At 44.3% G+C, this 530,143-nt stretch overlaps 2 protein-coding genes across 2 annotated transcripts; one reads left to right on the top strand and one right to left on the bottom strand.

The window, feature by feature from the left end:
* Positions 1-43,218: 43,218 nt before the first annotated feature.
* Positions 43,219-331,612, bottom strand: ANTXRL (ANTXR like). The gene is made up of 18 exons (XM_077454770.1): positions 331,382-331,612; positions 240,749-240,820; positions 240,176-240,247; positions 237,511-237,592; positions 220,238-220,271; positions 212,341-212,420; positions 199,642-199,710; positions 193,330-193,410; positions 190,491-190,551; positions 158,483-158,581; positions 142,065-142,134; positions 122,399-122,477; positions 115,704-115,799; positions 111,758-111,796; positions 92,377-92,475; positions 64,124-64,291; positions 62,444-62,524; positions 43,219-58,275 (listed from the first exon to the last, which is right to left on the bottom strand). The coding sequence occupies exons 1-18, from the start codon at positions 331,504-331,506 to the stop codon at positions 58,045-58,047; spliced, it is 1,638 nt and encodes a 545-aa protein (XP_077310896.1). The 5' UTR covers positions 331,507-331,612; the 3' UTR covers positions 43,219-58,044.
* A 133,697-nt stretch (positions 331,613-465,309) lies between these two features.
* On the top strand, positions 465,310-521,509 carry ZNF488 (zinc finger protein 488). Its single transcript, XM_077454769.1, has 3 exons — positions 465,310-465,392; positions 508,541-508,741; positions 519,582-521,509. Exons 2-3 carry the CDS (start codon positions 508,615-508,617, stop codon positions 520,337-520,339), a joined length of 885 nt encoding a protein of 294 aa, XP_077310895.1. The 5' UTR covers positions 465,310-465,392; positions 508,541-508,614; the 3' UTR covers positions 520,340-521,509.
* Positions 521,510-530,143: the final 8,634 nt, after the last annotated feature.

Below are 530,143 nucleotides of genomic sequence, written 5' to 3'. Positions count from 1 at the left end.
CCCCCCCTCTCTCGCTCTCTCTCTCCCCCTCTCTCTCTCGCTCTCTCCCCTCTCTCCCCCTCTCTCTCTCTCTCTCTCTCTCTCCTTTCTACCCCTCTCTCTCTCTCTCTCTCTCTCTCTCTCTTTCTACCCCTCTCTCTTTCTCTCTCCCCTCTCTCTCCTCTCTCTATCTCCATACAAGAAATTACTTTGCTTGCTTTGGAAACCACAGCTTGACATTGCATGCTATTATTGAGCTTATGATTTACCAAAACCCCCAGATCCTTCTCCACCATTGATTCCCCCAGTTGTACTCCCCCATAGTGTATGATGCATGCATATTCTTAGCCCCCAAGTGCATAACTTTACATTTATCACTATTATTCCACTGCATAGCTTAGTGTCATCTGCAAAGACAGAACAGGTACTTTTAATCACAGACCCAATATAATTTATAAAGATATTAAAAAGTAAGGGTTCCAGCACTGAACCTTGGGGTACACCACTGATAACCTTAGACCATTCAGAGCAAGAGTCATTAACCACTACTCTTTGAATTCTGTCTTTTTAGCCAATTTTCTATCCATTCACAAATTGATCCTTACAAGCCTGTAGACTTTACCTTACATGTGAGCAGTGGTTTGGGAACTGTGTCAAAGGATTTAGCAAAATCCAAGTATACCTCATCCACCGCCACCCCTCTGTCCAAGGTTTTACTTACCTCCTGATAAAAAGAAATCAGGTTTGTTTGACAACTTCTCTCTTTCATGAATCCATGCTGTCTGTTGTTTAAAATATTATTTTTCTAGCAAGAACTCATCTACAGTATGTGGTCTTTTATTAAACTCTTCAGTATCTTCCCGACTATAGAAGTTAAACTCGCAGGTCTATAGTTATTTGGTAAAGACTTTGATCCCTTTTTAAAGTTGGGCACCACATTGGCCCTGCACAAATCCAGTGGTACTATTCCAGTCATTAATGAGTCCCTTAGAAACAATGGCCTTGAAATGTCAGAGCTAAATTCTTTTAGGATCTGTGGGTGGATGCCAACTGGTCCAGGTGCTTTATCCACCTTTATTCTGTCTGAAATTTTCTGGACCATATCACTTTTCAGCCATTGTGGATCATTTGGGGCTGTGTCACTACCACCCCCATTATGCACATAAGCTCCCCCATGCTCCTTTGTATACACAGAGCTGAAGAAAGTATTTCATGAATTTGTCTTCTCTTTGTCACCAGTCACCCACTCAAGATTATTCTCTAGATTATTTTGTAAAGGCCTACATGCTCAGACCTGACCTTTTAACTGTTAAAATATTTGAAGAGTTTTTAGGGCTTATCCTACTATCTGACATTTGTTTAGAATTTTTGGGTCCTTGTTTTCCCTTTTACATATCCTGTTGGCTATTTTAACTTTGGCCGTGAGTCACATAGGATTTATTTTTAGCCTTTTAAACTTATTGCCCATGGGAATATACTTTGCAGTTTTGAGTTTACATACAGTCATACAGTCACTTTGAAGAATTCCCATTTCTGTTCTGTGTCCTTTGATGCCAAATATTCCCTCCCAGTCTAAACCCTGGAGAGCAGCCCTCATCCTTGGAAAATTTGACTTTTAACTTAAAGTTAAGTGTTTTAATCTTACCCGTATGTGTTTGTTGCTTACAGCTAAAATTAAATGAAATCATGTTATGGTCACTGCTGCCCAGATGCTGTTTTATATGAATATTGGTAATAAGCTCTGCCTGGTTTGAAATGACCAGGTCCAGCAGAGCATCATTCCTAGTCGGGGCCTCAATAAACTGGACCATAAAATTGTCTTGTAATAGGTTTATACATTTTTGCCCTTTAACTGTCCCAGCAGTGCCATTACTCCAGTCAATGTCCGAGTAGTTAAAATCCCCCATTATTATCACTGTCCCCGCCCTTGCAGCCCTTTCCATCTGTGCAAGGAGCTGAGTCTCCACCTCCTCACTAACACTGGAAGGCCTATAACAAACTCCAATGACAACCTTTGTAGTGCGCACACCCATGTACAGTTTCACCCATAATACTTCATACTCGTCACACTCTCCATCAACTTGGTTCTCTTTCACACTCCCTTTGAGATCACTTCTCACATAGAGACATGCGCCGCCACCCCTCTGTTTTACCCTATCTTTCCAAAAGAGAGCATAACCAGGAATATTAATAGCCCGGTCATGTGAAGAATGAAGCTAAGATTCATCAATACCAATTAAATCATAGTTTACATCATGCACCAGAGCTTCCAACTCACCTATTTTGCTTGCCAGACTTCTGGCATTGGTGAACAAACACTTGAATTCATTGTCACATTTTGCAAACATATTATAGCTTATTTTGAAGGCTCAGCAATAGACCGAGGTAGCACGGGTAGTGTATCAAGAGTGCAGTGCAGAACAGAGAAGGCCCTCAACCAAAATGAGGCTGGCATTTCTCTGATCTGGTTTTACTTGCTTCTTAAAACTGCCTCTTCCAATAAGTGACTCCTGATCTGTTCTACAGGTTGAGTTCAAACTCTGCATATTCCCTACTTTGCTGCCATGGCAGATCATTTTTGACAATGAGAATTCTGTGTTTTTTGGAATGTATATAATACACAAGGGTTGGCTCATTCATTAAAAAGGGCTGGCTAACATTCTAAAAAAACACCAAGAAAGGTACATTTACTATTTTTATCAGCCCAGCACAACGCACAATAGTGTTACTGAAATATATATATATATATATATATATATATATATATATATATATATATATATATATATATATATATATAATATAAATTCTTGCTATTGGAAACAAAAAACAAAACTAATAACACTAATGAGGAGTGGTAATTTTTGAACAAAAGCAGATCAATCGTAGTAGAAAAGAGCTTCCTTAACCCTTGGGAGCCATTGCATCCTTAAGCCCTCGTACACACGGTGGGACATTCCAACGGAAAATGTCCAACCGGACCATGTTGTCGGATAATCCGACTACGTGTGGGCTCCATTGGACTGTTTCCGTTGGAATATCCGACCGACAAAGTTTTAGATCTGGGCTATAAAATTTTCCGGCAACATGGTCCGATCGGACTTAGTCCGATCGTTAGTAGAGAATTCCGATCGGACAAAGTTCCACGCATGCTCAGATCAAATTACAAGACCAAAGCTATTGGCTACTAGCCTGAACGTAGTCCCGTCGTAAGGAAATAACGTCATCACGTTCTGAACGATCGGATTTTCTGACAACTTTGTCCGACCGTGTGTATGCAACACCAGTTTCGAACAAAATCTGCCGGACAAAAGCCGATGAATTTTGTTGTCAGAATGTCCGACCATGTGTACAAGGGCTAAGAAGCACCAAAATAGTTTTGTTTTGTCAAAATACTGGAATTTAGCAGAAATCTCCCAATGTTTTGCCAAACTTTTGGTGTAAATAAAACTTCTCAATTTCCATTTCCAATTTTGCATCTCTAATGCCGAGTCACTGCTGGGAGGAGGATGCAGAGCAAGCTGAGCTGGCGTAGACATCAGTACTTCTGCTGTAAGCTTTAAAGATGAATTACAGTGCCCGCAGCTATAGAGGTCGGTGAGATCATGCTTTATGCCTGGTTCACATCTATCGGGCAGCTGCATTTGCTCAAGCGCAGCAGCGCATTCATTCAAACGCGCTGCTGTATGTCCTGGAAACACAGGGAGAAGGTCCCAGCAGTGCATTTTTCTCTGCCAGTGAGGGAAGGCATGCAATTATACACCTTGCCTTACCCACTCAGATGTGAACCTAGCATTAAAGCTAGGTTTTGTTACTATAGTCAAGTCCTGAAATATATTAACTTTGCAATAATATATATACACTGCACCACAATGTTTTCTTCACAAAATTTAATTCTGCATACAAAATAAGTAATTACAGTAGCAAACATACAAAAAAAAAAAAAAACCCATAGTGACAAATGTGTTTGATGCTAAACCTTGGCCATAAACAGGAACATGCAATAAAGCTTTCTGCACTAGGCCTCAGCCCTGATGGAAGACGCTCTTTCATGGCTGAAAGTCATCTCTGAAATTGGTTTTCTGAGGCGTATAAAGCTTCTGCAATGACAGACACAGAAGCCAGGACTCCACTGACAAACAGTTTGTGGCAGGCGGGTGGCCTGCGGTTACAGGGGTTGGTGAAAAGTCAACCAATGTTTGTGTTATGCCTCCATGACAAGAAAACAGGCCGCGTCGTCCTCTCTTCACATGACGCTTTCAATAAAATGTCACACTGACGATGGCCATTTATTTGCTGCCGCTCTTTGGATTCCTTCAACCATTTATAAGTATTTTCATGTTCACTTAGTAATGACTTTAATTCTAGAGAAACATGTTTTAAAATGAGATAAATTGTTTAATTATAGCTCTGCTGTACATTAGATAAGATGCTATAACTAAAACCAATATGATCCTTTAAATGAAGATTTGCTGAAATTGGTTTAATCTTTTAATAGACATGTGCATTCATTTTCGTCCAAATTTCAGCTATTTTTGTTTTCGTTTTTGACAAACGATAACGAAAGCACAGGATCCGAAAAACGAAAGATCCGACATAAATAAATGCTTTATTTTCGTTTTAGTTGTTACAACAGTTCGATATAGAATAGGAGATTCGACGTGACTCTGACAATAACAATCTGTGTCTATAGAACCTGTGGTCGAATGTGCCTAAACTTACCTCTCTTAGTCCAAGATTATATAGAGAAAATATTCGACAGAGAAAAAAAGATTTGACAGAGAGAAAAGATTCTGCAAGTTACTGTCCTAAAAAGTGTTTGGGGACCCGAGTCCTGCCCCAGGGGACATGGATCAATGCAAAAAAAAGTTTTAAAAACTGCAGTTTTTTCGGGAGCAGTGATTTTAATAATGAATAAAGTGAAACCATAAAAGTGTAATATTCCTTTAAATTTCGTACCTGGGTGGTGTCTATAGTATGCCTGTGAAGGGGCGCATGTTTCTGGTGCTTAGAACTGTCCCTGCACAAAGTATCATTTATGCAGGAAAAAAAGTCCTTTAAAATCACTCGCAGCTATTATGAATTGTCGGCTCCGTAATACAGAGACCACTCATTGAAAGTCATTGATAAAAAAAAAAAGTCCCCCAAATTCAATTACCAGGCCCTTCAGGTCTGGTATGGATATTAAGGGGAACCCTGCGTCAAATTTAAAAAAAAATTGACGTGGGGATCCCCCTAAAAATCCATACCAGACCCTTTATCCGAGCACGCAACCTGGTAGGCCGCAGGAAAAGAGGGGGGATGAGAGAGCGCCCCCCTCCCTCCTGAACCATACCAGGCCACATGCCCTCAACATTGGGAGGATGCTTTGGGGGTCTGTGACCCCTCAAAGCACCTTGTCCCCATGTTGATGAGGACAAGGGCCTCATCCCCACAACCGTGGTCGGTGGTTGTGGGGGTCTGCGGGGGGCTTATCAGCATCTGGAGGCCCCCTTTAACAAGGGGACCCCCAGATCCCGGCCCCCCATTTGAAATGGTAAGGGGGTACAAAAGTACCCCTACCATTTCACAAAGAAAGTGTAAAAAATAGTTAAATAAGACAAACACACTTTTTGAAAAATTCCTTTATTAGAAATAAAAAAAAATAAAAAAAAGATTCCAGCGGTGCTAATCCACTCTTGCTATCCAGCGACGGATCTCCGGGGTCCAGCGATGGATGATCTGATCCAGCGCAGCAAATCCATCCATCTTTTGTCTCCACGGACAATGGGGGGATTCCGGCGGCCTAACGTTTGTTATACGCGGAGGGCGTGGCCACCCGTCACCTGACCCCGCCCCCCTCTGACGCAAGGTGAAACCCGGGTTTCCCCGTGATGTATGGGTGACCCCGCACCCCTCTGATGTAACACAGGCAGGTTTCCGTTACATCAGAGGGGCCGGGGTCACCCATACGTCATGGGGAAACCCGGGTTTCCCCTTGCGTCAGAGGGGGGCGGGGTCAGGTGACGGGTGACCCCGCCCTCCGCGTATAACAAACGTCAGGCTGCCGGGATCCCGCAGTGTCTCCTCAGTGGAGACAGAAGATGGATGGATTCACTGCGCTGGATCAGATCAGCCATCGTGGATTACCACCGCTGGAATTTTTTTTTTTTTTTTTAATAAAGGAATTTTTCAAAAGTGTGTTTGTCTTATTTAACAATTTTTTACACTTTCTTTGTGAAATGGTAGGGGTACTTTTGTTCCCTTACCATTTCAAACAGGGGGGGGCCAGGATCTGGGGGTCCCCTTGTTAAAGGGGGCTTCCAGATTCTGATAAGCCCGCAGACCTCCACAACCACCGGCCATGGTTGTGGGGATGAGGCCCTTGTCCTCATCAACATGGGGACAAGGTGCTTTGAGGGGTCACAGACCCCCAAAGCATCCTCCCAATGTTGAGGGCATGTGGCCTGGTACGGTTCAGTAGGGAGGGGGGGCGCTCTCTCGCCCCCCCCTCTTTTCCTGCGGCCTGCCAGGTTGCGTGCTCGGATAAAGGTCTGGTATGGATTTTTAGGGGGACCCCCACGTCAATTTTTTTTTTACATTTGACGCGGGGTTCCCCTTAATATCCATACTAGACCTGAAGGGTCTGGTATGGATATTTAGGGGGAACCCCGCGTAAAAAAAAAATTTTTATTTGACGCAGGGTTTCCCTTAATATCCATACCAGACCTGAAGGGCCTGGTAATTGAATTTGGGAGACCCCCACGCTTTATTTATTTATTTATTTGTTTTTTTATCAATGACTTTCAATGAGTGTTCTCTGTATTACGGAGCCGTCAATTCATAATAGCTGCGAGTGATTTTAAAAGACTTTTTTTCCTGCATAAATGACACTTTGTGCAGGGACAGTTCTAAGCACCAGAAACATGCGCCCCTTCACAGGCATACTATAGACACCCCCCCCCCCTTCGAAATTTAAAGGAATATTACACTTTTATGGTTTCACTTTAATCATTATTAAAATCACTGCTCCCGAAAAAACTACCAGTTTTTAAAACTTTTTTTTGCATTGATACATGTCCCCTGGGGCAGGACTCGGGTCCCCAAACACTTTTTAGGACAGTAACTTGCATATTAGCCTTTAAAATTAGCACTTTAGATTTTGAACGTTGGAGTCCCATAGACTTTAATAGGGTTCTAAAGTTCACACGAAGTATGCTATATACTAGCTCCGTCGAATCTTCTTTATACATTCGACAGACACCATAAGCCTTCAAATACATTCGACCGTAATTCATGTGGATTTTCGGACGAATGCAAATTTTTTACGAAAAACAAAATAAATAAAAACGAATTTCGGGAGTAACTAAATTAATTAATTTTTCGGACGAAAATGAAATTCCGAAACAAAATATTTTACTCTGCACATGTCTATCTTTTAACACCTTTTTTCTATAACATTGTGTTTTAATATTCTTACACAGTGTGTATATATGCCAGCCTCTTAAACTACATTATGCTGCTGGACAGGACACTTGGGTTATGGTAACTACTGAGCTGTAAGTTTACCTATTGATAGTTAATTTTACAACTGTAGCTGGCTACCTGCTGTTTGTGATCACTCCACTCTTGCATTCACACTAGCTTTCCTCAGAACTTCCACTACTAGACCTATGCTGCACCTAAACCATCTCAATACTGTGGTTCTACTGAACTGTCACTGTTTCTGGCCCACATCGGTTATATAACAATTCAAGAACTACACTACCTCTAACTGCCTGCAGGTTAGTCAGGACTGTCATTAAGTGTAGTAATGCTTCTTAACCACTTGCCGATTGGGCCATAGCTAAATGATGGCTACAGCGTGGTCAGATAACTCTGGAAGGGTGTACTATGCAGTTGCGGTGCGTCCATAGAGGGTGCAGGAGTGCCGCCCCCTCTCTCCTGCACCTGTCCATCTTCAGTAGATAGATTTATGCACTGCATGAATCTATCGTCGACGCTGCTGCCCCCTATTCAGGTGTCCGGCCCCTCGTCAGGCACCGGGCATCTGAATTACAGCAGCGGGGGTGTTTTCGGAAGTGCCTGATTAGAGATGTTGGCTCTAATAGGCTTCCAAATTGGTAAACAGCAGGCGCACTGCAGTGCGTTCGCTGCTTACGTAGTGCTGTGTTAGGGAATCAAATAATTTGCTTCCCTAACACTAACCCGCCTCTCAGTCAATCAGGTGCGCCGGGTCTGGTTACCTGTTACCTGATTGGCTGAAGTGACAGGCGCTGTGATTGGATGCGTATCGGGCGTCCAATCATAGCAGAAGAGGAAGAGAGAAGACATCAAGGACTCGGAGGGAGCGTGGAGAAATGCGCTGACCCGAGACAGGTAAGTGCTGGGCGGGGGGGGACACTGGCAGCATTTGATGGGGCACACTGGTGACAATTGGGGCACCCTGGTGACAATTGGGGCACCCTGGTGACAATTGGGGAAATTGATGGGGCAAACTTGCAGCAATTGATGGGGCACACTGGCGGCAATTGATGGTTACAATGGCTGCACTTGATGGCACAGTGGTGGCAATTAATGGGCACAGTGGCTGCGTTTGATGGGCACAGTGGCGGCAATTGATGGGCACAGTGGCTGCGTTTGATGGGCATAGTAAAGGTAATTGATGGGCACAGTAGCTGCATTTGATGGGCACAATGAGGCTGTAATTGATTTTTTTTTTTTTTTTTTCAGTTTGCGCCCCCCCCCCCCAGAATATTTGGGGCACCAGCTGCCACTGGTACTATGACATCCTCCCAGAATCGCTCTCCTGTGCTTCCCCTTACCATTATTATTCAGCTTACCCCAATTCCTGATTGCCTGTTACTACCTTTATTTGACGGCAATATATTATACTAATGAATTTGGTGCTTGCGCGCTTTCAAATAGCATTGTTGTTGGGTACTTGGCATTACTATCAGTATTTTCTGTGTTTGTTTGTGTACTCTGGCGTGTCAGAGGGGCTAAGGTTTTTGAGAAGGTCGAAGCCAGTGTAGCCATGGTGTTGCAGCTAATAACAAACAATCCGCCAAATCACCACACTGCCAGACTTCATACATCACTTCCAGAGACAATAAACAGTCTTTTGCGAGTTTTGTTTTTGTTTTTTTTATTGGGGGGTGCAACTTTGGATAGGAAATAGGAATATGGGATGCCCATAGAATAAGTTATTGCCATCATATTTAAGGATTTAGTACATTCTGACTAAGCCAGAAGATTAAATATGCAAATTGAATTAAGTACGAATCTCCTCCTCCATCTCCATGCAGACTGTTGCTCCTCCTGCGGCTCGACCTCCGCAGACTATTCCATCTAAGCCCTTGTACACACGGTCGGAGAATCCGTCGGAATGTGTCCTATCGGACCGTGTCGTCGGATAATCCGACTGTGTGTGGTATGCATCGGACTGATTCCGTCGGAATATCCGTTGGACCCAATTTTCCAACATGTTGGAAATATTTCCCGACCAACTGGGCCGATCGGACATACTCCGATCATGTGTAGAGAATTTTGATCGGACCAAGTGCCACGCATGCTCAGATCAAATTCCTACATCAAAGCTATTGGCTACTAGCCTGACTGTAGTCCCATCGTAACGAAATTACGTCATCACGTTCTGAAAGATTGGATTTTTCGCCAACTTTGTCCGACCATGTGTATGCAACAGTTTCGGACAAGATCCGACGGACAAAATCCGACGGGCAAAATCCGACTGATTTGGTTGTGGAAATCTCCGACCGTGTGAACAGGGGCTAAGAGTTCTCTTACCATCCGACCGTATGGTGGCAGAGATTACTAATGACCGTGTAAAAGCAATGTTCTTAGATCTCTTTCACCTCCTGCCCATAACTTGTTTCCTCCTATTCACTTGGTTCCTCTTGCACAAACTCTAAGTTACTGTTTTGAAATCTGACACATTTTCTTCTATTGAATAGTAGGGGCCCACTCTGAATAAGCCTTTCTACTGTGGCTCTGGTTGCTCGCTGCCACTAGGCCTGAGGCCTGCAGAATCTCTCCCCGGAGGCCCAGTGGGTTAAAAGCATATCTTCTAGGAAATATGGACTATTGTTCCCAGCCAGCCCAACTTACAAATCATGTGCTCACAGGCAGCATCAACTTGACACAGATCCCTACAGTCTCTTTTCTGCTTCAGGACTCCCCATCATCCACCGTGTGCATTGATGAAGACTCCACTAGTGACCATGTACTAGCAGATTTCCCTCACAGACTCCTTGGCACCTTCAGCCCCGCTGTGGTAATGCTCACTGACCTTGCAACAGCCCTGAGTCCTTGATGAGGAATTTTGACTCGACCATGCATACCGACAGTTTCGCCTGCCCCTCTGCTGCAGGAGTTCCCTGCCATCAGACCATGTGGTGGCAGAGACATTGCCAACATTCCCTCACAACTTTCCCCGGGCCTTCTCCTGCGATCGGCACACCCCCCCCTCTCAGATGGGGATGGCCTCCTGCGACTGCCTAACATGCCATTCCTCACTTCACCCAGCCGACTTTGACCCCCAGTGGAAAATCACCTCAGCTTATATATGAGGTCCACCCCCTGCCAATACCGATTGGGGATTGGCCAGGGCTCACACACAAGCTGCCTGCCACGTCAGTTCCAGGCCCAGTCCCTTTTCTAGAACATTCGCCTCAGAAACATGTTCAGGTGGTCACACCCACTCCTACTATGACCACTCCCAGCCCCCAGATCAAAACAGACAGGCCTAGCATGCAGCATAGGCCTGCCTAAATTTACATGTGCTAGCTAACCTAGTAAAATAAATCTCACTAGCACCTACCTATTGGTAGATTATCCCTCTTCATCAGCGGCAGCAGTACACACATATTATATAGTGTATATTGTAATCTTATATGTTTATATTGGACAATCCAATATAAGCTTACTTTAAAAAGCTAATTTCATGTTGTGAGTGCTGCCATCTCTTTACACAACTTCCTGGATTCCCTGCATGCTTTGCAGCTTTCCCTTTGCTGTTTACTTTGGATTTGTAAGGACTTCAGGTGCCATGGTACCTTGCTGCATGCAAGCAGTGAATCCTGTGCTGACTCCAGGGCTCAAGTCCTGTGGGAACTCATGGGAACGGAGTTCCTGTACTTTTTCCACAACAGGAACTCAGTTCCCGTTAGCAGCCGTGTCCTGCAAGACTTAGTTGTATGCGAGCTGTGTGGCAGGTGCTACACCAGCAGCTGCCGACACAGCTCGCAATAGTAAATGCCACACACCTGACCATTCAGGCATTGCCAGTAGGGGGCCCGATGACAGCTTCCGCTGCGATCTACCTGTCAATCACAGCTAGCTGACGGGTAGATTAGGTCCCTGCTGCTAAGAGATTGTATTTAGTCAGACCTCTCGTGATGCGCTCCTACCCGCCGGCCCCTCCTGGTTTTCTATTATTTCCAAATTTTCCCGTCACTGTGGTTTAAAATGAACTTCAATTTGACCCACTTTTTTTTTAAGGTTATTAACCGATTAATCGATTAATCAAAACAATAATCGGCCAACTAATCGATTATGAAAACAATCATTAGTTGCAGCCCTAGAAGGGTTGGAATAGCAGCCAGCGAGTGTGTGCTGGATCCCTGCAGAGTTTGCAGCCCCCCCCCCAAGCTAACATACATCTCCTAAGCAGAACACATCACTACCACCCCAAGCATTCTGTCCAGATAATGTGCAGTTAATTTATGACCTTTCCGTTTAACCCTGTGTTATCCAAACTCTGTTCAATGAAAAGTGTAAGCTCACCACATAAACACTCTCTATACAAAATAAAATTCCCCAATAAAGATCAGAACATGATGTTCACATTTGCATGGAAGCACAATGGAACGAATGCTGATTATTCAGATAATTACCGTATTTATGTTTATTGAGGATTGTTTTTTTTTTTTTTTATGTAGTAACAGTTAAGCTTCATACACACATTACGAAAATTGGATGAAAAATACCACTTTTGAAGCGTTTGTGCATATGAGCATATCATTTTTTTTTTTGGTGGGTGAGTGGATCTTGGGAGGGAGTTCCCACACTATTTTCCCCAGGACTTGACCCCTGGCTGGCTCTGCCTTCTGAAACTCCTCATGTCAGTACCTCTGTAGATCACAATCCAGATCTGAACCCAGGAACCCTATTGCATCTGGCAGTAATCTTCTTACTGTGCCATTTGAAATGCTGGACAGCTCCCTGCCTGTTCCCTTGGGCAACTTTACTTTATACTTTTTGTTTTTAGGGAATCTTGAACTCCTTACGCCTCCCATAAACTTCCTATTTAAGTCATGTCTCTGCACTTTCTGTTAGCCAGATTATTTTGCTCTTCTTCAGCTGCTATTTTGCTTCTTGCACTCCTAATGTCATCCCTATCTTTACTATCACTCGTTATTGACCTTTTGCTTGTTCATTGACTACAAAAAAAAACAAAGGGAGTGAGATGGCGCAAAAAAGATCAACACAGCAAAGTCTCTTGTAAATGATAAAATAGGGGGAATAAAAGAAATTGTCTAAAGTTTTGGAAGAAAAGATGATCAATATAAATGTAGTGGTAGTCAATATAAAATATGTACCGTCGGCAGCAGCCTTGAGAGTAGAAGCACAACTCTAAAAAACACAATTTGGAAGAAGAGACAAAGTGCGCCAGACTAAGTGCAGTATTTAAGGATGCATTTAATATAATGTAACAAACGGCCAAATGGCTACTCACAAGGGGATGCGGTAATCTGGCATATAAGTAGAAAAAGGGGTTGTCCGGAGTCACTGGAAGGGCTGTGGAGGGGTGAAGATAACAAGCCGCTGGCAAGATGTTGAAGAAAGAACAAATGGAGCCTCTGTGGATGTTTCTCTAGCTGACAGCCTTGCAAGTGGTGTAGTTACAGCAGCGTATGGTATCCTCACCGTCCGGAAGGCCGAGCTACCAGAACCGGAAGTGCGCCTCAGCGTGGAACGCAAGCCCTGTGGACCGGAAGTGACGCGACGACCAATCAGAAGACGCATTTTACAACATCCATTATTCTTTCTTGAGAAGAGGAGATTAGGAGGCTAGTATCTAGTACAGTATCTCACAAAAGTAAGTACACCCCTCACATTTTTGGAAATATTTTATTATATCTTTTCATGTCACAACACTAAAGAAATTACACTTTGCTACAATGTAAAGTATTGAGTGTACAGCTTGTATAACAGTGTACCTTTTGCTGTCCCCTAAAAATAACTCAACACACAGCCATTAATATCTAAACCGCTGGCACCAAAAGTAAGTACACACCTAAGTAAAAATATCTGAATTGGGCCCAAAGTGTGAATATTTTGTGTAGCCACCATTATTTTCCAGCACTGCCTTAACCCTGAGAGAGCTGGAGAGGAGGCTTGGATCGCTCCCTGGACTGCATCGCTGGAGGGGATGACATCACAGTTGTGACCGCAACGCGTTTCCAGGCTGGTGCATCCTGGTGGTGGGAGGAATGTGCGCTCCTTTTTCAAGCTGGTTAAGATGAGCTGTACTGTGTTTAGCTCATCCAGCTAATCTTAACCAGCAAAAAGGAGAGCACATTGCTCCCACCACCAGGGTGTGCCAGCCCAAAAACACATTGTGATCACGCCTGTCATGTCACCCCCTCCAGTGATGTGGTCCAGGGAGCGATCCAAGCCTCCTCTTCAGCTCTCCACCACCATACAGTCTTCCTGTCAGCCGGGAGAGCCCACAGAGCAATTGAGACAGCTTACCTTCAACTCACCAGTGTGATGGATGCCTAGCAGAGCATTTATCCACAGATTTACCCTTCTTTGCTTACCTTGATGTAAGTTACTATGTGATTTTATTAACCGCTTCCCGACCACCTCACACAGATATACTGCGGCAGAAGGGTACGTACAGGCAGATTAACGTACCTGTATGTGGCCCTTTAAGAGGCGGCTTGCAGGCGTGCGCCCGCTGGGAGCTCCATCACAGTGATCCAGTGATGCGGTCCAGGGAGCGATCCAAGCCTCCTCTTCAGCTCTCCACCACCATACCGTCTTCCTGTCAGCCGGGAGGGCCCACAGAGCAGTTGAGACAGCTTACCTTCAACTCACCAGTGTGATGGATGCCTCGCAGAGCATTTATCCACAGATTTACCCTTCTTTGCTTACCTTGATGTAAGTTACTATGTGATTTTATTAACCGCTTCCCGACCGCCTCACGCAGATATACTGCGGCAGAAGGGTACGTACAGGCAGATTAACGTACCTGTATGTGGCCCTTTAAGAGGCGGCTTGCAGGCGCGTGCCCGCTGGGAGCTCCATCACAGTGATCGCGGGTCCCACAAACCCGAGATCCGTGGGGATACCCGGGATCATCTCATGGTGAGGAAGAATGGGGAGATGCTAATGTAAACAAACATCTCCCCCTTTTGCCTAATGACACTGTCACTGATCACAGCTCGGGAGCAGTGATCAGTGACGTGTCACACACAGCCCCTCTCCCCGCAGTTAGAATCACTCCTTAGGACACACTCAACCCCTGCAGCGCCACCTAGTGGTTAATCCCTTCACTGCCAGTGACATTTTTACAGTAATTAATGCAATTTTTTAAGCATTGATCGCTGTATTAATGCCAATGGTCCCAAAAATGTGTCAAAATTCTCCTATGTGTCCGCCAGAATGTCGCAGTCACGATAAAAATCGCTGATCGCCGACATTACTAGTAAAAAAAATTATCAGTAAAAATGCTATAAAACTATCCCCTATTTTTTTAGACCCTATAACTTTTGCGCAAACCAATCAATAAATGCTTTATTGCAATTTTTTTTTTTTTTTACCAAAAATATGGAGGATGATACGTATCAGCCTAAACTGAGGAAAAAAAAATTTTTGTAAAAAAAATTGGGGGGATATTTATTATAGCAAAAAATAATGCATTTGCGCAGAGGTGATCAAATACCACCAAAAGAGAGCTCTGTGGGGAAAAAAGGACATCAATTTTGTTTGGGAGCCACATCGCACGACTGCGCAATTGTCAAAGCGACGCAGTGCCGAATCGCAAAAAGTGCTCTGGTCAGGAAGGGGGTAAAATCTTCCATACACACTTTACAGTCTAACTCAGAGGCACCTGCATTTGCTGTTTTTTTTCTTGCATATCCTGGAGACTGCTTCTGCTTCCCTGTTAAGGCTGGCCCTCAATCATTAGACTATTCTCAGGCTGCACAGCAGTCCACTGGCCACTTGGACTTCAGTATTATAGGATCTGTTTCAGCACCAGCGCCACATGTATATTTGTTTTGGGTTGTTATCATGTTGGAATACTGCACTGCGACTCAGCCTCCGAAGCGAGGGGATCATGCTCTGCTTCAGTATGTCACAGTACATGTTGGCATTCATGGTTCCATCAATGAACTGTAGCTCCCCAGTGACAGCAGGAGACATGCAGCTCCAGACCATTACACACCCACCACCATGCTTGTCTTTGTACTCCTCACCTGGTTGCTTGATGACACGCTTGACACCATATGAATCTTGTGCATCATCTTTAGAAGAGGCTTCCTTCTGGGACGACAGCCATGCTGACCAGTTTGATGCAGTGTGCAGCATACGGTCTGAGCACTGACAGACTGACCCCCCCACCCCTTCCACTTCTGCAGCAATTCTGGCAGCACTCATACGTATATTTCCCAAAGACAACCTCTGGCTATGGCGCTGAGCACATGCACTGAACTTCTTTGGTTGACATGGCGAGGCCTGTTCTGAATGGAATCTGTCCTGACCAAGGACATTTCTTCTGTCTGCTACTGTTAAATGTTCTACAGTAGATACAATGTATTGAGTTATTAATATTCATTTTGCCTTGGTCAAGCTGTGAGTGGTTGCATGCCACCCAAGCCCAAAAGCTAAATTATATTCAGATAGTTGCCCATCTAGGATTAAAGGTCCAATGTTTGGCCTGTGGCCCTGATCTATGAATGGTGGATGGGAGGATTAATGAAAGGCTTGCCTCCTCCATTCATAGATGGCATTTCATTTATATTATTCTATTCTAGTCTATTCTATTATTGCACCAGATGCAAAGCTTGCAAAACCACAAAGAGAAAAAATAGAAAAATAGAGAGGTTCCATTCCATAGTAAATAAACAAGAACATAAAATCAAGTCCTTGATCACATGTGATTCAGATCATGTAACTTACGTGTTGGAAGGTCTGTGCCCAATGCAGTATGTGGGCAGAAACACACATAAGCTACAGACCAGGATTAATGGGCAAGGATACTTGCAAAAGTATTCACCCCCGATTGGCTTTTTACCTATTTTGTTACATTTAAATGTATTTTTTTATCTGAATTATATGTGATGGAGCAGAACACAATAGTCTAAGTTGGTGAAGTAAAATTAGAAAAATATATACATAAAACAATTTTTCAGAAATAAAAACCTTTTTTTTTTTGGTAGTGAATCTTTCTTTCAGACAGAGCCTTAAGATGACTGACTATATGAGATCTGAATGGGATGGGCTAATGTCTAAGATACATAAAGAATGTGGTGATGATCATGGAGTGGAACTGGAAATGGAGGTTTTAATTACAAAACTAAGGCAGGCGCTGGAACGAAAATCAAACTTGTTTTGGCAGGTTAAATTTTTGGAAAGGTATGGAAAAGAGGGCATAAACCCACAGGGACTCAGGATCCAGGTATTCCCCAATCTTTGGGAAACTAGTATTGAATTCAAGCAACAATGACAGAGTAATTTACAAGAATGCACATCAAAAATCATGTTGGCATTAATTGAACATTATAAGAAGGACATCGGGGATCTTGATACTGAGATCATTGAGTTCCAGAAACAAAATGTTTCATTGTGTGCCCACCCCAAATTCTTAGAAAAGGATAAGTTACTTAAAGAACACCTGGAAAAATATAATAAAAATGTAATTTATAAGAAGGGCATGAAATTTATCTGGGATACAATGGCCTTTAATGACAAGTATGCATATAGATGGCCACAACAAAGTGGGAGAAAGGGTAGAAATGATCAGAAGAGGAATAAGTGAAATCTCAATAGAAATCAACAACAGAGTAATGTGGACATGATAGATGGTACAGATTCCAACTCATCTACTCTGTCTTACTCAGCACGTTCATCCCAATTTTCTCAGCCCCATAGAGGAAGAGGGGGACAAAAGGGGTCCAGGAAGAGACAGACCACCGGGGAGAATATAGATAAAGGTGGTAAGGATAAAACAAGCAAAGAACATTAAAATGATGGGTGTTTTGACCCCAATAGAACAGTTAAAAACGTGATGGGGATTGACCCCCAACATTAAATAATTTCAGGGGGAGCATCGGGCTCTAACATCCTTACCGGGGGCAATAGAACAATACTATCTCCCTCACAATCCACCTATTCACACCCCAATACACCCTGCAATGGTGGCGCGATTTTGAAGATTAACAAAGACAGGGATTTTCAATTACTTCCTCCCAGTCAGGACACTCCCAATGTATAAAACACCTTGCAGGGCCTGGAGAGATTTGCATACAAAATTTGGTAGGGCATCAGTTGCAGGTTATTAACCTGTCAACAAAGGCCCTTATACAAGTAGAATTAGAAGTCCTTGGCTTGGGTCTACGTTTTTGTCCCTCTACCCATACAGATAGCTTTGAAGTAGTGAAAGACCTCAACCTCTTTGCTAGAAGATTGACGTATAAGTATATGTTTGATGAGAGAAGGAAGAAAAAACAGGAGATGGTGGAGCAGGAAAGATGGAAGGGATTCACTGTTAGGGATTTTTTAGCGCTTAAGGATTTAATGGATTTGTTGGATGAAAGTGAAGGACCCTTGGGTGGTCCTGCTGAGGAGGAACCCTCCTCAAGCAATTCCACCCAAGGAAATACCAACATCTTTGAAGAAGTCCACCAAGTTTCCCTCCCTTAAAACAAATCCCAATATTTGGACTTTCTTACAGCAAGTGATGAATGATGTGAAGAAATTAGATTTTAAGTCTAATAGACATAGAAATATTACTTTTGAACAACATCAAGCTATTATCCAACTACAAAATAATAAACGCATCACCATTAAAATGGCGGATAAACGGGGTAATGTTGTGGTAATGGCAAAACAAAAAAGGGGACACTAATCAGAGCAAAGGGCAGCGCTGCACACCCTGAAGAATTGTCATATGGGGTTTTTTGGGCAGCAAGTAAATAAAAAAATTTCTACAAAAGAATTAAGAATAAACTTCACTTTTACTGATCAAAATATCAAAAGATTTTAAATGGTAAATATTAGAAAATTTGTTGGTACAGGAGATATAAACACTACAGCACCATCTCAAGTGGGAACATTTACAACATATGATGGTATACAATAGTCAAGTGCTACAATGATAGTAAAACTGGCGAGTTTTGACCCCGCCGGTTCTTCTTCAGAGGATTTGTGCGCTGTGAAAGTGATAGCATAAATTGAAATTCATACTAAAGAACCACAAAATTTAATATAATAAAATCCAATCACACTAAATATATCTTTTATCTTTATAATTACCACTTGCACCGTATTGCACGATGTCTCCTGGACCTGTATCGTCTGGATAGAACCCCTCATCAGAACCTACCAAAGACCCCCGGCCAGCAGGGCGCACCAGTCGGGGGGGGGGGGGGGCAGCAAACCATCCCGGCGTGGCTTACGAGGAGTCACAGCATTAGGTTCCCACATTTTTGGGTGGGTAACTGAGGACTAGAAGCGCACCTGTGGTTTAAGCATGAAATATTTATCAGTCCCCTAATGGGTATAAGTCTTATCAGTATAATACTTCCCCCCTCTTTCCTTCACTCTTTCTTTCTTGTCTATTATACTCATACAAATAAATTATACCTCCAAACGTGTGCTGCAAAAATATTGGAAGATAAATTAAGTAGCGTTCATAATATAACAAATGTGCAAAGTGAAAATGATGCAATTTATCACCACGTGATACAGTGATATAAAGAACTAAAAGTCCATGTAACAGAATGTTGAAAATTGCAGAAGGGAGTCAGTTTTCACAAATTCCTTCAGACTTCCACCACACCAATGTGCTCGTGACACCTCGCCCAATAGAAACGCAGTCATGGACTGATGTTGCCTCCCACTTTTGTGTTTGGCAAACAAAGCAGTGTAAACCCCCCTTGGGTCTATTCCTCGATCAATCCAGGCAAGGTTCAGCCATATGAAAAAAGTGAAATACAATGCTCCACATAGCGTGATATCGTTTTAAAATGTATTTAAGCACCACACACATCACTTCAATATATCAACTCACATGTTAACTAAAAATGCCAGCATCAATTGAAAAGATCACAGCAAACTTTCACCAAACGATCAGGTGTTACAATGTAGATATAGCGGGACTGAAAGTGTGCGTTATGAGCTCTCAACACTTCCCAGCCACTGCTCCCGATAAACTGAACAAGCCACGAGCACCAGCGTCCTTGACGTCAATGACGTTCATATCCGCGTGGCCATACCCCCGATATGTTTCATCACTCTGACTTCTTCCTGGGATTGGGCACACGGAGAACCAACCGCCTACTTATAATCCTCCTTTCTCTGATCACATGGGTTCCCAATTATGCACCTGCGCATACCCTGTGTCCCCATAGCCGCAATGCACCGACCTTAACATGTCCGAAAATCATTCAAAAGAAGAAACATAATGCTGTATCCACATCTAACGTTGCTAGCACTATTATGAATTATGCCAATGTTTTCTATAAATATCCTCTATTTCCCTATACTGACAATGAAAGCCAGATATAAAGCTCACTTGATGTTGGTTATTAATCCCCTGATCCTTAATTTTCTTTTTTAGGCAGTCCTGAATGACTTCATTCAAGTACTCTTCTGCATAGCCCTTTTGTAAAAATTTACTTTTCAGAAGATCTGCTTGTTGATGATAGTCAGTTAATTCTGTACAATTGGGTTGGACTCTTAGCATTTGTCCCCTAGGTATATTTTTAATCCATAAAGGATGATGCCCACTTCTAATAGACAGATAGCTGTTGCGATCCGTAGGTTTAAAATTAACTTTAGTGTTCAACTTATTATTTTCCTAACAAATAACCACATCCAAAAAACTGATGCTGTTATTACTAATTTGATAATCCAACTTGATGTTATTAGTATTCAAATTCAAACTGTTTATAAATTCTACAGCAGACTCACAGAAGCCCTCCCAAATGATCATCAGGTCATCTATGAATCTCCTGTAGAATTTAAGCTGTGGGTAGGGATGAGCCGAACACCCCCCCGGTTCGGTTCGCACCAGAATTTTCGAATGGACCCAAAATTTGTACGAACTTTAGAACCCCATTTAAGTCTATGGGACTTGAACGTTCGAAATAAAAAGTGCTAATTTTAATGGTTAATATGCAAGATACTGTCCTAAAAATGGTTTGGGGGCCTGGCTCCTGCCCCAGGGGACATGGGTCAATGCCTAAAATGTTTTAAAAAATGGCTGTTTTGGCAGGAGCACTGATTTTAATGACGATTAAAGTGTTTAGAACAGTCCCTGCACAAAATGACATTTAACGGAAAAAAAGTAATTTCAAACTGCTTGCGTTTTTTAATGTAATATCTGGTTCCGGCAATATGGATGAAAATCATTGAGAAAAATGGCATGGGTAGCCCCCCCTGCCCATGACCAGCCCCTTTTGGGTCTTGTACGGATATTAAGGGGAACCCCGTACCCATATTATAAAAAGGAAAGATGTGGGGCCCCCAGGCCCTATATACTCAGAACAGCAGTATACAGGCGGTTCAAACAAGACAGGGACTGTGTAGATCTGTTGTGTTAAGTAGAATCTGTTTGTAATTTTGAACTTGTAAATTTTTAAAGTGTAGCTCCAGTCAAAAAATCTATTTTTAAGCTTTTTGGAAAACATAGGGAAGGGTTATCACCCCTGTATAATTTGTTTTGCCGTCCGTCTTTTTTCATCTCACTTCCTGTTGTCTCCTTCTGTTTGCAAGTAGGAGACGTTTGTAAGTTGGATGTTTGAAAGTAGGGGCCTGCCCTATATGCTCTGCAGAAATGGCGGAACAAGGTTTTGGTGTTGCCACAACATTGTAAGCCCTCAAAGTGACTCTTGGTGGGCGCTGGAGCGCCCTGCTGTGAACGATTATATCAAGAATTGTAATTACATGCCATTGTTGAACAGTGGTAGAAAAATTGACCTTTGGTGGTTGTGGTGCTGGTGCTGGTGCCACAACACTATAAGTCCTCACAGTTATTCTGGGTGGGCACAGGAACGGCCCTGCTGTGAAATATTATATCAAGAATTGTAATTACATGCCCCTGTTAAACAGGGGCTGAAAAATTGGGCTGCTGGTGCCACAACACTGCAACCTCTCCCATATACTCTAGTTGTGGTGCAGGAATGAGTCCTGCTGCAAAGCATTGCATCAAAAATTGTAATTAAACGCCCCTGTTAAACAGGGGCTGAAAAATTGGGCTGGTGGCATCGCCCAGAACCAAAAATGTTCTTCCAACATATCAGCGGAGGAGGAAGAGAATAGACAATCAACAGAACAGGACAGTCACTCAGCATAGGCAGTCTTAAAGAGATGTGATATTTAAAAAAAAAAATGATTCGGTTACATCAGCTTCAGGTGCTTGGTAGCTGTAAATGATCCAAGACTGATTCATCTTGATGAAGGTCAGTCGATCAACTGAGTCGGTGGACAGGCGCACCCTGTGATTGGTAACAAAGCCACCAGCAGCACTGAAGGTGCGTTCCGAAAACGCTGGATGCAGGAGAGGCCAGTAGCTCAGTTGCATACTGTGCAAGCTCTGGCCAGTGATCCATCCTCAAGACCCAGTAAGCCAGAGGATTTTCGGTGGGAAAGGTGTCCAAGTCTGACCTTGCCCCTAGGTATTCCTGCACCATGTAAATTAGAGGCTGGTGATGGTTGCTGGAACCGATTATACTTTGGGGCTGCGGACTAAATTGTCTGAACGCATCGGTCAGACGGCCACCTTCTCCACGGCTCCTTCTGAACGATGCCTCAGCAACACGTTGTCCAGGACCAGGAGTTTGTAACCTCCCAGTCTCTTGGAACGCGTTGCACAGACCTTTCTGCCAGGCCTCCCGAAGATGTCTCATCCTCTGCTCCCTCTTTGATGGCAAGATAAGGTCGGCAACCTTACCCTTGTAGAGTGGATCATGGAGAGTGGCCAGCCAGTAATGGTCCCTCTCCTTGATCCGAAGAATACGAGGATCCTTCCACAGGCATTGCAGGATCAGGGAGGCCATGCAGCGTAGGTTAGCTGAGGCATTCGATCCGGAGTCCTCTGGGTCACTAAGGTCAACATGATCCGCAGCTACCTCCTCCCAGTCACGTACAAGTCCACGGGTTTCTTGGGATTGTAAATCATGCCTACAAGACTGCTGCTGATGCTGAGTGCCAGCCTCCATCTCCATGCTGACACAATCCTCCTCCTCCTCCTCCTCCTCCTCCTCCTCCTCCTCCTCCTCTTCCTCTTCCTGTGTGATGGGTGGGACAGCAGGAACACTGTCTGGATAAAGGGGGCCTTGAGAGGCAAGGAAGTCCTCCTCTTCCTGCCTCTGTTCTGCCTCAAGTGCCCTGTCCATTATTCCATGCAGCGTATGCTCCAAGAGGTGGGCAAGAGGTACAGTGTCACTGATGCATGCACTGTCACTGCTCACCATCCTTGTGGCCTCCTCAAACGGTGACAGGACAGTGCATGCATCCCTGATCATGCCCCACTGGCGTGGTGAGAAAAAACCGAGCTCCCCTGACCCTGTCCTGGTGCCGTGGTCGCACGGGTACTCATTGATGGCCCTCTGCTGCGTGTGCAGCCGCTGCAGCATGGCCAACGTTGAGTTCCACCTGGTGGGCATGTCACATATAAGGCGGTTCTTGGGCAGGTTCAACTCCTTTGGAGCTCAGCCAGCCGAGCACAGGCATTAAATGATCGGTGGAAATGCACACAGACTTTCCTGGCCTGCTTCAGGACATCCTGTAAGCCCAGGTACCTGCCCAAGAACCGCTGCACCACCAGGTTAAGGACGTGAGCCACACAGGGCACATGGGTCAGTTGTCCCTGTCGGAGGGCGGAGAGGAGGTTGTGTGCCATTGTCGCAAACCACCATTCCTGGCTTAAGCTGGCGTGGCGTCAACCACCTCTCAGCCTGCCCCTGCAGAGCTGACAAAATATCTGCCCCAGTGTGGCTCCTGTCCCCCAAACAAACCGGCGCAAGCACGGCATGGCATCGTTTTGCCTGCGTACTTGCGTAGCCCCTGGAATGCCTACGGAGCACCGCTGGTTCTGAGGACAGAGCGCTGGAAGAGGCCATGGAGGAAGAAGAAGAAGAGGGGTGGAGGAGAGAGGTTTGTCACAACCAGTAGTAGCATTTTGGAGGCGTGGTGGCGGAACAACCTCCAACACTACTACACCTTGTCCTGCATCCTTCCCAGCTGCCAGAAGAGTGACCCAATGGGCCGTGAAAGACAGGTAACGTCCCTGTCCATGCCTGCTGGACCATGAGTCAGCGGTGATATGCACCTTACCACTGACTGCCTTGTCCAGTGAGGCAAGGACATTGCCTTCCACATGCCAGTAGAGAGCCGGAATTGCCTTCCGTGAGAAAAAGTGGCATTTGGGGACCTGCCACTGAGGAACCGCACAAACTCACGGAAGGGGGCCGAATCTACCAACTGAAAAGGCAGCAGTTGAAGTGCTATCAATTTAGCCAAGCTAGCATTTAACTGCTGGGCATGTGGATGGCTGGGAGTGAACTTCTTTCGACGGTCCAGCAGCTGGGGCAGGGATATTTGCCTGCTATAATCAGATGTGGGTGTACTGCTAGCAGAGTGCCCGGAAGCACTTGGCTGTGACACACCTAATTCTACACCTTCATTCCTCTCAGAGCAGGTTTCAGAGAGGACTGAAGGTCTAGTGGGGTTGGAGATCCCAGCTAATGAGGAGCAAGGAGAGGTCCGCTTTGTTCTTTGGTGTGGGTCTTTGAGGTACGCTTGCCAACGAGCTGCATGGCAGGTCAACATATGTCTGGTCAAGCATGTGGTGCCCAAGCGGCTGATGTTTTGGCCACGCGAGATAGGCTTGAGACATATGTTGCAAATAGCAGCGGTGCGATCTGATGCACTCGCCCCAAAAAAGGCCCACACCAAAGAACTTTTAGAATAACGCGCAGAGGCAGCGCCCTGCACAGGTGGAGCTCTGCGGTGTGATTCAGTCGGTGTTCTGCCCCTAAGCTGGCCCCCGGAGGGCATCCTGCCTCGTTGGACATGTGCCTCCTCCTCCTCCTCCTCCTCTCTCCTACCAGGCACCCACGTGGAGTCAGTGCCCTCATCATCCCCTCCCTCTTCATCGCTGTAGCAAACCTGGCAGTATGCTGCAGCTTGTTGAACATGACTGCCAAATTGCTGTCCTTCTTGATCATCCCCTCTCTCTGCGCTCACGCTACTGCCTTCCTCTAGCTGAGCATCATCATCGGAGCCTACAAAACACTGGGCATCCTCCTGGAGCATGTACCCAACACTGTGCTCAAAGAGTTCAGGAGACTCCTCAGGAGGACATGGTGGGTCTAGGGAAGGAGTCACTGATGATGACATTGAGAGGAGGGAAGACGATGCGTTGGCAGCTGCTTTGCTAGTACCCTGGGCCTGGGTGAGAGAGGATGAGAAGGATGAAGAGGGCTTGGTCATCCACTCTACCAAGTCTTCGGCATGATGCGGCTCAACACGTCCAGCTCCCGAAAAGAAGGACAAGCGTGTCCCATGGCCACGTGCTGATGATGACGACGATGCACCGCATCCACGACCAGCGCTGTTGTCTCTAGATACAGAGCCTGCTTGCCCTCTTTTATCGGTTCACGCAGGGGCGGACTGACAACTCATGGGGCCCCCGGGCAATAGGAGGGATTATGGGGCCCCCAGGCAATCAGAGATTATGGGGCCACACAGTATACACAAACACACACACACACAGTATACAATCACACAGTATACACAGACATGTTTCTACTGGCTGAGAAGGTACTGGAGAGGTGGGGCAGCTATAATCTTGGGATTTTTAGACCAAAAGGATGTCGTTAAGGGACATTTCAAAGAAAGATGTAAAAAAAAAACACAGATTTTTACATGCTGTCCCTGGTTTTACTGAGGCTGGCAACCCTGATGGGGCCCCCTGGTTGCATGGGGCCCTCAGGCAGTGCCCGAGTGGCCCAATGGTCAGTCCGCCCCTGGGTTCACGCCTGTCTGCCTCTCCTTGTTGGCCTTCCAGACATGGTATTGGCCTGAAGGGAGATGGGAAAACCAGCAATTGGGTAGTGTATATTGTGCTGGAGGCACACAACAACCACTAACTCCTGCAGATGGCAGATGGCTCAATTAGAGAAGAGCTATAGGTGGATATAACGGTGTATACTGCGGTCAGGGCACGCAGACAACAGGCACAATCTCCTACAACTGACTGCAAGCTCTATTACAAAAGAGCAATATAGCTAGCTATATAGGTGGATATAACGGTGTATACTGCAGTCAGGGCACGCAGACAACAAGCACAAACTCCTGCAGATTGCTAACAGCTCAATTACAGAAGAGCAAGAACGCAAAATCGGCCAATAATGAACTGTGTATACTGTGTTGAAGGTACACAGAGAACATCCACTAACTCCTACAGACACCAACACACTACACAAGGCCGCCGCGCTGGTGGCCTTATATAGTGTGGGGCGTGTACTACACAGCCTGAGCTATGATTGGCCACAGGCATCCTGCCGTGGCCAATCATGGCTCTCCTCGCTGCCGGTGCTGTGATTGGCCAAGCATGCGGGGTCACAATGCATGCTTGGCCAATCGTGAGCCAGCAATGCACTGCGATGGCGCAGTGCATTGTGGGCCGTGAGCTCCACACGAATTTGGCGTGAACAGCCCATAACGTTCGGTATTCGCCGAACGGGCGAACAGCCGATGTTCGAGTTGAACGTATGTTCGACTCGAACACGAAGCTCATCCCTAGCTGTGGGCAATCCTGACTAAAAATGCTCCTATCCTCCCACTCCGCCATAAACAGGTTGGTTAGGCTGGGAGCAAACTTGGCTCCCATAGCCACGCCAACCTGCTGTGAATAAAATTGTCCATTCCACCAGAGTCATGCAGTAATCCAACGCATGACCCAAAAATCGCTTCTGTGAATGTGGGATGTGATCACTTCTCCTTAATGCCCAATTGAGTGCTAAAGCAGCATCTTCATGCTGTATAATCGTATACAGTGAACTGACGTCAGCTGCCACTAAACAAGTTTCCACTGTAGAACTCAATTGGACTTCTTCCAACAATAGCAGTAAATCAGAAGTGTCCTTCAGATATACCCTCGTTTCCTAACACTTGGTTGTAGGAATTTATCAAGATACTCTCCTAATCAGGATCTCACCGAACCTATACCATTAACAATAGGGCGGGCTGGTGGGTTTTGTGCATTTTTATGTATTTTGGGCAGCGTATAGATGATCGGAATTCTACACGCACTGGGCACTAAGTATCGTCTCTCTCTAGAATTAAGGGCATTCACCTCGAAGCCCTATTCTATGAGGGATTCCAACTGTGTTCTATACGATTCCGTGGGGTCCGAACCTAGTTTTCAGTAAGTGGATGTGTCTCCCAATAAGGAATTGAGTTGATCAACATAGAGATTTCTCCATCACCCCCCCCCCCCCCTTATCTGTAGGATGTATGATGATGTCCTTTCTTTCTTTCTTTCTTTCTTTCTTTCTTTCTTTCTTTCTTTCTTTCTTTCTTTCTTTCTTTCTTTCTTTCTTTCTTTCTTTCTTTCTTTCTTTCTTTCTTTCTTCAAGAGACCTAATTCCTTCCCTAATATACTCAGGGTTGATCCTTTTTGGGGGATCACACCCTCTATATCCTTCAGTACTAAGCTTTTAAATACCTCTATGTAATGATTGCTTGGATTCTGGGGATTAAAAATGGACTTATTTCTCAGGCCGCTATCGATCGTTTCAGACTTATAGCAGACCTTGGGTAAGCTAACACCTGGCTGGTTTAAAAAAATACTTTTTTAAATTTAATGTTCTGACAAATTTGTGTGTGTCAATGTACACACCAAACTTGTTAAGACTTTTTAGGAGCACATTACAGGCCCAAATTGAGTATATTTAATTCTTTGCGATTCAACTCTGTATTACTAAGATTATATATACCCTTATTTAGTTGTGTCTCGCTCATTTTCTTGAGTTGTTTCCATCGACCTGTTTATTATACTGATAATACTTATACCCATTAGGGGACTGATGTAGGTTATATTTGATGCTTAAACCACAGGTGCGCTTCTCGCCCTTGGTTACCCACCCGGGGATTTGGGAACCTAATGCTGTGGCTCCTCGTTGTCAGGGCTGGCTTAGCCCTTCCTCCAGCTCACTTCACCTTTGCCTTCGCCTTGGTCACATCACAAGAAACCATCTCCTGCGGTTCTGTTTAAAGAATGGTTTGCTGACATCCCTTCTGACTCCTTATCCTGCTTGCTGTTGCTCTACTTGGATCGCTGACTTCTGGCCTGGCTGATTACCCGATCTGGTTATTGAACTCTGGCCTGGCTGACTACTCGATCCGGTTACTGGACTCTGGTTATGCTTTGACTACGCTTTTCCTATTTACCTTTTTATATTTGTTTAATAAACAAGTGTGATATAATTGTACTTCTGTCTCGGTCTGATTCATGGTTTCTGTCAGTAGGCGAAGGCAATGAATTCAGAAGATACAGTCAATCCACTTGTTGGTAATATTTTTTCCAGATTGGATGAGCAAGATTACCGCATGGATCAGTTTGCCATTGCATTACAAACGCTCCTGAGTCACATGACTCACCTGGAATCCCCCACGGTGGCTGCTCCGGTACAACCTGAGTCGCAGGCTGTCCCTGCTGCTGCTCCAGTCTCTGTGCAGGCACCCGCCTTGAGAATTACCTCTAGAGGTATGTCTGGTTCCGCTCAGCTTCCCCAGTGATTTGGGGGTGATCCAGTTAAATGCAGAGGGTTTCTCAATCAGGTTGAGATATACTTCAAGATGCTGCCCCAGGCGTTTCCCACGGACATAGAAGCAAAGTAGGTTTCGTGATATCTTTGCTTTCTGAGAGAGCCTTAGCCTGGGCTAACCCTCTATGGGAGACGCAAAAACCTGTTGTCTTGAATTACCCTGAGTTTGTGGCTTCCTTTAAAAGGACATTTGACGTTCCGGCTACACAAGGCGATTGTCTCGGACAGGGGCAGTCCGTTTGTCTCCCGGTTCTGGCGAACCTTTTGTGCACAGTTGGTAATCCAGCTTGCGTTCTCTTCCGTGTATCACCCGCAGTATAATGGGGCCGCAGAGCGAGCCAATCAGTCCTTGGAGCAATTCCTACGTTGCTATATTTCTGATTTCATAACAACTGGTCAGACCTATTGTAACCCAAAAAAATACAGCGCTATTCTTAAATGTGACAATAATAAACGTAACAAATAAAATTGTGTGAAACTTATACTGTACATGCAGCAGCAACTTTAAACGTGAGATACCCACAAATTAGATAAAATGATACAAGAATACTATGTGAAATAGATAAATAAATCAAACAACAATTAAAATATAAACCAAAAATATGTGTTCAAATATTAGTCCATATTCCCCATCAGCAAAGATTCTGATTGTAGTCTCCAATGTGTAACACACCACACCAGTAAAGGAAAAGTGTCATTAGAGTTGCAGAGACAGGCTTCCACCACCAACACTACTGCCGCTTACCAGCTAGACTGATCCCATCACAGAGACCAGATATCGCCACAAGTAAAACACTCCCTCTGCACATGGACCGCCTGGAGGATGTATCCCTATTAGGCACTCGGTTCAAGTAGTTGGAAAGATCCTACGGCCACACTGCTCATTGCCCAGCACATATATAAACGAGAGGAATCGCCATAGTGTAATAAAATCTTAGGTTTAATAAATAAAAAAAGGATTGCACTTACATCAAGTTGAAAAAAGGTTCACTTTTTAAAAGACAAGTTTGCCGGCCGGCTTCATGAACGCTGCCCGTCGCTTCCGGGTTCAGCGTGGATCGCGGTGACGTCAATACGCCACTCCTCCCTACGCCGTTTCATTAAAAAGTAACGTCTTCCAGGGGCCTTTGGGCAGAGTTTACCATGGGCAGAGTTTGCTCACAATAGTGCCTTGAATTCTGCTTCCCGATTGTCTCCATTTATGGCGAATTATGGTCTCCAACCTTCCATGTTGCCTGACTCATTTGTTCCGCAGAGTATTCCTGCGTTAGAAGAGCATCTACGTGGTCTTCGTTCCACTTGGGTACAAGTCCAGGAGGCTTTGCGTCATGCTAATGATAGGTACAGACTTCATGCTGACTGCAGACGCCTGCCTGCGCCTTCCTACCAGGTTGGGGATAGGGTCTGGCTGTCATCTTGCAACCTTCGGCTTCGTGTTCCCTCACTGAAGTTTGCACCTCGGTTTATTGGGCCTTTCCGTATCCTTCACAGGATTAACCTAGAGGCTTACGTGTTGGACCTTCCTCCTAGTATGCGCATCTCAAATGTGTTTCATGTCTCCTTATTGAAACCGTTGGTCTGTAACCGATTTACCACCTTGGTGCCATGACCTCACCCTATTCAGGTTGAGAACCATGAGGAGTATGAGGTACAATCCATTGTTGACTCCCATAGGTTCCATTGGCGCATACAGTACCTGGTGCATTGGAAGGGGTACGGTCCAGGGTTTCATCCTCGGACGTACATGCCCCTGTCCTCCTCCGCGAGTTCCATAGATGGTTTCCCCTCAAGCCCGGTGGCCCTCCGATGGAGAGGGATCATTGAGGAGGGGGTACTGTCAGGGCTGGCTTAGCCCTTCCTTCTCTTGGCTGGCTGCTCAACTGTCGACTAATTGCCAGCTCTCATCTCTCTCCACAGTTACCAGATGTTCCTGATCATGCTTGTCTGACCTGCCTACTTAAAGCTGTCCAGCTCACTTCACCTCTGCCTTCACCTTTTTTCACATCACAATAAACCATCTCCTGCGGTTCTGTTTAAAGACTGGCTTGCTGACATCCCTTCAGGCTCCTTATCCTGCTTGCTGTTGCTCTACTTGGATCGCTGACTTCTGACCTGGCTGATTACCCGATCTGGTTATTAAACTCTGGCCTGGCTGACTACTTGATCCGGTTACTGGACTCTGGCTACGCTTTTTCTATTTACCTTTTTATTTTTATTTAATAAACAAGTGTGATTTAATTGCACTTCTGTCTTGGTCTGATTCATGGTTTCTGACACTCGTAAGCCACACCGGGACGGTTTACTGCCCCCCCGACTGGTGTGCCATGCTGGCCAGGGGTCTTTGGTGTGGGTTCTGATGAGGGGTTCTATCCAGACGATACAGGTCCAGGAGACATCATGCAATACGGTGCAAGTTGTAATTATAAAGATTAAAGATATATTTACTGTGATCGGATTTTATTATATTAGATTGTGTGGTTCTTTAGTATGAATTTCAATTTATGCTATCGCTTTCACAGCGCACAAATCCTCTGAAATAGAACCGGCGGGGTTGAAACGCGTCAAAATTACCATCATTGTAGCACTTGACTATTGAATACCATCATATGTTGCAAATGTTCCCACTTGCGCTGGTGCTATAGTGTTTATATCTCCTGTACCACAGCTCTTATTTTAACAAATTATTTTCTAATATTTACCATTTAAAATCTTTTGATATTTTGTTCAATAAAATTGAAGTTTATTCTTAATTCTTTTGTAGAACTTTTTTTTTATTTACTTGCTGCCTAGAAAACCCCATATGGGGGAGATTCCCTCTTTGATGTTGTGGTAATGGATACTAAAAATTATCGACAAATGTGTCTTGACATATTATCAAATAGGGCAATACCATTCCTTATCTCTATGGAAAACATATTACCTTTTAACCACTTAAGCCCCGGCCCAATTTGCAGCCAAAGGACCAGGCCCCTTTTTTGCCATTCGGCACTGCTTCACTTTAACTGACAATTGCGTGGTCGTGCGACGTGGCTCCCAAACAAAATTGGCGTCCTTTTTTCCCCACAAATAGAGCTTTCTTTTGGTGGTATTTGATCACCTCTGCGTTTTTTTATTTTTTGTGCTATAAACAAAAATAGAGTGGCAATTTTGAAAAAAATTCAATATTTTTTAACTTTTTGCTATAATAAATATCCCCAAAAAATATATATAAAACATTTTTTTCCCTCAGTTTAGGCAGATACGTATTCTTCTACATATTTTTGGTAAAAAGAATCGCAATTAGCGATTATTGATTGGCCTGCACAAAAGTTATAGCGTTTACAAAATAGGGGATAGTTTTATAGCATTTTTGTTAATATTTTTTTTTTTACTAGTAATGGCGGCGATCAGCGGTTTTTATTGTGACTGCGACATTATGGCGGACACATCGGACATTTTTGACACATTTTTGGGACCATTGTCAGATATACAGAAATCAATGCTATTTAAATGCATTGATTCCTGTGTAAATGACACTGGCAGTGAAGGAGTTAACCACTAAGGGGCAGTGTAGTGTTATGTATGACGTTATATATTTTTTTTTATCGTATGGGGGGCGTGGCCTGGCATGTGACATCACTGATCGTCCTTCCCTATAAAAGGGAAGAGACGATCGTGACAGCCACACAGGGAAGCACGGGGAGAGGTTTGTTTACACAGACCTCTCCTCGTTCTTCAGCTCTGTGACATCGGAGCCAAAAGCGAGAAAGGAAGTCGCCTAGTCTATGTCTTTCTGTGACCCTATGTAACCAGGCTCCCTTCTCACCTTCAGGACACTTTGGCACTACTGAGGGTTTTACATATTAGAACATTTCCAGCTAGCAGTATCCTAGTCTCCATAGATGTGGAGGCATTATACTGTAGCATAACCCACTCTTTAAGCATTTCAGTGATAGCTTTTTTTAACGAAAGTGATGAAACGATTAGACTGTATGATGTGTTTATCTTGCAATTGCTGAGGCATATATTGACTAAAATTATACTTTCCTTTTGGCTCCCACTACCTCCAGGTGCAGGGGTTGGCGATGAGGACAAGTTGTTCCCCATTGTATGCCAACCTGTACTGGGGGGTGGGAGTGGTCTCTCTTTTCCAATCATGATTTATCGATATACCTGGCTAACATAAAATGTTGGTACAGGTATATTGATGACGTTTTTATAGTATGGTATGCAATTATTGAATATCTGCAAAGATTCATGGATCATTTAGCCATTAATGAGTTTAATTTAAAATTAACAATGGAATGTAGCTCTAGATCCTTACCATTTTTGGATCTAATGATCCTTTAAAGAAGAGGATGGAACTATGAACACATCTTTGTTTAGAAAAGTGACGGCGGGAAATACTGTACTCCATGCAGAAAGCTCACATCCCCAGCCTTTAATACGAAGTATTCCATATTCGCAATACTTGCGGCTTAGACAAAACTGTTCCACTGAGGACTCATTTAGGGCTGAAGCTAATTCGCTGAGAAATCGTCTCAGTGAACGGAACTACAGTAAAACTATTCTTAAGAAAGCCTTTAAGAATGCTCTAGACAAAGATAAAACTAAACTGTTATTTGATAGAGATAAACATCAGAAAAAACAGGTGGACACCACTAGAATAATAACTATGTATTTGAATAATCATGCAAGTGTGCGGGAAGTGAATGGTAGACACTGGAACTTGCTTAGGGGTGATCGTATCATCAACAAATATGTTCTCCAAATCACCTATAGGAAATGCCAGTCTTTAAAAGATAGGTTGGTCCATACTTATTTCCAGGAAGCAACAGGAGGTGAGGATGAACCGGTGGATATGTTCAGGTGCCATGGGTGCGAATATTGTGGCTGGATATTAGAAGGTTCTTCCTGCATGTTACCTAATGGAGAGATTTACAATATGAAATTCTTCGCTAATTGTCAGACTAAAGGTATTATTTATATAGCATTTTGTAAATGTGGTTCATTCGATATTGGGAAAACGTTTAGGAATTTGTGGTGACGGGTCTATGACCACATCTATTATATTAGGAAGAATTTGCTATATACCTCAATAGGGAGACACGTGGTGTTAGAACACAAAAATGACACATCGATGGTTTGTTTTACAGCGCTGGAAAGGGTCAATGAAGACCTTAGGGGCAGTAACAAAAACTGCTTCAACGTGAAGCTAGATGGATATTTAATTTGAATGCCACGAGGGCACCAGGCTTGAATGATTTCCTCAGCTATAGATCTTTTCTTTGACTGAATTAATTTGTAATAATGTCCATATAGTAGCCTCTGTTTTTCAGTCTGTTTGATATCTAGGGGCAAGTGCTGATGTCACCAGCATCAACCTGTTGGTTCGCTGTCTGAGTGCTCTGTCCAGAGATGTTAATCCACCAGAAATGTAAATAGAATGTATATTTTCTTATTTTTTTCTGTGTTTGTTCTTGTCTGGTTCCTATTGTTTATTAATTTTCTAACTCTTTTTGGTTATGTTTGTATATATGTATATATGCTGTATAGGATATGGGAGAGATAAGGAGGTGTATACAAGCCTGGCCTTTTGTTGGAATTTATTTTCATATGTCATTTTGGAGAATGTAGGGATGTGATGGTTTGCATCTATCGGACCTGGGTTTATTTTTAGGGTTCGAGGGAGTCCCACTTGGTTTGGACAATATCTGGGTAGGTAGGTAATCTTATGTACCCTCCTTACCCATGGCGGTGGAGGTTCCTAGGGGACACTTCCATTATCCTTCTGTATATGGTGTTGTGGTTTGGCTTTATCGGGCTACTTAATCTATGTGTTTGACATCCAGTCAGTTCTTTATTCAGAGCTATTAATTGGCTTATGGGTTCTCAAATGTTGATTGCTGCCTGGCTTGATGGCGTAATTAACCATACTTTTGTGTTATTACGATAATTGCTGGCTATCTAGTGTAAGCCTAGTGGGGTGCTATTCCCTTTTTTGCCCATATGCGCGTGCGTTTTTTAATTATTTTTATTATTATTTTTTTTTTTTTTATATTCTATGGAATGGTAGAGTCTGCTGCGTATGTGCGGGGCCTTGGTATGAGCGCCCTTGTTTTGGCGCAGTATTAAGTATCACACACAATATGCGCTTATGGGGGGCTCAGGGCTTGAAAGCGCATGCATTGTTGACATAATTGTGCGCCGTCGTGCATGGTGTCTTTTCCCTCTGGAGACACCTGTAGTGCAAGGCATACGCGCGGGCACATTGTACAATACTATGTAGGTATGTGCGCATGTGCGGGGCTCCATGTTTACTAGGCGCATGTTTTGATAATGTTATGCGCCATTGTGCATAGCGTTTGTTTTTCATAGGCGTGCTCTTTGGCGATGTTATTGTTCACCATTGCGAATGGCGCTTGTGTTCTTTTGTGACGTCTGCAGCGCAGGGCGCCCCATAGTGATAGTGGTAGGCTGGGATGGACCCTCCCCAGCTGCTAGCAATAACACTAATTGGCTTATTTGGCGGTCGTTTTGGTGCCAATGCTCACATTTAAGCAGTGAAGGCTGAGCTGGTTAGTGAGCGGTGTATTTGCTGTGTGGATGGATCTTGCAGGTAATTACTTTGCATTCTTTTGATGGTTTTGATGGTTCTTCAGTAACTTAACCTTTGGTCCAATACTGACAGACATATTTGGGCTTTCTCTCATAGTGGAACTTTTCATGTGTGGGATCAACATTCGCTTTTCCTGTGAATGATACTTGTCAGATTCGTTTTGGCTTTACTGAGCTACCCCTAGGAATTTCCCCTATGTGAGAAGCCCCCTGGTGGCCATTGATAGGTAGTTTCCTTTTGGAATTTTTCCTTTATTTGTTTTGTTTTATAGTTAGGGCTTTTTTTGTTGGCCTTTCGTTGATAAATGCAAAAACTAAAATAATAGGTCTGTAATTAAACAAACCGTATTTGGAATTTGTAGGTGGTTCGTCTTTTGGTAATTAATGGGCTCTAGGGCATCCTAGCCACCTAGTTGAAGCCATCTCCTTTAAGATAGGCTTAGGTATCTTTTTTGATTTCTATGACGTCTTTGATGGAAACATTGTGATTTAAATCATCACCATAGGTCTCTGGCATGCTTTTGATATGTTCCCACATTTGTGTTCTATTATTAGATTTATCCCAGCACTCACTTAGGTCGTGTATGTATGCGAAACCATCCATCTCTGGTGCAACCAATTACCTTCAGAAGTCACATAATTAGTGAAATGATGTCCACCTGTGTGCACTCTAAATGTCACATGATCTTTCATTACATATACACACCTTTTTGAAAGGCTCCAGAGACTGCAACACCTAAGCAAGAGGCACCACTAACCAAACACTGTCATGAAGACCAAGGAACTCTCCAAACAAGTAAGGGACAATGTTGAGACCTACAAGTCAGAGTTAGGGTATAAAAATATCTAAATCTTTGATGATCCCTAGGAGCACCATCAAATCTATCATAACCAAATGGAAAGAACATGGCACAACAGCAAGAGACAGCTGCACACCAAAACTCATGGATTGGGCAAGAAGGGCATTAGAAAGGGGAGAAAGTAGATGTGGCGCTATACCTTTTAAAGTCCCTAGAATGGTATAAATGATAACCGGCAAATAATATGAAATGTGAAAAAAAAATTTTTTAAAACAATTGTGAGATTTTTTTTTTATATATACCAACTTTATACGTGCATGGATAATTGGTTAAATGCTTGTGCCACTGTGTTAATATGCATGCAATAAACGAGTTCTCGTTAATAATCCATAAAATGTAACATAAACAATTTCTTTCACAAAAATGATGAATGTGATGGTGAAAAATATATTGTGAAGAGTGGTGATCAAAGCCCGCTAGGGGTTAATGACTATAGTGAAAAGAAAATTCAAAATAGGTGAAATATAGCGTATTGAGAAATTAGTCCAACTCAAGATTAGCCAATCAGTCCAAACAGTGCAGAGAAAAAAGTGTTTCAACTTCAAAGAGAGAGATCCCCCAACATGTGTATCCAAAAAAGAGCTCTTGTTGCCCTCACCAGATGACCTGCCCCCTTCAGGGGTGAACTCGCTACCACAGTGTGAGCCCCTGTGTCGCTGTTTGGTTTTCCTCTGGGGGGTTCCTTTAAATGGTCCGTTGGGGGTACCTCAGGCAAGTATCAATAAAAGAGAAGGGCCTCCATAGTGTAAAACCATCTCAAAGATCACTTTATTGTATAAAAAAATCTACTTACATTTATACAGTGTATCAATCATATAACACAAACACAGCAGCCGTCCGCCATAGCATTCTAAGCCGGAGAGAGTGCGTACTATGGCCAAACCCGTCACATCACCCAAAGAACACCATTCCCACAGTGAAACATGCGCAAACCATTCAACTTGAAGGAGCTGAAGCAGTTTAGCAAGGAGGAATGGGCAAAAATCCCAGTGGCAAGCTCATAGAGACTTATCCAAAGCGACTTGGAGCTGTGATAGCCGCAAAAGGTGGCTCTACAAAGTTGTTTGCTTCACACAAAAAAAAATCTTCTAAGTTGTGGGAATGTTCTGTAAATTAAATGATGCAAATCCTCAAACAATCCATGTTAATTCCAGGTTGTGAGGCAACAAAACATGAAAAATGCCTAATGGCTAAATGGCTAATGAATGAATATAGTCTTTTTTTTAAATATTTCTATTATTTAGGTTTGCTTTTAATTCAATCTGCTTGATTCTATTATGGTAGTGGGCTACAAATCTATTAGGGGTAAATGATTTAGTGTTTTATTTTAATTTTATTTTTGATGTTTTAATGTATCTTTTCAGGTATTGTAATATTGTGGTTGTCAAAGATACATTTGTTCACTGACGCAAATGGGCAATGCAGAGTAGATTGTGTTGCATGGAAATCCGTATATTATACACTGTGGATGTGGAGGGTGGCGATTGGATGCTCCACCAATCACAGCTAGTTCCTAGCCATTTAAGTTGAGCATGCTCTGCGATCGATACGCTTCCTGATGACATATTAATTATGAAACATACGTCAAGACGCTTCAGGTCACGTCACTCCTGGGTCCCAGCTTACAGTTTCTCCCATGCCCGAGTGGAACTCATGCCGGCTCTGAGCCCAGCGGAAAGCAGCTCTATAGTACAATCTCTGCAGGCTTTCCTCAGTGCTAGGCTAAGGCACACTTAAATGTAAGCAGACAACCTTCATGTTTTATGTATGATTTTAAATAAACCAACAGTATTGCGCCATATAGTGTCCCTTTGTTTCTTCCATATGGGATATTTTGGTGGAGAGTAGGTCACAGTACAGAGGAGTCATCTGGTAACCTAGGGTATCCTATCCAGGAGTTCCCAAAAGCGCATTAGACCTTCTTTTTAAATAGAGGTCACATCCATCTTGTGAGCAGCTTTCAATTCAGAACACATTGGGTGGATTCATATTTATATAGTGAACTAATTCCCTCTTAATTTTGGTGTGGGTCTACTAATCAAGACACATCATTGGAAATATGGATTTATAAAATATGATTTGTTTAATGTTTTTTTTTTTCACGACCAATTTATATATGTTTTTTTTTCATTAACTTTTATGTATATTTTTACTTCATGACTGATATCTGTTTAATATAAGGAAATTTTGCACTTTATGCATATATTCTTTTTAGTTAAGGGTATTGACATATAAGGTATAATCACTCAGCGCCCCCTTTTTACCTAATCATGTTTCATTTATAGAAGCTATAGTACAGCTTCTATGAATGGAAGAGGGTGGCAGAAAGGGCAGGCATATGACAGTTCCCTCGACTAGCACCAGAAGATTACTGCTGCGGGAATGGGGGGAGGTCAGAGGACAGAAGATTTCAACAAAAATCTCTGCCAGCAGCACAAGGGGGCCCTTTTCATTATCTGTAAGAATAATTGATCAATTGATTTTGACTAAAGTTAAGCTTTGAAAGGGTGAAAATGCTTCTAAGATTACTATAGCCTGCTGTGTAAAACAAGCAATTACTGTGGCTTACCAGTTGGAAAATAGTAGCTACACCTTTATACAAAATCTTAATTTGTGTTCTCCTAACCCACCCTTAGATGGTATTAAAAATATCAGACCTCAGGTACCCCTACACTTCACAGCTTTTAGCGATGTCGGGCAGTGTTTGCTTTCATATTTCTTACATGCTGCATTGCTTAGGCACATATACTACTCGCTCTATAGAGATGAATAGGAGAGCAGATACTTCTCTATGGAGTGTGTCGTTACATGTATTTTATTTTCTTCTTACTGTACTTACAGATGGGAGTAGTATTCTCTTGGTTGGCTGTTGTGAAGAGGTTGCGGAAACCAATTTACTGGTAACAGTAATCGCAAACTTATTTCTACATACAAAACATGCAAAGATCCACAAATGCTCATTATAATTCACCTCTCATTGACTAATAGGGTTTGCAGCTAAATTCATGGTTAGAACATTTTTGTATGGAGAATGAAGCCTTGGTGAATCGACTATGTAGATCATCTCCAAAGTTAAAATAGTTATAAATAATAAGGCCAATGTGGCATCTATATTTAAAAAGTGATCAAAGTAACAAAGGAACCAAGTAACTACTGGCCAGTTAGTTTAACGTTTATAGTCGGGAAGATACTGCCTATTCTTAAAAGTTAAGATACATTTTATAGGGTGAAAAGGCTGGGGCATTTAGACTTTAACCCCCACTCATATATTAACCTTGGGCCCTGCATTCTTATAAACCACCCGTACTGCAATACACCATTTTAGGTAGTAAGGAGAAAAAAATGACAATCCTATATACACAATCCTATACCCACAGTTGATCCAGAGGAAGGAAAAAAAACAGCAAAGCATGATCCAATTTGCTCCAGCAGGGGAGAAAATTCCTTCCTTAGTGAAATGATGTCCACCTGTGTGCACTCTAAGTGTCACATGATCTTTCATTACATATACACACCTTTTTGAAAGGCTCCAGAGACTGCAACACCTAAGCAAGAGGCACCACTAACCAAACACTGTCATGAAGACCAAGGAACTCTCCAAACAAGTAAGGGACAATGTTGAGACCTACAAGTCAGAGTTAGGGTATAAAAAATATCTAAATCTTTGATGATCCCTAGGAGCACCATCAAATCTATCATAACCAAATGGAAAGAACATGGCACAACAGCAAGAGACAGCTGCACACCAAAACTCATGGATTGGGCAAGAAGGGCATTAGAAAGGGGAGAAAGTAGATGTGGCGCTATACCTTTTAAAGTCCCTAGAATGGTATAAATGATAACCGGCAAATAATATGAAATGTGAAAAAAAATTTTTTTAAAACAATTGTGAGATTTTTTTTTATATATACCAACTTTATACGTGCATGGATAATTGGTTAAATGCTTGTGCCACTGTGTTAATATGCATGCAATAAACGAGTTCTCGTTAATAATCCATAAAATGTAACATAAACAATTTCTTTCACAAAAATGATGAATGTGATGGTGAAAAATATATTGTGAAGAGTGGTGATCAAAGCCCGCTAGGGGTTAATGACTATAGTGAAAAGAAAATTCAAAATAGGTGAAATATAGCGTATTGAGAAATTAGTCCAACTCAAGATTAGCCAATCAGTCCAAACAGTGCAGAGAAAAAAGTGTTTCAACTTCAAAGAGAGAGATCCCCCAACATGTGTATCCAAAAAAGAGCTCTTGTTGCCCTCACCAGATGACCTGCCCCCTTCAGGGGTGAACTCGCTACCACAGTGTGAGCCCCTGTGTCGCTGTTTGGTTTTCCTCTGGGGGGTTCCTTTAAATGGTCCGTTGGGGGTACCTCAGGCAAGTATCAATAAAAGAGAAGGGCCTCCATAGTGTAAAACCATCTCAAAGATCACTTTATTGTATAAAAAAATCTACTTACATTTATACAGTGTATCAATCATATAACACAAACACAGCAGCCGTCCGCCATAGCATTCTAAGCCGGAGAGAGTGCGTACTATGGCCAAACCCGTCACATCACCCAAAGAACACCATTCCCACAGTGAAACATGCGCAAACCATTCAACTTGAAGGAGCTGAAGCAGTTTAGCAAGGAGGAATGGGCAAAAATCCCAGTGGCAAGCTCATAGAGACTTATCCAAAGCGACTTGGAGCTGTGATAGCCGCAAAAGGTGGCTCTACAAAGTTGTTTGCTTCACACAAAAAAAAATTCTTCTAAGTTGTGGGAATGTTCTGTAAATTAAATGATGCAAATCCTCAAACAATCCATGTTAATTCCAGGTTGTGAGGCAACAAAACATGAAAAATGCCTAATGGCTAATGAATGAATATAGTCTTTTTTTTAAATATTTCTATTATTTAGGTTTGCTTTTAATTCAATCTGCTTGATTCTATTATGGTAGTGGGCTACAAATCTATTAGGGGTAAATGATTTAGTGTTTTATTTTAATTTTATTTTTGATGTTTTAATGTATCTTTTCAGGTATTGTAATATTGTGGTTGTCAAAGATACATTTGTTCACTGACGCAAATGGGCAATGCAGAGTAGATTGTGTTGCATGGAAATCCGTATATTATACACTGTGGATGTGGAGGGTGGCGATTGGATACTCCACCAATCACAGCTAGTTCCTAGCCATTTAAGTTGAGCATGCTCTGCGATCGATACGCTTCCTGATGACATATTAATTATGAAACATACGTCAAACGCTTCAGGTCACGTCACTCCTGGGTCCCAGCTTACAGTTTCTCCCATGCCCGAGTGGAACTCATGCCGGCTCTGAGCCCAGCGGAAAGCAGCTCTATAGTACAATCTCTGCAGGCTTTCCTCAGTGCTAGGCTAAGGCACACTTAAATGTAAGCAGACAACCTTCATGTTTTATGTATGATTTTAAATAAACCAACAGTATTGCGCCATATAGTGTCCCTTTGTTTCTTCCATATGGGATATTTTGGTGGAGAGTAGGTCACAGTACAGAGGAGTCATCTGGTAACCTAGGGTATCCTATCCAGGAGTTCCCAAAAGCGCATTAGACCTTCTTTTTAAATAGAGGTCACATCCATCTTGTGAGCAGCTTTCAATTCAGAACACATTGGGTGGATTCATATTTATATAGTGAACTAATTCCCTCTTAATTTTGGTGTGGGTCTACTAATCAAGACACATCATTGAAAATATGGATTTATAAAATATGATTTGTTTAATGTTTTTTTTTTCACGACCAATTTATATATGTTTTTTTTTCATTAACTTTTATGTATATTTTTACTTCATGACTGATATCTGTTTAATATAAGGAAATTTTGCACTTTATGCATATATTCTTTTTAGTTAAGGGTATTGACATATAAGGTATAATCACTCAGCACCCCCTTTTTACCTAATCATGTTTCATTTATAGAAGCTATAGTACAGCTTCTATGAATGGAAGAGGGTGGCAGAAAGGGCAGGCGTATGACAGTTCCCTCGACTAGCACCAGAAGATTACTGCTGCGGGAATGGGGGGAGGTCAGAGGACAGAAGATTTCAACAAAAATCTCTGCCAGCAGCACAAGGGGGCCCTTTTCATTATCTGTAAGAATAATTGATCAATTGATTTTGACTAAAGTTAAGCTTTGAAAGGGTGAAAATGCTTCTAAGATTACTATAGCCTGCTGTGTAAAACAAGCAATTACTGTGGCTTACCAGTTGGAAAATAGTAGCTACACCTTTATACAAAATCTTAATTTGTGTTCTCCTAACCCACCCTTAGATGGTATTAAAAATATCAGACCTCAGTTACCCCTACACTTCACAGCTTTTAGCGATGTCGGGCAGTGTTTGCTTTCATATTTCTTACATGCTGCATTGCTTAGGCACATATACTACTCGCTCTATAGAGATGAATAGGAGAGCAGATACTTCTCTATGGAGTGTGTCGTTACATGTATTTTATTTTCTTCTTACTGTACTTACAGATGGGAGTAGTATTCTCTTGGTTGGCTGTTGTGAAGAGGTTGCGGAAACCAATTTACTGGTAACAGTAATCGCAAACTTATTTCTACATACAAAACATGCAAAGATCCACAAATGCTCATTATAATTCACCTCTCATTGACTAATAGGGTTTGCAGCTAAATTCATGGTTAGAACATTTTTGTATGGAGAATGAAGCCTTGGTGAATCGACTATGTAGATCATCTCCAAAGTTAAAATAGTTATAAATAATAAGGCCAATGTGGCATCTATATTTAAAAAGTGATCAAAGTAACAAAGGAACCAAGTAACTACTGGCCAGTTAGTTTAACGTTTATAGTCGGGAAGATACTGCCTATTCTTAAAAGTTAAGATACATTTTATAGGGTGAAAAGGCTGGGGCATTTAGACTTTAACCCCCACTCATATATTAACCTTGGGCCCTGCATTCTTATAAACCACCCGTACTGCAATACACCATTTTAGGTAGTAAGGAGAAAAAAATGACAATCCTATATACACAATCCTATACCCACAGTTGATCCAGAGGAAGGAAAAAAAACAGCAAAGCATGATCCAATTTGCTCCAGCAGGGGAGAAAATTCCTTCCTGATCCCCCGAGAGGCAATCGGATATTCCCCGGATCAACTTAAGCTATAAATGTTAGTATCTGGTTATATTATGAACACTTAGAAAAGAATCAATCCAGAAGTTTTTTAATAAATTGTGCTTGCTTACATTTATGGTATGCTTTAGCACTATATTTAAATACCTATGAGAGCTACTTAAAAATGTTTTCATATAACTTTGACCCAGGATCCAACTTTTTTTCAGTTGAATCCAGTTAGAAAAATGTGTGAATCTTCCGTGAAAATATTCATTCATAAACCCATATGTGTACAGGGCTTAAATCGGTGATATTTCATAGATTCTGTTCTACCCAGTAATTCAGTCTTTTATAAACATTAATGTCAAGATATTCAGAGATAAGTCTATAGCATTCATTAGGATTATAGCATCAGCTCATGAATTAAAAACATGTAAGAAGATTCTCTTTTACTGAGTTGACGCATGTCCTCCCTTAGAGATCAATAGTACATGCTGTCTTCGGAAGTATCAAATGCGTCACTGCACAGGCACAGATGCTAGATAGACAGTAAAGGAAAAATTGTGCAAGTGATCATCAACCAACACAAGAAGGAAGCAGGCAGACCAGTTTTATTGGCACTTTTTATTGACTGTCAGATAGGAGAGCATTACTACATGACTTTATAAAGCTTGTATACACATGTACCTGGATCTGAGTCGCAAAATATAAATAACTGACTTACTGAAACTAAACACTACAAGTTAACACAGCCTTCCCAATAACACTTATATAGACATTTCCTGTAACCTGTTACATTAGTAAGACACAAGCAGGTGTGTTTAAATTGAATCTATTATCTATTTAATTTTAGTTTTTTTTTTTAGAAGATAAATATCTTGATTTAAATATGAAAATGTGTTAATGTTTTGAAAGCCTAGTTTCGAATTGTAGATGTTCATTAGAGCATGAGGACAGCCATATACAGTATGTACATGATATACACATGCCATGCTTCCAGTTTACATGCCAGTCCTTCCATTTTAATACAAGTCTTTTGACACCTGTGACAATTGGCTTTCACTGGAAGTGGGTGTGACACAAAATCTATTTAGATCAGGCTAAATATAGTCTGCAAAACACTTTTTTTTTCTTTAATCAGAGTTTCTTAAACATAATGTGTTAAGCAAGGATGCTGATTGTACTGCTTGACAGCCAATAGAAACACAGAAAATATGGCACACCATGCATTGAAAATGGGAAAAATTATACAAAGAAAACATTCAGGTAAATGTTAAAAAATATTAAGACACTAAGTGGCAATTTTTTAAGCAGTATGTGTTACATTCATCAAATTTTTACTGCAGGTGAATCTTCCTGGTGCACGTTTTAAATTAAAGGGAATAGTTAGCCTCTGTGAATATTTGGTAAATCACATTCACTGCTTATAGATAAACCTCTTAATGTAGAACTTTATTTTTCTTTTACATTTTTATTTCAAGGGAAAAGTAAAATCTCTGTTAGGATTTCATTGTTGTCTGTGGTCTCCTTTACAGTTGATGTCTTCTCATGTCCTTTCCTGGTGACCACAGGGACAAGGAACAAGGCACTACAGTTTTTCAGACACTAGCTGATTGTTAGTCATTGTTGGGTTGTTTTTGCTTCCTGTGGTCTCCTTTAAACATCTCTTTAAGTCCTGTCTTAGTGACCATTGTATTTTGCAAAATGACCAAGACCCTGAACTTTCATTAAAGACCAATTGGATGTTGGTCCTTCTTTGGTTCTTAGTGCTGTTTGTGTCTTCATAAAGGATAGTTCATGTAATTTAATTTCCCATTGACCATGGTTACAGGGCAGGACAGGACATGAGGGGAAAATTTCCCCAATGGAGACAGCAACGAGAAACTGAATGAGGTTATATCTTCTTCTTGGTATACTTTAAATCACAGATTAGTTCCCTGTGCTGGCTGTCTGACATGGTAATGATTTATAAATGTAATGGTTAGTGGAATACAGACAAGTCATGCTATAACTAAATTCGGCCACACAATGAAATGTAACAAAACCACAAATAAGGCGCAAAAGAGCAGTGATCTGCAGCAACCCACTGCAATTGGATTAGTGCAGTCAGGTCAATAAACGATGAGTTCTAAATTAGCTGCTTTTGGTTTTAGCCATTGTACTTTGCCTTATTATATAAAGGTAAGCAGGAAGCTGGAATCTGACTTGTAGCCATGTGCAGTGATATTTTTTGGATAATACATCTTATGGAAGACTTATGAAATCCAAGTACTAAACTGTGCTAATTTCAATAGCAGCCGGTAAATTCTACCGAAATGCCATGAATTATGGAAGAATAGAAGGTAGACTCTAAATTGGCTGCCATGGGTAACACCTATACAGGTTTTTTGTACAGTCTGTCTAGTGCTGCACAATAAAAGGTATGACATTCCTTGAAAGGCAGTGTATGATACAAGAAAAATTAAAAACAAAACCTATAAACTAGTGTTAAAAAGGAAAATGATATATGATTTTGCCAACTGAGTGGCTCAGATAGTTTAGAAATGGTATAGTAAACCTATGTAGTAGACACCTGAAGATCTTGGTGATTCTTTACTGATTGCCTAAAGTGGCTGTAAATGATAGGGCACCCATTATTACCATATCTAAAACAAGAACTGCCTGTGTTTACTATAGCAACCAATCATTTTCACCAAGTCGTTCTCCCAGAACACAATAGAAAGCTGGTTGCCTTCAATGACGCAGCACTTATTTCAGACATTCCATAACCAGGTGGATATTAACACTAGTAAAGGATTCTATACAAATCTATGTCCACGTTGCTAAAACAGTGACTGGGGTACCTTTTTACTAGGTCCAGAATTGAGAACACAGTTAAACTGCATCCAAGATACAATAAACCATTAATACTCCATGTATGTGTTGTAGGAAATCTGGGGGTCAGGTGGGGGTGGTTGAAAGCCAGCAAAGCCTCTCCTAAAGAGGCTTATGTACATTTTTTCTTAGGGAGTATGGGCTGAATTCTCCCTACTTGTATTTAGTTCACCTTAGAAAGTTCAAGAGATGAGCAAGGCTACTCTGACCGACATTAGACCTGCCATGTAAAAAATGGTATTACTTAGTATGGATTTTTCTTTATGGACATTTAATACAAGTGGACAATTCCTAGTTATAAAAATCGTATAAAGCTTAAAGGTCATACTATTAGAAAAAGTATTATCAAAAAAGATAAAGGTTATTACAAAAAAATTTTGTTTCTAAATATCAGAAAAACAAAATGAATCGTAAAATATTTACGTTACTGACTGCCCATTTTTCACTCCAGTTATCAGTAATTGAATATACTATATAGAATCACCACCATGTGGCATAGAATCGCCACCAGAAGACAAGATGGCTTTACTGCTGCTCTAGATACATCAAGATTAAAAAGTTTCTCAAAGCAAACATATATAGTACTTGCCAAAAAAACATTTCCATGCAGTAAGACCCCTTTCATACTGGGGCACTTTGCAGGTGCTTCAGCGCTAAAAATAGCACCTGCAAATCGCCCTGAGTGGTGCGCTGGCAGGACGGTAAAAAAAAGTCCTGCTAGCAGCATCTTTGGATCGGTGAAGGAGCAGTGTGTACCGCTCCTGCCCATTGAAATCAATGGGGCAGCACGGCTATACCACTGGCTTGCGGGTGGTTTTAACCCTTGCCGAATACCCCCGCAAATACGTCAGTAAAGCACCGCTAAAAATGGTTGCGCTTTACCGCCGCCCCCGCCCCAGTGTGAAAGGGGCCTAAGAAAATTGCATGCAATGGAAAGGTACATTGAACTAAATTATTTTTCCTTTACCTTCCATTGACTCTCATTTCAACATACAACCTCCTTCTAACCACCTACTGGTGGCAGTGTCCTTTCATTGTCATTGGATGGTGGTCACTGTACCACTCCTGACCAATCAATGCTAAAGCACTTCACATTTTTCAGGTTACTCTTTATGCACTGTCTTGTGAGTACACCGGGAAAATTTGGCTGGGTACAATGCGTAAGCATGCACTATCAATAAACAAGCTGTACATGCTGGATCAAGCTCATGCATAAATATATTTTATTGCTTCAATTTATTGTTTGTATGCATTTGTTCCTGTCTGAAAAGTAATAATGTTATGTAAGCATGTAAAAATATGAATAAAAAATGTTTAACTAGCTAAACTACTACATACTAGCAGATTGTGCTAGCTAAACTACTACATACTAGTAGATTTTTGACTGAACATTCATACAAAAATTCTCATCGGTACAATGTTTTTTTAGAAAGTATTTTAACATTTTATTTGCTTTTGACATTTAACTGTGAATTGAATGTAATTTCCTGAATGAAAACCACATTAACTGTTAGAAATGTGTTTAATAATTGTTTTCCATCCTGCTCCCTGAAATCTTCTGTCACTGCAGTTGAAAAAGGAACACTGCATTTGATCCCACAAATGATTCAAAAACTGAAGAACATTTCTGAATGAAAGTTTTTGAATGAAATTCTAGTGTATGGCCAGCTTTAGTTAACGGAAATAAGTGTGTAAACAGCCATTACTATTTCCTGCTTGCCAGCAATGGTACAACTTAATAAACTGGCTGTAAAAAATGTGAGCAGCTAGATTAAGTCCCTGGGCCAAATGCATCCCTTTGGCACCTGTGTGCCCCTAAAAAGATACTAGTCTGTATTTTGGTATTTACAGCTAACAAGTAAAGTTAAAATATTCTTTATACTGGCTTCTGGTAGTTAAATTGGTCGGTATATTTATTTCACATTATCTTATTTTTTCTGTGCTGTCCATCCCTTTTTTCTTTTGGTTTAATGTATTTATTTGTTATACTTGAAAACGAAGAACCATTGATGAAAAACACATCATATTTTAATGCCACCATTTAAAGATATGGAACGGTACAGTTTTGGTCATCAACGTGGTTGTGGCAAACAGGTCATATACTGGAATATACCACATGAATGTTAAAGAAATCATGTCATAAGCATATGGCTCCAGAATCATGTCCAAAGTCTCGTTTTATTGAATTTGCCAGTTTTTGTAATCTAAAGTCCAATGTAGTGTCATTATTCAAAGCTATTTTGTTATTGTGATAAGGCAGACTAGGGCCACTTCCCTGCAGTGGGAGGTGCCATGGAAATTCACTGGCCGGGAACACCTGCACCAGGAGCCAACCCCAGACTGTGAATCTCGGAAGGCACAATACATGTGCCAGCCGGGCAAAAAGCCCCTTTTCTCTTTTTATATAGGAAGTTGTAAGAAGCATAGATGTGGAAGAATTGCTTTGTAAAGAGACAGTAACAGATCTTAAGCAGTCTCACATAATATGTCTCCAGTCTATGACTGTTGCCTGTAGCAGGCCCTTTGTTTCTGGCCTTCTCCTTTTTACATTCTACAGTCTGTGATAGCTTTTTCATTACATCTGGTGATTTCAGGGCACTTGAGGTCTATTTCATTACACAGGGTAATGTCACATAAGCAAGCTCATAATGTGAAGAAAGGAGAGGAATGATCTTGTTTTAGGCTTTAGACAAAAAAAAAAGGGGGGGGGGGGTGAAAGTGCCACTGTCTTAGTGTAGCACTGTCTTAGCCCTTGTACACACGGTCGGAGAATCCGTCGGAATGTGTCCTATCGGAACGTGTTGTCGGATAATCCGACTGTGTGTGGTATGCATCGGACTGATTCCGTCGGACCCAATTTCCCGACCAACTGGGCCGATCAGACATACTCCGATCATGTGTAGAGAATTTTGATCGGACCAAGTGCCACGCATGCTCAGATCAAATTCCTACATCAAAGCTATTGGCTACTAGCCTGAATGTAGTCCCATCGTAACAAAATTACGTCATCACGTTCTGAAAGATCGGATTTTTCGACAACTTTGTCCGACCGTGTGTATGCAACAGTTTCGGACAAGATCCGACGGACAAAATCCGACGGATTTAGTTGTCGAAATCTCCGGTCGTGTGTACAGGGGCTTAGTGTAGCATGCATGACAAACCATGTAAAAAAGCAAAAAAAAAAAAAATGAAGTAATATATTCACTTAAAAACAGGTAGGCATGGCATGTCTAAATTTTGATCTGCAAATTCTCTTGGGTGTCTCCTATAAACATGGATAGAGTAAAAAAAAAAAAAACACAAAAAGAGAATGCCACAACACAAGAGTATTTATTAAAATTGCAATATTGATAAATTTGACAGCAATACACTCGCATGTAGTGAATAAAAAGCAGAATTTTTAGAAGGTACCAGCAGGTGAAGAACTTCTTGGTCCTAACAGGTGGCAGCATACAAGCTGGTAAATATAGATGAGAGCTTCTCTGGTGGTTGGACAGCACAGGAAGCAGTACTAGGCGACCAGGAAGAGCCAGCTGGAGGTACACAGGAGGACCACAGGGAAGCAACTTTAAGCTGTATTGCAACCTGCGATGACATCACATGTACATGTTAATGGGCATGGCAATGCGAGTCCTGTTTGTCAAGTCATTCCCCAAGCTCCATGTATTTGGCTGGTTCAAAACAAAGGGGACCTCACCCTGAAATACATTGCCATGCCTCTTTATGTGTATGTGTGACATCATCATGACCGTGGTCGAGGCTCACTTACTTGCGGTCCATATTGGTTGCCTCCTGTGTACCTCCAGCTGGCTTCTTCGAATTCCTGGCCACCTAATACTGCTTCATGTGCTGTCCATCCCCCAGAGGAGCTTTCATCCACATTCACAATCTTATATGCTGCTACCTATTAGGACTAAGACGTTTCCCACCTACAGGCACCTTGTATTATTCCTGCTTTATTTTCACTACATGTGAGTGTATGACTGTTCATTTTTAATTATTACAGTTTTCTTTTTCTCCAATCCATGTTCATTGGAGTCACCCAAGAGACTGCCATTGGCTAAATACCTTGCACATCTAATTTTAGACTTGCTGTGCCTACCTGTTTTTTTTTTATGTGAGTGCATTACTCTATACTATACTATTTTATACCAGGTTTGTCACGCATGCTACACTCAGATAGTGGCAGTTTCTCCCCCCTTACAAACGATTACAATCAAATGATAAATTACAAATGATAAAAATAAATATTTTTTTCCAGTATATTACCTATACACTCCTAACATCACATTCTTTGTCAGATAACATCAGATGTCTATTATCTTATCAGTGTCTGCCTACAGGGGTGAAGGTATACTTTTACCTCCCTGTCTTTTAGGACAGCCACAATGAGAGAGCTTGGCTCCTCTCCTTCCTTAGGAAACACTGCGCCAGCCAATACACTTTCACTTCTCCCTGCTTCACTTCAGTTTACGTTTGCTCTGGAGGGGAGACACTGTTTTTGGGACCTGGTCGGGCAATCATGGAGACTATGGCTACTTGAAGCCCTGTAAGAGAGGCAGGGGCTCTCCCAGGGATGCGGTGTGTTAAATACCGGCCACACAGTTTTGCTACGCCCATCTTCGCCGAGTGCAGGAGGAAGATCCGGGGGCCCACCATCACATCTGCAGGGTTGCAGCAGGGAGGCAGCTCCGCTCTCCCTGTACACAGGTGCAGACCCCATTTGGAACTAGGCGGGCCGTGTGGCGGGCGACGTCATTTCCGGTGGAGGGTAGATGCTTCCCTGTGACCCGCAACTTCCGTTTCTGGATAATTGGGCTCATGGTGGGCCGGGCGCAGTCTGGAGAGGAGTCAGCAACGCAGTACAGGCAGCATGAGACTCCACAAGCAGCAACCACCAGCATGGTCATGTCCGAAGCCGGCGGCCAAGACAGCACACGGTGATGCTATCTCCAGCTGTCCTAAGGTAGGATCACCCTGGGGAAGGGGCCTCTCTATCTAGGATTTCCTCCCGCCATGAATGGTTCCTGGTATTGGGGGGACCCTCTGGGTGGTCAGAGGGCAGAGGTTCCGATCCTTACTTTTTAAAAGGGTTAGTGCACTCCCCAGGGTTGTACCCTACATGCAAAGGTGATATTTATTTATTTTTGGATTTCAGAAAGTATTGTGCAGGACTGTATAGATGCTTTAGTCAGAGAAAGGGCATCTGAGTAGGAAGCAGGGTTAGCGTCTTCAGTGAAGGAACTTTCTTCCACCTTTCAGTCTTTAAAATCTTTGTTTGAAGGTTTTCAGCTTCCTACTAATCCCTCACCTGCATGCCAAAGTACAACCCCACCAGAAGCACTGGGCTCTGCATCCTCCCAACTGGCTGCTACTGCAACAGCAGATGGATCTACTGGGGCCTCCAGAGAGGAGTCTAAGGAAGAACGGATAGTGCCACCTCTGGTTCCTAGGAGGATTCAGAGGGAGAGGACTGGGATGGGGAGTCCAGGAAACCCTCAAGATATAAACTGTCCCTGGAAGAGGTAGAGGACCTCTTGGGGGCAATTTACACCACCCTTTGAATTCAGGCAGACAAACTCCTTACTCTCCATGACCAGATGTACAGGGCTTGGGGGAACATAAAAATAATTTTTTTTCCCCAGTTAATGAGGTCCTGGTAGAAACAGTAAAGAAGAAGTGGCAGGATCCTGAATGGAAACCTTTTTTCTCCCGATCTTTGAAAAGAAGGTTCCCCTTTTCAGAAGATCCATCGCTCATCTGGAATAAGAACTCCAAACTGGACGCTGCCTTCTCCCAGGTCTCCAGCCATACAGATCTGGCTTTTGAGGATATTGGAGCTCTTGCGGATATTATGGATAAGAGAATAAAGAAGACCTGGGAATGAACTATAGGGAATTTTAAACCGGGAATGGCTGTCACAGTAGTGGCCCGTAACCTGGAGCATTAACTTTCCCAAATTCAGGCTCATATTGAAGCAGAAACTGGCAAGGAAACTGTTATCTTTTCCTACTATTTTGTGAGGAGTGGCATATATAGCGGATGCATCTGCAGAGTCCGTCCGCATGTCTGCCAGAACCCGCGGCTCTAGCCAACTTGTTCAGAAAAGCCCTCTGGCTAAAAACGGGGCCAGGCGATAGTTTTCTATGGTTAAACTGTGCAGGATCCCACTGACAGGAGATCTACTTTTTGGCCCAGGTCTAGAAGCTATGCTAGGAGGCACAATTTTTCGTCGTCCTGACCAGCCCCAAAAAAGCCAATGACCCACTAAACGGGGTGGGAGGAAGACTGGGGGTCTTCCTCCCACAGTGGGAGGTAGTTTCCCCCAGTCATTTTATCCTGGGGATTGCTTGGAATTTACAACACCACCCCGATGAAGACTACTCGTCACACACCTTCCCAGGTTAGCAGGAAAATATGTTTCTGTTGGTTTAAAAACACACTCTACTAGGGCTATGGCAGCTTCTCAAGCATAAAGGGCTGGAGCGACGCCAGAGCAAATTTGCAAAGCAGCAATGTGGTCCAGTTTCACCACCTTTGTAAAACATTACAGGGTGTCCGTGACTGAGCAAGCCTTTGGGCAAAAGATTTTGCAAGCTGAAGTCCCACCCTAAGTGGTAAGTGCTTGTCTATCCTCTCATTGTTGCTGTCCTGAAAGACAAGGAGGGAAAATTTTAAGTTACGCTTAACGGTAACGTCTTTTCCAGTAGTCTTCCAGGACATCACTAGTTACCCACCCAAATTTATGGGGGGTCTTGAGGAAGACCTGAACACAGGCACAATAGTAATATGTGATGGTATGTTATTAATGTGTACTTGTGTCTCCCCAGCCGGCCAGAGGTGCTCTGGAAAAAAACAAGTCCGGCACGAGGAAAGTGAAAATTTATTGGCTGAAGCAGTGTTTCCTAAGGAAGGGGAGGAGCCAAGCTCTTTTTAGCTGTCCTGAAAGACTACTGGAAAAGGCGTTACCTGTAAGTATAACTTTGTTTTCAAAATCTAAACATACCGAACTGAAACAAGTACAACAGAAAACCTTTTAGTTCCTCTTTCTGTGCTCAGCTGCATTTTTTTATAGACCATATATAAAACAGTACAATGACCTAACAAAAGATAAGTAGACAAGTGTTTTATTGACCATCTCCTCGTCTAAAGCCTCTGACAGCCTTGTGAACATTACATTAACTGAATATTATGTGCAGCTGCTTAGTGATGTCACTACAATACCACTGGATGAAAGCTTAACTCCATGTTTATTCTCACTTTAAATAGTTTGTTTGGGCCTAGCTAACCCAAAATATTTATTTTTCCAATAGATGCACCCACTGTCATTGCTTTATATAAACTGAATGTAGCATCAGCAACATACGGTATTGTTTTTAGCAGTGGTATCGGGATTTCCAATCTGCTGCCAGAAAAAAAAATTGAGTTGGCCTGAGCACTGTTCGGACAATCACAGGAGTACAAGGCTTTCTCTGATTGGCAGAGGTGAAGGCAGAGGATGTTTCGATCTCCATGTCAGTCAATCAGAAAACAACTTGCATTCATTGACAAAATACAAGGCTTCCTGTGTATGGCTGGGCAGTGCTCAGCTCGACTCATTTTTGTTCCAGAAATGGGACAGGAAGTCTTGATACCTCAGCCGGAACACAGCAATGTATACTGTATATAGCTTTTTCTACATACAGTGTATACAGTGCTGACAATGGCAGCATCTATTTTTAAATAAATTAGTTCATTTGGGCCAGCTTAGCCAAAAGATTAAAAAAACAGTTTAACGTGAAAATAAACATGGCGTTGGGCTTTAAGCAGTTTACATAGGGTAGTCGATTGACCTTGGTAATAGAGCTGCTAAAAACCTAGCACGTAATGCCTTTCGTCCTGACACCTACCTTAACCCAATGTACTGCTACACTTTACTAATTTCTTAAGACATGACACCATCTTATGTAAAACTGGGGCTTGTAGTTTGCACTAAACTACTACTACTGTAAAAATGTTAATTTATCCAATTCCTATCATTATATATGCTTAGCTATAGTCTTGCATTGTTAGTACGTTCCCGGTTCACAATTCCTCAGGACATACTACAAATACTTTTATAAGCATATCAGTAGGTAATAAAAATGAAAAAGTTTGTGTCAAAATACTCCATAATAGAAGGTAAATAAAAAAATGTCAATGGCATCTGATAACGGGAGTGCTGCTAAAACTAACAGTGTACACAAGAGAAGGGTGTAGGAAGCATTTACTATATTTAAGCTTTAAATCCGGTTTGCAGAATGCATGAGAGTTTTATCGTTGTTATATATTTGCCTATTATGCATGCTCTTCTCCTGTAAAGACATTCAGTTCCTGCTTACTGATATTTACAGTACATTTTATCCACAGACACATATTGGGGTACCAAATTCTGCTTAGGAGTCTGCCAAAAAAAACGTGATCACATTTTATTGTTCGCTGCAGCCAATCGAGGTCTGTTAAATAAACCTCCCTCCCCTACCTCCTCTACCTCCCCTACCTCCCCTGTGGAGCATAACTCACAATGTTTGCTTCTACCTACTACCCCAAAGGCTGCTGTGGCTCTATAGGAAAATCTGGTACTTCTGGGTATGGGGGAAAGACACTGTACCATGCTCTCTCACAACACAGTGCTCTATAACTAAAGCTGGCCAAAAACCATGCAATCTGATTGTACATCCAACTTGAATGGATACAAATGGAACACAATTTTAAGGTAGGGCTTCTCATTCAGGTATGGTAGATTTAGTGAAAAGTTGAGATTGTGCAATCAGATTAAATGGTGCATAAGCCAGCTACCTAACCAAGCGATACAAAGAGGAAACGGGAAGGACACTAAATGCAAAATTTGAAACTGAAAGGATGCCTGCATAGCAATGCAAACATAATTTGCTTTCCAACTGTAATCTGAGTCAAAATATGTGCTCAAAAAATGTCATATAAATAGGGGGGGAACCTAAATGTGATTTTTGTAAGCTGATCAGAGCTCAGCTGCAACAACTGTATATTAGTTTACAAAATTTACAACAGCGAAAAGAAATCCTGATGGGTTAACATGCTTTCCTAAATGAAAAAGTATGATAAACCTAAAGTGGTATTAAACACAAAAACGAAAATATATTACATTGCAGCTTACCAACGACTGCATTTGTTTTTTGTTTTTATGCATTTTGTTTCTTTTTTTCACTTGACGCTCTGGCCAGTAAGTCTGTTATTTTATCAAATACCTTTAACAGACCAAAGTGTTCATGAGATGTAGCAGTTAGAGGGTTGAGACAAAAAATGTAACACTGACAGGGGTGCCTACAATGGCCAGCTTTTATTTATGCAAAACTTTTATCCCAAAAGAAAAAAAAAATCTGTTGTAACTGCTTAAAAAGTGCTATATGGAGTTCAGCTTTAGTTTGTTAGTAATGTCCATCTTTAATCTAGTGCAGTCACCACATTTAAGGATTGGTAAACTGCAGTATGGTCCATTTTAGTTTTTGAGTTTAATACTGCTTTAAATATTCAATGAAGTGCTGTGGATTTTGTTGGTGTTTTAATCTTTTAGCATTTAAAAGCAGTGACCACCATTTGTGACTTCCATCTACCGGGAGGTTGAAGCAAATGTCAGCACAACATATAAATTATTTGAACTGCCCAGCAGCACTATGTGTTCTTTTTGTTATGCTCTGTACAGAACCTTAAATGTCTTGCGGAAAATGTAGTAATAAAAAGAAAAGAAGAAATTACGAAAATTTGTTTTTCTGTCTGTTCAATCACAGTTGACCCAGTGAAGACTAATACATACGCCAAAAGTCGACTCATGACCCAAATTATAAAATGTTAGCAACTTTAAAGCCACTGTTACGGTGTATTAATGCACCCACATTATTATGATTTTCTTTAAGACAGCCCATTCATTTTAAATGTGCTGTAAACACACCACTGTATATATGAAGGCTAAAATGTGACAGCAATCTTTAAAGGTACAAGACAGGTTTCCAATGTAAATCCCTCTGATCTCACATACATACATTGTGTGTATGTATGTGTATATATGTATGTATGTTTCATTTGTTTAATAATAAAGAACAATGTACAGTATCTAGATGTGAGGAATATCAGTTCAGCAGTTCTTAATGAATGCAGTAAGACTAAATGTTTTGGGCTTGGGCTACCAAACCTTCATCTCTTGACACAATGATTTTTGCATGGTGTCTGACCTCATCTTGTCTAAACACTATAGAAGTAGTGTTTCCGATTAGGTAAAAAACACATGTAAAGTTCCACTATTATTTTGTAATTAGCAATACTGCACAGGAGATCCCAGACACTGTTTATTTTTCATCGATGAGCTAAGTGCACTTCCAAGTGAAGGCACTTATTTAAGCTCTACCTCTATACTGTTGATGTATTTCTAGGGAGTGCTAAGAATCAAAGTTAGTTTTTACGATTCTACATGTTCTAGAAAGAAAAAAAAAAAAAAATGTTGATGAGACCAGGTGATATGAAACTTGTACTTGTTTTCTACGTTTAGTTTTATAGAGCATCAGTTCTGGACAAACCTAATTCACAATAACCTGGACTTTTTATATAGGATGGGTTTATATAGGTCACACATCAAATATCTTAAAGCTTTGAGACATGAGTAGAAGTGTAAATCGCAGTCCACCTTACCATTTATGGCATTCTGTTATTACAGATGAGAGGTGATTCTTGATGGAGCTCATAAAACAATTAAGTTTCGAAATGTTTACCTCCCTTAAATCCTGTCAGTTTCCAAAAAATGGCAAGCCCTTAAAGCCCAAAGCTTGTCTTATCTTACCAATTGGTGTTTCAAAAAGCAATTCTTAAACACAATGAAAGCACCAATTTTTGTAAAAGAACTGAGCTTGAGTCAAAGTTTACCATCTCAGTTAGCACATACTGCCAATCAAGTTCCTGAAGGCATTTTTACTGCCAAACATCAATTCCAAAGACCTGAACCACACATTCTGCATATTATTTAGCAGAGCGCATTCCTAAAATGCAAAAAGTACTTGAAATAATTTATATTAATAATTGTGTCTCTGGGTTGCTGTTGAAATTAAAGGTTTTACTTAGTTCACAGTTCTTCAGTGGGTCAAAATGATATATGGAGGCCATGAAAATTAACTGGACTAGCACCTCCTCCAAACTGGGCTCAAGTGTGATTGCACATACAGGAACTACAATAAGTACCTCTGCAAGCACCAAATCTCCAGGCTTTTGAAGCAGGAAACAGACTCCATATCCAATAGAATTTACATGATACCGTGTAAGAAAGAAAATGCTGAATATGGAATGTACTGAGGTCAGGCTGTCACCTGAGCACAAATGGGGCAGATTTTGCTGGCCAGCAACAAACTCCATTTGCCTTTCCTTGAGAAAATAAACATAATGCACAGAAATAAATAGACTGAGTATATATACCCCCTTTGGCTGCCAAGTCACACCAACTACTCTTATATAGTTTGCAACATCTCCACTGGCAGCTAAAAGAGTGAACGTCTACTGCATGCAAGAGAACACAGAAGCAGTTCTGGGCTGTTAAGAAGACATGTATTTCCTGGCAAACTAAAAAGCACCCATGGATGAAATAAAGACTTATGCAATAGAGTTGCTAATAGTACAACTCTCCTTTTCTGGAAAATATAAGGGGGTAGGAAGGGCAGTGAAATCATCAACTTTCTCAATAGTATCCTTTACCTATTCTCCTTTATGCTTGAAAAAGGTTCATACATTACTCTCATCAGGAAAGGCAGACTTTGCACATTTTGATGGGAAGGGAAGACTCAGTTGTTTATGGAAAGAGAATAGCAATCTATATATTTACAGATTTCCTGATGATAAAACAGACTATATGCCAAAGATATCTGGGCACCTGTCCAATGTTCCACTCTCAAATTAGGGGCAAAAAATGAAGTAGGTCTTTGCTTTGTTGCTAGAGTCTACTCTTTAGGGAAGCTTTCCATGAGTTAAAACATTGTTAGTGGGAATTACTTCTACAAGCACAAGTGTTAGTGAGGTCATGTTCTGATGTTTAATGATCAGGCCTGGTTTGCTGTGACCATTCCAATTTATCCCACTGTAGTTAAGTTTGTGTGAGGTCAGGGCTCTGCACAGGTCAGAGATCTTTAGCTCCATTTAAAAAAAAAAAATATACGGGCAGCTCTAGTGGAGCAGAAATTTGATGAACTCACATGCTGAAAAGGGACATACTAAGATAAGTCCTTAATTATAATCTGTTTCTGGTGCATTAACCAGCATCCAAACAATCTTTTAAGAGTCTGTTTACAGATAAGAGCACAAGATAGGTAATACAAATTGATCAACCATTGATCATTTCATTACCTTATATATACAGAATTTATCAAAAAGGTGGGCTTTAATAAAATCATCAACTGATTGAATTTTACAGAAAACAAACTACTGAAAATTGTGTTTAACATAAGCCCAGATCTGCTTCTTTACTACTCCCATGCAGTTGTTTTTAAAGGATCGAATACAGTCCAGCATACAGAAGGTTGTGACATGAACTCAAAGCATGGGCTCAGGAGGTGGGCGTGCCGGTGGTGGTCCAGGAGGCATTCGAGATGGCGGAGGACCTGGAGGGGGCTGTCTTTGTGGAGGAGGCTGCTTTGGTGCTTCACTGGGTGGATGATTTGGAGGCTGACTTGGTGAATGGTTTGGTGTTGCAGCTTTAGGAGGTGGTTTATAGATAGTCTGAGTTCCATCAGCCTTAACCCTGGTGAAATTAATGCAACGCCCCTGAAACAAGCAGAAGACATAAATGAGAAATCCCAGATATATGAAAAAAAAAAGACAAATGAAAAGACAGTTCCACACAAAGTACATTATTTATTTTTGTGTAGAGTAGGGCATCTGCGGAAAAGAGTTGTGTTTGATACCAAGGCAAATTACTTGGGAGAACCCATTAGGCTCGGTTCACACAGGGGGCGATGCGAGGCGACACGACTTGCCTCGCCGCGACCTGCCGCGACCTCAGCGGCGACTTGCAAATGACTTCTGTATAGAAGTCAATGCAAGTCGCCCCGAGGTCGCCCAAAAGTAGTACAGGAACCTTTTTTTGCACAACCTTCCTAGTCTGGGTAATACTTAGATTATCCTTATCCTTAGATTATCCTTATTTCATAGGCTCTGTTCTGGCCTTTGCAAAATATATGCAATCAGTCACCTAAAAAAATGGAGGTCATGCATATACAGTGCCTTGAAAAAATATTCATACCCCTTGACATTTTCCACATTTTGTCATGCTATAACCAACAACTTAAGTGTATTTTATTGGGATTGTATGTGATAGACCAACACAAAGTATCCCATAATTGTGAAGTGGAAGGAAAATGATAAATGGTTTTCAATTTTTTTATACAAATAAATATCTGAAAAATGTGGTGTGCATTTGTATTCAGCACCCTTTATTCTGATACCCCTAACTAAAATCTAGTGGAACCAATTGTCTTCAAAAGTCACCTAATTAGTAAATAGAGTCCACCTGTGTGTAATTTAAGCTCAGTATATATGTAACTGTTCTGTGAAGCCCTCAGAGGTTTGCTAGAGAATCTTAGTGAACAGACAGCATCATGAAGTGCAAGGAACACACCAGACAGGCAAGGGATAAAATTGTGGAGAAGTTTAAAACAGGCTTAGGTTATAAAAAAAATATTCCAAGCTTTGAACATCTCACAGATCACTGTTCAATCCATCATCCGGAAATGGAAAGAGTATGGCACAACTGCAAACCTGCCAAGACCTGGCCGTCCACCTAAACTGACAGGCATGGCAAGGAGAACATTAATCAGAGAAGCAGTCAAGAGGCCCATGGTAACTCTGAAGGAGCTGCAGAGAGCCACAGCTCAGGAGGGAGAATCTGTCCACAGGACAACTATTAGTCGTGCACTCCACAAATCTAGCCTTTATGGAAGAGTGGCAAGAAGAAAGCCATTGTTGAAAGAAAGCCATAAGAAGTCCTGTTTGCAGTTTGCGAGAAGCCATGTGGGGGACACAGCAAACATGTGGAAGAAGGTGTTCTGGTCAAATGAGACTAAAACTTAAAGGGGTTGTAAAGGTTCGTTTTTTATTTTCTACATAGGTTTCTCTAAGCTAGTGCATTGTTGGTTCACTTACCTTTTCCTTCGATTTCCCTTCTAAATGTTTTTTTTCTTTGTCTGAATATCTCACTTCCTGTTTCTCCTCAGTAAACTTCTCACCATCATCCGAGCTGGTGGTTAGTCAGCCAGAACAGCTTACTGAACAGCTTACTGAGGAGGAACAGGAAGTGAGAAATTCAGACAAAGAAAACAAAGAAAAAAAACCTTTTATAAGGGAAATCGAAGGAAAAGGTAAGTGAACCAACAATGCACTAGCTTATAGGAACCTATTTAGAAAATAAAAAACTAACCTTTACAACCCCTTTAACTTTCTGACCTTAAAGCAACACGCTATGTGTGGCGGGAAACTAACACTGCACATCACCCTGAACACACTATCCCCACTGCAAAACATGGTGGTGTTAGCATCATGTGGGGATACTTTTCTTCAGCAGGGACACGGAAGCTGGTCAAAGTTGATGGGAAGATGGATGAAGCCAAATAATCTTAAAAGAAAAAACTGTTATAGTCTGCAAAAGACTTGAGACTGTGGACTTGAGAAGGTGAACCTTCCAGCTGTCCTGATGGAAGGTTCACCTTCCAGCAGGACAGCAACCCTAAGCATATAGCCAGAGCTACAATGTTTGAAAAGGCCCAGTTGAAGTCCAGACCTAAATCCAATTCAGAATCTGTGTCAAGATTTGAAAATTGCTGTTCTGACACACTCCATCCAATTTGACTATTTTGAGCTATTTTGCAAAAAAAAATAAAAAATAGGCAAAAATGTCACTCTAAAGGCACAAAGCTGGTAGAGACATACCCCGAAAACCAGTAGCTGTAATTGCAGAGAAAGATGGTTCTAGTATTGACTCGGGGGGCCGAATACAAATGTAAGCCACATTTTTCAGATATTTATTTGTAAAAAAAAAATGAAAACCATTTATCATTTTCCTTCCACTTGACAATTATTTGCCACTTTGTGTTGGTCTATCACATAAAATCCCAATAAAATGCACCTGCCTCTTTTGGTTGTAACATGATAAAATGTGGAAACCATAAAGGGGTATGGATACTTTTTTTCATCAAGCTATGCAGTGGAATAACATCTTTACGATGTCTTAAAATGTTTGCAAGTACAGTTGCTCCAGAGCTTACTACATGGGGGGAAGCTTTGCTGACTTCCATCATCCAATCATGTGTTAATAAAAAAAAAAATTTTTTGTTTTATTTTCCGCGCCTGTGATTGGGTAATCTTTGTAAGGTGAAGCTTCACCTCATTTACTAAGATCTGGAGCAACTGCACTTGCAGGGTTTCACAGTCTATTTACCTTTAGTAAATCAGCCCCATTGCCTCCTGTCGCATGTCCTCAATCTCCAACCACTCTCAAAGTAAGTTTAAAGTCTCTAACCATCTACTGTAGTATATCTATGGTCCTTGACAGTTTTCTGTCATTACATACTCTGAATATTATGAACAGCCCTTTGGTGATTTCAGGGGGTGCACTTAAAGTGGTTGTAAACCCTTACAAACCACTTTGACCTACAGGTAAGCCTAGATTAAGGCTTACCTGTAGGTCCAAGAAATATCTCCTAAACCTATACGGTTTAGGAGATATTTGCCCGAAGACAGGCACCGCTGTGTACGGCGCATGCGCCGTAGACAGCGGCGCACTGAGCGCGGAATTTCCAATAATGGAGCTGCCTCGCGTGTCGGCTCCCGTGAGCATGCGCGGGAGTGACGTCATCGCGGCTCCGCCGAATGACAGCGGCGGAGCTGCGAGACCCCACCGAGAAGATGGATGCGCCGGACTACAGGGGACAGCGGCGACTTCGTTGGCTCCTGTGTCAGGTAAGTGACACATAATGGGCTACTATGCGATGCATAGTAGTCCATTATGCTTTGCCTTTGCAGGGAATGAAAGAGGAAGTAAACCCATCAGGGTTTACTTCCTCTTTAAAACTCACTGTATTAAGTAAAGCTGGCCCGGCTGGTTGAATGAAAAAAAATAAAAACTGATCAAGTTTTCTAAAAATATTGTTCAAAGTACAAACAATCAAACAATTATTCACCCTAAAATTGTTTGCACAACAAACAATGGCAAATATTTTCCAGTAATCCTTTCTTATGAGCATTCTGCTATACAATGCTCACTGAACTTTTGTCCAATTTGGTGGAATTTTCTGAAAAAAATTGATCACATTTTAAATTTTTTATTGAAAATATTAAACATATTAGAAGGCCTATTAATTAGAGGGTTAAAGTCTGGCATATCATCTTCTATAGCCTTTCTGATGATAAAAATGTGCCAGGGTCCAGATACTCTGAGCTGGGTGTAAGAGACAATTTGCCTGCTCATGTCAGGGCCTATTAGCTGCACTTCACGTCCCTTGAAGCCCTTTAATATATTCTGGTGCTGCTCTGGGTAGCATTGAGCATAAGGATTGTCTGTAACCACCAGATACAAGATTTAACCATTGTAATTCCTCTACTTTCAAATGAATACAACAAACAAGTACAACTGTTTAGTGCATTACTCAATGTCTAACTATCACTGAATTTTTTATTCAAACTAGAAAATGCACAAATACCAATGTTGAGATGCAGGTACCAAAAAGTGTGCACCTGGAAAAAAATAATAATTAAAAAACATTTGCAGTAGATCTTTGCAATACATGCATGTTTGGTCATGTTATGCATCTTTAAAAATGTACAGAAAATTCTGCTGATCTTCTTGAAAATGTTATCTTATACACATATCCAGCAGTTGCTCCTACAACTACATAAATTATTTCTATGCAGACAGACATGTTTATGTCATCTGTCTTACCTTATCTCCTGACTGAGGTCTCATTAAAGATACTTGGTCATAGCCTCTTCTTAGCAGTGCCCAGATAGCATCCAGTTTGCCCTATAATTAAGCATAATATTTTATGGAAATGTATACAAAAGTAACATACTGCATAGCCACAAATCAACTTTTTTGCAGATATAAAAAAAATCCAGTAATTATTATTTCAAATGATCACCAGATGCCTGAATAACTATAATAACTACACAATAGTTTCTTCTCTCATGCACAGTGAAAGGAATGTTCCTTTTTCATTGCTATACTATCATATTAAAGCTAGAATGCTTGTAAATTTTTATACATGTACTGTATTTATTTTTTATTTATTTTTCAATAGCAACTGACATTTTGTGACACAATGCTTTTGTTCCATTATTAAAAGGCATTCAACATCCAGTCTGGCTGGACTTGAGCGAAATGGAATTGAGGGTACAAGAAAAACAATTGACCAGACGTGATGTCTAATTTATCCAGGTCATGGTAGAGTTAGCAGTACAGGCATACCTCACTTTTAAGTACACAATGGAGTTTATTTACTAAAGCTGGAAAGTGCAAAATCAGGCTCACTTCTGCATAGAAACCAATGAGCTTCTACCCCCAGCTTGTTCAATTAAGCTTTAGTAAATCAACCCCATTGTGTACTTAAAAGTGGGGTATGCCTGTACTTAGTTACATTCAGCTGGACTTGTTCTGTAACAGAACAAGTCCATTTGAATGTGGCTATCTACTATTGGGGCTATATCCTGATGTCCAGCCTGTTATGACTATGATTATAACTGTGGCGAATAGGACAAAAATAGTCAGCTTTATTGACTCATAAAGAGCAACCATTATAAGATTAGGTGTATAATGGTCTGGTCCAGGGGTCTCCAAACTATGGCCCTCCAGTTGTTCAGGGAACTACAACTCCCATTGTGCCTTGTAATGTCTGTAAATGTCAGAGTTTTACAATGCCTCATGGGATGTGTAGTTCCACAACAGCTGGAGGGCCGTAGTTTGGAGATCCCTGGTCTAGTGTATCAGATGGATTCTTTGACTCCTTCAGTGCTGTGGGTTGGCTGACTTTGTGTGATAGAACTTTGACTTTTCAGCAGAAAATGTGCATATTGAGTGCCCTGAATTCAGAGGCCCTTAATACTCTTTAAAAAAGAAGGTATGTGCAGACCAAAGGAACAGTATACAGTATCTACTAAATCATTTCTGAAAAAAATCCAAGAATTATGCAATACAGTATTTTCATCTTCAATCCTTTAGTGGGGATAGATTCAGTATGTGGAGGTAGCATGCATCTGAATAGGCCCTAACAAATAACCTGTGTACTGCAGAAAGAGATCGCATTAGAGATTAGGTTTCCTCTGTTCTGCCTTCTGTAAACAGGCTTCCTTTTAATGATGTAATGACTTCTTATACAGTATATCTTCCTGCATAAATCATAGTGTAAAAAAAATGTAAAAATCTGGCAGGAATATTAATCCTCTTTGTCATAGCTGGGACATTTGGGAAAATGCTGTGAACTCATGTATGCGATATCACTGCTCCAAGTGATACAAGTAGCAGGTTGGTGGTTCAAAATCCCTAGAATGTATTCATTAATGCTTTCTGTCGGAATAAGGTAATCTATTAAAAGTCAGAAGCTATATAAAGAAAAATGATCTTTACCTTGATTGGACTGTACCATTTTCTCTCTTGTGGGCCACGGCGTGCTGAGGGTCTCTTTGCCTTTGGTTCCCAGGGTTCATATTCTTGTTCTGGAAGTTTAATAACTGCATTTTTGGGTTTCTCCAGCTTGGCACCCTCTTCAGTGGAACCTTTGCCACCCCATCTCACCTACAGAAATAATTTTCCAAAAACTTCAGTTATTCTTCTTAGACATAGACATCGGGTAAAACTGGAAATATACTCAATGGCCATATTATTAAGACCTACTCATTAAAGCTGAAGTCCATACATCAAGAACCAGGACCAGTACTAGGGGTTGGCAGGATGGACAGCTGCCCTCGGCGGAATTATTTAGTTGGGGAAGAGGGCGCTGTCTGCCGGGTGTAACCACGCCCAGCACAGAATATGCTACTGAGTGCCACATCTAACAGCGTAGGCAGAGAGCGGCTTTGTTCCTGCGTGTATTCTAGAGCATAGCACTACACCCGCCACCTGCCTGCACAGTGTGTACTAGTCCCTGAGTGACAGTAGAGTGGAGTAGGCAGAGCGTATGAGGTTGGGAAAGCATATCCTATGATTCCAGATATATACAGCTTTCCTGCTCCTCTGCTTGCCTGGACAGCGGCTTCTCCATCCCCTCTCCATTCATTTTTATCACTCCTACTTTCATAGTGTCCCAATGTCTGTGTGACATCACCAGCTCCGCCCCTTAGCCTTCTGTTTTTTTCCTCCCTGCTCTGGACAATGCAATCCCTTCTACTGGAACATGAGGTTGCATGCACACAGCCTCTGTATTCTAATATGACATGCAGGTTTGGGTCCCAATAGAAATGAATAGAACACTGGCAGAGGGATGCAAATATGCACTGGAGAGCCCTGCACATGATAGACATGTCTGAATGGGCCTAAACAACTCATATACATGGAGGCTTAATGATTTCCCAAGCTCCCCAGGCATCAGAAACAGACAGGGGTTTTACACAAGAGCTACTACATCTGGACCTGGGTGGAAATTCAGCTGGTTCCCTAAGGACTGGATGAGTTTTAATCCATCTATGGCCATTCCTGCTAAAGAGAAGTTGATCTAATATGATCAACTTCTCTCAAACCCGCTTGTTGGAAATTTTTGCTTTGATCTGAAGCGCTGATCAATGTATTCTGACCACTATCACAATATAATGTCTCAGTGGAGAGGATTCCTCCATCCACCTCACCTATGTGGATGAGGGGATCACCTCAGTTGTTTTCAATCAGACACTAACTGATCAAAAAAAACGGACCCATCTATGGCCAGCTTACCATTCACTATACAATCTGATTGTACAATATATTTTGGATCTAGCACCAACTATGTAGTACCTGCCTGATTGGATACTACTAATTGGATAATGAATTGTTTAAGTTTGTGCTCTTATTACAAAATTTTGGTAAATCAAAGGGAGATTGTGCAGAAATTGTACAATCAGATTATAAAGTGTATGCTCACCTTTACTGTTCATATGTATGAGTACTAAGAATGACAAATGTTTTCCTTGACACATTGGGGGTTATTTATGAAAAGCAAATCCACTTTGCACTGCAAGTGCACTTGGAAGTGCAGTAGCTCTCAATCTAAGGGGTAGATCTGAAATGAGGGGAAGCTCTGCTGATTTTCATCAACCAATCATGTGCAAGCTAAAATTTGTTTTTTTATTTTCCTTGTATGTCCCCTTCGGATCTACAGCGACTTTACTTGCAAGTGCACTTTCAGTGCAAAGTGGATCTTCCTTTAGTAAATACCCCCCATTGTCTAAAGCCGGGTACACACTATTACACACAAACAAGGTGGATTCAGAAAATCCTCTCTCCCCTCTGTGCTATTGTGGTCTGACAACAGCACTCCTCCACTGATCAGAATTTCCAGCAGGACCATTTGACACAAGCCAAGGTCAGCTTCAGCTAGTTCTTGAGCTCCATTTACAATCTTCAGAAATCACCCTTGGGCAGCCATTATTATAATACTCCTTATTGGCTGTAAACCAATTATCAAAGCAATCTAATTGGCTGTGTGTGTGTGTGTGTGTAATACTGGTGTACTCCGCAACCATTACATGTGTTTTGGTGCACTGCACATGCTTCTACTAGCTCCGCCCCCTGCTCAGGAGGGGGGCGCATCTTGGCATCTTTGCCCTGGGCACTGAATTACCTTGTCCCGCCACTGCCACCAACCCAACACACAGCAATCCTGAGGTACTTCCGTTTCTGAATAATGCCAGCTAAGTGTATTCCAAAGCTTTGTGAGTGGCAATATAGGAGGTAACAAAAAAGGTTTGACAGTGTAGGGTGTACTACCATCACTGTAGTGCCTCTGTTCTCTGTGATTGTCATTCATTCATATTACTATTGATACACCCAATTCAGTTCTAATACAAACAGTAAATCTTGTGACCGTAACCTAATTCAAAAAGCATGCAGACGTTGTCAGTAGGTACATTTGGTGTTTACATTTTAAAAAGGGGAAAAGGTATGTTTTACTGTAAGCAACTTTGACTGTGGAATGATTGTGATGGCTACAATACTTCAGAAAATTGTTGACTTTCTAGAATTTTAACACACTAGTTTGTAGAGCTGGGGCCCTCAAACCTTTTAAACAAAGGGCCATTTCACTGACCATCAGAATAATTGGGCGCTGGACTGTGGTCAGTAGGAGAAAAAAAATGCCTCTAAATCAGAGGTCAGTGGCTTATGTTGGTGGACAGTGGACATTCATAATTTCCCTATGTTAGTAGTCAGAATAAAAGAATGTCCGTAGGTTAGCAGTCAAGAGTAATACATTTATCAGCGGTAGTAAAAAATGCCCGTTTGTCAGAGGTCAGTTGTGGTTAAAAAATGCACATGAGCCAGTGGTCCGTGCAAGCAGAGCTGGTGCAACCATAAGGTGGATTAGGCAGTAAATAGGGTAAGTAAAATCCAAATCCCCAGCCACTTGCTGTTTAATCTTTCGAAACAGATGATCACTCCAATTCTACTCTATTCAGATAAGATGAGTAAATATGGCTACAGATGGTGCAATGTGAATATGTGGCTGAAATACAGTAGCTGCCTGACTCTATTGAGTAAGCATAGGCCAAATTCTACAAGGGTCTTTCTGGCAACTTGAATTCATGTGATGAAGAATTCAGAATGTTTGGAAGGCAAATGGTCTTTGATAGTACTTGCTACTTTTTAGTTTCAACTAATTAAATGACCATTACTGAGTTAATACTTTTCTGTTTCTCATGAGGTCATTTAACAACTGTATATGAAATGCCAGTTCAGATCTCCTTCTACACTATATGGCCAATTAATTGTAGACAGCCCTATTGATAGTCCACAAAGACAATGCTTGACAAATTGGGTTTGGGGGAACTTGAGTAGTCTTCACAGAGCCCTGATCACAACTCTACTGATCACCTTTGGGGAGAACTTAAAGTAGAACTATAGGCAAAACTTTTTTTTATGTTGGCTAGAGTAAGAGAGGATTATAACCCCGTCAGTTTATTTTTTCCATTTGTGCCCCATTGGGGAGATACAGTTGTGCTCATAAGTTTACAAACCCTTGCAGAATTTATGATTTCTTGGCCATTTTTCAGAGAATATGAATGATAACACAAAAACGTTTCTTTCACTCATGATTAGTGTTTGGCTGAAGCCATTTACCGTATATACTCGAGTATAAGCCGAGATTTTCAGCCTCTTTTTTGAGGCTGAAAGTGCCCCCCTCGGCTTATACTCGAGTCATCGCTGTCTGCCTGCTCGATCAGCGTGTCGAGCAGACAGACAGCGGACATTCTAAAATTCAAAAGCCGCGCCTCCGCCTTCGCCTGTGATAGGCGGAACACTGAATTTCCCAGCAGTCAGTGTTCCGCCTATCACGGACATCCGCTCATCCTCGTACTACGGACGAGGATGAGACGATGTCCGTGATAGGCGGAACACAGGCTGCTGGGAAATTCAGTGTTCCGCCTATCACAGGCGAAGGCGGAGGCGCGGCTTTTGAATTTTAGAATGGCCGCCGAGGCGCCGACGAAGAGCGGCGATCCTGGCAAGGCACGGGACGGAGGCGAGGCAAGGCACGGCACGGGACGGGACGGAGGCAAGGCACGACACGGGACGGAGGCAAGGAGGCAAGGCACGGCACGGGACGGAGGCAAGGAGGCAAGGCACGGCACGGGACGGAGGCAAGGAGGCAAGGCACGGGACGGAGGCTCGGGACACAGGCTCGGGACACAGGTAGGCTGGACACACACACACACACACACACACACACACACACACACACACACACACACACACACGGACACACACACACAGGGATGGATGGATGGAGACACACACACACAGGGATGGATGGATGGAGACACACACACACAGGGATGGATGGATACACACACACACAGGGATGGATGGATGGAGACACACACACACAGGGATGGATGGATGGAGACACACACACACAGGGATGGATGGATGGATGGAGACACACACACACAGGGATGGATGGATGGATGGACACACACACACACAGGGATGGATGGATGGATGGACACACACACACACAGGGATGGATGGACGGACACACAGGGATGGACGGACACACAGGGATGGACGGACACACAGGGATGGACGGACACACAGGGATGGACGGACACACACACAGGGATGGACAGGCATGTCTCACCCTCGGCTTATACACGAGTCAATAAGTTTGCCAGTTTTTTTGGGGGTAAATTGGGGGCCTCGGCTTATATTCGGGTCGGCCTATACTCGAGTATATACGGTATTATCAATCAACTGTGTTTGTGTTTACTCTTTTTAAAATCATAATGACAACAGAAACTACCCAAATAACCCTGTTCAAAAGTTTATATACTCCAGTTCTTAATACCGTGTATTGCCCCCTTTAATATCAATGACAGCTTGAAGTCTTTTGTGGTATTTGTTGATGAGGCTCTTTATCTTCTCAGATGGTAAAGCTGCCCATTCTTCTTGGAAAAAAGCCTCCAGTTCCTGTAAATTCTTGGGCTGTCTTGATGAACTGCACGTTGGAGATCTCCCCAGAGTGTCTCAATGATACTGAGGTCAGAAGACTGAGATGGCCACTCCAGAACTTCCAGAACACTTTATTCTGCTGTAGCAGATAACAGGTCCACTTGGCCTTGTGTTTTGGATCATTGTCATGTTGGAAAGTCCAAGTACGTCCCATGCACAGCTTCCTGGCTGATGAATGCAATGTTCCTCCGGTATTTTTTGATAACATACTGCATTCATCTTGCCAACAATTTTGACCAAATTTCCTGTGCCCTTGTAGCTCACACATCCCCAAAACACCAGCGATCCACCTCTGTACCTTTCATCATAGGCCTTGTTGACTCCTCTCCAAATGTAGCATTTATGGTTGTGGCCAAAAAGCTAAATTTTGTTCACATCACACCAAATGACTTTGTGCCAGAAGGTTTGGGGCTTGTCTCTGTGCTGTATGGCATTTGCATAGTAATGACTTTCTTCTGGTGACTCGACCATGCAGCCCATCTTTATTCAAGTGCCTCCTTATTGTGCATCTTGAAACAGCCACACCACATGTTTTAACCACTTTCAGACCGGACCATTTTGCTGGTAAATGACCAGAGGTCTTTTTACACTTTGGCACTGCGCTGCTTTAACTGGTAATTGCGCGGTCATGCAATGTTGTACCCAAACAAAATTTGCGTCCTTTTCTTCCCACAAATAGAGCTTTCTTTTGATGGTATTTGATTGCCTCTGCGATTTTTATTTTTTGCGATATAAACGTAAAAAGACCGCAAATTTTGAAAAAAAATTGATATTTTCTACTTTTTGTTATTAGAAAAATCCAATAAACTCAATTTTAGTCATACATTTAGGCCAAAATGTATTCAGCCACATGTCTTTGGTAAAAAAAAAGTCAATAATTGTATATTTATTGGTTTGCGCAAAAGTTGTCACATCTACAAACTAAGGTACGTTTTCTGGAATTTACGCAGCTTTTAGTTTACGACTGCCTATCTCATTTCTTGAGGTGCTAAAATGGCAGGGCAGTACAAAACCCCCCCAAATGACCCCATTTTGGAAAGTAGACCCCCTAAGGAAATTGATAAGAGGCATGTTGAGCCCATTGAATATTTTATTTTTTTGCCTCAAGCGATTGAATAATGACAAAAAAAAAAATTTTTTTTTTTTTTTACACAAAGTTGTCACTAAATTATATATTGCTCACACATGCTATGGGCGTATGTGAAATGACACCCCAAAATAAATTCTGCTGCTTCTCCTGAGTACGGGGATACCACATATGTGGGACTTTTTGGGAGCCTAGCCGCGTACGGGGCCCCGAAAACCAAGCACCGCCTTCAGGCTTTCTAAGGGCGTAAATTTTTGAGTTCACTTCTCACTACCTATTACAGTTTTGAAGGCCATAAAATGCCAAGATGGCACAAAACCCCCACAAATGACCCCATTTTAGAAAGTAGACACCCCAAGCTATTTGCTGAGAGGCATGTTGAGTTCATGGAATATTTTATATTTTGCCACAAGTTGCGGGAAAATTACAAACTTCTTTTTTTTTTTTTTTTCACAAAGTTGTCACTAAATGATATATTGCTCATGCATGCCATGGGCATATGTGAAATGACACCCCAAAATAAATTCTGCTGCTTCTCCTGAGTACGGGGATACCACATATGTGGGACTTTTTGGGAGCCTAGCCGCGTACGGGGCCCCGAAAACCAAGCACCGCCTTCAGGCTTTCTAAGGGCGTAAATTTTTGAGTTCACTTCTCACTACCTATTACAGTTTTGAAGGCCATAAAATGCCAAGATGGCACAAAACCCCCACAAATGACCCCATTTTAGAAAGTAGACACCCCAAGCTATTTGCTGAGAGGCATGTTGAGTTCATGGAATATTTTATATTTTGCCACAAGTTGCGGGAAAATTACAAACTTTTTTTTTTTTTTTTTTTTTTCACAAAGTTGTCACTAAATGATATATTGCTCATGCATGCCATGGGCATGTGTGAAATGACACCCCAAAATATATTCTGCTGCTTCTCCTGAGTACGGGGATACCACATATGTGGGACTTTTTGGGAGCCTAGCCGCATACGGGGCCCCGAAAACCAAGCACCGCCTTCAGGCTTTCTAAGGGCGTAAATTTTTGAGTTCACTTCTCACTACCTATTACAGTTTTGAAGGCCATAAAATGCCAAGATGGCACAAAACCCCCACAAATGACCCCATTTTAGAAAGTAGACACCCCAAGCTATTTGCTGAGAGGCATGTTGAGTCCATGGAATATTTTATATTTTGCCACAAGTTGCGGGAAAATTACAAACTTTTTTTTTTTTTTTTTTTTACAAAGTTGTCACTAAATGATATATTGCTCACGCATGCCATGGGCATATGTGAAATGACACCCCAAAATAAATTCTGCTGCTTCTCCTGAGTACGGGGATACCACATATGTGGGACTTTTTGGGAGCCTAGCCGCGTACGGGGCCCCGAAAACCAAGCACCGCCTTCAGGCTTTCTAAGGGCGTTACAGTTTTGAAGGCCATAAAATGCCAAGATGGCACAAACCCCCCCCAAATGACCCCATTTTGGAAAGTAGACACCCCTAAATTTAGGGGTACACTAGTGAGACTAGGTAATAAATGGCGGGTGCCCTGAAACTATAAAAAAATAACTAACCAACCAGCGTCACCTGTAACAGTTATATGGTGATCACTGGTGAAAGGGTTAACTAGGGGGCAATCAGGGGGCTTTATGCGGTAGTATATGGGGGTCCCTGGCGCTATAAAAAGCTGCGGCGAACCTAGATACCTACCTGCCTAACTAGCGTCACCTGTGACACTAATACAGCGATCAGAAAAACGATCGCTTATTAGGCTGGGTTCACACTGGAGCGATGCGGGAACGCCACAAATCCGCGGCGGGTTCCCGCATCGCATGCCTCCCGGCGGCAGTTCACACTGCCCTATGCAAACTGCTGGGAGTGTCAGTGAAATGTTAATGACACCCCCAGATCAGTTCGCATATCGCAGTGCGATCTGCAAACTTGGATCGCATGGTGTGAACACCCATGCGATCCGATTCTGCTGCGGACCAAAAAAAGGGTCCCGTGCGAGTTCGCGGCGGGTGCGACACGAATTCAGCCATACTATCTGTATAGCTGAACTCAAATCGCACAGAGATCGGATGTGATTTGCACTGCAGTGCGGTGCGAATCACATCCGTTCTCATAAACTGCTGCAATGTGAACCCAGCCTTAGTGACACTGGCGACGGGGGGTGATCACGGGGTTAAACCTTTATTGGGGGGGTTAGGGGGGTACCTTAGAACTAAAGGGGGCTAACCCTAACTGCCCTAACAGTTATTAGTCACAAATGACACCCGCCGGGTGATCAGGGGGTTAAACCTTTATTAGGTAATAATGGCGGGTGCCCTGAAACTATAAAAAAATAACTAACCAACCAGCGTCACCTGTAACAGTTATATGGTGATCACTGGTGAAAGGGTTAACTAGGGGGCAATCAGGGGGCTTTATGCGGTAGTATATGGGGGTCCCTGGCTCTATAAAAAGCTGCGGCGAACCTAAATACCTACCTGCCTAACTAGCGTCACCTGTGACACTAATACGGCGATCAGAAAAATGATCGCTTATTAGGCTGGGTTCACACTGGAGCGATGCGGAAACGCCGCGAATCCGTGGCGGGTTCCCGCATCGCATGCCTCCCGGCGGCAGTTCACACTGCCCTATGCGAACTGCTGGGAGTGTCAGTGAAATGTTACTGATACCCCCAGATCAGTTCGCATATCGCAGTGCGATCTGCAAACTCGGATCGCATGGTGTGAACACCCATGCGATCCGATTCTGCTGCGGGCCAAAAAAAGGGTCCCGTGCGAATTTGCGGCGGGTGTGGTGGGTGCGGCGAATGGCTGAACTCGAATCGCACAGAGATCGGATGTGATTTGCACTGCAGTGCGGTGCGAATCACATTCGTTCTCATAAACCGCTGCAATGTGAACCCAGCCTTAGTGACACTGGCGACGGGGGGTGATCACGGGGTTAAACCTTTATTGGGGGGGTTAGGGGGGTACATTAGAACTAAAGGGGGCTAACCCTAACTGCCCTAACAGTTATTACAGTCACAAATGACACCAATGCAAAAAAAAAAAAAAAAATGACATTGGTGTCACTGTGACTGGGGGGCAGGGGTAATTGGGGGGGTGATCGGGGGGGTGTGAGTGTGCCTGGCATGTTCTACTGTGTGTGTAGAGTGTTGGTGCAACTCACCGATCCGCTCTCCTCCGTCTCGGAACGAAAAATACCGACACGGAGGAGAGAATACATCACTTCCTCTCCTGTGTTTACATTACAGGAGAGGAAGTGATGTCACGGGGGATTTCTATTCCTCGCGAGCGATCGCGAGGGGGTGGCCATGAATGAATGGCCGCCCCCTCGTCCCGGATCGCTCCCGGACAAAAACCGACCGCCGCAGGCACCGGGCAGGGGCCCGATCGGGCCCCTGACCCGCGGGAGGCAAGGGACGTACATGTAAGCCCTTATGCCTGCCCGTGCCATTCTGCCGACGTACATCGGCGTGCGGCGGTCGGCAACTGGTTAAGAGAGTCCTGTATTTCCCTTGAAGTTATTTATGGGTTTTTCTTTGCATCCCAAACAATTTCCCTGGCAGTTGTGACTGAAATTCTAGTTGGTCTGGTTTGATTTCAACAGAATCCCTAATTTTCCACTTCTTGATTATAGTTTGAACACTGACAATTGGCATTCTCAATTCCTTGGATATCTTTTTAGATCCCTTTCCTGTTTTATACAGTTCAACTACCTTTCCCCGCAGATTCTTTGACAATTCTTTTGCTTTCCCCATGACTCAGAATCCAGAAACCTCAGTGCAGCACTGGATAAAAGATGCAAGGATCTGTCAGGAGTCCAGAAACTCATTGACCTTTTATACACACACACTAATTACAAGCAAACAGATCCCAGGATGGTTACCTTTAATAGCCATTCAAACCCCTGTGTGTCAACTTGTGTGCATGTTATCAGGTCAAAATCACCAGGGTATGTAAACTTTTTATCAGGGTCATTTGGGCAGTTTCTGTTGTCATTATGACTTAAAAAGAGTAAACACAGTTGATGGATAATAAATGGCTAATGGCTTCAGCCAAACACTAACCAAGAGTGAAATAAATGTTTTTGTGTTGTCATTCATATTCTCGGAAAAATGACCACGAAATCATAAATTCTGCCAGAGTATGTAAACTTATGAGCAAAACCGAATAGCATCACTTCCTGTATCACAGCCAAACAGGAAGTAGGAGGACATCCCTCAAATTAAGGGATTCTCTTGGGGTCCCCCAGGTCACTAGAACTAGTATCCCAATTGGAAGATTTCTCAACTATTACTTTTCTGGAGACAACCCAGAAATTTGGATTTTCTTATACTTTAACTTTCAATCAACATGGTAAACAGAACAAATAGAGAGGGAGAATCTCTCTAACTGGAGCACAGACGGCAATAAAAACCTGACAGGGGTTCTAATCCATCTCCACTCTATCCAAAACTAAATAAAATGTTGCCTTCATCCAACTTAAGTACCTGACCTCACTAATGCTTTTTTTGATGAATGGGCATGTATTCCCACAGAAGCACTGCAAAATCTTGAGGAAATACTTCCCAGAGGGGTGGAGGCAACTCTATATTAATTAAAGAGTCATTAAACCCAGACTATGAAAAACTCTCATTCCATGTTATATAACAGAGGGTGCATACTCACAAACTTCTCCATCACTTCTTTTCAAAACTGCTAATCTCAGTTTGATGTGTCCTTGTGGGCTTTGATACATAGGGAGGACTATCAGAATCTTGTGCGAGATTTGGGGCACAAAAAAAGGTTTGTGGAGGATGGGAACGCTAAACATGGTATTCCTAGACATTTTGCCGACAAAAGTTTTGGATTGCTTTCAAGTTTGGATTATTGAATCCATCTCCAGCTGCCGGACATTTTAAAAAATGGTGTAAGATCGACATACTGGATCTTCATTTTGAACTCCCTGTCCCCAGGTGGTTTTAATGAGGAAATAGAAGTCAACACTATCATCTGAACATTTACCTTATTCAGTTATGATGATATAGCTGCACACTGCTGCTCCCTCTAGTGACCTTCTTTTTTTTTTACACCAACTCATTATATTATGTTTCTTGCATTGTTTTATACTGTCACTATAGAATTTATGTACAGTATATTAACTATATACAGTAGCTCACAAAATTGAGATATTTTATTATATCTTTTCATGTGACAACACTGAAGAAATTACACTTTGCTACAATGCAAAATAGTGCGTGTACAGCTTGTATAAGAGGTGTAAAATTGCTGTCCGCTCAAAATAACTCACCACACAGCCATTAATGTCTAAACTGCTGGCAACAAAGGTAAGTACACCCCAAGTGAAAACTTCCAAATTGGGCCTAATTAGCCCTTTCCCCTCCCTGTTGTCATGTGACTTGTTAGTGTTACAAGGTCTCAGGTGTGAATGGGGAGCAGGTGGGTTAAATTTGGTAAAATCTGGAGTTATATTCACCCGTCCACAATTAACTCCCCTTTCACGCTTAACCAGTTCCCGACCAGCGCATGCCGATGTACGTCGGCAGAATGGCACGGGCAGGCATATTGGCATACAGGTATGTCCAATCTTCAATGCCGCCCCGCCATCGTGAGCGGGCGGCCGCGATCATCTCACAGGACAGCTGAATGGAGAAGTGCCATTGTAAACAGCATTTCTCCATTCTGCCTAGCAACTAGTGACGCTGATCTCTGCTCCATGTGATTGGAGCAGAGATCAGTGTTCACTAAATGAAAGCCCAACCCCCCACAGTTAGTAACACACCCCTAGGAACACTTAACCCCTACACTGCCACCCACTGGTTAACCCCTTCACTGCCAGTGTCATTTACACAGGAATCATTGCATTTATATAGCAGTGATTGCTGTATAACTGACAATGGTCCCAAAAATGTGTCAAAAATGTCCGATGTGTCCGCCATAATGTCGCAGTCACAATAAAAATCACTGATCGTCGCCATTACTAGTAAAAAAAATAATAATAAATTATATTATTTTCTAAACAATTTTTTTTACCAAAAATATGTAGAAGAATACGTATTGGCCTAAACTGAGGGAAAAATATGTTTTTTTATATATTTTTGAGGGATATTTATTATAACAAAAAGTAAAAAAATAATGCGTTTTTTTTCAAAATTGTCGCTCTATTTTTGTTAATAGCGCAAAAAATAAAAACCGCAGGGGCGATCAAATACCACCAAAAGAAAGCTCTATTTGTGGGAAAAAAAGGACGTCAATTTTGTTTGGGAGCCATGTCGCACAACCGCGCAATTTTCAGTTAAAGCGACGCAGTGCCGAATCGCAAAAAGTGGTCTGGTCTTTGACCAGCAAAATGGTCCGGTCTGTAAGTGGTTAAAGAAGGAACACCTGTTAGTTTTGTATCGTTATTGGAAATACTGTCAAGGATATATTCCTATATGAAGCCGCTACTACTTCAAAACAACATATAAAAAATGGCAATATTCAAAAAAAAACATCACAGTTCCTTCATAAATATTGCAGCAGCGCTTCCCATAAACTGTCCAAAATAAATTGCCAGTTATTCATGGACTGATCAGAAAGATGCGTTTTTATTGTCGCGCTGAAAAGCTTCCAGCAAGCGTCACCACATGCAATGAAGACTCCCCTATGGGGATGCACTCACCAAAATGCTGAGGAATTTGTGCCTTTTAAGATAAAAATGATTCCATCTCGCACCAGCTCTTTCCACACCATCCACTAGATATCAGTATTTCAATACTGACATCTAGTGGATGGTGTGGAAAGAGCTGCTGCAAGGTGGAATCATTTTTATCTTAAAGGGCACAAATTCCTCAGCATTTTGGTGAGTATATCCTCATAGGGGAGTCTTCATTGCACGTGGTGACCCACAGTGCTAAATTTGGTGTTATCGCTCTCACTCTGTCTCGTACTGGTCACTCGAAGTTCAACGTGGCACTTCATGGAAAATAACTCTCTGAGGATCTGCAAAAAATAACTGTTGCTCTACATAAAGATGGCCTAGTTTATAAGAAGATTGCCAAGACCCTGACAAGACCATACAGTGGTTTAACAGGTTCCTCTCAGAACAGGCCTTGCCATGGTGGACCAAAGAAGTTGAGTGCACGTGCTCAGAGTCATATCCAGAGGTTGTCTTTGGGAAATATATGTATGAGTGAGGCCAGCATTGTTGCAGAGTTTGAAAAGGTGGGGGGTCATCCTGTCAGTGGTTAGACCATCCTCCGCACACTGCATCAAATTGGTCTGCATGGCTGTCATTCCAGAAGGAAGCTTCTTCTAAAGATGTTGCACAAGAAAGCTGCAAACAGTTTGCTGAAGACAAGCAGACTAAGGACATGGATTACTGGAACCATATCCTGTGGTCTGATGAGACCAAGATAAACTTATTTGGTTCAGATGGTGTCAAGCATGTGTGGTGGCAACCAGGTGAGGAGTACAAGTCAAGCATGGTGGTTGGAGTGTCGTGGTCTGGGGCTACATGAGTGCTGCTGGCACTGGGTAGCTACAGTTCACTGAGGGAACCACGAATGCCAACATGTACTGTGACATACTGAAGCACAGCATGATCCCCTCAGTTCGGAGACTGGGCTGCAGGGTAATATTCCAACATAACGACTCGAAATACACCTCCAAGATGACCATTGTCTTGCTAAAGTAGCTGAGGGTAAAGGTGGTGGACTGGCCAAGCATGTTTCTAGACCTAAACCCTATTGAGCATCTGTGGGGCATCCTCAAACAGAAGGTGGAGGGGGGGCGTGGCCGGACGTGTATGGCAGCGGACGTGTTTGAGGCTGGCTCCTGGACGCACGGAGCAATCCGCCGCCATCCGCACCTCTGCTTTGGATTCCCAACCCGAGACCCACATCATCGAGTCCGGGACGTTCTCCTGCCTCCCCCCAGGTGGCTATTGCGGGGATCCCGGAGCCATCGAATCCCGCGGAGCCGCGAGGAGAACCGGCGCCGGCCGCCGCCATCTTGCCGCCTCGAGGCCTCCCGTTCGCCGCCACGCAGAGCCGCTCGGGCAGGTAGGGGACCTCCATCTACACCCCCCCTGCCACCCATCCATTGCTGGGGGTCACTCCGGTGGTGTTCTGGGGCCCGTACGGCACTCGGGGAGGCCGCGGCAGGCTCCGGCCTAGTGCGGCCTAGTGAGGCCTGTGAATCCCCGGCCTTTCCTGATTCAGTCACCCGCGGGAGGGCTCCGAGGCTGGCCCGGCCTCCTACTGTAAATGCCACCCTGCCAAGTAGCCGTCCTGGGGGACGTGGATTAAAGATGGACATGTGAAAACGCAGTTTGGAGCTCTGCAGGAGCTAGCCAGGGAACCGGCCGCAAACTTGCCAGACGTGGTGGAAACTACATGCCAGGAGGGCGCAGGCACCGGCGGGGCTCGGGGACACCGTCAGGACACGGCATAAGCAACTACTTTCTTCGCCAGCACGGGCGCGATTCCCCTGCCGTACCGGCCAAGATGGCGCCACAGCGTCTTTCATCCTCACAAGGTATCGCTCCGCAGGAGATGGGTGGTGCAGCGGGGGCAGTTTCATCCCACCCGAACCCCCCTCGAGCTGAAGCATCTTCTTCCCTGGCCCCCTCCCCTGCCTCACCGGCCTCTCCAAACCTGGACATTCCCTGCAGTTTAACAGGCGGGGGGGCACAGGGGCTGGGGTGGACGGCCCCTGGCGGGACTTAGTGGCAGGCCTGCCGTCCAAGCAGGACCTGCAGGAGATGGCTGCTTCCATAGTCAATGCCCTGTCTCGCGAGCTCCACGACCTGCGCCAACAAGTGGACACTGTTGATGAACGGGTCACCGCACTGGAGACCTCCAGCTCTTCCTCGGAAAACCGCTTGGCCGCCCTCGAAAGCGGGCAGCAGGCCTTAATTTGATTGAAATGCAACTTCGTGTAGATGACGGCGAAAACAGAAGTCGGAGGAACAATCTGCGCCTCCGGGGCATCCCGGAGGCGACTATGGGACCTGACCTACGTACTACGGTGGTGGCCTTACTGAATCAGGTCCTTGGGAAGCCCCCCGGTACTGACCTGGAGCTAGACCAGGTCCACCGGATCCCAGGCCCCAGAGTGACTCCGTCAGCATCCAGGGACCCAGGAGCAGCAGACCAACCCCGCAACGTACTTTGCAGAGTGCACTTCTTCACTGTAAAGGAGGAAATCCTACGTCTCGCTTGGGAAAGGGGCCCTATCGATTTTGAGCTCTTATCAGGATCTACCCGGATGTCACCAGGCAAACGAGAGCCCTGCGGGGTCTTATGCGCCCCCTTCTTGAGGTGATCCGCATGGCCGAAGCTACCTATCGATGGGGCCACCCCTTTCATCTAATAGTCCGGAGGAGGGGAGCAGAGTTTTTTCTTCGTTCTCCTGATCAGTTGCCGAACCTCTTTGGGTTTCTTGGTAGGCCAGCCGTTTCAGTCCCTAACTGGTTTGACTATTTGATTTCCCAGGAGGCGCTCGGACCACCTTTGCCAAGGCCGCAGCGAGTGCGCCGTCCCCGGTCTCGTGCGCCCAGCAGAGAGGACACTAGACGTCATCCACTGGCTTCGGAGGACTGATCCTGCCCCTGTCCGGGGTTGGGTAAGCAGCTGAACTTTTTCCTCATTGCTACTGTGCTACTTAGTACATTCCTTGGTTCCCAGGACTGTGTCAGTGATGAACGGCGGGGTGTTACTGTAATTGATATTGCTTGTCCTTTTTCATGTATCCCTTGTTAGTTGTTTGGGTGGGGATGGGGCTGCTCTTCTGTGTTGTGGGGGGGGGGGGGGGTTTGTGTTCTGGGTGAGGGGTGGGGGGGTTCATGCCGGGGATGGGTTGGTCCGCCTGCCCACGGCATAGCTGGGGCCTTATGTCCTTTCCTCCCCCCGTTGCCCGACAGTTGGGATGCCCTTGGTCCTTCTGTGGTGCCCTTACTCACCCTCACATATTCGGGCCTCACCCGGCAGGTTTCGGGGTGCTGGCCCCTCCCTCCGGTCCTTTTGCCCCTCCCCCTCCCCTACTGCCGTTGCTTGCAGTTCTATGTGTCACCCCCCCCCCCCACACTGATAATGCTTTGGGTGCGGACCTACCGATCATCCCCAGCTTGCTGACCATGATGGGAATCCTCATGTTCTGTTTGGGTTGCTCCTGCTCCACTGTCTCCAGTCCCAGTGTGGGGACCCGGGACAGTGTCATGGGTGGCCGGTTATGTTATGTTACGATATGATATGTTTTGCCAGTGTTGACACCTGTTATGTTTTTATGTATTAATGTTTTGTTTGCCGTGTAGTTTTCTAGATCTTGGTTCTCATTGGCTAGTCTCCTGCATCTCCAATGTTCCTAATTTTTATCTCTCCACTGACCATCTTCGGGAATCCCAGTGTTCTTTCCCCCCCCCCCGTTAGGGTAGGCCCTGGTGTGGACACCTAGTGTGCCCAATCGTAGGGCTACAAGTTTAAGTAGCGATCACCGTAGACTCTCTTTCTTCCTGTCCCCCTCTTTTCTCTTGTCCCGCTCCCGGTGATCCCTTTCTCCTCTTTTCTCCCCTATTTCCCTTCCTCTCCCCCCTCTTCCCCTGTGTTTTCTGCCCACTTTCTTTTGGGGCTCCTGTGGGTTGTTCCCGTGCCGCGGGGGGGGGGGGCCTGTGGGTTGGGGATTGGCGAGCTCCTTTGCCGTTGGTCTCCAGTGAGGTGGAATGGGTCTCCTTAAGGTCACCTCCCTGAATGTACGGGGCCTCAACACCCCGGAGAAGCGCTCGCAGCTGTTGACGAACCTGCGCAAGGGTGGGTCGCAGGTAGCATTTTTGCAAGAGACGCATTTTTGCACACCCAAACTTACCAATGGGGCCTTCCCCCGGGCCTATCACAGTGTTTCTCCGATCTCCAAATCAAAGGGGGTGAGTATCTTGATAGCCAGATCTGTTCCATGGCTGTTCGAGGCGCAGCGGGCGGACACACAGGGCCGTTTTATCTTTCTGAAGGGGACGGTGTTTGGTAGGCAGGTTACCTTTGCCAACGTGTACTTTCCGAACACTGACCATGTGCAGTTCTTGCAGACTCTTATCCCTGAGCTACTGGAGTTTGCGGACGGGCTGCTGGTTTTTGGCGGGGACATTAACTTTGCCATGGACCCAGCACTTGATGTCTCTAGGGGGGCTTCCCACTTATCATATGCGCGCTTGAAATGGCTGAAAACGGATCTCCAGGCGCTGCGCCTGGTCGACCCGTGGCGGTTGCTGCACGCACAAACCAGAGATTATACCTTTTTCTCGCAGGTCCATCATACGTACTCCCGGTTGGACTACTTATTGGTGTCGCATAGGGATCTGCCTGCGGTGGTGTCCACCTCCATCGACGTTATCTCGTTCTCTGATCATGCGCCCGTCCACTTAACCCTTCAGTTGGGGTCAGTATCAGGCCCTCCGCCGTCCTGGAAACTCAACGAGGCCTTGCTCCAGTCTGGAGATACTTGTTTGGAGATCCAGACAGCGTTGCGGGAGTACTTCTCTATTAATGGGGCCTCGGTGGCTAACCCCCTTACTGTATGGGAGGCGCATAAGGTGGTGATTAGGGGCGTGCTGATGAAAATAGGGGCTCGTCTTAAGCGGGAGAGGATGAAGCGCACGGACGAACTCCTAGCCACGATCTGGAGGCTGGAGACCCAGCATAAGGCGCACTTGGCACGGGCGGTTTTTCAGGATCTCCTTAAGGCTCGTGAAGAACTGCGCTCCCTTTTGTTCCAGAAGACTAAACAAAAGCTGGCCTGGGCCCGTCGGACTATGTTTGAGTACTCTAACAAACCGGGGTCCTTGCTGGTGAGGGCATTGAGGGGCCCGCGAACCCAGACCTACATTCCCCATGTTAAGTCGGCGTCTGGTCAGAAATTGAGCAGGTCAGAGGACATAGCGGCCGAATTTCAGGCCTACTATGAAGGCCTCTACAATCTGAAGGGGCCCCCTGCTCCTGGCCCCCATGGGGCGGAGGGCCCGACTCCTCAGTCGTATTTGGCTGCCTCGGGTATGCCCTCCCTCCCTGGGGAGGTACGGGCTGAGCTGGAGGAACCCATTTTGGTTGAGGAGCTGGGGGTGGCTCTGGCGGAGTCTAAGCCTAGGAAGGCTCCGGGCCCCGACGGTTTCACACCGGCGTATTACAAGACCTTCTTTGGGATACTGGGGAAGCCCCTGGTCACTGCCCTCAACTCTCTCGCCGAGGGCACTTCCTTTCCGGTGGACTCCCTCAGAGCTCATATCTCCCTCATTCCGAAGGAGGGAAAGGATCCACTGTGTTGTGGAAACTACCGTCCAATCGCTCTGTTAAATTCGGACCTGAAGCTCTTTGCCAGAATTCTGGCGAACAGGCTGCTCCCGCACATTCCTAGCCTCATTCACAGGGACCAGGCCAGGCCGGGTAACACCATTAGAGTTCTCAACTTGGTCCACGCGGCCAGAACCTCTAAGCGAGCCCTCCTCCTGCTGTCAATTGACGCAGAGAAGGCTTTTGACCGCGTGGACTGGTCGTTTATTAGAGCTACCCTGGAACATATAGGACTGCGCCACTCCATGCTCCATTGGGTTTTGTCCCTTTAGTCGAGCCCTACTGCGGCTGTTAAGGTTAATGAAACGAGGTCTCCCTACTTCTCTATCAAGAACGGCACCCGGCAGGGTTGTCCCCTGTCCCCATTGATTTTTATTTTGTCTCTTGAGCCCTTTTTGTGCCATATCCAGTCAAATACGGACATTGCAGGTTATGCGAAGGCGTCGGGTACCCACAAGGTGGCCGCATTTGCAGATGACCTAATTTTCTTTTTAACGGATCCCCTTACATCATTGCCTATCCTGCTGTCCTCCTTGGCGGAGTACGGTTCTCTCTCCCTTTTCCAAATTAATCTAGCTAAATCCTCCATCCTTAACATCACCGTGGGGGAGAGGTGGCACGGCACCTACGGGGGGCTTATCCGCTGAAGTGGGCTACCAGTCATATCCGCTATCTCGGTGTTGAGGTTACCCCTGACCCGGCGTCCCTATATACAGCCAATTTTGTACCTCTGGTGGACCGCTTGAGGGCTGATCTCTTGCACTGGCATTCACCAACGCTGACGTGGTTCGGTCGCTGCAGTGCGCTTAAGATGACTCTGTTGCCGAAAATTTTGTATCTGTTGCAGGCATTGCCCATTTACCCCCCTTCCACCTTTTTCAAGCGGATAGACTCCCTATTCCATGCTTTTATTTGGTCGCACCGGAGACCACATCTTAGATTGCAGCTTCTGCATCTGCCTAAGCACTGGGGTGGAGTTGGTCTTCCAGACGTGAGGACATACTACAGGGCAGTTCACCTGTCCAGGTTGGTGGACTGGCATTGTCATGAGGGGGCGAAGCATTGGGTGGCCATGGAGAGGGGGGCTCGGGGGACACGATCGGGAGCAGGCCCTGGTCATCAGCGCCTTTGCCAAGGGCTATACTGGATCATCCCACATTGGGAGGCTCCCTGCGGGTGACGAGGGAGGCCTTTCGGAACTCGTCGGTGTCCCCGGTCCCCTCCCCTATGGTGCCGGTTCTGGGAAACCCAGACTTTATACCGGGCTTCCAGAATCCCTGCTTTCATCGTCTGCAGATGGGTGACAGGCGGCGGCTATGTGACTTTATCGGCCCGGATGGTCGACTCACCCCGGAGGCAGAGCAGCGGGCAGTGGACCCTCCACTGGACTTTTGGAGCAGTCTGCAATTGAGGAATTTCTTGCGTAACTGTTTGCAGACGCCGGGCATCTCTCGCCCCCTCACGGAGTTGGAGCGTATCTGTCACCGGGGGGAACCGGTGCGGCACTGCCTCTCGCTCCTTTACTCTGCCCTGATTCGTCCGGCTGAGGGGTTTGTCCCCCCATTCATGGCGAAGTGGGAGGCGGAGCTCGGCACCCACTTTACTCCAGGTCAACAGCAGAAAATTCTCCATTTTGCACAGAAATCCTCTATGGCTACACGGGTTCAGGAGACGTGCTACAAGATCACAACTAGGTGGTATAGGGTCCCATCCGTTCTCCACCGCATCTTCCCCCAGGTGCCGGAATGTTGCTTGTGTTGTGGGGAGCCGGAGGGAACGATGCTGCACGTTTTCTGGGCCTGTCCCAAGCTGGTACCCTTCTGGCGCGGGGTGACCGACACGATCGGTCGTCTGACTGGTGTCTCTCTGGAGGGGAACCCTGCGGCCTGCCTGCTGCACCTGTCGGACCGATCCATTAAAAAGTATAGGAACTTGTTGACTATTCAGCTGCTGAACGTGGCGAAGGCCTGTATCCCTTTGTGCTGGAGATCGGAGAACCCACCGGCTATGGCTCTATGGTTCTCTAAAGTGAACGAATTAAGAGATATGGCAGACCTCACAGCGACGCTTCATAATAGGGAGGAGGCCTTTCGTCGTGAGACTTGGAGACCTTGGAATCATTTCACCTACACTGAGGCTTACCTTCGGGTGGTAGCTTCAAATGCCCGTTGAGAGAGGGTCTCTGTCTGCTGGCTTCGCCCCCCCCCCCCCCCCCCCGCGGTCTGGTGGCGCTCACAGTCCCTGTTTTGCTCTTTTCTGTTAGCCTTCCTCGCTTTAGCTCACCTGGAGCCTTTTCTGTGTTTCTTCTACTTGGTCTGTCTCTCTGTTCTGATCCCCCTTCTCTCTCCCTGGCTCCCCTTCCTCCCTGTCTCCCCCTGTAGTCCCTTCCTTCCGTAATCCCCTTCCCCTTACCGTTTCGCTTCCTCAGCCCTTTATCTTTCATGATTAGATCCTGCCGGTTAGCCCTGGCGGGCAGCGGTGGGTTGTGGGCTTCCCTGGGAATGACCAGTTTTCAACAAGTGTATGCTCTGTCCGCCTGGGCCCGGCTCATCGCCCATCTCCCTCCTCTTCCCTTTCTTTATAACACAACAAAAATTTGTCAATCTCGCTGTAATGCATGGCCATGCGATGATTACTGCTCACCTGGGTGGGATTGGTTTGCCTAATTGGTGTTGGAGGTCTGGAGAAGGGACTCTAGCCCCCCTGGTTTGGGAATGTTTTCTTGTTTAGTTTAAGCCTGTATTGGGGGTGGTCTCTATGTATATCCCACCTGAGTGATACTGTAAGCTGTATGTTTTGAAATTCTGTATGTTTTATTATTGTTGTCCATGTGCCTGTTATTTCTTCCGGCATTAAATAAAAGAATTACAAAAAAAACAGAAGGTGGAGGAGCGCAAGGTCTCCAACATCCACCATCTCCGTGATGTCGTCATGGAGGTGTGGAAGAAGAATCCAGTGGCAACCTGTGAAGCTCTAGTGAACTCCATGACCAAGAGAGTTAATTCAGTGCTGGAAAATAGTGGTGACCGCACAAAATATTGACACTTTGGGCCCAATTTGGACTTTTCACTTAGGGGTGTACTCACTTTTGTTGCCAGCGATTTAGACCTTAATGGCTGTGTTGAGTTATTTTGAGGGGACAGCAAATTTACACTTTCATACAAGCTGTACACTCACTACTTTACATTGTAGCAAAGTGTAATTTCTTCAGTGTTAGACATGAAAAGATATAATAACATATTTACAAAAATGTGAGGGTTATACTCACTTTTATGAGATACTGTGTGTGTGTGTGTATATATGTATGTGTGTGTGTGTGTGTCTATGTATGTATGTGTGTGTGTGTGTGTCTATGTATGTATGTGTGTGTATATATATATATGGTACTGACTGACCAGTGAAAAACAAAACAACAAATGGGGACATATATGGATAAATTCATACATACAATATATGAATTTATCCATATATGTTCCCCATTTGTTTTGTTTTTTTGCACTGGTCAATCAGTACCATCTCCTATGTTTGTATATATGCAATATATGGCTGACCCAGTTTTAAACAATATATCATTGTTTTTATTTATTTTTTAATTTGTTACTTTTAGTTCTGGTAACAAATAATCCTGGTAACCCTACATACATTTTTGCAGCATTTTCTGTTTAGTTCAACTGCATTATGTAGTCCCACTGGTTTTATACAGTAAATCAAACTTGCTGTGCATGGGTAGGCTTGAGAAAAAGGAAGGGGATCCTGGAAACACATAGCCATGCCCCCTTGGCACCTCTCTGTGTCTGAGGTCACTCCTGTGTTTGCCACACTATCAATACCTCAGTATCCTGGATAGACCCAGTCGGCGTAGGTAAACACATATTCTGGATTGGACGTCCACTTCCTGTTGCAAATATAGAGCTAGTGGCCAAACCAAGCTGAGACTTTGTAACAAGTGCTTTTTGTTCTTCTATATGCGAGTTGATATTTATCATTCTTAACAAAAAAACATATTTACACTACATCTAGATTGCACCCTCTGCTGTTTATTATTTCCGTCTTCAAAAAGATTGTATAAAAATAAAAAATATTGAAGCTGGCAGGTGCATGACTTGCTGTATTATAGTTACAAAAGGCAGGCATTTTTCTGTGAATAACTGACAAATGAACAGGGAACGAATCCCTTGCAGCTTAAAAATAGGGTTCACCTGTCTCTGAATCATACTGAAATTTATAAAGAATCACAAGTGTTATCTTACCTCTTTTTTAGTGCATCTGAAGCAGAGACTACAAAATATTATTGATGGTGAGTTTGGGAGATCTGTTAACTTGTGTATTATCAGCCTTCCAAGCTGCTAAAACTTAAAATAAAAGCACCAGTATGATGCTGTAAAATGCACATGACTACAATTTAGAATGAGCCTTCAACAATGCTTCATGCTAAATTTTTAGTCTGCAGTTAGTCTCCAGCCTATTTGAATGGGCTGCCCAGCATAACATGTATTAATGAGCATGCACCTTAGCAAACCGGGCTGGTGTGAAAGAGTTCAGATAATGTAACGCTTTAACCAACTCTACTATCAGATAACTATGGGAAAGTTATACGATCTGCTTGTAATCCAAATACTTATGTCCATTATAAGCTTTGAACATACAGTAAGGGATTGTTCATGAGTAACAAATCAGCTTCAGCAGCTGCTTAGTGGCATTTTTGCCTAGAGGAAAATCAAGTTCTTATACCAGCTGTCATAGAAACAATACATCATCTGTCCTGCTGTCTAATAGAGCTAAATATTTGCCAATACAAGGGTACGAGCAGTAAAGCTCAGCAGATATTCAGCTAGAAATTTTAATTTGAGTAGCAAAATGTGCTGGCTCAAAAACAGCACCGAGAGCCAATGTAGGTGGTCCCTTTACAAACTGAGCATCCTTCAAGATGCTTCATTTAGGGAATTCATACTCCAGAGAATATGTTATTCCCTTTTAAGGGATCAGGGAGGAATATATATTTCCCCCATTGGAGCAAAATGGACCATGCTTTAAAGGTTTTTTTTTTTTTTTTTACCTTCCGCTGGATCAACTGTAGCTATAGGATTGTGTAGAGGAGGTTTGATATTTATACTCATTTTTTTCACTTTCAATACATTTTTATTGAAGTTTCATCATAACAGATAGATATAAATAATGTACTGTTGTTAGTCATTAGGACTGTAGCCATCAACATCACAAGTTTATTTATATATTTAACAAGAGACAACACAAATGTACTGAACAACAAACTAGTAAAATAAAGAACATCCAAATTACCTGTATTTTTTTTCTAATGGTTGAACTAAATTTCCCTAATTAAAAATTTAGTAACACCTTTCCTGAGCGATTGGTGACCAAAACTGTCTTGTCAGGGCAGAATTATTTCTCTTGGATTTATGCCCTTTTCAAAGGCATGACAGTTTGTGATCTACAAGCAAAATCAGATCCCCAAGAATGGTCATTTATAAATCCATGCTGCTTGTCAATTATGATACCATTATCACAGACAAATTTCTGTCCCTTACCATTTGCTCAAATACCTTACATACTATTGATGTTAGGCTGACTGGTTTGTAGTATCCTGGTATACATCTTGATCTTTTTCAGTAAACTGGCACCATTATTTTGCACAGAATGATGAGCACAGTGGCAGCATTTGGCACAGTGGCAGCATTTGAGGACACAGTGGCAGCATTTGATGGGCACAGTGGCAGCAGAGCATTACCCTCCTCTGCGCCGACTGCACGGCCGGGAGCGGGGGTATCTGAGACCAATGTTTCTCAACTCCAGTCCTCAAGGTGCACAAACAGGTCATCTTTTCAGGATTTCCCTCGGATAGAAGGGCTGTGGTAATTACTAAGGCAGTGCAACTGATTAAATCACCTGTGTAAAATAAAGGGAAGCCTGAAAACATGACCTGTTGGGGCGCCTTGAGGACTGGAGCTGAGAAACACTGTCTGAGACTGTGACCAGTGACATGAGGAGAAGAGACAAGTCACTAGAGTCAATTAAAGCCAGTTATTTTCAGTGTTCTTGTGTGTGGAGATATGTTTTTAATTGATCTATTGTAGCAGTCATCGATAAAGGATGAGAATGCATACAGGAATAGAACCTAAGCAGATGTCCCCAGCATAGCTCCCAACTGTCCCTCATTTTGAGGGACTGTCCCTGATTTGAAGCAATGTCCCTCTGTCCCTCATTCCTCCTCATTTGTCCCTCATTTTGGTCTGATCTATATAGTTGTATTTATATGTATAAAATGCACTTTTTATCTATCAAAAAGTGTTTCCCAGTGCTAAACCTTTCACCTGATTTCTAAATTGTTGAATTTGTAAATTCCATAAGCCAGTATAAAAGAATAGTAGTGGTAAGAAAAAAGCACTTGTGGGTTTAACCAGTCTTGTTTTTTTTTTGTACAATTCTCCTTTAAGGGGGCATAATGGTGTGTTCTATGCCTGCATACTTTTTCTGATAGGTGTCCCTCATTCCCATCTCAAAATTTTTTGGAGGTATGCCCCAGGACTGCAATTCAAGCATAGTTTGTTAAATTAGATGTTAACCCAACCACTAAAACGTCATATAGCTGGTGATAATGATATAAACATTCTCGTTTTTGGCACTACGTGTTATGGAGTGAAAAAACTGCTGTAGCAAATTGGGTCATGCTTTATTGGGGTTTTTTGCCTTTCTCTGGATCAACTGTGGGTATAGGATTGTGTATATTGTATTGTATCATTTTTTTCCCTTTATATTGGTTGAACTAGACAGACTTTTTTCAACCAGACTATGTAACTGTGTAACTATGCCCGTCTCCCACAATCTCCTGCCTGCACATCACTTGTCAAATGCTTTCCCAAATTAAAACAAAATATGTTTCTGTGCTGATGTACTTTACAATGCCCAGGAACCATAAACATTTTTTTTTATTATTCACATTTAGCCTGTTGTCACAGTCCATGTGGAGATACTCTAAAGAAGCTGCCGGTCACACATTCCCCATCCCCAACTTCCCCAACGTGCACAGCATTTTGCTCCCTAATAAACATACAGTGAAGGGTTTACATCTACTTTAGTAGACCAGTGCCTACACTAATCTATTCCTATGCAGTTTATCAGCAACACTCCTTAAAGTGGAACTTTACCCATAACAACGTGATAAAAAATAATGTTTTTTAGCAAGGAACATACATTCCACATTAATAATAATGTTACCAAAATGCGTGTGTGCTATACATTTCCTCCAGCATTGCTACTGTTAGTTCTTGCTGGAGGCTACCATTTTGTTGAAGCCCAAAGCCCCATCAGTAAATCATAAAGCAGAACTAAACCCATCAATTTACCAGTTTCAAAAAACAGTTACATTCCTGGAATGCTGGAAATGCAAACTGTCACATTTTGATTGTGTCCTCAACCAAACTGTCAAACCATCAAATGAATGGTGTTATAACTGATCACATGTGCAGCACCATGGCAGTTGCAGTTTAAACAGAAGTAGCTTCCTGGGCTGTAAGACCCCTTTCACACTGAGGTGCTCAAAAACTGGCCATTAAACGCCAGGCGTTTTTGAGGTGTTTTTGCAGCGTTAGTGGTGTGCTTTTTTTAAGTTTACGTGACCTTAAGAAAAAGAGCCATTTTGCGGCACTTTGGAAGCGCTTTGGTAGCCCCTTCCAATTCATTTCAATGGACAGGGGCATTTTTGAGGCACTTTTTAAAACGCTTCAAACATGCCACAAAGATGTTGCTTGCAGGACTTTTTGCACCGCCCTGCCAGCGTACTGCCCCAGTGTGAAAGCATCCATTGAAATGAGTGGAAAGCAGTTTTTCAGGCTCTATTTTTTGTGCAAAAGCGCCTATAAAAACACCTCAGTGTGAAAGGGGTCTAAAGGACAGGAGGGTTTAATTCAGCTTCAAGGCTATCAGCAGATTGGCCTCTACAAACTCAGCAGTGCCTAAAAATGGAGAGCAACTGAGCATGTGCAGAGCAGGTGAGGCAGTGTATTACTGGGTGTTACACAGTATAGACATTTATTTTTAGTATATTTTATATATAGTTTTATATAGCTATACCTGCTAAAGGGGCCAGCATGAAGTGATCTAGCAGGACCTAATTGTCTGCCTAAAGTTCCACTTCAAGTTTTCCCTATCACAGCTAAGCACATTGTCAATTTGGCTTCTAGAAACCCTGCCTAATTATACTGAATGGCTAGCACATAACAAAGCCCATATTATTAGCCATTCTAAGCTAACTGACCTAAGGTCAGAGGCCAGTGAGTGCATTACTGGTAGTTGGTTGCTATGGTGGCGAACAGCAGCAAAGGTTCACTGAGTTTGTGAACTCCAGATGGGTTCTCCGGGAACCCAAAGCTCATCCTTAGTCGCTACTAGAAGCATGATACATAGCAGGAGATGCAGACATCTTACACACCAGGTTTTGTAGGGTAACCTTTTTCATTTTTTTTATACAGTCACGAAAGTCCCAAAAATAATTTTTAAATTGTGGTGCACTACAATAATAGTAATACATGAGCAATACGCTTATTCTGTTTTCAGTATTGTATATTCAACAGCTTGCAAAGCTAGTTTGACAATTACAGTGACTGCAGTAAAATCCCCAACATCGGTGTCAATGACTGCAATAATAACCCCCAACAATGGTGTCAGTTGGGGGTATGCTTACTTCAGTACTCACTCCTGCAATGCTTCTTCTGTACAACGCTTCTGCTTCAGCCAGTTTTGCAGAACTATACTGTCCGGCAGGAGATCCCTCCGCCCAACAGAGGAAACACAAGTGCGGTAAGCAGTCCAGCAAAGTACTACACTGCAAACCCTCTAGGAAATTAAAGAGGCTGTAAACCCGCATAGAATGCATTAAAGGTGAAAAACCTTCTGTAGTGCTACAGCGCCCCCCCCCCCCAAGCCCCTGTTTTACTTACCTGACCCCGATCTTTCTCTGGCTGGGAACGAGCACACCAGCTCTAGCTGGCGTCTCGTGTCCTGATTGGATAGATTGATAGCAGCGCAGCCAATGGCTCCCACTGCTGTCAATCAAATCCAATGATGCGCGCACCGAGGCCAAGTCCTGCATTCTGTGTGAATGGCCACAGAAACGGGACAAGGGAGCTTGCCCACACGGGTGTCCACCTTAGGAGAGCCTTCTCCAACATGGGCACTCAATGCAGGGAGGAGCCACCAGCGCCGCCAGGGGACCCCAGAAGAGGCAGATCGAGGCCAGGAAAACAAAGTGCACAGTGGAGGTAAATATGACATTTGTTATTTTAAACAAAAAAGAGGCTTTATAACCCCCATTAAAACTGCAGATCCTGATGAGTACTGCAATATGGCAGTGGTATGTGTGTAAGTTTAGGTGCATAGTTGCTACAAACATTATTTCTGGTGGTAATTATGTAACAATCTGACCCAGTGACAGTGAGCCAGAGTGAATGAACTCTACAGAATCTTGTAGAATCACTATCAAAGCAGAACAGAATTAAAATACAATGCACTGCTATTTTAGTATCTCACCTTTGACCAAAGCTTGTCAACCTCTCACCTAGGTGCCAGTGATGTCACTTACTGTGGGTTTCTGGAAAGACCAAGGGGCTACTAGGATCTTACATCTTTAATTTGGCTGACTATAAATTATTTATGTTTCTAACCCCAACTGCTACATGTTGTAGTTGGTACAATAATAGGAGCACATTCTCCATATTTACAATGAAAATGTAACTTATTCTTAATATTTCATAACTTACCTCCATCCTCTTAATGCCCCCTACTCCTCTTCCTCCATAATAGGAGGCATCCACAGTTGGCCACTTCTTCTTAGGCAATCCATCCTCATCATCAGATTCCTGCAGTAAAATAGTAGTTAATTAACACATGGAATTACATATTTTCACTTGCATAATCTATAAAAGTTTGAGTAGATGTCAGCAGGTTCAATTGACCACTAGATTATATTAACCCTTTCATGACTAAGCCTATTTTTGGAATTTGGTGTTTACAAGTTAAAATCCATATTTTTTGCTAGAAAATTACTTGGAACCCCCAAACATTATATATATTTTTTTAGCAGAGGCTCTAGAGAATAAAACGGCGATTGTTGCAATATTTTATGTCACACGGTATTTGCGCAGTGGTGTTTTAAACGCAACTTTTTGGGAAAAGGGACACTTTCATGAATAAAAAAAAAACAAAACAGTAAAATTAGCCCAATTTTTTTGCGTAATGTGAAAGATAATGTTACGCCGAGTAAATAGATACCAAACATGTCACACTTTATAATTGCGCGCACTTGTAGATTGACGACAAAGTACGGTACCTAAAAATCTCAATAGGCGACGCTTTAAATTTTTTTTACGGTTACCAGGTTAGTGTTACAGAGGAGGTCTACTGCTAGAATTATTGCTCTCGCTCTGACGATCGCGGCGATACCTCACATGTGTGATTTGAACACCGTTTACATACGCGGGCGCGACTTCCGTATGCGTTTTCTTTGCTTCGCGAGCTCGCGGGGACAGCGGGCGCTTTGAAAAAAAATTTTTTATTTTTTTATTTATTTTATTTATTTTAAAAAAACTAAATTGTTTTAAAAAAAAAATAAAAAAATTTGATTACTTTTATTGCTGTCACAAGGAATGTAAACATCCCTTGTGACAGTAATAGGTGGTGACAGGTACTCTTTATGGAGGGATCGGGGGTCTAAAAGACCCCCCACCCCTCCTTTACACTTCAATGTATTCAGATCGCCGAAAACGGCGATTCTGAATACCGGATATTTTTTTAAAACCGGCGCCATTGGCAGCCGAGTAAACGGGAAGTGACGTCATGACGTCGCTTCCGTGTTTACGATGAGGAGACTGGAACGAAGCCGATTACGGCTTCGTTCCAGTTCCTCCCCAGCAGCCAGAGCCGACGGATCACTAATCGGTGCTCCCGATCGAGCGGGAGCACCGGTAACAGCGGCGAGAGGCGGCGGGAGGGGGGGACGTCCCCTCCCGCTCCTCCGGCATAACAGCCGAGCGGCTTTTAGCCGCATCGGTTGTTATGGCTGGAAAGCCAATCGCCCGCTGTAAAAAACGGTACTGGGATGATGCCTGCAGGTGCGGGCATCATCCCGGTATACCCCCGGAAGCCGAGTACGCAGATCTGCGTACGCTCGGCGGGAAGGGGTTAATGTATTGCTTAGGAACAAAAGGATATAGCAACTTTACAAGAAGACTTTGATAAAAATAGGAGGGGTGGGTAACTACACAGCAAATGAGGTTTAATGTAGGAAAATGTAAAGTAATGCACTTGGGAGCTAAAAATATGAATACAAGTTACAAGCTAGGGGGAGAACCTCTGGGGGATCAAGGATGGAAAAGGTACTACTGGGAGTCTTGGTAGATGACCGACTCAGCAATAGCATGAAATAGCAAGCTGAAGCAAGCAAAGCCAAAAGACTGTTAGCATAAATTAAAAAGATTATTTACTCAAGAGATAAAACTATAATTCTATCACGTTACAAAACTCTGGTTCAACCGCATCTTGAGTATGCTGTCCAGTTCTGGTCACCAGTCCTCAGGAAGGATGCACTGGAACTGGAGAGAGTCCAGAGAGGGGCAACAAAGCTAATAAGAGGCTGGAGGATGTCAGTTATGAGGAATGGCTACACACATTAAAGAGGAGGGCCGGTTTAAAAAAATAATAATTTAAAAGTCAGCAGCTGCAAACACTGTAGCTGCTGACTTTTAATAAGCACACTTACCTGTCCAGGGCACCCGCGATGTCAGCTACCCGAGGCTGACCCGTTCCTCGGTCTTGGGTCCCAGCGCTGTCATTTTGTGGCTTCACTGCCCGTTTCCTACTGCACATGCACGAGTCGCGCAGCGCTTTGTGAATGGGGCGCGCTGTGTTCTGTTCCCAGAACACAGCGCAACCCATTACCCAGAAGATGCCGCACGGAGGAGAGAAGATAGAAATCTCCGTGGAGGAGGAAGAGGCAGATTAGGATGATGTGCCTAGCAACAGGCATTTCTGGTAAGTTAAAAAAAAAAAAATGTGTTCATTTTTTTTTTCAGGATGGCCCTCCACTTTAAACGTATTTTACCTGAAGAAGAAGAGACGCTTGAGAAGGAGGCATGCTTGCAAGGTACAAATATCTAAATGGTGATTCTAGCATTGGGAGAAAACTATTCAGTCTCAGGTTGCTTAAAAAGACATGTGGCCACCCACATAGGTTGAACTGCATGGACTGATGTCTTTATTCAACCTTACTGACTATGTAACAATTACAGAATGTCTGTATTACAGTACTAAAGGGGTCATACTTACTTTTTATTTTAACTCTTTATTTTTTTTTTACATGTATTTGAAAATGTGGTCAGCTTACTTCAAATATCTATGAGTGCTAATATTTAAAAAAGAAAACTTGCTGCTGTTTATAATTTGTAACAATATCTGCATATGAGGAAAGCCATATTTGCTCATGAAATATGCAGGCTCCATTTATACTGAGTAGGCATGCACAATGACTTGCTTCATTGCTCCTCTCTCTCAAGGCAAGTCTATGAGTTAGGTCTGATCTGTTTGAGCACCATATATGCACTGTAAGGTTCAACACAAATTCATGTAAATGATGGCTAACATAGCCTAGGGCAGCGGAATCAAAACTGCAGCCCGCAGGCTGGATGTGGCCCTTTGCTTGCCTTTATCCACCCCTCGGGGCATAATTTATCCCACTGATACAAAGCACTATTCCTCCCGCTATCTCCAACAATGGGGCACCATTCTTTCCACTGACACCATAGACGGGCACTATTCCTCCCATTGACACCAATTATGGAAATTATTCTTTCCACTAATACCAATTATGGGCACAAGCTCTCACACAAATTCCAATGATGGGACATTATTCCTCCCACTAATGCCAATGGTGAGGCACTAATCCTCCCACTAATACCAATGATGGGGACTGTTCCTCCCATGAATACCAATGATGGGGCATTAATCCTCCTAATAATAGGGCGGCACAGTGGTGTAGTGGTTAGCACTCTCACCTAGCAGTAAGAAGGTCGATGGTTCAAATCCCCACCACGACACCACCTGCTTGGAGTTTGCATGTTCTCCCTGTGCCTGCGTGGGCTTCCTCTGGGTACTCCAGTTCCCTCCCACAATCCAAAGACATGCAGGTAGGTTAATTGGCTTCTGTCCAAAATTGGCATTAGTATATGAACGGGGACCTTGGATTGTGGGCTCATTGAGGGTAGGGACTGATGTGAGTGTCCAATGTACAGGGATAAGGACAATTGTAGCCACTCACTCAGGTTGAACTGGATGGACTGGTGTCTTTATTCAACCTTGCTAACTATGAAACTATGAATACATAGTTACATAGTTATATAGTTAGTCAGGTTGAAAAAAGACACAAGTCCATCCAGTTCAACCACAAAAAATATATATATAATATCATACAATCCCATATACCCAATTCTATACCCACAGTTGATCCAGAGGAAGGCAAAACACCCCAGCAGAGCATGATCCAATTTGCTAAAGCAGGGGAAAAAATTCCTTCCTGATCCCCCGAGAGGCAATCGGATTTACCCCGGATCAACTTTACCTATAAATGTTAGTACCCAGTTATATTATGTACACTTAGGAAATAATCCAGGCCTTTCTTAAAGAAATCCACTGAGCAGGCCATAACCACCTCTGCAGGGAGACCAATGATAGGACACTATTACTCCCACTGACACCAACAATGCAGCACACAGAATTTGAATCAATCGATAATATTTTGACCGATCTGGATTTGAATCATTCCAGAAATTGGGAATTTGTTCGAAAATTAATAAACAAAATTAATTTTAAAGAATTTCAACGAGATGTGTTACTATTTCATACGGAGATTCGGATACATCCGATTCTCTGAATAATCAAACATTCATCAGATTTTACATTCCGACCAAAGTGAATTGCACATGTCTATTAGATGAACAATCAAGAAAAATAAAACCAGGCTAGTTGGCTTTTGGCTACTCTCCTTCTCTTCCTGGTTCCAGAAATTTATTGACAGACTTTTTTCACAATGTTCAAAGGAATGTTCTGGAAATGTTGATTTTGGCAGGTTTTCTTTAATGCATATATAGAGACCTTAACTCCTCTTTTCTCTGCAGTCCTTTAAGTTTACCTCTGCAAAAAAAAATTAGCAAAGTGCCCTTTGCTCTGAAATAATGTACCTCCAGGTGCCTGCATATCCCCTACTATAGCTTTTAGAATTATCCCCAAAGTTTAATATGCTCTTGAGTGCAAATGCCAATTAGCGTCCATGGACATTGGGTCTACCACATCAAGCGCCATATTATTATCACTATAATGGAGAGTATCACCAATCATTGGAAGGGCGTTGCCTGCTGAAACCACCAACTGTGGAAGGGCGTTCCACATCCTTGCAGCAAAGAACCCCTTATGCAGTTTCGGATTGAACCGCTTCTTGTCCAATTTCCTTGTGTGGCCACCTGTCTTTTTTTTTTTAGAAACCTTAGGTTAAATAGATTCCTCCCAATGCTAGAGTAACCATTTAAAGATATGTATATTGTGATCATATCCCCTCTTAAGCATCTCTTCTGCAGGGAGAATAAGCCCCCTTATTAGCTTTGTTGCCCTTCTCTGGACTCTCTCCAGCTCAAGCATATCCCTCCTAACAATTGATAGCCAAAACCGGATGGCATACTCAAGATGTGGTTAAATAAGAGTTTTGTAAAGTGATAGAATTATAATTATAGTTTTATCCCTTGAGTAAATACCCTTTTTAATCACTTCAGGACTGCAGTACGTATATGTACCTTGCGACTTTGAAGTGGTTTACTGGGATTATTGATGAAGATATTAGCAGGTATCGTTTTTTACAGCTGGCGGTTAAGGACGTCCCCCCCCCCACCGCTCGCCGGTGTTTCTCAGGCTCATTTGAAATACAATTTAATGGTGTGGATGGTTAGTCCTAGAGGCAATCAAAAGAGTAGAGCCTCTTTGATTACCTCTATGGCCTTGGAGGACTGAAGCAAAATCATGATGCCACTTCAGGTCCAGATTGGAAATGAACTTTTTTTTTTTTTTTAAAGCAAAAAAAAAATCTAAATGTTTTAATTATTTTTTTAATCTTTTTGCATTTATAAGTAAAGGAGAGATTTGAGGTCTTTTTGAACCCAGATCTCTCCACAAAGAGGACCTGTCGTATTGGAATAAAAGTGATCCAAAAAAAATTAATAATAATTCAAGGGACCGGGTAAAAATCAAAAGTAAAACAAATTAGAAAAAAAAAGTAAATCACCCCCATCCCTCCACGCTCCTGAGCAAAAGCAAATGCATATGCAAGTCTTGCACACATATGTAAACGGTATTCGCACCACACATGTGATGTATCACCACGAATGTTAGAGCGAGAGCAACAATTCTAAATCTCCTCTGTAACTCTAAACGGGTAACCTGTAAAAGGAGTTTAAAATGTCGCATATGGAGATTTTTAAGTACTGTAGTTTGTCGCCATTCCATGAGTGCACAATTGTGAAGCGTGACATGTTGGGTACAGTCGCTATTTACTCGGTGTAACATCATCTTTCACATAAAAATTGGAGTATACAGTATATATATATATATATATATATATATATATATATATAATATACTTTTTTTTTTTTCATTAAAGTGTATTTTTTCCCCCAAAAAAATGCATTTGCAAAACTGCTGCACAAATACAATCGCCGTTTTATTCCCTAGGGTCTCTGCTAAAAAAATGTGTAATGTTTGGGGGTCATACGTAATTTTCTAGCAAAAAAAAACAAATTTAAACTTGTAAACAAAAAGTGCCAGAAAAAGCCTAGTCCTTGGCATTACATGCTATTGCTGAGTCTGTCATCAACTAGAACCCACAGATCGTTTACCATCCTCAATTCCCTAAATGTTACTACCCTTAGTGAGTAACTTGCATTCATATTTTTAGTTCCAAAGTGCATTACTTTACATTTTTCTACATTAAACCTCACCTGTCATTTAGCTGCCCACCACTTTGTCTTCTTGTAAAGTTTTTATATCGTGTTGTGAAGTTATTGTTCTGCTTAGCTTTTTATTATCAGCAAACACTAAGATTGAACTATTTCACTTCTATATCGTTTATGAACAAGTTAAACAGAATTGGTCCCAGGACAGAGCCCTGGGGTACCCTGCTAACGACTCCAGACCATTCAAAAAATATGCCATTTAATCATCACCACCCTCTGGAAGCACACCTGCAACCAGTTTTCTAACCAGGTACATAGCATATCATCGATGCCAAAAGTCCTTAAAGAGGGGCTTGAAAAAAAAAATTTAAAGCCAGCAACTACAAATGTTGTAGCTGCTGACTTTTCCATCTATCCCGCAATGTTGGCACCCTGCACCAATTCGTTAATTGGCTTCGGTGCAGGCATCACCATTGTAAGTAAGGAAAACCAGCAAATGAAGCCTTCAGCCAGTTTCCAACTGTGCATGCAAGAGTTGTGTTGTGCTTTCTGAATGGACCCGCCGTCTTCTACGACCTGTGTGTGTGTGTCCCAGAAGACAGCAGTGGGAAGGAGGAAGGACTGTGAATGCTGTAGATCGCCAATAGGCAATCTTACCCAGAAGTGGGAGCGGGTAACCCCCCCCCCCCCCAAAAAAGTGACAAATGTGGCAGTGGATGGGGGGAGGGTGCAAACAAGAGGAACGTCCTCTTTTGGGTGGAGCTCTGCTTTAACTTGTTAATCATTTATGGCATACTGTATCAAATACTTTAGAAAATTTGGGTATACCACATCCACAGGCCTTCCTCTATCTACATTAAAGCTTACCTCCTCACAGAATGTTAAATGGTTGGTCTGGCAAAAAATTGTCCTTCATAAATCCATGTTAGTTACTGCTAATGAGACTATTTTCTTCAGAAAATTCTTGGCTATGGTCCCTTATCATTCTCTTCAATAGTTGACATACTATTGATTGTAGACTGACTAGTCTTTAGTTTCCAGGTATATATCTTTTATATAGGCCTTTTTGGAATACTGGTACCATTTTTGCTCCTTATAATGCAAAAGTTATAGTTTTTTTTTTTTTTTTTTTTTACTATTATGGTTAATGCCTGCCGGGTGATAGGGTGGGCAGATGTAGTCCTGCTTGACCCTTCCTCTGGGCCTATAATGTTGATCATAATGGACACTATACGATACAACAAAATCCATCAGGAATGGAGTCCTCTGCTGATAATAAAAGCCAGTAGAAGATTCAAACCCAAAGCTGATTTATCAGTTATAGGTAGACATAGCTTTTAATAAACAAAGTCCTTTTATATTTTCAAGTATATTCCAAGTGTAAATTCTATTACACAGAGAAGACAAGGGGTGAAATAAACTTGTAACTAAATGTGATCCAGTATGGAAAAAGTGTGACAATATCAATGAATGCATGAAAAGACAGTAGGAAAAAGTCTCAATTGCCGTGCAAGTCTCAGTTCAACATTCTGTAACATTCAATACAAGGCTCCTTCAGAGCAGAAAACATGGCTCATTAATCACTCTCCTTTGCTTCCCACAGTCCTTTCTGTTTGCTTCATCTGGCGTCTATGCTTAGGCTCCAGGCCTGCAGCTGGGAAATTATGATAAAGATCCCCTTCATTATAAAAAGGCAGCATGACCTCCATTTATAGGACATCCAGAATATTCTAGGCATCTTCTGAAAAGGCTACATTGGGGGGAGTTTATCCCTTCTGTCAGAGGAAGAGTACAAGATGACAGAAAAAGGTCAAATTAAAGTTCTTCTCTTGGCTGCCATTTTGCCATGAAACTGAAATTGATCTTTCTACAACTTCATCTTGTATTAGTTACAGGACCTCGCCTACATTTCAGAAAATATAACATGGACTGTCACCAGGGGCTGCTTGCAATAAAGTAAAATATGTGGACTAGGAACAGTTTTAGGTAAAAAAAAAGAAAAAAAGCTTTGTATAATTCAAAACTGTGCAGAACTTAAAGGACCACTATCATAAAAAATATATATATATAAAGTCTGAAAACTGTGTGTATTAATAAAGTAAAGAAACGGTTACTAAACTAGGTTTAAAGGAGAAGTACAGTCCAAGCTTGTTTGGCTGTACTTCTCCTGTGGATCACAGGAATGCAGTTTGTTTTGCACTCCTCATCAGTTTTCAGCAGACAGTGCGCTGAAGTCCGCTGTCGGCTGATATCACAGAGTCAGTCCAGGCTCAGGCAAGATCGTGACAATGAAGTTGGGATCTGCCCACATTCCTGGACCAGCACCCTAAGCTTGGTGTACTAAGAGCTGTACATATTAGAGAAATACCAAAGTGGAGTAGTTGTATGGTCACTACACCACAGAACTATGGAAGGGACTGCATTAGAGATGAAAAAGGTTATATCCATGTCCACATTCAAACCATCTGGGTTTAAAGGAGATGAATATAAACTGTTTTATCTCATATACCGTATATATATATATATATATATATATATATATATATATATATAAAATGTATGTATGTGTGTATATAATGTATGTATGTGTGTATATATATATATATATATGTGTGTGTGTGTATATATATATATATATATATATATATATATATATTACACACACAATTATTAGTAGTAGTTATATTTTGCATTCCACTATAATTAATAAATTCCTTGGCGATAATCGTTTTGCCAAGGCATAAACTATGTTTTGGACTTGCATTTAGTCCCTTGCCCACTAGACGTTACTATAGATAGTTACATAGTAGGTGAGGTCGAAAAAGGACACAAGTCCATCACCGGTACAGTATTTGTAAATTTAAATCATATCCCATCTCAAGCGTCTCTTCTCCAGAGAGAATAAGTTCAGTGCTCACAACCTTTCCTCATAATTAATATCCTCCAGACCCTTTATTAGCTTTGTTGTCCTTCTTTGTACTTGCTCCATTTCCAGTACATTCTTCCTGAGGACTGGTGCCTAGAACTGGACAGCATACTATAGGTGCGGCCGGACCAGAATTAATCCCCTTTTTAATGCATGCCAATATTCTGTTTGCTCTGTTAGCAGCAGCTTGGCATTGCGTGCCATTGCTGAGCCTATCATCTATTAGGCCCCCAGGTCCTTTTCCATCCTAGATTCCCCAAGAGGTTCTCCCCCCAATGTATAGATTGCATTCATATTTTTGCCACCCAAATGCATTTTTTACATTTTTCTACATTGGACCTCATTTGCCATGTAGTTGCCCACCCCATTAATTTGTATAGATCTTTTTGCAAAATTTTCACATCCTACGGAGAAGTTATTGCCCTGCTGAGCTTAGTATAGTCCGCAAATACAGAGATTTCACTGTTTACCCCATCCTCCAGGTCATTTATAAACTAAACAGGATTGGTCCCAGCACAGAACCCTGGGGGACCCCACTACCCACCTCTGACCATTCCGAGCACTCCCCATTTATCAGCACCCTCTGAACTCACCCTTGAAGCCAGTTTTCAATCCATGTACTCACTCTATGTTCCATTCCAACAGACCTTATTTAGTACAGTAAACCTTTAAGGGGAACTGTGTCAAATGCTTTTGCAAAATCCAGATACACCATGTCTATGGGCCTTCCATTATCTAGCAAGGTTAATAGATTGGTTTGGCAAGAACGATTCTTCATGAATCCATGCTGATTACTGCTAATGATACCGTTCTCATTACTAAAATCTTGTATATAGTCCCTTATCATCCTCATCCAAGAGTTTACATACTATTGATGTTAGGCTAACTGGTCTGTAATTCTAAATTCTTAATTTTAAATATCGGTGCTACATTGGCTTTTCTCCAATCAGCTGGCACCATTTCAGTCAGTAGACTGTCAGTAAAAATTAGGAACAATGGCCTGGCAATTACTTGACTGAGTTCCCTAAGTACCCTTGCTTGCAAGCCATCTGGTCCCGGTGAATTATTAATGTTAACTTTCCCAAGTCTAATTTTAATTCTGTCTCTGTGATGTGTCATGAGGATAAACACTGCAGTTTTGGTTACTGAAGCCCCCCCCCCCCCCCGATTTCCTCATGAAGACTGAGGTGAAGAATAAATTCAATACCTTCGCCATCTCCCCATCCTTTGAAACCAGATGTCCTTCTTCATTCTTTATGGGGCCAATATTGTCTGTCCTCCCTTTTTTACTGTTTACAAACTTTCTACTAAGGCATAATCCATTTATCGAAGGTCCAATGCTAGGATGTAATAGTCTACCTAATTGTCAAGCAGTACACATTTTAAATGTATGATTGGGATTGGGTGGAGTAGGATATTTTATATATAATGGAGGTATGCACTGTGACTTCCTGCCTCTGAGGGCGTCACATGACGACAAAACATGTCAAGGGGAGCGCCTGGTGCGTCACTTCCAGTTCTAGTGGAACAAATTGCTATGCAGCATCCCAGTTTGACCTGGCAGATCGAGCAATAGCTGCTCCCACCACCATGTTTCACGGTGGGGATGGTGCGTTCAGGGTGATGTGTAGTGTCAGTTTTCTGCCACAAACAGTGTTTTTCTTTTAGGCCAAAAAGTTCAATTTTGGGCTCATCTGACCACTGCACCTTCTTCCATGTGTTTGGTGTGTCTCCCACAAGGCTGCCTGGGACTTTTTATGGCTTTCTTTCAAAAATGGCTTTCTTCTTGCCACTGTTCCATAAAGGCCAGATTCTCCCACCTGAGCTGTGGATCTCTGCAGCTCCTCCAGAGTTACCACGGGCCTCTTGGCTGCTTCTCTGATTAATGCTCTCTTTTCCCAGGCTGTCAGTTTAGGTGGACGGCCATGTCTTGGTAGGTTTGCAGTTGTGCCATACTCTTTCCATTTTTGGATGATGAATTGAACAGTGCTCTGTGAGATGTTCAAAGCTTGGGATAATTTTTTTGTAACCTAACCCTGCTTTAAAACGTCTCCACAACTTTTATCCATGTCCTGTCTGGTGTGTTCCTTGGCCTTAACAATGCTGTATGTTCACTAAGGTTCGCTAACAAACCTATGAAGACTTCACAGAGCAGATGTATTTATACTCAGATGAAATTACGCAGATGGACTGTATTTACTAATTAGGTGACTTCTGAAGGCAGTTGGTTCTACTATATTTTAGTTAGGGGTATCAGAGTAAAAGGGACTGAATTCAAATGCACGCCACACTTTTCAGATATTTATTTGTAAAGAAAATTAAAAACCAGTTATCATTTTCCTTCCACAATTCTGTGCCACTTTGTGTTGGTCTATGACATAAAATCCCAATAAAATACACTTAAATTTCAAGGCACTGTAACACACACAGACAACATATTGTTATGGATTGAGCACTTTATTATAAACAATTCATATCATATAATTTGTTTTAATATTGCAAGCACTATCAAGCACTTGAATAGTGTTTATTTGTTGTTTAACCATATTGATCATGCCTGGGAACTAAAGGGTTAAACAGACGGTTTGAGGCAGGATACAGATAAGCATATGCAGTACTATATAGTTCTGGTGCAAGGACCGGCCCAGATAACATATATAGTCATGAATGGGGATTTTGTTGGATGGGAGATGACCAGTGGGAAAAACTGAAGAAAGGTTAACTTCTCAAATTCCAGGGGGACATTTTGGAGTTGCCAAAGTTACAGTATATTTCCAACAAATATGCTGGAAAATATAGACAAAAACATATTTAGAAACGTCTGCGTATACAGATATGCGTTTATTGTAGCTAACTGGTCACATAATCGGATGCTACTGCTTCAGCAACAGGTTTACATCAGTTTCTTTTTTTAATTTTTTTATTTTATTTTATTTCATCAAAAAAAATACATACTATAAGAAAATTGGAGGAACAGTCCAGTTTTCCTCAATGCTTCAAAGCAAGTCAGAACCAAGGAAGGAAATATGTACAAAAATTCTCGTACAATAAAGGCTTTTTGTTGCTTATTGTTTATGACCATGCGCAGTCTTTCATATCTGATTTTTCTTGTATGAAAGCTATAGAGAAACAGTACATATTAAACGAAAATGGTTCGTTCTGTTCATGTACGAGAAAAATTTTGGAATGTGTTTTTCATAGTCTGAGTCAGATGTCGAAGGTTGTGTACACATTATACAAAAATGTAACAATTGTGTCCGGTTCAAAATTTTTCTTGTGATTTTCTCATAATGTGTACCCGGCTTAAAGTGAAATTATAGGCAAAACTTAACTTTTTTTTTTCATTTTGATAGCGCAAGGGAGGGTCATAACCCCTGTCAGTTTGTTTTTTTTTTTGTTTTTTTTGCCATCTGTGTCTTATGCCCTGTACACACGGTCGGACATTCCGATGACAAAATCTGTCAGATTTTGGCCCAAATTTGTCTTGCATACACACGGTTGCACAAAGTTGTTGGAAAATCTGATCGTTCGAGGTGACGTACAACATGTACGATGGAACTATAAAGAGGGCAGTAGCCAATAGCTTTCATCTCATGATTTATTCTGAACATGCATGGCACTTTGTCCGTCGGAACTGTCTACACACGATCGGAATTTAAACGAGCGGATTTTGTTGTCAGAAAATTTTAGATCCGGCTCTCAAACTTTGTGTGTTGGAAATTAATTCCGATGGAAAAAGTCTGATGGAGCCCACCCATGACAAGATTTTCCGACCACACGATCCGATCACACTTTTTCCGTCAGAAAGTCTGACCGTGTGTACAGGGCATTATTGTGGAGATTTCCCTTCACTAACCTGTCCTATAGCCAAAGAGGAAGTGAAAGGAAATCCCTGGAAATTAAGGGAATTCCTTGGGGGGACCCCCAGGTCACCAGAACTAGTGTAGCCAACTGGAAGATTTCCCCTCTATTACTTTTCTGGGGATAACTCAAAACTTGGGATTTTCTTTTACTTTCACTTTCAATGATAATGATAAACAGGTCACATAAAGAGGGTGAATCTACTTGACTTGAGTTCATCTTGGCTGCTGGAGACTTTCCAGTCCACCATTCACTAATTCCACTGTTGTGGTGCTCGCACAGTTGGAGTGATTGTTATTTGTGGTGTGAGTGTGGCAACAATATCTTGGTTGGATCAGCTAGCTGAGACCGCTCTGCAATGGGCAGCCAGATCTGTAGTAGGTTTAGTGACCCAGATGTGTCCGGAACTGACAGGTATGTTAGTCTAGCTATATGAAGACCATCTGAATTGTTGGGGTGGGGGGGTGGAGTTTGAGGGCTAGATGTTTATACTTAAGGGGGTGGGGGTATTTTAACTTGTGGGGGTTATGTATTGGTTATTTCTTACATCTGAACTGTGTGTTACATACTACTGACCCCTGAACTAATCTTGACCTCTGAACTCTGAGTTACTATTGTGCCCAACACTCTGCGCTATATACTACCGACATCTGAACTCTTTGTTACTTAATACTGACCCCTGCATTCTGAGGTTTTTACTTCCGCTGAAATATGTACTACTAACACTTGCATCCTGCATTACTTAATCCTTGACCCTACACTGTGCGTTACATATAACTGACTTCTGCATGGCATACTCTTGATCTCTGCAATACATACTTACATACCTCTGAACGCTATGTTACATACCCCTGACTGCTGCATTACAATCTACTGAACTCTGCATTACCAAATTCTAACACACTGCATTTCTACTGATCTCTGCATTCCGCATTACAATGCTACTGACCTCTACATTACATATAACCAATTTGATTTGCATTATTTATGACCTCTAAACTCTGTGTTACTTACTACCGACCTCTGGACCCTTTGAACCTTCCTAATTTTCACTGGGGCCTTGCTGGGTTATTTCCAAAAGAGAAAAAGCATACTGCACCCTGGTGATCTTTGATGTCTTTTAGGTAGATCAAAATCTCTCCAAGGTGTTACACAGCCTTGCTTTTAATGTTTGGTCATGGAGTCTGGAAAGGAAGGGCCAGGAGGAGGAAGAGCAGTGGGTGGTGGCAGGCTGGGGCAGCTGCAGGAGAAAGCCTGGCCTGTGTGACTGGAATAAAAGTTAAGACGAGCAGAGTAGAGACTGAGGGGGTCAGACAAAAGAAAGAGTGAGCTGTGTGTGTGGTCTGCTACTGATCAAATATGTTCAATAGTTACATAAGGTCTTTACACTTCCTGTCCATTTCTACAGATATTTTCTAGGGTATGAAGGGAATTTGGATACCAGAAATAATAGACAACTGGACTTCGGAATGGATCCAAAAATGCAATAAACCGATCACAGGCCACAGCCTCAAATATGTTGCAAAATGTTCATATAAAAGTACATACTGCAATGACAAAAACAATATCCAAAATATATAAACTAAAATAAGGAGGCTTGTATAAGAAATGTATTTGTGGACTAACCCTGAGGATATACAGTGGCATTAGACGTGCCCCAAATGCAAATTGCTATCAAGGGTTTCTGGGTAACAATACATTCAAACTAGAACACTAGTCCTTATAAGTCAAAAACTGAAATAGATTCTTCAAAAATCCTTCACAAAATATATGTCACAAGCAAAACACAAATCTACATGCTTGGAAAGCCCTAAAGTATGGGTCCAAACAAAACTCATATGTGACAAATGCGGATATCCTTGTGAGAAAGGACTGGCCAATCACACACCACACACATCCGGTGAAAGGTTAGATGGGATTGCGCGACTAATGTTACTATTACGTGCCCTTGCTTGATGCAAAGTTTGTGAGTGTTTTATCGTGAGACAAATTTTAATTAATAAAATAGTTATACTGGATTATGCTATGTTGGTTTTCTTTTATGTGATGATGAGCCTAATATAGATGGGAGACGTCCAGCGAACTGAGACCATTCATTTATTTGTTTGACAAGTGTGTAAACCAGCAGTGTCTGATAAGTGGAATACCTGTAGTGGGTTGGACAAGTGGTGTGGTGAAGAAGTTCGTCCCACATTGGAATCCCTACTAAAGCCTTTCTGTATCATGATTTATGGCACAGTCACCTCTGCACAATAATGGACTTTGAGTGTTTTATTTTCATTTCTTATTGCATCCGCAGATAGTGGACTTTGTGTTAAAACCACTCAATGGTATTCTTTAATCACTTGCTAACTGTTCTTTTATAGTGCTGCTAGTGTTTTAGAAATATTTTTCTGTGACATAATTTTGATGGTTTAGTTTTCTGATAGTAGCTGCTTTGAGTGTTTGTACTTACAAACAATTTTTCCGTGAGCGCTGAGGGAGAAATATTTGAACATTGTTTGACTATTTCTCATTGATTTACAATCACACACCAATGTCACTTACACACTCTGCACAAAGATTTCCCAGCTTACAGGACCCAATCTAGGTGCCAGCAGCATGAGAGCAACTGTCACTAGGCTACGGTAGTTAAGCAATTAGCCCTTTAAACGGCCACCACCCTCTTTTTACTAAGAAGGAGGAAACTCACAATCTTAGCAACAACAACTATGATTCCTAGAACGTCTGTAACAGCACAGGGTGTAGTGGTTAGCACTCTCAGCTAGCAGTAAGAGGGGTCGCTGGTTCAAATCCCAACCATGACACTACCTGCCTGGAGTTTGCATGTTCTCTCTGTGCCTGCGTGGGTTTCCTCTGGGTACTCCGGTTTCCTCCCACAATCCAAAGACGTGCAGGTAGGTTAATTGGCTTCTGTCCAAAATTGGCCCTAGTATATGAATGGGGACCTTGGAATGTGGGCTCCTTGAGGGTAGGGACCAATGTGAGTGTGCAATGTACAGGGATAGGGACAATTGTAGACACTCACTCAGGTTGAACTGGATGGACTGGTGTCTTTATTCAACCTTACCAACTATGAAACTATGTAGTACCCACTGTCACCACAAATGGGTATTATCAGAGCTTTATACGACAGTAATGTTCTTCAAGAGACATGGATTCTTTCAGTTTGCATTAAAAGCTTTAGAGACAGTTTAACAATTTTCAAAATATGGTTTAATAATAAAAAAAGGTCAAAGTGGTGCAAATAAAACATTTCCAGAAAAAGGGTATTACAGTATAAAGTGAAAATAATGCAACAGAGAAATAAAAAGGAATTGAAAAAGAAGGATACTCAAAGCGGAGTTCCAACCAAAAGTGGAACTTTTGGCCTTCTCCCCAGCTCCTGTTTGTGTAACGGAGCTTTCAGGGAGGAGGGGAGGAAGCAGGTACCTGATTTTGACAGGTACCTGCTCCCATTTTTGTTCCGGTCGCCTGAAGCGATCGGAAGTGGAAGTTCTCCCTCTCGAAGTCCTCTGGGACACATGACAGGTCCCAGAAGACTTCGGGACCAGTCACAGAGTGCAGCGCATCGGTACTTGTGCAAGCGCAGTTGGCACCCGGCTGTGAAGCCGCAAGCTGTTGCAGCCGGGTGCCCATAGCAGAGATGCCGGCGCTGCCGAGAGAGGACACAGGAAGAACACAGCGTGAGTGAGTGCACCTCTGGATCATGAAACAGGTGAGTGGCTGTTTATTAAAAGTCAACAGTTACCCTTTTTGTAGCTGCTGACTTTATAAACAAAAATATGAACTCCGCTTTAACAATGTCCTGGTCCGCAGAGTCCAGTAAATAAGGACAGTGGCTCTCTCAAGTTTGGTTAGGTGTTCCTTGGTTTGATGTTAAACAAGAGCTGTCAAACTGTCCGGGCATTCCCCCTTTCTCTGGTATCAAAGGGGTGTTTACAGAGACCATCTGACCAAATAAGCATCTGAGGAGTGGTTTCTGAGATGTCACTATGTTAATGGCTATATCTCAAATACAGTTTTCTATAGGTATTCACATCTTTGAGTGGCTACCAGGTACGGTTTGCTAACATACAGATTATTCTCCAGGCTGAATTTAGCTTCAAAATGAATATAAACTTGAAAGGTGGCTGCCCAATGTGCCTAGGAGATGAATGGGACTGGTTCTGCTCCTATTACTATTAGGTAAACAATGTTTGGCTCAAAAAGCTACAAATTAACCAAGGGAGGTAAATACGTCTATATTCTGGCTGTGCTATTATTTTTTCATGAGTTATGAAATATGGTGAAGTGTTACACACGGTCGGAGATTCCGACAACCAAATCCGACGGATTTTGTCCGAAACTGTTGCATACACACGGTCGGACAAAGTTGTTGGAAAATCCGACGTGATTACGTTATTTCGTTACGACGGGACTACGTTCACGTTAGTAGCCAATAGCTTTAGTGTAGGAATTTGATCTGAGCATGCGTGGCACTTTGTCCGATCGGAATTCTCTACACATGATCGGAGTATGTCCGATCTGAGCATTTTGTCGGAAAATTTTACCAACAAGTTTACACACAGTCGGAATATCCGACAAAACTGTCCGATCGGACACATTCCGTCAGAATCTCCGACCGTGTGTACAAGGGCTTAGAGTCTAGGCTGCTAACCAGTATTTCAGGAATGTGTATTGCTACAGATTTTATGATAGGGGGCAGAGCCGCAAGTGTCTGGAAAAACTCCAGTCACTCAAGCTTGCTAGGGTGACAATTTTATTAGGGTTTCCAGACAGGAATGTGTTTCAGATCAATGGACTGATAAGGTCCTGGCATCAGTTAACAGTTTGTGTATTGTATACCTCAAAGAAAAGGGGGAGGGTGGTGGGCAAAGTCACTATGGTTATGCCCTTCACTTGACAACATGGCTGAGATGAGCTGGGACATGAACAAAATGGATTTTCACAGGCTTAATGCACACAATCGTTACACAATATTTCATTATTTGCTAGATACTGGTGAGTAAAACACCACATTATTGTCAAGTTTTTTTGGTCTTTCCAGTGGTGATAATACTGCTCTTCAGTTTACAGGTTTGCATTCCTCCAGCAGTAACTGGGCCTATGCTAAAATTATACTAAAAGTCCCACTCTGCAAAAAAAAATGCTCTGACAGTGGGCCCCCTCCACACTACAAGGGTTTAATGCGTGTCACATCCATGGGTAGAGGAATATGGTGTAATACTTATCTTTTGCCTCATTCTGACAGGCTTCCTCCACACTGAGCAAGCAGTCCCCTGGCACCTCTATTCTTGGGTGCTCCAGCCAGTAGTCATAAAGTAAAATGTAGGACCAATAGTAAAGATGGCAAGGGCTCACCCACAACCCTGGTAATTAGATAGAAGAGGAGTGCTGGAACGAGGAATGAGGTACATAAAATCTCATTCCTCTACCAACAAGCATTCATCCCTTACAGTGCAGGGGATGGAGGGTCCACTGTAAGGGTAGCTATTTAACAATCCCAGAATTCAGATTCTGGGCGTAGGCCCTCTTGAATCAAAGCTAAAAATTCAATCTACAGCCAAATAAGTTAATGCTAAAATGACACCTAAAGCCCAAATCTGTGCTAGGGTCCCCTCTTGGCCGGCTTGCCTTCCTCCAGTGGTGGGTGTATTATGGCATCACATAATGATGTGCCGTTGCATTTTGTGAATCCAGAATGAGGGCCAGAGCCTTGATATTCTGGGCTTATGCTGGACATTATTCAGTCTAAAAAAAGGACTGGCATTGGTTTGGTAAGGAGGTGGGTCTGTGGTGATCAACACCCTAGATTGGGTGAGTATTTTTAAGGTCTGCTGGAAAATCTTTTTATCTTTTTTGTCCAAGCTGGAATAAAATTTTAGAGGTCCTAGTATACTTAAAAAAAAATGCATGCCTTTCCACCCATCATAACATAATTGTTCCCAATACCCTGCGGCACAAAGCCTACATGTCTGCAGAGAAATGTGTGAAAGAGCTCTGACTAGAAATAACATTATTGCGCTGTAGCACACTAAGAAGGTCCCTCAGATAAGCAAACTACTAACAATCAGCATCTTTCTGCATGAGAGAAAGCAGCGCTCCTGTCATTAAAACTGTACATCTTCCTATGGTAGTGTGTGCATTCATTCATGTTGGTTAGCAGACATAGTGTTTTATTCCTAAAATCATCCAACAAGGAAATTACTCCTAATTTGTCCATTATCATCGCCCCTCTTAAGAAACAGGGACAACATTTTGAATTACTTGGAGAAGAGCTCTGCTGTTTAGATAGTAATAATAAAGATTTTGTTTAGGCCTCTTTAATTTTCTAAAAGAAAATAAAAAGTTCTGCATACTTACTGGTTCTGGAGGAGGAGGGGGTGGAGGCTCCTTAATAACCTGCCAAAAAAGTAGAAGAAATTAAAACAGCAAAAAATATTTTGGCTTTAGTTCTAGTTGAAAGTTAACTTCATATGTTCCAAATAATACCAAAAACATGACAATGTGGAGCTTTTCTGCTAAAACATTTTTGAGCTTCAGCATCCTTGAATGGCATCTCCTGCTACTCTCCACATAATTTCTGGCATTTCTGAGTTATACACCAATGGATGCCTTGCTATCCTACGTGATCAGTACCAGCAAAACCAGAAGCAGAAGACATCATACAAGAGATGCTGAGGGTGCCAGAGTTTACATGACTTCCTTTTTTTTTTAATTCCGAAAGGAAATACATTTAATGCAATATAGTAATACTATATACCAATTATAGTATATTTACAGCATTTTTATTGCAACTGTATATTGTCATTTTGGCAGAATCTGGAATACTTACTTGACACTTGTCACCTATCCTTTAAAGTAGACCCTAACTAATGACATTTGGTTTGTTAAATGTCAGTTTTGTACTGAAGCTGAGGATAAGAGTGGAGTGCAGTGTGCCGATGATTGGGGGGGGGCGGGAGTAGATTGGGAGAAAATTATTAGAGCTGGGCATGGGCATAGCATCAGGGGTTGCAGGGGTCACAATCGCAACCCCGCCCCTAGCTCCAGGGGGCCCCTGCAGCCTCCCTGTCATATTATCGTATTCTCCACAAAATCCAGCTCTGATCTGCCCTAGGGCCCCACAGCCACACTCCAATACTGGGCTTCTACTTTACCTTCCACAGTCCACACCTCTGTTCCCAATGGATGGGGAGAAGCTGCAAGCCATTTCCTGAATGGAGAGGAGCACGAGGTGAGAACAGCCCAGGATGGGGGAAGTGTCTGTGCTGTGTGCTGGCAACATGGAATGGTAACTGAGCTTTGCGAGGCAAGAGGTGGAGAGTGCCATCCTGTAGCCACAATGGGATCTGACGTCACTGGTGAGGTATGACAATGCTCAGCGTCTCCTAGTCACCATCTGGGATTCTCTGTACCCCCCGTTTGGGGATATCTACTTACCCCACTTCCCTGACAACTGGAGCAAAGACACACACTCTGGGAGGTGACTTTCCCCCAACACTGACAGAGAAACCTTCAGACATTTCTAAAACAAACCCTTAACATCTCCTCGGGGAGCCCCTGAAGGGCTGCAGGCTCCAGATTTTGTTTCACATGGCTTTTCCCTCCCAGATCTAAGTTGTCCCCCCTCCAAAGCCCCCTGACCCCCCCCCCCTCTACCCTGCATGCTATGCCTGGTTGCTGAGCTCCTTTCCCATTACAACTCTCTATATTGTTCCTCCTCTGCAGGGCTGAAATCACATTCCTTTACAACACAGCCAGTTAGCCATGATCTGCACAGGGTGTATCTGCCCACTGCAACTACACTGCCATTCTGACCAGAGAATTTCACAGGTCAGAAGGGCAACATAAAAGCCAGATACACCCTGTGAAGACTGACAGACTGTGTGTAAAGTAATGTGATTTCAGCCCTGTGTAGTATGGGGTGGAGGGGGACTGCATACAGTGCTGGGATGGGAAAGGAGCTCTGCAAAGTGACCTGCCAGGGGTCCCTGTCCTCTGATTCTCCAAACTCCAAACTCTTAAGCCACTTTGATTATCTTGCCGTGTGGTGGATGTATCTGCACGCATGTTGGAAGTAGTGGGGGGGGGGGGGGCATGTCAATTTGGGCATCAGGGCCCACAAGCTTGAAGCTATGCCTCTGCAGCTGGGTGCAGGTGGCACATGTTTTCACCTTACACTTTTAATACATCGCAGTTCTGTTGGTGTCATGCAACCACTTGTCTACATGCATGTATTCCTGCAAGAGCTGCTTGACAGTTCTCTGATTGGGTTTCCAGCTGGTGAAAAATGTTTGTTGAAATTGACAACTGTAGTCCTCATCTGAAGCCCATGTAACAAAAAACAATGCAGGAGAACAAATGGGAGACGAAGACAGAACCTTGTCACTCTATAACAAAACATATTTGAACAAGAACTCTCATTGGCACAATCACAATTTAATTTTCAATAAAAGCCACATATTTTAAAATATTGAGAATGAATTATTTTTTGAAATTACATTGTTAAAGCTTTAATGAGATTGTATTAATTGGGTTTATGTATATGTTAACTATTTTCCTATATCTTTATGAAGTAATGTGTAACCAGGTACTTGGCTATGATGAACAAGCAATGACAGTTTGGAGCAGCCCTTTACAATATCACTGAACTGATTAGGAGCTCCACGGAGGTCTATGTTGGTCACAGTGGAATGTGGGAAATGCCTTTCAGGAAGGGAGCCATGCTGTGGACTTCTATTGACCTACATTTCCCAGAGGGAGATTGCCAGAAGGGGAAAGAGCTGCATTTGTCTCTGGCTCTGGAGGACACAGCTTCCTCTTACCATGAGGGAGCCCGTTGAGTGCATATCACTGTCCAGAGTGCACCACCACTGCTGCATAATGGCAGCCTGACCAGGATCCAGGGTAATGAACCCAGATGCTTGACAGCCAGAGTCACCTGGGTGCAGAGCAGAGAGGGGACTAATCGTGTGTGGCCAGATGGTGAGCTGCAATATCGTTAGGACCAGTGAACTTCTGCTGCTGCTGCTGCTGCATGAGAGACTGAATCCTTTAAAAACTGACCATACAGCCATTTAGTAGCCTTATTGCTGTCTGCAGGCTTGAATGGGACTATTCTAGTGTACACCAATGGTACAACTGGGCCCCAATGCTAGCTGCCTGAAGAGTTAGGACTAAAAACTGTCCCTTTACAACTGCTACACGGAGACCTTTGCCTATTGCTTATACTAAGAGGTACATCTCAGGGGACATTGCACCATATCCCAGCCATTCTCCTAGAGTGAACTCTAGACTAGTTAGAGTATTATTCACATTGCAGGTAATGCTTACATGAGCTGTTTGCTGATTCATGAGGTAATCCCAGTCTAATGGTACAGAACTCTATTCTAAGTTACCTTGGCATAGTGATTATACTGTCTAGTGGACTGTGTCTGAACCTACCTTCTGTGTGTTTATGCTAAAACCACCATTAACTCTAACCTATACCAATACATTGAGTTAATTTTCCACTAAATTGTATAGTGTCTATTTCCTGATACGAATTCACAGCGCAGTTAAAGTGGTTTTAAACCCTTAGAGGTCACTTTGACCTACAGGTAAGCCTAGATTAAGGCTTACCTGTAGGTCCAAGAAATATCTCCTAAACTCCTAAACCTACACGATTTAGGAGATATTTCAAAAAGACAGGCACCGCTGTCTATGGCGCATGCACCGTAGACAGCGAGGTGCAGACGCACTGAGCATGACGCTGCTAACGGAGATATGCCAGGATACCCAGAAAGAAGATGGACGCTCCATGCAAGAGGGGACAACGGTGACATTGCTGGCTCCTGTGTCAGGTAAGTGATGCATAGTAGCCTATTATGCTTTACCTTTGCAGGGAAACAGAGGAAGTAAAATCAAGAATGGTTGAGTAAAGCCCCATACACACTATCAGATTTTCTGCAGATTTTTGTCTTCAGGTTTACCAAAACCATATAATATGAGGTCAAACCTTAGGAGTTTCAATTTGTATGCAATCAGGTAGGCCCTTGCACTACATGGTTTTGGTAAATCTCAACAGAAAATCTGATAGTGTGTATGGGGCGTTACTCTATACAATTTTGGTCTGTTGGAGGCTGGGGGAAGCTCTCCCTGAAAACCTGCCAGATACTTGCAGCAACCCAGTGGGAAAGCACACTCCACCCAAAACAGAATAGTCCATTCTGGTTCAGGTTACTACTACTAAGTTATAATATCGTATAACAATATAATGAATAAAATGTCTGTCAATATGTAAGGAATATCCTTCATGAACACTCACCACAGTGCAGCAAAGAGGCCAAAACCACCAGAGCAGAGCCAAGAGGAGTAGAATAAATAGGATCAGCAAGACGATGAAGAGAATTATTCCCGTGTTCTGTGCAATTTATTAAAAGAAAACAATGTATTACAAGTTGAAAATGAGCTTAAAGTTTATTAGATGACACAGTGCTATTTTGCAGGGAACATTAGCCTTGGCTCATACAGTGATCAGTCATGTTACAAAAATACCTTGGCAACACTTATGTGCTCTATATGCAAAGGGTTCAGAGGCTGATGTTCAGACAGAGTTAGCTTATTTGTGGCTCCGACTGAACTACCTTTTAGCAGAGATCATTTGGCAGTCTCCTAAAGAGGAGCTCCAGCCTGGTGTGTAAAAATTAAAAGTCAGTAGCTGCAAAAACTGTAACTGCTGACTTTTAATAAACAGCCACACACCTGTCCCACGATCCAGCACTGTGCTCGCCCCACCTGTTATCACCTCCTATCTTCTGTTTCCGGTGCCAGCATCTTAACTCTGGGCTCTTTGCTGTGACAGCTTGTGGCTTCACAGCCAGGTGCCCACTGCACATGCACAAGCCACCCTTTGCATTGTGAATGGTCCTGCAGTCTTTTGGGGCCTGTGACGTGTCCCAGGCGACTGAGGGGGAGAAGGTGGGAGAAGGATTTCCACTCTGATTACCTAGGCAGTCAGAGCAGCAGTGGGATCTGGTACCTGTCAAAATTAGGTACCCACTCCCCTTTCCCCAAAAGTGCCATTTCATTAATAGGAGCATGGGAGAAGGCCCTAAAATGGAACTACATTTGATGACAAATATTGTGTTTGTTTTTAACATTTGATTTTCAGAAAATGGACTTCCCTGAAGGAAAAACACATTTACTCTTAGAAATATGTACAGTACATTAAAGAAAACATGTCCACCCTACTCCTCTTCTTGCTACTGCAGTTGAAAATGAGCATGGATTTGACCCCACTAACAATTAGAAAATGGAATGAATCTTCATAAAATGAAGAATTGCGATTGAAATTCTAATAGTGTCTGGCCAACTTTAGCCTATAAAAGAGTTTTTTCCAAGTTAGATATTCAGGGCCCAAAATTCTCTGCTGGAACATGTGTTCCTTGCCTTTAGTCAAATGCTTACCAGAGAAGAAGCGATTTTGGTTTTACAGCCCAGGTTGCTTTTTCTAGCTCTCAGTTTAGCCTTCAATGACTAAAAATACTCCCTCAAAAATTAAAACTGCTGTTTTCTAGCTCACAGCCCGTACAATTGTCCCAGAGTAGCAACTCTGAATAGGTTCAGCTGTACTGCTCTAGACCTAGTATGTGACTCTTAAACCGGAGTGTCGATGCTTCATTCAGTGCCTTCCTGTACAGGGGTTTTGCTTTGAGAAAAATCTTGTCACGACACACAAAAAATGTGTTGGGTTTTATATCAGTAAGGTTTAGCTTGGGTCAGGTCCAAACTTTGATTTGGACTGAACCTGTAGAGAAGCTGCCACTTTCATATACTGTTGCCCAATCAACTGTGGCCAGGGCATTTCCTGCCTTGCAGTTGCTTGTATACAAAGGAGCGGGATGCTTGTGACATCACTGACCCAATACTGACACATAGCCAATATAGACCAATGTCATTGTCTGGAAGAAACCCAAGCTCATCCTTATATCAGATATAGGAGAGTGACCTGCCTCAACCTAAAGCACCTGGGGCAGAAGGAAACACTAGAAGAGGGAGGTACTCTGCGAAATGTTTAATTTTTTTTATAGGTTCACCAAAAAAGGGACTGTTTTTAGTATTTTTATATGTATATATATATGCTTGTGGGCAGGGTTCACACTAGAACACGCAGCTGCTCACAGCAGAAGTCCGGTTCGTCTCCATTCACCATTTCAGGTTCGATTACAGCCTGAATTTTCAGCTGAATTCGGACCTGAAACAGACCAAAAGATACACGGGGCTTCTGTTCAGTTTGCACTGGTGCCGCTGTGGACATGGGTGAACCGGCACCATAGGGAGCCAGCCACAATCTCCTTTGTGAATTGGATGAGGGTTTCCCCGCATCCAATTCGCAATAGCGTGAACCCAACCTAAAGGTGTGTGGACACATGACCATAACATACGCACATATTGGAAATTCCCATTTCAAAACCATGGGCATTATTATATCCTACCACTTTGCAGCTATAATGGCCTGCTCTCATGTAGGGAAGGCTTTCCACAAAATTTTTGGAGCTTTTCTGTGTAAATTTGTGTCCAAGCAGCCAAAACACGTCAGGTTATGATATTAGAAGAGAGTTCCTGGCTCACAATTGGCATTCTGGTTCATCTAAAATGTATTTACTAGAGCTGTGGTTAGGACCCTGAGCCCTTCACATCAAACTCAAAACCTATTTTTGTGCACAGGAGTGCAGTCATGCTGGAATAGAAAATGATCTTCCCCAAACTGTTGCTAAGAAAGTTGAAAATGCACTATTTGAAATATCTGATGCTGGTATGATGCTCTACCATCAATTGCACCCTTCACTAAAATGGAAAGTAGTGAGTGTACAGCTTGTATAATAGTGTAAATTTGCTGTCCCCTCAAAATAACTCAACACACAGCCATTAATGTCTAAAATACTGGCAACAAAAGTGAGTACACCTCTAAGTGAAAATGTCCAAACTGGGTCCAATTAGCCATTTTCCCTTCCCAGTGCCATGTGACTCGTTAGTGTTACAAGGTCTCAGGTGTGAATGGGGAGCAGGTGTGTTACATTTTGTGTTATTGCTCTCAATCTTTCATACTGGTCACTGGAAGTTCAACGTGGCACCTCAAGGACTCAAGAACTCTAAAGGATCTGAAAAAATAAATTGTTTCTCTACATAAAGATGGTCTAGGCTATAAGAAGTTTGCTAAGAAGCTGAAACTGAGCTGCAGCACGGTGGTCACGACCATACAGCGTTTTAACAGGACTGGTTCCACTCAGAACAGGCCTCGCCATGGTCGACCAAAGAAGTTGAGTGCACAGGCTCAGCGTCATATCCAGAGGTTGTCTTTGGGAAATAGACATGCTGCAGAGGTTGAAGGGGTGGGGGGGGGGGGGTCAGCCTGTCAGTGCTCAGACCATATGCTGCATGCTTCATCAAATTGGTCTGGATCGTCCCAAAAGGGAGCCCCTTTAAAGATGATGCACAAGAAATCCTGCAAACAGTTTGCTGAAAACAAGCAGAATAAGGACATGGATTACTGGAACCATGTCTTGTGGTCTGATGAGACCAAGATAAACTTATTTGGTTCAGATGGTGTCAGGTGTGTGTGGTGGCAACTAGATGAGGAGTACAAAGTCAAGTGTGTCTTGCCTACAGTCAGGGGCGGATCCAGGGGGGGGGCAACGGGTCAATTGCCCCCCCCCGAGAATACCGCCAGCTGATGACAGAACGGCCGGTTCCGCGGGTCCAATCGCGGCCGGTTCCGCGGGTACCCGCGGGCCGGTTCCGCGGGTCCAATCGCGGCCGGTTCCGCGGGTACCCGCGGCCGGTTCCGCGGCTCCAATCGCGGCCGGTTCCGCGGGTACCCGCGGGCCGGTTCCGCGGGTCCAATCGCGGCCGGTTCCGCGGGTACCCGCGCTGAGTGGACGGGTGAGGGGGGGCAGCTGGGCAGCTTAGGAGGGCTGCTGGCCAATCAGGAAGCCAGCAGGCAGGGGAGCAGGGAGATGACATCATCTCTCACTGCCCTGCGTCCCTCCAGTTCCGCCCTCACTGTGTAGGAAGCTGTGTGCAGCAGAGAGATTGCATCATCTCTCTGCTGCCTATGTTCACTCTGGGACCCAACAAAAGACCACCAGTAGGTGACAATCCGCAATGTGTGGCAGGCTACGTGGCAAGTGGCAATCCGCAATGTGTGGCAGACTACGTGGCAAGTGGCAATCCGCAATGTGTGGCAGGTGACGTGGCAAGTGACAATCCGTAATGTGTGGCAGTTGACGTGGCAAGTGACAATCCGCAATGTGTGGCAGGTGACGCGGCAAGTGACAATCCGCAATGTGTGGCAGGCTACGTGGCAATCCGCAATATGTTGCAGGCAACGTGGCAAGTGACAATCCGCAATGTGTGGCAGGTGACGTGGCAAGTGGCAATCCGCAATGTGTGGCAGGCAACGTGGCAAGTGACAATCCGCAATGTGTGGCAGGTGACGTGGCAAGTGGCAATCCGCAATGTGTGGCAGGCAACGTGGCAAGTGACAATCCGCAATGTGTGGCAGGTGACGTGGCAAGTGACAATCCCCAATGTGTGGCAGGTGACGTGGCAAGTGGCAATCCGCAATGTGGGTCAGGCAACTTGGCAAGTGACAATCCGCAATGTGTGGCAGGTGACGTGGCAAGTGGCAATCCGCAATGTGTGGCAGGCTACGTGGCAATCCGCATCTGGTGGCAGGCGACGTGGCAAGTGACAATCCGCAATGTGTGGCAGGTGACGTGGCAAGTCACAATCCGCAATGTGTGGCAGGTGACGTGGCAAGTGACAATCCCCAATGTGTGGCAGGTGACGTGGCAAGTGGCAATCCGCAATGTGGGTCAGGCAACTTGGCAAGTGACAATCCGCGATGTGTGGCAGGTGACGTGGCAAGTGGCAATCCGCAATGTGTGGCAGGCTACGTGGCAATCCGCATCTGGTGGCAGGCGACGTGGCAAGTGACAATCCGCAATGTGTGGCAGGTGACATGGCAAGTGGCAATCTGCAATGTGTGGCAGGCTACGTGGCAAGTGACAATCCGCAATGTGTGGCAGGTGACGTGGCAAGTAACAATCCGCATTTGGTGACAAGTGACAATCCACATTTGGTGGCAGGCGACATGGCAAGTGACATCCTCAGGGCTCCCACTGATTCTGCATTATGGTGAGTTGAACCATTTAATTTTATATTACAATGTATTAATAGAAATAATGCGCTTCAATCATCCTGACACCATAACAACCATGGTGCCGTAATGATTGAAGCGCCAATACCAGCCATTTCCCATATAAATTGCCCCCCAAAAAACATATTTTATAGCAGTGCCCCTCCCGAGATTAGACTCTGGATCCGCCCCTGCCTACAGTCAAGTATGGTGGTGGGAGTGTCATGGTCTGGGGCTGCATGAGTGCTGCCGGCACTGGGGAAGTACAGTTCATTGAGGGAACCATGAATGCCAACATGTACTGTGACATATTGAAGCAGAGCATGATCCCCTCCCTTCGGAGACTGGGCTGCGGGGTAGTATTCCAACATGATGGATTAGACATTAATGGCTGTGTGTTGAGTTATTTTAAATGGACAGCAAATTTACACTGTTATACAAACTGTACACTCTCTACTTTACATTCTAGCAAAGCGTCATTTCTTCAGTGTTGTCACATGAAAAGCTATAGTAAAATATTTACAAAAATATGAATGAGCGGAAAGTCATAAACCCCTGCTAGATTTGGAATTCTGTCTGTCTCCATGTTGCAGATTTCCCTCACTGCTCATTTTGTGAAAACATTGTCCACAAGACAGGATGTGAGGGTCAAGCTCTGTAATGGAGTGGGTGGTAGATACAGGACACAGCACTAGTTTGCCAGCAGTTTTCAGCCAAATCAGCTGACCAGGCTGTTTATTCTCCCTGCAAAGCAGGGTGAAAAAACAGCCAGATAGTTAAGTAAAAGCTGCACACATTACACATTGTTAGGCACACAGTTGACCCCTTAATTGCTCCTAGACGTTAACCCCTTCCCAGCCAGTGTTATTAGTACAGTGTCAGTGTACAGTATTATCACTGTATTAGTGTCACTAGCGATGTCAGTATCAGTTAGTGACCTTCCTAGATCGTGTCTGTTAGCGTCAGATTTCCTGCCACCCTATCACAATCACACTATAAGTCGCTGATCATCGCCATTACGGTATAGGGTCTATACAGTAGCGGCGTAAATTCCAGCATATATACCATATTTTGTAGATGCTATAACTTTTGCACAAACCAAATAATATACACTTATTAGGAATTTTTTGTTTTTATCAAAGACATATACAGAACACATTTCAGTGTAAATAAATTAAGAAATTTTATTTTTTTTAGACTTTTTTTTTTATTAGATATGTTTTATAACAGAAAGTAGAAAATGATGTCATAGTTTCATAGTTAGTAAGGTTAAATAAAGACACCAGTCCATCCAGTTCAACCTGAGTGTCTACAATGGTCCCTATCCCTGTACATTGCACACTCACATCGGTCCCTACCCTCAAGGGTCCGCACAATCCAAGGTCCCCATTCATATACTAGGGCCAATTTTTTGGACAGAAGCCAATTAACCTACCTACATGTCTTTGGATTGTGGGAGGAAACCGGAGTACCCGGAGGAAGCCCATGCAGGCACAGGGAGAACATGCAAACTCCAGGCAGGTAGTGTCGTGGTTGGGATTCGAACCAGCTTACTGCTAGGGGAGAGTGCTAACCACTACACCACTGTGCTGCCCATCATAGATGTGCCCAGTACTTTTTGTATAACATGTTGAAAGGATAACTTTTTTTTGATGGAAAGAAAATATAGCAAAAAATAACAAAGCATATATAATTGTTAACACAAGCCATGTTGATGGAATGGAAAAATGGAATAAGCATTGCTATGTGTAGGTGGCAATAGATGAGTCGAGGAATGTTTATACACAATATAGGAGATTCTTGCTTCTGCAGATACTTACACAATGGGTACTGGTGATGCTCACTGAGCTGGAAATGAAGGTGAGACCCATGTTCATGCTGACCTGCAGGTACACCACCCTGACAAGACAACAATTACTAGCATTAAAACTTAGAATCAGTTTATACGTTTGATAAAGCAGGAGTAGAGTGCAAGACCTCATGAAAAGTTTACATTAGGATAGGTTGAGTGGATAAAAATGCAAGACCTGCTCTTGGCCCAGCTTCCCATGCCACAATAATAAAACCTTTAGAAACTGAATACAAAACAAATACGGTAAAACAAAATGTATCACAAGGCCTTATCACAGGATTTTAGTAAAGCTCAGAATCCCAAATCCCACAATGAGACACTCAAGCACTATACAGGAGTGCATTGTGGGATCTAGATGCCCAGCCTTCTCAGAATCCTGTGAGAAAGCTTATTGATATTACCCTTGCCTAGACGAGCACATGTGATTCTGGAGTCCAAAGTAAGTATTTTTAACATTTTGTTTCTGATGCAATCTAATCGAACCTTGCATTTTTATGAAAGAGCTGCTTTAGGCCTGATTCACATCTATTTTTTAGTGCTTTTTGCAGATTTGCACTGCAGAACGTGTTCCATAGGAAACCATGTAAGATGGACTGTAGTGCAAATCTGCAAAATGCACTAAAAATGCATAAGTGTGAATCAGGCCTTAGACTGCAGAATGTTTTAATACATGAAAAGGGAATTGAAGATCATCCCATGACTAATTACAGAGTTATGGTTACTAAGGGCCAACAGAAAAATATTTTGATCCAAGGAAATTAGCCAACTAACCATAGGGGGGTCAAGGTTTTTTTCTCTTGGTAAAAGTGATAACAAATTCACACTGGATTTGTTTTGCCTCCCTCACAATTTGTTTTATCCAGAATGAATATGTTATGTTCCTGAGATTCAATCTAAAATCATTCAATCAAATGAACTGTGCCAACACTCTGGGACCCATTCTCTAAAAAAAAACGAACCTCCCAGCCTGAGGAGGAAACATCCAACAAATCTCTTACCCAAGATAACCACACTTCCCCTACTGAACAGTCTGCAGTCTGGATTTGTCTTGAAACAGATCTAGACACTGGGATTAAAAATGATAAAGAAGCTAGCCAATGTGGAACCCAGAGGTATATACAGGTCCTTCTCAAAAAATTTGCATATTGTGATAAAGTTCATTATTTTCTGTAATGTACTGATAAACATTAGACTTTCATATATTTTAGATTCATTACACACAACTGAAGTAGTTCAAGCCTTTTCTTGTTTTAATATTGATGATTTTGGCATACAGCTCATGAAAACCCAAAATTCCTATCTCAAAAAATTAGCATATCATGAAAAGGTTCTCTAAACAAGCTATTAACCTAATCATCTGAATCAACTAATTAACTCTAAACACCTGCAAAAGATTCCTGAGGCTTTTAAAAACTCCCAGCCTGGTTCATTACTCAAAACCGCAATCATGGGTAAGACTGCCGACCTGACTGCTGTCCAGAAGGCCATCATTGACACCCTCAAGCAAGAGGGTAAGACACAGAAAGAAATTTCTGAACGAATAGGCTGTTCCCAGAGTGCTGTATCAAGGCACCTCAGTGGGAAGTCTGTGAGAAGGAAAAAGTGTGGCAGAAAACGCTGCACAACGAGAAGAGGTGACCGGATCCTGAAGAAGATTGTGGAGAAGGACCGATTCCAGACCTTGGAGGACCTGCGGAAGCAGTGGACTGAGTCTGGAGTAGAAACATCCAGAGCCACCGTGTACAGGCGTGTGCAGGAAATGGGCTACAGGTCCCGCATTCCCCAGGTCAAGCCACTTTTGAACCAGAAACAGTGGCAGAAGCGCCTGACCTGGGCTACAGAGAAGCAGCACTGGACTGTTGCTCAGTGGTCCAAAGTACTTTTTTCGGATGAAAGCAAATTTTGCATGTCATTCGGAAATCAAGGTGCCAGAGTCTGGAGGAAGACTGGGGAGAGGGAAATGCCAAAATGCCTGAGGTCCAGTGTCAAGTACCCACAGTCAGTGATGGTCTGGGGTGCCATGTCAGCTGTTGGTGTTGGTCCTCTGTGTTTTATCAAGGGCATAGTCAATGCAGCTAGCTATCAGGAGATTTTGGAGCACTTCATGCTTCCATCTGCTGAAAAGCTTTATGGAGATGAAGATTTCATTTTTCAGCATGACCTGGCACCTGCTCACAGTGCCAAAACCACTGGTAAATGGTTTACTGACCATGGTATTACTGTGCTCAATTGGCCTGCCAACTCTCCTGACCTGAACCCCATAGAGAATCTGTGGGATATTGGGAAGAGAAATTTGAGAGAAGCAAGACCCAACACTCTGGATGAGCTGAAGGCCGCTATCTAAGCATCCTGGGCCTCCATAACACCTCAGCAGTGCCACAGGCTGGTTGCCTCCATGCCACGCCGCATTGAAGCAGTCATTTCTGCAAAAGGATTCCCGACCAAGTATTGAGTGCATAACTGAACATAATTATTTGAAGGTTGACTTTTTTTGTATTAAAAACACTTTTCTTTTATTGTTCGGATGAAATATGCAAATTTTTTGAGATAGGATTTTTGGGTTTTCAGGAGCTGTATGCCAAAATCATCAATATTAAAACAAGAAAAGGCTTGAACTACTTCAGCTGTGTGTAATGAATCTAAAATATATGAAAGTCTAATGTTTATCAGTACATTTCAGAAAATAATGAACTTTATCACAATATGCTAATTTTTTGAGAAGGACCTGTATACCTTACAGGTAAAGACTGGCCTCTCAGACCAGGCTCCCCATTTTCCATCAAATTCCCTTTGTCTAAACCCCACTTTACTTTAAGACAACCACTTTAGTATTTTGTATATGGTTCATCTTACAATGTCTAACTTATGTTTGTGACCTTATACTTTTGAAAGATGTCAATAAAGTATTATGGAAGAGAAAAAAAAAAAGCTAGTAGACGTTTTCAAGCCTATGGGATTCGTTAGACTTTTACAGTAGTACTTTTACATCTATAATGATGATGATGAGCAGAATTCTTTGATTGGTGGATTCCCAAACTAGAAAAATTCATATGTGCATATGTACGTTCAGATTTAATACTACAGGCCTGACAAATGGAAAAATGTGTGTGTGTGTGTGTATGTATACACACACACACACACACACACACACACGAGAGAGAGAGACATTATGACAGGCGAGGTGATTAAAGAACGCTGTGGGGTTGATTTACTGAAGGCAAATCCACTCCAACAAAACAAACATAATGAAAACCTTTTTTCTTTCTCTCAGAAAACAATCTCCACATTGATAGCTCTCTCAGGTTTGGCTTCCTGAGTCCCAGGCCAAGAGCACCCACTTACCCTAGTCTTCCCTTATTTATACCACCTGCTGGTGGTCACTAGTGGACTGCAAAATGTGGTCTGGAAAACCTAGCATGGATTCAACCATTTTTTTTTAAAAGGGTTAGGCAAACTGTGCCTAGAGTGTTGAACTGCGGGATGAATATGTGGAATAGCAGTGCGTTTCATAGATCTAGGTCATTCCTTTTTGGTCAGATCTAGAGCTTTTAAGCACCCCCTCATGTATACAGTGTATTTTCTGCTCTGAACTTCTTAGTATATGTTTGTCAACAGTGGCATGGCATGGGGGGGGGAGCCGGTCCACTCGCCCGGGCACAAAATTTTGAGGGGTGTAGAAATGAGTTCCCGCCCCCCCCCCCCGGAAAACTTGCGGCTCTCTCCACCTGCTCCTCTCCTCCCCCTCCTCTGGCAGCCGCTCCTTCTTGATCATTCCTGATCTCAGTGTGTGGGTGACAGCCGGCTTGGGAGGTGTAGCTGTCCTGGAAGGAGGGGAACCCCACACTGTTCCATCCATTCCAGCATGCCTGAGCATCACACACATCTCTTCTCTTGCCCCTCTCTCCCTGCCCGTGTTCTGTGTCTGTGAAGGGGATGTGGGTGCAGGAAGATTAAACAAGCAGTCCACAGCCTCATTGAAACAAAAGCTGCTGACTGAGCCAGTGAGGCCTCGGGGACCATCCAAGTGAGTGCAGTGGCATAGTGTGGGTTATCAGCACCTAGGGCAATGCAAGTGATTTGTCCCCCCTAACCTGTGAACTTTTAGCACTCCCTGAGTCCCTTTCACTAGTATAGTTGCTGTGGAGATGCAAAGGGTCCCTCCCCTCACAGCCTGAGCCTCAGCATTTTCTTTTATTATTGGTTGAATCTGAGATATCTCTTTCACTACAATAGTTAATTTAACCAATAATAAAAGGCTGTAGGCTGCGGATAGCCAATCAGAGGCTCAGGCTTGTAGGGTAGCACACTGGTGTAGTGGTTAGCACTCTCACCTAGCAGTAAAAAGGGTCACTGGTTTGAATCCCAACCACGACACTACCTGCCTGGAGTTTGCATGTTCTCCCTGTGCCTGCGTGGGTTTCCTCCAGGTACTCCGATTTCCTCCCACACTCCAAAGACATACTGGTAGGTTAATTGGCTTTTGAAAAAAATTGTCCCTAGTATATGAATGGGGACCTTGGATTGTGGGCTCCTTGAGGGTAGGGACTGATGTGAGTGTGCAATGTATAGGGATAGGGACAATTGTAGACACTCACTCAGGTTGAACTGGATGGACTGGTGTCTTTATTCAACCTTACTAACTATGTAACTATGTAATAATGAAGAGCCCTGCTACACAGCAGAACAGGCAGCCAATGCTAACTGACGTAAGGTAGGGGGAATTATAGAAGACACACCTAGGGATGGGAGGAGGGGGGGTGCCCCTTCTCTTATATATTTTAATCCCTCACCTGGAGCCATGGGGAGAGTGGTACAGGGACTCAGGCTGTGTTAGATGTACTAGCAGATTTAGGTACACTAAACAAATTGAAGCCAAACTCCAGCTCACACTTTATACTCAGTTACATCAAACATTTTTTTTCCTTTTGGGATAAAGGTTTTAAATATTTAAATGAAAACTGATCATTGTAAGCACCTCTTCCAGTCTTAAATGGTGTGATTCATCCCTCTAATTGCTACATCTGCAAGACAGCTTGTTCCTTTGAAAAACAACAGACTTACTAGCAGGATCACCAAGTAAAAAAAAAAAAAATTATATACACAGTGGGGACGAAAAGTATTCAGACCCCCTTAAATTATTATTTTTTTCCTCATTAATGTACACACAGCACCCCATATTGAAAAACTGAAATATCACATGGTCCTAAGTATTCAGACCCTTTGCTGTGACACTCATATATTTAAAACGGAGGTCCACCCTAAAGTGGACCTTCCGCTCATTGGAACCCTCCCCCCCTCCGGCGCCACAATTGGCACATTTCAGGGGGGAGGGAGGTGCAGGCACCTGTACAGTACAGGTATCTGCACCCACTTACGGCGTAGATTCTGCAGAAGGTACGCCCCTTTCCACAGAATCTACGCCCCTTTCCGAAGGTCCCCCGCTGCCTGCTGGAAAACACACGGATCCCAGAGACAGCGGGGACCATCCTTATTGCGCAGCGCGACTCGCGCATGCGCAGTAGGGAACCGGGAAATGAATCCGAAAGGCTCCACTTCCTGATTCCCATACCCAAGATGGCGGCGGCAGCACCCGAGAGATGATCGGCTTCGGATGCCGACATCGCGGGCGCACTGGGCGGGTAAGTGTCATTATTTTAAAAGTCAGCAGCTGCAGTATTTGTAGCTGCTGGCTTTAAAAAAAAAAAAAAAAAAAAAACGGCGGACTCCCGCTTTAACTCAGGTGCTGTCCATTTCTTCTGATCATCCTTCAGATGGTTATACGCCTTCATTTGAGTCCAGCTGTGTTTGATTATACTGATTGGACTTGATTAGGAAAGCCACACACTTGTCTATATAAGACCTTACAGCTCACAGTGCATGTCAGAGCAAACTGCCTGAAGAGCTCAGAGACAGAATTGTGGCAAAGCACAGATCTGGCCAAGGTTACAAAAAAATTCTGCTGCACTTAAAGTGGAGGTTCACACAAAATTTGAACCTCCGCTTTTTTGGAACCCCCCCCCCCTCCGGTGTCACATTTGACACCTTTCAAGGGGGAGGGGGGTGCAGATACCTGTCTAAGACAGTTATTTGCACCCACTTCAGGGGCATAGACTCCCACGGGAGTCTATGCCTCTTCCTCCCCCCGCCGCGCAGTCTGCTGGGACACACATGGGTCCCAGAGACAGCGCAGACCATTCTCATTGAGCTGTGTGACTCGCGCATGCACAGTAGGGAACCAGGAAGTGAACCAGCAACGCTTCACTTCCCGATTCCCTCACTGAGAATGGCGCCGGCAGCAGCCGACAACTGAGCGATTGCTTAGCTTTGGCTGCCGACATCGCTGGACTCTAGGAAAGGAAAGTGTCCATTTATTAAAAGTCAGCAGCTGTAGTATTTGTAACTGCTGGCTTTTAATAAAAAAATAATTAGGTGAACTCCCACTTTAAGGTTCCTAATAGCACAGTGGCCTCCATAATCCTTAAATGGAAGATGTTTAGGATGACCAGAACCCTTCCTAGAGCTGGCCGAATAAGATTCTCTGGTCTGATGAGACCAAGATAGAACTTTTTGGCCTTAATTCTAAGCGATATGTGTGGAGAAAACCAGGCACTGCTCATCACCTGTCCAATACAGTCCCAACAGTGAAGCATGGTGGTGGCAGCATCATGCTGTGGGGGTGTTTTTCAGCTGCAGGGACAGGACAACTGGTTGCAATCGAGGGAAAGATGAATGCGGCCAAGTACAGGGATATCCTGGACGAAAACCTTCTCCAGAGTGCTCAGGACCTCAGACTGGGCCGAAGGTTTACCTTTCAACAAGACAATGACCATAAGCACACAGCTAAAATAAGAGAAGGAGTGGCTTCACAACAACTCTGTGACTGTTCTTGAATGGCCCAGCCAAAGCCCTGACTTAAACCCAATTGAGCATCTGTGGAGAGACCTAAAAATGGCTGTCCACCAACGTTTACCATCCAACCTGACAAAACTGGAGAAGATCTGCAAGGAGGAATGGCAGAGGGTCCCCAAATTCAGGTGTGAAAAACTTGCTGCACCTTTCCCAAAAAGTCTCATGGCTGTATTAGATCAAAACGGTGCTTCTACTAAATACTGAGCAAAGGGTCTGAATACTTAGGACCATGTGATATTTCAGTTTTTCTTTTTTAATAAATCTGCAAAAATGTAAACAATTCTGTGTTTTTCTGTCAATATGGGGTGCTGTGCATACATTAATGAGAAAAAAAAATGAACTTAAATTATTATCGACGTTTATCAGCGTTTGGCATTTTTTGTGGTCAGAAAAACTACTCCTGAACGCAATTTTATGGCGTTGGGAAAACCCATAAACTCCACTGCTGATAAAAGTTCAAAAACATCCATGTGTGCATGGACACATAGGATAACAGTGGAGTGGAGTTTATGGGCTGTTAAAAGAACACCCAAACTCCAAAAAAAAAGGCAGTTTATGAGCTCCAGTATACATGGAGCCTGAATCTAAGAAGATATCGCTTTGACTACCTCAGAGTCAACCAATAATAAAAGAAAAGGCTGCCGACAGCCAATCTGAGGCTCAGACTGAGTAAAGAACCCCTCGAGTTTCCACTGTTTAATACTGTACTTGTGGAAGGGACTCAGGGAGTGCTAAAAGTCCAGAGGTTCAGGGGCGCAAATTACTTGCTTTGCCCTGGGCGCTGACATCGCACGCTACGTAGGGTTGCCACCTGTACGGGAATGACCCGGACAGTCCGGGTTTTGACAGCTGTGCCCGGGTTTGTGCTCTCCCGACACCCGGACACATTAGAAATGCAGTAGCTCCACTCTCTAGACCAGTCCCAGGCTCCAGTGAGATCACCACCCCCGTGTGTCAGTGTATGAACAGATTTCCTCTCCCGCCAGCAGAGTGACTCCCCCGCCCTCCCCCCCTCTCCAGAAGAAGAAGAAGATATCCCCCGCAGTGTATATTTCGGGCAGCTGCAGACAGCTGCTCTCTCTCTCGTCTTCTACAGCCAGCAGCACGGCACCCGCATGGCCCCCCTTCTTCCCCGCTTCAGTGACCAATGTCCTGCAACAGCCGCCCGGGTCACACACTGCACTGTCTGTGACTCTGCGCCTGCGCTCTCTACCCCACCGGCCAGCGCCAATGCCAGCCATAGACAGTGCATGGAACTGTCTGGTCTCCTGGCAACCTGGGACCCGATGAGAGAGAGAGCATGGTGATAGACTCCTCCCCCACTTCGCATACACATCTTTACAGCGGCTCCTGAAAGGTAAGGGGGGGGGGGTTTCTTGCTCTGTGGGTGGTGGAGGTAAGCACTGTATGATAGGATTTTAGAGCTAACAGGGTCTGGGGGGGGGCGGGGGGCGGGGCATCACCCGGGGAAGGTCTGTAATGCTCAGTGGCTCAAAATCTTTGCCCTCTGTGCCCTCAAACTATACCACTGTGCCCTCAAACACTGTCCCTCTCCATGTCGCTCTGCCTGCCCCCTCCATGTCACTCTGCCTGCCCTCTCCCTGTCCCCCTCCCTGCCCCCTCCATGTCACTCTGCCTGCCCTCTTCATGTCACTTTGCCTGCCCCCTCCATGTCACTCTGCCTGCCTCTCCCTGTCCCCCTCCCTGCCCCCTCCATGTCACTCTGCCTGCCCCCTCAATGTCACTCTGCCTGTCCCCCTCCCTGTCACTCTGCCTGTCCCCCTCCCTGTCACTCTGCCTGTCCCCCTCCCTGTCACTCTGCCTTTCCCCCTCCCTGTCACGCTGCCTGTCCCTCTCACTGTCACGCTGCCTGTCCCCCTCCCTGTCACTCTGCCTGTCCCTCTGCCTGCCCTCTCAATGTCACTCTGCCTGTCCCCCTCCCTGTCACACTGCCTGTCCCTCTCCCTGTCACTCTGCCTGTCCCCCTCCCTGTCACTCTGCCTGTCCCTCTCCACGTCACTCTGCCTGTCCCCCTCCCTGTCACTCTGCCTGTCCCTCTCCCTGTCACTCTGCCTGTCCCTCTCCCTGTCACTCTGCCTGTCCCCCTCCCTGTCACTCTGCCTGTCCCTCTCCATGTCACTCTGCCTGTCCCTCTCCATGTCACTCTGCCTGTCCCCCTCCTTGTCACTCTGCCTGTCCCCCTCCTTGTCACTCTGCCTGTCCCCCTCCTTGTCACTCTGCCTGTCCCTCTCCATGTCACTCTACCTGTCCCTCTCCATGTCACTCTGCCTGCCCTCTCCATGTCACTCTGCCTGCCCTCTCCATGTCACTCTGCCTGCCCTCTCCATGTCACTCTGTCTGTCCCCCTCCATGTCACTCTGCCTGCCCTCTCCATGTCACTCTGCCTGTCCCCCTCCATGTCACTCTGCCTGCCCTCTCCATGTCACTCTGTCTGTCCCCCTCCATGTCACTCTACCTGCCCTCTCCATGTCACTCTGCCTGTCCCTCTCCCTGTCCCCCTCCCTGTCACTCTGCCTGCCCTCTCCCTGTCACTCTGCCTGTCCCCCTCCCTGTCACTCTGCCTGTCCCCCTCCACGTCACTCTACCTGTCCCTCTCAATGCCACTCTGCCTGTCCCCCTCCCTGTCACTCTACCTGCCCTCTCCATGTCACTCTGCCTGTCACTCTGCCTGTCCCTCTCCATGTCACTCTACCTGCCCTCTCCATGTCACTCTGCCTGTCCCCCTCCCTGTCACTCTACCTGCCCTCTCCATGTCACTCTGCCTGTCCCCCTCCCTGTCACTCTACCTGCCCTCTCCATGTCACTCTACCTGCCCTCTCCCTGTCACTCTGCCTGTCCCTCTCCGTGTCACTCTGCCTGCCCCTCTCCGTGTCACTCTGCCTGCCCCTCTCCATGTCACTCTGCCTGCCCCTCTCCATGTCACTCTGCCTGTCCCCCTCCCTGTCACACTGCCTGTCCCCCTCCCTGTCACACTGCCTGTCCCTCTCCCTGTCACTCTGCCTGTCCCTCTCCCTGTCACTCTGCCTGTCCCCCTCCCTGTCACTCTGCCTGTCCCTCTCCACGTCACTCTGCCTGTCCCCCTCCCTGTCACTCTGCCTGTCCCCCTCCCTGTCACTCTGCCTGTCCCTCTCCCTGTCACTCTGCCTGTCCCCCTCCCTGTCACTCTGCCTGTCCCCCTCCCTGTCACTCTGCCTGTCCCTCTCCATATCACTCTGCCTGTCCCTCTCCTTGTCACTCTGCCTGTCCCTCTCTATGTCACTCTACCTGCCCTCTCCATGTGACTCTGCCTGTCCCCCTCCATGTCACTCTGCCTGCCCTCTCCATGTCACTCTGTCTGTCCCCCTCCATGTCACTCTACCTGCCCTCTCCATGTCACTCTGCCTGTCCCTCTCCCTGTCCCCCTCCCTGTCACTCTGCCTGTCCCCCTCCCTGTCACTCTGCCTGTCCCCCTCCACGTCACTCTACCTGTCCCTCTCAATGCCACTCTGCCTGTCCCCCTCCCTGTCACTCTGCCTGCCCTCTCCATGTCACTCTGCCTGTCACTCTGCCTGTCCCTCTCCATGTCACTCTACCTGCCCTCTCCATGTCACTCTGCCTGTCCCCCTCCCTGTCACTCTACCTGCCCTCTCCATATCACTCTGCCTGTCCCCCTCCCTGTCACTCTACCTGCCCTCTCCATGTCACTCTACCTGCCCTCTCCCTGTCACTCTGCCTGCCCCTCTCCGTGTCACTCTGCCTGCCCCTCTCCGTGTCACTCTGCCTGCCGCTCTCCGTGTCACTCTGCCTGCCCCTCTCCGTGTCACTCTACCTGCCCCTCTCCATGTCACTCTACCTGCCCCTCTCCATGTCACTCTACCTGCCCCCTCCATGTCACTCTACCTGCCCTCTCCATGTCACTCTACCTGCCCTCTCCATGTCACTCTACCTGCCCTCTCCATGTCACTCTGCCTGTCCCCCTCCCTGTCACACTGCCTGTCCCTCTCCCTGTCACTCTGCCTGTCCCTCTCCCTGTCACTCTGCCTGTCCCCCTCCCTGTCACTCTGTCTGTCCCTCTCCCTGTCACTCTGCCTGTCCCCCTCCCTGTCACTCTGCCTGTCCCTCTCCACGTCACTCTGCCTGTCCCCCTCCCTGTCACTCTGCCTGTCCCTCTCCCTGTCACTCTGCCTGTCCCTCTCCCTGTCTCTCTGCCTGTCCCTCTGCCTGTCCCTCTCCCTGTCACTCTGCCTGTCCCCCTCCCTGTCACTCTTCCTGTCCCTCTCCATGTCACTCTGCCTGTCCCTCTCCATGTCACTCTGCCTGTCCCCCTCCTTGTCACTCTGCCTGTCCCTCTCCATGTCACTCTACCTGCCCTCTCCATGTCACTCTGCCTGTCCCCCTCCATGTCACTCTGCCTGCCCTCTCTATGTCGCTCTGTCTGTCCCCCTCCATGTCACTCTACCTGCCCTCTCCATGTCACTCTGCCTGTCCCTCTCCCTGTCCCCCTCCCTGTCACTCTGCCTGTCCCCCTCCCTGTCACTCTGCCTGTCCCCCTCCACGTCACTCTACCTGTCCCTCTCAATGCCACTCTGCCTGTCCCCCTCCCTGTCACTCTACCTGCCCTCTCCATGTCACTCTGCCTGTCACTCTGCCTGTCCCTCTCCATGTCACTCTACCTGCCCTCTCCATGTCACTCTGCCTGTCCCCCTCCCTGTCACTCTACCTGCCCTCTCCATGTCACTCTGCCTGTCCCCCTCCCTGTCACTCTACCTGCCCTCTCCATGTCACTCTACCTGCCCTCTCCCTGTCACTCTGCCTGTCCCTCTTCATGTCACTCTGCCTGTCCCTCTCCGTGGCACTCTGCCTGCCCCTCTCCGTGTCACTCTACCTGCCCCTCTCCATGTCACTCTACCTGCCCCCTCCATGTCACTCTACCTGCCCTCTCCATGTCACTCTACCTGCCCTCTCCATGTCACTCTGCCTGCCCTCTCCATGTCACTCTGCCTGTCCCCCTCCCTGTCACTCTGCCTGTCCCTCTCCACGTCACTCTGCCTGTCCCCCTCCCTGTCACTCTGCCTGTCCCTCTCCCTGTCACTCTGCCTGTCCCTCTCCCTGTCACTCTGCCTGTCCCCCTCCCTGTCACTCTGCCTGTCCCTCTCCATGTCACTCTGCCTGTCCCTCTCCCTGTCCCCCTCCCTGTCACTCTGCCTGCCCTCTCCCTGTCACTCTGCCTGTCCCCCTCCCTGTCACTCTGCCTGTCCCCCTCCACGTCACTCTACCTGTCCCTCTCAATGCCACTCTGCCTGTCCCCCTCCCTGTCACTCTACCTGCCCTCTCCATGTCACTCTGCCTGTCACTCTGCCTGTCCCTCTCCATGTCACTCTGCCTGTCCCCCTCCCTGTCACTCTACCTGCCCTCTCCATGTCACTCTGCCTGTCCCCCTCCCTGTCACTCTACCTGCCCTCTCCATGTCACTCTGCCTGTCCCTCTGCCTGTCCCTCTCCATGTCACTCTGCCTGTCCCCCTCCCTGTCACTCTACCTGCCCTCTCCATGTCACTCTGCCTGTCCCCCTCCCTGTCACTCTAACTGCCCTCTCCATGTCACTCTACCTGCCCTCTCCCTGTCACTCTGCCTGTCCCTCTTCATGTCACTCTGCCTGTCCCTCTTCATGTCACTCTGCCTGTCCCTCTCCGTGTCACTCTGCCTGCCCCTCTCCGTGTCACTCTACCTGCCCCTCTCCGTGTCACTCTACCTGCCCCCTCCGTGTCACTCTACCTGCCCTCTCCATGTCACTTTACCTGCCCTCACCATGTCACTCTACCTGCCCTCTCCATGTCACTCTACCTGCCCCCTCCATGTCACTCTGCCTGCCCCCCTCCACCCTGTCACTCTGCTAGCGATATATATATATATATATATATATATATATATATATATATATATATATATATATATATATTGTAGACATGTCACTGGAGAAGTGATCGAGGGGGTGTACATCTCACCTAGGTTGCTACACAGTGTGAGATGGTAAATCCAGGATGGATCAGTTTCTCAGCAGCGATATGCTGCTGAGTTGTTATTTAATTTTGCCGGGCCTGGGTTTATATGGAATGGCAGGTAGGTTTGGTAGAGGGACCTGTCATTCCACATCCCCCGATCCAGTTCTGGGTTTGGGATCAGGTGAGCTTTGATCCTAATTAGCCTGGGAAGCTAAAGGCTCTGCAGAGTCTGCAGGTGATTGCTCAGCCAGGGAATGAACAATCTGTGTGTTGAAGGAAGCTGCAAGCACTGCCACTGCTGGAGCTAAAACCCACCCTGCGATATCCAGGTGAAAGACGCTGTGTTTGTAAGTGTCAGATAGGTGAGCAGAACCTGTTAGTAAGCGCCCAGCCGGGCTAGGACTTTTATTTTTGTTGTACTTAGAAAAGCACGGTGTTGCTGTATATTTTGTTTGCTGGACTGTTTGTACCACGAATAAACGCCAAGATCTGCTTTATCAAATTCCAAGTCTGCTGTGAACTGTGTCCAAACACACCCTACCCCGGGAAGATCCCTTACAATTGGTGGAGGTAGCGGGCAACGCGGTTGCTAGGGGCAACGGTGTGGACAGACTTGGCTACAGCTGCTGATGTCCTGGGTGAAAGCTGCAACTACACTCCAAAAAACAGTCCAGCAACATGGAGGAGATGCTGAAGCAGTTTATGCAAGTGAGTTTGCAACAACAGCAGGCTCAGACAGAGGCCAATAGACGACATGAACAGTCCATGGCTGAACAACAGCAGATGATCGCTGCACAACAGCAGGCTCAGATAGAGGCCAATAGACGACATGAACAGTCCATGGCTGCACAACAACAACTTATCGAGCACCTGATAGCAAATCGAGAGGCGCCTGTGGTGATGGGAGCCGCTCCAGAGATTTTTTCTGGGAGAAGGACTGTGCAGAAAGCGCTGCAAAAGATGACTGCTGAGGACGATGTTGAGGCCTATCTAACAGTATTTGAGCGCGTGGCTGAGCGAGAGAAGTTACCAGCCGCTGAGTGGGCAGAAGTAATTGCGCCCTATTTAACAGGTGAACCCCAAAAGGCCTACTATGACCTCAGTGAGCAAGAGGTTAAGGACTATACTCGGCTAAAAGAGGAGATACTTGCCCGACTAGGAGTTACTACTGCAGTCCGTGCCCGGAGGGTACGCAACTGGAGCTACAGTCTGGACAAATCAGCGAGGTCCCAGATGTATGACCTAATCCATTTGGCAAGAAAGTGGTTGGAGCCAGACACTTCTACTCCTGCACAAATCCTAGAGAAGGTCGTGATGGATCGCTACCTCCGAGCCCTTCCTACTGACTTGCAACGCTGGGTGGGACAAGGTGATCCTAAGAATGCAAACGAACTTGTCAACCTTGTGGAGAGGTTCCAGGCGACTGAGGACTACCTCTGTGATGTTCCTGCAGCATCTTCACCTCCCCGGAGCGCCAGATCTGTGCCGTCGGCTGGTAAGAGACTTCCATCTATTGGGGGAGTGTGGAGGGGTGCTGATGGGGGGAAAAGGGCTCAAGTGGTGTCTCAGGGACAAAAGACTGGTGATGGTCCCGGGTGGCTAAGGGGCTCTCGAAAAGACTCCTTGCCAAAGAGACCAGGCCCTATCCAGTGTTGGAGATGCCATGAGGCGGGACACGTGTCGGCCCATTGCCCTCTTACCTCTGAACCCATGGAATGTGACGCTAGCCGGCGTCAGTCGCTATTTGCGGAACCATCTTGTGCTGCAGTTCCTGGACTAGAGACTGAACCGCAAATCTGCGATATTACAATCAATGACTTTCCTGTTAAAGCGTTAATGGACTCAGGAAGCCTTGTAACCTTGGTGCATGCTAGCCTGGTGACTGGGGACTTAGAGTCTAAAAAGCATATGAGCGTTGTGTGTATACATGGTGATACAAAAGTGTACCCTATAGTGCTGGCTAAAGTCGGGACTGAACAAGGCACAGTACAATATGAAGTGGGTGTGGTTAAAAACCTCATGCATAATGTAATATTGGGGCGCGATTTTCCTTTATTCTGGGCTCTCTGGGAAAAAAGAAAAATCCCCAAAAGGAGTGAGGATACCTCTAAGGTGGTTGCCTTGTCCACGGTGAATGATAAAAGTGTGCAGGATGAAAATGATTGTTTTCCTTTGCAGGTCCTGGCTGGGGAGGAGGAGGCTCCTCCCACTGAGCAAAATATACTAGACTTAGAGGTGTCTAGCGATAATTTTGGGACTGCACAATTACAGGACCCCACTCTCAAAAATGCGAGAGAGCAGGTTGCTGTTATGAACGGGGTACCTCAGGAACCAGATGCTGAAAAAAGATTTCCACATTTTTCGGTGACTAATGATCTTTTCTATAGAGTTAATAAGGTTAAGGATGAGATTGTGGAACAGCTTCTGGTACCTAAGCCGTACCGGCGTCAGGTGCTTGACATGGCACATAACCATGTTCTTGGGGGACACTTGGGGACTGACAAAACGCGAGAGAGGGTTCTCCAGAGGTTTTTTTGGCCGGCCATATATGATGACATTAAAAAATACTGTGAGTCGTGCCCCACATGTCAGGTTAGTGCCCCAGTGTCACATTTTCGCAGTCCTTTGGTTTCGCTCCCTATTATAGAGGTGCCTTTTGAGCGTATTGCCATGGATTTAGTGGGTCCCATTGTAAAGTCAGCTAGAGGACACCAGTATATTTTGGTAGTCCTGGATTATGCGACCCGCTATCCTGAGGCTGTACCCTTAAGAAACACTGCATCTAAAACAATTGCACGTGAGTTGTTTTATATGTTCTCTAGGACTGGGATCCCTAAAGAAATCCTAACTGACCAAGGTACGCCATTTATGTCGAAAGTAATGAAGGAATTATGCAGACTATTTAAAATCTCACACATCCGTACCTCTGTGTACCACCCCCAGACGGACGGATTGGTGGAGAGATTTAATAAAACTTTGAAACATATGTTGAAGAAAGTGGTGGCAAAAGATGGTCGTGACTGGGATCATTTATTACCCTACCTCATGTTTGCTATTAGGGAGGTGCCCCAAGCGTCCACAGGGTTCTCACCATTCGAGTTGGTCTATGGTCATCACCCTAGGGGTCTACTAGACATTGCAAAAGAGACATGGGAGAATGAGTCCACCCCATACAAGAGTGTTATTGAGCATGTAGCACAAATGCAGGACCGTATAGCCACTGTAATGCCCCTGGTAAGGGAACACCTCCAGAGGGCTCAAGAGGCCCAAAGTAGAATTTACAACCGGTCCGCAAGAATCAGGACATTCAACCCAGGCGATAGGGTCCTTATACTAGTCCCCACTGTTGAGAGTAAATTCTTGGCGAAGTGGCAAGGTCCCTATGAAATTGTTGAAAAGGTCAGTGAGGTGAACTACAAGGTGCACCAACCAGGTAGAAGGAAGCCTTTCCAAGTTTATCACATAAACTTGATCAAGCCCTGGAAAGACAGGGAATCCTTGGTGGCGACAAATACTGTTAATAATTTGTCACCACCAATCCCTCCAGTCAAGGTAGGTGATACTCTATCAGTGTCACAGAAACAGGAGGTTCAGGAATTTTTACAGAAAAACAAAAACAAGTTCTCTGACCTCCCAGGGCGTACACACCTCATCCATCATCACATTGAAACTGAGCCTAGAAGCAGAGTAAACCTTAAGCCCTATAGGATACCCGAGGCACGTAGGGAAGCCGTATCTGCCGAGGTAAAACGTATGCTTGATCTGGGGGTAATTGAGGTGTCACAGAGTGAATGGTCCAGCCCAATTGTGCTAATCCCAAAGCCCAATGGAACTTGGAGGTTCTGTAACGATTTCAGAAAGTTGAATGAGATCTCCAAGTTCGATGCGTATCCTATGCCCAGGGTAGATGAGTTGATTGAGAAGTTGGGTAACGCCAGGTACATAACCACCCTCGATCTCACAAAGGGCTACTGGCAGATTCCACTTTCTGGTGAGGCTAAAGAGAAAACTGCATTCTCCACCCCTGATGGGCTATTCCAGTATGTAGTGATGCCATTCGGGTTACATGGAGCGCCTGCAACTTTCCAGAGGTTGATGGACTTGATTCTGCGACCACATCGTGATTACTCAGCTGCCTACCTCGATGATGTGGTCATTTTTAGCCCTGATTGGGAAAGTCACCTCTGTAAGGTACAGGCCGTGTTGGATGCCATAAGTGATGCGGGGTTGACCATAAATGCCGAGAAGTGTGCTCTAGCCCTAGAAGAGGCCAAATATCTAGGCTACATTATTGGGAGAGGGTTGATTAAGCCACAGCTAAATAAAATTGAGGCAATACAGAATTGGCCTAGACCCCTGACAAAGAAACAGGTTAGAGCTTTCCTGGGTATTACGGGGTATTACCGTAGATTTGTGCCGAACTTTGCCTCAGTTGCTGCTCCACTAACTGACTTGACAAAGGGCGGAAAGACAGCAATGGTCACGTGGACCCCAGAGGCCGAGAAGGCTTTCCAAAGCCTTAAGTCGGCCTTGTGCCAACCACCTGTCTTAGTTACCCCCGATTTCAGGCGAGAATTTCTGGTCCAGACAGATGCCTCTAACACAGGCTTAGGTGCAGTACTCTCACAAATAGTGAATGGTGAGGAGCATCCAGTGACGTACTTGAGTAGAAAACTAACCCCGGCCGAGAAAAATTATGCCATTGTGGAGCGAGAATGTTTGGCAGTAAAGTGGGCCCTAGAATCGTTAAAGTATTACTTGCTAGGCAGGAAATTCAAGTTGGTGACAGACCATGCCCCCCTAACATGGATGAAGTTAAACAAGGAGAGAAATGCAAGAGTGACTAGATGGTTTCTCTCCCTACAAAACTTTAATTTCACTGTGGAACACAGGCCAGGGAAATTACAGGCAAATGCTGACGCATTGTCAAGGGTAAGTTGTCTGTGGGGACAAAAGGCTCAGCCCTCCGGTCTGAAAAAGAGGGGGGGGATATGTAGACATGTCACTGGAGAAGTGATCGAGGGGGTGTACATCTCACCTAGGTTGCTACACAGTGTGAGATGGTAAATCCAGGATGGATCAGTTTCTCAGCAGCGATATGCTGCTGAGTTGTTATTTAATTTTGCCGGGCCTGGGTTTATATGGAATGGCAGGTAGGTTTGGTAGAGGGACCTGTCATTCCACATCCCCCGATCCAGTTCTGGGTTTGGGATCAGGTGAGCTTTGATCCTAATTAGCCTGGGAAGCTAAAGGCTCTGCAGAGTCTGCAGGTGATTGCTCAGCCAGGGAATGAACAATCTGTGTGTTGAAGGAAGCTGCAAGCACTGCCACTGCTGGAGCTAAAACCCACCCTGCGATATCCAGGTGAAAGACGCTGTGTTTGTAAGTGTCAGATAGGTGAGCAGAACCTGTTAGTAAGCGCCCAGCCGGGCTAGGACTTTTATTTTTGTTGTACTTAGAAAAGCACGGTGTTGCTGTATATTTTGTTTGCTGGACTGTTTGTACCACGAATAAACGCCAAGATCTGCTTTATCAAATTCCAAGTCTGCTGTGAACTGTGTCCAAACACACCCTACCCCGGGAAGATCCCTTACAATATATAAAATCATACACCCATGTGTGTTGGCTTTGATTTGGGGTCTGAACCGCTTCACAAGCATTAGACCACTGGCGCCTGATAAACATGGAACAGTGCAGAGAAATAGAAGGTAAGTGCTTAAGCCCAGGGGTTAAACAGTCCTGTTCCTTCCCCTGGCCGCCAGCTGATTCCACAGAATATACTGGAATGGCTGAACAGCCTTATGGCTCATTTGCATATGTGGTGCCCTCTGAAGAGCAATCCACATTTGTATTGTTCTTCAGATGGCATTTGGCAGGCAGGAAGGAGGCATTATATCACCTCTTCGCCACCTGTTTAAACCCCAAAGCATCGCCCCGCAATTTAATGCATTGCACATGGAAGCGGGAAGTCACCAATTCACTTGAATGGTCCTCATTTGGCAGGCAATACTGCTCACTGATCCCAACAGTGCAGACATGTTCTGCCGCACTTTGATGCAAAACATTTTGGCTGTGGCAGCCGGCAGGTATACATCCCCCTCTGCTGCCTTTTCAGCTTAAGGGGAATGGTTGATAGCAGTTAAAACACAGCTCAACCTCTAAATTTTACCCCCAACCACAAGTGTAAACGGAGTCATAAAGCACTCTGAAGAGTGATCCATAGCGGATTGTGTTTTGAAGGTATTTGACAGGTGGTGAAGAAGAGTTATGTTGCCTCCTCATCACCTGTTTTAAATCCCTAAAAACCCTTGCCATTGTGCTGTAGCCATGTGCATTGCACACAGTTATAGCGCAGCCCCATTCAGGTGAATGGCTTGAGTTAAGCAAGCGCAGGGCCGTGCACCACTAAAATGTTCGGGTTTGGCTTGAAGAAAAGGTGGCAACCCTAATGCTACGCCACTGGTTTCTTACTTTCTTACTTCAGCCTCAAGTTTTCCTCTGAGCTAATGTGAAAGTCTCCAACCATGCAGATGGCCCTTGGTTTAGAAAGAGAACTTTAAATATAATTTTAAATAATTGGAAGAAGAAAGATGGGGCAGCCCTCTGTGTATAGTAGGTTTATGGAACCTCAGCTTGATCACTCGTGCTTTGCAGATCAGTAGCCATTGCAATACCTTATGTTATCCCCAAATCATTTCTGCTTACAGATATTAATTAATACATACTGTCCCACTTCCTCGATTACTGGGGCAGGACAAAGTAGATATGTATCCTGTATGTCTGTTGGTTTTTCATCTGAAAGAAAGCAAAGAAGAAAACAACTATTGTTACTTTTGCACAAGTACCAGAACAGAGATGTTGCTATATAAAAATTATTTACAAACTGTGCTATGCTTTTCTTGTTTTATAGTGTTCTGTCTATCCTGTGTATTCTTTTTTTTTTTTTTTTGGCATATACTAGTGAACTGAGTCATTTGGGCTTATACCAGTAGCAAAATATATGTTCTAGAGTTTGCAGGTATTTCAAGGGAATTACACTCCTGGCTAGATTTTTTAGATTTTGACATTACGGAATTTCTGAGAGCAACTCTGTGTTAGTGGCGGTAGACAGATTAATTAAAGTGAAGCTAGGCTCAATTTATAACCCAAAAGGTAATGAGGCAGAAAAACAGTTAAGCCCCATACACACTATCAGTTTTTCTGCTGAGTTTTTCCTTCAGGTTTACCAAACCAATGTAGTGCAAGGGCCAGCCTGATTGCATACAAATTGAAACTCCTAAGGTTTGACCTCATATTATATGGTTCTGGTAAATCTGAAGGAAAAACTCAGCAGAGAATCTGATAGTGTGTATGGGGCTTAAGGGGAGAGCAGCGTTTTGCTAGACCTGTTGCCCTCTCTGCCTGAAAGTCAGTCCTGCTCAATCCATAGGCAGAGACCCTGTTATCTGTGTTTACCATCTGATCATGTTGTTGTCTGCCAGCTAAAATCAGAGGTGCAATTTTTTTCAAAACATTGTTACTGCTTTTACCTTTTTAGTACTTTAAGGCCTCATGCACACGAGACGCAGTTAAACGAGCGTTCAGATGCAGTTGGACAGTTTTTTCAACTGCCCCTGAACTCATTCAATGTTATCCTATGTGTCCATGCACACAGTCTCGTTTTTTTCCGTTTTTATGCAGTTGCGTTTAATCTCGTTTTTCCAGAAGCAAAAAAATGCGTTCAGAAGTAAAAATTTCCACGTTTCAGACGCAAAACGCGGCTAAACGCGGCTAAACGCGGCACCCGCGTTTAGCCGCGTTTGTGTTTATATGCGTTTTTAAAGGTGACCTTTTTTTTTTACATTAAAAATCTCAAAAATGATTGCAAATGATGAAAAACCATTAGAAAAATATTTTAAACAATTGCAATTGCAAGTGGACAATCCACAACTTGTGGCAAGTGACATGGCAGGTGGCAAGTGACGTGGCAAGTGCACAATCCACAACTTGTGGCAAGTGACATGGCAGGTGGCAAGTGATGTGGCAAGTGGACAATCCACAACTTGTGGCAAGTGACGTGGCAGGTGAAGTGGCAAGTGACGTGGAAAGTGGACAATCCACAACTTGTGGCAGGTAACGTGGCAAGTGACCTGGCAGGTGACACGGCAAGTGACCTGGCAGGTGATGTGGCAAGTGGAAAATCAACAACTTGTGGCAGGTGACTGGCATGTGACGTGGCAAGTGGACAATCCATAACTTGTGGCAGGTGACGTGGCAAGTGACGTGGCAAGTGGACAATCCACTTGTGGCAGGGGACGTGGCAAGTGACGTGGCAAGTGTACAATTCACTTGTGGCAGGGGATGTGGCAAGTGACGTGGCGAGTGGACAATCCACAACTTGTGTCAGGTGACGTGGCAAGTGGACAATCCACAACTTGTGGCAGGTGACGTGGCAGGGGACGTGGCAAGGGACGTGGCAAGTAGACAATCCACAACTTGTGGCAGGTGACGTGGCAGGTGATGTGGAAAGTGATGTGGCAAGTGGACAATCCACAACTTGTGGCAGGTGATGTGGCTGGTGACGTGGCAAGTGGACAATCCACATCTTGTGGCAGGTGACGTGGCAGGTGATGTGGAAAGTGGTGTGGCAAGTGGACAATCCACAACTTGTGGCAGGTGATGTGGCTGGTGACGTGGCAAGTGGACAATCCACAACTTGTGGCAGGTGGCATGGCAGGTGACGTGGAAAGTGGACAATCCACATCTTGTGGCAAGTGACGTGGCAGGTGATGTGGCAAGTGACGTGGCAAGTAGACAATCCACAACTTGTGGCAGGTGATGTGGCAAGTGACGTGGCAGGTGATGTGGCAAGTCACGTGGCAAGTGGGCAATCCACAACTTGTGGCAGGTGATGTGGCTGGTGACGTGGCAAGTGGACAATCCACAGCTTGTGGCAGGTGATCTGGCAAGTGATGTGGCAAGTGGAAAATCCACTTGTGGCAGGTGACGTGGCAGGGGACGTGGCAAGGGACGTGGCAAGTGGACAATCCACAACTTGTGGCAGGTGACGTGGCAGGTGACGTGGAAAGTGATGTGGCAAGTGGACAATCCACAACTTGTGGCAGGTGATGTGGCTGGTGACGTGGCAAGTGGACAATCCACATCTTGTGGCAGGTGACGTGGCAGGTAACGTGGAAGGTGGTGTGGCAAGTGGACAATCCACAACTTGTGGCTGGTGACGTGGCAAGTGGACAATCCACAACTTATGGCAGGTGGCATGGCAGGTGACGTGGAAAGTGGACAATCCACATCTTGTGGCAAGTGACGTGGCAGGTGATGTGGCAAGTGACGTGGCAAGTAGACAATCCACAACTTGTGGCAGGTGACGTGGCAGGTGATGTGGCAAGTGATGTGGCAGGTGATGTGACAAGTGGACAATCCACATCTTGTGGCAAGTGACGTGGCAGCTGACGTGGCAAGTGACGTGGCAAGTGGACAATCCAAAACTTGTGGCAGGTGACGTGGCAGGTGACGTGGCAAGTGGACAATCCACAGCTTGTGGCAAGTGACATGGCAGGTGGCAAGTGATGTGGCAAGTGGACAATCCACAACTTGTGACAGGTGACGTGGCAAGTGATGTGGCAGGTGATGTGGCAAGTCACGTGGCAAGTGGAAATCCACAACTTGTGGCAGGTGATGTGGCTGGTGACGTGGCAAGTGGACAATCCACAACTTGTGGCAGGTGGCATGGCAGGTGACATGGAAAGTGGACAATCCACATCTTGTGGCAAGTGACGTGGCAGGTGATGTGGCAAGTGATGTGGCAAGTGGACAATCCACAACTTGTGGCAGGTGATGTGGCAAGTGACGTGGCAGGTGATGTGGACAATCCCCAACTTGTGGCAGGTGATGTGGCAAGTGACGTGGCAAGTGGACAATCCACAACTTGTGGCAGGTGACGTGGCAAGTGGACAATCCACAACTTGTGGCAGGTGACGTGGCAAGTGACGTGGCAGGTGATGTAGCAAGTGACGTGGCAAGTAGACAATCCACAACTTGTGGCAGGTGATGTGGCAAGTGACGTGGCAGGTGATGTGGCAAGTGACGTGGCAAGTGGACAATCCACAACTTGTGGCAGGTGATGTGGCTGGTGACGTGGCAAGTGGACAATCCACAGCTTGTGGCAGGTGGCATGGCAGATGACGTGGAAAGTGGACAATCCACATCTCGTGGCAAGTGACGTGGCAAGTGGACAATCCACAGCTTGTGGCAGGTGACGTGGCAGGTGATGTGGCAAGTGGACAATCCCCAACTTGTGGCAAGTGACGTGGCAAGTGACGTGGCAAGTGGACAATCCAAAACTTGTGGCAGGTGACATGGCAAGTGACGTGGCAGGTGATGTGGCAAGTCACGTGGCAAGTGGACAATCCACAACTTGTGGCAGGTGACGTGGCAGTTGGACAATCCATAACTTGTGGCAAGTGGACAATCCACAACTTGTGGCAGGTGCCGTGGCAAGTGACACGCTAAATACAAGTACACTGCAGCTCTCACAGCTGCTGCTACTCACTCTGGTCTCACAAAATTGCTGAAATAGTTAATAATACTGTTTTTTTGAGCTGGGGAGGGTCTATGATGTTAGCTTAACTAAACGCAAACGCGGTAAAACGCCGCTAAATCGCGGTAAAAATCGCGGCAAAACGCGCGTTTCTAAACGCCGGTTTCAACATGTGTCCAGCAGCGTTTGCATCTGCATCTCGTGTGCATGAAGCCTAACACACTAGGCAGTTTAGCCAAGAGTTATGATTTGGGCATTGTTCTACTTTAAGAGTTATGTAAGTTGATTGCATTTGGACAAAAAAAAGATTGATATCCTCTGATCGGTAATTAGAGCCAAATGTTGACGAATTAGTTGGGTGTAGTAAGCCTAGGTCTACGTGGGTGATTAAATCGCTTTGCAACTGAGAGATTTAACTGCTTATTGACAGTTACCTCATTAGTATCATTTTAAATTCAGTATGAAGCTATTGAGGTCACTGCTAACAAGTGGTTAAATCTGTCAGTAGCAAAGAAAATTAATTACTAGGCTTAGGCTTACTCTACCTGACTAAGGCTGGATTCACACCTATGCATTTTTAGTGCTTTTTGCATTTTGCAGATTTGCTCTACAGAACATGTTCCATAGGAAACCATGGTAAATGGACTGTAGTGCAAATTTGCAAAAAGCAATAAAAATGCATAGGTGTGAATCCAGCCTAAAGCCAGGTATACCATGATTTTCCATGAAGGTGCATATCATGATGTAACCAACAATGGTAATGACGTGTACAAATATTCATGGACAAAGGCAAACATTCTTTTTTTTGTGTGTATGATTTCTGTTTGTTTCCACCTTCTTCAGGGTCATTCTTTGCTTCTGATCATGCACGTTTTTCTCCATTTGACTATTTCCGTATGATTACTGAGTGTAAAGCGCATGTTATGATCACGTACGATAAAAAATTTCTAGCCCGCACCTGTTTTTTCTTTGTCCATACAGTCAGAATCAGCTGTCGAAACACTATACTAATGATCAAATAATCGACTAATTGTTCCCTGTACAGAATTTTTTTTCCAATTTTCTTATAGTGTGTACCCAGGTTAAAGCGATTGTAAAGTCGTTTTTTTTTTTTTTTATAACAAACATGCTATACTTACCTGCTCTGTGCAGTGGATTTGCACAGGACAGCCTGGATCCTCCTCTTCTTGGGTCCCTCTTCGCTGCTCCTGACCCCTCCCTCCTGCTGAGTGCCCCCATAACAAGCAGCTTGCTTTTGGGGAAACCGAGCCAAGCTGCAGCTTGGTGTGTCCATTCAGACATGGATCTGCGGTTCGACCCCCACCCCCTCTCTCTGATTGGCTAACTGACTTTGCTTGACAGCAGCGGGCACCACTGCTGTGTCTCAGCCAATCAGGAGGGAGAGTCCCGGAGGGCCAAGGGACTCATGGACATCGCTGGATAGAGGGAGGGCTCAACAAAGTATTAGGGGGGGCTACTGCACACAGAAGGCTTTTTATCTTAAAGAGGAAGTAAACCCTGATGAGTTTACTTCCTCTTTTTTTTCCCTGCAAAGGTAAAGCATAATGGACTACTATGCATCGCATAGTAGCCCATTATGTGTCACTTACCTGACACAGGAGCCAGCGAAGTCGCGCTGTCCCCTGTAGTCCGCCGCATCCATCTTGCTGGTGGCGTCTCGCAGCTCCGCCGCTGTCATTCGGCGAAGTCGCGATGACGTCACTCCCGCGCATGCGCACGGGAGTCGACAAATGCGGCAGCTCCATTTTTGGAACTGCCGCGTTCAGTGCGCCTGCGCGCCGCTGTCTACGGCGCATGCGCCGTAGACAGTGGTGCCCGTTTTCGGGCAAATATCTCCTAAACCATATAGGTTTAGGAGATATTGCTTGGACCTACAGGTCTTCTAGTCTTACCTGTAGGTCAAAGTGGTTTGTAAGGGTTTACAACCACTTTAATGCATAGAATGTATTAAAGTGGATGTAAACCCACTCTCATCCTTTCTAAACTACGGCCATAGTGGTTATCTATAAGGATACACATGCCTCCTGCATGTGCATCCTTACCTGTCAAATGTCTCCCCTCTGTCTAATAGAGACCCCAAAAACTGCAGATTCTGTGGGTGGGTCTGTTGTCTGTAGCTCTGTGGTTGGAGTTGTGATGTCAGTAGACTCCCCGCCCACCTCTACACTCCCCTTATCAACATGCATTTTATCTTATGTATTTCTTACACTGAACTTCTGCTATGATCTCTAACATCCAGTCAAACCAAGAAAAGTCCCCACATGACTTCAGCATGCCCAATCCTGGGAGAGCTGGAGATGAAAGGAGGATGGGGATCTGAAGTAACATAGTTACATAGTTAGGTTGAAAAAAGGCACCCAGTTCAACCACAAAAAAATAAAATAATATCATACAATCCCATATACCTAATTCTATATCCCCAGTTGATCCAGAGGAAGGTGAAAAAACCCCAGCAGAGCATGATCCAATTTGCTAAAGCAGGGGAAAAAATTTCTTTCTGTTCCCCCGAGAGGCAATCGGATTTTCCCCAGATCAACTTTACCTATAAATGTTAGTACCCAGTTATATTATGTACACTTAGGAAATAATCCAGGCCTTTCTTAAAGCCATCTACTGAGCTGGCCAGAACCACCTCTGCAGGGAGTCTATTCCACATTTTCACAGCTCTTACTGTGAAGAAACCTTTCCCTATTTGGAGGTGAAATCTCTTTTCCTCTAGACATAAAGAGTGCCCCTTGTCCTCTTTGTTGACTGTAAAGTGAGTAACTCAACACCAAGTTCACTATATGGACCCCTTATATATTTGTACATGTTGATCATATCCCCCCTTATTCTCCTCAAGAGTGAATAAATTCAGTTCCTCTCATCTTTCCTCATAGCGGAGTTCCTCCATGCCTCTTATCAGTTTGGTTGCCCTTCTCTCCCCAATATCCTTTTTGAGAACTGGTGCCCAAAACTGAACTGCATATTCCAGATGATGTCTTACTAATGATTTGAACAGGGGCCAATTGATCTCTCTCTCTCTGGAGTCCATACCTCTCTTAATACAAGAAAGAACTTTGCTCGCTTTGGAAACTGCAGCTTGGCATTGCATGCTATTATTGAGCTTATGATCTACCAAAACCCCCCAGATCCTTCTCCACTATGGATTCCCCCAGTTGTACTCCCTCTAGTATGTATGATACATGCATATTCTTAGCCCCCAATTGCATAACTTTACATTTATCAACATTAAACCTTATTTGCCACTGAGTTGCTCAATTAGACAGTGTAATGAGGTTGGCTTATAAATTGGAGACATCCTGTAAGGACGTTATTCCACTGCATAGCTTGGTGTCATCTGCAAAGACAGAAATCGTAGGTGGGATACCATTCAAATAAGCAGTGCTTTTCAGCCTCAGTGCCGCGCCATGGCACAAGATATGTAAGCAGCCATTTGGCATTTTTCTTGTTTTTAACCTTTTAAAATAAATGAATAAACTATTTTTGGTTCCTCTGCATTTTGTATCATATTCCATCCGTGAGCTCCATATGCTGGGGACTGGGTATCTGATCCACAGATTTCTCCAAAACAGCAAGGATTTTATTGCAAAAGCCTGCTTGACCTTTTTTTCACTAATTAGGTCAACTTCATCTGGTAAGCTGACACACAGTTTTTTTTTTAGCACTTTCCGGGTGATATCCATAATGTGGTGAAGGTTTCCCTTTGATGGTTCAGAAAAATCGGTCACAAGAATCACATATATATGGACTTTTGTTGTTTGGTTCACTCACAAATGTTGTTTAATTTGAGATTTGTACACTGATTTTGATTGATACACCTAGATAGGCATTCACGGTGTAAGCACTTTATTGGTATTTATTATATGCGATTTGCCAGTTCACAGGTATAACTATTTTATTTTGTGGTACTATAGGAGGGCTGGTGCATTTACTTATTCAGTGGTAGGGTTTAAATGAATACAGTTTCTGTTTGTTATGAAATTTTGTCTATATTGTATATGGTGTGATAGCACATACCTTTGATTGGTTATCACAATAGTTTGCACATATCTTTTGATTGGTTATTGGAATACACGTGGATACTGTTAAGATTTATATTTTTATAAGTCAATTATTTTGCACATATATATATAAATTACCGTATATACTCGAGTATAAGCCGAGATTTTCAGCCTCTTTTTTGAGGCTGAAAGTGCCCCCCTCGGCTTATACTCGAGTCATCGCTGTCTGCCTGCTCGATCAGCGTGTCGAGCAGACAGACAGCGGCCATTCTATTCTAATTCAAAAGCCGCGCCTCCGGCTCCGCCTTCGCCTGTGATAGGCGGAACACTGAATTTCCCAGCAGCCTGTGTTCCGCCTATCACGGACATCCGCTCATCCTCGTACTACGGACGAGGATGAAAGGATGGCCGTGATAGGCGGAACACAGACTGCTGGGAAATTGTGTTCCGCCTATCACAGACAGGGAGGCGCGGCATTTGAACAGGAAAATGGGCGCCGACGAAGAGCGGTGATCCTGGGACGGGACCGGACGGAGGCTCGGCTCGGCTCGGCTCGGGACGGGACGGGACCGGACGGAGTCTCGGGACGGGACGGGACCGGACCGGACGGAGGCTCGGCTCGGGACAGGACGGGACCGGACGGAGGCTCGGGACCGGACGGAGGCTGGGGACACAGGTAGGCTGGACACACAAGGCCTCACACACACACACACACACACACACACATGGATGGACACACACACAGGGATGGACACACACACAGGGATGGATGGATGGATGGATGGACGGACACACACACAGGGATGGATGGATGGATGGATGGATGGACGGACACACACACAGGGATGGATGGATGGATGGACACACACACACACACAGGGATGGATGGATGGATGGACACACACACACACAGGGATGGATGGATGGATGGACACACACACAGGGATGGATGGATGGATGGACACACACACAGGGATGGACAGGCATATCTCACCCTCGGCTTATACACGAGTCAATAGGTTTCCCAGTTTTTTGGGGGTAAATTGGGGGCCTCGGCTTATACTCGGGTCGGCCTATACTCGAGTATATACGGTATATATATATATATATATATATATATATATATATATATATATATATATATATATATATATATTAGTTTTAACAATTTATGTGGGTACTGTTAAGATTCACATCTATATACACTTTATAAGCCAATTATAGTTCACCAGATATCTAACTTAGTTGTAAAACCAGGCAGGCTGGTTGCCATAAGAAAAAAAAATTAATAATTTTTTTTCGGTTTGTTAGACCAATTAGCGCCCCCTACCAACCTCTCCAAATTGCATGCTATTATTGAGCTTATGATCTACCAAAACCCCCAGATCCTTCTCCACTATGGATCCCCCTCAGTTGTACTCCCCCCGAGTATGTATGATGCATGCATATTCTTATCCCCCAAGTGCATAACTTTACATTTCTCAACATTAAACCTCATCTGCCACATAGTCGCCCAATTAGACAGTGTTTTGAGGTCGGCTTGTAAATTGGAGACATCCTGTAAGGACGTTATTCCACTGCATAGCTTGGTGTCATCTGCAAAGACGGAAATGTTACTTTTGATCCCAGACTCAATATCATTTATAAAGATATTAAAAAGTAAGGGTCCCAGCGCTGAACCTTGGGGTACACCACTTATAACCTTAGACCATTCAGAGAAGGAATCATTAACCACTACTCTCTGAATTCTGTCTTTTAGCCAGTTTTCTATCCATTTACAAACTGATATTTCCAAACCTGTAGACTTTACCTTACACATGAGCCGTGTGTGCGGAACAGTATCGAAAGCTTTTGCAAAATCCAAGTATACCACATCCACCCCTCTGTCCAAGGTTTTATTTACCTCCTCATAAAAACAAATCAGGTTTGTCTGACAACTTCTGTCTTTCATGAATCCATGCTGTCTGTTGCTTAAAATATTTTTTTCCTGCAAGAACTCGTCGATGTGGTCTTTTATTAATCCCTCCAGCATCTTCCCAACTATAGAAGTTAAACTAACAGGTCTATAGTTACTTGGTAGAGACTTTGTTCCCTTTTTAAATATAGGCACCACATTGGCCCTGCGCCAATCCAGTGGTACTATTCCTGTCATTAGTGAGTCCCTAAAAATTAGATACGATGGCTTTTTAATTACAGAGCTCAATTCTTTTAGGATCCGTGGGTGGATGCCATCAGGTCCAGGTGCTTTATCCACCTTTATTCTGTCAAAATATTTCTGGACCATATCACTTTTGAGCCTTTGTGGATTTGGGGCTGTGTCACTATCACCCCCATTATGGACATGAGCTCCCCCATGCTCCTTTGTATACACAGAGCTGAAGAAAGTCTTTAATATATTAGCCTTCTCTTTGTCCCCAGTCACCCACTCCAGATTATTTTGTAAAGGGCCTACATGCTCAGACTTAACCTTTTTACTATTAATATATTTTAAAAAAAATGGGGGTTTGTCCTACTATCTTTTGCAATCTGGCTTTCATTTAGAATTTTTGAATCTTTGATTTCGTTTTTACATATTCTGTTATATTCTTTGTAACATTTAAATGACACTAGTGTTCCTTCATTTTTATATTTTTAAAAAGCTCTTTTCTTATAGTTTATAGCTTTTGAAACTTTGGCCGTGAGCCACATCAGTTTTATTTTTAGCCTTTTAAACGTATTGCCCATGGGAATATACTTTGCAGTGAGGTCCCAAACAGTCTTTTTGAAGAATTCCCATTTCCGTTCAGTGCCCATTGATGCCAATATTCTCTCCCAGTCTAAGTCCTGGAAGTAGCCCTCATCCTTGGAAAAATTGCTCTCTTGAAATGAAGTGTTTTTATCTTTCATGTATGTGATTTTTGCTTACAGCTAACATCAAATGAAATCATGTTATGGTCGCTGCTACCCAGGTGTTCTTTTATCTGAACATTAGTAATATGCTCTGCATGGTTTGAGATTATCGGGTCCAACAGAGCATCATTCCTAGTTGGGACCTCAATAAACTGGACTATAAAATTGTCCTGTAATAGGTACAAAGTACACCAGTACGAAGTACACAGAATCCCTCTCAGGCTTGTGCATGAGATATGTGAATCACCTGTCACTCACAGCAAGGGGGGAGAAATGGACTCCTATTTCCCTGTGTGTCGGTTTTTATCTCACTGAAAAAAGATAAGAGGACTGTTCAGAGCTGGAGTAAATCTTTGTGGCAAGACTGAGCACAGATGACATGAAATCCTATACTGTACAAGGCAAAAGCCTTAATTAAAAAAAATGTTTTTCGGGGTTTACATCCACTTTAAGATGCAAAGCCTTCTGCCTTCACAACCCCTTTAAAGCAGGCCATAGATTATATGATTTTCTTTCCTGCAACCCAGAAAATCGCTCACCCTTAACTGTGTTGATAGGGGAATCCCTCCCTCGGAGCTATTGTGTTCTCCTGGTGGGATAGGGGCGGGGAGCTGTCCCTGTTGGGAGAGCACAGTGATTATTGCTATAGCTGCTGGCAATAATTGCATGTAAAAATATGACATGCTGGTTGTACCCAAGTTGATTTATCGACTTGGGTACAATAAGCCTGTCCATGCATGGATTGAATCTTGGCTGAGTAGTCCGAGATTCTAACCATCTATGGCCAGTTAATTCATCCCTTTTGTAGCCTTTAACTTAACCCCTTCAGCCTGGAAGGATTTGCCCCCCTTACTGACCAGACCCTTTTTGTGATTCGTCACTTTAACTGACAGTTGCGTGGTTGTGCGACGCTGTTCCATATTTGATCACCTCTGCATTTATTTTTTGTGCTATAAACAAAAAAGACAATTTGGAAAAAAAAACTATATTTTTTACTATAATAAATATCCACAATTTATTTTTATTTTTTTGTAAACAAATGTATTTATCAGTTTAGGCTCATATGTATTCTACATATTTTTGGTAAAAAAAATATAAAATATAAAAAAAAAAATGAAATCCTATAAGCGTACATTGATTGGTTTACAGAAAAGTTATAGTGTCTACAAAATAGGGCATAGATTTATGGCATTTTTTTATTTAGTAGTAATGGCGGTGATCTGCAATTTTTATCGGGACTGCGACATTGGGGCAGACAAAGTCTGACACATTTTTGGGACCATTGACATTTATACAGCGATTATAGCTAAAAATAACCACTGATTCACTGTAGAAATGTCACTGGCGGGGAAGGGGTTAACACTAGAGGGCGATCAAGGGTTAAGTGTGTGCTACAGAGGTGTTTCTAACTGTGAGGGCAGTGTGGTGACTGGGAGTAGAGAGACATCGCTATTTCTATTCACTAGAAACAGCAGATCTCTCTCCTCCCCGACAGAACAGGGGATCGGTCTGTTTCCATTGACAGAGCCCTTGTTCTCTCTCTCGGAAGCGATCGTTGGTGCCCGGTGGACACCGCTGGGCACGTACATTGGGCCGACGTACAACTATGTTGATTTGCCAAGGAGAGCCAACCTGCCACCATATAATGATGCTGACAGATCAGCTAGTGGTTTAAGAGATGCTGTAAAACCCTTGGGTAAACATCCAACAGCCCTGAAACTGCTGGGCGACGCCATCTTGTCGGCAGCCCCAGCAGACACAGAGCTGTCACTTATGTGATATTCTTTCGTATTCCCCTTCACTCCTCCCCTGGCAGCTTTATAAAAGTCTATGAAGGGAGGTGAGGGGCAGTACAGATAGTAGCAGGAATGGGCTATGACATGCAAGAAGGGAGGGGTAAGCTGGCCATAGATGGATCATAATTTAGCCAGTTCAGCAGGGACAATCTATAGGTGTTCCTCTTTGTGAGAAAACAATATAACGATCGATTTCTCAAAAATAGGCTTGTTGGAAAATTTTCCCCTGCTGTGAGAATACAATAACACAGCGGGGAGGATTTCCTCCATCCACCTTGCTTTTGTGGATGGGCGGATCTACATTCAATCTGCCCACTGGCTGAGTGAAAAAAAAACTGATCTATGTATGGCCAGTATAAGCAATTGGCTTTCCTGAAGTACTTACATTTCCCAGCAAATTTAAAAGCACATTACAAGTGAATAAAAAATATTTCTGAGAATAAAAAAAAAAAAACACTGCAAGTAAGCATTTTAAATACTTGCTTTTTCTGTACTTTTAACCTTTCCTTTCAAGTTGCATATCACACTTCAATACATTGAAAAGATGAAGTAAATAAATACATAAAAAATATATATATATATATATATATATATATAAAAAATCGGTGGCAGCTGGTCCCCAAATTTTTTGGGGGGGGCACAAACAAACAATTGCAGCCACTGTGCCATCAAACGCAGCCACTGTGCCATCAAATGCAACCACTGTGTCCATCAATTTCTGCCAGTGTGCCCATCAATTGCCACTACTGTGCCCCATCAGATGCTGCCAGTGTGCCCATCAATTGCTGCTACTTGTTACTGTGCCCCATCAGATGCCGCCAGTGTGCCCCATCAGATGCCGCCAGTGTGCCCCATCAGATGCTGCCCGGCACCTACCTGTCTTGGAGTGGGTAAGCGGCGGTCTCCTGCACATCCTCCATGTCTTCTTCCATCCTCTCTCAGGCATACAATCACAGGGCCTGACTTTTCAGCCAATCGGGTGACCGGTAACAGACCCGGAAACCTGATTGCCTGAGAGGTGGATTCAGTGTTAGCAAAGCGAATCCCTTCGCTTTGTTAACACACAGCTGAGTGAACAGTGAACGCACAGCATTGTGCCCGCTGTTCACCTTTTTAGGCACCTATTAGAGCCTATGGCTCTAATCAGGCGCTTCCAAAAAACACCCCTGCCGCTGTAATTCAGATGCCCTGCCCCCAAAAATGGGCTGGGCACCTGAATAGGGGGTGTCAGCAGCGACCATAGATAGATTCATGCATTGCATTAATCTATCTATGGTGATTAGAGCGGTGCAGGAGAGAGGGGGTGGCACTCCTGCGCCCTTTATGGATGCACCGCCACTAATATATATATTTCAGGTACTTATATAGCGCTGCAATTTACACAGCGCTTTACATATACATTGTACATTCACATCAGCCCCTACCCTCAAAGGGCTTACAATCTGGGGTCTCTAATTCAAATTCATACATACACATGCTAGGGCCAATTTAGACAGGATACAACTTACCTATCAGCATGTCTTTGGAGTGTGGGAGGAAACTGGAGTACCCGGATAAAACCAACGCAGGCACAGGGAGAATAAGCAAACTCGAGGCTGGTAGTGTTGTGGTTGGGATAAATAGATATCAAATATATAATACACACACACACACACACCTGGTAACTGCTGGACTTGATGGAGTTGGCAACTGCAGTGAACGAAATAGCTGTGGTCCCGTATTTCAGATTTTCTCATTCATTGTAACGTGTATCCAATCAGAGATCTTAATACTGTAACCAATTACAAAGTTCTGATTTGGTTATGTTACAGTATCAGGCCTTCCCTGAATGGCTGCCATTTAGGGATATCTGATTGGTTATACATTATAATGAATACATTCTCTGCACAGCAGGACCATGTCTATTTCACCTACTGGACTCTGTGGTCACCACCTACATGACCAAGCTGCTGTGCTAGCATGGTGGTTGGATGGGGAGGGATTGCTTAGCTGGTTGCATCTCCCAGGGGAGCAGATCTGACAGGAGCTGCTCAGATTCCCGAAGAAATCCCAGCTGATTCTTGCCCAGAGACTCTGATGTCAAATACCTGCATCCAGAGAGGAAAGTGTGGTGTCCCAAACTGCACTTATGCCACCACGACCTGAGGTGCTACTCAAATGTAAGTGCATGGGCAGCAGGAGGGTCACTAGGGGCATTGGGGTAACAGGGTAATGCTGGGGGTAATGGTGCAAGGGGAGGGTTGCAGGAGACATTGGAAGGAGAACTTGTGGCCATTTAGGCAAGAACATTTAAAGTCTTGGTGTTATTGGGGTCTAGAAAGGATGGGTCTAGAGGTATTGACTGTAGCCCATAAGCAATATACTGTGTGTGTGTCTAATAAATATATATATATATATATATATATATATATATATACGCACACCATATATATTATAAGAGTATATTTTATATAGTATACTTCATCACATTCCCAGAAGTTACGATTTTCAAAACTTTCCAGGTGTATATAATTATTAACAAATTATTGGTTGTTTCATATTCAAAAACTGGAACTGCAATTCTAGATACAGATGTGAAAATGTCATAGCAATTTCAACCCCTTTCAATGATATTTTGAAAGTTAATGAAAGAATATCACCGGTCCCACTCCCAGTTTGAGGGCTGTGTATAGGGGTGACCAGACATCCCTGGACCAAATCTGTCCCCGAATTGGATTTGAACAGGGAGCTGAGGCAATTTCAAAGACAGTCAGTGTAGAATAAAAAAAAAAAAAATCTGAATTACACTGATGATTTACTGATGATCATGTGCTGATCGGAACGGAGGGAATATTTCTTCAGTTTCGGGTGCATGCCCATCCAGCTCTGCTTGCATGTTCTTCTGCCTTGGCTCAAGTCCCGGCCCCAGCCGCCTGCCTCCTTATCTCCTTGCCTTCCCTGGTGAAGTGATTTTCCTCCGCTCCCCACCCAGTAGCAGCCGGGGCCCGGAGAGTAAGACTTGACAGGCTGTGAGGCAAGCGCCAGCGGCGATGGGCAGAGAGCGCTGATTGCCGCCATTACTAGTAAAAAGAAAAAATATGTCCCCGGATTTCATTTTAAAAATCTGGTCACCTTACTGTGTATGCAAACACAAAGACCATTTACGGTGATTGATTCATGGCTGAGATGACTCGTCTTTGATGAGAACGTCCTTCGGTCATGCAGTTCCTCTTTTGAGGATGTCTCACTTGCTCTTAAGAATCCCGGTCATAGCCCAAAATAGCATAATATTGGTTATTTAGCAACCACTGGTGCATGCTACTAATGTTTTTATGTACGGGTACTCTTCTATTTTGTATTGTATGGTCTTATATCTGTACAGTTTCTAACATTATTAAAAATGATTGGAAAACAAAGAATATAAATCTATATAGTAGGTGGTAGGTTACCTAGATCCTTTTGGATATTTTTGTGATTTGAAGCTGCTTGAAAAGGGTTGAATTACCATGCATAAAGTTCATTTACACAAATAGCAATCTGTATCTTGCTGAATGAATAAAAGGCTCCATTAATGATTGTGGATGAATGGAGCTTTTATTCAGACACTGTATAGCCGAGCACAGAAATAGACAATGGCGTGTACAAAGATGCATTCCTGTGCCTTTCCTAGCCACCAATGTTTATGTCTTTGCTCACCTCCGCTGTGTCAGAATGACAACGCCATTTACCCATAGAGATGAATGAAGCCATTCCTGCAGGAAATCCTGTATAGTTTAGGAAATGCAGAGCAGACAGCTGCTTCTACATGAGCAAAGCTCACTACTTGTTTGAAGAAACCTTCATTTTACAGCACAGAAGCATCAAGAAAATTGAATAATGCTAAAGATGGTTCAAATAACAAAAGTTGTTGTTCATACTTATAGTTATGCTGTCATTGAGTTTAAAGCTGCAGAGCACTTGGTCAATATTTCGGGCATGGTAGAAACCGTTTCCTTTTACCACCACCTGGAAGGTCTCTGCAACGAGAGAACAAAGCAATGTGTAAATAGGCAAACTAATCAGCAATATTTCAGATATTAAAGTGGAACTGCACTTTCAACAACTAGTTTTACATAGTTATGTAGTTACATAGTTAGTAAGGTTGAATAAAAACACCAGTCCAGCCAGTGCAACCTCCGTGAGTTTCTACTATTGTCCCTATCCCTGTACATTGCACACTCACATTGGTCCCTACCCTCAAGGAGCCCACAATCCAAGGTCCCCATTCATATACTAGGGCCAATTTTGGACAGAAGCAAATTAACCATTAAGCCAATTACCAGCATGTCTTTGGAGTGTGGGAGGAAACCGGAGTATACCACTGTGCCGCCCATAGTTTTAAAAAGTATGCTGCTAAAATTAGCAGTTAGATAGGAGAGTTTTTTATTATATTTGTTTTAAACCTTCTTTTTTTTACATTTCTCCAGCTACTCCCTGGTTTCTAGGCCTAGGCAAATTATGTCACAAATCCCAAGAGTCTTCAGGAGGGGAGGAAATGCTTTCTCACCTCAGCACACCCTCCTGCCTGCATGCCTGAGATAAGGGCTGATGGATTCCAAATAGTAAATTCTACATTAATCATCTGTCCTTACTAGGGTCACATCATCCCTTTAATCCAGGACACATATGAATTTCACAGGTTCTGAGGCTGATTTAATGCAAATAAGGCACCGAGTGAGTTTAATCCCTTGTTCCCCCGGACACAGCCAGTCACAGATCGCTGTAAATCATAGCGGCCGTTTACAGCGCGATCGGTGTGTCCAATGGGAGATGATCTCATATGTAAACATATGAGATCATCTCTCATCGCCGGCTCTCCCTCCTCACACAGACAGCGTGTGAGGAGGGAGAGATGAACCGCTGCAGAGATGCAGCGGTTAGTGACAAAAAAATAAAATAAATAAAAAAACAAAAACGAAAATAAAGTCCCCATCTGTCCCCACTGCCACCTGCCCCCACTGCCATCTGTCCCCACTGCCACCTGTCAGTGCCATCTGCCCCCACTGCCACCTGTCATCAGTGCCATCTGTCCCCAGTGCCACCTGTCATCAGTGGCATCTGTCCCCAGTGCCACGTATAAGTGCCATCTTTCATCAGTGCCACCTGTCATCAGTGCCACATAGTGCCGTCTGTCATCAGTGCCCCATGTCATCAGTGCCTCATAGTGCCATCTGTCATCAGTGCCATATCAGTGTCACGTGTCATCAGTGCCACATATTAGTGCCATCTGTCATCAGTGTCACGTGTCATCAGTGCCACGCATTAGTGCCACGTGTCATCAGTGCCACGTATTAGTGTCACGTGTTATCAGTGCCACGTATAAGTGAGATCTGTCATCAGTGCCACATCAGTGCCATCTGTCATCAGTGCCATGTCGGTGTCACGTGTCATTGTCCTGGTGCTCCAGGGCCTTCAAAAGTGTAATAGGTAGTCAACAAGTTAGATGTGTAATTTATGCTCCTAGAACACGTGATGGCGCTCCCTGCATGTTGGGCCTCTCTAAGTGGCCAGGCTGTGGAAAAGTCCCACACATGTGGTATCGTAATACTCAGGAGGAGTAACAGAATATATTTCGGGGCATTATTTGTGGTATACACATGCCACGTGAGAGAAATAATTAAAATTAAATGGAAAAAAATAAAATAAAAAAACGTAATTTTGCAAAGAATTGTGGGAACAAATGACAAAATCAAAAAGCTTACCATTCCTCTTACTAAATACCTTGGAATGTCTACTTTCAAAAAAGGGGTCATTTGGGGGGTATTTGTACTTTCCTGGATTGTTCGGGTCGCAAGAAATGAGATAGACCACCAGTACATCAGATGTGATCAATTTTGTATGATTCGCACCACAGCTTGTAGACTCTATAACTTTCACAAAGGCCAAATAATATACACCAATTTGGGTTATTTTTACCAAAGACATGTAGCAGTATAAATAGTGGCCAAAATTTATGAAGAAAAATTAATAATTTGCAAAATTTTATCACAGAAATAAAGAAAAATGCGCTTTTTAAAAAAAAAGTTCGGTCATTTTTCATTTATAGCGCAAAAAATAAAAAACCCAGAGGTGATCAAATACCACCAAAAGAAAGCTCTATTTGTGGGAAAAAAGGACAAAAAAATCATTTGGGTACAGTGTTACATGAATGAGTAATTGTCATTCAAAGTGTGAGAACACCGAAAGATGAAAATTGGTCTTGGCAGGAGGGGGGTTTAAGTGCCCAGTTGTCAAGTGGTTAAACATGAAATAATGAGTGTTTTTTTTTTTGTGGTGCCCAAATACAGCTCAGTTACAGTTTATCTTTTTAACCCAAGGACTGCACAAAAGACAAGGGGAAATCAGTTGTGTATAGAAGAAGGATTTCTTTACAGTAAGAGTAGTTGAAGTAGATGTAAATCCTAGCTGAATGACATTTTATTTGTTTAAAAATTGTGTATCATAAACAATTACCGTTCTTTAACATAAAATATGTTTTCATGCCATTATTACTTTTCAGTGCTTTTAATCCCTTCCAGCTTCTTTCATCTACTTGCCATTTATATGCACAAACTCCAGCATTGTCTTCCCATTGCTCTGGATTATCTTTTTTTGATGACAGTAATGAACTATGCTTGCACAATGTGTGCCACCATGGCCACCTACATTATCCACAAAGGATGTATGTGACATGGTGACAACACAGGTGGACATTTGTGAGACAGCTGTAACTCCAAAGCTCTATCTGAGCTTAGGTAGAGAAGGAAAAGCTGCACTGAGCATGCACACAGTTTGAACAGCCTGGATCAGCCACTACTGAGCTCAGCTGGAGGAGAGAGCACATTGCACACAAGCTCAGTTTTGAAAATCTTGAAGCAGCCACTAGGGGGCCCCCAATTATAATGTTGAGCCCATTCTAAAAACGGCAGGGCATAGCTGGATCAATGGGCTAGTCATTTTTGGTGTTTTTTGTGGAGAGGCCCCCCACAGCTGGATGCAGGGGTGGATTGCATTTTTTTTTTTTGAAGAGTAAAGATTCGTTTTTGGAAATCAGCACCCCTTTGCTTACCAATGTTATTTTTAGCCTGTAAATAATGAATTTGGGAATTACCACCATCTGGACTTAAGCAGTCCCAGACATCAAATAGCTGTCTGTGCTTTCTGTTATGACGAAGTGTAGTATAGCCAATACATTCAGACTCATACTATTTTAACCAAATCTCATACAACAGGTATAACTTAAAGTAGAACTAAAGGCAAAACCTTTTTTTTTTTTATTTGAGTGTTACAACCCCTGTCAGTTATTTTTTTTGTGCCATCAACCACTGAGAAGATTTCCCTTCACTTTCCTGCCCCATAGCCAAAACAGGAGGAGAGAGGAAATCCCTCAAAAGTGAGGCAATCAGGGTCACTAAAATCAGTTCTCCTTTTTAGAGATTTCCCCTCTATGCCTGTTCTGTGACAACCCAAAATGTGTGTTTTTCTTTCACTTTGACTGATAATGGTGAATCTCCCTAATTGGGACATAGACAGCAATAAAAACCTTCTTATCCCTCTGCACCCTATCTAAAACCAAAAAAAAGTTTTGCCTTTAGTTTTACTTTAATACAATGCAGGGGTCTCAAACTGGCGGCCCTCCAGCTGTTGGGAAACTACAAGTCCCATCATGCCTCTGCTTGTGGGAGCCATGCTTGTAATGCTGCGTACACACGACCGGACTTTCTGGCAGACTAGGTCGGAAGGGATTAGTTGGTCGGACAATCCGATCGTGTGTGGGCTAGTCTGATCGTTTTTCGAAAGAAAAAACAGACCGACCTAGAAATAGAACATGTTTCAAATCTATCCGATGGACTCAATTCTGACTGACTAAAATCTGGAAAACCGTTCGTCTGTGTGCTGGTCCAATGGACCAAATACGACGCAAGGGAAGTTATTGACTACTGGCTATTGAACTTCCTTGTTTTGTCCCATTTACATCATCACGTTCAAAACGAATGGACTTTCGAATGGATTTAGTCTGTTCATGTGTGGCCAAGTCGTTCAGAAAGTCCGTCAGAACTCAGCCCAAAATCCATCGGGAAGACTGTCGGACCTAGTCTGCCGGAAAGTCCGGTCGTGTGTACGTGGTATAACTGTCAGCCTTGCAATGCTTTATGGGACTTGTAGTTTTGCAACAGCTGGAGGGTCACCACTTTGAGACCCCTGGAAGTAATTTTGATGTGCAATAACCTATTGAAGTCAGTTTACATATTTGAGCAGCTTATAATAGGTAGAACAATAAAAATAAAAATCCTACTAGATCGTAATGAGTTACATCATGTTACAAACTACAGATCCTGGCAGATTTCTTTTGGCAAAACAACTTCGCTGATAATACAAAAGAACCAGAATAGCCAATCACGAGAAACCCACGAGAAAAAGTTAAGTTGCTTATGAAGGTCAGATGGACTTGACCTATTAGCCCTTTTAAGGAGTGGGAGCTGCACAGCAAGGGCATTCTCACCACTGCAGCTTGCCTCTTCCTCCCTGCCAGGCCGGAAAGAGGGGAGAGAGAAGGAATTTGGTTGGCTGCATTGGCGGTAATGAAGTTAAGTCTGATCCCCATCCTATGGTCAGTGGTGGGAACTATGGTCAGGAGGAAGAAGCTACCCACAGGGAGAGCAGCTGAGTAATACAGAGCAGGGAGATCCACAGACCATCAAGCAAGAAAAACACACACACTGCAGGGGAGAGGAGAGGCTCAAATCATCAGAGGACCCATAAGCCACAAGAGATGTGCCAGGAGAGATGAGGAAAGGTACAGGCTCCATGCAGCCATTTTGTACACTTAGCTAGCGGAAACATTGCAGCCTCTCTCTAATCCAACCATATCCAGCCAGTGCGGCCTACACCTCATCCGCCTTCACCCACCCTGCAGAAGCAGTCAGAGGACGAACTGCATCTGGAAGACATTTGTCAGACATCAGAGTGTTGTGCAGAGGTTTGGCCATCTTCCTTTGTGTTAAACTTTGCTTACACTTCCCGAGACACTGCTGTACGCGGCTTTTATTTCAAGGGGAACATACTAGACTTTTGCTGTCTGCTATTGAGACACTTTGTGAAGACATCTTTGCTTTATGTATTACAAATATATATTTGTTTGAATGTTATAGATTTACCTTTTGGCCAGGAATTAGCTAGGGTCTGTAGGCTGCATCCCTCTCACTGCAGATTAGGGGTATTTGTTGCAGTATTTTCAATGTTCTCCTTGCACCCACTAGGGTCAAATACACCTGATCTTCTCTCTATCAAGGATACTAGTGCTGCAAGGCACAACTGCTAATTACTAATGGATTTAAAATAGGCAACACTGGTGCAGCCATGTCCAACCTCTCAGTATTTCACAAATATAAGTAAGGAAAAGTGCCTGGGATGATGAAAATTGGATATAAAGGATCAAATTGCAGTGCAATACAACGCCTAAACATAACCTAAGGAGTATTCTCTTCCCACTGACCACCAATATAAGTGACATTTTTCCCATTGACTCCCAATTAATCGATTTTAGCATAATTCTTGAAAACGATGCCAAGATTACTGGGGGGAGAAAGGCTAATATCATAGGCATGCACACAGGGTGTGCCAGGTGTGCCTGGGCACATCCTAATTACCCAGTGTGGTGCAGATTCCCCCTGTTTAGACCACTGATATTGAAAAAAAAAAAAACATCCACTGCCCTACTGACACCGATCTCTACCCTACTGACACCGTCCACTGCTCTACTGACAGCGTCAGTATATATACACACACATGCATATGTGTTTGAGCTTTTGGGTGCACACCCTAATGCAACAGGCTGCGCACATGGCTGATAGTCTTACAAAAATACAAGTACAAAATTACAGCCCTTAGATCTCTTCCTTTTGTGAGTGGGTTGCGCTCTTCTCCACTTCAACCACTAGTTAGCGCTGTGCATACAAAAATATAACCAACCTCACCAACAAAGTAAGACATTGCAATAAAGGTGCTGAAGATGTCGGAGTATACCCCTCCTTTTCAGTGCCTGGCTGGTTATACACTCAAATGTAATTATTGTGGTTGTTCAGTTTGCAAAGGAAAATTATTTATATTTTTAGGATTTGGGCAGACTCAGCAATTTGGTTTTTAACATTCCAATCTTAATAGTTTATATTTGTAGCTGGCCTCAGGGCTCTTCTGTACTGGTGAAAAATATTAAAAAAATGGTTTTCATATTTTTGAGACAACTGCTATTACTTTCTGCTAGAGAAGGCCAAATGCAGGGTGAAGGAGGAAGTCTGTGTGCAGTACCACAGCTCTCCTCCATTACAATTATAAGTAAAGAGTGAACATCAAGCTACAGAATTCCAACCTTAAGACCTTCCTTTGTCTCATTCTATAAAAACAGAAGGTAATACGCAGACTATTTACAAACACCACATACTCACTGCAGGAATCTAACATTCACCACAACTTCCTCCACCTCGCATAAAGACGCAGAGCTGGCATAACACTAAAACAGTGCAGTCAGCATTGAAGAAAAACAATCTCATCCAAAAACAGGATGCTGCTCATACCTTTCTTATGATGAGATGACCACAGAATGCCTATAATAACTGTACATGGCTAAAACAAAAAAAACTAAACTGGCGACTCTGAGCTATACACCCAGATTCAATCAAATCTTGCAAATCGAATAGTGAAAACTGTGTTGGCAAGTTATGAGACCTGGTACTAACAATGAAAGTCATTACCGAATCCCAAGTGCTAACAGGTAACAGGTTCATAGTTAAAAAATTTTTTTTTAATTATATATATATATATATATATATATATATATATATATATAATCAGTATCTCACAAAAGTGAGTACACCCCTCACATTTTTGTAAATATTTTATTATGTCTTTTTATGTGGCAACACTGAAGAAATGACACGTTTCTACAACGTAAAGTAGTGAGTGTACAGCTTGTATAACAGTATAAACTTGCTGTCCCCTCAAAATAACTCAACAGGATCGGATAAGGGTCTGGTATGGATTTTTGGAGGGACCCCACACCATTTTTTGAAAAAAATTGGCACAGGGTTCCCCTGTCGTTCCCCTGCCATTTTTATCAATGAACTTTTATGTGTATTGTTGGACCGACTATTCATTATAGTAGTTTTAGATGACTTTTTTTCCCTTTATAAATGTCATTTTGCTGTCAGACTGTTCTAAACACGGTAAATATGCGCCCCTTTACAGGCATACTATAGACACACCCCCCCTCCTGGTACGAAATTTAAAGGAATATTACACTTTTATTACTTAAAACTTTTTTTTTTGCATTGATACATGTCCCCTGGGGCAGGACCCGGGTCCGCAAACACTTTTTATGACAATAACTTGCATATAAGCCTTTAAAATTAGCACTTTTGATTTCTCCCATAGACTTTTAAAGGGTGTTCCCCGGCTATCGCATGCACCGCGAACACCACAAATTGTTTGCTATTTGGCGAACGGGTGAACAGCCAATGTTGGAGTCAAACTCATCCCATCCCTAATCTTTATGTAGAGCAAAAAAAAATGTTTCAGATCCTCAGAGTGTTCTTTGCCATGTTGAACTTCCAGTGACCAGTATGAGAAAGTGAGATCAATAACACCAAATTTAGCACACCTGCTCCTCATTCACACCTGAGACCTTGTAAAACTAACAAGTCACATTACACGAGGAGGAAAAATGGCTAATTGGGCCCAATTTGGACATTTTCACTTAGGGGTGTACTCACTTTTGTTACCAGCAGTTTAGGCATTAATGGCTGTGTGTTAAGTTATTTTGAGGGGACAGCAAATTTACACGGTTATACAAGCTGTACACTCACTACTTTACATTGTAGCAAAGTAGCAAACATTTCTTCAGTGTTGTCACATGAAAAGATATAATAAAATGTTTACAAAATGTTTACTCACTTTTGTGTGTGTGTGTGTATATATATATATATAGATATGGTCACTTGATACAAAAGGTAGTAGCTGTGGGGGATGAGCTGATGGAGGAAGTAAAACAGTGTATTAATTAGAAGCAAGATAGCCTTCTTTAAAGAGAAGGGTTTTCAGGGATCGTCTAAAGAGGGATAGATTAGGGGACAGTCAGACAGATTGGGGTAGGGTGTTCCAAAGGATGGGAGAAGCTCTGGAGAAATCCTGGAGGCGAGAACCACGGTTTAGGATATATTTGCCAAAAGACAGGCACCGCTGTCTACGGCACATGCGCCTTAGACAGCGGCGCGCAGGCGCACTGAGCGCTCCGCTGTTAACGGCAATATGGCGCGAGTGGCAGCTCCCGTGCGCATGCGCAGGAGTGACGCCGTCGCAGCTCCGTCGAATGACAGCGGCGGAGCAGCAAGACCCACCAAAAAGATGGAGGCTCCGTACACAAGGGGACAGCGGTGACATCGCTGGCTCCTGTGTCAGGTAAGTGACACATAATGGACTACTATGCGATGCATAGTAGTCCATTATGCTTTACCTTTGCAGGGAGACAAAGAGGAAGTAAACCCATCAGAGTTTACTTCCTCTTTAATATTTATGTAAACCCTACAAAGCAACATCTATTTGCCTTCTTTTGGTCTGTGAAATGCATCATTAACCTCCCTGGCGGTATGATTATTTCACATTTTTGGTGCTGAAAGCGGTACAATTATTTTGCATGGAAATTTGGCGTTTTATATTGTAGTCCTGTAATTCTTAGGAATAACTCACTTAAATCCATCCAAACCAGAGTCTTGTAGACATCCCGGGTATGATAAAGTTTGAAAAATGAAATCATAAATTATAATATAATAAATAACTATAACTAATTATACAAAATAATAATATAATAATAATAAAAATGATTCAATAATGTAATCAAATCAAAAACACAGACATTTGCTCAGTTGCAGAATTGTCACTGTCATTACTTTTCAGTGTTTGATGACAAATTTCCCCACAAATCGCTATCGCTCAATTCTGCGAGTGATTCTAATTTATTATCGCTGTTTTCTAGCTGGTCTAAAACCACTTTTGCTGCAAAGTGACAGTTTTGGTTGCTATGGACAATCTCCAGTTTCCAGGCAGAAAGAACAGTTTTTATAATATAAAACTACATGCAGGACACTAGACAGACCACTAGGGACAAAGAGGATGTGAAATAATTACATACAGCAATATAATCTGTAAGTTTACAGTATACTGTATGCAATGTGTGTGTTTTACTTTTTGAATTTTACGCCGTTCTCCGTCCCCGTGCGTCGCAGCGCTCGCAGGGAACAGAGCTCGGCTCTGTGATACATCGACGAGCCGCTCGCACAGCGGGGGGACATCAATGGATCCAGGGGATAAGGTAAGCATACTCATCCTGGATCCTGCGATCCCAAGTCTGGCTCGGGGGTTACCGATAATGATGCTGAATTTTCACCCCGAGCCAGACTCGGGAATACCGTCAGGGGGGGTTAAAGTGCTTTGTTATATCTGTTCTAAAAGTGCCAAAATACCTGCCCAGAAATCTAGTAAGCTAATAACGTTCTGTGCTCTCCTTGTACTGCAGAACACCTCCTCTTATTATTTGGCCTAGAGGAGAGGAAGAATTCTGCAGTCCAGTTCTAGTGTAAAGCATATCTAAACTCAAGGACAGAAATGTGTTACCGACAGGATAACCAGATGAAAATAAAGGAAAAAACAAAATGCAAGTACCAGATCTAAGGACTGGTAATCAGCAAACTATTCCATTTTTGTCCTTGATGCTTTACACTCACTACCTCTGAGACAGTGAACTTTCTGTGACCGGAGGTACAGCAGCCAGAGTCACGTCCCTGAATATCTGAGGTTCCAAGAACTAGAGAGCTCTGTAACCTTTTCACTGAAATACTTGGAAACAAAAGTTTAAATACAAATGAACTACTTAGGCAGGTCCATGAGTAATCCCAGTCCCCTAGTGAAAAGCCCTGTACGTAGTTCTTATATTTTAGTGCTCCCTTTTCTAGTGGTTTCACATTTTTTTGTACAGAAGGAGGAAGTCAAAATCAAAATGCAAACATAGTCAAATTTCCAAGCCTTTTTTTTAAAAATGCAGACTGTGTCCCCATGATATATACATCAGAGGGGGGCGGGGTCAACCGTATGTCACTGGGGAAGCCCGGGTTTCCCCTTGCGTCAGCGGGGGGCGGGGACAGGTGACAGTGTGTGTTTTTTAACATTTTTTTACACTTTCTTTGTGAAATGGTAGGGGTACCTTTGTACCCCCTTACCATTTCAAATGGGGGGGCCGGGATCTGGGGGTCCCCTTGCTAAAGGGGGCTTCCAGATTCTGATTAGCCCCCCCGCCTGCAGACCACCACAACCACCGACCAGGGTTGTGGGGATGAGGCCCTTTTCCTCATCATCATGGGGACAAGGTGCTTTGGGGGGGACCCCAAAGCATCCTCCCAATGTTGAGGGCATGTGGCCTGGTACGGTTCAGGAGGGGGGGCGCTCTCTCATCCCCCCCTCTTTTACTGTGGCCTGCCAGGTTGCGTGCTCGGTTCCTCTTAAAATCCATACCAGACCTGAAGGGTCTGGTATGGATATTTGGGGGGAACCCCACGTCATGGCCTGGTAATTGAATTTGGGGGAACCCCACGCTTTTTTTTTTTTTTTATCAATGACTGTATTGTGGGGAGCCAACAATTCATTACAGCCGCTAGTGCTTTTAAATTACTTTTTTTCCTGCAGAAATGACACTTTGTGCAGGGACAGTTCTAAGCTCAGGAAACATGCACCCCTTTACAGGCATACTATAGACACCCCCAGGTACGAAATTTAAAGGAATATTGCACTTTTATTGTTTCACTTTAAGCATTATTAAAATCACTGCTCCCGAAAAAACGGCCATTTATAAAACTTTTTTTTTGCATTGATGCATGTCCCCTGGGGCAGGACCCAGATCCCAAAACACTTTTTATGACAATAACTTGCATATAAGCCTTTAAAATTAGTACTTTAGATTTCTCCCATAGACTCTTACAGGGTGTTCCGCTGCTTTTCGAATTTGTCGCGAACACCCTAAAACAGGCGAACAGGCAATGTTCGAGTCGAACATGAGTTTGACTGGAACTCGAAGCTCATCCCTAGTCCTAGCACATGCTCCACTTTCATTTGTTGTCCAGGCCCCCCCCCCGTGTGCACCTTTCCCCTACAACACTGCCAGCTTCCCTCCTCTCCTCTCCCACTGACTGCTGCTGCGAGCACATGGGGGGGGGGGGGGGTTCTGGTAAATATGTAATTTTCTGGCCCCTTCCTTTCCTAAAAGAACACAGTAAGTGATCGGTACCAATCACTCCTGTGTCCATTCATCATTGAAGCATTGTTAACTGTATTTACTATGCTTCAATTTGTGAATGACTGAGAAGACTTAGAGCGCTTCATATTAATTCATCTGTGCAGCTGAGGTTGCAGAGAAAGGGCATGAAAAATCGATATCCTCAGTCACTTTTTCCCGGGGGGCTCTGTCAATTAGGTTGTATGGGGCCCCGTAATTTCTAACAGCAGCCATGGATGTAGGTCTCACAGTTGGGCTCTGGTCAGCCCCATCCATTTGGTGCTTGAAAAAGACAACACTTAGAGTTCATACATAATACATGAGTGGTCCACTTTAAAGCAGAATCTAACGTGTTTAAGCTTACAAAGCCGTACTCAGAGCTATGAGTAAGTCTTAGTAAGCCAAAATGCATTAGCTTTCTGCTGTAAACTGGACAACTTGATTTTTAATACAGAATCTCTACGGAATAGGTATGGACTTCTCCTCAGGTCATCGACGCCAAGCACCCGCCCCATACATCCGACGCCTGGCGGCGTTGGTATGCTGGGGCGTGTTACGTCATCTTGGCTGACCAATGGGGAGCATCGCCTGGCTTCAAATGAGTGGCAGCCACCTTGATCCAGACATCCCTTCCTCGTATGACATACCAGCATTGAGTTGACTGGATAACACTGGGAACACTCACCTTGGTCATCGGATGTAGGCTATCCTTGCTTTTAACACACCTTATTCACTGGGCTTCATTGTTCTCTAAGGTAATTACCTTATCATATTACTTCACTCACTTATTTTCACTTTTAGCTCTAGCCTACTCACCTCTTCATACATACATGCCAATGTTTTTCTTTTTCACTTATTGTCCACTTGGGTCGGGGGGTCTTTATTCACATTTAACACACTTTTATTAATTTTACTCATTCAATTTAGATTGGAGCCCCCGTTCCCACCTCCTATTTGGACACATACCTTGCTGGGAAATACACCTATGTTGGAATGGCATAACTTACTGCTACAGGTCAATGCGTGACAGCTCCAGGTCACTAAGTAATTGCCCTGCTGTACAGAGTGACTGACCAACAGACTGTGGGTCAGTCAGTCCATCAGTTACTCTGTTGAAGGGGGTGGTCACTGATATAAGGGAGGGCTGAGTACACTAAGGTAAAGGATGATACTTATGTAAGAGGGAAGTAGGGACCCTAAGGTAAGGGGGATAGTGATGTAGGGGGAAGTTCAAGTAAGGACACTGATATAAAGGAGAAAGGAAAGGGGGTGGGGAAGAGCGAGCGCCCCCCCTCCTGAGCTGTACCAGGCCACGCGCCCATGGGGGTGCCTTGGGGAAGGGGGGCCATGCGGCCCCTCCGCCCCAAAGCACCTTGTCCCCATGTTGATGAGGACAAGGGCCTCTTCCCGACAACCCTGGCCGTTGGTTGTCGGGGTCTGCAGGCGGGGGGCTTATCGGAATCCAGGAGCCCCCTTTAATACGGGGGCCCCCGGATACCGGCCCCCCACCCTATGTGAATGAGTATGGGGTACAATGTACTCCTACCCATTCACCTGTGGAAAAAAAAGTACAAAAAAAACACAACACAGGGTTAAAATAGTTTATTGCACAGCTCCGGGGGTCTTCCGTCTTCGGGGGTCTTCTCGCCGGACTCCTCCGCTATCTTCTGCTAGCTCTTTTACTAGCGGAGGAGCCCGGCATTCTTCTTCGTCGCCGCTGCCCTCTTCTTCCGACTTTGGGGGTCTTGTCCCCCTCTTCGGTTCTTCTTGCCGGGCCACCGCTTCTTCTTCCAGCTCTTTTACTAGCGGTGGCCCGGTCTTTTGTCGCCGCCGCCTTCCGTTCTTCTTCTTCTGGAGATGTTGACTCGACGCTCTCTCCTGCCGCAATGCCAGGGACGCTGTGCGCGGCGACTTATATAGGGACAGGGGGCGGGGTCACCAGTTGATGTCACTTGGTGACCCCCCCCTTACGATGTCACAGTCTCAGCATCCTCCGGGATGTAAAAGAGCTAGCAGAAGATAGCGGAGGAGTCCGGCGAGAAGACCCCCGAAGACAGAAGACCCCCGGAGCTGTGCAATAAACTATTTTAACCCTGTGTTGTGTTTTTTTTTGTACTTTTTTTTTCACAGGTGAATGGGTAGGGGTACATTGTACCCCATACTCATTCACATAGGGTGAGGGGCCGGTATCCGGGGGGCCCCATTATTAAAGGGGGCTCCCGGATTCCGATAAGCCCCCCGCCCGCAGACCCCGACAACCAACGGCCAGTGTTGTCAGGAAGAGGCCCTTGTCCTCATCAACATGGGGACAAGGTGCTTTGGGGTGGGGGGCCTGGTACGGCTCAGGAGGGGGGGGCTCGCTCGTCCCCACCCCCTTTCCTGTCCTGTCTATAAAATCCAGAGGGGTATTACTGTGCCTTGAGCACCAGGTTCTTCTTTTTTTTGGTTGTCTTTATTGGGTCAGATGGACAAGGTGTTTATACACACACTGCCAATCCCTGCCCCATTAGGTTCTTCTAAAGGTTTTCAAGGGTTTATTGAGCAATGACATATTTCCACCTTTCAGATATGTAACAATTAACATCAATGTTCTTTTTAGCTATTTGTATGGGGGGCATTCCTCCCACTGACCAGCAATGTAAGAGGCTTTTTTCTCACTGACCACTACACTAATTTAACATTAGTTGTTGATATCGTATTTATTGGTAGGGGTTCCCTAAAACATTAAAGTAATTTTAAGGGTTCCTTTGTGTTATTTATTAAATGTTAAGAAATGTTGCCTTAGGTATTAGACTTTTCTCTACAAAGAGTATTTTTTCTGAATGATAATTTGGTTCATTATCTTCTTTTCAAAGACAGCAAATATTTTCTGTCACTCTTGACTAACTTTGATGTCCCCGTCCACCAAACGGCTAATCGGATTCCTCATCCTTTTCTTCCCCACTTATCATCATTTGGTCCCTCTTTAGTTTTGACAAGACTGGAAGAGGGCTGGAAAAGGTCAGTGTTTGGATTAAATCTGGGTACTGCTGGCAGCAAGGTATAGAGGATAAGTCAAAAGACAGCAATGCTGCAGGCTTCTTTTCTCTGTACTATAATTAATCACCACTTCTCACGCAGCAGGGTGAGCTGCCTATGTGTCTTTACACTTCTAAGGTGCCTGTTCACATTCTACAACCAGACGAGTGACAGGGTAATGTGGCTGTCACACATGCTAGCTATGGGCTGCAGTACCAGTGAAGCATAAATAGACTGCTGAATTATAATCAAATGCATTTTTTTTACTGACAGCCAGCAAAAATTTTCCCTAAATATTTTCATGCTAATGAAAAGGCTATCAATACAATATAACAATATTTGAGTGGTATATGGCCACTAGTGTAGATATTTTGCAGGGTATGTTAATTACATGACCCATACCCTATCAACAAGTATTTTTTTTTATTTCTTTAAGAATAGTAATAACTTTACCTATATTAATTCTAACATCTGCCTCACTCTCCTAATGCACCCAACTAGAGATTTCAGATCAGCAGGCGATTTGGACTGGGAGATGTGTCCTATTCGGGGTCAAGCAGAGCAACACTTTCGTTCTGTAAACCCGTGTAATTTCTTCACAGGCCTTAATGAAGAGGTTTTCTCCCTACGAACTTGAAAGTATACAGCTGTTCTATAATCTTATGATATAAGCTCAGCAGGGCAATAAAGTCACAACAACAAGATATAACAAGTTTGCAAAAAGACCTAGGTAAAAAAGAAGGATGGGCAGCTAAAATGCTTATGAGGTTTAATGTAGAAAAATGTAAAGTATTGCACTTGGGAGCTAAAAATATGAATGCAAGTTACCCCCTAGGGGGAGAACCTCTAGGGGTCCTAGTAGATCACAGAATCGGCAATAGCTTGCAATGCCAAGCTGCAGTGAGCAAGGCCAGAATTAGCATGCATTAAAAAGGGTATTTACTCAAGAGATTAAACTATAATTCTACCGCTTTGCAAACCTCTGGTTCGGACACATCTTGTGTATGCTGTCCAGTTCTGGCCACTAATCTTCGAGAAGAAACTGGAGGGAGTCCAGAGAAGGGCAGCAAAGCTAATAAGTGGTCTGGGGGACATCAGTTACGAGGACCAACTACAAACCTATTCTCCCTAGGGGAGAGAAGCTAAACTCTAGCATTGGGAGCAAGCTATTTAACCTAAGGTCTCTAAAGAAGACTCACAGACACACAATGAAGTTGGATGAGAACCTGTTCAGTCTTAAAGCAAAAGTGGAACTTGCGCATATACGTTTTCTCCCCCCCCCCCCCCGTGTCACATTTAATACCTTTCAGGGTGTCTTTGACAGGTTCCCTTCCCCAGCTTCTGGAAGATCGGTACTTTGGCCTCCACAGGGCCAATTAGAGAGCGCATCGCTCTTTGCGCATGCGCAGTAGGGAACCAGCAATAAAGCCGAAAGGCTTCACTGCCTGGTTACCTTACCAGGGATGGTGGTGGCAGCACTCGGGAGTCGATCCGAAGATCAGCTGGGGTGCCAACATTGCGGGCTCCCTGGACAGGTAAGTGCTCTAATATTAAAAGTCAGCAGCTGTAGCATTTGTAACTGTTGACTTTAAAAAATTTTCACCCAGGCAAGAACTCATCTTTAAACTGCGTAAGGGGTTCTTTACTGTAAGCAGGGAGTGTAGATAAATTAAAAAATAACTTTTAGATGTGTTTCTTAGCAAACACAATGAACAGGGATATTGAAAATAGTAGCCAAACGCACACACACTTAGGTTGAATTGGATGGTCTTTATTCAACAAGAGTGTGGACCAGGACTGTAATCCTTAAAACCAGCTTATACCCATAACTCAACTAAAAACATGTGTAGATAGTGTGTCATATTAAATGATACCTGCACTGTAACAAGAGGACTGTAAAATACCATAACAGATCCAAGCTGCTCCAAGCCCACAGTATCAGTCTCCTGGGTTCATACTCTGTATTCAGGTGCTTGCAGAAAGAGCACATCTCGCTCTGAAGATATAACATAGCATACAGGCATTGCCACACATTGTATTCAACTCCAGAATGAAGTCAATGAAAGACTTGAGCTCAAATCCCCGCCTATCGGTCAAGCCTCTCTGACATGTTTCAACACATTGGGCTTAACTATAGTGGGCTCATATGATTAACCTCAATGTGTGTGGAACATATCAGAGGGGGTAACTGATGGGTGGGGATTTGAGCTAAAACCTGTCTTTCATTTACTTCACACTGGAGTTAAATAAAAAGTGTGGCGAAAACTCTAAGCTCTAAAGAAGACTACCAAGTTAGATGAGACTGACTTATTACAAAAGAACTGCTCTCTGCATTCCAATGAGAACAGATCCATAGCACGAACAAGCTGGAAGAAGAGTCAACTTCAAATCCGAATATCCGCTTATACACTTTTTATTACAATCTATATTCAGAAGCAAGGCTACAAAGCAGTAACACTCCTTGGTTATCTCCAGTAAACTGATCAAACATTGCTCCATTGCTGAGGAATTGCCCCTTAAGTTTGATAAGAAACTGTCATTTCTTTAAGAGGTGATCTTCAATGTCACTCCACAGCACTTACTGACCTCCATATCACTACAACACATGATAGTGACATAGAGGTTGGCAGAGGATGCAGGAGATTAACACTCCCGAAGTATCAGTTTCCTAAAAACATTTCATACTATGTGTAGCATAGTTAGTCAGGTTGAAAAAAGACGCAAGTCCCCCTAGTTTAACCAATAGAAAAAAAAATGTAATAAATAAAAAACTCCATATACAAATGCCTATACCCACAGTTGATCCAGAGAAAGGCAAAAGAAATCCTACTGATCCCTCAGAAGGCAATCAAATATTCCTGGGATCAACAATCTCTGCTGTTATTGCCTATAAATATTAAAATCCAGTTTTATTTTCTGTATTTAGGTATGCACCTGGTCTTTTTAAAACAATCTACTGAGCTGACCAGAACTAGTTCTTAAGGAAGTCAATTCCACATTTTCATAGCTCTTACCATAAAGAAGCCTTTCCGTACGTGGAGGTTAAATCTTTTTTGCTCTAGACGTAGAGTGCACCCTTTGTCCTTTGTTATGACCCTGAAGTGAATAACTGTACACCATATGGATCATTGAGGTATTCATACATGCACAGTATTTATACATGTTGATCATATCTCTCCTTAACCACTTAAGGACCAGGCCTCTTTTTCGGACTTGGTGTTTCCATGTTTAAAACAGTTTTTTTTGCTAGAAAATTACCCCCAAACATTTTATATTGTTTTTTTTCTAACACCCTAGAGAATAAAATGGCGGTCATTGAAATACTTTTTTTCACACCGTATTTGCGCAGCGGTCTTAGAAGCGCACTTTTTTTGGAAAAAATTCACTTTTTTGAATAAAAAAATAAGACAACAGTAAAATTAGCTCAATTTTTTTTATACTGTGAAAGATAATGGTATGCCGAGTAAATTGATACCCAACATGTCACGCTTCAAAATTGCGCCCGCTCGTGGAATGGCGTCAAACTTTTAGCCTCAAAAATCTCCATAAGCGACATTTAAAAAATTCTACAGGTTGCATTTTTTGCGTTACAGAGGAGGTCTAGGGCTAGAATTATTGCTCTCGCTCTACCGATCGCGGCGATACCTCACATATGTGGTTTGACCACCGTTTTCATATGCGGGCGCTACTCACGTATGCGCTCGCTTCTGTGCGCAAGCTCGTCGTAACGGGGTGTTTTAAAAAATATTTTTTTTTTCTTATTTATTTTAATTTATTTTATTTATTTTTACACTTTTTAAAAAAAATAAATAAAATGGATCACTTTTATTCCTATTACAAGGAATGTAAACATCCCTTGTAATAGAAAAAAGCATGACGGGTCCTCTTAAATATGAAATCTGGGGTCAAAAGGTCCTCAGATCTCATATTTGGGCTAAAATGCAAAAAAAAAAAAAAAAAAGAAAAAAGAAAAAAAGAAAATCTGACATTTAAAAAAAATATATACCTTTAAGAGGTATGTGCGGGAGTGACGTTTTGACGTCGCTTCCGCCCTCCTATGGTCTACAGACGAGTGGGGGCCATCTTAGCCTCACTTGTCTCTATGCCCAGCAGACGGAAGGACCCGATCGCCTCCGCCGCTACCGACGGCTCCGGTAAGCGGCGGAAGGTGCGGGAGGGCGGCGGGAGGGGGGGTGGCACCTCTCCCGCCGCCGATAGCGGTGATCTTGCGGCGAATCCGCCGCGGAGACCACCGTTATCGTACAGCCGACCGCCGCCTGAAGAGATGGATATCTCGGTTGTGGCAGCAGCTGCTGCCGTTACCGAGATATCCCTCTTCAAAAATAGGACGTACATCGTCGTGCGGCGGTCGGCAAGTGGTTAAAGTGATTCTAAAGGATTTTTTTTTTAAATAACAAACATGTAATACTTACCTGCTCTGGTTTTGGACAGAGCATCCTCAATCTTCCTCTTCTAGAGTACCCCGCCAGTGATCCTGGTTCCTCCCCCTCAAAACAGAATAAATTCAGTTCAGATAATCTTTCCTCATAGCTGAGCTCCTCCATGCCTTTTATTCGTTTGCTTGCCCTTCTTTGCACTTTCTCCAGGTCTCCAATATTATTTTTGTAAACTGGTGACCAAAACCGAACTGCATTTTCCACATGAGGTATTAGGGCTCATTTACACTTGCTTCGACTTCAACATACATTAAGGCACCTTCTGCTTCAACATGCTTTTTTGATGCTTCGGTGGTGATTTGATGATGCTCCGGTGGTGCTTTGATGATGCTTCGGTAATTGTTTTTTGAAGCTTAAATGAAGCTTGGCAGATGCCCTGTGCATGTTCTGATATCTCATACCTGCAGTACCACAAAAACAAAGCAACGCTAAAGCCAAATTAAAGCCTCTCAAAAGCTGTAGGTTCTTCAAGCGAGCTTTGTCATAGACTTCTATGGAGGCTTTGAAGATGCTTTGAAGCACCACTAAAGTGACATGGGGTATAGGTTTTGAGGCAAACAAACGCAAGGTGTAAACAGGACTGTGAGCTAACCATTTTATTTAGTGACAGGTGCTTTGACTGGCGTTCCGAGAGCTTAAAAAAGCGTGTCCAAAGTCATGTTTTGAATCAAGTTTAAATGAGCCCCAATTTTTAATTTGCACAGGGGCAAAATTATGTCTCTCTCTCTCTCTAAAGTTGATTCCTCTTTTAATACAAGAAAGCATTTTGCTTGCTTTGGAACTGAAGCTTGGCATTATATGTAAACATTAAACCTAATTTCCCACATAGTTGCCTAACAAAACAGTGCATTAAGGTCTTCCTGGAGACATTTTGTACGGACATTGTTGTACTACATAGCTTGGGGTCAAACACTGAAATGATACTTTAAATCCAAATTTCTTCATCATTTATAAATATGTTAAAAAGTAAGGGTCCGAACACTGAACCATGGAATATATCACCAACAACCTTAGACCATTTAGAGCATGAATTATTAATCAGACTTTAACTTACACATTAGCCATGTGTGGGAAATTACAGTATGTCAAACACTTTGGTAACTTCCACATAAAAAGAAATAAGATTTGTTTGACAACTTCAGTCTTTCATGAATCCATGCTTTCTATTGCTTAAATACCGTATATACTCGAGTATAAGCCGAGATTTTCAGCCTCTTTTTTGAGGCTGAAAGTGCCCCCTCGGCTTATACTCGAGTCGCCGCTGTCTGACTGCTCGATCAGCGTATCGAGCAGACAGACGGCGGACATTAATTTTCAAAAGCCGCGCCTCCTTCTCCGCCTCCGCCTGTGATAGGCGGAACACTGAATTTCCCAGCAGTCAGTGTTCCGCCTATCACGGACATCCGCTCATTCTCATACTACGGACGAGTATGAGAGGATGTCTGTGATAGGCGGAACACAGGCTGCTGGGAAATTGAGTGTTCCGCCTATCACAGGCGGAGGCGGAATTTTGAATTGTAGAATGGCCGCCGAGAAGAGCGGCGATCCATCGGCACGGGACGGAGGAGGCACGGCACGGCACGGGACGGAGGAGACACGGGACGGAGGAGGCACGGCACGGGACGGAGGAGGCACGGGACGGAGGAGGCACGGCTCGGGACGACGGCGGCTCGGGACGGAGGCTTGGGACACAGGTAGGCTGGACACACACACAAGGCTGCACGGACACACACACACACACACACACACACACACACACACACACACACACACACACACACACACACACACAGGGATGGATGGATGGATACACACACACACACACACACACACACACACACACACACACACACAGGGATGGATGGATGGATGGATGGATACACACACACACACACACACACACACACAGGGATGGATGGATGGATGGATGGATGGATACACACACACACACACACACACACACACAGGGATGGATGGATGGATGGATACACACACAGGGATGGATGGATGGATGGACACACACACAGGGATGGATGGACGGACACACACACAGGGATGGACGGACACACAGGGATGGACAGCCATGTCTCACCCTCGGCTTATACACGAGTCAATAAGTTTTCCAGTTTTTTGGGGGTAAATTGGGGGCCTCGGCTTATACTCGGGTCGGCCTATACTCGAGTATATACGGTAACTGTTTTCGAGCAAAATAAAAAATGTTCTATTGTTGTTTTGACACGGATAATGTGTTTTATTGGCAATATTGTCTTACATAAATTATTTTATTTTTTATTCAAATTATAGATGTAACAAAATGAACAAGTTTTTTTCTAGTTTGACCAGTTTAGTATTAAAACAACTAGTGTTACTGTACATAAAAAGTGTAGCAATTACTTTATAAAATGTCCGGTTTATAATTACTCTAAGGCCGCGTACACACGCGCGGACTGTTCGCCCAACCTTGTCCGCTGAACAGTGTTTGGGCGGACAGTCCGCTCGTGTGTGGGGCTTCAGCGGACAGATTCAGCGGACAGTTGGCCGAACAAGGTCTTACGGAAATTCCGAAAAACTGTCCGCTGAAACCTTGTTTCAGCGGACTGTTCGCTCGTGTGTAGGCTTGTTCGGCCAACTAAGTCTCGCGCATGCTCAGAAAGGATTTCCACGTCGGAAGGTTGCATTGCAGTGTATAGGACGTCGTATTTTTCGTCCCGTCGTACGTGCCGTTCACGTCATCGCGCACGGTTTCAGCAAACTGTTCGTCCGTCGTGTGTGGCCATGTCCGTCCATGCTAAGTTTGAGCGGACTGTTCGCTCAAACTGTTGGACGGACAAAGTTGGGCCAACAGTCCGCGCGTGTGTACGCGGCCTAACTGCATATAGAAGTTATTTACAATTGAAATAGAGATTTCTTTTTTTCAAGTTTACATATTTTTTTTTTTTAAACACAAAAAAAGTAACAAAACCCAAAAAATTATAAATGTTATTGGTAAAGAAAAAATAGCTAAAGAAAGAAGGGGAGGAAGAAGTTAATTTGAATGAATTAGAATTAACTGAGAGCTAATAAAGGGTTTAATATGAACATTGTTTTATCTGATTGTTTTTTTTTTAAAAGTTGTACTTTTAAGGTTGTTTTTACTGACATCATACACCCAATGATCTGCTATGAATGAGCCACAGTAATTAAAATGTAGCAGTAATAGCATTACTACATGTTAGTTCTTATTGACACCGCAGACACTGTTCTGCCAGAGTAAATTTACAGAAAAGAATGCGCTGCTCCTGCGCAGAACAAGATTTCCTTTCTAAATGCAGCCACAGAGCTGCAAGGAAAAGGTGTACCACACATGCCCATTGTACTTTAATGACATTTTTCTGACCATGCCTGGTACAACTAAGATCCAGAACCAGTTCCTTTTTTCAACAGGGTTGCTATAGTTTACTTTTTGATTTCCTATGTGATCCTTGTGTGGAAACATTATAATTAGATAGTGCTAAATAACACTTTTATAGAGTGCTATACCCCCAGATTTTTGTATAGCTCTGAATTTACTAGGATTCACAAGCAGCCAATTAAACCAGGTGCCCTTTTAAACTAGTAACTGGGAGGTAAGTGAATTAATATCTCCTATGTTGAGCACTGGCTGTTGTACATTATATTATATTGCAATTACTGATTCTATTACAACTGTGTGGGCTGTGAGAAGTAGTGACCCTTGCCAAAAGGGAATTTCCAGTTAAACTCAAAATATTCTTTCATATCAACAGTCAGCTGTTTTCCATATGGGACTGTCATAATGCAATTTCCCGTATGTAACCAAAATAAGAACACCAACATACAAGACTAATTTTCTAGTAGGAAACATGTTTATACAGAGTAGGAGGAGAAGCTACATTGTTGTACAGAATGCCACGTTTAGCTTCGAGCCATCCGCATGTATGGTAGCAAGGGACTGCTAAAACTCTTAATGTAATGTTTTTCAATACCAACGCTAAAGTACCCCCAACAGGTCACGCTTGCAGGATTTTCTAAGGTCCTCATGAGATTCTGTACTAGTAATTATCATCAAAGCTAATGCTAAATTAAATCCTTATAGTCTTAAAGTGCGCCTACTCTTTACCTATGCAGGACTATGTAACAGGTTAAATTATCTGCTACCCTTAATAGCTTCCGCTACTCATGTTCCCTTCAACACCCCACCATTTACTTGTTCAGTATGGTTGCCAGAAGCAAACAGAAATACCAGTATACCCCAGTATAGAAAGCATAGATCTTGTTCTCCTTCCTCACAAGGCACTCAGATCTGTCATATGGGGGAAAGGAGAGAGACCTTAGCTATATTAGCTCAAAGTCATAAATTGGAACTTCCATGTTGTGATCTCTCCTTACTCCCCATGGTAAACAGAGAAGTGGGGGAGCAAAAGGATGCAGAGTATGGGAAGCTGGGGAACAAAGAGCACACTTAGGTCATTAAAGTGTGTGAAATAACAATTCTGTTAAAAAATTGTATTTACAGATATACATATACAACAGGTAGTAACCACACAGTACCCCTATGTACCCCCTGGTAGTTTCTGTTGTCATTGTGATTTAAAAAGAGTAAACACAGTTGACTGATAATAAATGGCTTCAGCCAAACACTAACCATGAGTGAAAGAAAATGTTTTGTGTTATCAATCATATTCTCTAAAAAATGGCCAAGAAATCATAAATTCTGCCAGGGTATGTAAACTTATGAGCACAACTGTATGTTGCAGTACTGTGCACTGCAACATACCTTGATGGCAAAGTGTGAATGGGTCCTAAGGCCTCCTTTACTTGTCCATCCCAAGCTTTGCTGTGTGAGTATACATTTGTTTTTAAATGGAAATGGTTCACTGTAACTTAAAAAAAAAATAATACTAATAGCTAGGGTCCCTATTGGGAGATTTGTCATGCCTGCATGACAAGCCTTCTTTAACACATATGTAAGTCATTGACACTAACACTGTACACTATACTGTAATAAATTGCATGTATAATGTTGGCTATCCTGCACCATATGGTATATATTGTGTCCCAGTAGATGGTACACACCCATGAAATTGCATTAGGTCATCTCCAAAACACATCTGCTGATTGAACCACCTGTCTCTATAGTGTGTACGTGTAATAGTACATTAGTAGATAACATGGTGTTCAGGGACATCCATTTAAAAAGGTTCCTTTGCCAACAGAATATGGCTAGGACAGGATAAGGCTAGATTATTTGAGTAGTAATAATTTGTAGGACAAAAAATCTATTGTAACAGATGTGTGCATATATATAGAATATATATATATATATATATATATATATATATACATACTTTTTTTTCAGAAGTTGATGAAAAGAATTAAGCCCCACTCTGGCATGAATTTGACTTCAGACTCTTGCAGTGAACTTTTTTTCAACTGGGTACAGGGTTGCTTTTTTTTATACGTTGAATTTGTGCACACTTTGGTTTTCCAGTTATGTACTAGTAAAAAAATCTTTTAATTTTATTTTAGTTGCAAATGAACGGGTCTTCAAAGTAAACATAACTTCTCCTTATAAGCTATGCTAAGTGGAGTTTTGTTGTTGAGAAATTAGTGAGAATTCTGAGGTTAAGGGTCGCTCATTCACATGGGCATAGAGCCCTGTACAGTGCGGAGAGCCATTTGTTTATCTTTTTAGAGTGGAGTGGAGCTCGGTGCAAGCAACCCAAATAAGTCAATGGGGGTGCAGCAGCATCCGTTCCTGCCTGTCACACTAGGCTGTGTGGGTGAGTGTGTACAGCCACCATGTCTCCATTTACTTAGCCACATGCTACTCTCTTTCATTGAGGTAAACAGGAATTCAGAAATAATAAGGACATTCAAAAGTAGTCCAGTTGAGCAGTAGAAAACAGCCACTGACAGAAATGTTTGGGAACAGTTTGTAGCTTAGAAGTATATAAAAAGTAAAAATTCTAATGTGAGCCAAAATAGGGGAAGCCCTAGCAAGACAGGCTAACTGTCATGGCCAAGGGGCGGAAGAGGATCAATGTAGTGCTCCAGACCAGTAGAGAGCAATCGGTGGCATTGGGGAAGGATACCTGAAGAACACTAAGCCTGAGCCAGTGACAGGCTGTGTGAACCACCCCATCAATCTACCAAATACAGGTGGAACAACACATTTTACATGAAAAGGTGGAAAGTAGACAAACAACAAGAGATGGTCAATGGAAAAAAACAGTAGGACAAGTCCCAGGATAATGGGGCCCCAAGGGCACTTTGGACAATCAAATCAGGTCAATAAGAGCAATACTGGGACAAGGTCATCCACTGCTCAGGGCAAAGATGCCAAACTGTTCCCCTCTTTCTAGAACATGCACAGCGCTCCAAACATATGCAATGGTTATAAAATGCGCCAGTATTTGTGTTTACATTTGTGATTGCTGTGATGACCAATGTGTCAGGGTGTTGCATGGAATCAAAAACAAAGCTCTTGGACAGACAAATCTGCATACATTCAAATGAAGGTATCATGGAAAAACCTTTGTTAGTTTTATCAACAATAGGAGCTGAAAGAATAGTGTCTCCAAAGCTATCACAGCGATATCAAGCCTGAAGGAGTATTATTTGTGGCAGAATATAGAAACAGCTGGTCAGTATTTCATGCCGGTATCAGCAGCAAAGTAACTGAGGAACTAGCAACACTCGTTGCTGTTTGTAATATTGCCCAATAGGATAGAAAGGAGTGGACCCGAGGTAACGGACACAAGTAGGGGAGTACCTTGGCAGGTACTGTACCCCCTCCCCCCACATTAAATCATGGCAGATACCCCTTGTGTTCCACCTTCCCTTCTTGGTCCTACATAAGAGAGAATGAGCCAGTCAACATAAAAAAGGACAAAGCCTTATATTTCTAAACCTTAGGAATCAGGGAAAAGCAGTTTCATTATGAGAAAAGAGGTTGCCTGGTCAGACAACCCGTCTGGCAGTTAGATATTGACAGGACATGATAGCGCTCACACCATAATATCCCAACAGGTAGCCAAATGATTCTTGAGAGTGACTGAAGGAGGGAGTAGGGAGAGTAAGTAGGACCCATAAAAGGGTGGGCAGGGATGAAGGCATACCCCAAACCAGGCTTGTGCATGTGAGACCAGAAGAGCAAAAGGATGAGCAGGGCACACCCATGTAAAAACCTCAAGGTATGCTTGGAGTCTGACAGAAGAAACTCTGTAAACTTATCTAACCTTGTTCCAAAAAACATGGTTCTAGTAATCATCTGGCCCACCATGGTCTAGCGAAGCACAGAGGAGTGAGGGGAGGGAAGCTTAGTAACACTGTTAAAAACATTTATCTTTTTAGAGACTTAAACAAGGAATGAATCTGAAGGAAATTCCTCAATAAGCTACAAATTAGCCACAGAAGGATAAATCTCCCAGTGTTCAGGTTCATAAAGGCATACAGACATACTCTATCCCCTACAGAGGGTATTTGCAATATGATTCTAGTGCTTTCTGCTATTAACAATCCAAGGAACTACAGGGAAATCCAGCTATACATACTTCCTGCTAGGGATGAGCCGAACACCCCCCAGTTCAGTTCACACCAGAACTTTCGAACGGACCGAAAATTCGTACGAACTTTAGAACCCCATTGAAGTCTATGGGACTTGAACGTTCGAAATAAAAAGTGCTAATTTTAATGGCTAATATGCAAGATACTGTCCTAAAAAGGGGTTTGGGGACCTGGCTCCTGCCCCAGGGGACATGGGTCAATGCCTAAAATGTTTTTAAAAATGGCCGTTTTGGCGGGAGCACTGATTTTAATGACGATTAAAGTGAAAAAAGTGAAATATTCCTTTAAATATCGTGCCTGGGGGGTGTCTATAGTATGCCTGTGAAGTGCCACGTGTTTCCCGTGTTTAGAACAGTCCCTGCACAAAATGACATTTAACGGAAAAAAAGTCATTTCAAACTGCTTGCATTTTTAATGTAATATCTGGTTCCGGCAATATGGATGTAAATCATTGAGAAAAATGGCATGGGTAGCCCCCCCTGCCCATTACCAGCCCCTTTGGGTCTTGTACGGATATTAAGGGGAAACCCCGTACCCATATTAATAAAAGGAAAGACGTGGGGCCCCCAGGCCCTATATACTCAGAACAGCAGTATACAGGCGGTAAAAACAAGACAGGGACTGTGTAGATTTGTTGTGTTAAGTAGATTCTGTTTGTAATTTTGAACTGGTACATTTTTAAAGTGTAGCTCCAGTCAAAAAATCTATTTTTAAGCTTTTTGGAAAACATAGGGAAGGGTTATCACCCCTGTATAATTTGTTTTGCCGTCCGTCTTTTTTCATCTCACTTCCTGTTGTCTCCTTCCGTTTGCAAGTAGGAGACGTTTGTAAGTTGGATGTTTGAAAGTAGGGGCCTGCCCTATATGCTCTGCAGAAATGGCGGAACAAAGTGTTGGTGTTGCCACAACATTGTAAGTCCTCAAAGTGACTCTTGGTGGGCGCTGGTGTGCCCTGCTGTGAACGATTATATCAAGAATTGTAATTAGATGCCATTGTTGAACAGTGGTGGAAAAATTGACCTTTGGTGGTTGTGGTGCTGGTGCCACAAAACTATAAGTCCTCACAGTTACTCTGGGTGGGGAAAGGAACGGGCCCTGCTGTGAAATATTATATCAAGAACTGTAATTACATGCCCCTGTTCCTTAGGCACTGGTGCTGGTGCCACAACACTGCAACCTCTCCCATATACTCTAGTTGTAGTGCAGGAATGAGCCCTGCTGCAAAGCATTGCACCAAAAATTGTAATTAAACGCCCCTGTTAAACAGGGGCAGAAAAATTGGGCTGCTGGCACTGGTGCTGGTGCCACGACACTGCAACCTCTCCCATATACTCTAGTTGTGGTGCAGGAATGAGCCCTGCTGCAAAGCATTGCATCAAAAATTGTAATTAAATGCCCCTGTTAAACAGGGGCTGAAAAATTGGGCTGGTGGCATCACCCAGAACCAAAAATGTTCTTCCAACATATCAGCAGAGGAGGAAGAGGATAGACATTCAACATAACAGGACAGTCACTCAGCATCAGCATAGGCAGTCTTGAAGGGATGTGATATTTCAAAAAAAATGTATTCGGTTACATCAGCTTCAGGTGCTTGGTAGCTGTGGGTGATCCAAGACTGATTCATCTTTATGAAGGTCAGTCGATCAACTGAGTCGGTGGACAGGCGCACCCTGTGATCGGTAACAAAGCCACCAGCAGCACTGAAGGTGCGTTCTGAAAGAACGCTGGATGCAGGACAGGCCAGTAGCTCAATTGCATACTGTGCAAGCTCTGGCCAGTGATCCATCCTCAAGAGCCAGTAAGCCAGAGGATTTTCGCTGGGAAAGGTGTCCAAGTCTGACCTTGCCCCTAGGTATTCCTGCACCATGTAAATCAGACGCTGGCGATGGTTGCTGGAACCGATCATACCTTGGGGCTGCGGACAAAAAATTGTCTGAACGCATCGGTCAGGCGGCCACCTTCTCCACCGCTCCTTCTGACCGATGCCTCAGCAACACGTTGTCCAAGACCAGGAGTTTGTAACCTCCCAGTCTCTGGGAACGCGTTGCACAGACCTTTCTGCAATGCCTCCATGAGATGTCTCATCCTCTGCTCCCTCTGCAATGGCAAGATAAGGTCGGCAACCTTACCCTTGTACCGTGGATCAAGGAGAGTGGCCAGCCAGTAATACGAGGATCCTTCCGCAGGCTTTGCAGGATCAGGGAGGCCATGCAGCGTAGGTTAGCTGAGGCATTCAGTCCGGAGTCCTCTGGGTCACTAAGAACAATATGATCCGCAGCTACCTCCTCCCAGCCACGTACAAGTCCACGGGTTTCTTGGGACTGTAAATCATCCCTGCAAGACTGCTGCTGCTGCTGATGCTGAGTGCCAGCCTCCACCTCCATGCTGACACAATCATCCTCCTCCTCCTCCTCTTCCTGTGTGATGGGTGGGACAGCAGGAACACTGTCTGGATAAAGGGGGCCTTGAGAGGCAAGGAAGTCCTCCTCTTCCTGCCTCTGTTCTGCCTCAAGTGCCCTGTCCATTATTCCACGCATCGTATGCTCCAACAGGTGGACAAGAGGTACAGTGTCACTGATGCATGCACTGTCACTGCTCACCATCCTTGTGGCCTCCTCAAACGGTGACAGGACAGTGCATGCATCCCTGATCATGCCCCACTGGCGTGGTGAGAAAAAACCCCTGACCCTCTTCTGGTGCCGCAGTCGCACAGGTACTCATTGATGGCCCTCTGCTGCGTGTGCCGCCACTGCAGCATGGCCAACGTTGAGTTCCACCTGGTGGGCATGTCACATATAAGACGGTTCTTGGGCAGGTTCAACTCCTTTTGGAGCTCAGCCAGCCGAGCACAGGCATTAAATGATCAGCAGAAATGCACACAGACTTTCCTGGCCTGCTTCAGGACATCATGTAAGCCCGGGTACCTGCCCAAGAACCGCTGCACCACCAGGTTAAGGACGTGAGCCACACAGGGCACATAGGTCAGTTGTCCCTGTCAGAGGGCAGAGAGGAGGTTGGTGCCATTGTCGCAAACCACCATTCCTGGCTTAAGCTGGCGTGGCATCAACCACCTCTCGGCCTGCCCATGCAGAGCTGACAAAATATCTGCCCCAGTGTGGCTCCTGTCCCCCAAACAAACCAGAGCAAGCACGGCATGGCATCGTTTTGCCTGCTTACTTGCGTAGCCCCTTGAATGCCTACGGAGCACCGCTGGACAGAGCACTGGAAGAGGCCATGGAGGAAGAAGAAGAGGAGGGGGTGGAGGAGAGAGGTGTGTCACAACCAGTAGTAGCATTTTGGAAGCGAGGTGGCGGAACAACCTCCAACACTACTGCACCTTGTCCTGCATCCTTCCCAGCTGCCAGAAGAGTGACCCAATTGGCCGTGAAAGACCGGTAACGTCCCTGTCTGGACCATGAGTCAGTCGTAATATGCACCTTACCGCTGACCGCCCTGTCCATCGAGGCAAGGACTTCGCCTTCCAAATGCCGGTAGAGAGCCGGAATCGCCTTCCGTGAGAAAAAGTGGCGTTTGGGGACCTGACACTGAGGAACCGCACATTGTACAAACTCACAGAAGGTGGCCGAGTCTACCAACTGAAAAGGCAGCAATTGAAGTGCTAGCAATTTAGCCAAGCTAGCATTCAACCGCTGGACATGTGGATGGCTGGGAGTGAACTTCTTTCGACGGTCCATCAGCTGGGGCAGGGAAATTTGCCTGCTATAATCGGACGTGGGTGTAGTGCTAGCAGAGTGCCCGGAAGCACTTGGCTGTGACACACCTAATTCTACACCTTCATTCCTCTCAGAGCAGGTTTCAGAGAGGACTGAAGGTCTAGTGGGGTTGGAGATCCCAGCTGATGAGGAGCAAGGAGAGGTCCGCTTTGTTCTTTGGTGTGGGTCTTTGAGGTACGCTTGCCAACGAGCTGCATGGTAGGCCAACATATGTCTGGTCAAGCATGTGATGCCCAAGCGGCTGATGTTTTGGCCACGCGAGATACGCTTGAGACATATGTTGTAAATAGCAGTGGTGCGATCTGATGCACTCGTCTCAAAAAAGGCCCACACCAAAGAACTTTTAGAATAACGCGCAGAGGCAGCGCCCTGCACAGGCGGAGCTCTGCGGTGTGATTCAGTCGGTGTGCTGCCCCTAAGCTGGCATCCTGCCTCGTTGGACATGTGCCTCCTCCGGGGCACGCGGAGAACACGCACAATCTCCTACAACTGACTGCAAGCTCTATTACAGAAGAGCAATATAGCTAGCTATATAGGTGGATATAATGGTGTATAGTGCGGTCAGGGCACGCAGACAACACGCACAATCTCCTACAACTGACTGCAAGCTCTATTAAAGAAGAGCAATATAACTAGCTGTATAGGTGGATATAATGGTGTATACTGCGGTCAGGGCACGCAGACAACACCCTCAAACTCCTGCAGATTGCTAACAGCTCAATTACAGAAGAGCAAGAATGCAAAATTGGCCGATAACGAACGGTGTATACTGTGTTGAAGGTACACAGAGAACACCCACTAACTCCTACAGACGCCAACACACTACACATGGCCGCCGCGCTGGCGGCCTTATATAGTGTGAGGCGTGTACTACACAGCCTGAGCTATGATTGGCCACAGGCATCCTGCCTGTGGCCAATCATGGCTCTCCTCACTGCCAGCGCTGTGATTGGCCAAGCATGTGGGGTCACAGTGCATGCTTGGCCAATCATGAGCCAGCAATGCACTGCGATGGCGCAGTGCATTGTGGGCCGTGAGCGCCACACGAATTTGGCGCGAACGGCCCATAATGTTCGGTATTCGCCAAACGTGCGAACAGCCGATGTTCGAGTCGAACGTATGTTCGACTCGAACACGAAGCTCATCCCTACTTCCTGCAATGCCAGAGATAAGAAGCACCCAGGGGTAGAACCCTCTCTCTTCAGTGTGGAGATCACTAGCGAGGAGAGTCAGACGGCAAATGCCTTTTCTTTAAGATAGATATGGAAGCCTAGCTATGCTTCTGGATGGCTTTGTATTATCAACAGTTACATTTCCAATGATTGATAACCCATTGTTCAACCAATATGTTCATTCATGTGATGATCTGTATTCTGTAATGCTTCACAAAAAATGTATTTAAAATAAAAGAATTAGGAATTGCACTTTTAGATTTTTTGTCTTCCTCCAAATCAACTGTGAGTGTTCTGTATAACCCCCTTTTTAATTTAATAATTTATTCCTTTTTTGGTTGGTCGAAATAGATGTACGTGTGTCTTTTTTTTCAACCTTACTATCTATGAAACTGTGAGGTAGAAGAAATGAAAATGAAGGTAAGCAAGTTTATTACTATGTACATAATTTACTCTGAAAGCTTACTCAAACTAGAATTACATTTATCATAAAAACATCATTTTGAAATGGACAGGCAACATACAAACTTAACAATGTACAAAACGCAAACTGACAGATCCTCTTTAGAGACCAGAGATGTCTAGCAATGTCCTGCCATCTCTCACCTTAAAGGGTTGTCATTCCTGTGGTAAGTTGTGACTCACCTCCTGCACAGACGCTGGATGGCTCAGCAGCTAAGATCTCAATGCAGGACTTCTTTAGGATCTGAAAGAAGATGCAGTTCTTAGTTGGCATGCAGCATCAAGTAGAGAGAATGGTGTGCCAGGCAGCTACTGTTATTACAAGGTGAATGTCCTAATCTTTCTCTGACTGCTCAAGGAACAAACTTAACCCCTAAATGGCAAGCAGATCTAACCAGTGGCAAATCAAAGCGTATATAAACTCAAAATCTATTTTCAGTATGTTTGTCACCATTCTTCATTGTATACAGTTTTCTTAAAGCCAAACTCCAGACACACGCACACAAAAAATACACTTTCATAGTTTCATAGTTAGTAAGGTTGAATAAAGACACCAGTCCATCCAGTTCAACCTGAGTGAGGTGTCTACAATTGTCCCTATCCCTGTACATTGCACACTCACAACAGTCCCTACCATCAAGGAGCCCACAATCCAAGGTCCCCATTCATATACTAGGGCCAATTTTGGACAGAAGCCAATTAACCTACCTGCATGTCTTTGGATTGTGGGAGGAAACCGGAGTACCCGGAGGAAACCCACGCAGGCACAGGGAGAACATGCAAACTCCAGGCAGGTGGTGTCATGGTTGGGATTTGAACCAGCGACCCTTCTTACTGCCCCCTGCAAGGGTTAAATGCCCCTTATGTATAGAGGTGTTGGAGTAAAGAGAAACCTTTACCTCATACACCATTCTCCCACAGCCTCCTCGCTAAGCTGTTCATGGCTGTGGTTGTACACTTACCTTTTCCACGTACAATGCGGAGTTAATAGCACTGCATTGCATGTGATGACGCCTAGAAATGCCCACAGACCAGAGATTTGTGGAAAGGAGGACTGTGGCAGAACTGGCCGGGCAGTACTGTTTCTGAACCCCTTAGACATAATATGCATTTAACCCAGCAGTGTGAGGGGCCTCGCTGGAAGGGTAGTATTTTATTTTATTTTTTTAATTCCTGGAGTTGGGCTTTTAAGCTGATTTTTGTCACTCTCTTGCAAAGTTTTTTACCTGAAGATCCTTTCAATAACAACACTTCCTGTGGCAAGCTGACAATGCTAAGCTCACTGACTCTTGGCCATTGAGCTGCCTTTCAGGTCTATCAGATAAACAGCCCAACAGTCAACTAAAAGAGCCAACACAGCAGGCTGATAAAAATTCTGCTAATTGCGAAACAGTGATTTAGCGTTCTCAGCTTTCAACTGGAAGTATTGTTACTGGGAGGATCTCCAGGTACGAAACCTTGCAAAAAATTCACAAAAAATATATACAGTGAAGCATGATGCCAAGCATACTGAAAAATAGATTTTGGTTTATATGCACATTTTAGGTCCCAAGTCATCTTTAATTTATTAGCTTCCTCATGCACAATGCTCTTTGTTTTATGCGTTTAAAGACTGCAAGTACAAAAAAATACCAGAATAGAACTCTGGGCTGCCAACACAACTTTTTATAGACCGAGTGGTGTCAGTCTTCCCAGTATCTTTTGTTAAACGTCTCAACCACACGTACTCTCAAATCTCTACAACATAAAGGATAGTCATCCTGTAGTCTATAATAACAACTGGGAGGGCTAACTATCCTCTTTGTGAATGCTGCATAGAACACAGGACAGCTTTGAGTTTCAAGGTCAATATGTTCTTTCAGTGGCGTACCATGGGTTGTCAGCACTCAGGGCAAGGCAAGTGTTTCACCCCCTAACTCGTACCATCAGCACTCCCAGAGTCCGTTCAACCAGAATAAACTGACATTGGAATACACGTGACCGGCGCCCCGCATGTGGATTAGGGGGCCAGACGCATGGATGGGGGGGTGGCCCCCATGCACGCTTACTGGATGGACCGCCACTGACCTAGATATATATATATATATATATATATATATATATATATTCATAGATAGATAGATAGATATATTCATAGATAGATAGATAGATACTAAATATAAATATATATATATATATATATATATATATATATATATATATATATATATATATATACATATATATATATATATATATAGATAGATATGATACATAGCATGAAAACCTGTGCCTCATCTGTGCATCCTAACTACCTTCATCCCATCATTGTGCCCGTGCCCCCAACTCCATACTACACCTCCTTGTGCTACCCCAGTCCATCCACCACCTTATTGTGCAACCCAACTCCACATGCCCCTCTTTCCCACAAAGCTCACTATTAGTTGAAGGAGTTCCAGTGCACAGCATGCGAGTTGGCAGTGTTCCTGGGGTATAGGGAGGACATGAGAAGAAGAGTGATCAGAGCCATCCTCAACTGCAATGGCCAGTGCACTACCACACAGTTAATAAGAGCACACCACTACCCCTCTTTAACTTTAGTCACTCTAACCTAGAACCACCCAGCCATACCCACAGTCTATGCGGGAGAGAAGGGAGCGCACTGCTGACAGGACCGGAATGGACATGCGCACAGACTGATCACCCACCTCTTCTCACCCCGGAACTAGTTTTACACCCCCTAAGAATTCTGCACTGAGGACAGCCACCCCTGTGGCCCCATCTATGCTGTGCCTCTGGGTTATTTGTTGCACTTTATTAAACAGAAATAACAAAATCCTTTCAATGGTATATTTAACAGACCAAAAGGGAACAAATAATTAAGGTTCATTATTCAGTTTTACATGCACTTTGGAAGGAACGAACAAACGGCTTCCTTTTTACCAGTTACATAGGCTGCTTTGGTGGTAGTTTGTACCTTGCAGTGTCTACCAATTGTACAAGCAAGTACACTACAATATACACTGTATGAATCTTTACTCACTGAATCAATAACGCCTTGCAAAGCTTGAAATCCACCCACCACTGGGAACACGTGATCTATGCTGTCTGCAATTGTTGCAAGCTGAAAAAAAGAAGAGCAAGTCAGTATATAATGCCAAATATTTATTTATTTTTAAATCAGAAGTATAGTTTATTAATGTTTACGGCATTCCAAATTTGGTACATACAACCAAAAGAGAAAAGGGAAGGGAAAAGAAAAAAAAAAAGAAAAAAAAAGAATTTACAGTGTTAGCAGTCACCTAATGTACAAAAGGGGACTAGAGTTATTATGCAGCAAAGTTATGTACAAAAAAAAACAAAAAAAAAAACACACCACGGCCACCCCAGACATGTGTGAACCGGATAGACTGTTGTCTTCATTCAATCTTACCAACTATATAACTATGAGAGCTGGTCACATTCACATGTTATGAGAATTGGATGCAGTTCAAAATGCATCTAATTCACATATATGTGAACCCAGCCTACGTGAAGCAGCCACATTTACTCACTGGTTCCTTCAGAGTTGGCTAGGGGTTACTTGAGCTCTGGCTGATTATTTTGACAGTACCTGCATAGTTCCAGGGCCAACACCACTTGGCACAATCAGCAGCATTATACCAATAACCTTTTAAGCAACCTGTAGGGTCTACTAATGACCAATGTAAGGGATATTTTTCCCACTGATCCCTGATGAAATTGGCTTGAGCAGAAATTCCCTGAATTTTTTTTTCAAGGGCTCCTCTTGGGTAAAAAGGCTGGTCTAAATAAACACCCAGTTTAAGGTTGAAATAAGTTTACCAAAAATGATTATTGGTGTCAAAGATCTTTCAAAAATCTATATATCTTTTGCCCATTCAGAGCAAAGTAAGAGGGTCACTGCATTTCTCACCTCCTAAGTGATAAATATGTAACCTTCTAACATCTGCACCACTCTACCGCTGGCAGCAAAGAAAAATTACAAACTGACTCGGAGCTCACACAGGGCTATAAATTTCTTCCTACACCAGCACTGGGCTAATCAAGTGGCATTGATGTTTCTTGTGTGTACTGTAGAACAGCAAACAGCTCATGGCAGGCCTGCTTGGTAAGCCATAAAACAAGCCCGAGTAAATGACTTTAAACATTTCAACAGGGATGTTAAGATAGAAAGGTGGTAACTGGTGACACTGGCAGTCAAGCTAAGGGTGCCCAAGCAACTGAAAAGAAAGCAATAAGACAAAAATATTTTAAAATCAGCCTTTGGACCTTTTTTCCTAGAAGCCTTTTGAAAATTCAAGCCATCAAAATAACACTGAAATTCATATTCGATTTAGCCATTCAAATCTGAAATTTTGCCTAAATTTAACATTATCCAAAATCATGATTATATGAATTCCATTTAGGTTATGGTAAAATAATTATTCCGATTTGGGCAAGACAAGCTTACATTTTTCTTTTCAGTACACATAGTTTGTCCGTAGTAATATTATGCCTTCGGCTCCCGTCTTTTCTATCTGTTTTTGACAGTCCAGATCCTGTCTATGTCCATGCAAATCTGCCTCAGAGCCGTGGGCTGCCTCTGTCCCTCTGCTTCATATCATGGATTTTGACTTCAGCAGGCATTTCACTTAACATAGAGTGAAAGCACATCCGAAAGGACAGAAATGAAGGAGCAGATAGGGAGTCTCCTGGAGCGCACACAATAATAAGGAGCGGGTGGACAAAGTAAGACTTTGAAGAAGGAAAATAAGAAACACTAACACCCTGTCCTTTCTAGGCTGTTTGTTAAAGTAAAATACGTTGCTGCGCCATCGGTCAACAAAAGAAATTAAAGGGGTTGTAAACCCTTCCGTTTTTTCACCTTAATACATCCTATGCATTAAGGTGAAAAAACACCTGGTAATGAGCGGCCCCCTAGCCCCCTGTTTTATTTACGTGTATTTCCCTCGACAAGGACGTGCTTTCACTCTCTCCACGGGGTCCCAGCTCTTGATTGGATAGATTGATAGCAGCGCAGCCATTGGCTCCCCCTACTGTCAGTCAAATCCAATGAAGCGGCGGGGGGGGGGGGGGGGGTCCCCAGCATTTGTGCTCATGGATTTAATGCTGGACTCGGAAGAGCACCCCTAAGGTAACCCCCTGGGAACGTGCTTCTCCTAGGGGATTATCTGATGTGGGAAGGAGCCGCAAGAGCCACCAGGGGACCCCAGAAACAGATGATCTGGGCCAATTTGTGCAAAATGAGCTGCACAGTGGAGGTAAGTATGATATGTTTGTTATTTTAAAAAATTTAAAAGCGAGCCTTTACAATAACTTTAAGCTGGTACACACTATACAACGTTGCTTAGATGTTTTCCTTTGGGTTTACCAAAACCATATAATATGAGGTCAAACTTAAACACTTTCAAATGGTATGCAGTCAGACAGGCTGCATACAACATAGCTTTAACAACATAGTTAAGGTCTAAATCTAAAGGAAATTGTATAGTGTGGATCCAGTTTTACTCTGTCCTGTAAGAGGTTCTCTTGAAAGCCCATCTACTCCCCCACGCAGTGTGGAGGTGCAGAGCACTGCAACAAGGGAGGAAGGGAAGAAGGTCACATGTTTTCCCATAGCTGGTAGCATCAGTATTTCACAAGGTTTCATCTGGTGACCAGGACAATGGAAGAATGCAAGGAAAATATCTACAGCATGGCCACGGTGAACCTGACTACAGCAAATTTTATCCTGCCTAAAAAGTTGTAGTTTTCAAATTAATTCCTGTGCCTTTATGGTGAAGTTGGGATTGGGTGTTTTAGCATTTAAAGTGGTTCTAAGCATTCATAGTTCAAGGGCATTCTATGCATTCAAGTGATTGCAAAGTCTTGTTTAAAAAGAAACAAACATGTTATACTTGCTTCCTATGTGCAGCTGGTTTTGCACAGAGCAGTCCGGATCTTCCTCTTCTTGAGTCGCTCTTTGTTTCTTCTGGCCCTTTCATCCTGTGGAATGCCCCCACAGCAAGCAGCTTCCTATGGGGGCACCCAAGCCGAATCACAGCTTCGTGTGTCCAGTTAGCCACGGAGCCCTGACCCCTCTCTCCCCTGATAGGCTAACTGACAGCCACCGCATGCCTAAGACACTTGTGGACATCGCTGGAAAGAGATAGGGCTCAGGTAAGTAATTAGGGGGTGCTGGGGACTGCTACACACAGAAGTTTTTTTTATCCTAATGCATAGAATGCATTAAGGTAAAAAAACCTTCCTTCACATCTTCTTTAAAGGTATAAAAAATCTTCTGGGTGTAACTCTTCACCCCCCCCCCCCCCACTTCATACTTACCTGAGTCCCATAATGATCCAGCAATGTCCATGAAAACAGCTGCTCTCCTGGGTCTCACTCTCCTCATTGGTTCACACAGTAGTGGAAGCCATTGGCTCATGCTGATGTAAATGTGCACAGAACAGGTAAATATTACATGTTTGTTATATATATATATTTTTTATTCTTTCCTTTACAATCACTTTAAGGCTCGGGGAAATGGATTATGGTTCTGTTTGAAAAGTACTTGTCCTAGAAAATATACTACCAAATGCTCCTAATTATTTCTCAAAATTACCAGAAATAGTAAGAATAATACAATAAATAGTGTTGCGCTATCTTCAATAATCAAACCATTGGCAAAGTGCAAAGTACCAAATTAAATTATAAAAATTTGTCTTGAAAGACCTAAAATATGTATTGTGCTTACTTAGATATTCCCACTACAACAAAAAGTGCCAAGTGCTAAAATATATATTCTAATTTTTAAAATATTCTCCAACTTCTCATAGGAAGTGATTGTAAACACTTAGATATTCAAAGTGAAAGTGCACTGTGAGAAAAATAAAATAAAAATTTAAATATTTCACCCTAGGGACAACATTAAAAAAAAAAGCCCCTTGAGAAAGTCAGGTGACAGTGACGCAAGGCGTCAGGGAGAGGAGACTGTGACCATGCATGAGTGAGTTTGGCAGCGCAGCGGCTGCAAACTCTTGTGGTGATCTGATCATTCATTCATTAATTCAATGCACTTTTATATTATTCCACAGGTGAGTGGCACTCTTTGCTGATCCTGCTGGGTTCTGATTTAACAATATTGAGCAATGATTTTTTTCTTCCTTTTCTAATATTTCACCCGGAGCGGTGGAAGCAGGAATCCCCCTTTTTTTCGGCTCATCTTTCACAGAAGTAGGAGGATAAGTGTGGTGTTTTCCTGTATCCCCATAAATCCGAAGCTCCTTAGGTGCCCAGGACGAACTTCCCTCTCAAGTGTGGATGTCCCTGGATAAGTACTTTTGACACTAACATTTATATATAATGGGCGGGGACATCATCCGGCGATATCCCTATATAAGTCGCCGCACACCGCGTCCCTGTCATTGTGACCGGAGACAGCGACGAGGCAACATCTCCAGAAGAGAAGAACAGAAGAACAGAAGACGACGACAGTGGCAGCGGCGACAGAAGACCGGGCCACCGCTTGCAAAAGAGCTATAAGAAGGTGCAGTGGCCCAGCAAGAAGAACCGAAGAGGGGGACAAGACCCCCCGAAGTCGGAAGAAGAGGGTGTCGGCGAAGAAGTAAGCCGGGCTCCTCCGCTAGTGAAAGAGCTAGCAAAAGAGCAGAAGATAGCGGAGGAGTCCGGCGAGAAGACCCCCGGAGCTGGGCAATAAACTATTTTAACCCTTGTGTGTTGTGTTTTTTATTTTTTTTACTTTTTTTCACAGGTGAATGGGTAGGGGTACATTGTATCCCATACTCAATCACATAGGGTGGGGGGCCGGGATCCGGGGGCCCCCTTATTAAAGGGGGCTCACGGATTCCGATAAGCCCCCCACCCGCAGACCCCGACAACAAACGGCCAGGGTTGTCGGGAAGAGGCCCTTGTCCTCATCAACATGGGGACAAGGTGCTTTGGGGTGGGGGGGCCGTGCGGACCCCCTTCCCCAAGGCACCCCCCATGTTGAGGGCATGTGGCCTGGTACGGCTCAGGAGGGGGGGCCCGCTCTCTTGTCCCCACCCCCTTTCCTGGCCTGCCGGGTAGCGTGCTCGGATAAGGGTCTGATATGGACCTAGGGGGAGACCCCCACGCCGATTTTTCGGCATAGGGATTCCCCTTTAAGTCTATACCAGGTGACGGCGCCAGCGACGCCTCCTTCGCTGGCCCCGGCTACCTGGAGCCGTGCTCAAAATGAGCGGACTTTTCTCCGGACGGCAAAAGTCTGTTCATTTCAAAAGTACAGCGGACTGGCACACACACGGCCATACTGTCCGCCGAAATGTGAGTCCGGCGGACAGATTGGAGTGCAAAACTACTTTCTTAGTCCGCCGGACTTTTGGGTAAAAAAAAAGTCCGCAGGAGCCTACACACGGGCGGATTGTCCAGCGGACTCAACTTTTCCACCGGATCGTTTGATCGTGTGTATGAGGCATTAGTGTAGCAACATATTGCTAAATGTACCTTCATTAAATGTAACCATATTGCTACACTTAGAGGCGCCTCTCTTCTCTTTTATACTCAGTTGTGACATGACACTACTTGTATATCAAGACATCGCTTGTATATCAAGTCAAAATTTATTTAAAAAATTTGCTTGTCTTGCAAAACGCTCTCAAACCAAGGTTTTACTGTACTCAGTATTAATCTTAAGATGGCTATACATTAGTAGATTTTCATATGAACATTTGTTTGAAAATTTGCAGTACATTCAATGACTTTAATGTTGTTTGAAAAGTCTTCAAAATTTTGCTTGCTTTTAATATACAATTTTAAAAGGAATGGTCTTGGATGAAAACCACATACCCAGTTAGAAATTAATTTGTTTGATAAAATTTTAGCATCCTGTTCCTTCAAATTTTCTCCTCACTGCAATCAAAAACAAAGGTTGCTTTGACCCCGTTAACAATGATCAAATCAATCGTTCTCAAAACAAGAAATTTCAAACTAAATTCTATAAGTATAAGGCCAGCTTAAGACTTAAGCTAATCAACCAAAGTCAACAATAGAGGAACCACTAATGTTTAATTTCAAATGATTGGTACTGCATTTACTCCTCAATGCACCTTTGCTATTATGCCAAGCAATGCTTTCAACTACAAGATGTGAACATTGTAGATGCAGAATAATTGTTTGGGGATCAGTTCAATCAATCAATTTCTCTGTGAAGCCTTGTGACTTCTAAGTTCTAAAACGTAATAAAAATATACCTTTAAAAAAAAATTAAGAATCAAAATGAATTCAGTTCATAGCTGGAACTATTTATCTAATTAGAACAAAAATATAAATGTTTCATGCCACTTTAAGTACCTACTTGTGTTTCGTTAAAGTCTTTCACTCCAACACAATAAACAATAGCGCCCAAGCCACGTGCTCTTTCAGCCTAAAAAAAAAAAAATATATATATATATATCTATGATTATTAAAACATAAAGAAGTGTACTGTGTGTGAACCATAATACTTATTATATAACACACCCTAAAGCAGCAGAAATTTAAAGTCCTGACACAGGAATTTATTTTTATTTTATACATATCAGCCTGAAGAGAATCTTTTTGTCAGCAAGTAGAGATGGGGGAATCCACCTGGGTTCAATTTCAGGGGGATCACTAAATCCTGTCAGAAATTAACTAAACCCGAACCTAACTGCAAATCCCACTGAAGTCAATAATGGGGAGAATCGATAGTTTCAAAAACAATTAGATAAGCACCTGAACGACCACAATATACAGGGATATAAAATATAATACTGACATATAATCACACGCATAGGTTGGACATGTGTCTTTTTTCAACCTCACCTACTATGTAACTATGACACGTTTTGAGGCTAAAAGGCAAACTAATGCCAAAAAAGGCACAGAGGTCTGGGCACTGGCAATGGGAGACAAAGCAAACATTTAAAAAAATATATCAACAATTAGAAACATTGGGTTCCAGAAGGTGGGGATGTTGCAGATGAGGTGGTTGACAGACAACTCATGTTGGCGCTGCAAGGGCACAAACCCTTCTGGCCTGATGAAGAACCTCCTGGAAGCCAGGCTACTTCATGATGAACCACTGCACCAGGAACATTTATGATAATGTGCCAGGCACGGAACATGTGTCATTTTTTTCCCAGTTGAATTGAGGGCAGCAAGTTAGTGCCATCATCAGACACAACCTTGCTTGCTTGACTGAAAAGAGATGGGATCAGCCTCAGTTTTGGCCTGGGCAGCTGCCAACAGCTCTGGCTCTGTGTGGCTCCTGTTCCCCAAGCATACAATCTGCAACATAGCTTGGTACCATAGGACAAAATATATGCTCTTGGATGCTTGGGTGAGAAAGCTGGTTCTAAGGAGTTGTATGGTGAGACCATTGAGAAGGAAAGGGTACATGTGTCCCATTTTGCCACAGGTTTTTCCACATTTTGCTGGTTGGAAGCAGAAAAGTGGAAATTAGAGTAAAGAGCGAGAAACAGTTCTGCTTTTGACCCGGTGATTGCTATGGTTGCAATTTTAGTTTCTTTGGGATCTTTACTTGCAGCTTTTTAACCACTTGCTTACTGGGCACTTAAACCCCCCTCCTGCCCAGACCAATTTTCAGCTTTCAGCGCTGATGCACTTTGAATGACAATTGCGCGGTCATACAACACCGTACCCAAATGAAATTTGTATCATTTTTTTCCCACAAATAGAGCTTTCTTTTGGTGGTATTTAATTCTAGCTGGGACTTTTATTTTTTGCTAAACAAAAAAAAAAAAAAAAAATCATGTTTAATAGTTTGTTATAAAATTTTGCAAACAGGTCATTTTTCTCCTTCATTGAAATGTGCTGATGAGGCGGCACTGGTGGGCACTGATAGGCTGCACTGTTGGGCACTGATAGGCGCAGTTAAGGTGGCACTAATAGGCACAGATAAGGTGGCACCGATGGGCACAGATAAGGCCGTACTGATGGGCACAGATAAGGCGGCACTGATGGGCACAGATAAGATGGCACAGATGGGTGGCACGGGTGGGTGGCACGGATGGGTGGCATGGATGGGCACTGATGGGTACCACTGATAGATGGGACTGATGGGCACTGATAGGTGGCACTGATGGGTGGCACTGCTGGCCCCTGATGGGCGGCACTGCTGGGCACTGGTAGATGACGCTGATGAGCACGGATATGTGGCACTGAGGTGCAGTACTGTTTTTGCGGCAGATTGTGGGCACTGATAGATGGCACTGTGGGTACTAATGGGTGGCACTGTGGGCACTAATGGGTGGCACTAATGTTTCACTTTGTCCCCTACTTAGGTGGCACTGGCAGGGGGCAGGTAGGCACTGATGATCTGGCCGTGATGTCCCGATCACGGCCGCCGGTGATCGGCTTTTTTTTTTCTCCTCACGCTGAAAAATAGCAGATTACCGGCTCTGTTTTGTCACATGATCAGCTGTCATTGGCTGACAGCTGATAACGCGGTAAGGGGTCGGGATCGACCCCTTGCTCGGATCCGTGATCAGGCGAGTCTCATAGACTCGCCGATCACAGAGCGCGCCGCGCGCGCCCCTCAGGGGGCGCGCAGGCCGCTCGTGCACGGGACGACGTCAATAGGCGCACTGCTTTCCATCCATCCACTCCAGCCAATCAGTGGCCAGGCTGAACAGTGGAAAGGACACCAGAAAAGTACAAATACCCCCCAAATGACCCCTTTTTGGAAAGAAGACATTCCAATGTATTTAGTAAGAGGCATGATGAGTTTTTTGAAGTTGTAATTTTTTCCCACAATTCTTTGCAAAGTCAAGATTTTTTTTTCCTTTTTTTTTTTCACAAAATTGTCATATTATCAGGTTATTCCTCACACACAGCATATGCATACCACAAATGACACCCCAAAACACATTCTGCTATTACCCCCGAGTATGACGATACCACATGTGTGAGACTTTTACACAGCATGGCTACATACAGAGGCCCAACATGCAGGGAGCACCATCAGGTGTTCTGGAGCACCCAGGCCAATTCTGACATTTCTCTCCTACATGTAAAAATCATCACTTATTTGCTAGAAAATTACATAGAACCCCAAAACATTATATATTTTTTTTAGTAAAGACCCTAGAGAATACAATGTTGGTCGTTGCAACGTTTTATCTTGCACGGTATTTGCGCAGCAATTTTTCGACCGCGCGTTTTTTGGAAAAAAAACAGTTTTGTGCTTTAAAAAAAACAAAACAGTAAAGTTAGCCCAATGCATAATGTGAAAGATGAAGTTATGCTGAGTAAATAGATACCTAACATGTCACTCTTCAAAATTGCACACGCTCGTGGAATGGCGCCAAACGCCGCTACTTAAAAATCCCCATAGACGACGCTTTCAATTTTTTTACTGGTTACATGTTTTGAGTTACAGAGAAGGTCTAGGGCCAGAATTATTGCTCTCACTCTAACGTTCGCAGCAAATACCTCACATGTGTGGTTTGAACACCGTTTTCATATGTGGGTGGGACTTATGCGTTCGCTTCTGCATGCGAGCACATGGAGACAGGGGTGCTTTAAAAAAAAAAAAAAAAATTTTTATTGTTCATTTTACTTTATTTATTTTAGTTTGATATTTTTTTCCCCAAAAATAAATTTTTCGATCACTTTTATTCCTATTAAAAGGAATGTAAACATCCCTTGTAATAGTAATATGGCATGACAGGTCCTCTTTACAGTGAGATGTGGGGTCAATAAGACCCCACATCTCACCTCTAGGCTGGGAAGCCTGAAATAAAAAAAATAAAAAAATGATCCTGGCTTTGATTGTATTGGCGAGTCGGTAGAAGCACCGGAGGGCGGTGGGGGGGGGGGGGGGGACATCCCCTCTCGCCTCCTGTAAGCCCTTGTACACACGGTCGGACATTTCAACAACCAAATCTGTCAGATTTTGTCCGATGGATTTTGTCTGACGGATAGTGTCCGAAACTGTTGCATACACACGGTCGGACAAAGTCAGAACGTGATGACGTTATTTCGTTACGATGGGACTACGTTCAGGCTAGTAGCCAATAGCTTTGATGTAGGAATTTGATGTGAACATGCGTGGCACTTTGTCTGATCGGAATTCTCTACACATTATCGGAGTATGTCCAATCGGACCAGTTTGTCGGAAAATATTTCCAGCAAGTTGGAAAATTTGGTCCGACGGAAACAGTCCGATGCACACCACACACAGTCTGATTATCCGACAAAACGGTCCGATAGGACACATTCCGATGGATTCTCCGACCGTGTGTACAAGGGCTAAGAACGATCAAGCAGCGGAACAGCCGCTATGATTTTTCTTATGGTGTAGGCAATCGCCGGCTGAAAAAGCAGATATCTGAATGATGCCTGTAGCTACACCTATCATTCAGATATCCTGCACAAAGTCAAGGACATCATATGACGGCCTGCGAGCGGGAAGTGGTTAAAATGCATTTTTTTTTTAACACAAAGTTGTCCATTTATACAATATTTCTAACACATAGCATGTACATACCAAAAATGACACCCCAAAATAGATTGTCCTACTCCTCCTGAGTACGGCGATACCACATGTGTGAGACTTCCACAGCCTGGCAACATACAGAGGCTGAGTACAGCCAAGCATGGCCGGGTATCACAGAGTATTGCAGGGTATCACCGAGTATGGCTGGGTATTGCAGGGTATCACCGAGTATGACTGAGCATGGCTGAGTATGGCTGGGTATTGGCAGGGCATCGCAGAGTATTGGCAGGGTATTGCAGAGTATTGGCAGGGCATCGCAGAGTATTGGCAGGGCATTGCAGAGTATTGGCAGGGTATTGTCAGGGTATTGCAGAGTATTGGCAGGGTATTGCAAGTATTGGCTGGATATTGCAGAGTATTGGCAGGGCATTGCTGGGTATTGCAGAGTATTGTCAGGGCATTGCTGGGTATTGCAGAGTATTGGCAGGGCATTGCTGGGTATTGCAGAATATTTGCAGGGCATTGCAGAGTATTGCAGAGTATTGGCAGTGCATTGCTGGGTATTGCAGAGTATCGGCAGGGCATTGCTGGGTATTGTAGAGTATTGGCAGGGAATTGAGGGGTTAATTGTCAGTAAGCAGCACTGTGGGCACTGCAGATCCAGCCCACAGCACTGCTGACACCGATCTTTCCCCCTCCGCTGTACCGATCAGTACAGAGAGGGGAGGGAGGAATGTTATGACGCCGGTTTGTTTACAAGTGATCGCTCTGTCATTTGATGGAGCGATCACGTGGTAAATAGCCGCGATGAGCAGCCGTTTACCGTGATCCGTGATGCAGGACCCGGCGGTCACGGATGCTCTCGAGTGCGCGCTCCAGGGGGCGCGCGAGAGCGGAATTCTGGGAGGACGTACTATAAAGTCCTTCCGGAGTTAAGCAACCGCCCTGTAGCCGTCATTCTGGCTATGGGCAAGTTGTTAAGTGGTTAACCACTTAACAACCGGCACGTAGCTGAATGACGGCTACAGGGCGGTTGTTTAACTCTGGGAGGCCGTCATATGACGGCCTCCCAGAATTCCGCTCTTGCGCGCCCCCTGGGGCGCGCACTCGAGAGCATCCGTGACCGCCCGCTCATCGCGGCTGATTACCACGTGATCGCTCCGTCAAATGACAGAGTGATCACTTGTAAACAAGCCGATTTCTTCCTCCCCCTCTCTGTACCGATCGGTACAGCGGAGGGGGAAGAGATCGGTGTCAGCAGCGCTGTGGGCTGCATCTGCAGTGCCCACATCGCTGCTCACCAAAATTTAACCCCTCAATTCCCTGCCATTACTCTGCAATACTCTGCAATATCCTGCAATACCCTGCAACACTCTGCAATACCCTGCAACAACCGCCAATACCCAGCAACACTCTGCAATGCTCTGCAACACCCGCCAATACCCTGCAACACTCTGCAATGCTCTGCAACACCCACCAATACCCTGCAACACTCTGCAATGCTCTGCAACACCCGCCAATACCCTGCACCCCTCTTCAATGCTCTGCAACACCTGCCAATACCCTGCAACACTCTGCAATGCTCTGCAACACCCGTCAATACCCTGCAACACTCTGCAATGCTCTGCAACACCCGCCAATACCCTGCAATGCTCTGCAATGCAATACTCTGCAACGCCATACTCTGAGATACCCAGCCATACTCTGAGATACCTAACCATACTCGGAGATACCCAGCCATAGTCGGTGATACCCTGCAATACCCAGCCATAAACATCCCCCCCCCCCTCCCGCCGCCCTCCGGTGCTTCTACCGACTCGCCAATACGATCAAAGCCAGAATCTTTTTTTTTTTTTCAGGCTTCCCAGCTTAGAGGTGAGATGCGGGGTCTTAGGCCCCTTTCACACATGCGGATGGTATGTCCGTATTTCATCCATCCATTTGCGGATGAAATACGGGCCATACATTCATCCCTATGGGATAGCGGGTGTCTGCGGATGAGCATCCGCAGACACCCGCTATTGTCCGCCTCCGCAAATGTCCGATTCTGCAGACGGAGGAAAATCCTATTTTTCTGTCCGTCTGCAGAGCGGATCGGATGAACACGGACACACGGTCCGTGCTCGTCCGATCCCCATAGAGGAGAGCGGAGAGCTGACAGGACGGTCCCCGCACAGTGTGCGGAGACCGCCCTGTCCGCAGCCGGCTCAGCGGGGACAACGGAGCGATCCCCGCTGAGCGAGCGGATCATCACGGGGCGGATCTTTACTGATCCGCCCCGTGTGAAAGAGGCCTTATTGACCCCATATCTCACTGTAAAGAGGACCTGTCATGCCATATTCCTATTACAAGGGATGTTTACATTCCTTGTAATAGGAATAAAAGTGATCAAAAAATTTATTTTTGGTGAAAAAAATGTCAAACTAAAATAAATAAAGTAAAATGAACAATAACATTTTTTTTTTTTAAAGCGCCCCTGTCCCCATGTGCTCGCATGCAGAAGCGAACGCATACGTAAGTCCCGCCCACATATGAAAACCACACATGTGAGGGATCGCTGCGAACGTCAGAGCGAAAGCAATCATTCTAGCCCTAGACCTCCTCTGTAACTCAAAACATATAACCAGTAAAAAAAATAATTAAATCGTCGCCTATGGGGATTTTTAAGTAGTGATGTTTGGCGCCATTCCACGAGCGTGTGCAATTTTGAAGAGTGACATGTTAGGTATCTATTTACTCAGCGTAACTTCATCTTTCACATTATGCAAAAATCGGGCTAACTTTACTGTGTTTTTTTTTTAAAGCACAAAACAGTTTTTTTTCCAAAAAAAAGCATTCGAAAAACTCCTGCGCAAATACCGTGCTAGATAAATAGTTGCAACGACCACCATTGTATTCTCCAGGGTGTTTGCTAAAAAAACATATATAATGTTTGGGGTTCTATGTAATTTTCTAGCAAATAAATGATGATTTTTACATGTAGGAGAGAAATGTCAGAATTGTCCTTGGTGCTCCAGAACGCCTGATGGCGCTCCCTGCATGTTGGGCCTCTGTATGTGGCCACACTGTGTAAAAGTCTCACACATGTGGTATCGCCGTACTCGGGAGTAATAGCAGAATGTGTTTTGGGGTGTAATTTGTGGTATGCATATGCTGTGTGTGAGAAATAATCTGATAATATGACAATTTTGTGAAAAAAAAAGTAAAAAAAATCTTGATTTTGCAAAGAATTGTGGGAAAAAATGACAACTTCAAAAAACTCATCATGCCTCTTACTAAATACCGTGGAATGTCTTCTTTCCAAAAAGGGGTCATTTGGGGGGTATTTGTACTTTTCTGGCATGTTAGGGTCTCAAGAATTGAAATAGGCCGTCAGTACTTCAGGTGTGATCAATTTTCAGATATTGGCACCATAGCTTGTGGACTCTATAACTTTCACAAAGACCAAATAATATCCACCAATTTGTACTTATTCTTACCAAAGATATGTAGTAGTATAAATTTTGGCAAAAATGTATGAAGAAAAAATTACTAATCTGCTAAATTTTATAACAGAAACAAAGAAAAATTTATTTTTTTACAGAATTTTCTGTATTTTTTCTTTTATAGCACAAAAAAAAAAAAAACGAGCGGTGATTAAATACCACCAAAAGAAAGCTCCATTTGTGTGAAAAAAAAAGGACAAAAATTTCATATAGGTCCAGTGTTGCATGACTGAGTAATTGTCATTTAAAATGTGAGAGCACCGAAAGCTGAAAATTGGTCTGGTTTTTAAGGGTGTTTAAGTGCCCAGTGGTCAAGTGGTTAAAGAACTAGGCTTCAATTTGAAGGGAAGGACCTCGAAGGTGATATTCTGTGTATATTACCTGTGCCGTACGCAACACAGGAAAGACAGGAGGAGCTTAAAAAACTGAACGCATGGCTAAAGACCTGCTGTAAGAAGGAGGGTTTTAGGTTTCTAGAGCACTGGGCTGACTGGGGTAAAACCTGTATGCTAAGGATGGTTTGCATCTAAATGGAAGGGTGTGCTGTGCTGGGGGAAAGGTTTAGACCCCTTTCACACCACACCACACCTTGCGTCGGCAGTAAAACGCCGCTATTTTGCGGCGGATTTGCGGCGCATTTCGGCCGCTAGCAGGGCGCTTTTACCCCCCGCTAGCGGGCGCAAAAGGGTTAAAACCGCCAGCAATATGCCGCAATAGTGACGTTTTGCCGGCGGCATTACAGCGCTGCCCCATTGATTTCAATGGGCAGCAGCGGTGGAGGAGCGGTAAACGCACCGCTCCTTCACCGCTCCTTCACCGCTCCTTCACCGCTCCAAAGAAGCTGCTGGCAGGACTTTTTTCTGACGTCCTGCCAGTGCACCGCTGTAGTGTGAAAGCCCTCGGGGCTTTCACACTACACACAATGGTGCAGGTTCTTTAGGGCGTTTTGCAGGCGCTATTTCTAACGCTATAGCCCCTGCAAAACGGCCTGGTGTGAAAGGGGTCTTATTGGAGGGCTGGAGGAGTATTTAAACTAGGATTGAGGGGGAGGGTGAAGTAGATTAGAATGGGGCAGGTGGGTCAGATAGGGGTCAGTCCCTATTGGTTGATGGAATGGGGAAAGATGGGGGAGTGGGGGGGGGGGCTATGTTGGGTGAAGGTTCCCATGCTACAAGCAACCATTGGAAATGGTACTATTTGTACAAAAAGAAAAAAAAAACAATATAAGTATGCAAAATGTGACAATTAATTAGTGTTTGTTCACCAATGCCAGACGTCTGCCAAGCAAAATAGATGAATTGGAGGCTCTGGTGCATGAGAACTATGAATTACTTGACAAGGTTGAATCTTGGCTTCATTCTTCACATGACTGGGCTAATACTATTCCTGGCTATGCTTTCTTTTGAAAATACAGGGTGAAACAGAGGGGTGGTAGTGTCTGTCTCTATGTGAGAAGTGATCTCAAAGCGAGTTTGAAAAAGGACCTAGTTGATGGAGAGTGTGATGAGGCTGAAGCATTATAAGTGGAACTGTATACGGGTGTGCGTACTACAAAAGTAATCATTTGAGTTTGTAATAGACCTCCCAGTGTTAATAAGGAGGTGGAGACAGTTCCTTGCACAGATGAAAGAGCTGAGACAGTGATAATAATGGAGGATTTTAACTACCCAGGAATTTACTGGATTCATGGAACTGCAGGGACAGTTAAAGGACAAACATGTATAAACCTATTACAAGACAATTTTATGGTACAGTTCATAGAGGTCCCGGCTAAAAGTGATGCTCTGCTAGACCTGGTAATCTCAAACCATGCAGAGCTTATTACTAATGCTCATATAAAGATCAACTTTGTAGCAGTGACCATGACATTATTTAATTTAATGTTAACTGTGAGCAACAAGCTCTTACTGGAAATATAAAAACACTGCATTTTATGCATTAAAGTGAAAAAACTTCTGTCATGCAGCAGCCTCACAGACCCCGTTTTACTTACCTGAACATGTTCTTTCTCGCCCCGGGGACAAGCACACCAGTTCTAGCCAGTGTCTCATGTCCTGATTGGATAGATTGATAGCAGCGCAGCCATTGGCTCCCGCTGCTGTCAATCAAAATCAAGCCATTGGCTCCCGCTGCTGTCAATCAAATCCAGCCATTGGCTCCCACTGCTGTCAATTAATCTTCTCTTTTTGAGAAGAGGAGTTTAAGGGGGGAATATGATCAACATGTATAAATACAGAAGTGGTCCATATAGTGAACTTGGTGATGAGTTATTCACTTTAAGGCCATTGCAGAAGACAAGGGGGCAATCTTTACATCTGGGGGAAAAGACATTTAATCTCCAAAATATGGAAAGGTTTCTTCCCAGTACGAGCTGTAAAAATGTGGAATAGACTCCATCAAGATCTGGTTCTGGCTAGCTCAGTAGCTTGCTTTAAAAAAGACCTGGATTCCTTCCTAAATGTAGATAATATAACTGGATACTAACATTTATAGGTAAAGTTGATCCAGGGAATATCCAATTGCCTCTTGGGGGATCAGGAAGGATTTTTTTTTTCCCTGCTGGGGCAAATTGGATCGTACTTTGCTGGGGTTTTTTCCTTCGTCTGGATCAACTGTGGGTAAAGGATTGTGTATTTTTTCAACCGGACTAACTATGTGACTGCACTGACACCATCAGATAAGATTTGCACTGGTTGTTAAAGTAATAATAGTTCTTTCAGGAATTTGGATAAACTAGATCCAAGGCTTCTAAGTCATAGGTGCTTCATACAAGTCTTCAACAGATTTACCATATGGTAATCATATCTTCTGTACTGCACAACAAGTGCCTCCAGCCTGTGCTTCACCTCTGTATAATGATCCCTTCCAGCTTGTGCGTTTATTTCTTCGCATCCAAGCTGTGTGTGCAGTGTCTTCTATATTAAGTTGAGAGGTACTGTAGAAGTGGTGAGATTTGTGCTCCTAGAAGTCAATGAATTTAACAAATGTTTTGAAGTGAAATTTGATTAAAGCGGATTCCACCCAAAAGTGGAACTTCCGATTTTAGCACTCCTTGCCCGCTAACATGCCACATTTGGCATGTAATCTTATTGGGAGAGGAGTGGGTACCTGGCTTTGACAGGTATTTCCTGTCCCACTTCCTTTTTCCGCCGTTTCACCACCTAGGCGACTCCTCCAATCCCCCTTGATAGCCCCTCCCTCTCTGCGATATTCTGGGAGACATCACAGGTCCCAGAAGATTGCCTGGCCACTAGGAGAGTGCAGTGTGACTTGCGCATGCACAGTGCGTGCCCAGCTATGCAGCCACAAGCTGTCACAGCTGGGTGCCCACAGTAGTAATGATGGTGCCGCTGAGAGGAGCAAGGCTTCGGGCGGCCGCATCGCTGGACCATGGGACAGGTGAGTGTCTGTTTATCAAAAGTCAGCAGCTACACTTTTTGTAGCTGCTGACTTTTAATAAAAATACAAAACAGTGGAACTCTGCTTTAAGAAACTCCTGAAAACTTGTATAAGGCTCCTTTAACCACTTTCCGCCCATACTATAGCAGAATGATGGCTGGGCATTGGTTCAATTACCCTGACTGGGCGTCATATGACGTCCTACACGATAACAGCTGCCACACACCTATGGGGGCATGCATCGCAGCGATAAGTCATGAGGTGTGTCAGTCAGACACACCGCTACACCGTTTTCGGTAAAGAGCCTCCAGTGGAGGCTCTTTACCATGTGATCAGCCGTGTCCAATCACAGCTTATCACGATGTAAACAAGAAGAGCCAGTGATCTGCTTTTCCTCACTCCTCACTTTTTCCTCACAGGCAGCTCTCCTGACAGGGGGGTCTGTGCTGATTGTTTATCAGTGCAGCCCCCCCTCGGATGCCCACAATGGACCACCAGGGAAGCCGCCAGGACCACCAGGGAAGCCCCCAGCATGTGAATGGCCAGGTACATCCCCCATGGCCATCCACATGTGAAAATTGATGCCCAACATATGTCAATCAGTGCCCACAAATGGGCACTGACTGGCAACTATGTGGCAAAATAAAAAACAGTGATGCCCAACAATGCCAACCATAAGTGTCATCAGTGCCACCCATCAGTGTCCATCAGTGCCCATTTGTGGCCATCACTGCCCACCTATCAGTGCCTATCCTTGCCACTTATCAGTGCTACCCATAAGTACCCATCAGTGCCACCCATAAGTACCCATCAGTGCCGCCTATGAGTGCCCATCAGTGCTGCCTATGAGTGCTCATCAGTGCCGCATACCAGTGCCACCTATCAGTGCCCATTGGTGCCACCTATCAGTGCCCATCATTAGTGCCACCTCATTGGTGCCACCTCATCTGTGCCCATCAGTGCTGCCTTATCAGTGCCCGTCAGTGCAGTCATATCATTGCCCGTCATTGAAGGACAAATTGTACTTATTTACAAAATATTTAAACAGAAACAAAGAAAAACTTTTTTTTTGTTTTCAAAATTTTCAGTCTTTTTATTCGTTGCACAAAAAAAAAAATCACAGAGGTGATCAAATACCACCAAAAGAAAGCTCTATTTATGGGAACAAAATTATAAAACATTTTGGTACAGTGTTGTATGACCGCGCAATTGTCATTCAAATTGCTACAGCGCTGAAAGCTCAAAATTGTCTTTGGCAGGAAGGTATATAAGTGCCTGGTATTGAAGTGGTTAAAGTCATTTGCAAGCTGAGCACTTTACGGTAACAGTATTGTTTTACAGGCAAATCTTCTACAATGTTCTAAATTAATCTGAAACTGCAAGGGGCAATTAAAACCTTTAGCAGAAGTATAGAAGTTAGGTAGGTCTGTGTCACTGTATTCGGTGTTCTTTGTTCTCAGTTAGATCCCGGTATTGCATTCCCACATGCCAATCAGCGATTATGTATTTACAATTACTGGTTAATCCTAACAGCTTTATAAATGACTCCAGAGGCTATCTGCAACTTACTTTTTAATAACAGGTTAGTTCATTTCACCTACAGCTTGTAGCAATTAAGAACAACAGCTGGCACATGATTGCTAGAAGCTCTTATAATAAAATTAAAATAAATGAGGAAGCTTTCACTCACCTCTTTTTCTGCATAGTAGAACTGACTTTGCTGAAGTTCTCCATCAGTTAGGGCTATTATGACACTGGCTGCCCGAGCACCTGAGATACAAAATGTTTGGCTAAAGGTAAAACTGAACTATCTTCGATAAAGTTATCTGTCATTAAAGATCACCTTCAACAAAAATTTATATTTTGAGTTGGCAACAGTGGGTTAAATCCCCCAATTTTCCTTTGTAGGTCCCAGTAACAAAATTTCCCTTAAGAAAATGCACTCTTCTGCTAATCATCTCTCTGATTACACTAACTTCACATTTAAAACCAGACTCCTTAGTAGGGATGAGCCGAACACCCCCCGGATCGGTTCGCACCAGAACTTTGGAATGGACCCCAAATTCGTACGAACTTTAGAACCCCATTTAAGTCTATCGGACTCGAACGTTCGAAATTAAAAGTGCTAATTTTAACAGCTAATATGCAAGATACTGTCCTAAAAAGGGTTTGGGGACCTGGCTCCTGCCCCAGGGGACATGGGTCAATGCCTAAAATGTTTTTAAAAATGGCCGTTTTGGCGGGAGCACTGATTTTAATGACGATTAAAGTGAAAAAAAAGTGTGAAATATTCCTTTAAATATGGTGCCTGGGGGGTGTCTGTAGTATGCCTGTGAAGTGCCACGTGTTTCCCGTGTTTAGAACAGTCCCTGCACAAAATGACATTAAACGGAAATAACATCATTTAAAACTGCTTGCGGTTTTAATGTTATATCTGGTTCCTGCAATATGGTTGAAAATCATTGAGAAAAATGGCATGGGTAGCCCTCCCTGCCCATTACCAGCCCCTTTGGGTCTTGTACGCATATTAAGGGGAACCCCGTACCCATATTAAAAAAAGGAAATGCGTGTGGCCCCCAGGCCCTATATACTCAGAACAGCATTATACAGGCGGTGCAAACAAGACAGGGACTGTGTAGGTTTGTTGTGTTAAGTTGAATCTGTTTGTAATTTTCAACTGGTACATTTTTAAAGTGTAGCTCCAGTCGAAAAAACTATTTTTAAGCTTTTTGGAAAACATAGGGAAGGGTTATCACCCCTGTATAATTTGTTTTGTCGTCCATCTTTTTTCATCTCACTTGCTGTTGCCTCCTTCCGTTTGCAAGTAGGAGATGTTTGTAAGTTGGATGTTTGAAAGTAGGGGCCTGCCCTATATGCTCTGCAGAAATGGCGGAACAAGGTGTTGGTTCTGCCACAACATTGTAAGCCCTGAAAGTGACTCTTGGTGGGCGCTGGGGCGCCCTGCTGTGAACGATTATATCAAGAATTGTAATTACATGCCATTGTTGAACAGTGGTAGAAAAATCGACCTTTGGTGGTTGTGGTGCTGGTGCCACAACACTATAAGTCCTCACAGTTACTCTGGGTGGGCACAGGAACAGGCCCTCCTGTGAAATATTATATCAAAAATTGTAATTACATGTCCCTGTTAAACAGGGGCAGAAAAATTGGTCCTTAGGCACTGGTGCTGGTGCCACGACACTGCAACCTCTCTCATATACTCTAGTTTTGTTGCAGGAATTAGCCCTGCTGCAAAGCATTGCATCAAAAATTGTAATTAAACGCCCCTGTTAAACAGGGGCAGAAAAATTGGGCTGATGGCATCACCCAGAACCAGAAATGTTCTTCCAACATATCAGCGGAGGAGGAAGAGGATAGACAATCAACATAACCGGACAATCACTCAGCATCAGCATAGGCAGTCTTGAAGGGATGTGATATTTCAAAAAAAATTATTCGGTTACATCAGCTTTAGGTGCTTGGTAGCTGTGGGTGATCCAAGTCTGATTCATCTTGATGAAGGTCAGTCGATCAACTGATTCGGTGGACAGGCGCACCCTGTGATCCGTAACAAAGCCACCAGCAGCACTGAAGGTGCGTTCCGAAAGAACGCTGGATGCAGGACAGGCCAGTAGCTCAATTGCATACTGTGCAAGCTCTGGCCAGTGATCCATCCTCAAGACCCAGTAAGCCAGAGGATTTTCGGTGGGAAAGGTGTCCAAGTCTGACCTTGCCCCTAGGTATTCCTGCACCATGTAAATCAAACGCTGGCGATGGTTGCTGGAACTGATCATACCGTGGGGCTGCGAACTAAAAAATTGTCTGAAAGCATCACCTTCTCCACCGCTCCTTCTGACCGATGCCTCAGCAACACGTTGTCCAGGACCAGGAGTTTGTAACCTCCCAGTCTCTGGGAACGCGTTGCACAGACCTTTCTGCAAGGCCTCCCGGAGATGTCTCATCCTCTGCTCCCTCTGCGATGGCAAGATAAGGTCAGCAACCTTACCCTTGTACCGTGGATCAAGGAGAGTGGCCAGCCAGTAATGGTCCCTCTCCTTGATCCGAAGAATACGAGGATCCTTCCGCAGGCTTTGCAGGATCATGGAGGCCATGCAGCGTAGGTTAGCTGAGGCATTCGGTCCGGAGTCCTCTGGGTCACTAAGGGCAACATGATCCGCAGCTACCTCCTCCCAGCCACGTACAAGTCCACGTGTTTCTTGGGACTGTAAATCATCCCTACAAGACTGCTGCTGCTGATGCTGAGTGACAGCCTTCACCTCCATGCTGACACAATCATCCTCCTCCTCCTCTTCCTCCTCCTCATCCTCTTCCTGTGTGATGGGTGGCAGAGCAGGAACACTGTCTGGATAAAGGGGGCCTTGAGAGGCAAGGAAGTCCTCCTCTTCCTGCCTCTGTTCTGCCTCAAGTGCCCTGTCCATTATTCCACGCAGCGTATGCTCCAACAGGTGGACAAGAGGTACAGTGTCACTGATGCATGCACTGTCACTGCTCACCATCCTTGTGGCCTCCTCAAACGGTGACAGGACAGTGCATGCATCCCTGATCATGCCCCACTGGCGTGGTGAGAAAAAACCGAGCTCCCCTGGCCCTGTCCTGGTGCCATAGTCGCACAGGTACTCATCGATGGCCCTCTGCTGCATGTGCAGCCGCTGCAGCATGGCCAACGTTGAGTTCCACCTGGTGGGCATGTCACATATAAGGCGGTTCTTGGGCAGGTTCAACTCCTTTTGGAGCTCAGCCAGCCGAGCACAGGCATTAAATGATCGGCGGAAATGCACACAGACTTTCCTAGCCTGCTTCAGGACATCCTGTAAGCCGGGGTACCTGCCCAAGAACCGCTGCACCACCAGGTTAAGGACGTGCGCTACACAGGGCACATGGGTCAATTGTCCCTGTCGGAGGGCGGAGAGGAGGTTGGTGCCATTGTCGCAAACCACCATTCCTGGCTTAAGCTGGCGTGGCGTCAACCACCTCTCGGCCTGCCCCTGCAGAGCTGACAAAACATCTGCCCCAGTGTGGCTCCTGTCCCCCAAACAAACCAGCGCAAGCACGGCATGGCATCGTTTTGCCTGTGTACTTGCGTAGCCCCTGGAACGCCTACGGAGCACCGCTGGTTCTGAGGACAGAGCACTGGAAGAGGCCATGGAGGAAGAAGAAGAGGAGGGGGTGGAGGAAAGAGGTGTGTCACAACCAATAGTAGCATTTTGGAGGCGTGGTGGCGGAACAACCTCCAACACTACTGCACCTTGTCCTGCATCCTTCCCAGCTGCCAGAAGAGTGACCCAATGGGCCCTGAAAGACAGGTAACGTCCCTGTCCATGCCTGCTGGACCATGAGTCAGCGGTAATATGCACCTTACCGCTGACCGCCCTGTCCAGCGAGGCAAGGACATTGCCTTCCACATGCCGGTAGAGAGCCGGAATCCCCATTCCGTGAGAAAAAGTGGCGTTTGGGGACCTGCCACTGAGGAACCGCACATTGTACAAACTCACGGAAGGGGGCCGAGTCTACCAACTGAAAAGGCAGCAGTTGAAGTGCTAGCAATTTAGCCAAGCTAGCATTCAACCGCTGGGCTTGTGGATGGCTGGGAGTGAACTTCTTTCGCCGGTCCAGCAGCTGGGGCAGGGACATTTGCCTGCTATAATCGGACGTGGGTGTACCGCTAGCAGAGTGCCCGGAAGCACTTGGCTGTGACACACCTAATTCTACACCTTCATTCCTCTCAGAGCAGGTTTCAGAGAGGACTGAAGGTCTAGTGGGGTTGGAGATGCCAGCTGATGAGGAGCAAGGAGAGGTCCGCTTTGTTCTTTGGTGTGGGTCTTTGAGGTACGCTTGCCAACGAGCTGCATGGCAGGTCAACATATGTCTGGTCAAGCATGTGGTGCCCAAGCGGCTGATGTTTTGGCCACGCGAGATACGCTTGAGACATATGTTGCAAATAGCAGCGGTGCGATCTGATGCACTCGTCTCAAAAAAGGCCCACACCAAAGAACTTTTAGAATAACGCGCAGAGGCAGCGCCCTGCACAGGCGGAGCTCTGCAGTGTGATTCAGTCAGTGTGCTGCCCCTAAGCTGGCCCCCGGAGGGCATCCTGCCTCGTTGGACATGTGCCTCCTCCTCCTCCTCTCTGCTACCAGGCACCCATGTGGAGTCAGTGCCCTCATCATTGCTGTAGCAAACCTGGCAATATGCTGCAGCTTGTGGAACATGACTGCCAGATTGCTGTCCTTCTTGAGCATCCCCTCTCTCTGCACTCACGCTACTGCCTTCCTCTAGCTGAGTGTCATCATCAGAGCCTACAAAACACTGGGCATCCTCCTGGAGCATGTACCCAACACTGTTCTCAAAGAGTTCAGGAGACTCCTCAGGAGGACGTGGTGGGTCTAGGGAAGGAGTCACTGATGATGACATTGAGAGGAGGGAAGACGATGCGTTGGCAGCTGCTTTGCTAGTACCCTGAGACTGGGTGAGAGAGGATGAGGAGGATGAAGAGGGCTTGGTCATCCACTCTACCAAGTCGTTGGCATGTTGCGGTTCAACATGTCCAGCTGCCGAAAAGAAGGACAAGCGTGTCCCATGGCCACGTGCTGATGACAATGCACCGCGTCCACGACCAGCACTGTTGTCTCTAGACACAGAGCCTGCTTGCCCTCTTTTATCGGCTCGCGCCTGTCTGCCTCTCCTTGCTGGCCTTCCAGACATAGTAATGGCCTGAAGGGAGTTGGGTAAAACAGCAGTTGGGTAGTGTATATTGTGCTGGAGGCACACAACACCCACTAACTCCTGCAGATGCCTTTATTATAGAACACCAGAGATAAAGGGGTATACTGTAACGGAGTCACACAACACCCACTAAGCCCTGCAGATGGCTCTATTAGAGAACAGCAATAAAGGGTAGATACAGGTGTATATTGTGCTGGAGGCACAAAACACCCACTAACTCCTGCAGATGCCTTTATTATAGAACACCAGAGATAAAGGGGTATATACAGATGTATACTGTGCTGTCCTGGAGGCACACACAACTTCCAATAACTCCTGCAGATGGCAAGTGGGCTCAAATAGAGAAGAGCTATGTAGGTGGATATAGCGGTGTGTACTGGGTACAGAGCACGCAGACAGCACGCACAAGCTCCTAACACTACTGACTGCAAGCTCTATTATAAAAGATAGCTCACTAGCTATATAGGTGAGGTGAATATAGCGGTGTATACTGCGGTCAGGGCACGCAGACAACAAACCACTACAGAAGAGCAAGATCAAAAATCGGCGTATACTGTGTTGAAGGTACACAGAACACCCACTAACTGCTTCAGACGCCAACACACTACACAAGGCCGCCGCGCTGGCGGCCTTATATAGTGTGGGGCGTGTACTACACAGCCTGAGCTATGATTGGCCACAGGCATCCTGCCTGTGGCCAATCATGGCTCTCCTCGCTGCTGGCGCTGTGATTGGCCACGCATGCGGGGTCACAGTGCATGCTTGGCCAATCATGAGCCAGCAATGCACTGCGATGACGCAGTGCATTGTGGGCCGTGAGCGCCACACGAATTTGGCGCGAACGGCCCATAACGTTCGGAATTCACCGAACGGACGAACAGCCGATGTTCGAGTCGAACGTATGTTCGACTCGAACACGAAGCTCATCCCTACTCCTTAGCATAGTTAGTAATTGGAAAGCTGTGAACCATTTTCCTACAATTCAGCTGAGTACAATCAGAAAGGTAGAGATAATCAGCAGCAAACGTTTTTTTTAACATACTGGGTTGGTCACGTTGAGAGGTCTGCCCTAACACCTAAAAAAAGCGCTTTAGCACTCAATATGCCCCAGCACTTAATCGTTACACCCAACCCTTAACACTAAAATTGTATGTTAACTGTTTATGATATAAAAGTGTATCAGTTTTCATCACATCTCCTCTAAACATTATTAATAATATCATGTCTTTTAAATGTAAGCTTTAATGAGCAGGGCCCTCTGATTCTTCCTGTATTGAATTGTATTGTAACTGTACTGTCTGCCCTCATGTTGTAAAGCAATGCACAAACTGTTGGCGCTATATAAATCCTGTACAATAATAATATAATAATAAATACATTTGCTGGCTCTTTCTAGTGGTGGTCTTGTGACTGCTTTACCTTCTCTTCCTCACCAAAGTGCAAAAGGTAAGGGCAGAGGCTCCTGATGATCGACTGGTTCTGCCGACAAAACCAGTGAAGCCATTCCTTGCCTATCAGGCCATACAAGACTAGAAGGGGGGTTGCCAACCTTTAACATCACAGGCTGACTATGGGGCCACAGTGTTCTGGAGCATGCAAAAGTTGCTGGGAACATCCAAGGCTCCATGTTGGACAGAAACCTAGCTAGGAACAATGCAGGGAACATCCTACTGCTAGAATCTCTAAGCCCTTGTACACACGGTCGGAGATTCCGACAACCAAATCCGTCGGAGTAATTCCGACGGATTAATTCCGGAAGAGGCCTGGAAGTGATGTTGCATACACATGGTCGGACTAAGTTGTCGGAAAATCCGATTGTACATAACGTGATGACGTTATTTTGTTACGACGGGACTACGTTCAGGCTAGTAGCCAATAGCTTTGGTCTAGGAATTTGATCTGAGCATGCGTGGAGTATGTCCGATCGGAGCATTTTGTCGGAAAATTTTACCGGCAAGTTGGAAAAGTTGGTCTGTCGGATATTCCAACGGAAACAGTCCGATGCAGACCACACACAGTCGGAATATCCGACAAAACGGATACATTCCGTGGGAATCTCCGACCGTGTGTACAAGGGCTAAGAGATAACAGGCACATTTCTTAGACCATCAGTTAGACCAACAGTTCCACCTACAGTGTTCTGTAGGTCCCAGAGCAAGGATGGAGAGTGCAAAAGTGGCTGGGACCATCCAAGGCTCCATGTTGGACAGAAACCTAGCTAGGAACAATTCAGGGAACATCCTACTGCTAGAATCTCCAAGAGATAATAGACACAAGTTGGTTTCTTAAACCACCAAACTGTTGGCACTATATAAATCCTGCATAATAATAATATAATATATATTTTCTGGCTCTTTCTAATGGTGGTTTTGCGACTGCTTTACCTTCTCTTCCTCACCAAAGTGAGAAAAGGTAAGGGCAGAGACTCCTGATTATCGTCTACTTCTGCCGACAAAACCAGTGAAGCCACTCCTTGACTGTCAGGCCATTCAAGACTGGAAGGGGGAGTGTCAACCTTTGACATCACAGGCTGACTATGGGGCCACAGATGTGCTGTGCATCAACACAGTGTTCTATAGGTCCCAGAGCAAGGATGTAGAATGCAAAAGTGGCTGGAGACATCCAAGGCTCCACGTTGGACAGAAACCTAGCTTGGAACAATGCAGGGAACATCCTACTGCTAGCATGTCCAAGAGATAATAGACATCAGTAGATTTATTAGACCACCAGTTTCCACCTATAAGGCAAATAATATTTTAAGGAGGACTAGGCCTTTAATACAGTGTGTTTTACAATTTATTCTTAGTAACTAAACAAATGCTACTGAAGTAATATAAACTTACCATCGCTGTTCTCATGATGGATCTGTTCATTGGCCTGTAACAAACAAAGATAATAAATGCCTCAGGAGTAATAAGATTTATTATAATACAAAATCATAGAAAGTGGAAATGTCATTAGTAACCAGGAATGGGAAATATTTTGGGAAATAACTGCTAAACTTGGTGGCGTAAGCAGCGAGGAGGTTAAAGTAGTGTTGATAATTTAGTGGGGAGGGTTTTTTAACATCTGTTTTAGATATACAGGCAATAAAATACAAGCCACCACACTCCAGTTGTGTCACAAGGATCACAGTTTATTAGACTTGACAACCACAAAGAGAGTCCCTGTCCAGGACCGAGTGAGCTCTGTTGGGTGAAACACTTCAGAGGGAAGGTTCCATGTGTGGGGACAGTCTTTGTGTATGTCAATTCCAGTGGTGTTGCTGGGGGGGGGGGGGGGGGGGTGGAGATGTGGCCCGCACTTGGATGACACCCTCAGAGGGGTGACACCATCGCGTGTGTGGCAGAGGGTCCTGGAGGCAGGTCTCTTCAGCCGCAGTATGCTGTCCCCACACTATCCCTGTACGACTCCTCACTCTCACTGCTGCTGCAGCTGCCTTCTTTCACTATACACAGGCGCACGGCCCAATGATTGACAGTCTGAGCAAGCAACTCTTCGGACAGTGAAGCCTCCTCTGCCTGCCGCCCAGGTGCATGAGGGGGGTCTGCACTTATTGAGGGGGTTATCCTGAGCAGGGTCTGCACTGATGGAGGGGGGTGGTTAATCCTGGGGGTCTGCAATTATTGGGGGTTTATCCTGAGGGGGGTCTGCACTTATTGGGGGGGTTATCCCGAGCGGGGGCCGGAACTTGGGGGGGTATCCTGAGGGAGTCTGCACTTATTGGGGAGTTATCCTGAGGGAGGTCAGCACTTATTGGGAGAGTTTATCCTGAGGGCGGTCTGCACTTTTTGGGGGGGGGGGGGTTTATCCTGAGGGGGGTCTGCACTTATTGGGGGTTTATCCTGAGGGGGGTCTGCACTTATTAGGGGTTTAACCTTAGAGGGGTCTGCACTTATTGGGGGGTATCCATGAGGGGGTCTGCACTTATTGGGGTGTTTATCCTGAGGGGGTCTGCACTTATTGGGGGTATCCTGAGGGGGGTCTGCACTTATTGGGGGGTTATTCTGAGGTGGGTCTGCGCTTATTGGGGGTTATCCTGGAGGGTGGTCTGCACTTATTGGGGGGTGGTTTATCCTGAGGGGGTCTGCATTTATTGGGGGGATTTATCCTGAGGGGGTCTACACTGATTGAGGGGGGTGGTTTATCCTGGGGGTCTGCACTGGAGGGGGTGGTTTATCCAAAGCGGGGTCTGCACTGATGGAGGGGAGTGGTTTATTCTGCGGGGAGTCTGTACTGATGATGGGGAGGTTTATTCTGAGGGGGGTCTGCACTGATGGAGGGGGTGGTTTATCATGTGGGGGCAGTCTGCACTGATGGGGGGTGGTTTATCCTGAGGTGGGTCTGCACTTATTGGGGGGGTTTATCCTGGGGGTGGTCTGCACTTATTGGGGGTGGTTTATCCTAAGGGGTCTTGCACTTATTTGAGGGGTGGTTTATCCCCGGGGGCCGGGCTGCACTGATGGAGGGGGTGGTTTATCCTGAGGAGGGTCTGCCTGATGGAGGGGGTGGTTTATCCTGAGGAGGGTCTGCCTGATGGAGGGGGTGGTTTATCCTGAGGGGGGTCTGCACTGATAGAGGGGGGGTGGTTTATCCTGAGGGGGTCTGTACTGAGGGACAACTATAGTTGGTGAGTGGGGGTGGTGAGGTATTAAAAAAAGAAAAATACCAGTACTTGCCAAAAGAAGAGCTGTTATACTCAATTTTTCTGGCAGCCATATGTCCTACCTTTTGCCATTCAGGAGCTGCAGACTCCATCTATGATTTCTAGGAGATTTAGATGCCTATGTCTCCCTCCACATGCTGTGGTTCAACCCTCCAACCCCTAGGTCACTGCCTAGAACTAAGTACTAGGTGATTATAATGTTCTTCTCTGCTAGGCTATTTGTGTTGGAATCACTCATGGACCTCAAATTGTCCATTCAATGTGAATTATCAACGTCTTTGATTTTAAAAGCCCTATGTACTATATGAACATGGGAGTACCTGTATTAACTTATTATATATGTAGGCTGTGCATCCTGCTTAACACTGCTGCACAGTGCTTGTGCCATACCTTTCTTTTCAGAATGCTATTGTTTAAACCTTATAACTTGTGGAAAACAATGCATTCAATATATTTTTTCTAGATGGCTGGAATTTTTAGTATATAAGCACTCCAGTGCTAAATCCAGGGGCTCTCATTTCCACAGTACTTCAATGTGCAATGCCTCTCTAGGTTCAGCCCTCCTCATACTTGGAAATCTTCAAAACACTGCAATATACACACACAGGAGGGCCAAACACCTTGTGCATTACCATTGATAAATGTATTTCAACATGCAAGATAAATGGATACTCATAGGTGATTAAAAGCAGGGAGAATTCTGAGGAAGAGTGTCTGTCCCACGAAACGTGCTAGCAATCCTACCGAGTTTGGTCCCATGATGGGTACACCACATTTGGCTGAAGCTTTTGTGAATCATCCACCTGTGAGTATCCATTTATCTTGCATGTTGAAATACATTTATCAATGGTAATGCACTGTGTTTTTTGCAGAAGGAATTAAAATTCAGACACATACCCATACCGGTGTCTACTTCCATTCACTTTAATTTGTGCTCACTTTTTTCACACATTCACCACACTTGAGATAACCACTTATGTTTCCAAGTGATTGGTGATGTTATGAACTTGCGTGCTGAGAACATGTATACACCATACATTTTAGAGCAGGGGTCCCCAAACTATGGCCCTCCAGATGTTCAGGAACTACAATTTCTACCATGCCTTGTCATGTTTGTGAATGTCAGAGTTTTACAATGCCTCATGGGACATGTAGTTCCACAACAGCTGCAGGGCCGTAGTTTGAAGATCCCTGTTTTAGAGGAAGTAAAACTGGATGAAAAAATTATGGAAAATGAATTGGGTGTTTTCGTGGATCATACACTCACCTAAAGAAATCGTAAACCTATGAAATGAAAAACGAACAAATCACATTGTTCTATAGAGTGTACTTGACTCATTCTAAAGCATCATGTGTAATTTCTGGCTCCTCCCCCATTCCTCTGCTAAATGCATTAAGTCACTTCCGACTGTTTATTCTGACACTAGAGAATCCCAGCAGATGGTCCCGCCCCCTCCAGTACACAGCAGGTCACTGACCATGTCAGCTGTGCATGTTTGTTAGTGAGACTGTGTAGAGCGAGAGGGGTGTCCATTCCCTCCACTCAAGTCTCAAATTACACTCAGCTTTCTGCTGTGTGCTGTGCAGTGTGTGATGTCAGATCCTCGCCCCCTGGCTCTTGGAGCTAAGACATGCTATTTAAATTCTGTAATTTATACGGCTGTGGAGGAGATAGGGCTGCAGATCAACAGGTAGGAATCTCTGTGTATCAGCTGAGGCTAATCACTTCGTTAGGGCTATGTAAGTGCTTACAACCATTTAATAACAGAATTCAATGGTGTGTTGCAGCCTCTAGGAGCCAGCAAGATAATTTCTTAGGCTGCTTTCACACTGGGGCGGTATTCAGGCGTTACAGCGCTAAAAATAGCGCCTGTGTAGCGCCTGAAAAAAAACGGCCCCTTTCACTCCAGTGTGAAAGCCGGAGGGCTGTCACACTGGAGCGGTGCGCTGGCAGGACAGTGAAAAAAGTCCTGCTAGCCGCATCTTTGGAGCGGTGAAGGAGCGGTGTATTCACCGCTCCTAAACCGCTCCTACCCATTGAAATCAATGGGACAGCGCGGCAATACCGCCGGCAAAGCGCTGCTGCAGCGGCGCTTTGCGGGCGGTTTTAACCCTTTTTCGGCCGCTAGCGGGGGTTAAAACCACCCCGCTAGCGCCTGCAGACCGCCGCTAAAACGACGGTAAAGCGCCGCTAAAAATAGCGGCGCTTTACCGCCCGACGCCCGCACCGCCCCAGTGTGAAAGGGGCCTTATTATAAAAGAGGCATAGACTTAAAAGAAAGGTCTATAATCTTGCTCCTATAGAAAGAATTAGTAACATTATATTTAGAATGCAGTCAGGGCTGTCTTTAACGCAAGGCAAGCGGGCCATCTGCCCAGGGCCCCGCAATTGTTGGGGGCCCAAAGCAGCTGCCTCTGAAACCTGCACTGCCCGCTGTCTTTTTTCAGCCAATTTCCTCCACCTGCGTGATTTGGCGTTGGCTGCTGAGCTGCTTGCTACTGTCACTTGTAAATACAGAAGCGCTGCTTGTGTATTTACAAGTGACAGCGCTCTCCTCCCAGAAGCCGATTAGAACCCTCCCTGATCTATGAAACACATCCTCTATCTCTATACGAGCTCACTCCTAACATGGCTCACCCCCAAACCCTGCACTCTGTATTAAAGTGGTTGTAAAACTTTAGTCTTACTTTTATCTATAGGTAAGCCTAGAATAAAGCTTACCTATAGGTAGTGGAAATATCTTCTAAATGTGCGCCTTTTAGGAAATATTTCACTTGTAGTGCGCCAATGTCATCATTGGTGCATGCACTGTGAAGAAACGGACCACCATGTCTTTCCCCAGCGTGTGCCATGCCTGATGGCTCCCATCTGGGTTTACTTCCTCTTTAAGCTCACCCCTAAACCATGCACTCCGTACAGAGCTCACCCCTAAAACCTGCACTCCATTCACAGCTCACCCTTAACAGAGCTCACTCCTAAACCCTGCGCTCCGTACACAGCTCACCCCTAAAACAGCTTACCCCTAAACATTGCACTCTGTACACAGCTCACCCCTAAACCCTGCGCTACGTACACAGCTCATCCCTAAACCCTGCACTCCGTACACAGCTCACCCCTAAACCCTGTGCTCCATACACAGCTCACCCCTAAACCCTGCACTCTGTACACAGCTCACGTCTAAACCCTGCTCTCTGTACACAGCTCACCCCTAAACCCTGTGCTTCGTACACAGCTCACCCCTAACACACACCAACCCATAAACCCTGCACTCTGTACACAGCTCACCCTCAAACCCTGCGCTCCATACACAGCTTACCCCTAAACCCTGCACTCCGTACACAGTTCACCCCTAACACAGCTCACCCCTAAACTCAGCTCACCCCTAAGCCCTGCGCTCTGTAAACAGCTCACTGATAAACTCTGCGCTCTGTACACAGCTCACCCCCAAACCCTGCACTCTGTATTAAAGTGGTTGTAAAACTTTAGTCTTACTTTTATCTATAGGTAAGCCTAGAATAAGGCTTACCTATAGGTAGTGGAAATATCTTCTAAATGTGTGCCTTTCACTTGTAGTGCGCCAATGTCATCATCGGTGCATGCACTGTGAAGAAACAGACCACCATGTCTTCCCCTAGCGTGTGCCATGACTGATGGCTCCCATCTGGGTTTACTTCCTCTTTAAGCTCACCCCTAAACCTTGCACCCTGCACACAGCTCACCCCTAAACCCTGCACTCCGTACACAGCTCACCCCTAAAACCTGCGCTCCATTCACAGCTCACTCCTAAACCCTGCACTCCGTACACAGTTCACCCCTAACACAGCTCACCCCTAAACTCAGCTCACCCCTAATCCCTGCGCTCTGTATACAGCTCACCCCTAAAACCCTGTACTCCATGCAAAGCTCACCCCTAAAACCTGCACTCCATACACAGATCACCTCTCAATCCTGCACTCCGTACATATCTTACCCTCTTCAATCCTGCACACCGTACATAACTCACCCCTCAATCCTGCACTCCGTTCATAGCTCACCCCTCAATCTTGCATTCTGTAGATAGCTCACCCCTCCACACTGCTCTACTGCAGGCAGCATGACTAGTAATTTATTTCTGGCAGCCTGTCCCCAGGGATACTGCTCCTATTGGGCTGTTACTAGCTGCACATAGTTAACTTTTACTGCTTTGCTAATTCCTAATAACAAGTTATAGGAGTTTTCTGCCTTTTGGCGGGTCCCCCCGCCTCCTCAGTTCATGGTGTACAGACATTTATAAGATAATGTGCTGTAACCTTCAGAAACCAATTAGTGAGCTGTATTGATGTGCTGTGACCTCTAGTAACCAATAAGTAAGTGGTAATGATGCACAGTAATCTCTAGCAACCGATCACTGAGCGGTAATAATGTGCAGTAACCTCTTTCAACCAAAAAGTGAGCAGTAAGCATGCTATCTCAAGCAACCAATCAGTGAGTGGTAAGCATGTAAACTCTAGCAACCAATCTGTGAGTGGTAAGGATGTGCAGTAACCTCTAGCAACCAATTGGTTAGCAGAAGTGATGTGCTGTAACCTCTGGCAACTAAATGATAAGTCGTAATGTGTGCTGTAACCTCTAGCATCCGGTCAACAAGCTGTAATACAGTGAGGGAAAAAAGTATTTGATCCCCTGCTGATTTTGTACGTTTGCCCACTGACAAAGAAATGATCACTCTATAATTTTAATGGTAAGTTTATTTTAGCACTAATGCCATGTACACACAATCGGAATTCCGGCCAGAAAAAGACAGATGAGAGCTTTTTATTGGAAAATGCGACCGTGTGTATGCTCCATCGGAATTTAGCTGTCCGAATTTCCGTCAGCCAAAAATTTATAGCATGTTCTCAATTTTCCCGACGGAAAAACTTTCTATCGGAAATTCCAATTGTGTGTATGCAATTCCGACACGCCAAAAATCACGCATGCTCAGATTCAACTACGAGACAGAAGCTATTGGCTACTGGCTATTGAACTTCCTTTTTCTAGTCCCGTCATACGTGTTTTATATCACTGCGTTATAATCGGAATTTGGTGTGACCGTGTGCAGGCAAGACAGCTTGAGCCAAATTCTGTTGAAATTCCATCAGGAAAACCATCAGAGCTTTTTCCGACGAGAATTCTGATCATGCGTACGCGGCATTAGAGACAGAATAACAAAAATATCCAGAAAACCGCATTTCAAAAAAGTTAAAAAACTTGATTTGCATTTTAATGAGTAAAGTATTGTAAGTATTTGATCCCCTATCAATCAGCAAGATTTCTGTCTCCCTTCTATACAGGTAAGATTGAAGATTGAAGATCTCTTGAAGGGAGTGCTCCTAATCTTAGCTTGTTAGCTGTATAAAAGAAGCAATCAATCAGATTCCAATCTCTCCACCATGGCCAAGACAAAAAAACTGTTCAAGGATGTCAGGGACAAGATTGTAGACCTGCACAAGGCTGGAATGGGCTACAAGATCATCACCAAGCAGCTAGGTGAAAGGGTGACAACAGTTGGCGTGATTATTCGCAAATGGAAGAAACACAAAATAACTGTCAATCTCCCTCAGTCTGGGGCTCCATGCAAGAGCTCACCTCGTGGAGTTTCAATGATCATGAGAATGGTGAGCAATCAGCCCAGAACTACATGGGAGACTCTTGTCAATGATTTCATGGCAGCTGGAATCATAGTCACCAAGAAAACAATTGGTAACACACTACGCTGTGAAGAACTGAAATCCTGCAGCACCCACAAGGTCCCCCTGCTCGAGAAAGCACATGTACAGGCCCATCTGAAGTTTGCTAATGAACATCTGAATGATTCAGAGGAAAACTGGGTGAAAGTGTTGTGGTCAGAAGAGATCAAAATTGAGCTATTTGGCATCAACTCAACTTGCCATGTTTGGAGGAGGAATGCTGCCTATGACCCCAAGAACACCATCTCCACCGTCAAACATGGAGGTGGAAAACATTATGGTTTGGGGTGGGGGTTTATGCTAGGGGGACAGCACAACTTCACTGCATCAAAGGGATGATGGTTGGGGCCATGTACCGCCAAACCTTGGATGAGAACCTCCTTCCCTCAGCCAAGGCATTGAAAATGGGTCGTGGTTGGGTAATTCAGCCTGACAATGACCCAAAACACATGACCAAGGCAACAAAGGAGTGGCTCAAGGAGAAGCACATTAAGGTCCTGGAGTTGCCTAGGCAGTCTCCAGACCTTAATCCTATAGGAAATATATGGAGTGAGCTAAAGGTTTGTGTTACCAAACATCAGCCTCAAAACCTTAAAGAGGAACTGCAGTCTGCTCACATAATTTGTAATAAAAACATCTTTGCCATTCCGAAGCTTCCCTCCAACCAGTTTGCATATTATTTTAAACTCTCACAAGAGTGAAAGAGAGAGCTGTGCATGATGTCATAAGCGTAGGCTAATGACCAGACAAGAAACGGGAAGTGGGCTGTATAAGGTATTTACTGGCAGAAATATATATACATATTTTTACTATCCAAAGTTAGAACAACACGGGCAGAAGGTTTAATAGATAGAAAATTAAAAAAATTACTGAAGGTCTGCTTTAATGACTTGGAGAGGATCTGCAAAGAGGAATGAGACAAAATCCCTCCTGAGATATGTCGTAAGCTGATGCCAACTACGAGAAACGTCTGACCTCTGTGATTGCCAACAAGGGTTTTGCCACCAAGTACTAAGTCATGTACACAATAGGGATAAAACTTTTTTGCGGAAGGGAGTTTAACAAGACATGTAGCCACTCATTAAAATTTGAAGAAAAGAGGTTAAACCTTAAACTACGTAGAGGGTTCTTTACTGTAAGAGTCGGCAAGGAATTCGCTGCCACAGGCGGTGGTCTCAGTGGGGAGCATCGATAGTTTCAAAAAACTATTAGATAAGCTCCTGAACGACCACAACATATAGGGATATGCAATGTAATACTGACATATAATCACACACATGGGTTGGACTTGATGGACTTGTGTCTTTTTTCAACCTCGCCTACTATGTAACTATGTTTTGCAAAGGGGCCAAATACTTATTTCCCGCAATAAAATGCAAATCGATTTATACTTTTTTTTTTAATGCATTTTTCTTGATTTTTTTTGTTGTTATTCTGTCTCCCATTGTTAAAATAAACCTACCATTAAAATTATAGACTGATCATTTCTTCATCAATGGGCAAACGTACAAAATCAGCAGGGGATCAAATACTTTTTAACCTCACTGTACCTAATTAGACATATGCATTCCGTTTCCTTCCGAATCGAAATTCAGATGAATTTTCATTATTCGGACATTAGGATGCATCCGAATTACCAAATTACAATGCTAACGAATTCAAACGAAATTCAAATCAAATTCGAAAATGACATTTTGGGGCCACGTATCTCGGGGCCACTTATAGCTAGAAGCACCAAATTTGGTATGCAAACACAATAGAACTAGCACTACAACATCTCCAAATTTGGAGTTTCTAGCACCAAGTGACCCCGATATACATGGCCCTAAATTTGAGTCACAAATTGTCAAACACTTTTCTGCAATAGAGAATTACATTTTGCGACCCAATTTTGGGGCCACATATCTCGGGGTCACTTATAGCTAGAAACACCAAATTTGGTATGCAAATACCATAGAACTATCACTACAACAACTCATATTTGGGGTTTCTAGCACCAAGTGACCCCGAGATACATGGCCCTAAAGTCGGGTCGCAAAATATTATCGAATCCGGTTGAAATAGTTTTGAATGCGGTTGAAATAATTTCGAATAATGTTGAAATCATTTCGAATTCGGTAGAAATATTTTCGAATTTGGTTAAAATATTTTCGATTGCGACCAATTTTTCGAATTCGGTAGAAAATGAATTTAACGAATATAACTAAACTAAATTAATTAATTAACGAATTAAAACGAAACTAAACAAATTTTTTTTTTCCTTTTGCACATGTCTATACCTAATCAGAACATCCCAGAATTCTGCTGAAGTATAGGGAATTGCAGACTGTATGGTAGGTATATGCAGATACCTCTAGGTGCTTGCACTATATACCCGGTATAAAGATTTTGCAAGTAGAGCTAGTAACTGTATCTATAAGAAAAACTACTTTATAATGTTGATCTAGTGAGTTAGCAGACTGTCTTTGGGATTCAGAAAGACATTTTTTCCCATATATGGAAAACTTGACTTTGCTTTATAAGGGTTGTTTTTGCCTTCCTCTTGATCTACAGAATATCTAGATTCGTCAGCATTCCAGTAAAAGTAGATTTGTTATAAATGTTTTGTTTTTTTATCCACTGATCAATATTTTATTATAGAAGAATTAATCCTAAAATGTATGCTGATACACTATAAGCTGTTAACCCTGGGAAACGTGTGAATGTTTTGTGAGCTTATCATAATGGGAGATGAAGATGGACGTAAGTGTCATTTTTCCCTATATACAGTGAACTTCCTGTCATTAATCAAAATTAAAACATGCCATAGCTAGTGCCCAAAACTCATTGGCAGTACATAGCTGATACTAACAGTGTACTTTCATCTGCTCACAGGATGTCAGACATCTCCAGTTACATTAAAAGACCACTATTAAAAATTATTTAGTTCTATTAACATTTTCAGATCTCTTATGAATTTCTTTCTTAGAATCCCCTTTATTGACAATAACCTCATTCACATATTTTATTTAGCTGCTGTACTGACCTGTATGGTGGTTTATGCCTGTAAAGTAATCTGATTTATTTCACGGTTCCTTTTCTTTCCAGTTTTCGCCAGACAATATCACAGTATATGGTTGGACTTGATGGACTTGTGTCTTTTTTCAATCTCACCTACTATGAGCCGCCCCCCACACTATTGCAGTCCATTATGGGACCATCAGGCGCATTGCACATGTATTACATTAGGGTAGCCCATTCACTGTTAATTGGCTGCCAGTGTACCACATTGAACCATAAAACACATATGACCCTTTTCTGTTAGCACGGTGCACCACAATTCATGGTATATGTTTTCTCTAGGCTAACATATGTATGCTTTGTCTGTAACTGCATATTGTGCTTGGGAGCCATTTACAAGGTTATCACCCATGGTTTCCAATACCATTTCTATGCTCATTACATCCAAATCTATATCTTTAATCCTTAGCTCAAACCATCAATCACTATTTTACTAACATATCAGCCTGAATGTCACACCACTTCCTCAAACAAATTCTATCCAAAACTGAGCCCATATTACTTCCTCCCCACGTACCCCCCTCCCCTGACTTCTCTGTCAAGATCGATCTAATAACTATCAATCTGTCCCTGCATGCCAAGGTGCTAGGTGTTCTCCTGGACACTGAACTATCTATTTGGCCCCACATCCAATCACTTTCCAAAGCTTGGCGCCTCAACCTATGCAACATACTCTCAATGACACCACAAAGCTAATTTACTCCCAGGTCATCTCTCGCCTCCACTACTGTGATTCTGTCCTCATTGGCTTACATAGGCTATCCCCACTTTTGTCCATCGTGAATGCTGCTACCAAACTCATCTACATAGTTACATAGTTAGTAAGGTTGAATAAAGACACCAGTCCATCCAGTTCAACCTGAGTGAATGTCTACAATTGTCCCCATCCTACAATTATCCCTACCCTCAAGGAGCCCACAATCCAAGGTCCCCATTCATATACTAGGGCCAATTTTGGACAGAAGCCAATTAACCTACCTGCATGTTTTTTGGAGGAAACCGGAGTACCCAGAGGAAACCCACACAGGCACAGGGAGAACATGCAAACTCCAGGCAGGTAGTGTCGTGGTTGGGATTTGAACCAGTGACCCTTTTTACTGCTAGGCAAGAGTGCTAACCACTACACCACTGTGCCACTAAACCTTACCTTACCAGTCATTCAGTGTCTGCTACTCCTCTCTGCTGATCCCTCCACTTCCTTCTGCTCACTCAACGAATTCAAAATATTAACAACCTGCAAAGCCATCCATAACTCAGCCCCCAGCTACATCACTAACCTAGTCTCAAAATACCAACCAAATCATTCTCTTTGCTCCTCCAAAGACCTCCTGCTCTCTAGCTCCCTGGTCACTTCCTCCCCTGCTTGCTTTCAGGACTTTTTCTGAACCTCTCCCATCCTATGGAACTCCCTACCTCAATGTGTCTTACTATCTCCTACTATGTCAACTTTTAGACAATACCTGAAAACCTTTCTCTTCAGAGAAGCCTATTCTGCCCCCGCCTAATAACTGTATTTTTATTTTCTCAATCAGTTTATCCCCCACAATTATTACCTTTTGTATCACTTGACCCTCCCTTTTAGATTGTAAGCTCTAATGAACAGGGTCCTCTGATTCCTCCTGTATTAAATTGTATTGTACCTGTATTGCCTACCCTCGTGTTGTAAAGTGTTTCTCAAACTATTTGCGCTATATACTGTATATCCTGTATAATAATAATAGTAATATAACGAAGTCTGAATGAGTCCTAAATGTTACTGAAGTATTGCATTTCTTCTGTTTGGGCCACTCTATTTTTGATTTAAAGGTTAACCACAGGCAAACAGATAAATACATGGATGAAATACATTTATGTATTTTTTACTGACTTTATATTTCTTTCATTCCAGTCCTGAGACTGTCCAGTTCTGCCTAATGTCAGGAACATACTTTAGAATGTATGGTCATATAGGGAACTCATTCACTTTAATCCAATCACCATGGAATGTACCAAGGCTGATGTTGATTGTCCCAGGACATAATGGGAGGTGTAAAAGTTTAAAAAATAACAGATTATAATTACATTTGTCATTCATGTAATTCAAACAGGATGGTTTCTCAAAATGTTATGCCTTCCAACATGTTCTTGAATAATCAACATCTTCCTTAATATATTCCAGCTGGATTAAGGTGACTGCGTTATCAGTGTGTTATAAATGCTGGGGTGTGTTCCTGACACTCTCAATAGAACTAAGAAAACTACTTGGATGAGTAGTGAATAGTCTTCAACATTGCAGGAAAACTCCAGCTGAATGTGAATTACTACTTAACTATTGGTCCTCCAAGTGGCTATTGTGCTTGCCCTAAGATAATAAAGTGCCTGTAGTAACCCATGGCGAGCTAGAATGCCCATTTAAACTTGGCTGGCTGGATTTGTCAACTCACAGAAGCATGCTTCCTTTAGAAGCCTACTTTAAACAGTATAAAACTCAAAATCAAAAATTTAATATATTGCAGCTTACCAATTCCTAAATGTGGTGGCTGCATCTTTTTTGGCTTTTTTTACTTAGTGATCTGGTTAGTAACACACTTACTTTCTTAGGGTGTCTCTATTCTGTTTGGAGGAACAACAAAGACAAATCTAGACAGCAGAATTGATAATCTGTGGAGAGGGTACTAATCGATTTAAGCCCCATACACACTATCAGATTTTCTGCTGACTTTTTCCTTCAGGTTTACCAAAACCATGTAGTACAAGGGCCTGCCTGATTGCATACACATTGAAATTCCTAAGGTTTGACCTCATATTATACGGTTTTGGTAAATCTGAAGGAAAAACTCAGCAGAAAAACTGATAGTGTGTATGGGGCTTTAGATGAACTCGACTAAAAAATGGACTTGGCCAACAAAGACAAATTCCAATTTTAAGCAGGTATAGAAAAAGTTTTTTCTCTTTTAGAATAAATGTTTAAATACATATGTAGCAAGAGCCCCGACACCTAGAGGCCTAATGGTGACCACCAGGGTCAGAGAGAGCTGACATCTTTCTTTGTAGAGTGGGTTACCAGGTATGGTGGGTGTGATGCAAGAAGAAATGATGGGCACGAGTCACTTTTGGAATGCAAACAAGAGATTTATTGTCTTTTAACAGAACTGTGGCAGAGAGGGCTAGGGCCAGGACACCCTTGAGTAGATGCAATGTTAATTTTCAGACTCTGAGACTTCTATAGGTAGACAGCTATACAGTGGAAGCCTCCAGCCAGATAACACTTCTGTATAGGTAAAACCGCTGTCTCCTATGGCAACTAATCTTGAAACAGTAAATAAAGCTAGCTGTACATAACTCTGGTTAATACAGAACAGTCCATTTTTTATCTCACAGTATCCCACTGTAGATATTCACTCACTGAGCTCCCAGTCTCTCACTGAACTTCCAGATCCCAGTCATCACTAGATCCCCTGAGCTCTTCCATAGCTATCCCACTTTGTACTCCTCAAGCGCCAGCCCTGTTATCCTGCTGGGTCGGCTTGGCATTTGCTGCTGCTTTCCCACTTCTTCACCGTCCCCAGTTGGTCAGAAGACTGCTCTGGTACTTGCTCAAACTTACTCACAGTAGTCTACGGTAGCAAGATGGGTGGTCCTTTAGTGGCAACAGCTTCCCTTCTACCTCTGACCTCAACTGGTTCCCCGTCTGGCTGAACCTTCTCAACTCGTTTGGACTCCAATCCTGCAGTCCCAACCCTACACTTCTTTTCCTGCTCCTGGATAGGCCTCAGGCAGCCTAGCAGCCAGGTGTCCCCGGGATAGGCCTCAGGCTTTCGGCCTAGGAGCCCAGGGAGACATAACACAGCTCCACCTAGACAGCTGTCCAAGTGGCACAGAACCCCAATCACCTGACTCCACCCAAATAAATAAGCTTTCCCAACAGGCCAAGGGACTAAAGAAACCCCTGCCAATTGGCTGAGACACCCTATCCATTCATGACTGACCTTGCTAAGCCCTTGTCATTCTAATATTACCAGCCACAGTGCCACCTAGTGACAGAAGAGAAAAGGTGCAGCAATTCCAGAATTAAAGAGGAATCAGTTGATTTTCTAACAATTAACCAGGAAATTACCACCTGGCAAACTAAATTTGTTAGTAACCCTGCCTAAACACCAGGGTGCTACCCATAAATTAAAACTGACCAACCACTGTAAGCACTCCTGTCAGTGTTAAATTGTTTGTCTCAAACCGTCTAACTGCCAGTTTGCTGGACAGTTTGGACTGTTTAAGGTAGTTGAAAAATATCAGACTTACTGGCCTGATTACCAGGTGAAAATAAAGGAAAAAAGCCCAAAAAAAGAAAACAAATGCAGCCACCACATCTAAGGATTGGTGAGCAGCAATATAGCAATTTTTTAGTTTTTTTGGTTTAATACCACTTTCAGCCCAGTGATAATGTTGCGCCGCCCCTACTCTTTGGCACCATCATCTTTGGATGACCTGGCAGAGACCTGTGGCATATCTATCCATGCATTGGGGAATCCTGAGCATATGCACATGTGCAGCTGGTTCCTGGCATCCGTTGTCTTGCAGAGAACCTACACTGTATCTGCATATGTGCAACAATATCCCGCATGTGTGCCAGGTCTTCAGCAGCTCTAAGAGAGTGCCATCATGTGTGTGAAATCTCATGGCATGCATGCACCCCACAGCAAAACATTGCTCTCCTGGGATGGGTGACATGGAGGAAGGTTTGGAGACAAGGAAGTGCTGTACTGCAGCTTTAGAAAGTTACAAAACCCTCGCAGAATCGAGGGAACATTTTCCTATTGTGTAACAGGGGAAGAAGCCAGGAGAGAGACGGAGAGGGGAGAAGAGAGGGGCAGCAGCCATTTCACAGAGAAACAGGTTCAGTGTGCCCATAGAGAACAAGGCTGCTTATCTGTCTGTGACAGGGTGAGAGTCCCTCTCATGCTGGGGAAGAGATTGAATCTTTTATTTGCCTTCTTGTTAGTCAGAGCTGAGAGAATACAGACTTTGAAAGGGAACTAATCAAGATAAAGCAGCAACGTAAGATAATGTGCAGAAGTTAGAACAGAGTGAAGGACTGAGCATTGTTTCCTGGAGTTTTAGTGAAGAAAGGCAGAGTTAGAATTTTCACTAGAACTAATGTCTTTATGCAGGTGCAACCTACTTTCTCCACTGCAGGTGGCACTCATCCACAGTGGCACTGCAGTTGGAGAGGAAGTGAAGAGAAAAGGGTTCTTCTATGGTTTCCTGAGTCACTATGGAAACTATCCCATTGGATGCTGCTACCGCATGTGACTCTGGCAGCCATCTTGGGTCAGGCAGAGCCTTTTTAAGGCCCTGGCTCCCCTGGATTGGCACGCTTTTGGGGCTGGGTAGCATTGTTATTTCATCAACAAAAATATTTTTTACTATTTGAGTTGACAAACCAAATCAATTCAGATGACTAAAATACTAAAACCAAAATGGCATTTTAGTCAAAAGACTATGACTAACATGAAAGATCTCCCAGACTTAGCTTCTACAGTGCATAAAATATGGGCCTGCTGGTTCGCTTTTACCTTTTCTTCTGCCTATTTGGATCTTATGTCTAAAATTAACTGAGGATGTGTTCTCTTTGATGTGATGTTGGTACCCAATGTGCCGAGATCAAGGGCTTCTCATACCCTTTGCCTCTCCACCCTCCCTCTTGCATACTTCCTGGGCTCCCCCCGTCGTACTTGAGTAGACTCAGTTTTTTCTATAGATGTTACATATTTTTTGAACTGCTCATGCTGTTTTATACCTTCTCTTTCATGATGTTGCATTTTCTTTTCAATAAAAATGTATTTAAAAAAACACTAATGACTAAAACTGAATTGAAATTTGATAGCAAAATGAATCCCACCTACAAGTCCACCACATATAAAGTTGCCTACTTAGGTTGGACTTGATGGACTTGTGTCTTTTTTCGACCTTACCAACTATGCAACTATGTAACCTACTATATGTAACCTACTACAGTTGAAAATGTTTCTGCAGTGAGTGATCAGCTATTCAGTACAAATACTAACATTTTAATACTACTTGGTTGTCTATGAAGAGATTGGATCAGTGTGTTATAACTGTTTGATTCCTTTACTGGCAAACACAAAGTCCAACCACAATTACATTTTACCGGAGCCAGGCCTTGTACATTAAACAATAATGTGTAACAGTGGATTGAGCACAACACCGTAATCAAACAAACTGTAACAAAATCTCTAAAATATAAGAAAAATAGGCCTCTTTGTGGGGCAGTCAAGCTGTCCTAGAACAAAATGTTATAGTCCCTTCTCGGGTCTAGCAACTATTTATTCTTCCAAACAATTTGGCAAAATCGAAAGCCTCTGCATGTAAAATACCACTGAAATCTATAATACAAAGTTTGTAGTATAAAATATAGAACAGCAAGCTTGTGCATTTGCAAAAATCATGTTAAACATCAGTTTTGGAACACAAGAATTGCAACATTTGTATTCACTGAAAATACAACATTGTATATAGGGCCTGTGGCCCTATAAATCTAATTCTCAGACCTAAACCTTAGAAACAAAAAATGGTGCAGTATGCTAGCTATGTGCAACATTGACGCTACACCTTACACATTTTGCACATTGTTATTACAACCAAATTAGCAACCACATATGTAACGTTTATGCTTATACTTACCCTTTTAAACCCTTCATGCATAAATGTATCACCTCCAGGCACCTCAGATCGAAGAATCTTCAAGCCTTCGCGGATCATTTCTCTGCAAAAGACAGTTGAATACGAAACATTATATGATTGATAATAATTTAATACTTCTTTATTATTTCTTATTTTATTATATTATATTATTATAGGTACTTATATAGCACCGTCAATTTATGCAGCGTGTTACACACACATACATACATACATACATACATACATATATATATATATATATATATTGTGACGGTACAGTTCCCTGTCCTAGTAATTGTCAACCAGGCTTCTCAAACAGCCAGGTTGAGGGGCTCCAGGGGTATTAAATGTGGAGGAATCAGTTTTATCAGTTTCCTCCAAAGTTTATAAAATCCACTTGGGGACCTGGAGCCCGGAGATTCCATAGCGTTATGGGTGGGAAGGAATCTCCAATCCTGGGACCGGGTTTTTGGAACAGCCAGTAGTCTGGCTGGTTGATTGAGCAGGTGGGTCCTGGGCTTATAGCAGAGTTAGGAGTAGGATGCTGGGCTCCACCCAGAGAGACAGGAGGTCTCCAGGAGTCCAGAGAGTACAGGTGTGCACTAGTGAAAGCCAGAGGATCAGAGCAGTGAGGGGCTGCTTTCTAGATAGACACTGTGTGTGTGTTCAGCTCTGTGCATCTAAGGAGACAGATGAGAGCCTGAAGTGAAAGGCCTGAGCAGCAAGGAAGCTGAAAAGAGGTACAGTAGTTGTACAGGAACCCTGTTATATGGTCAAGAGGGCTGAAGCATAAAGCCTAAGTGGCAGCACTGCTGAAGAGTTCCAAGTGGCTCTGCATTTTTCATTTATTGTTTTTGGGAGAAGAACCCCTGTGTGGGCAACCAAGTGCATGTATGAACTCTGTTTTGTTCCTCTTAATAAAAGTGGGCTACCATGCCCTTAAACTAAAATTCATGTTTGCTGTGAACTTACTGAAAAGGCATCTACCAATGAGTTAAACATTCCCCAATGTCACTATATATATACTATATATGTATATGTATATATATATATATATATATATATATATATGAGGATATTTTTCTATGTGCAGTTTTCACAAATCATAGCCCTCACCAATATTTTTCTATCCTATATCAATACTGTAGTAGCAGTTGCTTCACCACAAATAGTCGCTATTTTCCCTGAGATGTTGGGTCAATAGGATGGGATGGAGTGACTTTTGGCCCTTTTCACGCGGGCTTTCTTGATCAGGTCCGCCTGCCAGTTTTTCAGTCGGACCTAATCGGACACTATATTCACTCCTATGGAGCGGCAGATGTCAGCAGTGACATTTCCGCTGACACCCGCTGCTTATCCAATCCGATCCTGTCTGTGAAATCCAGACGGATGGTGACCCTATTTTCCATCAGTTTGGCGGATCGGATCAGATGAAAACAGACAGGTGGTGCGTTTTCATCCAATCTCCCCATAGAGGAGAGCAGGGCTCTGAAAGGTCCATCTCTGCTCTGTGTGATATCCGCCAGCTCAGCGGGGATCAGGAGCTGGGCAAAGCGGAGTCCGTCAGGCAGACCACCTGTTTGAAAGGATCCTTAATCTGGTGTCTGTGAGCTTTATGCAGAGTTAGGCCCTTTTCATACAGACAGTCTGCCTGGTTCAGCGAGAAAATGTCAATAACCTATTTGTTCAATAGGCAATGCTTTAAAAGCACATGCAGGTCATCAGTTTAGCGTTACCTATGAGCTCTGGTGCTAAAATGATTGATCTCATTCTGGCGTGCGTGATGTTTTGTAACGTGTAGCACAATTGCCATTATTTTTACACAGGGGCCCCAACCCATGTTTTATATGCATGCCTGTGTATGTGGGGGTGTCCAGGCTAAAAAATGTTTTTTTTTTGTATGCCTTTTTAAATGAGGGAACAGTGTGTACAGAAAGGCTCCCTCATTTGCTGCTCTGACTATCACTGCCGGCTCTGAATGTAATTTTCCGGCTCCTTTGTTTTTCTTACTGTAGCACCGGAGAAGGAACTGTCATTCAGCCCTGCCGCTACAGTAAACAAAGGTGCAGGGTCACCCAGTGACATTACTGTAGACCCTGCCTCTTTCTCTACTTCAGTGGCGGGGCCGAATGTCCGCTCCTTCACTGGCGTTAAAGTAAGCAAAAGAAAGGAGTCTGCAATATCAGTCAGAGCGGCACGTGAGCCTAGTCTCAAAATACCAATCTAATTGTTCTCTTTGTTCCTCTCAAGACCTCCTGCTCTCTAGCTCCCTCGTAATCTCCTCCCGTGGTCGCCTCCAGGACTTTTTCAGAGCCTCTCCAATCCTATGGAACTCCCTACCTCAATCTCTCCGTCTATCTCCTACTATGTCTGCATTTAGACAATACCTGAAAACCTTTCTCTTCAGAGAATACTATTCTGCCCCGTCTAACAACTGTACTTTTATTTTCTCAATCAGTTTATCCCCTACATATATTACCTTTTGTATCACTTGACCCTCCCTTTTAGATTGTAAGCTCTAACGAGCAGGGCCTTCCGATTCCTCCTGTATTGAATTGTATTGTAACTGTGTCTGCCTTCATGTTGTAAAGATCTGCACAAACTGTTGGCGCTATATAAATCCTGTAAAATATTAATAAAAACATTTTTTCTTGAATTTTGTTACCTCTTTTCTGTTAATTTCATAATAGTTGTTGCTCGAGAGGAGAAGACGATGAATGACATCCTCAGCATGGGACTTTTCCAAAGCACAAAATGAAAAAAGGAATTAGTGCAAAAAACAACAACTATCGTCATAAATGAGTTACCACCAGCATTATTATACAATATATCAAAAGCTTTGAATAACTGATTAACTAAATGCACATTCAGGCATATTTATCAAGGAAAAGTGGAATATGAAAGCTTGCTGCACAGCCTATACTGCATGTGATTCATTTTTCAGTCTAATCATACCATAATTAGATTTTTTTTATCAGCAGGGAGTACTTATCATCTGCTAGTAAAGCCATTTCCCTTGGTAGGCCTGCAATTCACATTCATAGCAGATAACAGACTTTCACATAGTGGATTGTGTTCAGAGCAAATTTGTGAATGTCTTCTCATATCTAATTTTATATAAACTAGCCATGCAAAAAATAAAAAAATAAACTACTTATAAAAAAAATAACTCATCTCAATGTTGTGAAATGTTACTACTGACATTAGACCAAAGATGCATGTATTGTTTAATATATACCTTGTAAATTTTTCCGTAAGACTTTCCACAAAGGAGAAAATCTCATGCCAGTGGTTTTTGACACTGCCAGACCTGCAAAAAGAAAAACAAAATATGCATGATTAATGCATTATGTCATTTATAGCACTTGCTGAGAGAAGCATAGAACTTTAATTTTTGCCCTACTCTGTCCATTTTAAAGAGGTGCACAGTTAGAAGAAAAAAGCATTTTCAAGCATTGTTGTTTACATGTGAATATCCTTTCTTCCTTCTGTGTGGCCCCTCCTAAAACTGTTAACATTCCGCTGACCATGGGATTGTTTTACTAAAGGAGCCTGGTGAATTTGTATTTGACCTAATCATCTAATTAGGGCCGGTTCACACAGCGAGGCGAGGCGAGGCGACACGGCTCGCCTCGCCTCGCTCCCGCAAGTCGCCCCCGTTCTGTACAATGGAACTGTTCTGAGAGGAGCGACTCGAGTCGCTCCGACTCAGAAAAAAGGTTCCTGTACTACTTCGGGGCGACTTCGTGGGCGACTTGCATTGACTTCTATACAGAAGTCCTCTGCAAGTCGCCGCTGAGCTCCCCACAGGTCGCGGCGAGGTAAGTCGGAGACGCCTCGCCGCGCCTCGCTGTGTGAACCGGCCCTTAAGCACAATATATAAAAGACGTTTCTGCACAACTCTGGCATTTATAGTGCGGCCTTCAGGTCCAATTATTTAGTGTTTTTCCTATTAAATCCTTATATTTAATTTTTTTATATTGAGCATGTTTGAAGAGGAAAAGGATATCCATAACCCAATCATTATAGTATACCACCAAACTCCAATCACAAAAGGGGGATTTTTAAGGACACCCAAACCTTATTACTTCTTACTAAAACCATATTAAGACATAAAAAACATTACAGTTAATCCTTTTATTCAAAGTATTAAAAACAGCATTGAGTCTAAAAGAAATGTAATACATTTGCCATTAAAGCCCATAAATCCTATGGCCACTGATTTGTTATCATTTACATATCTCTATTCCATTTATTAAAGTTTGTTCAAATATGAGAGATGTACAGTAGATGGTGACATCTTTTTTGGGGCTTCATAATTATGGAAAGCAACTATGTAACCCTATTGCTTCCATACTCATACAGATGTTCCTGATAAGCCACATACTAACATGACAATATTGTTGGAGCTTCTTTCCAGTTGGGCATGTTTAAATATTATTTGCCCAGGCACAAATATCCTCTATGTTGGTGAAGTCTGTTTGGTGCCTAATGCATAGCTTTGTGAGTCTGGCAAAGCCTTGCAGTCAACCCCCATGTTTGTAAATCATCACTAAAAATATTAGATTTTTGGCTTGACTCCACAGGCATTTCAATGGTGGCTCAATAAAGGCCTCCTACGGATAGGTGACTATCTAGAAGGGAACCGACCTCACTCATTGCAGTACTTCATAGAGACAATGCAGATGCCCTCTAGTGAACTGTTTCGGTATAATCAAATTATCTCCTTTATACGTTTTAAACTCAGTTTGCGGGATGGACCGTTTGCACTTACGAATTTTGAGTTATCTTGCCAATCAAAGGACCTATTACGGGGACGTATATCTACTATTTATGCCGCTATTACGGATCCGACTACTAAACTCCCCTATATGACCCATTGGGAACGGGACTTGAATATTACTTTTGACCTGTCCGACTGGCAAGACATACTTTAGATAAAGCATAAGCTATCTATTAATACAACACTGATTGAGGCAAATTATAAAACCCTACTACGATGGTATTTAGTACCAACCAGGATCGCTAAGATGCATCCATCTGCATCCCCCATGTGCTTTAGACGGTGTGGCCAGGTGGGTACGATGTGCCACATTTGGTGGCAATGCCCAATAATAACTAGATTTTGGATTCGTATATTTAACCTCATATACACAGTTACTGGGGTTAATATTCGTAGAGCCCGGAAGTTGCGCTTTTTCAAAAACTCCCTGATGGGGTTCCTAAAGCCGTGTACACACGGGCGGATTGTATGGCCTACTTAGTCCGTCATACAATCCGACGGACAGTCCGTCCTACTTTCGAATGAACGGACTTGACCACACACGGATGCACAAACAGTCCGTCGAAAGCTTGCGCGATGACGTGTACAGCACGTACGACGGGACTAGAAATAGGAAGTCCAATACACAGCAATGCAACCTTTCGCCGTGTAAATCCTTTCTGAGCATGCGCCATTCTTAGTCCGTCGAACTAGCCTACTGACGAGCGGATTGTCCGCTGAAACCAAAGTATGACGGACAGTATTTCGAAAAATCCGAAATACTTAGTACGCCAGACTGCAGGCTGAAAAAGTCCACTGAAGCCCACACACGAGCGGACTGTCCGCTGAAATGTGTTTCGACGGACTAAGTAGGCCATACAGTCCGCCCGTGTGTACGCGGCTTAAGAAATCCTCAAAACTGATAATATATATAATTTTGGCTGCTAGGATAACTATAGCTAGATATTGGAAGCAGTCGATGGTTCCTCTTGACTCTGTGAAAACTAAGCTTAACTGGATCATGGTTAATGATAGACTCACCTGGACCCTCCGTAATAATTCCAAGAAATTCGATATGATATGGGATCCGTGGATTAAATATGTCTCTCCCTTGTGATCTGCCACTGGTTGACCCTCCCTTTCCCTCTTTTTTTTTTCTTTTCCTCTTCTTCTTTCTTCTCTTTTCTTTCCTTTCTGTTTTTTCTTTTTCTTCTCTATACTTACTGTCTAACAAGACATTCTTATAATTTACAAAATGTCAGGCGTAACTTCATGAGGTTGATACTCGCGGCAGAGGGGCGTAGGGGAATTCCCCCCCCCCCCCCCGCCTTTTTCTTTTTTTTCTCCTTCCCCTTCACCCTGCTCTGTTTTCTGCACTGTTATTGCCCCTGACAATGTGGGCACATATGGCTCCCTGGCTGAGGTGTAAGTGGGCCTAGCAGAGTATGGGGCATACTTTAAATTCTGGTTGATGAAGCACCATACTCTTCTAGGTTGCTAACTAATGTGCAGTCCATCAATATTTTGGTTACATATAGTTTATATTTAACTTATGGCTTTGAGAAACTGCACTCCCAATCTTACTGTCGGAGGACCTGGCTGATGTTTAAGTTGGTAGTCACATCTTCTAAAATTTTGATGTTTACTGACTGTACTTTTTGTGCTACTATCTTGTTGTCTTACTTTGCATTATAAATAAAAACATATTGAAAGTAAAAAATATTTGATTTTTGTACTTACTGTAAAATCTTTTTTCAAGTCCATTGGAGGACAAGGAAATTGTACATAATCTAATGCGCACCATATATGTTACAATCTAATCACACAATCTCCTTTGGAGCTATCAATAATTGTGTAATACAATGGCTTGTCTAATTTAATAAATTAGGTAGGTCCTTATAATACATAGATTGTAATTAGCATGGTGACCCTTATGTCCCATACACACGATCGGACTTTCCGACAACAAAACCGTGGAATTTTGTTTGAAAAATTCTGTTTGGTTTGTTTGGTTGGCTCCAACTTGTCTTGCATGCATACGGTCATACAAATGTTGGCCAACAATTACGAACATGGGAACGTGGTGATGTACAAGACGAAAAAGGAAGTTCAATAGCCAGTGCGGCTCTTTCTGCTTGATTCTGAGCATGCGTGAACTTTTGTGCATCTGACTTGTGTACACGCGATCGGAAATTCCGACAACAAAGTTTTGTTGGTGGAAAATTTGAGAACCTGCTAGCCAACATTTGTTGGCGGAAAGTCCAACAACAAATGTTCGATGGAGCACACACACGGTCGGACTTTCAGCCAACAAGCTCACATCCAACATTTGTTGTCTGGAAAATCCAATCGTGTGTACGGGGCATAAGACTGATGGGTTATATGCAATTTCCTACAGGAGGTGGACACTGGCAAACAGACAAAAAACATTGAAGGCCAGCCTCTTTCATCCCTGCCCTTAACTGTCATGCTTCAATTTTGTCACCAAGCGATAGGGAATAAAAACAGCGGTGTTGGACCTGTGTCCTTTAAGGGATATGAAGAAATATAGTAAGAACAAAAATCTTTTTTTTGTTATCATCCAATTATAGCCAATCTAAGGCCGCGTACACACGCGCGGACTGTTTGCCCAACCTTGTTCGTCAAACAGTTTCGGCAAACAGTCCGCTCAAAATTTGCATGAGCGGACTTGCCCACACACGAGCGGACTGTTTGACGAACAAGGTTGGGCAAACAGTTCGCTCAACTTTTGAAATGAACGGACTCGCCCACGTAAGGAGGAGGCAAATCCGCCCATTTCGAGCGCGTGTACAGGTAGGCGGGGCCCGCGAAGGAGACGTCGCGGGCTCCGCCGCCTGGAATGGGCTTAAAGGGGAACCCCAACGCCGAAAAAAATCGGCGTGGGGGTTCCCCCAAAGTCCACACCAGACCCTTGTCCGAGCACGCTACCCGGCCGGCCAGGAAAGGGGGGCGAGCGAGCGCGCCCCCCCTCCTGAGCCGTACCAGGCCGCGTGCCCTCAACATGGGGGGGTGCCTTGGGGAAGGGGGGGCCGCGCGGCCCCCCCACCCCAAAGCACCTTGTCCCCATGTTGATGAGGACAAGGGCCTCTTCCCGACAACCCTGGCCGTTGGTTGTCGGGGTCTGCGGGCGGGGGGCTTATCGGAATCCGGGAGCCCCCTTTAAGAAGGGGGCCCCCGGATACCGGCCCCCCACCCTATGTGAATGAGTATGGGGTACAATGTACCCCTACCCATTCACCTGTGAAATAAAGTACAAAAAAAAACACAACACAGAGAAAAAATATTTTATTGCACAGCTCCGGGGGTCTTCCGTCTTCGGGGGTCTTCTCGCCGGACTCCTCCGCTATCTGTGTGTAGCTCTTTTACTAGCGGAGGAGTCCGGCTTTCTTCCTCCCCGCCGCCGGCCTCTTCTCCCGACTTCGGGGGTCTTGTCCCCCTCTTCGGTTCTTCTGCCGGGCCACCGCGCCTTCTTGTAGCTCTTTTACAGGCGGTGGCCCGGTCTTCTGTCGCCGCTGTCGTCGCCGCCGCCGCCGCCGCCTTCCGTTCTTGTTCTTGTTCTTCTTGTTCTTCTTGTTCTTCTTCTTCTTCTTCTTCTTCTTCTCCAGGAGATGTTGACTCGACGAGCTCTCCGGCCGGAATGCCAGGGACACGCTCCGCTGCCACTTATATAGTGACAATGGGGCGGTGTCACATGGTATATGTCACATGGGTTGGTCACATGGTGACCCCGCCCCCTTACGATGTCATAGTCCCCATGTGACATCAACCCATGTGACCAACCCATGTGACATATACCATGTGACACCGCCCCATTGTCACTATATAAGTGACCGCACAGCGCGGCTCTGGCATTCCGGCCGGAGAGCTCGTCGAGTCAACATCTCCTGGGGAAGAAGAAGAAGAAGAAGAACAAGAACGGAAGGCGGCGGCGGCGGCGACGGCGACGACAGCGGCGACAGAAGACCGGGCCACCGCCTGTAAAAGAGCTACAAGAAGGCGCGGTGGCCCGGCAGAAGAACCGAAGAGGGGGACAAGACCCCCGAAGTCGGGAGAAGAGGCCGGCGGCGGGGAGGAAGAAAGCCGGACTCCTCCGCTAGTAAAAGAGCTACACACAGATAGCGGAGGAGTCCGGCGAGAAGACCCCCGAAGACGGAAGACCCCCGGAGCTGTGCAATAAAATATTTTTTCCCTGTGTTGTGTTTTTTTTTGTACTTTATTTCACAGGTGAATGGGTAGGGGTACATTGTACCCCATACTCATTCACATAGGGTGGGGGGCCGGTATCCGGGGGGCCCCCTTCTTAAAGGGGGCTCCCGGATTCCGATAAGCCCCCCGCCCGCAGACCCCGACAACCAACGGCCAGGGTTGTCGGGAAGAGGCCCTTGTCCTCATCAACATGGGGACAAGGTGCTTTGGGGTGGGGGGGCCGCGCGGCCCCCCCTTCCCCAAGGCACCCCCCATGTTGAGGGCACGCGGCCTGGTACGGCTCAGGAGGGGGAGCGCGCTCGCTCGCCCCCCCTTTCCTGGCCGGCCGGGTAGCGTGCTCGGACAAGGGTCTGGTGTGGACTTTGGGGGAACCCCCACGCCGATTTTTTTCGGCGTTGGGGTTCCCCTTTAAGCCCATTCCAGGCGGCGGAGCCCGCGACATCTCCTTCGCGGGCCCCGCCTACCTGTACACGCGCTCGAAATGGGCGGACTTTCCGAGCGGGAACAGTCCGCTCATTTCGAAAGTACAGCGGACAAGCCCACACACGGGCGGACTGTTCGCTCAAACACAGTTTCAGCGGACAGTTTTTCGGAATTTCCGAAAGACTTTGTCCGTCCAACTGTCCGCTGAAACTGTCCGCTGAAAGCCCACACACGAGCGGACTGTCCGCCCAAACACTGTTCAGCGGACAAGGTTGGGCGAACAGTCCGCCCGTGTGTACGCGGCCTTAGACTGATGGAAAGTCCAACTGAGGGTTGGGCAACAGCCATTGAGAAATCCAACAGATATGAAAATCTTACTACTAGAATCATACCTGAAGATATCTATGCCTGAACCAAAAAAAACTGCAACAATCCTAATATTAATAGGCTCAATTGTGAAAAAAAAGAAGTGGGAGATACATAGGAAGACATAAGTCCTATGGTGTGGGCAACCTAAATAATTTCAGATTATGTTCCTTGGGATACAGAAAATGGCCAAAAATGCAAATGAACCTTATATCTAGTTACAATGTTTAAAGTAGAAACTGCAGGTTGAAGCCATAGCATTCAAACGGAAAAGAAACTTAACAGAATTATTCAATAGAATGAGGGCAAACTGTACCCACTGGGGTATGTATGTCTTAACAGATTACCTGCATTGAAGCAGGCTCTCAGAGCAAGAACTAGGACGTTTGGGTATGCCACTGTTAAGGGAGCACACAGGCGCAGCAGGTAACCTGGATACAGGGCCATTTCAAGGACTTTTGTCCATGCAAGCGAAGGAGCATTTTGCTGCTTTCTCCACCACCACCATTCTCCCACCAAACCCGCCAAACACTAAGTAGCACACCTCCTGTATGAGAGTTCCCCCATGCTGAATGAAGGAGCACAGGGGGCACCTTCAGTCTAGGGGAGGGGAATGTTAAATGTAGTAGCATATTTAAATACACTGACAAACTGAAGCCAAACTCCAGCTAACACATTTTAATCTCTTACAGCAAACCATTTTTTTTTCTTTTGGGATAAAGGTTTTACATAAAAAAAAATAAAAATAAAGATTATTGTAAGCACCCCTGTCAGTGGTAAATGATTTGTCATATCCCTCTAATTGCTATATGTGCAGAACAGCTTGTTCTGTTAAAAAATAACAGACTTACTGGCTAGTTTACCAAATGAAAATAAACAAAAAACAAAAAGTCAAAAAAAAAATAAAAGAAAACGAATGCAGCCATGCCATCCATCTAAGAAGGGTACCTAGACAGTGTTACAGAAGTGGAGGGCATTTTGACAGGAGAAGGTTACCTGGGCAGTGTCGGGGGGGGGGGGGCAGTGTGACAGGAGGAGGGTAGTCTGACAGGAGGGGTGCGGTATGACAGTAGGAGGGTAGTGTGACAGGAGGGGGGCAGTATAACAGGAAGGGGAGGCAGTGCGACAGGAGGGAGCAGTATGATAGGAGATGGGGCAGTATGACAGGAGGGGTGAAGAAAAGTGACAGGAGGGGGGCAGTATGACAGGAGGAGGGGTAGCATGACGGGGCAGTGTGACGGGTGGTAGTATGACAGGAGGGGGAAGCAGTGTGACATGAGGGTGGCAGTATGACAGGAGGACACACACTATACTGGCTCAGGTGCTAGGCAGTGTACTGTGTATTCTCTCTCTGCTGTCGCAGAGAATACATTTGTAGGCTTGGCCAGGAAGACTTACCTGTCACAGGAGCAGCCTGGAGGGGTGGGATCCAGAGTTGAGGGCTGAGCTAAGGCAGTTTGAATGCCCCTTATCACCATCAGCAGATCAGGGGAAGGCCTCAGGCTGGATAGAAATGGCGGTGCATCATATAGAAGAACCAATTCCCCTCCATTAAACACTGAAAGCCCGCTTTTCCTCCTCTCCTTCCTGCAGGCATTCAGCGGCTGCATTAATCAGAAGGATAATGGAGGGGGTCGGCTCTTCTATATGCCACTCCGCCAACCCGCCCCTCATATCTAGGAGTAGACAAATCTGACAGGGGAGCCGCTGAGGAACCCTGGAGCATGGGCAGAAGGCAGAGTTGTGGAAGGGGCCCAGCAGGCCCACTAACTACAGGCTACTTGCAGAATACTATAGGAAGGGATGGATACAAAACCAATAACTCTGCACAAATAGTGAGATCAGCAGAGACCAGTCTTAATGACAGGAAGCTCCTACACAGACGTAAGCTGTCGCATTGGATTACTGAACATAACTTGAATACACAAAGCAGACTAAGATCCAAGCAAAAATGCACATTGTATTTAAACAATATTTGCTTATCTCTGAGTTCAACTTTAATTAGACCTAGTACTACACAGGAAGAAGGCGAGAAGGTGTAATGATAAATGTAAGAAACCTGGTAAAACACAAAGGACGCAGATTATTCACATCGATAGCCAACATTGATTTTGGATAGAACCTTCTACAGAGGTAGTAAGTAAATATAATCAGCTAACACTAATCCAATAGATAGATCAGTAAGGTTGTGGCACTAAACATTTAATCAGATGTAGACTTGTCTATAACGAAACAAACTAAGGCAGTGCGTGAGACCTTGACTAATTGAAACACGCCATGCTCAAAAGCCACAGCAGCAGGTTGATAGACACCCCTGTTATCTTTCTCTTCTTCAGTCAGTGCAGTCAGTCCAAGCACAAGGAATTTTCAGGCTGAGGCCTTCATGTTTTCACTCCAGTGACCACATTACATTACGTGATCATTACATGGTTACATAGTTAGCCAGGTTGAAAAAAGTCCAACCAAAACAAAAAAAATACACAAACCTACACCCACAGTTGTTTCAGAGGAAGGTAAAGAAAAACCCCAGCAAAGCATGCTCCAATTTGCTACAGCAGGGGAAAAAAATCCTTCCTGATAGACAGAGAGGCAATTTGATTTTCCCTGGATCAACTTTACCTATAAATGTTAGTACCCAGTTATATTGTGTACATTTAGGAAAGAATCCAGGCCTTTTTTAAAGCACTGTGAAATTATTTTTTTCCTTATTTGGAGATAAATTGTTTTCCCTCTAGACATAAAGAGTGCCCCCTAGTCCCCTGTGATGACATTAAAGTGAATAACTCAACATCAAGTTCATGATATGGACCACTTATGTATTTGTATATGTTGATCATATACCCCCTTAATCTCCTCTTCTCAAGAGGGAATAGATTCAGTTCCTCTAATCTTTCCTCATAGCTGAGCTCCTCCATGCCTCTTATCAGTTTGGTTGCCCTTATCTGCACTTTCTCCAGTTCCCCAATATCCCCAATATCCTTTTTGAGAACTGGTGCCCAAAAACTGAACTGCATATTCCAGATGAGGTCTTACTAATGATTTGTACAGGGGCAAAATGATATCTCTCTTTCTGGAGTCCATACCTCTCTTAATACAAGAAAGGACTTTGCTCGCTTTGGAAACCGCAGCTTGACATTGCATGCTATTATTGAGCTTATGATCTACCAAAACCCCCACATCCTTCTTCACTATGGATTCCCCAAGTTGCACTCCCCCTAGTATGTATGCTGCATGCATATTCTTAGCCCCCAAGTGTATAACTTTGCATTTATCAACATTAAACCTCATTTGCCACTTAGTTGCCCAATTGGACAGTGCGTTGAGGTCAGCTTGTAAATTGGAGACATCCTGTAAGGACGTTATTCCACTGCAATACTTAGTGTAATCTACAAAGACAGAAATGTTACTTTTAATCCAAGACCCAATATCATTTATAAAGATATTAAAAAGTAAGGGTCCCAACACTGAACCTTGGGGTACACCACTGATAACCTTAAATCATTCATTAACCACTACTCTCTGGATTCTGTCTTTTAGCCAGTTTTCTATCCATTTACAAATTGATTTTTCCAAGCCTGTAGACTTTACCTTACACATGAGCTGTGTGTGGGGAACTGTGTCAAATGCTTTTGCAAAGTCCAGGTATACCACATCCACAGCTACCCCTCTGTCCGAGGTTTTACTTACCTCCTCATAAAAAGAAATCAAGTTTATTTGACAACTTCTGTCTTTCATGAATCCATGCTGTCTGTTGCTTTAAATATTTTTTTCCAACAAGAACTCGTCTTTTATTAAACTCTCCAGTATCTTACCAACTATAGAAGTTAAACTCACAGGTCTATAGTTACTTAGTAAATACTTTGATCCCTTTTTAAACATGGGCACCACGTTGGCCCTGCGCCAATTCAGTGGTACCATTCCATTTATTAACGAGTCCCTAAAAATTAGAAACAATGGCCTTGACATGACAGAGCTCAATTCTTTTAGGATCTGTGGGTGGATGCCATCTGGTCCAGGTGCTTTATCCACCTTTATTCTGTCTAAATATTTCTGGACCATATCCCTTTTGAGCCATTGTGGATAATTTGGGGCTGTGTTAATACCACCCCCATTATGGACTTGAGCTCCCCCATGCTCCTTTTTATACACAGAGCTGAAGAAAATATATAATAAATTTGTCTTCTTTTTGTCCCCAGTCACCCACTCTAGATTATTTTGTAAAGGGCCTATATGTTTAGACCTGACCTTTTTACTATTAATATATTTGAAGAATTTTTGGGGGTTTGTCTTTTACAATCTGTCGTTCGTTTTGAATTTTTGCGTCCTTGATTTCCTTTTTACATATTCTGTGTAACATTCTTTGTAACATTTAAACGATGATAGGATAGCGTTCCTTCATTTTTATATTTTTTAAAAGCTCTTTTTTTTAATTATTTATAGGCATTTTAACTTTGGCTGTGAGCAACATAGGTTTTATTTTTAGCCCTTTAAACGTATTGCCCATGGGAATATACTTTGCAGTGAGTTTACATACAGTCACTTTGAAGAATTCCCATTTCTGTTCTGTGTCCAGCCCTCATCCTTGGAAAGTTTGCTCTCTTAAATTTATAGGGGTTGTAATCCCTCATGTTTTTTCACCTTAATGCATCCTAATGCATTAAGGTGAAAAAACACCTGGCAGTCACCCCCCCCCCATTTTACTTATCTGAGCTCCTTCATCTCTGTCATGTATGCACTGTCCCTCTCTCCATGGGGTCCCGGCTCTTGATTGGATAGATTGATAGCAGTGCAGCCATTGGCTCCCGCTGCTGCCAATCAAACCCAATGACGCGGGGGCGGGCCGAGTCTGGCATTCGTGTCTATGCTGGACTCGGGAGCGCGCCCGCAAGGTAACCCCCTTGGGGGGTTACCCATATGTGTTTTCTGCTTACAGCTAACATTAAATGAAATCATGTTATGGTCACTGCTACCCAGATGCTCTTTTATATGAATATCGGTAATAAGCTCTGCATGGTTTGAGATAACCAGCCTTAATAAACTGAACCATAAAATTGTCTTGTAATTGGTTTATACATTTTTGCCCTTTAACTGTCCCAGCTGTGCCATTACTCCAGTCGATTTCCGGGTAGTTAAAATCCCCCATTATTATCACTGTCCCAGCCCTTGCAGCCCTTTCCATCTGTGCAAGGAGCTGAGTCCCCACCTCCTCACTAACACTGGGAGGTCTATAACAAACTCCAATGACAACCTTTGGAGTAAGCACACCCATGTACAGTTCCACCCATAATGCTTCAGACTCATCACACTCCCCATCAACTAGGTCCTCTTTCACACTAGCTTTTAGATCACTTCTCACATAGAGACAAACACCACCCCCCTCCATTTTACCCTGTCCTTACGAAAGAGAGCATAGCCAGGAATATTAACAGCCCAGTCATGAGAAGAATGAAGCCAAGATTCAGCAATACCAATTAGATCATAGGTCGCCTTGTGCACCAGAGCTTCCAACTCACCTACAGTAGGTGACCACAATATTGTGTCGATCTCGCCGGTTTTATCTGCGAGATTGACACCCTGCGAGCCCCATCACGGGAGCCAGCACTTAGCTGCCTTGCATCGGGAAGGAAAAAATGTGTTTTTTCCTTTCCCAATGAGCGACAAGCAGTGCTGACATTGCGGCTGGGTTCACCCTGGTGCGGGGATCTGACGTGGATCCCCGCCAATACCAGGCACTGTGTTTGGTATGAATTTGAGGGAGAACTCCCCGCCAAATTGTAAATAAAAAACCGGAATGGGTTCCACTCCAAGAGCATACCAGGCCCTTGGGCCCAGTATGGATTTTAAGGGGAACCCCCAACCAAAAAAAGGTGTGGGGTGCCCCCAAAAGTCATACCAGACCCTTATTTGAGCACACAGCCTGGCCAGTCGGGAAAAGGAGGTGGGGACGAGCGAGCACCCCCCGAACTGTACCAGACCGTATGCCCTTAACATGGGGGGGTGGGTGCTTTGGGGAAGGGGGCCACCCGGTGACCCCACCCCTTATGACATCAAGTCCCGGGGCTTGCTGGGACTGTGACATCATAAGGGGCGGGGTCACCATGTGACATCACCCGGTGACCACGCACCATGCCTATATAAGTGGTTGCGCACCTTTCAAGGTTGTCAGTTCTGCCCAGTGTTGCTCCTCCAGATGTCTAATGCGAGCTTCCAGAACGGCAATCCACTCACATCTGTCACAGCGGTATCCATCCTGGAGCTGTTGCTCCATTGTTGTATACATGTGGCACACTGTGCACTGCACAAAACCTTCAAACTTGCTAACCCCCATTTTCACAGTTACAATAATATTACTAACAGGGAATTTCAAATGTTACTTACAGGTTTGGTGACTCCTGTTATAACCTCTTATTTTAAACTCATTAGTGTCAAAGAAGTCATAGATTATGTAATTTTCGGTCCTTCCACCACAGGAAGGAAAGAAAATTGCTTGATTTCCCCCCATCAACACTGAATCCCTCCCACAGCACTATTGTGTTCTGCCATAGCCAGCAGCACTAATCATTGAGGGGAATACCCAATAGGCTGGTTGTATACAAGTTGATCATTAGATCAACTTGTGTATAACCAGGATGCCCATACTGCACATGGATCAAAATTTGGCCAGTCCCTGCTGAACTGGACAAATTTTGCTTCATGTATAGCTTGCTTAAGTCCTTTATTTACAGTAAAAACTGCAAATGTAAAAATAAATTAATATTTAAAAAGTATTTCCTATCAACCTCTTTAACCTTAGTTAACCCTGTTCATTTTTTAGTAACTCCTTCCTCTCACTTATTTGTAACTACTGTTCCTGATATTATTAATAGTTTATATGTTTGTTGACTTACATCAATTTAGTTTGTTTTGCTGCACCACATAAAGGAATTTGCCACCCTTCTGAAAAACATTTGACAGGCAGCAAGGAGGCAATATGCCACCTCCTCATTGGCCATTTTAACCCTAAAAAGGCTGAACTACCACGCATTACACAGGGTGGCAGTTGCAGCGCAACCCCATATAATTAATGTTACTGAATGTGTGTTGATGGGTTAGAAGTTATTTCAATGATCTAGGAACACCTTCTGTTTCATAATGTTTCAGTGACTTTGTCGCTAAAACAGATGTTGGAAATTCAGCCTTCCACACAAAAAAGTATTATTTTAGTTACCTCTTATTCTGCCTGTGCCCCCAAACTCAGCTAGCCTTAAGAGAAATAAGCGGCTACAGAATCTTCAAAAATGAACACTTCCAGGAGTGTTGATTTTCTAGTCCCCTACTGAGCTCTGTGGCTCCTCTAGCAAACCCCTTACTTCACTACAGGCCATGATAGCAATGTAGGAACCAGCAGATTGAACAAATCATTAGACCACCAAGAATTTAACACTCCCTGAAGTGTCAGTTTCTAAAGTTTCTTTAATTAGCATTTTCTCCTCAATCATGGGCATGCAAGTGAGTAGTAATGGCACTCTCTGCATGGAGAACTGCATTTCAAATATCTATATTAACAACAGTGTCACTTGAATGAAAATCTGTCTCAATTTCACTATGCTCATATTGACTAAATCATGCTGGTTTAACCTCATTCTTCCGCCATCCTATTCAGTTTTCTATGGAAAGAATTGTGGTAACCCTAAGAATAGAGGGCAGTGGCTGCCATTTCTGCCAGTACCTAGAGACAAACAGGAATCATCCTTCTCAGGTATGGAGGTGCGGGTTGTACATTTTGGACCTTTTCCCATCCTTGCCTACAGTTGTTTTACATTTAATAATCTGACCCATAAAAAGTTGCATTCACATTAATGCACGTGGCTATGTGACAGTTCATTCCTTTTGCTAATTTTGTTATTTTGCTAATGTACCTTTCAATCTAGAAAGAGCTCCTTAATCAATAGTGGCAATGGCAGAGGAGCAATAAACATAATGAAAGAGGAGCAGATGGCTTGTATTGGTTCTGAAGGGCAAGTGTATTTTGTCAAAGATGACTGTTCAGCTTAATGCACACAAGTATAAAAAGGAAAATGCTAATGGGTCCTTGGCTCCCAAACTAAAGAGAATCTTCATGGGAGTTGTTGTCATCATAATGCGTGTGCCATGGCCTGTTATGCCGCGTACATATGACTTTCCATCAGAACAAACTCTGACAGTCTTTCCAATAGAGTTCCGACGGAGTACAACTGAAACTGACTTGCCTACACACGATCACACCAAAGTCCGTTTGTTTAGAACGCAATGACATACGACGGGACTATAAAAGGAAGTTCAATAGCCAGTAGCTTATAGCTGCCCTTGCGTTGTTTCTGGTCCATCAGAATAGCATACAGACGAATGGTTTTCCAACATCCTTCTTATCAACCGATGATGTCATTGTAAAGGGGCACAATGAAAACCTGTGGCTTTGTGTAACTAAAAGACAGTCTTGAGCCAGCTATTGGCTTGTATATAATTTTTGGCCAATTTTTAGGTATTTTGCCAAGGCACCCTTGAAGAAACTTGAAGGTACCCCAGCGTATCTGGGCACGCTGGTTGAAAATGGCTGCTCTAGTGTATGACTTTACACACTACACTTAGTAGCACGATATACAATTGTATTAAGACATAAATACAAATTCCTTCCTGATAACCTAAAGCGTACTTGTGCTTGACCATGCATGACAAAGCATGGTTTTACTTTAACGCCCCCCTCTACAGCACATTCTCACCTTTCTTTTACTCCTCTGCTGCTGTCCCATTGCCAGGAGCAAAGGTTTAGTCATTGGTTTAGGTATGGAGGATTATGTGACTTACTCCACTACCTATATTTTGACAGCCCTGGTGCTTGACAAAGGGTTCAGCGCTGTCACTTGGGAGTGGGCAACACACAGGTTCACTATAAACAATTTGGAATTCAAAGGAAATCACATTGCATTGAACAAACAGGGTAAGAACCTGCTCGTTACAGTCAGGGGTCAAGTCCTGGGGAAAAAAGTGTGGGAACTCCCACCCAAGATCCACTCCCCCACCAAAAATAAATAAATGATACGCTCATATGCACGAACGCTTCAAAAGTGGTATTCCAATTTTCGTATTGTGTGTATGAAGCTTAACTGTTAGTACATAAAAAAAAACAATCCTCAATAAACATAAATACGGTAATTCTCTAAATAATCATTCATTCAATTGTGCTTCCATGCAAATGTGAACATCATGTTCTGATCTTTATTGGGGAATTTTGTTTTGTATATAGAGTGTTTATATGGTGAGTTTACACTTTTCATTGAACAGAGTTTGGATAACACAGGGTTAAACAGAAAGGTCATAAATTAGCTGCACATTATCTGGACAGAATGCTTGGGGATATAGTGATGTGTTCCTGCTTAGGAGATGTATGTTAGCTTGGGGGGCTGCAAACTCTGCAGGGCTGCAACACACACTCGCTGCTATTCCAACCCTTCACATATTTCCACATAAACTTCCCTCCTGGCATTAAACTTTGCCAGGTATTGTGCTCAGCTTACCACCCCAAACTGATGTTCCTCCCTCAGCTCACCTCTCTCCCTGCATGTCCTGTAAGCAGAATAGCTGATCTACCCATCAGCTAGACCTAGGCCTGATCTACCCGTCAGATAGCTGTGATTGACAGGTAGATCAAAGTGGAAGCTGTCATGGGGCCCCCTACTGGCAATGCCTGAATGGTCAGGTGTGCGGCACTTACTATTGCGAGCTGTGTCAGCAGCTGCTGGTGTAGCACCTGCCACACAGCTCGCATACTTCAGAGTTTTGCAGGATACGGCTGCTAATAGGAACTGAGTTCCTGTTGTGGAAAAAGTACAGGAACTCCGTTCCCATGCGTTCCTGCAGGACTTGAGCCCTGGTTACAGTCCCTTATATACTTTAAAGTTTTAAGTTCCTTTTACTTTTTTGTCTATTGCTAGTAGCTGGTAGCAATCCCCAGGGATATTTAAGTGCTTGTCCTTGTATGGGCAGTCAGATGTCCACTTCAACATGTTCGACCTTTGTATGAGAACCAGCTCTATGCACCTACATGGTCCCCATTTAAACTGCTTGGTGACATGATCACCACCTACACTGCAACTTTAATGGGGTAGTCAGGTTAAAATGTTATTTCAATTATGGGTGCATTCTTCTGTCCCATTAGTTCAAACTTTGACAGGGCCTCCAGTGCTGAGATCCGGAGCGTGAAAGCCTTCTAACATGGAGCCTTAACCCAGCCCAAGTAATGCATTTTTTTGTTATGTAAAATATTATTACTATACAGGATTTATATAGTACCAACAGTTTGGGCAGCACTTTACAATATAAAGGTACAGTAACAACACATTTCAATGCTAGAAAGGTTAGGCAGACCCTGCAGCTGAGAGCTTACAATCTAGTGGGGGGGCTGGTGTAAAAACAGGTTATAACTGTGGGGGATGAGCTGATTGGAGAAATAGAAGATTCAGTTGTTACTCGAAGGCAGGATTGGCTTCCCTGAAGAGATGAGTTTTCATGGATTGTCTAAAAGTAGACAGAATGGAAAAAAGCCAAACAGATTTGCGTAGTGAGTTCCAGAGGATGAGAGAGGCTCTGAAGAAGTCCTGGAGATGAGCATAGGAGGAAGAGACAAGGGAGCTAGAGAGCAGTAGGTCTTGGAGGTGCGGAGAGGATGGTTTGGGTGATATATTGAGACAAGATTGGAGATGTAGCTTGGGGAAGATTGTAAATGACTTTGTATGTTGTTGTTAGTATTTTGGTGGTTTGGTATGGTGGTTGAGTCTGGCAGCAGCATTCATATTAGACTGATGGGGGGATAGTCTGTGTAGAGGCAAGCCTATGAGAAAAGAGATGCAGTAGTCAAGGCGGGAGATAGCAAGGGAGTTAACAAGTTGCTTAATGGTTTCTTCAGTTAAAAAGGGGACATACGCTATATTACAAAAATATTGGTACGCCTGCCTTTACACGCACATGAACATTAATGGCATCCCAGTCTTAGCCCCCATACACATGGTCGGACATTCCGACCACAAAATCCTTCTGATTTTTTCCAACAGATTTTGTCCGAAACTGGTGTTGCATACACACGGTCGGACAAAGTTTTCGGAAAATCCAAACATTCGGAAGGTGGTGACTTTCGTTCGTTACGAAGGGACTACGTTCAGGCTAGTAGCCAATAGCTTTGTTCCCGTAATTTGATCTGAGCATGCGTGGTACTTTGTCCGATCGGAATTCTACAAGCAATCAGATAAAGATCTTATATCTAGCTCTCAAACTTTGTTGGTCGGACATTCCGACGGAAAAAGTCTGATGGAGCCCATACATGGTCGGATTATCCGACAACATGGTCTGATTGGACATTTTCCGTCGGAATGTCCGACCGTGTGTGTGGGGGCTTAGTCCGTAGAGTTGTTCTGACCCACCCTTTGCAGCTATTAAAGCCTCAACTCTTCTGGTAAGGCTGTCCACAAGGTTTAGGAGTGTGTCTAGGGAAATGTTTGACCATTCTTCTAGAAGCGGCTTTGTCTCCGCTGTGTCTCCACTCTAATTCATCCCAAAGGTATTCTATTGGGTTGAGGTCAGGACTTTGTGCAGACCAGTCAAGTTCCTCCACCCCAAACTCTCTCATCCATGCCTCGATGGACCTTGCTTTGTGCACTGGTCCAAATTATTTGGAGGGGGGATTATGGTATGGGGTTTGGGGATGGCCCCTTCCTGGTCCAACATGACTGTGCACCAGTGCACAAAGCAAGGTCCATAAAGACATGGTTGAGAGAGTTGGGGGTGGAGGAACTTGACTGGCCTGCAGAGAGTCCTGACGTCAACCCGAATGCCTTTGGGATGAATTAGCGAAGCCTTCTCATCCGACATCAGTGCCTGGCCTCACAAATGTGCTTCTGGAAGAATGTCAAACATTCCCCCTAGACACACTCTTAACCACTTCCCGACCAGCGCACGACGATGTACGTCGACAGAATGGCACGGGCAGGCATATTGGCGTACAGGTACGTCCAAAATTCAATGCCGCCCTGCCATCGGGAGCGCGCCGCCGGCGGCGCGCTCCCGCGCTGGTCGGGACCCCCGTAAGTCCGGTCGCGGGACCCGCGATCGTCTCACGGAGCGGCCGAATGGAGGAAATGCTGTGTAAACAACATTTCTCCATTCTGCCTAGCAACTAGTGACGCTGATCTCTGCTCCATGTGATTGGAGTAGAGATCAGTGTTCACTAAATGAAAGCCCAACCCCCCCACAGTTAGTAACATGCCCCTAGAAACACTTAACCCCTACACTGTCACCCACTGGTTAACCCTTTCACTGCCAGTGTCATTTACACAGGAATCACTGCATTTATATAGCAGTGATTACTGTATAAATGACAATGGTCCCAAAAATTTGTCAAAAATGTCCGATGGGTCCCCCACAATGTCGCAGTCACAATAAAAATCGCTGATTGCCGCCATTACTAGTAAAAAAAAAAAATAATAAAAAATTATTAATAAAAATTCTATAAAACTATCCCTATTTTGTAAACGCTATAACTTTTGCGCAAACCAATCAATAATCACTTATTGCGATTTTTTTTACCAAAAATATGTAGAAGAATACGTATCGGCCTAAACTGAGGGAAAAAATGTTTTTTTATATATTTTTGGGGGATATTTATTATAACAAAAAGTAAAAAATAATGCGTTTTTTTCAAAATTGTTGCTCTATTTTTGTTTATAGCGCAAAAAATAAAAACCGCAGGGGTGATCAAATACCACCAAAAGAAAGCTCTATTTGTGGGAAAAAAAGGACGTCAATTTTGTTTGGGAGCCACGTCGCACGACCGCGCAATTGTCAGTTATAGCGACGCAGTGCCGAATCGCAAAAAGTGGTCTGGTCTTTGACCAGCAAAATGGTCCAGTCTGCAAGTGGTTAAAGCTTGTGGACAGCCTTCCCAGAAGAGTTGACGGACTAAGACTGGGATGTCATTAAAGTTCATGTGTGTGTAAAGGCAGGTGTCCCAATGCTTTTGGTAATATAGTGCATTTCCAGATGCTATGGAGGTCAAGCTGCTACAGAGCTACACAATTTGGACAGTAATTGGATTTGGGGCTGAAAGGACAGGTAAGAGTCAAGAATTACACCTAGCACCCTGGCATGAGGGGAGGGAGTAATAGTTGTATTATTGATCTTGATGGAGAGGTCAGGGAAAGGAGTGTGGACTGGAGGTGGGGGGTGATTATTATGAGCTCAGCTTTAGAAATCCTAAATTCAAGGAGGTGGTGTGACATTTATATGTCAGTTAATAAGTTAGTAATTTGAGAGAAGACTGAAGGGGTGAGGTGGAAAGTAAAGAAAGAGGTTTGGGTGTTATCCGCATAGGATGGTATGGAAAGCAGAGGGGGTTTATCAAGTGACCAAGGGAGGAGGTGTGGATGGAAAAAAGAAGGGATCTGAGAACAAAACCCTACATAAAGAGGAAGTGGAGAGGAGGAGACAGAGTTTTAGGGAACACTGAAAGAATGCTGTGATAAGGAGAAAAAACAGGAAAGAGCAGAGTCTTGGAGGCCAAGGGAGTGGAGTGTTTTGAGGAGGAGTGGGTGGTCAACAGTATCAAACCCAGCAGAAAGATCTAGTAGTATGAGCATATAGTAGTGACCATTGCTTTTAGCAGTTACAGTGGTGGCAACAGGGGATTTTACATACATAAGAGATAAAAAAAAGCTGCGCTGAATAAATACTATGATGAAACTATTGTGACATATAAGTATTACATAGTTACATAGTTAGTCAGGTTGAAAAAAGACACAAGTCCATCCAGTTCAACCTTAAAAACAAATAAATAAAAAAAAAAAAAAAATAATCGTACAATCCAGATACCCAATTTTATGCCCACAATTGATCCAGAGGAAGGCGAAAAAAAAAACCAGCAGAGCATGCTCCAATTTGCTACAGCAGGGGAAAAAAATTCCTTCCTGATCCCCCAATAGGCGATCGGATTTTCCCTGGATCAACTTTACCTATGTTAGTACCTAGTTATATTATGTACCATCAGGAAAGTATCCAAGCCTTTCTTAAAGCAATCTACTGAACTGGCCAGAACCACCTCTGGCGGGAGTCTATTCCACATTTTCACAGCTCTAACTGTGAAGAAACCTTTCCGTACTTGAAGATGAAATCTCTTTTCCTCTAGACGTAAAGAGTGCCCCCGTGTCCTCTGGGTTGACCATACAGAGAACAACTCAACACCAAGTTCACTATATGGACCCCTAATGTATTTGAACATGTTGATCATATCCCCCCTTAATCTCCTCTTCTCAAGAGTGAATACAATTATTTCCTCTAATCTCTCCTCGTAGCTGAGTTCCTCCATGCCTCTTATCAGTTTGGTTGCCCTTCTCTGCACTTTCTCCAGTTCCCCGATATCCTTTTTGAGAACTGGTGCCCAAAACTGAACGGCATATTCCAGGTGAGGTCTTACTAATGATTTGAACAGGGGCAAAATTATATCTCTTTCTCTGGAGTCCATACCTCTCTTAATACAAGAAAGGACTTTGCTCGCTTTGCAAACAGCAGCTTGGCATTGCATGTTGTTATTGAGCTTATGGTCTACCAAAACCCCCAGATCCTTCTCCACTATGGATTCCCCCAGTTGTACTCCCCCTAGCATGTATGATGCATGCATATTCTTAGGCCCCAAGTGCATAACTTTACATTTATCAACATTAAACCTCATCTGCCACATAGTCGCCCAATTAGACAGTGTATTGAGGTCGGCTTGTAAATTGGAGACATCCTGTAAAGACGTTATTCCACTGCATATCTTGGTGTCATCTGCAAAGACAGAAATATTACTTTTGATCCCAGACCCAATATCATTTATAAAGATGTTAAAAAGTAAGGGTCCCAACACTGAACCTTGGGGTACACCACTGATAACCTTAGACCATTCAGAGTAAGAGTCATTAACCACTACTCTCTGAATTCTGTCTTCTAGCCAATTTTCTATCCATTTACAAACTGATATTTCCAAACCAGTAGACTTTACCTTACACATGAGCCGTGTGTGGGGAACTGTATCGAATGCTTTTGCAAAATCCAAGTATACCACGTCCACCGCCACCCCTCTGTCCAAGGTTTTACTTACCTCCTCATAAAAAGAAATCTGATTTGTCTGACAACTTCTGTCTTTCATGAATCCATGTTGTCTGTTGCTTAAAGTGTTTTTGTTCAGCAAGAACTCGTCGATGTGGTCTTTTATTAAACGCTCCAGTATCTTCCCAGCTATAGAAGTTAAGCTAACAGGTCTATACTTACTTGGTAAAGACTTTGATCCCTTTTTAAATATAGGCACCACGTTCGCCCTGCGCCAATCCAGTGGGACTATTCCCGTCATTAATGAGTCCCTAAAAATTAGATACAATGGCTCTGAAGTTACAGAGCTCAATTCTTTTAGGATCCGTGGGTGGATGCCATCAGGGCCAGGTGCTTTATCCACCTTTATTCTGTTTAAGTATTTCTGGACCGTATCACTTTTGAGCCATTGTGGATCATTTGGGGCTGTGTCACTATCACCCCCCTTATGGACATGCGCTCCCCCATGCTCTTTTGTGTACACAGAGCTGAAGAAAGTGTTTAATAAATTAGCCTTCTCTTTGTCCCCAGTCACCAACTCTAGATTATTTTGTAAAGGGCCTACATGCTCAGACTTGACCTTTTTACTATTAATATATTTGAATAATTTTTTGGGGTTTGTCCTACTATCTTTTGCAATCTGTCGTTCGTTTTGAATTTTTGCATCCTTGATTTCCTTTTTACATATTCTGTTAATTTCTTTGTAACATTTAAATGACACTAGTGATCCTTCATTTTTATATTTTTTAAAAGCTCTTCTCTTACAGTTTATAGCTTTTTTAACTTTGGCCGTGAGCCACATAGGTTTTGTTTTTAGCCTTTTAAACTTATTGCCCATGGGAATATACTTTGCAGTGAGGTCCCCAACAGTCTTTTTGAAGAATTCCCATTTCTGTTCTGTGCCCATTGAAGCGAATATTCTCTCCCAGTCTAAGTCCTGGAGAGTAGCCCTCATCCTCGGAAAATTAGCTCTCTTGAAGTTAAGTGTTTTTAACTTACCCGTATGTATTTCTTGTTTAGCGCTAACATCAAAGGAAATCATGTTATGATCACTGCTACCCAGGTGTTCCTTTATCTGGACATTAGTAATAAGCTCCGCATGGTTTGAGATTACCAGGTCCAACAGAGCTTCATTCCTAGTTGGGGCCTCAATAAACTGGACCATAAAATTGTCCTGTAATAGGTTTATCATTTTTTGCCCTTTAACTGTCCCAGCAGTGCCATTACTCCAGTCAATTTCTGGGTAGTTAAAATCCCCCATTATTATCACTGTCCCAGCCCTTGCAGCCCTTTCCATTTGTGCGAGGAGCTGAGTCTCCACCTCCTCATTCACATTGGGTGGTCTATAACAAACTCCAACGATTAACTTTGAACTACACCCATCTAAATGCAGTTCCACCCATAATGCTTCGGACTCATCACACTCTCCATCCACCAGGTCCTCTTTCACACTTGCTTTGAGATCACTTCTCACATAGAGACAGACCCCGCCACCTTTCCTTTTTACCCTGTCTCTCCGAAAGAGTGCATAGCCAGGAATATTAATAGCCCAGTCATGTGAGGATTGAAGCCAAGTTTCAGCAATACCGATTACATCATAGCTCTCCTCATGCACCACAGCTTCCAACTCACCTATTTTGCTTGGCAGACTTCTGGCATTGGTGAACAAACACTGTAATGCATTATTACATTTTGCTCTGGTGTTTTTCATATTATTTTTAGTAGTACAAATTGCACTATAGTTTTCAATGGCTGTTTGCAACATGGGAAATTTCTTGTCACCTGCCATATCCCACCCCCCATCTATCCTCATTCCACCCTCCATTAATGTCTGACCCCTAACTGACCTGTCTGCCCAATGTACTTCTGGTTCACCCTCCCCCCTCAAACCCATTAACTGTGCATCAGATATAATGGAGATGATGAATACTGCATATGACTTAATGCTATGTCAATATGATAACACAACGCTAATATAGGGTGCATACAAAAAAAACAAAGCAAAAACACAATAAAAGGCTACAAGAGCTCTCTACGTGTCCAATTGACTCCGATGGATTGCTGAACAGATATTCCGCACAATATAAAGTTCAAAGTAAGAGTTTAAACAATGATTCCCCAACCCTCTATTCCGTCACATAAAAACACGACACCCAAGAAGATGTGACAGGGTACAACAGGAAAGATCCTCCACCACTGATATTACTGCCGCTTACCAGCTTGCTAGATCTATTGTTTAAGGAAATCACATGTGCCTGTGGCTTTTTCCCCAGCCTCGGGTCTCTGTGCTTAGATAGCAAGATGTTTCCAGATACTCCACTCAAGATATTCACAGTGTGAATGGTATTCACTCATTCCCCATGTAAGAATAGAAAGGCTTCCATAGCGTAATTCTTTAAAAATATTTATTATTTAAAAAACAACAATATTGCACTTACAATTTTGCCATGGGTATAAAAACATTTTCATATAGTACTCGAGCCGGCTGGCTCTCGATCGCTGCCCATTGCTTCCGGGACAAGCGTGGTTCGTGGTGACGTCAGCATGCCGAACCTCCCTAAGCCATTTCGTCACAGATGATGTCTTCCTGGGGCACGGGCGGCGTGCTGACGAGCTCTGAGCTCCTGGTGTCCCTCCATAATTTCGCCATTTTGGAATAGGGCAAATGACCATACACTACATCAGGGCTTTTTTTTCTCAGAGAATAGGTGCAGGAACTCCCCCCATCTGAGTTACCGCTTGTCTCTGCCCCTGACCACTGTCCCGTGATTCAACCCCCTAGCCACCTACCAGTACTGCCCCATTTAGAGAATACAGAACCAAGTATCATTTTGTGATGCTAAATCATGTGTATGGAACATGCTGATGATAAAAAGAAAAGCAGTAAAATAGATCCCCTGCAGCCAGCAACAAAAGAATCCCAGCAATAGATCCTCCCCCAGCAACAATGGACCCCACCCCAACAACAATAGATTCCTTGCAGCAACAGTGAACCACCCACAACAAAATATCATACCCAGTAACAAAATATCCACCCAAGCAACACTAGACCCCCCCTCCCCCAGCAGCAACAACATATCTCCCAGCAGCCAGCCTCAATAGACCTCTCCCTCAACATTAGATCCCTTCCAGCAACATAAGACCCAACATAATAGATTCCCCATCAGCAACAATAGACCCTCCCACAAAATCAGATCCCCCATCAGTGAAAACAGATCCCCCAGCAACCAACATCAATAGACCCTCCAGCACAGCCCACACCCTATGCTATTACATACATTCAGTGCTGGATGTGCCGGAACTGCATTTTACATCTAAAATCTGGCTAGTAACCATATCAAATAGCTGCTAACCAGATGGAAATAGTAGTGACTTTAAATGAAGAGTTATGTAAAAAAGGATATTATTGACTAACTCATAACTTTTATTACCTTGATCCCACTCATCTTTCTACACTCAGAGAAGACGGTGAGATCATTTGGCTAATATGTATTGTTAGTCACATACAAAATTACTCCAACTATACTCTAACTGTAGACCTTGTAACAGTGGGAATTTAAGGATATACTCCACATCACTACCACTGTATACAAAGTTAGCATCGACCCACATGGCCCTTTCATGAGCAACAGATCGCCCAACACACTCATAAAAGTTCCTCAGCCTGTGGCGATGCAACAATAATGTCGCAATATCACTTGATAAATGTAAAATATATGAAACATGACATAATATGTTACAGTGTTTAAAATCAAAGAAAAAAGGAGAAATAGGGAGAAAAAGGTTTTTATTTTTTTATATTAAATTACTAGATACCACCTTTATTCAAAAAGGAGAAAAAATGGACCTGACATTCAGCTCCAACCAATAATTCCCCTCCCCCACCTATGAATAAATGAATCATGGGTGAAAGGATAAGCAAGAAGCATTAAAATGGAAACCCAACCCTTAAAGCTCCACAGGCTCCAGTGCTATATTGTGAGTAGGATTGATTCCATCACGTCCCGGGTGGGCAAGTATATTGACTATTTGCTTCAGCCGTTGGTACAACAATTGCCATCTTACTTGAAGGATACTAGGCATGTAATCAACTTATTGTCCAAATTAAAGCCCAGTGGACACACCAGTGTCACATCTCTGTACACTATCATACCCCATAACCTGGGGATAGCAGCAGTTAAATATTATTTGGACGCCTTTTTCACTATACCCAAACAACAGCAGGCATTCATCATTGACTTGCTTGAATATGCGGCAAGCCACAATTACTTTTGGTTTGACCATCAGTATTACTGACAGCAACATGGAATGGCTATTGGGGCAAAATATAACCCCAGTTTAGCCAACTTATTCATGGCCAAGTGGGAGGAGGACGTCATCTATAAAGACCGAAGCCTATTTTTGATCTTCTGAGCAAGGTATATAGATGACATCCTCCTCCTATGGGATGGAACCATCCCCTAGTTGGATTAATTATTTTCCTCCATTAACAACAATAACAGGGGCATTAAGATTGTTCATTAAGAAAAAATGTATTTTCTTGACCTCACAATTTCAAAAAGTGAAGGCACATTTAAGATGGTTTCGTACTTTAAAATGACTGACCACAATGCCTTTATACCTGTTGTCATCACGACTCTTGGCTAACGTCGGTTTCCGAGAAGTCAGTTCGTAAGAATGAGATGGAACTGTACGGATATTAATGATTATAGATCTCAAGTAGGTATCCTAAAGGAGAGATTGGAGGAAAAGGGTTATGACCCAGATTCCTTGGAAAGAACAATTGTACAGGTAGCAGGGATAGATAGAGCTACACTGCTGAATGATGGCCCTGGGAAGATACGGGAGAGATCTATCATACCATTTATTACAACCTTCTCAACCCAACATTATTTAATTAAAAAAATTCTTCATAAACATTGGCACCTACAAGGAAATAATAGGATTATTCCTACCAGCCAATCCACAGGTGATTTTCAGGGGGGTCCCTTCACTTTGAGATAGAGTTGCCCCCAATGTTGTGGATCCTCCCACCAAAAAGGTATCTTTCTTTCAAAACCTTTCTGGATACCACCAGTGCCGCAGGTGTCAGATTTGTTCACTGAATAAAAGCAGAGGAAAACAGAGTCTTTTGTTTCAACTAGTAAATCTGGAGAACACCAAATTGAACTGTTTATCACATGTAGCTCAACGACCGTTGTGTACTTATTGAAATGCCCGTGCGGGCTTCAATATATTGGTAGGACCAAGCGGTCCATGCAGGTTCGTTTAGGGGAGCATATCCCCAATATAAAAAGCTTTAGATTCCATTCTGTTTCAAAACATTATGCCATCCATCATAATCCCTGCTAATACACTATTTGTGGGGATTGAAAAATGTAGTGCCCATTGGAGGGGTAGCTCCCTGGTTAGGGAGCTATCAAGGCTGGAGATGGCATGGATTCATAGGATACGTTGTTACACCCGGTACAGCCTTAATATTGACACAGATGTCAATGCATTCATCGATACTGGTTATATGACAATGATGTGAACCTGCGCTGAGTTTCTGGCTGACCTGTGGTTGATGTATGGAGCACAATAGGTGGATCGGTATGCAATATACAATTTCCTTCCCAAGAAAGTTTTTTGTAGTTAATTATATTTTTTTTGGTGACAACATTTAGGTCACTATGTTGGTGTTTTTGGGCCATGTTAGATGGACAAAAGCATTTAACCGCATGCCGACCAGCCACCACAGTTGTACTGTGGCAGCATGGTTCGGCTGCGCAAATCGCCATTATGCTACGTCGGTAGCATAAAAGTCACTTCCCGAGCCGATGCGAGTGCCCGGCGGTCTCGATCGCCGCCGTGCCTCCGGTGATTACTCGGGGCACACGGAGAACTGGGAGCTGTGTGTGTAAACTCACAGTTTTCAGTTCTCTGAGCAGTGAACTGACAGATTGTCTGTTCATACAGAGTATGAACAGCGATCTGTTAGTTTCCCTGCACAGTCCCATCCCCCTTCAGTTAGAACACATACTAGAATACATATTAATCCCTTCACTGCCAGTGACATTTTTACAGTAATCAATGCAATTTTAATTTCACTGATCGCTGTATTAATGCCAACGGTCCCAAAAATTTGTGAAAATTGTCCGACGTGACCGCCATAATGTCTCAGTCATGATAAAAATCGCTGATCGCCGCCATTACCAGTAAAAAAAAATTTGTAGATGCTATAACTTTTGCGCAAACCAATCAATAAACGCTTATTACGATTTTTTTTTTACTAAAAATATGTAGAAGAATACGTATCGGTCTAAACTGAGGAAAAAAAATTTTTTAATATATTTTTGGGGGATATTTATTATAGCAAAAAGTTAAAAATAATGCGTTTTTTTTCAAAATTGTCGCTCTTTGTTTATAGCGCAAAAAATAAAAACCGCAGAGGTGATAAAATACCACAAAAAGAAAGCTCTATTTGTGGGAAAAAAAAGGACATCAATTTTTTTTTCGGAGCTACGTCGCACAACCCAGCAATTGTCAGTTAAAGTGGCGCAGTGCCGAATCGCAAAAAGTGGTCTGGTCTTTGGCCAGCCAAATGGTCCGGGGATTAAGTGGTTAATAATATTTTGTTGAGACAATATTTAGTTTGGATTTCCAACTTAATGCTTCTTGCTTCTCTATCCTTTCACCCATGGTTCATTTATTCATAGGTGGGGGAGATGAATTATTGGTTAGAGCTGAATATTGGGTAAATTTTTTCTTCTTTTTGAATAAAGGTGGCATCTGGTAATTTAATATAAATAATACAAAAAAATTCTCCTTTTTTCTTTGATTTTAAACATTGTAACATATATATTATGTCATTTTTCATATATTTTACATTTAACAAGTGATATTGTGACATTATTGTTGCATTGCCACGGGCTGAGGAACTTTTATGAGTGTGTTGGGCGATCCATCGCTCATGAAAGGATCATGTGGGGGGGATGCAAACAGTGTATACAGTGGTAGTGATGTGGAGTATATACTTAAAATTCCCACTGTTACAAGGTCTATAGTTAGAGTATAGTTGGAGTATTTTTATATGTGACTAACAATACATATTAGCCAAATAATTTCACCGTCTTGTTTGGGTGTAGAAAGATGAGTGGGCTCAAGGTAATAAAGGTTTGCTCTATGAGTTAGTCAATAATATCCTTTTTTACATAACTCTTCCTTTAAAGTTACTACTATTTCCATCTGGTTAGCAGCTATTTCATATGATTACTAGCCAGATTTTAGATGTTGGTTGTTTAACTACTTAAGGACCAGCCTCATTTTGAGATTCTGGTGTTTACATGTTTAAACCATTTTTTTTGCTAGAAAATTACTTATTACCCCAAAACATTATATATTGTTTTTTTTTCTAACACCCTAGAGAATAAAATGGCGGTCATTGCAATACTTTTTTTTGCAATACTTTTTTTCACACCGTATTTGGTCTTACAATCGCACTTTTTTTGGAAAACAGTAAAATTACCCCTATTTTTTTTATATTGTGAAAGATAATGTTACGCCGAGTAAATTAATACCCAACATGTCACGCTTCAAAATTGCGCCCACTAGTGGAATGGCGACAAACTTTTACCCTTAAAAATCTCCATAGGCGGCGTTTAAAATTTTTTACTGGTTGCATGTTTTGCGTTACAGAGACGGTCTAGGGCTAGAATTATTGCTCTCGCTCTACTGGTAATACCTCACATATGTGGTTTGAACACCGTTTTCATATGCGGGCGCTACTCACGTATGGTTTCCCTTCTGCGTGCAAGCTCGGCAGGACGGGGTGCGTTTAAAAAAATGTTTTATTATTATTATTTATTTTACCTTTTATTTTTACACTGTTTAAAAAAATAAAAAAGTGTCACTTTTATTCCAATTACAAGGAATGTAAACATAAATATGTAAACATAAATATGAGATCTGAGGTCAAAAAGTCCTCAGATCTCATATTTAGACTAAAATGCAATAAAAAAAATGAGTACATTAAAAAATCATTAAAAAAAATTGTCCCTTTAAGAGCTATGAGCAGAAGTGACGTTTTGACATCGCTTCCACCCAGCAACTGTATGGGGATGGGTGAGGGCCATCTTCCCCTCACTGGTCTCCATACCAAGCAGGAGACAACACACGATCGCCTCTGCCGCTGCCGACAGCTCCAGTAAGCGGTGGAGGGCACCGGATCGCAGCGGGAGGGGGGCCTCTCTCCCACCACGATAAAAGTGAATCCGCCACAGAGACCACTTTTGTAGCGGACCGCCCGCTGAAGAAGGGGATACCAGGGTTATGGCAACTAGCTGCTGCCATAACAACGATATCCTCCTTCAAACAGCCGGCACAAAACTGTGACGGGTGGTCCGTAAGTGGTTGAATAGAACATTTCCAGCGTTAAGTAGTGTATAGGTATTTGCCATATTTCAAAATGGTGAACCTATGGAGGGACACCAGGACCTCGGAGCTGGGCGTTTCTTATTTTGTTTGTTGTGTATATATGGCGGTGAGTCAGCACGCCTCCCATGCCCCTGGAAGATATCATCTGTGAGGAAACAGCGTAGGGAGGATCGGCGTGCTGACATCACCACGAACCACACTTGTCCCGGAAGCAATGGGCAGCGATCGACAGCCGGCCGGCTCGAGTACTATATGAAAACGCTTTTATACCCATGGAAAAATTGTAAATGCAATATTGTTGTTTTTTAAATAATACATTTTTTTAAATAATTACGCTATGGAAGCTTTTCTATTCTTACTTGGGGAATGAGTGAATACCATTCACACTGTGAATATCTTGAGTGGAGTATCTGGAAACATCTTACTATCTAAGCACAGAGACCCGAGGCTGGGGAAAAAGCCACAGACACATGTGATCTCCTTAAACAATACCCTGTTTCCCCAAAAATAAGACCTAGCGTGATTGTCGTGATGGCTGCAATATAAGCCCTACCCCCCAAATAAGCCCTAGTTAAAGTCCTTGTAGGTCTTATTTTCAGGGTAGGGCTTTTTTTCGGGGAAACAGGGTAGGGCTTATATTGCAGCCATCACCGACAATCACGCTAGGTCTTTTTTTTTCGGGAAAACAGGGTAGATCTAGCAAGCTGGTAAGCAGCAGTATTATCAGTGGTGGAGGATCTTTCCTGTGGTACCCTGTCACATCTTCTTGGGTGTCGTGTTTTTCTGTCACCACGGAATAGAGGGTTGGGGAATCATTGTTTAAACTCTTACTTTGAACTTTATATTGTGCGGAATATCTGTTCAGCAATCCATTGGAGTCCATTGGACACATAGAGAGCTCTTGTAGCCTTTAGGCTGCTTTCACACTGGGGCGGTATTCAGGCGTTACAGCGCTATAAATAGCGCCTGTGTAACGCCTGAAAAAAACCGGCCCCTTTAACTCCCTCCGGCTTTCACACTGGAGCGATGCGCTGGCAGGACGGTGAAAAAAGTCCTGCCAGCCGCATCTTTGCAGCGGTGAAGGAGCGGTGTATTCACCGCTCCTATACCGCTGCTACCCATTGAAATCAATGGGACACCGCGGCAATACCGCCGGCAAAGCGCCGCTGCAGCGGCGCTTTGCGGGCGGGTTTAACCCCTTTTCGCCCACTAGCGGGGGTTAAAACCACCCCGCTAGCGCCCGCACACCGCCGCTGAAACGACGGTAAAGCGCCGCTAAAAATAGCGGCGCTTTACCGCCGACGCTGCTCTCGCCCCAGTGTGAAAGCAGCCTAATTGTGTTTTTGCTTTGTTTTTTTTTGTATGCATGCTATATAGCGTTGTGTTATCATATTGACATAGCATTGAGTCATATGGAGTATATATCATCTCCATTATATCTGATGCACATTTAATATTTATATGTCACAATAGTTTTCTAGTATTTATTCAGCGCAGCTTTTTTATCTCTTTAATTCTGTTTATTGTGTGTGTCTCACATTAAGTTGCAGCAGTTTTGTTCTCACATTTTTAATATCACTCTATGAGCGATATCAGGACAGCGCAGTCATTTATTTTTACATTTTAGATTTTACACACATTCCCCGTGGCTACAGGCATCGGGATTTTGTGTATATCTGACGAGCTGACTGTCGGCTGTCAGATAGAAACCATCCAGCATCTTTGTTGTTTCCCTGTCTCTGCACATCCATTGGTGGATCCAGGACCAGCATGGCAGGTCCACTAAGTAATCAAGAGGGATGATCAGCAAATGTCTGTTTGCTGATCTCCCCTTCCTGCTCATAACCCGAAAGCGATGTGTAAAACGTCACACATTATAATAATTTTAAATGGGGGAACTTAAAGAGGAAGTAAAACCAAACTAAAAAAAAATAGACCCTGCAGGGCAAAGCCATAATGAGCTAGTATGCATAGCATACTAGCTCATTATGAATAACTTACCCGAGATGGAAGCCCACGAAGCGACCCTTGTTGTCCTCCTCCAACGCTGCCATCTATCCCGAAGTGACTTCCGGGTATCACGACTTCGGCGCTGTGACTGACCGGAGCCACGATGATGTCACTCCCGCGTGAATGCACACGGGAGCCTCCACTAACGGCATGATCGCCATTAGCAGCAGCATGCTTAGTGCGCCTGTGCGCATGCGCCGTAGACAGCGGTGCCTGTCTTTTGCAAATATCTCCTAAACAGTGTAGGTTTAACCACTTTCAGACCGGACCAATTTGCTGGTCAAAGACCAGACCACTTTTTGCTATTCGGCACTGCGTCGCTTTAACTGACAATTGCGCGGTCGTGCGACGTGGCTCCCAAACAAAATTGACGTCCTTTTTTTCCCACAAATAGAGATTTATTTTGGTGGTATTTGATCACCCCTGCGGTTTTTATTTTTTGCGCTATAAACAAGAATAGAGCGACAATTTTGAAAAAAACGCATTATTTTTTACTTTTTGTTATAATAAATATCCCCCAAAAATATATAAAAAACATTTTTTTTCCCTCAGTTTAGGCCGATACGTATTCTTCTACATATTTTTGGTAAAAAAAAAATCGCAATAAGCGATTATTGATTGGTTTGCGCAAAAGTTATAGCGTTTACAAAATAGGGATAGTTTTATAGCATTTTTTTAAATAATTTTTTATTATTTTTTTTTTTACTAGTAATGGTGGCGATCAGCGATTTTTATTGTGACTGCGACATTATGGCGGACACATCGGACATTTTTGACACATTTTTGAGACCATTGTCATTTATACAGTAATCACTGCTATATAAATGCAGTGGTTCCTGTGTAAATGACACTGGCAGTGAAGGGTTAACCAGTGGGTGGCAGTGTAGGGGTTAAGTGTTCCTAGGGGCGTGTTACTAACTGTGGGGGGGTTGGGCTTTCATTTAGTGAACACTGATCTCTGCTCCAATCACATGGAGCAGAGATCAGCGTCACTAGTTGCTAGGCAGAATGGAGAAATGTTGTTTACAACGGCACTTCTCCATTCGGCCGCTCCGTGAGACGATTGCCCACGGCAATCGAGTCCGCGGGTCCCGACCAGCGATGGCAGGGTGGCAAATTTAAAGGGACGTACATGTACGCCCATTTGCCTGCCCGTGCCATTCTGTCGACGTACATCGTCGTGCGCTGGTCGGCAAGTGGTTAAGAGATATTTCTTGCACCTACAGATAAGCCTTAATCTAGGCTTACCTGTAGGTAAAAGTGGTCTGTAAGGTTTTACAACCACTTTAACTGTATTTGAGTACCACAACCTTAAAAAGCTATTTATAACTAATTCACAGCAAACTCACCAAACCAAACATGTCTCCAGGGTTTATTTTATTGAGAAATCACTTTGAAAAACACCACTCTAGCATTTCTAGCCCTATCTATCTTGTATAAGAGCAGATAAGTCATTTAGTGTTTACTTCCTGGGACCCATCTGCCTTTAGCTCAGGCATGCAGGCAGGAGGGTGTGCTCAGCCTTTTCTCTCCAACTCCAGATCAAAGAACAAAAAATGCCAATGGAAGTCCCTGGGATGTCTGACATTATTTTTGCCTAGGCCAGAAACCAGGAAGCCACTGAAGAAATGTAATAAAACATTGTAAACATAACTATAATATATCTTCCCATCTATTTAATAAGGCTTTTAGCATGCGTTTAACAAATAATTGATCAGAAGAGTTTAGTTCCACTTTAGAAGCAATACTCTTTACACTTTAATCAGTTACTACTTACTTTACCTATACATTGATTCTGTTATTCTCTCCTTTTCATTAAACAAATGACAAAACTACTATCTAATTCTACATAATATAACCACCTTCTACCTCTGCTCAAGGCACACCGGCAGCTAGCTGAGTGATGACCAGTGGTGCGCCACTAGGGGACGCAAACCACTCTTTTTCGCACCCCTGAAATTCCATCTTGCACCCCCTGAGGGTGCAGGAACCCCTGCTTTACAAGCAGATGAAGCTGGTAACTTAGCTTCAGTGGCCTCAATGGCAAAGTGTGAAGAGAGGCTAGAGAGACTTCTCGTAGACTATTCATTTGCTATAAACAGAGTTGCCATCCAACAACTTTTTAAGTCCTTGTTTGATGTTCAATAAATAGCAGTTTGGCTTTTGTACTAATAACAGGTCCTCTTTAACTGCTAAACAACTCTGTAGCTTTACCCACTGATTACCATTTAGACAAAAGTTGCAGAGATTAACACTTTTTTTCACTACGTTAACAAAATGTTGAGGTTTCCAAAAACCAAAAATTATGTACAAAAGTGCTTATCAAAAGGATCTAGGAATCTGAGAAAAACAAACTCTGCTAGGATCATTTAAAGGCACATTTGTCAGAGGGCAAATAGATAAGGACTTGTTGATTCATAAAATTACCAAGTCCTTATCTTGAAGCATGTTAGCAGCTAACATGTGAGGGGCAATGGGAATATTAGAGTCCCAATTGATTGCTAAGTATATAGCAACGGTGTGGCCTTACTAGCAGAAAACAAAAAAGTGGATTGAGGTTCTAGCCTCACCTGCTTTGCTAAGAGAAAGCCATTTTCAGAACAATGTGAAAAATAAAAAAATGCAACATGCGGGACACACCATGGTGAAAAATGGGTTCGGTTAAATTGTAGAAGATATTGGGCATGGCCTACAAAAGCATGGTTAAAGTCCACTCGAAGCACACATTGCAGACATATGTATCAATCCTTGTATGCATATAATAATAGTTACTGTACCACAAGTGGGAATTTCATAGACACGCATAGACCTAAAGGATTATCTTAAAACAATAAAACAGAATATTGACGAAGAGCTAACACTTTGTCTGAGCCTACCATAAAGAAGAACTTCATTAGGAGTATGTAATACATCATGGGACATATTTACTATAACTTGAGAGTGCAATATCTGGTGCAGCTCTGTATAGAAACCAATCAGCTTCCATTTTTTTTTGTCAAAACGTATTTGAACAAGCTGAAGTTAGAAGCTGATTGGCTACCATGCACAGTTTCACCAGATTTTAAGTGCTCCAGTTTAAATAAATCTCCCCCTATGTTATGGACAACACATTGTATGGAGTGAACAGGTCAGCAGTATGTGTCATATTACCTCTTAAATTGCTGATCAGCAGGAGGAAAAGATGGCTGGTGTCTGTTGTCAACATGTAGCAAAAATGGCTGGTATTGGTGATTAGTGGAAGAAAAATGCCTAGAATTGATGGTCAGGGTGAGGAAAAATACTGGTGATTAGTGGGTGGAAAAAAGGCTGGTGGCAGTGAGAGGAAAAAAATGCCTTACAGTGGTGGTAATGGGAAGAAGAAAAATGCCCAGAGTCATTGGTCAGTGGGAGAAAGAAGAACTACAGTGCCTGCTGGGGGACACGGGCATCAGACACTTCCAGAAGTGCCACAAACTAAAGAGTCTAATGGAGCCTGCAACACTGGTACAGATCAATAGTAGTAGACATAGACCTCTTGAGACATGAATGTATCAGCTCTTCTGTTGCAGAAAACCAGCATATTCATTTTTTAAAGCAACTTATGGGGTATCAACTGAAATTATGACCAAACCCTCGAATGTATATTTGTAAAAAAGACAAAAAGCATAATGGATTTCGGAATGTAAAGGCCATGCAAGGAGCTAAATGTTTTATAAAATTAAAGTTTATTTAATAAAGGTTAAAAGAATCATACAACATGTAGGTCTCCAAGTTCATAAAAACAAACACTGAACCACATATAAACAGTGCTTGTAGAATACACTGTATGTAATCATATGCCAGGATAGGAGTACTAATATATTTGATCTTCATATGCCAACGTGTTTTGCCATTTGCTTCGTCAGGACCCATGAGGTATGTCTAGCACTCATGTCTGCATAGAACTGTGTCAGCGCCTGAAAGCTGAGATGTACATGTTGTATGATCCTTTTAACCATTATTAAATAAACTTGAATTTTATAAAACATTTAGCTCCTTGCCTGGCCTTTACAGTCCAATATCCATTCAGCTGTATGTCTTTTCTACAAATATACATTACGGATGATGACCATAAATGTCAAAATTTTTTCTCTAGTGAAGCCTCAAATCTAGACATGTAATTTGAACCTAATGGTGTATGGGTAGTCACTTTGCTCAGTAAATGGAAACTGACTTTGTGCATAATGTAATAGTTCCATGGTAGGGGCTTATCTTTGCTGATCAGAAACATTGTCCTTCTATTTGTGTGAAAAAGAATTGTATCGACTAAATAGAAGGCTCATCACAGTGCCGTAAAAAGGATCATGCAGCTCTACAGCTGCACTAATCACTTTTCTGTTTCAATGTATTTATTGAAATTTTTTTCCAAAGAGGACACAAATCGTAGGCAAAGAATGACATCAAGAATAATGTCCTCAACGCAGGTGGAGCATATCAAAACATTTAGAACAGATATGAAAAGGATCCAAAGAGTATACCACCAGTCATCTTCAATACAAAGGGTTGTCATATAAAATACAAGTTCAACATAAACATAAATGTTCTGATAAAAGCATACAACAATCCTACTCAGAAAACCCCACTAGGGGAAATATTAGAACCTATATTTCACCACCCACCTGCTGGGGTCGTGGGTCATAGATATACAAAGTGCACTACAAAAAGTGTGAAAGAGAAATAACAGAGGATGAATGGAAACAAAGAGGGGGGAAAAAAATAAATAAATCAAAAGAAGAAAAGACCGTCCGAACGCCCCACCTCCGTTGCCCACACTCCTCAGCCAAATAGAAGTTGGAGATACTTAGTCCAAGAATCCCAAACACTGTCAAACCTAACAGTCCTATCATTCAGGACACTGACCAAATTTCAGTTGAGCATGATCCATGTCAGCTTACTTTTCATAATAGCCAGATCTACCACTGGTTCCAAGCGGTCGCTATAGCCATTTTTGCCGCTGTCCAGATCACTTTTGAGGAGAAGTCATGAGTTGGCTGCAAAAAATGGTAACAAGCTCACAGCAGCTTATTATAAATTCTTGATGTCCAGGCCATTTTACATAACCTATGCATTGTAATATCAAACAATCACACTTTTTAGGTGTAACACATTTTTATCATACAGGGGAAAATTCCTCAGTGCATTATTTGCTTAATTGGTATGTCAAACATTTACGTTTGCAGATCTAGATCGATTTGCACCACTTTGCTGAACTTCCAGGTAGTGGAGCGCACACAGGGTATAGGAATGTGCGCACTGAGGACATAGTATGTTTGGGCAGTGCAGACTTCTTCCACTGACTATCACCAAACTAGAAGGAGTAGGGAGCAGGGAACTGCTGGGTGCTGTGTGTTTGTATGGATGCACACAGCATATATATCTCCTGTCCTGGCTGGAAGCGCACACACAAAAGGTGTCTCCATGTGAGTCAGGTAAAGCAAATAAGAAGGTGGGGGCAGTGACTTTGGGACCAACCTTACAGGGTGGTACGGCATGATATAAAAGAAGAATAAAGCCTCGTACACACAATCAGATTGTTGGCCAACAAAACCGTGGAAACTTGTCTTGCATACACAAGGCCACAGAATTATAGGCCAACAATTATGAACGTAGTGACGTACTACGTTGTTTTTCAGCTCCATAGCGCCACCCTTTGGGCTCCTACTGCTAATTTCATGTTAGTAGAAGTTTGGTGAGTGTTAATTTGCGCTTTTCTTTTCACGCTTTTCATTTAGCGCTTTTCAGTTCGCATTTTTCATTTCATGCTTTTCAGTTCGTTTCTCAATGGTTGTTCATCAACCAGACACGTTGCGGAATCGGAGGAGATAACGTGTTATTTATTATTGGCCTTAGCGTTATTGCTTTGACATTATTAATTTGGTTGAATAATGATTTGATTTGGTATATTTTCTATATTTTTGGATGCATAGAATGCACTTTTTGGTTAAGTTCTATTGGCAGATAGCATGTCTAATTGTATTTCTTTTCTTTTTTTAATGCACAAAAAAAAAAATGTGGAGAATAATACTTGGCTATATGTTTTATTTCAAATGACAGTTTGGGAGTAGGCAGTTACATTTAAAAAAAAATACAATGTAAAATTAACAAGGGACACCAACGTAGTTGTATCTTTGATCTTAAAACCGAGGGGATAATGGTGTTGTGTTATCTTGCCCAAAAAAAAAGAAAAAAAAAATATTATTCTTGATATCACTAGAAAAAAAAAGCCTTTGAAAATTTGTTTGCAATAACTCCATCAGTATCACCAGCAAAGCAACTTCATTATTATCCCATTAAAGAAGAGAATATGCGCTGCATTTCGAGATTTCATAATTTGCCACATCACAAATGTTAATTCTCCATTACAAATGCTCGTTTACAAGACCGACCGCTTCTGGCTCGTCCTTGCTTCTGAGCATGCGTGTTTGTACTTTGGACTTGTGTCCGATGGACCTGCTAGTCAACGTTTGTCTGCAGAAAGTCCAACAACAATTGTCCGATTGGAGCATACACACGGTCGGATTTACTACCAACAGCCTGATATTGAACATTTCCCATCGGAAAGTCCGATCGTGTCTACAAGGCTTAAGTGTGGTCCTCTTATACTGAAATATAAGAAACAGGGTTTAATATCACTTTAATTTCTATAGCACCAATTTATTCTTCAGTGCTTTACAAAAAAATAATCAACCAACCACATTAGCCCCTGTCCCAGATAAGCTTATAATCCAATTTTCCTACCAAAGTCAAACATTCATTTTGTGGACAAAGTAAAGTAGCCTGTCAATATATTTTTTAAGGTTGGAAGGAAACTTGGGTCTCCTAAAGAAAACTCACACAACCACCAGAGAACATGAAGATTGCAAGCAGATTCTTTCCTTGGTGGGATTCTAATATAGACCCCCCCCCCCCCCCCCCCCCGCGCGCTCCGACAGTCGGGAATAGTAATAAGCTTTCATTTGGCTTGGACACAAATCGGATGAAAAAGACGGGTAATTAATTGCAAACTTCTCTCAAACTGCAGTACAGAGGAAGCAGATGTATGATAGGATCTAGAAAATGACTGGGGAGTTTGGGAATGGCATACTTTTCAACTAGTACACTGTATCTCTGTGTTCAGCTCCTGTCCTGAAAACGCAGCAGCAAACAGTTCAGCTTTCTGCGGTAAGAGCGGACAGACCTTCATAAAATCTATTCCATGTTTATGACTGAATGTGATGACCACCCTCTGAGGTCAGAAGTAAAATCTTAAAGGAAAATTTTGTAATAGCAGATAATAAAAGCTTCATGTGTTTGTCATCTGTGATTTGAGATAATTTGCATTTTGTTTTTGTTTGTTTCAAGTAGTCAGTGGCAAAAAAAAAAAATAGCCAAAAAAAAAAAAAAAAAATAGCAGACATAAAAATGTCAGTGTCATCAGTGTAGTAATCTATCAAGATTGGGAGCTGCAGTTAACAAACTTCATTATCAGTAAACTCTTTGTGAAGGATATAAGGACACCAGCTTCTTTGTCTACAGCTGTCTTTTAAATTCCTGATCACCATATTACCTAAGGTAGTAATACAGTACAGTACAAACAACACTAAAGCTAGCCATATCCAAATGAATTTCAAAGCATCTACGGACGTTCCTGCTTGACAGAAGTCGATCTAAAAAAATCTATACATGGATTGAGATTCCGCCAGTGCCTGCTGAACTGGCCAAATTTTGATCCATTTAGTGCCAGCTTAAAGAGGAAGTAAACTCTCCCACTCTGATGCTTCTTTTCATTTAGTCCATTATAATAAGGAATTATCAAAGTATAGCCACTGTAATCCAGCCCAAATTGCATATTACTTACTGTTTAAAGAAACTTTAAAAAAACTTGTTTCCAGGGGTTAGGCAGCGCCATCTTAACTATTGTTTTCTGAGTCCAGAGTGGAGTCCGCCCTTACATTGAGCACTTCCTGTACTGTTAACCAAGCCTCCTTCTCAATCCAACATTTCTATGGCAACCCTGCTTCCCTGTTCATAGCTGACTTGTTTTATTTCATAGTATTTACTTGTGCTGATTACCTAGTGTTTGCCTGTGTGAGTCCTATCAGCTTCAGCTGATAAGACTGCAGTACTGCTGTCCCATTGTCCCTGGTTTACACTGTATTTCATGTCACATTGTCACATGGTGTGTAGGAGGAAGCTCTGGATGATTCTGAAGTCTCCTGGGAGTTCAGTGGTGTGCCGTAGGAAGTCCTGATAACAGATAGATAAGACATAGAGAGTGTGCCTTAAATCAGGGGAGATCTGGGCATGCTCAGTGACGTTTTTCTAAAGAACAAAAAGGATTACAATAATACTAAGCAAGTAAGGAGATATCTAAAAGCAGTGTACATTAGGGATTTTTATGCTGATTTACATGGGACAAAGTTGTGGGGTAGGGTTTACAACCACTTTCACACTTGAGCTGAGCATCTTTTGCTTTTCTGGCATTTTATTGAGCACTGTTATGTAAATTTTTTGGTGTGCGTTTCAAGCTTGAGCAATTTTTATTGTTTTATTTTTAGCCAATGAAAAGCTAGTTACTAGGCAAGCAAATGCATGTAAAATGGCAATTTTTTCAGGCACTCCCTTTGAAATATATATATAGGCCAAAATGTAAGACCCGCCCCTGAAAGAAGCTCAAGTACTCTTTCAAGTGACAAGCTTCAAGTGACACTCAAATAAGAATAAAACACTGCTGAATTTAGGCAAAACCCTAGTTTCAAGAATGTGAAGCTATTCAGGTGAAGCTTCAGATATTTCAGGTGTGAGCAGGTCCAATAATTATTGTATGTAAGGTGTCACAAATTGGTATAGACCCTTTCTGTCACCAGTAGTAATGTGGCCATTAATGATGGGAGTCTAAGGACTTCCAACACTTCTTCAGTGACCCCAGCAAGGGAGTTAAAACAGAACTACAGGCAAAATGTATTTCATTTGAATAGAGTAAAGGAACCCATAACCCCTTGGCAGTTTATTTTTTGCCATGTGTGTCTCATTGGGGACATTTCCCTTCACTTCCTGTCCCTCAGTCAAAGCAGTAAGTGAGAGTAAAATCTCTGCAAATTAAGGGAGTTCCTTGGGGAACTTCAGGTCACCATTGGAAGATTTTCCCTCTATTACTTTTCTGGGGACAACCCAGAATTTGAGATGTTCTATAACTTTCACTTTCAATGAGAATGGTAAACAGGACAAATAAAGAGGGTGAGTCTTACTAAAAAAAAAAACCACAAGCAACAAAAATCTGACAACTGTTCTGATCCCTCTTCACTCTAACGAAAACTAAAATAAAAAGTTTTGCCTCTAAAGGAAAAGTTTGGGGTGCATAAAAACACAAACCTTCATACCAACCTCTATGCTACAGATGTTCCATGTTGTCTCTAAAACTGAGAACTTGGCGATCCCATGTCCACTGATTGCTTATTTCTCAGTCACCACTCTCTGCTCTGTACCGCCAGCTCTCACTGGACCCTGGGGCTGGGGAGGGGGTGGGTGCAGCTGGCTTCAGCTCTCAGATACCTGAAGTCAACTGTTAAACAGACAGCTGGGTGGATCCCAAAAATATGGTCAGGATCCTTTTAGAGTCTGGAGCAGCTGTGTGACATCAGTTGACAGATTTGGGTCATAAGAGAGCAATCCAAAGACATGCTGGTAGGTTAATTGGATTCTGTCCAAAATTGGCCTAGTATATGAATGGGGACCTTGGATTGTGGGCTCCTTGAGGGTAGGGACCGATGAGAGTGTGCAATGTACAGGGATAGGGACAATTGTAGACACTCAGGTTGAACTGGATAGACTGGTGTCTTTATTCAACCTTACTAACTATGAAACTATGGCACTATAAAAAGTAAGTTTGCTTCTGTAACCCATAAACAAAGTTTGGCCACAAAAGCTTTGCCAATAATTTTCTTATAAGAATTCACTGTGTCTGACTTTACGTCTTCCATACTGGCAACAGCTGTCAAACTGACAACAAGCAATTAAAGTGAAGCACCAAACCATAAGGCAACCATATAACTTACCCATATAATCCTGGCTGGGGCCATGAGGATGGAAAGCATTACAACACAGTTGTTGTCGCCTGGGGTCAGGGCATTAGGCACTTTCAAAACACAGACAGTCTAGTTAGGTAGCAGATTTACAGTATATTAGAACTGTGCAGAGCATTCAACTACAGGTTCTGTAAATTAACCAAACTGATAACCAGAGTAGCAGCCAAGTAGTTAGTCCTGAGGTTACCAAGAAAAGATAATCCAGAACAATGTGCTCAGAAGTGCACAAAATGAACTTAGGAGAATATGTACTAACCACATAGTAATAACACAAGCATACTGAAAACGTGTTCTTATGAGGTTCCTTATAAACCAGCAGATGATTGACCTGAACGACTGCAACATACAGGGATATACAATGTAATACTGACATATAATCGCACACATAGGTTGGACTTGATGGACCTGTGTCTTTTTTCAACCTCACCTACTATGTAACTATGTAACTCTATGATACCAGAAAGTCAACTTGAGCCGGGGAGAGGGAGGCTCTAATTAAGCAGAATACTAAATTGTATAAATTGTCCTTTAGGCTTCCTCCCTGCAGTTCTGGTAGTAACAAATGGTCCCCTTGGACTTATCTGTCCCAGTCATGTTTCTTTCCCACATAATCATGTACAATAAAGGACCAGTGGCCAAAAAAAACCCCATCATTTTCTATATATGCTTTGGGAGAAGGGACAAACAAATTACCTTTTACAAAAGTTGTACAGTAAGCAAACTGTACATACAATGAAAGCCAACAGAGACCATGTCAACATTCCAGGTAGTAGACAACTTACACATCAACTGAGTGAGATATCAAGGAAATAGCCAAAGATGGTATAACAAAATATATGTGTAAACACATTTAAAGAACAAACACACAAACTAAAGGCTGCTGTGTAGGATCCAATGTTAAAAACACAAAGTGGTCAAATTAGGACCCAGGTGTAAATAGCAGAAGACCATCTGCAGCAGAAAAAAAATGGGCTAATTCTATAAAATGGGCAGCCTAAACCAGAGGATATCTTTATCATTAAATCGAACAGTAAAAAAAAAAAAAAAAATAGGAAGGGAAGGAAAGTAAGAAGAGAAAGAAAAAAAAAAGAAGAGGTCCCCCAGGACCTTCTTTTACATATCTGATCCTATGCTTACCGAGGTTCCCCCAATCTCGATAAGCATAGGATCAGAGATCAGATATGTAAAAAAAATGTTAAAATCTACTGTAGATGGAGGGGCATAATCAATCCAGGGAAGCCACTGCGGTGGCGGCCGATCCATAAGTGGCGCAGGACACCGCCCCCCTAGTTTGCATCCATGGGGCGCCGGACTAATGCCTTTCTATTAGGTCTTTTTTTTTATTTCAAGCACCTGATTAGAGCCTGGAGCTTTAATTGGCTTTAAAAAGGTTGGGCTCGGGGTGCATTGCTCCCGAACCCTCCCACTTGTGGCAACTAGCCAATCAATCACTATCGGTTTCCTCCTCCCAGCCAATCAGGACAGGAGGCAGATCTAAACAAGACCGGTTTGGCTGGGAGGAGAAGCCGGAGAAGCTGTGGCACCATGACTGCTGGAGGAGTGAGTGCGGATCTGGTTGGGTTTGTTTACTGCCCCCCCAAAAATGCCCCCTTCACCACTGGACGCCAGGTCCTGGGGAAGTTATTAATGAGAATTTGACCAAGATGGCTGTCAACTTTTCGTTAATCATAATGTCATTCATGTTTTTTTTTAAGATTGGAGTGAAGTAGTGTACGTGGTAGTGCATAAACCCCGACCCACAGTCTACTCACCCTTGGACACGTCCACCAGCACCACCGCGCTTGTTTGGGCACAACTACAAAAGCATAATGGAGAAAACTGAAATAATGCGTGCCAAATGGGACAGATTCACTTTATTTTTTGGGCCAACTAGGAGTTTAGCTTTGTAGTTCCTCAACTGTGCAAATTTTTTTTTTTTATAGACAGGGGTTCCTCCTCACAGTGCTCTTATAATTAGTATGCTTAATGGATCTTAAGCAAAAGAAGATACCACACAACAAATGAATCCACTTCCAGTATTTGATGAACAAAGACACGTCTTCCCCCTTGAGTTTATTGCATTGCCACTTAAAGTGGACGTGGAAAAAAAAAAAGGAAGATTTGCTATGGTATATGGAGCATCTAGAAATTTTAATCATGCCTAAACAATACCAATAAATATCTATGTTTTGTCTGGTATTCCACATTAAAAACAGCAGTGCATCTATTGGTATGTGAGTGTGTCTAAGCACTACAATTCTTACAGACTCCAGGGTGAGAGCTAAATCAAAGTGGCCATGAATTATAGTCTCACAAGGTTTGAATAGATATCATGGAAATATTGACATGAAAGCAGGCATGGTGTCAGGGTTTAGTGGCCTTTTCTGTTGTTTAACCCTTTCACTGCCACCACCTTATGTCTTACCAGAGATCTTTTAGTGGGAGATCTAAAAGACACCTGATGTCTCATTACAAAATATCACATAAGGGACTTTTTGTCCACAATGTGATATAAATAAAGTTGTAAAAGTGAAAAAAAAATGTAAAAAGAAAAGTTACACCCAAGAACTTAACCTCCCTGGCGGTATGATTATTTTGGATTTTAGGTGCTAAAAGCGGTACAATTATTTTGCATGAAAATTTGGCGTTTTATATTGTAGTCCTGCAATTCTTAGGAATAACTCTCTTAAATCTGTTCAGGCATCCCGGGTATGATAAAGTTTGAAAAATTAAATTACAAATTATAATATAATAAATAACTATAAATAATTATACAAAATAATAATAATATAACAATAATAAAAATTATTCAATAATGTAATCAAATCAAAAACACTGAAATTTGCTCAGTTGCAGAATTGTCACTGCCATTACTTTTCAATATTTGATGACGGATCTCCCCACAAATATCCCTCAATTCTGCGAGTGATTCTAATTTATTATTGCTGTTTTCTAGTTGGTCTGAAATCATTTTTGATGTAAAGGGACAGTTTTGGTTGCTATGGACAATCTCCAGTTTCCAGGCATAAAGAACAGTTTTTATAATATAAAACTGCATGCAGGACACTGGACAGACCACTAGGGACAAAGGGGATGTGAAATAATTACATGCAGCAATGTAATCTGTAAGATTACATTATACCGTATGTAATGTGTATGTTTCACTTTTTGAATTTGGCGCCGATCTCCACCCCCGTGCGTCGCAACGCTCGCAGGGAACGGAGATCGGCTCCGTGATAGATCCGGCGGAGGACGGGCTGCTCGTACAGCGGGGGGACATCGCTGGATCAAGGGAGAAGGCAAGTAATCTCCTCCTGCATTCAGCGATGCGGTCCCGAGTCTGGCTCGGGGTTACCGCTTTTGGTACAAAACTTCCACCCCGAGCCAGGCTTGGGAACACCGCCAGGGGGGTTAAACCCCCCCCCAGAAATATGTTTTTTTAGCTCATCCTACTCCCATGTACGCACATATATTGTTTTTACATTTAGGAGTCCCTGGCAGGTGTGTGTATATATATAGATATAGATAGATATATATATATATATATAGATATATATATATGCATGCATCTGCCAGGGACGCCTACATGCAAAAACATTATTTGCAACACACATGTTACATATCACTGTGTATGCTGGAGTGAGAGCAATAATTCTAGGGCCATTATTCATAGTTAAAGTATATGTGAACCCTCACACAACCTATTCAGTTTAAAATAGAAATGAACGACAAAACACTTGTGTATATATTATAAAATACCTTTATTTTTATAAGTGATCACATAACCTCTGTTCTCAGTTGCATAAGGGGCTCAGAACGCTAGGGGAGAAGAAACAGCAGCACGCAGATCTTCCCAGTGAATGGCTGGAGGTGCCGTGTCAGCACAAGTCTGATCATTGTAGGAGAGTAGGCTGAGTTCGCAGCACAGCCAGAAAACTGACCACGCTGTGCTATCATGCCAAGTGTGGTCAGTTTTAATAGGCAAACAGAGGGACTGACAAGAACACCAGATATGTATAACACAGGAAGCAATACAAAGAGAACAGGATACTTGTTGGTGCAAGTACATTGTACAGCAGGCACCTATCAGAACTATGAAATGTTGGGGTAACATATTCTTTAACTCAAAAGTGATAACCTGTAGTGGCTTTGAAAGTGTTGCCTATGGAAATATAGGGTACTAAAGTTTGTTGTTGCAAATTTAAAACTTGACATGTTCGGTTCCTATTTAATCTGTGTAACCTCCTCTTTTAAAAACTGGGTAATATATTGCGTTTGTGTGCCCTAAAATTAACTTTAGTGTATTTTTTACTGACATTTTGTGCCTGATAAACTGTTGCACAAATATCATGTAGCATAAAAAATTGGAGATACCAACATTTTACTCTCCGGGGTCTCTGCTTTCAGAAAATACAGTGCCTTACAAAAGTAGTGACCCCTTGGTTTTTTACCTATTTTGTTACATTACAGCCTTTAGTTCAATGTTTTGTTTTTTTTATCTGAATTATATGTGATGGATCAGAACACAATAGTCTAAGTTGGTGAAGTAAAATGAGAAAAATATATACATAAAACTATTTTTCAGAAATAAAAAAATGATAATTGGCATGGGCGTATGTATTCACCCCCTTTGTTATGAAGCCCATAAAAAGCCCTGGTGCAACCAATTACCTTCAGAAGCCACATAATAAGTGAAATGACGTTCACCTGTGTGCAAAGACCCCAGAGGCTGCAACACCTAAGCAAGAGGCACCACTAACCAAACACTGCCACGAAGACAAAGGAACTCTCCAAACAAGTAAGGGACAATGTTGTTGCCAATTACAAGTCAGGGTTAGGTTATAAAATAATATCCAAACCTTTGATGATTCCTAGGAGAACCATCAAATCTATTATAACCAAATGGAAAGAACATGGCACAACAGCAAACTTGCCAAGAAATGGCCGCACACCAAAACTCACAGACGGGGCAAGGAGGGCATTAATCAGAGAGGCAGCACAGAGACCTAAGGTAACCCTGGTGGAGCCACAGAGTTCCACAGCAGAGACTGGAGTATCTGTACATAGGACGTCAATAATCCGTAAGCTCCATAGAGTTGAACTTTATGGCAGAGTGGCCAGAAGAAAGCCATTACTTTCAGCAAAAAACAACATGGCACGTTTTTAGTTTGGGAAAAGGCATGTGGGAGACTCCCAAAATGTATGGAGGAAGGTGCTCTGGTCTGATGAGACTAAAATTGAACTTTTTGGCCATCAAAGGAAAGGCTATGTCTAGCGCAAACCCAACACATCACATCGCACAAAGAAAACACCTAAAGAAAATATGGCGTGGCAGCATCATGCTGTGGGGATGTTTTTCAGCAGTCGAGACTGGGAAACTGGTCAGGGTTGAGGGAAAGTTGGATAGTGTTAAATACAAGGATTTTCTTGAGCAAAACCTGTACCACTCTGTGTGTGATTTGAGGCTAAGATGGAGGTTCAGCTTCCAGTATGACAGTGACCGCAAACACACTGCTAAAGCAACACTTGAGTGGTTTAAGGGGAAACATTTAAATGTGTTGGAATGGCCTAGTCAAAGCCCAGACCTCAATCCAATAGAAAATCTGTGGTCAGACTTAAAGATTGCTGTTCACAAGCGCAAACGATCCAACTTAAAGGAGCTGGAGCAGTTTCACAAGGAGGAATGGGTAAGAATCCCAGTGGTAAGATGTGGCAAGCTCATAGAGACTTATCCAAAGTGACGTGGAGCTGTGATAGCTGCAAAAGGTGGCTCTACAAAGTATTGACTTTAGGGGGGGTGAATAGTTATGCACATTGACTTTTTCTGTTATTGTGCCCAAATTGTTGTTTGCTTCACAATAAAAAAAAAAAAAAAAAAAAACATCTTCAACGTTGTGGGCATGTTCTGTAAATTAAACAATCCATGTTTATTCCAGGTTGTGAGGCAACAAAACATGAAAAATGCCAAGGGGGTGAATACTTTTGCAAGGCACTGTATGTAATGTTTGGGGGTTTTAACTAATCTTCATGCATAAAATGACTTTTAAACAGGTGCTAAAAATGCAAAAAAATGTCTCTGACAGCAAAAACTTTAAAAAAAGGCGGCCGTGATCTCAATGGAGTATTTTTGCAGCAGACCCAGGGAGTTAGGACTCTGATCCCCAGTCAGACAAATGATTCAGGTACCTTTCCAAAAGCACCAACCTTTTACCCGAGTACCTCAAAAGTTTTATATGTCTTATTTTTAGTTTAGTATTTATTTAGTTTTATATGGGAGAGAAACCTCGGATGCATCAATGTGTGTTCCAATGACAGTGCAATTTACATATTACACAAAACACGATCATAAAAATTGAATGCTACTAGAAACACTCAAAAAACTCTAGGCAGAAGTAAAGCAACAGTCAATGCAATATTGCACTGATTAGAAATCAATGTATATTTAAATGAATCTAGTGCAGGGATATGCAATTAACGGACCTCCAGCTGTTGCAAAACTACAATTCCCATCATGCCTCTGCCCCTGGGTGTCATGCTTGTGGCTTTCAAAGTCTTGCTATGCATCATGGGACTTGTAGTTCTGGAACAGCTGGAGGTCCACTAATTGCATATCCCTGATCTAGTGTAAGTGTCCCAATTCTCTTGATATTGGCCTTCTGCAAATTTGGACTGGAATGGGAGTGCTGGTACAGTCAACCAATCAGGCTTTGCTGCACTACACATGTGTTGATATGAAATACTCTGGCCGCCAGAAGGAATAGTGTGAAATACTTATTACTTTTCGGTGGTCCCTTCATTGTCTAATTAGCAGGCTGAGAGTGTATGATCAATCTGTGGATGAATCCCAATAGTCAGTAAGGCTAGGTTCACATCTGCACAGGTCGGGAACGTGTGCATAATCGCACGCATTCCCCACCGGCAGGGAAAATGTGCTGCTCTTTAGCAGACATGGGGGGGGGGGGGTTCCATTAATTCTTAATTGCACCCCCATGCATTGGAAAATGCAGCATGATTTTAAGTGGGCAAAACCGTATGGTGCCTCAGTACCATGAGGTTTAGTGTAACGTCGATTAAAAAAAACGGTCGGTGCATTTCCTGCAGGTACAACAGCCTATTAAAATGAATGGGTTGCTGTGCCCACCCAAGCAAACTTGTGCTGCAAAAGTGGGACCCTATCCTTACAGAATATTCATCTATTTAGCTTCTGGCTGGTAGAATGAGATTTCTTGCACATATTAAAATGTAACCAAGTTTTATGCCAGGAACACACCGCCAACTATTTTTCTTTGCTGAATATTAAAACTAAACTTGCAGAATGCCTAATTCTCTGTAATGTTTACATTTTTAATCATGTTAACTTTTCATGTTTTTGAGGACCCATTTACATTTTTGTGGTGTGTTAATGAACATCTAATAGCACATCTTTTTGTCATGCATTAACTTGTGTTAAGGCAGCCTATTAAAAATAATGGGTTGCCGTAACTCCAAAATGTCCTAATAATTGAACATATCAGGTGTAGGCAAATCCGTTTCGGTGGAACTCCGTCAGAACGCCGTCGGAAAGACCGTCAGTTTATTATGATGGAACAAATGGTTGTGTGTACGCGGCATTAGAGTAATAATGAGCTCTTCGTTTAGATTTAAACCAATGCAGTGCGGGAAACCTGGCAATCTGTGTGCGTTTTACACACACTGCATTCAAATTGTACTGCCCTTGCAATCTGCAGCAGGTTTCAGGGCAATCTTAATAAATCACCAATCACAGATTGCAAACGCAGTGCTTTGCCCACACCAAATCACATGGTAAAAAAGTACCATGCAATCCAGTTGCAGTGCGGTTCCAAAATTGGTGCATGTAGGGCTTTGGTACGATGCAATGAGATTTGAGCCCAATCAAAATGAATGGGCTGAAATCACACCAGGCTGAATCACATGTGAATTGCAAAGGAATGTGATGAAGTTCCTGTGCAATTTACACATGTGAATAGTGGTTTGTAGTTTATAAACACATAGGGGGTTATTTACGAAAGGCAAATCCACTTTGCACTACAAGTGCACTTGGAAGTACACTTACTCTAAATCTAAGGGGTAGATCTAAAATGAGTGGAATCTCTGATGATTTTATCATCCAATCAAGTGCAAGCTAAAATGCTGTTTTTTATTTTCCTTGCATGTCCCCCTCCGATCTACAGCGGTTTTACTTCCAAGTGAACTTGCAGTGCAAAGTGGATTTTCCTTTAGTAAATAACCCCCATAGTATAGTTTATAAACATATGGTTTATAGCATGAACCGAGGCTTAAGCCAGCCATAGATGGTTCGAATCTCAGCCGATGCAGCAGGGACCAGCCGAGATTCGAACCATGTATGGGCAAGTTGATCGATCAACTTGGATACAACCAGCTTATCATATTTTTGATGTGATTATTGTCAGCGGGAGGGATTCCCCATGAACATGGACTTTATTGAAGAGAGGGAATTGAGCGATTTTATTTCCTGCAAACCGTGGTTATTGGAAAGAAAATCACTCCAACTATGGCGGGTTTAGTGTGTTGGGGTACCATTCAAATTGAAATGGCGCTGCGATGCAATAATGCATGTAATGTACTCATTCCTGCAACACAATAGTCTTAATGGTTGCTTTATGTTTTTTTATGTAACCGTAATGGCTGCAATTGAATTCAGAAAATGTTATGCAATTATATGCTTAATGCCTTAAACATGGTAGACTGCTACTTTTTCCGTCAAAGTTTGAGATTTGGATCTAAAATTTTCAGACAACAAAATCTGATTGTTTAAATTCCGATCGTGTGCTCAGAATAAATTACAAGACGAAAGCTATTGGCTACTGGCCTCTTTATAGTCCCGTCAGACGTGTTTTCCTCACCTCGTTCTGAATGATCGGATTTTCCTCCAACTTTGTGCGACTGTGTGTATGCAAGACAAGTTTGGGCCAAAATCCGTCTGAAAAAATCTGTGCATTGGCATTCCTCTATCGCATCTGACAAACGTGACTAGAGGAGAGCCGACTGGCTGCTCTCCTGACAGGGTGGTCTATGCTGATTGATTATGAGCACAGCCCCCCCGAGCATAACCACCCAGGACCACCAGGGATGCCCACCAATGATGGCTACCAGGTATGCCTGCCAGTGCTTCCTCATCAGTGATGCATATCAGTGCCATATATCAGTGTACATCAGTGCCACCGATCAGTGTCCATCAGTGCCATCTATCAGGGCCCATCAGTGCTGCCTATCATTGCCCATCAGTGTCGCCTATGAGTGCCCATCAGTGCCATCTATGAGTGCTCATTAGTGTTGCCTATCAGTGCCCATCAGTGTTGCCTATCAATGCTGCATATCAGTGCCACCTATGAGTGCCCATCAGTGCCGCCTAACAGTGACCATCAGTGCTACATATTAGTGCCCATCATCAGTGCCCATCAGTGTGACCTCATTGATGCCACCTCATCAATGCTCGTCAGTGCCCATCAGTGAAGGAGAAAACTTACTTATTTATAAAATTTTATAACAGAAACAAAGAAAAACTTGGATTTGTTTAGCAAAAAAAAAAAAGCCCAGTGGTGATCAAATACCACCAAAAGCTCTTTTTGTGGGAACAAAATGATAAAAATCTTTGTTTGGGTACAGTGTTGCATGACCACGCAATTGTCATTTAAAAAGCAACAAGATTTTAGTAATGAAAACCTTATCAGTAATCAGCATGGATTCATGAAAAATCGTTGTTGCCAAACCAATCTATTAACTTTCTTTGAGGAGATGAGCTGATATTCAGATGAAAGAAGGCCCGTAGATGTGGTTTATTTGGATTTCGCAAAGCATTTGACACAGTTCCCCATAAACGTTTACTGTATAAACTAAGGTATTTTGGCAGGAACCAAAGGTTGAGTATATGGATTAAAAACTGTCTGCAAGGGCGAGTTCAGAGGATGGTGATAAATGGGGAGTACTAGGAATGGTCAGGGGTGGGTAGTGGGGTCCCCCAGGGTTCTGTGCTGGGACCAATTCTATTTACTTTATTCATAAATTACCTGGAGGATGGGATAAACAGTTCAATCTCTGTATTTGCGAAAGATACTAAGCTAAGCAGGGCAATAACTTTTCCGCAGGATGTGGAAACCTTGCAAGAAGATCTGAACAAATTAATGGGGTGGGCAACTTTATGGCAAATGAGGTTCAATGTAGAGAAATGTAAAATAATGCATTTGGGTGGCAAAAATATGAATGCAATCTGTACACTGGTGGGAGAACCTCTGGGGGAATCCAGGATGGAAAAGGACCTAGGGGTCCTAGTAGATGATAGGCTCAGCAATGGCATGCAATGCCAAGCTGCTGCTAACAAACCCAACAGAATATTGGCATGCATTAAAAAGGGGATTAACTCCAGGGATAAAGCGATAATTCTCCCACTCTACAAGACTCTGGTCCGGCCGCACCTGGAGTATGCTGTCCAGTTCTGGGCGCCAGTCCTCAGGAAGGATGTACTGGAAATGGAGCGAGTCCAGGGAAGGGCAACAAAACGAATAAAGGGTCTGGAGGTATTAGTTATGAGGAAGGATTATGAGCACTGAACTTATTCTCTCTGGAGAAGAGACATTTGAGAGGGGATATAAATTTCAATGAACAAATACCATACTGGTGACCCCACAATAGGGATACAACTTTTCGGCGAAAGGGTATTTAAAAAGACATGCGGCCATTCACTAACATTAGAAGAGAAGCGGTTTAACCTCAAACTGCGTAGAGGGTTCTTTACTATAAGAGGAGTAAGGATGTGGAATTCTCTTCCACAGGCAGTGCTTTCCATGGGGAGCATCGATAATTCCAAAAAGCTATTAGATAAGCACCTGAATGACCACAACATACAGGGATATACAATGTAATACTGACATAAAAGCACACACATAGGTTGGACTTGATGGACTTGTGTCTTTTTTCAACCTCACCAACTATAACTATTAGCCCTTGTACACATGGTCGGACATTCCGACGGAAAATGTCAGATCGGACTGTGTTGACGGATAATCCGACAGTGTGGGCTCCATCGGACTGTTTCCGTCTGAATATCCGACGGACAAAGTTTTAGAGCTGGGCTATAAAACTTGCCGACAACATGATCCGAGGGACTTTGTCCGATTGTGTGTAGAGAATTCCGATCGGACAAAGTGCCACGCATGCTCAGATCAAATTCCTAGACCAAAGCTATTGGCTACTAGCCTGAACGTAGTCCCGTCGTAACGACATAACGTCATCACGTTTGTCCAACCGTGTGTATGCAACACAAGTTTCGGACAAAATCCGACGTATTTTGTTGTCGGAATGTCTGACCGTGTGTACAAGAGCTAACCGCGCTGAAAGCTGAAAACTGGCTTGGAAAAAAGGGGGGAAGTACCCTGTATTTAAGTGGGTAAAGATATGTAAACCCAGCATTTTATATACCTAATATGCGCCTTCTGTACAATGTACTTGTATGAAAATATATCCTGTTCTCTTTGCATTGCTTTCTTTGTGTGAAATACCCTGTGTTTCTGCCAGTCCCTCAGCTATTCTATTAAACGCAGAACATACTAGGCATGAGAGCACAGTGTGGTCAGTTTTATGGCTGTGCTGAAATCTTAACAGTCCTGCAATGATCAGACTTGTCCTGACACCCCCCCCCCCTCACAGCCATTCACAGACGAATCAGTGTGCTGCTGTTTCTCCTTCCTCAGCTTTCCTGTTTTTCCCTTTCTCCTTTTTCTGAGCTCTTTATGCAGCTGAGAATAGATGTGATCACTTATAAAAATAAAAAAAAAGGCGGATATTTATAATATGTTTGTATGTAAACGCAAGTTTTGCATTTTATTTTGGCTGAAGGTGTTGTTTTACAAGGTGATGGTTCAAATACTCTCTTACAAACTTAGTATTAATTGAATGATTTCTTCAGAAATATGTTATGGGTTTTAGACCCCTTTCACACTGTCTGCGTTTTTCAGGTGCTACACACCCTTTCACACTGGAGCGGTGCGCTGGCAGGGCGTCACAAAAAGTCCTGCCAGCAGCTTCTTTGGAGCAGTGAAGGAGTTCTGAACTCACCGCTCCTCCACCGCTGCTCCCCATTGAAATCAATGGGGCAGCGCTGCAATACTGCCAACCCCTTTTTGGCCGCTAGCGGGAGGTTAAAACCAGCCCACTAGCGGCCGAATAGCACCGATAAAATGACAGTAAAGAGATGCTAAAAATAGCGCCACTTTACCGCCAGCGCCCAGGGCTGCTGTGTGTTAAAGGGCTTTGTAAATCACACACGTAGGTTGGACTTGATGGACGTGTGTCTTTTTTCGTCCTCACCTATGTATGTATCTTTACTAGAAAATCAGCTTTAAATTCTTCTTGCCTATGCTTTTTTAAAGACAGTTGCTTATGCAAAGATCCCGACATAAAATTGTGAAAATGGTGCGTAAAGGACAAAGAACATGTGAAAAAAATGTAAGTGTGGTAAGTGTTGTTAGAACTTTCTTGGTATTTTGGAAAACCGGGATGCATTGCCATGGGAATGGCTCATGCCAAGTGCAATAATCATGAGAAAGTCATGACTCATGAACATATGTGGGAAATAGTGTGATTGGGAGAGCTAGGATCTTTAGGCAAATCCCGGGGTTTTAGTGTTTACACCCTAAAAATAAGGTCTCCTAGTATGTGTATGTTTAGATTGGGACACGTTGTTTGGTACATGTAGCACAGACAACGGTGGGCTTTGTCAGCCTTATCTCTACTACTCTTTATTTTATTAGGCAACAAGTAGCCTGGGAGCTATATTCACTCTGTGCAGATATAATATGGATATAATCAAGAACGTCCTCACGGGAACTCAGTCTGTTAGTAACGGTAACCAGGTTATGACTATATCATATATAAGTCAAATAGAGCTTGCATCATTTCCTGGCTGGAGGATGTCCAGCTTCATCTAGCCCTTTTGTCCGCCTACTGCCTGCTGTCAATCACAAGAAGAGAGAGTACCTGATAGGGAACTAGTGTCTCAGCTTTGTAATCAGGCTCCCACTTAAAGCAGAACTAAGGTTCCTCTCTGATATACTGTGAGCAATGTCTCATTTACAATAAAACATAGCTACTTACCTGCTCACAGTGCCCCCCGGACTGTAAACTGAGCTACTCATGTACAGCTCAGCCTACAGCGACTTGGTCTAAGCTATGTGCTGGGACGATGTTCATGATAGCCTCCTCTGTCCTGGGACTCTCCCTCCTCATTGCCTGAGACAGCAGTGGAAGCCCATTGGCTCCCATTTCTGTCAATCACAGCCAGTGAGCCAATGAGTAGAGGATGAGGGCAGGACCAAACCACGGCTCTATGTGTCTTATGGACTCATAAAGCAGGCGCTTGAGAGCAAGCACCCAGTGGTGCCTCCCGGGGCAAGTGGCTTTATCTGAGGGCACCGCTCGAGGGGTAGGAGCCAGAAGCCAAGGTGGGGGACCCAAAAAAGTAGACGATTGGGGCTGCAATACCACTGCATGGAGCAGATAAGCATAACATGTTTGTTATTTATCATTTAAAAAATTACGTTTTTAATAACCTCTTCAGCCCCAGAAGATTTTACCCCCTTCCTGACCAGAGCATTTTTTGCGATTTGGCACTGCGTCTGCCTTAGCTGACAATTGCACAGTCATGCGACGTTGTACCCAAACAAAATTTATGTCCTTTTTTCCCTCACAAATAGAGCTTTATTTTGGTGGTATTTGATCACCTCTGCAATTTTTTTTTGCGCTATAAAGAAAAAAGCCTTCTATTTTGAAAAAAAAGCAACATTTTTTTTTTGCTATAATAAATAACCTAAAAATATATAAAAAAACTAAATTCTTCCACAGTTTAGGCCAATATGTATTCTTTTACATATTTTTGGTAAAAGAAAATTGATTGGTTTGCGCAAAAGTTATAGCGTCTACAAAATAGGGGATAGATTTATGGCATTTTTATTATTCTTTTTTTTTACTAGTAATGACGGCAATCTACGATTTTTATTGGGACTGCAACATTATGCCGGACACATCAAACACTTGTGACACCATTGTGGAACCAGTGACAATTATACAGCGATCAGAGTTACAAATAGCTACTGGTTACTGTATAAATGACACTGGCAGGGAAGGGGGTTAAACACTAGGGGGCGATCAAGGGGTTAAGTGTGTCCTAGGGAGTGATTCTAACTGTGAGGGGGATGGGCTCACTACAACATGACAGAGACCACTGCTCCCGATTAGTGATGGACGAACTTCCGACGAGACGTTTCGCGAAGGCGGACCGCGAACGCGGCCGATAGTTCGCGAACCGTAACGTTTGCGGCGGGCCCCATTGACTTCAATGGGAGGCGAACTTTGCAAACCTACAGGTCAAATTTGCAGCCACAAAATAATTACTAGCTGTGCACACATAGTCCCACCACATGGTCAATGACATAACACATGTATGAGGTGAATCTGGTATTGACAACTACAAGCATTCTTTTTTTATATGTGAAATTGTTGTAACAATTCAGGACTGTGGAGCGCATGAAGGCAATGGAGGAGAGGGAAGGTCAGGGTAGGCAAAGAAGAGGGTGATGATCACCAGCAGTGTGACATACAGCAATGACACCTGCACCGTGATAGAGTGATCTGACACCAGCACCGTGATAGAGAGCACTGCATCAGCAGCGTGACATACAGCAATGACACCAGCACCGTGATAGAGAGCACTGACATCAGCAGCGTGACATACAGCAATGACACCTGCACCGTGATAGAGTGATCTGACACCAGCACCGTGATAGAGAGCACTGACATCAGCAGCGTGACATAAAGCACTCACACCAGCACCGTGATATACAGCACTGACATCAGCAGCGTGACATACAGCAATGACACCTGCACCGTGATAGAGTGATCTGACACCAGCACCGTGATAGAGAGCACTGACATCAGCAGCGTGACATAAAGCACTCACACCAGCACCGTGGTATACAGCACTGACACCAGCACCGTGATATACAGCACTGGCACCAGCACCGTGATATACAGCACTGACATCAGCAGCGTGATATACAGCACTGACATCAGCAGCGTGACATACAGCAATGACACCTGCACCGTGATAGAGTGATCTGACACCAGCACCATGATAGAGAGCACTGACATCAGCAGCATGATATAAAGCACTCACACCAGCACCGTGATATACAGCACTGACACCAGCACCATGATATACAGCACTGACACCAGCACCGTGATATACAGCACTGACATCAGCAGCGTGACATACATCAATGACACCTGCACCGTGATAGAGTGATCTGACACCAGCACCGTGATAGAGAGCACTGACATCAGCAGCGTGACATAAAGCACTGACACCAGCACCGTGATATACAGCATTGACACCAGCACCGTGATATACAGCACTGACATCAGCAGCGTGACATACAGCAATGACACCTGCACCGTGATAGAGTGATCTGACACCAGCACCGTGATAGAGAGCACTGACATCAGCAGCGTGACATAAAGCACTGACACCAGCACCGTGATATACAGCACTGACACCAGCACCGTGATATACAGCACTGACACCTGCACCTTAAGCAGCCCCAGGAGGAAGTCAGCATAGCACAGGGATGGTGGAAGCCCCTCATAATGAGCATAGCACAGTGATGGTGGGAGCCCCTCATAATATGCACAGCAGAGGTACAGCCCCAGGAGGAAGTCAGCACAGCACAGGGATGGTGGGAGTCCCTCATAATAAGCAGCCCCAGGAGGATGTCAGGATAGCACAGGGATGGTGGGAGCCCCTCATAATAAGCAGCCCCAGGAGGAAGTCAGCACAGCACAGGGATGGTGAGAGCCCCTCATAATGAGCATAGCACAGGGATGGTGGGAGCCCCTCATAATATGTACAGCAGAGGTACAGCCCCAGGAGGAAGTCAGCACAGCACAGGGATTGTGGGAGCCCCTCACAATGAGCATAGCACAGGGATGGTGGGAGCCCCTCATAATGAGCATAGCACAGGGATGGTGTGAGCCCCTCATAATAAGCAGCCCCAGAAGGAAGTCAGCACAGCACAGGGATGGTGGGAGCCCCTCATAATATGCACAGCAGAGGTACAGCCCCAGGAGGAAGTCAGCACAGCACAGGGATGGTGGGAGCCCCTCACAATGAGCATAGCACAGGGATGGTGGGAGCCCCTCACAATGAGCATAGCACAGGGATGGTGGGAGCCCCTCATAATGAGCATAGCACAGGGATGGTGGGAGCCCCTCATAATAAGAAGCCCCAGGAGGAAGTCAGCATAGCACAGGGATGGTGGGAGCCCCTCACAATGAGCATAGCACAGGGATGGTGGGAGCCCCTCATAATGAGCATAGCACGGGGATGGTGGGAGCCCCTCATAATGAGCATAGCACAGGGATGGTGGGAGCCCCTCATAATAAGAAGCCCCAGGAGGAAGTCAGCATAGCACAGGGATGGTGGGAGCCCCTCACAATGAGCATAGCACAGGGATGGTGGGAGCCCCTCACAATGAGCATAGCACAGGGATGGTGGGAGCCCCTCACAATGAGCATAGCACAGGGATGGTGGGAGCCCCTCATAATGAGCATAGCACAGGGATGGTGGGAGCCCCTCACAATGAGCATAGCACAGGGATGGTGGGAGCCCCTCATAATGAGCATAGCACGGGGATGGTGGGAGCCCCTCATAATAAGCAGCCCCAGGAGGAAGTCAGCATAGCACAGGGATGGTGGGGGTCCCTCATAATATGCACAGCAGAGGTACAGCCCCAGGAGGAAGTCAGCACAGCACAGGGATGGTGGGAGCCCCTCATAATAAACAGCCCCAGGAGGAAGTCAGCACAGCACAGGGATGGTGGGAGCCCCTCATAATAAACAGCCCCAGGAGGAAGTCAGCACAGCACAGGGATGGTGGGAGCCCCTCATAATAAGCAGCCCCAGGAGGAAGTCAGCACAGCATAGGGATGTGGGAGCCCCTCATATTAAGCATAGCACAGGAATGGTGGGAGCCCCTCATAATATGCGCAGCAGAGGTACAGCCCCAGGAGGAAGTCAGCACAGCACAGGGATGGTGAACTTTACAAACCTACAGGTCATATTTGAAGCCACAAAATAATTACTAGCTGTGCACACATAGTCCCACCACATGGCCAATGACATAACACATGTATGAGGTGAATCTGGGATCGACTACTACAAGCATTCTTTTTTTATATGTGAAATTCTGACAATTCAGGACTCTTGAGACAATGGAGGCGAGGGAAGGTCAGGGTAGGCAAAGAAGAGGGTGCAGGAGATGATCACCAGCACCAGCACTGTGATATACAGCACTGACACCTGCACCGTTATAGAGTACACTGACACCAGCACCGAGATAGGGAGCACTAACAGCAGCACTGATACCAGCAACTGGGCCCCAAAAATATGACACTGCTCAACCTCTTCAAACAGGAGGGTACGGGCATATAGTACGGTGTGCTTTTTAGGTTGTGATTAACGGACTGTACCTCACTCAACCCTATATACTGTAGTACACTATACCTTACCAGTCCTTAGAAGGACCTTTGTGCAACTAGTAGGTTGTGATTAGCAGACTGTACCTCAGTCCCTATACTCATAAAGGACTGCTGCAGAATAGGGCAGCAGTCAGCAGTAGTGCACCTCAACCCTATATATTGTGGACCTATACCAGTCCTTAAGGAATAGCAGACCTTTGTGGAACTAGTAGGTTGCGAATGATTAGCAGACTGTACCTCAGTCCCTATACTGATAAAGGACTGCTGCAGAATTGGGCAGCAGTCAGCAGTAGTGCACCTCAACCCTATATATTGTGGACCTATACAAGTCCTTAAGGATTAGCAGACTGTACCTCACTCAACCCTATATACTCTAGTACGCTATACCTTACCAGTCCTTAGGACCTTTGTGCAACTAGTAGGTTGTGATTAGCAGACTGTACCTCAGTCCCTATACTCATAAAGGACTGCTGCAGAATTGGGCAGCAGTCAGCCGTAGTGCACCTCAACTCTATATATTGTGGACCTATACCAGTCCTTAAGGATTAGCAGACTGTACCTCACTCAACCTTGTGTACTGTAGTACCCTATACCTTACCAGTCCTTATAAGGACCTTTGTGGAACTAGTAGGTTGTGAATGATTAGCAGACTGTACCTCAGTCCCTATACTGATAAAGGACTACTGCAGCAGAAGGGCAGCAGTCAAGTATAATATTCTTTCTATATTTGGAATAAAGAATATTATACGTGTACAAGCCTATTACCATACCAGTCCTGAAAAGAACCTTTGTGGACCTAATAGTAACAGCTACTGATTAAACTGACTGTCCCTCACTGCCTCACACACAGCTTCCTGCCTGTCCCTATTTAAACTGACAAAACACAGGCTGCTGGAACAATAACTTGAATAGCACTTTTGTGGACCTAATAGTAACAGCTAATGATTAAACTGACTGTCCCTGCAGCACACAGCGTCCTGCCCCTCTCTCTACACTGACAAAAGACAGGCTGCTGCAACAATCAGTAGCACAGCAGTGCCTCAAACCTATATCCTGAACTACACCTAACACCTATACCAGTCCTGAAAATAACTTTTGTGGACCAAATAGCTAGTGATTTGGGTCACTGCAGTCTCTCCCTGCTCCACACAGCAACCTCTCCCTATAGTGACAGAAGAAAGAATGTAAAATGGCCGCCGGATCGGGTCTATTTATAAGTTAGGGGGAATGTCCAAGTGTCCATGTGCTGTAATGTCTCAATTGGCTGTCCTGTACCCCATGATGGATGTGTCATCATAGGTCAAATTTCTTTTACACATTAAACACGGAAGTCGGCCGGGCGAACGGCGGCAATAGTCCGCCGATCGGGCAGACGGCGAACAGCCGAAATTCGCCGCGAAACAACCGCCGGGCGAACCGTTCGGCCATCCCTACTCCCGATGACAGGGAGCAGTGGTCTCTGTCATGTGTCTAGGCAGAACAGGGAAATGCCTTGTTTACATAGACATCTCCCCATTCTGCCTCTCCTCACCGCAATCGCAGGCCATCGGCAAACATTGATAGGCGGCAAATTCAAAGTGACGTACAGGTATGCCCATTTGCCTGCCTGTGCCATTCTGCCAACGTACATCTGTGTGCGGTGGTCGGCAAGTAGTTAATGCCACTTTATTGATCACATCACTGGTTCTAAAATAAGGTATGCAATGATATCAGAAAGGTTTCATTTAAAAATCTCATTAGCATGTTGATGAGGTAAAAAGGAAGGGGCAAGGGAAGGCAAATTATGAGCAGATTAAACTTCAGCTATAAACATGATTTAGAAGCAAGTCATCTTTATGATAAGATCTGTGCTTGTGATTATTTTTATGATGCTTCTAAACTTCCAGTGAAAACGTGATTCCTTTACCTAACAGGAAATATTATCGGTTTTCACTTCTAAAAATAGGTATTTACATTTGCCCCACATCCTAAGAAAAGGATCTTTGTAAAGATTCATATCCTTTCACTAGTTTAACAGTGTTTGAGAATACAGCAAGTCTACATATAGACTACAGGAAGGATGTACTAAATGTAACATTAGGATGTAAACAAGCCATACAATTAACAATACAGACACGGGGGAATTCAATAAAGTGTTATGCCGCGTACACACAATCGGACTTTGCAGCGGAGGTCCGCCGGCTGAACGAGCGGACTTGCACACACGACCACACACAAACTGACTTTTCAGCGGGCAATCCGCCGGACTTTTGGCGGAGGTCCGATGGACTTTCCAAATGAACAGACTTGCCCATACACGAACTAAAGTCCGTTCATTTTGACTTCTGGTACGATGGGACAAGAGAAGGAAGTCAATCTCGCCGCTTTCATCGGCGAGATTGACACCTTGTGAGCCCTGTCACCTGGTATGGGTTTTAAGGGTAACCCCAAAGTCCATACCAGACCCTTATCCGAGCACGCAGCCTGGCCGGTCAGGAATGGGGGTGGGGAATAGTGAGCGCCCCCCCACCCCAAAGCACCTTGTCCCCATGTTGAAGAGGACAAGGGCCTCTTCCCGACAACCCTGCCTGTTGGTTTCGGGGTCTGCGGGCAGGGGGGCTTATCGGAATCCGGGAGCCCCATTTAATAAGTGGGCCCCCAGATCCCGCCCCCCACCCTGTGTGAATGTGTATGCCTACCCATTCACCTGAGGGAAAAAGTGTCACACACCTTTTTTAAAGACCCCAGAGGCTGCAACACTTAAGCAAGAGGCAACACTAACCAAACACTGCCAAGAAGACCAAGGAACTCTCCAAACAAGTAAGGGACAATGTTGTTGAGAAGTACAAGTCAGAGTTAGGTTATAAAAAAATATCCAAATCTTTGATGATCCCTAGGAACACCATTAAATCTATCATAACCAAATGGAAAGAACATGGCACAACAGAAAACCTTCCAAATGACAGCCGCACACCAAAACTCACGGACGGTGCGAAGGAGGGCATTAATCAGAGAGGCAGCACAGAGACCTAAGCTAACCCTGGAGGAGTTGCAGAGTTCCACAGCAGAGACTGGAGTATCTGTACATAGGATAACAATGAGCTTTGCACTCCATAGAGTTGGGCTTTATGGCAGAGTGGCCAGAAGAAAGCCATTACTTTCAGCAAAAAACAAAATGGCACATTTTGAGTTTGCAAAAAGGCATATGGGATACTCTCAAAATGTATGGAGGAAGGTGCTCTGGTCTGATGAGACTAAAATTTAACTTTTTGGCCATCAAAGGAAATGCTATGTCTGGCGCAAACCTAACACATTACATCACCCAAAGAACACCATCCACATCATGCTGTGGGGATGTTTTTCAGCAGTCGGAACTGGGAAACTGGTCAGAGTTGTTGGAAAGATGGATGGTGCTAAATACAGGGATATTCTTGAGCAAAACCTGTACCACTCTGTGTGTGATTTGAGGCTAGGACGGAGATTCAGCTTCCAGCAGGACAATGACCCCAAACACACTGCTAAATCAACACTTGAGTGGTTTAAGGGGAAACATTTAAATGTGTTGGAATGGCCTAGTCAAAGCCCAGACCTTAATCCAATAGAAAATCTGTGGTCAGACTTAAAGATTGTTGTTCACAAGCGCAAACCATCCAACTTAAAGGAGCTGGAGCAGTTTTACAAGGAGGAATGGGTAAAAATCCCAGTGGTAAGATGGGATTTTTAAGCTCATAGAGACATATCCAAAGCGACTTGGAGCTGTGGTAGCAGCAAAAGGTGGCTCTACAAAGTTTTGACCTTAGGGGGGTGAATAGTTATGCACATTGACCTTTTCTGTTATTTTGTCCTATTTGTTGTTTGCTTCACAATAAAAAAAAAACATCTTCAAAGTTGTGGGCATGTTCTGTAAATTAAATGATGCAAATCCTCAAACAATCCAAATCTATATGTGTATATATATATATATATATATATATATATATTTCAATGTGACAACAGTGAAGGAATGACACTCTGCTGTGTACAGCTTGCTGTCCCCTCAAAATAACTCAACACACAGCAATTAATGTCTAAACTGCTGGCAACAAAAGTGAGTACACCCCTAAGTGAAAATGGCCAAATTGGGCGCGAAGTGTCAATATTTTGTGTGGCCACCATTATTTTCCAGCACTGCCTTAACCCTCTTGGGCATGGAGTTTACCAGAGCTTCACAGATTGCCACTGGAGTCCTCTTCCACTCCTCCATGACTACATCACTGAGCTGATGGATGTTAGAGCCCATGTGCTCCTCCACATACCTTTTGAGGATGCCCCACAGATGCTCAATAGGGTTTAGGTCTGGAGACATGCTTGGCCAGTCCATCATCTTTACCCTCAGCTTCTTTAGCAAGGCAGTGGTTGTCTAGATGTGTTTGGGGTCGTTATGTTGGAATGCTGGATGTTGGAATACTGCCCTGTGGCCCAGTCTCCAAAGGGAGGGGATCAGGCTCTGCTTCAGTATGCCACAGTACATGTTGGCATTCATGGTTCCCTCAATGAACTGTAGGTCCACAGTGCTGGCAGCCCTCATGCAGCCCCAGACCATGACACTCCCACCACCATGCTTGACTCTAGGCAAGACACACTTGTCTTTGTACTCCTCACCTGGTTGCTGCCACACACACTTGACACCATCTGAACAAAATAAGTTTATCTTGGTCTCATCAGACCACAGGACATGGTTCCAGTAATCTATGTCCTTAGTCTGCTTGTCTTCAGCAAACTGTTTGCATGCTTTCTTGTGCATCATCTTTAGAAGAGGATTCCTTCTGGGACAACAGCCATGCAGACCAATTTGATGAAGTGTGCGGCGTATAGTCTGAGCACTAACAGGCTGACCCTTCCCCCCCCCCCCCACATCTTCAACCTCTGAAGTAATGCTGGCAGTGCTCATACATCTATTTACCAAAGACAACCTCTGGATATGATGCTGAGCATGTGCACTGAACATCTTTGGTCGACCATGGTGAAGCCTGTTCTGAGTGGAACCTGTCCTGTTAAACCACTGTATGGTCTTAACCACCGTGCTTCAGCTTAGTTTCAGGGTCTTGGAAATCTTCTTATAGCCTAGACCATCTTGAAGTAGAACAACAATTCTTTTTTTCAGATCCTCAGAGAGTTCTGCCATGAGGTGCCATGTTGAACTTCCAGTGACCAGTATGAAAGATTGAGAGCGACAACACCAAATTTAACACACCTGCTCCCCATTCACACCTGAGATCTTGAAACATTAACGATTCACATGACACTGGGAAAGGGAAAATGGCTAATTGGGCCCAATTTGGACATTTTCACTCAGGGGTGTACTCACTTTTGTTGCCAGTGATTTAGACATTAATGGCTGTGTTTTGAGTTATTTTAAGGGGACAGCAAATTTACACTATTATACAAGCTGTGCACTTACTACTTTACATTGTAGCAAAATTAAATTTCTGTCACATGAAAAGATATAATAAAATATTTACAAAAATGTGAGGGGTGTACTCACTTTCATGAGATACTGTATGTACATTGTTTTTAAATTATAAGTTCTGTTGTAGGTACCTTCAAAGTCCGCTGGATGTTCTTCCTCCACTTTCCTTTAACCTTCCTAGCGGTAATCCCGAGTCTGGCTCGGGTTGGGATTTTAATTACATAAGCGGTAACCCCGAGCCAGACTCGGGATCGCATCGCTCGATGCAGTGGAGGACACAGGGAGAGTTACTCACCTTGTCCCCTGGATCCAGCGATGTCCGCCGCGCTGTGTGATCGAGCTGTCCACCGCTCGATTCACAGTGCCGAATGCCGCCGAGCTCCGTTCCCTGCGACGTTACGACGCACGGGAGCGGAGAACGGCGGCAAATTCAAAAAAGTAAAAACACACAAAACACACACAGCACTGTAATCTTACAGATTACAGTGCTGTATTAAAAAAATACACACCCCCTTTGTCCCTAGTGGTCTGTGCAATGCACTTTTATATTATAAATACTGTTTTTTCTGCCTGGAATTTGGAGATTGTCCATAGCAACCAAAACATGTCCCTTTTTCATTTTTTTTTGGATTTGATTACATTATTGAATAATTTTTATTATTCTTTATTATATTATAAACTTTATCATACCCGGGATGTCCGCTAGACTCTGGTTTGAAGAGATTTCAGAGCGTTATTCCTAAGAATTACAGGACTACAAAATAAAAGCCAGATTTCCATGCAAAATAATTGTACCGCTTTCAGCACCTTATTCCAGACTGAATCATACCGCCAGGGAGGTTAAACCTCCTACTGACATTTCCTTTGCATTGTTACCTGCCACCTCATAAATTACTTAAAGCTATTACCTTAAATACCAGGTTGGATTGCCCCTAACTCCCTCTCACAGCAGTTATTTTGACACTCAAGGGTTTGCAGGTACTCTCGTCTTCTTGACCTGGCACTATCTCTATGCAATAGGTCATGTTTGACATTCCTTTTTGTATGATATTGATATACTTTGTTTCACTCTTTGTATTACGAATGCTACTTTGTGTATTTTATCCCAACACATGTTTAAATTGTATGGAAACTTTAAAAGAAAGAATTAAAAAAAGAAAAAGTCTGCTAGATACATACTTTGTCTGCATATTTACATTTTCTTGTTTTCATGCTTTTTATTTGTTAATTTTTGTAGTGATGCATTAAAAACCTTTAAAAAAATAAAATTTTGCCTTGCCAGAATACTCGATGGAGGCTGAGCAAACTCCTTTTACTTTGTCAGTAGTAGGAAGCGTGATTTGTGAGACCAGTAGAACAGGATGTGTTTCCTGTGAGAAAGGTGCAATACCCTCATGGAAGTTTTGGGAAGCCATGTGCAGTCATTTTGTAGCGCTATCACCCTGCTAAGGGAGCCTGCAAGCCAGGCACAAGCATAGCCAAAATAAATATCACAAAGAATTTGCTGACCACAGTTTGCAACGTCTGCCCAAAAAGTAGAATGTTATAATGAATGGTGGCATGAACATAAAATCAGCACTATAGCACTAATTGTTGCATCTCCTGCAATTAGTCAATTATAGGGCATGAAAACTCCTGTTTTGAGATAAAAACTGGATGATATATTCATCCAAACATTTGTAAGTACATTCTTTCCTCTGTTATCTCTACTATACGGGTACTCACTATCCAGCGTGAAAAATGTACCAAATATGTGTTTAGTCTAATGTGTATGAGCTTCATGTTAAAAGTGAAAACCCTGGGTATAGCATGAGGTTTATCCCTCATATTTGGTATCTTAAAGTGTATGTTCAGCTACTTTTTTTTTATGTAGCTCCCTCCTAGTTAGGTTGCTCTGTTGTCAGGCAAATGTCGTTCTTTTTGTTTTTCTGTAATCACTGAAACAGCTAATGATTTCTTTGGGCTGTTCTAGATCTCACAGGTTGCAGATTTGGCTGCTTCTTCCTGCCTTCCAGAAGTTTCCAGAACATAGGGCTGGGAGAGTCAAATGGGAAGCTTGAATATTTTTTGTGCTTCGGACAATTCCTGGGGGGGTGTTCAGTAGGTGGCTTGGAAGAATATACATTATCTGGGGTCTGGAGCAGCCATGCCTTGTTCTGCTAGAGGTGTTCCTTATCCCCAGGGGCTGCAGACCCTTTGAGACAGTTCTGCTCAAGTTTGCTGATGCTCATCGAGGTTTCAGGTTTAGCAAGGCTGGGGGGGGGGGGGGGGGTATTTCCAAGTATCTTGGGAGCCAGCTAAGGGCCTTCACCTATGGATCTGGTCCAGAGAGCAGAAGAAGTGTCTGGTGGAAGCAGAAAGGTGTATAGCTGTCCTGTGGCATTATGAGTATTGCCTCTCCCTCACTAAAGAGTATCTGGTGGAAGCTTGAAGTGTCTGGCGGAAGCTGGAAGTGAGTAGCTATCCTGCAGTCAAAGAAAGTCTGGAGTAAGCTAGGAACTGTGCAGCTGTCCTGTGAGTGCTTACCTGAGCTCCAGATCCTGGTGACTGTGTTCTGTTTTTTTTTTTTAGGTATAAGTGCTAGTGGTAGCTCTCACGCTCTCACTTATATGACTACAATGTCTTAGTTCTGGACATTCCCCTTTGTCCCTGGCATAAAGACTGCTCAGAGAAGCCTAGCCTAGTAAAGTGTTTCCTTTTATTCCTATACAATATCCTTATGCCGCGTACACACGACCGGACTTTTTGACAGCAAAGGTCCGACGGAACGGAATTCGATCTTGTGTGGGCTCCATCGGACCTTTGCTTGCCAAAAATCCAGCGGACTTTAGAAATAGAACATGTTTTACATTTTTCAACCGGAACTCTGCCGGACGAGAAATCCATTCGTGTGTATGCTAGTCCGACAGACAAAAACCGACGCTAGGGCAGCTATTGGCTACTGGCTATGAACTTCCTTATTTTAGTCCGGTCGTACGTCATCACGTTCGAATCCATCGGACTTTGGTGCGATTGTGTGTGGCCAAGTCCATTCATTCGGAAAGTCAGTCGGAAAGACCGTCAGACCTAGTCCCTCGAAAAGTCTGGTTGTGTGTACGCGGCATTAGAGTATCCCATATCATCCTGCACCCCCCGTTAAAGGTTATCAGCAATAAAGCTTAAAATGACAACCCTAGACTGCTTACTGGAGTCAAAGTGAATGGACATTGCTTGGGTGGCCGGTGGCCTCTGTATGAGAAAGAACCAGGTAAATTCAAGGCTCCTGTACATTGAGTTTTGGGTATATTGGGGAGACCCTACCAGGTTACAGAAGTATACAGTGCTATATTAAATGGATTTCCACTCTCTTACTGTCACAGATACATAAGTAATTAGGTTGAAAAAAGACACAAGTCCATCTAGTTCAACCCAAAAAAAAACCTATATTGCACAGAAAGTGAGGACAAATCTGCAACCATTTTCAGCCCAACAGGGCTTTTAATCTTTCTGCAGTCGTCTAAAAAAAAAAAGAAGAGTTTTGGTTGGGCATACACTTTAACCCTTATACCCGTACACACGATCGGACTTTCCGTCAACAAAACCATGGATTTTTGTTCGAAGGATGTAGGCTCCAACTTGTCTTGCATACACACGGTCACACAAATGTTGGCCAACAACTACAAATGTAGTGACGTACAAGACTGTGATATCTCCATTACGAACACTAGTTTTACACTTCCGGCTCATACTTGATTCTGAGCTTGTGTGGACTTTTTTCCAACGGACTTATGTACACATGATTAGAAAGTCCGACAACAAACATTTGTTGGTGGAAAATATGAGAACCTGCTGGCCAACATATGTTGGCCGAAAGTCCGACAACAAATGTCCAATGGAGCATATACATGGTCGGACTTTCCGCCAACAAGCTCACATCCAAAAAAAAAAACACTTTAAGGTCCTCAATGTTTGGAAATATATTACATGCCTTGCTGCACTGTGGTGTTATTCATCTTAAATGGCACCTCAACACACTAAGGCAATGCACCTGCTTTTCAAGCGCCATAACAGACAATATAGCACACAAGTGTAACTGGGCCCTAAAATTTAAAAGAGAGAAGTATGGCCAAACCTTGTTTGATCATACTTTTCTTCTGGTTCACAGAAGTGCTAAAGCCTGCTGTCAGTTGATGTCATAGAGTGGGCCCAGGCTCTGCAAGGCTCCTGACTTTAATGCTGGAATCCACACAGATTTTTGACCGGCAGCTGGCTCAGGGTTTGCATATCCTGAGATCTGCAAAGCTTTGCCTGGCAGGACAGGAGACCTGATTTTTCCCTGCTCTAGTTTAGTAACACTTCTGTGTCTTGCATCCCCCCCAACCTGTGAGTGGACGGTGAAAGAGGAAACAATGGGCGGACCAAACTGCCCCTTTCTCCTATCAGCATGACCCTTGTTCTCACATGATCATGTCTCCATCTTCCAGTCTGAGCTCTGCTGTCTAGTCGAGTAAAATAGACTAATACCAATCAAACTCTGGTACTTACACTACTTGCTTCAATGTATTTATTAAACAGAGCTGCAGTTGGTTGTGCATTTTATATCTGCTGAGAATTCAGCTTTAAAGTAAATCAATATCTCTCTCTGTATACGGTATTGTTAATTGCTTTTTTCCTTATGTGAAGTGTTTTGTCAAAGAACCCCACATGTTATTTTGTTTGAGATATTCAATAAAGATATCCCCAATTTAAGTCACTCTTTCTTGACTGTGCTTTCCTCAACTCTCTTTTGCTACATACACTCTAATGCCGCGTACACAGAGCCGGAATTTCGGCCAGCAAAAGACTGATGAGAGCTTTTCATCTGAAAATGTGACGTGTGTATGCTCCATCGGAATTCAGCTGGCCGAATTCCCGCTAGCAAAAATTTGATAGTATGTTCTCAATTTTCCTGACGGAAAAACTTTCTGTAAAAAATTACAATCGTGTGTATGAAATTCCGACGTGCAAAAACTCACGCATGCTCAGATTCACCTACGAGACAGAAGCTATTGGTTATTGAACTTCCTTTTTCTAGTCCCGTGGTACGTGTTGTACGTCACCGCATTCTTGACGGTCGGAATTTGGTGTGACCATGTGTAGGCAAGACAGCTTGAGCGGAATTCCGTCGGAATTCGGTCGGAAAAACCATCAGACATTTTCCCGACCTTAATTCCGATCTTGTGTACGTGGCATTAGTCATCATTTTTGCTTACACCAGGTACCAGCAACTGCATTTACTTCACTACTACTACTACTACGTCACTACTACTTTACTTTGCATTTACGTACTACAGTATACGTATCTCCCAATAGTCCTGGATTTAACAAAATCCCAGCATCCCACAGATCCCGGCTGTGTCCTATCATCAGCTGAGTTCTGTAAGTAATATACTGGACACCAATGTTTTCCAGTGAACACCAATGTCTAACACCATAACTTCTCCAGGCACCAGTGCCCCCCTCTGCTGCCATAGTGTACCAGTGCCCCCTCTGCTGCTATAGTGTACCAGTGCTCCCTCTCTTCCAAAGGAGTACCAGCACACTTCTCATCTCCCATAGACTATTAGAGCCCTCCTGACCACCCACAGAGCACTGGGTTCCCCCCTTCCTTCCAAAGAGTACCAATGCCCCCCCCCCCATTGTTACATTTTCTTGCTTCGAGCACCAATGCAGAGCATTTTCTTCTAACTTCTTCTTCACTAACCACCAACTTTGGCTATTATTTTCCACCCAAATAGTCACCAACATCAGATATAGTTTCTCAAACTGACCACCTACCCTACATAGGGATTTTTCTTCCTCCGCCTGATCACTGATGCCAAATATTTTTCTTCCACCTGGCCATCAATGTCAGGCATTTTCTTTTCTCCTGCTGACCACCAACACTGACCATTTTTTTCCTCCTGCTGATCAACACAATAAGGGGTATCATATGTGAGCTGGGGATAGATAGCGTAGATAAAAGCTCCCTGGGATGAGCACACTTCCAGGCACAGATACTAGTATAATGAAGTAGAATCAAACAGTGCAGAGTTTATTGGTGCTATTTACAAGTCCATTTACAGTCCAAAACTTCAAAATAAAATCCTAGCCGTGTCATGGCTCTAAATTTACAAAGTCCTGACTATCAGGCTGAGCAAGCCAGAGGCTTGTCAGTCTCCACATATGCAATATTACAGCTTACACCAACCTTTCAGCTCTCCCAGACATGACTTGTCTGTTCCCCAGGTTTGCCTTTCAGCTCTCCCAGACATGACTTGTCTGTTCCCCAGGTTTGAGAGCACTGACTGCAGGTTCTTGTGAGTGTAAATTGCCCAAGGGGAGAGTAGCAAAACTCGAACTGGTACCGAGGCTTAGAGATCTCTTGTATGAGAGGAGTCTGGGAGATGTGTAAACTCCAAAAAGGACTTTTCCAAGCTCTCTCTACAATAGCAAAGTTCATACTGCTGTATATCGCATACTCCTTACCAAAGTATACACTGGCTCCTGGTTCAAAAGTTTTGGTTCTTCATTTTTTGAAAATGTTACTTTAAGGTACATTCATTAAACGTGTTAGCTCTCTTTCTATTATATTTAGATTTATGTGTGTTTGTTTTATTTTTTTTAGGTGTCACTTATGGTACAGTGAAAAGAATATAAAGAGTGTTTGTGCGCTGCCACCTAAGCAAAATATCTGTTGGCTACTGCTATCACAATATGCTTTCCCACATACAATATAGAGTACCGAGCTATATTAAGTTGATAATGTGACTATTAGCAATCCTAAATCAATAAGGCACACATAAAATCTACAGTGTCAGAGAAATACAAATTTGAGCTATTCATATTGGAGCTGGCATGCTAATAAGGAGGATCTAAGAGGACAACCAGCATCTGGTGTGCAAGACAGTATTTTCTCAAAAGCTGTGTTGGCCCATATACTGTATGGGCATTATAATAAGGTGAGAATCCATTTCACCTGGTGGAGGAACACTATTGCATGTCTTGCTGGAGCACAGAGGGGATCTAGGAATTCCTTACGCGCTGTTTTTCTTCTGTGAAGAAGCTTACTGGATTATTTCTTTTGGACTTTTGGGATTTTTCTTCTTCTTTTTCTTTTTACTCTTGATTTGGACTTAATACTCTTGCACTAAAATGTTTATTTATCTGACGCAGTAGATGTTATTTGTGCCTTATTGATTGAGGATTGCTATTAGTCACATTATCTGGGCAGTGCAATCACCTGAATATATATATCTGTACTTTAAAACCAGGATCACATTTATTTAAAAAAAATATCCAGGTACTCACATTTTAACAAATAAAAACAGGCATGTTCAAAAGCAACAGGGTGGAGCTCTGACGTCACGACACTGCAACGTGTCGACCGCAGCCATCTTTGTGGTTGGAAACAAACGCTACATTATGCAGACTGCTGCTTTTGAACATGCCTGTTTTTATTTTCTAAAATGTGAGTACCCTGGATATTTTGTAAAATAAATGCGATCCTGGTTTTAAAGTATTACACCATGAGGAGTTCCTTCTTTTGTATCTTATGTATGCACCTCTGAATATTCATCTGGTGAGACTACAAGACCCAGCCATCTATGACCCTCGTGAAATAGTTTTTTGGCTCTGTGGACTTATCATACTTGTTTGACCACCTGTAATTTAGTGGTCCATTCTTTTTGGTAAGAGGCCTGGTGTGTTTATGTTTGGTGGTGGAGGATAAGTTCGTGCTCACCTAATTTGTGTCTGTTTATACCGTGGGTGGTTCCAGATTTTTCCCTGAACAAGGACATTATCATAAACACTATGGACTTTTACTTTTAATGTTATGTTTTTAGCGCTGCGTACACCTATATGCTTTTTATTGTCACCATAAAATTTATGTCAGCTGCTTTACTATCATTACTAGCGCAGTGATTAATCTTGAATTTAATCTGTACTTGTGGTATAGTAGTTAATGGGTCCAAGGATTGCAGCATATGTGTGCAGGGTATACTGTGAGTAAGCTTAAACTGAATTAAATCATGTTTCTTTAGGCCACATCCAATATCTGTACAGTGTAGTCATATCCCATTTTTCTCAGTGGCGCACTGCTCTGGTTTTCTCCTTTCCAGGTTGTCCCTCTTTCTCAGCTACTGATGTTGGGAGGTATGAGGTCTATCACATTTACCATATGCCCCAAATTTTGGTTCTGTAGCTTTGAATATTTGTATACACTTAATTTACTTCTTATATTTTCTAAAAATAAGTCTAATTTGGAAGTAATCCAAGGCACAAGGCTGCCTCTGTTCTGTGTTATATAGTTGTACTGGAGCAACCCTACACAAAGACTTCTTATTGCACACAAATTTTTTTTTGTCAGCAGGAACTTCAAATGCCCTCGAGAGTTTCTGTCCACATGTGTGTGTATGTGAGTGTGTGTCAGAGAAGACTGGTGTTTTTGAAGTCGGGTATAAATACATATACACACCGCAGCACAGTCGCTGACGCAGCACTAGGTCACTAGTACAGGAATCTAACAAAGAAAGTTTTATGTAGGCTGTCCAAGGACAAGAGCAGCTCAGCATGGACTCTACGGCATGTCTTTTCACACACCATACTTTACAGGATCATTACAGAGATACTCCATCTTGTCATTATGGAGAAAATAAATCCTTCAATTCCGTCACTGGCCTCTACGTATTATCAAGGTACACACTTTATTAAAATTATATATTTCAGAATTATTTCTTGAGCTCCTTTTAGAATTTTACAGATTATGTACACTGTTATCTGTCTATGGTGGTATTTGAATAAGACTACATTTGGCCTTTGGTCTCCTCTTCATATATAATGTCCATAGCTTGCGCTGTCCATAAGAAGCAGATTAGTTTGTTGTCCTGCAATTATTACTTTATATAGAGAGGTCCTTTGTGTTTAGAAATAACCCATGAGAACCAATAACTAAAAAAGTAGGCTGGCTAAAATAAAGTTATCACCTGAACAAAACTGGACACCTAAAGAAAATGTAGTGAAGAACCTACAGTGCGGAGTACATGGGGTTCTGTGGCAAGTCATTAGGTATAGTATATTTGGTCATGTTATCAGTGGTAACATGGAGTGCCTGAGATCACCAGCCAGTGGCTCATGGTCTTTATTGAACACTCAAAACAAGCAAGCAAAAAAACTGCTTTCTTCAGCAAACATAAACAACATAATGGCTCAATGTACCAGTCCCACACTTGGGTTTAGGGTTTACATCTGTTTACATCTGAGTACAGGAAATGACATAACAGCTCAGCAAAACAAAGTCTTGGTCTCCAGATAGTCCACATTTTTTCACAGCTGAGATCCACTCCACACTACCTCATAGACATGCCCTGACTCCTTTCTGCTGCTTTTCAAGCCTCCCATGCAGGTGGATTAACCCTTGCAGGACCAAAGCCTCTGTAATCAGGGTTTGGAGGTTCTTTCCCACCCAAAATCTCACGAACCTCAGAATTTCAGGTCTCAAATGAGGATTTACTAATCCAGATAGTACTGAAATTAGTCATCTGTTCTCCAGCTCGACTTCCTTGGAACCCCTCACCATGCTCCTAAAATATCTTCTGAACTCTCCTTTAAAGCTACCACAACCCAAATGGTGGGGAAATATCCTGGCCAGGACCCATCCCTGGTGTCCTGTACAGGAAATATAAAGTATAAACCATGTCTATATAGCAATACAGATATCTAAAATGATCATTGATGCCAATGGTTACTTATCTGACCAATGTTGCCTCATTGGTCAAGGAACTCCTAGCATTGTCTGGAGGAACCCTAATTCAGAAAGGTGGCTATATTCTATGTCTTTTCCTATTTCTTATGCAGCTGGCTTCTATTGAACAGGCATGGACACACGTGGATTGAAATTCAGCTGATGCGGCTGAATACTTTAGGCTCATCTGTACAATAGGAAAGGTTTTGTAGAGTGTCTGTAGTCTGTATAATCTGCTGCATACACATTTGTTCTTACTTGGAACTTGTCTGTGCAGTGTAGCTCCTCTATTTCATACCTAATTATATACTTTCTATCACACATTGATGTGTTTGATGTTTTCTCACCACTGCAATTCGCACACAACAAGCCACTGTGTCTTGCTCTGCAATTTGGAGGTTCTTTGTCAAAGAACTTAAAGGCAAAACAAGCCAAAACGATTAGATGACAGAGGGATACTTGTGAAGGATCTGACATTCTAAAGGCTTTTTAAAAAAAACTATTCGTGCATACACATACATAGTTCCCAACTGTCCCTGATTTTGAGGGACTGTCCCTGATTTGGAGCAATGTCCCTCTGTCCCTCTTTCCCCCTCATTGTCCCTCATTTTGGTCCGATCTATATAGTTGTATACAAAATGCACTTTTTATCTTTCAAAAAGTGTTTCCCAATGCTAAACCTTTCATCCAATTTCTAAATAGCTGAATTGGTACATTTTAAAAGCCAATATAAAGGAATAGTAGTGGTAAAAAAAAGTCCTCGTGGATTTAATGAACCCTTTTTTTGGGTTAATTCTTCTTTATGGGGTCGGCAGGGGCCGTGTACTGTGCCTACATACGTTTGTTAGTAGGTGTCCCTCATTCCCATTTCAAAATGTTGGGAGGTATGCACATAAAAACTCTTGTATCCTGTGCTTATGTTGAATAAAGGAGAGTCAACATAGTTTGTGATCTTCCCTTTTTCTTTATTTAGAAGAAAAGAAAGTCAATTAGCATTAGTAACATATTGTTTAGGGCAGGGGTCTACAAACTGCAGCCCGGGGGCCAGATGCTGCCCTTAGCTTGCCTTTATCTGGCCCTTGGGGCACTATGCCTCCTACTGATATGAGACACTATTCTGCCCTCTGACACCAAAAATGGGGCATAATTCATGCCACTGGCACCAACAATGGGGCACTATTCCTCCCCCTAATATCAAAGGTCGGGTGCACTGTTTACTCCCACTGATGCCTGCAAAATTTTCTATATAGGCTGGCCACAGGCCCCCTTAAAGTCTGAAGGACAGTAAACTGGCCCTTTGTTTAAAAGGTTTGGAGATCCCCGGTTTAGGGAATTGTCAAATGTATCACTGTACAGGGAATCCTGTATGATCTGCATGAATATATATCTTCTAATTCACTGGAATAGCACTAACTAATAAATTGTGAATACCGCCAAACAATTTATCGTGTGAAAGAAGAACTGTTAAAGCTGAACTTTAGACAAAAATAAAAGATGCAATGAATGTGGCTCTGTATTACGGTAATACATTAATAAAACTGGCTCCAGGTATGATCTCCAATGCATACTTACATTAGTCCAGCTTGGCAGCAGTGCTGAACGAGTGACCCCCTGTAGTCAGTGTTCAGTGGGGTAGCCGCTCATCATAGGACTCAGAAGAGCATGGCGATCGCTTTAGTAGCACCCACTACTACAATGATTGTCTGCTTCCCCAGCAGTCCATCCTTACTTACATCAGTCCAACCTGGATAAATAATTAGGAGTGAGAGCACACCTGGAGTTCAGCTTTAAATGTATTATTTTAAATGCAAGCAGTGGAGATCCTCAAACTTAAATTGGTATTTGTCTCTTGCAATTCCATTTACAGCAGAGCGCACACTGGGAGAGGAAGACTCATTGAAGGACATATTGAGTTCATGTGCTGACAAAGTATTTTGATAGGAGGAGAAATCAGAATGATGGAGAGATAAGCTCATCACTGTGTTGCTTCTCCTTCACTGTCCAGACACAGGCTGCAGACGGATCCATTTACCACTTCCCTACCACACATAGTCAAATGACGTCCTTGAATTTGTGCGGGGATATTGTGCGAATGATGCCTGCAGCTAGAGGCAACATTCAGATATCATTATTTCCAGCTGGAGATTCTGTGCACCATAAGAATGATCATAGCTGCAGTTCCGCCACTTGATCGTTCTTATAGGATGTCCTCTCCCGTCACCATCCAGTGCTTCATCCGGGCTCTCCCGTGCTATCGGGGGCCCAGTGAAAGAACCAGCCGGTGCCGGATGACTACGATAGAGATTTCCTGTGACCAGATCATCTCTATGACCGTCGGAGTCCCGGGCGCGATGTAATGACGTCCCCCCCTGGGTTCCCAGATGTCAACAAAGCCGCGATTGCGGCTGTCAGCATGAGATTGGGACAGAAAAATTCACCGATCTCATGCTTTCCAGCCTGGAGGAAAGATTAGGGGTCTTATTGACCACGCATCTCTCCATAAAGAGGATCTGTCACATAGATTCCTATTACAAGGGATGTTTACATTTCTTGTAACAGGAATAAAAGCGATCAAAAAAATAAAAATGTAAAAAAAGTGTAAAAATAAAAAAAATTAAGTAAAATAAAAATAATAATACTTTTATTTTTAAAATGCCCCTGTGCCCGGTAGCTCGTGCTCAGAAGTGAACGCACAAGTCCCGCCCACATATGTAAACGCCGCTCAAACCACACATGTGAGGTATCACCGCGTGTGTTAGGGCCGGTTCACACAGCGAGGCGAGGCGAGGCGACACGGCTCGCCTCGCCTCGCTCCCGCAAGTCGCCCCCATTCAGTACTATGGAACCGTTCTGAGAGGAGCGACTCGAGTCGCTCCGACTCAGAAAAAAGGTTCCTGTACTACTTCGGGGCGACTTCGGGGGCGACTTGCATTGACTTCTATACAGAAGTCCTCTGCAAGTCGCCGCTGAGCTCCCCGCAGGTCGCGGCGAGGTAAGTCGGAGACGCCTTGCCGCGCCTCGCTGTGTGAACCGGCCCTTAGAGTATGTGCAACAATTCTAGCACTAGACCACCTCTGTAACTCTGACCTGGGAACCTGTAAAAATTTTCAAAGCATCACCTATGGAGATTTTTAAGCACTTTGGCGCCATTCCATGAACAACTTTAGTGTTTTGTTATTTTTTTAATTCATTAAACCGTTATTTTTCACCCAAAAAAAAAAGGCGTTTGAAAAATGATTGCATAAATACCATGCGAGAAAAAAAGCAATGACCGCCATTTTATTCCCCAGGGTGTCTGATAAAAAACATATATAATGTTTGGGGGTTCAGAGTAATTTTCTAGAAAAAACATTATTATTTTTACATGTAGGAGAGAAGTACCAGAATAGGCCCGATATAGAAGTGGTTAAAGCCTGGGCTCAGGGGAAGTGACTTGAGTAATGATGTCCATCATTTAACCCCGATGATTGAGGGCATCTGGTGATAGAAAATTGTACTGTGGGGGGGCAGCTTTGGGTTAAAGCAATTATTTATTTTTTTTGCATCGTTTCATTTTTATTTAACTGCATTTTTGCTTTAATCATTTGGAAAGATTTTCCATTATTCGGAGTAATCTGTGCCATTGACACTTCAGAATTTAATATTGCACTATTATTTGATAATCAAACAATCAAAGTGAAGTATTAACCGCTCTCCGAATGTGTTTAATAACTCACTTTGTTTGGTTTTTAGACTTTATTTTAGTCTTATAACGAGCGGCTCTCAATTTACACATGGTTTAATATGATCTTTTTTACTATTTTTTAATCATATATTATACTTTTCTATCTTATCGTATACACATAATATATTTTTTTCATTTTTATTTTGGTTTGCACGGGTGCAGGGATTTTACATTATTTAATAAAGGCTGGAGATTGGCCACGTCAAACAGCTCTAAACTGATATTTTAGCTGTCTGGCCCCTGAATTGCACATTTCATAAAGACTACCCTATAGCAGTATTATACATTGCAGACTCCAGTGCTGTCCATCCCCGAGAGTCTCTGGAGATCCTTTACTGATTTCTTGTTGGCCATTTCCTCTTCCACAGTATTGACTAGTAACACAGATGTTAATGTGTCCAGCTCGAGTCTTTCTCTGCTGTCATCTATTAATGGGATGTATTCTGTCTATTCCCCTATTCATTCCTGCTTGTCCACTTAACCCCATCATTGCTAAATATCCCAGGATGGTGTGTCTCTTTTTGTGCTGTTAGGCTTAGTTAAATTGATACTATAGTGTATTTTCTGCACTTCAATTATCATTGCTTCTATGAGGGTCACCCTTTAGCATAGTGAGTAGGCCAAGGACATACCCTCACTTAGCAAAATTGGTATTAGTACAGCACAGTGGCTTAGCTCCTCTGCCTTGCAACCAGGGCTGGCCCAAGACATTATGCGCCCCGCCCACAAAAAAAAAACATTTCCATAAAACAAAGAGACATCCCCAAATAGTAATGAGATGGTCCAATCCAGCAGAGACATCACTATATATTCAGCAAAGAGACATGCCCAATCCAGGAAACCAGCAAAGGGACGTTCCCCTTCCAGCAAAGAGAAATATCCCCTCCAGCAAAGAGAAAAGTCCCCTCCAGCATATAGACATGCCCTTTCCAGGAAAGAGATATACCTCCTCCAGGAAAGAGAAATATCCCCTCCTGCAAAGAGACATGCCCCCCTCTGCAAAGAGACATGCCCCCTCCAGCAAAGAGAAATGCCCCCACCAGAAAAGAGACATGCCCTTTCCAGCAAAAAGACATGCCCCCACCAGCAAAGAGAAATGCCCCCACCCAGGGCCGCTGATAGGGCAGTACAACCAGCCCTGTTGTACCGGGCCCGGCCAGCAGGGGGGGCCCGAGCAGCTTTTAACTTCTAGCTAAAAAAAAAAAAAAAAAAAAAACGAAATAACTATATTAACCTGCACCCACTTGATTACTAACATATATAAGGAATATATATTCATTTCCTGGGCCCCATCAGGTTACCAGAGGGGCCCAGGAGGTGAAAGCAGAAGAGGGACTTTTTTTCTATTTTCGGGTGCAGGGATACAATGCTGTGCCGCATGCTGTTCTCAGTATACCTGCACAAACTAAAGTTCTTCCTGCTCACTGTATGCCTCTCCGGCGGATGGATATTACTGTTATACGGCTCCCTTCATCCAGTAAGTGCTGCAGCTTGAGGGACTTATCACTGGGACGGCTGAGACAGACAGAGCAGCAGGAGTAATCTGGACAATGGCAGTGGTGCACAGGCAAGCAGTCCCCTGCACACACACACACACACTGACAGGTCACACTATTGTAGCATGTGCAGTCCCTAGACTCCGTGTGCTCATGGTTATTATCATTATGATGATCAGGGCACAGTAGGTGCTGTATGGCTCTGTCAGTGTAACATGACTGTGTGGTGCTGACTTTCCTGATATATGACTGTACTGTGTGTTACAGACTATAACTCAGCACAGCCATAACAAAGTCAGCATTACACAGTCATGTTACACTGACAGAGCCACACAGCACCTGCTGTGCTCTGATCATCATAATGATAATGACCATGAGCACATAGTGAGATGCTACTTTTACACATGTGATGGGGGAAGGGACAGTAAAAATACATAGCCAAGCTGCATTTTTACCACCCCCAAACCACTCTCCTTTCATAACCTTTCACCCAAGCTTTGCAATTAGGTCCTTTTTCATGCAGACCTGATTGAAAGCTCCGTATGAAGACACAAACTGAATGGGCACAGATGTCAAAACACTGACATCTCTCCCATTCAGATGCAGTTATGATTGGTGGGGCGCTGTAAATGTTAAATGTTCCAGCTCCTGCCTCCTGCCCTGACAGCGTGGAGGCAGGGGTGGGGTTATGGGCGGAGCCAGGATGGGTTGTGGGCGGGGTCAATGGGGCCCCGTCAGGTAGGCTGTATGGGGCCCCATGATTTCTAACAGCGGCCCTGCCCCCACCAGCAAAGAGACATGCCCCCTCCAGCAAAGAGACATGCCCCTTCCAGCAAAGAGAAATGCCCCCACCAGAAAAGAGACATGCCCTTTCCAGCAAAAAGACATGCCCCCACCAGCAAAGAGAAATGCCCCCACCAGCAAAGAGACATGCCCCCTTCAGCAAAGAGACATGCCCCTTCCAGCAAAGAGACATGCCCCCTCTGCAAAGAGACATGCCCCCTCCAGCAAAGAGACATGCACCTTCCAGCAAAGAGACATGCCACTTCCAGTAAACAGAAATATCCCCTCCTGCAAAGAGACTTGCCCCCTCCAGCAAAGAGACGTGCCCCCAGCAAAGATACATGCCCCTCCAGGAAAGAGACATGCCCCTTCCAGCAAATAGAAATATCCCCTCCTGCAAAGAGACTTGCCCCCTCTTGCAAAGAGACATGCCCCCTCCAGCAAAGAGACATGCCCCCTCCAGCAAAGAGACATGCCCCCTCCAGCAAAGAGACATGCCCCCTCCAGCAAAGAGACATGCCCCCTCCAGCAAAGAGAAATACGGCTCCAACAAAGAGACATGCCCCTTCCATGTCTTTTTTGCTGGAGGGGGCATGTGTAGAAGAATACGTATCGGCCTAAATGGATATTTATTATAGCAAAAAGTTATAAATATTGTGTTGGTTTTTTTCAAAATTGTTGCTCTTTTTGTTTATAGCGCAAAAAATAAAAAATGCAGAGGTGATCAAATACCACCAAAAGAAATCTCTATTTGGGGGGGGAAAAAAACAATCAAAATCTAATTTGGGTACAACGTCGCATGACTGCACAATTGTCATTCAAAGTGTGACAGCGCTGAAAGCTGAAAATTGGCCTGAGCAGGGAGGGGATGAAAATGCCCAGTATTGAAGTGGTTAAACATAACTTATGGCCAAGCATGCATCTGAAGCTGATGGGGCTATTAAGACACTGATTTAGGCTGACCCTTAGATCACCAAAGGTGCCAGCACCATTTCATCTTTTTCATCAAGTGGCAAAAAAATAAATAAAAAAGAGCTAGAGTAATCAGAAAATAGGCCAAATAAAAAAAAATTCACTTATTTTTTTAACTTTAACAGTGACTGGAGAATTTTTTTAAAGCCCAGCTACATTTTGTAACCTCTTCAGCCCTGGAAGGTTTTACCCCCCCTTCATGACCAGGCCATTTTTTTGCGATACAGCACTGCGTTGCTTTAACTGCTGACAATTCTGACAATTGCGCGGTCATACAGCATTGTACCCAAATAAAATTGATGACCCCTTTTCCCACAAATGGAGATTTCTTTTGGTGGTATTTGATTATCTCTGCAGTTTTCATTTTTTGCGCTATAAACAAAAAAAATTTGACAATTTTGAAAAAATAAATACTTTTTTTTACTTTATACAATAGAACATACCCAATAAAAACATGCAAAAAAATTCCAATAAGCGTATATTGATTCGTTTGCGCAAAAGTTATAGCTTGTACAAACTATGGGATAGATTTATGGAATATATATATATATATATATATATATATATATATATATATATATATATATATATTTTTTTTTTTACTAGTAATGACAACAATCAATGATTTTTAGCAGGAGTGCGATATTGCGGCGGACAAATCTGGCACTAAGTGAAACTTTTTGGGGACCAGTGACACCAGTACAGTGATTAGTGCTAAAAATGCACTGTCACTGTACTAATGACACTGACAGTGAAGAGGTTAACTTCAGGGGCAATCAAAGGGTTAAATGTGCTCCTAGGGAGTGCTTTCTAACCTGTGTGTGTGTGTGTGTGTGTGTGTAGGGGGGGGGGGGTGCTGTAACTGGGGGAATACAGGCAGAAACACAAGATCTCCATCTTCCCTACTAACAAAATAGTGGTCTGCCTTGTTTACATAGGGAGACCATGTTCTGCCTCTCCCAAGAATGAATGCGGGGTGCCCGTGAACATCGGGTCCGCCAGACCTGCTGATTGGCTCTGGCTGTGTCCAATCACAGTGGAAAGCGAGCCAAGTACCAGTTATCAAGCAGCTGTCCCTGTGCTAGGTTCGTTCAGATGGGGGAGAGGGGAGGAGGGTTGCTGGCCTTGTAGCTAGACTTACAAAGGATTTAGGAACATGAGACAACAAACTACATGTACTTTGTCTCCGGGGGACAGACCACTGAAAAAAATGAAGTGCGCAGGAAAAATCAACCAGGGCTGCTTCACACCATGCTTTCTGTGTTCCAGATGCTTTTTTCACATATGTGTTTACACACATGCGTTTTTGATATTTTCAATGTGCGTTTTTTCCTCTTTTTAATTTTGAACCTTTAAGAATCCTAATTCAGGACGATATGCATTTTGGTGCGTTTACATGTGTTCCAGATGAAAAAATGCAAAAAATAAAAAAAATGTTTTTTAAAGTTTACTTTTGTTAATTTCATTGGAAACTGACTGCACTGGTGTGAACTAGGGACATTGGAATACATGGAACGCACAGGGAGTGCGTTTTTAGTGTAGTTTAAAAATGCACAGAATCGCATCTGATGTGAACCAGCCCTTAAAAGATCATCAGTGAAATGCAACAACCGAATGTAATCGTTTATAATATAAAAATTTACACTTTATGTAAATCAAAAGGAGTAATGTCAACATTACTAAAATCAATTATTATTGTGAGCAAATGAGTACCTTCTGTATTTCTTGCCATGAATACAAATCTGATATCACCTAAACTACCAGCCATCATGTGGTTTCAGACTACCAATCAATGCAGTCCAATATTTTCAATCATAATGGAGATACGAGAATCAATAAGGCAGCTTCTTCTGTATTCTGAGAAGTCAGGAGAAAATGTAGCAATGGGTGTGTGACAATGAGAGGCACAAATCTGCATACTCATGGCTTTATAGCATCCTTAACCACTTTCCGACCAGCCACCGCAGTTTTACTGCGGCAGAATGGCGCGGCTGGGCGAAACAACATTACGTTATGTCGCTTCACCCTGTGGCCACTAGGTGCGTGCAAGCGCCTGCACCTGCTTCTTGCCCCTGGAGCCGATGTGAGTGCCCGGCGGGCGCAATGACTATCGGGCTCCCGCGATTGCTCGTGACACACCGAGAACCGGGATCTATGTGTTTACACTGAGGGGAGAAGAGACCGATCGTGTGTTCAAACAAAGTATGAACAGCGATCTGTCATCTCCCCTAGACAGTCCCATCCCCCCTTCAGTTAGAACACACACTGGGGAACACAGTTAACCCCTTGATCGCCACCTAGTGTTAACCCCTTTCCTACCAGTGACATTTTTACAGTAATCAGTGCATCTTTATAGCACTGATCGCTGTATAAATGCCAATGGTCCCACAAATGTTTCAAAAGTGTCTGATGTGTCCGCCATAATGTTGCAATCCCGATAAAAATCACTGATCACTGCCATTACTAGTAAAAAAAAATAATAATCAAAATGTTATAAATCTATCCCCTATTTTGTAGACGCTGTAACTTTTGCGTAAACCAATTAATCTATGCTTATTGCAATTTTTATTACCAAAAATATGTAGAAGAATACATATCGGCCTAAACTGAGAAAAAAATTGCTTTTAAAAAAAAAATGGGGATATTTATTATAGCAAAAAGTACAAAATATTGTGTGTTTTTTTTTTTTAATTGTTGCTCTTTTTTTGTTTATAGTGCAAAAAATAAAAACTGCAGAGATGATCAAATACCACCAAAAGAAAGCTCTATTTGTGGGGGAAAAAAGACATCAATTTTGTTCGGGTGCAGCGCTGCAGGACCGCGGACTTGTCAGTTAAAGCAACGCAGTGCCGAATCACAAAAAATGGCCTGGTCATTCAGCAGCCAAATCTTCAGGGACTGAAGTGGTTTAAGTAAACTTTCACTCACAAGTGAAAATGCTGCTTATCCTGACCTCTAAAATGTTTTAATGTTCTTTTTTGACAGATACCCGCTCCCACTTTTTAATTTCTTTCTTTCTTGCCTCCTCATCCACCCACAGCTTCCTAGGACATGTCATACATTTAGGTCCTGCAAAAAATCTGCAAAATGCAAAAAGCTCTGAAAATGCGTAGGTGTGAATCCAGGTCTTAAGCAGGTAAAAGATCTGGAGTTGATTATTTGCATTTGAAATCTATTGCTGTGAATCTACATCATGTGTTCAAAAGAGTTGCCCATGCAAGTGAAGCAGGCCATTGTAAGGCTTCAAAAATGAAGCAAATCAATCAGAGAGATAGCAGCAACATTAGGAGTGACCAAATCAACAGTTTGGTACATTCTGAGGAAAGAGCTCAGCACCATAAAAAGGCCTGGACATCCACAGAAGGCAACAGTGGTGGATGATCCCCCTATGGTAAAGAAAAATCCATTTACAACATGCAGACAAGTGAAGGACACTTTCCAGGAGGAGGGCGTATCATTGTGTAGGCCCTAGGAGGCTGCAAGACCATTCTTCTGGGGCCATGCAATCTCGCACATGTGCAGTGTTGAGCCGGATGTGATTTCTCAGGAAGTTAGAGCCAGCTACCAAATCCAAGATGGCAGCACCAGGGATCTTCCCCATGATTCCAAGGACTGGTGAGTATTTTCTAAGTAAGCAGCTACAGTATTTATAAAAGTGACTTTTATTTTATTTTTAAGAAAGGGTGAAGTTCCTTTTTAACAGAAGTCATCTGATCTGACTACAGTGAACAGAAGTCCTTAGCTGATTTCCCAAGCAGTATTAAAACCAAAAACAAACACTTATTATATTGCACCTTACCTATTCTTAGATGTGATGGCTGAATTAGTTTTAGTTTTTAGGCTTTCTTTGTTCTATTTTCACCTGGTGATCCAACCAGTAAGTTTGTTGTTTTTCAAAAGCTTAAGCTCTCTAGCAGAATGTATCAGGTTACATGGATGAGACAAACCATTTACCACTGGCAGGGGTGCTTAACTGCTTGCCAACTGCACACCGTCAAATGACGGAGGGACGTTGCGGCTCTCATTCCGGGTGGTAATCATATGACGGAACCCAGAATGACCACTCTCGTGCACCCGCAGGGGACACGGACATGTAATCAGGGCACTGATCATCAATGCTGCATATAAGTGACTCATCAGTGCTGCATATCAGTGTCACCTATTAGTGCCACCTCATCAGTGCCCATAAGTGCCACCTCATCAGTGCCCATAAGTGCAGCCAATCAGTGACCATAAGTACCACCTCATCAGTGCCTATCAGCGCCCATCAGCGAAAGAGAAAAATTACTTATTTACAAAATTTACTGACAGAAACAAAGAAAAACACTTTTTTTTATTACATTTTGAGCTTTTTTCTTTTCTTTGTAAAAAATAAAAAACCCATCAGTGATTAAATACCACCAAAAGAAAGCTCCATTTGTGTGAAGAAAATGATAAAAATGTCATATGGGTACAGTATTGCATGACTGCACAATTGTCATTCAAAGTACAATAGCGCTGAAAGCTGAAAATTGGTTAAAAGGATCATATTTTATTTATTCATGTAAAACTTGTATCCCAAAAGGAAAAAAAACAGTTTGCTGTAACGGATTATAAAGTGTTATCTTCAATTTCTTAGTGTATTTAAATCTGCTAGTACATTGAACTCTCCCCTCCCGCTAGACTAATCCTGCTGTTCAAGGGTGTTCAAAGAGTAAGGGAGGGTTATAGCCCCTGTCAGTTTATTTTTACCATCCCTGTCCCATTGCAGAGATTTCCCTTCACTTCCTGCCCCATAGCCAAACAGGAAGTGAGAGGAAATCTATGCAAATTAAGGGAATCCCCCCCCCCCCAGGCCCTCAGAACTAGTGTCCCCACTCGAAAATTTCAGGGGGGAGGGGGTCTTAAACAGCAAGGGGTGTGGCCTTGTCAGGAAGGGGTGGGTCATATTTAAATTTGGGGTGCACGAGTTTAGTCAGGCCTAGGGCAGCACAAAACCTAAATACACTACTGGGTGTCCTGTCAGAATAGTGGGCGTGGATAGAGCATGGAGGTGGTGCCCGTGGATAGAGGGGCACGCTCCGGTGCCTCTAATGGATGGGCCGCCACCGAAGAGTAGTTAACCCTTGTATGGCAGAGAGCCTCGCTGCAATGATTTTCTAAAATCCTGAGTTCAACTTTAAAATCCAAGAACCCCCATTGTAATGGTCATGAAAGGTGTGAAGAGAGCTCACCATGGCAAACGCTGGGAGATATGAGAAACCACATAGGGTCACCATACACAATATAATCTGACCATACAATCTTTGTAGGATCAAACCTAACCTAACCAATCAATCTATATCCAATCAAGAAAGCTCTACATAGCTGATGGTAAGTCTTAGCCCTTGCACACATGGTCGGACATTCCGACAACAAAATCCGTTGGATTTTTTTTCTGACGGATTTTGGCCGAAACTGGTGTTGCATACATACGGTTGGACAAAGTTGTCAGAAAATCCGATCGTTCGGAACGTGATGACGTTCGTTCGTTACGACGGGACTACATGATCTGAGCATGCGTGGAACTTTGTCCGATCGGAATTCTCTACAAACGATCGGATCACGTTGTCAGAAAATTTTATATCCAGCTCTCAAACTTTGTTGGTCGGACATTCCGACGGAAAAAGTCTGATGTAGCCCACACATGGTCAGATTATCCGACAACATGGTCCGATCAGACTTTTTCCGAATTTCCAACCGTGTGTATAAGGGCTAAAGCCTACCACACACATTACAATCTGTGTGCTCTCCTTTAGAGCCACCAAGTATGTAGTGAAAGGTCCTGCCTGATTGGATACTAATACATTGGGTAGTTCAGGTAGATCCTCATTTTACATCGTTTTGGTAAATCTGATGTTACATAGTCAGGTTGAGAAAAGACCTCTCAACAGTAGAAATTTGATTGTACAAGACTCTACAGTCAGGTTGTAATGAATATGGTGATCCTAAGGCTGCACTCACATCTGGGCATTTTGAATCACAGGTAGAAACGCTGTGATTCTGCCCCGCAAGAAGTTCAGGATCTACTTTTGGGCAACAAGCTTCACGCGATGCCATTTGCTGCGATTGCACCGCGTTTTATCGACAATCTCAGCAGAACCGGACCATGTTTTTAAGCTGCCATTACGATAAATGGCATCTGAAATTTGCATTGTGTGATTCGTCGTTTTACCAGAACGTTTTTCCCGACTGTGGGCAGAATCGCCTAGAAAATATTAGGTTTGTTGGACTGGCTCTGCCTCTGTTGCCCCCTCAGGCAATAGGACAAGCTACAGCTTATAGTATTTGCAAAGCTGGATTTTTTGTTTTGGATAAAATGGAGAAGGGTTAGGACCCATTACTTTTTTATTGTCTGTGTGCCACCGGGGAGATTTCCTATAACATCCTACCCCAAGAGATCTCTTCAAAGTGTCTACATTTTGGATATCCCATCACGTTCAGGTCCAGAGACAATGATCACCAGGAGAATATCCCCAGCTGGGACACTGGCAGCAATAAAAACCTGACAAAGGTTCTAACCCTACAGCAGTCTATCCAGAACTAAAATCGGACATTTTGGCTTTCCATATTCTTTTTTTGCTCTTCTTATAAAGAATCCTTTCCTTTACTGGTGGATTCCACATTATATCTTCGTAGGATTTAAATATTTCTGTTAGTTTCTTTTTGTTGTCTGTGTCCCATTGGGAAGATTTACCCTAACTTCCTATCCCGAGTAAGAGGAGATCTCTGCAAAGTGTCCCCATTTGGAAGATTTCTTTTCACCTCCAGCTCTGGTGACAAATCATACCTTTTTTGGCTTTCCCATCACTTTCAGGAACAAGAAATGGTCACCAGGAGAATATCCCCAGCTGGGACATGGACAGCAATAAAAACCTGACAAAGGTTCTAACCCTACAACAGTTTAACCAGAACAAAAATATGTTTTGGCTTTATTTTTTTAACTCTTCCTGTAAAGAATCCTTTCACGTACTGATGGATCCCAGATTTATGGACTAAAATATTTTTTTGTCTGTATCCCATTGGGGAGACTTTCCTTCACTTCCTATCCCAAGTAAGAGAGATCTCTGCAAAGAGTTGCCTTTGGAAGATTTGTTTTCACCTCCAGCTCTGGTGACAAATCATACATTTTGGAAATCCCATCACTTTCAGTATCGGAGACAATGGTCACCAGAAGAATAATCCCAGCTGGGGCACAGCTATAAAAACCTGACAAAGGTTCTAACCCTACAACAGTCTATCCAAAACAAAAATGCAATGTTTTGGCTTATCTTGTTTTAACTCTTCCTGTAAAGAATAATTTCCCATACTGACAGATCCCAAATTATATCTTTTTAGGATTAACTATTTCTGTTAGTTTTTTTTTTTATTGTCTGTGTCCCATTGGGGACATTTCCCTTAACTGCCTACTCCAAGGAAAAGGAGAAATAATCCTTTCCTGTACTGACAGATCCCAAATTATATATTTAGGATTAAATATTTCTGTTCTTTGTTTTATTGTCTATGTCCCATTAGGGAGATTTCCCTTAACTTACTATTACAAGTAAGAGGGAGATCTCTGCAAAGAATCCCCATTGGAAGATTTCTTTTCACCTCCAGCTCTGGTGACAAGTCATACATTTTGGAAATCCCATCACTTTCAGTATAGGAGACAATGGTCACCAGAAGAATATCCCAAGCTGGGACATGGACAGCTATAAAAACCTGACAAAGGTTCTAACCCTACCCTTTTTTTTTTAACTCTTCATGTAAAGAATCCTTTCATGTAATGACAGATCCCAAATGAAATCTTCTTAGAATTAAATATTTCTGTTACCGGTAGTTTTTTTTTTTTAATTGTCTGTGTCTCATTGGGAAGATTTCCCTTAACTTCCTACCCCAATAACAGGAGACCTCTTCTCTCCTTTTTTTAACTCTTTTTGTAAAGAATCCTTTGCCTTAGTGACAGTTCCCAAATTATATCTTCTTAGAATCAAATATTTCTGTTCATTTTTTTTAATCTTCTTTTTCGTTTTCTTATTGTCTGTGTCCCATTTGGAAAGATTTCCCTTAACTTCCTACCCCAAGTAAGAGGAGACCTCTTCTTTTTTTTAACTCTTCTTGTAAAGAATCCTTTCCTGTACTGACAGATCCCAAATGATATCTTCCTAGAATTAAATATTTCTGTTCATTTTTTTTTTTTATCTTCTTCTTTGTTTTCTTATTGTCTGTGTCCCATTGGGGAGATTTCCCTTAACTTCCTACCCCAAGTAAGAGGAGACCTCTTCGCTTCTTTTTTTTTTTTTTTTAACTCTTCTTGTAAAGAAGCCTTTCCTGTACTGACAAATCCCAAATGAAATCTTCTTGTCCTTAGTATTAAAATATTTTTGTTTAACAGATCTTTAGCTTTACTTATACAAATAATTGGAAAATCATGAAATCGTCTCCTTTCAGTGAAGCAGATCTATTCAGCTTCACTGCAAATGACAGACTTGCATTTGAACAATATGTGACCGATGAGTCCCATCCCTGTCAATACGCCGGCTCAGCCCTAACGTCTTCCCAAAGTCTGGAAGTTATCTGGCAGCCGTTGACATCCAATTTTTGATTTTATGGTATTGGAATGCCCGGTCGGACGGCAGTTGGTTACTGTACATTGCAGATGATCATCACTAAAGCCTGTGGAGTCCTGCAAACTCTCTTTGTTGTTAGTGGCATGCAGCGCTTCGTGTACAATGTGGCACTTACTTGTCCAGGATGAAGTACAGATCGAATGCCCCATCACAAGACCTCTGCTCCTCGGTGTACTGAGCCTGGCACAGGAGGGGTAGTAGGGGCACCACAAGAGCTAGCAGCCAGATCCCTGTCTTCATGGCCCAGAGCTTGTCCGAGTCTTCCAGGACTGATGGAAGGAGGAGGGAGGAGGACAGGGGGCAGCTGCAGCCAGGGTGGGATAGAGAGAGGGATGGAGGAGGAAGAGGATATGGGGAGGAGGAGAGGAATGTCTATGTAGCTCAAACCTCAGGGGGAGGAGAGGATGTTAACTCATTCACTGCACACTGCCAGGACTTCAAGAAGTTTGGGCAATTCGGGACTTCTACTGAACTGAAAAAAAGACATAAAGAATAAAAAAAGCTTTTATTCACTAAAAGGTTCAAAAGGCTAATGACACATCTGGTTTATGTTAAGGAAAAAAAAATATTTTTTTAAATCCTTTTTCTTTGTGTGCTGCATCATTGGGCTCATTCACATGGTGTGCAGTGACCTGCATGCGTTTTATCACACTGGATAAGTGCAAGTCGCCACTAGGGCACCTAGAAAACAACTGTTCTCTATGTCCCCTCATTAATGGCATGTCCACATTATTCTGCTGGGCACTGGATGGCACCGCAGAAGATCGCATCTTGGAGTCCATTCACACCTGTACATTAGGCCCCATTCACATACCCTTTGCGCGTTGTTTTTACGCGATTCTGCGTGTCGCCCACAGGGCAGCCAATTCACTTCAATGTGTGAAGTCGCCCAAAATAAGCTCCAGCTTCTTTTTTGGCCGACAAGCTGAGTGAGATTTTTAAACACGCATTTTGCTGTGCGATAATTGCAGCAGAATCGCACCTTGTTTGGGATGCCATTAGGAATAATGGCACGAATGCATGTCGCAGGTTTTTGTCACAATTTGGAATCGTGGGCAGATTTGTGGCGATTTTGCCCATGATTCCAAATTGCGGTTGTGCTATACTATACCCAAGCAAATTTTTTATATTTTCTTCACAAAAATAGAGCTTTCTTTTGGTGGTATTTAATCACTGCTGTGTTTTTAATTTTTTAGAAAAAAAAAAAAAAAACTTTTTCGGAAAAAAATGTTTTACTTTTTTTTTTGTCAGTAAATTTTGTAACAAAGTAATTTTTCACCTTCAATGATGTGCGCTGATGAGGCAGCACTTATTGGTACTGATGAGGAGACATGAATATACCGCATTTATGGGCACTGAAAGGTGACACTAATATGTGGCACTGATGAGCACTGATAGGCGGCACTGATGGGCACTGTTAGGAGGCACTGATTGGCACTACTAGGGGGCACTGATAGTCGGATAGGCGGTGCATTGATGGGTGGCACTGATGGGCAACACTGATGACCATTGATTGATAGCAGTGATGAGCATTAATGGCAGCCCTGATAGGCGGCACTGATAGCCAGCACTGACTGGCATTGCTAATGGGCACTGATTGGTGGCACTTATGGGCAGTGGTGGGCACTGATTGCTGCCACTGGTGGGCACTGATTGCTGACACTATATTGCTATATTGTAATCAGGGCCCTGATGATTGGGCAATGGTGGACACTGACTGCTGACACTATATTGCTATATTGTAATCAGGGCCCTGATGATTAGTGCCCTGATTACATTCCTAGATGCCCCCCTGCGTGGAGATGCTGCTGATCGGTTCTCCTCGCCACACACTCTGTCATTGTGAGGCAAGGAGAGCCGATTACCGGCATCTCTGTGTTTACATGCGACCGGCTGTGATTGAACGCAGCCGATCACATGGTTAAAGACCCGCAGACGTGGGGGGCTCGGCCACACCGTGTTGCTAGGACATGGCGCGGCCGCCACGCTGCGTGCCCCCGCGGGCCCACGTGGTCATATGACGGTGTCCCAGAACAAGAGCCGCTCCGCCCCGTCGTCATTTGACAGTGGGCGGGTGGCAAGCACTTAAACGTGTTGCTCTAAAATCAACGGAACCCATAGTTTGTACTATAATAATTTTGCATATGTTTTCCTCCCCTCAGGCACCCAGGAAAAATGGACATGTGACTCCAAAAATGTACCTATATTGCTTTTTTAGTTCGTTTTTGGTGCGCTCCCATTGACTATAATGGAAGGTGCGTCTTTCCCAAAACACACTAAGTCTAGATTCACATCTTTGCAGTTCTGTGCTGGTGCATTTGTGCGGGCACAGCAGCCTATTCATTTAAATAGGCTGCTGGACCTGCGGGAAACCCGGGGAACATGATCTTTAATAAAAACGCATTCGCACTGAACCGCACCTGAAAATGCACCGCATTTTACGTGCATTGAGGGTGCAATTAACAATAAAGACTGTGCGGCTGCGTTTTTAAAAAAGGGTCAAGGACTTTTAAAAAAGTGTCCGTTTTGTGTAGCCGAAACACTTTGTGACTCGTTCAATTGCCAGGACATTTTGGTGTGTTGGTTACGTTATTACACGTGTGTTAACTCACTGTAAAAATGTAAATGGGCCTCAAAACCAAAGTTGACATTGTAATTAAAAATGTAAACATTACAGAGTATTAGCCCTCATTTACATTGGAGTGATTTGTCATGCGATTTGACCTGTCACAGCCTATTGCCGGCAATGGCACCATTCCAATCTGTGCGACGCTAACTTTGCGACGCTGTCTTTGCGACGCTGACTTTGTGGCGCCACACCGGTTTGCAAAAGTAGTTCCTGCACTACTTTTGGCGATTTCAGATGTGACTTCAATAGACATCTGTGCATGAAGGCACACAGATGTCTTTCAAGTCGCACCCGAAGTTGGACCGACATGCGGCTTTGATATCGTGCGATTTCAGTTGAAGTCACGCGATTTCAAAGCTCAATGTACATGAGGGCTTAGACATTCCACAGGTTTAGTTTCAATTTTGAACAAAGAAAAATAGCTGGTGGTGCATTCCTGGCATAGAACTTGGTTACATTGTAACGTGCCAGAAACCTCATTCCTCCAGCCTATTTTACATGTGTTTTTGATGCGTGGAGCAGGTGTTTATTTTAGCGCAGCAAAAGCGCAAATATGTGAACGGGCTCTTAGTGCACTGCAGTGTACGGAGACAAATGATGTGTCACATGTGACACTTCAAATAAAGTTGAAAGAAAAGAAGCAAAACAACATATTGGAATGTGCATCACACCCCTTCCTGCCGGTGCCAACATTAATGTTAGCCTGCACAATAAAACGCTGTGTTTTAGGGCCTTTTCACACTATAATCCCACAGAAACGGTGTCCTCATTCCTGTGTGATACCTGTGCCTTCCACTGCAGTGCGATTTGGAGGCTCATTTATTTGAATGGGCTGCAAATACAGTAGCACTAGAATACACCAAAAAGTAGCACATGCAAAATAAAAATAAAAATAAATTGCACCAAATACATAGTTGCCAACTGTCCCGAATTTCCCGGGACATTCATGGGATTAGGACATTTGTCCCGAATTAATTTTGTCCCGGGAAATGTTCCGGGAAATTCGGTTTGTCCTGGGAAATTGAATTTCCCGTTTTTTGCCGCTGTCGCTAGAGGTCCGCGGCTGGCGGAGACAATGTCTCCGCCGACCGCCATTTTTTAGAAGACCAGAAGCTGGTCTTCAATAGAGAACCTGTGGTGCTGCCCACCCCCGCTGCCAGTGTGTGTGAAGAGCAGTGGGCAGCGCCACAGTTCAAAGTCATTGCGGCAACAATGGCTGCCGCTTAAAGGCCAGGAGATGTAATGTCCTGTCGGGGAGTCCGTGCAGTGAGTATGTGGGCACCAGTCTGGGGATGTGGGCGCCAGTCTGTGTATGTGGGGGCCAGTCTGTGGATGCGGGTGCCATTCTGTGGATGCAGGGGCCAGTCTGTGGATGCGGGGGCCAGTCTGGGGATGTGGGGGCCAGTCTGTGTATGTGGGGGCCCGTCTGTGGGGGCCGGTATGGAGATGTGGGGGGGGCCAGTCTGGATGTCAGAGGGGCACCAGATGTAAGGAAGGGCTCCGCTGATGGACACAGATGTGAGGAAGGTACCTCTGATGGGGCACCTGATGTAAGGACAGACTCTGCTTGGGACACCTGATGGCATCTGGTGGCAGGCAACGTGGCTAGTGACGCGCTCATGGCTCCCACTGATTCTGCATTATGGTGAGCTAAATGATTTCATTTCATATTACAATGTAATAATAGAAATAATGTGCTTCAATCATCCTGACACCATAACAATCATGGCGCCGGGATGATTGAAGCGCTAACACCAGGTATTTGGAGTATCTTTATCTGCTGATTGTCAAACTCTGGAAAACACATATTGCTATTGTGGTGTAGGATCGAGGGTCTGCTGTCTCTCCTTTCCCTCTCCCTCCCCGCATTCATCTCAGACTCTAACCACACCCCTTTGAGCCACGCCCCATGTAAGCCATGCCCACTATTTTACATAAACCACGCCCATATTTTGCCGCTTTGCTCGCCACATTTTCACCTTTTTATATGCCACACCTATAACCGCATGCCACACCCCCTTATTATAATACAACTCCGCCTACTGCCAAAAAAGTGTCCCGTGTTTTTTTTTTTACAATGTTGGCAACTATGCAAATAGCATTATCATTCTGGGTGCCAATAACAATGTATTGGCACCTGCAGCAGATTGCAAAGGCAGTGCGGATGCGCCTTTCCCATACCATATTCTGGTGTGAACCGGCCCTTACCGTGCATTTTTCTGTTCATTTCCCTGGCTATGCAGAATCCCATTGTGTGTAAGGGTATATTCACACCAGATACACTGGGGTGTGTTTGTGAGCACTGCGCTTTCCCAAAGCATGGCAACCAAAAAATAATGTTTCCTTATAAATGTAGTTCACACCAGTGTGTTGTGTCGCATTGCGTTTTGTCAGCGCTGACAGCATGCACTACTTTTTGTAGCGACGTGCAACATGTATAGACAGTGGTGGCTGGTGCTCAAAATTTTTAGGGGGGTGCAAACAAACTGAAAAATTCTGAAAAATACTTAAAAAAAAACAAACATAAATTTCAGCCTCACTGTGCCCATCAAATGCAGCCACTGTGCCATCAATTTCAGCCACTGTGCCAAGCAAATGCAGCCACTGTGCCATCAAAGGCAACCACTGTGCCCATCATATGCAGCCACTGTGCCCATCATATGCAGTCACTGTGCCCATCATGTCCAGCTACTGTGCCCACCAAATACAACCACTGCACCCATCATATGCAGCCACTGTGCCCATCATGTGCAGCCACTGTGCCCTCCAAATACAGTCACTGTGCCCATCATATGCAGCCACTGTGCCCACCGACCCCCTCACTCGTGGGACTCAGGGCTCTGACAGCAAACTTGTCCCCCGTCTCTGGGCTCTAACAGCGGCACCCCCCCCCCCTTGGAGCTTGCAGTTCTAACGGCACCCCATCGCGGGGTTCGTGGCTCTGGCAGATCCCCTGTTGTTGGCACTTACCGCCAGGCAGCAGCTCCTCTCCAAATGCACCAGAGTGGCAGCGCCCTCCGCTCCAGCGTGTGTCTCCTTCGCTCCTCTCACTAAGTGCCAGGCATCCTATAGGGTGGCCTGGCTCTTTGGCCAATCATGAAACAGGTCTGATGCCCTGCCTCCTGATTGGCGGGAGGAAGTTTAGTGTGAAAATAGCGAAAATTTATTTGTGATCGTCACAGAATTGGGTGGGATCAGGGCGCACTCTCTGCTCCTTGAGCCCACCCTATTTTGAAGCCTATTAGAGCCTCATGCTCTAATCAGGTGCTTCAAAAAGTACCACCCCCTCCCACCCCGCCATAGGAATCCATGCGTCCAGCATCCTGAAAGGGGCCAAGCGCATGGATGTGCGTATAAATGTATTATTTATTTTATTTATTACAGGTACTATATATAGTGCTGTCAATTTGTGCAGCATGTTACACACACACACACACACACATATATATATTGTACATTCAGATCAGTCCCTGCCCTCAGGAGCTTACAATCTAAGGCATAAATGCACGCAAATGTGCACAAACAAGAATAAATGCTACGCACTAAAAGCAAATCAAGGAAAAACAAACGAGACGCATGTAAAATGCATGCCAATGCATTACAACACATTACAAAAAAGTGCATGCGTTAACAGATGCATTGTTATGTGAATGAGCCCTAAGTGTTTCTGTTCACATTTGTATGTTCAGTTGCCCTATGCTCAAAAAAAAAAGCACATTTTTTTTCCAACATATTAAGGAATTTTGGCTCCATAGACTTTAAAAGTAACACCCATAAGGCCGCGTACACACGGGCGGACTGTTCGCGGACAGTCCGCTCGTGTGTGGGCTTCAGCGGACAGTTTCAGCGGACAGTCTGACGAACAAAGTTTTTCGGAATTTCCGTAAGACTGTCCGCTGAAACTTGGTTTGAGCGGACAGTCCGCTCGTGTGTAGGCTTGTTCGTCAAACTAAGTTCTGCGCATGCTCAGAAAGGATTTACACGCCGAAGGTTGCATTGCAGTGTATAGGACGTCGTTTTTCGAGTCCCGTCGTACGTGCCGTTCACGTCATCGCGCAAGTTTTCAGCGGACTGTTCGTTCGTCGTGTGTGGTCAAGTCCGTTCATGCTAATTTTGAACGGACTGTTTGTCAAACTGTTTGACGAACCTAGTTGGGCGGACAGTCCGCCCGTGTGTACGCAGCCTAAGAGTACTTTCACACTGGGGGGGTGCCAACGTTAGCCGTGCTTCACCATTGTTAAACATGCACCTAAACACGCCTAAAGGTCAGAACAGAAATGCAAATGAACTGTGTACATGAGGCCAAACTCTGCAAGCCAAATTAACCACTTGTGGACCACCTGCCTGCAATGTACTGTGGACGGACAACCCACACAGACAAAGAGACGTACCTATACGTCACTGCCTGCTTATGGGTTTAGGGCGGGCACATGTGCCCCCCCCCCCACACTGACACCCACTGTGATTTTACACAGTGGGAGCCTGTCAGCAAGTCTCAGCTAATGATTCACAGCTGGGACCTGCTGATCGGCTGTGTACAATCAACACAGAGCTCTGTACAGAGGGAACAATCTCTGTTTCACTGGGCGAGTTCAGAGGGTGGTGATAAATGGGGTGTACTCGGAATGGTCAGGGGTAGGTAGTGCGGTCCCCCAGAATTCTTTGCTGGGAGCAATCCTATTTAATTTGTTCATAAACGACCTGGAGGATGGGATAAACAGTTCAATCTCTGTATTTGCGGACAATACTAAGCTAAGCAGGGCAATAACTTCTCCGCAGGATGTGGAAACCTTGCAAGAAGATCTGAACAAATTAATGGGGTGGGCAACTACATGGCAAATGAGGTTCAATGTAAAAAAATTTAAAATAATGCATTTGGATGGCAAAAATATGAATGCAATCTATACACTGGGGGGAGAACCTCTGGGGGAATCTAGGATGGAAAAGGACCTGGGGGTCCTAGTAGATGATGGGCTCAGCAGTGGCATGCAATGCCAAGCTGCTGCTAACAAAGCAAAAAGAATATTGGCATGCATTAAAAAAGGGATCAACTCCAGAGATAAAACGATAATTCTCCCGCTCTACAAGACTCTGGTCCGTCCGCACCTGGAGTATGCTGTCCAGTAGGGATGAGCTTCGTGTTCGAGTCGAACATATGTTCGACTCGAACATCGGCTGTTCGCCGTTCGGCGAATTCCGAACGTTATGGGCCGCCTGCGTCAAATTCGTGTGGGGCTCATGGCCCACAATGCACTGCAATGGTGCAGTGCATTGCTGGCTCATGATTGGCCAATCATGCACTGTGACCCCGCATGCTTGGCCAATCACAGCGCCGGCAGCGAGGAGAGCCATGATTCATCCTGCCTGTGGCCAATCATAGCTCAGGCTGTGTAGTACATGCCCCACACTATATTACGCCGCCAGCGCGGCGGCCTTGTGTAGTGTGTTGGCGTCTGTAGCAGTTAGTGGGTGTTCTGTGTACCTTCAACACAGTATACACCGATCGTTATCAGCCGATTTTTCGTTCTTGCTCTTCTGTAGTGGTTGTTGTCTGCGTGCACTGACCGCAGTATACACCGCTATATTCACCTATATAGCTAGCGATATATCTATCTTTTATAAAAGAGCTTGCAGACAGTGTTAGGAGATTGTGCTTGCTGTCTGCATGCTCTGAACGCAGTATACACCGCTATATCCACCTATATAGCAAACTATCTTGCTCGTTTTAAATAGAGCTTGCAGTCGGCGGTAGGAGCTTGTGCGTGCTGTCTGCATGCTCTGAACCCAGTATACACCGCTATATCCACCTATATAGCTAACTATCTTGCTCGTTTTAAATAAAGCTTGCAGTCAGCGGTAGGAGATTGTGCGTGTTGTCTGCGTGGTCTGAACCCAGTATACACCGCTATATCCACCTATATAGCAAACTATCTTGCTCGTTTTAAATAGAGCTTACAGTCAGTTGTAGGAGCTTGTGCGTGCTGTCTGCGTGCTCTGAACCCAGTATACACTGCTATATCCACCTATATAGCTAACTATCTTGCTCGTTTTAAATAGAGCTTGCAGTCAGCGGTAGGAGATTGTGCGTGCTGTCTGCGTGCTCTGAACCCAGTATACACCGCTATATCCACCTATATAGCAAACTATCTTGCTCTTTTTAAATAGAGCTTGCAGTCAGTTGTAGGAGCTTGTGCGTGCTGTCTGCGTGCTCTGAACCCAGTATACACCGCTATATCCACCTACATAGCTCTTCTCTATTTGAGCCATCTGCCATCTGCAGGAGTTAGTGGAAGTTGTGTGTGCCTCCAGCACAATATACACTACCCAATTGCTGGTTTTCCCAACTCCCTTAAGGCCATTACCATGTCTGGAAGGCCAGCAAGGAGAGGCAGACAGGCGCGAGCCGATAAAAGAGCGCAAGCAGGCTCTGTGTCTAGAGACAACAGTGCTGGTTGTGGACGTGGTGCATCGTCATCATCAGCACGTGGCCATGGGACAGGCTTGTCCTTCTTTTCGGCAGCTGGACATGTTGAGCCACAACATGCCAATGACTTGGTAGAGTGGATGACCAAGCCCTCTTCATCCTCCTCATCCTCTCTCACCCAGGCTCAGGGTACTAGCAAAGCAGCTGCCAACGCATCGTCTTCCCTCCTCTCAATGTCATCATCAGTGACTCCTTCCCTAGACCCACCACGTCCTCCTGAGGAGTCTCCTGAACTCTTTGAGCACAGTGTTGGGTACATGCTCCAGGAGGATGCCCAGTGTTTTGTAGGCTCTGATGATGATACTCAGCTAGAGGAAGGCAGTAGCGTGAATGCAGAGAGAAGGGATGCTCAAGAAGGACAGCAATCTGGCAGTCATGTTCCACAAGCTGCAGCATACTGCCAGGTTTGCTCCAGCGATGAAGAGGATGGGGATGATGAGGGCACTGACTCCACGTGGGTGCCTGGTAGGAGAGAGGAGGAGGAGGAGGAGGCACATGTCCAACGAGGCAGGATGCCCTCCGGGGGTCAGCTTAGGGGCAGCACACCGACTGAATCACACCGCAGAGCTCCGCCTGTGCAGGGTGCTGCCTCTGCGTGTTATTCTAAAAGTTCTTTGGTGTGGGCTTTTTTGAGACGAGTGCATCAGATCGCACCGCTGCTATTTGCAACATATGTCTCAAGCGTATCTCGCGTGGCCAAAACATCAGCCGCTTGGGCACCACATGCTTGACCAGACATATGTTGACCTGCCATGCAGCTCATTGGCAAGCGTACCTCAAAGACCCACACCAAAGAACAAAGCGGACCTCTCCTTGCTCCTCATCAGCAGGGATCTCCAACCCCACTAGACCTTCAGTCCTCTCTGAAACCTGCTCTGAGAGGAATAAAGGTGTACAATTAGGTGTGTCCCAGCCAAGTGCTTCCGGGCACTCTGCTAGCAGTACACCCACATCCTATTATAGCAGGCAAATGTCCCTGCCCCAGCTGCTGGACCGGCGAAAGAAGTTCACTCCCAGCCATCCACATGCCCAGCGGTTGAATGCTAGCTTGGCTAAATTGCTAGCACTTCAACTGCTGCCTTTTCAGTTGGTAGACTCTGCCCCCTTTCCGTGAGTTTGTACAATGTGCGGTTCCTCAGTGGCAGGTCCCCAAGCGCTTTTTCTCACGGAAGGTGATTCCGGCTCTCTACCGGCATGTGGAAGGCAATGTCCTTGCCTCGCTGGACAGGGCGGTCAGTGGTAAGGTGCATATTACCGCTGACTCATGGTCCAGCAGGCATGGACAGGGACGTTACCTGTCTTTCATGGCCCATTGGGTCACTCTTCTGGCAGCTGGGAAGGATGCAGGACAAGGTGCAGTAGTTTTGGAGGTTGTTCCGCCACCACACCTCAAAAATGCTACTATTGGTTGTGACACACCTCTCTCCTCCACCCCCTCCTCTTCTTCTTCCTCCATGGCCTCTTCCAGTGCTCTGTCCTCAGAACCAGCGGTGCTCCGTAGGCTTTCCAGGGGCTACGCAAGTACGCAGGCAAAACTATGCCATGCCTGGCTTGCACTGGTTTGTTTGGGGGACAGGAGCCACACTGGGGCGGATGTTTTGTCAGCTCTGCAGGGGCAGGCCGAGAGGTGGTTGACGCCACGCCAGCTTAAGCCAGGAATGGTGGTTTGCGACAATGGCACCAACCTCCTCTCCGCCCTCCAAAAGGGACAACTGACCCATGTGCCCTGTGTGGCTCACGTCCTTAACCTGGTGGTGCAGCGATTCATGGGCAGGTACCCGGGCTTACAGGATGTCCTGAAGCAGGCCAGGAAAGTCTGTGTGCATTTCCGCCGATCATTTAATGCCTGTGCTCGGCTGGCTGAGGTCCAAAAGGAGTTGAACCTGCCCAAGAACCGCCTTATATGTGACATGCCCACCAGGTGGAACTCAACGTTGGCCATGCTGCAGCAGCTGCACACGCAGCAGAGGGCCATCAATGAGTACCTGTGCGACTACGGCACCAGGACAGGGTCAGGGGAGCTCGGTTTTTTCTCACCACGCCAGTGGGGCATGATCAGGGATGCATGCACTGTCCTGTCACTGTTTGAGGAGGCCACAAGGATGGTGAGCAGTGACAGTGCATGCATCAGTGACACTGTAGATCTTGTGTACCTCTTGAAGCATACACTGCATGGAATAATGGACAGGGCCCTTGAGGCAGAACAGAGGCAGGAAGAGGAGGACTTCCTTGCCTCTCAAGGCCCCCTTTATCCAGACAGTGTTCCTGCTGTGCCACCCATCACACAGGAAGAGGATGAGGAGGAGGAGGAGGATGATTGTGTCAGCATGGAGGTGGAGGCTGGCATTCAGCATCAGCAGCAGCAGCAGTCTTGTAGGGATGATTTACAGTCCCAAGAAACCCATGGACTTATACGGGGCTGGGAGGAGGTAGCTGCGGATCATGTTGTCCTTAGTGACCCAGAGGACTCCGGACCGAATGCCTCAGCTAACCTACGCTGCATGGCCTCCCTGATCCTGCAAAGCCTGTGGAAGGATCCTTGTATTCTTCGGATCAAGGAGAGGGACCATTACTGGCTGGCCACTCTCCTTGATCCACGGTACAATGGTAAGGTTGCCGACCTTATCTTGCCGTCGCAGAGGGAGCAGAGGATGAGACATCTCCGGGAGGCCTTGCAGAAAGGTCTGTGCAACGCGTTCCCAGAGACTGGGAGGTTACAAACTACTGGTCCTGGATAACGTGTTGCTGAGGCATCGGTCAGATGGAGCGGTGGAGAAGGTGGCCGTCTGACCGATGCTTTCAGACAATTTTTTAGTCCGCAGCCCCAAGGTATGATCGGTTCCAGCAACCATCACCAGCGTCTGTTTTACATGGTGCAGGAATACCTAGGGGCAAGGTCAGACTTGGACACCTTTCTCACCGAAAATCCTCTGGCTTACTGGGTCTTGAGGATGGATCACTGGCCAGAGCTTGCACAGTATGCAATTGAGCTACTGGCCTGTCCTGCATCCAGCGTTCTTTCGGAACGCACCTTCAGTGCTGCTGGTGGCTTTGTTACCGATCACAGGGTGCGCCTGTCCACCGAATCAGTTGATCGACTGACCTTCATAAAGATGAATCAGTCTTGGTCACCCACAGCTACCAAGCACCTGAAGCTGATGTAACCGAATAATTTTTTTTGAAATATCACATCCCTTCAAGACTGCCTATGCTGATGCTGAGTGACTGTCCTGTTATGTTGATTGTCTATCTTCTTCCTCCTCCACTGATATGTTGGAAGAACATTTCTGGTTCTGGGTGATTCCATCAGCCCAATTTTTCTGCCCCTGTTTAACAGGGGCGTTTAATTACAATTTTTGATGCAATGCTTTGCAGCAGGGCTAATTCCTGCACTACAACTAGAGTATATGGGAGAGGTTGCAGTGTCGGGGCACCAGCACCAGTGCCTAAGGCCCAATTTTCTGCCCCTGTTTAACAGGGGCGTTTAATTACAAATTTTTGATGCAATGCTTTGCAGCAGGGCTAATTCCTGCACTAAAACTAGAGTATATGGGAGAGGTTGCAGTGTCGTGGCACCAGTACCAGTGCCTAAGGCCCAATTTTTCTGCCCCTGTTTAACAGGGACATGTAATTACAATTCTTGATATAATATTTCAGAGGAGGGCCCGTTCCTGTGCCCACCCAGAGTAACTGTGAGGACTTATAGTGTTGTGGCACCAGCACCACAACCACCAAAGGTCAATTTTTCTACCACTGTTCAACAATGGCATGTAATTACAATTCTTGATATAATCGTTCACAGCAGAGCGCTCCAGCGCCCACCAAGAGTCACTTTGAGGGCTTACAATGTTGTGGCAAAACCAACACCTTGTTCCGCCATTTCTGCAGAGCATATAGGGCAGGCCCCTACTTTCAAACATCCAACTTACAAACATCTCCTACTTGCAAACGGAAGGAGACAACAGCAAGTGAGATGAAAAAAGACGGACGGCAAAACAAATTATACAGGGGTGATAACCCTTCCCTATGTTTTCCAAAAAGCTTAAAAATAGTTTTTTTGACTGGAGCTACACTTTAAAAATGTACCAATTGAAAATTACAAACAGATTCAACTTAACACAACAAACCTACACAGTCCCTGTCTTGTTTGCACCGCCTGTATAATGCTGTTCTGAGTATATAGGGCCTGGGGGCCACACGCATTTCCTTTTTTTAATATGGGTACGGGGTTCCCCTTAATATGCGTACAAGACCCAAAGGGGCTGGTAATGGGCAGGGAGGGCTACCCATGCCATTTTTCTCAATGATTTTCAACCATATTGCAGGAACCAGATATAACATTAAAACCGCAAGCAGTTTTAAATGACGTTATTTCCGTTAAATGTCATTTTGTACAGGGACGGTTTTAAATACGGGAAACACGTGGCACTTCACAGGCACACTACAGACACCCCCCAGGCATGATATTTAAATGAATATTTCACTTTTTTTTTCACTTTAATCATCATTAAAATCAGTGCTCCCGCCAAAACGGACATTTTTAAAAACATTTTAGGCATTGACCCATGTCCCCTGGGGCAGGAGCCATGTCCCCATACCCTTTTTAGGACAGCATCTTGCATATTAGCCATTAAAATTAGCACTTTTAATTTCGAACGTTTGAGTCCCATAGACTTCAATAGGGTTCTAAAGTTCGTACGAATTTGGGGTCCGTTCGAAAGTTCTGGTGCGAACCAAACCGTGGGGTGATTGGCTCATCCCTACTGTCCAGTTCTGGGCACCAGTCCTCAGGAAGGATGTACTGGAAATGGAGCGAGTACAAAGAAGGGCAACAAAGCTCATAAAGGGTCTTGAAGATATCAGTTATGAGGAAAGGATGTGAACACTGAACTTATTTTCTCTGGAGAAGAGACGCTTGAGAGAGAATATGATTTCAATTTACAAATACCATACTGGCGACCCCACAATAGGCATAAAACTTTTTTGCGGAAGGGAGTTTAATAAGACTCGTGGCCACTCATTAAAATTAGAAGAAAAGAGGTTTAACCTTAAACCACGTAGAGGGTTCTTTATTGTAAGAGCGGCATGGATGTGGAATTCATTTCCACAGGCGGTGGTCTCAACGGGGGGCATTGATAGTTTCAAGAAACTATTAGATAAGCACCTGAACGACCACAACATACAGGGATATGCAATGCAATACTGACATATAATCACACACGTAGGTTGGATTTGATGGACCTGTGTCTTTTTTCAACCTCACCTACTATGTAACTATATAGGTGACAAAGTTTCTTGCCTTGTCTTGCAAGGAAACTGCACTGGAATAGCTGCCCAATGCAGTCCCACTGCACCTGGTGTGAATCACCCCCCCCGATACAAAAAGTACAATACTTTTGTGGGGCTGTCTGAATTACTAGCGATAATTGACATAAACAAAGAGCCAAAAGCTGGAATGATCTTGCACCAGACTGCAGGGTGTTGATGCAGGATGAGGTATGTAAGCAGAATAAGACCTTGTGCACACTAATGCCCCGTACACGCAGTCAGAATTTTCAGGTGGAAAATGTTTGATGGGAGCTTGTTGTCGGAAATTCCGACCGTGTTCCCATTTTCCATCGGAATTTGGAACTCTGGATCTCAAATTTTCCGACAACAAAATCCGTTCCGGTGTACACAGTTCCGACGCACAAAGTTCCACACATGCTCGAAATCAAGCAGAAGAGCAGCATTGGCTATTGAACTTCAATTTTCTTGGCTCATCATACGTCACCGCGTTTTTGACGCTTGGAATTTCCAACAACATTGTGTGACCATGTGTATGCAAGACAAGTTTGAGCCAACATCCGTCTGAAAAAATCCCATGGATTTTGTCACCGGAATGTGCGATCGTGTGTACGTGGCATTAGCGTTTAAAAACGCTGCATTCAGTGGTGTCTGGCGGGGTTTTTTTTTCTACCTCTAAATGTCTCTTCATGTTAGCCTCCATGTTAGCCTATGTGTCTATACACATATAGGCCTTTAGAGGCAGTAAAAAAATCCCACTGCCAGCACAGCCAGGAAAGTTTTGGCAGAAAAAACACTTAACAAATGCGTATTAACGCTAGGAGCGTCTGGCGCTTGAGTATTGATTAATTTCATTGGCCAAAATAAATGATTACTCTGGCCAATAAAATTAATTAATGCCCACATGCTTGACATGCATAAATGCTCCTAAATGCATTGAAATGCGTTTATACATGTTAACCACTTCAGCCCCGGACCATTTTGCTGGCCAAAGACCAGACCACTTTTTGCGATTCGGCACTTTAACTGACAATTGCGTGGTCATGCGATGTGGCTCCCAAACAAAATGAATGTCCTTTTTTTCCCACAAATAGAGCTTTCTTTTGGCGTTATTTGATCACCCCTGCGTTTTTTTTCGCACTATAAACAAAAATAGAGCGACAATTTTGAAAAAAACACATTATTTTTTACTTTTTGTTATAATAAATATCCCCCAAAAATATATATATATATATAAAAAATTCCCTCAGTTTAGGCCGATACGTATTCTTCTACATATTTTTGGTAAAAAAAATTGCAATAAGCGATTATTGATTGGTTTGCGGATAGTTTTATGGCATTTTTATTAATAATTTTTTTCTTACTAGTAATGGCGGTGATCAGCGATTTTTATTGTGACTGCGACATTATGGCAGACACATCGGACATTTTTGACACATTTTTGGGACCGTTGTCATTTATACAGCAATCACTGCTATACAAATGCAGTGATTCCTGTGTAAATGACACTGGCAGTGAAGGGGTTAACCAGTGGGTGGCAGTGTAGGGGTTAAGTGTACCTAGGGGTGTGTTACTAATTGTTGGGGGCTGGGCTTTCTTTTAGTGAACACTGATCTCTGCCCCAATCACATGGAGCAGAGATCAGCGTCACTTGTTGCTAGGCAGAAAGGGGAGATGCTGTTTACAACGGCATCTCCCAGTTCAGCTGCCCCGTGAGACGATTGCGGGTATGCCCGCGACCGGACTCACGGGGGTCCTAACCAGCACGCGAGCGCGCCGCCGATGGCAGGGCGGCATTTAAGATTGGACGTACCTGTACGCCAATATGCCTGCCCGTGCTATTCTGCCGACATACATCGGCGTGCGCTGGTCGGGAAGTGGATAAGCACATTTTTCTGCCTAAATGCTACTGCCAGGAGGAAAGGCACACATTTGTCACACATTTCACAGAGCTTGCCTTCTGAACTATGTGGAAAATAAGGTAATGTTAATAAATGTAAAGTTATTCACGTGAGGGCTAAGAATATGCATGAATCATACATACTGGGGGAATCAATGGTGGTGAAGGATCTGGGGGTTTTGATAGACCATAAGCTCAATAATAGCATGCAATGCAGTTCAGTTTTGGGCACCAGTTTTCAAAAAGGATATCGGGGAACTGGAGAAAGTGCAGAGAAGGGCAACCAAACTGATAAGAGGCATGGAGGAACTCAGCTATGAGGAAAGATTAGAGGAACTGAACTTATTCTCTCTTGAGAAGAGGAGATTAAGGGGGGGATATGATCAACATGTACAAATACATAAGGGGTCCATAAAGTGAACTTGATGTTGAGTTATTCACTTTAAGGTCATCACAGAAGACAAGGGGGCACTCTTTACATCTAGAGAAAAAGAGATCTAATCTTCAAATATGGAAAGGTTTCTTCACAGTAAGCCCTTGTACACGCGGTCAGAGATTCCGACGGAATGTGTCCGATCGGACCGTTTTGTCAGATATTCTGACTGTGTGTGGTCTACATTGGACTGTTTCCGTTGGAGTATCTGACGGACCAAGTTTTCCAACTTGTTGGTAAAATTTTCCGACAAAATGCTCCGATCGGACATACTCTGATCATGTGTAGAGAATTCCGATCGGACAAAGTGCCACGCATGCTCAGATCAAATTCCTACACCAAAGCTATTGGCTACTAGCGTGAACAACGTCATCATGTCGGATTTTCCGACAACTTTGTCTGACCGTGTGTATGCAACAGTTTCGGACAAAATCCGACGTACAAAATCCGACGGATTTGGTTGTCGGAATCTCCGACCGTGTGTACAAGGGCTAAGAGCTGTGGAAATATGAAATAGACCTCCAGAGGTAGTTCTGGCCAGCTCCATAGATTGTTTTAAAAAAGGCCTGGATTCTTGCCTAAATGTACATAATATAACTGGGTACTAACATTTATAGGTAAAGTTGATACAGGAAAAATCTGTATCAACCCCTCGCGGGGTGATCAAGAAGGATTTTTTTTCCTCTGCTGTAGCAAATAGGAGCTTGCTTTGCTGGGGTTTTTCACCTTCCTCAAGGATCAACTGGGAGTATAGTATTGTCTATATGGGATTGTATGATTTTTATTTTTTTTAACCACTTCAGTACAGTGCAGTTACACCCCCTTCCTGACCAGACCAATTTTCAGCTTTCAGCGCTCTCACAGTTTGAATGACAATTACTCAGTCATCCAACACTGTATCCATATGAAACTTGCGTCCTTTTGTCCACACAAATAGAGCTTTCTTTTAGTGGTATTTAATCACTAGTGGGTTTTTTATTTTTTGTGCTATAAATAAAATAAAACGTAAATTTTTTGAAAAAAATGCCTTTTTCTTTGTTTCTGTCATAATTTTTTGCTAATTAGTAATTTTTCTTCATAACTTTTGGCCAAAATTTATACTGCTACATATCTTTGGTAAAAATAACCCACATTAGTGTATATTATTTGGTCTTTGTGAAAGTTATAGAGTCTACAAACTATGGTGCCAATCACTGAAAATTGATCACTTCTGATCAGGCCTTCAGTACATCAGGTGTATCTCATTTCTTGAGACACTAACAAGTCAGGAAAGTACAAATACCCCCTAAATGACCCCTTTTTACAAAGTAGACATTCCAAGGTATTAAGTAAGTAGCATGGTGAGGTTTTTTAAGTTGTCATTTTTTCCCACAATTCTTTGCAAAATGAAGATTTTATTTTTTATTTTTTTACAAAATTGTCATATTATCAGGTTATTTCTCACACACAGCATATGTATACAACAAATTACACCCCAAAATACATTCTGCTACTCTTCCCGAGTACGGCAATACCACATGTGTGAGACTTTTACACAGCCTGGCCACATACAAAGCACCAACATTGATGTAGTACCTTCAGACGTTCTACGAGCAAAAATGACGCATCTCATTTCTCAACCACCTATTACACTTTTGAAGGCCCTGGAGTACCAGGAAAATGGAATTTCCCATAAAATGACCCCATTTTGGAAAGCAAACACCCCAACATATAATCTGTGAGGCATAATGAGTCTTTTGAATGGTTCATTTTTTTCCAGAGGTTTTTGGAATATGTGGAAAAAAATTAAAACGCATTTTTCTTTTACACAAAATTGTCAATTTATAAGATATTTTTAACACATAGCATGTATATAGCAAAAATTACACCCCAAAATACATTCTGCTACTCCTCCCGAGTATGGCGATACCACATGTGTAGGACTTTTACACAGCCTGGTCACATAGAGAGGCCGAAAATTGAAGTAGTATGTTCAGGTGTTCTAGGAGCATAAATGACACATCTCATTTCATTCCTACCCATCACACTTTTGAAGGTCCTGGACCACCAGGACAGTAAAATTACCCACAAAATGACCCCATTTTGGAGAGCAAACACCCCAACGTGTATTCTATGAGACATGGGCTGCAAATAGGTACTCTGGTACTCTGATGGCCTGGTGACAGGTACTCGGGTACTCTGATGGCCTGGTGACAGGTACTCAGGTACTCTGATGGCCTGGTGACAGGTACTCTGATGGCTTGGTGACTGGTATTTGGGTACTCTGAAGGGCGGTGACAGGTACTCATATGGACTGTGACGGGTACTCGGGTACTAAGATGAACTGTGACAGGTACTTGGGTACTCAGATAACCCGTGACAGGTACTCGGGTACTCAGATGGACTGGGACAGGTACTCGGGTACTCAGATGGACTGGGACAGGTACTCGGGTACTCAGGTGGACTGGGACAGGTACTCGGGTACTCAGATGGACTGTGACAGGTACTCGGATACTCAGATGGGCTGTGACAGGTACTCGGGTACTCAGATGGGCTGTGACAGGTACTCGGGTACTTTGATGGGCTGTGACAGGTACTCGGTTACTCAGATGGGCTGTGACAGGTACTCGGGTACTCTGATGGACTGTGACAGATACTCGGATACTCTGATGGACAGTGACAGAAACTCGGATACTCTGATAGACCGTGACAGATACTCGGATACTCTGATGGACCGTGACAGATACTCGGATACTCTGATGAACCGTGACAGGTATTCGGTACTCTAATGGACTGTGACAGGTACTCGGGTACCCTGATGGACCGTGACAGGTACTCGGGTACCCTGATGGACCATGACAGGTACTCGGGTACCCTGATGGACCGTGACAGGTACTCGGGTACCCTGATGGACTGTGACAGGTACCCTGATGGGCCGTGACAGGTACTCGGGTACTCTGATGGGCCATGGCAGGTACTCGGGTACTCTGATGGGCCGTGACAGGTATTTGGGTACTCTGATGGGCCGTGACAGGTACTCGGGTACTCTGATGGGCGGGGACAGGTACTCGGGTACTCTGATGTGCCGAGACAGGTACTCGGGTACTCTGATGGGCCGGGACAGTTACTCGGGTACTCTGATGAACTGTGACAGGTACTCGGGTACTCAGATGGGCTGGGACAGGTACTCGGGTACTCAGATGGGCTGGGACAGGTACTCGGGTACTCTAATGGGCTGGGACAGGTACTAGGGTACTCTGATGGGCTGGGACAGGTACTCAGGTACTCTGATGGGCTGTGACAGGTACTCAAATACTCTGATGGACTGTGACAGGTACTCTGATGGACTGTGATTGACAGGTACTATGAGGGGTGGTGACAGGTCCTCTTTATTGGGGGGGGGCAATCAGTGTGTGTTGGTGTACACTGTAGGCGGTAACAGTACCTGTTACCGCAATCTCCTCCTCACACACGATCGGTGTGTGAGGAGGAGATCCCGGTAACATCTCGTTACCGCGGTTTGTTTACATTTTAGTGATCGGCTGTGAAAGGATCACAGTCGATCACGTGGGTAAACAGCCGGCCAATGGCTGTTTACCAGCGTCGGTGACGAGCAGTGTTCCCGGGGAACACGCCGCCACCGACGTGCACACGCAGCGCGCTCACGTTTGTGCGCATGCGCCGTGCACAGTGGGGGTGTGACCATCTGTGATCGGCCGTGACTTCATCACGGCTGATCACGTGGTAAACAGCCATAACCAATGGCTGTTCACCCCCTTCGGTGGCGAGCGGTGTCTCCGTGACACGCCGCCACCGAAGAAACAGGGATGCGCGTGCACGATCGCGCGCATTCCCTGTTTAAACGGGAGGCCGTCATATGACGGCCTCCCGCCGCAATAGGTGCGCCGCCTGGCCGTCATTTGACAGCCGGCGGTCAGCATCAAGTTAATTAAACTAAGTGTCTTTTTTCAACCTGACTATGTAACAATGTAAGGAGCTGAGAGGAGGAGTTTCAGGAGGCAGAGTCAGTACAGGAATCCCTGATTGCAGGCAGCAAGGTACCATGGGATATGTAGTCCTTAGAAATGGAGGAGAAGCTGTGTGTAAAACATGCAGGGAATCCACAAAGTTGTGGAAAGAGATAACCAGCAGACAGAGAGAACTCATAACTTGAAAAGAGAGTTTTTTAAGTAAGCTTATATTGGATTGTGAATGATATGGTTTGTGTTGTTATTACAATGTTAACTAAATTGAACAATATACTGCATTTATCGGTGTATAACACTCACCTTTTTCACCTTAAAAAGGCTGCCTTAGCCTTAGCCTGGCCAGATTACAGTCCTGGTAATGCCATGGATTCAGGATTGCTGTCACACACATGAAGCACAGGAACTTGCAGTTGCGGGGGCAGAACCGTAGTCAAACAGGCTAAAGTCAGCAACAATCGGGCAGAGGATGTGAAGATTCAGAGGACAGAAGCAGTATCAAAAGTCAAGGCCGAGTGGAGGTCAGTATCAAAAAGACATAAGTGGTACAATATCAGCAGGCAGAAGACAGAGTTGGATCACAAGTTAAGGTCAAGAGCAGAAGATCAGGATCATATGGAGTCAGGTGGCGAGCTGGATCAAAGCACAGAAGAAGCAGGACCCAGGTCTGGTCACAGATCACTGAAGCTGATGATCACTCAGCAACCCTCCCAACTTCTGTGATGCCTTCAGTAGGTCACTGTGTGGCAAAATGCCAGTGCCACTACCGAACATGCACTTTCACTCATATTAATGTGCATGTGCAAAAACATCGATGAACAGACAGCAATGAATCTGTGCACTGATGCATGAGCTGTACTATGCAGATGCACAAATCTTTGGTGGCTGCCACGTACAAAATCTTCCTGACATGCGTGATGAGCATGTGTACATTTTCAGGCATGGCCATATACATGTCAGAAACCATGACCAAGACTGAGACAGAAGTATAGTTAAAGGGATTGTAAAGATAAAAATTTTATTTTTTAAAAATAACAAACATGTTATACTTACCTCCACTGTGCAGCTCGTTTGGCACAGAGTGGCCCCAAACCTGCTCTTCTGGGGTCCCTCGGCGGCTGTCTCTGCTTCCTCCCTCAGATGCTTCTCACGTTCATACGAGCTCCCTCGCATGGTGAGAAGCATTTGTGGGCGCGCTCCTGTGATACAGCCGGCGGCTATAGCCGCTCGCTGTATCACACGGCCCCGCCCCCGGTGCTCCTCGTCAGTGGATGTGATTGACAGCAGCGTGAGCCAATGGCTGCGCTGCTTTCCATCCATCCACTCCAGCCAATCAGCGGCCAGGCTTAGTGGTGAAGAGGAAGTTGAGGACGAGCGCGGGACTTTCGAGGGGTGAGGTAAGTAAAACGGGGGGCTGGGGGCGCAGGCACTGTCAGATGTTTTTTCACCTTAATGCATAGAATGCATTAAGGTGAAAAAACATTTACCTTTACAACCCCTTTAAATCACACTTGTTTATTAATAATAATAAAGAATGGTAAACAGAGTAAACGTAGTCAAAACATAGCAAGAGTTCAGGAACTGATAGTCAGAAAAGCCAAAATGTCAGGGAGCCAGAGATGAGCATAGTAGAACAGCAAGCAGGATCTGGAGCCAGATCAGTCTTTAACAAGTCTTTAACAGGAACACAGGAGAGCGTCTCTAGAGATGTGACCAAGGCGAAGGCAGAGATCATCTTGACTGGATGGCTTAAGTAGGCAGGACTGACGAGCCAGATATCATCAACAGGTGAGTCACTGTGGAGAGATAGGAGCTGGCAATTAGCCGACAGCTGAGCGGCCAGCATTGAGAAGGAAGGGCTGAGCCCAGCTCTGACAACAAGTGAGATTATACATACTGTATAATCTAAACTGACATTTAATAGGTGATGAATATAGCTGCTCTGCTAACATTTTATATTGTATATTCCCTGAATGTGCATACGTGTCCCATGCTGGCCATGTGCATATCAGTTTTCATCAGATATCATCTGATTCTCCTGATGGTTTGTTTTATCAGATTCAGCACATATGATGCTTCTCTTAGCATTGATATAGGTTAAAAAAAAATCGAAATTCTTATTCACCAAATTAATCAAAAAATGTCCACCCACACAATTGTATTGCATTTATCATACTCATAAACACTTTTAGTTTAAGGTAATAAAGAGTAAGTGCAAAAACCTATTTTCATATTTTTAAAAAAAGAACAAAAACAACCAAAACAAAGAAAAAAATTATATTTTTTTGGAGATCACTGGTGTACTTGTTTTATGTGTCCTCAGAAATATAACATCACCAGGACAGCATTTATGCATCCATTGCACTGTAAGCCCCTGTACACACGGTCGGAGATTTCGACAACCAAATCCGTTGGATTTTGTCTGTCGGATCTTGTCCAAAACTGTTGCATACACACGGTCGGACTAAGTTGTCGAAAAATCTGATCATTCAGAACGTGATGACGTAATTTCGTTACGATGGGACTACATTCAGGCTAGTAGCCAATAGCTTTGATGTAGGAATTTGATCTGAGCATGCGTGGCACTTGGTCCGATCAAAATCCTCTACACATGATCGGAGTATGTCCGATTGAACCAGTTGGTTGGGAAATATTTCCAACAAGTTGTAAAATTGGGTCCGACGGATATTCCGACGGAATCAGTCCGATGCATACCACACACAGTCGGATTATCCGACAACACGGTCCGATAGGACACATTCCGACGGATTCTCCGACCGTGTGTACAAGGGCTAAGAGCTGTGGCTCATCCAAGTAACACACTACTCCTGAAAATAATATACTGATATCCACTGCACTCAGTGCCAACCCATTTCACAGGTATGTTTGAGGGTACCAAATTTCCCAAACCCCAGGCAAAAAAATCCATCAAAAATCAACAAAATCACTGCTCTGTTGATGTGGTGTTATCGCGTGACGTCATCACGTGGTGGCTCGTCGGCTGATTCCAGCCATATCAATTTGTTTGCTCCAAGCACATTTGATCTCTGCAATTTGAGATCATTATGATCCGGTAAGAGGCCCTTTTTTTCTAGAGAAGCACTTTTCAACACTTGAGCACTTTTTTCTACCAGTTGTTTACGAGCATGGAGCACTGTATTCACTTATGAAATATTATGGACAATTAGTTTATATTAGTTTCAATATCATGTATAGTCAATATCATCGTCATTCTTTTTTATTTTTAGTATTATATATGTATCACAAACAATAATCTTTATTAAGTTTGTTTGATTACTAAGTTATTGCGTTATGAGATTTAAAGGGACAGCCCACTTTTTTTTTTGCACAAATATATGATTAAAGATACAAATGTGGTGCTGAAAGGAAAAAAATCTTTCAATGTGCTAGTGAATCAGCTATACAACTACTTTCAACAAAAATTGACTGCTCCTAAAAAAAAAATATGACGATATTTCTAGTAGTTGCTCAATACGATTGACCTAGGAGGGCAGAGACTATTTGGACTTGGCCTCACATAGCATGAAAGTTGCATTTGAACCAAATCTTGGGGTCCCACAGACCCATCCCATGTCTGACGCTGGTTACTGGCCAGTATCCTGGAATATAATAATATCCTATAGTGATATATTAAATATCGATATCCTATTGTATATCGTTTATTGATATCCAATATCCTAGATCGTTGTTTCTCAACCTTTTTCCAGTCAGAGGGCCATTGAAAATTTATTTTCAGTGTTGAGGCACCCTAGTTAAGGCGTGGTTCACATAACTGCATATTGGGGAATGCATGCAAAATCTGTGTGCATTCGCAACAGGCACACAAATTCACTGCTCTTTAGTAGACACACAGGGGTGGAAGATATGGCTCAGGATCAAAAGCATTGCAGCCATTTGGTTCTGTTACGTAATATGTTGACTGTACTACTGCAGGTTTATGCACTTCTAAATGTGAGTGTTTAAGGTTTATTAATTTTTTTGTGTAGCGGCGGCTCCTGAAGAGCCCGCGCTATGCGCGTTTCAAAGTTAAACTTTGCCTAAACTGCAGTTTGGTTTGAGTATAATTGTCTAAATTTGTCCTCTGCAACAGTCTGACTGGACTGTGAGATGTTCAGCCTGGCCACAAGGGGCACTGTCTCTTGTGGCAGGCGTGGAACTTGGTCTGGTCAGGTGCTTAAGTTACTCTCTCCCGGAGCCAGGTGAGTGGGAGGGGCACTCTCACTGTGCTTTCTGGGAGAGGGTATTTAAGATGTGGACGTCACGTGGTTCGGGGTTCCGGTCCAGAATGATGTGCTGACTTCATGGTCCTGGTCCTCCTGACCAGCCCACAGGAAGGTTATGGCCTGGGGTGCGGATCCTCCTGACTTTAATGTCTCGGGGATGGCTAGCCCGAGGCATGAAAACTAAAGGAGGATTCTGAGGTGGTTGGGTGCCGTCTCCGGTTCGGGAGAGACCCAGTGTACTTCAAGCATTCCAGGGGAGGACTCTTTAGAAGAACACCACGTACGGATTGGTTTTCTTAACAAGGGCTGAAGTAACTGAGAGAATCCGGTCTTTGGATATTGCCAAGCAGGCTGAAAGATCCAGGTATCCTACAAGTGTTTCAAGTTTAGTTTCCCTACAACAACATCTGTGGCAAAGACTGGATGCAGTCAAAGTAAGCATGTTCTTTAACGTTTTTGACTTTGTCACTAATGCCTCATACACGCGACCGAATTGTCCGGCAGACTTAGTCCAGCAAACAATCTAGCAAACACTCCGCCGGACATTCTAACGAACGGACTTGGCCACACACGGACACTCCGAAAGTCCAGCGATTTCTAACGCGATGACCTACAGCACGTATGACGGGACTAGAAAAAGGAAGTTCAATAGCCAGTAGCCAATAGCTTCCTTCTCGTACTTGATTCTGAGCATGCGTCATTCTTAGTCCGCCGGACTAGCACACTGACAAAAGCATTGTCCGCTGAAAGCCAAGTCCGGCGGACAAATTTTGATGCAAAACTACTTTCTAAGTCTGCCGGACTTTACGATGAAAAAGTCCGCTGGAGCCCATACACGATCGAATTGTCCAGCGTAATGCGGTCCGACACAATTTGGTCGTGTGTACACGGAATAAGAGTACCTGAACTTCCTTCCCAACACTCTGATCCCAAGTTGATAAACTGCTCAATTGACTGAGTTTTGCAAATAATATCCATTCAAGTGGATCTGTTGTCAGTCTCAAGTTACTGGGCTATTTACCACGGGACATCCCGTAGACATGTAACAAGGAAAACAGAATGTAACGGTAAGCCCAAAAATAACCATCAGCTCCTTCTGGGTTAGTGATACATTTACATGACACGAGATGAACTGAGGGCACTGCTCTGGGCTGAAGATAGCTTCAAACCTAAAACAAAGATTATTTTACAACAAAGCATTTTCTGACCTGAATATACAGATTACATTTGATCTGGTGATTTCTGAAGCACAGGTGCCGGGCACTTTTGATTTGTGATTCTATCATTGTGGTGAGGAGATATACAGTAGAATATTAACCTCCCTGGTGGTAATCCTAAGTGTGACTCGGGGGGAATTTTCATTTCCAAAAGTGGTAACCCTGAGCCACACTCTGGATTGTATCGTGGTATCCTGGGAAAGATACTTACCTTGTCCCCAGGATCCTTCGATGTCCTCCCGTTGTGTTCACGGGCTGTGTACTTCACTCGATTTATCAATGTGCCGGGTTCCATTTCCGCTGAGCGTCGTGACGCACGAGGACGGAGCTTGGCGGCAAATTCAAAAAGTGAAAAAAACATAATACATACAGTACACTGTAATCTTACAGATTACATTACTGTATCAAATCATTTCATTTCCCTTTTGTCCCTAATGCTTTGTCCAGTGCCCTGGATGCAGTTTTATATTATATATAGAGAGTTTAAAGTGATCATTTACCAAGATTAATTAGTTAAAGCGGTAGTAAACCCGCACATTTTTTATTTATTTTTTTAAACCTGCAAAGCAAAAGGCATAATGAGCTAGTATGCACCGCATACTAGCTCATTATGAAATACTTACCTTAGAACGAGGCCCCGACATCTGGCCCGATCCACGCCGAGGGAGCTGACATGCTCCCTCGGCGTTTCTTCCGGGTATCGCGGCTCCGGCGCTGTGAGTGGCCGGAGCCGCGATATCGTCACTCCCGCGCATGCGCGCGGGAGATTTCAGTCCGGCCGCTCGGCTGCTGCCGGATTTTGACTGCGAGAAACCCCTTGTGCGCATGCGCCGCTGCAGTCAGCGGCGCATACCGAGGGGAATATCTCCTAAACCGTACAGGTTTAGGAGATATTTTTTTTACCTACAGGTAAGCCTTATTATAGGCTTTCCTGTAGGTAAAAGTTAAAAATTTGGGTATACAACCACTTTAACACCAACGTCCCTTTGCAATGAAAAGGAAGAAAAAAAAAAAACCCAAACAGGGGCTGTATGGGACTTTCTGGGTGCTATTCATATACTCATCATCAACAACGGTTATAGTTAAAAAATGATTTTATTTTTACACATTCACATGAAAGAAAAAAGGTATACAATAATACATTTCTTCCATACAAAAATACCAGTGTGCTATTTTTGTATGGAAGAAATGTATTATTGTATACCTTCTTTCTTTCATGTGAATGAGTAAAAATATAATAATTTTTTTAACTATAACGGTTGTTGATGAGTATATGAATAGCACCCAGAAAGCCCCATACATCCCCCATTAAGGTATTTTTCTTCCTTTTATATTATATATACAGTTTTTTCTGCCTGGAAACTTGAGATTGCCCATGGCAACCAAAAAGTGTCCCTTTACGTCAAAAGTGGTTTTAGACCAGATAAACAGCGATAGTAAATTAGAATCACTTGCAGAATTGATTCCTGGGGAAATTCGTCATCAAACACTGAAAGTAATGACAGAGACAATTCTGCAACTGAGTAAATTTCTGTGTTTTTGATTTCATTAAATTATTGAATACATTTTACTATTATTATTTGTTATAATTATTTATCGTTATTTATTATATTATAATTTATGATTTCTTGTTTCAAACTTTATCATACCCTGGATGTCTACTTCACTCTTGTTTGGCAGATCTTATGCCGTGTACACATGGCCGAAATTTCCAATGGAAACAGTCCGATGGGAGCTTTTCATCGGATTTTCCGACCGTGTATGCCCATCTGTCTTTTTCTGTCTGCATTTCCTACGGTCTTTAGCTTGAGAGCTTGTTCTTAATTTTACTGATGGAAAACCTTTCTATCGGATTTTTTCGATCATGTGTATGCAATTCCGACATGGAAAATTCCGACGCATGCTCGGAAACAATTTGATGCATGCTCGGAAGCATTAAACTTCCCTTTTATAGTGCCGTTGAACGTGTTGTATGTCGCTGTGTTATTGGCCGTTGGAACCTGGTGTGACCGTGTGTAGGCAAGACAGTTTGAGCGAAATTCCATTGAAATTCCGACGGGAAGACCATCAGAGCTTTCTCCGACGAGAATTACGATCATGTGTACGCGACATAAGTGATTCCTAATTCCAGGCTTACAATATGAAACACCAAATTTCCATACAAAACAATGCGCCGCTTTGAGACACAAAAATCTGACATAATCATAGCGCCAGGGAGGTAAGGCCTCTTTCACACGGGGCGGATCAGTAATGATCCGCCCCGTGATGATCCGCTCGCTAAGCGGGGATCGCTCCGTTGTCCCCGCTGAGCCGGCTGCGGACAGGGCGGTCTCCGCACACTGTGCAGGGACCGCCCTGTCAGCTCTCCGCGCTCCTCTATGGGGATCGGATGAGCACGGACCGTGTGTCCGTGTTCATCCGATCCGCTCTGCAGACGGATAGAAAAATAGGATTTTCCTCCGTCTGCAGAATCGGACAGTTGCGGAGGCGGACAATAGCGGGTGTCTGCGGATGCTCATCCGCAGACACCCGCTATCCCATAGGGATGAATGTATGGCCCGTATTTCATCCGCAAACGGATGGATGAAATACGGACATACCATCCACATGTGTGAAAGGGGCCTAAGAGATCTAAGAATCTGAAGGTTCACTTATATAGACTTTATTTTGTTTTGCAGAGGCTCTATGTTGATACAAAATTATTTTTGTTTGGTATTTTTTGAACAGAGCTTTTTTTACTGAGGCTGGCAACCCTGATGGGGCCCCCTAGTGGCCCGGAGCCCTCGGGCAGTGCCCGAGTGGCCAAATGGTCAGTCCGCCCCTGCTAGCACATTATGACATTGCCTTACCACATTTTTCTTTAGTCTTTTTTTAACGCCAGCGGTTTACAACTGCTTTAAGGTGTGGGGTATGGAGTCAAATGCATTGAGGAGTTATGAGTGCCGTGTAGCAACAACCAATTTTGTTATTCAAAACTCCTCAAACTGTGAGGATTTCCCCTTTGCCACAATTTATATGTTTCACATGTTTCACACCTATATCTACAAACAAGAAGAAATATACACAATACATACAGGTAATATATTTACAGAAATTGCTAAAATTAATAGAAAGTGTGCATAGCACTTACTACACTACCTTGAAAAAGTACTTATAGGGAAAGGAAGGAAAATGATAAGTGGTTTTCAAAAGTGTTTACAAATATCTGAAAAGTGTGGCATGCATTTGTATTCAGCCCCCTCTACTCTGATACCCCTAACAAAAATCTAGTGCAACCAAGTCCCCTGATTAGTAAATAGAGTACACCTGTGTGTAATTTAATCTCAGTATAAATACAGCTATTCTGTGATGCCCTCAGGAGTTTGTTATAGAACCTTAGTGAACAAACAGCATCATGAAATCCAAGGAACACACCAGAGGGATCAGGGATGAAGTTGTGCAGAAGTTTAAAGCAGGGTTAGGTTATAAAAAAAAATCCCAAGCTTTGAACATCTCACAGAGCACTGTTCAATCCATCATCCAAAAATGGAAAAAGTATGGCACAACTGCAAACCTACCAAGACATTGCCATCCACCTAAACTGACAGGCCGGGCAAGGATAGCATTAATCAGAGAAGCAGCCAAGAGGCCCTTAGTAAATTTGGAGGAGCTGCAGAGATCCACAGCCCAGGTGAGAGAAACTGTCCACAGGACAACTATTAGTTGTGCATTCCACAAATCTGTCCTGTATGGAAGAGTGGCAAGAAGAAGGCCATTGTTTAAAGAAAGCCATAAGAAATCCTATTTACAGTTTGCGAGAAGCCATGTGGAGGACACAGGAATATGTTTTCAGATGAGACCAAAAAGCAAAACACTATGTGGCCAAAAACTAACACTGCACATCACCCTGCACACACCATCCCCACCATGAAACATGGTGGTGGCAGCATCATGTTGTGGGGATACTTTCCTTCAGCGGGGACAGGGAAGCTGGTCAGAGTCGATTTTCAAGATGGATGGAGCCAAATACAGGGCAAAGCGGTTGCAGTCCAAAGGTTTTAATAAGGAGACATGAAATACATTTGAGATATACATATTAGAAGGAAGGTCTAATGCGTAAACCACTGCTTCAATCCTGTGAAGAATATGGAAAGGCCCAATAGAAAGGTGTGAACTTCAGAGAGGGAACACAAAGTCGGAGGTTGCGAGATGACAGCCAAACCCTGTCCCCAACCTGGTAGGAAGGCACAGGCAGGCTTCTGCGGTCAGAATGGAGTCTTTAACTATCATTAGCATGTCGCAAATCCTCCTGGACTTGTGCCCAAGTGGAACGAAGACCATGGAGATGCTTCACTGATGCAGGAATATTCTGTGGAACAAAGGAGTCAGGCAACATGGAAGGTTGGAAACCATAGTTTTCCATAAACAGGCACAATAAGGAAGCAGACTTCAAGGCCCTATTGTGAGCAAACTCCGCCCATGGTAAGAGGTCTGACCAGTTGTTATGGTCAGAAATATAGCAACATAGGAATTGCTCCAAGGACTGATTGGCTCGTTCTGCTGCCCCATTAGACTGTAGGTGAAACGTAGAGGAGAAAGCAAGCTGAATTCCCAACTGTGCAAAAAAAGCTCGCCAGAACCGGACACAAACTGACTACCCTTGTCTGATAAAAATCACCTTGGGTAGCCCCTGTAAAGGAAAGATCTCCCGTGCAAAAAGGTAAACCAGTTCCCTAGAAGTGGACAACTTCTTAAGTGGAATTTAATAAGATATTTTCGAGAACCGGTCAACCGCCATAAGGATAACTGTGTTGCCCTGGGGGTTGGGTAACTCCACAATGAAATCTATAGTCAGGTGGGTCCAGGGCCTCTCTTCATTGGGTATGGGTTGTAGGAGGCGCACTGGAAGGTGTCGTGGAGTCTTAGTCTGAGCACACATGGAACAGGCAGCTATTAAGGTGGTTACATCAGCACGTAGACTAGGCCACCAGAATTGTTGGGAAAGGGCCCAAAAGATTTGATTCCTCCCAGGGTGTCCAGCAGCCTTGGGAGAATGGTAAGTCTGGAGCACGGCAGTATGGAAACTCTCTGGCACAAAGCAGCGGCCACAAGGTTTCTCAGGAGGAGCATGGACCTGAGCAGCAAGAATTTTGTCCCCCGAGGGAGAAGTGAAACTGGTGCGAACCGTAACCAGAATACGATCAGGAGGAATCACAGGAACCGGAACCGACTCCATCTTAGAAGTAGAGGAAAATTGTTGTGACAAAGCATCAGCCCTTACATTCTTAGTACCGGGTAAGAATGAGACAATGTCATTTAAATGTGACATGAAAAGAGCTCATCATGCCCTTCTGGGAGAGAGGTATTTAGCCTCAGACAAGAACGTGAGATTCCTATGGTCAGTAAGAATGACAATCAGCACAATGGTATCTTAGAGGAAATGTCTCCCTTCTTTCAGGGCTAAAATGATCGCTAACAGCTCTCTGTCACCAATCTCGTAATTGCACTCCATAGGTGACAATTTCTTGGAAAAGTAGCCACAAGGATGCATAGTGCTCTCAGAGGTAGGACGTTGAGACAAAAGGGCGCCACTCTAGTCTCAGAAGCATCAACCTCAAGGATAAAAGGTAACATAGGATCAGGATGTGCCAACACAGGAGCAGAAACAAAGGCAGCCATGAGACTCTCAAAGGCCTTAATGGACTCCGGAGACCAACTCTGTGGGTTACCGTCTTTTCTGGCCACATCAGTCAAGGGCATGACCAGAGACAAGAAGTTACGAATAAACTTCCGATAATAGTTGGCAAAGCCAAGAAAACGCCACAGAGGACGTAAACCCAGGAGTTGGGGCCACTGTAGAACTGCTGAAAGTTTCTCTGGGTCAATCGAAAAAAAACAGCAGTGGAAATTACATAACCCAGAAATTTAACCTGTTCATGATGGAATTCGCACTTCTCCCATTTACAATAGAGATTGTTCTCTCTTCGTTTTTGAAGCACACGACAGACATCTGTGTAGTGGCTCTCCAGGGACTTGGAAAATATAAGGATATCGTTGAGATAAACCACCACACATAACTGCAGGACATCGTTAATAAATTCCTGGGAAACTGTTGGGTCGTTACAAAGGCCAAAAGGCATTACAAGGTACTCATAATGGCCTGTTCTGGTATTAAATGCAGTTTTGCACTCATTGCGCTCCTTAAAGTGGTTGTAAACCCTTACAAACCACTTTGACCTACATGTAAGCCTAGATTAAGGCTTACCTGTAGGTCCAAGAAATATCTCCCAAACTTATACGGTTTAGGAGATATTTGCCCGAAGACGGGCACCGCTGTCTACGGCGCATGCGCCGTAGACAGTGGCGCGCAGGTGCACTGAGCGTGGCATCCTTGATAACGAAGATGCCGCGCAATGCTGCGTGTGTTGGCTCCTGTGCACATGCGCCGGAGTGACGTCATCGCGGCTTCGCTGAATGACAGCGGCGGAGCTGCGAGACCCACTGAGAAGATGGATGCGGCGGATTACAAGGGACAGCGGTGACTTCGCTGGCTCCTATGTCAGGTAAGTGACACGTAATGGGCTACTATGCGATGCATAGTAATCCATTATGCTTTGCCTTTGCAGGGAATGAAAGAGGAAGTAAACTCATCAGGGTTTACTTCCTCTTTAATCTTCTTGTGATTGTATGCCCATCTCAAATCAGGCTTCGGGAAAACCTTTGCTCCCCTGAGGCGGTCAAATTACTCTGTAATCCACAAAATCAGATAGGCATTCTTAATCGTGAAACAGTTGAGACTCCTATCATCAATACAAGGTCTCAGTTCACCACTTTTCTTCTTCACAAAGAAGAAACCAGCACCAGCAGGAGACGAGGATTTGTGGATGAAACCTTGAGTGCGTCTGTAACATACTCCTCCATGGCCTTAGCCTCCAAGACCGACAAAAGGTAAACCCGGCCACGAGGGGGTATGGCATCAGGTTAAAGGTCAATTGCGCAACCATTCGACCGGTATGAAGGCAAACTACCGGCTTGACCTTTGTCAAATACATTGCTAAAATCGTGGTACTCCTCCGGCAGGGAGGAGAGTGAAGAGGTACACAGGACCCTGGCTACCTTCTGGAAGTATGTCTTACTGCATTGTGGCGACCAGGACAGAATCTCAGCAGGGAGCCAATCAAAAGAGGGGTTGTGCCTCTGTAATCAAGGATAACCAATAACCAGTGGAAACTTAGGTGAGGAAATATCTTGGAATTAGATTATCTCATGGTGAAGAGCCCCTATGGCCATGGACAATGGAACAGTCTCATGAGTCACATGGGCAGGCTGTAGAGGTCTCCCATCAAGAGCCTCAATGGCAAGTAGAGTGTCACGCAGCTGCAGCGGAATCGAGTGCTTCGATACAAAGGCAGCATCAATAAGCAGGCCTGCAACCCCAGAGTTGATCAGAGCCTGTATCTCGACGGAAGACTCAGCCCAAGAAAGGGTAACCGAAACTAGGGGCTTATCCTTCTGAATAACTGGGGACAAAACAACGCCACCTAAGGTTTGTCCGTGACACCCCAAGGTTCGGGCGTTCCCTGGACGGGTAGGACAAGACTTCAAAAAGTGACCTGCCTGGCCACAATAAAGGCACAATCTTTCCCTCCTCCTAAGGGTTCGCTCATCCGCAGAGAGACGCGTGAAGCCCAAGTGCATGGGTTCACCTTCACTGGCCAACTCGGTACCAGGAGGCATGGGATAGGACAGGACTTCAAAAAGTGACCTGCCTGGCCACAATGAAGGCACAATCTCTCCCTCCTCCTAAGGGTTCGCTCATCCGCAGAGAGACACGTGAAGCCCAAGTGCATGGGTTCACCTTCACTGCCTGACTCGGTACCAGGAGGCATGGGGGTGAGGAAGGCAATGGTGGGACTGCAAAGCTCGGAGGAAAATGTACAGGAGGTTTCCGTAAGCACTTAAAAGAGAGTCTTTCCCTGAGTCTGGAGCCAATAAGGATGGCAAACATGATCAACTTCTCCAGCTCAGTGGGTATATCTCGGGCTGCTATCTCATCTTTGATGGTATCCGAGAGACCATGAGAAAAAGCAGCCACGAGGGCCTCATTGTTCCATCAACCTCTACTGCCAGAGTACGGAATTCAATGGCGTAATCAGAAAGTGTTCTCGTACTCTGATGGACATGAGGCACTTGGCAGCAGAAGCGGCGCGTGCCAGAATATCAAATACCCTTTTAAAAGAATCCACAAACTCAGGGTAACTCAAGACAACACGTTTTTGTATCTCCCATAGAGGGTTTGCCCAGGCCAAGGCTCTCTTAGAAAGCAAAGATATCACAAAACCTGCTTTGTGTTTATCTGTGGGAAACACCTGGGTCAGCATCTCAAAGTATATCTCAACCTGATTGAGAAACCCTCTGCATTAGACTGGATCGCTCCCAAATTGCTGGGGAAGCAGAGTGGAACCAGACCTACCTCTTATAGAGGTAATACTCAAGGCGGGTGCCTACACAGAGACTGGAGCAGCAGCAGGGATGGCCCGCACCATGTACCGGAACAGTAACAGTGGGAGATTCCAGGTGAGCTGTGCGACTTAGGAGCATTTGTAACAAGATGGCAAACTGATCCATTCAGTGATCCTGCTCATCCAATCTGAAAAAAATATTACCAACAAGTGGATTGACTGCAAATTCTGAATTTATGGCCTTCGCCTACTGTCAGAAACCATGAATCAGACTGAGACAGAAGTACAGTTAAATCACCCTTGTTTAATAATAAAAGTAAATAAATAAAATAAAATAAAAGAACAAACATAGTCACAACATAGCCAAAGTTCGGTAACATGAACATATAGTCAGACAAGCCAGAAAGTCAGGAAGCCAGAGATCAGCGTAGTGGAACAACAAGCAGGATCTGGAGCCAGAAGGAATGTCAGCCAAGCAAGTCTTTAACAGGAACGCAGGAGATAGTCTCTGTGATGTTGACCAAGATGAAGGCAGAGATCATCTGGGCTGGACGGCTTAAGTAGGCACGACTGACGAGCAGGATATCATCAGCAGGTGAGTCTCTGTGGAGAGATAGGAGCTGGCCGTTAGCCAACAGGTGAGCGGCCAGCTCAGAGGAAGGAAGGGCTGAGACCAACCCTGACAACCCCACACCTTAAGTGCATATTTTTATGATTTTTTTTCTAACTGATAATCTTTATTCATTTACAATATTATACATTGATATTGTTTTATCTTATAGTTTTCTTTAGAGTTTATGTACCTATAATCTCTCTATATATTCAAATATTGTTCCACTATTACTACAACTCATCATTGTGCCTATAGTTGAAACAAGCCTTTCTCAACCCAGAGGAACCCCTAAAGTGATTTTCAGTTCTCAGGGAACCCTTACTAAAACCAATTCATCATGGGTCAATAGGGAAAATGGGGCTTCATTGGTGATTAATAAAAAGAATGCCGCTTGGTGTCATGCAGCTTTGCCAGTGACATTGGTCCTGGAACTATGCATGCCACCAAATCAGGGGATAATCAGCCACAGCTCAGGACACATTACAAGACAGAGGTCCATCTCGTCTCTGAATTATTCTTTACTCCTTAGCTTGCTAAAGAAAAAAATGAAGCCTTGCTGGAAGCGGGGGGGGGGTGGGGGGGGGGATGGGTTATTGTAGGGCTTTTCTTACAGCATTGTTTGCCAGAGTACAATCACCTGAAAGCAGAAGCATAACTGCAATCCAAGCCTGGGCATTTTGTCTCCCACTAACCAAGACACCGGGCCATTTCCTCTCACTGATCAATGATGCTAGACATTTTCCTCCCACTAAAAAATGATACTAGGCATTTTACTCCAACTGTCCAATGATGCAGAGCATTTTTCTTCCACTGACCAATGACACTAGGCATTTTTTTCCCTTCCAAAAAAATTTGTAACACAAACGGTAAGCTAACGCACTTCCGGATCAAAACGTCAGTGCATAAAGTGTTAATTGCATGAATACAGGTGCTGGAACCATATATTGGCTTTCCTCAAGAAAGGCCCTGGAAAAATAATCTATAAGTAAAGAATAGGCAGCAATCAGCATAGCTAACTAGCATTTTGATTTTCATATATTTATGAAATAAAGCAACATATACTGTATGCACAAAACAGTAGAACAAAGTACATGTACAAGATCTTCCCACCTCTATCTAGAAAAATACATACTCTCAGCTACAAGCATCATACATTTTCATTAGAACAGAGAGGAGATCCAGGCTAAATTGCACAACAATTATCAGGTGGACCTCACTTGAGAATCTGAAACGTTTTGGACTCCCACCTTTGCCTGATCCTGAGTATCTGCAGATTTTTTTGGTATCTGTCCATGTGTATTGATGTTTAATAATTCCTGAATCTCCTCCCTGTTCTAAGAAAAATGTATATGATGCTTTTAGCTGTGAGTTTGTCTTTCTGGATAGAGGAACTGTGGGGAGATCTTGTATGTGGGAACGCAGACCACACTATCTCCATGCCAATCAACTGTATCCCCCAAAGACAAGCAATCAGAATATCAATAAATAAATATGGTTACACATGTTTTGGCAAAAAAAAATTGGCCACGGCACTTTATTTTGGTTTGAACAAATAAGCAACCATAGTGTTGCCATTGGAATGAGTAGGATTATGTCCACTGTGTTCATTGAGCTCAAGAAAATTAGGTAGGGTTGAGAAGTTGAGAGACAGTTGGGGTATAAGTATTAACAAGTATGTTAAAGTCACCGCAAATGATAGTGTATATTTTAGTGGTGAGAAAGTAGGATAGCTAGGCAGAGAAGTCTGTATGGATGCATAATGCCAATCGAGGAAGCCTTTAAAACACAGCAATTCTCAGACACACGAGCGGAATGTTCGCCCAACTTTGTCCGCTGAACAGTGTTTCAGCGGACAGTCCGCTCGTGTGTGGGCTTCAGCGGACAGTTTCAGCGGACAGTCTGACGAACAAAGTTTTTCGGAATTTCCATAAGACTGTCTGCTGAAACTTGGTTTGAGCGGACAGTCCGCTCGTGTGTAGGCTTGTTCGACAAACTAAGTCTTGCGCATGCTCAGAAAGAATTTACACGGCGAAGGTTGCATTGCAGTGTATTGGACTTCGAATCTCTCGTCCCGTCGTACGTGCCGTTCACGTCATCGCGCAAGTTTTCAGCGGACTGTTCGTTCGTCGTGTGTGGTCAAGTCCGTTCATGCTAATTTTGAACGGACTGTTTGTCAAACTGTTTGACGAACCTAGTTGGGCGGACAGTCCGCCCGTGTGTACGCGGCCTCAGAGAACCTGAAGAAAAAAAGACAACTACAGTGAGCTTCAAAAGAGGAGAGAAATAGAGAGGGAGGTGTAGGAAGAACTTGAAAGTGCTTTGTGTGGGTAGAAGGATTTCAACTCCACCATTCCTTCCTCCATTGGGTTTATCAGAATGGGTTCATTGGAGGATACCATGTGAGAGAGCAACTGGAAAGGCAGAGTGAGATTCCTGAAGCCAGATTCAAGTAGGGCCAAGTGGGTTAAGGGAGTTGGCGATAAAAAGGTAATGGGCAGAGGTGAGCTTGTTACAGACTAAGTGAGCATTCTAAAAGGCACATGGAAGGGGGTCTGGTTCTTAGAAGTTGAGGATTAGAAATTAGACTGTGTGGATTGTGGCAGCTGCCAGTGCAAGGAAAGTGCTGGGTGTGGGGGTCAAAGTAGAATTGTTGAGGTCCAGGATTAGGGATTACAGAAGTTAGGAGAATGGGGGGAGTGAGATGGGAGGAAGATTTACAGTATATAAGATGCCCCGGTGTTCTGGAGGTTATGTAAACTTGTGGGTTCTGAATTAGAAGGAGGTGATGATTGCAGTAACAGGATGAGGGTGATATGTGTAAGTTATGGGGTTGTGAAGAGATATAAAGGAGAGAGAAATTGAGGAGAGAGGACACTATTGTCAACAGAGGAGGTTAGAAAGCATAACACAAGGCGGAAAGGATAGGATCAAATATTGTACAAATACAAGAAGAGCCATGTGTATTCTTACTTGAATCTTGGTGTGTTCTGTGTATTTCCTCCAGATCTCTACAGTAATCCAGAATGAAACTTTGCCTCTCTGCTGCATACCTCCCATCTTTTTAGGATGGTAATGAGTGAGACCTATTAGCAAAAGTGTGCAGGCATATTACACACCCCCTGCCATGCCTCCCACAAGTACTTTTTTACCACTACTATTCCTTTATAATGGTTTTTAAAATTTGCAAATGCAGCAATTGGATGAAAGGTTAACACTGGCAAACACTTTTTGAAAGATAAATAGTGCATTTTATATACAACTATATAGATCAGACCAAAATGAGGAGGAAAGAGGGACAGAGGGACTTTGCTCCAAATCAGGGGCATTCCCTCAAAATTAGGGACATTTGAGAGCTATGCTACTGGAGCTCCCTGGAAAAATGGCTGGTCACTGGGGCTCTCTCAACCTGTGCAGATGACTGGTCTTGAATCTACTTCCTCCTCTAGTTTTTTGCAGGCAGCCTGTTGTTCAAGAACTTTCCGGGTGCCTCCAATAGTCTGCTTTCGGCACAGGCCATGTACAGTACAGTGATGGTGTCACAGCAACTTTTGCAAAGTATTATTGAAGGCATTTGGTGCTTTAAAATGTATTTATTTCCTTTGTTGCGGCCTGTTAAGAAATATATTTATTGAAAGATTTTGTGCCTGGAGTAGAGCTTTAAAACATTTTTTTCCCCCATGCAGTGAGGCTGTGCCTGCACTTCTCATTTTTTTCCTAGGGGAGAGGAGAAAAACTTACCTGATCTTCCTATCCTCCCAGCACAAGACTGATCTGGCACCCCTGTGCTCCAATAGTCTTGAATAGTGGACTGTTCCTGTTCATTACATCTAGAGCAGGCTCCATAGACCAGGAACAGTCCACTGCTGGACTGCAGGGAAGAGTTGTTTTCCAGAGGATCGGGTGAGTATATGCTTTCTGCTCACCCATAGAAAAAACAAGCAGTTGACCTGTGCAGTGCGATCACAGCCCCTTTGCATGGGAAACAAAATTGTAGGGCATTAAAGTAGGAGTAAACTCTAATTGAATATTTAATTTGCTAAAGCACTGTGTATCAAATGCATTGGCCAATTTCTTACGAAATATAGGGGGTTATTTACGAAAGGCATTTCCACTTTGCACTACAAGTGCACTTGGAAGTGGCTGTAGATGTGAGAGGAAGATCTGAAATGAGGGAAGCTCTGCTGATTTTATCATCCAATCACGTGCAAGCTAAAATTCATTTTTTTAAAAATTTTCCTTGCATGCCCCCCTCAGATCTATAGCGAATGCACTTAAAAGTGCAACGGTAGTGCAAAGTGGATTTGCCTTTCGTAAACAACCTCCATAGTGTTGTATCTTAGTGCTGCCGATCTTCCACATCCTCTTTGTATCCACTTCATATCTACAGGTACAGCAAAGGCTGCATGGCATTCCTCAGAGCAGATGACTGCATAGTGTGTATTGAAACAGCCTCCAAAAAGACTCAAGCCAAACCCTTTGTCACAACACAAGAGCACAGTTAAGAGACAGGTACAGAGGTTGGCACCTTATAATTTTGTAATTTAGTCAATTCATTTCTTGGACTTTCATAGCCCTGCCAGATGGCACAACCAGCCTGAAGCGCTGACTTTTCTCTGCTGCAGGTAACACAGGTTTTATCCACCCCCTGCCAGTAACTGAGCAGTGAAAGAAAAAGCATCAGGCTCATGAGCTCACCTCTGTCATTCTGCTCTCTCCCTCTGTCAACATGTTCCTTGCACTGCAGCATACCTAATTCCTTGCTACTTTCCTTTGTCACTGTCTGAGCTGTTTTGGGGGACGGAGACTACAGGGGACTTGGAGAGGCTGACACCAATTCAACGTCAGGTAGTAATACTGTTTGCATGAAAAAAAAAAAAAATTCAAAGCTGAATTCCAGGTACAGCTATTTTTACATAGTTACGTTGGTCCAACTTGAACCAAATTTGTAACTATGCATGTGTCAGTTCATGAGCACTGCTGCAGAACTGATTGGCTTCTTATACTTTTTACTTCTCTCCCAGTCTCAGTTCAACAGTATAGGAGTGCACGGTTTATACAAAGTTCATTTCAGATAATAACACTGACTACTTTTAGTATTTTTTTTTTGGATGTGCTTTTTTCTTATTAATACAAAACTGTATATTTTGATGTTCTACCTGCCTGAAGTTTAGCTTTAAAGGAAACTATAATGGGTTTACTGTAGGTGTATTAAAAAAAAAAAGTGTGTATATGTGTGTGTATATATATATATATATATGCATATATATATATATATATATATATATATATATATATATATATATATATATATATTATTATACAGGATTTATATAGCGCCGACAGTTTACGCAGCGCGTAATATATATATATATATATATATATATATATATATATATACATTCACTATATTACCAAAAGTATAAAAGTATTTAGGGCGACCACCTTTTTTACGCGCATTTTAATGGCATCCCAGCCGTAGTCTGTAGGGTTCAATATTGAGTTGGCTCAACCTTTGCAGCTATAACAGCTTCAACTCTTCCGGGAAGGTGGTCCACAAGTTTAGGAGTGTATCTATGGGAATGTTTGACCATTCTTCCAGAAGCACATTTGTGAGGACAGGCACTGATGTGAACGCGAAGGCTTGGCTTGCAGTTTCCGCTCTAATGCATCCCAAAGGTGTTCTATCAGGTTGCGGTCAACACTCTGTGTAGGCCAGTGAAGTTCCTCTACACTAAACTCGCTCATCCATGTTGTTATGAACCTTGCTTTGTGCACTGGTCCAAATAATTAGGTGGAGGGGGGAATATGGTGTGGGGTTGTTTCTCAGGGGTTGGGCTTGGCCCTTTAGTTCCAGTAAAGGAAGCTTCTAAGGCGTCAGCATACCAAGAGATTTTGGAAAATGTCATGCTCCCCACTAGAGATGGGTTCGCCCAGCGGATGGTTCGTGGCTAATTTTGCGTGTTCGCGATTTGCCAAACCGGTGGACTTCTGGCACTGTTCGCGGACATATGCGTTTACATTGTGAAAGAACTTTGACCCATGATGGCACATCCATCATGGGGTACAGGACAGCCAATTGAGACATTTCAGCACATGGACAATTGGACATTCCCCCTACCTTATAAATAGACCTGATCTGGCGGCCATTTTACATTCTGTCTTTTGTCAGCGTAGGGAAAGGCTGCTGTGTGGAACAGGGAGAGACTGAAGTGACACAAATCGCTAGCTATTAGGTCCACAAAAGTCCTTTTAAGGACTGGTATAGGTGTACAGTATATAGGGTTCTGGTGCTCTGCTGTGCTGGTGATTGCTGAGTGCACTGCTGACTTATTCTGCAGCTGTCTTTTGTCAGTGTAAGGACAGGACGCTGTGTGGAGCAGGGGCAGTCAGTTTAATCACTAGCTATTACTATTAGTTCCATAAAGGTCCTTTTAAGGACTGGTATAGGTGTACAGTATATAGGGTGCTGGTGATTGCTGAGTGCACTGCTGAACGATTCTGCAGCTGTCTTTTATCAGTGTAGGGACTGAGGGACAGTCTGCAAATCACTAGCTACTAGGTCCACAAAGGTCCTTTTAAGGACTGGTATAGGTGTACAATATATAGGGTTGTGGTGCACTGCTGCTGACTGCTGTGCTGCTGATTGCTGCCCGATTCTACAGCTGTCTTTTATCAGTGTAGGGACTGAGGGACAGTCTGCAAATCACTAGCTACTAAGTCCACAAAGGTCCTTTTAAGGACTGGTATAGGTGTACAATATATAGGGTTGTGGTGCACTGCTGCTGACTGCTGTGCTGCTGATTGCTGCCCGATTCTACAGCTGTCTTTTATCAGTGTAGGGACTGAGGAACAGTCTGCAAATCACTAGTTACTAGGTCCACAAAGGTTCTTTTAAGGACTGGTATAGGTGTACTATTTGGTGTGCAGTATATAGGTGTGTAATACACGTATAAAATACTTGCACATATAGAAAGCATAGTATAGTGCATTTCCACTGTGCAGCGTTGTGACTGCTGAGTGGTTCTGCAGCAATACTACAAATAGTGACAAACGCAATAAAAAAAAGTATTATAACTGGTGTGATAGACCAGTGGCCCCCCAAAACGACAGATTGAAGCGGGGTGTTATATACCTTCTTCCCCATACATACTGCACTTCTCTAGAGACTTTTGTCACAGGGTAATTTAAAAAATGACAGGCAGAGGAAGAGGCAGGCCCTTCTGCAGGGATGGTAGGGGTAGGGCAGGAGCAACAGACTTGGGCCAAAGTGGCAAATTACACAAGGCGCATGCGATTACGTCAAAGGATGCACCAGACTTGGTTGAGTGGCTCACTCAGCCTTACTCTTCTGCACCCTCCTCATCCTCTCGATCTGCACCCTCTTCACTCTCTGCTGTGTGCACCCCCAAAGACACTACCACCAACACCACCATATACCTTCCGCTTGAGTCACAGGAATTATTTTCCGAGCCATATCAAGACATTTCCGATGCGCAGCCACTCTTGGCATTGGATCAGGAAGAGGAGGTAGCAACAACCGCCACTTAGCAGTCTGACGACAGTACCCAGATCAGCCCAAGGAGGAGGTTGGTCCCTGCTGTTCCTGCCTACTCCAAGATCTCTAATTATAGCGGTGGGGAAGGTGACGTCAATGATGACATGTCAGTTGATGTCACGTGGGTGCCCACATGAGAGGAAGAGGAGGGGAGTTCAGAGGGAGATATGGACCAGCAGATAGGGAGGAGAAGCAGGAAGAACTTAGATTGCACAGGAGGGACAAAGCAGACTGCTAATGTGTCAGGAGCGAGGCATCAACCATGTACGGTCACATCTGGCGCTCCCAGGATGCCGACACATGGCTCCGCAGTGTGGGCTTTTTTTAACGTGTCCGCTGTTGACAATAGTGTTGCCATCTGCAATCTTTGCAGTCAACGCATAAGTCGTGGTAAGCCCAACACTCGCCTAGGGGTGACCGCCTTAAGAAGGCACATGAGCTGCCATCACCGAGCCCAGTGGGAGCAACGGTACCCACAAAGACACACTTCAGGCTCTCACCGTCCAGCCTCGTCTTCTACTTCTCCTTCTCCTCTCTCCTCACAATTGTCCTCCACTCCACCTTCCATCATGCTATCCTCATGTTTTTCTGGAAAAAGGCAGGCTTCCGTGGGCCAAATGTTTGAGCGTAAAAAAATGATGATGCCGGACAACCCTCTTGCCCAACGGTTGACGGCTGGCTTGTCAGAACTGATAGCGCTCCAACTACTGCCATATAAACTGGTGGACTCTGAGGCCTTTCGAAAATTTGTGGCCATTGGAACACTACAATGGAAGGTCCCAGGAAGGAAATATTTCTCACAGAAGGGTATCCCAGAGCTATATGGCCATGTTCAGCAGCAAGTGAATGTATCTCTGGCACACAGTGTCGGTGCCAAGATACATCTGACCACAGACACGTGGTCTAGCAAACATGGGCAGGGAAGGTATATCGCTTTTACTGCCCACTGGGTGAACCTTCTGACGGCCATCAAGCATGTAACCCGTGGTACCGGTGTAGATTTCGTTTTACCGCCACGGATTGCATGCAGGCCTGGCTCTTCTTCTCCTCCTACTCCATCCTCCTCCCTCTCCTCCTTGGCTGACTCCTCCTTTTCCGCTGCTAGCGTCTCTTCCACTGCGCTGCCCAAAATCCCCAGAACCTATTCGACATGCCAGGTGAGACGTTGCCATGCTGTGCTGTGTCTGTTGTGCCTGAAAGCCAAGAGCCACACTGGCCCTGACACCTTTCAGCTTTGCGTTCACAGGCAGATCAGTGGCTAACACTAAAGTGGCTAAAATTACGCACGTGCCATGCATGGAACACGTCTTAAACTTGGTCGTGCAGCGATTTGTTGTCAAATACCCTGGGGCTCAGGAGATCTTGTGGCAGGCAAGGAAAATCAGGGCCCATTTCAGAAGATCTTACACGGCCATGGCTCGCCTTGCTGACATTCAGCGGCGACACAATCTGCCTGTCAGACGTCTTATTTGCGATTGCCCGACGCGATGGAACTCAACCTTCTATACGCTTGATAGGCTGCTCCAGCAGAAACGTGCAGTTAACAACTACCTGTACGAACTCTGCGGCAGAACAGGTTCTGGGAAGCTTGATTTTTTTTCACCGTGCCAGTGGCTGCTCATACGCGACGCATGCAGACTTCTGCGGCCATTTGATGAGATCACCAAACTGGTCAGTCGCAGCCATGGCGCCATTAGTGACATGGCACCTTATGCCTTCTTTATGGGGCGTGCATTGCGTTGTGTCATTGATCAAGCCATGGAGGAGCAGGAAGATGAGGAAGTCACAATGCTGGATGAATTCCCAGGGGGGCTACTCTATCTGAGACAAGTCAACAACAGGAGTCTGAAGAGGAGTCAGAGGAGGATGGTATCGGGGTGGATGAGGAGAAGGAGCAAGAAGAGCATGCTTTAAACCTTTCTGGGATCGCTGTTGTTGTGCGTGGATGGGGAGAGGAGAACGAGGAGGATGACATTATCCTGGATGATGAGCAGGAGCCAGGCCACCACACCGCTTCCAGTTTAGTGCAAATGGGGGCCTTCATGCTCCAGTGTTTTAACAGGGACCCCTGTATAAAAAGCATAAGGGTCAAGGACCAGTACTGGGTGGCAACGTACTTAGACCCCCGGTACAAACACAAAATGGCGGAAATGTTACCACCATCACAGAGGGCTGTCAGAATGGAGCACTTACAGACCTTGCTTCGACAACTGCTGCATTCTGCTTTTGCGTTCGCTGGCAGAGGAGGAATTCCCACTCCCAGAGAAAGAGTTGCGGGTACCAATCCAACTGCGCCTGCAAGAAGAGGGTGGTTTGAAGATATGCTGGTGACTTCTGATATGAGGTCATTCTTTCAGCTGATCCATCGACAGGTGTCATCTGGATCCAGCATCAGGGAACGCCTAGACCGACAGGTGTCCAACTACATCGGGTTAACGGCCGATGTGGACGCTCTGAGGAGTGATGAACCCCTGGACTACTGGGTGGGCAGGCTTGACCTCTGGCCAGAGCTTGCCCAATTTGCAATGGAACTGTTGGCTTGCCCCTCGTCCAGTGTCCTGTCTGAAAGGATGTTCAGCGCAGCAGGGGGGATCGTGACCGATAAGCGCACTCGCCTAGCTCACGACAGTGTTGACTACCTGACATTTATAAAAATGAATGAAGGCATGGATCTCGGAAGAATTCAGCACATGTGACCAGTAGACCATGTATATGCATAACTCTGTAAACGATTTATTTAATCGAGCACACAGACCTTTTTTCTACCTTTGGCTCACTTCCTTGTACAAAAAAGCACACTGTACTATATGCCTGTACCCTCCTGTTTGAAGAGGTTGAGCGGTTTCATATTTTTGGGTCCCGCAGCGAGTTGCTGGCATCAGTGCTGCTGTCAGTGCTCTCTATGCCGGTGCTGGTGTCAGTGCTCTCTCTCTATCTCGGTGCTGGTGTGGTGTCAGTGCTCTCGATCTCTGTGCTGGTTTGGTCTCAGTGCTCTCTATCTCAGTGCTGGTGTGGTGTCAGTGCTCTCTATCACAGTGCTGGTGTGGTGTCAGTGCTCTCTATCACGGTGCTGGTGTGGTGTCAGTGCTCTCTATCACGGTGCTGGTGTGGTGCCAGCGCTCTCCATCTCGGTGTTGGTGTGGTGTCAGTGCTCTCTATCTTGGTGCTGGTGTGGTGTCAGTGCTCTCTATCTCGGTGCTGGTGTGGTGTCAGTGCTCTCTAACTCGGTGCTGGTGTCAGTGCTCTCTAACTCGATGCTGGTGTCAGTGCTCTCTATCACGGTGCTGGTGTGGTGTCAGTGCTCTCTATCTCAGTGCTGGTGTCAGTGCTCTCTATCACGGTGCTGGTGTGGTGTCAGTGCTCTCTATTTCAGTGCTGGTGTGGTGTCAGTGCTCTCTATCTCGGTGCTGGTGTGGTGTCAGTGCTCTCTATTACGGTGCTGGTATGGTGTCAGTACTATCTAACTCGGTGCTGATGTCAGTGCTCTCTATCACGGTGCTGGTGTGGTGTCAGTGCTCTCTATCTCGGTGCTGGTGTCAGTGCTCTCTATCTCGGTGCTGGTGTCAGTGCTCTCTATCACGGTGCTCGTGTGGTCTCAGTGCTCTCTATCACAGTGCTGGTGTGGTGTCAATGCTCTCTACCTCGGTGCTGGTTTCAGTGCTCTCTATCACGGTTCGGGTGATCATCTCCTGCACCATCTTCATAGCCTGCCCTGACCTTTACTCTCCTCCATGGCCTTCATGCGCTCCTGAATTGTCAAAATTTCACAGATTAAAAAAGAATGCTTGTCATTGTCGATCCCAGATTCACTTAATACTTTTGTTATGTCAGTGTCCATGTGGTGGGACTATGTGTGCACATCTAGTAAGTATTTTGTGGTTGAAAATATGACCTGTAGGTTTTTAAGTTTCGCCTGCCATTAAAGTCAATGGGGCACGCTGCAAACTTTGCGGTTCGCAAACTTTTGGCCGCGTTTGCGGTTCGCGTTCACGAAACGTCCCGTCGGAAGTTCGTCCATCACTACTCCCCACTTTGTGGGACCAGTATGTTGATGGCCAACATGACTGCGCATCATGTTCATAAAGACATGGATGAGTGAGTTTGGGGTGGAGGAACTTGACTGGCCTTATCTCAACCCGATTAAACACCTTTGGGATGAATTAAAGTGCAGGCTGTGAGCCAGACCTTCTCGCCCACATCAGTGCTTGATCTGATCTCACAAATGTGCTTCTGGAAGAATGGTCAAACATTCCAATATACACACTCCTAAATCTTGTGGACAGCCTTCCCAGAAGCTGCAAAGGATGGTCCAACTCAATATTGAACCCTATGGACTAAGACTGGGATGCCATTAAAGTTCATGTTCATGAAAAGTTCATGTGTGTGTTTAAAAAGGCAGATGCCTCAATACTTTTGGTATATATGTGTGTGTGTGTGTGTGTGTGTGTTTGTGTGTGATATATATTATATATATATATATATATATATATATATATATATATATATATATATATATATATTATAAATCACACAAACACATATATACTACCAAAAGTATTGATGCACCTGCCTATATATATATATATATATATATATATATATATATATATATATATATATATATATATATATATATATATATATATATATATATATAAAATAGGATTTTTATATACAGCTTACCTGTAAAATCCTTTTCTTGAGAGTACATCATGAGACACAGGAGCTTCATTACATAGTGGGTTATATAGGCACCTCTGGTGATTGGACACTGGTTAACCCCCAATTAAGGAGAATTCCTCCACTATATAACCCCTCCCATATGGGAGGCACCTCAGTTTTGTAGCAAGCAATAGGAAACCACGTAAAACCCAAGAGGGGCGGGAGCCCTGTGTCCCATGATGTACTCTCAAGAAAAGGATTTTACAGGTAAGCTGTATATAAAAATCCTATTTTCTTGATCATACATCACGGGACACAGGAACTTCATTACATAGTGGGATGTCCCATAGCAATGCTCAGATTGAGGGGAGGGAGACACAGATCATAATAATAGACCGCCATGGACCGGAGGACCTAAACTGCAGCCTGCAGTACACTGCGCCCAAAGGCGATATCCTCTTGCCCTCTGACATCCACCTGATAGAATCTGGTGAATGTGTGGACTGATGACTAGTGATGGACGAACTTCCGATAGGACGTTTCACGAACTTCAATGGGAGGCGAACTTCGCAAACCTACAGGTCAAATTTGCAGCCACAAAATAATTACTAGCTGTGCAAACATAGTCCCACCACATGGCCAATGACATAACACATGTATGAGGTGAATCTGGGATCGACAACTACAAGCATTCTTTTTTTATATGTGAAATTGTGACAATTCAGGACTGTGGAGCGCATGAAGGCAATGGAGGAGAGGGAAGGTCAGGGTAGGCAAAGAAGAGGGTGCAGGAGATGATCACCAGCAGCGTGACATACAGCAATGACACCTGCACCGTGATAGAGTGATCTGACACCAGCACGTGATAGAGAGCACTAACATCAGCAGCGTGACGTACAGCAATGACACCTGCACCGTGATAGAGTGATCTGACACCAGCACCGTGATAGAGAGCACTGACATCAGCAGCGTGATAGAGTGATCTGACACCAGCACAGTGATAGAGAGCACTGACATCAGCAGCGTGACATAAAGCACTGACACCAGCACCGTGATATACAGCACTCACACCAGCACCGTGATATACAGCACTGACACCTGCACCGTAAGCAGCCCCAGGAGGAAGTCAGCATAGCACAGGGATGGTGGGAGCCCCTCATAATGAGCATAGCACAGGGATGGTGGGAGCCCCTCATAATATGCACAGCAGAGGTACAGCCCCAGGAGGAAGTCAGCACAGCACAGGGATGGTGGGAGCCCCTCATAATAAGCAGCCCCAGGAGGATGTCAGCATAGCACAGGGATGGTGGGAGCCCCTCATAATAAGCAGCCCCAGGAGGAAGTCAGCACAGCACAGGGATGGTGGGAGCCCCTCATAATGAGCTTAGCACAGGGATGGTGGGAGCCCCTCATAATGAGCATAGCACAGGGATGGTGGGAGCCCCTCATAATATGCACAGCAGAGGTACAGACCCGGGAGGAAGTCAGCACAGCACAGGGATGGTGGGAGCCCCTCATAATAAGTAGCCCCAGGAGGATGTCAGCTTAGCACAGGGATGGTGGGACCCCCTCATAATAAGCAGCCCCAGGAGGAAGTCAGCACAGCACAGGGATGGTGGGAGCCCCTCATAATGAGCATAGCACAGGGATGGTGGGAGCCCCTCATAATATGCACAGCAGAGGTACAGCCCCAGGAGGAAGTCAGCACAGCACAGGGATGGTGGGAGCCCCTCATAATATGCACAGCAGAGGTACAGCCCCAGAAGGAAGTCAGCACAGCACAGGGATGGTGGGAGCCCCTCATAATAAGCAGCCCCAGGAGGATGTCAGCATAGCACAGGGATGGTGGGAGCCCCTCATAATAAGCAACCCCAGGAGGAAGTCAGCACAGCACAGGGATGGTGGGAGCCCCTCATAATTAGGGATGAGCTTCGTGTTCGAGTCGAACGCATGTTCGACTCGAACATTGGTCGTTCGTGCGTTCGCCGAATTCCGAACGTTTGGGCCGTTCGCGGCAAAATTCGTGTGGCCCACAATGCACTGCGATGGCGCAATGCATTGCTGTCTCACGATTGGCCAAGCATGCACTGTGACCCCGCATGCTTGGCCAATCGCAGCGCCAGTAGCGGGAAGAGCAATGGTTGGCCACAGGCATCCTGCCTGTGGCCAATCATAGCTCAGACTGTGTAGTGCACGCCCCACACTATATAAAGCTGCCTTTCAGGCGGCCTCGTGTAGTGTTTGTTAGCATCTGAAGCAGTGGGTGTTCTGTGTACCTTCAACACAGTTACACACCAATCGTTTTTGGCTGATTTACTATTTTGCTCTTGTGTAGTGGTTACTGTCTGTGCCCTGACCGCAGTATACACCACTATATTCACCTCACCTATATAGCTAGTGATCTAGCTTTAATAATAGAGCTTGCAGTCAGTAGTGTTAGTGCGTGCTGTCTGCGTGCTCTGTACCCAGTACATACCACTATATACACCTACATAGCTGTTCTCTATTTGAGCCCGATTGGCATTTGCTGGAGTTATTGGAAGTTGTCTGTGCCTCCAGCACAGCACAGTATACATCTGTATATACCCCTTTAACTCTGCTGTTTTCTTGTTATTGTCTGCGTGCCCTGACCGCAGTATACACCGTGATATTCACCTCACCTATATAGCTAGTGGTCCATCTTTAACAATAGAGCTTGCAGTCAGCAGTGTCACTCAGGAGATAGTGCGTGCTGTGTGCCTGCTCTGTACCCAGTACATACCGCTATTATCCACCTACATAGCTGTTCTGTATTTGAGCCCGATTGGCATTTGCTGGAGTTATTGGAAGTTGTCTGTGCCTCCAGCACAGCACAGTATACATCTGTATATACCCCTTTAACTCTGCTGTTTTCTTGTTATTGTCTGCGTGCCCTGACCGCAGTATACACCGTGATATTCACCTCACCTATATAGCTAGTGGTCCATCTTTAACAATAGAGCTTGCAGTCAGCAGTGTCACTCAGGAGATAGTGCGTGCTGTGTGCCTGCTCTGTACCCAGTACATACCGCTATTATCCACCTACATAGCTGTTCTGTATTTGGGCCCGATTGGCATCTGCTGGAGTTATTGGAAGTTGTCTGTGCCTCCAGCACAGCACAGTATACATCTGTATGTACCCCTTTAACTCTGCTGTTTTCTTGTTATTGTCTGCGTGCCCTGACCGCAGTATACACCGTGATATTCACCTCACCTATATAGCTAGTGGTCCATCTTTAACAATAGAGCTTGCAGTCAGCAGTGTCACTCAGGAGATAGTGCGTGCTGTGTGCCTGCTCTGTACCCAGTACATACCGCTATTATCCACCTACATAGCTGTTCTGTATTTGGGCCCGATTGGCATCTGCTGGAGTTATTGGAAGTTGTCTGTGCCTCCAGCACAGCACAGTATACATCTGTATATACCCCTTTAACTCTGCTGTTTTCTTGTTATTGTCTGCGTGCCCTGACCGCAGTATACACCATGATATTCACCTCACCTATATAGCTAGTGGTCCATCTTTAACAATAGAGCTTGCAGTCAGCAGTGTCACTCAGGAGATAGTGCGTGCTGTGTGCCTGCTCTGTACCCAGTACATACCGCTATTATCCACCTACATAGCTGTTCTGTATTTGGGCCCGATTGGCATCTGCTGGAGTTATTGGAAGTTGTCTGTGCCTCCAGCACAGCACAGTATACATCTGTATATACCCCTTTAACTCTGCTGTTTTCTTGTTATTGTCTGCGTGCCCTGACCGCAGTATACACCGTGATATTCACCTCACCTATATAGCTAGTGGTCCATCTTTAACAATAGAGCTTGCAGTCAGCAGTGTCACTCAGGAGATAGTGCGTGCTGTGTGCCTGCTCTGTACCCAGTACATACCGCTATTATCCACCTACATAGCTGTTCTGTATTTGGGCCCGATTGGCATCTGCTGGAGTTATTGGAAGTTGTCTGTGCCTCCAGCACAGCACAGTATACATCTGTATATACCCCTTTAACTCTGCTGTTCTATAAAAAAGGCATCTGCAGGAGTTAGTGGGTGTTGTGTGCCTCCAGCACAATATAAACTACCCAACTACTGTTTTACCCAACTCCCTTCAGGCCATTACCATGTCTGGAAGGCCAGCAAGGAGAGGCAGACAGGCGCGAGCCGATAAAAGAGGGCAAGCAGGCTCTGTGTCTAGAGACAACAGTGCTGGTCGGGGACGCGGTGCATTGTCATCAGCACGTGGCCATGGGACATGCTTGTCCTTCTTTTCTGCAGCTGGACATGTTGAACCGCAACATGCCAACGACTTGGTAGAGTGGATGACCAAGCCCTCTTCATCCTCCTCATCCTCTCTCACCCAGTCTCAGGGTAGTAGAAAAGCAGCTGCCAACACATCGTCGTCCCTCCTCTCAATGTCATCATCAGTGACTCCTTCCCTAGACCCACCACGTCCTCCTGAGGAGTCTCCTGAACTCTTTGAGCACAGTGTTGGGTACATGCTCCAGGAGGATGCCCAGTGTTTGGTGGGCTCTGATGATGACACTCAGCTAGAGGAAGGCAGTAGCGTGAGCACAGAGAGAGGGGATGCTCAAGAAGGACAGCAATCTGGCAGTAATGTTCCACAAGCTGCAGCATACTGCCAGGTTTGCTACAGCGATGAAGAGGGAGGGGATGATGAGGGCACTGACTCCACGTGGGTGCCTGGAAGGAGGGAGGAGGAGGAGGAGGAGGAGGAGGAGGAGGCACATGTCCAACGAGGCAGGATGCCCTCCGGGGGCCAGCTTAGGGGCAGCACACCGACTGAATCACACCGCAGAGCTCCGCCTGCGCAGAGCGCTTCCTCTGCGCAGAGCGCTTCCTCTGCGCGTTATTCTAAAAGTTCTTTGGTGTGGGCCTTTTTTGAGACGAGTGCATCAGATCGCACCGCTGCTATTTGCAACATATGTCTCAAGCGTATCTCACGTGGCCAAAACATCAGCCGCTTGGGCACCACATGCTTGACCAGACATATGTTGACCTGCCATGCAGCTCGTTGGCAAGCATACCTCAAAGACCCACACCAAAGAACAAAGCGGACCTCTTCTTGCTCCTCATCAGCTGGCATCTCCAACCCCACTAGACCTTCAGTCCTCTCTGAAACCTGCTCTGAGAGGAATGAAGGTGTAGAATTAGGTGTGTCACAGCCAAGTGCTTCCGGGAACTCTGCTAGTGGTACATCCACGTCCGATTATAGCAGACAAATGTCCCTGCCCCAGCTGCTGGACCGGCGGAAGAAATTTACTCCCAGCCATCCACATGCCCAGCGGTTGAATGCTAGCTTGGCTAAATTGCTAGCACTTCAACTGCTGCCTTTTCAGTTGGTAGATTCGGCCCCCTTCCGTGAGTTTGTACAATGTGCGGTTCCTCAGTGGCAGGTCCCCAAACGCCACTTTTTCTCACGGAAGGCAATTCCGGCTCTCTACCGGCATGTGGAAGGCAATGTCCTTGCCTCGCTGGACAGGGCGGTCAGCGGTAAGGTGCATATTACCGCTGACTCATGGTCCAGCAGGCATGGACAGGGACGTTACCTGTCTTTCACGGCCCATTGGGTCACTCTTCTGGCTGCTGGGAAGGATGCAGGACAAGGTGCAGTAGTATTGGAGGTTGTTCCGCCACCACGCCTCCAAAATGCTACTATTGGTTGTGACACACCTCTCTCCTCCACCCCCTCCTCTTCTTCTTCCTCCATGGCCTCTTCCAGTGCTCTGTCCTCAGAACCAGCGGTGCTCCGTAGGCGTTGCAGGGGCTACGCAAGTACGCAGGCAAAACGATGCCATGCCGTGCTTGCGCTGGTTTGTTTGGGGGACAGGAGCCACACTGGGGCGGATGTTTTATCAGCTCTGCAGGGGCAGGCCGAGAGGTGGTTGACGCCACGCCAGCTTAAGCCAGGAATGGTGGTTTGCGACAATGGCACCAACCTCCTCTCCGCCCTCCGACAGGGACAACTGACCCATGTGCCCTGTGTAGCTCACGTCCTTAACCTGGTGGTGCAGCGGTTCTTGGGCAGGTACCCTGGCTTACAGGATGTCCTGAAACAGGCCAGGAGAGTCTGTGTGCATTTCCGCCGATCATTTAATGCCTGTGCTTGGCTGGCTGAGCTCCAAAAGGAGTTGAACCTGCCCAAGAACCGCCTTATATGTGACATGCCCACCAGATGGAACTCAACATTGGCCATGCTGCAGCGGCTGCACACGCAGCAGAGGGCCATCAATGAGTACCTGTGCGACTACGGCACCAGGACAGGGTCAGGAGAGCTTGGTTTTTTCTCACCACGCCAGTGGGGCATGATCAGGGATGCATGCACTGTCCTGTCACCGTTTGAGGAGGCCACAAGGATGGTGAGCAGTGACAGTGCATGCATCAGTGACACTATACCTCTTGTCCACCTCTTGGAGCATACGCTGCGTGGAATAATGGACAGGGCACTTGAGGCAGAACAGAGGCAGGAAGAGGAGGACTTCCTTGCCTCTCAAGGCCCCCTTTATCCAGACAGTGTTCCTGCTGTGCCACCCATCACACAGGAAGAGGGTGAGGAGGAGGAAGAGGAGGAGGAGGATGATTGTGTCAGCATGGAGGTGGAGGCTGGCACTCAGCATCAGCAGCAGCAGTCTTATAGGGATGATTTACAGTCCCAAGAAACACGTGGACTTGTACGTGGCTGGGAGGAGGTAGCTGCGGATCATGTTGTCCTTAGTGACCCAGAGGACTCCGGACCGAATGCCTCAGCTAACCTACGCTGCATGGCCTCCCTGATCCTGCAAAGCCTGCGGAAGGATCCTCGTATTCTTCGGATCAAGGAGAGGGACCATTACTGGCTGGCCACTCTCCTTGATCCACGGTACAAGGGTAAGGTTGCCGACCTTATCTTGCCATCGCAGAGGGAGCAGAGGATGAGACATCTCCGGGAGGCCTTGCAGAAAGCTCTGTGCAACGCGTTCCCAGAGACTGGGAGATCACAAACTCCTGGTCCTGGACAACGTGTTGCTGAGGCATCAGTCAGAAGGAGCGGTGGAGAAGGTGGCCGTCTGACTGATGCGTTCAGACAATTTTTTAGTCCGCAGCCCCAAGGTATGATTGGTTCCAGCACCCATCGCCAGCGTCTAATTTACATGGTGCAGGAATACCTAGGGGCAAGGTCAGACTTGGACACCTTTCCCACTGAAAATCCTCTGGCTTACTGGGTCTTGAGGATGGATCACTGGCCAGAGCTTGCACAGTATGCAATTGAGCTACTGGCCTGTCCTGCATCCAGCGTTCTTTCGGAACGCACCTTCAGTGCTGCTGGTGGCTTCGTTACCGATCACAGGGTGCGCCTGTCCACCGAATCAGTTGATCGACTGACCTTCATCAAGATGAATCAGTCTTGGATCACCCACAGCTACCAAGCACCTGAAGCTGATGTAACCGAATAATTTTTTTTGAAATACCACATCCCTTCAAGACTGCCTATGCTGATGCTGAGTGACTGTGTTAGAGTCCAGATGTGGAGCCCGACTTGTAGGAGGAGACCTCTCTTACAGCGCTGGTTCAGGAGCCGCTGGAATGGGAACAGCGGTCTCGAGAGCACAGTGGGTAGGAGGGCCTGCTGGATAGGGCCGCTGGAGCTGGTAGAAGAGCGGAGATCCCTCTGAAGGCTGAGTGGACTGCGGGTTGCTGGAAGCAGGCAGTAGCTTCAGGAGCCGAAGATTGGAACTGGCAGCAGGCTGGAGAAGAGTCAGACGGTCCGGGTCAGAAGGTAAGCAGACTGGTGGTAACGGAAGGCAGAAGAGGTGTCGGTAAGCAGGCAGAGGTCGGCAACGGAATCACAAGCAGAAGAGGTTTCGAGGTCAGGCAGGCCGGGTCGGGATTGGAGAAGGCAGAGAAGTCAAGCAAGCCGGGTCGATAACGGTAGCAGGTAATCAGGTTCAGGATCGGGTATTCAAAGGTAACCGGGTTCAGGATCAGATATTCAGACACACGGAAGCTGAGACGAAACAGCGCCGCACCGGCGCACTTGAGGGTCCTTTAAACGCTCAGTGGCGGGAAGGAGCGCACGCACGCCACGCACGACCACGTGAACGAGCGCGCGTACGAATCGCCACTCGCGAACGTGCACACTAACGCGTAAACGAACGCGTACGCGAACGCGTACGCGAACGCGCAGAAGACACACGCCGACGCCTGTATGCACGCAGCTGTACCTGTCTATTGCTGGTAAGTTCCTGACATTGCCCCCTCCCAAGGGGCAGCCTCCGGATGCCCAACAGGTTCCTCTTTTCTGGATGGGCAGACAAGTATGCGTGAATTAACCGCCTGGCATGGATATTGCTGTTCGGTTCCCAGGAATTATTCTCTGGCCCAAATCCCTTCCATTTGATCAGAAATTGGATGCGTCCCTGTCTTTTTCTGCAATCGAGGATGGCCTCCACCTCGTACTCCTCATTTCCATCCACTAAGATGGGTTCTGGAGGTCTAGTTCCTCTATCAGGAAAGGGATCAGGGGTGGCAGGTCTCAGCAGTGACACATGGAACACAGGATGAATCCTAAGCGACTCAGGCAGGGTTAGCTCGTAGGAAACTTCATTAATTTTCCTCTTAACCGGAAATGGTCCCATAAATTTAGGTGCAAGTTTCCTGGAGGGACAAGCCATTTTAATGTTATTGGTAGAAAGCCATACCTGGTCGCCAGGTTGTAGGATCAGTTCCCCTCTTCTTCTCCGGTCAAAGGCTCTCTTACTGTCTGCCTGGGCCTTGGCCACTGCTTCCTGCAACACCCGGTTATTGTGACTGAGGAAATCCACTGTCTTCTGGACCGCTGGAACTGAGGTTTCTGGAAGAAAATCAGGCAAAAAGGTTAAATGAAAGCCATAATTGGCGAAAAAAGGGGACTGACCGGTGGCCGAATGACAGGCATTATTGTAGGCAAATTCTGCCAAAGGCAGCAGGGACACCCAATCATTCTGTACGAATGATGTGAAGCACCTAATGTACTGCTCAAGAGTCTGGTTGGTCCTTTCTGTCTGCCCATTAGTTTGGGGATGATAGGCCGAGGACAGTGCCAGCTCAATTTTCAGGATCTCGCACAGGGCCCTCCAGAAGCGTGAGGTGAACTGCACTCCTCTGTCGGAGACTATATTCGCTGGAATCCCGTGTAGCCTCACAATCTCCTTAATGAACACGTGGGCAGTCTCCACAGCAGATGGGGTGCCTTTTAAGGGTGAGAAGTGGGCCATCTTGGATAGCCGGTCTACAACCACAAAAATAGTTGAACATCCCTCAGAACATGGAAGCTCGACAATGAAGTCCATACTAATCATTCTCCAGGGTCTGTCGGGTACAGGTAGGGGTTTCAGCAGTCCCCAAGCCCGGTTCCTGGGTGTCTTGTTCTGGATACAGACGGGGCAAGAGCTGATGTACTTTTCACAAAAGTCCTTCAAATTGGGCCACCAGAACGTGCGTTGTACCAGATCAAGGGTCTTGCGGACCCCAAAGTGGCCTGCCAGTGGGTGGTCATGAAGAAGGGACAGCACCTTAACTCGGACATTCTTGGGGACAAAAATTTGACTTCCCCTCCAGAACAAGCCATCTCTGGACATTAAGGAGATTCCGGGGGGTCTAGAGGAGTCAGAGGATGCTTCTCTGATCAGAGAGAGGAGGTCAGGCTGTAAAAGTAAAAAATTCCCGGCAGGTAAGATGGTGTCAGGAACAGATGAGTCCTTGGGATTGTCATACATCCGTGACAGCGCATCCGGTTTCACGTTCTTCGATCCGGGCCGGTACGTGATGTGAAAGGAGAAACGTGAAAAGAACAGGGCCCAGCGGGCTTGTCGGGGTCTCAGTCGCTTGGCAGACCGTAGATATTCTAAGTTCTTGTGGTCTGTGTATATTAACACCGGGTGAGCAGCGCCCTCCAATAGGTATCTCCACTCCTCCAAGGCGGCCTTAATGGCGAGCAACTCTCGGTCGCCTACGTCGTAATTCTTCTCCGCGGAAGAGAGTTTCCTGGAGAAGAACCCCACGGGATGCATTAGGTCCTTGTTGCCTTGACGTTGGGAGATGACCGCTCCTACGGCCACTTCAGAGGCGTCTACCTCGAGGATGAAGGGTAGAGACGGGTCCGGATGGCTGAGAATTGGGGCGGACGTGAAGAGTTTTTTAAGTCTTTCGAAAGCACTCTGGGCCTCCTGAGTCCAGCAGAAGCGGAAGTTTTGTCTGGTCAGTTGCGTGATGGGCGCAATTATAGCTGAAAAGTCTCTTATGAACTTTCTATAAAAGTTCGCAAAACCGATGAAGCGTTGTACACCCTTCTTATCCAAAGGCGCTGGCCAATCTAGTACAGCAGACACCTTTTGGGGATCCATCCTGATGCCCGTTGGGGAGATCACTAGTCCCAGGAATCGGATGCTCTGTAACTCAAATTCGCATTTCTCAGCCTTTGCGTAGAGTCGGTGCTGGCGAAGGCGGTCTAGGACTTTACGGACGTGTTCTCGATGCTGATCAAGAGAGTTGGAAAATATTAAAATGTCGTCCAGGTAGACAATCACGAACACGTCGAGGAAATCCTTAAACACGTCATTGATTAGGTGTTGAAATGTGGCCGGGGCGTTGCAGAGCCCAAAGGGCATCACTAAATATTCATAATGACCGAATCGGGTCCGGAAGGCTGTTTTCCATTCATGCCCGGCCTGGATGCGAACTAGGTTATACGCTCCCCTTAGATCCAACTTGGTGAATATTTTAGCGGATCTCAGTCTCTGGAAGAGTTCGGGTATCAAGGGTAAGGGGTAGCGGTTCTTAACCGTTATCTTGTTTAAGTCTCTATAGTCCACACATGGACGGAGGGACTGATCTTTTTTAGTGACAAAAAAGATTCCAGCTCCTGCTGGGGAAGTTGAAGGACGGATGAACCCCTTCTCTAGGTTTTCGTCCAAGTAGGTCTTCAGTGCCCCCTGCTCCTTTTCTGATAAAGGGAATATGCGTCCGAAAGGAATCTCGGCCCCAGGGAGTAATTCGATCGGACAATCATAGGGACGATGGGGAGGCAGAGTGTCTGCTCCCTTTTTACTGAACACATCAATAAAGTCATGGTAGTGCTTGGGCACAGTCTGCAGTAGGTCTTGATCAGAGTCTACACATAAAAGGGTGGCGGAAGGCTTGGTGGAATCTGTTAGGCAGTGTTTCAAGCAATAGGAAGATGGAAATGTGACTTCTCTGGTAACCCAATTGATGTAGGGGTTGTGGGCTTGGAGCCAGGGTATGCCCAGAATGATCGGGAACATTGGAGAGGAGATGACATCCAACGTCAGAAATTCCTTGTGTTGAGAGGAGATAGTGACAGGTAGAGGGAGAGTCTCTTGAATTACCTTTCCAGAACTGATGCTAGACCCATCGGCCAGAAAAACTGAGAGTTCATGAGCCTTGCCTCGTAACGGGATGCCCTGTCGGCCCGCAAAGGTGGAGTCTATGAAGCAGCGGCATGCCCCGGAGTCAATGATAGCGTTGACTGTCACCGTCCTTCCTTGGAGCTGTAGTGAGAGAGGAACAGCAAGGTGGGTTGAATTGGCAGTCAATGCAGAGAGACTGGTAGAAGCAGAAGGTAGACACTTACTTGTCTTGACAGGGCAATTAAAGACATAGTGACCCGAACCACCGCAGTAGAGGCAGAGATTCTGCTGCCGGCGACGTGCACGCTCTTCTGGAAGCAAAGCGGGGCGCAGTAGTCCTAATTGCATGGGCTCGGAGGTGTCAGGAGCCGTACAGGGCGGAGTAGGGCTGGACGGAGGTACATAGCGAGAAGCAGGCATTGGGGCTCTCGCTGTCATCCAGACTGGACGGGCTTGCTGAGCGGAGCGCTCTGATCTTCGCTCCCTGAGACGGCGATCAATCTGGATTGTTAAGGAGATCAGGGCCTCCAGGGTTTCTGGTATACCGACTCGAGCCAGTTCGTCCTTAAGTCCTTCGGATAACCCCATGCGAAATTGATGCCTTAAAGCCGCATCATTCCATTCCGTGTCTGCGCTCCAGCGTCGAAAGTCCGAGACATAATCCTCAGCCGGTCTGCGGCCCTGCTGGAGCGCAAACAGAGCAGATTCAGCCGTGGCAGTCTTTTGGGGGTCCTCGTATAGCTGAGCCATGGCCTCAAAGAAGGATTGCAGAGAGAAGGTTGCGACTGAATCTGATGCCAGCAGCCCAATTTTTCTGCCCCTGTTTAACAGGGGCGTTTAAGTACAATTTTTGATGCAATGCTTTGCAGCAGGGCTAATTCCTGCAAAAAAACTAGAGTGTATGGCAGAGGTTGCAGTGTGATGGCACCAGTGCCTAAGGCCCAATTTTTCTGCCCCTGTTCAACAGGGGCGTTTAAGTACAATTTTTGATGCAATGCTTTGCAGCAGGGCTAATTCCTGCAATAAAACTAGAGTGTATGGCAGAGGTTGCAGTGTGATGGCACCAGTGCCTGAGGCCCAATTTTTCTGCCCCTGTTTAACAGGGGCGTTTAAGTACAATTTTTGATGCAATGCTTTGCAGCAGGGCTAATTCCTGCAATAAAACTAGAGTGTATGGCAGAGGTTGCAGTGTGATGGCACCAGTGCCTAAGGCCCAATTTTTCTGCCCCTGTTTAACAGGGGCGTTTAAGTACAATTTTTGATGCAATGCTTTGCAGCAGGGCTAATTCCTGCAATAAAACTAGAGTGTATGGCAGAGGTTGCAGTGTGATGGCACTAGTGCCTAAGGCCCAATTTTTCTGCCCCTGTTTAACAGGGGCGTTTAAGTACAATTTTTGATGCAATGCTTTGCAGCAGGGCTAATTCCTGCAAAAAAACTAGAGTGTATGGCAGAGGTTGCAGTGTGATGGCACCAGTGCCTAAGGCCCAATTTTACTGCCCCTGTTCAACAGGGGCGTTTAAGTACAATTTTTGATGCAATGCTTTGCAGCAGGGCTAATTCCTGCAATAAAACTAGAGTGTATGGCAGAGGTTGCAGTGTGATGGCACCAGTGCCTAAGGCCCAATTTTTCTGCCCCTGTTTAACAGGGGCGTTTAAGTACAATTTTTGATGCAATGCTTTGCAGCAGGGCTAATTCCTGCAATAAAACTAGAGTGTATGGCAGAGGTTGCAGTGTGATGGCACCAGTGCCTAAGGCCCAATTTTTCTGCCCCTGTTTAACAGGGGCGTTTAAGTACAATTTTTGATGCAATGCTTTGCAGCAGGGCTAATTCCTGCAAAAAAACTAGAGTGTATGGCAGAGGTTGCAGTGTGATGGCACCAGTGCCTAAGGCCCAATTTTTCTGCCCCTGTTTAACAGGGACATGTAATTACAATTCTTGATATAATATTTCACAGGAGGGCCCCTTCCTGTGCCCACCCAGAGTAACTGTGAGGACTTATAGTGTTGTGGCACCAGCACCACAACCACCAAAGGTCAATTTTTCTACCACTGATCAACAATGGCATGTAATTACAATTCTTGATATAATCGTTCACAGCAGGGAGCTCCAGCGGCCACCAAGAGTCACTTTGAAGGCTTACAATGTTGTTGCAAAACCAACACCTTGTTCCGCCATTTCTGCAGAGCATATAGGGCAGGCCCCTACTTTCAAACATCCAATTTACAAACATCTCCTACTTGCAAACGGAAGGAGACAACAGCAAGTGAGATGAAAAAAGATGGACGACAAAACAAATTATACAGGGGTGATAATCCTTCCCTATGTTTTCCAAAAAGCTTAAAAATAGTTTTTTTGACTGGAGCTACACTTTAAAAATGTACCAGTTGAAAATTACAAACAGATTCAACTTAACACAACAAACCTACACAGTCCCTGTCTTGTTTGCACCGCCTGTATACTGCTGTTCTGAGTATATAGGGCCTGGGGGCCACACGCATTTCCTTTTTTTAATATGGGTACGGGGTTCCCCTTAATATGCGTACAAGACCCAAATAGGCTGGTAATGGGCAGGGAGGGATACCCATGCCATTTTTCTGAATGATTTTCAACCATATTGCAGGAACCAGATATAACATTAAAACCGCAAGCAGTTTTAAATGGTGTTATTTCCGTTTAATGTCATTTTGTGCAGGGACTGTTCTAAACACGGGAAACACGTGGCACTTCACAGGCATACTATAGACACCCCCCAGGCACCATATTTAAAGGAATATTTCACTTTTTTTTTCACTTTAATCGTCATTAAAATCAGTGCTCCCGCCAAAACGGTAGTTTTTAAAACTTTTTTTTGCAGTGACCCATGTCCCCTGAGGCAGGAGGCAGATCGCCAAACCCTTTTTAGCACACTATCTTGCATATTAGCCGTTAAAATTAGCACTTTCCAATTCGAACGTTCGAGTCCCATAGACTTCAATGGGGTTCTAACGTTCGTGCCGAACGCGGGGGTCGTTCGCAAGTTCTGGTGCGAACCGAACCGGGGGGTGTTCGGCTCATCCCTACTCATAATGAGCATAGCACAGGGATGGTGGGAGCCCCTCATAATATGCACAGCAGAGGTACAGCCCCAGGAGGAAGTCAGCACAGCACAGGGATGGTGGGAGCCCCTTATAATAAGTTGGCTATCAGTTCTGACAAGCCAGCCGTCAACCGTTGGGCAAGAGGGTTATCTGGTGTCAGCATTTTTTTACGCTCGAACATTAGGCCCACGGAAGCCTGCCTTTTTGCAGAAAAGCGTGAGGTTGGCGTGATGGAAGGTGGAGTGGAGGACAATTGTGAGGAGAGAGGAGAAGTAGAAGACGAGGCTGGACGGTGAGAGCCTGGAGTGTGGCTTTGTGTGTTCCGTTGCTCCCACTGGGCTCGGTGATGGCTGCTCATGTGCCTTCTTAAGGCGGTTGTCCCTAGGTGAGTGTTGGGCTTACCGCGACTAATGCGTTGACTGCAAAGATTGCAGATGGCAACACTATTGTCAGCAGCGGACACGTTAAAAAAAAGCCCACACTGCGGAGCCATGTGCCAGCGTCCTGGGAGCACCAGATGTGACCGTACATGGTCGATGACTCGCTCCTGATACATTAGCAGTCTGCTTTGTCCCTCCTGTGCAATGTAAGTTATTCCTGCTTCTCCTCCCTATCTGCTGGTCCATATCTCCCTCTGAACTCCCCTCCTCTTCCTCTCTTGTGGGCACCCACGTGACATCACTAGACACGTCATCATCGACGTCACCTTCCCCACCGCTATAAGTAGAGATCTCGGAGTAGGCAGCAACACCGGTGACCAACCTCCTCCTTGGGATGATCTGGGTACTGTCGTCAGACTGCTGAGTGGTGGTTGTTGCTACCTCCTCTTCCTGATCCAATGCCAAGAGTGGCTGCGCATTAGAAATGTCTTGATATGGATCAGAAAACAATTCCTGTGACTCAAGCGGAAGGTATGTGGTGGTGGTGGTGGTGGTGTTGTTGGTGGTAGTGTCTTTGGGGGTGCACATAGCAGAGAGTGAAGAAGAGGGTGCAGATCGAGAGGATGAGGAGGGTGCAGAAGAGTAAGGCTGAGTGAGCCACTCAACCAAGTCTGGTGCGTCCTTTAAAGTAATTGAACGCACCTTCTGCAACTTCCCACTTTGGCTCAAGCCTGTTGCTCCTGCCCTACCCCTACCATCCCTGTGGAAGGGCCTGCCTCTTCCTCTGCCTGTCATTTTTTAAATGACCCTGTGACAAAACTCTCAGTCCTTATACTGATAAAGTACTGCTGCAGAATAGGGCAGCAGTCAGCAGTAGTGCACCTCAACCCTATATATTGTGGACCTATACCAGTCCTTAAGGAATAGCAGACTGTACCTCACTCAACCCTATGTACTGTAGTACACTATACCTTACCAGTCCTTATAAGGACCTTTGTGGAACTAGTAGGTTGTAAATAGCAGACTGTACCTCAGTCCCTATACTGATAAAGGACTGCTGCAGTATTGGGCAGCAGTCAGCAGTAGTGCACCTCAACCCTATATATTGTGGACCTATACCAGTATTTAAGGAATAGCAGACTGTACCTCACTCAACCCTATGTACTGTAGTACACTATACCTTACCAGTCCTTATAAGGACCTTTGTGGAACTAGTAGGTTGTGATTAGCAGACTGTACCTCAGTCCCTATACTGATAAAGGACTGCTGCAGAATAGGGCAGCAGTCAGCAGTAGTGCACCTCAACCCTATATATTGTGGACCTATAGCAATCCTTAACCACTTTCAGACCGGACCATTTTGCTGGTAAATGACCAGAGGTCTTTTTACACTTTGGCACTGCGCTGCTTTAACTGGTAATTGCGCGGTCATGCAATGTTGTACCCAAACGAAATTTGCGTCCTTTTCTTCCCACAAATAGAGCTTTCTTTTAAAGGTATTTGACTGATTCTGCGATTTTTATTTTTTGCGATATAAACGTAAAAAGACCGCAAATTTTGAAAAAAAATGATATTTTCTACTTTTTGTTATTAGAAAAATCCAATAAACTCAATTTTAGTCATACATTTAGGCCAAAATGTATTCAGCCACATGTCTTTGGTAAAAAAAAAGTCAATAATTGTATATTTATTGGTTTGCGCAAAAGTTGTCACATCTACAAACTAAGGTACATTTTCTGGAATTTACGCAGCTTTTATTTTATGACTGCCTATCTCATTTCTTGAGGTGCTAAAATGGCAGGGCAGTACAAAACCCCCCCAAATGACCCCATTTTGGAAAGTAGACACCCTAAGGAAATTGATAAGAGGCATGTTGAGCCCATTGAATATTTTATTTTTTTGCCGCAAGCGATTGAAAAATTTTTTTTTTTTTTACACAAAGTTGTCACTAAATGATATATTGCTCACACATGCCATGGTTATATGTGGAATTGTACCCCAAAATACATTCTGCTGCTTCTCCTGAGTACGGGGATACCACATGGATACTCAGGATTTCTAATGGCATACATATGTCATTTTACTCCTCACTACCTATCACAGTTTTGAAGGCCATAAAATGCCAAGATGGCACAAAACCCCCACAAATGACCCCATTTTAGAAAGTAGACACCCCAAGCTATTTGCTGAGAGGCATGTTGAGTCCATGGAATATTTTATATTTTGCCACAAGTTGCGGGAAAATGACAAACTTTATAAATTTTTCACAAAGTTGTCACTAAATGATATATTGCTCACACATGTTATGGGCATATGTGAAATTACACCCCAAAATAAATTCTGCTGCTTCTCCTGAGTACGGGGATACCACATGTGTGGGATTTTTTGGGAGCCTAGCCGCGTACGGGGCCCCGAAAACCAAGCACCGCCTTCAGGCTTTCTAAGGGCATACATTTTTAATTTCACGCCTCACTACCTATTACAGTTTTGAAGGCCATAAAATGCCAAGATGGCACAAAACCCCCACAAATGACCCCATTTTAGAAAGTAGACACCCCAAGCTATTTGCTGAGAGGCATGTTGAGTCCATGGAATATTTAATATTTTGCCGCAAGTTGCGGGAAAGTTACAAACTTTTTTTTTTTTATTTTTTTTTTTCACAAAGTTGTCACTAAATGATATATTGCTCACGCATGCCATGGGCATATGTGAAATGACACCCCAAAATAAATTCTGCTGCTTCTCCTGAGTACGGGGATACCACATATGTGGGACTTTTTGGGAGCCTAGCTGCGTACAGGGCCCCAAAAGCCAAGAACCGCCTTCAGGCTTTCTAAGGGCGTAAATCTTTGATTTCACGCCTCACTACCTATTACAGTTTTGAAGGCCATAAAATGCCAAGATGGCACAAAACCCCCACAAATGACCCCATTTTAGAAAGTAGACACCCCAAGCTATTTGCTGAGAGGCATGTTGAGTCCATGGAATATTTTATATTTTGCCGCAAGTTGCGGGAAAATTACAAACTTTTTTTTTTTTTTTTTTTTTTCACAAAGTTGTCACTAAATGATATATTGCTCACGCATGCCATGGGCATATGTAAAATGACACCCCAAAATAAATTCTGCTGCTTCTCCTGAGTACAGGGATACCACATGTGTGGGATTTTTTGGGAGCCTAGGTGCGTACAGGGCCCCGAAAGCCAAGAACCGCCTTCAGGCTTTCTAAGGGCGTAAATCTTTGATTTCACGCCTCACTACCTATTACAGTTTTGAAGGCCATAAAATGCCAAGATGGCACAAAACCCCCACAAATGACCCCATTTTAGAAAGTAGACACCCCAAGCTATTTGCTGAGAGGCATGTTGAGTCCATGGAATATTTTATATTTTGCCACAAGTTGCGGGAAAATTACAAACTTTTATTTTTATTTATTTTTTTTTTCACAAAGTTGTCACTAAATGATATATTGCTCACACATGCCAGGGACATATGTGAAATGACACCCCAAAATAAATTCTGCTGCTTCTCCTGAGTACGGGGATACCACATGTGTGGGACTTTTTGGGAGCCTAGTCGCGTACGGGGCCCCGAAAACCAAGAACCGCCTTCAGGATTTCTAAGGGTGTAAATTTTTGATTTTACACCTCACTACCTATCACAGTTTTGAAGGCCATAAAATGCCAAAATAGCACAAAACCCCCCAAAATGACCCCATTTTGGAAAGTAGACACCCCAAGCTATTTGCCGAGAGGCATGGTGAGTATTTTGCAGCTCTCATTTGTTTTTGAAAATGAAGAAAAAAAAAAATAATGTATATTTTTTTTCTTTTTTTCAATTTTCAAAACTTTGTGACAAAAATGAAGGTCTGCAAAATACTAACCATACCTCTCGGCAAATAGCTTGGGGTGTCTCCTTTCCAAAATGGGGTCACTTGGGGGGATTTTGTGCTATCTGGGCATTCCATGGCCTCCGAAACTGTGATAGGCAGTGAGGAATGAAATCTAAAATTTACACCCTTAGAAATCCTGAAGGTGGTGCTTGGATTTTGGGGTACCGTACGCGGTTAGGCTCCCAAAAGGTCTCACACTTGTGGTATCCCCGTACTCAGGAGAAGCAACAGAATGTATTTTGGGGTGTAATTTTACATATAACCATGGCATGTTTGAGCAATATATCATTTAATGACAACTTTGTGCAAAAAAAAATAAATAAATAATAATAATGTATTTTTTCCACAACTTTTGTCAAAATATAAAATATTCCATGGACTCGACCTGCCTCTCAGCAAATAGCTTGGGGTGTCTACTTTCTAAAATGGGGTCATTTGGGGGGGTTTTGAACTGTCCTGGCATTTTATGCACAACATTTAGAAGCTTATGTCACACATCACCCACTCTTCTAACCACTTGAAGAAAAAGCCCTTTCTGACACTTTTTGTTTACATGAAAAAATATTTTTTTTTGCAAGAAAATTACTTTGAACCCCCAAACATGAAGTGTTTTTTTAAAGCAAAAGCCCTACCGATTAAAATGGTGGGTGTTTCATTTTTTTTTTTCACACGGTATTTGCGCAGCGATTTTTCAAACGCATTTTTTGGGGAAAAAACACACTTTTTTTTATTTTAATGCACTAAAAATCACTATATTGCCCAAATGTTTGATGAAATAAAAAATATGATCTTAGGCCGAGTACATGGATACCAAACACGACATGCTTTAAAATTGCGCAGAAACGTGCAGCGGCGACAAACTACGTACATTTTTAAAAGCCTTTAAATGCCTTTACAGGTGACCACTTTAGATTTACGGAGGAGGTCTACTGCTAAAATTAGTACCCTCGATCTGACCTTCGTGGTGATACCTCACATGCATGGTGCAATTGCCGTTTACATATGCCACCAGACCAACGCTTGTGTTCCGCGTTGCGCCTTAGCAGGGGGGGACAGGGGTGTTTTTTTTTATTTATTTTTTTTTATTATTTTTTTTGCTTTTTTATTTTTTTTTTTAACTGTTCCTTTCATTTATATATATTTTTTTATGATTTTTATTGTTATCTCAGGGAATGTAAATATCCCCTATGATTGCAATAGGTAGTGACAGGTACTCTTTTTAAAAAAAATTAGGGTCTATCAGACCCTAGATCTCTCCTCTGTCCTCAAAGCATCTGACCACACCAAGATCGGTGTGATAAAATGCTTTCCCAATTTCCCAATGGCGCTGTTTACATCCCGCAAAATCTAAGTCATGAAATGCTCGTAGCTTCCGGTGTCTTAGGCCATAGAGATGATTGGAGCCATTCTGGTCTCTGATCAGCTCTATGGTCAGCTGGCGGAACCACCGGCTGCATTCTCAGGTTCCCTGTTGGGACAGGAGAGCCTGAGAAAACCATGGAAGATGGTGCGGGGGGGGGGGGACATTCCCTCCCACTGCTTGTAAAAGTAGTCTAGAGGCTAATTAGCCGCTAGGATTGCTTTTACATAAAAGCCGACCGCTGGCTGAAAAGAATGATACCAAGATGATACCTAAACCTGCAGGCATCATTCTGGTATAAGCACTCAAAGTCCCGCAACATACCAGTATGTTGCTGGAACTGGTTGGGCATATATTGTATTTTTTTTTTCATGCAGCCTGTGGGCTGAACGAAAAAAAAATATTGATCGGTGGGTATGCCCACCATTAGATACCACCCTTCATCCACCCACTTTCTAATGGTGGGCATACATGCACCATTTATATATGCCGAAGCATGGGGGCATCCTCCCGCAAAAGGTAGGAGCAGATCGCTCCTCCACCCCTTATGCCCCCATGCTTCGGCATATATGCTCTTTTTTAACTGTGGTGGTGAAATCACCCCCGACAGTGCTGGAGTCGCGGCTTTATGTATCATGGGAGCAAACGCTGTTGCTGTCAAGATAAATAAATCCGCTCTGCAGCAGAATGGCGTACCTGCTAAGCAAATGATGGTTAACAATAAAACAAAGTAACATTACAGTATAACAGTAGGACTTACCATACCTGCAAAGCAAATACAAAAAAAATCGCAAAAAATAACACATTTAACACAATCTGTGCCTAAAATATATATATGCCGAAGCATGGGGGCATCCTCCCGCAAAAAAGTTATGCCGCGTACATACATTCAAACTTTTCCACGGGCAAGCCCTCCGTCGGAATTTTGACTGTATGTACGTGGCATTAGGAGCAAAATCGCTCCTCCACCCCTTATGCCCCCATGCTTCGGCATATATGCTCTTTTTTAACTGTGGTGGTGAAATCACCTCCGACAGCGCTGGAGTCGTGGCTTTACGTATCGTGGGAGAAAACGCTGTTGCTGTCAAGATAAATAAATCCACGCTACAGCTGAATGGCGTACCTGAAAACAAAAAATGGTTAACAATAAAACATTGCAGAATAGAATACAGTACAAAGGAGCAGAACAATAGAGAGAGAATAGAGAGAGAGAGAGAACAATAAAACGACAACTATTTTGGGTTTTTTTATTTTAGATTTTTTTTGTTTTTTTTACTTTTTTTTTTTTTTTTTTAACACTTTTTTATGTAACTTTAACACTTCTGTTGTAACGGTTCCAGCGGTTTGGGTCGATGGTTTGTGATGGCATCTTGGGAGACCCTGTGAACGTGTGCCTAGCTTGTGCAATGCTGTACCCTACGCTAATACTCAACTAGTTCATGGTAGCGTTCAAAACACTCACCCTGACAAAGACCAGGATTGCCAGGACAGCGGGGACAATAAGAACGGGTGTCACGCCTAAATCCGCGCTTTCTGCAGACACGACATTTTCTTTGGGGGGCTCGTTGGGTAGGGGTACTCGGGAGGACATAAGAATAATGCCTCTCATGCAGCCGGCTTACTGCATCTGGTAGGGGAAGGTGAGGTGGAGCACCGCCTGGATACAGAAGGGCTCTGACGATATCCTCCTGGAATTTGAGGAAGGATCCAGTCCGTCCTGAAGCTTTGTGTAGTACATAAGCATTCAGTATAGCCAATTGGAATAAATAAACAGACACTTTTTTGTACCAGCGTCTGGACTTACGGGCAACTAGATACGGCGCCAACAACTGGTCATTGAGGTCCACCCCTCCCATGTTAAGGTTATATTTGTGGACACAGTGGGGTTTCTCCACAATACCAGTCGCCGTAGAAATTTGGACCGTCGTGTCTGCATGAAGGGAGGTAAGAACGAAAACATTCTTATTATCCCTCCACTTCATAGCGAGCAAATTATTACTGCGCAAGCAGGCTCTCTCCCCCAGCCTAAGACGGGACTCTACAAGCCGCTGGGGAAAGCCCCGGCGATTAGGTCGCACGGTGCCACATGCTCCAATCTGATGATCAAACAAGTGACTAAACAGTGGCACGCTTGTGTAATAATTGTCCACGTACAAGTGGTACCCCTTTCCGAATAAGGGTGACACCAAGTCCCACACTATCTTGCCAGCGCTTCCTATGTAGTCAGGGCAGTTCTCCAGCTCTACGTGACTATCTCTTCCCTCATAAACCATGAAACTACGTGTATAGCCTGTGGCCCTGTCACAGAGCTTATACATCTTGACCCCGTATCTGGAACGCTTGTTGGGGACGTATTGTTTGAATGACAAGCGACCAGAAAATTTAATCAGGGACTCATCAACGCAGACAACTTGATCGGGAGTAAACAAGGCTGCAAAACGTTGGTTGAAGTGGTTTATGAGGGGCCGAATTTTGTAGAGCCGATCGTACTCAGGGTCTCCACGAGGACGACAGAGTTCATTGTCGCTGAAGTGCATGAACCGCAAAATCATCTCGTATCGTGCCCTGGACATGGAAGCAGAGAACACGCGCATATGGTGAATTGGGTCAATGGACCAATATGACCGCAACTCACTCTTTTTGGTTATGCCCATGTTGAGGGAGATACCCAGAAAGATTTTAAATTCGGAAACCGTAACTGGTTTCCATTGTCTGGCAAGGGCGGACTGGGGAATAGTGGCGATGTGTTGAGCAGCGTACAAATTGGTTTGGTCCACAATAGATCTAAAGAGATCTTCGGTGAAAAACAGTGAGTAAAAGTCAAGTGTCGTAAAATCAACTGTTTCCACGTTAATGCCAGGTTGGCCAGTGAATGGGGGAAGTACGGGTTCTGCAGAAGTGGTGGGCACCCAAATAGGATTGGCGAATTCTGCAGGAAGGGCACTATGGGTACGACGGGCCTGTCTTTGTCTTCTTGGTGGCAGCGGGACACTACTTGTGCTTGCCACCTCGCCAGCTTGAACTGCACTTATGGGACTCGCCACGTCACCACGTGTTACTGCAGTGCTGGATGTAGGTCCAGGGTGTACTAGGCCGCTGGTGCTTGCCAGTTCACCAGAAGGATGAGCGGCTCTAGTACGTCTCTGCTCCATACGAGTGACCTGCGGTTCCTGCACCTCAACAACAGAATACATACGGGATTGGGCACACCTGTTCTTAGCAGCGGCCTCATCTCCGTCGTCAGAGCTATCTGTCATGGAGCCGCTGTCCTCTACAGGATCGTATTCTGAGCCTGAATCTGACAGATGAGTGACGTCCTCTTCACTATCTGTCATGCTCAGAAACGTGTAGGCCTCATCACTAGTGTACCTTCGCTTTGCCATTTTGGGCTCTAAATTTAGGGGTACACTAGTGAGACTCACAGGTAAAAAAGCACCTAGCCTGTCAGCGACTGTTTCAAAACGCTACAAAAAAAACTGTTAGCGATCGCAGGGATCAAGCCTGACTCTGCGAACGCTGCAGTTATGTGTGTTGTGTTTTGTAAGTGACAGTGATCGATCGATACTGCACTTGGGTGGGCTGGGCTGGGCTTGGCGGAGGGGCTAAACGCAGGTGCTAGCGGGTATCTGGGCTGATCCCGCTAACAATGCGTTTTGGGAAACCTAAAATGCTGGCAACGCTAATATATATCTGATCAGATACTATATTACTAAGGGAGGTGTATGCTTTGCGCGTGGTTGTTAGCGGTACTGGCACTAACCTGACGCTGGGGCGACGCAGGCCTTATCTGACCCTAAAAAACTTATATCACCCGCCGGGTGATCAGGGGGTTAAACCTTTATTAGGTAATAAATGGCGGGTGCCCTGAAACAAAAAAAAAATAACTAACCAACCAGCGTCACCTGTAACAGTTATATGGTGATCACTGGTGAAAGGGTTAACTGGGGGGCAATCAGGGGGCTATGCGGTAGTATATGGGGGTCCCTGACGCTATAAAAAGCTGCGGCGAACCCAAATACTTACCTGCCTATCTAGGGTCACCTGTGACACTAATACAGCGATCAGAAAAAAATCGCTTATTAGTGACACTGGTGACGGGGGGTGATCACGGGGTTAAACCTTTATTGGGGGGGTTAGGGGGGCACCCTAGAGCTAAAGGGGGCTAGCCCTAACTGCCCTAACAGTTATTACAGTCACAAATGACACCAATGCAAAAAAAAAAAAAAAAAAGAAAAAAAAAAATGCACTTGGTGTCACTGTGACTGGGGGGGCAGGGGTGATTGGGGGGTGATTGGGGGTGATCAGGGGGGTGAAAAGTGTGCCTGGCGTGTTCTACTGTAAGTGTAGTGTTGGGTGCAACTTACCGATCCTCTCTCCTCCGTGCCGGAACGAAAAAGACCGACACGAGGAGAGATTACTTCACTTCCTCTCCTGTGTTTACATTACAGGAGAGGAAGTGATGTCACCGAGCATTTTCATTCGTCGGGAGCGATCGCGAGGGGGTGGCCATGAATGAATGGCCGTCCCCTCGTCCGGGATCGCTCCCGAACGAATACCGACCGCCGCAGGCACCGGGCGGGGGCCCGATCGGGCCCCCGACCCGCGGGAGGCAAGGGACGTACATGTAAGCCCTTATGCCTGCCCGTGCCATTCTACCGACGTACATCGGCGTGCGGCGGTCGGCAACTGGTTAAGGAATAGCAGACTGTACCTCACTCAACCCTATGTACTGTAGTACACTGTACCTTACCAGTCCTTATAAGGACCTTTGTGGAACTAGTAGGTTGTGATTAGCAGACTGTACCTCAGTCCCTATACTCATAAAGGACTGCTTAAGTATAGGGCAGCAGTCAGCAGTAGTGCACCTCAACCCTATATATTGTGGACCTATACCAGTCCTTAAGGAATAGCAGACTGTACCTCACTCAACCCTATGTACTGTAGTACACTATACCTTACCAGTCCTTATAAGGACCTTTGTGGAAATAGTAGGTAGTGATTAGCACACTGTACCTCAGTCCCCATACTGATAAAGGACTGCTGCAGTATAGGGCAGCAGTCAGCAGTAGTGCACCTCAACCCTATATATTGTGGACCTATACCAGTCCTTAAGGAATAGCAGACTGTACCTCACTCAACCCTGTGTACTGTAGTATACTATACCTTACCAGTCCTTATAAGGACCTTTGTGGAACTAGTAGGTTGTGATTAGCAGACTGTACCTCAGTCCCTATACTCATAAAGGACTACTGCAGCAGAAGGGCAGCAGTCAAGTATAATATTCTTTCTATATTTGGAAGAAAGAATATTATACGTGTACAAGCCTATTACCATACCAGTCCTGAAAAGAACCTTTGTGGACCTAATAGTAACAGCTACTGATTAAACTGACTGTCCCTCACTACCACACACAGCTTCCTGCCTGTCCCTATTTAAACTGACAAAACACAGGCTGCTGTAACAATAACTTGAATAGCACTCAAAACTATATCCTGTACTACTTCACCATACCAGTCCTGAAAAGGATTTTTGTGGACCTAAAAGTAACAGCTAATGATTAAACTGACTGTCCCTGCTGCACACAGCATCCTGTCCCTCTCTCTACACTGACAAAAGACAGGCTGCTGCAACAATGACTTGAATAGCAGTGCCTCAAACCTATATCCTGAACTACACCTAACACCTATACCATACCAGTCCTTAAAATAACTTTTGTGGACCTAATAGCTAGTGATTTGGGTCACTGCAATCTCTCCCTGCTCCACACAGCAACCTCTCCCTATAGTGACATACGAAAGAATGTAAAATGGCCGCCGGATCGGGTCTATTTATAAGTTAGGGGGAATGTCCAAGTGTCCATGTGCTGTAATGTCTCAATTGGCTGTCCTGTACCACATGATGGATGTGTCATCATAGGTCAAAGTTCTTTTACACAGTAAATACGGAAGTCCGCCGGGCGAACAACGGCAATAGTTCGTCGATCGGGCGGACCGCTAACAGCCGAAACGACCGCCGGGCGAACCGTTCAGCCATCCCTAGTTGGGAAGGCCGTCGCCACTGCTTAGAGCTTGATGCTCCGGGAGAGAGAGAGAACGCCTAAATGATGGACGTTTGCTCCTTTTGATTGGAAGGAGAGTAGATTTACCCCCTGAAATTCTTTGGACGAACTTGTCTAATTCTTCTCCAAATAAACGTTCCCCCTTAAACTGGGAACCCAATCAAATGCTTCTTGCATGATAGCTCAGCTGCCCATTTTTTAGCCATAGGGCCCTTCGCATGTGTACCAAAAGGAGAGACAAACAAGATGCTTGTTGGACAGAATCCAAAATCGCATCAATCATAAAACACAGAATTTGAGGTATTTCTGCATAATTCTCCATTTCCTCACTGGGAAGGAGCCCAAGCATCTGCTTAACTTGTTCCTTGAGGAACTGACACAACCCCACGGCTGCAACTGTAGGTTGCACTACTGCGCCAGTCATGGAAAAGGAGGCTTTCAATAAGGTTTCCAGCTTCTTATCAGCTGGATCCTTAAATACCTGAGCATTATCCAAAGGACAGGTCAGGTTTCTAATCACGCAGGAAACACCCGCATCGACAGATGGGACCCCCCCATTTCTTGGCAAAACTTTCCTCCAGAGGAAAAAGCATAGAAAACCTTTTAGGAGGAGCAAACAGTTTATCGGGATGTACCCAATCCTCATACAACAATTTATCCATTAAGGGATGAATTGGAAAGGAAAAGGCAGTCTGTGGGACTTTCCTGACTCCCAGGGAAGAAACAGAGGACGTAGCGACCTCAACAGCAGGCATTCTAAATGTGGTACGCACCAATTCAGTATAATACTGCACCTGTTTTCTGAGCGCCTGGGAGGAGGGGACTCTCTCCTCTTCCTCTGATTCATCCGACTGCTCATGATCCCTGTCTCAAAATAGGGATCTCTCCTCATTGTCAGAAGTGTCATCTGAAAGAGGAATCTAAGCAGAGGGAGGGGATCTACCCCTTTTCCTGCTATCTTTCAGGGAAGCTGAAATAAAATTCATGATTCTCCCTTCAAAACCCTCCAATGTAGCCCTAAGGGAGTCCTCAGTGACATATACCGGGGCTGAGACATTAGGAGAGGCTGCAAAACCTGACAGGTGCACTGACTCATCCTGTGAGGCTGGCTCCAGTCTTGCAGGGGGGGATGGTAACCTACAGTGCCTTTGTTACCTCCCTCTGAGACCCTCTTACGAGGAGACATAGTCCTAAGCTACAAAGCAGAGGTACTAGTACAAAGTGCAATCACTGTTGTGCTCAAAGTTTTACAATAAATATATATGCTTAAACTGCACAACTTGATGCTGAGTAGGTGTCTTAGGTTTACCTGGATCCAATCCCTTGGGATGCTTACTGCCCACAGCTCCTGTGTCTCCACTTACAGCCTCCTGTCGCTCTGGGCTTCTTTAAAATTGCCGCCTGGAGCCTTCGCAGTACAGAGCCGTGCACACCAACGTGCACGGCTCGCAACCACACTCCCCCCTCCATTAGCACAGGAGCGCACTTAGCACATGTGCACGAGGACCACCGGACGTCCAGTGGGTAAGGGGACCACCATCGGAGCTGCGCTGGACCCCAAGACTATGTGGGACCCCTGTATTACCTTTATTGTGGCAGGGATTGCAGTGGAGACGTGAGTCATCTGTGAGAACCAGGCTTCACTGAGTGTGTGTATCTGAAAGGCATGTAAGTATGCATCAGGCTGCTCTTACTCCCTCTAGTGGTGGAAACCAGGTAAGACATACAACTACTCAAATGAAGAAATCCATAATATACATTTATAAAGGATTAACTTCCCTTACCTGTCCTCGCCACAGGAATTGCTGAAAACAAATTCCAGCCTTCACCCATCATGGCAGGCCGAGTTGTGCCAACCTTCAGGTTTTTTGGGGTTCCTTCTCAGAAGAACCTCCTACCTGGACCTTGTAAAAGACTCTGACAGAAACTTTCGTGCCACTATGTAAATAGTACACCAAGTCTGGTTTTCCCAGAGCCCAGTCTTCCAATAGGAGAGGACTTACAGGCAAAACCTTGTTTCTTCGGATGACGAGGCCTGGGTACCATACCATCTTGGGAGTCAAAATATCGGCCCGAGATATGGATCCAGTTTGTTGTAGCCCTTAGGCCCCCGCAGGGACCTGCACAGAGCTTTCTTCAGAGCATGTTTTACGAGACCAACCACCATAGACACTGGCGAAAAAACTGAGGTGCCTCCCATATGGGAGGGGTTATATAGGGGAGGAATTCTCCTTAATTGGCGGTTAACCAGTGTCCAATCACCAGAGGTGCCTATATAACCCACTATGTAATGAAGCTCCTGTGTCCCGTGATGTATGATCAAGAAATATATATATATATATATATATATATATATATATATATATATATATATATATATATATATATATATATATATACACTGTATATGTGTGTTTAAATATACATATTTATATGTGCCATGCATTTGTGTGTGTTTCCTAAGTGCCTTGAGTGCCATTAACCGCTTCAGCCCCTGCAAGATTTTACCCCCTTCCTGACCAGAGCACTTTTTGCGATTCGGCACTGCATCGCTTTAACTGACAATTGCATGGTCCTGCCACATTGCACCCAAAGAAAATTGACGTCCTTTTTTTCCCACAAATAGAGCTTTCTTTTGGTGGTATTTGATCACCTCGGCGGTTTTTATTTTTTGCTTTATAAACAAAAAAAGAGCAACAATTTTGAAAAAAACACATTATTTTTTACTTTTGCTATAATAAATATCCCCCAAAAATATATAAAAAACAATTTTTTTCCTCAGTTTAGACCGATATGTATCCTGACACTGGCAGTGAAGGGGTTAACCACTAGGGGACGATGAAGGTGTTAAGTGTGTCCTAGGGAGTGATTCTAACTGGGGGGTGGGCTTCAAGTCACATGACAGCAATCACCGCTCCTGATGACAGGGAGTGGTGATCTGTCATGACACAATCCAGAACGGGGGAAATGCCTTGAGTAAAAAAGGCATTTCCCCGTTCTGAGGCTCTGTGACATGATCGCCGGGAGTCCCGCGGGCATGGTCACACTGTACGCGGTGGGTGTGCACGCGTTCCTGCTATCCCTGGCTCTTAAAGGGAACGTGCAGGTACTCCTATTTGCTCACTGCTGCCATTGTGCTGACGTATAATGGCGAGTGGTTAAAAATTCCTCTGCAACACACTGGTACTACTTATCTACCTATCCCTGCTGCTGGACCTACTACTCAGAGCTCTTCTATCAGAACATATGTACTTAGTTCTCCCATTTATTTAACCCTGACCTTCCGCATTATTATCACTATACGTAGCTGGGTCGGAGGTACTTTACTACAACTAAAGGAGAAAGGAGTGGGATAGTTTCCTGTGATTGGAGGGAGGGGCTAAGATCTCTCCGGTGCTGTCCTGAAAGACTCTTGGAAAACAAGTAACCAAGGACGCCTGTAACGAGGAAACATGTTGGGCGGAGTCATCACATGTAAGCCTGCCCGAGTGTTCTGCGGCTGTTCTTTAAAGTACCCCTTGAATATTCTTAGGCTTGTAAGTTCAATAACCCTTTATTAAAATCGGATTTTGTACGTAATACGCTATGAGGCTTCTTCTTGCATGCAGGATATACCATTGTTGGTGAGTGTTTGGGGGAGCAAGACCGAAACGTATATCCCTGTATTGGTGACACAGTTGCTATAACTGGCTGAAGGAGTCACTTCCTGTGGAGGGATACGGTGATGAGAGCATTGGCTCTATCTTCCTGAGCCATTTTAAGCGCTCTCTGTCTTCTGAGATCGTTTTGGTCTATAAGAGGCTTTTCTTTTTGGTGAAACGCTTACAAGCACTAGAGCATGTGTTACGTAAAGAACATCTGGCACTTGGATGAACTGGATATGATTTAAATGAACTGTATTAGAATCTATGAATTTCATTTATTTTTATAGTATTTAATTGATTACTCTGCATATTTTGAACATTTGTATACTATTGCACTGTTCACATAAAATCCTTAATTATAGTATATCATTGCATTCTTTGCATATTATGTTTTTCATAGCAGGTTTGCACATTTGCAGAATACATTTTTTACTTGATATAGCTTATTTGGCACTTTTTTTTTTTTTTTTACACAGTACATTTGATAGTCTTCTGTATTGATTTGGAGTCGAGGTTGACCTTTTGCACAATCTTCTTGTTTAACTAATTGTTGTCCTTTTTGGGTCATGCATAAGGTTTGGTGGTGTGAATACATTTAAAGGGACAGTGCACCTTGTTTGTTTCTTTTATATGCTTGTAACATGCATTGCGTTAATGAGCAGTTATGCACTTGTTACCGATGCACAGTTATGCGAATGGCCCTAACATTTAAACCAATCCCCAGAATTTCTGACCTCAACATGAAAGGCCCGTTCACACACATTATTTGTGATGCAACTAAATTAAATACCCAACAGGAAGAGTAAACCCTGTAACTGTATTGTTACAAATACAGGTTCTTTCCTTGGACCCCTTCTCTTCTTCATTTACACCCCCTCCCTTGGTCTGTTAATAAACTCCCATGGCTTCCAGTACCACCTCTATGCTGATGACACACAAATCTATCTCTCTACTCCTCACCTCACTCCTTCAATCTCCTCTCACATTACTAACTTACTGACATATCAACATGGATGTCACACCACTTCCTCAATCTTTCTAAAACTGAGCTCATAATTTTTCCTACAGCCCGTGCCCCTTCCCCTGGCTTCTCCTTTACATTCAATAATGCAACAATCAGTCCCTCCCCTCATGCCAAGGTACTAGGTGAAATCCTAGACCCTGACCTGTCCTTTCAGCCCAAAATCCAATCACTGTCCAAATCGTCCAGACTTCACCTCCGAAACATCTCCAAAATATGCCCCTTTCTAACCGTCAAGACCACTAAGCAACTTATTCACTCCCTTGTTATCTCTCACCTTGACTGTAACTCCCTCCTCATTGGCCTACCTCTCCACAAGCTATCCCCTCTTCAGTCTGTCATGGATGCCGCTTCCAGACTCATCCACCTTACCATACGTTCAGTGTCTGCCACTCCTCTCTGCCAATCCCTCCACTGGCTTCCCATTGCCCAAAAAATAAAATTCAAAACACTTACAATAACATACAAAGCCTTTCACAATTCTGACCCGAGCTACATCACCAAACTTATTACAAATAGCACCCAAACCGTCCTCTCCACTCCTCCCAAGACCTTCTGCTCTCTAGCTCCCTTGTCTCCTCCTCCCATGCTCTTCACCAGGACTTCTCCAGAGCCTCTCCCATCCTTTGGAATGCACTACCCCAATCTGTCCGGCTATCTCCTACTCTGTTCACTTTTACAGATAGAGGGGTTGGAAGCCTGGTTCCCAACCAGGCTGCCACAAAGACATAGGGGCAATTGGACTATTGAGGTACAGTAGAGCAATAAAATGCAAATGTATAATAAATATATAAACAATACATAAAAAATGCAATAGATTTTTATTAATACAGATAGAATAATCCATTACAAATTAAAAAATGATAGCAGTTCATATAAATCACCAAAATAATTAAACCCCAGAAGGGAAGAATCACAATGGGACATATGATCACAGATGGCGTCACTTTCAACTAGTTTCTCGGACAATAGCCTCTTCATCAGGAGAGTATCGGTAATTTAATTAGCAGACTGATCATAGAACAATAAAGTTGCCAGAAGGCATAAGCATTAAAAAACGTAACTAAAATAAAACATAGCAGTTGAACAACATTTAATGGAGATAAAGGGGGGAGGAGCCAGGCTGCTTACCCATATCCCAGCAGGCAGCAGGAGCAAGGCACCGCCATCAGAGGGGGTCTCCCCCGGCGACCTGGGGGAACTACAAGTCATGATGAACTGGAATCTAGGTAAAAAGAGTAAAAAGAGTAGGCCAACTAAGAATAAGTATACTGTGAATTTGTAAAGCCAAAAGATAGTGGACCAGTGAAAAAATTGTGAATGGAGTGATGGAAAGGGATATGGATTCTGGAAGGAGAATAAGTTGAAAAGGTGAACTGAATTAAGGTGAGAAAATGAACAAAGTGAACATTAAAAAATTGTGGATGAAGGATCATCACATGATGAATAAATAAATTCAAAAAGTGTGTGGATATTAAAGTGGAAAGGGGTGTTGAAAATAGGGCGTGATGGATATTGGGAAGCGAAAGGGAAGGGTAACAGAAGCGGGAGAGAAGAGGTTGAAACAGGGAATCCGGAAAGGAGGAAAAAAAGCCAAAGAAAAGGCCAGTGGGGACAAGAGAAAAAGGGGGGGCAGAAAGGGGAGGGAAAGGAAGAGGGGTGGGGAATAGGAGAGGAAGGAAAACATGGAAAGGGGAAAAGAGAAAGGAAGCAGGGGAGGAGGAAGGAAAGGCGGGGGGGGGGGGGGGGTAGTGATGACAAATCAAACAGGAGTGGAGACAAGTGAAATTGGATGAAGTTGAAATGGATTATTCTTTCTGTATTAATAAAAATCTATTGCATTTTTTATGTATTGTTTATACATTTATTATACATTTGCATTTTATTGCTCTACTGTACCTCAATAGTCCAATTGCCCCCATGTCTTTGTGGCAGCCTGGTTGGGGACCAGGCTTCCAACCCCTCTATCTCTAGATTCCTGGATGATGGTACAAGCCCTTAATTATCTTTTAATTATCTTTACCTGATTTTCTTTACCTAATTATCATTACAGAGGCCACACAAATTTTTCTGTCCACTTTTAGACGATCCCTGAAAACTCATCTCTTCAGAAAACTCCAGCTAACAACCAAATCTTCTACTCCCCTCATCAGTTCATCCCTCACAGTCCTTACCTTTTGTTTCACCAGCCCCATCCCTCTTATGCCTTGTACACACGGTCGGAGAATCTGTCGGAATGCGTCTTATCGGACCGTGTCGTCAGATAATCCGACTGTGTGTGGTATGCATCGGACTGATTCCGTCCGAATCTCCGTCCAACCCAGTGGCGTAACTAGAACCTTCAGGGCCCCGATGCAAGAAACCACGAAGGGCCCCCCCGAACCCCAGCCAGGGCCCTTCCCTCCGAGTCTGGTGGTGGAACTCCAGGGCATGGTCACAGGTATGACCTTTGTGAGCCCTGTAGTTCCACCACTGGTATCAGTCGTTTTTTTTAATTACTATTTTTTTTCATTTTTAGGTGCCCCATTCGGGGACTGTCCCTAGGCAGGATGGGGTCCCCGTTCTCCAGGGCATATGAAGTTACTGCCCCCAGGTGAGAAGGGGTCCCTGTCCCCACGTGAGAAGGGGTCCCTGTCCACAGGGGGAGATGGACGGGGTATGTAATGGTTTGTGGGGGATGGGGTCCTCTCACTCACCATGACCAAGCTGTAGGCTGCTCCCTCATCCATGTTGGCCTGGGCTCCATCCAGTGTGCTGGACAGGTGATCAGCATATCTCCCAGAAAGACCTTTCATCATCTGTGTATGACGGGGGAGGAGGGGGGGGGGCTGGCAGACAAGCCTGCAGTGTCCTCCGGGGGGCTCTCATAGGGCTGCACTGCATCTGTGTTCTTAAAGTTTGTTTACCCGGGAGAAGTATGCAGTGCAGTGTGGGCCGGACTCGGGGGAGGGCGGGACTCTGGCTGGGAAGAACAGACATCGGACTGAGCAGCAATGCATGGAACAGGAGAGGGGTACTCTGAGGAGCCGGCTGAGGACACAGGCCATGCGGGTAATGCACAACTAAAGAGCAGCCATATGTAGAGGGGGCTGCATGGGCCCCCTGCATCACAGGGCCCGGTTGCGGTCTCAACTGCTGAACCCCCTATAGTTACGCCCCTGGTCCAACCCAATTTTCCAACATGTTGGAAATATTTCCCGACCAACTGGGCCGGTCGGACCTAATCCGATCATGTGTAGAGCATTTTGATTGGACCAAGTGCCACGCATGCTCACATTCAAATTCCCACACGGAAGCGCTCGTTCAGGTAAAACTACTGCTCGTAAGCGATATAGCCCATTCGTCACAATGCAATGTTAAAAAATCATTCATCAAGCGCATTCTCTTGATCTTTAACAATGCTGCAAGAACCAACTTCTTTTGATGCTCATAGTCACACACACTTCTCCCGAACGGATTTCATTACTCTTTTTTAACCATTTCAGCAATACAATTTTAGTTTGCGTCACATCTACACAATGTTTGATTATTTTTTTTATTTTTTGGATGTTTTTTTTGGGGGGGGGGGATTCCCTAAAAATCTCCTTTAAAGACACTTTGCTAATTTCTCCTTTTTTTTTTTTTGGGTGTAGACTTACAACAACAACATTATTGTATTTTTTATATTTTCTTTTTTAATCTACAGGAGGTTGTTTAGTGTTGGTACCCCTTGTTCTTTAGTTCACTTTGCATTTTGGAAATGTACCTGCCTGCTCACAAATAAACGGTACTTTTTGAAGGAAAACACATTACACAAGTATTTCATCAAGCAAAAAAAAAATTTATTTTGTTTGCTCGAAAATAAAACTAGGAACGCAGCACTGGAGAAACTTCTTAACTTTGGTGCAGCCTTTGGCCCCCAGGGCAGACATGACTAAATGAGATATTAAAAAATTGGTGGCCTGAGGAGTAGATATCTCAGGGAGAGAAGTCTGGTCCCGAAGTCCTAGAGAGCAGGAAATTCAGATGCCATTTCTGTCCCCAGGATGGGGATCTTCAAGAGGCTGCATCTTCTGGCACACCAGACTCAACCCAGGCCATCACTCTCTGGTCTTCCTTTGTGACTTCCCACCAGGCATCCTTCCAGGCTGTGGCTGGGCTCCTGTAGCTGGGGCAGGAGAAGGAGGGCGTTGGTGGACCTCCTGGCTGCCACTTGCCACGTTTTCCCCCGACTGAGGTCTTCCTGTGTATGAAAAGGGGACATAGTTTTAGCTTTTTGATCATCAATCACACCATTTTGTGCTCCTGGCTTTTGCTAATTGAATGTTACCAAATAGAACAGACTATCATTCTGACACCAGCATTTTTCTTTCCCGTCCCAATCATTTTTGGTCACTACTGTCTATTGAGATGTAAACCACTTGGAGAAATCTCAACTTACTGATCAATAAGAACATCTAGTTAACATCATTAAATGTAACAGAAGAAATATGTTCAACAATGCAATACCTGTCTCAAGCTGGGCCCCACCACATGGTGCTGCCTGGAAGGCCCAGGTTGGACATCAGAAGCCTCAGCTGGGGGTGAAGGATGCCTTGGAGGAAGCCTTGAGAGTGGTGGCCTGAGTGGTGGCCTGTGTACCCCTTGGTCTACCAGAAAATGCAGCCTGTCAAAGTGCACCATCCTGGGGTAATAAACAGCATCTGGATCTCCTGCTCTCAAGGACTCCAGGTGCTTCTTTCTCTCCCTGAAATATGTAAACTTCATGGCCACAATTTTGCAATTCAGATAGGTCATGTCTGCCGTGGGGACCCTGATCTGCAACAAAGCAAGCAGTTTCTCCAGTGCTGCATTCCTCTTTGATCTGTCATTATAAAACTTGTTGTGGAACTGCCACAGGCAGGGCATCTCCATGTAGAGTTTGAGGAATAGCCCCATATTGTTGAATGGATCCATTTTGTCTGCAAGACACAACACAAGACAAACCCTCAAATACTAATAATGCAATTAAAATCCCTCCTAATCTTGTCCCAACATCGGCCTAGATACAAGCAGTCTAGTCTATTGAAGCACCAAGTTAAAAATGTTACCTTCGTTTCCACGTTCGCTGCGTCCGTGACTCACACTCTCCTCCCAGATCGTACGGACGATACACATGTGTTGCGTTTTATATACAGTGCGCATGCGTCAAACTCCGCCCGCCCCTGACGTTCTTTCCTGACTATTCCCCGCCCCTTCGATTCCCACGCAGTGGGGAGAGCACATGGAGGAGAGAATGCAGGTGCGCACTAATAGTTCCACTAACGAGGAGGAGGGTGAGGAAAGCCCGGAGCCTGAAACGTCCCGATCCAGGAAGACAAGATTTAAGGCCTCAAATATGTCTTTTGGAGAGATGTTGGAGATGGTCGACATATTGAACAGGACCGACTATGATGGGAAGTATGGACCTTACCCAAACCCAAATATCAGAAAGGCCAAGATCATGAATAAAGTTGTGAAGAGTCTTCTGAAGAATTTTGGGGTACGCCGATCCAAGGATCAACTGAGAAAACGCTGGTCAGACCTGAAACTGAGGGAGCACGAGCAGTACCTAAGGATCAAGCGTGTTCCTAAAAAAAGTAAGTAGTTGTCGTGTGTTCATATGATTATTCTTGCTTGCATACATGCTCCATGTGCTTTGATTTCATGTTGTGTATTTTAAAATGGGCACTTTCAAGGTCATGGTTTCGTTCGTTCGTATGAAACATCGTTCTGCAGGGAAGTATTCCAGCTTAATAAAGTGTCCCCAATAATGTTCTCACCTTGTAACTCTGCCCCAAAACACAATTGTACAACACTTCCAAGCAATGTTTCAGATTCCTATTTCTGCCCTCTGTGTGCTAATTAATCTTTGTTTACATTCTCATAGGTGGAAGACTCGGCAAGTATGAGGACACCAGGGACCATGGGACCACACCCCTCCCAAAGAAGGGCAACTTCCAAAAGAAGAAGCAGAGGAGCAGGAGCAGGAGCAGGAGGAGGAGGAGGAAGGAGAGATCGTGGAGGTTGGACAAATTGTCACCACAACAGGTGAGTGTCGGAGAACACAGCTTCCGGTAAGCTCATCAATGTATATCACCCTATTTGGATTACATAGTGTGTTTGTTTGCTTTGTTTTCTAGGTGATGTGGAGGAAGATTCCCGTTTTACCAGTGAAAGTGCCCAGATCTTGATCGGGGAGATAATGGGGTGCAATAGGGATTTGGAAATTGTACAACAAAACATCAATGATGTTAAAAATAAAATGAAGAGCATCATTGATGTTTTGGGGAGAGTGTGAAAAATAAAAAACTAGATAGGGTTTTATTTTTGCTTTTTAACATAAAAATGTTGTATTTTGCATAATTAAAAATTTGGAAGATGCACAGAGTGTGTAAACATGCGCTATCTCCCATCATGGGGGATCAATGTACATGTTTTGTGGAAAGTGTCTGAGATGAAGGGGTTGCAGCCCCAAGAATGTACAATTGATCCCCCGTAATGGGAATTAGCACATGTTGACACACTGTGTGCATCTTCCAAATTTGGATTTTTCAGGGGTCACACCCCATGTGATGAAGGCAATATCAGCCCAGTTTGTACATACTCATGTCTGATATTGTCTTCACTTTTCCAAATTGAACTTTGTAAGTTCCTGTGTTCTGTATTTTACGGTTTGATACATGCCTGTTTACACAAAAAAATCAAGTAAAAAAAAATATGATTAAACTCGGTTTTGGATACCCAAAATATCTTGGTTTGTTGTAAAAACCTTTAATAAACGCACATATGAATGTGCTTGTATTAAAAAGTTGAATTCTCAACAATGTGTGGCTTCCTTTTTCATTGGGCTTAAAATGTATTTGTAGTCAAATTTGAGTTTGTGCTGAGAAGGAGCGCAATTTAATAAAGGCAACTCCACTTTGCACTCCAAGTGCAGTTTCAGGTGTACTATTGTAAATTTGGACAATCATGCCATTTTCCTGCCATGGTGCTGAAAATGAGCATGATTTTGATCAGTAATGCACTACACATTAGTTAACAAAAAGAAGGTGTGTGTGTGTAGCAGACCCACAACATAATAAGATTATCTGAAGAAGAGACTGTCCCCTCATCTCGCTCTGAACTTGGGTTTGCACTGTTGGTGAAAAAGGCACAACTATAATAAAAATGGCAAAGTGGGAGGCCACAGTCTGCCATTCCTGTGGTGTTGAAGGACACTGTGTAGTGACACAAGAAAAAAAAAACTAGTAATTTGACAAATCAACATTGCATGCAGATTAGACACCCACATTTTTTGGCAAAATTAGAATAACATTTTTTAAACTGAGTATTTAAAGCCTAAAGTATAAGGACCCTTATGAGAGTCATAACCCCCCATCCCCCCCCCCCCCCATCTGATGGGCCCTTGCTAAAAAATGAGGGGGGATGTTTAGGACAGGTAACGCTCTCCACTTGATTGAGAGCTGAATGCCTAAATAATGTGTGATACTTTGTGAAGCCCCTCCTTAGCTACACTATTGGCAGCCCACCGGACAGGTAAGAAGTGTCATAATAACAAAATGGAAGGACATTTTGACATTCTGCTATTACATATCAAGAAAATGAATGTGTTTAAAAAATAAAAATAGCATTTGAAAGTATTGAGGCAGGCCCTTACACTACATGCTTTGGTGAATTTGTCCATAAATGTGATCATGATAAAGGTATTTAGAGTGTGTATTGGGCTGGGTCAAGTCATCAGATAGAAGATTGCTATCAGCTGAGCTAGCAGTTGGGGAGAGGGGGGTTCCTAATGAATTTGTCACAACTCCAAAAAAACAAAAAAAGGTCACTTTGCATGAATTGAAGCACACACATCACATTTGTAGAGATTTTAGGGGGTGTTTAGGGGAAAGCAATACTATGGAGCTGCCAAAAGACATTGTTAAGTGACTAGACTATAGTTTTAGGGGCCAATTCTTGGTCCACAAACGCCTCCCCTCCCTGTTCATGGACTGGGCTTGTGTCAAAGTCAAAGTAAGAACCCCTGCACAGCACAAGCTGTACGATGAGTACGTAGATGAAACATGTTTGGAAAACAGTCGGCTGGTCAGAACGGACACCAGAAAGCACCGATAAACAGCAAGGCCTGAAAGGACGACCTGAATAGCAGAAGCAAGCAGACAATAAAAAATGCCTTTCAAAGCGTATTATACCAAGATATAGTCCATAATGAGAAGCAAATACTTAATGACTGCACGCACTGATTATCAGATACGCAAAGACAAGCACAAACTGAAGAGCGGTAGTGATCTGAATCACTAATCTGAAAAGCGCGAATCGTCTCTCACCAAACTTCTACTAAAACACGAGATCAGCAGAAGGGTGCCGGACGTGGTGCTGAACTTCCTTTTTCTAGTCCCGCCGTACACGCCTTACGTCACTGCGTTCTTGGCAACCGCTAAATCAGACAACATGGCCCGACCGTGTGTATGCAACAGTTTCGGACACAATCCGTCGGACTAAATCCGACGGGCAAAATCTGACGGATTTGGTTGCCAAAATCTCAGACCGTGTGTACGTGGGCTTATATTGTAAGCTTGCAGGAGCAGGGCTCCTCTAACCCCCTTGTTTTGAATTGTACTGTTGGTGTAGTGTCTCCCTACATTGTAAAGCGCTGCGCAAACTGTTGGCACTATATAAATCTTGTATAATAATAATAATATACAGTCTTGAGACCTGAAAATGCAAGCACAGAGACTACCAGTCCTGGAGGCTCATAAGAAAGTAGTATGTGATTATGGTTGTCTTTATTACCAAGCATGATCTGAGCATTCCTTATTCATAATACCATGCACTATGACTTCAATATAATTGGAGTACATGTCAGGCGTTCTGTACAGCATCTTGCACAGAGCCGCCCATGTGCTGAACTGTCAGCATTCATTTCCAATAATCCTTTGGGATGTATCGCGTTACTGGACGAGAATTGAGTAGATGCGACTAAAGAAAGGGAGGGGGTCACTCTGCCACGTACATATAATCCGGAGCCGACAGATACAGTTTAGAATTGGTGACTTGCACAATGCAGAAATCAATTAGTCTTCTATCCACTAATGATAGAGATTAGAGGCTCTTTTGGAATTAACATTGAGTGGGGTTAAGTTACCAAAGTAGCATATTTCCCTAAGAGCTCGTTTATTTGATAAGGAATATTTTTCATTCTAAAGTTTTTGTTTTAAATTCCTCTGCACACGATTGAAAATTCATAGTAAACAGGTTCCTTGGCTTAGGTTAAAATGTACTCCTTTAGTAAATCAATTCAGTGTCACCTTAGGTTGGATTTACATTTATTCATTGCAGTAACTCATGAATAAACACAATGCCATATAAAACAAACTGCATAACATTATAGTGGCATTTATTATGACTAGTACTCCAGTACATAGCTTCCAACTGTCCCTGATTTCGAGGAACTGTCCCTGATTTGTAACAAGGTCCCTCTGTCCCTCTTTCCTCCTAATTTGTCCCTCATTTTGGTCTGATCCATATAGTTGTGCATAAAATGCACTTTTTTGCTTTCAATAAGTGTTTCCCAGTGCTAAACCTTTCATCCAATTTCTAAATGGCTGCGTTTGCAAATTTCAAAAGCCAATATAAAAGGAATAGTAGTGGTAAAAAAGAATACTTGTGGGTTTAACTCATCATTTTTTTGTATAATTCTTATTTAAGAGGTCTTGGCAGGGGGTGTTTCCTATGTCTACATACCTTTTGCGAATAGGTGTCCCTCATTCCCATCTCAAAAAGTTGGGAGGTATGCCCCAGTGTATTAGTCCAGTGGCAGACAGCATGCAATAATGCACATGCTTTTCTTTATGGCATTCAAAAAGGTGATATCTGTAGTCCAGCAGTTCAGATTACAATCTGGGCATGGCGTGGGTACTAGGACAAAGTTTGGGCTCTTTCAAATGGGCGGCCACAATGGGGAGGGGGAGATAGGGCTGTACACATGCTGTGGTGCTTTGCTTCAATGCTGCAATATTTTTAACTCCAAGGTGCAGAGTTTAACATACAGCATGACTTGTCAAACTCGCCCATTGAGTTAAATGGTGTTGAGTGGCAACCACACGCAATGCACGCCATTACAACACAATAGTGGGCCATTACATGAGTAAGCCGTTCGTCAAATGCCCTTTGAAAAGTGATCAGAATAGGAATCACTCTTCAGATGGCACTGCATGCCACTGCAAATGTGAAAGAGTGCATTTGTGAGAGTTATGTCCTCACTGGCTGGCCAATTAAGATGGGTGAAGACTCCATACCTGCAAAAAGACTGTTTGCATATTAACACCTCTTGGGGTCACTAGTGCCACTTTTATGTATTACTTCAATGCATAATGTAATTTGGCCTTTAGGCCTCATGGAAAGTATGCTGCAATAAACTGCGCTTGGGAGCCCAGGTGTACGCAGACTGTTGGGGCCGGGAAGCCTGTATAAGGGCCAGGTCACACCGCATGCAGTCCAGTGTATTTTTCTCTGCACCAAAAATACATGGAAAGTGGGTTATATGGTTTTCCAATGACATAGTTAACATCAGTGCAATCAGTTCCAGGGCTTTCTAGTTCCAGAAAAAAAAGTAGGTAATGCTGCATTTTTCTGCACTGGCGGACTGTACTGGAACGCAGTAAAATGCATCAAAAACTCACCAGAATTCACTGAAACGCATCAAAAATGCTCTGGACCGCAGTACAGTGGAAAAACAAGAATAAAGCATCTGGAATGCACCTGGAAACGCTTCGAAAAATGCACTGGGTCCGAAACATGCCAAAAAAGTGTTAAAACGTTCATGCAAAAGCGCACCCGGAACAGATCTGGAGTGCGTTTTTGTGGTGTGAACCAGCCCTAAAGCAATGACACACTTGAGAGTAGGTGCAGCTGTCAACCAGTGATCAGTATTTGCACAGTGAGTGATTATCTGCAGTTAGGCTGGGTTCACACCGCTGCGGGGGGAGAACCGGATGTGATTCGCACAGCAAATCACATCCGATCTCCGTAGCGCTGCGAGTTCAGCCATACAGATAGTATGGCTGAACTCGCAGCGGTCCCGCAGCAAACTCGCACGGGACCCTTTTTTGGGTCCGCAACGGAATCGGATCGCATGGGGGTTCACACCATGCGATCCGATTCCTGTGCGAGTCGGCAGATCGCACTGCGATATGCCGGCGGATCTGGGGGTGTCATTAACATAACATTGACACCCCCAGCCGTCCGCATAGGGCAGTGTGAACTGCCGGCGGGAGGTATGCGATGCGGGAAAACGCCGCGGATTCGCGGCGTTCCCGCATCGCAGCAATGTGAACCTAGCCTTAGGGACAGATTATTGCCCCTGGATGCAAGGACGCAGGTGTCTGCTGGCTGTGCAATTACATGCAACCATTGGTGTTCACTAAGCAGCAGGACATGAGACCCAGAAGCGATTACTGTAGTGATGGTGCCTACTCCAGTGATTTCCAGCTTCCACTGAGATTAGCAGAGTATGGCACATGCATACTTACATCCAAGTTGGATCATTGGAACTATGCAAAAATATCTATACCTGGAATTCAGCCTCGGTCCTCGTTCACATTGAATGCGAATTTGAAATCGTGTGACTTCATCTGAAATCACACAATTTCAAAGCCGCATGTCAGTGTGACTTCAGTACGACTTGGAAGACATCTGTGTAACTTCATGCACATATTTCTAGGCAAGTCGCACCTGAAATTGCCAAAAGTAGTGCAGGAACTACTTTTTCAAGTCAATGCAGCACCATTAAGTCAGTGTCACACCGATTTGAATAGTGCCATTGTCGACAATAGGGTGCGACCTGTCAAATCACATGACAAGTTGCTCCGGAGTGAAAGGGGGATTAATTATGTTTTTTTGTTACATTAATTACATTCATTTATATTTGCCAGCTGTTCAGCTTTAACATAACAATCTGACAGTCACCTGTGCAGGATTTTGTTCCATTCCGATGAGCATCGTTCTACCCTGGGGCAAAAAACAGCAGAACAAAACTGGCATCTACAGAAGTAGATGTTCCCTAATTGTCCCTCCTTTGTCTCCGCAGTGATGCAGAAAGCAGGTCATTGGGGTTGCTGGTGGGCAGGAACGATGGCAGCAGACAGACTGTATTTCTTCATTTCCAGATACCATGCCAAAGAGCTAGCACTTGTGTTTTAAAGGGCTGCTTACATAACAAAAAATCTGGTGAATGTATAAAAGCAGAGCTGATCAAACCATAGCAATAGTAAAATAGCACAAATGAATGTTTAAAACAAATCTTTCACATAACGGGAAAGATAGCTTTGCTGCAGAAAAAATTACAGAAATCCTTTTTTCTTTTTAAAAGTATAGACAAAGAGAAAAAAAAGCTATTGGAATTTGTGGGTTTGGCTTTTTTGTTTAAAGAGAACCTGTCACAACCAAGTTGTTAACTGAAAAAGATTTGTTAATTTTGTGTATGAAGGTCATCCAAGAGTGTTGTAAGCCAGATGCCCAGTTCTTTTTCTGTCCAGCATCATCTCTGATTTTGGCTAAAAGTCATAGCTAATAGCATTCTCCCATTGTTTATACAGGCAACTATTTCACAGCAAACACAGCAACCAGGTACCCCTTTTAATCCACAGTCTGATAACCAGCCAGCCACCCTAATTTCAGAGCAGGCACCTGCCCTCATTCCATACTTAGATGACCCCCATCCTATTAAGGCTGGCTACATACCAAATATCCTGCAATAATGTATTCACTATACGTGAATGCAGTGCACAGTAAAGAATGCTATTCAGTGCATTGCCCTGTCATTCATTCTGATTGGCACCCCAATGTGCAGATACAGTATGGGTTGACAGACCCTCATTGCAGCGCAATGTATGGTATTTACACAGCTCCACAGAGGGACTGAAGCTGTCTCTAGAAAAATGGCAGTTCTACCAGACCTTGGTTACGTATCTTGGGCATGTAGTTTCAGCCAAGGGGATAGCGACTTAATCTTGGAAGTTGGAGGCCGTTACTACTTGGCCTCATCCAAGCACCATCACTGAATTGAAGTAGTTTCTGGGGTTCTGCTCCTATTATAGGAGATTTGTGAAGAGCTTCTCACAGATTTCTAGACCGTTGAACAAACTCTTATGCTGCGTACACACAACCGGACTTTCCAGCAGAAAAGGTCAGACGGAATCGAGACAGATATGAATCCCAACCACGGCCCTATGACCAAGACAGATATGAATCCCAACCACGACACTACCTGCCTGGAGTTTGCATGTTCTCCCTGTGCCTGCGTGGGTTTCCTCTGGGTACTCCGGTTTCCTGCCACAGTCCAAAGACATGCAGGTAGGTTAATTGGCTTCTGTCCAAAATTGGCCCTAGTATATGAATGGGGACCTTGGATTGTGGGCTCATTGAGGATAGGGACCGATGTGAGTGTGCAATGTACAGGCATAGGGAGAATTGTAGACACTCACTCAGGTTGAACTGGATGGACTGGTGTCTTTATTCAACCTTACTAACTATGAAACTATGAAACTATATTACAATCGCGTGTGGGCTTCATCTGACTTTTTTCTTCAAAAATTCGAACGGTCCTAGAAACAGAACATGTTTCAAACCTGTCCGACGGAATCAATTTCTATCGGGAAAACCATTCGTCTGTATGCTGGTCCGACTGGGCAGCTATTGGCTACTGGCTATTGAACTTCCTTTTTTAGTCCCGTCTTACTTCATCACATTAAAAACAAATGGACTATTGAACGGCCTTAGTCATGTCTGGGCAAGTCCGTTCGTTTGGAAGGTCCATCGGAACTCCACCGAAAGTCCATCGAGAAGACCGTCGAACCTAGTCTGCCGGAAAGTCCGGTCGGGTGTATGCAGCATGAGTCATCCTGGGAGTCCTGAAAGGTGAAGAGGAAGAAGAGTGTGATTTAAAATCCCTAGACCGCTACACTGGCTTACAAAGTTAATTACAGTGGGGAGGGTGTAGGGTGTTGGTTCACCTAATTAGTTTTTTTTTTTTCTGAGAAGGCAAACTAACACTTTAATTTGTATGTGGTGCTATTACACAGCAAACTTTGGCAGCATATTTTTTGGCCGTGGAATTCAATTTTAGTTTAATCAGCACCCCAATCTGTTATTGTTTTAATCATATCAGGTAAAAAAATACTTTTTTCAGGTGGTTTTAACAATGAAAAATTTATTTTTATCAAGACTGCTGGCCAAGCAAAAGTGAATTTGTGGCAAATCCGTTTGAAGACACAGTTTGTGAGCTCCTGTTTTTTCACAACAATGTATTGCATGATTTTAAAAGGTAAAATATACAAGCTATCCTTTCATAAAAGTTGTCCAGCAGCAGGAAAGTTTAAAATTAATCGGAACAAGCCCTTTACAGCACAGCAATACAGCAGCGTGCTTTGTAAAGGGGAAGAACCTATGCCGCCTTTGCTTTTAGGCCTGTCTATCATATTCTTTCTGTGAGGTGTATGCCTGTTCTATTTTTACTATGGTCATAAGAGGATAAGGTAAATGTAAGTGTGGTGAAGTGCTTTTGGTGCATACTGTTTTGCCTAGAAGTACAATGGCAAAGGATTGCTCCAAGAACAGTTGATCCACTAGTGAATGCTGTGCTTTGAGCACCCCACATATAAGATAAAGTGACTATTGGCACAAAATAAAAAAACACGACCACCCCCCCCCCCCCCCCAAAAAAAAATGTAACCCCCCAAAAGACCCCATCACTGTCAACTGTATACTAGCCACCTGGGTACAGGTGGGAATTACCCTCCTCCATTCTAAAAGTGCATAGATGTGGAAGGTGTCTTGACCTGTTTTGATGTCCAGTATGAATACTCATTGAGTGCCGTCACTGCTTGCCAAATTTGCTCAGAATATTGGCCACAACGCTTGACTCCTGGCAGCCATTATGCTCCTCCCACCACTGGGTTGCAGTGATCAGTGCAGGTAGCAGGATCCATGTTGACTGTCTGGCTTGTTGTCTCTGTCGTTCATGCACAAAACAGAAATCCCAGACAAGCCCCCGCGTGTAGCTCTTGCCCGCAGAGGAACCACATGGTATGATGGGTTCTCTGTTCTTCCATAACTCTGTGAACTGCTCCATGCCCTCTGACACACCTGGTTAGATAGTGGGATGCTGCAGACACTTGTATGAACTTAAGTGTTAGTATACTACCATCATGGTATTAGCATATGGAAATAGACACCAGGCTGTTTGATTGTAAATAGACTGTAAGTTTATTAATGCATTATAAAATAACTTGCAATGCATAAAAATAATAAACAGGTAAATGAATCCTTTTGAATGCAAATGAAGTAACTGTCACGAATACCAGGCTATCATATGACAGTTAATCCAGATCACAGTAGTACTAAGCAAAATCAAACTAATATTAGCAGCACTAGTAAAGGGCCGCGTAAACGGTGAACCATATAAACAAATGAAAAGCATAAACAGCAAGGCGTAGTCTGAAATTATCCTCTGCAATAAGTGTGGCAGCACGCAGGTAAAATCACCTGGTTGTATTCAGGATGGGAAATATGTGTGTCCTAGATTCAGGCTTTATGCAGACTTTTACAATTAGAGGGGAAGAGTTAATGAGCCCAGCTGTAGTAAGTGGGCTCATTAAGACCTCTACAAAAAACCCCAGCATGCATAGGGAGATGCTCCATCCTGGAACCAGTTTTGTGTGTATAGACTGGGGAGTCTGAGATCTGTGCGGTGAGTTAACGCCTGTGTGGCAAACCCCTACAATAGAGACAGGGACTGGGGCAGCACAAGGCTGCACCCAGTTGTTAGACAGGGAGTCTACGTGTGTAGTTAGAGGTCAAGCTGACCAGGATTTATTTTCTTGTTTTATTTTGTTTGGCTGTTATATGTATCATTGCATGTAGCCTAAATAAACCGGATCTTTTGTTTTTTTGCACCTACACCGCTGTCTGCTGTGCCTGACTTTGTGTTGTGAACCCATCCAGGGGGGTCACACACACCCGCTACCGAGCTAACCCCCTCACAGTTGGTGGAGAATTTTGGCAGTTTTTTTTTCAATTTTTTTTTAAGAGGCCAGCATGGAGGAGATACTGAGACAGCTGGCTCTAGCAAATGCAAATCAGCAGCAAGCAAATGCAAATCAGCAGCAAACAAATGCGGCTTTACAAAAGAGTTTGGAAGCTCAGCAACAAGCCCAGCAGCGATCTGAAGCCCGCTTCATAGACCTGTTGCAGAAGCAAGAGCAGAATTTTCAACAGCAAATAGAGACATTGATACAGCAACGTCCGCAGGCCAATGAAGCAAGTGGGTACAATAATACCGCATCCTTTGGTGTGAGCCGTTTACTGACAAAAATGACTGGAGAGGATGATCCGGAGGTGTTTTTGACCACATTTGAAAGGACTGCTGAAAGGGAAAAGTGGCCTAAGGAGCAATGGGCTGGACTGGTGGCCCCTCTGTTAACTGGGGAATCGCAGAAAGCTTATTATGACCTAGAGCCTGACCAAGCAAAAGACTACGTGGTGCTAAAAGCAGAAATATTGGCACGGCTGGGTGTCACCCTGGCAGTCCGGGCTCAGCGTGTGCATAACTGGACTTTTCAGGTTGGAAAACCTCCCAGGTCTCAAATGTATGATCTCATTCACCTGAGCAGGAAGTGGCTGCAGCCAGAGATTTTGACCGCACCAAACATTGTGGAATGTGTGGTTATGGATCGTTTCCTGAGAGCTCTTCCTACTGCCATCCAAAAATGGGTAAGCCATGGAGACCCAGAAAATGCAGATAAACTTGTGGATCTGGTTGAGAGGTACTTGGCTACAGAGAACTTGACCACCTCTTCCAGGGACTCACGGACTTTCCCCCCTAAGACCAGATCATCCCCAGTGGCGGGTAAGATGACTCCAAGGGGTGAGGGTGGAGAGAGTGAGAGGGTGGGAGTTCTACCTAAGGTCTGGCGGGAGCAGCCCAGGAAGCCCATGCTGCAAGAGGCAGCGAAAAAAATTATTTGCTACCGCTGCCGGCAAGAGGGACATATTGCAGCCAATTGCCCAGTTGTGGATGAGCCTATGCAATGTGACTTTATAAGGGAGAGACGTCAGTCGCTGTTTGCGACAGTTGCATGCACTGCCATTCGGGGACCTGAGAAACATTTATGTAAAATGTGTATTAATGGTAGACATGTTGATGTGTTGCTAGATTCAGGTAGCCTGGTAACATTGATAAAAGCTGAATTAGTTACTACAGAGGTCTCTGGGAAGAACAGGGTGGCTGTTATTTGTGTGCATGGGGACACCCGAGAGTATCCTGTAACTTCAGTGTTTTTTGAGACCCCCAAAAGTAACCTCTCTCATCAGGTGGGGTTAGTGTCTCAGTTACCACATGATGCTATTGTGGGAAGGGATTTTCCAAAATTCTGGGAACTCTGGGATTGTCCTGAGCCCCCCACTGGTGCCCCTATAGACCAGGAAGATGACCAGAATTCCTCTGGGAGTGGTGAGGACTCTCCTGAATTTCCCTTGTCGGTATTGGCGGGGGAAACTCGAGAAACTGGGGAGGAGCCAACATCCTCAGATGAAAACATGCCGTCTGTGGAGTTTTCGGATCTTGAGGTTCACAGGGAAAATTTTGCCACAGAACAGTTAAAAGACCCCACCCTAATAAAGGCACGGGAAAATGTGGTGAAAGTAGATGGCGAGTTAGTGAACCCAGATAAGACTTGCCCTTATCCTTACTTCACTATGGAAAGGGACCTGCTATATTGAGTGGCTCAAAGGGCAGAAGAAACCATTGAGCAACTTGTAGTACCCAAACCTTACAGGAAGTTGGTGTTAGAATTGGCTCATGGACACATTCTGGGAGGTCATCTGGGGACAGAGAAAACCAGAGAGAGGGTATTGCAGAGATTCTATTGGCCTGGGGCCATGAAGGAAATAGAAAAGTATTGTTCCTCCTGCCCTGGGTGTCAGAAGTCGGCACCTATGCCACATTTCCGTAACCCACTGGTACCTCTTCCTATCATTGAGGTCCCCTTTGAGAGGATCGCAATGGATTTGGTAGGTCCGATAATGAAGTCTGCTAGGGGGCATCAGTACATTTTGGTTATATTGGACTATGCCACCCGTTATCCGGAAGCAATTCCTCTCCGAAATACCTCAGCCAAAACCATAGCCAAAGAGCTATCCCTTGTTTTTAGCCGCGTGGGTATTTGTAAGGAACTGCTTACGGACCAAGGTACACCCTTTATGTCCCGGGTTATGAAAGAATTATGCAAGTTGTACAAAGTGAAGCACAGTGTATCACCCCCAAACAGATGGGTTGGTTGAAAGATTCAACAAAACCCTAAAACAAATGTTAAAGAAGGTGGTGGATAGAGATGGAAAGAATTGGGATTGTCTAATACCCTATCTGATGTTTGCCATTAGGGAGGTACCCCAATCCTCTACGGGTTTCTCACCCTTCGAGTTGCTCTATGGGAGACACCCAAGAGGGCTGCTGGATATCGCCAAGGAAACTTGGGAAAATTAGAGTTCTCCTCACAGGAGTGTGATTGAGCACGTCGCCCTGATGCAAGATAGAATTGCACAGGTAATGCCAATTGTAAAGGAACATTTAACCCAAGCGCAGTTAGCACAGCAGAGAGTGTACAACCGTGGGGCCAAGACCCGTACTTTTTCCCCGGGGGATAGGGTCTTGGTGCTAGTCCCTACGGTTGAAAGCAAATTTCTGGCCAAATGGCAAGGTCCATATGAAGTAATTGAAAAAATTAGTGAGGTGAACTACAGGGTTAGACAGCCAGGAAGGCGAAAGCCGGAGCAGATCTATCACGTCAATCTGCTGAAAGCCTGGAGGGATAGGGAATCCCTAGTCGCAGAGACTTTGTCACAAGTACAGCCTGATTGCTTAGTTCCTGAGGTTGGAATAGCAGACACCTTATCGAAACCCCAACAACAGGAGGTTAAAGAGTTTGTACTTCGTAACAAAGAGATTTTCTCTGAGCTTCCGGGACAAACATCTGGCGTAGAGCATGACATTATCACCCCACCAGGCGAAAGGGTAAAACTAAAACCTTATAGAATACCAGAGGCCCGACGGGAGGCAATACGTGGGGAGGTTCAAAGGATGCTGGAATTGGGTGTGATAGAGGAGTCCCAGAGTGACTGGTCCAGTCCTATTGTACTAGTGCCCAAACCTGATGGGAGCTGGCGGTTTTGTAACGATTTTAGACAATTAAATAAAGTTACAAAATTTGACACCTACCCCATGCCACGTATAGATGAGTTGATTGACCAGCTGGGAACAGCCCGATATATGACAACTCTTGATCTCACCAAAGGGTATTGGCAAATTCCCCTGGCCGAGTCGGCCAAGGAGAAAACTGCGTTTGTAACCCCAGATGGGGCATTCCAATATAAGAGAATGCCGTTTGGGTTACAGAATGCACCGGCAACATTCCAGCGGAAAATGGATAAAATTATGAGGCCCCTTCAGAAATATGCTGCAGCTTACCTGGATGATGTGATTATCCATAGCACAGACTGGGTCTCACATTTGCCAAAAGTACAAGCAGTCCTAGACTCTATCCGGGAAGCTGGGTTTACGGCCAATCCAAAGAAGTGTACCATTGGACAGGAGGAGGCCAAAAATCTTTGGTACACTATTGGGAGGGGGGTGATAAAACCCCAAGTCAATAAAGTCGAGGCCATACAGAGTTGGCCACGTCCCAACAGCAAGAAACAGGTACGAGCCTTTCTGGGAATCGCTGGCTATTATCGACGATTCATTCCCCATTTTGCTTCTCAGGCTGTGCCCCTCACCAACCTGACAAAAGGGAAAGAGTCGGTTATGGTTAAATGGTCCCCAGAGGCTGAAGAAGCATTTCAGTCCTTAAAAACAGCCTTATGTAGCCAGCCAGTGTTGTACTCACCAGACTTCTCTAAGGACTTCGTGGTACAAACTGATGCATCAGACGTTGGGTTAGGAGCAGTGTTATCCCAGGTCTGGAACGGGGAAGAGCACCCAGTCATTTACCTCAGCAGGAAGTTGAAGTCCCATGAGGTAAATTACTCCACGATTGAGAAGGAATGTTTAGCAGTGAAGTGGGCTCTAGATTCCCTTCGGTACTATCTGCTAGGTAGGCACTTTGACCTGGTGACTGATCACGCTCCTTTAAAATGGATGGCTCAAAACAAGGAGACCAATAGAAGGGTAAATAGGTGGTTCCTGGCCCTACAGGAATTTAACTTTACAGTTAAGCATCGCCCTGGTGTTAAAATGGGGAATGTGGATGCTTTGTCTCGGATACATGCGTGTCTGGCTGCTTGTGTTACAACCCCAAGGTTGAAACAAGAGGGGGGGGGTATGTGGCAGCACGCAGGTAAAATCACCTGGTTGTATTCAGGATGGGAAATATGTGTGTCCTAGATTCAGGCTTTATGCAGACTTTTACAATTAGAGGGGAAGAGTTAATGAGCCCAGCTGTAGTAAGTGGGCTCATTAAGACCTTTACAAAAAAAAACAGCATGCATAGGGAGATGCTCCATCCTGGAACCAGTTTTGTGTGTATAGACTGGGGAGTCTGAGATCTGTGCGGTGAGTTAACGCCTGTGTGGCAAACCCCTACAATAGAGACAGGGACTGGGGCAGCACAAGGCTGCACCCAGTTGTTAGACAGGGAGTCTACGTGTGTAGTTAGAGGTCAAGCTGACCAGGATTTATTTTCTTGTTTTATTTTGTTTGGCTGTTATATGTATCATTGCATGTAGCCTAAATAAACCGGATCTTTTGTTTTTTTTGCACCTACACCGCTGTCTGCTGTGCCTGACTTTGTGTTGTGAACCCATCCAGGGGGTCACACACACCCGCTACCGAGCTAACCCCCTCACATAAGCCAATAACAATTGTATCAGAGTGCATTCTGCACATATCCCATAGGATAGTTCACCTTTCGTAACATGTTACATGTGCACTTATATTCACGGTGTAACATGTACCGTCTAATAGAAAAAGGAAAAGTCCTGGAAGTCAAATATCTGCAAAACCCCCTAAGAAGGTGTATGACAGCCTCAGCCTGGGCTTCAACCAGGCTACACGTCTCCCAGGATTTTTCCCTTTTCCATTAGATGTTTAGAGCTGGGACGAGCTCTGTCCTTGTCTGTACTCCAAGCAGTTGCTACATAAGAGGACCCGGTGCAGCCTTGAGTGACACCTGTAAATTTAGTTTGGGTCACAGTGTAACATGTTACAGATGCAACAGCACCGGCACCCCCTGATCCCCTCTTGTAACAGTAAGTGGAGGTCTTCTTCCACGCTTGCTGTAAAAATTGTAAAAAAATTTGTTCGCGCCAGACCCAGCATGCCAGGAGAGTTCAAAGTAACACCAATTTTGTGGCTGTCAGCTTGTAGTTCTTAATGAACTACCAGAGATCTTCTGAGTGCTCTTAGATAGTTAATTGATGCTTTTTGTCAGTTTGTAACTGTCTGCTCATATGAGGTATGAGCAGACAGCTTACACAGACAGTCTGCAAGAGCCCTGCATTGCACCCATTATTTGCTGATTACTGGTGCAATGCTTTGTAGGCTCATAGTACAAAAAATAATAAATGCAGACCTTTTTACCTACAAAAAGATATGCATTTATTTACATATTTATTTTTTACAAAGGTGATCCTTTAAGTGTAGACAGAGTTTTATTTATATATATATATATATATATATATATATATATATATATATATATATATATATATATATCATTTATGGTTGTGGCCCTATGACCTTGACAAATATGGATCACTTAAACATGTGACAAGACTTACAGCATAAATAAACCTGAAGTGTGCCTTGGTGGTCTGATCAGTATGCCAAGAAATGGGAGTATACCCTAGATAAGTAATGGGTAAGTATGGAGAAGGATGTGCTGAGAAGTGGGAGGGAAGGTATCACACACTGGAACCAGCAAAAAGCATGAGCAGGTGGGCTCCCATAAATTCATGGTCGTGGCCCTATGACCAAGACAGATATGGATCACATAAACACATGAAAAGACTTACAACATAAATAGACCTGAAGTGTGCCTTGGTGGTCTGGTCGGTATGCCAAGAAAAGGGGGCAAAAGACTCAGATAGGGGAATAACTCTTTATTGGTTATTGAGCCAGTGTGGGGAAGGTCTGTGCCATTTCTACCTGAGGATTTGGGATGTATGTAGCAAAGCAAGAGGACTGGGATGCAGCTGAATCTGCTCCAATCCGAAGGAATGTCCAGACCACTGACTGGGATTAAAGCCCAAGTTCCCAAGGAGGATCCTGACGTGCCTGATAAACTGGCTGCCAGACAGGGGGCTGGTCAGAAAGGGTAGCAACGGCCTACCACCTGAATGGCTGGGTAGATGGGACAGTAGTCAGTCGAGCACCATAACTGGGCAACAGGTGTTGTTAGTCTGAAACATGTTGAGGTCAACTCTGGGACGAGGTTGTTGGGTTTTGGAGACTGTAAGATGAAGGGCATAATGGTTTTGAAAGCGAGTCAGGTGACGTCAGAGCAGTGTCTGACTGCCGGTGCTGTTAGAGGTAATTCACTAGGCCGCAAGAAACCGTAGAAGGCCAAGAAGATAGCCACTTGGATAACTAGGCTGGGCAAAACCTCAAACGGAGAACGTGTAAGGATTTCAGATGTGTCCCTGAAGATGGCACTCGTGACAGGTAGGCGTTTGCCGATGGCTGCAGGCTGGTGCTTCTGGATGCCCCATAGGAGGGATCTGACTACATGGGCCATGAATACTGACTGTTTACTGATGTCCTGTAAGGCCAAAAATGCTGGACGCTGGCTAGGCATAGCCTGATGATCTTGTGAGAAAGGGACAGCTGCATGTGGCAATATGATATAAAGGCTAGGATGTGTCAAACGTTAGGGATGAGCGGAACACCCCCCGGTTCGGTTCGCACCAGAACTTTCGAACGGACCTCACGTTCGTTACGAACGTTAGAACCCCATTGAAGTCTATGGGACTCAAACGTTCGAAATGGAAAGTGCTAATTTTAACGGCTAATATGGAAGATACTGTCCTAAAAAGGGTTTGGGGACCTGGCTCCTGCCCCAGGGGACATGGGTCAATGCCTAAAATGTTTTTAAAAATGGCCGTTTTGGCGGGAGCACTGATTTTAATGACGATTAAAGTAAAAAAAAAAGTGAAATATTCCTTTAAATATGGTGCCTGGGGGGTGTCTGTAGTATGCCTGTGAAGTGCCACGTGTTTCCCGTGTTTAGAACAGTCCCTGCACAAAATGACATTAAACGGAAATAACACCATTTAAAACTGCTTGCGGTTTTAATGTTATATCTGGTTCCTGCAATATGGTTGAAAATCATTGAGAAAAATGGCATGGGTAGCCCTCCCTGCCCATTACCAGCCTATTTGGGTCTTGTACGCATATTAAGGGGAACCCCTTACCCATATTAAAAAAAGGAAATGCGTGTGGCCCCCAGGCCCTATATACTCAGAACAGCAGTATACAGGCGGTGCAAACAAGACAGGGACTGTGTAGGTTTGTTGTGTTAAGTTGAATCTGTTTGTAATTTTCAACTGGTACATTTTTAAAGTGTAGCTCCAGTCAAAAAAACAATTTTTAAGCTTTTTGGAAAACATAGGGAAGGGTTATCACCCCTGTATAATTTGTTTTGTCGTCCATCTTTTTTCATCTCACTTGCTGTTGTCTCCTTCCGTTTGCAAGTAGGAGATGTTTGTAAATTGGATGTTTGAAAGTAGGGGCCTGCCCTATATGCTCTGCAGAAATGGCGGAACAAGGTGTAGGTTTTGCCACAACATTGTAAGCCCTCAAAGTGACTCTTGGTGGGCGCTGGATCGCCCTACTGTGAACGATTATATCAAGAATTGTAATTACATGCCATTGTTGAACAGTGGTAGAAAAATTGACCTTTGGTGGTTGTGGTGCTGGTGCCACAACACTATAAGTCCTCACCGTTACTCTGGGTGGGCACAGGAAGGGGCCCTCCTGTGAAATATTATATCAAGAATTGTAATTACATGTCCCTGTTAAACAGGGGCAGAAAAATTGGGCCTTAGGCACTGGTGCCATTACACTGCAACCTCTGCCATATACTCTAGTTTTATTGCAGGAATTAGCCCTGCTGCAAAGCATTGCATCAAAAATTGTACTTAAACGCCCCTGTTAAACAGGGGCAGAAAAATTGGGCCTTAGGCACTGGTGCTGGTGCCACCACACTCCAACCTCTGCCATATACTCTAGTTTTATTGCAGGAATTAGCCCTGCTGCAAAGCATTGCATCAAAAATTGTACTTAAACGCCCCTGTTAAACAGGGGCAGAAAAATTGGGCCTTAGGCACTGGTGCTGGTGCCACCACACTCCAACCTCTGCCATATACTCTAGTTTTATTGCAGGAATTAGCCCTGCTGCAAAGCATTGCATCAAAAATTGTACTTAAACGCCCCTGTTAAACAGGGGCAGAAAAATTGGGCCTTAGGCACTGGTGCTGGTGCCACCACACTCCAACCTCTGCCATATACTCTAGTTTTATTGCAGGAATTAGCCCTGCTGCAAAGCATTGCATCAAAAATTGTACTTAAACGCCCCTGTTAAACAGGGGCAGAAAAATTGGGCTGCTGGCATCACCCAGAACCAAAAATGTTCTTCCAACATATCAGCGGAGGAGGAAGAGGATAGACAATCAACATAACAGGACAGTCACTCAGCATCAGCATAGGCAGTCTTGAAGGGATGTGGTATTTCCAAAAAAATTATTCAGTTACATCACCTTCAGGTGCTTGGTAGCTGTGGGTGATCCAAGACTGATTCATCTTGATGAAGGTCAGTCGATCAACTGATTCGGTGGACAGGCGCACCCTGTGATCGGTAACAAAGCCACCAGCAGCACTGAAGGTGCGTTCCGAAAGAACGCTGGATGCAGGACAGGCCAGTAGCTCAATTGCATACTGTGCAAGCTCTGGCCAGTGATCCATCCTCAAGACCCAGTAAGCCAGAGGATTTTCAGTGGGAAAGGTGTCCAAGTCTGACCTTGCCCCTAGGTATTCCTGCACCATGTAAATTAGACGCTGGCGATGGGTGCTGGAACCAATCATACCTTGGGGCTGCGGACTAAAAAATTGTCTGAAAGCATCAGTCAGACGGCCACCTTCTCCACCGCTCCTTCTGACTGATGCCTCAGCAACACGTTGTCCAGGACCAGGAGTTTGTGACCTCCCAGTCTCTGGGAACGCGTTGCACAGAGCTTTCTGCAAGGCCTCCCGGAGATGTCTCATCCTCTGCTCCCTCTGCGATGGCAAGATAAGGTCGGCAACCTTACCCTTGTACCGTGGATCAAGGAGAGTGGCCAGCCAGTAATGGTCCCTCTTCTTGATCCGAAGAATACGAGGATCCTTCCGCAGGCTTTGCAGGATCAGGGAGGCCATGCAGCGTAGGTTAGCTGAGGCATTCGGTCCGGAGTCCTCTGGGTCACTAAGGACAACATGATCCGCAGCTACCTCCTCCCAGCCACGTACAAGTCCACGTGTTTCTTGGGACTGTAAATCATCCCTATAAGACTGCTGCTGCTGATGCTGAGTGCCAGCCTCCACCTCCATGCTGACACAATCATCCTCCTCCTCCTCTTCCTCCTCCTCACCCTCTTCCTGTGTGATGGGTGGCACAGCAGGAACACTGTCTGGATAAAGGGGGCCTTGAGAGGCAAGGAAGTCCTCCTCTTCCTGCCTCTGTTCTGCCTCAAGTGCCCTGTCCATTATTCCACACAGCGTATGCTCCAAGAGGTGGACAAGAGGTACAGTGTCACTGATGCATGCACTGTCACTGCTCACCATCCTTGTGGCCTCCTCAAACGGTGACAGGACAGTGCATGCATCCCTGATCATGCCCCACTGGCGTGGTGAGAAAAAACCAAGCTCCCCTGACCCTGTCCTGGTGCCGTAGTCGCACAGGTACTCATTGATGGCCCTCTGCTGCGTGTGCAGCCGCTGCAGCATGGCCAATGTTGAGTTCCATCTGGTGGGCATGTCACATATAAGGCGGTTCTTGGGCAGGTTCAACTCCTTTTGGAGCTCAGCCAGCCGAGCACAGGCATTAAATGATCGGCGGAAATGCACACAGACTTTCCTGGCCTGCTTCAGGACATCATGTAAGCCGGGGTACCTGCCCAAGAACCGCTGCACCACCAGGTTAAGGACGTGAGCTACACAGGGCACATGGGTCAGTTGTCCCTGTCGGAGGGCGGAGAGGAGGTTGGTGCCATTGTCGCAAACCACCATTCCTGGCTTAAGCTGGCGTGGCGTCAACCACCTCTCGGCCTGCCCCTGCAGAGCTGACAAAACATCCGCCCCAGTGTGGCTCCTGTCCCCCAAACAAACCAGCGCAAGCACGGCATAGCATCGTTTTGCCTGCGTACTTGCGTAGCCCCTGGAACTCCTACGGAGCACCGCTGGTTCTGAGGACAGAGCACTGGAAGAGGCCATGGAGGAAGAAGAAGAGGAGGGGGTGGAGGAGAGAGGGGTGTCACAACCAATAGTAGCATTTTGGAGGCGTGGTGGCGGAACAACCTCCAACACTACTGCACCTTGTCCTGCATCCTTCCCAGCAGCCAGAAGAGTGACCCAATGGGCCGTGAAAGACAGGTAACGTCCCTGTCCATGCCTGCTGGACCATGAGTCAGCGGTAATATGCACCTTACCGCTGACCGCCCTGTCCAGCGAGGCAAGGACATTGCCTTCCACATGCCGGTAGAGAGCCGGAATCGCCTTCCGTGAGAAAAAGTGGCGTTTGGGGACCTGCCACTGAGGAACCGCACATTGTACAAACTCACGGAAGGGGGCCGAGTCTACCAACTGAAAAGGCAGCAGTTGAAGTGCTAGCAATTTAGCCAAGCTAGCATTCAACCGCTGGGCATGTGGATGGCTGGGAGTAAACTTCTTCCGCCGGTCCAGCAGCTGGGGCAGGGACATTTGCCTGCTATAATCGGATGTGGATGTACCACTAGCAGAGTTCCCGGAAGCACTTGGCTGTGACACACCTAATTCTACACCTTCATTGCTCTCAGAGCAGGTTTCAGAGAGGACTGAAGGTCTAGTGGGGTTGGAGATGCCAGCTGATGAGGAGCAAGGAGAGGTCCGCTTTGTTCTTTGGTGTGGGTCTTTGAGGTACGCTTGCCAACGAGCTGCATGGCAGGTCAACATATGTCTGGTCAAGCATGTGGTGCCCAAGCGGCTGATGTTTTGGCCACGTGAGATACGCTTGAGACATATGTTGCAAATAGCAGCGGTGCGATCTGATGCACTCGTCTCAAAAAAGGCCCACACCAAAGAACTTTTAGAATAACGCGCAGAGGAATTGCTCTGCGCAGGCGGAGCTCTGCGGTGTGATTCAGTCGGTGTGCTGCCCCTAAGCTGGCCCCCGGAGGGCATCCTGCCTCGTTGGACATATGCCTCCTCCTCCTCCTCCTCCCTCCTTCCAGGCACCCACGTGGAGTCAGTGCCCTCATCATCCCCTCCCTCTTCATCGCTGTAGCAAACCTGGCAGTATGCTACAGCTTGTGGAACATGACTGCCAGATTGCTGTCCTTCTTGAGCATACCCTCTCTCTGCGCTCACGCTACTGCCTTCCTCTAGCTGAGTGTCATCATCAGAGCCCACCAAACACTGGGCATCCTCCTGGAGCATGTACCCAACACTGTGCTCAAAGAGTTCAGGAGACTCCTCAGGGGGACGTGGTGGGTCTAGGGAAGGAGTCACTGATGATGACATTGAGAGGAGGGAAGACGATGCGTTGGCAGCTGCTTTGCTACTACCCTGAGACTGGGTGAGAGAGGATGAGGAGGATGAAGAGGGCTTGGTCATCCACTCTACCAAGTCGTTGGCATGTTGCGGTTCAACATGTCCAGCTGCAGAAAAGAAGGACAAGCATGTCCCATGGCCACGTCCTGATGACAATGCACCGCGTCCACGACCAGCACTGTTGTCTCTAGACACAGAGCCTGCTTGCCCTCTTTTATCGGCTCGCGCCTGTCTGCCTCTCCTTGCTGACCTTCCAGACATGGTAATGGCCTGAAGGGAGTTGGGTAAAACAGTAGTTGGGTAGTTTATATTGTGCTGGAGGCACACAACACCCACTAACTCCTGCAGATGCCTTTTTTATAGAACAGCAGAGATAAACGGGTATATACAGATGTATACTGTGCTGTGCTGGAAGCACACACAACTTCCAATAACTCCTGCAGATGGCAATTGGGCTCAAATAGAGAACAGCTATGTAGGTGGATTATAGCGGTATGTACTGGGTACAGAGCACACAGACAGCACGCACTATCTCCTGACACTACTGACTGCAAGCTCTATTATTAAAGATGGACCACTAGCTATATAGGTGAGGTGAATATCACGGTGTATACTGCGGTCAGGGCACGCAGACAATAACCAGAAAACAGCAGAGTGAAAGGGGTATATACAGATGTATACTGTGCTGTGCTGGAAGCACACACAACTTCCAATAACTCCTGCAGATGACAATTGGGCCCAAATAGAGAACAGCTATGTAGGTGGATTATAGCGGTATGTACTGGGTACAGAGCACGCAGACAGCACGCACTATCTCCTGACACTACTGACTGCAAGCTCTATTATTAAAGATGGACCACTAGCTATATAGGTGAGGTGAATATCACGGTGTATACTGCGGTCAGGGCACGCAGACAATAACCAGAAAACAGCAGAGTTAAAGGGGTATATACAGATGTATACTGTGCTGTGCTGGAAGCACACACAACTTCCAATAACTCCTGCAGATGGCAATTGAGCTCAAATAGAGAACAGCTATGTAGGTGGATTATAGCGGTATGTACTGGGTACAGAGCACGCAGACAGCACACACTATCTCCTAACACTACTGACTGCAAGCTCTATTATTAAAGCTAGATCACTAGCTATATAGGTGAGGTGAATATAGTGGTGTATACTGCGGTCAGGGCACAGACAATAACCACTACACAAGAGCAAGATAGGAAATCAGCCAAAAACGATTGGTGTGTAACTGTGTTGAAGGTACACAGAACACCCACTGCTTCAGATGCCAACACACTACACGAGGCCGCCTCAAAGGCAGCTTTATATAGTGTGGGGCGTGCACTACACAGTCTGAGCTATGATTGGCCACAGGCAGGATGCCTGTGGCCAACCATTGCTCTTCCCGCTACTGGCGCTGCGATTGGCCAAGCATGCGGGGTCACAGTGCATGCTTGGCCAATCACGAGCCAGCAATGCACTGCGCCATCGCAGTGCATTGTGGGCCGTGCGCGCCACACGAATTTTGACGCGAACGGACCAAGAGTTCGGATTTCGCCGAACGGACGAACAGCCAATGTTCGAGTCGAACATACGTTCGACTCGAACACGAAGCTCATCCCTATCAAACGTCACCTATCGCTGATCCGGGGTAAGAGGCCAAAAACTTACGGTAAGTATTCTGCCGCGTACACACGTTCAAACAAGCGGGTGGAAAAGTCCGGCAAACTCAAGTCCGTCAGACAATCCCCCGTGTGTAGCCTCCGGCATACTTTTTTGACCCGAAAGTACGGCGGACTTAGAAGGCAGTGTTGCACTCCAATCTTCCCGCCGGACTCGCATTTCGGCGGACATTCCGGCCGTGTGTATGCCAGTCCGCCGTACTTTTGAAATGAGCGGACTTTTCCCACGCGGAGAAAAGTCCGCTCATTTCGAGCGGGTCTGCAGGTAGGCGGGGCCCGCGAAGGAGACGCCGCTGGCACCGTCACCTGGTATGGACTTAAAGGGGAACCCCAACGCCGAAAAAAATCGGCATGGGGGTTCCCCCCAAGTCCACAACAGACCCTTGTCCGAGCACGCTACCCGGCCGGCCAGGAAAGGAGGGGCGAGCGAGCGCCCCCCCTCCTGAGCCGTACCAGGCCGCGTGCCCTCAACATGGGGGGTGCCCAAAGCACCTTGTCCCCATGTTGATGAGGACAAGGGCCTCTTCCCGACAACCCTGGCCGTTGGTTGTTGGGGTCTGCGGGCGGGGGGCTTATCGGAATCCGGGAGCCCCCTTTAATAAGGGGGCCCCGGATACCGGCCCCCCACCCTATGTGAATGAGTATGGGGTACAATGTACCCCTACCCATTCACCTGTGAAAGAAAGTACAAAAAAAACACAACACAGGGTTAAAATATTTTATTGCACAGCTCCGGGGGTCTTCCGTCTTCAGGGGTCTTCTCGCCGGACTCCTCCGCTATCTTCTTGTAGCTCTTTTGCTAGCGGAGGAGCCCGGCTTTCTTCCTCGCCGCCGGCCTCTTCTTCCGACTTCGGGGGTCTTGTCCCCCTCTTCGGTTCTTCTGCCGGGCCACCGCGCCTTCTTCTAGCTCTTTTACAGGCGGTGGCCCGGTCTTCTGTCGCCGTCGCCACCGCCTTCCGTTCTTCTGTTCTTGTCTTCTTTTTCTTCTTCAGATGTTGCCTCGCCGGGTCCTCCACTCACAATGACGGGGAGCGGGCACGTGGTGACTTATATAGGGACAAGGGGCGGGGTCTTCGGTGGATGTCACATGGGTGGATGTCACATGGGTTGATGTCACATGGCGACAGTCCCAGCATCCTCCGGGACTGTGACATCGTAGGGGGGCGGGGTCACCATGTGACATCCACCCATATGACGGAAGGCGGCGGCGGCGGCGACAGAAGACCGGGCCACCGCCTGTAAAAGAGCTAGAAGAAGGCACTGTGGCCCGGCAGAAGAACCGAAGAGGGGGACAAGACCCCCGAAGTCGGAAGAAGAGGCCGGCGGCGAGGAAGAAAGCCGGGCTCCTCCGCTAGCAAAAGAGCTACAAGAAGATAGCGGAGGAGTCCGGCAAGAAGACCCCCGAAGACGGAAGACCCCCGGAGCTGTGCAATAAAATATTTTAACCCTGTGTTGTGTTTTTTTTGTACTTTTTTTCACAGGTGAATACATTGTACCCCATACTCATTCACATAGGGTGGGGGGCCGGTATCCGGAGCCCCCTTATTAAAGGGGGCTCCCGGATTCCGATAAGCCCCCCGCCCGCAGACCCTGACAACCAACGGCCAGGGTTGTCGGGAAGAGGCCCTTGTCCTTATCAACATGGGGACAAGGTGCTTTGGGGTGGGGGGGCCGCGTGGCCCCCCCTTACCCAAGGCACCCCCCATGTTGAGGGCACGCGGCCTGGTATGGCTCAGGAGGGGGGGGCGCTCGCTCGTCCTCCCCTTTCCTGGCCGGCCGGGTAGCGTGCTCGGACAAGGGTCTGATGTGGACCTGGGGGGGACCCCTACGCCAATTTTTTTTCGGCATTGGGGTTCCCTTTAAGTCCCTACCAGGCGGCGGGGCCAGCGACGTCTCCTTCGCGGGCCCCGCCTACCTGGAGACGCGCTCGAAATGAGCGGACTTTCCTCCATGTGTGTGGGCGAGTCCGTTCATTTCAAAAGTAGGGCGGATAGTACGGCGGACTTAGTACGCCGTATTAGTCCGCTGAAAAAGTGCCGTGTGTGGGCAAGTAGCCCGTTCGGAAAGTCTGACGGACAGTCTGGCGGGAAGTCCGCCAGACTAAGTACGTCGGACAGATGGCTACGTGTGTACGCGGCTTTCCAAGCAGCGCGCTGGGCCTTCAGTGTGCTGCATGCCAAGGAATGGTTAATGAGCTGGGTAACATTGGCGAGGTGTGACTTTGGTTGATCGCCAGCAAAGACCAGGGTGGGACAGGAGTAGTCGTTGGGTCGGCTCCAGGCTCCTTCTGGAAAAACTAAGTAAAGTTGAAAGGGGACAGTGCTGCAATCTTGCATTTGCCGGGAACATGCTTGTAGTGAACATAAAACTGGTGATGGAGTGACAGCTGCACCAACCTGCGCAGGAAGGACATGATGAGGAGTGATTTGGATCTGCCCTTATTGATGATGTTGGCCCTGGCCTGGTTGTCTGTAGTGAAGACCACCATTTGTCCTGTGCAGGTATGGCCCCAGACTTGGGAGGCTGCTACGATGGGATACAGCTCGAAGAGTGATGAGGACTGGGTGAAAACAGGATTTCTGGGGCCAAGGTTCGGCGAAGCAGTGGCGGTCGACAATAGCCGCAAAGGCTGCGGCATCAGTGACCACCTGTGGTCACTGAGCTGATGCTGCCAGGATGAACATGGAAATGCCGTTCCAGTTAGTGAGGAACTCATCCCACATAGCTAAGTCTGCTATTGCTGCTGGGTCTAGTTTGAGGACTCGATCTGATCTTGCACTGGTGTGAGACTAAAAGTCGTGATACAAAGGACCGCCCTTGAGGAATAATCTGCATGGTGAAATTGAACATCCCTAATAAGTATTGCAACTGCCTTCTGGTACACCCTTGCGACCAGGTGAAGTCATGGATAACTGTCCTGATACGGACTAGCTTGCCGGGAGGCAGGCTAGCCTGCATGGCATGCGTGTCCAGAGTGACACCTAGGAAGTTGATAGAGTGTGCCAGGCCTTCCACTTTATGCTCGGCCGTGGGCACATTGAGGTTGCTGAACACTATTCTGAACCTGTATAGATCTGCTGGGGGTGTGTCTGGTTGTTTGATGAGCAGGAAGTCATCGGGGTAGTAGATGACCATCTGACAGTGGGCTTGGTGTGACTGAATTCATGTAAGGGCCTGAGTGAAGAGCACAGCCATGGACCCAAAGATCAGCTTGGTGGCGAAGTAATAAGACTCCCTCCACTTAATACTATGCCACTGCCAGAGGGATGTCTCAATGGGGAGGAGTTTGAACGCATCTGAGATGTCTGCTTTGAACAGACAGGCGCCAGGACCTATCCCCATGATGGCCAGGTCAACTATGCATGTTTGAGGGAAAACTCCTGCATTCAAGGGTGGCAAGTGGTAAGGCGATGAGGTCGGTGTGGAATCAGGAAATATGTGACATAATATACCGCGCTGTCTACACAATAGCAGCCAAAAGACAAAAGTCTAAAATAAAAAGATATATATATATATATATATATATATATATATATATATATATATATATATATATATGGAAAATGTGCAGCGCTAGGCAAATAATGGTCAATATCAAAAATAAAATTGACCTATGAAAAAATACAATATATATAGTGTTCCGTGAGAAATTTGGGACTTGTCTGCCTCCCTTTTTTTTTGTTTACACCTTGGACATTAAATTCTCACGGAACACATGTCAGTATTTATATTGTATTTTTTCATGTCAATTTTATTGTTGATATTGATCATTATTTGCTTAGCGCTGCGCATTTTCCATATATATCTGTGCATCAGGAATATGGCCAGTGAGGGGATAGGGTGTGTAGAGAGGTAGAACCCCAACTAACTGACCTCTATCAGGCCTAGTCAGGACTTTCTCTGCTGTTTCATTTGACATGTGACTTCCGGGTTTGCTTTATGGCATGCTGTGCACATCAGGCCAATCACAATTACAATCAGTATCACAACACTGATTGTAATTGTTACATATGGCGGCACGCCTACTAAAAAGGGCTGATCGAGGGCTGGCCAGTCCTGACTGGTGCCGGAGGTGGAAGGGGGGTAGAATGGCTGCATCAGATCACCAAATCGCTGCGTGGGTAGCAGACTGGCAAATAGTACAAAGAGGGGAGCGGAGGCCTGCGAAGTGGCGGCAGAACAGCTCTGTGTCAGAAACACTCCAGCCTGTCTTGACCTGGGACAGGCTGAGCCTGGCAGCTGCCTTGGCCAAAAATGACTGGTGGTAGTCGTAGAAGATGTGCCCAATGTACTGTACTATACTAAGTCCATGAATGTGTGTAGATATAGGTCCAGCTCTTGCCTCTTGCTGAGGCAAGAGCAGACAACATCTCTAAGTATCCTGAATGCCAAGACAATAAGGGGGTGCAAGTGTTACGAAGAGATGTAGCAGTGGTTACAGAGCGAAGTGAGGCACAAAAACTTAGTTAGGAAAAAGACCCAAGAACTACACACCTGACTGGTGCCCTAGTAGCGAGGACCTGACATAGATCGAGACTGGGTCGACTGGAAACCTGTGGTGAAGGTGACATGTATATTCCCTTTACCTGAAATTAACTGACCCACCTCTGTCATGCGACTGAACCTGGTGAAGGTACAAACTGTACGTTCTACCCCTCCTTTTATTTATTTATTTTTAATTATTTAATTTTTTTCACCTGGTGAGGTTACGTCCAACCTGGTGCAGAATGGAAACCTGAACTGACCTCAGGGAGAAAGACAGAGAAAAAGATGAGTGGCTCGCATGCCATTGGAGATGAATGACCAACTGGGTGCCGCTGCTTGTTTGTGTGGCTGATTGTGTTCCACTGAGGTGTGTTTACAGGTTTGTTTTGTACGTGGGTTGGCACGTAGGTGCGTCCTATGAAGTGTTTTATGCTAATGGAGACAATATTCTATGGTTGCAAGGGTCTCGGTGAGTGTTAGGTTGCTGAGACGGTATTACATGGTAGCAAGGATCTCGGTTAGGTTTGCTGAGGCAATATTGCATGGTTGCAAGGCTCTTGTGAGTATCAGGCTGTTGAGACAATATTGCATGGTTGCAAGGGTCTCAATGAGTAAGGGGTTGTATGAGATGAAATTTTGTGGTTGCAAGGGTCTCGGTGGGTGTCAGGCTGCTGAGACAATACTGCGTGGTTGCAAGAGTCTCAATGGTTTGCGAGTGTGTGTGCTGCAGAAGACGTTTGTTGAAGATACTGCATGTGTCCGTACTGCAGAAAACTTGGTTGCAAAGGGACAGATAGCTGTCTCAAAGGTGGCGTTTGACAGGCAAAGACATAAAAGACAGAGAAAACTTACTGTGGGGGCTTAATTGTAACCCTAAGCGGGCAAGTATATGGGATAAGAACATTCGTATGATCTGTAAGTTCCGTAGCAGAAACTAACGAACGACATGAGGGACATAATGAATGGTAATTTACTGACATGACATAAAATGTAGTAACAAATCCTACCTGCGACAATGAGCCGTGCAAGTGAGTTTGCACTGGACAGTGGAGGGAGTGCAACGCATCAGAAAAGAGTGGTGTAGTGCTGTGCATGAGACACTTAAAAAAAAACTTTGGTCTAGTGAATAGATGAAAGAAGAAATGCGTTCTACTGCGGGAACTGAACACATGACATGGGTGACACAAGGAGTGGCCAGGAATTGATATGGCAAAACAGGGTAAAGAATCCTACCTGCCACACTGGGTCACTCATCGGACTGTAGCGGGTGTGTAATGCATCAGAAAAGTGTGGTGTGGCGCCATGCATGACGCACACAAAATACGTTTGGTAAATAAATGAGAGAAGAACCGTGGACGAATGATTCGTAAGTTCCGCTGCGGGAACTAAACACCCCATGGGCAGTTAATCCTATAGCCAGTGAAGTCTGTCGAGTAATATGGGACAATGGCCGACATCGACTCAGAGGCTTGGTTCTACAAATAAATCGTATGTTTGTAGGTGTCGAGGCAGAAGGAATCTATGAATGTACTACGCCTGTGCCAAATGATGTTGGGGGGACATTACCGGAGGCAGGTTTTAATTAAAGGGATGTGGGTAGGGGCAGCCCGTCCATAGGGGGCACCTGGGCACCACCCCCTCCCCCCCTCCAGGCAGTCAAAAAAAAGACACAGTCTGACGCCGGACACATTGCACCAAAGGGAAGCGCCACGTCTATGCAATCACGAGATTGCAGATGTGGCGCTTCATTTGCGGGCGTTTAGCCCGCCTTGTGGCGCTGTGTGAAGCGCCGAGTAGCTTCCGCCCATTCGTAGTATATATTATTATGGCCGGGCGGTTTGATTGACATCTGAGATGATGTCACTTCCTGTTTTCTCTCTCCAATTGCGCCCAGGAGAGAGGAACAAGGAAGTATGAGGAGACATCGCTGGAGAGAACAACACACTGGTAAGTAAGGGGGGTAAGGTAAGTAAGGGGGGGTTTGATGTGAGGCTGCTGCAACTTGGTGACACATGCTGCTCTAACTTGGTGACACATGCTGCTCTAACTTGGTGACACATTCTGCTGCAACTTGGTGACACATGCTGCTGCAACTTGGTGGGACACATGCTGCTGAACCTTAGTGGGACACATGCTGCTGCAACTTGGTGACACATGCTGCTCTAACTTGGTGACACATGCTGCTCTAACTTGGTGACACATGCTGATGCAACTTGGTGGAACACATGCTGCTGCAACTTGGTGACATATGCTGCTCTAAGTTGGTGACACATGCTCTCGGGCGGCACAGTGGTGTAGTGGGTAGCACTCTCACCTAGCAGTAAAAAGGGTCGCTGGTTCAAATCCCAACCACGACACCACGTGCCTGGAGTTTGCATGTTCTCCCTGTGTGGGTTTCCTCCGGGTACTCCGGTTTCTTCCCACACTTCAAAGACATGCAGGTATTTTAATTGGCTTCTGTCCAAAATTGGCCCTAGTATATGAGTGGGGACCTTGGATTGTGGGCTCCTGGAGGGTAGACACTTACTCAGGTTGAACTGAATGGACTGGTGTCTTTACTCAACCTTACTAACTATGTAACTATGCTGCTCTAACTTGGTGACACATGCTGCTGCAGCTTGGTGGGACACATGCTGATGCAGCTTGGTGGGACTCATGCTGCTGCAATTTGGTGGTGACACATGCTGCTGCAATTTGATGGTGACACACGCTGCTGCAATTTGAAGGTGACACATGCTGCCGCAATTGATGGTGACACATGCTGCTGCAATTGATGGTGACACATGCTGCTGCAATTTGGTGGTGACACATGCTGCTGCAATTTGGTCGTTACACATGCTGCTGCAATTGATGGTGACACATGCTGCTGCAATTGATGGTGACACATGCTGCTGCTGCAGTTTGATGGGAGACATGTTGCTGCAATTTGATGGGGACACATGCTTCTGCTGCAATTTGGTGATGACACCTGCTGCTGCAATTTGGTGATGACACATGCTGCTGCAATTGATGGTGACACATGCTGCTGCAATTTTGTGATGACACAGGCTGCATTTGGTGGGACACAGGCTGCATGTAAGGAGGGACTCCGCTGGGGACACCTGATGGCATCTGGTGGCAGGCAATGTGGCTAGTGAAGGCTCAGGGCTCCCACTGATTCTGCATTATGGTGAGTTGAATGATTTCATTTTATATTACAATGTTATAATAGAAAAACACCAGGTGTTTGAAATATCTTTGAAAAATAGAAAGAAACCCCACGCCAAAAAATATATATATATAATTGAAAAAAACTCAAAAATATTCTATAGCTGCTCCCTGGAAAAAAGAGAATACAATTTTACACTTCTCAATTCAAGATATGAATAACATGTAACATGCTAATTAACAATGTATGTATGAATGTATTTTTTATTTTTTTGTGTTGTATTCATGATGCTGAATGCACTTTAATTAGTTGCACATATGTTATGTATTATTAAGTAACCAAATTATTGATCATCAATAAGAATGTTATTGTTCACCAACGTGAACAATAACCTTCTTATTGATGATCAATAATTTGGTTACTTAATAATACATAACACATGTGCAACTAATTTGAACAATAACCTTCTTATTGATGATCAATAATTTGGTTACTTAATAATACATAACATATGTGCAACTAATTAAAGTGCATTCAGCATCATAAATACAACACAAAAAAATAAAAAATACATTCATGTGATAACACCTGAGGTGACAGCATTTACTGCAATAACTACAATAAAAAAGTCCTTCAATTTAAACTAGTTATTCCATGAACATGATGTGATAGTCCACACAAAAAATATATATTAAATCTCTTGTGTAGAAAAATGTGGTCTCAACTTTAAACGTGATCATTCACCACAGCCTTGATCATCCACACCAAATAAGTGATAGTATATGGTTCAACTTACCAGATTTTATTGACCACTTTACTGAAAAAGTAAGTCAACGTTCGCTTCTGCAGGATTGTGCCTGCTCACATGCCCTTGACCTGTAGAGATATTCAGCTTTCCTCCTCACAGACAAGTACGGTAGGTGCGGTATATAAAAAACAGATGGAGAGCCTCCATCACGTAATACAGTTTTGTATAATATAATTTTGTATAGTATAATATAATATAATGTACAGCCAAATGGCTCCTTACTTGAAAAAGTGCCTTTCTCCCGACACTGGGGCTGCTGGCATTAATCTCGAGCAATACCGAAGGTATCCACGCTATCCGCTATAGATGGCGTGCGTTCCACACACTCGTGTTGTTAGCCTTTGTGCCCCTTGATGACGTAATCTCTTACGAAACGCGTACGGCGGAGCAACACTCAGGAGGAACGGGTTTGTCCTAGTGTGTATCGGGCGATGCACCAGACTTGAGGCTCCTTTTTGATTTTATGCTTGTAAGTGTTACTCTTTTTTTTATACAATAAATACGTGGGTTTTACACTATTGGAGCTCTTTTGTCTTCTATGTGTCAACGTCCGTTCGGACCAACAATTGTTTTACTGCAGAGCACAGAGGGGTTGTCCACTGTCCGGAAGTTACATATTATAAGGAACCTTTGGATTGTGCGGAGATCTGGGAGATCCATTGTTGTTACAGGCTTTCTGTGACCTTCTGTAACGAGAGGTCATGGGCATTTGGTAAGCAGCCAATCCAAATCCAAGTTTTGGTGGTGGATCGATCACAATATATACATATGAAGATTCGTTTTATGGATGGACTTCATTTAAATTTTACATCTTCTCACGGGTGTTCTATATACACATTGTTTATATGGACTCGATAAATTGGGTATTTGTCTGTACCACTTTCATATGGGCACAAATTAATTTTTTTTTTCTAATAATATTCTTTTTTATAATCTTTGGATAATCAACATTCATGTGGGATTGTATATGGTCGATGTACTCAATTGTGTTGTGATTTACATTTGCAAATTACATAATTGTTTGGGAATGTTTTTTCTCACAAAATTCCTTGCACAAATGTTATGCACACTATTAATTTGGATTTAGCGCAGCTCTGTATTTGTTTTGTTTGTTTTTACTGTAAGATATGTTCATGCAGTAGAGTTGCAGCTTCACACATATTTTAGATTTAACTTTCACACTTTGATGCCATTTTTTCCTCAGCGCAGTTTCTTTTCATTTTTTACACTTATGAAAATTATAGACCATTTCTTTGAAAGTGGGCAAACACACACAATCTGCAGGGGATCAAATTATTATTTCCCCCAGTGGCTATAAATATGTGTTTGTGTATGTATATGTGTGCGTGTATGTATATGTATGTGTGTGTGTGTGTGTGTGTGTGTGTGTGTGTGTGTGTGTGTGTGTGTGTGTGTGTGTGTGTGTGTATGTATATACTATGTGTGTGTATATGTATATATGTATATGTATGTATATATATATATACACACACACACACACACACACAGTTGTGCTTATAAGTTTACACACCCTGGCAGAATTTGATTTCTTGGCCATTTTTCAGAGAATATGAATGATAAAACAAAAACTTTTCTTTCACACATGGTTAGTGTTTGGCTGAAGCCATTAATTAACAATTAACTGTGTTTACTCTTTTTAATTCATAATGACAACAGAAGCTACCCAAATGACCCTGATCAAAAGTTTACATACCCTGGTTATTTTGGCCTGATAACATGCACACAAGTTGAGACAAAGAGGTTTGAATGGCTATCAAAGGTAACCATCCTCACCTGTGATCTGTTTGCTTGTAATTAGTGTGTGTGTATAAAAGGTAAATTAGTTTCTGGACTCCTGACAGACCCTTGCATCTTTCATCCAGTCCTGCACTGACGTTTCTGGATTCTGAGTCATGGGGAAAGCAAAAGAATTGGCAAAGGATCTGCGGGAAAAGGTAGTTGAACTGTATAAAAGAGGAAAGGGATATAAAAAGATATTCAAGGAATTGAAAATGACAATCAGCAGTGTTCAAACTCTAATCAAGAAGTGGAAAATGAGGGGTTCTGTTGAAACCAAATCACAGTAAGGTAGATCAACAAAAATTTCAGCCACAACTGCCAGGAAAATTGTTCAGGATGCAAAGAAAAACCCACAAATAACTTCAGGTAAAATACAGGACTCCGGGGGGCGTGTCCTCGTGTGAGCGGCGGCAGACGTGTTGGAGAGAAGCTCCGGGTTCCGAACAATCGGGCACCATCCGAGCACATCAGTGGAGCTAAAGGGCTATACAACGCACCAGCCTGCCCAGTACTGTCATCTGCATGGTCCTGTGCCGATATTGTGTGGCGGATCCAATTGGGGACGAACGGGAAGCGCTGCCTCCAGACACCTATGGCGGCCGCCATCTTGCCGGCCTGAGGCCTTCCGAGGAGGGCGCTTTTACAGCAAATAGGTTGGTAAGAGACACACATCCACCCCCTCCAACCAACCACGCTGTCCGGTGGCCGCGCTGAGCTTTGGGAACAGCTGTGGGGGCCGTGGCCTGGTTGGGCCTAGTGAGGCCTGTGAGTCCCCGCTGTTTCCTGAGAGGGCTGCCCAGTGGGAGTGCATCTGGCCTGGCCTCAGAGGTGGGGGTCCTGCCCTGTACCTAATCAAACCCCAGAGCAGCTTCCTACTATTGCCTGACTATTAGGGGGCATCTTGAGGCCAGATTCTTCCAGGCTGCTGCCTACTACACATCACTCTGGGCCTCCCTTACCTTCCCCTTGCCAACTCTCACATCCGCAAGACTGTGCATCAGCCTGTGTGTCTGAAGTGAGAGGGGGGGCTGCTGGTGCACACAGACTCCCTGTTCAACCAGTGCAAGCCAGGGACCTGCGACCTGCGGCTGGCTTGGGTCGCATAAAGACACCCACTGGTCATTCTGAACTCCACAAGACCAGCTCAAAAAGCCCCTAGCCTATTAGGGGCAGTTCCTTACTTTGCTCCCCCCTACACCTCTCCTAACTTGGGTGCCAACTTGCTGGATTTGGGGGAGCCATAGACTAGCTGGAACCTCAGAGAGTATTGGCCAGACCAGTGCTGCAGACTGGGCCAGGACCGGGGACCCACCTGGAGAACCCGCTAACAACCCCACAGAGCCAGCGTGGCGCCCTCATGTACAGGCCCTCCTGAGGGTCGCAGTCTGGACATGGCTGGTTGAGGCTGGTGTTTACATGAACCCCCGGGCTGAACCCTCACTCCCCGGCAGGCTGTACCTCTGAACCGGTATGAGCTCAGCTAAAAAGCACAGAACCAGAGTAGCAACACGGGGGACCCCGGTGTCCTCGCTAGAATTTCGGGTGGCGGCGCTGGAACAATCCCATGATCAGTACCAAGACACCGCTGTGGCACTGCAGCTGCACCTGGAGGATGTCGAGGACCGGAGCCGCCGTAATAACCTGCGGCTCCGCGGTATCCCGGAGGCGGCGGAGGTGGAGGATGTGGGGGCGAAGGTCAGCGAAATCTTCTGTACCGTGCTAGAGGATCCAGAAGCTGCTATCATTCTAGACAGAGCACACAGAGCCTTGGGCCCTAGACCCGCCGATCCGAGCAGGCTGCGGGATGTGATCTGCAGACTGCACCGCTACAAAAAGAAGATATCCTGAGGAGCGCATGGGAACATGGTGATATAGTTGTTTGGGAATGTTTTTTCTCACAAAATTCCTTGCACAAATGTTATGCACACTATTAATTTGGATTTAGCGCAGCTCTGTATTTGTTTTGTTTGTTTTTACTGTAAGATATGTTCATGCAGTAGAGTTGCAGCTTCACACATATTTTAGATTTAACTTTCACACTTTGATGCCATTTTTTCCTCAGCGCAGTTTCTTTTCATTTTTTACACTTATGAAAATTATAGACCATTTCTTTGAAAGTGGGCAAACACACACAATCTGCAGGGGATCAAATTATTATTTCCCCCAGTGGCTATAAATATGTGTTTGTGTATGTATATGTGTGCGTGTATGTATATGTATGTGTGTGTGTGTGTGTGTGTGTGTGTGTGTGTGTGTGTGTGTGTGTGTGTGTGTGTATGTATATACTATGTGTGTGTATATGTATATATGTATATGTATGTATATATATATATACACACACACACACACACACACAGTTGTGCTTATAAGTTTACACACCCTGGCAGAATTTGATTTCTTGGCCATTTTTCAGAGAATATGAATGATAAAACAAAAACTTTTCTTTCACACATGGTTAGTGTTTGGCTGAAGCCATTAATTAACAATTAACTGTGTTTACTCTTTTTAATTCATAATGACAACAGAAGCTACCCAAATGACCCTGATCAAAAGTTTACATACCCTGGTTATTTTGGCCTGATAACATGCACACAAGTTGAGACAAAGAGGTTTGAATGGCTATCAAAGGTAACCATCCTCACCTGTGATCTGTTTGCTTGTAATTAGTGTGTGTGTATAAAAGGTAAATTAGTTTCTGGACTCCTGACAGACCCTTGCATCTTTCATCCAGTCCTGCACTGACGTTTCTGGATTCTGAGTCATGGGGAAAGCAAAAGAATTGGCAAAGGATCTGCGGGAAAAGGTAGTTGAACTGTATAAAAGAGGAAAGGGATATAAAAAGATATTCAAGGAATTGAAAATGACAATCAGCAGTGTTCAAACTCTAATCAAGAAGTGGAAAATGAGGGGTTCTGTTGAAACCAAATCACAGTAAGGTAGATCAACAAAAATTTCAGCCACAACTGCCAGGAAAATTGTTCAGGATGCAAAGAAAAACCCACAAATAACTTCAGGTAAAATACAGGACTCCGGGGGGCGTGTCCTCGTGTGAGCGGCGGCAGACGTGTTGGAGAGAAGCTCCGGGTTCCGAACAATCGGGCACCATCCAAGCACATCAGTGGAGCTAAAGGGCTATACAACGCACCAGCCTGCCCAGTACTGTCATCTGCATGGTCCTGTGCCGATATTGTGTGGCGGATCTAATTGGGGACGAACGGGAAGCGCTGCCTCCAGACACCTATGGCGGCCGCCATCTTGCCGGCCTGAGGCCTTCCGAGGAGGGCGCTTTTACAGCAAATAGGTTGGTAAGAGACACACATCCACCCCCTCCAACCAACCACGCTGTCCGGTGGCCGCGCTGAGCTTTGGGAACAGCTGTGGGGGCCGTGGCCTGGTTGGGCCTAGTGAGGCCTGTGAGTCCCCGCTGTTTCCTGAGAGGGCTGCCCAGTGGGAGTGCATCTGGCCTGGCCTCAGAGGTGGGGGTCCTGCCCTGTACCTAATCAAACCCCAGAGCAGCTTCCTACTATTGCCTGACTATTAGGGGGCATCTTGAGGCCAGATTCTTCCAGGCTGCTGCCTACTACACATCACTCTGGGCCCCCCTTACCTTCCCCTTGCCAACTCTCACATCCGCAAGACTGTGCATCAGCCTGTGTGTCTGAAGTGAGAGGGGGGGCTGCTGGTGCACACAGACTCCCTGTTCAACCAGTGCAAGCCAGGGACCTGCGACCTGCGGCTGGCTTGGGTCGCATAAAGACACCCACTGGTCATTCTGAACTCCACAAGACCAGCTCAAAAAGCCCCTAGCCTATTAGGGGCAGTTCCTTACTTTGCTCCCCCCTACACCTCTCCTAACTTGGGTGCCAACTTGCTGGATTTGGGGGAGCCATAGACTAGCTGGAACCTCAGAGAGTATTGGCCAGACCAGTGCTGCAGACTGGGCCAGGACCGGGGACCCACCTGGAGAACCCGCTAACAACCCCACAGAGCCAGCGTGGCGCCCTGATGTACAGGCCCTCCTGAGGGTCGCAGTCTGGACATGGCTGGTTGAGGCTGGTGTTTACATGAACCCCCGGGCTGAACCCTCACTCCCCGGCAGGCTGTACCTCTGAACCGGTATGAGCTCAGCTAAAAAGCACAGAACCAGAGCAGCAACACGGGGGACCCCGGTGTCCTCGCTAGAATTTCGGGTGGCGGCGCTGGAACAATCCCATGATCAGTACCAAGACACCGCTGTGGCACTGCAGCTGCACCTGGAGGATGTCGAGGACCGGAGCCGCCGTAATAACCTGCGGCTCCGCGGTTTCCCGGAGGCGGCGGAGGTGGAGGATGTGGGGGCGAAGGTCAGCGAAATCTTCTGTACCGTGCTAGAGGATCCAGAAGCTGCTATCATTCTAGACAGAGCACACAGAGCCTTGGGCCCTAGACCCGCCGATCCGAGCAGGCTGCGGGATGTGATCTGCAGACTGCACCGCTACAAAAAGAAGATATCCTGAGGAGCGCATGGGAACATGGTGATATAGAGGTGGGCGGATTGCAAGTCAGGATTCTGAAAGACCTGTCCAGGTCGACTCTCAGACGTAGAGCCCTGCTACGCCCTCTCCTTGATCTAGCTAAACAGAACGGCTTTACCTACTGCTGGGGCTATCCCCTCTGTGACCTTCCGCAGAGACTCCGGGCCTTTACTCTCTTGACCGCCGCGGACCTGCCGACGTGTTTCCGCTTTCTTCATGCGGAGCCAATACCAGTCCCTGACTGGCTTCAGATCCTCCCGCGCCAAATGGGTAGATTGGGCGATTCATCACACCGCGGCCCCTTACCACCTCGCCAGCAACGAGGCAGACGGAGGTACCGTTCCGCGTCTGGAGGAGTAGCACGCGAGTAGACCCTGGGCCACCCATCCCTGATGGTTTCACCACCACCTACCTTAACGGAAGCACCCCAAACTGAGCGAACAAAGTTTGCTGGAAACCCGCCCCCCATAATACCGCCAGTGTCCCAAGCCACAGACCTCCTGCGGTACTTCTTCAAGAGGAATCCTAACGGCCTGTTTCGCTCCCCTCGAGGGCAACGTCTGTAAGTGATCCCCATGTGTATACCCCCAGAACTGACAGACGAACCCGCGGTCGGTGGCATTCTCAGCAGACTGGATGAGCCAACTAGCTACAACCCAACCATCTGGAAGGCCTACCTAGCTCTCTCACGAGCTACCCCAGGGACATGGACCATCCCAGGACTAACCCGAATGCACCGCTCACCACGCCATACTCCCAGGATACAGGTAAACAGAAAGCAGCAGTATGCCACCGCTCCAAAGGGACATGGAGTAGAACTTTGAGCACACCAACTGACCTGTCCCGATGTGGGGGGAGGGGGGTGGTGCCCGACGTGAATCATGCCTGTTACATTGGGAGACAGGGGCCTTCTGGGAGGGGGGGACGATCAGACGCCCAGGGACCTCTAACCAGGACAGAGCAATTCCTCCACCCCTATTACTTTGGGTAGTACTTTTTACCTTAGAGGAATAATGAGAACCAAGGGGAAATGGATGGGCAGCACGCGTACGTGCACCAATACTCTACCACCTGGAAGATAGACGCGATGCCGACCCTCCTCCCCCTGCCCTGCCTGGGATAACTGTTTGCTCCACACAGGGGGGAGAGCACCAAGACTGCCCAGGAATTAAGGGGGCCACACTCTCCTGCAGACCAATGTTTCGCAACAGCCAATGGGGGACAATGGGGATTGAGACCCCTAGACCCAGGGATGGGGAATATACCCGATTGTATACAGCATATTGCTCCTTAATACCTCCATGCTAATGATTATTGCACTGTATTTGCTGCTCTTGTTCTGTTTCATGTTAAAGTTAAATTGTTAAAGTAAGACTGCTAGTTGTGATCCGTTACCCCTGTTTATTATTTTTCTGAATGTTCACTCAGGGTTGGAAGCTGCAGTCTGCATGTCTCGTCATGCCGATACCTGCTCCATACATTCACACGGATTGCCTTGGGGGGGAGAGGGCCGGGGGTCGCCTCACTTCCCCGTCTGCCTACTCCCCCACATAGGCCCACGCTCCATACCCAGGGAAATCCCTGCGGAGCGCCTCAGCCAATAGCGCTACAATAGTTACCCTCCTATTGCTGTACTTCCTTGAAACAGCTTCCTAATCTCCTCTCTTTCTTCTCGGAGCTAGCTCCACCTATTTTATCCTAACCTGATACTACTCTTAACCTCCTCCCCCCCTCCCCCACCACATAACCTTCTCTAATCCCTCAAACTTACCCCCAAACATGGACGTCCTCAAGTTAATTTCCCTTAATGCAAAGGGGTTAAACACACCTGAGAAACAACGGATGCTACTCCACGATATGCACCGCACCAGGGCAGACATAGTCGTACTGTAGGAGATGCACTTTAGAGAGAATAAACTCCCGCTACTTAGGAATAAACACTACCCTCTAGCTTACCACTCCAATTACACTGAAGCCAAGACTAGAGGGGTAACTATCCTTACCTCTACTAGAGTGCCCTGGACGCTCATAGCTTCCCACACAGACACAGAGGGCCGCTTCCTGTATCTGAAGGGGTTGATCGGAGAGAGGAAGGTGACCCTGGCAAACTTATATGCCCCAAACGAACACCAAGATGCATTCCTAAAAAGGCGGGTATACCACCTCATGCGTTTCTCAGAGGGTCAGCTAATCATAGGGGGTAACCTGAACATACCACTGATCCCAACAGAAGATACCTCCTCTGGTACTTCTTCCACCACACGTGACACGCACAAAAGTATTGGCCTAACATTGCATTGCGCACAACTGGTTGACGCCTGGTGCCTCTTTCATCCAGGAGAGCACGACTACACCTTCTTCTCCAAACCACACCAGATCTACTCACGCATTGGCTATTTCCTAGTCCCCCACAGACAACTCCATGCGATACAGGACATTAACATTGGTTCGATTACATGGTGGGATCACGCCCCGATCAGTATGCGCTACACCCTATCAGATACGCAAACAAGACAGCGGCCACAATGGGCGACTTAATAAAAGCCTAATACAGAACCCTGAAGTCCTAGCAGGTGTGGTCAAGGAATTGGGACATTATTTTGATGCCAATGGTACCCAAGACAGTGACGCAGGGGTGGTGTGGGAAGCCCACAAAGCCGTTATCAGAGGGGTCCTTATTAAACACGGCGCAAGACTCAAACAGGCTAGGTCTGCACAATTAGACACGCTTTTAACCAAACTCCAGGCCTTGGAGTTGATCCATAAAATGACTCCGACCAGACAGCGTGGGATCGAGCTTAACACGATCCGCTCGCAAGTTACCGACCTCCTTCAATTTAAAGCCAAAGCTGCTCTGCCGTAGGAAAACATATGAAGCGGGCAACAAATGCGGAAGACTTCTGGCCCAAACGCTGCAGACACAAAGGGCGGCATCCTACATCCCACACATCAGGACCACCACGGGACTGAAAAGATCGTTACCCCAACAGATCACACAGGAATTTAAAACCTACTACAGCGCCCTATACAATCTAGCCATGACGCCACCCACAGCAGCGACCACGACAGCTTATCTAGAACAATCCCAAATGCCCTCGCTATCAAAGGAGATGCAAGAATCCCTGGAAGAACCCATCACGTTACCCTAGCTTCACTTAGCCCTAAACGCAAAACCAGGCAAAGCCCCGGGCCCGGACGGTCTCACCGTCTCTTATTATAAGACCCTTCTCCCAACCCTAGGCCCACATCTAGTCTCACTATTTAATGGTATAGGGACAGGGAAAGCTTTCCACTACACTACACTGCAAGCACAAATCTCGGTCATGCCCAAGGAGGGCAAAGACCCGGCCCAATGCGGGAGTTACCGCCCGATTTCCCTCCTAAACACTGATCTGAAAATCTACACCAAGATCCTGGCCTCCAGATTACAACAATACCTGCCCCAACACATACACCTGGACCAAGTGGGCTTTGTCCCAACCAGAGAGGCTAGGGACAACACCACCAAAGTCCTCAACTTAACATAGCAGTCGATAGTAAAACTCCATGTATATTATTGGGAATGGATGCTGAAAAGGCTTTCGACCGGGTAAATTGGTCTTTCATGTTCGAGACGCTGAGATATATAGGCCTGGGAGATAGGATGCTAAATTGGGTGGCCGCGGCTTACAGGGAGCCATCGGCCAGAGTAAGGGCAAACTGTGTTCTCTTGGAAACATTCCCAATCAGGAACGGGACTAGTCAAGGCTGCCCCCTCTCGCCCTTGCTGTTCGCCCTGACCCTGGAACCCTTCTTGTGCCACGTAAGAATAAACCCAGACATCACCGGAATAGGAGTTAATGAGGCACGTCACAAAGTATCGGCATATGCGGATGACCTCATGTTCTCACTCTCAAACCCCTCGACCTCCCTACCCCACCTTCTATGGGAGTTCGACATTTACGGCCATCTCACGAACCTGAAAATAAATTTTAACAAATCGGAAGCTATGAGCATAGGGATACCGAAGCCCCAGCTCCAGCGACTTAAAGATAGCTTCTACCTGAAATGGACTGGCTCGGCCCTGAAGTACTTAGGCACCTACATACCTACTTCCATACCTCGACTGTTTAAGCTCAACTTCCCCCCACTACTGAAAGCTGTTCAGAAATTACTTGATGAATGGGGAAACGGCCTCCACTCGTGGCTCGGTCGCTACAACATCCTTAAGATGTCAATACTCCCCAAATTCCTGTATCTCATCCAAGCCCTGCCTATCCTAATACCTGGGGACTACTTTTAACAAGTCCACTCTGCATTTACTCGATTTCTTTGGGCAGGAAAACACCCACACCTGAATAGGAAATTACTTTCACTACCTAAAGCACACGGAGGCCTGGCATTGCCAGAAATACGCATGTACTATCACGCAACACACCTTAGCAGACTGATGGATTGGTGTCGACATAAAGACACCAAATTGTGGACACAACTGGAACAGGACACAAGTGCCATACCCCTCCATAGAATCCCCTGGTGCCACAGTACTCTCCCACCCAAGATCAAACACCACCCCCTGAAAGACAACACGGCTAACATATGCTCGCAGCTCATGGCAAAATCATGCCTCACAACCTACAACTCCCCACTGCGACCCATCATAGGTCATCCCCAGTTTGAACCGGGCTTACACGATAAGAAGTTCCATAATCTTCGAGTGGCAGGACTATATCAGGAGTCTCACTTCAGCACCTTGGGCAGGTGGCGAACATACGTGGAGCAGTCAGACCCCAACGGCCCATACAAGTTAGACTTCATGAGAGCCTTGCAACTCAGCCACTTCCTAAAGAGTCTCCCGCCCCCCCCCCCTCCCCCCAATAACTCACAACAACCCCTCACCACTCTGGAGGAGCTTTGTACAGCAACTGGTGTCCTCACGCATACACTCTTCTTGACATACGCCATTCTGAATGAACATCCGAAGGACTACCAACCCCACTCGCTTACCAAATGGGAAAGAGACCTTGACTGCCATTTCAATGACAACAAAAAACAATTCATAATCAAATTTACTCATAAATCCTCCCTCTGCGCCAAAACCCAGGAAATGAACTATAAAATCCTTACTCGCTGGTACAGAACCCCTGCCCTATTGCACAAACTCTTTCCATCGGCCTCAGACAGATGCTGGCGATGTCAGACAGAGGAGGGCACCCTCCTGCACATTTTCTGGTCATGCCCCCAACTACAGAACTTCTGGGGGGAAGTCCAACGTATCACCCAAACATTCACAGACCAGACAGTGCCTGACGAACCGGCCTACTTTCTTCTACACGCGACAGACATACCACCACGAGCCTACAAAAAGTCTGTGATCCGACATCTCTTGGACGCGACCAAGGCCTGCATCCCACTAAACTGGAAGTCCTCACACCCACCGACGGTTGCCCAATGGCTGCAAAAAGTGGACGAGATCAGCCGGATGGAGGACTTGATCCTCACTAATCAACACAGACAGGAAACATGCTCCCAGACATGACAGCTTTGGAATATCTTTAGATACTCTGAGGAGGGACAAAGCCTCAGAGGGACTGACTAACAACTTGTCCAATTGACTCATCCGATCCCGCTCCTATCTTGGATGCTGACTTTGAATGCGTCTGAGAGGGGCCAAGCTGCCTAGAGGGGTTGGACACATGATTATAGGCTCGAAGACACATCACCTACCAATCCCACCTCCCCATTACCTCCTGCATTCCCACCCCACACTCTTCTCTTATCTTCCTGCTCTTAGGGGCTTTGCCCTGTATTTTTAACCCCTACGTGGCCTTTCCTTTATCTGATTTCTTACTATACATACAAGATATTAGGAAAATCCTAGAAGGGAGACTGAGTCCACTGGACTAATGGAACTCAACACTTCCATTTTCCGGCCATACCAAATCACGTCTACTGGACGGACCCGCTTAGGTTCCACATATAATATCCTGCACACTGACACTTTTTTAACATTCTGAATGGGAGGGAATATCATCTGTATAGATGTATCTTTGAATGTAACACTGTTAAAGCGTTATTTTTGTTAATGAGGTCCTTGTGGACTGGTCTTTCTGTCTTAAATAAAAAAAAAAAAAAGAAGCAAACTGACCACACTGGGATGGATGTGTTTCCATGCCTAGCATTCAGTATGGAAAGAAGGGGTACTGGCATGATCACCAGGTATGTCACACAAAGGAGGCAATGTAAGGAGAACTAGAAAACATTTTCATACAAGTACATGCTATAACAGGCACAGATCAGGAATATGAAATGTCAAGATAACATATACTTTAACCGCTTCCCCTGTGTGAGCCGCCATAGCTATAGATCGGCTCGCGGGGTCGGGATAGCAGGCGTGCATGCGCCGCTGCACAGTAGGGGTGCTGATGCTCGTGGCCGACGTTCGCAATGACCGCCAGCCACGGGTGATCGTGACCAGGAGACACAGAGCAGGGACAAGTGTGTGTAAACACACTTCCCTGTTCTGACAGGAATGACGGATCGTGTGTTCCTATTAGCTGGGAACCACGATCCGTCACTTCCTCTTCAGTTAGAATCACCTCCCAGGCAACACAGTTAACCCCTTCACTGCCCCCTAGTGTTAACCCCTTCACTGCCAGTGACATTTTTACAGTAATCAGTGCATTTTTATAGCACTGATCGCTGTATTAATGCCAATGGTCCCAAAAATGTGTCATAATTGTCCAATGTGTCCACCATAATGTCGCAATCCTGTTAAAAATCGCAGATCGCCGCCATTACTAGTAAAATAAATAAATAAATATAAATGCTAAAAATAAATAAAAAATACAGGACTCCCTGAAAACATGTGGTGTGGCTGTTTCAAGATGCACAATAAGGAAGCACTTGAAGGAAGATGGGCTGAATGGTCGAGTAGCCAGAAGAAAGACATTACTATGCACAAAGTATTCCACTTACAATACGCCAAACAGCACAGACAAGCCTCACACCTTCTGGCACAAAGTCATTTGGAGTGATGAGACCAAAATTTTGCTTTTTGGCCACAACCATAAACGCTTCATTTGGAGAGAAGTCAACAAATCATATGATGAAAGGTACTATTCCTATTGTAAAACACAGAGGTGGATCGCTGATGTTTTGGGGATGTGTGAGCTACAAAAGGCACAGGAAATTTGGTCAAAATTGATGGCAAGATGAATGCAGTATGTTATCAAAAATTACTGGAGGAACATTTGCATTCATCAGCCAGGAATCTGCTCATGGAACGTACTTGGACATTCCAACATGACAATGATCCAAACATAAGTCCAAGTCGACCTGTCATTGGCTACAGCAGAATAAAGTGAAGGTTCTGGAGTGGCCATCACAGTCTCCTGACCTCAATATCATTGAGCCACTCTGGGGAGATCTCAAACATGCAGTTCATGCAAGACAGCCTAAAATTTACTGAAGGCTTTTTGCTATAAGGAATGGGCAGCTTTACTATCTGAGAAGATAAAGATCCTCATCCACAAATACCACAAAAGATTTCAAGCTGTCATTGATGTTAAAGGGAGCAATACACAGTATTAGGAACTGGGGTATGTAAACTTTTGATCAGAGTTATTTGGGTAGTTTCTGTTGTGATTATGATTTAAAGAGTAAACACAGTTGATTGATAATAAATGGCTTCAGCCAAACACTAACCATAAGTGAAAGACACGTTTTTGTGTTATCATTCATATTCTCTGAAAAATGGTCAAGAAATCATAAATTCTGCCACAACTGTGCTCATAAGTTTACATATACCTATACGTATACGTATATACTCGAGTATAGGCCGACCCGAGTATAAGCCGAGGCCCCCAATTTACCCCCAAAAAACTGGGAAACCTATTGACTCGTGTATAAGCCGAGGGTGAGATATGCCTGTCCATCCCTGTGTGTGTCCGTCCATCCCTCTGTGTCCGTCCATCCCTGTGTGTCCGTCCATCCCTGTGTGTGTGTCCATACATCCATCCCTGTGTGTGTGTCCATCCATCCATCCCTGTGTGTGTGTGCGTCCATCCATCCATCCATCCCTGTGTGTGTGTGTGTGTGTGTGTGTGTGTGTGTCCATCCATCCATCCATCCCTGTGTGTGTGTGTGTGTCCATCCATCCATCCATCCCTGTGTGTGTGTGTGTGTGTGTCCATCCATCCATCCGTGTGTGTGTGTGTGTCCATCCATCCGTGTGTGTGTGTGTGTGTGTGTGTGTGTGTGTGTGTGTGTGTGTGTGTCCGTGCAGCCTTGTGTGTCCAGCCTACCTGTGCCCCGAGCCTCCGTCCGGTCCCGTCCCGAGCCTCCGTGTCGTCCCGTCCCGAGCCTCCGTGTCGTCCCGTCCCGAGCCTCCGTGTCGTCCCGTCCCGAGCCTCCGTGTCGTCCCGTCCCGAGCCTCCGTGTCGTCCCATGCCAGGATCGCCGCTCTTCGTCGGCGCCCTGGCGGCCATTCCCCTGTTCAAAAGCCGCGCCTCCGTCTCCGCCTGTGATAGGCGGAACACTCAATTTCCCAGCAGTCAGTGTTCCGCCTATCACGGACATCGGCTCATCCGAGGATGAGCCGATGTCCGTGATAGGCGGAACACTGACTGCTGGGAAATTGAGTGTTCCGCCTATCACAGGCGGAGGCGGAGCCGGAGGCGCGGCTTTTGAAAGGTAGAATGGCCGCTGTCTGTCTGCTCGACACGCTGTTCGAGCAGTCAGACAGTGGTGACTCGAGTATAAGCCGAGGGGGGCACTTTCAGCCTCAAAAAAGAGGCTGAAAATCTCGGCTTATACTCGAGTATATACGGTATATTACACATTTTGTTTCCTAAAAAAGGATACCTCTGTAAGGTACCCATTTTGTGTATGGCATCTGACTTGCTACTTCAGTGGGGCCTAAACTGTAGGGGTACTGCACTTATTTCTGTCTCTTTGAGACTGCATGCAGTGAATTGCTTTTGGGGCTGCTAGGCAAAAAGGCAGTCTCTTGTTGTGCAAAACTGAAAAACAATGGTGTAATAAACATAGCTGCAGTTGCTCACCAGTCCTGGCATATAGCAGATTTTGGCCTGAACACTTGTCTGTCCTTAAGAATCCAGTCCTCAAAAGCTCAGTCCCTGCACTAGGTCCTCGGTAGCTTGACCCCAGCACGCCGGCCACACAGCATGCAGGTCTCTTCAACTCCGGCCCCTGCACTCTTGTGTAATCAGATACAGGCATCATAAGATCATAAAATAAAGATTTTGCTTTAAAGGTTTTATAAAAACTTGATATTTCTTGTAAATGTTAAAACACAAAAAAAAGGGAGGGTGGGAAGACGGCGACCAACTTTCAAACTGGACTGCAGAAACAGTAGTTTGTCCTCCATGAATTACAGAAGGGGATTTAACAAGTAACAAAGGAATGAACAGATATTTAGTTTTGCCGATCATTAGGAAGATATGTTAAAAAAATTCTGATGTGTGTTCATGCGCCATAATTATAAAGTATCCATTGGGTTTTCATACCACCAGTTAAGAAAATGGGGGATTTGGGACTTTGAGTGAGATGTGTGTTAGACAAAAACAAATAAATTGCACAATAATGCAATTTATTTATTTTTGTCTAACACATATTTTACGCAAAGTCCCAAATCCCCTTTTTTAATGATTAATAGGGATGGAGGTGTATGCTCGTTTAACAATATACCTCATTTAAACTCCCAACCCCCCCCCCCCCTTTTATATTATTCATATCGCTAGTTTAGATATAAATATTGCCTAGTGATCTCTTGTTTTAAATATACGAATTTATACACAAATAATAGAAATGGCCTATTGTAGTACCCAGACGCATACGCAGTGCAGGAGTCCATTAATGAAAAGCTTTATGTGTCAGAATTCATTATTTTTCTCCACAAGGAAAGTGTCAAGACAGAGTACATGCCCCAATAACTCTAATCCCATGCAGGAAGAGAGGACAGAACAGGATCTAGTGAACCGTTAAGTCTTGTGGAAACATGAAAACCAAATGGACTTATGGCAACAAACAAAGCATACTTACAATAATCAATAGAAACCAGTCAGCAATTCTCTGTTTACATTTTATTTTATTGATTTTTAAAATGAGAAATAACTTACTGTGCACGCAGAGGTTGCGTAGAACAGTCCAACATTCATAGGTGTACAAAGATGAAGACTAGGAAGTAGGAATTGGAAAGGACAAACAGGCAGAGTGGGGGAGAAGATGGTAATAAGGAGTTGTAATGACGGAGGGGGACCAGTCATCAATTTTCATTGAAAGTGAGACGTCTGTTTCAGGGGATTCCTGTAAGGTGACTTTAACAAGTCTCCCTTCAACCATGGGAGGACTATAAATCTTTGGCCTTTTAATGGTAACAGTAAGGACAAATTTATGTGGGCTACAGAAAGTGTTCTGTGCAAAGTGCGCCATTGTGCCCTAAAGGACATGTGAAGAACCTTTTCACATCCTCCAATATTGGCTTCCTTTTTAGCTCTCTGAACTTAATCTCATGATATCTATGAACCAAAAAGAAAGTTGGTGCTACATAATACCCAGCATGGGTCACTGACTGCAGGTTCCACTCTGATCAATGTCTGAATGGTAAAGTATAGTAAAAAAAAAATGTTAAACCCAGCATAACAGATCACAAATTTCCCAGAGCCCAGTCCTCCTACAACCAATATGGAGAAGCAGTGTAGGATGCTTCCAAGTTGCCATGCTGCCAAATATTTTTTTGTCTGCACAGGGTTGCTTGTACAAAATATGAAGCCTGTAAGAGAACGGGCACTACATACTTGGTCAGGTTTCAGGAATACCTGCTCCCTTACTGCATGCTGTGGTTCTTTCTGCCGGCTCATATGTAACTAATGGATGTACATTCTAGCAGAAGGAACCACTGTGGGCAGTGAAAATAACAGGTATTGGACACATCCAAAGGGTGCAATAACAGGCAACAGGGAAGTGCCTGCATTATAACACACAGGCCACCAGAAAGTTAAATATATTGACTTTTCTCTAACTGGCTTGGTATTTTGTACAAATAACCATGTATTGACAGGGTCACTTTAATAGCTGTAATGAATTGACTCATGTAACCGATATGGCATTTTATTTCTCTAAATGCCTGGGATAATATTTTTTTTAACATAAGTTATATAGCTAAATATATACAGATATATATTTTGTATTGCCTGAGATGAAAGATTAACTTGTCTTTTACTGGACATCTATCTTTTGACCAAGAATTGACAATAAAAATAATTCACTTGCTGAAGGTCAAACAAACCTTTTATCTCCGTTGACCATTATGGTACTTGGTAGAAAAAAAGAATGCGTGTTGTACTGGTTGTCCCTCTAGGGCTCTTCTATCTGTATCTTCCATTATTTTGTCACTGGTCCTTCCTCCTCTCTTCCTCTTGACTGGTTGTCCCTCACGTAACCCCCTCCCTTTCTCTTTCTCTCTTTCTGCTTCTTCTTCAGCCTGTGTCAGTATCACAGTTTGTCTCTTGGCTGCCTTCTGCTGATGATGGTCAGAGTTTTTGCCATCTGCATCTGGTACGGCCTCTAGCAGGTAAGTGCTTTTCCCCTGTGGGGTTTTGACGTTGGGTAGGTGGGATCATATCATAGCAAGTCAACAATATGGTTACAACAGCCAAATACATTAGAATATTATCTGATCATGTCAAAATTAGGAACACGTTTCTGAACTACTATAGAAAGTAGTTTCTAACCAGTTTCAAGATACTTGATGGAGATGCAGCTCCGCACAAGTGCATACTTTTTTTTTTTTTTTTAGGGCTCAGTTTCACCCACCAGAAAATAAGAGGATGTAAGATTAAAATCTCCAAAGTGTGGATCATATGCTAAGTAGGAGGCTTCATTTTGTGTGTGCGTGTATGTATGTATATATATATATATGTATATGTATGTGTGTGTATGTGTATACGGTATATATATATATATATATATATATATATATATATATATATATATATATATATATATATATAGAAGTTCTTTAGTTTCTTTTTTATTTTATTTTTTTATTAGTTTTCTTTTGCTAGCCTGTTAAATGTTAAATCATGTAATTTGAGCTAACACAGACCTCATGGGATCTATGATGGGATAAAAAATTAATGGAGGTCAGGGATTACCAATGGAACAAGATTCCAGAGCCCAAACACCCATTTTATTTGTAAACCCAAGAGCATTTGCAGTTGGCTACACTTGGAAAATTGCACATAATGAATTCCTCACCTGCGTTGTTCCCAAATTATTATTATCCACAGCCCACACACAGCATACCCTCCAAAATAATTTCTTTCATGTGCTCCCAGAAAAATAACTGAACTGAACCTCTCCAGTCATCTGCACTCCTCAGCAACACTCCCTATGGGAAGGAGAGGAATAATTCTAGGTCACTGTCCATTCCCTGTGCCAGATAACCAAAACTTAGATAACAAAAGGTTCTTAAAGCTGACGTTTAGCTTAACAAAAATTTTTTTTTTTTCTCTACAGCTTTAGTTACATTGCTTACCTGTAAGTAATAGCATGTCTCACAATGTGCAGGCTGCTGGATTGTGTATAAATCTTCACTGCAGGGCTGTACTGTCCTCTTCCTGTTGCTGAACAGGACTCCCTCCTTTCCTCTTCTCCATCGAGAAAATTCCTCTGCCTGTAACCTGACCTGTGAATTTGGGGAAAGAATCCTGTGACTGTCAATCTCTCCCTTATCTTGTTTCATTTGCCCACAGTTCAGGTTTAAAACATTTCAACATTTCCAAGAACTTTGGGGGGGGGGGGGAGCCTGTAGCTCTAGATACCTATGTCACAAGTATATATGGGTGCTTAGGGAATATAAGTATACAGTACCTGTCTAAGTGCATTCCAGATGACTACTTCTAAACATCCAACTACTCTGAAGTCCACAGGCACCTTTAGATTGACCACACCCTCACACATTTTACCTATTTTAGGTGACAGTTCTTCCAGTTGCAGTGACAGCTGTAAAGGAGCCCAGCATGACTTTTTTTGTCATTGTATGATTTTCAGTCAGTCACAGAGCTTAAAGGGAAGCTGACTTTGTCTAAAATGTTTCCTAGATAGCAACAGTTATAAATTGCAGGCAACTTGTGGTGCTTCCAGGTACAGTATACTACTGTATGTTGTAATCTTCAGATCAATCCATGTGATTCTGTGGAGAGTAGAGACTCCTTAGATTCTAGGCCAGGCTGGCTACAAGGGTGAGTTCAGAGGGTGATGATAAATGGGGAGTACTCGGAATGGTCAGGGGTGCGTAGTGGGGTCCCTCAGGGTTCTGTGATGGGACCAATCCTATTTAATTTATTCATAAACAACCTGGAGGATGGGGTAAACAGTTCCATCTCTGTATTTGCAGACAATACTAAGCTAAGCAGGGCAATAACTTCTCCGCAGGATGTGGAAATCTTGCAAAAAGATCTGAACAGATTAATGGGGTGGGCAACTACATGGTAAATGAGGTTCAATGTAGAAAAATATAAAATAATGCATCTGTTCAGAACTTTTGCAAATAATGCATGTGTGTGGCAACAATATGAATGCAATCTATACACTGGTGGGAGAACCTCTGGGGGAATCTAGGATTGAAAAGGACCTGGGGGTCCTAGTAGATGATAGGCTCAGCAATGCCAAGCTGCTGCTAACAAATCAAACAGAATATTGGCATGCATTAAAAAGGGGATCAACACCAGAGACAAAACAATAATTCTCCCACTCTACAAGACTCTGGTCTGGCCGCACCTGGAGTATGCTGTCCAGTTCTGGGCACCAGTCCTCAGGAAGGATGTACTGGAAATAGAGCGAGTACAAAAGAAGGGCAAAAAAGCTAATAAAGGGTCTGGAGGATATTAGTTATGAGGAAAGGTTGCGAGCACTGAACTTATTCTCTCTGGAGAAGAGACATTTGAGAGGGGATATGATTTCAATTTATAAATACCATACTGGTGACCCCACAATAGGGATAAAACATTTTTGCGCAAGGGAGTTTATCAAGACACGTGGCCACTCATTAAGGTTGGAAGAAAAGGGGTTTAGCCTTAAACTACATAGAGGGTTCTTTACTGTAAAAGCGCAAAAGAGTGGTCTCAGCGAGGAGCATCGATAGTTTCAAGAAACTATTAGATAAGCACCTGAACGACCGCAGCATACAGGGATATACAATGTAATACTGACATATAATCACACACATAGGTTCGACTTGATGGACTTGTGTCTTTTTTCAACCTCAACTCCTATGTACCTATATGTAACGTGGGACTTTTACCTCTGGCCGAGTTTAGATGGAAGAGTTTGCCATGCCTCTGCTAAATCATGTTCCCTGTAATTAAATACAAGAACCTGGGCAGGCAGCAGAGATTTGGATATATGGCACATGAATGAAAGGGGAAGAGGCTCAATCATGACTAAAGGCTATACACACGATAAGAAGATCGGACAAAGATGGCCTTATGACGAACGATCGGCCGACTATCTGATCGTTAGTATAGTGCTTTCGACAGCCGATTCCGACTTTTTGGATGACAAAAACTGAAGGTGCAGGCTAGAAAAGTGAGCACACTGTCCAATTTTCATTGAATGTGTACAGTAATCATAGGGAAATAATAGAATAGCAATAGAATAGCAAAAAAATGTACATGCTCAGAAGCATAGAACAACCCTACAATTCCTCTTCTACTACGCTAGTACATAGCTACTTTTGCCTTTGTTGGCTGAGAATTTTCGTACAAGTCAACACCATTCCAACTACATCATGATATGCACTTTTGTGGAAAACTGAACGATCGGTCGTCCGATTTTCTCTTAGTGTGTACTAGGCTTTAGAAAGAAGACCAAGCCCTGTGTACATCCAAGAGACTCCACAGGGACACACAAATTTGAAAAATAACACAACTACTTACAGGACACATTAGGTATGTATGGGCCAGTGAATAATCACTGAGAGGACCAATAGGCTAGGCTTCTGGCACACCAGAATAGTAGTGCTGTTTTTTTTAGCCATTTAAACATAGATTGGTAGCGAGTAGTGGGACAAGTTATGCTGGCAAAATTACTTCAGCACAGGATATAGCCTGCTTTAGTTAAGTTTAGTTAATAGTGTTACTAAACCAAGAACCCTGCATTCACTGCTGTATATCTGGTCTCCCACAGTACACAGAATATGGAAATGCAATTATTTTAGTGCATATAAACTACTAAATACCTTTTCTCATCAGCACTATTTAGTCTTGTGATTTATATCAGTACCTGGTGAAGCTTGGGGAGGTTTTTCACACTGCAATGAGATGTCCTATGAGACTGCAGGACCACTGACCCTCTGTCTGGACAGTGCTGATTGGCCCTGTGCTGATCACATGCACTCTCCCAGGAAAATAACAAAAAACCTCTCTAGTAGTACACACCAAACTGAGCAGGTGCAGCCTGACACATGTATTTTCCAGACTTGTCCAGAGGGGCAGTGCAGGGAGGGGGAGGATCTGTGCATACAAGATCAAGCAGATTTTTTACACAATGCAGGAGATCAACACCTTAGGTTACACAGTGAGTATAACAAGCATGCTTTACTGCATATACAGACTGATTGTACTGTTGTGGGTTTTAGTAACACTTTAAGCCATATGAATAAAAGCTGTTGTAAGTACTCACACCAGTATAACATGGCTTTTCCCAACTGCCGCTTTTGCTGAACAGCTTGGTCCTTGGCCAGAAGTGGAAAAATAACAGATCTACTGGCAGATCCACGGGTAATAAAACAGTTACAAGAAAGATTCAAACAAATACAGCTCTAGTAATGCAAGTGACAGACTGCATCATATAGCTGACTTTGATTTTGCCCCTAGTTTAAAATGTTTCTAGAGGCTTAATGTTTTTTGCCTTCATGCATTCTATGCAAGTATGCATGAAGGTAAAAAACCTTCAGTATGCAGCTGTCCCCAGCCCTCTCTAATACTTACCAAGCCTGACCACGATCCAGCAATGTGCATGAGAGCAGCTGCTCTCCCAGGTCTCTGCCTCCTCATTGGCTGAGAGCCATTGGCTCCCCCTGCTGTCAATCACAGCCACTGAGGAGGCAGCTGGGGCCTGTTCTATGTATCTTATGGACACACAAAGCAGGGCTTGGGAGAAGGCATTCACAAGTACCCCTATAGCAAGTGGCTTGCTATGGGGGCACTTGGAGAAAAGGAGAAGCGTGAGTGGGGGGACCCGGTAAGAGGAGGATCAGGGCTGATCTGTGCAAAACTATTGCATAGAGCAGGTAAGTACAACATGTTTGTTGTTTTTTTCTTTTTTTTATTCTGCCCAGACGCAGTGTTCTCATTTGCGAATTTGATCCACTACAGGCTGACCGCAGCATCACTACTCCTGTTAGCTTAGCGCTGGAAGTGTCAAGCCAAATCTGGAGGAGGGGGGGGGCGGGTGCTGGGAGGAGGTGCAGGCTGTGCTCTCTCTCCTTCAGCTCCTTTTTCCTACCAATGCAGCGCCACTGAATACAGTTAATATCAGAATGCTGTCAGATCACTGTGTATCTGCATCTTTCTGCTCTCTTTTTACATTTCTGGCTACCTCCTCCCTTGAAAATGTGGTTAGGCGCAGGTAAACAAATTCTGTAAAAACCCAATCTGACAGCCAGTATCGTCACTCATGTTGGGCACTTAAGGCACATTCCCCACATCTCCTATGGGGTATCCCAGGTGCCGATGCCATGATCAATGTCACTGCAGCAGCTGGTATCTCCCCTTGCTAGCTGCCTGTCACAAGTAGCGTCTCATGACACAAAATGAGGAGAAGCCTGGGAAAAGGGACTTCATGCTGCATGTCTGCCATGCTGCATCTGAGGTGTGTAGGTTTCAGGGTGACGGGGAAGGAATTGTACTGGGGACAAAATGGGGGGTAACAAACATTTGTACTGGGCTGCTACGCATAAGGAAATGTATGCTAGAGGAGGGATTTGGAGAAGGAATGGAGGATATGAGCTAGGAGGGGGGATTTGAGAGGATGGATGTGTGTTCTGTGAGAGGGGATTTCAATGAAGGGAAATTTGTGCTGGGGGGTGGGGTTGGGGGGAGGATTTGCGCTAGGAAAGAGGATTTGGGGCGAGATTTGTTCTAGTAAGAAGGATTTGGGGATGGAGAGCATATGTACTAGGAAGGGTGATTTGGGAGGGGAGGAGGAGGAATTTTGTGCTAGGAGGGGGAATGGGGGGGGGGGGTTATGTAGAACGGTGGGAATGGGGGAGGCATGGATTTTTGCTGGGAGGGAGGGGGGATTTCAGCAGCGGGAAATCTGTAAAGGGATAAAAGGGAATTTTTGCATTTCTGATTGGGGAGAATTTTGACTTGTAGATGGAATTTATCCTTGGAGGGTCAACGTGCAGATTGGTGCTGGATTTTTTTGGGGAGGAGATTTTTTTCTGAAAGAAGAAATGTGGGGGTGGAGCTTGCAAAAGTTTTGCGCTCTCCTGACCCATGTGTTACATACATCTAACCTCTTTGTGTTGTGCACTACGTACTCTTGGCCCCGGGCACACTTTGAGGGGAATTTACTAAAAGTAAATTATAGCATTACCTGAACAAGCTGGGGTTAGAAGCTGATTGGTTATTACGTACAACTGCTCCAGATTTTGTCTGCTCCAGTTTTAGTAAATTTCCATATGTGTAACTCCTGCACTACATACACTACAGGCATACCCCACTTTTAAGTACACAGTGGGATTTATTTACTAAAGCCGGAAAGTGCAAAATCAGGCTCACTGCTGCATAGAACCAATGAGCTTCTAACCCCAGATTGTTCAATTAAGCTTTGGTAATAAAACCTGGAAACAAATTGGTTTCTATACAGAAGTGAGCCTGATTTTGCACTTTCCAGCTTTAGTAAATAAACCCCATTGTGTACTTAAAAGTGGGGTATGCCTGTATATTGTACATTACATACTTCTGACCACATGTTTAATTGCCTTAATAGTTGCTGTGTTGTCTCTCTGTCTATTTTCAGTGTGCAAAAAAAAAAATATTTATTGGAAGAATCTTTTTTTAATGATTGTGCTGAGGTTTATGCATGTATGTGAGATTCTTGTTTGTGGCATAACAATTAAACCATTTTTTATAAGCACAAGGACACTTTTATTTAACCTTACCACTTTAAAGGTAGACTAAACACAAAAAACCCCAGCAAGTAAAACAACACATAGTGTTGTGGACCTCATTATTTACCTTGTCTGCGTGTCTTTTTTTCTTTTAACACTGTGGTTGATTTGAAAAGCTTCTTGTGGTTTTTTTGGGGTTTTTGGTTCCCCTCAAGCTACATTCATTACACAGACCACCAAATGTTGGTTCTCCAAACCATACAGCTCTGAAATTTTTAGGAGTACAACTCAATATTGAGCCCTCCGGACTAAGACTGAGATGCCATTAAAGTCCCTCTCTCCTATATGGGGAGATCAGAGAGGGAGATCATGGACAGGATCAGATCGAATAGCAGCGAGCGTATCCACGGACATGTCACCGCTGACATGTCACTGCTGACATCCACACCTCCATAGGAGTAAATGGAGGTCCACCTGAAAAATTGACAGGCGGACTTGATCGGAAAGCCTAGGTGAAAGGGGCCTGAAGGCAGGCGTCCCAATACCTTTGACAATATCGTGTATGAACGTTGCAGGGGTTTTAATAAACATTGTTGGGCTCTAATGAGGAAACTGACAGGGTCAGCATCCCTTTAGATGTGTTTTCCCTTTGGGAATATCTTAACAAAATTAAATTTTTGTTGCAGGGCATGCCCAAAACCTGGCTTGTATCTTATTGCAGACTTCTGGTAAAATCAGTGTGCCAATCACACCAGCGGGAAATTACATTTCTGGTGGGGGGGTCGCCATATTGCATTACATTTCATAGAAAATTACAGCGCTACAGATTGAAAGGAAAGGTAATTTTTAATGACATTCAGTTACAATATGACCTGTGTTGCAATTGTACAGTATATGCTATATTTATTTCTATTTGCTCTTTTTTTTCCCACAAAATTTGAGTTACCCTACAGGAGTTCACCCTAGTGCAAATTGGATGTGTTTTTCCGCATCCAATTCGTATGACAGGAGATTGTGACCGGCTTTCTATGGAGCCGGTGTTCTGTCAGAAAGCCGCTACTCATCAGAATATGTAACAGAAGTGACGTTACTGCCATCTTGGTACACCCCGCACTTGTCCGCAGTAAGCCTACAGTCAGAAGGCAGCAAGCGGACATCTTTTTACACCCACTGAAGTCTTGCATTTCACACTTAGTTTTACCAGTGAACTGAGCTTATATAGTCAAATACAGTCTTTTGGAAGTCCGTGTGACATTGGCAAGCCTACTGATATCACATGTTTGCTAATCTGACAGAACACCTCTGCTTTTTTTTTTTTTTTTAAACTTCTGTTTATTGAGTTTTCAATTTATAAGAACATTTACAACACAGGTTGAGTCCTGCCAACATAGCAGTACCCCAACCGTTGGCCTCGCAGGGCCTAACATATAAACAATTTGACTAACTACTAACAACCCCCCCCCCAACCCCCCTCCCCCTGTTTGTCACGACTCAGCCCCCCAAAAATACTCGGACTAGTACCTCGGATCCAGGTTCCTGCAGTTCATCAAAAACTATTACTTATGAGCCGGTGTACCGACAGCCATCTACAACATATCAGTTATAAGCAGTATATCATTACAATGCACTCCCCATTTCCTTGTTCAGGACAACCTCTAAACCGTAATCAACAGGACCCTGTTGTCTTAGCCAACCCCAGCACAGCAAGTCCCCGGGGCCTAGCCCGCAGTGCCCTCAGCTTCGTACCAGGCTCTCCAAACCCTATCAAATTTGTGTACAGTTCCCCGCACCCTGTATGTCGTTTTATAATACGGCAGCATAGCATTGATTAGATGTTTCCAAAAACCTATACTCTGAGCCTGTTTATTCTTCCACTTAAGTAGGATGGCCTTTTTACCATAGAATAGCAGGATGGTAATCAATGTTCGCAGTGCCCTAGACGGCACCACCTCCTCTACCAAGCCCAATAGACAGACCCGCACCGTCAGGGGGATCTGTACTGCCACTACCTCCGATATACAGGAGGTAACCTCCTGCCAAAACCTCCTAATGTGAGCACAGCTCCAGAATATATGGTCGGCATCGGCCGGAGAAAAAGCACATCTCCAACACTCCGTCGTCGTTAATCCATATATCCTGGCTAATCTGGCCGGTGTGTTGTAGCTTCTATGTAAGAACTTAAATTGTACTAGGCGATCCCTGGCCGACACAAGATGCTGAAAAGGTTGAGCCCAGAGATCGTCCCAGTCCTCCGTCTGTAGATCAGGGACCTCCATTTCCCATTTAGTCCTGCACCTAGTGACTGCCTTAGGCGAACATTTAAAGAACTCCTTATAAGTTACGGAGAGCGTTTTTGATAGGTCCTCCCGGGATAGCAATAATTCGAGCGTCGAAGGCAGAGATGCCACCTTCAACTCCTCAAATTGAGCCTGATATGCGTGCCTGAGTTGGAAAAAACTGAAAAAATACGAGTTAGGCAGATCATGCCTAGTTTGTAGCTGCGAAAAAGACTGCAATTCCCCTAGGTTAGTAATGTCTCCGAGCGTCTTTATGCCTCTAATCGCCCATAACATTGGATCAGGTAGCCCATAGAAATGGGGGAGCCTCCTATTCATCCACAGAGGTGTGGACGGAGATATTCCCTTATAACTAGGGGCAGCCAAAGTATGTGCCTTTTCCCATGCCCTAATCGTGGCCGTCATGGTTACGGTGATGGGCAAATCTGAATTAGTTCCCCCGAAAAAGCGCCAGGCGTAAGCTTTCGTACGAACCTAAGTGCGCGGCTTCCAGTACCGTCGCCGCAAACATCTCTGCTTTTAAAATTCAACATCAAAACAGTTTGACAGATTTCTAAATACTGTATTTCGCTATATACTGTAAACTCAGTTCACTAGTAAAAATAAGTGTGAAATGCAAGACTCTGGTGGGGGTAAAAAGATGTCTGCTTGACGACTGCAGACGGAACGTCACTAAGGTTGCATTTCCTGAGGGGTAGCGGCTTTTCTGATAGAACACCGGTTCACACATCCCTGGAGCCCCTGCTGATCGAGGTCCTGTGCGTCTTTGGTTTCCATTTCAGGGCTAAATTCAGGCAAACCTTCGACCCTGATTCGTCCCTGAAATGTTTGAACCCAGCCTAAAGCTAAAGAATGCAATGCAGGTTTAATACCACTTTAACCAGTTCCCGACCGGCGCACGCCGATGTATGTCGGAAAAATGGCACGGGCAGGCATATTGGCATACAGGTAGGTCCAATTTTAAATGCCGCCCTGCCATCGCGTACGCGCTGCCGGCGGTGCGCTCGCGGGCCAGTCGAGACCCCCGTGAGTCCTGTCGCGGGTCCTGCGGACTCGATTGCAGCGGGGACACCCGCGATCGTCTCATGGGGTGGCTGAACTGGGAGATGCCGTTGTAAACAGCATCTCCCCATTCTGCCTAGCAACAAGTGACGCTGATCTCTGCTCCACGTGATTGGAGCAGAGATCAGTGTTCACTAAAACAAAGCCCAGCCCCCAGGGGCGGACTGACAACTCATGGGGCCCCCGGGCAATAGAAGATTATGGGGCCCCCAGGCAATCAGACGGGTAGGTACTGGAGAGGTGGGTTAGCTATAATCTAAGGATTTTTAGACCAAAAGGATGTTGGTAAGGGACATTTCAGAGACAGATGTAAAAAAAACACAGATTTTTACATACTGTCCCTGGGTTTACTGAGGCTGGCAACCCTGATGGGGCCCCCTAGTGGCACGGGGCCCTCGGGCAGTGCCCGAGTGACCCAATGGTCAGTCCGCCCCTGCCAGCCCCCCACAGTTAGTAACACGCCCCTAGGAACACTTAACCCCTACACTGCCACCCCCTAGTTAACCCCTTCACTGCCAGTGTAATTTACACAGGAAAAACTGCATTTGTATAGCAGTGATTGCTGTATAAATGACAATGGTCCCAAAAATGTGTCAAAAATGTCCGATGTCTGCCATAATGTCGCAGTCACAATAAAAATCGCTGATCCCCGCCATTACTAGTGATTTTTTTTTTATAAAAATGCCATAAAACTATCCCCTATTATGTAAACGCTGTAACTTTTGCGCAAACCAATCAATAATCGCTTATTGCGATTTTTTTTACCACAAATATGTAGAAGAATACATATCGGCCTAAACTGAGGGGGAAAATATTTTTTTATATATTTTTGGGGGATATTTATTATAATAAAAAGTAAAAAATAATGTGTTTTTTTCAAAATTGTCGCTCTGTTTTTGTTTATAGCGCAAAAAATAAAAACCGCAGGGGTGATCAAATACCACCAAAAGAAATCTCTATTTGTGGGAAAAAAAGGATGTCAATTTTGTTTGGGAGCGTCGCATGACCGCGCAATTGTCAGTTAAAGCGACGCAGTGCCGAATCGCAGAAAGTGGTCTGGTCTTAAGCCAGCAAAATGGTCCGGGGCTGAAGTGGTTAATAATTGAATATTTAAATTCTTGCATTTACCCACTGGTCCTCTTTAAGCAAAAAGGCAGGAACAAATAAACACCTATTCAATTTACATCATTCTAATGGAATGTTGTGTTTTCACAGTAATTCACATCCAGGCTCCAAAAAAAAACATGCAAAGTAATAATAGAATCATACGTGGAATTAATATAATAAAAGGCTGTGGTGTTTTTAAGGTGCCGATTTGTGTAAAAGTATTTGAGATCACGAGGACCACCTATAGTATTTTGTTTTCTAAGGCAAACAAAATGGGGGTTTTCTTTAAAGAATTAGACCCTGACATAGCCAGGAAAGCAGATAAAAGAATATCTCAGACAGGTGAAAATGACGGAACACATTCTTTGAAGATTGTCTGTGCATGTTGATATCACAGCAGCTCAGCCATCATTCCATGTAGTGCTATGGAAAATAAAACAATGCTTGGATGAGAGCCCATGTTGCAGGAAGTAACTAAGATTCTTAACTGTTTTATATAGGAAATTATTAACACTGGATAGCACAAAACACATAAATTCTCACTGTAATGGAGAAGTATAGTGTATTTTCAGTGAATACATATTTTGCAGTACATTATTACTACATATATGACTTTTCCATCAAAATCAACAATGCAACCATCAGTCCCTCCTCTCATGCCAGGGTACTGGGTGTAACCCTAGACTCTGACTTGTTATTTCAGCCCAAAGTCCAATCGTTGTCAAAAGTTTGTAGAATTCTCCTCCGTAACATCTCTAAACTTTGCCCCTTTTTAACCACTTGACCACTGGGCACTTAAACACCCTTAATAACCAGACCAATTTTCAGCTTTTGGTGCTCTCACATTTTGAATGACAATTACTCAGTCATGCAACACTGTACCCATATGAAATTTTTGTCCTTTTTTTCACACAAATAGAGCTTTCTTTTGGTGGTATTTAATCACCTCTCGGTTTTTTATTTTTTGTGCTATAAAAGAAAAAAGACCGAAAATTCTGTAAAAAAATAAATTTTTCTTTGTTTCTGTTATAAAATTTAGCAGATTAGTAATTTTTCTTCAGAAATTTTGGCCAAAATTTATACCACTACGTATCTTTGGTAAAAATAAGTACACATTGGTGGATATTATTTGGTCTTTGTGAAAGTTATAGAGTCCACAAGCTATGGTGCCCATATCTGAAAATTGATCGCACCTGAAGTACTGATGGCCTATTTCAATTCTTGAGACCCTAACATGCCATAAAAGTACAAATACCCCCCAAATGACCCCTTTTTGGAAAGAAGACATTCCAAGGTATTTAGTAAGAGGCATGATGAGTTTTTTAAAGTTGTCATTTTTTCCCACAATTCTTTGCAAAATCAAGATTTTTTTTCCTTTTTTTTGTTTCACAAAATTGTCATATTATCAGTTTATCAGGGGCGCTTTAATTTTTTTTTTTTATAGTTCATTTTACTTTATTTATTTTAGTTTGACATTTTTTTCTCCAAAAATACATTTTTGATCACTTTTATTCCTATTACAAGGAATGTAAACATCCCTTGTAATAGGAATATGGGATGACAGGTCCTCTTTACAGTGAGATATGGGGTCAATAAGACCCCACATGTCACCTCTAGGCTGGAAAGCCTGAAATAAAAATAATTTTTTTATTTTTTTTTAAATAAAAAGATTCTGGCTTTGATCGTATTAGCGAGTTGGTAGAAGCACCGGAGGGCGGCGAGGGGGGGGGGGGCGTCTATGGCTGGGTATTGCAGGGTATCACCGAGTATGGCTGGGTATCTCTGAGTATGGCTGGGTATCTCCGAGTATGGCTGGGTATTGCAGGGTATCTCCAAGTATGGCTGGGTATGGCAATTTATGGCAGGGTATTGCAGAGTAATGCAGAGTATTGGTGGGGTATTGCAGAGTATTGGCAGGGTATTGCAGAGGGTATTGCAGAGTATTGGCAGGGTATTGCAGAGTATTGGCAGGTATTGCAGAGTATTGGTGGGTATTGCAGAGTATTGGCGGGTATTGCAGAGTATTGGCAGGTATTGGAGAGTATTGGCGGGTATTGCAGAGTATTGGCAAGTATTGCAGAGTATTGGCGGGGTATTGCAGCGTATTGGCTAGTATTGCAGAGTATTGGCTAGTATTGCAGAGTATTGGCGGGGTATTGCAGAGTATTGGCAGGTATTGGAGAGCATTGGCAGGGTATTGGAGAGTATTGGCAGGTATTGGGGAGTATTGGCAGGGTATTGGAGAGTATTGGCAGGGTATTGGGTATTGCAGAGTATTGGCTGGTATTGCAGAGTATTGCCAGGGTATTGATGGGTTAAATTTGGTGAGCAGCGATGTGGGCACTGCAGATGCAGCCCACATCGCTGCTGACACTGATCTCTTCCCCCTCTGCTGTACCGATCGGTACAGAGAGGGGAGGGCGGAACCGGCGTCATAACATGACGCCAGTTTGTTTACAAGTGGTCGCTCCGTCATTTGATGAGCGGCCGTTTACCGTGATCCACAGGACCCGGCGGTCATGGATGTTCTCGAGTGCGCCCCAGGGGGTGCACGAGAGCAGAATTCTGGAAGGCCGCTAATTAACGGCCTCTCAGAGTTAAACAACCGCCCTGAAGCCGTTAATCAGCTATGGGCGTTTGTTAAGTGGTTAACAAATGAAACCACCAAGCTCCTCATTCACTCCCTTGTTATCTCTCACCTTGACTATTGCAACTCCCTTCTCATTGGCCTGCCTCTCCATAGGCTCCATCTCCTCTTCAGTCTATCATGAATGCTGCTGCCAGACTTATCCACCTAACCAACCGCTAAATGTCTGCCAACCCTCTCCTCCAATCCCTACACTGGCTCCCAATCACCCAGCGACTTCAATTCAAAATACTAACTACAATATGCGAAGCCATTCACAACTCTGCCCCGAGCTACATCACCAATCTTGTCTCCAAATATCACCCAAATTGTCCTCTCCTCTCTTCTCAAGACCTCCTCCTCTCAAGCTCTCTCATCTCCTCCTCCCATGCTCGTCTCCAGGATTTCTCCAGAGCCTCTCCCATCCTCTGGAACTCGCTACCTCCACTGGTCCGGCTATTCCCTACTCTTGCTACCTTCAGGCGATCCCTGAAAACTCATCTATTCAGGGAAGCCTATCATGTCTCCAACTGATCTCCTACCACTTCCATCAGCTCATTCCCCACAGTTACAACCTTTTGTACCACCTGCCCCACCCTATTAGATCATATTTGCCAACTGTCCCGAATTTCCCGGGACATTTGTCCCGATTTAATTTTGTCCTGGGAAATGTCCCGGGAAATTCGGTTTGTCCCGTTTTTCGTCGCCGCCGGCCGCTAGAGGTCCGCGGCCAGCGGAGACAATGTCTCCACCGGGCGCCATTTTAAAGAAGACCAGAAGCTGGTCTTCAATAGAGATCAAATGCTGTGGCGCCGCCCACCCCCGCTGCCAGTGTGACTGTGAAGTGCAGTTCAAAGTCATTCCGCGCGGCAACAATGGCATGCCGCGTCTGGAGGAGATGTCAGTCCAGTCTTTGGATGTCGGGGGCCAGTCTGGAGATGTGGGGGCCAGTCTGTGGATGTCGGGGGCCAGTCTGTGGATGTCGGGGGCCAGTCTGGATGTGGGGGCCAGTCTGTGGATGTCGGGGGCCAGTCTGGATGTCAGAGAGCGCAGTCTGGATGTCAGAGGGGCACCAGATGTAAGGAGGGGCTCCGCTGATGGAGACAGATGTGAGGAAGGCTGCTCTGATGGGGCACCTGATGTAAGGACAGACTCCGCTTGGGACGCCTGATGGAATCTGGTGGCAGGCAATGTGGCTAGTGACGCTCTCATGGCTCCCACTGATTCTGCATTATGGTGAGTTGAATGATTTAATTTCATATTACAATGTAATAATAGAAATAATGCGCTTCAATCATCCTGACACCATAACAATCATGGCGCCAGGATGATTGAAGCGCCAACACCAGGTATTTGGAGTATCTTTATATGCTGATTGTCAATCTCTGGAAAACACATATTGCTATTGTGGTGTAGGATCGGGGGGCTGCTGTCCCTCCATCCCCCCCCCCCTTTCCCTCTCCCCCCTCCTTTCCCTCTCCATCCCGCATTCATCTGACTCTAACCCCACCCCTTTGAGTCACGCCCCCATGTAAGCCACACCCACTGTTTTACGTAAACCACGCCCATATTTTGGCGCATTTCCACATTTTTCTATGCCACACCTATAACCACATGCCCCGCCCCCTAATTATAACACAACTCCGCCCTTCTTTAAGGTATAAAGATCATACCACTATATTTAGTTTGATATAAAAAAAAACCATCTGAGTACTTTATTTTTTCGTTGCTGTTCACATGTCACATGAAATTTCCCAGGACTTTCCTGTTTCCAGTACTCTACTGATGGATGACTTTGTGTCTGCACAGTGTTGATTGGTGCTATACTAGTCACATGACAAAAAAAGCTTTCAGATTACAGAATTAAAGTAATAGCAGCAAAGCGCTTTAAATCTTCATACAAATTTATATTTCTAAGCAAGTAATTTTTTTTTTTGCAATAACATGGTGTAGGTGGAGGATACGCAAAAGAAATGCTCCCAGCAGGAGCTGGTATTTTTAAGGTGCCAGTAACACATGTATTAACCACTTCTGGACGGCCGCACGCCGATATACGTCCTTACTTTGATGGGGGATATCGTTGTTATGGCAGCAGCTAGCTGCAGCCCTGGTATCCTCTTGCTCGGCTGGCGGTCCACTTCAAGATAAAATTGGTCTCTGCAGCGAATTCGCTGCAAGATCACTTTTGTCAGCGGCGGGATAGGGCCTCCCCCTCACACCTCACTCTGGTGCCCTCCGCCGCTTACCAGAGCCATCGGCAGCGGTGGAGGCAATCGGATGTTCCTCCTTTCTTGGCATGGAGATGAGTGAGAGGAAGATTGCCCCCACCTGTCTCCATGACATTGCAGGGTGGAAGCAACATCAAATAGCTCTTAAAGGGCCATTTAAAAAAAAAAAATTTAAAAGACAATTTTTTTTATTGCATTTTAGTGTAAATATGAGGTCTGAGGTCTTTTTGACTCCAGATCTCATATTTAAGAGGTCCGGTCATGCTTTTTTTCTATTACAAGGGATGTTTACATTCCTTGTAATAGGAATAAAAGTGACACAATTTTTTTTTTAAACAGTGTAAAAATTAAAAATAAAAGGTAAAATAAATAATAATAAATAAAAAAAAAAAATATATATATATATATATATATGTATATATATATATATATATATATATATATATATATATATATATATATATATATATATTTTTTTAAACGTGCCCCGTCCCACCGAGCTCGTGTGCAGAAGCAAACACATATGTGAGTAGCGCCCACATATGAAAACGGTCTTCAAAGCACATATGTGAGGTATCACCGCGATCGGTAGAGTAAGAGAAATAATTCTAGTCCTATAACCTGTAGAATTTTTTAAACGTTGCATACAGAGATTTTTAAGGGTAAAAGTTTGTCACTTGTAAGAGTTTGTTGTTTAATTCAAAAATTGTAAGACCGCTGCGCAAATAAGGTGTGACAGAGTATTGCAACGCCCACCATTTTATTCTCTAGGGTGTTAGAAAAAAATGTATAATGTTTGGGGGTTCTAAGTAATTTTATAGCAAAAAAAAAAATGTTTTAACTTGTAAACAACACATCTAAAAAAGAGGCTCGGTCCTTAAGTTGTTAAAATTCATACTTTTAACTCATTTTTTTTTTTTTTTTAATTGTTTATTTATAAAGTTTTTTCTAAAAAAAAGAAAAAGGTACAATACAGTATAAAGAAAAAGCATTTCAACTTTCGATAATACAAAGCCATGTATATAGAAACGTACGAAATTGAGCGTACATACAGGTATGTTCATAAAGTAAGCATCTTCCAACCATGGATCATTCAAGTACAATTAGCATACCATATCATGTGATAAATGAAAGCGGAAGAGGATATATAGTTACGTATAACAATACAGAAAAAAAAGAAAGAAAAAGATAGCAAGGTACAACTTAATCAGACGTTTGCATCATGGGAATCAGGAGGTTTAAGGGTTAGCAGACTCAAGGGGGAACTCAGAGTCGTCCCATTTCTTCCATATTTTATAAAAAGAGGGTAGTGTATCTTCCGTTTTAGCAGTCAAGTGTTCCATCCTACGTATATCTGCCATTATGGAAAGAAAAAGATGGAATGTGGGGGGAATGGTGGATAGCCAATGTCTAGGAATTGCTCTCTTAGCGGCCAGAAGGATAAAGGACTTCAGGTTGCGCGAGGGTTTAGACAGTCTCGGAAAAGGAAGGCCTAGAAGGAAGTGCATGGGATTCAGAGGGATAGGTGTCATTAGTACCTTTTGTAAAAGATCCTGAATTTTAGTCCAATAAGGGCTAATAAAGGGGCATTCCCAAAATATATGGAAATGAGAACCTACAGACTCGCCGCATCTCCAGCAAATATTGGAGATGGCTGGGTTGCGAGCATGCAGCAAGTCTGGGGTCCTGTACCAAAACATCAAGATCTTAATAGCGGTTTCCCTCTGCACTACACAACGTGACGTTTTGGATGTAGATTCCCATATTTTACCCCAGTCTAATAGAGAGATTGGTCGTTGCAGTTTGCGGGACCATTTTTTCATGTAATTATGAGTGAGTTCCGTTAGAGGTGGGGTTTCCTGTAGGATTTTGTATATAGAGGAAATCTGTTTGGTTTCATAGGGGCCGTTGGCACACAGGGCCTCAAAATCAGTCGGTTTCTCCAAAGAAAGAGAGGGGGAGTTAGAGTGGAAGAAATGTTTAAACTGTAGGTATGAGTATAGAAGGGAGGTAGGCAGGTCATATTTTGTTTGCAGGTCTGAGAAAGGCATAAGTTTACGTGTAGCCGGATGTACGAGATGTCGCAACTGAAAGATTCTCGCCTGAGTCCAGGGAAGCATCCTTGTATAAGACAGACCATCGGCTTTATCCGGGTTAAAGAGTACATTTAGAAATTGGGGACATTTAGAGGATAGGGAAAACTGCTCCGCACATCTCTTCCAAATGGAGAGGGTGAAAAGCATTGGTGCTAGGCATAAGGATCGCAATTGAGGCATAAATTTAGCAGAGGAAGGCCATAACATATAGCACGGATGTACTGGAACAGTGACCCCCATCTCAATCTCAGCCCACCTGCTCGGAGCCTTTCTAGAGATCCAGGAAGTCAATACCCGGAGGTGAGAGGCGTAATAGTATTTAATGATATCTGGCGCCGCCAGTCCACCTCTAGACTTTAAAGAGTAGACTACGAAGCGTGCAATCCTATGGGATGCATTATTCCATATGAACTTGAGGCATTTTCTTTGGAGAAGTTTCAATTGCGACATTGGGACTGGGATAGGAAGTGTTTCAAATAAATACAGTAATTTAGGAAGTATTGACATCTTAAGGACATTAATTCTACCGAGGAGAGAAATAGGAAGAGGGGACCACAGATTTAAGAGACGGGTTATTTCTGCAAACATGGGAGGAAAATTAGCTTGATAGAGGGAGTCGTACGAGGAAGTAAGATGAACTCCTAAGTACTTCAAGGAAGAAGGGCACCAACGATAGCTAAAGGTGCGTTGGAGGGTGTCAAGCAATGTTGGTGAAATGTTAATGGGTAGACCTTCTGTTTTTGACTGGTTGATTTTAAACCCTGAGAGAGAACCAAAGGTGGAGAGAATTGTCTGAAGGGAAGGTAAGGAGATGAGGGGATGGGTGAGTGTCAGTAAAATATCGTCAGCAAAAAGTGATAGTTTGTATTCTAGTTGTCGCAACGATACCCCCCGGATGTCTGGGTGGGACCTGATGGCTGAAGCTAGAGGTTCTAAGCTTAGAATAAACAACAGGGGTGACAAAGGGCACCTCTGTCTAGTGCCATTGGTGAGAGGGAACCGCTGCGACAAATATGAGGACAATTGAACCTGAGAGGAAGGTGTAGAGTATAGAGCTTGCAAGGCTTGTATAAAGGGTCCTGAGAATCCGTATCTGGAAAGGGCCGCAAACATAAACGGCCAACTTAGGCGGTCAAAAGCTTTTTGTTCATCTAGGCTTAGGACAATGGCGGATTGCTTGGTTTTAGTCAAAAGATCTATCAGGTCTATAGTCCGTCGTGTATTATCACCTGCATGTCGTGTTGGGACAAAGCCTACTTGGTCATTGTGAATCAACATCGGTAGTAGTGGGGAAAGTCTGTTGGCCAGTAGTTTAGTGAAGATCTTATAATCCGAATTTAATAACGCAATAGGGCGATAATTATCTGGGAGTGACGGATCTTTACCCGGTTTAGGAATGACGGTTATGTGTGCATGTAGGAACTGTGAATGTGGGACAGAACCTTTGAGCAAAGAGGAAAATAAAGTCTGCAAGTAGGGATTTAGAATTGGAGCAAAGATTTTGTAGTAAATATAAGGGAGCCCGTCCGGGCCTGGGGATTTGTGAGCCGGCAAGGCTTTAATCACCTCCGCTATCTCATCCACAGTAATAGGGGCGTTGAGCATGGAGTTTTGTGCAGTGGACAGTTTGGGTAGGTCTATGGAGGACATAAAATCATCAAATTTTGTCTGGGAGAATTGGGACGTAGAATCTGAACTTAAGCAGTTATAAAGCTTCTTGTAAAATTCACCAAATACCTGGGACATAGCCTTAGGGCAGTGGGTAGGAGTGCCGTCTGATCACATCAAATGGTCAGGTATCGAAAGGAAAGGGCGTGATTTCAATCTATTAACAAGCATTCTATGTGGCTTGTTTGCAAATTCATAGAACTTTTGCCTGGCCCATAGCATAGATTTGGAAATCCTGTTCATGTCAAAAGATTTGATGCGGTTCCGGAGAGAGGTAACTACTCTCAGTCGTTCCACCGTGGGGGAGTTGAGTAGGTGCATCTCTGCGATTTTCAGTTGAGCAAGGAGATCAGTTTTGAGTTTGATGGAGTCCCGCTTAAGGCGGGATCCCGCAGAGATGCATTCACCCCTGAAAAAAGCCTTATGGGCCTCCCACAAGGTGGAAACCTCTGCAACCGATCCATCATTTAGGTGGAAAAATTCAGATAGTTTTTGATGCAATTGGGTTTGGATTTTTGGGTCTTTTATCAGAGATTCATTAAGACGCCAATGGCAGGTCTTGGGGGTGGAGGCCGTCAAGACAATGTCAAGTTCAATGGGTGCATGATCCGACCAAGTAATGGGGTTGATCTCAGAAGAGACAATGTATGGAAGGAGAGGGGCAGTTACAAAGAAGTGGTCCAATCTGGAATACATCTTGTGAGCGGGAGAGTAAAACGTATAGCTTGTCTGAGTAGGGTGTTTCACTCTCCATGTGTCAAAGAGGTTGTGCGATCTAGTTAGTTTACGGAATGAGGAGGAAAGCTTCTGGACCGCGGTCCGCGGGGTGTCTTGAAATAGGGCTCGTCTATCCTTAGTCGGGGACATGCACACATTGAAATCTCCCCCTATAATCATAAAGGGTTGAGAAAACGATTGGAGTTTCTCCAAAACTTTTGTAATAAAACCAATCTGACCCACGTTTGGAGCATAGATGTTAGCTAAAATGAATTGAGTGTTCAGATGACTACAGCTCAGGAGCACAAAACGACCGTGTGGATCCAGATAGGAAGAGAGGATGCGTAGCGGGCAAGAACGTTTAATGAGAATTGCCACACCAGCCTTCCCAGAGGGATCAGAGGCTAAATAGGCCAAAGGAAAATGCTTAGATGCGAATTTAAAGGATCCACCCGGTCTGAAGTGGGTCTCCTGGACCATGATCACCTCCGCATTGGAGGTCCTGAACTCCTTCAGAGCTTGCCATCTCTTGCTGATGGAATTCAGGCCCTTCACATTACAGGAGTATATTCTAAGAGCCATACTAAATCAGACTCGTGTATAGCTAACGTACCATAGTTTGTAAACCAACAGTAATATAACCTTAGTGCAATATGTACAGTAACAAGTAAATATTTAAGTTGAAATGGTATCATAAAAGAAACATTGGTGACCAAAAAAGGGTCAGAAAACAGGCTTCCGTGAAGTGGGAATGAGAATCTATAAAAAAAAAGAGAAAAAAAGAAGAAAAAAACAATGGAAAAAATAATTTGAAAACATTTTTGGAGACCCTGAAGAGAAAAAAACTTCAGGGAACCCAGGCAGCAGCCTGGGGTATTAGTAAGGGACATGGCAGACCATGCGATCCGACGGTAGATTCCCGTCTCTTCAAAGAAAAATAGTCAGCTCCGTTCAATGGATGGTTAGCAGTTAAACAAGAGGATTGTAAGCTACTGTAAGATTGGTAAGGTTGGGAAATGCTCAAGAGAGCCTTGAAGAGGGAGCCCCCTCAAGTAGGAAATCTTGTAGGATTAGCTCGTTGAGGAGTGGAGAAGGACTTCTGCGGTCGCCGACGTACGGGGGTCCATATCTTGGCTGGTGTCGTCAGAGGCTTGGGGTTTTGGATGGGAAGCTGTAGGTCCTCCTCAGGGATGGGTGGGAGACCTAGGTTACGAATGAAGGCTTCGCTTTCAGAAAGGTCACGTAGGGAGAATTGGGCGCCATCTTTAGATACAGAGAGACGAAATGGAAACCCCGATCGGTAAGGCACTTGATGGTTTTGTAAGTGCGTGGTAACTGGGCGGAAGCTGCGTCTTTTCGCCAGGGTGATATGGGAGAGGTCGCTGAAAATTTGAATCTTGGCTTGTTTAAAGTCAATGCGAGACTTGTTGCGAGTTGCGGTAGTGAGGGCTTCCTTACTCTCATAATAATGAAAACGGACAATGACGTCCCTGGGGTTAGAGCCGAGTGGAGGTTTAGGAGCCAGAGATCTGTGAGCCCGGTCAAGGCGCCAATCGATATCTGGGATGTGGGGGGCCAAGGTGACAAATAGGCTTAGGAGGTATGGGCGGAGTTCTTTATCACTGATAGCCTCAGGTACTCCTCGGATTCTTAGGTTCTGACGCCTTTCTCTGTTCTCCAAATCCTCTTGTTGGAGCTGGAGTTGGGAGGCCGTGTGCTTCATAGCGGCGTTGTCTTCCTCCAGAGCGTGTACATATTGGGTCAACTCGTCGAATTTGTTCTACAGGGTGTCTGTACGGTCTCCCAGTTGATCTATTTCCCCACGGAGTTCGTGTGCTATTTTACCCACCTCTCTAGCTATGTTATGGGTCAGGTCCTGGAGCAGTGATTGAAGCTTAAGGTCCAACACAGCTACTGTTACCATAGCTGATGTATCGGAGAGTTGTGTTGGGTGGGACCTGAGGTCCGTCTGAGGTGATTTTTCGGCTGTGGGGAGGGAGTCGGTAGGGACTGGTGAACACGACACAGCATTCGGGGTCGGGGATTGTGACTTATACAGGAAGCGCTCCATGGTTTTATTAGGTGGTGGCGGGATAAATCCACGGTACATTTCTTTCTGGAAACCAATCTTTCCCATAAACAGCTCGGAAGTAGCTGACCAGCTGTGGTGTCGCTCCCGGATCTAAAGAAGCTGTGGACGCTGTACAGGAGCTGCAAATATAGGGACGGGGACCGAAAGTCTACATGACTTCCCTCCTACATGTCACGCCTGAGGCCCCTCAGTACCAGAGACCCTGCGTGGGGCGAACCAGACCCGGAGGAGTTAGGAAGGGTCCTAAAGGCCTGTCGCCGGGTGGAGCAAGATGGCCGATGTATGTGGTTATGGGGAATAAGCCCCTATCTGCGCTGGTACAGGTAAGGTGCCTGCAGGATGCCCTGAGACAGGCCAGTGTCTGGTGCTGTATAATCGGGATGGTCCAGGGAAGGCAAAGCGACGAGGCTGATAACTCGTGTCAGGGTGTAGCAAGATGGCTGCTTCCTACCTATGTCCTGGCTGACCGACGTAGTAGGCTTGGGAGCAGAATCCGCGGCTCCACTGACCGCATGGGAAGGGGTGCCGAGCTGTAGAACAGTCCAGAAAGGAGATGCAGGTGTAGGGGAGCCGGTGGATCCAGAGAACAGCGGAGGTGTTGCTGCCGGGTGGGCCAAGATGGCCGCTGTTTCCCTCAAACAGGCCGGAGCCGCGGAATCCACTCCAGGCGGCCTGGCTCCAGGAGATTGCCGCATACCCGGGCCTCAGCGGACCCCTGGCAGGCCGAAGAACAGCCACGGGAGGGCCTGGATGGCAGGAGGCAGCGGCGTCCGTTCCGCGGGGTGTACCAAGATGGCCGCCGTATGCTCCAACTAGGCCGAAGCCGCGGACTCGCGCAGTAGCGGCCGCGGCGAGTGCGCGATCCGCGTCTCCGGTGCCCAGAGGACCCCAGATACCGAGGGACACCGGGATCTGCACTGAGGCCCAGGCAAGGGCAGGGGGACCCGAGAATCTACAACTTAGGCCTTCGGAAGGCCGGAGGTCCCCTATCTCATTTTAATATAATAAAACATAACAAAAAAAATACATATAAGCAAAAAAATACACAGTTTAAAATGACTGGATCAATTTATTTTAGATAATTGCAGACACGATCAATAGTTTATGGTAAGTACGGAATGATGATCACGACATGTTTCGCCAATGGTTTAGGCTTCCTCGGGGGATATTTAATATCACACCAGTATGCAATGTTAGCGCATGTAGTTATCCAAAGAAGTTTGTAGTGACAACAAGGTCCAACAATCCAGGTGTAAGTGTCAGCAAAGAAAGGGAAGCACACTGATTAGAAGTAGGGTGAGGCACTCATGTGCTGGCCGCAGGAGGGGTAGATCAGGTCATTGGCCACTGTGGAATTGTGCTGATTATAGCACAGGGGTTCCCTTCCCCAGTCCACCCAGAAGGCCTGCTCAGGGAGCACACTCCCTCTGCAGATCTTTCCATTGCTCCCTCTAACTACAACGTCTTTGTCTGTACAGCTTCCCCACCGTTGGCAGAGTTTAAGTTGACTGACAAAAGCTTTCACCCTCTTCATGCTGAAAGGATATCAGGAGGAGGTGCTGCCAATCACAGGCCCCTCGTGCCTGTGACTATGGTGTGAATGTGCTGGGACTAATAGCCTGTGACTATGTTGTGTATGTGCTGGGACTAACAGGGAGGTGAAGCCTTCATCAATCACCATGCTATATCCCACCCCCATATTGTTTAGCAATATGAGGACATGGAGGAGGATAGGGAAAGGGAGTATCACCACTCCAGGAGGATCGTCCAGTAGCAGGGCTCTTCACCAAGTCAAAGAAACCACAGATGCCGACAATGCATGTAGCAATGAATGAAAGGTGGTTCTGGACAGATGAACTCAGAAAAAAGCCTTTTATTTAAAAAGAACACAAAATCCAAAATAGCATGCCACAGCAGAACAGGAAACTAACGCGTTTCACACTAGGCACAGTGCTTACTCATAGCTATGAGTAAGCACTGTGCCTAGTGCGAAACGCGTCAACTTTCCTTTTCTGCTGTGACATGCTATTTTGGATTGTGCGTTCTTTTTGAATAAAAGGCTTTTTTTCGACATGGAGGAGGAGGGAGGGAAGGGGAGTGTCATTTACCACTGTTTAGGTGGAATGTGTGACCTATATACATTTTTGTTCTCGTTTTCTTACCTGCAGGACTGTGAGGGACTACTATGCCTTGGCTGAGGCACTTTAAGGTTCTATTACTGTATATATTGCTGAATATTGTTTAAACATATGTTAGATTAACATATGTTTAGGAATAGTTAGGAATGTGGTTGTTTCTTGCACAAACAAAGTGCACTTGGTAGGCTCTACCTTAAAGTGGATGTAAACCCAATGTCATCCTTCCTAAACTACTGCCATAGGGATTATCTATAAGGATATACATGCCTCCTGCATGTAATCCCTACCTGTCTCCCCTCTGTCTGTTATGAGAACCCAAAAACTGCAGATTCTGTGGGTGAGTCTGTTGTCTGGAGCTCGGTGGGTGGAGTCGTGATGTCAGTAGACTCCCCACCCACCTCTACACTCCCCTTATCAATATGCATTTTTTCCTGTGTATTTCTTAAACTGAACTTCTGCTATGATCTCTAACATCCAGTGAAAAGACAGGAAAGTAACCACATGACTTCAGCATGCTCAGTTATGCTGAGGTGGGGAACATCCAAGCCTGGCAGAGCAGCAGAAGAAAGGAGTGGGGGAGGGAATTAAAAAATAATGCATGTCTCTTAGCCTAATGCACAAGATATGTAAATCACCTGTCACTCACAGCAAGGGGGAGTATTTGACAAAGGTTTTCTCTGTTTGTCAATATTTCTCACTGAACAATAAGAGAGGATTGCTCAGAGCTGGATTAACTCTTTGTGGCAAGACTGGGCTCAAATGATAGGAAATCTTATACTCTACATTATGACATAAAAAAAAATTATAATAATAATTTCGGGTTTACATCCACTTGACAACTGGGCACTTAAACCCCCTTCCTAACCAGACCAATTTTCAGCTTTCGGTGCTCTCAGATTTTGAATGACAATTACTCAGTCATGCAATACTGTGCCCATATGACATTTTTGTCCTTTTCATACAAATAGAACTTTCTTTTGGTGGTATTTAATCACCGCTGGGTTTTATATTTTTTGCGCTTTGAATCAAAAAAGACAAATTGAAAAAGAAAATTCGGTACAAAAAAAAATCTTTGTTTCTGTTAAAATTTATTGGCCGAGTATTGGCCGAGTATTTGGGAGTATTGGCCGAGTATTGGCGAGTATTGGCAAGTATGGCAGGGTATTAGCAGAGTATTGCACATTATTGCAGAGTATTGGCAGAGTATTGCACAGTATTGCAGAGTATTATACATCATTGCAGAGTATTGGCAGAGTACTGCACATTATTGCAGAGTATTGCACAGTATGGGCACAGAGCAGCGCTGTGGGCTCTACAGATCCAGCCCACAGCGCTGCTAAAAAGATCTTTCCCCTCGCACTGTACAGATCGGTACAGAGAGGGGAGGGAGGAGTCGGTGTCATGACATGATGCTGGTTTGTTTACCAGTGTTTACCCGTTTACAAGTGGTAAATGGCCGCTACAATCGGCCATTTACAGCAAACCGTGATGCACCAGGTCTTCCGTACCTGGTGGTCATGGATGTTTGCAGGAGTGCGCCCCAGGGGGTGCGTGAGAGCAACATTCTGGGTGGAAGTCCCACGGGCGTCCACCCAGAATAAGCCGACCGCTCTGTAGCCGTCTTCCGGCTATGGCCCAGTCTGCAAGTGGTTAACCTGTGTATATATTTTGTACAGCAGATGTCTTATATTTTTTTCACATTTAATTGATTTGTATATACTAGCCACATATGTGCAATGCCACATTGGCTCTGTTCATGTATTAACACCCTTTCCCCCCTTCCAAGTTCGTGGGATATTCTGCCTAGATTTTTGTAAAAATGTTTTGTAGGGGTGGCTGCCCAGGCCAATGAGGACATGGCCTATTTTTGTTTTGAGGATGAGTGTAGCATCCTCTTAGGTAGGTGATAGGATTAGTATAGAATAGTTTTTGTCTGCTCTGCTTAACAGAGGAACAGCTAGGTAAATGTAATTGCTATCCGCTTAACAGAGAGCGGTGATTTGCTAGCCTGCTCAGTGTGATCTGGTGCTGCTCAGGCTGACTTGAGTTTCCCTGTATCCAAGTCACTAGCAAAAGTTCTGGATAATAGGCCGAAACTATGCAGTAGAGTCCTGGCCAATTACAAGGGGAGGTGCCCCGTGCATGCTGGGTGCCTGTATTTATATTCTAGGAGCACATGGGCTTGGGGTCTTTCCTAGAAGAGGATTGCACTAAGTAGGGTAGAGGCGCTGTCTCCCCTGGCACTTGCTGCCATGTGGCTTCAGTTGGGCAACCCGAGGGGCTGAATTGAGAGAGAGTGTGCTGCCATGCGGCCTTAGGTGGTAGTCCTGAGGGCCTGAAGTTGGTGAAAGTGACCCTGATTCTGCAAAGAGTTAGCTGAAGGGGCTGTCTATTCAAAATCTGGTCAGGTATCGCTGATATAGAGTGTTGCTTGGAAGCTGGAGGGAGGCTACCAGCTGTCCCTGAACATTTTTTGAGTACAGACAACCTAAAGGATCTATAGCCTTTTATCCCCTTTTGGTGTGCTATATAATCAGCTGATGGTCTGAACAAGGCAACAATGGCTAGTGTTCTGAAGAGCTTGTCCAGCTGTTACTACTGCATATGGACTTTGCTTACTTCTACAACTTTTGGACTGCCAAACAGTCTGCCGTAACTGGCTTGTACCTGAGGATCTTTGCCCTGCTACTACCGAGGGACTTTGCTCACTCCTGGAACTACTCTGTGCTACTTTTAAGGAGAAGTATGCTATATGCTATAAGCATAGACTTCATCAGAGCTTAACTAAGCAACAAAAACAACACCCTTAGACTGGTCATTGAAAACAATGAGCCTGGCTGCAGAACAAAGGTGTGGAAGACCTAGATAAACTACCAGCGGCTCATACGGGGGTAGCGCTACATGTATATGCCCACATGTTGACTCTATAGTCACATAGGCTGCAAAAAAAAGAAAAAAGGATCAAATAAACTGCTTAGAAGGGAACTGAAACTGGAGCATGATCAGTCGATGCCAACAGCTGGTCTACACAATTTTAGGCTGCAGTAGGGACACAGACAAGGAGGGAGCAACAGTGAACAGCAGGATCAACCTGAATTTTGCAGTCTATAGAAAACAAATGCTTTAGTGGAAGGATGAATATGAACACAATGTAATGTAGCATGTATTGACAGTTTTTGATGATTTGAGTTTAACCGCTTCAGCCCTGGAAGATTTTACCCCCTTCCCAGAGCACTTTTTGCGATTTGGCGACGTTGCACCAAACAAAATTTCCGTCCTTTTTTTCCCACAAATATAGCTTTCTTTTGGTGGTATTTGATCACCTCTGCGTTTTTTTTTTGCGCTATAAACAAAAAAAGAGCATAAATTTTGAAAAAAACACAATATTTTTTAATTTTTGCTATAATAAATATCCCCCTAAAATATATAAAATAAATATTTGTATTCCTCGGTTTAGGCCGATATGTATTCTTCTGCATATTTTTGGTTAAAAATAAAATCGCAATAAGCATATATATACGGCACAGAGGTGTAGTGGTTAGCACTCTCACCTAGCAGTAAAAGGGGTCGCTGGTTTGAATCCCAACCACGACACTACCTGCCTGGAGTTTGCATGTTCTCTCTGTGCCTGCGTGGGTTTCCTCCGGGTACTCCGGTTTCCTCCCACACTCCAAAGACATGCAGGTAGGTTAATTGGCTTCTGTCCTAAATTGGCCCTATTATATGAATGGGAGGACCTTGGATTGTGGGCTCCTTGAGGGTAGGGACCGAAGTGAGTGTGCAATGTACTGGGATAGAGACAATTGCAGGCACTCACTCAGGATGGACTGGTGTCTTTATTCAACCTTACTAACTATGTAACTATGTATATAGATTGGTTTGTATAAAGGTTATAGCATCTATAAAAAAGGGGATAGATTTATGGCATTTTTATTATTATTTTTTTTACTAGTAATGTTGGCAATCTGCAATTTTTATCGGGACAGCTAAATTATGGCAGACATGTTGGACAATTTTGACACATTTTTGGGACCATTGGCATTTTTACAGTGATCAGTGCTATAAAAATTAATTGATTACTGTAAAAATGTCACTGGCAGTGAAGGGGTTAACACTAGGGTGTTAATTGTGTTCCCTAGTGTGTGTTCTAACTGAAGGGGGGAGTGGAATGTGCAGGGGAAGAGATAGATCGCTGTTCATACTCTGTATGAACAGACGATCTGTCACTTCTCCCCTCAGAGAACCGGAAACCGTGTGTTTACACACACAGATCCCGGTTCTCCGCATGCCCCGAGTGTTCGCGAGAGCCCGGCGGTGATTGCGACCGCCAGGCACTCGCATCGGCTCCATGGGCACAACACAGGTCATTGATGGAATTGATGGAATGGATTTTAGGGGGACCCCCACGCAGTTTATTTTTAAATTTTGTTTTGGGGTTCCCCTAAATATTCATACCAGTCCCAAAGGGCCTGGTAATGGACTGGGGGGGGGGGGAGGACCTATGCCATTTTTTTCAATGAGTTTTATCTATATTGCCGGGACCCAACAATTCATTAGAGCTGCGATCAGTTTTAAATTGAAATTTTTCCTTTAGAAATGTCATGTTGCTGTGGTATTGTTCTAAACACGGGAAAAATGTGCCACTTTACAGGCATACTAGACACCCCCCAGGTACGATATTTAAAGGAATATTTCATTTTTATTGTTTCACTTTAAGCAGTAAAAAAATCACTGTTCCCGAAAGCCATGTAATGCTATTAATAGGACCATGTTAATAGATTGGTATTTGGCCCCCTCTACTGGTATGAAAAGGAACGAGACTTGTTTAACTTTCACATATCAGCTACTGTAAGCAGGAAGTGACTTAATTGTTTTACTTTGTGAAGGACTCACCTACAAACAATGCCCACTCACTTACCCATGAACACTGAGTGGCTGAACTGCATGCTGGGTAGGTAATAAAAGGCCATTTTCTGTCTCTTGCTGGGACGTGTGGCCTGCCTACAGGGATCTGTGAGTGTCTGTTTGAAGAGCATGAGATTTGTTCATTCTCCTAGCAGGTGGAGCAGCGTACACCCAGGTAACAACAAAGGTAAACTGTATGTAATCTGTTATTATAGAAGTGTTCTTAAATATTGGGTTTTGTTACCGACATTGTTACACACCTCTCTCAAGCGGGTTGAGACAATTTATTGAGGGTGGAAAGAGCAGAGTACAGGCCCAATCAAATACCAGCAGCTCCTTCAGGGGTAAGTGCTACAAATGTTTGCATTGATACATGTCCCCTGGGGTAGTACCCAGGTCCCCAAACACTTTTTATGGTAATAACTTGCATATAAGCCTTTACAATTAGCACTTTTGAGTTTTCATGTTGGTGTCCCATAGGCTTTAACGCTGCTTGTTCGCATGTTCTGGTGCGAACTGAACCGGTGGGTGTTCGGCTCATCCCTACTCAGCAGTTCAATCCCAGTACATTTTGTAGAATATCAGTCTGTCCCTGATGTTGTTCCTGGAGAGAAGTGGCTTTTTTGCTGCTCTTTTTGATACTAGGCCATCCGCCAAAATTCATTGCCTCACTGTGCGTGCAGATGCACTCACCTGCCTGCTGCCATTCTTGAGCAAGCTGTTCACTGGTGATGCCCCAATCCCACAGCTGAATTAACTGTAGAAGGCAGCCCTGGTGCTTGCCAGACATTCTTGGGCACCATGAAGCCTTCTTCACAATTGCAGTGGAAATGTTTTTTTATGTTAATTTTCATGGCAAAGAGGGACTTTTCAATTAACTGCAATTCACCTGATCACTCTTCATAACATTCTAGAATATATGCAAATTGCCATCATAAAAACAGCGGCAGCAGACTTTGTGAAAATTTATATTTGTGACCTTCTCAAAACTTTTGCCCATGGATGTATGTTTTTTTTTTTTTAAATCATACATAAGGGGGCGGACTGACCATTGGGTCACTCGGGCACTGCCCGAGGGCCCCATGCCACTAAGGGGCCCCATCAGGGTTGACAGCCTCAATAAAACCAGGGACAGTATGTAAAAATCTGTGTTTTTTTTTTTAAATCACAAGATTATAGCTGCCCTGCCTCTCCAAGACCTTTTCAGTGTGTGTATGTGTATTCTGTGTGTGTATATTGTGTGTGCATATACTGTATGTGTGTTTGTGTGTACTGTGTGGCCCCATAATCTATTGTCTGTGGGGCCCATAATCTCCTATTGCCTGGGGGCCCCATAATCCTCTCCTATTGCCCCATGAGTTGTCAGTCCGCCCCTGCTTACATAGGTGGATACTGCATCTGTCCCCCGGCCCCTCTAAAGCCCCATACACACTATCAGATTTTCTGCTAATTTTTGTCTTCAGATTTACCAAAACCATGTAGTACAAGGGCCTGCCTGATTGCATACAAATTGAAACGACTAAGGTTTGACCTCATATTTTATGGTTTTGGTAAATCTGAAGGAAAAAATCTGATGTGTGTGGGGCTTAACAAAACCGAGCAATCTAACACCGCTCACGAGTGGGCTGTGGAGGGGGGCAGAAGCAGCCATTGCGTCGCTGAGAGGCTAAGCTGGGTACAAGGCCAAGCATGTCGCGATCTTGCTCTGTGACGTCAGGTGACAGTCCACTGTCTGCTGAAAACAGGTCACTGGATTGCAGAATGAACGGCACTCCTGTGATCCACAGGGGAAGTACAGCCAAACAAGCTTTGGCTGTTCTTCTCCTTTAAAACTTTCTTAGGACAAAAAACATGCACATCTAGTTTACGAGTGGTAATGAGGGCTCATTCACACCATAAGGTGTGTCTGAACACACATAGATTTTTGCATATTCCCACAGTGTGTTTTTGGCAGCCCATTTGTTTCAATGCGCTGCCCATGGTACTGTGGTATTATGTGGTTTGAGAACCCATGTTTGCTAGATGGGGGTGTAATTAATGACACTCAAATGTGTCTGCAGAAGGCAGCACATTTCTGTGCGGTGCAGGGAAAAGTGTGCTTTTTACATGCATTTCCCTGCACCTGGTGTGAACAAGCCCTGAAGATTGGCCAACACAGTGCACACAGGGTTAATTATGGTAAACAGGACTTCCCAGTTCCATAGAAGGGGAATAGGTGGCACTTTTCTTTTTTTTCTTTTTTTTTTTTTATTGTGCTTTGTGAATGATACTGAGAACATATATAAAGCAAGTGTATGAAGTTAGGGAGATATGCACACAGAAATGCAAAACTGTCGTCAAATGGTATAGAGTAAAATAAAGAATAATAATAGCGTAAAATTATACTTTAAAAGTCTGTTTTAGGTGAGTGCTGTTACAGAAAGTACAGTTATCCTAACTGTCTAGCCCTCTCCCCCCACTGTAATCGCAAAATTTTGTGGTTTTATGTGATGATGACCACTACACAACTAATACACTTAAAGGGGTATTATCGATGGATCCATCTAGAAGTTTCTCCTATATCAGGGAGTGTGGGATACTTTTATTTTGAGCTCCAATATTTTTCTTATTGTTTGCTAGATACTATGCAGTACATACTGTATATGTGGGAAACATGGGCCACCTTGTGTCCTAGTTTCATCACTACACAATTTAGTGAAAGGTTCTATGTCTCACTGTCCACTTTTATCTGTTGCAAACCTTTATCCAAAATGTCAACTTGTGTTTGTTTTTTGTTTGTTTTTTTAAACTAAGGAGCCCATTTATAAATGTCTGAGCTTTTCTCTAGTTTTAATGATCTTCCTTTTTTTGCCAATTTGACAGGACAACTGATTTCTAATTAATTTGCTCCTTTACTTCACTGTTCTTTTTTTTTCTACCATATTAGCAAATGATATTTTTTTTTTGTTTTTAATAAAGCGATTGAAAATGAAAAATCAGCAGCTACTAAAACTGTAATAAATAATAAACAGATACTAGCCTGTTCCAGGATCGAGCGCTGTCCTCACCCAGCCGATTTCTTCACCAGGCCTCGGCCCCTGGTGCTGGCATACTAATCGTAGCTAGATAGCTGGCTGTGACTTCTTGTGGCCAGCTGCTCACTAAGCATGTGCGAGCCGTGCTGCTAAATGGTCCAGTAGCTTTCTGGGAACTATGATATATCCCAGAAAGCTGCAGGGGAAGGATGTGATAGGGGCCTGAACTTCAGATCGCCAACTCTTGTCTTGCCCAGTACGGAGATGGGCACTACCATCTGTACCCACTCCTTCTCATTGGCCTCTTTCCCTGACACTTCAGAGCCAGCATTTCCCCCTCAAGCGCCTCAGAGCATATGCAACATACCAAGCTAAAATGCTACCATGCTATGTTGCAGCTTGTATCCCTTAAAGCACTGGAAAGGACTGGAACCAGGTTGGTCTAGAGCTGTTGGCAGCTGCCCAGACACAGGCCAAAGGGTGACTTTATCTAATGCCTCCATCCCAGAGGAAGCCCAAAATGCTGCACTTTAAATAATTGCTGCATAGGAACCTCTTTGCACCACTTCCTGATGGAGGCAGGCTGATGACAGGATTCCCTCCAATGTGTCTCTAGTTCTTTGATCCCTGATAGGCTGCCTCAGTGAGGCTTTTCAAATTTTTTCTTTAAACTGCAGCAGCCAGGCCCAGCTGCTGGCAACACTTCCAGGCAGCATCCTGCATTGCACCATTTCTGGTGCTTCAGCACTGTAAAGGTGCCACACAATGTCTCCGGAGCTTGACCACAGATGCTCAATTTCTAATGTTTGCTGCTGGGTAAATCCTGCACTGGGCCTCTGTTTCCGGCCTATTCCAAAGCGCTGGAAACATTTGTGGCTATTTTCTCTTGGATAATACCTTCTAATGTTTATTTTGAAATAAACCCTGCCTATCTCTCTCTTATATTGCAGCCTAACCATACTACTTACATACTGTCCAGCTACAGCATAATATTTGTGGCTATATATATAGTTAGTTAGGTTGAAAAAAGACACAAGTCCATCTAGTTCAACCATAAAAAAATAAAATAAAAAATATCATACAATCCCATATACTCAATCCTATACCCATAGTTGATCGAGAGGAAGGCGAAAAAAAAAAAAACAGAAAAACATGAACCAATTTGCTACAGCAGGGGAAAAAATTTCTTTGTGGTCTCCGAGAGGCAATCGGATTTTCCTTGGATCAACTTTACCTATAAATGTTAGTACCCAGTTATATTATGTGTATTTAGGAAAGAATCCAGGTCTTTTGTAAAGTAATCTACTGAGCTGGCCATAACCACCTCTGGAGGGAGTCTATTCCACATTCCCACAGCTCTTACTGTGAAGAAACCTAAATATGTTCTCTGTTTATTACACTCTAATGATTATTCAAAGATAAAACCTGCCTCTTCTCTGTTACATTGTGGCCTAACCAAGCTGCTTGCACATTGCCACTGTGTTTTTTGCGGAAGGGAGTATAACAAGACTCGTGGCCACTCATTAAAATTAGAAGAAAAGAGCGTTAACCTTAAACTACATAGAGGGTTCTTTACTGTAATGCCTTGTACACACGGTCAGACTTTCTGTCGGAAAATATGAGATTGTGGATCGTGTTGTAGGAAAATCCGATTGTGTGTGGGCTCCAGATTTGGAATTCCCTTCCACAGGCGGTAGGCACAGATGTGGAATTCCCTTCCACATGCGGTGGGCACAGATGTGGAATTCCCTTCCACAGGCGGTGGGCACAGATGTGAAATTTCCCTTCCACAGGCGGTGGGCACAGATGTGGAATTCCCTTCCACAGGCGGTAGGCACAGATGTGGAATTCCCTTCCACAGGCGGTGGGCACAGATGTGGAATTCCCTTCCACAGGCAGTAGTCTCAGCGGGAAGCATTGATAGTTTAAAAAAACTATTAGCACCTGAACGACCGCAACATACAGGCATATACAATGTACTACTGACATATAATCACACACATAGGTTGGACTTGTTGGACTTGTGTCTTTTTTCAACCTCACCTACTATGTAACTATGTAATATTTGTGGCTATGCTTAATACACTGCATTGTAATGTTTATTTCAAGAGAAATCCTGCCTTGTCTCTCTAAGTGCTCACTTACTGATAAAAATGTATACCGAACTCATTCCTGAAGTCCATATTTTGTCTGCTCTCTGGTTGAGGTAACATGCCAAGTGCAAAATAAATTTTCATGAAGATGGCAGTGCCAGCTGTAGAATGGTGACTAAAAGGGAGCTGTCATTGCTGGATCGGGGAAAATCCAGAGACAAGTGTTCCCAGCTGGATTCTCACTTCAGTTCCACTTTAATGGCAGAATCTTAACATACACATCAACTATTTTATCTTATCCCCAAATAGGCTACAGAAAACTTATTTAGATGTTCAATAAACACTGCAACATATACACTGGGGACTGCATTATATGCATTGACCATGACAGATCAAGTAAAGCAATATAAAAATTATCAAAAAACGAAAAAAAAAATCCTTAAATATGGTGGTTCCATTAGTTTTCTTTATTTTTCTAGCTTTTTTTCCCACCTGGTGATCCAGCCATTAGGCTCCATACACATTAGCTCATCTCCAAAGTTTATTTATTTCAGGTACATGTATAGTGCTGCCAATTTACGCAGTGCTTTACATATACATTGTACAGTCACATCAGTCCCTACCAGGCATGGATTGGCCATCGGGACTACCGGGAGTTTCCCGGTTGGCCGATGGCTCAGTGGGCCGGCTCCAGTGACAGCCTGTCACCTAGGGAGCACTGCTGCCTAGCCTAGCTGGGAGGGTGCAGGCCAGCCCGGATCAGTTTGCCAGGCTGGGGGGGCGGCGCAGCTCTGCTGAAATAGTGTGGAGTGACTCTGACGGCCTGGAATCTCACTCACTGTGTGTGCGGTGAGCCTAAGCATAATGTGCTCAGCCTCAATGTTCAGTGTGCAGGCTCCACGGCCTGTCTGGGCAGCGCTGTCTTTATGCACTATTCAGATTGGTGGTGAGTTGCCGCCGCCCGCCAGACCCCGCCAATCACTGCAACCTCGCTGGCACTGTGTGCCCAGGACAGGTGCCATGTCAGCCAATGAGGTGCTGAGCGCAGGCACGGCGCTCCGCTCGCCTCAACATGACGTCATCCCCTCCTCCAGGCTCAGTCCAGTCCCACCCATGACAGATCAAAGGAGCCCACACAGTCTCTGGCTGTTTGGACTGTCCCACACGGTGTGTGATTGCTGAATAGCCCGAAAGAGGCTGCAGCATTTAAAAAGGAGAGAAAGAGGAAAGCACAGGGCTCTGGAGAAGTAAGCACACATCCTTTACTTTTGAAGGGAACTGTTCTGCCCAAATTATAGGGTGGGTGACTGATCCCATATTTCAACCCCAACAGGCTACCTTTAAAGATCTCCTAATAGCTATTCTACACAGATTTTGTCTGTCATCTTCACCCCCATATCATCTTCATCCCCCCCATGTCCTCTTCATCCCCCCATGTCCTCTTCATCCCCCCCATGTCCTCTTCATCCCCCCATGTCCTCTTCATCCCCCCATGTCCTCTTCATCCCCCCTGTCATCTTCATCCCCATGTCAGCTTCATCCCCATGTCAGCCTCCTACCACTCCGCCCCCCATCATCTTCATCCCCCATGTCATCTTCATCCCCATGTCAGCTTCCTACCACTCCGCCCCATCATCTTCATCCCCCTGTCATCTTCAGCCCCCCTATCAGCTTCCTATCACTCCGTCCCCATCATCTTCATCCCCCCTGTCACCTTCACCCCCCTTGTCAGCTTCCTACCACTCCGCCCCATCATCTTCATCCCCACTGTCATCGTCATCCCCCCTGTCAGCTTGCTACTACTCCGCTCTGTCATCTTCATCCCTCGTCATCTTCATCCCCATGTCAGCTTCTTACTACTCTGCCCCACGTCATCTTCAACCCCCCTGTCATCGTCATCCCCCTGTCAGCTTCCCACACTCCACTCCCATCATCTTCATCCCCATTTCCAGCTTTCTACCACTCCACCTCCTTAAATTTACTGGTGTCACATATGATGAATGCAGGAACAATTTTTTTTCTTCCAGTGACAACACGGACAGAAGGACATTTGTCCTTCCAGTCAAACCACCAATGCAGGGACTTTTTTGTTCTTTCAGTGAAACCATAGATACCCAAGTCCCTGCTCACCCATAGTGCAGTGTGACCTGTGCTTTTTTACTTATAGTGGAATGTTTTTACCTATGATTTTTTTGCGCAATTGCGTATAGTTTATATACTGTGGGCCGGTCTGGATGAAGTCCAGGGCCAAATTTTTGTCCCAGTCCAGCCCTGGTCCCTACCCACAAGGAGCTTAGAATCTAAGATGCCTAACTCACATTCATACATACAGAGGCCATTTTAGACAGGATCCAATTAATCTACCAGCATGTCTATGTAGTTTGGGAGGAAACTGGAGTACCCAGAGGAAACCCACGTAGGCACATAGAAAACATGCAAACTCCAGGCAGGTAGTGCCGTGGTTGGGATTCCACCCAGCGAACGGCTGTCCCATGCTAACCACTACACCACTGTGCCAACCAAAGTTGCACAATTTCCAGTACAACTTTGGAGCGCGACTTTCATGCAACGTTTGGTGCCACTTTGATCTAACTTTACATTCTCTGTACCAAATTTGCATCAAACATCACAACAAAGTAGTGCAGGAACCTTTTCAAAGTCGCTGCAACTTTGCAGCCCAATACACACTATCAGATTTTCTGCTGATTTTTGTCTTCAGATATTCCAAAACCATGTAGTGCAAGGGCCTGCCTGATTGCATACAAATTGAAGCTCCTAAGGTTTGACCTCATATTATATGGTTTTGGTAAATCTGAAGACAAAAATCAGCAGAAAATCTGATAGTGTGTATGGGACTTTAGTCATGGGTGCTATTGAAAAAAATGGGGTGCGACTTGCCTTAACCCCCCTAGCGGTAATCCCGAGTCTGGCTCGGGTTAGGAATTTACTGATAGGAGCGGTAACCCCGAGCCAGACTCGGGATCGCTTCGCTGGATGCAGGGGAGGACACAGTGAGACTACTTTACCTTGTCCCCTGTCTTCCGCTCGATTCACAGTGCCGAATGCCGCCGAGCTCCGTTCCCTGCGGCGTTACGGCGCACGGGAGCGGATAACGGCGGCAAATTCAAAAAAGTAAAAGTACACAAAACACACACAGCACTGTAATCTTACAGATTACAGTGCTGTATTACAAAATTACACACCCCCTTTGTCCCTAGTGGTCTGTGCAATGCCCTGCATGCACTTTTATATTATAAATACAGTTTTTTCTGCCTGGAATTTGGAGATTGTCCATAGCAACCAAAAACTGTCCCTTTTTCAGTGTTTTAGGATTTGATTACATTATTGAATATTTTTTATTATTCTTTATTATATTAGAAACTTTATCATACCCGGGATGTCTACTAGACTCTGGTTTGAACATATTTAAGAGAGTTATTCCTAAGAATTACAGGACTACAATATAAGACGCCAAATTTCCATGCAAAATAATTGTACCGCTTTCAGCACCTAAATCCAGACTGAATCATCCCGCCAGGGAGGTTAACACACTTCTGTTTTAGGGTGTGACCACTTTGAATAGAAGAGGAGTGGAGACGCCTTTTAACAGCAGCATGGTGAATCTGGGGAGAGGATAGTGTTAGCCCTTGTACACACGGTCTGAGATTCCGACGGAATGTGTCCTATCGGACCGTTTTGTTGGATACTCCGACTGTTTCCATCCGAATATCCGTCGGACCCAATTTTCCAACATGTTGGAAATATTTTCCAACAAACTGGTCCGATCGGACATACTCTGATCATGTGTAGAGAATTCCGATTGGACAAAGTTCCACGCATGCTCAGATCAAATTCATACACCAAAGCTATTGGATACTAGTGTGAAAGTAGTCCTGTCGTAACGAAATAATGTCATCACGTTCTGAACAATCGGATTTTCCGACAACTTGGTCCGACCGTGTGTATGCAACAGTTTCGGACACAATCCGTTGGACAAAATCCGACGGATTTGGTTGTCGGGAATCTCCGATCGTGTGTACAAGGGCTTAGATGCACTAGCAGATTTAGATGCACTTAACTAACACATTAAAACCAAACTCCAGTAAAAACTCTTTAAGCAGTTACATTATTCTTTTGGGATAAAGGTTTCACTTGAATGAATAAAAAATGACCATTTTAAACACCCCTGTCAGTGTTAAATGATCTGTCTCAACCCTCTGCCACTTTTGTAGGACAGATAGGTGGTCTTTTACAGACCTACAGGCCAGAAAAACAGGTAAAAATTAAGACAAAAAATCCTACAAAAACCAATGCAGAAAGCACATTTAAAGTGGTTGCAACCTGATCCTTTACAGCAGGATATGAGGCATAGTGCATGTGCTGTGCCATTTGTCCCTCTATATGTTCTAAAAAAAATATGGTTGATCCTGACAGTTTCTGTGTCCCCCTGTCTGTGCTGATGTGCTGCTGATCTCTGATTACTGTGGTCAGGTTACGTGCCTCTGTCATCCCGCTGTTGCTCCTCTCTCCCACTCCCTCTCTGCCTGTCAGCTCAGGAGTCTGTTATCCATCTCCGGCCGCCCCTCCGGCCGCTATAGCTGTTAAAATTACTAGTGACACATCATGGATCCCCTTTTTACATGAAGATTTATTGTGAAGCGTGTGTGTTTAAAAAAATTATTTAGCAAAATACATTATTTAAAGCGCCACTGGGCGCTCACGTGACCTGCCGCCGCTCTTCTCCTCTTCTCCTGGCGGATGTCAGTGGGTAAACACAGCCCCCCCCACTGTAGTGCTCGGATCAAGGAGGGAAAGCAGAGGGACCGGCAGGAACACCAAGGATTTCACATAAAGGGAAACAATACAAAGAGAACAGATGGGGCTGCACTGACGGGCACTGATAAGGTGGCACTGATGGGCACCAATGAGGTAGCACTGATGAGGTGGCATTAATGGGCACTAATATGCGGCACTGGTTGGGCACTGATAGGCGGCACTGATGGGCACTGATAGTTGGTACTGACATACAGCACTGATGGGTACACATAGGTGGCACTGATGGGCATTGATAGTGGCACGGATGGGCATGGATGGGCATTGATAGGTGGCACTGATGTACTGTAATGTATGGTACTGATGGATGCCAATCAGTGCCAAACAACAATGCCTGCCAATCAGTAATGTCCATGGTGGGCACTGATTGGCATCCATTGTGGGCACTCATTGGCATCGCTGGTAGTCTAGGGTAGCATACCTGGTGGTGACATCCCTGGTGGTCCAGTGTGGGCATCCTTGGGGGGGGGGGGGGGCTGAGCTGATAATCGATCAGCACAGACCCCCCCTGTCAGGAGAGCAACCGATCGTCTCTCCTCTACTCGAGTCTGTCAGACGCGAGTGGGGAAAAGCCGATCATTGGCTCTTCCTATTTACATCGTGATCAGCCATGATTGGACATGGCTGATCATGTGATAAACAGTCCTGTCAGAGACTCTTTACCTAGATCGGAGTTGTGGTGTGTCAGACTGGCACACTGCAACAACGATCACCGTCATACGCGTTCCCGGGGGTGCGCAGCGGCTTAATATCTGGACAGGATGGAGGGGGGTTTAAGTGCCCAGTAAGCAAGTGGTTAAATCAGGGTTCCCAGAGCATCCCTTATGTTAGAGTCCCCAGAGTTCTCCCTTACATCAGAGTCTGCAGAGTCCCCCCTTACAGTGAAAGGGAACTCTGCGAGTTCAGATGTAAAAGGGGAACTCTGTGGACTCTGATGTAGAGGGGGGACTCTTGTTATTAAATTCATGTGATTAGAAATGTTATTTAATAGCAAAATATTTGTATAGTTTATAATACAAAAAAAATTGCTGTGTTCAGGTTTGACTTGAAGAAAAGGTGGCAACCCTACTCCTGAGTCCTGTACCAGCAGTTGAGGTCGGTGACTTTCTAATTAGTGCAGCATTAGGATTACGGCCCAGATCTAAAAGAATGGCAGTAGATAAAAAGGCTGACTGATTTCTGTGAGTCACAACTTCAGTTTTAAACCACCCCCCAAAATTCTTTTAGGCTTCAGACACAATAATCTTCTACTCCATTTTTATTAAACAAACATTGACATTGGCCCTTGTAGGCCATCATTGTTTGTTTCTATTCACGTGGCATACCAGCCCGAGGGGGCTGCCAGTTTCAAATGGCCTTTTCTGTAACCTGACACAAGAAAAGAGGAAGCAGGTAATCGATTTGACAGGAAGATGATCAGCCGGAATTGTGGCTGCTGCCTGAACTGAACAATGAATTTGAAAAAAAAAAAAAATATATTCAGTGACAGTAATCATTCCTGAACTGGCCAAGAATAATGTATATCTGGTAAGAAACAATGTAAACTATCTGAAGAATCCATGTAATTATCACAGGAATGGAATGCACAAGCCATCATACTAAAAAAACTCTTATGCCGCGTACAGACGGCCGGACTTTCCGGCAGACTAGGTCCAACAGTCTTCCTGATGGACTTTCGGAAGACTTTCCGAACGAATGGACTTGGCCACACACAATCACACCGAAGTCCGACAGATTCAAACGTGATGACGTACAACAGGACTAGAATAAGGAAGTTCATAGTCAAAAGCTGCCCTATCGTCGGTTTTCGTCCATCGACTAGCATACAGACGAACTGATTTTTCCACCGGACTCGAGTCCGTCCGAAAGATTTGAAACATGTTTTAAATCTAAAGTCTGTCTGATTTTTAGACAGCAAAGGTCCGATGAAGCCCACACATGGTCGAATTGTCCAGCGGATTCGTTCCATCGGACCTTTGCTGTCAAAAAGTCCGGCTGTGTGTACTCGGCATTACTCTCAAATGATTCTCATCCTGATACATAGTTACATAGTTAGTCGGGTTGAAAAAAGACACAAGTCCATCCAGTTCAAGTCCTAATACATTGGATTCAACTACCTGATCCCCAGGTAGATGTGTATCATGCCTGCTTTGAATACTCTTGATGTACAATTCTGTTCTGTGATGTTTTTATTTGTATTTCCTTATGATGAATAAAAACTTTTCTATTAAAAAACAAAACTCCAGTTTAAATAAGAAGAAGGATATAGTTTTAAAGCAATAATAAACCCAAAAGCAAACAATTTATTATATTTCAGTATACCAATTCATTTTTTTAAGGCTTTCTTTCTTCTTCTTTTTCATCTGGTAATCCAACCAGTAAGTCTTTTGTTGTTCACAGCACAAACTCTCCAGCAGAATGTATCAGTTTACATAAAGGACACTTAAAGGGGTTGTAAAAGTTTGTGTTTTTTCACCTTAATGCATCCTATGCATTAAAGCAGAGCTCCACCCTAAAGTGGAACTTCCGCTCATTGGAACCCCCCCTCCGGCGCCACAATTGGCACCTTTCAGGGGGGAGGGGGGTGCAGATATCTGTACAGGTATCTACAGGTATCTGCCTCCGCTTCCGGCATAGATATCCGCAGAATTTGAGGATATTTATGCCACTTCCTGCAGGTCCCCCTCTGTCTGCTGGGAAACACATGGATCCCAGAGACAGCGGGGACCATCCTTATTGCGCAGCGTGACTCGCGCATGCGCAGTAGGGAACCGAGAAATGAAGCCGCAAGGCTCCACTTCCTGATTCCCATACCCAAGATGGCGGCGGCAGCACCCGAGAGAGGATCGAGAGATCGGCATCGGGTGCCGACATCGCAGGCGCGCTGGGCGGGTAAGTGTCCTTATTTTAAAAGTCAGCAGCTGCAGTATTTGTAGCTGCTGACTTAAAAAAAAAAAGGCGGAACTCAAGCTTTAAGGTGAAAAAACCCCTGTCAGTGACCAGCCCCACATCCCCCCTGTTTTACTTACCTGAACCCTCTAACTTGACCCACGGGGACATGCTCTTCCTCTGCCTGGGGTTCTCTGCTCTTGATTGGATAGATTGATAGCAGCACAGCCATTGGCTCCCACTGCTATCAATCAAGTCCAATGACTCAGGTGCCAGGGGGCAGGACCGAGTCCTGCATTCGGCCTCTATGGACGCTGAATGCTGGATTCGGAAGCAGGCTCAGTTCTATCAGGAGATGGATTGGAGACTGTGGAGGAAAGGGAGGAACAAAGAAGACAGAATAAAACAGCCCTTTTATGCAATGCACAGGATTAACCACTTAGGTTCTACAGTGAGTATAACAAACATGCTTTATTGCCTATTGTACATACAGACTGATTTTACTGTTGTGGGTTTAGTAGCACTTTAATAAATAAAATAAAGAATACCTTACTAAATATAGCTGACTAACTCAAGCTTCAATTACATAGTAGCATAGAATTATTCCTGGTGCATACCCCTATGAAATACTAAAGAGGACCGGCCACATAGAAGAGCTAAAATCAAATTTCTCTGCATGTTCATCATGGCATTTTCCTGCATGAAAAGTAATTGTAATTCCATTTTGATAATACCTAAACACTCTAAATGCCAAATGTTTATAAGAACATATTTTACTGTACCTTCCTTGGTTAAATGAATTCCCCCTCAACTAGGTATGATCTTATTTTGTAGGTAGACACCCCAGGACAGGAAGCTGGTATACAGTGGTTGCAACGGATCCTACAGAAAAAGCACTAGAAAACATAATGGACAGAGGATTAGCTACACTTAAAACTCATCGCTTTGTACAGAAGAGTGACCAGGTTTTTGTTTGGTATGATGGACAGATCGCCAGAATGTTGGATCTACAAGAGTTCCGAACAGTTAGCTCAGGTGAGTACATGAGTTGTTGCCTCAATTATGTTTTACAGAGGTCCTTTAAATTAATACTTTTGGTTGGAGCCCTTCTTTAAAAGCGTTAAGGTCCTGTGGAGAAACCAGAAAGGTGATGGATAAGCACGGCATTAACACTCCTTTCATGTAGATTCAAGTTTGCTGCTACCTATTGAACTGCTACCTAATATATATAAGAAGGCCAGTATGGTGGCCTGAATTTATGGGAGGAGCCCGGAGGGGTATTTAATCAGCCCATTCGGCTGTGTTCCTTGTCGGTTCCTGTGTGCAATATCTGGTATGTCAGAGATCTAGGGCCGACTATTCAAGACCATACGTTGTGAGTTCAGTGTTCGTGAGTTCCCGTGTTCGTTAGTCCCATCTCCGTGAGTCTGTGTTACGAGTCCGTCTTGTCTTCGTGAGCGCTCATGTGTTGTCGTTGTCCGAGTGTCGCAATACTCGAAATTGCCGTTATCGTACAACGCATCTGGTCCGGCTGTCGCAGGTAGGGCTTCGGCTCCTATTTCTTATTTCATGTTTTTACTATGTCACTAAACTGATATTCTGAACTCACGAACCACTCACAAACATTTCACGATCACCACTCAACCACTCACAAACAGTTCCGATCATGTCGCACGCATTCGTTACCTCAAACATCGGCTGCTCCTTAGCTTCTCGAAAGAAGTCGTCACTCGTTCGTGGCACATCGGTCATGCCACATTAGGCATTCATTTCGCTGACATTTCATTCATTCCGACTAGTCCCTAGTCGTTTCTAAACATTTCGAATCGTTCAAATCATTTCTAAAAGTTAACCGCTTGCTCATCATGTCAGAATGTTCTAATCAGTCCGGATCATTTCAAATCATTTTCTAAATAATTTCATTCATTTCTGTCACGTACCGCGCTCCGATTCGAATCTAGTCACATCTTTCATGCACCGATTCGCTTCGGTGTGCCCCAGTTTTTTCGGCCTCATTTTAGTACATGCTCCAGAGACAGTCACTCGCAGGTTCAGGCGCAGTCTCTGATTCTTGTCTTTGTCATGGCATATCATTTCTTGTCACGTATTATGCTCCATTACGAATCCAGTCACATTTCAGGAATGCACCGAATCGCCCCGGTGCGCCCAGTTGTTTGGCCTCATTTCTGTACATGCTCCAGAGACGGATTCTTTGTTAAATCATTGGTCCAGTCGTTGATTCTTGTCTCTGTCATGGCGTATCATTTCTGGTCACTTATTACGCTCCGATTCTAATCCTGTCGCATTTTTCAGATGCACCGATTCGTTCCGGTGTGCCCAGCTGTTTGGCCTCATTTCGGTACATGCTCCAGAGACAGGATTCATTTGTCAATCATGGGCTCACCCTCTGATTCTTGTCTTTGTCATGGGTATCATTTTGTTTCACCTATCACGCTCCGATATGAATAGTCACACCTGTGCACTAAATGCGTCTCGGCGTGCCCCAGGACAAGCCTCATTTCAGTACATGCTCCAGAGTCCGTTTCGTGCTCAGTCGTAAGATTACGGCATGGCGATCCGGGCCTCTGCCATGGCAGACTCACTCATTTCACTGTCACGTACTGCACCCCGGTTCAAATCCAGTTGTTCTACAATGTTCCGATTCCTGCCAGGGGGCCTTGCTCATTGGCTTCATTTCACTAATTGCCTCATTTCAGTACATGCTCCAGAGTCCGGTTCGCTGTCAGTTGTGTCTGCAACGCGACCGAGTCATGCCTCTGTCATGGCAGACGTTTCACTTAAAGGCAACATTTCATTTTGTTTGTTTGTCTCATTTCATTTTATTTTCATTTCATTTGAAAACTCACCACCCCACTGAAGTCACTATTTCAGCTAGTTGTCTGTAAACAGGTGTAGAACTCAACAAGTTTTGCCTTCATATTCTTAGGTCAGTCGAGTTTCAGTAGGTCCACCCTGCACCTGTTCGGACGGGGCCTCCTTAGGTAAGAAAAGAAAAAAAATGGAGAAGGCGCAAGTAATCAGGAGTGCCCTTTTCATTAGGTATGTATACCATCAGAGATCACCAGCGAGTCTTGTAATCCATGTCACCCTAAATAGGTTCCGCTCAGAGAGAATCCAACCCCGAGGACAAGTTGGCTCGCCCAGGCTTGGACTACACCACCATGTCCCTAGCCGGCAGTGAGGATCTCACGGCCCCGTTGTCCCCCTCTCCAGTCTCAGAGAAAGGCAGCCTGCGGTCCCCCAGAGCGTGGACCATTCCAAAACTGACATCAGAGTTGAGGCGTAGAGGTGTGCCCTTTCCTGCGACAGCCAGGAAAGCTGAGTTCTTCAAGCTCCTCTTCCCTCCTCCAGCCATGGCAGGATCCTGTACCCAGCAGGCTTCCCTGGATTCTATCGCCTCCTCTATCACTTAACTTCATACCCTGGTGTCTTCCCTGGCTACCTTAGTTTCTGAGGTCCAGAATAGGGTGGCCCTCCTGGAGACCTGCCCGCCCGTTTCTTCTCCCGAACCAGCAGTAGCCCAGGCAGTGGCTATTCCTCTCACAGGTACCACAGGGTGCAGTACCGTGGTGTACCCTTCTCATCTGGTCCCGGCCAACGTCAGGAAGGACATCCTAGAGGGCAAGGACGTCAATCTCGCCTCCCTGCTCATCTCTGTCCATGATCTTGCGGAGAATAAGGTGTACACGTGGGGGGATGTGTCAGTGGTCCTCAAGGTCAAAGATCCCAGGCTGGACAGGAAGCTTTCAGTCACAGAATTTAGATTGGCCTTTGGCATGTTGAGGGATGTCATCTGCTCAGCCTCCCCCAGCAGGAGAGAGGAGCTGGATCAATACCTCCACACTGTCGTAGACCTGAGCTACAAATATGTGGGTTTTGGTTTCTACGACTATCACCGCTCTTTCTCTGCTAAAGCGGCCGCCAGGCTCCTGCCATTCCAGATGCCTACTGACTGGAGCGTCATGGACACTGAGCTGTTCTGCCACCACTTTGCGGGTCTACGTTCTCCCCTCTGCGCAATTTGCCAGTCGGCCACCCACACCGCCAACTGGTGTGCCAACTCAATAGCAGCTCGCTCCTCAGAAAACCCTTCTACCTCGGGTACAGCTCAGGGCCAACAGGCCCCCGCACGCCTGCCTCAGTTAGATAAATTTGGACGCCCAGTCAAGACCATAGGAGGAGCAGCAATCTGAAATAATTATAACTACGGCTCATGTAACTTTAGTCAATGCCGGCTGCTCCATATTTGCACCCTGTGCCAAAGGGCTCACCCCAGGCTCATGTGCGAGGTTAAACAGCTCAAGAAATCGTGACTGAGCCGGGTCGACGTCTCGTGGCTTAGCTTCTACCTTGCTTCACACCCCACTCCCTCGCTGACCATCTACCTCATTCAAGGCTTCACCCAAGGCTTCCACACGGGTCTCATCTGTCTCCCTCATGTCACATATGAGTGCCGGAACCTACGGTCGGCGGCCATCGACGAACAGGCCATAGACCAGCTCCTGCAAGCCGAGTTAGATCGGGACTTTATGATAGGCCCCTTCACCCAGCCCCCCTTCAACATCTGGAGAGTCAGCCCTATTGGGCTTGTCAAGGGCAAGTTTTCAAATAAATTGAGATTGGTGTACGATTTGTCAGCGCCTCATTCCTCTACTATCCCCAGTCTGAATTCTCTCATCCCATCCGAGGAGTTCTCTCTTAAATATGCCTCTGTAGACATGGCCATCCAGGCCATACTCAAGTCAGGCACGGGCACCTGGCTCTCCAAGGCCGATATCTCGGATGCCTTCAAGCTCCTTCCCATCCTCCCATCTCTTTGGTGCTGGCACGGCATCAAGTGGAGGGAGCTATATTACTTTGCTACCAAGCTGACCTTCGGGTCTAAAAGCAGCCCCTGGCTCTTTGACACATTTGCACAGTTGCTTACGTGGATCCTTCTACACGAAGCCCAGTGTCAAGAGGTCATACACTACCTGGACGACTTCCTGTTGAGTGAACTACCCGGCTCACCTCCGGGGGACCTGGATAAGTTAAGGGTGGTATTCAGGAACCTCAATGTGCCTATTGCGGAACACAAGGTGGATGGTTTAGCGCAGTCCATCACCTTTCTCGGGGGTTAACTTGGACACCGACACCATGCAGGCCAGCCTCCCCCCGGATAAACTGGCCCGCATCAGGGCGGTCCTGAGGGACTTCGCCCACTCCAGAGCATGCACCAAAAAACAGTTGCAATCCCTTCTCGGCATGCTGAACCATGCGTATCATCCCCCAGGGTTGCTCCTTTGTGTCCCGCCTACTGGTGTTCCTGTCCCACATGCAGGATCGTGAGCAGGTCCTCAGCCTTGATTCCACGGCGATAGCGGACCTCTCTATGTGGGAGGAATTTCTGTCATCCTGGAATGGCATATCCTTGTTCATTCCCTCGGTATCTTCCCTTTCACCCCAGGTGGTGACCGACGCTGCTGCCTCCACAGGCTTCCCGGCAATCTTTGGCCACCCATGGTTCACAGCTCCCTGGCCTCCCCAGATACTGGCAATACCATGCTTTTCCAAAACGTCCTCCCTTTTTGAATTGTACCCCCATCGTAGCAGCAGCACGCATCTGGGGCCGCAGCTGGTCGGGCCAAACCATGGCCTTTTCGACAGATAACTTGGCCACTGCAGAAATCATTAATAAAGGTAGGTCTAGGTCTCTAGTGGTGATGTCCTTCCTGCGTCGGCTGGTTCAGCACTCGTTACTATTTCATTTCAATGTCTACTGCTCCTTTATCCCCGGTAAACACAATCTGGCAGCAGATGCCCTCTCGCTTTAATTTTATCTCGTTTTTTGAACAGGTGCTCGAAGCCGAACCAATGTCAGCAGCTATCCCGGCCTGGTCTCAGCTGACCCTGGACTAGCCCCACACCTTCTAGCAGCAACTCAACTCATCAACTCTTCTCTCTCACGCAACACCCTCAAGGCCTACCAATTGGCCTGGAGGGCCTTCAACCATTTCATGACATACCGCGGTACGGAGACATCCCATGTCAAACAAGTCCTGGCCTTTATCTCCTACTGCCACTCGGAACTCGCATTATCCCAAAGTACAATCCGGCTGTATCTATCCGGCGTTCAACATTTCACGCCCCTCCAGGACCCTACTGAACCCTCGTTGTTTTCTTACCATGCCGTACGGGCTGTCTTGCGTGGTGTCCAGAGGCGCCAGCCAGTGGTCAGCACCAAACGCCTGCCTATTACAGGAGATATCTTCAGGAGCATGTCAGATATCCTGGCCATGTCACCCTTTGGTCTTCACCCTAGCGTGGTCTTACAAGCAGCCATACATCTGGCCTTCTACGGCTTCTTACGGCCGGGAGAGTTCACCTGTAACAACCCCGCAGAACGTATGCTTCGCAAACGCCACCTGGTCCGTTACGAAGACCATTTCATCTTACATCTAGCAGTCTCCAAAACACAACAGGTTGGCTCTGGTATGGACATCCATTATTATAAGACCAACAACAGCTGGTGTCCAGTCTCCACTCTCACCCAGCTGTTGTCCCTACTGGCCGGTCAACTAGACACTAGTCCACTCCTACCGTTCCATACCAAGCCCCTAAATGCTGCTCGGTTCATGGAACATGTTAGGGTACTTCTACGTATCCTTCAGCTCAACCCTGCTCAGTACTCTGGACACTCGTTCTGTATCGGGGCAGCCTCAACAGCCTCCCGCCAAGGGGTCCCGGACCACGTAATCAGGAAACTGGGCAGATGGAAGTCCACTTGCTTTGCCCGCTATATTCCCAATCCACAAGTAGAGATGGCCCAGGCCTTCATCAAACTCACTCAGTAACTAAATTAAGTCAATAAAGAAAAATCCCTACCTGAATGTTTTTGCCCCCTTATTTTGGTATATACCGCACGTTAGACCAAGGCACACTTTCAGGTCCATTTCAAGTGGTAAGTTTGTGTTAACCCTGTTTGTCATCCTTATCCATACCGGCCATAGGGGCTCTGAACCATAAAAAGGAAGGCCAGTATGGTGGCCTGAATTTATGGGAGGAGCCCGGAGGGGTATTTAATCAGCCCGTTCGGCTGTGTTCCTTGTCGGTTCCTGTGCGTGATACCCACCCTCCCATCCCCTTTTTAGGGCATTTCTCAAGGCATCATACTCCTCACAAGAGTACTCATTGCACTTCATTTCATGTTCATTTCATTTAATCCTCATTTCTTATCTAGGGTATGCCCCCTTATTTTGGTATACCGTACGTTAGACCAAGGCACACTTTCAGGTCCATTTCAAGTGGTAAGTTTGTGTTAACTCGGTTTGTCATCCTTATCCGTACCGGCCATAGGGCTCTGAACCATAAATCATATTATATATGATTCGATATATACTGGATAATATGTAGCCTTCTACAGTGAGGGAAAAAAGTATTTGATCCCCTGCTGATTTTGTACGTTTGCCCACTGACAAATAAATGATCAATCTATCATTTTTAATGGTAGGTTTATGGTAGGTTTATTATAACAGTGATAGACAGATTAACAACAAAAATATCCAGAAAAATGCATTAAAAAAAGTTATAAATTGATTTGCATTTCAACCGCTTGCCATCCGGCCCATAGCCAAATGACGGCTACAGGGCGATTGCATAACTCTGGGAGGGCATACAGTGACGTCCTCCCAGAATCCCGTTCTCGCGCACCCCTTGGGGCTTGCAGCCACTCCTTTGTTGCCTTGCCCATGTGTTTTGGGTCATTGTCATGCTGGAATACCCATCCACGACCCATTTTCAATGCACTGGCTGAGGATAAGAGGTTCTCACTCAAGATTAACGTTACATGGCCCTGTCCATCATCCCTTTTGATGCAGTGAAGTTGTCTTGTCCTCTTAGCATTAAAACACCCCAAAAGCCTAATGTTACCACCTTCATGTTTGACGGTGGGGATGGTGTTCTTGGGGTCATAGGTAGTATTCCTCCTCCTTCAAACACGGCGAGTTGAGTTGATGTCAAAGAGCTAATTTTGGGCTCATCGGACCACAACACTTTCACCCAGTTCTACTCTGAATCATTCAGATGTTCATTAGCAAACTTCAGATGGGCCTGTACATGTGCTTTCTTGAGCAGGGGGACCTTGCGGGTGCTGCAGGATTTCAGTCCTTCAAGGCGTAGTGTGTTACCAATTGTTTTCTTGATGACTATGGTCCAAGCTGCCTTGAGATCATTGACAAGATTCTGCCATGTAGGTCTTGGCTGATTCCTCACCGTTCTCATGATCATTGAAACTCCACGAGTTGAGATCTTGCATGGAGCCCGGGACTGATGGAGATTGACAGTTATGCTGTGTTTCTTCCGTTTGCGAATAATTGCACGAACGGTTGTCACCCTCTCACTAAGCTGCTTGGCGAGGGTCTTGTAGCCCATTCCAGTGTTGTGTAGGTCTACAATCTTGTCCCTGAAATCCCTGGACAGCTCTTTGGTCTTGGCCATGGTGGAGAGATTGGAATCTGATTAATTGCTTCTGTAGACAGGTGTCTTTTATACAGGTAACAAGCTGAGATTAGGAGCACTCTCTTTAAGAGAGTGCTCCTAATCTCAGCTCATTACCTGTATAGAAGACACCTGGGAGCCATAAACATAGCTGATCGATAGGATTCAAATACTTATTTCCCTCATTAAAATGCAAAGCAATTTATAACTTTTTGGAAATGCATTTTTCTGGATATTCTTGTTGTTATGCTGTCTCTCACTGTTAAAATAAAGCTACCATAAAAATTATAGACTGATCATTTCTTTGTCAGTGTGCAAACATACAAAATCAGTGGGGGGATCAAAAACTTTTTTGCTTCACTGTAATATCACCTCTCTGTTCCAGCACCTTCCCCAAACGCCCCCCCCCCCCGGCTCATTGTTTGGGAGACATCCCAATTTTTAATATGAGAAGTTATGAAAGCCTGAAAAACAGGTATACATATTCAAATTATTTGCTACAGAAGATGAAAATGAAAATGAAAATCATCACTGACAAAAATTGTGAAAATATTCACACTCAATTATCCAATCATGTTATAAACATCTGCACATGATTCATTATTCAAACTGATTAGGAATTTGTTTTTCACCTGATTAGATAAACTAAGTGAATATTCACACTTTTTCCAGGTGAAAATGCTCAGCTTCTTTAGTAAATTAGCCTCTATGTTGCATTACAAGTTCCCTTAAAGTGGATGTAATCCCTAACAACACCAGCCCCTGTAAAATGGGCCAAATTTTTTATGTAACCTATAGCAACACCAGCCCTCTTAAATTCTACCCACTTTAGGTCTAAACTACGGCCATCACCAGCTCCTTTAAGTGTCTTCCACTTACTGGTGCAACTTGCATGCTTTGGGTTAAAGCTTTCGGCATCAGTGTGGAGAGGATTCCCAATTTATGGTGGATGTCCAGTCCGGGGCTCTCTCTTGCCCTCATTGCAGTCCCACTCATCTGCATTCATAAGCTTCACACAGTCTCCTGTATCATGTGAGTTGAAAAAGGGTCTGGGCTCTGAAACGTGTTGTTTTCTGGGGACTGTCTGTTGCTTTCCGATGTGTACACATAGAGGTATACCAAGTGGGTTGTTTGGTTTCATTTCCCTCTTTGATCGTCGAATATTTATGTATATATGTCAAATACTTCCGGGTAGGCTAGTTCCTGCGGCTTGAGATGTTTAGTTCCAGCATCGTTATTGTTGTTGTGATTATTCACTTTATCTTCCCCATTAGTTGCTTAGATATGAGGACTTCCGGTTATCGGCGCAGATTCGGCGCCATCTTGGTATACCTCTCGATCGAATAATTCTATGCCATTCTACGCCATTTTGGTACATTTCGCCATACTCTCCTAGGGTATAATCCGACGTCGTTCGACGCTATTCTGATACATCTTATTATACCCCTTGAGGGAAAAATTTGACGCTGGTCGACGCCATTTTGGTACACCTTCCCCACACAGCTTTTCCTTAGTGATTGTCCGCAGCCCGGCGGTGACGTTAGACGCCGCCGGGCTGGGCGGGCTGGTTTAAATGCGGCCATTCAGACCGCCAATTGCTCTGCCTGTCTGTCTTTTGCAACTAGAGGAGAGTGAACTCTGTGACTCAACAGACCTTATCGTGCTCCCAGCAGATCTTTTGTTCACCTATTGCTAGGTATGCTTAATAGGCATTTGGTGTCCCTTGTACTGGTGACTACCTTATACCTATGATAATATCTGTTCTTTGTCTTTTATTGATTTATTCATACTTATTTAACTAACATTACAGGGGCTCCTGTCCATCTGTTTCTTATTGCACAAACCGTGTCTCAACTATCGAATTTGAACCAGCAGGTTCATATAAGCAGAGCCTTGGCTGATCTTATTGTTTCACTACATTTAGGTAATGGCACATTTGCCTATGCTTTCTTGAACGTGGTGCGATTTATATGCGTACACATACTTAGACCTTTCATGTTTGTTTAGGTCCTATTTTTGGCAGCCTTCCTATGACCTCCGATATGGACCGCCCAGCATCAATTTTTGGGCTCTTATCTTGATCCCAACATATTAGAACATAGTCGAATGGGACGCGCAGTTGTACAACAAATATGGTGTGTAGGTGAGATCACATTTTGGATATATATCGTTTGCATTATAAACAAGTGTTTCAATGTTTTTTTCTTGACCCTCATGCATACTTTATTGTATCCTATAACTTTAACGTTATAATGTTTGAGTGTTAGTTAGCATGAACTATATTCATGTATGTATCCAATTTTCATTTATGTATGTATTCATTTCATTTACAGTTTATCTACTAGATATACCAACTACTCCTGAGGAATCTCATTTTCGGAGCGAAACATGTTGAGTGGTATATTCTACAAGCTCCATAAACTGTATCAAAACCTTTAATCAAATAATGTGATTAAGTGTTTTTATTTTTATATTGTTTTGTATCTCTTTTTTGTAATAAAAATCTGTGTCATTTTTATGCTATTTTTTTCTTTGATATTGTTTCTATTACGATAACATCAGCACCTTGAAAGTCCCTAAGGGCTAGATCCCTTGTCCCTGTTGTGTTTTTCCATATATATTGGGATGTGGTGCTAAGATTCATCCAGGATATACCTCCTCTGTGTACATACTTGCAGTAGCAGACAGAGAACGTGGTTCTATGACAGTCCAATTAAAAAGCAGGCTGAGTTCAGAGAATAGTCCAATATCCGATCCAGGTAAAAGACAGGGAGATCAGGGAATAGTTCGATATCCAATCCAGGTCATACACTAGGAAATCCAACAGCAAAGCAGTGCAGGCAAATGGGATGCTTAATGAGGAACAATGCAGGTATACTCTGTCTCTATCACAAGCAAGGGAGAGAGTGTTCAGTTTGCTTATATCAGGTGACTGACCAGATGAATCATCTTTCAGGTGAACACAGACGGGCAGAATGTAACAACCAACATCCAGATGCTGGAATGAGGAGCAGGAGCACTTAAGTGATCCTGACAATCTGTAATCCTTGACAATAAACTTCTTTTGTATTGCTCATTATTATTGTTGAATTCACTTTCCAACCTCGAAAAACCTTTTTAAAAATCTCAGGTGCATATGTAAACTAGTCTACATTTTAGAAATGTCATAATGATAACTAGTCCTTTTAATAATGCAGCAAAATATCAGAAGGCAAATTTTGAATTCCCTGTTTCTGTACCTTTTTGTATATTACTCCTATATAGGAATTCAAATCCTAAATCAAAGAAATGCTTTTTTAATTGCTTGTACTCAACATCTTTTATACAAGGTCAAAGAGAATTCCACTTACCCATATAGTTTTTTTTTTTTTTCCTGCAGAAAGGGATAATATAGCCTTTAAATGCCTAAAACGTGGGACCAACTTCCACAGCCTGGCAAGGGACGTGGAGCAGGAACGGACTAACCATTTGGACAATGAAAAAACGGTATTGCTTGAGAAAACCAACCAAATGGATGAATCTAACAAGCGGGAAGAGTCTTTAGTGGGATTGGAATGGAAAGGTGGGGCGTGGTGGAAGGTAAAGACAGAAATGTCTGAACATAAGCTGAGTGCATTTAAAGAGGTTTATAGAACAAGTGGACTTCAGGGTACAGGAGGCACACGGATAAACTTTATGGGAAGCGCCTTCTCACCTGTTCCAGCAAGACTGGGAAATAAAACTGGCACTCTCTTTAAATCTAATAAAAGTTTAGGAGTTGAATCTTTTATAAGTGATACAATAGACACCACAGCAGTGAAGAATGATCTTCTATTGTCTTACGATTTCTTGGCACTAGCAAATTCCTTTCTTCCCACACCAGAAATCTGGCCTAAATCTGAGATGCCAAACCCTCCACAGGTGCTTCCACCAACCTTCACAACCCTTGGGTCTACGGCACAAATCTGGTGTGCAAAATGCAGACTTTCCTTTCGTATGACCTCTGATCTTGTCCTTCATATGCGATCGCGGCACAAGGAGACAGGTGGTTCCATCCTGGGAAAAAGACCAAGAGAGCTGCAACTGTCCTGTCCTGTTTGTTATGCCTACTTTAGAGAACGTCACCACTTGTCCCGTCACATGACTTCCCATTGCTGAGGAATTGCTTGCTCAATCTGTTAATTCATAGAGGATATGAAAAGGGTTCAATGGGGAGATTTGCAATGCAATGCACTTAGGGTTCTTTTACGTTTTGTGTAATATTGCATAGATTTCAGGACACACAATTACAGAAGCAAAGGCTTATGAAGGAGAACCTCTCACAAACCCCTGCAGTTTTGGGTCAGAGGAAGGCATAAAGAATCCTAGGTAACTAAGCAACTGTAGTCCAATGTACATTATCGGGTAGAACAACTCCTTTCTGAACCAAGCAACCAGTCAAATGATATCCCAAGATTCAATCCAAACTAAACTTTAAGCTTAAAGCAGCTAAAAACATTCCACATTGCATCAAAACAAAAAGGTGTGTAAAATCTTACACTTTGCTTCCTTTAAAAAACAGCCACAGCCTAAAAAAAAAAGCTGGTTCTAGAACCTTTGCTTCCTGTGTAAAAGAAGTGGTCCCTCTGCAGAGGTATAACATTGCCCTCTGAAAAATCAGATTCCTAGCACTGCAATCAGCAAAGATGATGCTCCCTGCTTATTGGAGAGCTCTAATTCTGGCTCCCATGGATGAGTGTTTAACTCTGCAGAGAAACCACTGATTCCACAAGAAGCACAATTCTCTACAGCAGCATTTTTAACATTTTTAACACCCTTGAAATATCTTTCAATGCTCAGGAAACCCCTACTAATAATTGCTATAGCAAAAGTTCACAGTATATTAGTGTACTACAAACTGGTTAGTTTAACTTCTATAGTCAGTAAGAAACTTGAGAGTTTAATAAATATAATAAATAAATAAAAATCGTTTTTGCTAGAAAATAATGTTTTAAGCAATAATCAGCATAGATTCACAAAATACCAAAGTTTTCAAACAAATCTGTTTTCTTTTTATGAGGAGGTAAGCAAAAACTAAGACAAAAGAGTGGCTGTGGACATAGTATACTTGGCTTTTGCCAAAGTGGTTTCCCTACACACCGTTAATGGATAGAAAACTGGCTAAAATACCATATTCAGAGAGTAGTGATTAATAATTCACACTCTGAATTGTCTAAGGGTATTAGTGGTGTACCTCAAGGATCTGTGTTGGGACCCATACATAACATATCTATAAATGACATAGGGCAGTGATGGCAAACCTTGGCACTCCAGATGTTTTGGAACTACATTTCCCATGATGCTCAACTACACTGAAGAGTGCATGAGCATCATGAGAAATGTAGTTCCAAAACATCTGGAGTGCCAAGGTTCGCCATCACTGACATAGGTTCTGGGATTAAGAGCCCCATTTCAGTGTTTGCAGATGACACCAAGCTATGTGGTGGAATCGCATCCTTACAGGACGTCTCCAACTTACAAGTCAACCTCAATGCACTATTTAATTGGGCAACTATGTGGCAAATGGGATTTAATGTTGATAAATGTAAAGTTGTACACTTGGGGGCTAAAACATGCATGCATCATACGCACTAGGAGTAGAGAAACTGGGGGAGTCAATGGTGGAGAAGCATGTTGGTGTTCTGCTAGAGCATAGACTTAATAATAGCATTCTGTGCCAAGCTGTCATTTCTAAAGCCAGCAAAAAGAGATTTAACCTTCACATACTGAAAGGTTTCTTCAAAGTAAGAGCTGTGAAAATGTGGCATAGACTCCCACAAGAACTGGTTCTGGCCAGCTCAGTAGATTGTTTTAAAAAGGGCCTGGATGAATTCCAAAATGCACAAAATATAACTGTATATTAATATTTAGAAGTAATGACAACAGGGGTAGTTGATCCAGGGAATATCCGAGTGCCTGGTGGGGGATCAGAAAGGAATCTCCCCACTGGAGCGAATTGGATAATGCTTTATTGTTTTTTTGCCTTAATCTCAATCAACTGCAACGGTGGGTATTGGGCGACACAGTGGTGTAGTGGTTAGCACTTTCACCTAGCAGTAAAAAGGGTCACTGGTTCAAACCCCAACCATGACACTACCTGCCTGGAGTTTGCATGTTCTCCTTGTGCCTGCGTGGGTTTCATTCGGGTACTCCGGTTTCCTCCCACACTCCAAGACATGCAGGTAGGTTAATTGGCTTCTGTCCAAAATTGGCCTTAGTAGATGAATGGGGACCTTGGATTGTGGGCTCCTTGAGGGTAGGGACCAATGTGAGTGTGCAATGCTACAGGGATAGGGGTAGACACTCACTCAGGATGGACTGGTGTCTTTATTCAACCTTACTAACTATGAAACTATGAAAGGACAGTATATATGGAGGTTGTCTATGTGTTTGTGCATTTTATTATTGGTTAAACTAGATGGCCTAGCACTTTCCTTCAAGCTGACTAACTATGTAACTTTGTGATAATCACTAAATGCTCCTTACATTTGACTCCCCCATTACAGATAGGTAATTGTTTTCAATGATTATCAGAGAGGGAGAGGTTGCTCATTGCTCAAAGAACCACTAACAACTTCCGGAGGAACCTTAGGGTTCCACTGGCCCTGGTTAAGAGAGGCTGCTCTAAGGACAGGCTTTTTCTACTTGGGCAGTAGCTGTTTTCTAAAGAAACTGAACTGTATGACTTTTGCACACCTATTGTTTTGTATTTATTTGGTTTATTTTAAATAAAAGTTCAGTTAGGCTTAAAAATAAAAACATTTTGTTCTTTGGAACATTTTAACTGAAAATTCAATTTGTTGTAAAACAATCATCATGTTCTTTTATTAAATTCTGTTATTGATTTTTCTATTACTACCACAGGCAGGATGGCAATGCACAGCTTAACCACTGTTTCCTCCCATACAATGGTAAAACTTGTTTTCTTTATATGTAACTGATGTCCCGTTGTCCTTATTAAAGTCTGTGGGATAAAAAGATAAAATGTTAGCTTGGCAAAAGTATATATTGCAACTAATTATATCCTTCTATAATGCATACATGAAAAATATGTGGAATGCAATTGCACGTTTCCTAAAATCACGAAATAAGGAACAAAGCACTGAATGAAAAGAATAAAACAAGAAAAAAAAAAACTTTTATAGTTCTTCACTCAATAGGTGCATGTGAAACACATTTGAGTACTGTCCATGAATCCTTTTTTTATTTGCACTAACAGATAATTTTTTAGAATCAGCTTTCAGGTCAGACACCCTTTTCTAGATCTAGAATTGGTACTCTTTGTAAAGTAATTCAGAGCTACATTTCTTGATTACTACCAGTTACTACACTTATCCCATTGAATTATACCTTGCTGTAGAAGGTTGCCTTCTTACTGTAGCAAGTAGAATTGATGGAAGAAGGAAAACCTGCCGCTCCAGGTGAGATATGGAAGTCTAATGATCCAGCAGGTGCTTGCCTCAGCTCACCACCGCACACAATGAAATTAGAAGAAATGGCTGCACACCACTCTAGATCAAAATCCTCTTTATTTGGACATCCCAAAAATTACAGGCATCAGAATGCTGGGTAGACGAGTTTCGCACACTTCACATGCGCTTAGTCATTGCACAGGTATGTCTGCAAAACAGTTCTTATATAGTCCCACTTATAACAGGTGTCACCAGGCGACACACATGTGAAAGAGAGACCATTGAATATATAATTGTACATATCACATATAGACAAAAGAAAAACAAATAACCAAAAACGTATATATGTGCTCTAAGACAATGTATTCTATAAAGACTAAATATAAAAAATAAAAACTTTGTCATAAAACACCACATAGCCTTGTGTCACCCTGTATCCTTATACTCTTAAACAATTAGCCAATAAACAACATTTTTCCCGCCTCACCCTGATATGAACAACAATAGATACATATAAATCAAAACAAAAAGGAGGGGAATTATTGTGCTGTGAAAGAAGAAAGGTATATATATATGTATAATATAGATACAGCAGCCAGCACAGCCAGAGACAACAGCAAAAAGTTAGATCATGTAATAAAATGCAATGAAATATAAAAATAGTCCACCGAGGGAAAAAATTGTGTGAATATAAATGTTAAATGATATCCACCAAGTGAAAAATTTATGAATAATGATTGATAAATAATAAAATTCAGAAAGTCCTGGAATCAGTGAATAGTAGCAAAAAAAGTCTCAAAAACACATTAATAAGGTAAGTGACATCAACGTGAAGAGATTCAGTGAGCAGAAACTTGTAAAAGACACCACAACCAATTGCATGAAGGCTTCCCAGAAGTAATGGACTTAAAGGGGCTTATACCTCTTAAGTCAAACAGGCTTATGGCGATAAACATGATGTATGTGGAAAACCATCAGAACTCCTGGACAGACCTTTGAATAATGTTGATTAACATCAAATCCACAGTGTACAGGCACATGAGGCTCAAAATGGAAGGAGAGAAAGCCAGAGGGTATTCTTTGCTCACACATTGAAACCAAAAATCAAAGAAAGGTTCCACATAGTGTGATGTTATTTAAAAATTGCATTAATTTAAAAAAAGTAACAACGGAACACTCACGTTTAGGAAGTGCATGCATAAGGACACGAAGAGGCGCAGAAATGTTGGCAGAGGTCTATCCGACGTGTTTCGTCTGCTTAGATGTCATCTGGGGTAAGACCTGCTGCTAAAAACTGCATGTTTAAATAGCCTGTGTGGCCCCAAATTAGAATAATTGAAAACCGGAAGTGTGCCACTTCCGGTTTCGTCACTTCGATTTTTGTCACTTCTGGTTTATTTGGGACAAACCAAACCTCGTTATGGAGTATGGCTGCCAACCTCACTTCCTGTTAATTAGAATAGAGGTTGTAAGCCTCACTTTGATGGTAACAAGTGAGCAGTTTACTACATCACTTTGTTCTCAGCAGACCAGGAAGTGAATACATACCAAGCCTCATAATGGACAGAACACATAGCCAGCTATAATATAATGAGCAAACACTGGAAATACATGTTAATGATTAAGAGCTTTCTGGGACACAATAGCAAACAGTAAATATAGCTAACTGGAGCCACACAAAACCATTACGTAAGTGAACATAATACTTAACCTCTAAAATGTGCTAACACTTTTAAATGAAGGCTTATCAAAAATAAGAGGAACATGTGTATAAATATAAAGTAATCATATGTTATAAGTGCATCTTGTAAAAATTAGATAAAAATTGGGAACAAAATTTCAAATTACACTTGAATGACAATTGAACAAAATAATAGCCCTAACCTACCACTATTAATGCCATAGATAATTTGAAATTCAGATAAAGATGATATCATGCTCTATTAATAAAAGCATTAATATCTAACTCCACATTAATCCTGAGTGCAAAATGGGATTGCAATTCATAAATCCAGTAAGTTTCAAGTCTGGATACTCCTCTAGTAATAGCAACCCCCCCAGGTTGGAATGAACTTATTGATATTAAGAAATTCAGTGCCCTTTGAGTCTTGGTTGTGGAATTGACGATAATGCCGAGGAACAGTATGTTTGGTGTTACCCTGTTTGATTTTTTTAATATGCTCAGTCACCCTGGTAGCGAAAGATCGTATCATACGACCAACATATTGCTTGCCACACGGACAAGTCAAAAGATAAACAATGTTGGTAGTAGCACATGTACAGAAATGTTTATTGGAATATGTACGTTTAGTAGCTGTAGATGTAAATTGTTTAGTTACACACCTTCCATTAATATTGAACTGGCATACCGTGCATTTCTTACATGGATAATAACCCACTAGATTGTTGAAAAAAAGAAGCTCGAACAGGTGGATTAATAACATTTGGGGCTATCTTACTCCTCACAGAGGGAGCTCCTTTGTGGATAACTTTAGGTTTTTCCGGCAACCAAGTTTTTTTTTCCCCGAGTACCCAATATCCGATCATTTTGCAACACATTATAGTGGCGATCAATGATGGCTTTGATCTGTTTGTGCTGCACTGACAATGTCAGCAATGACCACTTGAAAGAATCATCGGGTTCTCGTGGGGGTTTGTTGACTAACAAAGATGCTCTTTCCACTTGTAAGACCTGATGGAAATCTCAGTCTATTTCATGCTGGTGATATCCTTTGTCTAAAAACCTTTATTTTAAAATGGTTGCTTGATTTTTGAACGTATCTGTGTCAGTACAGTTCCTGCGTAAACACTGGAACTGACTTTTTGGAACTGAGCGTAACCAAGATTTATGTTGACAACTATCAGATGGAATAAAGCCACAGTTCAATTTCAAGGTCTAAAAAATGGATTGTAGTATAACTGAATTCGTAAGTCAAAGCAATGCCTCTATCATTCATATTGAGAAAAGACAAAAAGTAATCCACTTATTCAGGAGTGCCATCCTATAGGAGGAGGATGTCATTGATGTATCTAGCCCACAGAACTAACTGTGGTCTGTCCTCGGCATAGATGACATCCTCTTCCCACTGGGCTATAAACAAGTTGGCAAGACTGGGGGCAAATTTTACCCCCATAGCCACACCCTTCTGTTGTAAATAAAAACAATTGTTAAACCAAAAATAATTATGTTGAGTGGAGAACTTGAGGAGTTCGATAACATAATCACCCTGAACAGCAGTGGGGGAATCTAACTTCCTGTTCCTACGTTAGGAGATTCCCCCATCTATTGATATGTATGTGTTTATATGTATCTATTGTTGTTCATATCAGGGTGGGGAGGGAAAACAAGACTATGTGGTGTTTTATGACTTTTTTTTTATTTTTTTTATTTAGTCTTTATAGAACAATACGTTGTTAGAGCACATATACATTTTTGGTTATTTGGTTATTTGTATTTCTTTTGTCTATATGTGATCTATACACGTATATATTCATGGGTCTCTCTTTCACATGTGAGGTTTATGCAACAGGAAGTCTGCAATTAGTGCCTGGTGACACCTGTTATAAGTGGGACTATATAAGAACTGTTTTGCAGACATACCTGTGTAATGACTAAGTGCATGTGAAGTGTGCGAAATGCATCTACCCAGCATTCTGATGCCTGTAATTTTTGGGATGTCCAAATAAAGAGGATATTGATGTACAGTAGTGTGCAGCCATTTCTTCTAATGTCAAGTAGAATTGATCACTTTAGTTTCTACTTAAAGCCCATAGCTTTAAATGCTTCCCAACCGCCGCACACCGATGTATGTCGGCAGAATGGCATGGGTGCACAAAAGGGCATACCCGTATGTCCCTTTGTAATCCCGGCCTAGGGGGCACGTGCATTCCGCTGGCCGAGTGCACGCCGAGCATGTCCGTGGGTCCTGCGGACTTGTTGTCCGCCAGTGGCCGCGATTGTGACGAGGAGAGGCAAGCTGGCGAAATGCAAGCAAAGCATTTCCCTGTTCTGCCTAGTGACATGACAGGGATCTACTGCTCCCTGTCATCAGGAGCAGTGATCTCTATCATGTCCGAGGTAGCTCATCTCTCTACAGTTAGAACATGCTGAGGGAACACATTTAACCTCTTGATCGCCCTCTAGTGTTTAATTACTTCCCTACCAGTGACATTTACACAGTAAACAGTGGCTATTTTTAGCTCTGATCGATGTACAGAATTCATTGGTCCCAAAATAGTGTCAAAAGTCTGATCTGTCTCTTTGCAATGTTGCAGTCCCGATAACAATCGCAGATCACCGCCATTACTAATGAAAAAAATTTATAATAAAAATGCCATAAATCTATTCCCTATTTTGTAGATGCTATAACTTTTGCGCAAACCAATTAATACACGTATTGGGATTTTTTTTCATTAATTTATTTATTTTATTACCAAAAATATGTAGAAGAATACAAATCGGCCTAAACTGAGAAAGAAATTAGTTTTTTTTATATATTTTTGGGGGATATTTATTATAGCAAAAAGTAAAAAATACATTTTTTTTCAAAATTGTCAGCCTATTTTTGTTTATAGTGCAAAAAATTAAAAACGCAGAGCTGATCAAATACCACCAAAAGAAAGCTCTATTTGTGGAAAAAAAGCTTGTCAGTTTTGTTTGGGTACAACATCGCACAACCGCTCAATTGTCAGTTAAATCAACGCAGTGCCGAATCTCAAAAAATGCTCTGGTCATTAAGGGACTAAAATCTTCTGGGGCGGGTTAAAGGGTATTTCATTTTTTTTTTTATGTTTTATATGTTTAAATTATCTCTAAATTATTATTTTTTATTTATGTAAATAGGAGTATTATTTTTTTTTTAAATGCCTTTCACAGAAACTGGCTCCAGCTGATGCAGCAGTTTATATTAAAAAAAAAATCTGAATGTTTTCCAAAAAGAACCAAACACAAAAGGTTACCTACATTTACAACAATATAAATGTAAAATATTAATCTGGTGATGTACCTTATTGGCTATAGAGGTCAGGATATTTTCTCTATTTTAAAGTAAATTAGATCAAGCATTTTAAAATGATTCCTCTACTTCTGGTTCTTAATTGATGAGTATGTTATTTTTTTTCTTTTTCTAGCTGAAATAATTATGAAGCTGAGTTGTGTGTCCCAGTACATAACCTTCTATTATCAGTTTCATTTTTTAATCCAAAGAGTGTGGGGGACTTAATTTGGACTTTGCAGGCAAGATGGACATTGATATAGTACAAAAATATATTTTATTAACAATAAGTCATATCAAACAAGTCAAGTAAAAAATAATTAAAAACATACGATAAGCATATGATAGTAATGAGTATCTAGTGTAAACAAGAAACTTGACACCAAATAAATGGCAGTAAGTTCCTGTGCGCCAATGTGTTTCGCTGTTTTGCTTCGTCAGGACACACTTGAGGGTAGTTGAAAGGACCAGGTCTCACTATCAAAGATAAAATAAATCCATCAGACATTATATTACAATAATATATGATAGATAACGTTCAAACATTGCTATATCCAGAGGACATACGCACATCAGATACAAATAGCTACCTTGTCAGCATAGAAATATATCCACATGGAGAGCTCCTAGATGATCACCCAGGAATCACCATGTAAAACAGAAAGCAGTTTCTAATACCGGCAACGGTGCATAAGGCTGCAATAATCAGCATGTTAATCCAAGTTACTATCCAAAGAGCAGCCAAATTGAACGTTAAAATATGTGATAGTATATAAAAGACATACCTGATGGCGTAAAGGTACATAGATATGCATATAAACTCATATGTGTACCATCTTGCACACAAGCAAGCAATTGTTATGCACTATAACTTTTTTTTAGTTCAACCCAGCGGGCTGAACAAAATAAATGTACAGATCACCGTACTAGCACAAGCAATATTTGTGCAGCAATATCCCCCACTGAACTATTGTGTTCTGACAGGGAGGCTTCCCCATGCCAGAACGCCATTGATAAGCACTCACAGCCATTGTCTGTACACCCAGGCCGAAAGTCGGCTGGTTACTGTTAACCTGACTTTTCAGACGATTTTTCAGCCCATGTCTACCCAACCTAAGGGTTTATCAGTGGGAATATTCTTCTCCTGTTTGGAAAAAATATTGAATATCTGTTTGCCTGCTTAAACATTGTTTCATGTACAGTTTATGTAGTTGTAACCATGCTTATGTAAACAGAATTTTCACTTATACACATGCTCCAATACACACACACATGCACAAACACACAAGCATACTCTCTCTTCTTCTCTCAACAGAAGATGACCATGTGCAAAAATTGCTGTAACCATTTTAAATATCTGCAATAAACCATCCTTTTATAATGTCCAGGGTTTTCTTGTTTTAAGTAGTTTCGAGGAAAATTTATATTTCTAAAATTGCTCTTTGCATGTTAATTTAAGTGCCACACTATAGAACTTGTTCATAAAGACAATGAAAGATCAGAGCAGTAAATACACG

Source organism: Lithobates pipiens, unplaced genomic scaffold, assembly GCF_037356315.1.
Source record: "Lithobates pipiens isolate NorthernLeopardFrog02 unplaced genomic scaffold, aLitPip1_a1.2 Scaffold_25, whole genome shotgun sequence".
NCBI classification, from domain to species: Eukaryota; Metazoa; Chordata; class Amphibia; order Anura; family Ranidae; genus Lithobates; species Lithobates pipiens.
This window is presented reverse-complemented; position numbering and strand designations above follow the sequence as displayed.

Coding starts and splice junctions, on each gene's coding strand:
- ZNF488 (XM_077454769.1), top strand. CDS start 508,615: ATGGACAGAGGATTAGCTACACTTAAAACTCATCGCTTTGTACAGAAG. Junction 508,742..519,581: donor GTTCCGAACAGTTAGCTCAG/GTGAGTACATGA, acceptor TTTTTCCTGCAG/AAAGGGATAATATAGCCTTT.
- ANTXRL (XM_077454770.1), bottom strand. CDS start 331,506: ATGAAGACAGGGATCTGGCTGCTAGCTCTTGTGGTGCCCCTACTACCC. Junction 111,797..115,703: donor GGCCTCTTTGCTGCACTGTG/GTGAGTGTTCAT, acceptor CTTTTTTGGCAG/GTTATTAAGGAGCCTCCACC. Junction 62,525..64,123: donor AATGGTACAGTCCAATCAAG/GTAAAGATCATT, acceptor GCTTAATTATAG/GGCAAACTGGATGCTATCTG.